The sequence below is a fragment of the Furipterus horrens genome, unplaced genomic scaffold (genome assembly GCF_987537825.1).
Source record: "Furipterus horrens unplaced genomic scaffold, mFurHor1.1.pri manual_scaffold_2, whole genome shotgun sequence".
NCBI classification, from domain to species: domain Eukaryota; kingdom Metazoa; phylum Chordata; class Mammalia; order Chiroptera; family Furipteridae; genus Furipterus; species Furipterus horrens.
Genome location: NW_028327172.1, coordinates 25,409,354 through 25,986,069, shown reverse-complemented (window position 1 = coordinate 25,986,069; position 576,716 = coordinate 25,409,354). Strand labels below are relative to the sequence as shown.

Genomic DNA, 576,716 nt, shown 5'->3' with positions numbered 1-576,716 from the left:
CCCCTGGATGATTTTAAATTTTCTAGTAGTAGGCTTACTTTAAAGAGTAAAAACTATTTTTAAAAGTAAGAGGAAGCAGATAAAATTAATTTCAATAATATATTTCATTTAGTTTGTTATATAAACATCATCACTTACACAGGTACTCATGGAGAAATTAAAATATTTTACATTTCCTTGTACTGTATCTTTAAATTTTGGCACAGATTTTACATTTACAGATTAGCCACATTTTAAGTACTTACTAACCATATGTGGCTAGTGGCCACCACACTGGATAGCACAGATTTGGACAGTTGGGATAAACTAGTTACTTCTAGAGCATGTCGGTAAAAAATACCAGCATTAATTTTTATTTTCATCTCATACATATCTACATGACTTATCTTTCTAAAATATAGCTTATTCATATAGTAAATCAGGCATATATTCTATCCCCAGTTTGTAGGTGAGAGAACTGAAACTTAGAGATTATGAAGTAATTTGTTAGAAATTACTACGATAGGTAGTGAGTGAGTCATAGAGCTGGAACTTAACTCTTTCAGGTCTGATTGATTCTAAATCCCACCAGCCTAGCATTTCCCAAGGATCTATAAGCTTCACAAGACGGGTATGGTGTCAAAGATACTTGAGGACTGTTCTGTACAATGGCCCAATCTTGGGGACTCACAGTAGGGTTACATGCTGAATGCTCTGTGAGGTCCTCGTGCTTAACTTCGTTTAACACAGGTTTTCCAAAACATGTGACAGGGAACTGTGTTTTCATGCAACATCTATTGACATTCCAAAGAGCTAATGTTTCATATAACTTGCTTTGGGATATTCACTGTGCCAATTGAATTCTACTTTTTGAAAAGAGGCTCCCAGCCACACAAGAGTTCACATCACAAACAATGACAGGATTTTTGAATGTTAGTCTCAGGCATTCAAAGGAGGCACTGTCTGGTGACTTTGATTTAAAATAATGTTTTTCCTTTTTCGTCACTTCAACTTCAAATTAAAATCATAGAGTGTGACCCACAAGTTTAATCTTAGCCAGAATCCATACAATAAAATAGCTCAAATAAGGAATTCTTTCTCCATTTCATACAGTGATGATTTATGTTCATAATGTTAATTGGGGCTCCTTAAGATCTTAGAACAGCTTCTGTACCAAATAAGAAGACTCAAATTCATATAGTATAGTTTGAGCATAAAGTAAATGTGATTACATTTCCTTTTCTTTCTTTCTTTTTAAAAAACATCATCGACTTATGTATGGGAAAATTGATACTTAAATTGACAGACTACATGTATGTACTAAATATGGTTCAAAGACTTCACTTTAATTCAATGAAGGTAGGAGCATTTATCATCATCCTCATCACCATCACTATTTTAAGCTGAGAAAACTGAGGCACAGAGAAGTTAAGAAACATGCGAAAGGTCACTCAGCTAGAAAGCAGCAGAACTTTGCTTTCAGTCTGGCCCTTAGTCCACATGCTTATCCATCACTCGTCAATACCAAATCAATGACTTTTTCAGAACAACCCATTTCAGAACCCAACTGGACAAATGGGATGGATGCATGTGTGTATATATGTGCAAAGTGATAGAGAAAGAGACGTAACAGAAAGTAGGTAAATTAGATATACATAGTAGAGATTGGGAGAGAAGTAGAGATGGATCCTTGCAGTCAACTAGAACTTTATAGGACATTTCCATATACATTATCTCACTTGATCATGAATTAGGTACTAGTGCTGCTAACAAAGTGGCTGAGAGGGAGGGGAACTGTTGGCATTGATGTCAATCCACAGCTCTCTCTACCACAGGAGGAAATTAGCCACAGTTTCCCTGCAGTCTCCTCTTCTTGCCTTAAATCTTCTAGACACACTTTAAAATGATGCCTATATGTCCATGCTCCAACCACATACCACAGCCCCTGCTTCAAGTTTTTCATTCAGACACTGCCCAGGCTTCACTCCACAATTCTGAGGCCCCAGTGAGGCTGACCAACATAGTGTGGCAAGGAGCCAACATTCTTATTTCCTGAGGTTGGATGGCTGGGGAGGCCTCTGGGTATCTCGGCCCACTTCCCGGCACACAGCTGCTGTGGCAGAGCCTGTGTAAATGTTTCAGCATTAGACTGGGAAACCACACGAGGGACCGTTTGGAAAACGGAAATACTCTCCTGTGTCAGTGTCAGGAAAGAGGAAAGCAAACCAAGGCCTATAGGGAAGCCCGGATGAGAACCTGTCTGGCAGGTGAGTTGGAGAGCCCCTGACCCAGGTAACAGCTGAAAACTCCAACCCCCTCTTGCTTCTCAGCTGTATGCAGTGACCCCCAAAGGACTGGCTGGGGATCGGTGTAAGAAATTCATGCTGGGGGTAGGGTGGTTTGGGGGTGGGGGGTGCTGGTAGAGTTCCTCAATTCCTTCTCATCCCTCCACTGGAGGGTTACATGGATAGGTTGTTCCTTTGAGAGAATCTGGGTATTATCCTGGCAGACCTTGGTCCTCTTTGTTTCCACGGCTCATTCCTTCGAGACGCATGTGAAAGAAGCCTGCTTTATATTTCTGTTGAACAAATTAGTTACACCTTTTGAGTTTTCTCACACAGGCCAACACATCAAAACATGGCTGAGAGCTCTGGAGAATGTCCCAGAGGTCCCAGACCCTCTGGAAAAACACTCAGTCGGACAGCTGCAGGAGCTGAGACCAAGGCCTTTCCTTGGAAGCCCCTCAGTTGGAGGAGGGAACTTGCCAAAATGGCCCCCCAAAAGGGGCAGGAAAAGAATTGATGGTGAATATAGTTTTGTGATAAAAACAGATTCTCTTATTAGAAGTTAATGATGATGATCATGTTATAGCTACTATTTATTGAATATTATCTGCCAAGCAGTTAACACATTCATTCAATAAAGATTGCTTCACATTATCTTCTTTAATTCTCACAATAACCCTTTATGAGCTAAGTATTTTCTCCAGATGATAAAACTAAATGGTAGAGCACTTATGAAACTTGTCCAGCTTCCCTCAGCTGGTTTTTATAGTAGAGGTGGGATATGAAACAGATTGTTTTTCTAATTCCGAAGCTCACATTCTTAACTATTCATCCATTTATTTATTCATCCACTTATTCGTTCATCCATTCACTTATTAAGCAAATATTGATTGCACTCAATATGTGCTAGGCATTTTTCTATTTACTGGGGATGTAGGAGGGAACAAAACAGACAGAGCTTTCATTCTAACAGAGACAGACAAAAACCAATGAACTAGTGAACTTATAGTATGTCAGACGTTGATATGCAGGAAGAAAATGATGCAGTTGGTAATTTAAGGGCAGAGAGGAAATTTAAGAAAGGTAAAAAAGTATAGGGAATGTTGGAGAGGGGAGAGGAAAATTTGTTATTTTGTATTGGGTGGTAAGAAATGTCATCTCTTATAAGGAGACACTTAAGCAAAGACATATATTATGGGAGTGAACCGTTTAGGTGACCAGAGTTCCAGTCAGGGGGAATAAATGCAAAGGCCCTGAGGTGAGACTATGCTTGGAGGAAGAGCAAGGAAACCAGTGTGGCTAGAGTGAGGCAAAATATAAGGAAATCAAGTCAGAGAGAAAGTGGGGCCCCAGATCAAATAGGGTTTTGTAAACCTTTGTATGGGATAAGTGAAGTGAGGAGAAGTTAAGGAAGGATTTTGAGCAAAAAAGTGACTTGAGTTGATATATTCTAAAGACTGCTGTGTGATGGTTAGTGTACATACATATATAGTATTTCTTAGTTCTGTCTGTTGATGGGGCCAAAGAGCAGTGAAATCCCTGTACTAAGTAGTACATCTTGGACTTAGATCTTGGCTTCTAAACACAATTTCCCAGTGGATGAAACCAGGGCTCCTTAAAGAAGTTGTTATTTCTAGGAATAGACCATGAAAAATGTAAGGTGGAATATATTCTAGTGCCAGACAATAAAGCAGATGCCTGAAAAAAATTGGGGGCATTTAAAAGAGGATGAGAGTCAATTTGAAGGTCAAACCTAGGACATTTTGAGCAGCAAAATAAATGATAGAATTAGATTAAATCCATGGAGTAAAATGAAAATAGTAATATTCAATGTAAATACATAATTGAATAAATAAGTAAATGGGGAAGAAGGAATAGAAGAATTCAAATTAATAAATGTAGAATGAATGAAAGGAATACAAAATTACCATTAGAATACCACAGTAATAGTTGCTGTGAGCAAGTTCTACCAGTGAGTGCTAAAATTGGAGGGTGAAAATTTGAACAGAATGGAATATTAGTACAGTTCCAGGTGTGTCCAAAATATTGACTAATTACATAGAAAACAGCAATAACTTTATAGCAGAGAAACTCAATAAGCATCACTTGAAATTAAGTGGCTAATGTTAACATCACCAATAAGATATCAACATTGGGTAGGCTGAATATGATGCACTGACAAGACCAGGCCATCACTTCTGTGATATGCTCGCTAAAAATGCATGCTCTCAATCTCATCATGAGAAAACACCGGACAAACCCAGGTCGATAGACATTCTACAGAAAAACTGACCAGTACTCATCAAAAGCTGGTTTAAGTTAAGAAAAAACTGAGAAATTGTCAGAGATTGGAAAAGACTAAAGAGGTAACAACTTCATGTACTGTGGAATTGCATTCAGGAAGAGAAGACAAAAAACAAATCAACAAAAATGGTGTAATCTGAATACCAACTGTAGTTAATAGTGTTAATATCCTGGTTTTGCTCATTGTACTACACTGTGTAAATTGTTAACATTCGGGGGAGTTGGGTAAAGGATATACATAAACTCTGTGTACTAGTTGTGAAACTTTTCTGAGGTCAGTATTTTAAATCAAAAATAAAATATAAAAAAATATAGGTGTTAACTAGACTTATGGTGGTGATCATTTCACAATATATACATATATAGAATCATGTACACTTGAAACTAACATAATGTTATATGTCAATTATATCTCAATAAAGAAAACTAGGTAAAAAAAAACTTTAAAAACTTAAGCTAAAGATTCTTGGGGGCAAGAACAGAATTCAGAAAACCAATTAGAAGCTTGCAATGGAAATAATCCTGGTGAGAATAATGGTTTGGACTAGGGTGTAACAGGGGAGGAGGTGAGAAGTGGCTGAATTCTAAAAAAAATTTGACAGGAGAGCTGACAATATTTGCTGGTAAAATGATTTTAGGAGGAAAAAAGAGAAAGAAACCCAGGATGACTTTAAGGTGTTTGGCCTGAGCAATTTAACTTGCAACAGAATACATTTTTAGAAGTATTTTTATTTATGTTATTTCCATTAATCTTCACAAAAATATTATGAGGTAAGTACTCTAACGCCCCCCCCCCCCATTTTAACAGTAATAACAAAAAACAACTACTATTTTCCAAGTATTTACACTGGGCACTTCACCTGTAAAATCTCATTTCACTCTCACCTGTATGTATCATTATTCTTTTTTAATATATGAAAAAAACGGAGACCCAGAGATGCGAAGTAGCTTTCCCACGGCCACCAAGCTGGTGAGTCACCTTGCTAGGATTTGCCACATTGCGTCTGAATCTGGTACCCACCCACTACCTGCACTCTACTGCGGTATTTTATAGTGGAGGAAATGGAAACGTAGCAGGTCTCATAATCTGCCAGGATTCACGCGGTTCGCATGTGGCGAAGCTATAGAACTTGACCTCCGCACCGATTTTAAAGCACAAGCTCTTCACCAGAGCGCTCTGTTTCTTGATCCAGTACATTTGATGGTGGATGGTGTTAGATACGGAGCTCCCCGGCACAGCCTGCAGGTACCATCTCCAGGCAAGGGATTTGGGTGGCTTCCTTGCCGCTGGTTCTTTCACTGGCTAGGACTGTTCCACACCCTGAGCGAGGCCGGGGAGACGCCATTGCCAAGCTGTGGCAGCGCTACAGTTCCATATGCTAGAACCACACGTGCCCAGGAAACCTGCTATGCCCATCAGCCTCCTTGGTCAGCCGCCAGTTGGAAAGGACGGATAAATCATGCACTCGTTTTAATGGGCCAAAAGGTCCCTGCTTTCCCTTTCTGCTCTGTGAAAGGCCAACCCTACCCACCCCTTTCCCTAAAGCACAGAGAAACATTCTCTGTCTCTGAAAAACAGAAATGAAGTCTTCTCGCAAGAAAAAAAATGAGTTCAAATAATCAACCGTGGGTGTTCTGGGTAATAATTAACCCTGGGTACTAAGAGAAGGGAATTGTTTTTTGCTTCTTTATATAATTTCCTTTTTCCAATTTTTATAAATTATGTACATTTGAGTATTTAATTTATTGATAATTGAATAATCACTTGAAAGAAAGATCTAAGTGTGAACTCTGACTTTAAGTTTCCTTAGATTTGAATATGAGGTCCACTATTTACTAGCTATGCGATCTTGAGCAAGGTAACTATTTAATTCATAGTTTCCTTACCTGGCAAATGTGGTTAACATGAGATCCTACTTCACAGTGTTTTTACAAGGGTTAAATGAGATAATCTATGCAAATAATTTTACACTAACTTCTAGCCACATTATTATCAAATTTTAAATTATAGTTGGTTTTTTGCCCTCCATGCTACCCTGTCCCTTGCCCCCATCGAGATGCTAAACTCATCTTGTTGGCACACAGAAGGGCAGCTGCTGTGAAAATGGGGGGCCATTCCAATGGATGGTCTAAGTGTCAATGGCAGGGAGATTTCTCCAAAAACAGTAGCCATTTCATCACTATGGTTCTTAGCAAGGCAGTCAAACAAAGGCTAGTGTTTCTCGTTTTTCCCATCCTCTAGGGAGCACATCCTTAGTGTCTCCAGTAAATTGGACTTTCAAAGGTAAATGTAAATTCTGGTGTTAATTTATTTAAAGTAAATTATTCAGAGAGTCATATGTCAGCAAACCTCATTTTGTGGCACTATATTAATGTCTTCCTTAAATACAGCTCACCCTTTCTAAAAGCTGTTTTATGGGTCCAGGAAATCTGCCTATTACAAAGAAGTGCTTATTGTAAAGGATGTTTTAGTCTTTGGGTTCAATTAGGGAGAGAGCCAGGGTCAATGGGAGCCCTATGTGTGAAACAGCCTTAAGAGCTGAGATGTGATAGGGAAGTGGGAAACCCACTAAAGCACATGGGTCTTTACCCGGCCGGAAGGGATGTGAAGAGGTGATAAATGAAGGGCTTGATTCAGATTTCACCAGCCTTTAGGGAGCCTAGTGACAGCATCAGACCAATCCATTGTAGTGGAAAGTATGCAGGTTGCAAGTGGAAGTTTCTGGGCCCTAGTGTCTTCTTAGGCAAAGTTAATCTTTCCTTGTCTGGATTTCCTTCTGTCTACATTGAGGAGAGAAATGTCTGTCTTTCCTGCAGAACTGCTTGTTATCGATATCAAATAAAACAGCTGTGAAATGCTTTAAAAGATTCAAAGAGCCATTGAAATATAAAGCAACATTATATTCATGGCTCTTAATTACTATTTTTATTATTATCATGTTTCAGGTGTACAGGATTGAATTACTTTTACTCTTTAATTCTTGGCATATTGTCATCACCAAGGCCCTTTCTACTATTTATTTCTTTATTCTTTTTGATTCTGGTTCTTCACTCCTATTCCCTGTCACCCTTCCCCCCAAATCACTGTAATATGTTTAATATATTCTGTAAAAAATACACACATGCTCACATACACATGGGCGTTTAATATGGATGGATGTGTAATTTACATATGAATGGCATTGTTGTATAGATCTAAGTTTGTTTCTTTTATCATCGATCTCTATGCTTTTAAGACACATCCTTGATGCTACCTGGGTATCTAATTAATCACTTAGAATTGCCACAGTCTTTCAGGATATGTGTTCCCCACCTTGAACAATTAACTCTGAGTGAAAGCTCTCATGCTGCCTCCACCTCCCCACCACTGCACGTAACACCCATGACTATTCTTGTGTACTGCTCCTTATGGTCATGGTTGAGAATTTATTTGGAATATACGCCTGGGAGCAGAATTGGGCAAAGGACATCAACATGCAATTTCCAGAAGAGAAAACCCAAAGGACTAGCGAGCATTTGAAGTTTTCCTCAAATGTATTAGTAATCAGAAAAACGTGAATCAGAACAAATGAGCCATCACTTTACATATTAGATTGGCGATAATTAAAAAGCTGGATAGTGCCAAGTGTAGGTGGGGATGAAGGATAAAAGGCTCTCATCTGCTGTTGGTGGGGAGTGATGGGCAGGGGCAGCTGGCAGTGGTTTAGGAGAGCCATCTGGCAGTATTCAGCCAAATTCGGATATGAAGAATTTCTGATAGGTATAGTTTTTATTATTGCCATTTTGCATTAAAAATAATTATTAAATATCTACTTTTCTCATTAAAAAATAATCATTCAATACCTACTCACCTAGCTCTACCTAGCTCTCCTAGATTCTAGAGCTACAACAGTGAATGGTTCAGACATGGTCCTTGCCCTCATGAAATTTAAGATACAGCTGTAAATGCTTGATCATCCAGGTACCGCCAAGTCCTATCAGGGCACCTGGCTTCCTTCACATCAGTGTCTGCTGAATGAACGAATGACTGAGGAGCAGCAGATATTAACCACACTACTGCTTCCCAATCTCTCAGCCCCTAAAACAGTTCCCCCAGGCAAGGCTGGTACTTTTTGTTCTACACACAGTTCTTGGCCTCCAGGGCAAGCTTTAAACTTGCTTTCTTCCCACCTCCATCCCCAAAAGTTATTTGTAACTCACATTAATTATCTTCCAAGCACTTGGGTAAGAGCCAAGCTCTTGGGTCTCTTTTATAAGGGAATTAATCTCAGTCATGAGTGCCCTGCCCTCATGACTTAATCACCACGCCCAAATCCCACCTCCTAACGCTATTTGCATTGGGGCACTGCGATTTCAATAGCAGGAAGCATTTACCTTTGTGGTTTTACCTAGTACCTTGACAAATGCACTTTATGTGAATGACAAATACATGCTGGAGGAAAAGGGCATTTTAATAACTGTCAATTAAGGCATTGGTTTTTACCCCTGGGTCTGAATAGCGATTCACCAACACCAGCTCCCTGCCTTCACCCTCCAACAGCACACAGCTTTATGCAGAAAGTGCTCATTAGAATGGAACCCCAAAGCCTTGCCTTAGCTCCTCCCAGCAGCCTCAGCCAGTTCCCTCCCAAAAGGTTCTGTTCAGGGTTGAAAAGATTTATAGCATCCTCTCGCTGCTGACGATGTTTCCCTATTGATCCTGCTTCCGGAGCTCTGCTCAGGGGACAGGGAGTGACTGAAATGCTGAATTTTTACCAGGCTCACTGCAAAATCATCCAGACAGCCCAGGTCTCCTTTGGGACCTGGAGCCGAAGGCAGAGAGCCACTGAGTCACACACACTTCCTCCCAATTCACAGCGGGATGAATTCCCCCCTCCCCCCTTTAGTCAGTGCCTCAAGAGCCAGCTTTTAGGTTAATCCAAGGTCTTCGCTTGAAGGTTTCAGTCTTCCCTTTTTCCAAAGACACGTATGCCACCTTGGCACTGCTACACCTTCATAGTCCCTTTCTCACTGCTTACCTGAATTGGTCTAAAACATGTTTATCTTCTCTATTAGTCTTTAAATTAAGGGCTGGAGCTGTACAGATCCAGCACTTAGAACAGGTTCTGCTGTTGAAAATGTTGAATGAAAAAATGACACACCCCTCCTACACACACACACACACACACATCAATTTCCACAACAGAAATTAAGAGCATGAGAAGCCACTGCTACCAAGGGTGAATTATAAATGCCAAAGTTTCGGTCTAAGATTCTGGAGGGCAGAACTGTCATTTGTTTCATGTTTAGATAAGAGAAATCTTATCCATGGGACAAATGCTGGCTCAGGGATGACAAAGTATATATCCATATGTCACCCGTCCCTGTTATCACATCTATGACAGACATCATTAATCCACTAAAGTGTCCTGTTTCACTGAGTATTCAGGCAGCTTTCACTAATCAGCAGAGATGAAACCTGTGGGCCATCCCTCAGCTAGGAACTGACCACATATTGTGCTTTGAACTCCAGGTGATAAAAAAATCATGGTTTCTCCATCTCCTTGAAAAGAAAATATTTTCACCTATAAAAAGTTAAATCACACTATAATGCTCCATGACAGCTTATTCCTTCATTAACAAAAGTTATTAAGAATCCATTATATGTCAAGTACTATATGAAATGCTGGGGACATATAAAAATGAATAAGGTGACAAAGTCTGCTTTCAGAAAGTTTGTAGTTTAATGGAGTACATGAAAATATGCAGTTAATATACAATGTGGTAAATTCTCTGGTAAAGAAAATATGAGGTGCTAGGGAACTGGTAGGAATGGCCTTGGGAACTACAGGAAGGAACCAGAGAAAGGGTATTGTACTTGTTTCCTGGTGCTACTGTGACAAATTACCACTAATTGGTGGCTTAAAACAACAGAAATCCTCTCACAGTTCTGAAGGCAAAAAGTCCAAAATAAGGGCCATATCTTCTCCAGAGGCTATAAGGGAGAATCCATTCCTTGCCTCTTCTAACTTCTGGTGGCCGTCAGCATTCCTTGGCTTGTGGCTGTATCACTCCAGTCTTTAAGACTAGGATTTTCAAATCTCTTTGTTCTGTCTTCTTATTGTTTTCTCCTTTGTATATGTTAAATCTCCCTCTATCCCCTTTTTATGAGGATACATGTGATTGCATTTAAATCCCACCTGGATAATCCAGGATAATCTCTCCATCTCAAGATCCTTAATTTAATCACATCCTTAGTCTTCTTTTTCCTATATAGAGCAACAATCATGAATTTCAGGGATTAGAATGTGGCTATTTTGGGGAGAGGTATTTTTCAGCCTCCCATAGCTACCGAGCACTTGAACTATGCCTAGTACATTATAGGCTCTTAATAAATGTTACAAGAATGAGTAAAGTTGCATCTAATCTAAGACATAAGGGTGAGTATATAGAAAATTGCATACTCTTGTTCAGAGAGTACGTGGACTAGGAATGAAGAGGACAAGTCATTAGCTGGGAAAGGAAACAGAGACCAAAAGTTGAAGAAACTGATTCAGTTAACCACCAAAGTAGAGCAGGAAGGAGGTGGGAGGCAAGGCTAGGGACAGTGGTGGGCCACAGCAAAATGCTGAGAGGCAAAGTCAAGGCTAGTTTAAGATTAATCTCTGTAAAGAAGAAAGCTCAGCAGCAGTCCATTTTAGGCATGACTTTGACCCCTTTGCCGGCTAAGACAATGATGAAGACAACGGTAAAGATGCTGAGATGTTGTTCTGCTCCATGGTTTTCCTTCTTATTTCTTGTGCCTGCAGTTTCCTTCCCCCACTGCCTTCCTTTCCAAAGCCTATACAACTTTCCAGTTTTCTAGTCTCAGTCCATGTGTCTCTGTTTCTGATGCTGGCTCTCTTATCACCTTGCCCTCTTCTCACAGAGACCAGGGTAACCAGTTAGACAGGAGAGCAGTAGTAGATTGTAGTGGATAAGAGTGAGGATGCTGGGATGGAAGCTGTATCAGAACAGAAGCTTCATGGGGCAAGGGTGTTTGTCCCTTTTGTTTACTGTGGTGTGCCTCATGCCTGAGACAGTGCCTGGCACATAGTAGACATTCAATAAATATTTGTTAAAAGAATGAATGGACAAATGGAACCAGATTTTGCATTCTAATCCTCGCTCTACCACTTATTAGCTATAAATTAGTAAATTACTTAAATTCCTTCTGCCTCAGTGTCCTTATCTATAACATCAGGACACTAGTCTGCCTCATGGGTTGTCTGGAGAGCAGAAGGGTTGATATGGACAAACATTTAGAACCATGCCTGGCACCAAGGCATTTTTCAAATCTGTACTGCAGAGGTTCTCAGAGTTTCCCCAAAGTTCAATATATATTTAATTTTAAAATGCATTCTAAATTATTTAAAAAATTGCAATTTACAAAATGATGCACACTCAAAAGTGTCTTGAAGCAACATTAACACACAGCAAAACACCAGTGCTTTCACTTGGCCTTTTCTCATTACTTTAAAATCAGTAAATGATTTGATCTAAATTTTTAACTTACAGCTATACTAGTAATATAACTATCTGTTTAATCTGTTGAGGTTCTAAGAGATTTCACTTGAACACTGGCTACATATTTTGGGAAAAGTGCTGGTGATCACTTTTATCTTGTTCTGTTTTATACAACAATCATATTTAACTCCATACTTTTCCAAACATATGCAAAGAAGACAGTTGAGTTTGCCTTGTTTGAAGGAATGTCCTTGTTTCAGCCTGAAGGTAGAGGAGGCAGTTGGGATTTATTAAAATCACCACATCTGTGCGCAAGTGTTCCACAGAGGCTACACACTGGGAGGCACCAAGATGATGCCAGTCAATGCTCATTCAATGGAAAAAGAATTATACCCAAAATGGGCAATTGATATAATGCTCTTTGAAAAAAAAATAGATTGACTGGTTCCCTCAAGCTATTTTTATTCATTCATTCATTTCAGAAATGAGAGTTAACAACACACCATATTGCAGGTACTGTGCTGAGTTCTGAGACTGTAGTGGTGATGGAAGCAAGACGGACAAGATCCCACCATGATCGAGCTTAGAGCTCTTGGGAAAGAAAACCTCAAATACAGTAATAAGAGGAAGTGTGGGAAATTCCACAGGAAAGGCAATACTATTCCATGAGAGCTGGAATAACTCACTTAGGTCTATAAGGGACTTCCCTGGATTTTCAGAGAAAGGGAGACCTAAGCTGAGATCTGATTAATAAGTAGGAAGAGTTGGTTTAATGAAAAGAAACTGTGGAAAGGTCAGGGGCAGAGCAATATTCCAGCAGAGAGAAGGATGTGCATGAAGGCATGGAGGCAAGAGAGAGCATACCACATTTGCAGAAATGAAAGAAATTTAATATGGCTGCACCATAGAGCTGGAACTTTCACAGTATCAGCTCTTATTTTTTAAACATGCTTACTGGTATATCACTCAATGTTTTTCTTGGCTTTTAATTTCTTTAAAATTTCAACTCTCTTTTTGATTGTTGCTTGCCCCACTACAATATCCACTTTTCCAGATGGTCACCACTCTTTGCCATATGTCCAATGTACCTTCAACTTTTTGATCTTTGCCTGTGTCCCTGACTCTGCTTTCCTACATTGATATAAATGACACTTTCCTGCCTGGTGCCTGCCAAAGCTTTTCTCATCTGCCTTTCTTAGGACTCGGGTTTCACACCCACAGATAGCAATCTTCAAAGGGCTATTGACCCAGTGTAATAAACTCTCCAGCCTGGGCTTTGCAAAATGAAGTAAAGTCTTTGATCTCTCTTTGGTTGCCCCTTAGAATGAAATGAACTCTTTGAAGTGAAGTTTGGCTCACCTAGAAATGACAAAACAGGACCAAAGGAGTTACAAGGTTTAGACCAAGATGGCGCTGCACGGAAGTTATTTTGTTAAAGGATGGATTAGAGGAGATATCCAAGAACATAGTTGAGGTTTAGGCATCATATACTAGATGATAATCAAGCTGAAAGATCTTCCCCCACTGTCCTGGCTTTATGCACCAGGATGGCAATCCCAAACCATTACACATCCCACCCCTAAGTACTTTCCAGAATGTATTCCAGATACCACACAAACCAATACTCAGATTCATTTTGAACAGTACACAAACATTCAATCTACCTTCCAAGATTACACCTAGAAACATACCAGCCTCACCACTGAGGGTTAGGCAACACATATGTAAACAACAATGCCATCTGAGCACCAACTCACCAACACTGAAGCCATCTGAGTCATACCATGAGGGATGAGGATCCCTAAAGGTCAAGTTTACATTGTAATCAGGTCTACCAAGCAGCAATGGTTAGCAGTTGCTCTGGGGCCTAAAAATTAGCCCCCAAATAACTCAGTCCACCTTGTTTTCTCACTATAGCAGCTACATGTATTAAAGATCAGTTAAAGCATGTGTTCATTAACCATCCTACAGACCAAAGGCCATAACCAGCTTCAAACAGAAAGTGTTATTACCCAGCACTCAATTCTAGCACTTTGAGTTGCCAGTAGGTGGCAGAAACTCAAAAATTTTTTTATAATTCTGTTTTCTTTTTAAGGTCCCAGGCTGTCTAACTCAACCTTTGATAGTTTGGTACATCTGTATGAGATTAGACGTGGTGAGAGAAATGTTTGTGAAGGTAATGGATAACCAACTTGGGTTTACTGTCTTTTTCAGTAATTTTGGCAACTCCCCTGGCGGGGGGTGGGAGGGGGAGGTGCAGAAACACCTTGTGGTGCAAAGCATTTGATCCATTGTATTATTTCTACAACTCATCACAAGGATTTGCTCTGTACTGCATGAATTTTCCTCTCTTGCCAACTCTGGTCCTGGGTCTTTTCATTGATTGTCCACACTCACCACTCTTGGATTTTGAAATATTAAAGTTCAAATTTTTCCAGAGAGAATGAAGTTGACAGCTTCTGATGAAAAGTCTCTCTCTTCTTAGTCTACAATGAACACTGCTATAGATATTAAGCTTTTTTGTAACCCCTAACAGTAGCTTTTCTTTTTTTTTTAATACACATTTTTAGTTCCATTTAGTGGGCAGAGTTCTGTGGAAATAAGAACTAGAGATGTGAATAACTTAAATTTAAGTCATGGAGAGGAAAAATCTGAAATAAATATTTCAAATTAAGATCTGCAAGATATGGTTTATAGGCTTTCTGACTGGACCATTTGAAATTAACAGGAAACACAAAACATGAAACATAATAGAGTTTTTCTTCTTATAGAGCTTGGGAGAAAAACCAAACTTCTCTATGGTTTGTTTTCCTTGAAAGACAAATCAAGCAACACTCAGAAGCCTCTGAGGGGTTTTGGAAGATTAGTGGGTTCTGTCAGTAATTTTGAAATTCTTCAGAAAAGACTTCTGTAGCTCTGAAGAAATCCGAAACACTCATTTGAAAGGATATATGCACCCCTAGCTTCACTGTAGCGTAATTTACAATAGCCAAAGTTTGGAAACAGCCCAGTGTCTATCAATAGATAAGTAGATAAAGAAGTTGTGGTACATTTACACAATGGAATACTATTCAGCTGTCGAAAAGAAGGAAATCTTACCCTTTGCAACAGCATGGATGGACCTGGAGAACATTATGGTAAGCCAGTCAGAGAAAGACAAATACTGTACGATTTCACTTATATGTTAATCTAGTGAACAAACTGAACTAACAGGCAAAATAATGACAGACACATAGATACAGAGTAGGTTCACAGGTGTTAGGGGGTGGGGGAGGAGGCCGGGTAATGGGTAAGGTGGAGGAATTGAGCAAAAACAAAAAAGAAAAAGAGAAAAAACTCATGGGGCATGAGGGGAGGGAGGTGGAGGAGGATATAGGGGGGGATAAATGGTGACGGATGAAGACGTGACTTGTGGTGGTGAACACACAATATAGAGAACAGATGGTGTATTATAGAATTGTACACCTGAAACCTGTATAATTTTGCTAACCAGTATCACCCAGATAAGTTCAATTAAAAGGAAAAAATAAATAAAAAAGAAAGGCTGCCATAGAAATTCAAAAACTTATGGTTGTTAAGGATGACTTTCTGGTGATATCAAGGAATCAATTCACAGTCGCAATAAAATACATATTTTTTTTTCCTGTTATTAGCCTTTTTCCTCCCTTCTGATACACGGAGAGGCAAGACCCAACCAAATTTCATTTTATATGGAAGCCAGTTCTCCACTCGGTGATTCTGTCTCTGGGTGACCTGCCCGTAACCATACCAGTTTGTCACTGTGGCTGTTCTTTAGGTTTGAAAGCAAAGAACTGGGTGGGTGAGGACATGTCCCAGATTGTCTCGTCGGCAGCCGTCCGTCTTGAGAGACGATGGTGTAGCTTCTTAAGAGTCTATCTGCACCGCCGAGAATGGCTGTGCAGTCCGACTCGGGAGTGACACGGTATCTGTCTCCTCCCGTGTTGAATCGACATCTTGCGATGACGCTGGAGTGTCCTCTCCAGTGAAGCTGAAGCTACAGAGCCTGGGCAGGGTGATATGGAGGGTCTGCTGTTGCCCATGCAGCAGACCCCCCCTCTCTTCGCAGCTGAAGGGTCCAAGGGAAAGACGGAGTCAATACAGCTTGGCTTCAGGTGCGCCGCAGGAGTTGCCGGTGTTGACTACAACGTCAAACCGCCTTAGGGACTCCGGCTCCGGATTTTCTGTCGGGGTTTACTCCCTTAGCCTTTCCCCTGAAGAGGTATGCCGCAAGGCAGCGGAGGTTTTTTGGAGTCAGAGTTTTCCTTCTCTGATGTGCCCTGACTGGGAGATCGAACCAGCGACACTTAGCTCGCAGGCCGACGCTCAATCCACTGAGCCAAACCAGCCAGGGTAACTAATGCTGCTATTATTCATACCCTTGGCCAGTGGTTTACAAAGTGTGGTCCCCTGACCAGCAGCAGCATCTCCTGAGAACTTTTAGAAATACAATTTCTTGCATGCCCGCCCCTCCCCTCTCCCAGCTTAGACTTACTGAGTCAGAAACTCTGGGGGTGGGGCCTGGCAATCAGAAGCCCTCCAGCTGCCTGGAATGCACACTCATGCTTGAATCTACAGCAAAGTAGAGGTTAACTGTTTTAAAGATCTAGGGGTTTCTCCTGGGGTTTAAGAAGTGCACCCCTAAGTACCAAAGTACAAAGGATAGAGGCAAGAAGGGATGACCTTGGAACCCCTTTGTTTATTCTTGGTATAAAAATATGATTTCTTTCATCCTGTGCATGGAGTTGTTTTTCCAGACTGCTTTTACTTTTTGGAAATCAGTATAGCATAGCATAAGAGAACTGTGTCTGATTCTCACTTTTTAGCTGTGTAACTTTGGGCAAATTAATTTATCTGTGCCTCGATTTCCACATCTATAAAGTGGAGATAATAAAACTTCTACTCCTTTGGATTGCAAAGATTAAAGGAGGTAATGCATGAAAAGCATGGAAAATAGTACCTGACACATGACAACCATGTAATAAATGTTAGTTATTATCATTTTTATGGTCCTTCAAAATTAAATTCACTTGTCACCAAGGATTGATCAACGCCCTTCTTTCCCTACCATCCTGAGTTGGTTGACCCTTTATCTGTGCTGTGGCAGTATTTTACCCTTGGCATGTACAGATTGTTTTGTAATTTGCCTGTTCCTTGATAGATACATTACTTACTTTTCCAGTGTAAGGACTTTGCCTCATTTATCTTTCTTCCACCTCACATAAGGTGTGACACAGTCGGGATTCAATAAATACAGTTGAAAAAAAGGAAGGAATATGATGACGACTTTGAGGAATTTACCACATTCTTAGCATCTTGTAGGCAGTTGAGAACACTTTAAAGAAGCATTTTAAAGTAGATTTAAAATTTTACATTATTAGGAAACAAAGCACATATTCAGGGCTTCCTGCTACTAATCCCCAATGTCTTCCACTTGCTCCGATCTGTTTAGCTTCCTTCTCCCCACTTCCCCTATCTCATATTCCTTGGTAATTCTGAACTCAAGGAGCTTCCTAGGTTATGCCTGGGGAATAAGTAATGACACCAAACACTAGAACATTTAACAGTGGAGACGTTAGGCAAAGATGAATCTAAATACTCCGACTATATCTTAAGAACTTGCACTCTTTTCCTTGATTCTCCTTTTTCCTAGATAGACTTTTATTCCTGGGTACTTTTCTTTATATTATGCTGATCTCCTGACCCCCAAGCTTAGTTCCAGCCACAGGTTATGATAAATATTAAGACCAGCAGGAAGGGATCTTCTTGTTCTTAATATTTCCAGTAAAAAGTCCCTAGCTAGGCTTTCATTGACCTCAGTTGAATTAGATGCCCATTTCTGGATCAATCCTTGTGGCCAGAAAGACAGAACATTCTGATTGGACAAGCCTAGGTCATGTACCACCTGCCTTAATGGAAGAGGAGTGGATCCCCAACTGAAAACCAGGGTGTTATTATAAGAAGGAAAAAAAAAAAAAAAAAGAAGAAGAAGAGATTCCAGGTAGAGAAAAACAACAAGTGTTTTTTATTGGCATTTTATTCAGTCTTTGCCAGTCTTGGTTATTCTGCAACACTAAGTTAAAGCAACAGTCATTGAACCCAATCAATTCACATTTATAGTAGGATTAGGCAGGGCTTCTTCCCCTCAGGGAGGCTCCTTTGCATGGGAGAAAGGCACCTGGCTCTGTGATTTACAGGAAAAGTGAAAGGTGAGGATGGTTTAGCCCTGACACTCCCAGGTATGTGACTCAAAACAAGCTGCCTAATTTTTCCAAGTTTAGTTTTTCCTTCTATGAAATGGGAACTAAAACCACCATTAATATCCACCTCAAAGCTTCTTATGGGAATGAGACGAGATAATCCTTGTCATCTCAGGAGCTCAGCACAATGTCTGGCTTAATGAATGTTAACTATTATTATTGGTCATATTATTAAGGATTCACTTTTCTGAGCCTCAGATTCTTGATCTGTAAAATAGTGGCAATATCTTTCATTTTATGGGATTGCTAACAGCATTAGATGAGATATTATAAAATTCCTGATGGATAGATTGCTACAATCTGAGTTCCTATTTCCTCTGCCGCTAACTCCCCTTTCTCTCTCTTCCCTGTCATGCCCTTAAATGGATTATTGAAATTGCAAAAGAAATAAGACAATCTTGTCTGAAATGGCAGCTATAGTGGGTATGTGCTTAACTGACACAATTCTACCCATGGCTTGGGGCTTGCCAACCATGATGATAAAGGTCTCTCCAAACTTGTTCAATAAGAACCTCAGAAACTGAGGTAAAATATAAGATAGGTAAACCACCATTCTCACTCTTTCCTCTCTGGACATCCAGGCTTTCCTTAAGTACATTATGTGCATGTGAAACAGAGCAACATCTACTGTGCCACTCAACTGCTCCCCCTCCCACTCCCCAGTCAAGTCTTTAGCTATTTATTTTGTAGTTAACTCTATATTTGTAAATAATATGCACTACTTCTGAAGATTTTAAAATCTTATTTTTGGTCATGTATGTCATAGAATTTCATAAAGATGTGCTTTGATGTGGGTTGTTTTATTATCAAAGCATTAACCAACAGACAGTTCCTTTCAGTATATAGATTCAGGTTTCATCATACTTTATCTTCAGCATTAAGCAATATAACTGTCAAGTCTCTGCAAACACTCCTGAACTTGACTTGGCTAATGTTTCACTCTTCAAGTTTTCCTCTTAGCTTCCTGGTGGCTTTATTTGCTTTTTTAAAGGGCTTTTAATTGATTAATTAATCAATTACTTTAATTAATTTGTTGTTCTATTATATTACAGTTATCCCATTTTCCCCCATAGCTTTTCCCTGCCCCACCCACCCCATCACCTCTCCCATATTCAATTCCCATCCTGTTGTCCTTGTCCATGGGTCATTTATACTAGTTCCTTGAATAAACCCTTCCTTTTCTTTCTCCCCTTCTCCTACCCGCCCCCCCCCATCACTTTCAGTCTGTTCCTTGTTTACTTCCGTCTGGTTCTATTCTGCTCATTTGTTTGTTTTGTTCATTAGGTTCCTGTATTAGGTGAGATCATATGGTATTTGTCTTTTGCCACCTGACTTACTTCACTAAGCATAATATTCTCTAGTTCCATCCATGCTGTCACAAAAGGAAGGAGTTTCTTTTTTCTTTCTACTGTGTAGTATTCCATTGTGTAAATGTATCACAGTTTTTTGATCCATTCATCCACTGATGGTCACATATGCTGTTTCTAGCACTTGGCTATTGTAAATAGCATTGCTATGAACATAGAGTTGCATAATTTCTTTTGAATTGGTGTTTCAGGATTCTTTGGTTATAATCCTAGCAGTGGATTCACTGGATCAAAAGGCAGTTCCGTTGTTAGTTTTTTGAGGAAATTCCATACTATTTTCCATAGTGGCAGCACCAGCCTGCATTCCCACCAACAGTGCACTAGGGTTCCCTTTTCTCCACATCCTCGCCAGCACTTGTTTGTTGATAACGGTCGTTCTGACAGGTATGAGGTAGTATCTCATTGTGGTTTTAATTTGCATCCCTCTGATGGCTAGTGATGTTGAGCATCCTTTCATATGCTTATGGGCCCTCTGTACATCCTCCTTGGAGAAGTGTCTGTTCAGGTCCTTTGCCCATTTTTAATTGGATTATCTGTCTTTCTGGCATTGAGTCATATAAGTTCTCTATATATTTTGTACATCAAACCATTGAAGACTTTATTTTAATTTTTTTATATATTATATTCTAGGCTTTTCTGTTTTCTCTTATCTTCAGTACTTTTCTAGGTAACACCACCTCTCATGGCTTTAAATGCCATCAATATGCCAACTATGCCCAAACATACATCTCCAGCAAACTGCTCAGATCCAGGTCATATGCAATAATTTACTTGTCACCTTACATCTCAAATTTAATATGTCTCAAACTAAACATTCATCTTCTCCTTACATTTGTCCACCTCCAGTGGCCTTCAGTCATAGGAGTTTAGCACTAGTTGTGGAAACCACAAACTGAGAATCATCTTCAGCAACTCCCTCCCCCTTATCATTGCATTGAATCCCATCCACTTCCTGCCACTTCTACTTGTAGAATGTCTCTTGAATCTGTCCTCTTTTCTCCACCTCCATGACCACCTACCATCACCGCTTTCCTGGTGACTGCAATAGCCTCCCAACTGATTTCTGTATATCTGCTCTTTCTCTAACTCAGCCATTTTCCAAGTAATAATTTCAGTGATCAAGTTTTAAAGTCAAACCTAATCACATTAGTTTTCTGGTTAGAACTCGATAGTTTCAGAATGCACCTAGAATAAAATTCAGTATTCTTAAGGAACCTACAGGACTCAAAGGACCTGACCCCTGCCTACTTCTTTAGAACAAGCTGTGCCTCTCTTTCCCTACTCACTTTGTTCCAGTCACACTGCTTTTGTTAATGTGTCCAAAGCGCCAAACTTGTTTTATCTAATGGCCTTTACCTGGAATATTTCCTTCTTTTCCTTCACATAGCTCTTATTCATTGCTCAATGTTTGGCTTAAAATCTTCCAGAGAGGCCTTTTCTGATCACCACAGTATAAATATGGGTCCTTTTTCACTCTGTCATTCCCTTTCCTTTATAGTAACTACCAAAAATTTGTAGAATTTGTGTAATATGTTTGTTTCTATTTTTCTTTTCCACTAGCTTAAGGATCTCATAAAGGCAAGAACTATGTTTGTTTGCTTTACCACAATTCCTAGCACCTAGCACAAAGACATCTGTTAAATGAATTGTTATTCATTTGAAATTTTAGTTACTCAAGTTGGGTTTTGGTCCCCCTAATAATTATGCAAATTTGAGCAAGTTACCTGCCCTTTCTTGGCCTTAGTTTGCTTGACTATAAAATGAGGATGATAGTATGTACTTCACAGGACTGTTATGAAAAATGAAAGGAGTAAATTCATGACAAAAGATTTGTACGGTGTTCAGTAGTTTTAGATGAAAACAACAATTATTAGGAGAAGCTATAATTTCAGATCAAAGAGTGAGAGAAATGGAATACAAAGTTTTAAGAAAGGGTTTTGATTGTTCCTTCATGTCCTAGACCATTTGTACTTATATAACAGAAATACCATAGACTGGGTAACTTAAATAATGGACATTTATTTCTCCCAGTTCTGGAAACTGGGGAGTCCATCGTCAAGGTACTGCCTTTCTGGTTCACACAGCTATTTTCTTACTGCATCTCACATGGTGGAAGGGGTGAGAGAATTCTCTGGGTTCTTTTTTATGAGGGCACTGATCCTCTTCATGAGGACTCCACCCTCATGACCTAGTTACCCCCCAAAGGCCCCACCTCCTAATATCACATTGGGGGTTAGAATTTCAACATGGATCTAGGGCAGGGAGACACAAACATTCAGTCTATAACATTATGTAAAGCTACTCATACTATTCACTCCTCAGAAAAGCCACTCTCAGAGTTCTACTCCCCTTGGCAGTGATTGACTTTGGAGTGAGCATGTAACTTAGTTCTTGTCAAAGACATGGGGAGGGAGCTCCACTTCGGGTTGCATAGGAGCCCGGGAAAATGTTTCCCCTTTTAAGAGGGAGCACAGGAAGAAATAGTCTCTCTGGATCCTGGCTGTGGCATTTCTAACTGCTGCCACCATTATGTGACTCTACAGGGACTCAGCCTTAGAAAGCAGCTGCTGCAAAGCAGAGAGATGGATGGAAGAGGAGTCTTTGATGGCATCACTGAAATCCTGTTGAACCACGCTGGAGATTCACTGTCTTTTTCCTTTGGGTTTTCATTTCCCCAATATCTAGGTCTGAGTCCAGGTGTAATGTTACTTGTAGCCCAAAGCATCCTAACCAGGATCCAGGAGCCAGCTCTTTGTCAGAGACTGTATGGCCTAAGGGCCATAGGACCTCTGACCACCCTTCCAATTTTGAGATAACAATGACATTTAGTCATTTATAAAAAACAAAATTACTCAAGGGGGTGAGGAGGAGGGAGTTCAAAAACACATTGGCTGGTAAACAGAACTCCACATTTGAGCATTTGTGAGTGGGTGGAGTGATGTAAACGTGCCACTCCTAGATACAGGACTGTGCCACAATGGCTCCAGTGAATAGACGCTTGTTTCCACAACATTATTCTTCCAGAGCCTTGCCAGATGGAAAACATCATGTGTTTTTTCTCTAGAGATAAGGGATCAATTCATTTACCAAGTGTATCAAGAGAACATTCATTATTTTGGTTCTCTTTGACCCTGTTTTGGATGATTTTTGCTACTTAGCCCAGAATTCAGAATTCAAATGGAAGTAGGCTTCTCCAGTCCATGTGAAAGGCACCAGGCACAAGTCTGATGAACCTATCAGGCCAGAGGGCACCGATGTCAGAAGCGGACCCAAAGATTTTCTTTGTCCAGCAGGCATGCATCATGCAGGTTCATGCTCTGTGCCTAGGCCTGTTTCAGGCCTGGGCAATATTGGAGTAAAGTTTAGTAGCATTGCATTTGAAGTCAAGCTAGGTTTTAAAGTTAAGACTTAAGACAAGATTGCATGTGGTCAAAGTACTCTTGAAAATGCCTTAAATAATTGATGTAGAACAAGGCACATGGTTTGCTGTATACAACTCTGCATATATTTGCTTGTATGTGTCTGTATAAATGTATAATGTATTTGGTAATCCATAGTAGTAGATAAAAAAGAAGACAGCAATGTATGAAAAATATATATGTTGGTTAGAATAATATTCAGCGAGGCAAGATCCTTATACCATGAAAGGCTAGAAGGAACTGAGAATGTGAAGGGAAAAGCCATTTCATAACTCCCTTCTTCTGCTTACTCTGCTATTCCTTTCTTAAATAAAGCCCATACAGTTAACTGTACATACAGTCTTTACACTGCAAGAGTACAATGCCTCTTTGTTTTTCTTTTTCTAATATAGAAACCTAGAAGGAAGTACAGAGAGCTTGTTCAAAGTCACAGTAATGATTAACAGTGGTAGGAAAACTTCACAGTCCCACACTGTCCCTGGGGTAGATGTGTATATTCAACAACAGGAGGCTGAGTGTTGTTCTGTGAGAGATTCACATATCTGTCCCAGTGTCCCAGGGCTCAAAAGTCATGATACTTTTGTTGAACACCATGGACAAGTCAATATGTGAATCTTGAAGTGATTAATTCAATAATCTGCTGTCAAATCACATCTGGAATGCACAAGCAATTGCCGAAGGCTTAAGAAAAAAGTCCTTCCTTAAATGCCTTCCTTCTTTTATTTTTTCTGCCTGTTTCACACTGTTGTTGAAAAAGAAAAACCTTGCAAATGTCTGTAAATTTCAAAGAATGGTAAATTTATATTGTATTAAGAGGCAGGGAGAGCCCAGTTTATAAGCCCTACTTCATGGAACTGTCAAGGTGAATGGTAAAGATTTATTAATGTAAGCATTGCACATGGCCCCTGAAAACCCACAGATTGCTTGGGTTTGGGGAGATGGTGGCTGAGATTCTGCAACAGTGAGAAGCTCTGGACATTTGAGGATCAGAGCCATGAACTCTAGGACTCTTGAAGGGGGCACTGTAGATAGAGGAGGGAAGACTAAATTTGATGGAGTGTCTAGTCCTGCTAAGGAATTTACTTTGGATGGTCCCAATCAAGGTGAAGAATGGGGCCCTATCTGTTAATGTCTTTAATTTCTGGGCACTAACTATTGATCAATGAAATGTATTGAGAAATTCTAGGTAAGGTGGTTAGACACTCTCCTCTCCTTACTCCACTTTGGTTCTGGTAGGACTGGGAGAGAGAGGAAACTTAGAGTCTGCTATCTTTCATACAGCTCTGGCATTCAAAAAGGACCATCATTTATATGCAAATTAATACCACTCTTCAATTTTTGCACATGTTGCTTTCTGTCTCCTTTTTATTCAAGGAGGATTATTAAATGGGCTTCTCTTAGCCCCCTTCAACCTTTTCCCTCCCCCATACTGTCAGAGTCTCCCCATTAGTCTCTCCATACATTTGTTCTTGCCTCCTGAAGTCCACTCACCAGCAGCCAGTGCGAGCTTTTGCAAACATATATCACACACTATCCAGTGGAAACGTATTGTGAGCCATATATATATATATAGATTGAAATGTTCCAGAAATCACATTAATAAAAAGTAAAAATAAATAAAATGGGGATTGACTGTGGGAGAGGGGGGAGGTGAGTGGAGCAAGGGAGAGAAACGGGAGGAAATGGGACAACTGTAATAGAAAAACAATAAAAAAGTAATACTAAAACTAAAAAAAGAAATTCATAAATACATTTTAATAACACATTTTATACAACTCACTGGCTATCCAAAATATTATTATTGTAACATGTGTTTAATGTAAGGAAATATTAATGAGATATTTTACAATCTGTTTTTAGTACTCAGTCTTTGAAATCCAATATATATTTAAACTTATGACAGATATCAGTTAGGACCAGCCACATTTCAACTGCTCAATAGTCCTTTTGTCTAGGGGCTACCATAAGAGACAGCACAGATCTGGCAGATTATATCACCTCCTTGATTCCCATTGCAAGATCTGCCCAATCTGCTGTGTATTTAAAAATATTATTGAGGTACAATTGATGTAACATTAAATTAGTTTCAGGTGTACAGTGTAGTGATTCCATATTTGTATGTATTGCAAAATAATCACCACAGTAAATCCAGTTAACATCTGTTACTACGCTTAGTTACACAGATTTTTTCTTTTTTTTTTTTTTTTTTTGGTGATGAGAACTTTTAAGATCCACTCTACTAACTACTTTCAAATATGTAGTACAGTATAATTAACTATAGACACCATGCCAAACATCAAATCCCCCAGCCTTATTTATTTTATAATTGGAAGTTTGCACGTTTTGCTTCCCTTTATCCATTTTGTCCACAGTCCAACCCCCTTCTCAGACAACAACCAATCTGTTCTCCATATCCATGAGCTTAGATTTGTTTGTTTGCTTGTGTGTTTAGATTCCACATATAAAAGAGATCATATGGTTTATCTTTTTCTGTCTGACTTACTTCACTTGGCATAGGGTCCTCAAGATCCATCCATGTTGTCACAAATGTAAGATTTTATTATTTTTTATGGCTGAATAATATTCCATTGTATATAATACATTATAGGCCCAATATTCATAAAAGTGAATGAAACTTAGTAGACAGCCAATAAATATTTGTTGGATAAATGATATTTTAAAAAGAGCATTGGTATGGATTTGGGGAACCCTAGCCTTTTGTTTGACTATGCCCATACTATATGTATGGATTTAGGCAAATATGTTAAGCAAAAATTGTAATAAATGGGTACTATCATTGACTGCGCACTAATTTCCTGTCTGACACTGTGTTAAGTGGTTTATAATCATAACCTTATTTAATCCTCACAGCAGGGACTGTTAGCTCTCTTTTATGGATGAGGTTTACTGAAGCTGAATTTCATCATCTATGAAATGAAAGGGTTGAGGCCAAATAATCCCTGAGGTCTCTTTCCCCCTCAAATATATTTACTTTTATTTGAGAAGATATCTATGTCTTTCTATTTGAAAAGATCCATTTATTTATCCATGACTCAAAGGAAGAAATTAAAGTCTCAAATCTCCATAATAAATTTGAACCTCAACGCTTCTTCCAGATAAGCAACCTTCTGCTTCTTTTTATTCTGAAATTCTCACCTTAGTTTTCTGGATCTTGGGCAAGCTCTATGCAAATGAATTATCCCCATGGTATACTTCTTCCACTTGTAAATAACCTTCAACAAGAAAACCCAGAGTGTGAGTTTAAAAGTCCTTGCATTTTGAAAGCAAATCCATGACCAATTATTTTTGGGGCACCTGGAAAATGTTCAATATTCATTATTGGTTTTCTATTAGCAATGAAATTCTGAGCTGTTGTCACTGAATGTTCTTTGCCTCCAGACTAATAGTCTCTCTGTAGCAACTTGTCCCAAGGAAATTGGATTAAGGGAAAGCTTTATGAGACTGTGTACCCACACCTCAAGTCACACACTTGAGGGTTGGAAAGGACCAGAGTGATAACCTGAGGTGATCCTCTCGTTTTACAGAACAGGGGAAGGACCGCTCAGAGAAGGTAAGCCATTTACTCAACTACACACAGTTAACAAGGGGCAGAGTTGGAAATTTGAATGTCAGTTTATCTATTGCCAAAGCTCATGACGTTTCTACTTTATCACACTTTCTTTTTTTTCAGTGTATTTTATTGATTATGTTGTTACAGTATACCCATTTTTTGACCTTTGCTCCCCTCTGCCTCCAGCAATCCCACCCCCCTTATATCCATGGGTCATGCATACAAGTTCTTTGGCTTCACCCTTTCCTATGTCATTCTTAACTTCCCCCTGTGAATTTTGTACCAACTGATTAGGCTTATTAATCCCTGCACCATTTACCATTTCTCCCCCTTCCCCCTCCAGCTAATTACCCTTCAAATGATTTCCATACCTATGATTCTGTTCCTGTTCTGGTTTGCTTCATTGGATTTTGTCTTTGTTTTTTAGATTCAGTTGTTGATAGTTGTGAGTTTGTTGTCATTTTAGTGTTCATAACTTTTATCTTCTTTTTCTTAAATAAGTCCCTTTGACATTTCATATAATAATAGTTTGGTTATGATGAGCTCCTTTAGCTTTACCTTGTCTGGGAAGCCTGTTATCTGCCCTTCCATTCTAAATGATAGCTTTGCTGGATAGAGTAATCTTGGTTGTAGGTCCTTGCTTTTCATCACCTTGAATACATCTTGCCATCCCCTTCTTGCCTGCAAAGTTTCTTTGAGGAATCAGCTGATAGTTTTATAGGCATCTCTTTGTAGATAACTCTCTGCTTTTCTCTTGCTGCTTTTAAGATTCTCTCTTAATCTTTCACCTTTGACATTTTCATTATGATGTGTCTTGGTGTGGTCCTCTTTGGATCTAGTTTGTTTGGGACTCTCTGTGCTTCCTGGATTTGTATGTCTATTTCCTTTGCCAAATTTGGAAAGTTTTCCTTAATTATTTTTTCACATAAGCTTTCAATTTCTTGCTCTTTCTCTTCTCCTTCTGGCACTTCTATGATTCAGATGTTGGCATGTTTAAAGTTGTCCCAGAGGTTCCTAGCCTCTCATTTTTTTCAATTCTTGTTTCCTAATTCTGTACTGATTGACTGTTTTTTTCTTCCTTGTATTCCAAATCATTGATTTGAATCCTGTTTTCCTTCCCCTCGACATTGGTTTTGTGTGGATTTTTCTTCATTTCACTTAGCATAGCCTTTACTTCTTCCGTATGCATTTGCCATACTCAAGGATATCTGTCAAGCCTGTGAGCATCTTTATCACCAGTGTTTAGAATTCTGCATCTGTTAGGTTGGCTATTTCCTTGTCACTTAGTTCTCTCACTGGAACCTTGATCTGCTCCCCCTTTTGGGCCATACTTCTCTGTCTTCTCATCTTGACAGGCTCCTGTGTTTGTTTGCCTCTATGTCTTAGGTAGAGCTATCGCTCCTGTTATGTTGTAAGGGGTGGAGCTTTAGTTATTCATCAGTACAGGGTGACCCATTTCACCACTGTTGTGGCACTGTATGTGGGGGAGGGGTCAGAGAGGAACAATGGCACTTGCTCAGCACTTGCTCCTTTTTCGGGCACTTCTCCCACTTTTGTATGGGGCTGGCGCCTTTCTAGCTGTTGCTCTGGCCATCGTTCCCAGAGTGGGTGGGTCTGAGTATGTTCTAGGACCATGGGGGCCCTTTAAACAGGCGGACTCTGCTGAGAGACTGGCATTTCTTTCTCAGCCCCAACCCCCACTGGTTCGCACAGTCAGAAGCAATGAGGCTGGATTTTCCCTGGCGCTGGGGCTGTGAGCTGCACAGTCTGGTCAGGAGCTGGGAATACTCCCCAGGTGTCTCTCCCACTTTTTAAAATGTTTGACTCCTTTCCCCTGGCCTGTCACTGCCACCGCTGCCACCACCGCCACTGCCACCGCCACCGCCGCCACCGCCGCCACCGCCACCACCACATTGTGTCCTCTCCACCCAGGCTCTGCTCCTCCTACCTGTCTGGATGAGTATTTCTTCTTTATATGTTTGTTAGATTTACATGCAGCTTGATTTTCTGAAATTTCTGGTTGCCTCTAGTTTTGAGGTAGTTGTATTCCTTCTAAGCTGTGGAGGGAGACCCAGCGTGTCTCTCTAGGCCTCCATCTTGGCTGGAACTCTCCTCTGTGGAATTTTATTTGGAGCAGCAGTATTTTTTTCTTTTCTTTTTTACCAGAACAATGTAGAAGGAGGCACTCATGCATGCAATATGTTCTCACGGTGCAGTCAGAGTTTAATGGAAATCAAACAATATTTCTCATGAAAGTAAACAAATAATACCATAGGGCACACACAAAGCACTCGCCATAATTTATAACTGGCATAATTATGCGGGAAATATAAGCAACAGATTAAATGAATTATAAACACTTCTCTGAGTTTGAAATACAATAATGAAAATGAGACAGAGAATAATTGCTTTGACTATTGCTGTGCCATGTGTTGTGCTAAGTGTTTTAAGTCCAAATTCTGAAGCATCAAAGTATAGTGATCACTAGATTCAAATCCTGGTTCTGCCGTTTGCTGGGTATTAAACTTTGCAAATTACTTAAATCATTATTCTTCACTTAGGTTCATCCACAAGGTAGGTGTAACTATAACACCTACTTCACAAGATTATTTTAAACGTTAAGCATGTAGAATGCTCACTGAAGTATTACCACCTGCTAGGCTTTGTTCTGAAACTTCAACAATTGTTAGCTCTCATTATCTCATTTACTCTTCCATGGAACTCCCTAGAAGGTGAGTTCTGTAAGCCCAGAAATGTTTATTTTGCTCATAGTAACTGACAAAATTATGCACAAGGATATAATCAGAAGTGTTGAGAACATAGTAGAAACTCAGTAAATATTTGTTCAATGAATATTTATTTGTCATAGATTATACCTTTATTTTGCAGTTGAGAAAACCAAATTTTAGTCCTCTTTCTACGATCACATGGCTAGGGTTTGTGACATGAAGACATATTAAACTGTGTGATAAGTAATTACATCAAAATGTGATTACCTGGGCATGAGACAATAAGGATGATCCTGAACCTGTTCTAATTAATTTAAATAATTTGATAATTTCCAAATATGACTGCTCTTACTATTTAAAGACATAAGTTACAAGAGGCATGACATGATTCTGATTGAGAGACATCAGTGCACTGGGACAAACCTGTAGGCAATGCAGAGCCACTGGGCATTAGATGTGGGTGACTTGAGCAAAAGCATTTAAGGAAGGTGAATGTGGCGTAAGTGTTCATGGAAAACTGGAGGGCCAGGGGCTGGGTGCAGGGAGGCCTGTATAGCAATAACATAGTTTGCAAAAATATAAAAAACACCCAGAGTTACCCAAAACCAATAGGCAGTCCTGAGACCCCCCTCCTTTCACTCCCCGGATCTCATTCACCAGGACACAATGAGTAGGGGGAAACCTAATCCAGGCTGGCAAATTCCAAGTGGCCTCCAAGTACCCCCAGTACAGGTAAGAAAGGCTAGATGGTGAATCTGCCTGACCCCAGGGATATTGATAGGGTCCTTTTCAGGGGAAGAGAAAAATTCGATCTGGGATTTACGTGTGACTGTCACAGGGGATGGTGTGCACTCATGAATAATCCAGAGGGAATTCAGAACCCTGGAGTGTCCGCTGCCCCACAGTCAGCTGGCTTGGCTGACAGTGAAATAAGGCTGGTGATACTGACCTCTGGGGTCAGTTAACCCCAAGGCACCTGTTTCTGTTCCTCCTCCCCAGTTCAACTCCACCACTGCAGACACGCTGGGAAAGACATGGGCAGGGAGAGTTTGGGGAGATGGGAAGAGCTAAAGTGGATGGAACATGCTGGACACAGGTCTTATGTGGCCCGAGGAACCAACGGTGTCAGCTGCAGTCTTAGTTTGAACAGTGGAAACAGTGTGGCCCCAATTCACGTGTAGTACTTCCAGTGAGGACTAAATGCAAGTCCAAAAGGCAGGGTGTGAGGAAAGTTAGGGGCTGCAGGACAGAAGAGTGAGGTTGGCTTGTAACAAGGTCGCCAATGAGGAGGGATTCCTTGACAATTACTGTCTGCTGTGTTTACAACTGTACACATGAGGCTGTGATTACATTTGGAGAGGTACACAGGGAATGAAAGAAAAAAGGGAAAGATTCATGAATTGGTGAGGGATCAACCTGAAGGAGGCAATGTTGTGCAGCAAAAAGAGCAGGCTACAGGGTCAGGAAGACCTGGGTTCAAATCCAATCTCAGGCAGTTTCTGGTTGTGTGATTTTGAACAGGATAGTTATGTTACCTATTTGGGCCTTAATGGCATCATCTGTGAAATAAGAACAGCAATGATGCTAATAACAGCCAATGTTTTGGAGCACTATGATATGTAAGAATCATAATATGTTATATAGCATAAAGTACACAAGTTATATGTATAGATTCAAATTATGTGAGTTTGTGTCCTACCTCCATGTCTAATTAAGTGAACCTGGAAATATGAACTTCTTCCAGCTCTCGTTTTCTCATTTGTTGGAGATAGTAAGTAAGCAGTACTTGTCTTTCACAGCAAAGACTCAATAGATATTTGTTGACTGAATGAGGGTGGCTAAGAGGATTCCATATGATAACATGCATAAAACACAAAATTTAATGTTTGGAACATAATACTCATGCAAAAATATTGGCTGTTATCAGTTGACAGAAGGAAGTGTAATACATGTAAATGAATGAGCTCATAGTTATGGCTTTCTGAGTTTTAATGTTTTCTCCTTCTTTCCTTTTCCATCTCTGTGAATGACTTTTCAAAACCCTCTGTCACCCAGCCTTGACCTGCATTTAAACACCTCTGCATTTCTAAGTTGGTCAAGGATTTGTAAGTTATAGTAAAATCAATCTGCCCAATATATCTGAGAAAAAGGGTACTGAGGCTGGGGCAGTGCCTTGGGAGGAAGGGGTTCCTTTCCAGAACCTACAGGCTTCCTTCCTGCGGTGCCACACTGCTCAGAGACCCTGGACAACTTGTTGTACCAGCTTTTATGGGAAATCCACCCCCATCCATGGGGATCCTTGTGTGATAAAGAGCAGGTCCCTAAGTAAACTGCTGATGTGAACCCATAAAGAGATGGCCCGTCCCATTGAAAGCCAGTATTTTCCTTCCCAGACAACTGCCGATTCCCATATTTACATCCATTCAGCCAATCTACTAGAAAACCTTCTCCCTCCTTTTTGTCTAGTTGGATCCTATGCATCCTTCACAGTCCCATACTTAACTGTTTTCCTCACAGCTCAGATACAGCAAGTTAATCAATAGAACACGGGCATCCTCTTATGCCCAGGGCCTAGCAGTTTGTGTTAAATTAGCAGTCTTCAGTACACAGAACACTTTTTTTTCCTACTCTGAACTCCCTGGAGCATAGGCTTCCTGGGTCTACTTTGTTGATTTCCTGTCTCTGGCTTCTAGAAGAGGGCCTGGCATGCAGTAGACATACAACACCTTGCTGAGCAAATGACTGTGTTATGTGATTCTCATTGCAACCCCTCAACTTTAGTGTTATTCTGAATATTCATATCTGTAACAAGGGAAAAGGGGGTTCAGAAGTATAAATACCGCAAGGCAGGGAGCTGGTGAGCAGCAGAGCTGAGATGCAGAACTTAGTCTTATCCTCAAAGTCTATCCTCTTTAGAATAAATCATCTTTCAGCCCATCTTTGTATCTCCAACTATGATTGAAGTTCCTTTCAAGCCATGTGTCTGAGAAACCTCTGGCAGAGATAGATACTTGCTCCAAGAGGAGATCTTTCTTGACTTCTGGGTCTAGCTCATGTTCAGGTTCCAGGCTTGCCCTGACTTCTGATATCTACTTGCCCTTTAGTTTACCTTATAGAAACCTTCTGAGCTTGGCTCCTAGCTTCCAGTTCCAGCACATTCTTTTACTAATGCCTGACTGTGCTAGATTACCAACCCTCTGGACAATGACAGACCCAGTATGACAGTCTCATTTGTTCATAGAACCTTTTATATTCAGCCTATTTGACGATATGTATTTATATATATTTTAAGTGCTCATGCTTTGACAATCATTGTCCAAAATTGCAGCAGGGGAAGATTTTACTTTCTACTTTATGTATTTGTGAATTTTGTACAAAGCAATCTTTTGTAAAATTCAGTAAAAACAGAGATATTTTCATTAAAATTGAACAAAGAATTTTTGTCATTAGCTCAGCAAGACACACTGGAAATGCTCCAGCAGAAATCCAAGATATATAACCTTAGTCTTAAATTGTCCTACCTCGTTAACTTGTGCCTTGGTCTGCTCCTTGCTTTGCTCACTCAGTGGTCCCTTCAAGTTACCTAACTCTAGTTCTCTATTCCCAGCTTACTTCTTTCACTGTCCGTTATTTATTTATTCCTCCCTGAGACCTTACAGCTTCCTTTTTGGTGGAAGAGACAATGATCTGTGAAGGTAAACTTCATCAAGCAGGGAAGGCCCAAAGGAAAGATGATTGAAATATGCTTCCTTCCCTGACTTCACAGTAATTCATGCTTTTGCCTCACAGTCAGGCATGATGCTCCACACCCAATGGTTTTCTCATTGGTTCTTGGTATTTCCTTATTTTCTGACTATATTTTAAATTCCTTAAAAGCAGGCATCTTAAATAGTTCTCTTCATCCCACCTAGAAGAAGCTAATTATGTTATCTATGCTCTGGATCCAAATTTTCTCCCCAATGAAGGATATTTTCCCACAGTAATCTGTAAAAGAGATTTCCCAGGATATTATCACTGATAATATCTCTCATGGGTGTATTGGATGAGTGATTAAGCTCAAACTATCTATTTTGGCTTGCAAAGTTCTTCATAATTGAGAACCAAACTATGTCAGTAGGCTTATTTTGCATCCTGCATTCCTCTCCCACACACTCGGCCTGGTTTCCAGTAATAATTAATTTCCTCACTATTCCGCAAGCACATTATCACCATCATTAATCATCATTAATGCTTTGATATTCTGATGCCTTTGCCCAGGGTAGATAGGGTGCCCTTCCTCCTTTTACCCAATCTGGTAAACCCTTCTTTTCCTTCTCAAACACATTGCAGATGACTTCTCTACCAAAACAAAAAAGAAAAACAAGAATAAATGAATGAAACCTTTCACAGTTCCTGAGGTGAGCTAGCCTCCCTCTCTCCTAGGTGTTCCCACAAAGCTTTGTTTAACATTTGTCACCTTACTTGTAGGGTTCTTCCTCTCTCACATTCTCAAGGTGAGACTGGAGTCTTATTTTCATTTCGTGGATCTCTAGCAGCACCTTTTATAATATCTTACAGAGTTGGCACTCAATAAATGTGTGTTGAATGAATGCGTGAGCAAAAGACAGAAGTGTTCTCCAGGTAGTTTCCATGATGGATGCGAATGCAGAGTGATAGTGAACAATGAAAGAAAGGAGGTGGGGGGCGGCGTCATTTTACTGGAAGTCGAAAGGATTAGCTCTTGCAACATGCAGTGCAGCTGACCGCTCCCAGAAGGGAGACATCCAAATGTAAGATGCAGAACATTAAATATTGAAAGCAAAAGTTAAATATTAAATTTTAATATGAAACATTAATGCCAATAAACAAAGCCAGCTGGGTGGGGGGACAAAATTAGGACCAGGATGTAGCCAAAAAGGAGAGTCACGGCTCGGGCTGAAAGCTGACCATGGCCTGGACTTTCCCAGCAGGGCTCATCGTTAACAGTCACACCCATCAACTTTCCCCGGGAGAAGCAGTGGAGGGGAAAGAAAAACCTTTTATAACCCACAGCCATAAAACCCAAGTCTTTCCTACAAAACAATGCACAGTAAAGTGTTTTAAGACCGCCAAAGCTTCAGAACTCATGGTACGCTGGAACAAAAATAGAGGCAGCAGAGGGGAAAATATGAGGTTGCTGAGCCCTTGGGGGCAGGAATCCTATCTTTGCTTGCACTGTGTGTGACTGGGCTTGTGTGCAGCCAATGTGGGCAGAAAGAAATAACAAGAGTAGTAAGAGAAGCAACAATAATGGGTTTCCTCCTATTGGTGCCAATGGGTGTTTTGCTTAAATGAGAAATGACCCAAGAGACAGAAAATTGCAAATAGCGCTCAAAATTTTAACTTAACAAAATCCCAAAGCTTATCCTGCCTGGGGCTTCAGGAACCCTAATGTCTATTGTGACTCTTCAGGATCAAGGGCCTATCAGTCTAAACCTGAAAAAAACTCATGACAGAGTCTGTTGATTAAAACTTAGTAATTAGATTAAGGCATTGAGTTAGATGCCAAAAGGATCTGGGTAGCTTATTCCTATACCTATATTCAAATCTTTTTTGGTACCCTTAGTTTATGAAAAGCTCTCTAAACATGAAGACTAGGACCACAGGGCCCGATCAAGTTCTTGTGGGGGAAACTGTGCAGTGAGGTATTTAGGAATCGAAAGCCGTGACCATCGAAAGGAAATAACTTCATAACGTTGGCTTCAGGGTCAGGATGGCACAGAAGATTGTTTGTCTTGCTTTAAGCCTCAGTGTTAAGGGAAGAAGTGGAGAATTCTGAGAACAAGACCTCCCATCCCAGTAAAGGTTTCACATAACCAGTCCCCAGGTTACAGGAAATTTAAGAGGTCACTGAATGGAAAGCCCCTCTTCCTGGCCATGCTTTCGCCTACTCTGGTAAAGACACAGAAGTGTGCAGTGTGTCCAGACAGAGGCAGAGCTCTGGCAACCCTCCCATTCCCCAGCAGTACTCCAGTGTCCAGGGGAAATATGGATGCGATGATAAAGGAATGAAGGTAATTTAGCTGGAGGGATAATCTTCACAAGAAATTAGTGAGCATAAGGGGGGAAATGAGCATGGATTGGTGGTTTAATTTTAACCATATGGAAGGATTAACTGATCGGTGCTATCAAGTGACCATATCAAGTGAAAGTTAATCAGGAGACAGCTTAGGGGGAAAATTGGGCTTTCTTCAAGGAAACAAGGTATAAAAATGGAAGCTGGAGCCAAGAAACACAAAATTTATATTGTGTGATGTTTTCTTTCCTTAAGGTCTCTTTCTTTCTCATGATATATTTTGCTTACTTCCCCTTCTTTCAAATCTATCTGAGAATTTTGATCTGGCCTAGTATCTCTCTCTCCCCACTTTTGTTTATCCCACATAATCACATGATGCTGAAAGAGGTTAGCCCTAGAAGTTCGGTCAGCCTGCTGGGTTTCAGAAAATAATGGGGAATTTTAATGTGAGTCGTGCTATTCCTGGTGTTTACAACCTCATCTATGTCTACAGCTGGGGTGAATATAATCAGTTCCTCTGGTAAAATATTGCCTCATGCAAATAAATATTGAGCATGGTTTTATAGGAAAAAAATAGAAGTTATAGTTTATATGCTATCAGCAGCACCAAATTATTCTTAATGCCTCACAAAATGCAGAGAAAAGATTAATGAGCTAGACAGTCAGGAATACTGACTCACTGGGTGACTCTGAGGTGACTTACTCAACAGTACTGGGCTTCAGTTTTCATGGCTGAAATATGACAGGATTAGACCAATAAGTGGTTCTCTGACTATCACCTGAGGATCCCTAATGGTTTCTGGAGAGGGGATGCAGGGTCTGCCATAAAGTAAAAGGGAATTGAAACAACATTAGCTACCTCAAACAGAGCTGCTCTATTTCAATCAACTTATTTATGTGTTGGACTTTTGCATAATGGTTTAAGTTTAAAAATGGATTCATGCTTAAAAAATTGAAAACTCATTGGGCTATAAAATAAGATCACTCAACAACACTGCCCTGTCTATCTTTTTGTTTCTTACATATATTTAGAGGCCCCCTTCAGAGTAAGGGCCATGTAGGGAAACTCTTTCTTTTGACATACGAGGAAACCAAGGCCCAGAGGCAGAATGGGCTGGCCCAAGACATGACAAGTTGATAAATCAGCAGGTTTAGTCTTTCCACTATTTCAGTTTGATTGCTTCCTCCACTAGATCAGGGATGGTGAAACTTGCTATATTAATTTGCTGGGCCTGGCCCTTGCTGCTGTGGCTCAGTGGATTGACCGTCAGCCTGTGAGCCAAGTGTCGCTGGTTCGATTCCCAGTCAGGGCACATGACTAGGTTGCACATCAGGTCACCAGTTGGAGGTGCAAGTGAGAGGCAACCACACAGTGATGTTTCTCTCCCTCTCTCTCTCCTTTCCCCTCTCTCTAAAAATAAAATAAACAAACAAACAAATCATATTAAAAAAAATTTGCTGGGCCTGCTATAACAGACAACCCAGACTGGTGGCTTAAACCACAGAGTTTTATTTCTGCACAGGTCTAGAGGCTAGAAGTTCAAAATCAAGGTGCCAGCAAGGTTGGTATCATTGTGAGGCTCCTCTCCTTGGCCTGTAGATGGCTGTCGTCTGCTTATGTCTTCTCATGATCTCCCTTTGTACATGTATGTGTCCTCACCTCTTCTTCTAAAAAGGACATAAGCCAATTGGATTAGGGGCCACTCATAAGACCTCACTTAACCTTAATTATCTCTTTAAAGACTATCTCCAAATACAATCACTTTCTGAGGTACTGAGGACTTCAACCTATGAACTTTGAGGGCAAATAATTCAGCTCATAACACTTAGTGATTCTAGAAATCACTCAGAGAGGGTTTTTTTTCTTTTTTAAAAAACAATTATTTTAATGTTTTTGAAAAAATAAGATAGGAACTCATTCAAAAAATGCAAAGAATTCAGAATTGTACACAGTGAACAATCACTTGAGTCCCCCAGTTTCCCTTCCCAGGAATAACTACTGTTACTTTTTCTTGTGTGTCTTTTCAGAAATTGGTGATGTATATTCAAACCTATAGAGTATATATGCCTCCCCAGTGTATTGAGGAGATTTAAAACAAACAAAAACTCTCCTCTGGCTCAATCCCAGACTAATTAAATTAGAATCTTGGAGCCTAGAGCCCCACCCCCACCCCGCCCTGTAGGTGTCTCCAGTTCTAGGGTAGATTTGGGAAACTATTCTAGGCCCTTGTTACTCAGACAGTGGTCTGAGGTCCAGCATATCAGCGCCCTCTACGAAGTTGTTAGAAATGGAGACTCTCCGGTCCCATTCCAGAGCTACTGACTTGAATCTATGCTTTAATAAGTTCCTCCATTAGATAATTTGCATGTAGACAAAGTTTGAGAAGCTAGGTGATTTTAGTTTTATCCTGGAATTTCTGCTGGGCATACTAATCAGGGGACATTCACACTGAGCAGGCCCAGCCAGAACAGAGGAGAACAGGCTGATGCCATCAGGGGCAGGAAACAGACTCCCGTGGTGGCCCATCACTTGGGCCAACAAGTCCTCTGATAACATGGCCCCCAAGAAGAAGAAGAATGAACAGCTTCCAGAGCTGCCTTGTCATGCCTTTTCCCTATAAATTCTCAGTGCCCCCTTTAGTTCTGCAATCAGACAATCTTTTGTTTGGGAAGTAATGCACCCACCAGCAGTGGGAGAAGAGCTCTGGCAAACCAATGTGACCACACTGCAGATTCGGCAGCCTGGCATTCCTCGGGCCTGGTGCAATAAATTGCTGAGGCCGTCAGCTGTGGCAAATAACCCAGCTAGGCTGCCTGGCAGCCCTGGAGGGAGGGAACCAAGGAGGGAGGTGTCAGCCAGTCAATCAGCCACAGAAACAGCATTTTTTTCCCTCCAGGGTGGATTTTCCTCCTTTCAGCACCACTAACTCAGATGTCAAACAAGTTGTTACTGCCATGGAGAGCAGGCCCTAGTTATAGTATTTGCTTTCTGGAAGAGAGAGAAAACAACCCGCCCAGTTCAGCTTTACCTTTGGAGTTCCTGCACTTGGGATGGGGCCAAGCGAGCTGCTTGTTAGTAACTTTTCTACTCCCACCAGCTCCTACACATAGTGCTGCTAAAGGGAACTACTTCTGAGTCCCCTTAGTGCTGGTTGCAAACCCAGGGCTGGGGGAGGAGGGGGAGCTATTACATGATGAAGAGCTGCCCTTGTGGGGCAGCTGTGGCTAGATGTCAGCCCCAGTCAAATTAGAACATATTTCCAGCATCTTGAAACACACCTAGAAGAGATTTAATGAGGGCTTGGATTCTACCCAATAGAATGAACTAAGATGCCCTTCACAATCCCATAATGCCAGGTGTTTGCCTCAAAGAGGCATTTATGGGTGCACTAGTTTGGGTGATTTCCTTTGGCAAAAGCAATTGAACCATGAGAACTGACCACCTGGGGGAATGTAAGATGCCAAGAACTTCTGTGACTTGCCCGAGACCACTTGGCATGGAGACCACTAAATCACAAACTTCTTGAAACTGAGTTCCCAGAAGGCAGGCACCACAGTTTCTGAAATGACTTAAAGTGGTGTCTGGGGGTTCTTTGGAGTGACACACATGTAGAAATACTCTATGTTTAGCAGTGGTGTAATGTCTGGGAGTGAATTCCATCCAACCCTGGGGCCACTACAGCACACCTGGCCTTACCTAAGATTTCACAACAGGTGGACATCTCAATCAGGGAGCAGGCAACTTTCCAAAGTGGTTTCTGTTTTCCTCCCCTACATGGAATGGGGATGAGGGAGGTGGCTGTGGACATTCAACCTCTATTTAGGGGGGCTGTGTAGACCTTGAGAAATTTTAACGCTCAGAGGCTACAAGGCCATGTTAACAAGGAAGGTAGGAACTGGAGGAGATGTGTAATGAGCCAAAGTTGATTCTTTTAAGTGGGTTTGAATGGTGGAAACTGAATTCTGAGAGAAGAAAGCAGGGCTGGAAACAGAATGGAAAGGTCAATAGTCAAAAGGTGGGTAAAACATGAACAGCATGTGGAGCGAGACAGAGTAGAAACAGGGTCTTAGGACTCCTAACTGTTTCCTCCTGGCTGCCAGCTGTTGAGAGTATGAGTATATTACTTCATTTGAATAAATGAAGTAGAGCCAACACAGTCCTGGGCACAAAATGCAGCAGCCATCCACCATTGACCTGCCACTAGCTTAGCTAAGCTTTGCACATCAAATTGGGGTGATGCAAGTCCCTCTCCACAGCTCTTGCCATTAATTATGTGAAAGTAATCTAATTGCATCCTTGGCCAATGGTTTGCCAAACCATGGTCTAAACAACCCCCTTTACTTCTTGGAGATCAACAGGGTATTCATAAATTGTGAGCTCCATTAAGAGCTTATCTCATGGTTTCCTCTCCTTGACAATCAATTAACAGCAACACTAATACAATGCTTACTGTGTTTTAGGTAGTGTTCCAAGTACCATAGAGATATTTGCTCATTTAATGATCACAGCAACACTACAAGCTTGACGTAATATTATCCCCATTTTACAGAGAGGGCAATTGAGGTACAGAGAGATTAAGGAACTTTTCAAAGGTCATTTGTTAATGAATGGCAGAGTGGAGAGAAAGCCCAACAACATACCTCCAGAATTGTGCTTTTAACCTCTACACTGAATTGCAAATTGAACTCATTCTTCTGTTATAGCTAAATCCATGTTATTTTCCTCTGGATCAGCTTAGCGGATTGGCAGAAAAATGCCTACACAGTAGATGCTTTATGAAAATCCTTCATATATTTGGAGGAAGTATTTGAGCTAAGCCTAGGCCTTCTCTGCCAGGACCTATGTGGAGTTCATCCATAGGCTTCGGGAAATACTTTATCCAAGAAGTTTGAAAGCAGAGATCTTTAGTAGGTCTGTAACCAAATGAGGGTTATGTGGCAAATGCTTCCAGGAAGTGTGATATGTAACTTGTATATGGGTGGGGACCTTATGGTCCAGTCTACACCTAGACTCATAGACAAAGAAGGATGGTCCAAAGCCAACGATAATTATAAATGCATTTTAATCTTGAGTTGTTTCTTTCAAAAGTAAACAGAATCCTTTCATAATTCACACAGATTTTTAAAAATTGTCTCTTCTCTCTTCCCTAATTTATTCATATACCCAAACTGTGCCAGTACCTCTTGATTTCTCAGTTTACACTTTTCACTCTTGCCTCCAAAACTCTCCCTGACACTCATGCCATCCTCCCCCAAGAAGTGGCACTGGAGTGGCTCTTCCATGACCACCAAGGGGCTTGGCAGTTCTGGGCCCCCTTGTCTTTGCTCACATCCCAAGGAGGACACAGAGTCTTCCAGGAAGTTGAGTTTTTTCCTTGTTTTGACTATTTTTTCATGAGAAATTTCGGAAAAACAAAAATTCTCACATGTTACATTAATAACTGCCATTAAATACCATTTTTAAGGGCCTCCAACACACTGGTCCCTGTGCTAAGTTCTTCAAATTTGTTATTTTATTTTACAATATCTTCACAACAGCCCTTGTAGAACTATATTACTGCTACGTCAATTTTATAGATGAGCAATTCTAGGCTCACAGAGATGAAATAACTTGCCTAAGATCATACAGCTGATGAGCAGGAACATCAGATCCAGGCAAATTCTTGTATTTGCTCAGGAGGGTCTGTGAAACATGATGATAAGAATGAACTGAGGTGCTTGATCCAAAAGCAGGTTCTTGTTCCCACTCTAGACTCTTATTATGGGAAGTGGCCCTGAAGAACCTTAATAAATATTAAAATATGAACCTATCACTTACTTTCTTGCCTGGTTGGCTGTAGCATTCTCCTCCCCCACACCTCTCCTCTCCAGTCAGGTTTTCTGTCTGACTCAGGACTGGCCAGGCATTGAACTAGCCTTATCCTACAGGTGCAGCCCAGGCCTTTACTGTCCTCCCCTTTCTCCATGGGACAAGGACAAGCAGCAGGCACTTGCTTCCTGCTGCACCTGGATTGATATTTTCTATTTACAAAACACTTTCTCTCCTTCCTAAACCCTCTGAGGTCTGAAACCAGTGTGTCCAGTCTATTTAACATCAGAAAGCAAACAAGGCTTCCTGCGGAAAGGAGCCAGGGAGGCGGGGACTCCAGGTGCCTGTGGCTACTGAAGGGGGGAATCCAGACCCCAGTCCAGCTCTGTGGAGCAGGTGACATCCGGAGGGAAGGCCACTGGCATTACACAAAGAGCTCTGGCTGGGAGTGAGCCATCCAGGTTCTGTCACTGACTCCCTGCAAGTCACTGCCTTTCTGAGTTCCATCTGTATGATAAATGGTTAAACAGCAACAGCTTTAAGCATCCTGTCCGCCCTCCAAGATCCTGTGATTCTAGAAAAGCAGGAACTCAGGCTATCTGGGAGGCATCCCAGAGAAGCCCTAGTGGGTTCTGGGGCACATTTTGTCTCTGACTCTGGGTCGTCCTCATCAGCCTCATTCTCATCTCTGACACTGAACTGCAGCACAATTCTGCTGATGTGAGACTGAGGCCTGACAGGGTCGATGCTGATGAATTGACTTATATATTTGTTAAATAGCATGTACAAAGTGCCTCCTGCTTTCCAGGTCCTGAGCCACATGCTGGTGATCAAGCAGAAAAGACACTCGTGGAGTATTCATTTATGCCTAGCATGGAGTATTTCACGCGCATTGCCTCGTTTAAGCCTCCCGACCATCCGACAAATGGCGTATAATTATTGTTCCATATTATAAGAAGCTAATGCTCAGAGAAGGTGGCCTAGGGTTTGGATCCAGGCAGTGTGACCTCTTGCTCTTCAGGATCACACTGCATGGTTCACTCTTGTCCAAGGCATCTGCTGCCAGGAGGGCTGTGTTTTCCAAGGTCTGGCTGGGCACCTGGTATCCCCGCCTCACTTACCCATCTCGACTTTTACATTCAGTTACTGCCCCATGTTGTCACTGCCACCCTACCTCTAGGCTGAATCCTTTTCCAGACCTGCAGACCATAGTCCAGACCCTCACCTCCTCTCTCTAGATAAGGGCCACCGCCCACATGTCAGTGTTCTGGGACTCATAATGCTCCATCCAGTGCTCACCACCTGATTCATTTTCCAGTAGGACCATGGCAAACACGTCAGCTCAGGACCAGCCCATCATCACTTCTGTGGCTCTGAGCTTATGTTACACCAAGTGTGAACTTGACATGCCAGACCCACCCTACCTGGGACCCCAAGTGCCGATCTCACTTCTAACCCACTCCTTGAACAGAGAGAGATTCTATGGAGATGGACATGTCTGATGCAATCTGGGTCTCACAATGACCCTGCCATGCTTCTTATTTTATAGAAGTGGTAACAGAGGTAAGACTTTCCCAAGATCAGGCAGCTGGTACATTTGGAATTTGAATGCAAGACCTGTGGCTCAAACCCCATGCCCTGTAGCAGCATTTTTCTAACTTCAGTTGTTTGTTGGCTACTTTTGTGATTTTTCTTTTTTTACATCCTCATACATTCACCTTATAATTTAAATGCCATCACCGCACCCCCCCACTTTTATTTTTATACATCTTGTCTCATCTGAAACCAAAACCCAAAATAATCATAGCTTTCATGTACTGGTTACTTTTTAAAATATATGTTCATATAATGTTTTAGACATTTATCTACAAACTCCTGCTTCCCTTCCCTTTCCTCATTGTCCTCTACAAGTATGATTCTAATGACAGGGATGATGACCGGTAGCCTGGGGGATTGGAAAGACCCTGACCAGGCAAAGGGAAAGCTGGCTTCTTAGCCTGACTGGGCAGCTATAAAGCTGTTTGACTTTAGGAAGGAGACTTCCAGCATCGCTGAAAAATGAGGTCACTGGGAAAAAGTGATGTCTAGGGTCTCCTTCAAGTCTGCCACCCCGAGCCTGCCTTCTCTTCAGAGCACGCAGTGAGCAACCAGACAAAGTGCCCCCATTTTCCAGGGCTGCTGTGTGGATCTGGTGTGTCATATATACCAAGGACCCAGCACAAAGCGGGCACAGAGTGGGTGTGGGGCAAACACTAGCCATCTCTCCAAGCTGGGTGGCTGCATCTGAGAGGGGACCCGGGCTGGTGAGGTCAGAAGGTGGTAGAAAAGCAAGAGTAATTTTTTGCTTTCTTTCAACTTCTCTGTCCTAACCACCCCCCTCCACCTGCCAGGAACAGGGAGGGAAAAGAAACCAGAGAGGAGAGACTGGTGCAGCTGGAGCTGGGAGGGCTGTAAAATAATCAGAGGGCAGCCGGCAGGTATCGCTTTGCAATGATTGCTCTGGGAGGTTATGTCAAAGTGAGAGACTGAGTCGCAATCATGAAACATTAGCACGTTGACACACGTGGCCCCAGCAGAGCAGGGTTCTCTGGTTACAAGAGGGCATGACCTCTGCCCTGGACCCTCAAAGCTGGGCAACTGAGGACTCTCCCACTGCCAATCTATGTGGGGATGCCCCATTGCCCTGGAGGAACTCTAAACCTCTCACTTACCTATGACCTGGGGCCCTGGAGAGACTTTAGGTGGACCTCCCTGCTGGAGAGACATCAGCACTCCAGTCCAATGCTGGCAGGGTGGTCTGTGGAGGTAGACACAGCTGAAAGCCTTATTGCAGACTGAGTCCCCTCTTCCTGGGGCTTACAGCCAAGCTGCCTGGAGTTACACCTCCAAAAGGCTCTGTGACTTTGTAAAGTCACTTAGTCTCTCTGAATCCTCATTTCTTTGTCCATAAGTGAGGATAAAGAAACCATGCTGTCAAGGTTAATATGAGGGTTAAATCAATATTGTACATAAATCCCAAGGCAAAATCTCTAGATAAGGCCAGAGGAGAGAGAAAGGCAGAATAGTAGGAGCATTAGAGGTAGTGTTTGGTTTCTCCCTCTGTAAAGATAGCCAGGCCAGTATCTCAGGTTTAGTGTTGATGCCTACAGCTTCTGGAGAGGGTATGAAAAGAGCTTCTCTGAGGGACCTGTTTAATAAGGGTTGTGTTTGCAGACGGGAGGCCCTGCCCTCTTGGATGAGTTTATAAAGTCAAAAGGATGATAAACACAGGTTAGAGACTTGTGTGTGCTCCCTTAAGCAGCTGTATGAAAGATGTGGGGGTTTTTAGAGCACAGGTAGGTTGTCCCAGTATCCTACCAATTTCAGTGCCGTTAGTGCATCAGTGCCCACATGTCTCCTAGCTAAGGCCTGGCCTTCCTTAAACTTTTTCTCTATGATGTTCCCATGATGGCCTCCAGTAATGCTCATGGCAATCACGATCCCACAGTGTGGGTAGTCTCCTCCCACAATGAAACAGAGATGATCTATGTGGCCAATAAATTGTTGCAGAGGTATAGTGTGACTTGCAAGGCTAGGTCATAAAAGGTATTGTGGTTTCCACCTTGGTCTCTCTGATTACTTGTTCTGGGGGAAGTCAGCCGCCATACTGTAAGGACACTCAAGCAGGCTGCGGAGAGGCCTAAATGGAGAGGAGCTAAGGCTTCCGCCAATAGCCAGCACTAAGATGCCAGCTGTGTGAATAAGCCTTTTTGGAAGAGAATCTGCTAGCCCCAGTCAAGCCTTCAGATGACTGCAGCCCACATCCTGGCTACAACTTCATAAAAGCCATTGAGCCAGACCTGTCCTCCCAAGCCAATCCTGAATTCCTAACCCACAAAAACTGAGAAAATAAATATTTATTGTAGTTTTAAACTGCTGAGCTTTGGGATAATTTGTTACACAGCAATAGATAACTAATATAGAGCTTCTTTAGAAAACTCTGCACATGTGCTCCCATGTTAGTGGAAAGCCCTTGACATTGAGGGGCTGCATGTAGAAAATCAGAGAGGATTTGGAAATGTTGAATCCTGTATTCCCAAATGCTGGCTCAGAGATCTGTATCAGAATCTCTCTGGGAACTGTGAAGATACATATACATGGCTCCTACCCAGGAAAATTTGGATACATGAGGTCTGAGGCCCACGAATCTATACTTTATCTATTTCTATAAGTCCCCCAGTAGATTTTGTTGAACAGACAATTTAGATCTAGACCAATATCCTCATATTATAGATTGGGCAGTGCTGAGTTAGAAGTGGTCTATCAAGTGACAAAGCAAGGTAGGGACAGAGGAAAGAATAGAACTCAGGGGTCCTAGAATTAAATGTAAAGCTTTTGCTCCAAATTCACAGATTTATCAGAGGCATTCAGATGTCAAAACAGGAGGGCAGCTAGAGAGCAATTCACCTCAGGTGTGGAGACATAGCCCTGTCTGTTTCCTCTAAGAATGTGTTAGGTGGGACACCGCAGGCAGGCAGACAGGCTCCACTTCCTCTGTGGCTGGGCTCACCCCACCCATCACCACACGAATGCCAGGTAATAGCATTGTAATGGGCCTGGTTTGCTTTTAAGTTGCACTGAACACAGCATTTGAGTGAACATGGCTGCCGGGTTTAGGGTGGACTTCCATCTGCCAGTCTCAGCCAAAGGCCACAATAGCAATTAGGATTGCTGTGACTGTGTTTACATATGTGTGCACATGTGCTCTTGTGCATCTGAAATAATGAACACAGGGGTGCAAAGTTCTATCTGTAGCTTAAGTACATGGTTGCGTGCCCATGAAATATGAGAGCACACATATCTTACGGTGTGTGTTTTCTCTGCTACCATCACACCCTGTACCTCAGAAAATACACATGATTTGCAGACACAGGAAATGCCTTTGATGTCATGCATTTTGTCCATTCTTGGTGCTGTGCATGGTGATATACAAAGCAAAGAGCCCATATTTGATCTGAGCGAGACTTGACATGAAGTCATCAATCTGGTGGTTTTGTAAATATTTTCAGTGCTGTAGTCACAATGGGCACTGAGACCTCTGTGAAGATCAAAGTCCTCACCTCTTCCTTGGTGTTTGTAAGGGGAAGGGATGCAGCCAAGTAGGTGTAAGGGTGTTTGTAGCAACAATATTGGAGAAGGGTGTGGTGGACAGAGGAACACCTACCAAGATGAACTGCCCCCCATCCCTCTTATTCCCCCAGCTTAGGGCTTTGGCCCCTCTCCTGGGGACCTGTTTGGAGCCGCAGTGGGGAGGGGTGATTTTAAGGAGCTCGAAGCAGTGTTTGGCAACTTGGCTCAAGTCTCTGACTTTAATATCCTAGTTCTAACAACTGATTGCTGGTGATTCCAGCAACTGCTCCTCTCTCCTTCTTCCTGAAGCTTTTGATATATATGCCTCTACGAGAGTTATCTGTCATGTTGCATTACAGAAACTTGTTAATGTGCCTGATTTTCCCTCCTCATGGTCCTGGAACTCTTTGAGAGCAGTAACTCTACCTTCTTTACTGCTGTTTCCTCAGCCCCTAGCCTAGTATCTAGAACTGAGGGGATGACCTGTCGGCCATGGACCTTGCAGGGCCTTGCACCTGTAACCAAACCATTCCTTGAACACTAGAACCTTAATACTGAGACCCCTGTCTTATGGCCTCACTCTGCACCCTTGCTGAGTTCCTGCTTAGTGACTTGTCTGGGACCCCAGCTTTTCCTTCTGGGCACCAGACAGTTTCCTTCCTTCCTCCCACCGGTTCCTGCAGAGGCTAAACTCCTGCCCCTGCCTCCTGGCTTATCCCAGATGGGAAAAAACAGAGATCCTACATTGAGCATCATCTAGGCTCTGCAAGTGTCCCGGGGCCCAGGGCACTCACTCAGACTGCTGTCTGGTGTGAGGCCACCACCCACTTGGGGCTTGCACTGTGTCCCAATGGTCATAGCAGATTCTTCCATCCTAGTACTTCAAGTGCCCTCTGGAGTGGCTAGAGCCTATTCTGATAAAAACAATGATTGTTTGAATTATAAAGCTACGGTGTATCTAGTGCCAAGTGTTTAACATGTTTTAATTCTCAAAGAGAAGGTTCCTTTATCCTCTGTTGTACAGATGAAGAAACTGAGGCTCAAGGGGTTAAATGGCTTGCCCGAGCTCACACAGTTTCTGAAGCCAAGACCAATGGACATGGCACTGTGGGATTGAGGCGACATAGGCTATGAGTTCAGGAACGCCTAGGTTAGAGCTTGGTTACTAATTTGCCAGATCACTCTGGACAATGTACTCTTGGACCCTTAACTGTAGAATAAGGAAACCAGTAGCTACGTCTCTGGGTTATTGTGATAACCCAATGAATTATGTCTGCAAAGTGTCCACCACAAAATCTGGCGCTTAGCCAGTACTCAATAAGTGTTTGTTCCTTTCTCCTCTCTTCTTGACCTCTTCTAGTTCCATCTTGAGTTCAGGGACCCTGGCAAAGAGTAAACACACTGATATATTTTCTGCACAGAACTGGCAGAGTTAAATACTTTCCTCTTGTCACCTCTTTATCTTATTGTCTCTAATGGGACATAATGAGAAAGCTGGTATTCACCAGCCTTTCAAATGTTTTCCTCATGACAGTAAATTTATGTCCCCCTCCCCTTACTGTTAGATCATTGTGAACGTGACAAGAGAGAGCCTTAAAGAGAAGCAATTATCCAAGCAAATGAATTGCACACAAATTCAAAGGCAAAGATTACAATGAGAACAGAGATGTATGTTATTAGGATATTAAAGTGGAAATCAAATAGGGATTAAGAGCCCTGAGTCTCAAATATTTAATTGTCATAATTGCCTAATTAAAGTGTTTTTTTAAGCACTCCTCTCCCTCGCCCATGAGTGCTAGAAGGGCTCTATTGCCAGGAAGACAATTGGAGCACTTAGACTTATCATAACATGAAGGCTGACCCCTGGCAAACCTTTTTGCTGAAAGAAAAGTTACGCTGCCTCTTCATTCATGCCTTCATTTCGCAGCTACAAAGTGAGTGTCTACTACTACACACTGTTTCATTGGCCGCCGGGGGGCCCACACCTTGGAGGTAAATGGGTGGGGCAGCCTTCAGAAGCAAGTTGAGCTGACTTGTATTACCTAAAAGACTGCTCATAGTTTGCCATACCAAGAAGGACCAGGGCAGTGCATGAAACTGGGTCATGGTCAGGAGGCAGATCAGACTGGAGGAACTAGAAGGGGCATAAACTGTGATGAATCACCTAGCAGAGCAAGTTGGAAGAATGGACCAGGTAATGGACAGTTGGATTTGAGTGTGGAAAGCAGATTTTCCCTAGGATACTTGTTCATTTGGTGTTTGTCCTCCCATGCTACAGTGAAAGCCTAGACTGAGGGTAAAAATTGTGTCCATTTGACTTGCTGTATCCCCATTGCCTAGCACATAGTCGTCGTCGGCAGCCGTCCGTCTCGAGAGACGATGGTGTAGCTTCTTAAGAGTCTATCTGCACCGCCGAGAATGGTTGTGCAGTCCGACTCGGGAGTGACACGGTATCTGTCTCCTCCCGTGTTGAATCGACATCTTGCGATGACGCTGGAGTGTCCTCTCCAGTGGAGCTGAAGCTACAGAGCCTGGGCAGGGTGATATGGAGGGTCTGCTGTTGCCCATGCAGCAGACCCCCCCTCTCTTCGCAGCTGAAGGGTCCAAGGGAAAGATGGAGTCAATACAGCTTGGCTTCAGGTGCGCCGCAGGAGTTGCCGGTGTTGACTACAACGTCAAACCGCCTTAGGGACTCCGGCTCCGGATTTTCTGTCGGGGTTTACTCCCTTAGCCTTTCCCCTGAAGAGGTATGCCGCAAGGCAGCGGAGGTTTTTTGGAATCAGAGTTTTCCTTCTCTGAGCACATAGTAGGGGCTTTAAAAACATGTTGTTTAATTGAACTAAATTAAAACATGAACCTCGGTGTACTTTAGGAGGACAGAAGACCTTGGAGGTTGGGGGGAGTCTTGAGCCAAGATGGATATCTATTAAGCCTGGTGCATAGTAGATGCTCATTAAATATGTGGTGAGTAAATGAATCCATGAATGAATGAATGTCAAGCACTGTCCTACACACTGGAATAGAAAGATGATTAATGCAGAGCTCTTGCCCTTGAATATCTCCTAGATGAATGAGAGATACAGATTTGTGACCAGTTAATGAGAACCCAACCTGATCTTAGATGAGTCATACCATTTATCAAGCACAAGAGCTGACACCTCATTTTCATTAATCCAGGGAACACTGCCAGGATCATTTTTGTGGATCTTGAGACTTTAACTCCTCAACCTGAGTGTAAAGTTTTTGAGAGAAGAGACATGTATGGTCTATCACTCTGTTATCTGAAGATGAAGGTATGAAGGAAAAGATAGTGTAACTTTCCTTTATTGGAAAAGTTTCCCTGGGGTTATTTTCTTATTATGACAAGTGCTGTGATTGTCTTCCTGAATAAATCCTATGCCTTACATCCATGTTTGCCTCTTTGCTTAACACATACTTTTTCTCTGACGTTCCAGATCTCTAAAAATTAGGTCGGAAGGCTCTTGGTAAATCTACAAATACTATGCCAGATACTAAGGAGAGAAGTAAGGAAGCATATGACTTGATCTTTGCTCTCAAAAGACTTATACTTTAGTTGAGGGAATAAAACCTGGACCACGAAGAAGATCCCATTAGCAGCATCCAAGCAGAGAAAATGAGATTCCAGGTCTTATGTTTGTTAAATGGTAACCTGCCTCCTGTCATGAGCTTTGGCCTGCTTCACCGTTCCAGTTCTTAAGTATCGTTGCCCTGCTAAATGAGTTGGTAAGGTAAGGAACATTGATTTATTGGAATGGACTGATGTTCCCATGACTCTGGGTGAAAAATAAAGTGTTAGTGCCTAAGATTGTCACGAAGAACCCAGTGGCACAATACGTGACAAGCCACATAAAATGTACAGGTAACTGATGCTATAAATGTCAGACAGAGGTGGGTCAGGGAACAACTCCCTGGGGAGGTGGTACTTGAACTGTGCCCTGAGGATGCATAGAATTCTGTACGGGAAGAGTGTGAGGACCAAGAGAACAGTGAGGAACTACGCTATGATTTGGCACATGTACCTCAGCTCCTTTCATCTTCGTAATAGTCTAATGAGCTCAGTACTGTTCGCGTCCCCTTTCCACTTGAGTACACTGAGTTTCGGTGGGGTGGAGTCGTTGGTCCACAGACATCCTGCACCAAAGTGGTCCAGCCAGACCCGGAAGCAGGCTGCATGGCTTTGAAGACTACTGTCCTTCCCTACTGATGGGGACTTGAGGATCAGAATCAAAAGGTGAACTTGAATTCACTGAAATCAATGAGCTAGAGCATTTATAAAAATAGAATTGGAACCCTTTTCTAATATTCTAGCCCTTTCATTTGCTTTCATTTGACTGAGTGTGGAGTTATTTTTGCCTTCACTTTGAAAGTGAAATCTCTGTAGGATGGGGATGCAGTCATATGACTGACAACTTGAGTTGCATTTAAACTCTTGACCAGCCATTTCCAATGCCTGGCTTATGAAAGGAAACAATCTTTTTTGAGGGAAAGTTAGGATAAAGAGGTAGAAACATGGGAGAATTGGGAGGAAGGGGAGACAGGAAAATAAATACGATAAATAGTACTTTGAGTTTCAATGTTTCTATCAACCGGATACAGAGTTGCTCAGCCTGGGGGTGGGTGATCCCTGGCACTGTCTTAAGAGGAGCTCAAATGACAAATAAAAAGAACTACTCCAGGTTCCCCCAAAGAAGGACTCAGAGTAGGAATAGAAACAAAGTTCAAAAGAAGGAGGCATGATATTTTTCAGAGTAGATACAGAGATGCTTAATAATTTACTTCATTGCAGGATCCAACATAACACTTGAAAGCCTCAATAAATAAGCATAATGGGTTCCCTTTAAAAATGTATTGGTTGGCAATTTATTTACTCATGTATATGCGCCTTATGGTATGTGACATGTTGCCCTTCCTCTCTTCAAGGAAGAGTACTCTATAGCAGGCTTTAATCAGTGCTGGCAGCTAAGGCCAGAAACCCTTTCCTTTCCATACTTCATCTCTCTCATCCTGAAGTCCTGTAGCTCTATTTTCCTCTCTTCTTCTTTTTTAATCTCCTCTCACTTGGCCTAATCAGATGCTGTCACCAAAGAGAAATGACTACAGTGGTATGTCTTGTGGCAGTTTCTAAAGCATGGCTACATGCGTTTGGGTTCTCACACTAATTGTATAAAGTAGACCAAATAAGCTTTAGTACCCTCACTGGACAGATGAGGAAATGGATGTCTGGTGAATGCACTCTATGGCAGTGCTATAAATTGGTGCATTCATTTTGGGAAGTAATTTGAGCACACATATGCAGCAACTTAAACATATACATATTCTTTCACCCAATAATTCCACTTTGGAGAAACTATCCTAAGAAGAGAATTCAACAGCAGACAAAGATCTGTGAGCCCGAGACATTTATAGTGATATTGTTTAAGATGACAATAACTGGAAATCACCGACTTGCCCATGCCCAAGGTAAACACTAAGAAATATAATAAACCCACTCTGTAGATGGTTATAGAGCAAATAAAATGGTCTCTTAGCAAAAGGTTTTTTAATACAATGGGAACATGATAGCATATAACATCAAATAAAGAAGATAAATTATGTATATAATAATAGTATGGTCACCACTACATAAAATTACTAAAAGGAAATATTCCAAAGTGTTAGCAGTGATTACCTTAGGGTATGAGATAATGATTTCTCAATAATACTGTATACTAATAATTTTAAAAAGAATCATCTGGAATAATTATATCAGGCACTATTCTAAGTGTTTTGCATGTATTATTCACTTAATTCTCATAATACTGTATCAGCTGAATGTGTGTGTACCCCCAAAATGCATTTGTTGAAATCCTAGTCTCCAATGTAATATTAAGAGGTGGAGACTTCGGGAGGTAATTAAGGTCACAAGGGTGGAGCTCTCGTGAATAGGATTAGTACCCTTATAAAAAGACTCCAGAGAACCCTCTTGCCCTCTTTTTATCCTATGAGGATACAATGAGAAGTCAGCAGTCTGCAATCTGCACGACAGCTCTCACCAGAGCCCAATTATCCTGATTTTGGACTTCTAGCCTCCAGAATAGTGAGAAGCAAATTTCTGTTATTTTTAAGCCATCTGCTCCATGGTGTATTTGTGACAGCAGTCTGATTGAAGACGATGTCCACATAAGACAGGGACTGTTACTGATGAAGCTGAGGCACAATAACTGCACTTGGTCTCATTTGTTAAGTGACAGAGGTGGCCCTCTGAGCCCACACTCCCTCACAGTGCTCTGCTAGCCTCTCTCTGACAGCTACAAACACAGAGTGCTTACTAGGTTTCCAGTTCTTACCTAGATTATCTCACTTAATTCTACCACTAGCACAATGAGAAGAATACTATAATTATTCTTATTTTATAAATAAAGTAGCTGGTGTTTAAAGAAATTATGTTATTTGCTAAAGGTCCCACTACCCTGACCCAGACAGGCTGACCTTGCATTTGACCACTATAATAAACTGCCTGCTCCATCTTGGTGTTGATTTCTATCCTTTCCTAAACTTTCTGCAGTGAAAATAACTTCCATTACAATTTCAATTAGATGCCCCCTAACCCTGTCCATATTGCTTCCTATTTCTGTAAATAAAGTTTTATGGGAACACAAATGCCTGTTTGTTTACATACTATCAATAGCTGCTTTCATTACAATGGTTGAAACACAGACCGTATCTGGATCTTTATAGAAAAGTTTGACGACCTCTGATTTAAACCATCAGTGAGTTGGTAAGGGTAAAAGGGAACTAGAACCACGGTCTTGCAACTATGGACTGCTTGCACGCAGTAGCTAGAAAGGAGAATGAGGAAACATGCCTCTAAGTACATCTGTACGTGTGACACACTCGTGCCCCAACTCTGTAGCTAGTCTCTTCTCAGACCAGATCAGACTAGCAAAATCTAGAAAAATGGTAAGACTAGCACATTGTCTTTATCTCTAAACCATTCTGAGAAAACCTGACAACAGCAGCAATGAATGACTCTGGGGTCCTTTGTAAATTGCTAACATTAAAACCACTTTGAAAGACTTGGGTGCGTCCACGGGATAAAAAAATTGAGACAAGTGAAAACTGAGAGCTTTTTTTTAAAGAGCATTCTAGTCATGTCAGAAATTTCCCATTCTAACAGAAATACAGTAAATAGAAAGACACACCCTTTAGACTAGAAAAGTCTTTCTGCCGAGGTGGGACTTGGGGGCACTCCAGCTTGGGAGAAGCACCCCCTGAAATGGAAGCATAGTGTCCAAGGGGCTAAAATATAGTTAATACAGCCTCTGGATAGGGAAGCTAAGCTATAAGTGACTAAAAAAGTAGCACCAAGTCAGGTTTTATGCTACATCAATCCCTGCTTCCTTGGGTTGGGGATGTTCTTATAGAAAAAAGTTTAAGGAATCTGAAGACGGTTAAGAGAGAGGGAGAGTAAGAATGTCTTTCTAATACTACTGTATGCTATGTTATATTGTCCTCAAGCATCATCTTACAACATCTATTGGTGCTATTTTCAATCTACAGAGAAGTTCAGGGAAACCAATGAACTTACTCAGGTTACACATCTAATAAAAATAATAAGGAACACTTACTGAGTGCTACATAGTATATTAGTTTAGAAGATGGATTCTGGAGCCACCCGAGAAAATCACTGAACTTCTCTGTGGCTCATTTTCTTCACCTGTAAAGTAGGGCTAACAATTGCACTCATCTTCAGTAGACACGAGAAGTAAATGAGTTAGTTACTATAATGCTTAGACCACCATATAACACAGCGAGTATAAGTGTTTAAGTTAAAACTATGTGCTAAGCAGTGTCCTAAGTACTTCATCTACGTTGTTCATGGAATCCTAACAATAACCTTATGAGATAGGTACTCCCCCATTTATAAATAAAAAACGCAAAGCTCTAAAAAGAAAAAAAAAAAAAAAAACACAAGCGATTTTCTCAAATGTTAGAACGAAGGGTCAAATGCAAATAGCCTAACTCCAGTGCTGACACTTTTAACCATGTCATTATGCTGCCTCTACCTGGTGAGTATTAGATGCCTGTTTGTCATGTTCATGATCCCAATGTTTTATAACTTGGCAACCTTCCTGGTGCTACAGCTCTCTTTGAGCATATGTTCCATCATCGAAGACCCACATGGGCCCAAGCCTCAGAGTCTGGCTCACCTTCCAGGCCACCTTCTAGGTTTGCTCTGTGCCTGGATATGAATCCAAGGATTCTCTCTTTAACAACCCTCAGAAGCTGGGTGTCACTTTTGTATTAACAGACAGAGATCTTACTCAGGATAGTTTCCACTTGGGGTTTTCTTTAGCACCTTCAGCATGCTATGAGAAGAGGATAGTCTGGGAAGGAAACCAGGTCAGGAGACCATATATTAAAGTGAAGAAGATACAGCAATGATATCTAAAAATAAAGTTCAAAACCTGTGTATTAGTTTTCTTGGGCTGCCATAACGAAGTACCACAGACTGGGTGGCTTAAACAACAGAAATCTATTCCTCACGGTTCTGGATGTCAGAAGTCCAAGATCAAGGTTGTCAGGGTTGGTCTTTCCTGAGACTTCCCTGCTTGCCGATGACTATCTTCTCCCTGTGTTTCCACATGGTTTTCCCACTGTGTGTGAGTGTGTGTCCTTATCTTCACTTCACGTTAGAACACCAATAATTTGAGATTAGGGCCCATTGATATGACTTCATTTAGCTTAATTACCTCTTTAATAGGACCTATCTCAGAATACATTACTGGTGTTTAGGACTTCAACATTTGGACTCTGAGGAGACACAATTTAACTCATAACAAGGAGACTATATCACTTTTAAGTTGTATGACTTTGGGCAAGACATATAACTGCCCCAGTCTTTATTTTCTCTCTATTTGTAAAATGGAACAAGAATAAGATGTACCTTACAGGATTGTTGTGTAAGGCAAAGGAGATGCTAAAAGACTGTACTAACATTTGGACATGCTTCCTAAGACTATTAAACAGTTAGACATGATGGTAATATACTTGGAATCCCTGTCTAATTTTGGACATTGTACTTTAAAAGGAACATCTGCCAATTGAAGCAACTGATTTGTGAGGGACCAGAATAATGAAGGGTGTAGAGGATATGAAAGGAATCATTGAATTAAGTCAAGATATTTAACTCAAAGAGGAAGAGATGGAAAGGGAAGATGCAGAGAGCACTCTTAAAATACATGTTTACCGTTATGGTGAAAGAAATGAGATTAGTCTGTTTGGTTTCCAAGGATAAAAATTTATAGGGAGGAAGATATGGGCCCAATAACAAGATGAGTTTCTAATAGAGCATTCAAAGTTAAGGTACTGAGTTTCCTCTCTCAGAATGTGTAAGACCTGGGCGATTTTCTGAGAGCATTTGCTCTGCCAAACAGGGTGCTAGGCCATTTCACACAGAGTGGAATAGAGATGAATAATCCTCTAATGGGCAGGATGTTGGAATGGCTGGCCTCTGAAATCTCTCCAGTTTTGAGGTTCTCCATGCCATAAACTATATTGCCTATGACAAAGGGCAACATACACAAGCAAGTTTTAGTTAATAGAGTTATAAGAAAATGGAGATTCTCATGAAACTTACTCCAAAAAGTATAATTTTCTCATAAAGGACTGGGACTAGAAAGTAAATATTTTCAGGGGTAGAAGCAATTTCTCTCTTCCTTATTGAGCATGGCTCTCAAATGGCTCCCTTTCACCTCAGAATCCAGCTCACCTTGCAGGTTCAGCATACTTAGCTCATTAACTGGCACATCTGAATTTCTGCTCCAAAGGAGCTCAACTTGAGTAGGATGCCCCTCTTTGGTTTAGTAAAGTATAGCAAGGGCAGGCTGTGATGGAGGGGTTTACATAATTAATACTCTATCCTTCTTAGAGTGGGTCAAGGCTTGCAGAACATGGGGCTGGGTACCTGCCTGAAATCATGTTTGCATCAGAATTTCTCAAACACCTAGATTTTACTTGATCTTCCCTCAGAGAGTCTGATTTCATACATATTGGGTAGGATTTGGGAAGCATATATAAAATTTTAGGAGTATTTATTTATTTTTAGAGAGAGGGGAAGGGAGGGAGAATAGAGGGGGAGAGAAACATCCATGTGCGAGAGAAACATTGTTTGATTGCTTCTTGCATGCCCACAACGAGGACTCTCACCTACAACCCAGGCATGTGCCCTGAACAGGAATCAAACTGGCAACTTTTTGGTCCACAGGACAACACCCAACCCACTGAGCCACACCAGTCAGGGCTGGGAATCTATATTTTTGAATTGCCCTCTTGGGTGATTCTATCATGAACCACTCTACTATGCTGCATTCTGTCCTTCGCGCTGCTAACTTCCCCGTGTCTCAATCAAAATGCACCCTTATCTCATGGGAATGTATTTGTACCTCTCCTACAACATTTATCAAGTTACACTTACTCTAATTTGTCTTATATCCCCAACTTATTATGTGGTCCTGGAGGGCACAGATTATTTCTTCTTCATCTTTCCAACTCCTACAGCACTTGCTACAGTGCTTGGCACAGCGTTGGTTTCCCATAGAATCAATATGGCTCTGACAACCTAGAGAAAGCTACATTAATAGAATGTTTTCTACCTTCCCAGCACAGGCAGGGAAACCCACTCAGAAAATGCCTAATTGTTCTGTGATTTGACATAGCTGGGTAGTCAGGATGGGATGAGGGTGATTAATTACAAGAGGCACGCTGTGCTGCCCCAGAGGCTGGTAGCCTACGTTACACAGTCAATTAGCTACCAGACATAATCATCTAGGTTGTTATTTATTACTGGCTCTGCCTGATCAGTGAATCTGTGAGGCAGAGAACAAGTGAGGAGATCTGTCACTGTGGGACTCCATGCAGAAAAAACAGAGCATAAGGGGGCACCAAGGACCCCTGAACAGGAATCAGTCTTTCCATGTCAGGCAGCTGGAGAGATTCCAGATCCTCCCACCCACAGCTCTTAATACACTAGATGAGGAGGAGCTCCAAAATTTTAGTTCAAGCAGGGTGTGCAAAGCACCAGGGAGGCTTCAGGGGTAGAGAACAAAGAAAATATTAAGATTTGTACATGAGAAGCCTAAAACTGGTGGGTGAGAAAGAGGCATGCAGTGGAGAAAAGGGAGTTCCCAATAAAGGCTTCAAGTAGCTTTATCTGGCCTCAGTAGATGGGCTGTAGATGAGAAATCAAAAGGTCACTCTTGAGTGGTGTGGATCATGATTGTTGAAAGGCAAGAGAACATCAGTTTTGACAAGGGTGATCTGGAAGGCAGACCTGGAGGGGACAGGGAAGAGAATTGAAGGAAAGTGGGGGAAAAAAGAAAGCTTAAGCTTTGTAGACACCTCCTCTCAGATATTGTACTTGACATTGTGAAAGACAGTGCCATGTAATGGAAAACCTATGGATACTGAGGCCAGATTCAACCTGACTTTGAAAATCTTGGTTCTGCCTTTTACCTTGGGCTTGTTTCTTAGCCCTTCTGAGGCTGTTTCCTAATCTGCAAAATGGGAAAAAGATACTTATCTTACTGCATGGTTATGAAAATGCATTGAGATAATCACGAATGTGGAACACCTGGCAGGTGCTCAAGAAGTTATAACTCATTACTACTACTGTTCAAAGCAGACCCACAAAGCTGGCTTATGAATTCCACAGTGAGAAAACTGAGGCTTAGAAGAATGATGTAATTCATTGAAAATTACAAGCTGATAAGTGGCAGAGTCCAAATTTAAACTCATACCTGTTTGACTCCAAAGTACACATCTTTTTCGGTACATCTTAAAGAGAATGGGGTCACATGGGGTATATTTAAGAGAAAATGAGTACAGCATTTTGTGGGAAACTGAAAGTTGATAGAAAGAGGTGTGCTTACGCATGCTAACAAATTAGTCTGCGATGAAACTTATCATTGGCTTCAACTGTTTTGAACTTTCTGCCCCCCTCTGTCCCCCATTCCCGCACCTCTGCCCCATCCCTCTTTCTGGTCTCTTGCATTCTAAGTGGCCTTGCTTCCACTGGCTTCTGTTGCTCCCTATGATCCCTATGCCCACTGCTCATGTTCATAAGGGTATAGGGCAGTTTCGCAATATTTTAGAGAACTTTTTTTCCCATTGTAATAAACTGAGCAGCGTCCCCACATAGAATTTCTCAGGTCTCAGAGACTTGAGACTTAGCTCTGTAATGTCACACTTCACCATTTTCCTCCACAGGGGCTCCCATACCAGCGAAGAAGCAGGGGGAGAAGATTTAAAAACCAGTTCCCTAAAGGACTGATGACAACAGCTCCTCTTTGACCCTTGAGCCCCGTGACAACATCCAGTTCCTTAGGTTAGACTGCCTCTATCATGATGAATTTTCTCTCTGCTGTCCACTCATCTTCATTTGCAATCTGGCTCCAAAAAGCCCCACCCATTCATACCTCCACATAAAACCCGTGTCTTTATGCATTTGACTCTAGGAACTGGGAGCAATTCTTCTGTAGGGGTCTCTTCAACATTCAAGTAACCTATCATGGTATATGACAAGGTAGTTACATGGGTCCACTTTCTAGTTGCCCCTGAAAATTGGTTCCAGTGTAGCTATTTATCCTGTTACAATATTATTACTGTTATTACTCATTTAGAATCTAGCTATATGAGCCAGTTTTTTTTTTTTTTCCTCCCTCTTATAGTTCTGTTAGCCAGCTGTATTAAGATATGAGTAGTTGTATTTCTGGGTCTTCCAGATAGAAACCCCCATCATTTTCTCCAAAATGATAGCGACAGAACACTCAGTCCCTAAACCAGGACTGAAAAGAATCCTAGAACTAAACTCCCAAGAGATCTATGTAAGTCACAAGCATAGTTTGGAGCTTGAGCACTGCTGTTGAAGCACTGGTTCTCAAAGTCCTGCATGCGTCGGAATTACCCAGTTTCTAAAATGTCTACCAAGTTCTTTATTGATGTTGATGCTGCTGGTTGGTGGCAGGGACGGGGGTCACTTTGAGAACAACTCTGTTAGAAGACCTCTGTACTTCTGCATTGCTGAAGCTAGCCAGCTGTCTTAAAATTTTTGTAGCTGCCCATACTCCCTTATGCTGACCCTCCATTCTTAACTAGGACCAGGAATTGCTCCTAGTAGGCTTTTCCTAACAATGACTTTTCCAAATAGTGTAAGTAATCTCCTTTTAACAGTCAGCTCAAATGATACCAAAGAGTGACCCTTTTTAGGCATGTTCCAAAAAAAGTTGGCTTCTCAACCTGAACAGCTCATTTAAGTTCAATAGCCAAGGGGATGTCAGGTGTGTAAATTATATGGAAGTCTTGCACAACAGGGAAGGTCAATATAGAAATACTATTAGAAGTGTCACATGGCTCTGTCCTTTGGGTTATAATGCAAAAAAGGGGACTTTAACTTATGGCCACTTCATGTTTATTGCTTAATAACCCTCTCTCCTCATGCCTTACTTGTGCATGAGTAAGCTCACATGGCCAAAGTCATTCTCTTTATCAAATGATCTGGTGCATCTGATTTTTTAAAAATATAGCTGAAAATTCTAACTTGGTTCAGAAAAGATGGGGTTGAAAGGGAAAGAGATTTTCTTCCAATTTTTCTCAGAGGCTAAGATGAAATGATAGTTGTTCTCTTTCCATAGGATTCCGCCTAAGGGTTATTTTTCTTGAGCAGGGTCCTATGAGCAGGGCTGTCCATCCAGAATGTAGGGCTTGGGGCAACCCTGTGCAGTTCAAGGCCCCGAGACAGTGTTTCCCTACATAGCATGTACCACAGGAAGTGGGAAGTTTCAGAGCTGAATATGTTTGCAAAATACTGGGCTTCTAAAAGCCTTTATTTTGATGGTTTTCATCATGGATCTCTTAGAGCAGAGATAATGCTGTAGAAGTTATATAAATTTAATTATGTGGTTCAAAATTCAAAATGTACAAAAGAGTATATACATTTTAAGGATTTTTCTTCTTCATTCACTTCATCTCACCATAAGCAATGTTACTATTTTTTGCATATCCTTCTAGGAATATTTTATTTATATATAGTAAATGCATATTATATATTTTTTCTATCCATTTCTAAACAAATTCTGTCATATTAAAATACCAATATACATATAATTTTTCTCTTAACATTTTTCCATGTTATTATATTAAAAAGCATCCTTGTTTTTTAACTACACTAGCATTTCATTTCATAAATGTGCTAGTTCAATTTCATGTGAATATGTAAATTTTTTCTAATTTTAAGTTATGAGAAACATTGCTGCAATAAAAATCTCATACACAGCTATTTTTACATGTGTGAGACAAATTCCCGGAAGTGGAATCCTCACTCAGTGTTCAGTTGACCCTTGAACAGCATGTTTTTGAACTGCACTGACCATTTCTATGCAGAATTTTTTCAATAAATACAGTTAGATTTTCATATCCCTGGGATTCTCATCCAGGAATTCAATCAACTTGTGACTGAAAACAGAATTTTCGATCCATGGTTGGGAATCTGTGGATGAGCAGAGCTGACTATGCATTGTTCTACCCCATTTTATAAAGGGACTTAAGTATCCTTGGACTTGGTATCTGTGGAGTGGGGGTGGGGGGAATGTCCTGGAACTGATCCCCCGAGGTCAAAAGTTACATGAGTTTTCAACTGGTGGGAGGGATGGGGGTGGGTACCCCAACACCACATTGTTGAAGGGTCAACTGTATGTGCAAAACAGACTTATGAGGGTGCTATATCAAATTTTTTGAGATTTGCTTAAATGATAGATGAAGAATTTTTTTCAGTGTAGTAATAATTTACATTTTTCTTACTATGAATGATGTTGAACATTCTTTTATATGTTTAAGAGCTTTTCGTGTTTCTTTTTGTGTGAACTTTTTATGAACTTTACCCTTCTCCCATTGGGTTATTTTTATTGATTTGTAAGAGCTTTTTGTATAACAGAAATTAGCCTTTTGTTATATGTGTTGAAAATATTTTTTTTTCCAAATTGTTCTTTGCCTTTATCCTAGATTGTGGTATTTTTTGCCATCCAAAAAAAATTTTTGTAAACAAATTACTTGTCATTTTTAAAAAATCATAGTTATCAGCTTTTCCCCTTCTGAAATTGTAAAAGAATTCTTCCACAGCTTCTTTTATTACTTCTAAGTTTTCATTTTTATATTTAAATAGTTGATTCTTTTAAAATTTATACTGGGGTAAAATGTGATTTATACACTCATTTCTTTTCAGGTGGTTAACCTGTTGTGCCAACAGCAATTATTGAATAATTCAAATCTTATCTCCAAATATTTGAAATATGACTTTTATTGCTTAAGTTCCTATGGGAATTCAGGTCAATTTTCAAACTTTTAATTTTATGTGTGTTATTTTCCATTTATGCATCAGTATTACACTGTTTAGAGTATTAAGGCTTTATAGTATGTTTTACTATCTGGTAGGTCATGTTCCCTTGTCACATTTTTTTTTCTGACTATACGTTTTTGTGTATATTTCAGAATTTAGCTGGTCTGATTTTTTAAAAAAATTGGTTCATACACATACAAGATTGTTTTAATCTTATAGATTACCTACTGAGAGTTGATATCTTTTTGAGGTTGTGGCTTGCTTTCCAACAATATATGATGCTTTAAAAAAAATTGTTTAAGCTTTTTGAATCCTTTAAAAGAGCTTTAAATTTTTCATCATATAGGTCTTCATATTTCTTGTTAAATTTATTTCAAGATATTTCATATTTTGGTGGTAATGTAAATGATGTCTTTGTTTTGCTATACTATGAAGTTTTTTTTTTTTTTTTTTTTTTTTTAAAGAAATCTTATAGGACTAGCGGTCTGTGGGACTACCTTCAAAAATTCTACTCAACTTTGGGCCTTCTCTGTATCCTAAATAAAGTATGGTCTGGGTGGGAAAATGACAGTTCCACATTGCATCCAGAGACTATGAGGAAGGGGAGGAGAAAGACCTTCCTTTTGCCTTTGGAAGAGTTGGGTAGTTTTGTTCCCATTCTCTGTTGTATAGAAGTGCTCTTAGAATATTTAAACTGGAGTTTGTTAAAAGATCAAGCTATTAAATTCTCATATATAGGTGAGAAAACAAATGATCAGAGAGAGAACATGACCTACTAAGTTTGGGCAAAGCCAGGGTTCTGGCCCATATCTGTGGATATCTGGGGATCCCTGTAGTTGAGCTTCCTTGCTACCAGAAATAGACAACACCCTCTGATTTTGTCTTGAATTTCTTCATGACTTCCTGAGAGTTTGAGGGTGTGTTTATCTAACATCTATTTTGCCCTTGTCCTGTATTAGAAACTATATCACCTACTGGTTTTATTGACACTACACATTCCCATCTGCTGACCTTGAGTAATCTTGACTAACCTGCCTTCCTATTCTAGTAGAGCCTTTATCTCTTTTCTAAACCCAGACAAATGATTGTGTCAATTTGTCATTGCAACTTGCAGTCCAAGTTTGGTTACTTGGTATGTGTGACCCATGGCTAAGGTGCAATAGGAACCTACAGAGAGCTCTCCTACATAGAGGGGTTCAGAAGATGAACGCTCCTGCACTCATCGAATGGGAGCAGTGTCTAGACACCCACCTAACCTACTTCTTCCTTGATCCCCCAGCCCTTCCCATCCGAGATAATAAAAGTTTTCCCAGGGAATTTTGCTAAACCTGACATAGAGTTGTTGATGATTCATCAGTCTTTGGTGATGATCTTCCTCCCTCTCCCCTTTCTGGATAATCAGGAGTTGACAGCCATTTCCCATAAAGGTCTTTTAGTGATGATAATCAGACCAACATGTTTTTTTTTCTCCATAAAGCCTCATGGAAGGAGCACTGAGAGGGAAGGCAAAAGAACTGGGCTAACATTTCGCTCTAATAGTTACTAATTGCAGACCTGAGGATGTTCACCTAAGCTCTCAGGCCTGCTTCCTCCTCTCATCAATGAGAGCATGAATAAATGAACTGTAGTGAAATATTATTCAATAGTCAAAACATATGGATTAAAGTGATATGTAAAAATCTGGATGAACCTTAGTAATATACTTTTTGTGGTTTTTTTTTTTTCTTAGTTTTGAAGCCAACTCAAACTTATAGAAAAGTTGCAAGTACAGTCCAAATGCTTTCTTTTCTGACCCATGTGAGAATAAGTTGCCAATCTGATACTTCGTTATTCTTGAATACTTTAGGGTATGTTTTCTACATACAAGAGCATTCTCTTACATAACCACAATACAACCATCAAAATCAGGAAATTACATTAGTATTTGACCACCATGTAATCCTGAAACCTCGTTTAAGTTTTGCCATTTTTCCCCAATGACTTTTAGAGCAAAAGCGTCTGGTTCAGAATCACATATTGCATTTGGTTGCTATGTCTGTTTAGTCTCCTTCACCTGGAACAGTCTCCAATTCTCTGACTTTCATGACCTTTGTGCTTTTGGAGATCACAGCAGTTATTTCATAGAATTTCTCTGAATGTGAGTTTGTCTGATGTTTTCTCCTGATTAGATTCAGGTTATGTATCTTTGGCAAGAATATCCCAGAAGCAAAGATGTGTTCTTTTCACTGCATTTTATCAGGCACATGATTTTGATTTGTCCCACTGCAGATGAAGTTCACTTTGATCCCTTGATTAAGATGGTGTCTTCCAGGCTTCTCTCCTTTTTATCTTTAGAAATATAATTTTAGGTAAAAATATTAAATACAGGAATTATAAACAGTATAATGCCTTTTTATAAAGTTAAGAATAATAATGCTTATTAAGAATATAAATAAATTAGTTTAACCTACATAGGCGGAAAAGCAAGGAATGATGAACACAGAATTAAGCTTGGCAACTACGTTGGGTGAAGTGAGGTGGGAAGGTGTGTGTCAGAACATGGAGGCAGCTAGAATGCACACTTTGAGTATGCTAATGGACCTAGCCCATTCCCACAGGATATGTTAATGGCCTTAGCCAACAGGCAGGATATGTTAACTAACCTGGTGGGGGCAAAAAGCAATGAGATGCAAACATCCTGCTGAATATGTTAATAAGCAAATTCACTGTCACTGGAATGTGCTGTTGGCAAGTTTAAAAAGCGCACCTGCAGAAGTGCAGGTGGGACTCCTACAGGCCCACAAGGAGGACTAGGAGTCTCCACTCTCCGCTCCCCATTTCCCTTGCTCCTACGGGGCCCTCAAGTCGGTCTGGGAATTGCCTCTCCCTTCCGCCCTCCTTCCCCCTTTGTTCCCTCAATAAATCTGTGGCCTGCTCCCACAGCAATCTCCAGGTGGCTTCTCAGGGCAAGGCTGCTCTGACAGTGTGACAACGAGAAGGAAAGGAAAGCACAGGTATGTGTAAGTTATTGCCAAGTTCCTGGTGTTTGTGTTGGGTAGTGGGTTCAGGGAGGCTTCTTATATTGTTAAAAATAAACAAGATAAGTAAAAGAAGACCATGCTTGGACCAACAGTGAGAGTGAGTCAAGAACCATTGATTATGATTAATCCAATTCTTGGCCTTTATAGTCTAATTTTTTAAAGTTAAAGATTGTTTGATAGGTAGGGAGTACAGAGATACTGGGCAGTGGAAGAGAAGAACTTCCAAGTTTACTCCAATAACCATTGCCTCCAGCCCCAACCACAGTGATCGTGCTTCTATGAAGGGAGCCAAACAAGCCACATTATTCTACTCTCTTGGCCCAGATGACTGGTTTGAGCCCAGAGAACAGGCTGTACAGACCTAGGAAAGACATTAAAGCTTAGAGCATTTTAATAATAAAATCTAGGAAAATTCTCCTCCTTCCTAGAGCAATTTTGCATCCCCAGAACATTTGCATTTTTCCAGCTTCATTTCCCTTTTGCAAGAACACACATGTACTTCCCAGTCCTTTACTGTACCCAGATCCTGGCTCTTGCATGTATGGGGTTAGCACAGTTGATACCATCAGGTCTTCATTAGAAAGAGTCCTGGGTTCTAATCCTAGTTGCATCATTAATTGTTAAGTAACCTGAAACAAAATTATTTCTCTTTCATAGGCCTCAATTTACCCAGCTAGGATTCACCACCTTTTTCTTTAACCCAGATATTCTGATTTATCAGGTGTGGGTAGAGCCCAGGCAGGTTTTTTAAAAAGCTACTCAGATAAGAATCAATGTACTCATTGGTCTCTACATATCATTCACACTCCAATGTTCTCGCTTGAATATTTTCATGTTTTAGCTGTTCTTGGTGTACGACTTTGTCGAAGATATCCATTGAGTTGGGTTTTTCTCTGGAAAATGACCACACCTCACATTTGTCTGCCCTAGGACCCCACTCTTAGCTGTAGCCAATTTGTTTAGGAGTTGTCATCTGACTCAATCACATAATCGACCCTCGAACAACATGGCTTTGAACTGCCTAAGTCCACTTACACATGTTTGTTTGTTTTTTTTCAATTGACCATCACAATTCAAACCTATATTGTTCAAAGGTCAACTCTGCACTTGAGAATTTATGTTTGTGGAGGACTGATTGGAGTTATATGTGGAGTGGATTTTCTACTGCACAGGAGGGTGGTGCCCCAAACCCTGGCATTGTTCAAGGGTCAACTGTAGTCTCTTTCCTGGGAATTTGGAATTGGGACAAAGATATTCCAGTCTCAATCTTGCCTGTTCTCTTGAGTCACAAATGAGATTTCTGCATTGTAAATCTGGGTAACAGAAATCTTTTAGGATGAAACTGATGTACCGAAAGGAGGAGAGGTGGGAGGTGAGAAATGAACACAGAGTTTTCAATTGTTTTTGATTTTTTGGTTCTAATCTCTCTAGATGCCTAGTGTCCCTCATACCCTCCCATGATGGTTAATTTTATGTGTCAACTTGACTGAGCTATGGGATTTTGAGATAGCTGTTAAAACAATATTTCTGGGTATGCCTCTGAGGGTGTCACTGGAAGAGAATAGCATTTGAATCAGTAGACTGAGTAAAGACAATCACCCTCACCAATGTGGGTAAGCATCATCCAATTCATTGAGGGCCTGAATGGAACAAGTAAGCAGGAAAAGAATTGTTCACCCTCTCTGACTGAGTTGAGACATCTTTTTTCTCCTGTGCTTGGACATTGGTGGTCCCTTCTTGGGTTTTTGGTGCAAACTGAGACTTGAACCATCAGCCCCCAGATTCTTAGGCCTTTGGACGTGGACTGAATTACAACACCAGCTTTTCTGGTTCTCCAGCTTACTAACAGCAGACTGTGGAACTTCTTGGCCTCCATAACCACACCAGACAGTTCCTATAATAAATCTCCTCTCATGTATATATTTATATACATTCTATTGGTTCTGTTTCCCTGGGCAAATGCACTGACAAATACATGTTGGGTAGAAGAGATGAAGAGATAACAGTCACCTTTATTTTGCTTAAGTTGCCCCTTTTGTGGTAATTGGCACAGTAGTCTCCTATCTACTGCCCAGCTCACCCTCCTTCATCCTGGACTATTAAAAGTTCGTTGTGAGGTGCTGGACCAGAGACTGAATAGCTTTAGGTAGAAAAGAAACTGCTGAACTGGGGGTGGAGGTGGAGAAATTAGAGGAGTAAGCTGGTGTTTGATTTCTCAGAGGGAATAAATAAATAAAAATACTTACTAATGTTACACATTAGAAAAAATATATTTGAATGTATGTGTTAACATTTTCAGTAGCCAAAGATAAATATAAATATAAGATGGGGCAAAAGTAGGTTTATAGTTGTGAGTTCATGAAACACAGAGTTTATTCTTGTATTATTTGTAATTATATTATTTTCCATATGAGTATCTGTAAACCTACTTTTGCCCCATCCCATATATATGTATATATATATATATATATATATATATATATATATATACTCTTCATATATATCTGTATATATATGAAAAATAAAACAAAATGGACAGAGGGAATTTCATAGCTTTCAATACTATAGATCTCCCTATTAGAAAAACAAAATCCGAAACAGAAAGTCTTCCTCAAAGAAAAGACTAATGATATTAAATCAATGACTAGAATGCCCCTCTTTGTCCTACCAAATTGACAAATAGACAAAAATTATAATATCTAGTTTTGTCACAATCTGGAGAAATGAACTTCATATGGACTTCTGGTATGAGTGTATAATGCTACAATCTTTCCAGAAGGAAATTTGGCAACATATGCCAAAGCTGTGACTTCTGTATCTTGACTTTTGACCCAGAAATTCCACTTCTAGGGCTTATCCTAAGGAAATAATTAGGACTGTAAATAAAAGCATTCATTCTTACATGGTTTATGATAGTGAAAATGTTAAAGTAACCTAAATGTTCAAAATTATGGTATTATTATAATAGATCATGTTACTTCCATACTTCAGAATGCTATATACAGCCATTATTAATTATAATATAGCATGAAACAGAAGGACATTCACAATAGTTTGGTAAGTAATTAGGATTCATACCATGCTGTTAAATGATGAGTTTTTCTTTTTCTTTTGTAAAATATTTAAAAATTTTTCAATTACAGTTGACATATAACATTAGTTACAGGTGTACAGTCCAGTGATTAGGCATTATATAACTTGCTAAGTGATCATCACAATATATTTCATACCTGTCTGACATCATACATAGTTTTTAGAATATTTTTGACTATATTCCCCATGTTGTCCTTTACATCCCTATGACTATTCTATTCTGTAACTATCAACTTGTAGTTCTTAATTCTTTCACCTTTTTCTCCCATCCCCATAACCCTCCTCCCACCTAGAAACCATCAAAATATTCTCTATTCCTATGAGTCTGTTTCTATTCTACTTGTTTATCTTGTTTTTTAGATTCAGTTGTTGATAGAGATATATTTATTGCCATTTTATTGTTCATATTTTTATATTCTTATTCTTAAAGAAGACCCTTTAATGTTTCATGTAATACTGGTTTGGTGGTGACAGATTGCTTTAACTTTTTCTTGTCTGGAAAGCTCTTTATCTCTCCTTCAATTCTAACTGATAGCTTTGCTGGGTAGAATAATCTTTGTTGTAGGGCCTTGCTTTTCATCACTTTGAATATTTCCTGCTAATCCCTTCTGGCCTACAAGGTTTGCATTTTCTGTATAAAAATTTGAAAGTGCGTTACTCGGTGGTAAAGCAGAAGCAAAGTTTGCCAAATACATGGGCAAGCTAGGGGACAAGAGTAAGATAAAATTAATTCAAAGGAAGAACAATGGATTGGAATAAAGATGGGGGCTAAGGGGAGCAATTGTTCTGGTTTGTCCTGGACAGATGGGCTTCCTGAGATCTTCAGTGCTAAAACTGGGTAAGTCCTGGGCAAAATGGGATAAGTTGCCCCACTCCCCACATTGAGGAGAAGTGGGAAAGGCTGACCTGAAAAGTTCAGAAAGCAGCAAAAACAAAATGAGCACAGCAGAAAGCTGCACAGGGCCCTCACCTCTCTTTTCTCTTCTTTTATTTGAAGAGGCAAGGGTTTGCTGTTGAGTATTGAGTGCTAGAGGAAGAGAAGGGCATAGTTGTATCTAGTCTCTAACTAAGGTGGTGGCAGAGGAGGGACTGGGCTAAGCTTATTTCACCACTGGACTCCAGATTCAATTTGCAGCCGAGCTCAGCACCTGAAAGTTGTTGAGTTAGGTGTCTGACACCCTAGGTTTACAACTCCTGCCTGGCTGTGTGACCTGGGGATAATTCCCTACCCTCTCTTTGCTTCAAATTCCACATCTTTAAAATGGAAATTATTACAGTCGTAGCATATAAAGCCGTATTGAGCATCAAATGAGATAATACTTGCAAGCATAGTAATTGACACGTAGCATGTCCCCCCAATGTTGGCTATTATTAATATCATCACCCCTAAATGGGAAACAACAGTAGCCCCAGTGGAGTTTGTGGGCATTTGCATTTGCTGTCTGGGCACCAAAGTCATTCTTTGTTAAAAATGGTCTTCTAATTTCTGGTTCCCACCTCAATCACCTCTGATCCTTTTCACAACTTATCGTTCCCTTTGTCCCCCACGCCGCCACCACCACTCCTCAATCCTCTGCTAGGATCTTTCTCTGCACTTTAGCCTTTCAGGCTCCATTCCTGTTTTGTGAAGACACCACTCCCTTTCTCTCCCACACCACCTCCAGGGACTTTTGTATTATTAGCGAGGACTTTCTAGAGACAGAATATCTCAACTTAGAGGCACCATGAGGTTTGCAAATTATGCTTTTAGACCCTTCCATTCCCACTCCAGGACCCTGCCCATTTACCCCTGTGATAACTGGGAAGAAGACTGGTCCTCACTCACTTTGCCAGGAACTTGGTATTCAGGAGGCTGAGAGATGGAGAGCAACCATAACTCGGTCAAAGGTGAACTTAGCAAGTGCTTGGCTAGGAAAGGAAAGACATGCCTGGAGGTAGGAAAAGGAGGGTAACTTTTGAACTGATTATTGGAAACCTCAACCCACCACTGGTTTTTAATTTTTGAAAATACTCTAACCTCAGTTGTCAATGCCATTACTAGTGAAAAATAAGCAAAATCTAAATAGCCATGTGGATTTTGTTGTAGAAATTGCCTTTGTGGCTACATAGGGGCATTTCCAGAGAATTTCCCATGAACATTAGTGAGATAAGTACTGACTGCTGGGAAATGCTAATTGCTGGGAATGTAACAGCTGAATAATGCAAGTAGGAAATAGGACGAGATCTTCCTGACCTTTCATGGTGTTGAAACAACTCCTACTTAGCATTATTATGAAGGGATCTGACTTGCCATGCCTTAGTTCTCACTGTGAGTGTTGGACAGTGATACCTGAAGGCACCCCACAGTTTGTCTAAAATTCCAAAGGGCTTTTAGTCAATCACTTATTCTTCAACCAAACATTTATTGAGGCATCACATTGACATGGGGAACACAGGCATCAATGAGACACTGTCCTTTCCACTGAGGAGCTCACAATCTAATGTGGATGGGTCATTATTATTAAAACTATATACTGTTTTGAAATAAGTAAAAAAAAAAAAAAAAAAAAAAAAAACTATATACTGGAGCACACTTTCCCATCCGACTGAAGACTGAAGATTTTATCTCCCTGGCTGAGCTCAGACATGAAGACTTGTCAGAGTAGAGCAGAGCGAAGCTGAGCAGAGCAGCGCAGAACAAAGCAGATGGCCATGGAGCAGAGCCACACCAAGCCACTGAGCTGGAGAGGGGCCTGTCCCCAGGGCTGCCCCACAGCTTTGCTGTATCACAACTGAGCTGTTGCGCACTGAACCAAGTTTCCTTCTTCACTGCACCCCAAATTGGGGACTTCTGTGGGTGTTGAATTGACACCAACCACCATTGGTTAACAGCCAACATTTGAAAAGAGCCACCAACATGAAATCGAGAAACTGAAACAAACAAACAGAAAAATACCACCTAGCCTAAATAGAGAAAGTGCAGGAGAGTAGAAATAAACTCAATGATAAACTTCTATTCATAGAATTAAAATGGAATGCTGTTTAAAAAAGGAATATCAGAGAATAAGAAATACACTCGGGGAGTTAAATATGGTAGCTGAATATTCAAACAAACCAATAGAAAAAAAACTATATACTAAAATTCTAGAAACATATAAGAAGGCATGCAATGATAGGTCTCAGAGGTTTGAAAGAAAGTTTTTCAGAGAGAACATTAAACCAAACTTCAAACTGGATGCTGGCAATTAAAATCCAGGAGTAATTGATAGAGTGGTGTTGTAAGAGGAAGTGTCTTGAACAAGAATATAGAACTTCAAATACCCACAGAGTACACGGAATATATATATATAGGGAAGATCAGAGTGAAGTGATCAGGGTGGAACATGCAGAATTATTAAGGCAAGCAAAGAACTGTGCACTTTATTTTTCAAGCCATGGAGAGCCATTGAAAGCTTTTATACAATAAAAAATTATTCTAAGAAGCTTGTTACAGCAACAATGTCAAGGATAAATTTTATGGGAGTAAAATAGGACCCAAGATCAGTTAAAAGCATCCTGCAATACTTAAGAATAGTGATAGCCTAAACCAAGGCAATATTAGTAGACATGAAGAGCAGTATACTTTGAAAATATTACAATAATAATGATTATGATGTCATATTTATCATGACAGCAAACAATTTCATAGCATTTTCTGTAAGCTAGTATCCTAATGCTCACAACAAACTGTGAAGTAATAATTATTACTATCCCCATTTAAAAAATATTGAAACTAAACAAACAAGTTTAAGAAACTTGCCAAAGGCTATTTATTATTGAGGTGGATTATCCCTGGTGGCCTAGGGCCAGGAGGTGGGACTGTGATTGTACCTGCAGCCAACGCTTCATTATCTTGGATGAATTAACCATGTTAAGGTCCAACAGGGAGCTGGAAGAAACTCACCTCCCTAGTAGAGCTCAAAAAAATTAGGCTTCTGCTAAGCTGATCCAGGCAGAGAGATTTATTTTGTAGGTAGCAGCATAAGGCAGACAAGCTTGAGAATGAAGTCTGAACTAGAGGCACAGATAGGTTTAGGGATTATCACCAAACAGGTGGTAATGGAAGCTTCATGCCTGAGACTGTGGGAGGAAAAGAAGTAGAAAAGAGACGAAACAACACTAAACTAGAAAAGGGTTGAGAACTTTGTGGAATGCCAACAGTTAAGGGTCTGGTAGAGGAAGAGGAATGTGTAAAGGAGATGGAAAAAAAGCACAGAGAGGAAGGAAGCCTGCTATTAGAGAGTGAGTTGATGGAGGCCAAAAATAAGAGACCTTTAAGAAGAGGAGCGAGAACATTAGTCAGAGGCTGCAAAGATACAAGGTAAGAGTAAAATGGGAAAGTGCCCATCAGTTTTCGCAAGCGGAAGGCTGATGGTGACTTGGGGAAGAGCAGTTGTAGAAGACCAGGAGCAGGAGCTGAGAGTGATTATGAGGTGAAATCTTACAGGCAGTGAGTGTAGACCACTCTTAGAAGAAGATGGTCAGTAAAGGTTTATCAGACAGGATTCACTCTGGGATACAAAGCCACTACAAGTAACGTAACCCTGTAAAAACATGGGAGGAGCTGAGAGAGGAGGGAGTTGGAGGGTCACAGAAACAGTCATGACACAAACTACCTCAAGAATAGGTGCAGATGGATAAGCTGAAAGTCTCAGAGTAATCCTGGGAGCAAGCGTGGTTACTTATGTGGGGCCTCCGTGGAGCTTTGTGGGGAGTTCTGTGGAACCTGCTATTCCTGGGATAGTCATTGGCTCCGTGGGTCTGCAGGTGGGCCTGGGGTAGCTGTTGGCCAGCAGGGCCAGTCAAGAAGATGAGCGAGTCCAAGCTGGCCTCCACTGAGCACTGTTTGTCATCATGTCTAACTGTGAAGGACTTCTGAGAGTAATGCCTTCTTCCTCGCCCCTGCCTTCCGGATTTCACACCTGTTTTGAGATTGACAAATAATGGCTAAAGCCATACAAGGAAGAGTGTCCTGGGATACATGATTCCCAGCCTAAGCCAAGTTTACAAAACCCAGTCCAGCATGGAAAGGGAGGAAAAATAAGAGGTGGTGGCTTTGCACTGTGGGAAGTGGCTGGAGAACACTACAGTAGCAGCAGGGAGGCAGTGACTCAAAGAGGCATAAAGGGGTTCAACCCAAGATCCATATGTAAGGATTAGCCAATGACAGGAGCATACACTCTGAATCCATAGAGGAAGGAGGGAAAGTGGCAAGAATGTATGTGTTCATTGACATCTTCATAGGAAGAAGAGAGAGTAAAAATGATAGAACCCTCAATGTGGAGGGCGGGGTGGGGAGGAGTAAGTGAAGCCCCACATGGGGAATACGGACAGTGACTTGTAAGTGAAACCAGGGCCTTGGAAATTTTCTGGAGTCCAGGATAGAGAATGGTGTGGCTCTAAATCGGAACTTGTAGCTCAAAAGCACATGACTGCAGACTGAGTAATTGAATAAAGACTGAGAGTTTGGTTGCCAAGAGCAACATGGATAAGGAAGAGCAGTTTCCACTGATCTGGAAAAAGAGCTTTTGCAATGCAAGATGTAATTCAGTGCCCGAAAGGAGCTGCGTCTTTGTCACTGCTGTATCCTGGGCAATGCTCTCATTTGTATTTATGAGTTGAAAGGGAAAGGTGGCAATGGGAACTGTGAAGAAGGGGACAAGCATGGAGATTCTCTGATGGACAGTTCACTTGAGTTTATAACTATGGTTAGACCCATACTGACAGCAGTCCGTACAATTGACACTTCAGACTGGACAACTCTTAGTTGCAGCGAGCTATCCTGTATATTGCAGGACATTCTGTAGCATCTCTGGTCTCTACCTACCAAATGCCAGGAGCAGTCTCCTAGTTTTAACAACCAAAAGTGTCTCTAGACATTGGCAAATGTCCCCTGGAGGAAAAAATCACCTCTAGTTGACAACTACTGATTTAGAGAAATGTAGCCATCATTCTTCCATTTTGCTAAACTGAACTTCCAATGCACTGAAAGGAATTTCGGGTGAAGATCAATGAGACTCTCCTGAAAACAGGGAACAACCTACATATCCAATGGAAGATTGGTCAAAGTAATCATATTATATCTACATATTGAAATATTATATAGCTATGAACATAATAGTATGAAAATATATTAATATGAAAGTAAGCTCCAGGTTAATTTTTTTAAAACACATATGTGTATATATTTGGCCTATGCAAATATGTTAGCAGTTAAAATCTTAGAAAGGGAAGAATTATAGGCTTTTTCCTTCTTTTGTCTCTATGTTTTCTACAAGAAAATACAAATTTTTAAAAAGGTTGATCTGGGAGAAGGATATGCCACTTCTAGGCCAAAAGGATGGGGATTAGCTTGTTTATGTTTATTTATTTATTATTTGCTCCTAAAATTATGTGCTAAAGAGGCACCATAATTTGACTTTTGGAGCACCTCCTTTAGAGATCTAAGGTGTGAATTATTCTGGAAAAATTGAACGAAGTTTATCTGAAGGCTAGAGGATGTATAGACTCAGCTTCCCCCTCTCCACCCCGCCCCTCAATTTTCTTCAGGAGAAGTTCAAATAAAGGAATCACTCAGGAGACGGAGACAGTCTGGAAGAAAGTGCACCCAATTCAGTGGCCTGTAAGACCCTCTCCCTGTCAATGACTCAACAAAAGGAAAGGCAGCCCCAGGCTTCTCATTGGGAAGATTCACTCTTTGGCCTAAACTGACTGCAGGCCTTTTCAGTGCCACAACCCCTCACTGGTCTGTGCGCATATCTTTAATTACCCACTGGCTCCAGCTACCAGCTCTTCCCCTTCTCTACAGGCCATGACCCCGAGGGGGCAAAGCCTTCAGGCTTTAGTGAGTCAGCCCTGATAGGACAAGATAACAAAGGGAGGGCAGGACAACTCCTCTGGGGGGTTTTGGTGCCGGAGGCCAGTCAAGCTATGGGCAGGTAAGAGATGTGTACCCCTTCTGTAGGCCTTTTGTTTGGGGTCTCAGAGTGAGGGCCAGGAGGGAAAGCAGAGGAAATGAAGAAGATTCTCAAAAGCAACAGAAGTGATTTCTTGTGTGTTTATAAGGACAAGTTTTTAAAAGTGTGATTTGTTTGACCGTGAGTCATTCCCAACATTTGATGGATATGATTCAGATGACCTTCCCTGACAGAAGATTCTGAAAATACGGGCTAAAGTTCCCTGATTGTTCAGAAACCCTCAAAGAGTTCTAAAAGGCAGCATCATAAGCTTAGTTTTTAATCATCTATATTTGGGGGCAGGGTGTTGTCAATAGGTTGAAAGCAAATAATAACAACCCTTGGCTCTGCTGGGAGGAATGGTTGCTTACCTAAGACTGGCAAAAATGAAGTTGCCATCAGATGCGAAGCATGGATAGACTTAAGGTAGAATTAGGAGTCCTCTCCCAATGACCAGCAGGGTTACCTGATCTTGAACCAAACACCTTACCAACCTCAGCTATAACATGAGGGTAGACTGAGACTAGACAGTGTTAAGGTCCCCAACATCCTTCCTTGAAGCCTGATACTCATCATGGTTAAGTGTCAATCCTCTATATTTCTAGAACCTGGAATAATATATATATATATATATATATATATATATATATATATATATATATATATAGCACATAGTCAGTAGATATTTTCTGAATGAAAGAATAAGTTTTCTGAGAGTTTCCCAATTCTAGTCTCCAATCTCATTCTTCTGCCTTCTATTATTTCCCCTGCCTTCTCTTTGGGTCTAGAATAGAAACTTTTACTCAAACTTTGGGTAACCTTTGAGCCATTTGCAGGAACCAGCTACACTAGACACCTTTTGGATATTCATTCTGTTGTTAATGAACATTGTTGTGGTCATGGGAATGTACCTCTTAGATGTTTAACTATGAGCATATGATCAACCAAGGGCCCAAGCTGCAGAGCCTGGACATACATTGCCATATTGACTCCAAAGCCACTCCTCTCAAAGGCTTCCTCTAGCCAATGACTGAGTCCAACAGAGATACTAAGGCAGACTTCTTCCAAGTTGACATAGGTCTTCCCAGTGGCCTTGCTGAACTTGGAGTAAGAACCAGTCTAAGACCGACTTCTTTCCTTCTTTCCCTCCTTCCTTCTTTCCTCCCTCCCTCTCTCCTTTTCTTCCTTCCTTCCTTCCTTCCTTCCTTCCTTCCTTCCTTCCTTCCTTCCTTCCTGCCTTCTTTTTTTGTCCTTCCTTTACTTGGGGACACAGTTACAACTGATGGCTCTCTCCTGGCTCCCTTACCATTCTGTCTCACAAATATTCCTCTTAATATATTTTTTTCTGATTTAATATTGTCTTGGCATCTGTTTCTTAGAGACATGGACTATCACAACCATTTTCTCTGAGAGTTTCCTCTACACCACTGGGTGGGCCCCAAGTGTATCCTTTGTCCATCACCCCACTCCTTGCAGTTTGGATGAGGGGTAGACTAATCACATTTCCTTTCTAAGAAATTTGTAATTTGTAATAATTTAGTCTCTGTACATGGCTCTAATCAAGGGAAACAAATGACAGTCATGGGACAGCCATCTACTGCCCATCAAGTACTTGAAGAAGCAAAGAAAACCTATCTGGAAAGAAAGAAAATCACACAAATCTCAGAGATTTGAGCACCTGGTAAAATTTCTGTTCCTTATTTTAGATCCCCAGAGGCCTAGCTATCTTTAATTTCTGCAAGATACTTTAGTATCTATTCAATACATTCAATTTTGGCTTATGCTATTTTACACTGAATTCTGTTGCTCACTATCAGAAGAACCTAGACTCAGGTCAGTACTGATATCTAATGAAGTTTCCGCTATGAAATAGGTCTATATCAACATAGACTGGCAATGGGTAACTGTCGTTACCTGATGCCTTATTGTGAGGATGACAATATAATTTATTATCCAAACTGTGACACTTCTGCAAGTGAAAGGGAGCACTATTTATAATTGTCCTGTAACAATAGGCTTAATCTAGGCCTGTTTTAAGCCAACTGAGGCTAATGTCATCACCCTACCTCCATAAAGAAAATCAATTGATAAAAGAATTCATGAGGTTGGATATAGTTGTGGTGAAACAAACCCCATATAGTATCATTGAAATCCCATGTGTATCTGAAAAAGAAACTTTTTAGATAACTTTTACCATGTTCTCAACTTTCAGACAAGTAGATTGAGATTCAAGATGAAGTAATTAGTCCAAGGCCACTCAGCTAATAAGTAGAAGAGCTGGACTCAAACCACAGCTCTGGTCCCCTTGTCCAGTGCTCTTTCCTTCATGCAAGAGCCCTCAGAAATGTTCATTCCTTTTTACATGTGAACCCAGGGCTCCTCCCCCTGCCTGGAACACCAAGGCCACTCAGAGCACATATTCTTAATGAGAGTGTATTTTAAAAACATTCCTAGAGAGTATCATCCTGTGCCAGTGTGACAAATTGTTTATTTCAAAGATGGTTGCAATCATGTCTCTCATCCCATATGCCCCTCTACAATAAATTCCTGCCTCTCCTCCAAAGAGGGGTAGAGCTGGTTTTTCTGCCACTTTGAATCTGGATGAGCCTTATGAGTACTTTGACCAAGAGGACGTGGGGAAGTAATGCTGATATCGTGTGACAGCTTTGCAGTTTTTGCTTGGGCTGCTTGAAATGCTTGCTTGTAGGAAGTTCCCTGCTGTAACCCAACCACCATGATGTGAGAAGTCCAGGCAATCTGCAGGGGTTGTGGTCAATAGCCAACAGCCAGCATTGATTCCCAGCCATGTGAGCGAGCTATCTTGATCGTGCAGCCTGAAGATGGTTGCAGCCCAGCCAACCAACAGCTGTAGTCTCCCAAGCACACTGAGAATCACTCTGCTGAATCAAGTCAACCCGTGGGAACATGAAACATAAAATAAACGTTTGTGTTAGGGCACTACATTTTGGGGAGCTTAGGGGGCAACAGATAACCAGAACATCCAGAATCCTCTCTCTAAATCCAAACTAAGTCTGAGGTGGGAATGGACCTCCCTCTTGGGGTAAAGTGCTCACCTAATTACAACCATTGTAAGTAATCTGTTTGTCAAGAGAGCTTTTTATGGGGGAGCTTAAGGTACCCTAATTTTTTTTTTACTTGAGATAGAAACTATGAATGCCACTGGGATCTTTCCATGGAACAAACCAAGGTAAAATCCAAGAATCCTTTGCACTCCATCCCTGACTTTACCCCTTACTTACCAGCATCATCCCTCCCACTTTCTGCTGTGATCAGGTAGTACCTCATGGCTTTAGTACCTTACTGACAGTAGTAGGCTGTTGACTGCACCAGGCTGTGCTCAGTCATGGTCTCACTTGGAATTGCTTTCTATCTTAATTCACCAATTCCAAACTTACTCCTCCTTGATGGAGTTTGAGACTGAAGGTTCGCCTCTCAATGAGGTCTCCCTAAGTGCTGGGCATTTGTCTATTTAAGCAGGTGACGCATTTTATTGGAGTTATCTGTTGGTGCATCCAACTTCTCAATGAAGATGTAAATGTCTGGGTGACAGGGCAGTATCTATCTATCTACCTATCTACCTATCATCTATATTTATTTTGGGTCTTATTTCTTTTTGAATTCTCAACATTAAGCCAGGTACTGATTAAGAACTGTTTGATGAGGTAAAACTAGGGAAGGTCAGTGAAAATAAATGAAAAATTTTCCAAGAATCCCTTTCCTTTTAACTAGCCCCTCTCACCAATTGCAATGAGACTAACAAAAATTTGAGAGAGGCTTATGCCAGACATGATAAAACTTTTATTGATCTGGTTTAAAGACCAGACACAGAAGCATGCCCCTCTCAGCAACATGATCACAGCCAAAGCAAAACGTTTGTGATATTAAAAGAAAAGGCTGGATCTAACTACAATGTTGAATTTACTGCTATCCCTGTATGGTTTAAATTATTCAATAATTGTTATTCATTGTATAACATGAAAGGCAGTGGTGAATCTGTGAGTACTGATGTGAAAGCACCTAAAGAATTTTTGGAAACTCTAGACAAGCTGATTGTGGAGGAAAATACATACCAGAGCGAATATTCAATATGGATGGAACCTGCCTATTCTGAAAATGGATGTCTGATTTTCATGCATGAGAAGGCCAAGTCAATGCTAGGTTTCATAGATTTTAAGGACAGGATAACAGTCTTATTTGAGGACAATGTTACAGGCTAAAAATTGAAACGCTTTTTGATCTGGTACATTGAAGAGTTCCTAGAGGTGATTCCTGAGGAATTGACTAATGATGAGTTGTCAGCAGGAATGCATAGCTGAAGAAGATGGAGGAGAAAAGAAAACTGTAGGAAAATAAAAAGAACCTTCAATAGAATTTACAATGACGGGTACAGCAGAAGTTTTTGCAGACTCAACAACCTCCTTAAAAATTTGAAAACATGAACTCCAACATCAGAATGTTTTCATTAATAGAGAGAATTTTTATGGTCCGTTATTCACGTACATGTAAATGATAAAAAATATTAACAAACCAAGCAAACCACCATGGGCATATTTCTGAAAAGAGTAACATCTCCTCAAGAAGAGCCTCAGGCAGGTCCTTCAGGAAGTGTTCCATAAGAAGGAACAGTTATCATAGGAGATGACAGCTCCATGCATGTTTTTGCCCTTGAAGACCTTCCAATGGGACAAGAGGTGATATTGATGATCCCGACTTTGTGTAGGTCTAGGCTAGTATATGTTTGTGTCTTAGTTTTTAACAAAGAAGTTTAAAAAGTAAAATAAATAAATTTTAGAATAGAAAAATGTTATAGAATAAAAATAAAAGAAATATTTTATACAGTGGCAAAATGTGTTTTAAAATAAGTGTTATTACAAAAATGTCAAACAGTTAAACAAATTAAAAAGTTCATCAAGTGCAAAAGTTATAGTAAGCTAAGGTTAACTTATTATTAGAGAAGAAAAATTCTTAAAAACCTGGTGTTGCCTAAGTGTACAGTGTTTATTATAAAGCCTACAGTTGTGTACAGTAATATCATAGGCCATCACCTTAACTCACCACTCACTCACTGACTCACCCAGAGCAATTTCCATTCCTACTGGCTCCATTCATGGTTAGTGTCCTATATACAGGTGGGCCATTTCTTAAAAAAAAAAAAACTTCTATATCATATTTTTACTGTACCTTTTCTATGTTTAGTTATACAAGTATTCTCATTGTATTACAATTGCCTACACTATTCAGGACAATGACATCCTATACAGGTTGGCAGCCTACAAGCAATAGGTTATACCATGGAGACCAAGCAAGCGGTAGGCAATGCCACTTAGGTTTGTGTACGTGCACTCTATGCTGTTCACACAATGATGAAATCACCTAACGACGCATTTCTCAGAACATATCCCTATTGTTAGACCCATTGCTGTACTATGTGTCAGGAACTCTTCTAAGTGTTGTATATACATAATATATACTGTCCTCTTAGACTTAGGTGGTAGATATTATTACCATCCCCATTTTACAGATGAGAAAACTGAGTAACTCAACCAAGAACCCATAGTTTACAAGGGGCAGAGTTGGGATTTGGACCCACACACTCTGGTTCTAAAGTTCTCTCTTACTCTTCAGCACTGCCTTCCTGGGACTAATTGCTACGTCTTAAAATTCCTGGGCATGCTTGGGGAGAACTACGTCTGACTCTTCTTCACCATGTTCTGTCTGGGGCAAGTTGCTAGTATCTACTGCATTCCCAGCCAGGAGATGGATTAATGAAAGAGAAAGAAAGGCAGATAAATGATTTACCAACTGATAACTGAGAAGAGATTTTTTGCAATAAAAATCAGAAAACTCAAAAGACATGATTTAGACAATAAAGTAATAAATGACACAATTATTATCCAACTGGCTACAGGCTCATTCTGGCTCTGGAGCCTGCATTTCCCCTGATGTGGCTTCTGCTTTTGTCCCTCCAGCATAATCCCTCACAAACAGGCAATTCTTCCCACCCATCTATAACAAAATAAATTTGCTTATAAATCTGGAATTCTTTTTTTTTTTTTAAGAGTAAATCTCCCAGGTTATTAAGAGTGTATGTTGAGCTATGGGATTGGGAAAGGAATGGGGGAGAGAGAAATGAAAAGAGGGAGAAAGAACAAAAGACATGAGGGGGTTGGCAGAGAGACCAAAAATATTAGAGATAGAAAGAGACAGAAACATCACGCTGCTGTTTAATATTACCCTGTGCCGCTTCAGTGGGGTTCCTTGGAAGTGTGGCTAAGCCAGCAGTAGATCCATTTAGGAACTAAGTCAAATGACCACCCAAATTCCAAAACAAAACAGAAACTCCATTTTCTTCTTAGCAGGTCCTGTGCTAGAAGAAAAGGATGGAGAAATGAGTAAGAATAGTCTGTGTTCTTGAAACCATCACATTACAGGCAAGAAGACAGACATGTTGAATTAGCATGAATACAGTGGGTTCCCAAGAAGATAACTGATGAGCTAAGTGACTTTAGGTTCGTGACTTCTCTGAACCACAGATTTCTAGTCTCTAAAATGCAAATTATTATTATTAATAATAATATCTACTTCAAAGGTTTTATGAAGCATAAGTGAAAAATTTCACGTAAAGTGCTTAACACAGAACTTAGCACATAATGAATACTCAATAATTATAGTTTTTTAAAAAGTAATATAATATATAAAAGAAGAGTAGTAGAAAACATTGGAGCTGCCAAAGAAACAGTGATATGAGTAAAGACCTGTGAGAAGTTAGAGGAGGGAGTAGGTACTAATCCCACTGTGGACTGGGGGAAAGTGGGCTCAGCAGGAAAGGCCACCGCTGCGGGGAAGGGATATTGGAACTGGTTTCTAAAACGATTACAAGTTTACCAGTACAGACCTGGCTGAGTAGCTCAGTTGGTTAGAGCATTGTTCCCACACACCAAAGTTGGGGGTTCAATTCCTGGTCAGGGCACATACAAGAATCAACCAACAAATGCATAAACAAGTGGAACAACAAATCTCTCTCTCTTCTTCTCTTTCTGTCTCTCTTTCTCTCTCTCTGTCTTTTCCTCTCCCTTAGTCTCTCCCTTTCTCTCTCTCTCTTTAAGATAAATAAATAAATAAATAAATTTTACAAAGATTTTTACCAGGACAGAAAGAAGGGGGCATTCCAGGCAGAAGAAAGTGCAGAAGCCAAGGCCCAGAGGGGAAAAAGGGGAATAGCAGTTTCAAAGAAAAGAAATTCTCTGAGGTAGGGAAGTAAGAGAGCGATTAGAGATAATGTGAAAAGGTAAATAAGTCCAGGCCAAAGGGGAACTTTCCTGACCAAATATGCCATTGGTCTTTATCTAATAGGCCAATGTTTCCCAAGATGTGTTCTGTAAAGCATTCATTTTGGGAGACGTGTGTGGGGAACCACTTCTTGTGGTTTAGGGAATTGCAGCCCCAGCATGAGCATGACCCACCACCGGCACCCCGGCAATGCTTGTCTTTAAGTCTCAACAATGGCTGTGTAGGAGACATACCCAAAAACCATTCAGAGGGTTTCCGTGGAGATTGGATTCAAGAAATATGAATATGCTTTAGAACTTTCTCTGCTTTCCTTTATCTTATAATTAAGTATAAAAAATCTCCTGCAGGGAGTATTTGAACCCTTGTACATAGTGCCAATGTGGGGTCAAAATGTTTAATAGACCCTGGTACAGACTATTCGTTGTATCTGCTGTACTGGAACTTGTAATCAGTTATTGTTGATTGTACCTGAAAGCTACAATTGTACCTAGGTACCTGAAAGCTATTGATGATTTATGAATGTTGATCTTGTACCTCCCATAGTATCCTTCTCAATAAAAAGCATGAGAGACGAAGGTCTAGCTGCTGTTCTCCACTAGAGAGAGCCGTCACTTTCCTTCCCCCAGACATAAAGAAAAGTCCTGGGTAAAAATTTGTTCTGCCGTGGTCACGAAGCCTCTGCTGGACAGAGCATCTTCCAACCGAGCCTAGGGTGTGTGCGGCACCTTCGTCATAGACGTGAGCAACTGCTGCATGAACACTGTCCTCCAGTACATTTGGAAAGCACCAAGTGAAACTATGGTGAGCTCTTTGCTCCCAGACTCTACAGTGCCTTTAACACACTAAGAAGAAGAAGAAGCATATAGCAAGTCCCAATAAAGTCTGCCCCACCCCCTCTAATATCCATTCTGAGAAGTTCAGGCAGGCCAGTGCAGCTGTATAGCATAGTAGTGGGTGCAGCTTCAGGTCTGTGTTGAGGCAGATTCATTAACATGAGGACTGAAAGTTTGTAGAATGGATTGAGTGTGACAGGACTGGGGGTCGGGGAGCTCAACGTGGATGGAGGCTAGTGCATGGCGCATCTGACTGATGGTGAGGGCCCGGGACAGTGCCACAGGAATAAGGGGGGCCAGCTTAGAGTAGCAGTGAAGAGCATGGGCTCTGTAGCCAAACCACCAAAGTCATTAGCTTTGTCCCTTCGTCGCTAATAACCTTAGACACATGACTCCACCTCTCTGTGCCTCAGTCTCCTCCTCTGTTAAATGAGAGCAATAACATGTTCATAGATGGGGTGTTCAGAGGATTGAGTGAGATATACTTGGGAAGCTCGAATCGGCACTGCCAGAGCACTTTGTTAATGAAACAGTGGCAGGGGGCAGGGTAATTCTCTGAGGGGTTTTGTTGGAACTAGTCAGAAAGGAAAGTGTGCACTGTACGAAGCATGGCTCTGCTCTCTTGCTCCAGTCTGGCTGCTTCTCTCTTTCTTATGGTTCCTTTCCTTCCTTCCTTGTTTTATTTGCAGACCGGAGCCATTCATATCGCTTGACAAAGAAGCAAACAGGGGCTTTATAGAAACCTTTAACTTACATGAGTGCAAATAAAACACAATAAAATAAATTTTAAAATAAGAAACACATCTATCATATTAGATATATATTTTAACATAAAAATATGGACTAAAATGGCATAAAAATTTAAGTGATGTGGGCCGTCCATCTGCCCACCCCCACACTCAAGAAGCTGTGACTGCTATTGGTCCGGGGATGTCTCTTTCTTCATGCGCAGTTCAGAGAGGCAGCTACTTGCCATGCTGAGGAGGGTTCCAGGGGTTAAAGGTAGCTATTTTAGTTACGACTTCTCTCCTAAAAGCCAACTTAGTCTGTTGTGCAACTGAAGCAAAAGAAATCGGTTTGTGGAAGAAACACTGGCTGTGTCAGTCTTCCTGGAGGCACCCTCAGAAAGGCTTTAAAAGGTAATTCTGGTGTTGTTATTTTTTTCTCACATACTTTAGAACATCCCTGCCATGTAAATTGAAACTCTCTTGAGAGAGAACTGAGATTATGACCTGGGTCTTCCTGACTCCACAGTCCTTTCTTTTTCCACCATGTAGACCCTTATAGACAAGTGCTGGTGAGTCATCCACTTGTTCATTCAACACCTCTTTACTAGTGTCTGTAACGTTCCAGGAACTGGGCCAGATGCTTGGGGGTAGAGTGCAGAACGAGTCAGCAGCAGTCCCTGTTCTCAAGGGGCTTCCAGGCTCAGGGGCAGGTGCTGAGCGAGAAATGAATCGATGCAGGGCAGCATGGAGAGGAAGACTCACCCGGTTACATGCTCTGACAGCGCTGCCTTAATTCACAACCTAAACCAGGACCTAAATTAGGGTCCTGGGTGTCATGACCCAATCCAATCAAAACCACGGTTGGCTTTTGGAATGTAGGGGCTTTAGACAGAGTAGGTTAGGCCAGTAATTCTCCACCCTGGCTACCCATGAGAATCATCTGGGAAGTCTTCATACTAGGCTTTATCCCAGAGAGATGCCACAAAAAACCTCTGTTTCAATTAAAGATGAGGAGGCTTAGAACTGACCCAAAGATTGAGAAGATGCTCTGCCTCCACACGTCTGCTCATACAGAGATCAGTATAGAAAAATTATAGAAAAAATGTGCTTGATCTTAGAAGTAGAGACATGTATGGAATGGAGATGAGACACTCCAGCTCTGGAAATTTAGCTCTACTACTTGCTAGCTACATGGCCTTGGACATGCTATTTAACTTGGTAGGGCTGCAGTTTTCAATTAAATAAATTAAATAAGTTAGCATACATAAACCTCTTCAGAGAGAAAATATATAGCAAAATACATAATAAATGGTTAGCTTTTATCATTTTTCTCATTATAATAAAATCCCACAGACCAATATGAAGCTTGGAGGAATGGCCCTTAAACTCTTTCCTTGGACCCTTGGTGTGTCCCTTTTTCTGTGGGTCAGGTCTTCACAGACCATTTGGGTCTCCTATTGTTTTGGGTTTCTAAATTACCACATTTTGTACATGATATCTTTTAAAATTGATGCTTCACTTGTTCTTTGGCTTTGGGTATTATGGTAAATTAAAATGGCTTCAAATTCTTTGCTACTTTTTCTACCAAGAGGTAGACTCTTATTTCCACTCCCTTGAACCTGGGCTGGACTTAGTGTCTTGCTTGATCAATAGCATGCAGTGATAATGATCTCCTAAAAATCCTGAGACAAGTGACAAGAAGGCTTGGAGATTCAGTCTGGGTGCCTTAGAACACTCACTCTGGGGAAGCCTATTGCCATTAAGTAGGCCAATCACTCCGAGGCCACCCTGCTAGAACGAGCACATGGGGGGACCATATGGAGACATCCTGGGATTGCATGAGGAGAGAGATATGCATGGATATCTCCTGTCTGCTCTAATCCTCAGCCATTTTCTCTGTGGATGTTCCAGGCTTCACATGGAGTAAGACAAGCTGTCCCTGCCAAGTATGGCCTCAGTTGCAGATTTATGAGCAGAAGAAATTAGTAAGGTTTATGGTGGCTTAATTTGTAGAGATAGATAGAAGAACAAAAAATTATAAACTCAGTGAAGGAACAGCTTCTCTGGGAGAGTGAGCCATGTGTATAACCAGACATGGATGTCGTGATGAAGAAACCATATGCAGTCTGTGGGGTTGGGTGAAGCTGGCTCAGTAATCCTGCTGTCCACTTATATATTACTGATTTAACTAGAGTTGAAAGTCAAGATTCCTCCCACCGCTGTAAAGCTTGCTCTTGTGTGTTGTCTATAGCTAAAAACATATCCAGAAGAGCGATGGTGATGATAACTGAGAGGCAGAGCTGATTCACAAAGCTGAGGCTAAAAAAGGACATGATTCATATGTTAAGGATGTGAAATTCCATTCAACAAAACTTTATTGTGCACCCAGAATATGCCAGCCTAGGTAGTAGAGAGGCACAAATGAAACCCCCATGGGTGTATGGGTGGGCTGTGGGACCAATAATTGCCTTCCCTGTGTTAAAAGCTATCCATTCCAGAGGTTACATGCTGGGTTTGGTGGGGCACAAGGATAATTCAACTCTACCTGAAGAGATAGGCCTCATGGAGGAGATGATGCTTCAGTGAAGTATTGCAGAATGAAGAAGAGTTCACCAGGGAGCCATGGGAGAGGCAGCTGTGGTTCAGCGATTAAATGCATTCAACCTGGAAGCAAACTGCCTACACCCCATTCCTTTCTATCAGTGTTAGTTTTGTAGACTAGGATAAGTTGCTTAATCTCTCTGAGCTTCTGTTCAATTTTCCATAATAGGATCGACAATTGTGGTGCCTTATAAGATTGTTCTGATGGTTCGAAGGGTTAAAACATATACATCACTTAAAAGAGTGTCCAAAACATTGCAAGCAGGCAGCAAGTGTTAGCTCTGACAGAGAAAAGAGCACATGCAAAGGTACAGAGGAAGAAAGAAACAGCGTGATGGAGTGGGTGAACTGCTGGCAGTTCACAATGACTAGCACTGGAGTTGACAGGGGCAGGAGGGAGAAATGAGCTGGCAGTGGCAGATAAAGCCAGAGATGGCAGTAGGGACCAGATCAGGAAAAACAGGCATGGGTTTTAATCTCCTAGGGCAGTTATTTCTCACCATGATATATCTCTGGAAGGACATGATAGAATCATTTATTGGGCAAGTATATATGTTTTCAAAGCATTTCAACATTTAAATCCCCATTGTTTTGATAATGCACACCAGCAACATAAGGGCAGACAAACTCTTCTTGACACACAAGGTATTGTATCTGCAGAGTGCAGGTGTTCTGCCACTTCAGAGAAAGGACAGGATATTGGTGTATCCAAAGCTTGGCAAGAATGAGATTTTTTTTTTAAATCTGGGGATGTAAAGGGCTGAGAACACTACAGTGGAAAATAGGGAGCCATTGAAGAATTGCAGCCAGAAGAGAATCATGCTTCTTGAATTTTAGAAACATGACTTTGGTGGCACATTGGAGGAAGGATAGGGATGGTAGATGAACCTGGTCAATGCTGGAAGCAGAGAGATGAATAGGAAAATATTGTGAAAGTCCAGGCTAGAGATGAGATGGAGGTGAGGGGACACAGCTTTATGGTAGAGTAGGTGGATGAGGGATGTCATAAAAGCTTCCAAATAGTCAGGTATTCTTGGATTCCTCTGCACATGTTGGAGCCCTTTGGCCTTTATTGTAAGCATCGATTTCCCTGTCTTGCCTCTCAGACCAGACTGAACAGATTCCTCCTTTGAACACAAATTTGAGTTTCTACAACATGGCAGGCCCTGTGCTTGGCAATAAAAGTGATGATTTTGATTGTTCTCTCTGGGGCTTATTTCATTGTATATAGTCAAAAGACCACAAATAATCTTGACCCACTAATTTGTGGCTTGTTTCAGCTGAGAGCCAGAACCGCAGGAAGGTCATTTCTTAAAACCTATAATCAGGCGGATTTCCCCCAGGCTGGTTTTACAACCAGGTGCAGACCTCATTTCTGAATCCTGCCTGACTCAGGAACACCACTTTAGCTGCAGAGATGTGAGGGGAGAGGAGGGCAGCCAAAACCATTCTCTCTTCACACCCAAATCCCTGGGGATTAGACTCATCATCATATCATGACTCTGAGGCTTCTGACAGGAAAAGCCAAGACATAAATCCCCTCCACTGTAAAACCACGCGGGAAGGAAGCCAGTCCATGTTTGAGATCCTCATTCACAGAATCTCCCTGATATGCAGAGGCTTCACTCAGCATCTCGATGCCTGTGGTTCACACCTATAAAGCCACGGACACAGCCTGCTGGCTGCTGCTCTCTTTCTCACAGGAAAGGAGGACGATGTCTATGTGGATGCTTCTATGACTTCTGGCTCTGAGCTCATCAGCAGAGGATGCTTCTTGGAAATATGATGCCTTCTGGTGCAATAAGCTATGCCCCCCCCCCCAAAAAAACCTTTTATTTTTACAGTGATTAAGATGACCATGTAATTCAGCATTGTGTCTTCAGTCCACACAGGTCAAAGGTAACATGCAGGTTGGACAGGGAGTGCAACGGAGAGATAACACAGTAGTGATGCTGAGTCTCCCTTCATCGAAAGAGGAGGCTCAGGGTCTTGGCTCTGGCAGCATCTGAGAATCTGAGCTAAGCAAGGGGCTTGGGATCAGAGGGGTTGGTTCCAGGGCAAGTGGGAAGATCATTGCCTGTGGCCTCATCCATGTAGCTGGGTGGCTATGTCAGTGGAGATATCTTGGGGGCAAACCAACATTAATACCACCAGACTGTCCCAACCACAGGTCATGTGGAAAGGAGTGGACAAAGAGAGAGACTCAATCTCAGCAATTGTCAACCCTTTTTTATCTCATGGCACACATGAACTAATTACTAAAATTCTGAGCACACCAAAAAATATATTTGATGTTTTGCTGATCTGATAAAAAGAAATAGATATGGTTTTGATTCCTTCATACCAGACAGCTGTTGTGTTGGCTGTTGTCATTTTGTATTTGACAATCTAAGGGAAAAGAGGTCAGTGCCCCTGACTAAATAGATATTGCATGTTTTCAAAATTCTCGTGGCACACCAGTTGAAAATTGCTGCTCTATCTAGATGCTGAGCTCTGGGAGGGAAAATAGGAGACTAATGAGAACTTGAAGGCAAGGACAGGATAAACGTTCTGACCTAAAGAACGTGGTGAGAAAGGCTTTGAGCATGTATAGTAAAGTAGCTATGGAACTACCAACCTGACTTGCACAGAGACCAGGATTTGATTCTGGATGCCTGACTAACCTGGGTGATCAAGGACCCGAAGAGCAGGATTTACTTCTCCATCTTACAGATGAGAAAACTGAGGCTCAGGGAGCTGAAACAAATCACCCAAGTTCACATATCTAGTGAAGAACAGAGCCAGGATTCAACCCAGGACACGTACCTGTAAATGTTCCCTTTCCATTATCCCAAGTGTTTTACAAGTCTGAAGAGGGATGAGAATTCTAGGTTCCCAGATTAAAAGACAGATGTGAATCAACTGATCTAATATCAGAGTCAGACTAAGGGCCAGTACAATAAGCAGTTCCCCTTTATCTGAGGTTTTGCATTCCATAGTTTTAGTTACAGTCAAACAGGGTCCAGGAATATTAAATGGAAAATTCCAGAAATAAACAATTTATAAGTTTTGAGTTGCATGATGTTCTGAGTAACATGATGAAATCCAGGGATATGAATCATCCCTTTGTCCAGTGTCTCCACGCTGTATACAGTCCCAGCCCATTAGTCACTTAGTAGTCGTCTAGGTTATCAGATCGACTGTCATGGTGCATGTGTTTAAGTAACCTTATTTAACTTCTATTAAAGTATGTTGTTATAATTGTTTTATTTTATTACTGGTTATTGTTGGTAAGCTTTTACTGTGTCTAATTTATAAATTCAGCAGAAGATTGCATCCTCTGCACCAGGATGGGCTTGGTACTGAGGGGCAGCCAGGCAGTGCCAGCCTACCAGGAATGACTCTTACCATGTCACCATGCTCACCTGAACTTCGATCCAGCTGTGTTTGCACTCAGGCCACTGCTAAAACGAGAGAGTGGCAGTAGTCTAGAATGAGTAGGGCTGCTGGAATGAGAGGGGACAGGGAGCTCAGGCTGGCTGGCACTCAGGGGTTGCGGGTGAGCTACTGGGAATACATCCCAGGGAGGCAGAAAGGCAGGGAGTCAGCAGGAGGCAGGACAAGCATGAGCTGAGAATCCAAGTCCTTGGAACGTGCTCTATTGTCTCACTGGACTTGACATTGGAACACAGTATCAAAGATACAATTATTAAGAACTTCAATATGGCAACTGCAGAACATTAAACCCCAAGAGCAGGGTTCTTCTGAAGGTAAGGTCCTGATTCCATTCCTATGAAACTAGCCCTGGGAATATTCAAACTCAAATAGTAACGGTCTTAACATATAAATGCCATGCATTAATCTTAGACGTGCCCCCCAACAGCCCACCTCGGCCTTCTACCTTCTCGCCAATTTCATAATGGCTTCCTTGGAAGTCATAAAAACTCTCTGCTCCTGTTACTGGTGCTGCCCTCCACTCTGCAGTTTCTAGTGCTGCTGCTACTATTATTGCTGCCCACTTCACCAAGGTAAGGACTCTCTCTCCGCAGGTGTCTGTTTCCCTTAAGTTCTAGCACGTGTGGCCCGGCTCTTTCCATTTCTCCTATACTCTGTATTGAACATTTTGAGAAAAGTCTATTACAGCCAATGTGCCCATGTGATTAACTTACCTGAACTGGACATGAAAAGTTGTTAAATTAATAATTACACTAGGACAACAGGAGTAAATATGACTGTTTCAGGCAAATCAGGACATACGGTCATCCCACTTGGGACTGAATAGAAAGACATCAGATTGATCGTATACAGTGTCAGACTTAAAAATTCTAACACTGCCACCTCCAACTAGTTCCTTAACATGTAACCCAAGTGTCTCAACTCTCCCCTCCTTAGGGAAGCTTCCTAGGACTTCTTAAAGAAAAGTTGTCTGTTTTCCTGCTCTACCACTGTTCCCAGTCAATATTTCTAATCTTGTTGTCTTTTCTGTGAACCTAAATGACAGTAGGAAAGTTCCCTATACTCTTTCTTTGCCAGGAAGCCTACAGGGTCATTATTCAAATCTGACTTCTACTGAGCTGTCTTGGGATTCCCAGGTTTGGAGTAGGAGTGGGTATGGCCATGAAGGTGACTTTTATATCCTTGCTGTGACTGTAAAAGGACTGATTTTTCTCCTCTTTCCAACAACTGTTGGGAAGCATTGAACATCCACCCCAACACCTTCGTGTTTGCTGATGCTCTTTTATGGGTGCCAGAGGATTGATGTCAATGGCTGAGAAATCTTATTTGGCCTTAAACAGCATATTTTGGAGTTCAGAAAGGATTTTATTAATGATTTTATTCTAAACGTAGAGTTCACTATTGCTTAACCTTTGCTGTAAAGTTAATTGCTCAACCCAAACTATTCTTCTGAGAGGGTGAAATCATTCTTACCCTTCTTGAAGAGACTATCAATAAAAGAGAGATTTAGTTTATATTGCTTATATTGTTAGGTCTTTTTTTTTTTTTAATGCTATTCTTCACTCTATGGGAATGTGGTCACAGAAAATCAACTCATTTGACATCTGAATGATTTTTGTCTTCATATTTTTTCTCTTGAACAAGAACCACCTTTTTGAAGAGTTCTATTTATGCCATGAAATACAAGTATAACCTTTTTGGTTCCTTCTGGGGAAAAAAACTCAAGGGGGTGTAATTTCAATAGTGTCAGCCCTAAGCTCACAGAAAATTTATCGTTCAGAAAGGAGGGGTCTTCCAACTGTTCCTTTGCAATAAGATAATAATGGAAAGGCAAATCTTAAAATCTCAAATATCCTTTAACCCCTTAATAATTTTAAATTTGAAAGTTTATCATTTAAGCAACACTGTTCTCACTTTTCTGTTCCCCAATCCCAGCCTTCCTACTTTATCTTTTTCTTTCTCTCCCTTCCTTCCTTCATTCTTCCTTCCTTTCTTCTTTCTTATTTCCTTCATTCATTCATTCCTGAGTTGGGCTACCATCCATAATGTAGAGGCAAAGTTTTTTAATTAATCATTTTTTTAGAGTTCTGTAGCTTTTAATCCAGCTTCACCAATATAATAGCTACTATAGACTTATTAAATAAAAATATATGTTTGGTGTTATGGGCTGAACTGTGCCCCCTCAAAATTCTAAACCTCAGTACTTCAGGATGTGACTATATTGGAGATAGGGCCTTTAAAGATGTTATTAAGGTAAAATGAGGTCATTAGGTGGATTCTAATTCAATATGACTTAGTGTCCTAATAAGAAGAGGAGATTAGTATACAGACACACACAAAGAGAATATCGCAGGACTTGTAAAAATATTATATTTAATTATTTATCGCAGATTTTTTGATATATCGTGGGATTTTGCAGTACTGTATACGTATGTTGTTAAAGTTATGTAGGTTTAAGAGTGTAGAATATGTTTAAGAACATAAGTAGGGTTTGTAAAAGTGTGGAAAAGGTTAATAAGTGAGTGGGAAATGTTAATAAGGGACTGGGAGTGGTTTATAAGTGTGTGGGAAGGGTTTATAAAGCCTTAAAATATATATAAATACTAAAATAAATGTAAGGTTCCTACTTCGTGGATTTCCACCTATCATGGGGGAGGAGGCGAGTCTACAATGTAATACCCGCAATAAGTGAGGGAATACTGTAATGTGAAGACAAAGAGGAATACAATCATCTATATGGTAAGGACAAAGGCCTGAGAAGAAAGCAACTGTGCTAATATCTTGAACTTGGACCTCTAGCCTCGAGAATCATATGAAAATAAATTTCTGTTGTTTAAGACACCAATCTGTAGTAAGTCATGTAGCCCCAGCACACTAATAAAATAAGTTGATTTTATATTCATTCAGTTTGCCACTCTTATTAATTCATTTTGTGTCTAAATCAACTTTATTGAAAGATAATTTAGCTATAATAAAGTATATCTTATTTTAAATGTGTGGTTCAGTGAAGTTTGACAAACATATACACCCATGTAAACATACCACATTCAAAATATAAAACTTTATGCAACCCAAAATGTTTCTTTATGCCCCTTTGCAATCAGTCCCAACTCCCTAGCTACAGGCAAAAATAAATCTGCTTCCTGTTACAACAGATTATTTTTGCCTGTTCTAGAATTGCATATGAATAGAATCAGACTAAGTATACTTTGTGTCTAGATTCTTTAGCATAGCATAATGTTTTTGATATTAATCCATGTTATTGAATATATCAGTAGTTCTTTTTTGTTGTTGTTGCTGAATTGCATTCCATTGTATGTATAACCACAATTTGCTTATTCAGTTACCTCTTGATGGACATTTCCATCTTTTAGCTTTTATGAATAAAGCTGCTCTAAACATTCATGTACAAGTCTTTGTGTGGTTATCTGTTTTTATTTCTCTTGGGTAAATACCTGGGAGTAGAATTGCTGTGTCATATGTTGTGTTTATGCCTAATTTGTCTTTTTAATGAAAAGAAAAATATAATAAAAAGCCTGCTGAACTGGTTTTCCAAATTGTTTTACTTTCCTGCTAACTTTACTTTCTTAAATCACAAATTTACCATTTTACTTTTCTACCAATAATGAGTGAACATTCCAGTTGTTCTAGATTCTTGTCATTTTAAGACATTTTTAGCCATTCTAATGGGTGTGTAGAGGTATCTTACTGTGGTTTAAATTTCAATTATGTTGAGCATTTTTCATGTGCTTAACCGAACACTTGTAAACCTTCTTTGGAGAAATCTGGTCAAGTCTTTTGCACATTTTTAATTGGGTTTTTAAAATTATTGAATTGCAATTTTCCTTTATATGTTCTAGAGAAGAGTCTTATCTGACATCTATATTGAGGATTTTTCTGTAATTTCTGACTTAGGTTTTCATTTTCTTGATGGTGTCTTTTGATGACCAAAATCTTTTACCTTTAAATATGTTAATATTTATCAATTTTCCCTTTAATAATTATTGATTTTTGTGTTCAAGGAAATCCCAAAGTTGCAAAAGTTTTCTTCTAAAAGTTTAGTTTTTTCATTTAGGTGATGATTAATTTAAAGTTTTTTTGTGTGTATGGTATGCAGTAAGAGTCAGGGTTCTTTTCTGTGTTCATGTGGGTGTTCAATTGTTTTAATACTATTAGTTAAAAAGACACTTCTTTTCCTATTGAATTACCTTGGAATCTTTATCCATGATTTATTGGCCATATTTATGTCAGTCTATTTCTGGACTCTCTATTGTTCCATTGCTCACTATGTCTATCCATATGTCAATACTATACTCTCTTGATTACTGTAGCCTTATCATAAAGCTTTCAGTCCAACTTTGTTCCTCTATTTCAAAATATTTTGACTATTCTAGGTCCTTTACATTCCATATAAATTTTAGAATCAACTTATCAAATTTCTAAAAATCTGCTAGGATTTTTATTGAGATTGTGTAAAATCTATAGGTCAACTTAGGAGAAGGGAGATTTTAATAATAATGATGGTAGTAATAATAATAATGAGTCTTCTCTCCAATTATTTATGTCTTTAACCTCTCAATAATGTATTTTATTTTTCATTCTAGTTTGCTCTTCTACTTATTTTGTTATATTTATCCCTAAGTATTCAATATTTGTTGAAATTGTTATAAAAGACATTAAAAATTTTTTATTTCCTAGTTTTTTGTTGCTAACACATAGAATTATAATTGAGTTTGTGTACTGACATTGTTTCCTAAGGCCTTGTTAAAACCCTTATTAGTTCTAGTAGCTCCATTACAGCCTTAGAATTTTCTACGCACACAATTATGCTGCCTATGAATAAAGATTGTTTTACTACTTCCTTTTTAATCCTTACAACCTTTATTTATTGTCTTATTGCACAAGCTAGGTTTCCAGCACAATGCTGAACAGAAATGGTGAGAATAGACATCTTTGCTTTGTTTCTGTTCTGAGTGTGAAAGCATTAGCTGTTTTGACATTAACTTTGATGTTGGCCTAAGGTTTCCCACAGATGTTCTTTATCAGGTTGAGGAAATTCCCATCTATTCTTAGTTTGTTCATGGCTTTTGTCATGAATAAGTATTGACTTTTGTCAAATGCTTTAAAGCAAAATGTTCTGAGATCATCAAAATGTTTTTTTCCCTTTAGTTTACTAATGTGGTGGTTTTTAAATGTTAAACCAAACTTGAATTTCCTAAGTAAACCCAGCTCCTATTGCAGGTCCAGACCAGCCTGTGCTGCCCAAGGAGGGGAACCAACAACAGCTGATTGGAGCTTCTTCAGAAGTCTGAGTACCAGCTCTTGGGGGGTTAGGGGTAGGGTGCATCTGAGACCTGAAATATGCAGGCCTTTCTCAGAGGTCTATGGACCAACTACTCAGGGTCATTTCTCTGAGCAGCTAATTTCTGATAATTCCACCTCCTCCTGTTCTCCTCACAGCCCTGGGGGCTCATGGTGCTCTCATAAGATCATCATTTCTCAGCTGGAAATACCTTGGAGACAATTTAGTACAAACTTCTGGCCAATTCATTCATTCTTGTTACAGTAGTTCTGTCAAAAGGTCACTTGTCCTAGGCTTGAAATCACTGGGGACAGAGAGCCCAGTAACCCTTGCCACAAATACAAAGAAGTTAAGAAAATGAAGGTTAAGAAGAGATATTATTGTTGGAGCTTTAGCTTTCCTGAGCTGTTCAAAAAGGCCTAAAAAGCCATTATCCAGTTTAATCTATTGTGTGTGTGTGTGTGTGTGTGTGTGTGTGTGTGTGTGTGTGTGTGTTTAAGCTGGATTCTGCAAACTTCCATGGACATACTATCAGGATTCTGTAAGTTACAAATGGAAAATTATTTTTAGAATTGATTTTTCTAGCCTCTAAAAAAAGTAATATAGGTATATTTTGGGTGATTTCATTGATCTACTGCTTATAACAGTACTGCCACACACTTTTAATGGTCATGTTCACTTTGTGTTTACATATATAGTCTACTTGAGGACTATATTGATTAAGAACAAGGACACTTGGTTTAGGGTGCCTGGGTTGGAATTCCAGATCAACAACTCACTTTATGTGTGACTTTGGGCAAATTACATTGTCTTTCTGTGCCTCAGTTAATTACTCATGTACAAAATGGAAATAATTGAAGTACCTCACTCATGGGATTGTTATGAAGATTAACTAAACTAATATATTAGAATAATGCCCAGCATATAGTATGTACTATATAAATGTTTAGTAGTATCATTAGATGATATTAGTTTAATTCTAGCTATTAACAGAAGCAGGAAGAATTAATATTTATCTTAATCATTAGGTACCAAGTGAAGACTAAACATCACACCACGTGTAAAAAGTATTCATAGTACTTATAATGTACAAAATGGTAAGAAAATTGAGCAATTACATGGCACATAGTAATGTAACATACTTTATAACACAGAGAATGGGAATTTAGTTACAGCAGAATAATATCTTTTGTCATATTAATGCTTATTTAAATCTTACTACATTTATAGTTTGCTTATATTTAATTTTAAATTGGTTTTCTATTTATAAGTCACAAGAACTGAAAGGAAATATTTGGTTTTAAGTTGTGCATATTTAAATAACATGCTCCTGAAAATACAGTATTCCCTCACTTATCATGGGTATTACGTTCTAGACACTCCCGCGATAGGTGAAAATCCGCTAAGTAGGAACCTTACATTTATTTTAGTATTTATATGTATTTTAGGCTTTATAAACCCTTCCCACACAGTTATAAACCATTCCCAGTCCTTTATTAACATTTCCCACTCCCTTATTAACCTTTTCCACACTTTTATAAACATTACTTATGTTCTTAAACATATTCTACACTCTTAAACCTACATAACTTTAACAACACACATATACAGTACTGCAAAAGCCCGCGGTATAGTGAAAAATCTGTGATAAATAATTAAAAATAATATTTTTAAAAATCCCACAATACAGTAAAGCCATGATAAGTGAACCATGATATAGAGAGGGACTATTGTAATTTGTCATCACTGGAAGTTCATGAGATAATTTTTTCCTTTAGAGTAGGTCAACCCATAATTTAATTTGAGAATTACTGATATAGCAATGTGAGTTATTTTCCTAATAAAACACCACTCCTGGTGGTAGCTGTAAGTGGGGAAGACAAAAGGTAAGTCACTTCTGTTCAAGGTCAGCCACAGGGAGGGCCGAAGTGGCCATTTTGAAGCTCTTGAATCAGGGAGACTCAGCCACCAGATTTAGGATCCACGGTATGGAATTGGGAGAAGGTGTATTTAGAAGAGACTAAGTATCTATGATGGAAGAAAAGCAAAGAACCAGAGGTGAATAGCATAATGCAGAACTAACAAATGTTTGAGTTTAGCAGCCAGGCACCACCCTCATAACAATTCTTGTACACTGATGACTTTATTCTCTATTTTTCTATGAGGAGAATGGGGTTCAGGAAAGTTAATTTGCTTACAGGTACAGAGTAAAAAGGTAGCCAACCAGTGCATCCACCTGGGCTGCCCGACTCCAGGCACTATATTATTTTGCACTATAGCTTTGTCCCTGGAAGTCACGGGTCAGCTCTGAAATGAAAACTTATAACTACAACTCCTACCTAGGATTCCAGAGTCTAAGTGTTTTTGGAAATGGAACACCAGAGGAGCCTCTCTAAGCATCCCTTGGCTTCTGATCCACAGAGGGAAGAGGCCTGCAGACTGGGTTACTGTGATGGTTAATCCTGTGTCGCCTTGACTGAGCTATGGGATGTCCAGATGGCAGGTTAAACATGCTGGGTGTGTCTCTGAAGGTGTTCTTTCCCAGAATAGATTAGAATTTTAATTGATGGATCATCCCCAATGTGGGTGGGCTAAATCCTATAGTCCACTGAGAGCCTGAATAGAACAAAAAGACAGAGGAAGGGTGAGTTCGCTGTCTGCCTTCAGTGATTCTGGTTCTCAGGCCTTCAGATCCAGACTGGAATCTACATCATCCTTTCTGGCTCTCCAGCCATCAGAGTGCGCTGCTGGCTTTTCCAGGTCTCCCGCTTGCAGATGATAGATTGTGGGACTTCTCAGCCTCCACAATTGTGTGAACCCATATCTCATTTTAATAAATCTCTTCCTAGATATATATAGGCTCTGTTTCTCTGGAGAACCTTGGCAGAGGCAGCTAGAGAGGGCCGGCTCTCAGCATCCTGACACTTCTAACTGCAGCTCAGGCAGGAGCATTTCTACCAAAGCTTCTTCCTTCCTTTAGCCCAACTGTGTTATGGAAGAACCACAGACCATTTATATTCACAAGTGGGTTCATGACCTCAAATAGTTGTAGATCCAAATATGCCTGGGAAAAATAGGCTTTCTCTTCCTCAGTTTGCATGTCATCTTATCTGAAGTAGGTGTCCATGTCCCGCTGCTGGGAGAATGCTTTTCTCCCCCAACAGAGTGGATACTGGAAAAAAAGCACGCAGACCAGTGCCTCCCTCTCTCTCCACCCAAGGGTTTGCATTTTGTTGTTGTTGTTCTTCTCCACTAGAAAGCTACATGATAGGCTTCATTTTTAAATGTTCACTTGGTAAGTTAGAGTTGAAACATCCCCAGGCCTTCAATTTTCAGAAAGTCCAGTCTCCAAGAAGTACAGAGACCACTTTTGTGAAATGTTGTCAGTTCTCCTGTGTTGCTGCTGCAGGGTTCTCTCGGGGCCCCCAGAGACACTTAAGAGCCTGCTTCCTTCAACTCTAGAAGCGTTGGACTGCCTCTGCTATGTAGGGTAAGGGGCATTTAATGTATCTCCCACTGGCTTCATCCGAGTGTTAAGGTCGGATGTGGTTTTTGTGGAGCAAAGTTAATATAAATATGTTTAAGTTATTGATGCTTTAGAAAAGCCTCTTTCAGCCTCACAACTCACTTTAGTTGATGTCATGTAAATTATTAGAATTGTCAAGATTAGGAACATGTTTTTTTTTTATCAAGATATAAGGTTTGGAAGGAATATCCACAGACCAGCTCTGGCAATATACATTCTAAACCTTATTTCTCCTCCACTCTCCACATACTTCTAGTATTCAATGCCACAGGAAACATGCATGTCACCATGTAACCTCTGGTCTTGAAGCTTCATGTCATGACACCAGGTGAGTCAGCACAGAAGGCAATAGAATTATTTCTGCAAACTATTTCTATACCAGGATAACTAATCATAACTATACAGGAAAGTGACCTTGATCCATATGAATATGTAGCACCAAACCCAAGTTCATTACGTCCCAATTCAACTTCCCCTTAGGATCTTTGAAATGTTTATGGCCACACCACTACTCAGCATGCAGCAGAGTGTAAGAGATCGGATGTTGTAGGGGAAATAATGGTCTTAACTAAGTGCAATTGGATGTAGCATTGCAAATATTATAAGACATACAACCACTTGATCATGTTACTACAGCTGTCCCCAGAGACTGACGCAAATGAGCTAGCTATAAAGCTTAAGCTTTGTTCACTTCACAATGTGTTTCTACCTTGTATTTTAGGTGTATGAACTTTTCACTCTTTATGGACCGTTTTTTTGTGTGCTTATAGTGTCTTTAAGCTGCCAAAATATTTTTTTGTTTTATTTCTTTACTAGATAGCCTTCTAAGTGTGCTGAGATAGGCCATTAGCCATTTAATTATTGTTTAAATAATTAATCCCCACTGCTCTTTACCCTAATCCATATTACAGATTGTTGCCTGTCGGAGAAACAGCCATTTGAAGAGTTCTGCTCTTGTGACTTCCAATTTGGGATTTAAATTTGGAACCAACCTTTGTTATTTCTGACCATGGTGTCTTAATATTTATGGTACATCTTTTCTGGTTGGTTAATAATTTAGACCTCATGTACCTTACTGTCAGCTGCTTGGGAGAGTAACTGCTCATATCTTTAATGTCCCTTTATGGTCCCCAAAGTGAATTTCATGTACAACATGTTGCCTATTTAGGTCTCATAATCCCAAACAGAGTCTCTAAATTTGGTGAAAATATGGCCAGCTATTGCCGTGTGATGTATTTACAAATAGACCAAAACACTCTTTTAAGTATTTTGGTTTCAAGCTCTACATTATTTCCTACAGGATTTGAGGCACTTTATGGCTATAGACACTTTTTAAAAATGTTTTTCTCCTACAAATAGAAGAAAACAAGAACAGAAAATAAAACTCAGAGAAGGAAACTTAGTGTTGAATGGTTAAAGGGTAGAGTTTATACCTAGAAAAGCAGAAATATAAGCATGGTGACCACACCTGGGTTAGTAAATCAACTCTGAGCTTCTCTGTGAAAAAAATAAAAAGGGACCTCTGATAAGTTACAAGGTACATGCTTCAGCAGATTAAACCATCACTATTCTCCAGAAGCTCAGGTTTTCTTGGTTCTGAGATGGGGGCCAGGATACATCTCATGTGCTGTTTCGATCCTATAGTGCTATCTGACCCTTAGTTAATACTCGTTAAATATTTGTTGGGAAAATGAATAAATAGATGAGGGAAATCAATGTTTGCTTTCTCTAGTGAGTTGAAAATTATTTAAAGGTTCATTCTGTACTTCATTCATCTTCATATTCCCCCAAATACTTACTATGATTCATTCATTCAAGAAGCATTTATTGAGGATCTATTGTGTGCCAGGCAGTGTTCTAAGCTCTAAGAATATTGTAGTGAACAAAACATTCTGATAAAGGTGAACAAACAATAAATGAAATAATTTATGTGTATATATGAATATTTGTATAGTATATTAAGTAGTGAATATAGTGAGCACATGTTGGAATTTTGTATGAATTTCAATAGGAAGCCTAGCCCCCAGAAACCCCTGGAGGGTCTTCTAACCCAGGCCTCACAATTATGATATAATGCCTGAGTTTGTGGAATGGCTTTACCAGAGGCCTTGGAATGGTCCCTGAATTTTGTGCCCTTTAATAATGACTGGGAGGTCTTTTGAAAATTCTAGGTCAGAAGGCTGTGGGGTAAGATACCTTGGAGCCCAGGAGCCCTCTTGGGAAATCCTATCCTCAGATTAAATAGTGAGAACCTAAACTGAGGCTATCTTTAGAAACAGGCTCTCTTTCCGGCCCATTTATAGGTCTGAGCCATTCTGCTTCCTACTAAGGGAACTCCCAGGATGGGGTCACCCTACCCAGCCAAATGCCCATGGTCAAACACGGTCATTGGCCCCTGAAGAATATTCTCTCTCCTCTCTTTTGGCTCTCCTTTGGCATACAGGGACTGTTCAGCATCCCCCTTATCTGCGGCGCCAAGAACACTACAAGTCCCTTGACAGCAGGGGCTGGTAGGGCGTACACTGGAGGCTGCTTGCCGGCCAGGGCCCATTAACGTCATCTTCCAGCTCCTTGTTTTACAAGCGGTCATGGCCACCTCGCGCACAGTCAGAAGCCAGTAGCAGCTTTATAGCCTACTTACAGAAAATGGCTCAGCACTTAGGCATTTTCTGGTGTCCCAGGGTTCAAAGTGAAATTAATTTCCATTACCTCCCATAATAAATCACCTCACCCAACACATGTATGAAATTCCATTCAGGAGACTCAAAAGTCATTCCAGGGCTCCACAGAAATGTCTACACACTTCAGCTTGCACTTAGTTGACTTCTCTGTTTGGGATAGAGTTGATGGGGCCCAGCAAACAATTAGGTTCCAAGAGAGCCAATGGGATGGAACACAGCCCTGAAAAGATGCAGACAGGAAGCCAGCCTGTGGATGCTGGATTCATGTAGAGAAGGGCGACTTCTTTTTCTCTTGGAACACTTTTTGGTGGCCCTTCTCTCTTCCCCCATGACCTTTCTTATCACAGGCACAGCAGCATAGAATCTGATAACGTGGTAGAGACAGCTGTGGCCCCTATTTGACATCATAATCTGGATCTTGTTGGGAACATTCTGAAAGCCTTTGTGAGGATGTGTATGGCTAGTCATCCTGATTCTCAATCATTTTATAAAAGAAACTGCTGCATGATCCTAAATGTGGCATACAGCTGGATAATGAAGAAAGAAAATAGCAAGGTGCGGCGTCACTGAGCCAAATCCACGGAGGCTGAAAGGATGGTGAGCATGACTCACACTCAGCGAATCATGTCTGAGGAATTTAAGCCAGAGAGGCAGAGGGAAAGGGAAAAAGAGAGGCCCAGAATCTTCCAGCTGGAAGGGATCTAACAGAGCGCTGACTCCAATCTCCGAAGTTAGAGACTGGGACAGAGAGAAACAGACAGGAAGTTATAATAGTAACCAGTACTGTTTACTGGGTCCCCACTCTTCCTACAGGGTACTAACTTGTAGCAGCTGCATCAGGTAAACCCCATGGAAACACTGTTTTTTAATTTTTTATTTTTAAGAAACATTTTAGATTTGTAGAAAATTTGAGAAGATATTATGGAGAGTTCCTGTATACCCCACTCACAGTTTTATTTATTTTTAACATTTGACTTTAGTAGGGTACCTTTGTTATAATAAATGAACCAATAATAATATATTGTTATTGACTAAAGTCCATATTTTTTTCAGTTTTGAGGTCTTCTGATCAGGTATATTTTTGGATGCTCCTCTATTGAACTTTATCTGATCTTTTTTTCTCATGGTTAGACTGAGGTTATAGGTTTCTTTTGTTCTTTTGGTGTTTTTCTTTTTTAAGAAATGAGATAGGTGTTTTTATCCTCAATTGCTAGTGAGAAGACAAAGACTCAGTGGAATAAGGGGAATTACCCTGACTCATGTCACCAAAAAGTGATGAGGTCAGGTTTGGAACCCAGACTTTCTGAATCCAGAGATCAGGTTTTTGACCATCACACTGCTTTCCCATAACCCAATGAGTTGGAAGCCCAACTGGGAATTGAAGTCTGAAACCCAGCTGATGTTCTTTCACAGAGATAGATGGATAGATGGATGCATGGATGGATGGTGGGTGGAGTGATAGGGAGATAGAAAGATAGGTGATAGACATTTTATAGTTTCTTTTTTGGTGACATATGTAACAGTCTTCATATAAATACTCAAGAATTATAGACATGACTGTGCCTTGTAAATGTTCTAAAATAATTGCTACTGATAGGTATAGAGACCCCCATTTTTTTCTATGCTTATGCTATAAATTAACATAATTTGTTTTGAAAATGCAAACAGCTTTCACACAATTTTTCTTTTACTTTTTATTTATTTTTATTTTTGTTTATTTTTAATATGCTTTATTGATTACGCTATTACAGTTGTCCCAATTTCTTTTCCCTTTGTTCCCCTCCATCCAGTGACCACCCTCCCTCCAGTTGCTCCCCCCACTTAGTCCATGCCCATTGGTTGTGCATATAGTTCTCAACATCTTCCTGTCTACTCCACTCCCTCCTACAATGCTTCTTAATTCCTGTACCATCTCCCTCCCTTTCCCCCTTCCCCCTCCCTGCTGACCTCCCCACAATATGTTCCCCATACCTATAATTCCTTACTCATTCTCATTGCCTACTTAGTTTGCCTTTGTTTCAGTTCCCCAGCTTCTGTTGTTGGTTGTTGTGATAGAGTTTTCATTTTAATGTTCATAGTTTTGATCCTCTTTCTCCTAAAAAAGTCCCTTTAACATTTCATATAACAGTGGTTTGGATCTGATGAATTCCTTCAGTTTTACTTTGTCCTGGAAGTATTTTCTCTGTCCTTCTGTTCCGAAAGACAGCTTCACTGGATAGAGTAATCATGGTTACAGGTTCTTGCTTTTCATTGCTCTGAATATTTCTTGCCAGTCCCTTCTTGCCTGCAGAGTTTCTTTTAAGAAATCAGCTAAGTCTTATGGGGACCCCTTTGTACATAATTCTCTTCTTCTCTCTTGCTGCTTTTAAGATTCTCTCTTTATCCTTAATTTTTGACATTTTGATTATAATGTGTCTTGGTGTGGTTCTCTCTGGGTCCAGTTTCTTTGGAACTCTCTGTGCCTCCTGGACCTGTAAGTCTACCTCCTTCCCCAAGTTAGAGAAGTTCTGCTTTATTATTTTTTTCACATGATTTTTCAATTTCTAGTTCTTCACCCTCTGGCAACCTTATGATTTGAATGTTGGCCCACCTATAGCTGTCCAATAGGTTTCTGAGCCTCTCCTCATTTTCCTCACTTTTTGTTTCTTCTTTCTGCATTGGTTGACTGTTTGTTCCTTCCCTATGTTCCTATTTGTTGATTTGATCCCTGGTTTTCTTTCCCTCACCACTAGTTTCGTATGTGTTTTTGTTAATTTCAGCAGGATTAGCCTTCATTCCTTCCCTGTCTTGTTTCAGATCTGCTGTTATGTCTGTAAGCATTCTTATAACCAAAGCTCTGAACTGTGCCTCAGAAGGATTTCCTATCTGCTGCTTCATTAGATTAGATATTTGCTGCCTGGTCAGCTGTGTCACCGGGATCTCTATCATGATCCATGCCATCCTGACAGTTTTGTGTTTACCTTTGATTCCTGGGCAGGGCTGTCACACTTCCTATGCTATAGGGGGCGGAGCCCCATGCACTCATCACAGCCAGGCAACCCCTTCTCACCACACTGCGGTGCTTTGTGTGGGGGTGGGGGTCCAAGATGGATTCCTGCCATCCACTCTCTGCTAAGAGACCAGGAGCCTCCTCCTCTGTCCCCATCCACTCTGGGCCTCACAGTCCAAGGCAATGAGGGTCTGCCTTCCCCAGCATTGGAATCGCAAGATGACGGGTCTGGTCTGCAGTGAGGGGTGCTCCCCAGGTGCTTCTCGCCTCCCCTTAAATATGGGTGTCTGTGTTTACCGCTGTCCCACAGCCATAGCCGCTGCTGCCACCACCAGCACAGTTTGATGTCTCCACCCGGGCTTCGCCCCTCCTACCCATCTGGATGAGCACCACTTCTGTATAACTTCATATGTTGGACTTTTATTTATTTTCTGGAACTTCTGGCTATTTCTGATTTTGTGGTAGTTGTATTACTTCTTAGCTGTGGAGGGAAATGGAGTGTGTCAGTCTAGGCCTCCATCTTGGCCAGAAGTCTCCACAATTTTTTAATGAACCTAAAACCACATCAAAAATAGTTTATTAAAAGTGGAAGCATCTTAAACATATTGTTTTGCAATTAAAAAATATATATAGCATACAAATGTATGAATTATATACATTTTTAGCTTGATATCAAACTTTCTATGTACTCTTAATTAATTGGTTGCTTATAATGAACATCAGATTTCTCAGTTTATTGCTGGAGCTATTTTAGTTAATGTGGTAGATATAAAACTTCAGCAGGCATGAGCATCATTTGGGTACTTTATTGCAATGCATATTCTTAGGCACCAAGGCTAGAGATTCTTATTTTAAAGGTCTGGAGCAGAACTCAGAAATCTAGATTTTTTAGATAAGCACAACTTCTTCCTCTATGGGATTATAGATAGGTGCAAGTGACTTTGAGAGTACACTTTGTAAAAAAAGTTTAAGCTCCCTCTTTGTATCTTGACAGTATAGTTCTTCCTCGGTTTGGAAAAAGAAATTCATTCTAATGTCTAGCCTTCAGAAACTCCAACTAGTTGGCTAGACTGAAAAAATTTGACTTTGAGAAATAAATGCTATTTGAGCTCTGAATGGATTTGCTTTAATGACTAAATAGATTTATGGCGTATATTGGGGGCAGGTGGAGATGGGCACTTCACACATGTTATCTCAGTACACTCATATGTCTCCATGTATACTACCACATGTAATGAATTCAACAATCTCAGGGGTAAGCAAATCAGATTTCTTGTGGCATTCTATGGACAAATCACTTGAGTCTCAGAGGGACTTGTGAAGGGCACATCAGTGGTTGTCCAGGTACAATAACTTCATCCAAGACTGACTGTAAGATGTGTACCAGCATCTGTTTACTTAAGTGACTTAACTGGCTCAAGTAACAAGCTTATAAAAGGAGAAATGATCTAGTGGAACACTGCCAAGGCTTTCACTTTTTGCAGAAGGCATTTTCCACATGGTGGGAAACCTATCCATTAATAGATCCAACCTTACATTCAGTAGTATGTTGGCCTGGGTGGAGGGATGCTCTTCCATCCAATTTGGGTATGAAAACAATCCCAAGGGATTTCCTGGATTCTGATTGGTCCACTTTGGATACATATTAATATCTAGATTTACCTCATAGCCGAAGGGATGGGGAACTACAACTGGCCAGACCTGAGCCATGTGCCTAACAATGAAGCCTCATTAAAATCACAAGTAGAAGAGGAGACACAGATCCTTAAAGTAAGAGGCTGGGGGCTGGACACAGTTACTAGAATAAAGGTAAGGGATACTCCTGCAATAAAATAATCCAGTTAGCTTATTCACCCAACCATTTCCAAAGTAATTTTACTATGGACATCCCCCCCACCCCATATATTACTATCAATTCACTTAGAACTAGAGTTCCACAGAACTCACTGGCAGAAATGCTGTACCATTCAACTCATCAGCAAATTCTCTCTTATCAGCAAAGTCAACTGATAAACTTCAGCCAAGTCAAACAATTACAATTTTTAACTGATAAACTACAACCAAGTCAAATGATTACAATTTTTAATGGGCACAAGCTCAGATAATAGTGTTTTACTGCAGAAAGTAAGATTCCACAACTAGCTTCATTACATCAGAGCACTCCAGCTCTATCAAACAGAATGACTCCTTTCTACAAACACTGTTTTGTAATATTCCCTTTACTGTCCTAAAATGAAACTTGCAGATAATGTAGTCTATCAATACATTAAATTTCAAAAAAATCAACATTATGTTTTCAATGCAATATAATGGAAATAAAAACATTTAAAAATAAATTGACATCTAAGACAATATGGAAATGTTCAAGTACAACTATACTAAAACATGTACCAAATAAATTGGACATTTGCACATATACATAGAACATCTAGGTATATGACAGCTACAAATGAAGAACAAGAAGGAGGTGTGATATTGCTTATTCAAATACCCTGAGTGGTGCTGCCATCAGTGATGAGAGTTTTTTCAAAGGGTGAACTTCACAGAATAAAGGACAGTCTTCTCTATTTACATGATAGAGGCGTTGCTGGAAAGTTCAGTGCACACTTTGTGTTAATATGTAAATTTCAGTTCAATTTTTAAGCTCCAATAATTATAAATAGGTTGTTTGTTTGATTTGCTTATATTTAAGCCCAGTGGGATATTCCACTGTCGTGCAGGTAAGGGAACAATTCTTCACTCACGGGACAGCCCACATAAAATCCATGGCTTTTAGAAGCCCTGGTCCCAGTCCACTAAAAGCCAGTAGATACCTCCTCCCCCAGTAATTTCACAAACAAAATGCTCCCATAAATTTCCTAAAGCCCCCACCCCCACCCCCCAGGGTGCAGAACTGCTCCCATTGAGAACCACCGAGATACAAGTTATCTTTTGGGTTGTAATCAAAGTTCTCAGGTTTCAAAAAGAAAACTGGAAATAGAAAATTCACTGTCCCAACAATAAGTTTCCCAAACTTTCATGATGAGAGTAATAGGTGGGGTGTATTTAGGCCATTTTTTCCTATTTGGAAAACTAATTAGTGTGTAGTTAAATCTAGTGCCCATGGACAACGTTAGCTCTCCATTTTTCTCCACAAAATCCTGGTTTTCTCAATGAGCTAGGAACACTGAAAGAACAGGGCAGGAATTACTAGGTATTGCTAAAATCACACCCATAATGCCTGGTGCAAATTATATTGCATTTATTATCTCTTTAAATGAAGCTTGTAAGGAAGACAGAAGTTTCCCTTTTGTGGTGAGGTTATGGAGGTCACTAGATCTGATAAGTCAGCCTCATGCCAAACCTTGTACTGTTTTTCTTTGTCTTGAAGAACAGCAGCAGGGCTAGCAGCATAGGATAAGCCCAGGGTTCAAATCTGGATTCCATCCATTCCTGCTGTGTGAAATGGGGCAAGTTACTTAATTTCTCTGTGCCTCCATTTACAAATGGGGATGATAGTAGTATCTATTTTCAGAGGATCACTATGAATATTAAATGGGTTAAAACACTTTAAAATTTGCCTGGTATATAGTAGTTTCATGATTATTGGCTATAATAACCATCATCATTTCTTTTTCAGCTGCTTGAAGCAGTTTTGAAATTTCGTCCCCTGGGTCTAAGTTCATCTACAAAGGCCCACATTTCCTTCTTTGTTGGGGATCATGCCTGTCATCACACCCATTGAATAGCATGAGCTGTGTGTTTCATAGTTCTGATACAGCCTCTGTCTTTCCCACCCCTGGATCTCAATTCAGCCTTTCATTTAAAATAAAATATATATATATGCTTGCTCTAGGAAGATACATGAGTTCTCAGCTCTTTCTCTAACTTGCTGGGTGACCTTGGGTAGGTTACCTCAATTCCCCAGGCCCCCACTGGTGTATTTGTAATGCAGTGACCTCTAAGATGCCTTCAGGCATCATTCTTTCCTCCACCCCATCACCACCTGGATGAAGGAGAACTCTGTAACTAGAGAAAAGGAGACTTTCCTCATTAGATGTTTTGGTGGCTTTAATTTATTCATAATTGGCTTTTTTCAGTGGCCTCAGCTACTCTCAGAAGTCAGTGTTTATCAGCCTATTAATTTTGGCCACCCAGCCATAAAGATGATAGCTACAAATGTGGAGCTGCACCTAATCCAAGTGGAAACCAGGCATGCTAACAGTCTGCTTGATTGAAGCATTGTGATTATTATCTTTTTTTATGTGTGCTGCACTCTGCCCTGTACACACACACACACACACACACACACACACACACACACACAAATTTGTCAGTCATTATAGCTACCCTATAAGGAAACAATTCAGGGACCATCATTCCAATTTTGCAGATGAGAAAGTGAGCCACAGAGAGGTTATGCAGATTGTGTGTGATCCCCAGGTTAGATTCAATCCTGCTATCCAGTGATGTTCAATTGATGTGCTGCAAGAATTTTTTAAAACCTGTAATACCTGACTATTTAGTCAGGGGCACTGACCTCTTTTCCTTTAGACTTTCAAATTAAAAAAGTGATAACAGCCAACAAAACAATAGCCATCCGGTGCGGATGAATCTAAATTATATCTATTTCTGTCAGATTTATTTAAAAAGATACTTTTTGGTGTTCTGCAGAATTTTAGTAATTAGTTTACGTGTGCCATGAGGTGAAAAAGGTTGAAAATCTCTGTCCTAGTCTGATGTTCTTTGCACCAGTGATAACAAGCACACAGAGAATTCCACGTTCAAATACATCTCAGATATATTACATCACTCAATCTTCACAATAGCCTTAGGAAGTAGGTATTATCACCCCATCTTATAAACAAACTCAGAGCCCCACTAGACATAAAATTCCCCTTGGGCAGGGACCACATCACATTTGTCAGTGAATTCACCTAAAGTAACCTAGATTGAAAGGGGCAGAGCTGAGGCCACAGCCAGATCATTTTGCTGTTCAACACATACTTACAGAATCTCTGTGCTGAGACAGTAAGTCTCTACCTGTGTGTGTGGTGGGCTCTGGGAAAGAGAGGGGCTGCTTCAGTGAGGAAGAGGAAGATGAAGAGCAAGACCTGGTTTCACTGACCATGACTTATAGTCATCGACTCCCCCAGAACTGATTGCCCGGGAGCTCCAGAAGAAATGGATTCGCCCAGTTTTTATATTTGAATGTATGCATTAGTGGGACGACTTATACTCTTCCCTCTTGTCAAGATTTGTGGTTAGGACAACATATCAGGGATAACTTTTTGGGAAAAAGCAAAACTAACATCTCATATGAATTCCAAGATCCAGGCTGGATTGAAGAAAATTCTTGACACTGGCTGGAGATGGGCCTCAGTCTAGACTGAATGCCATTATAGTGGAACCTTGCTTCTCGAACCTCATTTGTTCCGAAAAGCTGTTTGCGAAGTGATTTGTTCAGAAACTGAATCATTTTTTTTCCCATTAGAAATACAGCATGAAAGTGTTGTCAAGTCAAGAACTGAAGTTTTGTTTGACATATGAGACAGTTTTTTTTTTCTGGGAATAACTTGGTCAAGAAATGAATTGTTCGAGATCGGAGACGTCTGAGAACCAATGTTTGACTGTAAATTCGACAACCCCTCCTTCAGGTGTTTCATTAAGCACTGACAACACAAAAATGAGAAAGACCATCCCCGCCCTCAGGCTAACAGGGCAGATAGATGGGAAAAAATGTGAAGAAGTGGAGGCAGCATACCTCCTGGACTTTGGAGTCAGAGCCATGGGTGGAATTTCTGCTCCAGACTTTATTGTATGATCTAGGCCAAGTTTCTGAACACAGTTATTTCCCCTGTACATGGAGAGGTATGATATTAGTCCTAGCTTATGTATTACTGTTGCAAAGATTAAGTGACTTAATACATATAGTGTGTTTAGAACAACCCATAACAGAGTACGTGCTACCATAAAACCATTATTAGACAGAGCGAGAAGTACAGTAACAGAGGTAAATCCAAGGCATTGAAGAGGAAATGGTGAACTTTTTCCAAGGCAGTGGGGATCAGGAATGGCTTCCTGGATTTGGGAGGATGGCTAGAATTCTTCCTAGGAGATGATAGACAGAGGGCTGATGGGACATTTAGTAAGTACTACTAGGATAAACAACTACCATCTATTGAGTGGTTACTGTTTGCATGCCCCATGCTAGTGCTTGACGTGGGTTTTCTCACTAATAACCTACGAAACTGGTATTATTATTATTATGGCCATTGAACAGATGAGAAAATAGAGACCCAGAGAGGTTAAATAACCTACCCAAGGTCACATGCCTAGTACGGACAGAAGTAGGGCTTCATTAATGATGACTGATGTTAGAATAAACTTATGAAACCATCAAGCTATGTTTTAGTGCTTCTCTGTCCCACCAACAAGTATTGAAAGCAACTTTCCCCATTTCAGCATTTGACCCTTTAGAACATGAGATCCAGCCATTTGTAGAGCTTGCCCATCAGTCTGTCCCTACATGCACAACTTGTCTCATTGGCTGATGACTACCAGGCAGAGTTCTGGGATACCAGGGGACACCTATTAAAAGGGTGAGCTTTCAGAGGCCAAGATGGGAGCCCTCCAGCTTTTCTCCCAGCCCCTGCTACAGGCACCACCCACCTCCCACCCTTTCTCTGAGCGACCCTGTGACGCTTGATGAAATTAAACCTGCCCCATCAGCATCAAACTCTGGGCGTCTGGTTCTCTGGCACTTTTAGTCTAATTGCTGCCCAATGAATATAATAGCTCCCTGACTATCTTTTCAGCAACACAGGCTTCTGAAGCCATTCAGAAAGGGCTGAACACCAGTAACACTCACCCTTCTGTCTGAGGACTGAAACCCAATATCAGCCGGAGGGTCCTAGTTTACAACTTGGTTTTCATCTCAACAAGGTCCCTCAGTCTCAGGTTTACTGTCCAGTCACTAGACAGGAGCAATCTGTGACATCCCCCTAACCTCTCTCCTGCTTCTCACGTCCCAGGGCTGCTAAACACAGGATAGGATCACAGGATTACTTTTCAGGCTGAGAACAGGAGCTGCAAACTTCAGCTGAAACCCATTTTGCTGAGCAGCCACCTATTGACCTTGAAGAGGCAACTGGCTCTAATTGTATGGGGTTCAAGTTTGCAGACCAGGTGGAGGCTTTGGTGAATTAGTCAGACCTGCTAATGCAGTCGGCAGGTGTGGATTCAACATTGGAACATGCCCACATGTATCACTTTGTCTTCATCCAAGGTCAGGCAAAGAGCCAAGAGAAAGCCTGGCTCCTAATAACTAAATCTTAGGTGCCTCAGTGTTTTAATTATCTATTGCAGGGAAACCAAACGGGCCACTCCAAAACTTAGTGGCTTAAATCAAATGGTGGCTGAGACTGAAGTCATCTGCAATATCCAAGACAGCTCACTCCATGTCTGGCACCTTGGCAGGGGCAATTGGAATACTGAGCTCAACTGGGACCCAGAGGCAGGGAGGCCCATCTCTTCCTATTGTCTCAGGTTCTTGCCCTTTCTGCACAGAGTTTCCATATGATCTCTTCAGCTGGGTAGCTCAGCTTCTTATGCAGTGGCCAGGGCTTCCCAAAGTAGAAATTCTGGGTCCTTAAAGCTTAGGTGCAGAAATGGCAAAGTGTCATTTCCACCGCAGTCCACTGGTTAAAGTCCTCGGGGACCAACCCATATTCAAGGATGGATTTTATAAGATTGTGAATATTGCGGGAGCAGCTTGATGGAAGCCATCACAGGGGAGTAGCTATTACACTCGGTTTTGCATTTGTTTATGCTCTAAACAAGACGAAACCAAATTTCCTTATGTAAGTACACTTTCATCTTAGAGAACTACCATTTGTTTTGAGGCACTGTGCGAAAAGGGTTATATCATTGTCTCCTTTACATTTGCAAAACCTGAGAGAGCTAGGAACTGGTACTACCCTGTTACAACTGAACAAACTAAGGTTCAGAGAGGCTGAGCAAACTTCCCTAAGTGATTCAACTGGTAAGCTAGGATTAAATCAAATATCTGTGTGCCTGCAAAAATCTGTTCTTTTTAAAAATATATGTACAGGCAAAAGTGACAGCATTGTCACTTCTTGTCATTCTGTTACAATAAAAAGCCAGCCACACTTGGCCAACCTGAGGCTGTTGGTGCTTTGCTTGAACACCCAAGGTGTTGAGGAAAAATGTGGCTGTATTCTCAGAAGCTCTTTGCACTAGGCTACTTGGGCATCCCACCCTGCGGTTCTCCCAGCCTCTGCTTGTACGCTTTAGAGGAGCTCAGGACCTGGGCAGAAGGCCTTTGATTTCACTCACCTCATTCTTGCTTCTGGGGAGCTGCATCTAGGAACTCAGTGACATGGTTCATTGCTTGGCTTTCTGTCTCAGTCTTTGATCCCTTTGCCTAGCTGCCTACTATTGGCCCTCCTGGAGGCTGAGGATATAATGGTAAACATGAGGACATACTCATATCCTAGCTAGTAAAGAGGTAGTAACTGTAAAGAATGGGTTAAGGCCAAAATGCTATGGAGGGACATAGGATGAGCACATCTATGACTCAGCCAGTGTAGACCATGTGGCCAAAACAATATGCAAATGTCAATGGCTTAAGACAACAAGGGTTTGTTTCTCACTCATGCTACAGGCCTACTGCAAGCTGACAAGGGACCTAAGCTAATGGAACAAGCAATAATGGCAGAGGGAATATAGCTCAGGAGGATCTTGAACCCATGAAATACTATAGCCTGGAAATGACATGTTATTTCAGGTCACAATTTAGCCAAATTCATTCACAGCCCCACCCACCCAGAAGGGGGTTTCATATTTGTACCACTACGTGCATAGGAAATGAAGTCTCAGCTGAGACCTGAAGGATGATTAGGTGTGAGGTAGAGAGCAAAGCATGAGTATTCAGGCAGGGCAAAGCACAGGAACAAAAGTTTGGAGGCAAAAGAGAGAATATGATTTTGGAGGATGAAAGGTGGGGCGAGGTAGAAAAAGAGGATCCTTGATTAACACTGTAGAATTGAAAACATTATAAACATTTCTCATGTGAAAAAGCAGCCATACAATGAGCTAGTTGATGATTTGGGCATTCATTCATTCATTCCCTTGTTCATGTTGGATGTGTGTTCCTTCCGGTCATATTTTAGCTTGAGGGCTTTTAGTTGCTTTCCAGTATTTCTTCAATTCTTTTATCATGGCCACTGTGTGGGTAGATGGCTATGAAAGAACTTTATTAGCAATGTTTTCAGTACTAACTCATTGACTTTATAACGGTGCTTTACCCAACAAGGAACTTTAGGAAAAAAGCTCTAACCTCCATTAGTCATAAAGAAATTCTTAGACTTCAGGAAGGTGGGAGAGAGGAGTGTTGTTTCTGAGTGAGTGGACACTTCAAATATATGCAAAGCAGGCCTTACGCCACCGCATATGCAGATGTGAATAATGAAATCCATCTGAATAAGAACTTGACTTTCTCCTTACCACTGTATGGGGCCAACCAAGTAATTTCCATAGGCTTGTGTCAGAAGAACTAAAAGCTCCAGAAAGTAGTATTTCACTGAAAGATATTAATGTATTTACTCACCGTTCTTTTAATTAAATATTAAATGAGCATGTACTATATACCAGAGCTAGGAACTGAAGCCACAGTAGTGAACACAACAAAGACTCTGCCTACATGGAGTTGACAATCCAGTCAGGGAGACAGACAATGAACAAGTGAATACATAATGCATCAAATAAGTGCTATAAATAAAAATAAAGTAGGGTAAGAAACATAAATGGTGGAGTAAGGCCCTAAGGAAATGAAGGATGACATGTGGGAGAACAGATAAAGAAAGGCAAAGAAAAAGAGAGAGCAAAAAGCCTTGAGGCAGAATCACCCTTGAAATGCTCACAGAACCACAGGGAGGAAATATGTCTAGAGAGGTGTTAACAATGAAGAAAGAAGTCAGGGGGGGTGTCTAAGCCATGGGAGAAGGAGACAAATAACATCTCTCTCCATTGTAAATGTTTTTGTTCTCAATTAGTGTGAAGTGAAAAGCTGGTGAATGATTTTGAGCAAGGATTGGCATAATCTGATTTAGATTTTAGAAGGAATAGAGTTAGGGCACCCAAGAATGAAAACCAAGAGATTCCTTTGGAGGCTATTCTAGGTGAGAAATAATTTTAATTGGTCCCGGGTAGTAGCAGTAGTTGTAATGGTGAGTGGTGGGATTCTGCTTATATTACAAAGAAAAAGCTGAAAGTATTTGATATTGGATTAAGTATGGAGTGTGAAGGAAGGAGTAGAGTAGAATATGACCCCAAGGTTTTCATCCTGAGCAACTGGAAGAATGCAGCTGTCATTTACTGATATGGAAAAAGCCAAGAGCCCAACATTTGACATAAGTTAAAATTCCTGTTTGACATTCAAGTCAAAGTATTGTGTATATAACTGAATATGTGTCTAGGTATCAGGGAAGTGAACAAGCTAGAGGTTTGTATGTAGCTAAGGGGAAAATACTATCTAATCCACAAGGTGAATGAGTTTCGCACTGGGTGCTTATAATGGTCTTCATGGAAGACTAGGGAGAATTTATGGGAAAGAAGTGGAATTTTGTAGGGAGAGGGAAAGGGGACAACTGTAATTGAAAAACCAAAATTAAAAAAAAAAAAAAAAAGTTCTCATACTATAGCACCTGGCACTTGGTAACAATTATTTCTGGCAAATGAGTGAGAATGGGTGTTCTAATGAGCTCAGAATTAACCCAAATATCCTTTTTCTAACCTTAATCAAGGCCAACATAGCCCAGATCACACCATTTTATTCCATTCCACAATGAATCAGGCACTATTGATGTCTCTACAAAGAATGTGGGTTATGAATTTTGCTTCAAGGAATTCAGAGCTAAGTAGCCATACCTGGTCAAATTTCCCATCTAGAGGTCATTTCTTGATCAGATCAGATCGGTTCTTACGATGCTGCAAGGAGTCTTCAAATGGTGTTTGTGGCCACACATGGGCCCAGCAGAAAGAAAAGCTGCAATTCTCTCACTGTATAACTGTAACATTTAGAACATTCAGCTACAAGGGCAAAGTTTAAAAGAAAAATGTCATTTTTCAAATTCTAGAAGTATCTCTATTGAAGTACAAGTAAATAATCTCATGCGAGGGGAAAGTGTTTCTCTTTATACTAAAGAAATAAAGGTAACAGAGATATTATTTTACACTCATTAAATTGGCAAGAAGGAAACATCAGTGATGCTGTCTAGGGGCATTGAGACTGTGGGAGTATTCAGCCCACACATCTGGTAGAAAAGCAGTTAGGCACAATCTTTGGTAAGTACTATCGCATTACATATTTTGGTAGATGGAACGATCTGTCTCAGTTCTTTACCCCTTCCACTCACCCCTCCCTCTAAGAATAGAGTGCATATCCCTGTCCTTAAGGCTCAGCCATGTGAATTTCTTTGACTAATGGGGTTAGCAAGCACAACTCAAATGCAGGCTCGAAATGTGCTTGTGTAGTTGGGTGCAACCGCTAATGCTTTCACCATCTTCATAAGCACACACGTAGGTCAACCTGCTGCTATTGGGACCAGAATGAGAGATACACAGAGTCACTCAACCCAGTTGAGCCCAATTTAGATGTGCCAACGAGCAGATCTGTGAGATTAAATGATCATTATGTCATGCTACTGGGTTTTGGAGTGTTTTCATATAACATGCTTGAAGCGCTAGCCAACTAATATGCATACCAAATATTATTAACAATATTACTACTCTTCCATCCTCCAAATGCACTTTGAGAGCTTGTTCAGATAAATTCACATGTGTATCAGTCAGCACAGGCTAGGTTATTCTGATATAACACATGAGGCTTAACTCAACTACAATGTATTTCTCACGCATGCAAACCAGGTATGGGAAAACATTAATAATGTGTGTTCAATAGCAGACATTTTGAGCCTGAGTCATGTCTATCCATTGCAGGGAGAAACAGACAAATACCTGAACAGCCAGATGAGGAGAATAACACTAACAATCAGAGGGCTATCCAATTTGAAATCTTTTTCATTTGGAATAACAATTTCTCTTCTCTGTATTTAGTCTTTGAAAGTAATTTAACAGGATAATTTTTAAAACTGAATTAACAAGCTCTTTCTACTTTTACCTGTTGTAGCAGAAGAACAAGAAACAGTCTACTTGTCCAACACAGGGGGAATGCATAAGTAACTTAAGGTACACATAAGATCATAAAAGATATTTACAGTGTAAGATTAGGGGGGAAAGGAAAAATAATGTTTATAACAGGATGATTTTTAATTACGTAAAATATTTGTGTAAGTATACATTTTAGAAGGAAAAACGGGGTGGGGATTTGTCAGTGGATTATTTTGCTTAAAAGACCTTTAACCATATTTTATGTTATTAAAATAAAAATAAAATGACTCATTAAATATCTTTCTGATGCTGCTTATCTGGGAAGTAACTAGTTAGAAAATACATTTGCTATGGAATGCTAACCCCCTAGAGAAATTAGATAGTGTCTATTTAAACATCTTAAGGGTATCAGATGCTAAGGTGTAGTAACTTGCAATGAATACCTGTAATTTGATGAATTGGTAACCAAATCCATCCACATGAGTCCAATCTTTTTTTTTTTTTAATCATAAACTAGACTAAAAACAAAAGAGCAAGATTTTAAGCTTTTAAGCTATCAACTCAGGTGAAACAGAATTTAATCTTAAGTAAACCTTAAAACATAATCTTCACAGAAGGAAGATAGTTTTAGGGCCCAGAAAGGGGGTTGGCCCAGCCAGGCAGCCAGGACACTTCTCCCAGGCTGGAACCAACAGACACACTGGCATTCTCACACATTGAACAGTGCTCAGCTCTCCTCCCATGGGGAGGTGTGGCCCCAGAGCCAAGGCCCCAGTCTCTGCCTCCCAAATGGCACATCCACAAGCACATCTTTGATGTGGGTCAGGGTGAAAGTTTTGGAGACAATTTCAGAAAGACTCATTATCTATGGACATAGCTTCTTACACTCCTAAAAAAAAAAAAAAGTATAAAAACTTCAAAATACATTTTTGGAAATGTAAATAAGAAATTCTCAACTGCTTTGATTCCAAGAGGTGTCTTCACTTTTTAGTACATTTTTTTGAAAATGAGTTTTTCATTCATTCACCACCAAGAAATCCATAATGAGTGTCACTTTTGAGCTAGAAGCCGGAGATAAGGTAGAAAACAAGGAAGACCAAAGGCCTTTGCCCCTGTGAAGATTACATTCTGCTGGGGAACATATAGATTAGCTCTGCTTTTCCTTCAGAACCCATTGTGCCAGGAAAAGACTAGTAAGAGATGAGTATCCAAAGTAAAACTCCTAGTGCTCTAAAGAATGATAATGAAACAATATACTAATTAACCCAAATGTATTCCCAGATTCCAGCACCTAGAAAGACATTTATTGATACCCTAAATATCAATTAATTATACCAACCCATTCTGTCAATGGGAGAGGCCCTTTAAATACTATAATGTCAGAATTCTTCTGGAGAACTGATCTTGTTTGAACTGAAGGAAGTTTTGAATCTAATATTTTCTCTTCTAACATTTGTGCCAGGCACTGTAATGAATTATTTTCCATGCATTATTTGGTTCAATCTTTACAGCTATCCTCTCAGGTAGCTATTTTTATCTCATTGTGCAGACAACACCTAAGGTTTAATAACAATAACAAAGAAATTATTGAGGTCTAATAACTTCTCCAGGGTGGGAAAATTGAAAATGGCAAATTCAAAATTCGGATTCTGTCTCATACGAAAGGCTGTGCTCTCCCCGAGAACTTGCTGCTCATAGACTTTGTAGTCAAAAGAAGTGAGGGAACTTACCAGATAATGAAAGAGCTTATCAGATAAATAATAGGTGATTGTAAAAACAGTCCTAACTTAAAGGCATCATAGTTTTTATGCAATTGGGTTGGCTGGGTGTTTTCTGATTGTGCAGCATGATGCAGGAAAGAGAAAGGCTTTGAAGTCAGGCTGACCTGCATCTGAATCCCAGCTTCTCCAGTTCTTATTATTACCTGTGACGGTAGAGAAGTTCCCTTATGGCGTGGAGTACATTGCCCTTTATGCAATGGTGATAATCATACTTAACCTCACAGGGTTTTTTTTTTTTTTTTTTTTTTTTTTTTTGATTTGTTTGTTTGTTTCTTTGGTTTTTTTTTTTTTGTGAGGATTCAATGAAGTAATGGTTGTAAGGCAACTATTGCAGTCCTTGATATATGATAATTCATTTAGCAAATCTTTCCCCTAATTCTCTTTTGCAAATCTGTCTTTCAGGTAGGTTAGGTTCAAATAAAAGGATTTAAAAAGTAAAGTTTTTCTGTGGGGTCCACAAAGGCATTTTCTCATAACAAATATCCTATAAACACAAGATTAACCCTCCAAGATTTTCTGTGCATTTATTTGGTATTTCTTTTTGTTTATCAGATTGTAATCTGGATCTCAAATGATGTGTTTATCTAAAATATCCCTTAGCGGTATCCTGACATCCTTGTCCTCCTATTCCAAGAGCATGAAGAAGGGAACAGAGGCTCGTAAATCAAATCCATGGGCATTTACCATGCCAAGCCCCCTGCACTCAGCTTCTCATCTCATCCTCTAACTACCTACCACCAGCAGATAGGTTCTTTAAATTTTTTTTATATGTGAGAGAACCTCCCATGCTAATAAAAGAATGAAAGGCAAAACTGAGAAATACAAGCTAACTCACCCACGCTCTTCAACATATCAACCACCTCCCCAGCATGTTGGGTATCACCAACTCATGGGTCCTGTCCACCGGCTACCTTACATTTGCCCCTCCTGAGCCACTCTGTACTCTCCACCATCAGTGTTATGCTCAGGGAGGCTGATCCCCATGAACAGTATTATCAGGATCCCCCATGTGCTGGCTTCCAGTTGGGTTTGGCCATTGGAAGGTGCCACAGGAAGCCATGGGAAGTGGGCTGGAAGAGAAAAGCATGAGGTTGGAGTATTTATTCCCCTGGTCCCTATTCCACCAGACCACGGGTTGACAGTAGCCATGTTTCTCTACCAAAGCTCTTGCTTTTATCCTATGATAAAAGCCTCTCCTGGGGTGACATCCCTGTCCAAGTTCTATCCCATTTCCTGCTCCTTTGGACCCAGGGAGGAAAATGGCTTCTGGGGCCCAGGCTATTACTAGAAGCAAGGCTCTTCGCCACCCCTTGTTGGTTTCCCGTGTCCTGTCCTAACCTTTGTAATAACCCCTTCATTATACCTTCCTGAATTACCCCATTGGGCCATCTGTTTTGTATTGGACTCTGATTGCTACAGCTTAGGTAATGGAACCTAAGAACTAGGTGGGCAAAGTTATTTCCTCTAAGACAGAATTAATTTATGTGGCACAGGCCAACTCTAAATGAAGCCCTTCAGATACTCAGAGCAGAAAATCTCTTTAACTCTTCTCTTTATATCTGTCCCTGAAGATGAAATTTATCACCCATTCTCTTCCAGAATTGCCAAAGAGACGGTTATTTTATTCATTCAGAATGCTTTCACTCTAAGTTTGATATTTCTTCACTTGAAAGTTTGTGAAGTTCATTAAAGCTTGACACCAGAACAGATGGAAACATTTTAATTTTAACTTTAATACAACCCCTTTTGGTATCACTAATGATGCCTGGTTGCTTTAAGTTTCATAGTAAAACAAAACCACTTTGACTTTGTTTTAAAATGATGGAACATATTAAAGTCACATACAATTATTTCAAAAGAAGCTACCAGAAGGAGAGACAAAAGTAAGATGGGATGTATTACCACTAGTTTCCCTCGTCGACTATCTTAATAATAAAAATTGGTTTTTTAACAAAGCCAATTAAAGCTTCTTACATTCCCCTTCATTGACCAGAATAATGGTTTTGAAAGGCAATCTGGTTGGGGAAAGGATATGTTGCCCCCAGAAAAAATGTATGAAAATTTCTCCATACTACAGAGGTATAATTCAAATCTACCCTTAGCTTTTGGGATGTTTAACAAGTCTTCCTTACTTCACCTCCTCCTCACTGCCAAGGGCCTAGTTCAGCTGCTTCCTAATGGGTCTCTCCACCCCTTGTATAACTCCTTACACATCCACCATCCATGCTCCAACCAGAAAGTTATTTCTACAAAGTGAGTCTGGCCTTTGGATGGCATCCCATAGTCTACAGAATAAAGCAAACTCCTGAGAAATACAAACTAGTCTTGGCTACCTTTCTGGTTGTTCCTACTCTCTTCCATTACCCCAGGATCTATGCTTCAGATACTGTGGGTGCCCCATCCTTGTCTTCCCTGAATGCAGCCTCCTCTATCTTTCCCTGACTGTCCCTCTACTTAGAAGGTCCATTCCCATCATGCACTGTAAGCCTCCCGCGTGCCGTCTCATGCTCAAGAGACCTAGTTAAACGTCACCTCCTGGCTACTGTTTTCCCTCACTGACCGCCCTCAACAGCCTTCTACCACCTTTTGTTTCCTTTTCAGAATTTGAAAAAAGCTTCTAAACCTCTTGTTCTCAATTTGTCCAACAGCACATCTTTGTTAGAATAGAGAAAGTTACCAATTATTAATTCTCTTGCATAATGCCATGCCCTTCTGAGTCAATGAATTCTAATTATATACTTAGAAAGGAAAAAATGTTTATCAAGCACCCACTGATGTACTATGTGCATTATTCACATACATAATTTGATTTAATCCTCACAATAGAATGAAATAGACAAACACTATTATCCCATTTTGTTGATAAGGAAACTGAGCCTCAAAGTAGAGAAACATTGATCAAAGTAGTTCAGCTGGTGGTGGGGAGTCCAGAATTTGAATCCATGTTCCATCCAACTCACAATCTGTGTTTTTTCCATTACATCATCATTTTCTCATATAAATAATTGATTTGCAGGTTTTTAAGGCTCCCGCTTGTTTGAACAGCATGTTACAGATTATAAAGTACTTTCACAAAATTGTCTTACTTGATCACCAATAAACCTGTGTGGTAGTTAAAGCAGGGTGAGGTCCTCACTTTATAGACCAGAAAGTCAGAGAAGGAAATGATTTTCCCAAGATTATTAACCTAAAAACTGGAGGCACCAACATTAGAATTTCTGTCTCCTAAACCAAACCTCTTTCTCTGTAACAACACTGTCTCTAGCACAAGTGTTATATTTTCTTCCTGGAAGAAAAGTTAGATCTTCAAAATAATTTGACTGTCTACGGAGGCTCCAAATGAACCTCCCACATATCTTATTCTTTTGTTATGTCTTTGCCACCCAAGGGTGCAACCTCTGTCCTAATCGGTCAGCTCAGTTAAGCTCTAAAACTGAGATCCTGTTGGCAAACCAACAGCCAACTCTGACCTCAGATATGGGATTTCATTTTTGGTTTTTGTCCTACACTGCATTTTTACAAAATGTAATTATTTCCTAACTTTTAAAAATCAAGTGTCTAGCATCTCTTGAAAAAAAATGTTGATACTGCTAAAATCACTGGCTCTGATGATGAGATGAGTCAAGCGCTCTCTATTTCCTTCTTTTATGTACCTGCTGGTCCTATCAGCTCTTGAGTTTCCAGCCAGGTCTCATTTTTGAAGACTCCCTGTTGACCACTTTGTGATGCAAGAGGGCTTCCAGGAGCACCTGCCACACATTTGCTTCCTTCTCTAATTTTTTTTTTTCTCAAGGATAAGTTCAAGGCTCTGCTTTCCTGGAATCATTCCCTTCTCTTAAACATTGAAGAGCATCCTCTATGAAGACAAATGCTTTGTTCTTCATACAGAAATAAAGATATCTGAGCATCATCTATTCTGAGTCCCTTTATGAAACCTCAGTCCATCTGTGCTGGTGATTATCTTTCCTAAATGCTCTGGAGGAAAAGGGCATTGGTGAGTGGGAAAGAACCAATTGCTCATGGCAGGAGTTAAGAACTTACTTCAGTCTGCCAGGTTTCTGTTCTTTGTCTCACCTTCCCTGGTTTCTGAATGACACTGAACAGACAGTACATACCATACTGTAAGTGACAAAAACATCCCTCATTCATTCCTTTGGGCCTCAGTTTTCTCATCTGTAATACAAGGGTGGTGGATTCTTGGTTCTCTAAGGGCCCTTCAAGACTGAATATTCTCTGATGTTATGAGGAAACCATCTTTAATATAAATCCAACTTTTGTCTTAACAGTGTTTTAATTCCACATGTATAGTTAAAAATACATCCCAATTTTCAGGTAGGAGAACAGCCTAATGATCTTTCATAGTGTTTTGGCTGCCCACAAAGCTAGGGTACTTTCTGGCCATACATGAGGCCCCATAGATTAGTAAAGAGTCTTCAGCTAATGGGCAGGACAGTTGGCTGTGCCACTTACCTGCCCCATGATCCTGAGAAAGTCCTTTTCTTTCTCTGAGTGTTGGTTTTACCATTGTAGAAGAACAATAGTTTAATTAACAAATCTGTGATTTGTGGATGTGATGAATACACATCTGTGAGCTTGAGTAGCTGTGGCAATGGAAAAAACATTGGACAGATGTCAAGAGACCTGGGCGCTATTAATAGTTCTGCTCCTCACTATGTTTGTGACTTTGGGAAGTCACACACATACTCTGGGCCTTCCTCCCTATTAGCACTTGCCGCCTTTTGTGCTGTGTTTGTTTGTGTGTTTGTTTCTAATATGGCCAACAGCATTTATTTTCATAACCACTTGGACTATAGGCATCTGAGCTTGCTACTTACCCAAGAGTTTCATTCATTCAACTAATATCTACTGAGCATCTCTTGGAGTTCGAAAACTTACCGGAGAGTTGTTGTTATCGACAGGCGTGTGCTGCCCCAGTGAAGCTGACTTTCTGGTGCAATCTACAATTCTATCTTACATATACAACACCAAGTCTGGTTGCTGGTACAACTGTTTTCTGCACTCCCCTTCCCCCTTCAATGCACCATCCTCCTCCTTCTTTCTGGCTTCCACCCGGGGGTCACCAAGGCCCTAATGTCCTTTTAGTTGTTGTGCCCTGCTCTTACAGCAGCCCTTCTTTAACCCTCATCCTACTCTTCAAGCAGACAATGAAAGTAAGCATACTCATGGTCATGGACAATAGTGTGGTGATTGCTGGGCAAAGGGGGGGGTATAAGGGGACTAAAGGGTAATGGAAAAAATACCATAAAGATTAAAATAAAAATAAAATAAAATTTAAAATTGTGGTAGATACTGAAAAAAACAAAAAAGAAGAAAAAAAGGTAAATATGCACTATTGGATGATGCTTCAACCCCAAAGAATGGTATGAGCAAGGGCTCTGAGCTCAAGAGAATGTGAAATTCATATTGCTGTGAAGCTATTCGTGGGCTATGGGACTCATGCTCTGGGAGCCTCAGCTTCCTCATCTGTAAAATACGAATGACAATAGTACCTACCCTTCAGGGAGAGTGCTCAGGTTCAGTAAGACAATGCATGTGCAGGACAGAGCCCAGCCTGGCAGGTTTAAAATGTTCAACACATGGTCCCAATTCTGACCACCCTGACGCCGGGACAATGGCATTTGTGGTCAGGCTGATTGCAGAGATGTTCTGCGAAAGGAGAGGCCTTGCCGCCATTCCCAAACTCATGTTCATTAGCCTGTGTTAAGGACAGCATTATACAGGACCTCCGTTCAAAATCACCCTCAGTGAGACAGTGAGGGAATCAGCCACAAGATTGCAGTCTGCCCCTCTGGCTGCTCATGTAGGAAGGAAAATCTTGGCTGGTTCCAGAGACAACACAGCATTCCTGCGGGCACGTGGTTTTGGCTTCTAGTGCCAAACACGAGGCTCTTTACAAAGCCCTTGTTTTCCTGCGAGCATGTTTGTCAGGGGCCTTGTTTTGCAGATAATGGATTTACAAAGAGGCCTGTTCTTCCTTTCTGGCACCTTGAAAGGAAAAAAAAAAAGTCCCTGAATGGGAAGAAGGATCAAGTGGCCGCTTTGCCTGCACTGTGTCTCTTGCCTACAAATTGTACCACTGTGTTGCATAATTACACGGTGCTGCACACAGTTTCCTACAATTAGGCTAATTAGATCAATACTCTATGATTATCTGAAAGATAACATTAAGTAACACACAAAGAGGAGTAGATGGCCCTGAGGTAAGCCTGAAGGGAATTGAGCGAACCAAGGAAGTTCCATGAGATCCCAGCACCTTGTGCCGGAGCAGAGACACAAGCTACCAGCTTCCCTGCTCAGTGTCCCCTCCTCCATGCTCAGGAACAAGTCCTTTCCATGGCCTCCGTGGGCTAGTCACCCCTCAGGTGACCCCCAAATGTTCCCCTCACCATCCCTGTCTGTTAACACAACAAATTATAAAGGACAGTCAGGTTGGAAGCCATATCTAAATTCCAGGCCAAAAGCCCAGCCACGCTGCTGACATTTAAAGGCAGGCTGTGGGCGCATACTCTATTTCCACACGTTACTGACGGGCTTGCCATTCTCAGATAGTCAGGCCAGAGCAATTAAGCAAAGGTTTACACTGGCATAAAAATTACCACTGACTGACAGAGGGCCAACTCCAGAACCTCTGGCCTGCTCTGAATCCTGACTGCCGACTCACATGTTGACAAATGCATGTTGAGCTCTGGAGGAAAAGAGGCAGCTTCACAAATGCACACAAATGAACATTTTCGGTTAACATTCATGCTGTCTGTTTGCTAGACTCTGCTGGACCAGGATTCTCAATATTCATTCAATAGATAGTTACTGAATTCCTTTTTTTTTTTTTTCTTCCAAGCTCCAAATTTGATTTTGGGGTAGAACAAGAAACAAAACAATCATGGTCCTTGGCCCCCAGGAGTTTAGAGTCTAGATTTAGGGAGAGAAGGGACACGTTCTGCTTTCCAGCGGACTTGCCTGTCATGACTATGAAGGATTGTATTGTTGTTTCCAATTGTTTGCTCCTCTCTCTAGCCATGCTGTTTGCCATGTGACTTGTCAGTTCCTCTCCTGAGAGATGGAGTTACTTTCCTACCCATTTTTGGTGGACTACGCTATGTGACTTGATCTGGCCAGTGAAATTTGCGCTGAAGTAATAGAGAACCTGTTGCAAACTTTGTTCTCAAGAGACATCACATGCAACCACTCATCACTCCAACCTCTCCTGTGAAAAGGACAAGCGCCAGAAGAATGAGAAACATGCAGTAGACGTGAACTGAACACCTGGAACCAAACCCCATCCATGGAGCAGAACGGAGCTGGAACTCTCCGCCGGGAGCAAAGCCCAGCACCCCCAGCTGACCTTGGCACAGCAGCCCAGCTGACCCTCAGATGTATCAATGACAAATAAACACTAATGGCTGTGTGCTGTTGGGATTCTGTGCTTGTTCTGTTACACAGCATTTTTTATGGCCATAGTGGATTGATACGAAAACTTTTTTGAAGTTTTTAATGAGGACTTTAGCACAGGACGTGCTGAAAAGATGGTGAGGAAAAATCTCTGGAAGATACAAAGCAAACCAAACTGTTAACAGTACTTTTATTTAGAAAGAGGTTTAGGGAAAGGGGTTTGGCATGTGGGAGGATAAAAAGGGACTGCTTGTTTTTTATTCTATCTTCTTTGACTTCAAATTTCTGCAACAAGCATTTTGAAATTTTAAAAGAAATACATTTTTAAATGTTATTTCTAAAGTACAAAAAAAAGGGAAACTGAGAAGACAAACATTCATCAAACCCTTAATGCATTCTAAGCACTGTGTTATTATTTTATATACATTGCTTCATTTAATTTTTATAATAGCCCTACAAGGTGGGTAAAACTATCTCTGTCTTTTATAAATTGAATTTATTGGGGTGGCATTGGTTAATAAAATTATATAGGTTTCAGAGGTGCAGTTCTACAGTGCATCATCTGTATATTGTATTGTGTGTCAGCCACGCCAAGTCAAGTCTCCTTCCATCACCTTGTACCCTGACTACCTCTGTCCTGAAGATGAGGAAACTGGGTTCAGAGTGTTATGAATGCTTGCCCAAAGCCAAATATCTAGGACACTGGGAAGGAAACATTTGAATTTGAGGCTGCTAACTTCAAAATCACTATTCTTTGCTTCATCTTATAATTTTGCATGCTGTCACAGATGACTCAACATTCACAGCCTCAGTTTCCTCATTTGTAAGAAAGAGGTTTGGACTTCATCATTTCCAATGTTCCTGATAGTCTAAGATTCCACGAGAGAAAGTTTCCATCATGCAATAAGGAGTCTTTAGTTTCAGGGGAATACAATCAAATTTTCTTTAAGTATAGTGCTCCCCTAGCTCACATAAGAGCTTATTATTTCCAGATCATTAACTGCTTGACATAGAGATTTGGCTGAGAAACTTGAAGCTCAAGTGTTAGAGGCCTCTGCCAATTGAAGATCAGTCAAATGTGGATAATGGCTTCTGTTACTCTAATGCAAGCCTACAGGAAAATGTGATTCAATTTATAAAAATTCTATCAAATGCAGCTTTTCAGGAATTCATCTGTTGGGTACAACAAGGTACATCTGTGCTATATTATCCAAATAAGTTCCACCTGGCAGACAGATGACAGTAAAGCTTAAAAAGGAAAAAAGAGAAGAAAAAAGAAAGGCGTTTTTAGAAAGTAGTACTTTCATCTCATCTCACTCTATTTTAACTTGTTCTGGTCTATCACACCCTCATTTCTAGGTAAAGCAGAGGCATTAATTTGGCCAAGCAATGAATGAAGCACTTTTATGAACAGACAGGAGAGGATTGGTCATGAGAAAATCCTTTCAAATGTCACTCCACAGTATGAAAAATTGGGAAGGGGGAAAAGTGGAGTGAAGGGAGCAGGAGTCCATTCTTTGTCCAACTGGCTTTACTTATGATGAAATTCATAAAATGGTCATGGGAGCTGTGTAATGTGAACCCCCAGAGGCTTGTTCTAGCTTCTGCTAAAATCAAGGGTCCTAAGAGTGCCGAAGGAAAACAAGCCATTAAAACTTGCAATCATTTGGGGGAGTTAAGAAGATCAAGACAGGCTATTTGATGTCTGGTGTAGCTGAACTTGAAGAATACTTTCCAGCCCAATGTGATTTAACACAGAGGATTCTTATTATAGTCAGTCTCCTGCCTTAGGTGACATTTTAACTTTCAGCAGCAGATCACCTTCCCCTCTCCCCATCGCCTGCTCATTTTTCCTCTTAGTCTCTGTGGTTTCACCCAAGACAATGTCATCCATTCTTATTTGGGCCTTTGTGAACCAAAATACCTTCAGACTCGGAAGTTATTTAGCTTTAAGAGCCAGACATCTATTTCATTATGAATATCTGTCTAGACATAAAAGGGATCACTCAATACTGCATCCCATGATCCTGTGAGCACCTTGACAACGGCAGACCAACATAAGACAGACAGACACATGTACCTCCACCTGCTCTGCCTCTGAGTTCTCACTAACCTTAGTAGATTCTATGTTCAATAGAATCAGATAGGAAATAGGGAGGCTTCTCAGTTGGTAAAAGTTAATAATCGTATGTGTAAGACTGGTTGACTTGCCAAGTTTATTATATTTTCTTCTAAAGGTGGATGGCTTCTTGGTCTTTGGGGAAATACAAAATGTCCAGCCTTATCACTCTCTTGAATTTATTATCAAACCAAAAGGATCAAGGGGAAGACGTTGTTGATTAATTATTTTGTTTACGATTGGAAATCTTTTGCAGAATCATTGCTCTATTACCAACAGGTAAAGTGTGAAATGCAACTTTCTTAGGAATTGTGTTAATTCATGATTGCTCCCTCTCCCCATTCGTTTTGTAAAATGGTGATACTGAATGTAGACCACTTAGTGTCCCCCTTAGTGCTGATGAAGTCAAAATGGGGTTGGGCTAGTGTATCAATATCAAGTTCTCTGCCTCAAGATGGAGGTTTTGCCAAGACAATTCTCTATCTAGGTTGCTATTTGAAGTTTCAAGAGCAACCGATCACTCTTCTAGTGCATACATTCTCATTAATTTGGCCTCTTTAATGCATATTCTTCCCATTCCTAGGGAGACTGAGGCAGCAATATAAGCACTCAAATTAAATTTTGCCTGTGATTTTAACAAAAGGATAATTTAGAAAAATAAAAAATAACCAAATTAAATTTGCTCCCCTCAAAATTAGGTCAATAGAAGGTCACGCACTGTCTATTAAGGCTTCCTTTGCTCCTTACCTTCTCCTATCACCTTGGGAAAAGCTTGCACAGTCACTTCAGTCCATAGAAAAATTAATCCAAATATCTCAGAATTCTTTTCCTTTTTAACAGCAACAACAAAAAGACATGCTCTAGGTTGTTCTATAATTTACATGAGATTTGCTACCTAAAGATTTTTAATATTTTCAAACGTCAAATGCACCATCAAAGGATTATTTGCAGCTCTGAAGGACATTGCAAAAAATGTAACAGACTTTTTAGGTAATTTCAAAGTGGTAAACAAGGCACTATTTTTGCACTATGTCTTTCTGTAGAGGAAGCTACTTTGAGGAAGACTCTGCTCATCTGCACACATACATTCAGGTGTTCATTTTGCTCAAAGTACAGAGGGCTACGGTCTCATTGTATTCTATGAAAATAGCACCCCTTGGGATTTTGTAACATGAGATCTCTATGTATATCCTAGTCTGTTTGGAAAAAAATAATGCTATGACCTGAGTCACTCTCCTAATGTTCACAGTAAGCACCCTTTATACTAATCGAAGGAAGAGTATCAGAGCCTCAAGGAGTACAATTTATTTTCTTTAAGTATGTTTTTATCCCGTGTAATCATTGAGTGATATCCGTATTTTACTGCTAACTATTTTTTGTTGTATTTATGAGCCTTTCAAAGAAATAGGAACTACCTTCTGGAGTTGTTTAGGGATTGTGTATTTTCATATCACACTGTAATTTTTATAGGAAAGAAGTGGCAAGGTTAGAAACATTTCTATCTTGAAGTTACTGAGATGGTCTGGGTTAATGTTAGTCAAAAGGCTTGGAATATAAGCCTCAGATGTGGTTGAGAACTTTACTGCTGGTATGATTTTTCTTTAATCTTTTTTATAAACCAAAAAAAAAAAAAAAAAAAAAAATTGTTAAGAGAGAGGCTGGAGAAAAAAAAGATAGGAACTCCTAAAAACTCCAAGAGTAAGACGTGGTCATTGGCCCCACTTAAACAGTTAGGTTTATAGGTCACATTAATCAATATTCGGTTTCATAGCAGATGTGGAGGAAGTGAAAAGTCTGGATTCCAAAAGAACCCGAGAATACTGAAAAGTATCGTATTTCACACGCATGGAAAAAATGGAGAGGGAAAATGGATTTATATATATCTGAAAGCAATAAGGATGAAAAAACACAACTCAAATCAGCAAGATCACTGTTGGTAGACCAGATTTGAATGCTGCTCTGAGTTTTCTTAATTAAATTTCAACATCAGAAAGCCATGAATAATGAGTATTAATTTTAGTTCACCACAATGTAATCTGCTGTCCCACCTTGTGGGGGACACTTTCAAATTGCACAGACCAGTATCTGTGGACAAAGACATGCATTCTTTCCTTCCCCACCCCCTCTTTCTCCTTTTCTCAAAATTTTCAAAGTTGGGCCTCTATATCTCTTGCAGAAGATCTTTTGTAACTTCTGTTCATTCAAAAAACATTTCCTGAACTCTTTCTGGGGGTCAGCCTTTTCACTAGGTGTGAACTGAGAAACTTAAGTAAGAGTTTGACCATAGGAGCAAAGAAACCCAAATTGATGAAAAATACAAAAAACAAAACAAAACAAAACAAAAACCATAGGAATGATATTGAACAAAGATTGGAGCAAAATTGAATTTGGAGAGGGAGAAAATTTATTTGCTTCCCCAAAGGGATCCACTCAACGCAGGTACTTATTATTATTTTTAAAAATTTATTTATTTATTTGTTTGTTTGTTTACTTATTTGTAGAGAGAGGGGAAAGGAGAAAGAGAGGGAGAGAAACATCACTGTGTGGTAGCCTCTCACTTGCGCCCCCAACTGGGGACCTGACTTGCAACCTATCATGTGCCCTGACTGGGAATCGAACCAGCGACACTTGACTCGCAGGCCGACACTCTATCCACTGAGCCACAGCAGCCAGGGGCAACGCAAGTACTTATTAATGCCTACTCTGTGCTTGGTGTGTGCCAGGCCCTCTGGAGAACACAACAAGAGCAAGATAGAGCCATCAGTTTTTGCTAACTTTAAATACATCCTTTCAAGTTTTATGACAGCCTTTTGTCCAAGTCATTGTGAACCTACTCACTGCATTCACCAAATCAGACAGCTGGATGCTAGGAGCCATGTCCGCCCATTTCCAGTTGGATTGACTATGTAACACAATTACTGATATCCTACTAATAATTTGAATCAGTTGTTTACAAGTACAGTTATTTTAAGGCCGGCATGTGACTCCGGCTGGCAGGTTGGTGAGCAGATGCAAACAGGAAATGAATGAAATCATTTATTAACATTGAAAATAACAAATTGAAAGTGTTGGGTCCTGGGGTAAATAACACTTGGCTTCTGCAAATGACGGAATGGGAATTTTCCAAAGAAAGGACTTACCTGAAAGAATTTTCCAAAGTTTGGTTTTGGTGTCATGGAAAAACACTAATTTTGAAACAATTTTATAGATTGCTGGATGTGTCCTCAAGAAGACACATACTTGCTAAGAACTATAACATGAATATTGTCATTCAAAATCATGTCTTGAGTACATTCTGAAAAGAAAAGAGAAAGAAAGAGTACAAAAAGAAAGAAATTTTTTTTTGTCCATCCATCCAACACCAGGTCTAGTAATAGATGTTTTCATAAACATCATGTTATCTTCATGTCACAACAAACTTGTGAGTTAGAATAGCCACTTTATAAATGGGGGAAAAAACGAAAAGGCTCAGAGAGGTTAAATAAAGAGCAGAGCTTGTGCCTGAAACCAGAATTCATGTCTTTCCATCCATCTGCAAGGCCACTCTCACTCCAAGTGCTGTCTTTAATAAGAGGATTTATATTAGGGAGTGAAAGCTTTGGAGAAAATGCAACTTAAAAAAATTTTTTCAGATGAAATAATCTCTTAAGAGATGTCAAACTCAAAAATCACAAATCACATTTTAATTCCTTCTGATAAATTATGTATTAATCATATTTTCTTTGAAATGGATACCAGTTAAGAGTATTGTTGAAAGTAGAAAAACATTTTGCTTTGATATTTTTCCTGCTGCCCTGTCCTTTCTTTGACCCCGGGACCCAGTACTGCCTTGGGAGTGAGCGGTGACCCAGGAAGTGGTTGGTAGGTCTGGAAGTTGTTATCAGAAGGGCCAAAGGATTTTTATCACATGGAAATAATTAGATAAGTGACAACTTATGAGAAAGGATGCTATTGCTGTATGATTTATAGTGGCAAAATTTGGCAATACCCAAATGTCCAACACAAGAGATTAGATAAATAAGTGAAGCTCCTTTGAACAGTCAAAACTTTTTCAGTGGTTAGAAATAGTGATGTGTTGAAGGGTTGATGGATACCTGGGGGGTTCATTATACTATCCTGTTTTGTGTGAGTTTGAAATTTCTGACAACAAAATATTTTTTAAATGTCAACATACATATATTGACCATCTTAGAAGTATTTTTGTGACACCTTATGTGGAAAAAGTCATGATTAGAAGTAGTAGAAATTTCCATTGTTTATCTGCATCCAGTTTTCCTCCCCTTTCAAGTACATGAGGAAGAATTATATTTCCCTTCCCCCTGCAGGTGGGCAAGGCCATGTGACTGGTCAATAGATGTGGGCAGAAGTGATGTGTGCCATTTTCATTCTGGAGAACTTAATTGCCAATGAGCGACCCTCCAGCCCTCTCAATTCCCTACCTCTGTAACATGACGTTTTAAGTGGTAGAGTCTTTGACCCTGAGTGAGGACAACATCAGGCAACTCCCTGACAAAATAGAATGGACGTGTAGTATGAGCAGGAAATAAAGTTTTGATGTCTAGAGCCACTGGGCTGTTTACTGCCATAGTGTTGCTTAGCATATCCAAATTAAAAGCCAAAACAATGTAATTTGAAAAGAATACTCAGCTTGTTCCCTTATTTCTATCAGGTGTTTGTGCCAATCTCATTTTCTGGGCAGCTTCTCTGCTTAAGCTTATATAAAAAAAATGTCAGGACACATAGGATTTGGCAGACCACCTAGCCTGGTTATGAATACAGGGTCCACAGAGGTCAAATAATTGTCTAGTACACAGAAATTCAGGGCCAGTTCCTAATACAGTTACTCTGTTTATTGTCTCTTTCCTTTATGAGACCAGAAGCCTAATGAGGGACAGGAAATTTTGCCAGCCTTTCTAGCTGTGATTAACCCCTGCAAGTTGAAAGGATGGATGGCGAGAGAAAATAACAATGGGTATCTATACAAAACTGTCACCTTTGTATATGATCACATGTTGCTCTTATTCCAATTTGAAAAAAGGTAAAGCTATTATTATTTAGAAATTGAAGCCCAGAAGAATTAAGTGACCTTCCCTACATTAAAATCACACAGCAGAATCATAATACCTTACAATTCATGATTGTCTTTTTCTGTGCTAAACACCTTCCATGTTATATTTGCTTTAACCCTCACAACTTCATATGGTCAATTGGATTATTATTGCCCTTTTATAGGTGAGAAAAGAGAGACAAAGGCTAAGGAATTTAATTCAGTCATTCAGCTAACATTTGCTGAGTACCAGCTAAGTCCAGGCACTGCTCTATGCACGAAGAACAGAATACTAGAGATTATGTTCCTTTCTTCCACATCTATAGGGGACAGAGGAGAGACATTGAAGTGTGTTGGAAGCCTCTGGTGCCCCTCATAGCCCTTCAGCCACGCATCTGAGCTGAGCTGCTCCTGAGGACAACCAACACTTGACACTGATAGTGTGTGGCCTCAAACATGCACCTACTATCTTTGTTTTCTATCCATGGAAACCCACAGGCATTTCAGTATTAGGCAAGAAATTATCACCCGTGGAGGCAAACTTAAGCCAACAGAGGATGGAAGTTGGTGGATAAATCTCCCAATTCCCAATTTAGGCAGACAATACTTGGAGGCAAAGAATTGGAAGTTCATCGCACAATTATGTTGAGTGCTATCAAGAAAGCAAAGTAGGGTGAAGGGAAATAGTGGGGTGGTGATGGCAAGGCTCTATTTTTAGACTGGGTGTCCAACGAGGACTTGTATGAGGTAGTGGACAGTGAACCGATGACAAGGAAGCAGTCCTGTGGGCTGGGGCTTGGTCTGGGAGTGGGGAGGAGTGTTTCAGGCAGGTGGAAGAGCAGGTGCAAAGGTCCGTATAAGGAAACAAACATGAGAAAACAGTGTGTGAGAAAGAGAAGATGACATCAGGGGCCAGATGAAATTGAGTCCTGTTGGCTGGTCAGGAAAATTAGAAATTATTTTCATTGCAATGAATAGCCACTGGAGGGATTCAAGTAAGAGAGTGAAATGACTGAATCAGGTATTCTGGGGTCCAAAAAGGATCTCCTTATCTTTGTATTAGTTAGAACATGGAGTCATCTATTGTAACCAGCAAACAGTATCTGACCTCCTACAACAGTCAAGGCATGAACTGCATAACAACATTTGGTCAACAGCAGACTACATATATGACAGTGATCCTGAAAGATTACAATGGAACTAAATTTCCTGTAAAAAAATGGAAGGGTATATAGTTCAGGAGCAACTGACAAACCCCGTGTTCCCTTTTCTTTCCATCTTGATTTCTTATTCCTACTAATCCTCAGATCACCTTTCAGTTCCTCCTGACAGTCACTATTACGGTGATCTATGCCTTACCCAGTCAGTTCTCCTTCGTATTTTCAACCAATCCAGACCGCATTCCTGTTCATAGAGCAGCACTGGCAGCCTTGATGCACCATTCTGACCTTCTTGAAGGGAAGCAGGGGGAAGGCTTGTGGGACAGTGTTTATAAGGTCCCCAGTAGTGTCCAGTAATGTCCTGGGTCTTCACATTTACTCACCACTCACTCAGAGCAACTTCCAGTCCTGAGAGTTCCAGTCATGAGAAATGCCATATATATATGGACCATGTTTATCTTTTATTCTGTGTTTTTCTGTATTTAGAAATGTTTAGGTATACAAATATTTATTATTGTGTTATAATTGCCTATAGTATTTAGTACAATAACACGCTGTAGAGTCTTGTAGCCTAGGCGCAATAGGCTATGTCATATAGCCTCGGTGTGTAGCAAGTGCACTCTATGATGTTCACACATGACAAAATATTCTAATGATGCATTTCTCAGGATGTAGCCCCATTGTTAAGTGATGCAGAGCTGTGGGGGAAGCAATATTCATAAGACATGATCAAAAATGAAGCTGCAGAGGAGGGAGGAACAGACATTTATACAAAGAATTATAATCAAAAGCAGAAGTAAGTTAAAGCAATAATAAAATATAAGTAGTCCATTATGGGGTACAGGGATGCCTAATGGGCTGTAGACACCAGGGAAATATTTGAATAAGCTGCTGAAGAATAAGAAAAACGTCAGTAGACCAGAAAGCCAAGAGAGGGCATTGTAGCCCAAAATACAGATGCAGGGGGATGAATGAATGCAGAATAATGAGACATCCAGTGGGCTGGGGTATCACCCAGAGTGCACGGAGGAACGGAACATGATATGAGGTTGGAATGATGGGTTGGGGTCAGATAGCAACAGTTTAAAATCCCTCGTGAAGATGTTTATTCTGCAGGTGTTGAGGAGCCATCTAGGGTTTGTGAGTTAGGAAATGACTAGACTGGAGTTTGGCTCTAGGGCAGTTACTCTGGCAGCGAGGTCAATTGCATGACTAGAGACAGCTTAGAGGAAAATTACCCTCGTGCCTACCTTTGGGAAGGTTGGCCCCTGAGCCTGTCAACTGCTCACTTTTCAAACCGATGGTTCCTTTCCTGAGTGTCCCAGAATGTCCTGGACTTCTTGGAATTTGATGACCTTCACTGTTGCAAACATGAATCATTCTGCATATTTACACAGGGCCTGGAGAACCTGGAGAGAACAAAGCGTCCCACATAATGTTTGAGGAATTATGAGACCTGATGTATTTGTCACAGCCCTTGGGCAAACATGTGGCCCTGGGCAGCTTCTCCACTTAAGATCATATAAAATGTAAGAACCCATAGTATCTGGCAGATTATCTAGTCTAGTTATGAATACCAGGGCCCACAGAGATCTAATAATTGCCTAGGACACAAAGATTTAGGGCCAGAGTTTGGTATCATGGGCTTGCTCATCCAGTGCTTTATGCACCAGCAATAATCACCAAAAAAATCCTCCTTACTCAGTAGAGTCTCATATTTATACAAATTTGAGCCTAGCCCTTAGGTGAGGGCCAAGAAATAATTAAGTATTGTTTGTAGTAGCTACCCCAAAATGCAATTAAAGCTTTCATTTTTTCAGGCTCAATGGTATTTGATATTCATTAGTACATTTCCTGTCAAATTACTGAATGATAGGGTCTCATAAAGATTTTTAAAAGTGATCTGGTTCAATTATAAAATCTTCAGAATTCTGTAATTCAACTTTGTGAAAGGCACAAGGGCTTAAACCGATTGTAGTCTTGGGCCAAAGAATAATAAAATATATTAGTTATATCATTCATTCATTTGACAAAAAGGATGTGTATGTCTAAACAGACCCAATCCTCAAGATGCAGATAGTCCAGTAAAATATCTGTTTATTTTCTTAATTCTTTCCTCTACTGTCCTCAACGCCCTTGTTATTGATTTGGCCTATTTGGCAATTTTAGCACTTTATTCCTAAGATTTATTCAACAGCCTGAATTTGATTTTATGAGGAAGTAAAAGGAATTCTAAAAGCCATGCAGAGACACCTTCCAGCTTCCTTTCTTTTATCCTAGGCTGCAACTCACCCAGCTCAAACATCTACCAAAGGTTGAGTTCTTGCTCTGTTGGTTGTTTGCTAGAGAGACTCCCCCAACCAGGACCAGTAATTACCATCAGACAATATGGAGAACCTTGACCAGGGCCTGAACATAAATTGCCTCTGTTAAAAACACACCAAACCTTAGCCATAAATTACCCTGACAGTAGTAACGAGAGAAAACCTGGTTCAAATAAAGACCTGCTTGCCCTGTACTGGAGTTTCACACTTTTCTGGGGCTAAACCCCTGGAGTGAGCCCATCACCCTTGTCACAGGCAGACTGTTTGCTCTTCAAGTACCTCTGTACTCTTCAAGTACACACTGGCAGGAACAGTGCGTACACACCAAAGCTAGAGCCAGCAGTCGTCATAATAGTAATAAGCTTAGGCAAAACACTTTTCTGTTTACAAGGCCTTTTCTCATTTACATATGTCCTCAAGCGTAGGGAGTAGAAAATAAATTGTGGTTGAGGATGGGGTGTGATGAAGATATTTCCCTCTTCCCTTCTATCATATGTGATCAAATTCTGATTTTGTAGTCCAAGTTCTACAGATTGTAAGTATTTCATGCACAAAACAGTTATGTACAAAGCGAGCTGGCATAGAGCAATAGAGAATCTTGGGACTTGTAGGTCTAGAGACATGTTATCCAGTTCAGTAGCCACTGCTCAGCCACACATGGCTACTGAGCCCTTGAAGTGGGCTAGTCTGAATTGAGATGTGCTGAAGTATTAAATGCACACTAGATTTTGAAGACTTAGTATTAAAATTAAAATATCTTCCTAAGAATTTTATATTGAAATAATATTTTAGAATATTGAGTTGAATAAAAGACATTAACATTAATCTCACCTGTTTCTTTTTGCATTTTAAAATGTGGCTAGTAGACTATTTAAAGTTACACATATGGCTGGAATTGTGTTTCTATGAGACAGCGTTGTTCCAAATGCCCACCTGGGGTTGAGCTAGTTCGGACCTCTTTAACCCTTTTTTAATGGTGAAGCAGACATGCCTCTCTCCAGAATGACAGTGTTGAGAATCACTTTAATAGAACCCAAGAAATGGATGGGATTTGTCTAGAAAAATATCTTACTGCTCTCTTTCCCAGCCCCAGGACAAAATGAAGAAGGCTGCTGGGGATGTGTCTGCCCAGAGAAAAATGCCACTGAAGCAATTTTAAAGACTCCTATCTCTTGAACAATAAAAAGAGTGAAGGAACAAGCCCTGGCTGCTGTGGCTCAGTAGATTGAGCGTTGGCCTGCGAGCCAAGTGTCGCTGGTTCGATTCCCAGCCAGGGCACATGACTAGATTGCTTGTCAGGTCCCCAGTTGGGGGCGCTAGTGAGAGGCAACCACACAGTAAAAAGAAAAAAGAAAAAAAGAGTGAAGGTACAGCAGCCATATATGATGAGAACAGGACTGAGGCCTGGGTGGAAAGCGAAGGCAGGCCAGCTCCATGGTCACCAGGACACCCCAGAACTGCTGTTTAATTCAATTGACCCACCTAAGAAACACGCAATCAGGAAAACCAGGAAAGAGCCTTCCTCTCGTCAGCTTCCTGCTATGACAAGCTTCTCCAGTCAGCTCAGATGAGGTCATTCATAAAGCAGTCCTTGGCACTTGCTTCTGTTTCATTCCATGGCTCAATGGTTCTTCTTTCACAAAGTGGGCTTTCTGTTTCTATCCTTGCCCCAGTGAGACGAGGCCTTTTAAAACGTAAGTCAGGTCGTGTCCTTCCCTCTACTCAGAACCTTCCCGTGGCTCTTGTAGCCTCAGAATAAAAGCCAAAGCTCCAACAGTGACCTGTAAGACGCACATCACCTCCCTGACGTCACCTCCTACCCTTCTCCCTTGCTCACTCAACTCCTGGCTGTGCCCCGGCTCTGCCCTTTTCCTCTGAACAACGAGAGCCTTCTCTCGTATCTACATGTTAGCTGGCTCCTCTCCTTTAAGCTTTGCTCAGATTTCACTTTTATACCGAGGCCTCTCAGACCACTCATTTAGAATTGCAACACGTACTCTTCCATTTCCAGTCTCTCTTACCTTTCTCTATTTTCCTCCTTCATAGCAGTTGTTGTCTATACAGTGTAAACTACAAAACTTACTTATCCATTTAATTGTTTATTCTCTCTCTCTGCACTAGAATATAAGTATTGTAAGGGTAGATTTTGCGTGTGTGTATGTGTTTTTCTTATTGATGCGTCCCAAGAAACTAGAATAGTGGTAGGTATTCAATAAATACTTTTTAATACATAAAGTTATATAATGTTCATCGTTCTTTTTATTCCTGTCATTACCTTTTCAGCCTAAACCCATGTCACCTGGTGCTGAGAAGACCTCAGTAGTATCCCAGTTTACCTCTCAGCATGTCGACCTTTTCTGGTTCTGTCTAACCTTCCTTCTTCCCTTCCTTCCTTAACAAATCCACTAGATATTTGCCAACAGCTAAAGTCAGGAAGAAATATAAAAAATTTTGGCCAATGCTTTAGTACAAGTAGTTTATGATGGAATTCACCAAGGTATAGCTCTTTTATTACAGAGTATTTAGTTTGAAATCTATAGGTAATGGAGAATCATTGAAACATTTTTAATAAGAGAGAGTTGTGATAAAAGTCATGTTTAACTATTCATTCTTTTTGAGTCTTCCAAGCAGTTTTCTCAACCAATTCAGATAGCCATAAAACAAACTAGTAGGCTCACATTATCTCCCACCTTGCAGGAATGTCTCCACTGAGATACAATTTGATTATAAACATGAAGCCCTTTAATCAAGAGCTGTGCAAGGATCATCTATCTGCACAGCTTCTCTGTGTCCTTTACAAAGTTTGTTGTTCGGTAACTAATGGACCTATGTGATTGCTCTTACCTTAAAAGTAGTAACAGAAGAAGAAAAAAAAAATATATATATATATATATATATTTATTTATTTGCTTCTGTAAATAAATTTGAGTTTCTTTTTTCAGGAAATGGCAACAATGAAATTTAATATATTTCTATTTTGCTTTAATTGTCAGAAAAGCTTAATTCAGGGCCTTATTATGGTAGTGTTTAACTTACTACCTATATCTTGTAACTTTGCAGGAATAGAGGATTAAGCTCTACTGCCTAGAAGAAGGTGTATCAAAGAATTTGTGGATATATGTTAAAACAACATAGCAATTAATAATTATTTGGGAGGGAGATCCTCTGAGGCTACCAAGCTTTGTTTTAACTCTAAATCAATTCCTTCTTCCCCCAGGTCGATTTTCCTCGGAATTCCTTGCACATAGTGTATACATCAGCACACACCAATCTTTGTTTGCTATGACTTACCTGGAAGAGGCATTCTCTCTTACGTGATGTTCCAATGGCTACACGCAGAATATTTATGTTCTGCCCAGACTTCTAGCTGTCATTCTACTGCTGCCCCTCCCACTGGCAAAGCTGGGGACGACACAAGTGATCTGACCCCTACCTCTAATTTCACAGTCAGTTGTGTATGTCTTTATGCATTTGTGTGTGTGTGTGTGTGTGTGTGTAGTATTCAACTCTTGCCTTTTTTTCTTTTTTTTATCCTCACCTGAGGGGAAGGGAGGGAGAGAGAGAGAGGGAGAGAAACATCAATGTGAGAGAGAAACCTCGATAGGTTGCCTCCTGCACACGCCCCAACTGGGACCAAGCTTGCAACTCAGACATGTGCCCTGGCCAGGGGTCAAACCCGTGACTTTTCAGCTTACAGGACGACACTCCAACCAACTGAATGACACCAGCCAGGGCTGAACTCTTGCCTTCTTAAGTTTAAGAGTTTTCATGGATATGGGAGTCATTAGACATACATCTGAACCTCAGGCCTGCCAAATATAACTATGAGATATTGGGTAAGTCATTTTCTTTCCAAACCTCAGGTTCCTTAGCCATCAAATAGGGATGCTTTTAGCTACATATCCAAATTGTTGTGAAGATTAAATTGATGGATAGGGGCAAAACCCGAGAAACAGTGCCCAGCTCACAGAGGGAGCATATTTACTGGTTTCCACACTCATGCTCATGCACCTCTACCCGTTTGTGCCTCCACGCCTCTCCAGGAGCCACTGGCTTTCACACTGTAGTTTGTGGCCCTTGGGACCACCTGGGAAGAACTTATGGATGACTTCTCAGATCTCTACCTCTGTATCCTCCAGAACAGTCTGCTTTGATGAACTTCATATATTAATTTTAGCCTAAGATTTTAGTCTGAGAAAAGCGAGTGCTAGAACTTAACTTTTAAAAAATTTTTACTCTAAGTTTCTTCAGGGGAGAAGGAATTTATTATATTTTATTGTCGCACCCCCAGTGTAGAAAATGAGGTTGTATATGCAGTTGATGTTCAATAAACGTCTAACCAATGATGAACTAAAAACTCCTGGTGGCTCTCAGTTTTGTAAGAGCGTGGGACGTTGGTCCACCTATTTCGTTACTCCAAACCACACATGGTCTGCCCAAAGATGGCCATCTGGTTTCCTTATAAAAGAGCAACATTATAAATTGCTTTTCTCAGAGACCCCATAAATATGGGACTCTTGGCACTGATTAAAATATATTATTGACTTTCTGAGTATATTCTAAATGGAAAGAAGCTGTATGCTCCTGAAACATTTTAAGGGTTCATAAAAGTTCATAAAAATGTTTGTATTTTTCTGGAAAGTTGATTTGGAAATCCTCTTTTCTCTCTCCTCTCTCTCTTTCTCATACACACACATAAACACACACATTCCTGTAAGTGCCCTGAGATACATCCAAAAGCAAATATAAAACTACTAATAGTATTTATTTTTCAGTGGTGAGGTTATGTAAGTTTCTTGTTTTTTTTCCATTTTGCTTGTCTGAATTTTATAATTTTTAAATAAAGTTTAACAGAATGCATGTTATTGAGAAAATATATGAGAAAGAGGGTCAGAGTGAGTGAGAGAATTGAAAGGAGCAAACATTAAAATCTGCATTCAAATTTTCCTACTAGCAGTTTTGAAGTATTATTTACCTGAAGCTCTCTGTGCTTTGGTTTATTCGTGATAATGTCATTTGCAGCTTCTCAGCATCTCTAGTAGGCAGGCACAGTCAGTCAATGCCCAGAGCATGCTCAAGATTTACAAAAGCCTTCATCCCAAGATAGTTATGACCTTAATGAACAAGCCCCTGAAAAGGAGCAAACCTAAGGCTAGATAACTTTGCATATTGTTTGGATGTTGTCATTTAAAAAAAGAAAAAAGACAATGGCATCATAGAACTCTAGAGGAAAGATTCAGAAAGAGAGCATCTATTCCATCCCTTACCCTAATTCTACTGACATTCAGAAAGGGGACGTGATTTGCCAAGACAATTTAGGACTTCCCGTGAAAGCTCATTCTCCAGCTTTTCTTGGTTTCTTTTCCCAATCATCACAGCTCAGTGTAATCAGTTTTTTTTTTCCCTAATTTTTAGAAGCTGTACTTTTACTACATTATCCAGGTAAATGAGACCAAAAGCAAAAATACCTTGGAAACGAAGCTGCATCACTTCTCTCCTGCCATGGCTGCTTTGCTTAATGACCTAAATGCACCATCACTTTGGTCAGGGTATTGATTTATCAAGGAAGAGGGTGTTGTTGAAAAGGAGTGAGTCAGAACATCCACACAGGGAAATGTTGCTCTCAACATATTGTGAGTGAGATGTTGGGGACTGAGGAGAGGGGAGTGGGGTGACAGACAATGAGTTAGAGAAAAACAAAAGACTTTTCTATGTTTACGACACAGGAAGGAAAAATTACAGTCTCCAATCTGCTCAGTTCACCCAGACTATTAAAAGTAGAGCAAAGCCAAGGGGCCTCCCATGGGGCATTGTCCTTTTGAAATAAATCCCAGCTGTACTCTTGACCAGTCCAGGTGTAGGCTCACAGACTTGCACTGATTTGGATGAAGCCAAGGAGTATCCTCATTGCCTGCCTCTGACAAACTACCAAAAACTGGTGGCTTCAAATAACAAATATGTATTCTCTTACAATTTTGGAGGCAAAGTCAGAAAGCAAGGCAACCTCTTTTGAGTGTCTTTATGAGTGTGAATTATTAGTATGAATGGCTGTGAATGACCATTTCTGTTACCTTGGGCAAGTCATCTGACTTTTCTAGACATGTGTTTGTTTCAGCATCTGAGACAGCTTTCTCGGAGTCTCAGACACACTTTTAATGAGTCCACGAGATCAAGTTAGTAAAGTGCTGGCACATGGCTGTCATTCAGTACATGGCAGCAGCTATTATTTTTAAGACTTGGCTGGGAGTGCATGCCGGGACCATCTGCACAAGAAAGGAGGGTCCTCTGCACCATGATTCCTGTCCCAAGAACTACCCCTTTGACTCTCAATGCTAATAACTCTCCCCATAATTGTCACAGCACACAACTACAGGAATCAGAAAGCTTCACCACCACACACTATTTACAAGCATAACATGAATAGTTCTATTCAATCACTTAGAGATGATTGAAGACATTTTCCTCATGTGCAACAAAGGCAGAGAGAGAGAGACAGAGAGACTGAAATATTAACAAAGCATAAAATGCACCTTATATTTGTGTTTTTGCTTTGACTCTGAGCTTGAGAAAATTGTATGCTTTTAATTGAAACTTTTAACATTGTAGATATTATTTCAAACAATGCTAAGGAAGAAATGTGTCCTTGATTGGATGGGCAATAAAATACCAGTTTTCCACTCTGAACTAAAATGAAAAAAAAAAAAAAATGTGCTGCCCAGACCACACACCCCCCATTCTCCACCCCAACTTTGAAGAGACTAGATTGTATTAGAAACATCTTGCCTTGGGAGGCACTAAAAGTTGTATTTGGCTTTTTGAAGTATAGAGTTTGTTTGATCTCTTTTGGGAAAACCTGGGGAGCAACGTGCTCCTGGGTACCTTCCATATAGAGATATAAGGATTAAGTGATCAGTATTTGGTACCTTAATAAATGGTGGTTTTGAATTTCCTCCTTTCATTCCCACATGCAATACCCTAAGCCCCATTCCTGGCCAGAAAAGACAGACTTCTCCACATGGCTACACTGCACTATCAGCATTTTGGGGCCTCACCAGTGTTTTTTATTTTATTGTATAGATCTGGGAACCAGTACAGGGCTTGTCACCATGAACGTACTCAGTAAAAGTTTGTTGAATTTAATTGATTTATCATGCAGCATCCAATCATAAGAATTAGATTGTGCTCAGAGCACAAATTCATTGGCACATGTGTTTATTTATGTTCATATCCACCATATGCTACAAAAAATTTAAGAGTACTCAAACTAATAATAGAAATAATATTTCAAAGAAACTCAAGTTGTAGTTGTTGTTTAAATAAAAGACCAGAAAGAAAAAAAAACTACTATGACTTTTTTGGGTAACTGCCTTCTTCATCTCTGAGGAGTGGTGTATTTCCTTGGTTTCTCTCAGGTGGTAGCACACAGGTTACATGATGGGTGAAAACAGGGAATCGTGGCTTGGAATCAGGGGACCCAGATCAACCATGAGAAGCTCAATGCTCTTCAGAGCATGTTTAAAATGTCCCTGGCTCAAGCTGTTGTGGCTCTGTTGGCTGGAGTGTCATCCTGTAAACCGAACCATCTTGGGTTTGATTCCCAGTCAGGGCACATGCCTGGGTTGTGGGTTAGGTCTCCAGTCCAGGTGCACATGAGAGGCATCTAATCAATGTTTCTCTCTCACACCTATGTTTCTCCCACTCCTTTCCCCTCTCTCTAGGGTCAATAAGCATGTCCTCAGTTGAGGATTAAAAAAGAAAAGAATAATGTTGCCCCTGTTTTCTTAGATAATGTAAATTTCTGGACCAGCCTCTGTTGAACAGTCTACTGATATGCCCCATGCCCTCCCCACCATCTAGAGCAATCAATGCAGATGTATTTTTGTCAATAGGCTTTTTTCAGTGATGAGATTCCAGAAGGCAGTCTTCCCAGTGAAGCCAGGTGGGGGCAGGGTGGTGGGTGACACGTGTCTTGTGGATGGATGCCAGAAGGGACAGGAGATGACTCATGGCCAGGCACCCCTCCTCATGTTGTGACACCCCATAAGCTCCCTCATAGATGCATCTGCTGAACTGGTGATTTATCCTGAATTGACCAAAATTAAGTTTCTTGCCACAAAGTTGAATTAAGTCCAGTTATAGGAAAGGTGCATTTCTGTGCCCTGAGCTTATGAACTGATTTTATTTTATTCTGTTTTTTAGACTCCTTACGGTTTTGTTTTAATCTTTATTGTATTTTTTCCATTACTATTTAGTCCCCTTATACTAGGTACATACATGTAGATAGGTTTAAACCTTATTTTCTTCTGATTTTTAAAGTGATATATGCTCTTTATAAAAATGTTGCTTGCCTTGATTGTCATTATGTTTTTCAGGAAAGAAATTACCTCACACTTATATAGATCTTTATCATTTAAAAGTATTTTTCATATTTAATATTTCTTTTAATCCTTATGACAACTTTGTTAGATAGAAATCTAGTCCTATTTTACAGATGAGGAAACAGACTTAGGAAGCAAATATAAATTCCTTGCACTCACCAGCTACAAATGGGCAGAGCCAGAATCAGAACTCCGATCTTCCAACTCCAATGCTGCCTTCTTTTCCTTTCTTCCTTTCTTCCTTCCTCCCTTCCTTCCTTCCTTCCTTCCTTCCTTCCTTCCTTTCTTTCCTTCCTTCCTTCCTTCCTTCCTTCCTTCCTTCCTTCCTTCCTTCCTTCCTTCCTTCCTTCCTTCCATTCTTTCTTTTTCTTTTAATTGTGATGTGTCTTGCTGTGGTCCTCTTTGGGTCTAGCTTGTTTGGAAGACTCTTTGTGCTTCCTGGACTTGTATGTCTATTTCCTTCACCAAATTAGGAAAGTTTTTCTTTATTGATTTTTCACATTAGTTTTCAATTTCTTGCTCTTCCTCCTCTCCTTCTGACACCCCTATGATTTGGATGTTGGCATGTTTAAAGTTGTCCCAGAGATTCCTAAGCCTTTTCTCATTTTTTTCAATTCTTGTTTCTTCATTCTGTACTGGTTGACTAATTTTTTCTTCCTTATGTTCCAAATCATTGATTTGAACCCTGGCTTCCTTCTCTTCCCCATTGGTTTCATGTGAATTTTCCTGTTTCACTTAGCATAACCTTTACTTCTTCCCTTCTGCATTAGCCATACTCAAGCATATCTGTTAAGTCTGTGAGAATCTGTGTTTTGAACTCTGCATCTGTTAGGTTGGCTATCTCCTCATCTCTAAGTTCTCCGACTGGAACCTTGATCCGTTCCCTCTTTTGGGCCATACTTCTCTGCTTCCTCAACTTGACAGGCTCCTGTGTTTGCCTCTGTGTCTTAGGTAGAGCTATCAAACCTGTTTGTAAGGGGCAGAGCCTTAGGTATTTGTCAGTGCTGGTGACCTGTTTCGCCACGTTGTGGTGCTCTATGTGGGGGAGGGGCCTGAGCGGGAATAATGTCACTTGCTCAGCACTCACCCCTTTTCCAGGCACTTCTTGCACTTCCTGTATGGGACTGTTGCCTCTCCAGCTGTTGTCCTGTCTGTGGTTCCCAGAGTGGGTGGGTTTGTGGACATTCTAGGACCATGGGGGCTCTTTAAATAAGCGGACTCTGCTGAAAGACCAGCAACTTCTTCCTCCACCCCAACCCCCCACTGGTTTTCACAGTCAGAAGCAATAAGGCTTTATTTTCCCCGGTGCAGGGGATTAAGATGACACTTCATTTATTAAATCATACATAATATAACATTTATTTTATTTTTAACTTTACCCAATAATATATTTATTGATTTTAGAGAGAAAAAGAAGAAAGGAAGAGAGAGAAAGAGAGGGAGAGGGACATCAATGTTTCTTCACATATGTGCCCTGAACCTACAACCTTTGTTTGTACAGGATGACACTCCAACCAAACAAGCCACCTGGCTGGGGCAATATAACATTTGTTTATTGAACATTTACCTTTTGTTAGGCACTGTTTTGATGCAGGGCATTTAAACACGAATAGGACATTAACCTTGTCTTTACAGAGTTCATATTTAGCAGCAAAAAAGAAATCAAAATATGTTGCATTATGGAGATGGGAATGGAGGCTGACCCTCTGTACTACAGGTCTTCATTTGAATTGTTGTCAACTATTTGTATCACCTTTGTGATCACAAGCATCATCACTTGCATGAGAAGAGAGCTCATATTGGTCAGAACAGGTGGAAAAGGCTTCAGAAAGAAGGTACATTTGAACTGGGTCTTGTATTTTTCAGACAGCTGACAGCTAGTGTATGACTTGCCTTTCTTGCTGGCAAATATCAAGCTGGGGTTCAAGTGTTACTTTCTCCAGAGTCTTTGTCTATATGGAAGCAGTGGATGTGGAATATGGAAGCAATTGTCAAGACACCTGCAATGAAATGTCCACTGATCAATGAAAGAGTTATACAGTGAAATGCTAAACACCAAACATGTTTTAGCTCAGGATCCTTAATTTCAGTAGCATCAACTGAGTAAAGTTGCTCAAAAGCCTACTGCACAGTCTTCCTCTTTAAGAACTATTGATCCTAATTGGTTGGTATTAAATGGAAGGTTGTATTTTTTATGTCAGGAAAGAATAAGAAGCAATGCTTAGGTGAAATAAGCAGAGTAAGCTTCTATTATGATCATGTCAAGGGTACCATCTTCTGAATATTATGAGTCAGGTGCATATATAAACCAGGTCTATCTGCTGTCATCACCTACAGGCTATATTGCTTTCACACACCTGAAGAGCAATGGTATTACCTACTCACAATCTTTCATAATCCAGCAAGACTAATACCTGACATTGGCCAGTGTTTACACAGAATCAGTGCTACTCCAACTCTGTGGCACATCTATAGTATGGCAGTGGAGTGGCCCAAAAACTGAGATCATGGGTCATGCTTTTTAATTTTTATACTAGACTCTTGGCCTTGTCATTCTCACAGATAGGACCAAAAATGGACAAACCTTCAGTCACCTGGAATTCCAGGTCCCAGGCACACACCAGAGTTCAAATTTACTGTAACCTAGTTCCCATCAAAATCTTGTCTGAGAAAAAAAAATGGTATTTATTCCCTGAAAAAGGTCTAAAAGTCATATTCTCCCTCTAGGATCTAACCTTCTAGGATCCACAAAAAAGATGCCAAAAATAGCGTTCATGATTGTGCTCATAAATGTCTTTGACAACTCTGCACCATTTTTCCCCTATTAAGCTGTCCCCTGTAGTGAAGGGGTTGCAAGACCAGAAACAATATTTCCCAGGCCCTGCTAGCACAGGACTAAATTCCATCATAGGACTAGTGTGCAAAGTTGGAAGGAGGGAGAAAAACTGAAGCCATATTATGGCCTCTCAGGCTGTGGCAGAGACTTGTGGACTTTAAGACACATGAAATGTTCTGGTGGCTTCCAGGCATTTTGCTGTGAACTATCTACTTTGGTATTGTAGACACTGGTAGAAATTTTCTATAGTTCTTGCATCTCTGGATTCTTAAAAGATAGAAGAAAACACAAGAGGCAAAGAATTTGTTGTTCCTTCTTTTGGAGAGGCTCTTTTTTCAGATGCCCACATAGTTCACAGGTTCACTTCTTTAGGCTTCTGCTCAAATGTCACTTATCAGTGAGGTCTTCTCTGACCGCTCTCTGTAAAGTGCAACATCCCATGTTGTTCTGTATCTGCACACTCCTCTTTATTCTTCTTCGCAATACATATTCAATTGTTATTTTTTATTATGTGCTTATTTATTCATTGCTCTCAAATTGGAAAGTCAGCTCTAGGACAGTAGGGACTTGGTTTTGTTCACTGCTGTATCCTCAGCACCTAGAACAGTGCCTGGTATATTAAAGGTGCTCAAAAAATATTTTTTTAATGAACAAATAAATGTTGAATACATTAACATGTAACAAAGTATAATAATAATAATTATTATTACTATTATTGTCTTAGTTGTTTGGGCTTTTATAACAAAATACCACACACTGTGTAGCTTTAAAACAACAGAAATGTATTGCTCACAGTTCTGGAGGCTGGAAAGTCAAGAAGATGTCAGATGGTCTCCTGGTGAGGGCCTTTTACCTGGTTCATAGCCAGCACCTTCTTGCTGTGTCCTCACATGGTGGAAGGGGATAGGGGTCTTTCTGAAGCCTGTTTTATAAGGCACTAATCCCATTTATAAGGGTTCCACCCTCATGATTTATGCACCTTTCCAAACCCCTTCTTACCAACACCATCACATTGGGCTTTAAGATTTCAACATATAAATTTCGGGGGGGGGGGCACAAACATTCAGATCATAGCATTCTCTTTTGAGCCCTCACAAGAATTGCCCTTAATAGGCCATTCATGACAATATATAATAAAGTAGTTACTACTACTACTACTATTACTAATGATAATAATAGCTATCCTTTATGAGTAGCTCTATATGCCAGCACTGTAGTAAGTATTGACATTTTTGTCCCATCAAGTTCTCCCAACAACTCAACCATATAGGAGGTAACATGCATTATTTCCCAGCATCCTGTTCTTCTGAAGTCAGTGTCTGGTTCAGGGATAGACGTGACAGCATCAAAGGGAAGCCCATAATAGTGGTTGGATGGCTGAAAGAGAGATTTCTCTCTTCTGGATAAGAAGCAACAAACATGTAGTGCAGGATACTGCTTCAGTCATTCAACTAACACCAGCAGTATCAGCTCAAGAATAAAGCCATTAGAATGAAAGGCAAAAGAGAGAGATGGAAGAGGGCAAGAGCCTGGACCCATGTGACATCATGGTGCTGTTGGATTAAACTTTACCTGAACTCATCCTACCTTTTTCAGTTACATGAACCAAAAAACTCCCTTGATTGTTTAATCCAGCTTGAGGGGTTTTGTTGTTGTTCTTTGCAAGTAAAAGCATCTTAACTAATCCAGGTAGATACTATTTAGTAGCTGTGTGATCTTAAAACAAATATACACTCTCTCTCTGCTCCTTTTCCTCTTCTGTTGACTGAGAATAATACTAGAACTTAGTTCTGAATTTGTTGTGCAAATAAAGAGATAATGTAGATAAAATACCAAGTAGACATAATAAGAAATCTATATACATGTATGTGCTAATATTACTTCAAGACACAATAGAAGAATGAGGGCAGTAACTGCTTTAGGTCAGATATGAGACACCTGACCATATTTATTCCCGCGGCAACTTTCAGATGCCTCTTTTACCACACATACATACTTTGGTACTTTGTGAGCTTTTAGAATCTGGAAGGCAAGAGAATGTCTTAGTACTCTTTGCACCCATCTCAGTGCCCAGCTTTATGCCAAGCATCTAGCATGTGTTTGATAGAAGTTTGTTGAACTAAAGAACCAAGTCATATGAGAAGGAATCCTAAAGAAAGAGGTAGAGAGGTAAGCATAAGGAAAGATACACCTAATGAAGCAGGTTTCAGGAGTGGCCAGCAGGAGCGGGGACCAGAGCACAGGTGGAGGGATTAGGCTTGGGTTGGAGAAATGTTAATAATAAGAGGGATCAAATTTCTGCTCCCAAATGACTGTCATCACATTTCTTTCAGGGTTACACACACAGCCAGGCACTAGATATTTCCCAGTGATTATCACCAAACCAGGGCCTGGGAAAGACATTTATAACAGAGAGAAAAATCACAATGAACTTTCCTCCAAGAGTGCTGGGACCAGCATCCATGTTTCTGGTCTAGATTAAACTGAATATGAATTCTAAAGGGAGAATTATTAATTTTTCAGACAATATTAATCTTTACTGCATAATATTGTAGAATGGAACAGCCCCAACAGAGAAATGAGTTGCTAAAGGTCTCCAGTTATATAAATAATAATTGTAGTAAATATCTTGATATTATCTACTGGTATTTTTAGAAACATGTTTTTTTCATCAAAAGTTATGTTGGGGGTAACAAAGTATGTATTGTTACTTCCCTTTAAACATGGATTAGTCATGGATTAAATCATCTGGATTAGAACAAGTTCAATGATACTATTGTTAATGCATTAAGAAGCAGCAATAATGTTCCAGGCACAGAGCTTGCCCTGGGGACAGAGATGAATGAGTCATGAGCCCTATCTTCATAGAAATTACATGTTTTATTACCATTACCCCAAACCCAACTCATTGAGACTTGTCATTGAAACTTAAGGAGAAAGAAGGCAAAAAACGATGAAGTCATCTTGAGGATTCTGCAATTTTTACAGGAGCGAGGCATCTCCTGGGGGCTAGTCCACATTGAGCCCAGTCTTCCACACAGCAAGGGACGCTTTCCATTGCTGTAACGGCCCAGGGTTCCCACATAATCCCCTCGGGCGGCACTAGTGAGCATATGCCCCCTTCCCCTTGGAGACTGAAATGTGTATATAAACAAAACGCATAACAGAAGCACCTGTGGACCTCTCCTGGGGGTCAGGTGTTTGAAAAGCCCAGGAGTGATCTCAGCACCCTTGTTTCTATGCATCGGAGGACCTGTTTCTGATTTGGACCCTGTGCAGGAAGTGACTTGTGTTGCCAGAGGGAATTTTTATTTCTTTCCCAAGCTCTCTCACAGCTGCTCTCTTACTCCTCGCTACCCCATCAATTGACAAGTCTCTTGTAGATGAGAAAACTCCCATTGGAGAAACAAAGCCGCTGCATAATGCCTGGCCAGCATGGATGGAAGGAAGCAAAACTTCCTAGGCTCTACATCAGTGAATAAAGACTTGGAACTCAAAGATCTACCTTAAGTACAAATTTGTGGGCAAACGCATCAGCAAAGCTCACCTCTCCGTGGAAAGATCCCGGAAGAAGCAGCGCGCATCACAGCACCAAAGCGGCACGTGTGACTGGAGAGCAGGACTGGTGGAGGATAATGAAGACGGTCCCAGATAAAAAGTTCGTTATCACCAACGTCTTGATATATAGAGAGTGCGTCATTTATTCCATGTGGACTGTGTGCCAGGTGCTAAGTTAGTGCGCTACGCGCTCGATCCATACTTACTCCAACTTGATCCAAGAAAATCCTTTGAGAGCACTACTGTTACTATCTTAATTGTATTGATAAAGATAGTGAGACTCAAAGAAGTCTAGCAACTGCCCAAGGTTTCGTGGCCCGAACTCAAATGCATGTCTAACTGATTTTGCTTGTAAGCACTGCGCTCTACCACTTCTTTAGCAGGGAGAAACAGGAAACTGGCTGCAGAATCCATTATGGACTTTTATGATCTGTTGTGTGCATTTATAGTATGTTGTATGTAGATACAAGTCATACAATATGGTTTTTAGTCCATAGAGTGTATTCAGCCAATCACAAGAAAGCCCCTGTTCTTTCATAAAATAAAACTGCAAAACAGTACCTGTAACGCTCCTGGAGATAAAAGGCAAACATAAAAATTTCAGCAAGTAACTGGCAACCATAAAAACTGGGACATTGCTTATTTGTGAGAGAATCAGCTAGAAATGGTAGAATTGAAAGATGCAATAATAAATATTAAGGACCCAAAGGTTTGACTTAGCAGCAGTGAAAGAATAAAAGAGAGAGAGAGAGAGAGAGAGAGAGAGAGAGAGAGAGAGAGAGAGAGAGATGCTTAAATATATAGGCTTAGCATGTATTTAACTAGAGTCCCAGAAGGAGACAAGAAGAAGAGGCAAAGATTATCAATTATTTTATTGAGGCTGAGTTGGGCAGCAGTTATCTGTTCTCATTGCTGGTGCATGTGATTATCAAAAGTGCAAGTGGCAAAACTTTCAGAATGGGATCCATGGCTTGCAGGACCATCCCAGAGACAATAGTGGAGCATTCTTTTCACAGGTTAAGAGACAAATGATTATGAGGAGGAGGTAAAGGATTTAAATCAGATATGTTTAACAATATTTTTTCCAAAGAGAAATCGGTAGTAGGCTAGTCCTATGTAATTTCAAAGCCAGATTAAGAGCTCACCACTGATGGCGTTGAGTTCTTTATGGAAGCTTTGAGAAAATGCTGTATAGTCAGTAGCCAAAAGTGTTTTTAAAGATTTCTTCAAGGGAAGAAGTTTTAGGAATACCTGTGTAGGTAATTTATTTTTAAAAATATTTTCCTTGTTGGGTATTGTGATGGTTTTATGTGTTAACTTGGCTGGCCCATGGTGCCCAGATATTTGGTCAAACATTATTTTGGGTTTTTCTGTGAGGGTAATTTGGATAACATTTGCATTTAAAGGGGTGGACTTGGAGTAAAGTAGATCACCTACCATAACATGGGTGGGCCTTGTCCAAGCTGCTGAGGGTCTGAATAGGCCAAAAACCTTCAGGGAGCTAAGCAAGCAGGAATTCCTCAGCAGACTGCCTTTGGACTTCAACTATGACTCTGCAGAGAGGGTCTCCAGAGTTAGAATTTTCTAACAAAGTATTCCATTAATGGAGTTGAGCTTTCTTTGCAAAGATTAATTTCCAATCCAGTAAAACTTTCAGAAAGAGACAGGAACCCTGTAGAAGGGATTCCAGCACTGCATGAAAGGATAGATGAGAAACTCCTCATATTCCTTCTTACTCTAAAGTTCTAATGTCAGTTTTCAACAATGAGTGTCAAAATCAAAAAGGCTTTAAATCAAAAACTTCTTTAAAGCAGCTTTAAATCCCAAGTTCAAATAACCACAGCATCCCAGGTCCTCAATCTGATTGAGGTTATAGTGGGCAATTAGAGATAATAGTAGTTTTACCTGATTCCTACTAAGAAAAACGCAACATTTCATTTACATGTACAAATGTAATTATTTTTCTTCTATGTCAATAGATTTGGGGAAAAAACTTAGACCTTTAAGTAAATTGAATGGGTAAACTGACACAGGATTTATAAATTGTCTAATGTGCAGCATAAGTTTCAATTCAGCAGAAGAAATGAATTCTTTACTTTTAGCTGAAAACAGCCTGTAAACACTTACATTTAGAACTCTAGGTGGTTATTTAGTAATCTTGATATTACAGGAAAGTCCACTATGTTAAGATGTGACTTTTTAAAATTTCAACGAAAGTTATTATTTAAAAAGTCACTGTTTTGGGCTGAAACGAGAGGCTTGCCAAGAACGGCATAGCCATATATCGCTCTGCCCACACAGAGGGGAAGCATGGCACCCCCACTCCAGTTGTGTGACTCACTCACTCACTACCTGAGAAATATAGAGCACATGACCCAAGCCACTCTGGAGAAGTCATAGATATTTTAAAAGGTAATTGTAAGCAATAAATCACGTTTTGTTTTTTTTTTGCTGGTAAAAAATATTTAATGCACCATTTGTACGGCTTTAGAATTGTGTTTCTCTAAATTTAGCAGTTTTCTTCTCTCTGGGAAATGCCAAACATAAACCATAATAGGAACTCTCACTGAATTTCTTGAACACAGGAAAACATAGAACCATGTACTCTGTTAGAAGTTGGGGTACAGGGATAAACAAAAGCAACATGGTCTTGCATATCAGAATTTATATACAGTCTTGTTGCCATGAATATCACATGACTAAAATGTAATTGAATATGAAATACTGGTTTATTTTTTTTTAAGTAAAATAATTTCTTTCCTGTTTTTCACACTCTAAATAGAAACAGCTCACTCCCAAGAAATGCAAGCTTATATACAAATAAGTCAATCGGTTCTGGCCAACATTTAGGACTATACAAACCTATTTGATGATGGGCTCAGATTTTAGTTAAGTGAAATAAATATAAAAGACATTTCTGAACCTTAGGTATATAAAGTAATTTTACAATACCAAATATAAGATTTCAATGTGTGATTGCCTCATAAATATTCACAACAGGTGCTTTTGTATTCACCTTTTTGTTTACATCTAAGGTACAGGTAGTTTCATGTTTGCATCAATAATTTAATTTATTTTGACATTTCAACCTGTTATGGATGCTTCTTATTGTACACCTGTGAACAGGCTGACTGGCCCTTTCCCAAACAGACAAAATGTGTATTAATGATACAAATGACTTCATCAATGAAAACGTCTGGAGAATTGATTATTTAGGAATCCTCCCCTCACCTCAGCATTTATCTTTCTAATGACACTTATAATTAAAAAATATTCTAAATCCAAGCCACTTGGATGCTGAGTTGTGTAATATTCGGTTATATTAATTCTGGTATTAGATAATATAATAGAATACAGAATCTTAAATTTTTAGATATGTTTCAAGTTATCATGAAACTATCCGTAACTCAGGATTTATTGCAAATGTGTTCTGTAAATTGCCTTTGTGATGGTCACTAAAAAGTAAACATTTATAACATTCACTGTATTAAACATGCTTTTCTCATCTAAATATTAAAACTTATTGGCACCCATTTGAAGAACTTGTTAAGCATCTAAAATTTTGAACCAGCAAGTATCTGGAATATGCCCTAAAGCCACTTCTGTTTACAGACAAAGTCTGTAAGATAGCCAAATACCACCATGATATGTTTACAGTTTATAAAGAAATTAAATATCAAGTCCTTTTGGGTGTGTATTTCTAAATGAGCATTAAATGATTTGGGGGAAAAGGTAAATATTTTTTCACTTCGGTGTATGCCAAATGAATGATTATGTTCATCTTCCCTTTGCAGCTCACTTTTGGTTGATAGGGACTTCCTCTAATGGTCATTAAGGTCATTGCTGGGAATCAGTTTAGTTTTGTAAAGGAATTTCACCTGGAAATGTCATTTCTATGCAATCAACTGTATCATCTTGGGCCTATGAGCAATGATGCTAAACTACTGACAGATGGAGAATTTGGAAAAGAGTTCCAATAAATTCTGACAGCCGTCACTTCCCACCACCCATAGTTAAAAATTGACTTCCAATAGTGGGCAAGAAAGATGAGGAAACCTCCCAGATATCTACAAAAGATGTTTAATATCACGAATTGTTATTCATCATTTCTTTTTTTGGGAGGGAGAATGAGTCGATCTAGGGAGTTATCATGACTACTAAATAAAACCAGAAGTTCATTATACTGTACCTCCTACAAAATTAAACTTACAATCATGCAGAAGCAGTCTTTCAGGGAAGTCATTGTCAAGGGAATCCTAAGTATTGTGTTGGTCAAAAGAAAGCACTAAAATTCACCTGCACAGAGCTTATCTAGTTCAATTAACTCTCAAGGCCTGTCTTTTAAATCTTCTGGTGAAATGGAGAACAGCACCAATACATTGCCTTCAAGAGTCAAGATCATCAGAGTATTTAAAGTATTTCAGAGAGTATCTTTGGCTGGCTGGGTGCCACAAGGTGCTAATTAGGCTTTAAAACAAAAAAAGATAAGCAAGAGGGAAGCCTCTCTCATTATAGGCTTTGAAGGCCAGACTATGGGCTTTGGATCTTCAATAGTGTAAGTGCCCAATTGCTTGAACGGTTTACTCTCTAGTGGGAAAGTCTCAGGGCAGCTTTTTCAGATCAACAAAGAAATGACTTTGGCAGAAGCATTAGCTTGGGGTTAAACACTGATTTAGGGGAAAACCTACATGAAAGGTGGCCAAGATACATAGGCCTATGATACTAAAATTACTGACGGACGTGCTACGTTTTCCTGTCATGCATATCTCTTTTTGATACCTTTTATCTTCTATGCCAGTGATGGCCAGGCAGAGAAATGCAAGTTCTGTTGATCCCAATTCTTGGCTTTTTAAAAAAAGCATCTTAGGAAGAAGATGGAAGAATATTTATGAGGGAAAACTGGTGTAATTTTATAAGATAAGTAGGTGAAGAACTGTAATACAAAATTTGTATATTTCAGTCATGTAATAAGTGTAAAAAAATGTGGCAGCACTGCTCATTATCATAAAGGTGAGTGTGTTTAAACTGAGGATAGAAACTTCAGGACTGGTATTCAGAAGATGGAATCAAGTGGAATGAGATAGTCTAGTTATGGGTCACGTGCTTGGGGAGTGATTTCACTCAGAAACTCAGAGGGCTGTGTTTGATGTTTTGGTGTATATTGTCAGGGAGAAGAAAACTTCCACCTTCTCTTTGTTTCTTCTGACTAGTCAAATAATTTAAATGACGTAAGACAGATTAACAGGAGAAAATAGCCACATTTAATTTTGTATGGACTTGCAGGGGTTCCGTAAGAACATGGGGCCTAAGGCCAATCAGGCAGTCAATGCTTCTATGCTACCTCTGCCTGGGAGAAAGGAGGGTAGTGGTTTGGAACTTCAAAGGGGAGGGAAGCAATTCATAAAGGGGTAGAAAAACAGGATGTTTGGTAAACAGAATGTTTGCTGGATCATCTTTAACAATGGAACACAGAGAGGACTTTGATCAAATGGGCGTAGCTAGGTTCCTCCCTGTCACAACTAATTCATATTAAACTGTGGTTATCTATGATGACAGCTCCCTTGTTGGAGCTGGTAGTCCTCTATCTAAATTAGGCAGTTAGTGGGAAGGTCAAAGGTTCTTCCTAAGTATTTTGTTTCCTAAAAGATAACCAGTTTAAAATAATCAATATCCCAAAGAGGCATATTTTGGGGTAGCAAATCCTGCTCCCCTTCTCTCTCTATATATATATAAATATATATACATATATAAATACATATATGTATGGAGAAGGAGAATATATATATATATATATATATGGAGGAGAGTGGGGGAATAGAATGGATATAAATTGACGAGTTTAAGTTACAACCCTGAAATAAAAACAGAAGAAATTAACACTTTAATTATGGAAAAAAGTTAAATGAGGCATTATCTTTGAGAAGTCATATATATTATATATATATAGTGCATATAAGCATTTTATGTTGGGAGGTTGAGAAAAATGAATCTCTCACATCTCTTTTCTGGGTTCAAAACCAGTTGAATAGATATGAGATCTGGATGGGAGTACTAACAGATATGAGCTTTCTACTACTTCTCCCAAAGTTTAGATCTTAGACTTCTTACCCAGCCCCATGAAGGAACATGGCTCACCAAATACTCTAAATACTCTTCAAATGCACAAGCAAGAATGGAGATGCTGAAGACAGTGGAGATCTTGGTGTGTGTCCTGATGCTGATTGTTTACTGCATAGGAATAAACACCGAGAGAACGCAGCTGTTAAGAAGGCAAGCAAAGTTTTAAGAAAATGTAGCATGACATCAGGCTATATATTAACTATAGAAGTAACATTCTACACTTGAACCCAATCCAGGAGAGTAATGTGGAACAATGGATGTGGTTTTACTGTACCAGATTAACCACTGTTTGGGGGAGGAAAAAGAGGTGCAGAAAGACGCAGCTCTCTTTCCTTTCAGAGAGAGGAAATATTGAATAATGTTTCTATATTGTGGGAAAATGAAGGAATTGGTGATGATGGAGAAAATTTTTCTTCCTACACTCTTCTGACATTTTTCTGCTTGTATTATTCAAAACTCAATTGCAGTTGATAGAAAATTTACTAAAAGTGGCTCAACACACAAGAACCTGTACATGAATGTTTTATAGTGATTTTATTTGTAATGGCCAAATGGAAACAACCAAGTAGCCTTCAAAAAGTGAATGGTTAAATAAATTATGGTATATCCACATCAGCAATAAAAAGGAATGAACTATTGATACATGCATCAACTCAGGGACATTAAGTTTGAATGAAAAAAGCCAATCCAAAGGGTCGTATATTAAGGATTCAACTTATATATTTTCAAAATGATAAAATGATAAAGCTGGAGAAGAGATTAGTGACGGCCAAGAGTAAGGGGTAGCAGGTGGATGGGTGGGTTTGATTATGAAGAAGTAACACTAGGGAAGTCTTTGTGGTGCTAGTTTTGTGTCTCTCAATTGCAGTGGTGGTTAGATGAAAATACATGCGGTGAGATGGCAGACTATTCACACATATTACAAATTGTCAATTTCCTGGTTTGATATTGTACTATAGTTATGTAAGAACTGGGGAGCCCTGGCTGGTGTGGCTCAGTGGATTGAGTGCTGGCCTGTAAACTGAAGTGTTGCTGGTTCAATTCCCAACCAGGGCACATGCCTAGGTTGTGGACCAGGTCCCCAGTTGGGAGCATGCGAGAAACAACCGATCTGTTTCCTGCACATTGATGTTTTTCTCCCTCTCTTCCTCTCCTCATTTTTTTCTCTCTAAAAATAAATAAAAATCTTGCAAAAAACAAAAAGAACTGGGGAAAACTGACTGATAGGTACACAGTACCTCTCTGTACTGTGTTGCATCTTTGTGTGAATCTGTATCTCAAAATGAAAGGTAAAAAAAGTGGCTCAAGTGAAAAAGGAAATGTTAATTGTATTGTTTTTTGGAATTGGGTAGTCTAGGGCTTAAATCTAGCTAGTTTCAGGCAAATCTGTATGAAGGTCAAGCAATGTCATGAGGAGTTTTCTTATTCCTTTTCCCAGTTATGCTCACCTGGGTTGACTCCATTCTGCAGACAGTTTCTCTGTAAAGCTGGGGAACGTGTCACAGAGCGATGCTACATGATCCTAATTTAAAACCTAAGAAGGAGACAAATTCTCCTCCATTTTTGGATCAGATGTCTTCCTGGAACTGATCCTTGTTGCCAGGAAGATGGATGGAATACACTGAGGATGATGATGGGCTGGGGGAGTGTCTTGAGATGGAATGGGGAAGTGGAATGAACAGGTAGACTTACCTGGAGAAGGCAAAGGGAGCAGAGAGGAGAAAATACAATAACAGCAGGCAGATGGTGATCTTTCAGACTTAAGTTTTGAATAGATTAGTACTTTTATTTGATCTGAAGAATTCAGGAGAGCCATGTGCTTGGAATGAAAGAATATTTTCAAGTAGAATTTTCAACTGAGTCATAATTGGGGTGGGAGTTAAGAACCTACATTAATAATTGCTATGGGGAAGAGCAGGAGAAACTAATTTAAAAAGCATACTGTGATTCTGAAATAGCCATATGAAGGGAGAGTGGGAAGAAAGTGTGTCCAGAGGTTGTGGTATTAGAAAGAATTTCTAACATCTCATCTTTGAGAAGTAGCTTGCAGAGGGTAAGAATATTCTTCAGGGATTAGAAATGGGGCTGAGGACATAGTATTTTTGCCCAAAGTCCCAATCATAGAACTGTTTTCCTGTCATGTCACTAATCTTAATTATACCAAACAGACATTTTTCACCTTCCATCTGTTTGAAAGTATGAGAATGAACTTTTAAAAAAATATATGGTTCCTGGCTTATTTTGTCTCATATAGATGCTTTAGGTACACACACATGTGGCAGAAATATCTCAGAACTAACCTTTCCTGACAGCTCTTAACTTGATGGACTAATCCCTATAGTGGCTGTTATGCAGAACTTGCCATTTGCAAGGCATGAGTGGTTTGCTAAATAATGTTAGCTCTGAGAAGTATGGATTATCTGTCAACTACTGCCTTTTGGGGGAAGTTACAGGAGAGGAAGAACTTAGTACTCTTATTACATATATATTTCAAAAACAAATGCCCTATGCTGATTGCTGAAACACAAGATTCTATTTGTCTTGGTGTCCAAGTTGTATCTTCAGACTTTGAATATGGAGTCTTAACATAAACAGACTCAAATGTAAACCAGTGATTTTTGTAAGATATCTTGAGTAGTTGTCAGCAAATTATGAGCAATTGTGAATATTCAACAAGCAATGTGGTATCGTGATTGTAAAAGACACAAAATGGTCCTTGGGAACAATCAATCCATAGTATTTGAAAATATCTTCAGTGATAAAGACTTTTTATTAATAATACTTTACTAATAAGCATTTAAATTTGCTTTTTGATATAAAAAATATGAGCTAAATATACTTATAAAATGCATTAAGTTAATCTTTCCACAATTAAATTACCAAATCACATGTGACCATGGGCATAAAATTTGTTTCCTATAGTAAATGCTTTTTGTATAGTTTTCCATATGTAGGGTATTAGCCCCACCACGAATGGAGGGGGTGTAATGCACAGAGTTAACAGCAACTCTATTCAAGAGTACCAACTCTGCGACTAATCGTGAGATCTTTGGCATATTACTTAACTTTTTGAAGGGCCTTGATTTTGTTGCTAAGTAAAAATATAATATATGTTGCCTATAAACCATCATCTGAAATATTCATGGCTAGGAGACTGGAATTCAAACTATTTTGTTTTAGAAAGGCAACATAGTACATATGAGGTATGTCCGGAAAGTATCCAGCCACATCGTATGAAAAACAGACATTTATTGATGAAGATACAATGACACCACAGTTCCCTTCAAAGTAGACATGTTGGGACCCGGCACAGTTCTTCCAGCATCTTCTCCACTGTTCAAAACACTCCGCAAAATCCTTTATTGGAATTCCCATCAGCTGCCCTGTCGTATTTTCCCAAATCTCATTGACTGTTTGAAATTTCTTCCCTTTCAAAGGTGATTTTAGCTTTGGGAAAAGCCAGAAGTCCCAGGGCTCCAAATCTGGGCTGTAGAGGGTCTTAGTCACCTGGGTGATTTGATGTTTTACCAAAAATTCTTCATGAGATGGGATGTACACATGAGCGTGTTGTCATGATGAAGCTGCCAATCACCAGTTGCCCATAGCTGCGGCCATTTTCATTGTATTGCATCTCTCAACTGATGAAGATCATTGAGGTAGTACTCCTTACTAATTGTTTGGCCTGGAGGGGCATACTCATGATGGGCAACACCTTCCCAATCAAAAAACACAGTGAAGGTGGTCTTGATCTTGCTGCATTTTTGCCACACCTTCTTCGGGCATGGAGAACTAGGAGACTTCCTAGGATGACTGGGCCTTCATTTCCAGATCACAGCCATAGACCCATGATTCACCTCTGGTTATGATCTTCTTGAGGAAGTCTGGTTCATTGGTAGCAGTCTGAATGAAATCATTAGAAAATGAAGCATGATGTTCCTTTTGTCTAGTAGGGGAGCCAAGGAACAAAATTTTCCATGACATGTTTCATGCCAAAATCCCGCATCTAAATCTCAGACACAGTAGTTTTGAAATCCCCAGATCAGCTTCTAGTTCTCGCACTGTCAGTCACCAATCTTTGTCGATTGCAGTCCATACACGTTCAATATTCTCAGGTGTTTTGCTTGCTGCAGGCCTTCTAGAATGCAGATTAATTTCAATAGATTCTCTACCATCTTTGAAGAGTTAGTGCCACACTTTTATTGCACTGCAGTCACTGCATCATCCCCCAAAACCTTCTGAGTCATTGGAATAGTTTCCACAGAGGAATGTTCAAGCTTAAAGCAAAATTTAATGCAGATCCATTGCTGTACTCACTCAGTCATTTTGAATGCAACAGCCACACACATGCTTACTCAATGGCATCTACCACTCCCACTGACTAGTACAGTGAAGTCATCATTGTTCACACATGGACATTCCAGTCCACTTACCTTGGCTGCCAGGTTACATCGATGTTGTGCAAACCACTCTTGTTATATTAACAGTGGCTGGAATTTCCCTGGACGGACCTTGTATACTGATTTTTATTTTTATTTTTAATTTTAAGTTTATTGTATTTTTTCCCAATTACCATTTAGTCCTCTTATACCACATTCTCCAGCAATCACCACATTTTTGTCCACATCTATGAGTCCTTTTTTTTTTCAACTCAAATCCTCCATCCCCTCACCTTACCCTGACTAGCTGTCATCCTGCTCTCCATCTACAGTCTCTCCTCATTTTCCTTGTTAGTTTAGTTTATTCATTAGATCCCACGTATGAGTGATATCATATATTTGTTGTTCTCTGACTGGCTTAATTCACTTAGCATAACATTCTGGCCTGGCTTATCCATACTGCTCCAAAGAGTAAAATTTTCTTCTTTTTTTGACTGAGTAGTATCCCATTGTTCAGAGAAGGAAAACTCTGACTCCAAAAAACCTCCGCTGCCTTGCGGCATACCTCTTCAGGGGAAAAGCTAAGGGAGTAAACCCTGACAGAAAATCCGGAGCCGGAGTCCCTAAGGCGGTTTGATGTTGTAGTCAACACCGGCAACTCCTGCGGCGCACCTGAAGCCAAGCTGTATTGACTCCGTCTTTCCCTTGGATCCTTCAGCTGCGAAGAGAGGGGGGGTCTGCTGCATGGGCAACAGCAGACCCTCCATATCACCCTGCCCAGGCTCTGTAGCTTCAGCGTCATCGCAAGATGTCGATTCAACACGGGAGGAGACAGATACCGTGTCACTCCCGAGTCGGACTGCACAGCCATTCTCGGCGGTGCAGATAGACTCTTAAGAAGCTACACCATCGTCTCTCGAGACGGACGGCTGCCGACGACGAGTATCCCATTGTGTAAATGTCCCATTATTGTTTTATCCACTCATTTACTGATGGACACTTGGGCTGCTTCCATATCTTGGCTATTGTAAATAATGCTGCAGTGAACATAGGGGTGCTTATGTTCTTTCAAATTAGTTTCGGGTTCCTTTGGATATATTTCCAGAGGTAGGATCTCTGGGTTAAAAGGCAGATTCACTGTATTAGAACAATAAAATATTCAATAAAAAAGGCAGATCCATTTTTAATTTTTTGAGGTACCTCTCTACCAGCCTGCATTCCCACCAACAGTGCAAAAGGGACCCCTTTCTCCACATGCTTGCCAGAACTTCTTGATTTATTGATGATGGTCATTCTGACAGGTGTGAGATGGTATCTCATTGTGGTTTTAATTTACTTTTCTCTGATGATTAGTGATGTTGAGCATTTTTTCATATGTCTATTTGCCATCTGTGTGTGCTTTTCCTAGTTTTTAATTGGGTTGTTTCTTTGGTGTTGAGTTCTGTAAGTTCTTTAAAAAAATTGAATATTAACTTCTCAGATGTATCAGTGAATATGTTCTCCCATTCTGTGGGCTCTCTTTTTATTTTGTTGATGTTTTCCTTTGCAGTGCAAAACCTTTTTAGTTTGATGTAGTCCCACTTGTTTATTTTTCTTTTTTTCCCCTTACCTGGGGAAATATATCCAATAAAATATTGCTACAAGCAATGTCCAAGAATTTGCTGCCTATGTTTTCTCCTAAGACTTTTATGGCATTGGGTCTAACATTTAAGTCTATGATCCATTTTGAATTTATTCTTGTGTGTGGTGTAAGAAGGTGGTCTAGTTTCATTTTTCTGCCCATTATCTGTCCAATTTTCCCAAACCATTTATTGAATAAACTATCTTTAGCCCATTGTGTGTGCTTGCTTCCTCTGTCAAATATTGATCGACTAGAAAGGTGTGGGTTTATTTCTGGGATCTCTATTCCATTGATCTATGTATCTGTTTTTAGGGCAGTACCATGCTGTTTTGATTACTATGACCTTATAGTATGGTTTCATATTAGATAGTGGGAGTCCTCCAACTTTGTCCTTCTTTCTCAGGATTGTTGTTGCTATGATGTCATTGGCAAATAATGGCAGTTTTACTTCTTCCTTTCCAATTTGAATGCATGCCTTTTATTTCTTCTTGTGTAACTGCTATGGCTAGGACTTCTAATACTGTTGAATAAGAGGTAGGAGTGGACATCCTTGCCTTGTTTCTGATCTTAAGGGGAACACTTGTAGTTTTTCTCGTTGAGTATGACGTTGGCAGTGGGTTTGTCATATATGGCCTTTATTATGTTTAGGTATATTCCCTCTAATACCACATTTCTGAGTTTGAATCATAAATGGGTGCTGGAAAATGCTTTTTCTGCATCTATTTATAGGATCATGTGGTTTTTATCCTTCATGTTGTTTATGTAGTGAAGCACATTTAGATTTGTGAGTGTTGTAGCAAGCTTGCATTCCCAGAATGAATCCCACTTGATCATCATATATAATTTTTTTTATGCATTGCTGTATTCGGTTAGCTAATATTTTGTTGAGAATATCAGCAACTATGTTCATCAGAGATATTGGCCTATAATTTTTTCTTTGTAGTGTCTTTATCTGATTTTGGAATTAGGATAATGCTGGCCTTGTTAAATGAGTTTAAGAACCTTACCTCATCTTGAATTTTATGAAATAGTTTGAGAAGGAAAGGTTTTAGCTCTCCCAATGTTTGGTAAAATTCACCTGTGAAGCTATCTGGTCCAGGGTTTTGTTTGTTGTGAGTTTTTTGATTACCGTTTCAATTTCACTAGGTGTAATCTGTCTATTGAGTCTCTGATTCTTCCTTAGTTTTGGGATTGTATGTTTTTAGAAATTTTTCCATTTTATCCTGATTGTTGTTGTTGGCACATAGTTGTTCATAATCTTTTCTTACAATCCTTTGTGTTTCTTTGCTGTCAGTTGTTATTTCTCCTCTTTCATTTCTAATTATATTTGGGTCTTCTCTCTTTTTTTCTTAATGAGTCTCGTTAAAGGTCTGTCAATCTTGTTTATTAAAAGAATCAGCTCTTGGATTCATTGATCTTTTGTATCACCTTTTTTAGACTCTATTTCATTTATTTCTGCTCTGATCTTTATTATTGCCTTCCTTCTACCCACTTTGGGCTTTGTTTGTTGTATTTTTTTCAAGTTCCTTTAAGTGTAACATTAGTTTATTTGAGCTTTTTCTTGTTTTTCCTTTTTCCAGATAGGCTTGTAATGCTATAAATTTGCCTCTCAGGATTGCTTTCCCAGTATTCCACAGATTTGGACTGTGTCCTAGTTTTCATTTGTTTGCAGATATCTTTTGATTTCTTCCTTGATCTTGTTGTTAACCCATTCATTCTTTAATAACACGTTAGCTTCCATGTCTTTGTGTTTTTCAGTGTTCTTCTTGTGATTGGTTTCCAGTTTTATAGCATTGTGGTCAAAGATGCTTGATGTAATTTGAATCTTCCTAAATTTATTGAAACTTGTTTTGTGTCCTAACATGTGGTCTATCCTAGAAAATGTTCTATGAGCACTTGAAAAGTATGTATATTCTGCTACTTTGGGGTGAAATTCTCTGAATATCAGTTAAATCCATTTGATCTACTGTGTCATTTAAGGCTACTCTCCCTTGATTTTTTGTCTGGCAGATCTATTCATTGAAGTCAATGGGGGCTTAAAATCGCTGACTGACTATATTTCTGTTGACCTCTCCTTTTATGTCTATCAAGATTTGCTTCACATATTTGCTCCTATGTTGGGAGTGTAAATGTTTACTAGGGTTGTATCCTATCGCTGAATTGTCCCTTTATTATTACGCAGTGTCCTTCTTTGCCTCTTACTATACTTGGTTTTAAAGTCTATTTCCTCAGATATAAGTACAGTTGTCCCCTGTATAACACGGTACTTCTATAACATTGTTTTGCTCTAACACGATATCACTGCAGGAGATATCCAAGAATTGCTGGTAGAGGAAGAAACTAATGAAGCAATTTTGGTGGAAATGACATCTGGAATGTGCCAAGATAACTTAGGGGACGATAGCACTCATGAAAACAAAGAAGTTAAACAGTTTACTCAAAAAAGAGTAAAGGCCTAGACTTAGCCAAACAGTCATAGTTCTTAAATGAAGATCCTTGCACTGAAAGGAGCACAAAGTTTAAGAGAGAACTTCCAAAGTACTTAGCGCCATATAACAAAATTTATAAAGCTCTCTCAGCTAAAACCAAGCAATCTAAAATAACAGATTTTTTGCAAAAAGTAGAGCATAGAAATCAAGAAAATGCTGAAGAAAGTTCAGAGGATGAGGATATCTTGTCAAAAAGAAAATGCATTCGGTTAGTGAAACTTAGTAGTAATGATGAAGAAAACATTACTTAATTCATATTAATATGTAATATAAGGTTGGTGCAAAAATAATGTCCAATTTCAAGGTCTATTTTAAAAATGAAAAAGGCATTATGAAAATATTTATTCATTAACATAACCTCCTTTCCTTTCTAGAACCTCATTCTATCTGTCAACTAGCTTATAAATGCCACGCTTGTAAAATTCTTTGTTTTGAAGCAAAATATGAATCCATTTCATTTTCAACCTCTTCTCTTGATGTCAACCTAAGACCATCAAAATGGTCTGTAGTTCCCGAAACAAGTGATAATCAGAAGGAGCAAGGTCAGGAGAATATGGAGGGATAAAGCAATATTTCCCCATAAAACTCTTTCAAGATTTTTGGTGAGTCGAGCTGTGTGAGGACGAGCATTATTGTGATGGAAGATGACACCCTTTCTGTTGACTAAGGAGGGTCGCTTTTGGTTCAAACCTGCTTTCAAACAATGAAGTTGTTCACAGTGAAGATTAGCAGTAATTGTCTTACTGCTGTCTAACAGTTCATAATGGACAATTCCTTCCATATCCCACCATATACTCAACATGATCTTTGGATGAAGTCCTCCTCTTGGTTGTTGAACTCTTCTTCCTCCTTGACTGATCCATGATTGGTGGCATTGGATGAAGTCCTCCTCTTGGTTGTTGAACTCTTCTTTCTCCTTGACTGATCCATGATTGGTGGCATTTAATGTTATGGTAAAGGATCCACTTCTCAGCACCTGTAACAAGCCTACCTAAAAATGGTGCCTGAAGGTGTCGCAAAAGCAATGATTCACAACAAGCAACACGCTGTTGCAGATTCTCTGGAGACAGTTTGTGTGCGACCCATTTTCCATCGACTGAAACCTTTCTGATCCTTTTCAGTTGGCGTAGCACGGTTGCATGGGCTACGTTAAATTGTTCTCCAAGTCCCCTAGAGGTAATGGTGGGGTTTTCTGTGACAACAGCTTCCAACACTTCGGAATCAAGTTTTTTTAGGACGACCTTCTCTTGGATGGTTTTCAAACTGAAATCCCCACTTCAGAAAGGGAAAACCACCTCCTGCAACTTCTTTCAGTCACTGTATCGTCCCCCTAAGCGCTCTGAATAGACTTTGCTGCTGTACTTGCATTGGCACTTTTATGAAACTCATAGAGTAAAACATTTCTAATGTGGTCTTTAGAAGGGAATAAAAAAAATAAGGTATAGTCACTGTGACATCAAAAAATTATAAGAGGCACAAATTTAATAAATACTATCTAAAACTTTTTAAAAAAGTCGGGACATTACTTTTGCATGAACCGGATATTTTTGATGAAAATTGCTTTAATAAAGATTTCTTATTAATTGTAAAAATATAATAGTATGCTTTTTAAATTTTTGGAACCTAAACCCCCTTTTTGTACTAGTCTTTGTTTTGTATAACACGGATTCACCTAACACGGCATTTGTTAGGAACCTAACAACTGTGTTATATGGGGTTTATCTGTACTGCTATCCCAGAGTTTTTCCCTTTCAACTTGCATGAAATATATATATATATATTTACTTTTAGTCTGTCTATATTTTTCAATGAGATGGGTCTCTTGGAGGCAGCATATTTATGGGTCTTATTTTCTTATCCATTCAGCTATCCTATGTCTTTGGGTTGGAGCATTTAAGCCACTTACATTTAAGGTGATTATTGACAGATATGTATGCAGTGTCATTTTATTGTTATACTGTTTTTCTTTCTTTTTTTCTTCTTAAATCAAGCCCTTTACCCCTTAACATACGTTGCAGTACTGGTTTAGTCTTAATAAATTCCTTTAGTTTTTTCTTATCTGGGGAGCTCCTTATTTCTCCTTTGATTTTAAATGATAGCCTTGCTGGGTAAAGTAGCTTGGTTGTAGGTCCTTGCTTTCCATCACCTTGCGTATTTCATGCCACTCCCTTCTGGCCTGAAATGTTTCTGTTGAGAAATTAGATGACAGTGTAATTGGTGTTCCCTTGTAGATAATTACCTGCTTTTCTCTTGCAGCTTTTAGGATTCTCTCCTTGTCGTTAAGCCTTGTAATTTTAATTATTATGTGTCTCAGTGTAGGCCTCCTTGGGTGCAACTTATTTGGGACTCTCAGATTCCTTGACTTGTGTCTTTTTCCTTCACCAGGTTAGGGAACTTTTCAATTATTACTTCAAATAGGTTCTCAATCCCTTGTTGGTTCTCTTCTTTTTCTGGTATTCCTGTGATGTGGACGTTGTTATGCTTCATGTTGTCCAGTGTTTCTTAAGCTCTCATTAAATTTTTTTTTTTTTCCTTTTTGCTGCCCTGCCTGTGTATTTTCTTCTACCTTGTGTTCCAAAACAAACTTGATCCTCTGCTTCACCTAATCTGTTTATTCCTTCCAGTGTATTATTTCAGATATTGCATTCTTTATTTCTGACTGGCTCTTTTTTATGGTTTCTATGTCTTCGTTCATGCTATTGAGAATCCTTATAATCATTACTCTAAACCAGCGGTTCTCAACCTGTAGGTCACAACCTCTTTGGGGGTCGAACGACCCTTTCACAGGGGTCGCCTAAAGACCATCAGAAAACACATACATAATTACATATTGTTTTTGTGATTAATCACTATGCTTTAATTATGTTCAATTTGTAACAATGAAAATACATCCTGCATATCAGATATTTACATTACGATTCAAAAACAGTAACAAAACTAGTTATGAAGTAGCAGCAAAAATAATTTTATGGTTGGGGGTCACCACAACATGAGGAACTGTATTAAAGGGTCACGGCATTAGGAAGGTTGAGAACCACTGCTCTAAACTATCTGATAAGTTGCTTGCCTCCATTTTATCTAGTTCTTCTGGAGAATTCTCGTTCTTTCATTTGGGATCTCTTTGTCCTCTCTTAGCAGCTGCTTTGTATTTTCAGCCTTAGTTGTTAAACTGATCAATAATATAGCCTCTAGCTGTAATCAGTAGCCTGGCTTAACCCCACAAGGTGGGGCAGAGTAACTCCTGTGGATTGGGCTGTTGCTGCCCCTCAGGGTAATGCCACTTGGAGAGGAGTGCTCTGCCTGATAAAGATAGCTTCTGCAGTATGAAGAATGACTCAGCACAGGGATTCTAGCAGCTGTTCCTCCAGGTTTCTCTCCAGAGCCAACAACCTGATTCTCCAAATGTCCATAGTCACTCTGCTATCCCTTTGCTGGAGCCCAGGGTAAGTGGCCCCAAATGAGTTTGTGTGTTGGCCGTTTAAGAGGCTCGCTGCATCTCCAGCCATCTCTCCCTGGCAGACAGAAACCCTGCTGCTTTTCACAGGTGGATGTTATCCAGGCTTGTTTCCATCTCTGGTGCTATACGCTGGGGAGCCCAGCTTGAGGTTTTGACCCCACACCACTCAAGGGGAACTGCCTGAATGCTTGAAATATCGCTCCGGAACTTTATCTGCCACCCATAGAAGCCCAGCCAGCCCTCTTGTGCCTCCTCTGCACTCCCTACCAGTCTCATTGTGGTGAAGTGGCTTCTTCTGTCTGTCCTTGGTTATAGGGCTTCTCTCAAGCTAGTGTTCAGCTGGTTATCGTTGTATACTGTTATTATATATCATCAGCAGTGGGGTCTAGGGCAATACCTGATAATCAAACAGTAACATTTCTGTAGTAAAATCTATGAATGCTTTGATGGGATAGTCCCTAGGTCAGATAAAAGTAAAAGTGCATATAACCCAGTATTTGTTGTATTCAGACGATAAACAAGTCAAGCAAAGCTGCTGAACAGGGCTATATATTTAAGTTGTAGCTCTATGTACTTTCTATAGCAAAAGGAATAATTAAAATGCATTCTCATCATCATTAAGGAAACTATGGATTATTTTCAGACTTGGTTCTAGTGCCACGTATCTAGATCTAATATGAAATACAAATCTATAAAATTCACATTTTATATAAAATACTTCAAAGTGTGTAAGGGATAGTAATGAGACACAAGAGCAAATATTATAAAATCTAGGACTTTAATATACTAAGTAGCATGGAACAGTATTAGTATTTTGTTCATGAAGACTATTTAAATAATATTTACAACAACTTTATGGAAACACATATGTACATCTGTACATCAAAGTATTTTTGCAAAGAAAAGTCATATATATGATTAAAATAATGTAAGACCAAATACATCCTGGGCCATAATTTTATCACTTCTGAATTCTTATTTACAAAAAATAGTATAAGGATTATTTAGCTCACTATTGTTTTCTAAAATATCCTAGTCAACCTGTTACAGAATAACAAAAATAAGCTACCACCATACTGACTTAGGGATTACAAAAGGTAACAAATATTTTAGAAACTTACAACATAACCTTCTGTTAAAAATTTTTATTTGCTTAGAATACAAAAGAATAAAAGTGGAAGAATTTCATTTTCTGCTTGCTGAAATATTATGGTAAACCTAGTTTTAAGATGGTCTTTAAAAATTTTAAATAAGGTTCTGTAAGGTCACTGGTAACAAATGCTTTTAAAAGCAGAGTTGTCCGCTTCATTTCTCTTGATTTTGAAGAGACTTATCTTAGATTTCCTTTTGAAATACTTCTTCCAAACTTTCTGACTATGTTTGGCTTTACCTGATGGATGCTTCTTTTATATTCTAGAGAAGAAATAAGAAAATGCATCAATATGATAAAAGCATCATTCAAAAAAAATTTTCACCATTCATTCTTTAGAAATCCATTTCTCCCATGTTTCAAACTGAAGTTGGGATGCATGCATGTGTGCTCACACATGTGCACATACATAACTGCAGATTAACGTTGGTTCTTGAACTAATGAGAAATTAATTCTACAAGCACTGTTCTTCTTTTTTGCATTATGAATTTTTCTCATTCTGTGGATTGTTTCCTAGGGCTTTTTAAACTTCCATATTTTTCCAGTTTAGAAGTATCATTGAATTTAGTACTTCCTAAAGTGCTGATCCTGATCCCACGGCCCTTTTACCACCACCTTCCAAATGGGACCTATCGCCGCCCTGTCTCCTGGTACTTCATCAGCCTATACTGCGACTCTCCACTTGACCAAGTGTCACAACAGGGTGCCATCAACCTTTTTAAGGACTGGTCTAATCATCCATTTTCTTGGTCATATTAAGTTTAAGTTTTAGGGGCACATACTCTCTTGACACTCTCTTATTTCTCAACTGCTCAGTTAACAGTAGTTATCTTCTTTTCTACTTATGCTCCTTTGTTTTTTATTTGTACAATGTTAGAGAACTCAGTTGAATACATTCTAAGGAAGCCAGTTCCAATTCTCTTACTTTTCCAGTAATTCCTGATGTGTATTAAGGTCTTGCTTGGATATCCTAATGTACCCAAATTATTACCTTCCCTAAATTAGTCTCTTCCTAAGTGCTCTATTATCCTTAACAACACAACCTGTTTTACTTAGCTTTAGCTCTTCTTTCCTCTTTGGCAAGCACTGTAGTTTAGTATCATCTCCTATGTTTCCTCCATTCATCTCTATACATGAGATATTTGGAGTGTTTTATACTAATACAGTAGTCCCTCTCTATATCACAATTCACTTATCATGACCTCACTGTATTACGGGATTTAAAAAAATATTATATTTAATTATTTATCGCGGATTATTCGCTATATCGCAGGATTTTGTGGTACTGTACACGTGTGTTGTTAAAGTTACATAGGTTTAAGAGTGTAGACTAAATATAAGGTTCCTACTTCGCGGGGGGGTCTAGAACATAATGCCCATGATAAGTGAGGGAATACTGCATTAGAAAATAAGCATATTTAAAAAACCAAATCTTTCTTATTTAGAATGATCATAAACTTATTATGCTGTAGAATTATGACTTCCTAAAGTATTTTTTCAGGTGACCCACGGGGCAGTACATACTTATACCAACTGCATGCGTACATTGTTAAGTATTATTAAATATAGCGTGTTAAACCAAATCACAGTAAATTTTATTTTCCAGGACTTTACTGAGTCTTAAATTTGCACAAAAAATATTTCCACTGAGGTTAAGTTAAACAACTGCCACTGGCTACCACAATAAGTATTTATCAGTACAGTCTGGCAAAGCCATTGAGACATTTTATATTACTGTAATGCAGGAACATCGGCAGAAAACAAGTAACAATAGTTCTCATGTTTTTTTAGACACATTCATGATCTCATGAAACCCCTTTAAATTCCAAGTGCTATAATTTTAAGTTCTTTTTTTTTCTTCTTCTTTTTTTTAATTTTATTTTTTGGTTTTTCAATTACAGTTGTCCCATTTTCCCCCCCATTGCTCCTCCCCACCAAGCCCACCCCTTCTCCCACAATCATATCCCTCCCCGTTGTCCATGTCCATGAGTCATTTATACACGTTTCTTGACTAAATCCCTCCCTTACTTATCCCCCTTCTCTCCCTCCCCCCTTCCCCCTATTGACTGCTATTCTGCTCTTTGTTCTATTTAGTTCCTTTGTTTGTGTTGTTCTTTAGTTTCCTGTATTAGGTGATATCATATGGTATTCTGATTTTAAGTTCTTTCAGAAAAGAAACCAGACAAAAACCTTAATGACTCCTGTATTCATTACAGAACGTAGCATCTAGTGAATGTGTGGTAAATAAATATTTTCTGAATGAAATCTTAGGCACTATAGTGCCAAAGAAACAGAAGTCTGGACACCAAAGTCTAGAAACCGGTTGGCCTTCATACACCTCTAGATTTACTGAAGATGTGGTTGTGCTGAACTGAGAGTAGTCACCCCAACAGTATCTTTCTCCACTTGTTAATGGGAGTTACAATGTGATGATAACTCTGTACAGAATGAAGCCTGGCTATAACTGCATAAATGAGTCAGAGGCCAGATTATTAAAAATAGGCTAATAAAAAAAATCTCAAGTAGATATAGTTCATCTGCAAAATATATTTAATCACTAACATGTTAAATATTACATTTATCTAATTATTTCAATGATTAGTTAAATTATTTACCAATTCTTCTGCCATGTGAAGCAGTATAGATAACAAAAGGGGTGCAGAATATAGCGTTAGGAGATGCAGTTCTGAGTTATGGCTCCACTGTGATGTATCTGTGTGGTCTTAGGGAAGTGTTTTCTATTTTGGGTCTTAAGTTTTCTTACCTGTAACATGGATAATGACACTTACCATGTAATAAAGGTGATGAGTAGATAAAAGGAGATTCTTATAAAAACACTATAAAAATGTAAAGTACTACATATGTGTTAGGTAACCATATTTTAAAATATTAAAGAGCTCAGACATACCCACTGCTGGTCCATTTTCTTGTAAGTGCTTATCACTTGAATTATCTTGTCGAACACGTTTGGCAAATCCAGAATTTTCCTCAGCAGTTAACAAAGTATTTGATGCAGAACTTGAGAGGAAAATTTATTTTAGTTAATTAAGCATGTTTTATAGTTCTAAGTTCTAATTCATAGTCTTACATGCAATAAACACTAAAGAAAAAGTAAAATACTAAACTATTAAGTTGTAAAATTCCATAGGAGCAACTGGAGGTACTAAATACATTTTTGGCCCATAGGGAAATTTAACTCTATATGATTTTCATAATGCTTACTCAAAACCTGTGATTTTGATTGTGGGTGTATGTAATAATTCTGTTAGCAGAACATTTCCAGGGGCTCTGCTGGAATACCAGCAAGCACTGCTATGCAAAGTGCAGCGATAAGGAGCACACTGCAATAGGTGAAAGACTAGGCCCATACTACAAATTTGGAGCAAGAACCCTGATCTGGGGAATATAAACAAGTGAGGTTGTTTGGAAACCTTGTTTTTAACTCAAAACACTGTAAGAGCCTGAGAATGTCTCTGATTATTACAATTATAGAAACTGAAATGAAAAGAATGATCTGTTTTCATTTGTTTAACTTTCAAAATTTATATCAATCTCACATTTTAATGGATCAAATTTTAACTTGATTTGAACTGACATATTAAACACCTATAATGGCTTCATGTGGCAGTACACACAAATAAATAAGGTACAAATAACTCCTGTCCTGAAAACTTATATAATGGATATATGGTGGGGAGGGAGGAAGATAATACAAATACATAAAATAAAACAAGGCAGAGTAAAAAACAGTGCCACAGGGTTTCAAACTGTAAGAAGCTGTAGGTTCCTGAGTTTAGAAGAGAAAAGAAACACAAAGTATTTTGTGGATGAGATGAGTTTAATTTGGGTCTGGAAAAAGAGCAATCCAAACCTTTGAAGCCCTAAAGAGGATTACGTTTTTAAAAAATTAACTGATTCAAATAAGCTAATTTTAGGAAAGTTCTGGCTTAAAGATATATATACCATTTTACAAGTTGTTACTAATTTGATAGTCAGTTAGAAATTACAATTGGAGGCTTCCCTTTTATGGCAACAATTTGCTTTTCTGGCAATCCTATCCATGTGGTAAACTGAAGTGGGTGTATGTTTATAGAACAGGGAGAAGATGGGTTAGTTGTATGCTCATTTAAAGTAGTCAGAAATGGCAATTTAATATAACAGCAAAGAAAAATAGGCAGAAGCACACTGAATGCTGGGAAAAATAACTCAACCCACGTGCCTCATTTTTTTAAAAGCCTTTAAGAGATGATTATAGTGTTCCTAATAGTGATTTTGCCAATTTCATTCAAGAATCCAAATGATATCTATCCAAAATGGTTACAGAGAAGTACTAGTTTTTTGAAAGTAAGCAAATTCAGTTGTAGAAATTCTCTATTCCTAAATGGTGTTAAATAAACTAGGTTACTATAATTCTGTAAAAGGATATTAAACACCCTTTTCTGATACTATGTACATAAGTTGTTTAAGGCAAAAATTCTTTTTTTTTGGTCATTTGGTGATTTTATTTCAAGTACAAAGACCAATGGCATTGGTTCATTTTGATAGTGCTATGTTTCCTTACAATTTATCTTATAATCACCTTTATTATTTTATGGTATGATTCTTCACTATGGTTAGTGTTAGAACCTTTGTTTTTACTCACAGATTTTTACTTGAAAAATTAAGGTTTTGAATAAATCTATCAATAAAATTCATATTTCTAGGAATGAAATCAAAGCCCAATAATATTCGTTGTATATTTATGTATAAGTAAAATACACTAAAACATTTTTAGGATTAGGTAAAACAGTCCACGGTAAAATGTTTAACATTTATGTTAGATCATTAAAAAAAGCAAAAACAAAAAAATCCTTAAAATCAGTATGACTCCAAATTCAAAGTATGTTAGAAACTATATTAAGAAGAAAGCTAAAGATTCTTCTAGTTGTGTGCCTAATATACTTCCATAACTATTAATAATAGTTAGGATTTAAATTTCTGTTCCCTTATATGGGCAGAATGCTACTACTTAATAAACATAATGCATCCCATATTTTTTCAGCTGATATAATTTCTAGCTGAAATCATTAGACATTTTTCAAAATAAACTAAAAATGTATGGCAAGGTGTGAAACTATTTCCAGGTGTAAGAAAGACTGTGAAACAAACAAAACCAATCAAATAAATACAAAGCAACAAAACCCCAAAACTGTAATATAATTTATAAGTAAAATTCTATGTAGGTATATACTGTATTTGTATCTTTGGTAGACTGATTTAGTTAAAACAGTCTGCTATAGGCCCTGGCTGGGCAGCTTGGTTAGAACGTCATCCCTATGTGCCAGGGTTGTGGTTTTGATCCCTGGTCAGGGTACATACAAGAATCAACTAGTGAATGCATCAATAAGTGGATTAATAGATGTTTCTCTCCCCACCCCTCCTCTCTCTTTTTAAAAATCAATAAAAAAGTCTGCTACAGTGATACCGAATAAATTGAAATAATTAAAAATCTCATATTCTTAATTTAGCTAGTAACTAAAATATAAAGGCTGGTAGACTTTTTAAATACAGTGTTTTTGAACTATAATATATCTTTTTAAGAGAGGAAAACTGATACCAAGGAAATAAAATAACTATATACCTGGAGCCTTCTCTTCTTCACTTAAAAAAACCATATCAGAACATAAACACACCTAAACATGTACATAAAACTGCTAAGTGGAAAATACCAGAGTTACTTTCAAGTTCATGTAGATTTAATTGGGAAAGGAAAATTTAAAAAAAGTAATTATGTACATTTCTAACATTAATCTCTTTTAACCATAGTTAATGGCAGGATCTAATTATTGGTACCAGAGGGAATGTAATAGAGCAATTAATAGACTATGAAAAATCCTACTTTCTTTATATGTCCTTTAATATTACTTCACAATATTAGTTGCTCATGTGAAAGCCTTTTAACTCATCTAAAACCACTACAAACATACATTTACCTACCTGGACATTTGATTTTGACAATGACTATGTTTACACTTAAAAATTATTATTAGCTATAAACTTTTGCTGTATCTTCGTTAACACACCAGAGAATACTACCAGTGAAGAACCAGAAGAGTAACCGATGTTAATTAATTGAAAGAGTAACACAATGGACACAATGAAAATTAGAGACGAGATGGATGACACAGATGACGGTGACCAATTTCCATGCATGCGCCAGGCAAACTGTGCAATCAAATTTGTGCCATCGCAAAATACAAAATTTTAAATGTCATGAACAGTCACAGATATTTGGAAGAAAAATCAGTCAAGAATTTTTATTGTACACATTACAAAGGTCTGTTGTATTTTGGTTGGAGGAGAAAGGACAGACGCTAAGTGCACCTATGAGATGACACTCTCATGTGGCATAAATAAATGTGCTATTTGTAAATTTGTTTATACTAGCTCAGACGAGACAAGTCTATGGAGAAAATGAGAAACTTCAAAAGATTTAACTCAAGATCTTACACTCTCTTCTACATAATCCCATGTCAGAAAAAGGGGGTTAGGGGGAGCAAGTCAGATCCATTTTACAATATAACCATTTTCTATATCTCATCACTGCATTTAATGTTACAGGATACAAAGACTGTGTATAATAGACTTCATGTCATATAACAGTATATTTACGATTTTTCTGTTGTCTTTCTTTGATTTTCAGTTGTTTTATTGTTATGTACCTAGATGTATTTCTCTTTATACTACTGCTGCTTGTGGTTTGCAGTGCTTCTTGAATTTGTGATTTATCCTTTGTCAGTTTAAAAAAATTATTAGCCAACACCCTCAAATACTGGTTTACTCCATTCGTTTTCTCATTTCTTTCTGGGACTCAAAATACATATATGTGGATACATATTTCTTTTTAATTGTGTCCCATATTTTTCACTGTGCTTCATATTTCTCTTTCAGTCTTCTCCATATTTTCTTTTTATCCTTTTTCGCATGGGTTTGGATATTTTTGTATCCACCTATCTTCTAGTTCACTTAACTGTTTTCTGCTGTGCCCAATCTGTTAAAACAATTTAGTGAGTTCTTAATTTTAGTAAATTCTATTTTTTCAATTCTAGAATACAGATTTGATTCATTTTAATAGAATCTAGTTAGTTGGGAAATTATCATAACTTTTGTTCAATTTTTTGTTAATGACAGTTAGAACTTTAAAGTCCCTATCTGATAATCTCAATACTTCACTTCCTCTCTGATTTGATTTCGTTTTTTCCCTCTTGATTTTTAGTCATTTGGTCCTGTCTCCTGGCATACTTTGTAATTTTTGCTCAAGTACTAAGCACAGTGTATGAAAAACTTTAGAGGCTCTGGATGGCCTATTCTTCCAGAGATGATATTCTTCTGGCAAGCAGGCATAATGGAGATAGATCACCTTGATCCAAAAAGGGACTGAGTTGATTTAAGGTCTGTTTCAGGCTTTCAAGAAATGGTCTATTTCCAGTTCGCCCTACTCCTGGACCATAGGCCTTCAGGAGTCTCATATAAAATCCCAGGTGTTTATTAGGGCCCTTTCTAAATAATGATTCCTGAACAAGAATTTTTGTTCCAGCCCCATGAGGATGACCAAATTTTGCTCAATATGTTTGCCTCTTAGCAGCTACATACAGCTTCGTTTCTTGAACTCTTACTCCATAGTTTACAACTTGGCAAATAAACCTCTGGAGGGCAAAAAGCTATATATAATGATTGTGATGATCTGGCTCAGTGAGGCTGCAGATAGGTTCTAGGCTTCCATTTTATACTTGGCCTCTACATAATGTCACGAACTGACAAATGCTGAAAGGAAAAAAAAGGCAGAGAAGGTCGGGTTCTCTACAGCTTGTTTTCCTTTTTTCTTCTGGGATCTGAGACCGTCAAATTCTGGCTGCCTGGGTTGTTCTCCAGTGCCTTCAAGCAGCTGTTATATTTTATCAACTTTGATAATTTTTCATGATGGGTAGTTTGGGGTGATACAAGTTATAGTGTAATAGCCAGAACCAGAAGTTTCTTCACTCATTACATTTTAGTCATATATCAAATTCCATTAAAATAATTTTAGGACTGAAGAAATATCACTAGAGTCTAAAAGGAAAAATACTAAATAAACAAAATTATCACCAAAAGAAGTTAAAATTAAATGACATTTTTGAAGACAAGAAGACTTTTAAATTTATTTTCAATAATCTTAAATATGGAATACTTTATGCAAATGGCAAGTGAAATACCTGGGCTTTATCAAGATCGCCCTTTGGTAATTTAAATCCAGTGTTGCATTCAGAGCAATTTATTATATGTATGCTTAAACATGGACTGATAGTTTAATTATAAGAAATATAAAAGAACTATAGTAAACAAAGTATAAAGATGATCTTATGTAAGTATAAAAACTGAACTAGTTTATGTTTAATCATACCTTGTTAATTTCCGTTTCCTTTTGGCGGCAGCAGTCATTGCCATGTAGGATGGTACTATGCTCCGTACAGGCAGAGGATGTTTAGTGGAGAATGAGGAAGGGGCAAGCCTACATAGTAAATAATAAAAAATAAAAAGCAATTTTTACTTGTACTATGCAGAGAGATCATGCACTTACATGACTGAAATACCATTTCATATTAATAAAGGAAAATATTATACAGTACTATAAAGTTTCCCTTGCTTGCTCTGGAATTTTCTTTTCTCATTTATCCACTATAGATAAAGTTGCTAACAAGAGATTTATGCATTCCCAAGAGCACAGAAAGGTGAAGGTATCATTCTTCCCATATTTAGATTAGTTGCGATAATACAGATGAAAGGAGAAGAATATGTCCGCTTGGATGACATGCAGCCAACCATACCTTAGACATATGACTACTCAGAATATGTTGGAGTTTGCTAAACATCAATAGAAACTGTGAAATTTTCTTTATTGAAGATATTAATGAGTAATAATCAACATGGTACTCATCCAGCAATGGCTTGTAGCATCCAACTTTAGTATGAAGAACAAACTAAATATATCTTAAGGTCTTTCTAGCTTAATGAAGGTCAATCAACTTAAGATATCAAATTAAAGACTTTAAAATTGATCTATAAAATATACTTCAAATATAGCTAAACAAGAAAATGAAAGTGAATAGTTTAATGGCTACCAAAAAAAAAAAAAAAAAGAGGAAGAAGAAGAACTGACAACTAAACTTTTTCCATACCTTTGTACAATATTATTGCTTGGCACTGACTGTTGCTCAGGTAATTTACTGTTTAGTATCTTGGTGTCTTCACATATAGAAAACGTAGAGTCCAAATCCTCCTGTCTATGTTCTTTTCTCCTGCTGACAGGGATTTCTACTTCACATACCGTTTTCAGAGAACTGTCCCTGTTTATATTTGAGCTGATAGCCTGAACACTCATAGTATTAGATGACGGTTTTAAGAAGGTCACTGTAGATGGATTTTGCGAAGTTCTTCTACAATCTTCTGGGGTATACACAATAGGCTGAAGTTCTTTGCTGAAAGAATCATTGAGCTGCACTCTTTCAGACCGTGTGGATTTTTGGGTATGCTCTGCTTTCAAGGGAGAAGGCATTAGTTTTCTTCGAGTTCTTTTTTGTGAAGGAGTGTTAAGTAGATTAGATTCACTTGAAGCTGTGCCTGTTTGACAAAATTAAAAAGAAGCTCAATAATGTTGCCTAAATAGTTTTTATTTAAATTTATAGGGGTGACATTGGTTAATAAGATTTTATAGGTCTCACGTGTACATTTCTATGACACATGATCTGTATGTTACATTGTGTAAATCGTTTTCCAATAACCCTATCAGTTAAAAAAAATAACACCAATAATAAAGTACATTTTCTGCCAAATGATAAAAATTTAAAAGAAAATAATTAAGTTGGAAAGGAAAAAAAATCATTTATTGCTAATAACTTTATAAAGAGATTCCCTTAAGAAAATAAATAACAAATGGCTAATATCAATATTATAGATATAGCTATCTTGAGATATTAAACTTAAAAACAAATTTCCAACCAATTCTAATAAAATTTATAAGCAGTTTCCAGCTTTCATGTTTGATTTAGGTTTAAGATAACAAAAAGTATTCAACATTTGTGGGCAGAGATTTGTAACTCTTTCTGTTTTAAAATATCACCAGTTTATTACTGAGTGAACATTTATTCTAAAGTAACAAGAATGACAATAACCAATAAAATCCAAGGTGAATGAATGAAAGAACTACATCTATTACTATGCCATATATAGTTGATCAAGCATTCTGGTGGATTGATTTGTTTCCTGTATCATACATAATTCATAAGCTTGCAATAATAATTAGATTAATACCAAAGATAAATAAACCTAATTTGAAGAGTTCAGAGCACTCTTACTTGACTACTATCTCCCAATAAAAGCAAGTCTCCCAAATGTCAAGTCACCAAATTTAATAAACTTCTCTTTGCTACAACTTCTGTGATTCAAAGTGATTTCTCTACTACTACTCCAGCATCTGTTACCTTCTTCCTCCTCCATCCAATAAATACATACATTTCCCCAAGGATATGTACTTGACCTTCCAGTTTTCTTATTCTACACTTCCTTATTTCTAATTATCCTCTTGCCACTACCTTCTCAGTCACCTGGGTCTCAAATAACCAGAAATTTTTAAGCTTTTCCTTACATTTCCCAGTCTGCACAAATTCTGCCTCTCTCACACTTGCACAGTTAAAACGTAATGCTGATTGTGCCATTCTTACAATTAATCACTTATAGTAATATTCAAACAGAAATGTAATATCAAGATTTTTAGTAGAAGAATTGTTTGTTGGTCCAAAATTAAGAGACAAATTGTTTTGTTTGAACTTACGTGTGAATTCCCACCATATTAGATATGCTTTAATATTTAAGTACATAACATCTCCCAAGCACCAGACTTGGTTACATACATAACAATAAACTTGATCAGCTCCAGTGTGCTTATCTTGTATTTCTTAATTAACTATTTTTTTCTGCTCTGCCTATTTCATTCTGGTGAACTTCATGGCACCAGACATGATATAACTTTGCTTGGAGTATATTGTCTGGGAAGAAACTATCAATATAATGTGTATTTCTGCCCATGTTTTCAAGACACCCAGTAAATTTCCCAATTGATTTTATATATGCTTTATAATATTAAAAACACCGAAAGTTGAATAAAACAGGTGCTATATATTTCAATAAAGCAATTCAAACTTTCAACCAAGTTAGAAAGTACACTTACAACAATCACCAAAGTACATGAATTATTCTTAAGTTAGTTGACGGTAGGCTCTGCTCTGGCTAGGTTGACAATTACCCTCTAGGAAACACAATTTAAAAACAGGAAGAAAAATATGATCCCTGTTCTACTAAGAAATTTTACTTTTCTGAGAACTAGATAAATGAGATCCAGATCTTAAAATAATTTTCCACTCTCTTTAACATGACATTTGTCAAATTTTCCATTACCAGATATTTTTATACTAATGCTGCAGTATAAAGACAGTTACTTTTCTCCACTGTGCTGCTACCACCAATTTGGTGGCTATTAATAGCTGGAAGATTAACTTCTTTTTCCCATGAGAGGCAGCAGGGGTATATAGAGGATAGAAAACTATATCGAGGATAGAGAACTGAATTGGGAGTCAGGAGACTTGGATTCTATTTCTGGCTTCACCAACAATTCACTGAGTGACCTTGGGCAACTCATTTAAGCAGCGTGGGCATTAACACCCCCAGCCCCCTAAAAAAAGGAAATACTACCTTTTTATGTATAGGGAATTTTCTAGGATTAGTTAATATCTATAAAAGACTTAGAGTTCAAAGAAAGGCTCTAGAAATATAAATATGCTTTAACTGTTGTTAGCATTACTACTTCACAGGGGAAAGTTGTAACTGACTTTCCAGCATTCCATCAATACTTAACTCACAGTTAAAACTAAAAGAATATAGTTAAAACTAAAAGAATGTATTTAAAACAATGTCTCACTTTCAGTTTATCAAGGCTGATGATAAACTGTAATATAAACCAAAGCAGGCACATGTTAAGTGTTATTTAACTTAGAACACAATGAAACATGAAATCTCAAGGGATAAGGACTATCCAGAGTCACTATTTTTCTTTCACATATCTAGACAAAGATGATCTCTGGAGGGGCACTGGGCATATTTCCATGATGGTAGACCATTTCCTCCCTCCTGCTTGTAAATAGCATGAAAATGATGGGGGGTGGGGGCGAGGGCAAGGGTGAGGTCTTTTATGATGTGCTGAAAAATTATCCACCTGTTCTCTGGGATAACATAAACATACACCGAATACCAAATTCTGAAATTCTGATTTGGTCAAACTGAGTAACAGTTGTCAGTGAGAACAACCGTAATGTTACAATGATGTATCTTTAATTATAGTTCTAGTTTCCTGGCAGGATGTGACAACTTAAAGGAGAAACATGGAGATGGGGTACTTAATGTGGATTCCCATACCATTGTTTACTGGGCCTGGAAGAAAAAATGTTACAGACATACAGCACGTGCAAGACACAAATCCAGACAGTTCCTTTCTTTTTATCTCCTCAATTATTTAATACTGATCAAATAACAGGAAGAGAACAGAAGATAACTACTCAATTCAGAATTAGGTAGGCTGACTAGTTGCTAAGAAAGATTCAGGAGATAACCAGAGCAAAACTAGGACCTGAAGATGTAAATAAAAACTGAACAGTAAATCCACTGTGACTATAAAGGGATAATGATTCTGCTTATCCATGGAAATAAAAAGAACACAATAAACAACTGATATTTCACCCCGAGTATAATTTATAAAATATATAAATATTTTTCTCCTCTAGCTAGTTAGGTAATGGAGTGCTTTAAGTGGGTATGGCAAACTGGAGAGTGTTGGGTACTACATATATTTTACTGTATATTTTAATAGGCTATAAGAACCATTGACTATACTAGCTCTAGGTCTATAAAAGAGATAGGCTGTACTTTTCCATTAGAGGATATACAGTAACTTTCCAGAACAGCAGGCTTGGGCCCGTTGTAGTTTCCTCTCATTCAGCCTGGGAAAATACTATCTAACAAGATTCTGTAACTCTTGAGTCTATAGAATGGAAATGATAAAGAAGGAACTTGGAAGGTGACTCTAATTCCTTTAAAAAGGCCCCATAAAATAGGAAATCATGTAGTTACGACTTTCAGAACAAGGGAGCCCAGTAGATGATGTCAATCTATGAAATACCTCAGCAACACGTGTGCTTTGCAGGAGGGGATAAAAAATAAAAACTGAGTTGTTATAAGGTGAGCTCTTGTAATTGGAATAGGAAAGATTTGCAACCACTTGGAAAGACATCAAGTCTTCTCTCCTTCTAAGGAATCAGCCCACCACACCATATATTTGAGTATAAAAGCTAGTAGGTAGCAATGTATCCTGTGGTCTAAAAAAGTTTGCTATTTCTGGACCACCTTTTAGGCCTTTAAATCCCCAAGATATTGTAGGTCTACTGCTTTCCTACTGCCCTGAAATGGTTATGACTCAGGGACATAAGTGACTTGTTGAAATTTATGTCCAAATAGTAACAATAACCAGAAATGTTGAGAGGTTTTTAAAAAGCCACTACTACTCTTTAGAATCCAGAATCAATGTTTATTTTACTTATGAAAGAAAAAAGCTATAGTCAGCTATGGTATAAGAGAAACAATCTAAGAGCATTGAATCTTCATAAAAAAGTTCACTGTCTGTTTACCCACTTAGTATTAGCACCTTCCATGCCTCCGACCTTGTCTAGGTATTGAAAAGAGAGCAGAAAATAAGCCAGTGAAGAACTTACATTTTTGAGGGGAGAAGGCAGAAAAAGAAATTCTCTTAATAAAGACAATTATGACAAATGAATTGTAAAGAAAATAGAACAATGCAATGGAACAGAGAGTGATGGGAGATAGGAAAGGTATTAATTATGATGACCAGGGAAGGTGATTCTAAGGACCAGCTATGTGATCTAAGACTTGAATGGCTATGAAGGAGCCAGCCCTACCAAGATCTGGGAAAGAGGCAGGGGAAACAGCAAGTGCTAAATAACTTCGCTGAGCTCAAGAAAAAGAGAGAAGACAGCGAGTTAGAGGGAAAGCAGAAATGAGAAGTGGCCACATTGTATTAAGATTTATGAACAAGATAAGGGTTTGGATTTCTTCCAAGTGCAAAGGGTTATCTGTTAAGGATTTTAAGCATAAATATGATGTGATATGACTTATGTTTTTAAAAAAGATTGCTTTGCTTATTGTGTGGGAAAAAGAATATAAAGGGGCAAGGGAGAAAACAAAATCAGTAACAAGGCTATTGCTATAGCTTGAACAAGAAATAATGAGCTTGAATAGAGTGGCAGCAGTAATGTAGGAGAGATGTGTTTTACTCAAACAATCAGTTAAAAATTATATAAAGTCCAGAACATATCAATGACATATACTTACGTAATTAGCTGCCTTGACAATCAGGAACAAAGATAAGAAGGAAGTTCATACAAGGGAGTAGTATATATTCATTTTATAAACTTAATAAAAATCGACCACTTTCCATGAAGCCATGAACCATTTCCACAGGCATAATTACAGTAAAGTTCAAAATGTCCATTTTCATTATTCCCTTAAACTTGGCATTCTCTTGTTACTGCCATTCCGTTTTCCCAGCCCCCACTCAATAGGCTTGAGGCCTTGTTCCCTCCGAGCAGCTCTGATCTACATAAATGCAGGTGTCTTGGCATCTGCTTTCTTGCCTCTCTAGTTTGAATGCTCATGGACTTGAGGCAGTACCCTTTGGGGTTTGAGAATATGATTTCTTATTTAGAGATGATGGGCATCGTTATCGAGCTGGGACAGGGCAAAGGAAAGAGAGTGGGGCTAAGTAGAAAATGGTTCCACTTCAAGGGTGGCAGAGAGAAGTAAAGTTAACGAAAATGTACCTTGACTCCTAGGAAGTTGTGCAAAGGACAATGTGAGGGGAAGATTTAAATTAATAGGATGATATGGAAAGAGCATCTCCTTTTAAGTTAGGTACTCTACATTCTCTGAAAATTCACCTTTAGACATCCTCAGACAACTAAAACAGATTTACCTCCCATTCCAGACACAGACATACTATGCCTTCATATACAAGAACTGATTGCTCCCCTCCTCAAACCTTGTTAATTATTGCATTCAATTCCTTAAAAGGAGTCAACACATTACACACACACACATATACACACATGTGTGTGTGTGTGTGTGTGTGTGTGTGTAAAATGAAACCTGAAAATGCAAAATGTCCTGTAATGCACGTCTGGATCAAATAATATGTGTTACACGTAATATTAGGCCCCTTTCCTTTCTGATAGGGGAGGGAGATAGAAAGGCATTGAATACTTAAATAGTTTCTCACTAGAAGAACTAGTACTTGGTTGGCTTCACCTTACTTTCCTTGTTTTAGAATATCCATAGTACATGAAGAGATATGGAAGTAAACTATGCAAAAGACAACCAATTTTAGCCAGATTGGTAACCTGAGCAGAGGCATCTAGCTTCCTTACCAGATCCCCTTTAAAATAACCATATAGTAGATATAGGATAAAATTTGCCCTTGTGTTGATAATAGAGGGTATCATCTGCACACCTGACAACATTATAAAGGATATTGTGTACCCAGAAATGGAATAGAGGAAGGCATGGAGAATAACTTGCAATATTCCCCCACTTCATCCTTAAATGTTATCCCTGGTAGTAAAAGACCCCAGCAGAACGTAACTAAAAGCCCCTAAATTAGGAACACGGATGGAGGAGTAAGTGGGGTCTGAGGAGAAAGGGTGGGAAAGACTATGAGATACAGCAAAATGTCAGTATCTGAATACTATCAGTTGCACAAAGAGGCTCAAGCTTCATTTCTGGACCAGCTGGGTCAGAGTAGAAAGGCACACTGAACAGAAAGTGCCCGATACTGTGGGCCTTACTCCCAGCCTTGATGACCGCACCACACCTGGATGAAAACCTCTTGGGCCAAGAGGGAGTTTCCAGCTGAGACTACTGGTGGCTCTGGTTCCTTTTCTATACTCCCTGTGCTGTTAGATCCATGAAAAGAAATGCATTTCCCCCCTATTTCTGAACCTTAATTTTGACTTGATTATGAATAAGTTATGGGCAAAGCATACTTATAATAAGCATAGAGAAAGCTCACTGAATCGATAAAAGGATAACATAGAAGAATGGCAGAGCTGGCATACAAACTGAGGCTAGAATTTCTAATAATCCAGATGCCATGTTCACCATTACACAATGTTGAGTCCTTATCACAGGGAGAATTAAATCAATTAGGATAGTGGCTAAATAAAATATGGGATGGTCACAATTACACTGTTATATGACAGATTATTTGATGATAGGGAAAATGTTCATTAAATGAAGCAGTATACAAGTTTTATATACAGCATGGTGTCAATTTTGAAAACAAACGAACAAGCCACCAAAAACAAATCAATACACACCCTGCAAGCAAAAAAATGGGGGGTGGGTCAAGGAAAACAGTGCAGAAGTAAATATGGCATAGGTTTTGGCTGGAAAAAAATTCCGAGTCATTTAAAATTGTTTTTAAAACCATTTGATTACTTTTAAAATATATACTGCTTCTATAAAATTATAAACAAAAAAATTTTTTATAAAAGGAATATCTGGGGTGGGAGGAAGCCAATAACCTTCCCCCGAACACACCTCCAAGCTTTTTAAAGCCTTAGTAGAATGTCTTAGGAATTGGAGGCATAAGGTTGTTTCTGAGAGCACAGGGTTGAGCTAAATTTGAAGAATTGGGTGAAAATCTGTATAATGAAGTAGCTGGGTCTGCTTGACACTCTCATCGTCACCTATACTTCCAGGTGACTACTCCTTTGTCACCCTTTTAAAAGACACAAGGTTCTACTTTCTGGAAAAATTGCTGACTAGGGCGAACATGCGCAGCTGAAAGTAGAGGGACTAAATAATTTCTCAAAAATGAATGTATACAGATTTTTCTCCTACTTCTCTAAAATAGTGGTATTTGTGCTTATATCCTCCCTAAATGGGAAATCAAAGAGTTCTTTTCAGATAAAAATCGTAATAAACAAGACCTAGGAATTGACACTTTTAGGTTTCTCCAAAACTGACTCTTGTTTCTGGAGATCGCCATAAAGCAAAACCCGTTAACTGAAAGGCTTCGCTATGTATATAGAACACAATCAGGGTCACTAGATATTTGATGGTATGTTTTTCTACATGATAATCAGGATACATAACTACACACAGGAAAAAATAAAAGTAGATAATATAGAAATAGAAGAACACATCAGAATAACCATAATTAATATCTTCAGAGAGATGACAGATTACCTCCATGAAAACAAAAACAAATGCCGTGGAAAGAAACAATTACGAGAAATAGTTCTGAAAAATTTCAAGTATGACGGGAAAAAATCAAAATAAAGGTTGTAAGATAAAACTGAGGACAGCTCCCAGAAAGAACAAACAAAAGAGATACCAGATGATACAAAATAGAATGAGAGGATATTAATAAGTGCTCCAAAGAACAGCTAGAAGGGAAGAATATGGAGATATATATAAGCATGCATGTGTATATACGTGTATGTGTATAAATACATATGTGAAAACTTCTCACAGTGAAAAGATAAAGTTTCCAGAGAGAAATGCCTACAGGCTGTTCAGTCTAATAAATTTTAAAAAGACCAACACCAAGGAATATCATTGTTACATTTCAGAATACCAAGGATAAGGGATAAGGGAAAGATCCCAAAATCTTCCTGGGAGAAAAAGTCACATGCATATTAATTTTTATATGAAGAATAAAGACAGCCAGCATAACACTCAAATCTAGAGTTAATGAAGCACTATCTTTTCACTACTCAGAAAAATTATTTCCAACCTAGAATTCTATACTTGGACAACTAAAGATACTGGCATACATACACTGCCATACATACATTGTCTCAAATTTTTTTTACTTCCTATGTACCAAGTCTCCAGAACCAACTGGAGGATATATTTCTGTATAATAATGGAGAACAAGAAAAAATGGGGGAAAAAAGCAAACACTACATACAGAAACCTTAAATCTACACAGGAAAGGGAATTTAATTCTTCTTAGCTTAATAGGAAACAATATTAACTTGAATACACTCCAGAGATTTATTTTTATTTAAATAAATAACTGTTTTGGTAAGATAGGGTAAGAGAGGAAATGTACATATAATTTTAAGGAGTTAAAACCTTATCTTTCAAAGGAAAAAACAAGTAGATAATATCTAAAATTGGAAAAGCACAAACAAGAATTAGCAGTATAAATGTGAAATTCAGAAATTAAGAGAAAAATTGGAAGAAACAGCTAAAAGGGGACTAACTGGGAATGAGTAACAAAAGGTCAATGAATACGTCCACAATCACAGTACTTGCTAGCTTTCTAAGTTATGTACAGGCATTACTTTAAAAAAAATACTGAATTTTTTAAATCCTCCACCAAGGATGTGCTTATTACTTTAGAGACAGGAAGGGGTGGGGTGGGAGGGTGAGAGACAGACAGACAGACATTTATGTGAGAGAGAAACATCAACTAGTTGCCTTTTGTACATGTCCTAAACCCACAACCTAGGTTATGTGCCCTGACTACAACCTTCAGGTTTACAAGACTACGCTCCAACCAACTGAGCCACACCAGCAACGGCAAGAATCAGCTGATTATTTTATACTATTTTCAAATTAACCAGAATACATACAAATCTAAAGAACAGTTTTGGATCTACCTGGAGAGAAACTGTCAATGAAAAATAACTCCGGCATTACTTTACTTAAAAAGGTCTCACAGTTATCCTGAAATTCAAGATGATATTTTTAGACTTACAAATACCTTACATAGTTGAAGGCACATATTAATGAAGTAATAATTTTTACATACCCAATTGCCATTTTAAGTCATGAAGCTGTTCTCTTAAAAATGACAATTTAGCAAAAATGCACATATGATACTAGAAACTTAACAAACTCCTAGTTTAGAAAAAAAGTTAGACAGCTCAAGTTATGTGATCAAATAACAGAACTTTTAAAATGATTATGTGCTGCAATTCAAACCAGGAATTTAGAAGTCACAGTCAGGGCTCCTGAAAGATAGAGAAGAGCCTCTTCTAAGCCCTACAATAAGTTTTGTTTAATGAATCCAATCTTAGTCTTGGTAATACTTATCCATTAATAGTTTAGGAAACATCTTAAAATATTTATATGATGCTTTAAGGGATCTTATATAAAGCCGAAAATGTGCTTTTCAGTATAAAGTGGTTAGTGTTCTATTCATCTGTTCCTGCATTATGGCTAGATTCCCGCTTCAAAAAGTTTTGTTTACTGTAAGTCCATAGAAAGACTTAAAAAGGAAGTCAGACAAAAACATTTTGTTGAGACTGCCAAGCTTTAAAGCCTTTCAAAAGACTTTTAAGTATTAAAACCACTTTTAAAATGAACTCTAAATGCACGCACATTGTGGATTAGATGGAGGAAAATATATAATTTTCATCAGTAATAGTCCAAATTCCAACACAATTTTTCCTGGATTATAACGTAAGTACATTAACATTTCTGTACTTAGTATAGAGTAAAATGTGCTATATTAATAACATAAAACATTAATGTAAGCTTAAAATCAAAACAAAAACAGTGGAAATCCTAATGAAATTAGAATTAATTTGCGTGGCCCACTAAATCAAATTTGCTAAGAGGTTAAAACAAATTATGACTAAATAGTTGATATTGGTTAAGTGGTTAATGGAGTAAACCAAGTTTGTGACATTTGCCATCTCTTCCCCCAAAATTTCTGGGATTTTTAAGGAATATGATCAACAATTGGCAATGTAATAAAAGTAATGCATTGGATATTTTGACTTTATTAATGAAATATAGGAGTCTCATGAAGAAGTATGTGAAGAGACACTAGATAAATTGACTGCTTGTACCCCAAGAGAAACATGTAAAAATGTATTTATTGGCTGCACTGTTCTTTAAGCTATTTAATTTCACCTGTGAGCACAATCTACTCTACTTGATTATTTCTCTTTCAAATGTTTCATTTCTCCAAGAAGTCTACCCCACAGATTTAGGTAGGGGCTCTGAAATGATTCCAGTAGGAAGAAACCAGTTGTTTTATGCCTACCTTTTTAAAAGTAGTTTTAAGAAATGTTAGTATAGTCTTACTTTTAAAATATTTAAAAAAACATTTATTTTTTATTTATTATAGGAACTTTTCTTAAGCTTTGGGATTAAATGTTATATAGATTAATATAGGTATAATATATTACATATAACATATGCCGCTTCTTACACAATCCTGTGAAGATATATATTATGTAATAACCTGACACATTAGCAAATCAGGAAGAAGAAATAAAGGAATGGTGTAAATGAGCTAAATCTTTATCTCTGAGAATGATAACATCTAAACATAGGTAAATCAGGAAACAGGAGTCTAAGAAATATTAGGTGAAAACTAGAAGGTTGTTATAAGTCATTCAGCATGTATTTCATTAGAAAATAGAAAAAAAAAAAAACCCAAAAAACAAAGTGGCTTTATGTCTATTTTCCTAAAGGAAGTTTTAAGAAATGCCAATATATTTTTAAATGATTCTTTTAATTATTGTAAGAAATGACCTTAAATCCAATTATTAATACGTCACATCCAAATAATTTTAACTCAAATGCCTGTTACAAAGAAAAAATAAATTAAAGAACTAAAACTTACACATTAGTGTTTCTTAGCAGCAAAATATGAAAGGCCCAAGTATAATTATATAAACCCTCACCTACTTTAACTATGACATTCCAATGTCCTAGAAGTCATATAGTTTAGTAATCTATATATTTTTTACTGAATTCTCACTTAAAATGATGGTCCTAATTTCTGATTAATTAAAGACGACCAGGAAACTCAAAGAACCAGAATTCAGTAGTAGATGAACTTAATGGTCATGTAAAATTTTTTATTTTATAACTTGTTGCTTAAAGCAAAAAACTGACATGCTCAAAGTCACAGTATTAATCATACTTGTTGACAGAATTGAAGTCCCTTGATAATTTACCAAGGGGGAGTCAAATAAACCAATCAAACAAAGTAGTAACATATCATTATATTGAAGACTTAAAAAAATAAAATTTTTTTCACAGACTCAAAAATATGAATAGAAGGCAATGTACCATTTCACTAACCCAAAATTTAGATGCTATCCCTCTCCTATTACTAGAAAGAGAACATAAATGTGCATAAAATATGAATAGCCTTATAATTTAAATTGGGTTAAATAAAATAAAACACTATGAAAGAAAAGAAAAAAATGTACCATCTATGGCAAAAGGTTTAGAGCTTTCATATGTGTATATATGTATATCTACGTTTGTGTGTGTGGTCAGATATCTATCAATCTGGAAAGAACTCTTACAAAATAAATTTAAAAAACAAAAAAACAAAAATAAAGCAAAAGAAATGAACAGGTAATTAATTCAGAATAAACTACAACTGAACAAAAAGCACACAAAAAAATGTTCACCACATCGTTATCCATTTATATGATCATAGGCTGTACAGTTATAGTAGTTCTGGAGAACAGCTTGACAATCCATATCAAATGCTTTAAAAATGTATATACCCCTTGAACTAGCTATTCTACTTTTTAGGGGTTTAGCTTAAGGAAATAATTAGACAAGTTTCAAAATACACACACACAAATGTTTAGTGGAGTGTTGCTTATAACAGCAATAAAGTGAAAAAAGCCTAAATGTTAATTAGGAGGGAATTAGGTAAATATAAGTTCTTAAAAATGACTTAAATTCATATGACAGAAAAATATATGTATAAAAGTGGTTCAGTGAAAATAATTGGTTATAAACTATATAAATGTGACATCTCAATATTTAAAAAAAAATCAAACCATATATATATCTATATCTATATCTAGATATAGATATATGCTTAGCCAAAAAAAATTGTCCAATAAGCTATTAAGATAGAATATTAATAGAAATTAATGGAAGAGATTTTTCTTTTGACATGACTTTTTCAAATTACAATAAATGAAAATTCATTAAGATAATAACAAGGTTAAAACATTAGTGAAAGGAGCAATAAACTTAATAAAATTATTGGAAAAAATGTTTATAACTTATAATTTGTGGGGGAAAAGGAAGGTATAATAATTGCTATAAAAGTGGTTAAAAAATGGAAATACAAGAGTGTGTGAACAAAGGGCAGAAGACTCATTAAAAGGCAGGTTTCATAAAAAAGGTAGTATCTGAATTGGATGAGGATCTTTAATAAGCTAGTATGTGGGGATGAAGCTAGAGGAAGCAGCATTCAAGAATGAAGGAAAGTCTGAAAATTACAGACGCAAGATATAGACAGCATGTTTAAAGAAGGTGGGGACACCAAGCGCCATATGGCAGTGAGTCTGCACCTTGACAATGGACTGAGAAACCCTTTGAAGGCTGTAAGTAAAGGGTCTGTACTTTATTAGGGAGATCATTTTAGTGTGAAGGGTAGATTTTAAAGGAGAGAGATAAGAGAAATAGAAACTAGTGTAAATATCACTGTAATTACTCACTTTAAAAACAAATATTCTAAATGTTTTAAAATAAATTGAATTAACAAATATTCTATTCTGTCTCAGTTTCAAATAAACCTTTAAAATACAATATAACTGGCAATTTCACGTAGTTTCTTAGGTAGGTTGGGTCTATATTTATTTTTTAGCTATTTGAAATACTCCACAGATGGTTCTTTTAAATAAAGAGACTGGATAATTTATCACTAATGACTTAAAAATCCCTCTCTTAAAAAAATGGGCAGGTCTTCTGGGGTCATCTTTTGATGTCCCATATCATGTGTCCTGAATGATTTTTACCCAGAGGACTAATTTATCAAAAGCTTAAGACTGCAAATCTTAAAAGATTTACAGAACTGTGTGTTAGTGTAACAAGCAGAATGCAGTATTTGGCAAACATGAGTCACAGGCTGCAAAGTAGGGTTCATGATAGGGAGACACTGATGAATGGGATAAGATCTAATTGAGGTTTGGTACAAAATGATGGCATGGATTTTTCTTTTGCTAGCACTCATGTTAATACATGCGTGAGAAAGTATTTTGGGAAACTATGCAAAATTAAAATTAGTTCTAAAGTGAAATCAAATATTAATATATGTATTTCAATAAACACTTCTGGGCTACAAATGATTGATACAATTACTGCACTAATCATAAATCTGGATTCTTCTTAACAGCCTTGTGACTCATGGAATTCATAGTTGGAAACGGCACAGGTAAATAAATTTTAACTATTTAAAAGATATGTAACCTTAAGTTACTATTGAATTAACCAAACTGATACATTTTATAATACATTCATAAGACACTATTGTGGTTACTGTAGTATTAAGAATTGTCACATTCCTTTAAATTAATTCAGCACTGTGAGCAATAAATCACCCATAACTTCCTCATTCCCGTGTCTGTGGGAAATAGCAGATACCATGTTTTCCTCTTAGTCTCATTTTCTTAGTATTCATGTTTATTTCAGATGGAAAAGACAATGCAAAGAGCCTTTTAATTTATAGTAACATCTGCAGTTACAGATGAATAACTGAACACAGTCTTATGTACAAAACTAGAGTTCAAATAAAATGTATTTCGGGCTACAAGCACGACTACTGCTGTTATTGGTAGTGGTTAAATTTTGTTGACAAAAAACATGGAATATTAGGTTCATATAAACATTCTGCTAATTCATAATTAGAATAGAGGTTTTCTATTTTTAAAATGGAACTTCCTTCTACTCAAGTAACTCTAGGGGAAATCTAAACTTACAGTGGAACTCTATGTTCAATCAGAATATCTGTACTATGGTCATACTAGTATCTTTTCTCTTATTGTACTTTAAGATAAAACCACTGACATGGGTGCAAAATTTAGGAAAAGGAAAGGTTAGAGACAAAAATATTACTAAATGTGAGTTTCCAGATGGATAATGAGGAAATCTTGACTTTTCATTTAATGTCAGAAATTTTATCAGCTCCATAAATACACGCTGCTGCCAGCGCCCCACCCTGCACAGCACTCAGTGAGTGAGTGCACTTTCTGGTTTCCAGACCCAAAATAGCTACATGTTTTACTCCAAGTCAACAGACATGTAGTTTGTAGGCAAATATATCAAGTCAAATATCTATCCCAAAATCAAGTACTGACATTGGTAAACTATTAAAATTAACAAAATTAAAAAAGTTAGCTTCAACTTAAGAATACAGGCTTATTAATATAAGAAAATAAAAAGCCCATATAACAAAAATATAAAATATTGTATCTAGAGATATCTTTAATAACAAATGTATAACACATATGTGAAGAAAATTCAAAACTTTGTTGAGGCACTTACAGGAAGATAGGAATATGGAGACACACCGTGCTTGAGTAAGAAGATCTGAGGGCAAAATTAATTTATGCGTTTAAAAAATATTTTATTTCCATGGAATCGGATTAAGAATTACTGAAAGATTTATTTCTTGGTAAGGGACAGCCAAGAACATTTTAAAAATACAGAGTAACACAGGGAATAAGCACTGCTATATATAAAAAATTATAAGTTATCAGTTATTTAAATAATAACTACTCTCTCTAGGATAGACAAAAAGGCAAAAGAATAGAAATATAAGTCCAATAAACAGAATTATATATGACTACTTACAATGTGTAAAATAGAAGTGCCATAAGGATGGATTGTCAATAAATTATACAAGAATGACAGGCTTTTTGGAAAAACTTGCTACATTTTTGCCTGTTATATTAAAATAAATTAGAAGAAAATAGAAGTGAAAAATTAAAAACTTATAGATGAAAAGTCCTTTCCAATGATTCCAAAGGCAGAAAAATAAAAATAAAAAGAAGATATATTATATAAAAGTTTTAAAATGCAATTCTCAGACAAAGTTAAGAGTAAATGATAAACTTGAATACATTTGCAACATGCATCTTACAGAAAAGTTAATATCCCTGATGCTCTCATCCAGTCCTATGGCTTTAAATATCATCCAAATGTTAACAATTCTCAAATTTATATTTCAATTTAGACTGCTCCCCTGAACTCCAGATTCTTATATTCAACTGCTTACATGATGTCTCCACCTGGATGCATCTTAGACAAAATTAAAATGCCTCAAAACGAACTCCTCATCATCTACCACCTCTACCTTATAAACTTGTTCCACCTGAAGTCTTCCTCATCTCTTTTACGATGACTTGATTCTTTCAGTTGCTAAGTTAAAAAATCTTAAGAGTCATCCCTGACCTTTCTTTCTCTCACATCCCAAATCCAATTTGTCACAAAATTCTCTTGGCTCTACCTTAAAAATATATTAGAATCTGACCACTTGTTAGCGCTCCCACTGCTACCAACCTTGTTTGAGCCACAACCTTCTTTTACCTGGGTTATTGCAGAGGTCTCCTCGCTGTTTCTACCCTTGCCATACCAGTCTACTCTCCACACAGTAGCCAGAGGGATGTTTTTAAAACACGATCTCCTCAGATCATGTTAAGGGTCAGTTTTGTTCAGAGCAAAAGCATAAATTCTTATAATGTCCCAAAAGGCTCTAAGTGGTCTTCCTACCCTTTAGCCTTATGATCTCGTCACTGCCTACTTTTCTCCTTTATACCAGTTATGCATCTTTCTTGCCATTCCATGAATATACAAAGCAAACATCTGTAAGAGATTTTGCAGTGCTTGTTCTTTCAGTCTGAAAATGACTCTTCTCCCAGATATGCACATGGTCAGCTCTGTGAATTCCTTCAAATTTTATTAGTGAAGCCTTCCCTGACAATGCTATTTAAATGAGCAATCTCTGCCCAATCCCACTCCTGAATTCCTTTTATTGCTTTTCCATAGCATGAATCACCTTCTAAGTTTTGTTTTATTTACTTATATATTTATTGTTTTCCTCCCTGCACCAGAACGAAGCTCTATAATTATGGGCGAGGAAGTTCGTTTTATACTTTGATGTGCCCTTAGTACCAGATAAGTGCGAGGTACATAGGGAAAGTTAAATAAACGTTATTGAATGAATGAATAAATATCCATATTTTAGGCTCTTATAAATAAGTAACAATTTTTTCAGAAGATGATTATGCCAGAAAAAAATGTGCAAATGATGGCTAGGTCATACACAGAAAAGAAAAACAGAGCTTCAAAAATAAGTGAATAACAAATTGAACTATATTAGTAAACGAAAGGAAAATGAAAGATAATATTTATGACTATTAAACCAGCAAAGAATCAATAAGTAATTAGTAAGGACAGAGGGAGAGACAACCCCAGATATAATAAGATTTAATAAATGCATCAACCAAGGTTAGACTATTGATATGAAAAAACTATAACAAGAAATCATTTATGAGACGAGGGAAATTTGAATACTGAATAGATATTTGATGACATTAAATATGAGGAGGGCATTGGGTTTTCTTTTAGAGAAACTAAGCTGTAAATGCAAGAAATGATAAGGTATCTGAGATTTCCTTCAAAATATTCCGGTATACCTGTATATAGGGTGGAGGAAAGTACATGATGTTCTCAAGACAAGCTATTTGATAATTCTTCAAGTTAGATGATGAGTACATGGGGCTAAGTATAGTATTCTCTGGACTTCTCTGTGTGTTTGAAATGATTTTCTAAAAATTAAAAATTGAAAATATTTTAACACCAAAAGCTCTGGTCAGGCTAAAAATAGGAAAAAAACACATTTTCCTATACTGCTGATGGGAGTAAAAGTTGGTATAATCACATGAGGAAAGGGGTGTATTACAAACTTTTAAAAAAATTGTATATTTCTTGAGCCAGAAATTCCCCTTCTAGAAATTTGTCATGGGACTAACCAGACATGTGCACTAGGATAAATATACATATTTGCTTATTACTTATAATAATAAAAATAATTAGCTAATCTAAATTCCTAATAGGTATTAAGAGTAAGTTAATTATGGTTAATTTCACCAGACACTTAGAAATAGTGTGTTTTAAAAACAAAGAATTCAGTTGAGCTAATAAATGCTCTCTAAAAGATCTGAAAGCACCAGAAAAAAAATCCAAATTTCACAGCATTTAGTATTTTTGAAATTTAACAACAAAACCACTTGACATTTCCTGTTTATAGGAGTAGAGAAGGAAGTCAGCGATAACACACACAAGCTAAGATGAATGAGAAACATCTGACTCATGTTTTCTTAAGTTAAATCACTTCAATTTTACTTAAATTTGTTAAGACTGTCATTTATAGTATAATTTTAGTAATATATGCTATCTAGGTATTGCTTCGTGTCTTCAGAAATGCAAATGTAAACTTTACTACTTATACATTTTTAAATGAAGTACTTCAATATTCTAAGCTATGAAAACAAATATTTATAGGTGGCCTCACTTTATAATCCCCCCTCCCTGTTATTCACCTTTCACTCTACTCATAATGTATATAACACAGATAATTCACGGAACAGGTAAGACATACTAAGCAAATAGTTAATCTATGAAATCATGTAAATGAAATATTAAAACAACAAACTAAGAAGAAACATGAAAACAAAACCCACCTTCTGACACATTTTAAAAAGAAAATACATATTTATGTAATGTAACATTTTAATCGTCTTTCCTTTTATTTGATTTATTGTTTTTCTATTACAGTTGTCCCTCTTTTTTCCCCCATTGCTAACCCCACCCCACCCACCCCTTCTCCCGCAATCATATCCCTCCCCGTTGTCCATGTCCATGGGTCATTTATACACGTTCCTTGACTGGACCCTTCCCTTACTGTCCTTCTTTTTGAAAATACTTTGAAAAGGAATTAAGAGCCAAATAAATGTTTTGTTTTATTGTTGACAGGTATAATCTGTGCAATTACATTGTAAGTGAAATATGGGTTTTTAAATAAGGAATAATGACTATCATGTAACAGGTGGTCAGTATATTTCAATCTTGGTGTTAAAACCATATTTCCTCTCCAACATCTTGAATACATTATATGGAAAGAATCAAGACCCAAAGGTACGAAAGAATCTGAAAAAAATCTTAAGTTTTCTTTCCAAAGATCTCAATTAGGTCAGGTCTAATGTTTTATAAAAGAAAAATTATATATATCCAACTTCACTGTCATCTTAATGTAAAAATATAATATTAGGGACTTAATAGTGACCTAGGTAATTCAGACACACCTCTACTAGAGGCAGCTAAAATATGTGGACAAAATATAAAAAACATATACTTGAAGGCACAGAATTGTGAAGAATTATAGGTAAGTATCAGGAGGTAGTTGGTGGCTATTTCCACAAGAGGATGTTTGCTGCTGCTGGAGGAGGTGGTACAAATGCTTAATAACATTGTTAAGAACCTTGTAGGTCTGGGGTGCTGGAACTGGAATTTAGGACCCACAAAGAGGAGTTGTTCTTAAACCCTCCCTGCTCTGAGTTGATACTCTATAAACACCTAAACTCTAGAGAATAAACAAAGGTAGGCATGCCCTTTCAGAAATAGCAGCTCAGTTTCAAATGATCTCAATCTCTAAAATTGAACTGAAGTCATCTGGGACTGCTAATGCCATCAGGAGCCTGGAAGAAGCAAACGTAATCCTCAGAAAATTCAAAGTATTTCTATACACAATTCTGCAAATACATGTTGGATAAACAAAAATTAGCACACATTTAAGGAAATAAAACCATGTGAACTAAAACCAGCAGAAAGAGATAACAGAAACAGACCAGGAGGGTTCAGACTTCTGACTTCTTAGACACAGACTTTTTAACTGAAATTAAGAACTTAATGGTTTCAACAACCATTTGACTCAACTGAAAAGCAAACTATAAAATATGTGAAAAGAAATTTCCAGTGAAAGGAAAAAAAACAAAACAAAAAAAACAACAACAATGAAAAGCAGGAGAGAGTAAAAGGCAAAGATAAGACAATGAGAAATTACTATGCAATAAAACTGGAGTCCCAGAAGTAGAGGAGAAAGAAAAGTGTCAGAAATATTTGCAGATATAATGGTTAAGAACTTTAGAAAACTAATAAAAGATAACCCAGACACAAATTCAGAAAGTTCTATGAACCCAAGTAAGAGAAGTAGAAATAAAATTACATAGGCACAATTCAGCGAAATGATTAAAACCCCAAGAAAAAGGATATAATATTTTAGGAAGCCAGAAGTCAGACTGCATTCAAGGAAGCAACGCTTAGAATGAAAGCTGATTTGAACAGCAACAATAGAAGCCAGAAGATAATAATGTTTTTAAGTGCTAAAAGAAATTCTATATCCAGCAAGACAAGTCTTCAAGAAAGAATAGTAGACTTCCAGTCAAGATGGTGGCAAAGGCAGACATGGCTTGCCTCTTCGTACAAACATATCAAAATTACAACTAAAATACAGAACAATGATCACTCGGAACCATCAGAAATTGAGCTGAATGGAAGTCTGACAACTACAGAATGAAAGAAATTACATCCATCCAGACTGGTAGGAGGGGCGCAGATGTGGAACAGGCTGGTCCCACACCCTCATGTGGTAGATAAAAATTCAGGAGGGATATCTCAGGAGTGAGGAGTCCCAACTTCACTTAAGGCACCCCCCAGTCCAGGGTTCCAGTGCCAGGATGATAAATCCCCACAACTTCTGGCTGCAAAAATCAGTGGGGATTGAGTCGGTGGAAGAAACTGCTGGAGCCCCAAGTAGTTCCTCTTACTCAGACTCATTTCCTCTGAGCTCCAGCACCAGGGTAGCAGCTTGAAAGGCACCAGTGGTATATGGGGAGAAACTGAAGTATCTGACATCATGGAGAGCAGAGGCCATTGTCTGTTTTCTAAACCCTCCCCCCATAGACCCTGCAAGCTGGCGCCCTATCTGAGACTCCATCAACTTAGCTAACACTGTTTGACCCACCTTGGAGATCCCCAGAAACTCTGCCCCTACACAGCCCTACTTAAAGGCCCACCTAAGCTGCTTTTCCATATGAATGGCTGGTCGTGGTTCATGCTTCACAACTTCCTAAATCCTATCAAACAAGCCACAGATGACCTCAGTGAGGCCCAGGCCCAGCACTAGCAGCAGCCAGCTTAGATTCACAGCATGGCTTCACCTGGGCATCTCCAAGCCCAGCACAAGTAGCAGCCATCTCAGATTGTTTTATAGCTCAAGAAAGGTGGCCCCTGGCAAAACAGGTGGGGGCTGACCTTGGCCTGCATCACCCAGGAAATCCCAGGGCTGGCACACCCAGTGGACAGTTACAGACCACGTAGGAGCACCACCACCCTGCCCCTGCACAGGTGACCCTCTACTAGGGTGGAGGTTGGTGGTAAGTGGTCACAGCCAGTCCTTGCAGCTGAATGGCGTGGGTAAATCCCTCTCATTGATTTGCCAATAGCAACCAAGGCTCTACTACAAGAGGAGGGTATACTCAGCCCATATAAAGGGTGTACCTCGAGTACCCAGCTTGGGTGATAGGGGAGGCTGTGCCATTGGACTCTACAGGGCACCTACTACACTAGCCCACACTACCAAGACAGGGAGTCAAAGCAGCTCTACCTACTACATAGAAACAAACACAGGGAGGCTGCCAAAACGAGGAGACAAAGAAACATAGCCCAAATGAAAGAATAGACCAATACTCCAGACTAAGAGCTAAACGAAATGGAGGTAAACAATCTAGCAGATGCAGAGTTCAAAACACTGGTTATGAGGGACTCAGGGAGGACCACAGCAGTATAAAAACGATCCAGTCAGAAACGAAAGATACACTTAATGAAATAAAGAACAATTTATAGGGAAACAACAGGAGAGTGGACGAAGCTGAGATTCAAGTCAATGATATGGAACATAAGGTAGCAAAAAACAATCAACCAGAACAACAAGAAAAAAGAATCCAGAAAAAAGAGGATGGTATAAGCAGCCTCTGGGACAACATCAAGAGGTCCAATATTTGCGTCATAGGGATGCCAGAAGGAGAAGAGCAAAAAATTGGAATTCTACTTGAAAAACGAATGAAAGAAAACCTCCCTAATTTGATGAAGAAAATAGACATGCAAGTCCAGGAAGCACAGAGAGTCCCAAATAAGATGGATGCAAAGAGGCCCACTCCAAGACACATCATAATAAAAATGCCAAAGATTAAAGATAAAGAGAGAATCTTAAAAGCAGTAAAAGAAAAGTCAGTTACCTACAGGGGAGTTCCCATAAGACTGTCAGCTGATTTCTCAAAAGAAACTTTGCAGGCTAGAAGGCACTGCAAAAAAATATTCAAAGTCACAAAAAGCAGGGACCTACAGCCAAGACTGCTCTACCCAGCAAAGCTATCATTTAGAATCGAAGGGCAGATAAAGAGCTTTCCAGACAAGAAAACACTAAAGGAATTCGTCATCACCAAACCATTATCATATGTTAAAGGGACTTATTTAAGAAAAAGATCAGAATTATGAACCATAAAATGTCAAAAAACACAAATCTGTCATCAACTGAATCTAAAAAACAACCTAAGCAAACAAGAAGAGAGACATAATCATGGAAATGGAGTGATGTGATGGTTGCCAGATGGGAGGCGGGCTATGGGGGGAATGGGTGAAGAGGTGAGGGGATTAAGAAGTAGCCATGGGGATATAAAGTACAGTATAGGAAATGGAGGAGCCAAAGAACTTACATGCATGACCCATGGCATGAACAATGTTCGGGTGATTGCCTGAGGGAGTGAGAGGTGCCGGGTGGGGGGTGGGGGGGTCAAAAGGGGGAAAATCAGGAGAACCGTAATATCATAATCAATAAAATATAATAAAAAAATAGTAAAATAAATATATCTTAAGATGCATAAAAAATAAGCAAATTCATCATTAGCATAACCACTGTAAAGGAAATGCAAATGGTTCTTTAGATAAAAAACAATGTCTTGGATGAAGACAGAGATGCTAAAATATATAAAACAAAAAAGTAAATATGAACATTGACTGTACAGACAAGAAAATAATATTCTATGGGTTTCATATGTAAAGAAAAATAAAGTACATTTTAACAATGGTACATATGTCAAAAGAGGGGTTAAAGGTGCTAAAGAATTTTAGGCTTCTAGCACTATCTGGAAAGAGGGTGGTAGTAACAAAAAAAGTTACGTTGATAAGACTTTGATAAAGCAAGCATACATGTTAACCAAAGGGTAATTACTGAAAGAATATAAAGAGTGTAGAGCTTCCAAGCTCAGAGGTGAAAAAATGGGATATTAAATATACTCTATCATTTCAAAGGCAAGTTCAAAAGAAAAGATATCTAGAATAAGCAAAACTAAAAAGGAAAGCACAAGATAGCAGGTTTAAACCCAACTATCAAGTAATTCATCAAGTACATAAACTAAAATATAAAAACTGATAAACAGAAAAAAGCAAAACCCTATTATGTGCTGTTTATAAGAGACACATATGAAATAAACATACAGAAAAGTTTACTGTGAATTAGAAAAAAGATAAGACCATGAAAACACTAAGCAAAAGAAAAGTGGCATAACTATATTATTAAACTAAGTACACTTAAAAATAAAAAAGAAAATAACTAGGAGGGTAATTTTATAATAAAAAGATGTAAGAATTCTAATTCTGAAAATACAGATATGAAAATATACAGTAAATTCAATAAAAAATAGCAAAAACTGGCAGAACTAAATGGTGCAATGTGTGATAGGCAGAATACCCTCTCCCCCTAAAAGATGTTCATGGCCTAGCCCCTGAAACCTGTGAATATGTTACACTGCTGGAAGAAATGATTTTGCAGATGTAATTAATGTTATGGAATTTTATCTTATCCTTTTATTATAGAACAAATCCTTTAATTTTTCAAGTGTTTTAAAAACAATTTTATACTTAAGCCTTGATGATAAGCACAAAATTTACGTTTACTTTTTTAAACCAAACTCAAGCACCCACTCTGTGCACAGCACTATTCTAGGTGTAATAAAAGGGACTCCTAATTTTAGAAACATGATTATCACCTTTTCCAGAATTTTTAAAATAGAGAGATTATCCTAGATCAGTGATTTTCAACCCATGTGCTATAAGAATTCTTAAAACATGCAATACCTGACTCCTTAGTCAGGGGCACTGACCTCTTTTCCCTTAGACTTTCAAATAGAAAAGTGACAACAGCCAACACAACAATACCTGTCCAGTGTGAATAAATAAAAATTAAATTTATTTTTTTTGCCAGACTGGCAACAAATACAGTTTCTGGTGTGCTGAAGAATTACAGCAATTAGTTTATGTGTGCCATGAAAAGAAAAGGGTTGAAAATCGCTGTCCTAGACTATCCAGTGGGCTCAACCTAGTTATTATGAGCAGTTAAAGCAGAGAACTTTCTCTAACTGTAAGCAGTCGACATGAGGCAGAAGGGAAGGTCAGGGAGATTCAGAGTATGAAAATGATTTGACCTGCCTTTGTTAGCTAGGAGATAAAAGTGATGAAGAGGGTCATGTGCTAGGAAAAATGAGTGACCTCTAGAAACTTATAATGACCCCTGGCTAACGACCAACAAGAAAACATGGATCTCAGCCAAACACACACATAGAACTGAATTCTGCTAACTACCAGAAGGAGGTTAGAAGCACATTCTCCCCTAGAACTTCCAAATAAGAAACTCAGTGGGCTCACACCTTGCTTTTGGCCTTCTGAAACTCTAAGATTAACCAACTGAATATGCTGGGTATCTGGCCTACTGAAATCTGAGATAAAGTTGATATGTTTATGTTAATTTGTTAGGGCAGCAATAGAACACTGATACAAAATAGAAAAATTCACAGTAATAATTTTTAATAGGCCTCCTCAGTATATGATAGAATATAAATTAAAACATAGGTCAGTAAAAATAAGATTTGAAGAACACAACCAATTTGAACTGACTTATATAGACTACTGCAACTAAAACCTACAAAATATATATTTCATAAAAGCATACTTGAAACATTTACATCAGCTAACTATATGCCAGGCATAAAGCAAGTATCCACAAACTTTAAAGGATTAAAATCATACAAAATAACTTCTCTAAATACAATTCAATTAAGCTATAAATCGATAACCCCAAAATAGGCTGGAACAAAAACAGTAACATAAACCTAATGCAACCTAGTGAAAGTAGAAGAAAGGAAATAATGAAAATAAGAGCAAAGCTAAGAGCAGATACAATGAAATAGAAAACAAAATCCACAATAAAACAGAAAACAAATATCCAAGGGGGAAAAAAATCAACAAAGCAAATATTTGAGAAGCAGTTCTGATAGGAAAGAATAATACTAAAATAAATAGAATCAAATACAAAAATGTACACAGATGTGCCTCATCCCTTCATAAAATCTATTAACATAATACCAGTAATAGAAAAAAACAATAGTTGCCAACAGGAGAAACTGGGTAACTTTTGGAAGGTGAAAAGCAGATGGACAGATCAATGGGAAAACCAGAAGAGAACTGCTTTCCCCCAATCTGTGAACTCAGAAAAAAAGACTGGGAAATAGACTATGAGGTGATTATCAACAATACACAGACCAACTACTCAACAGATTTAACGCCACCAACCACAATAAGCAAAAGATACATCAGACAAGATGAACCAAATTCACTAGTACTAATCTGTAAATTTAAAGAATATAGAAAATAGTCTAGTATTACTGTTATTATTCTGGGTTAAGGTAACGATAAAACATACACATATTTGGTATAGAAAAATTCTGGGAGTTTAACAAATTACAGTACTTAAAAAAAAAAAAAATTAGTTGTCCTCTGACTCAGATCAATTTTTTTAGGGATTAGATCCACACACACAAAGCTGAATACACAGGCATGCTCTCTGATGCACCATTCACCAAAAGAACAATGGCTGAGTAAATTATGGTACATCTATTCTCCGGACTGTCACAACTGTTAAAAAATACAAGGTAGATTGTTCATGTATGTACCCTAAAATGTTCATAATAAACTAAGCATATAAACAAAGGTTTATTTATGTGCTAGCATTCACATGAAACCTAACAGAAAGCTAAAGAATTAGATTATCTAATACAAATTCACCCCTGCTCCCTTTTCTCTCTCCAAACATAACCAAACTATTAACAGCATTTATCTCCAAGGTAGGGCACAAGACTGGGGTTCTGGAAAGTTAAAGAGGGCATTCTACTTCTATATGTATTTCTATGGCATCTGAGTCTTTTCAAACCTAGAGTAGATGTTCTGCAATTAAAATGTTCCATACACACTTATGAGGTGAGATATCAAGTGATCTGTCAGCAGGAAAACAGTAAATTGTACACTTTTAGATCTTAACAACAGCTTATTATATAAGAATGTGATATTCTTAATTATAATCTTCAGTCCTTAATAGATATTGAAGTTTAAAGAAGGAAGTAAAATAAGTCCATCAAGAATGGTTTACTTAAAGATTTTACTGCTAGAGATATTTAGGACATCGAGCATACGTGTTCTTAGACCTGTGAAAGATACTGATTCATTGAAACGATTCTGAAGCTAATCTTAATTTCTCACAAAACAGTCAAATCTATTAAAAAATTAACTGTTATGTAGGTTGATATATAAGGGAGGTTGCCACATTTTAGAAAAGTTATTATTTACTTAATAAAATAAAATAAAAGCCATACTTACAAGGAGTTGTCTCAACTGGTGCAAGTTGTGGAAAGGTCATAAGTAGAGAAACCCGTGGTAGATCGTTCTGCTTGGTATGTTCAGTAGTTTGGTCAGCCCAAACAACCACTTTTTTCCTTTCTACCAAATGTTCAATTTCTTTGAAGTCAGACTCAAAAGCATCATTTGACAGGCCAGCTTCTTCTAATGCGCAGTACTGTTTTCTCAGGGTTGGGAGTAAAGCATTCAATACCCTACATAGAGAAGTTGACAAAAAAGGGGAGATAAATACTAAACTGGAAATATACCATTATAGTCCTATGTAACACCCAAAATATTCGCAGATCATTCAAATAATTCCCTGTATCTACATTCCTTTTAGAATATTTCAATCAACTATATCAACATATTCTTAATACATTAGGTATAAAGTGAAAAGTATCTTGTACAGGAATCACAAGCACCAGGCTGTACTCTCATCACTTGCTTCTATATGAGCAAGGATAAGGCACAACTGAAATTTCTCCCCTACTACATGGCAATCAAGGGGACAGCCACTATTTACAACAGGAGATGGTTTTGAGAACTGAGTGAGTTAAATACATATAAAATCTTCTTGTAAAGCATAATGTGATTTGCAAACCAAATATAGTTACTATTACTAAATACTGCAAGATTAATATCAAAAACTAACACGCTATACCAAATGATGAGACTCATTTTAGGTATATAACCTTAAAAAAGTAACAAAGAAACAAAACTCTATTTTCCCTTCAGTTAGCTCTTCATAAGCTAAATTGCTCTCAAAGCTATTCCAAGGGATTTCAGGAGAAAAGTGGACAATGGTGGGTATCGGGAAATCAACGGGACACTAGATTCTTGGCTCCAATTCGAAATCTTCCCTACAGTTAATCAGAGCAGTACTGAATGTATCTTTTTATATATTAGACCTCCACTTAAATGTTCATTGAAGAAATGCCACAGCTAAACAGTTATAAATTTATATAATCAATCAATGGTTCCTAACTTTTAAATCAAGAAAGATGTCATCAAACAACATGAGTAATCGTGAAATGATTCAGTCCCGGTGTTTTAGCTGACTTATCACATCTAAGAGAACAGAACCATTTGAAGTATAAATAGGTCAGTGGGAAAAGAATAAGCATTAATTTTAACATAAGGAAGTAATTGCTTTATTACTTAGGAGTCCTAAATATTTAGATAGTAGTATAAATAAATAGTCGGTGACACTTTCATCTTGGTGAGGAGGGGAAATACTTCATTTAAGCCAAGTAAGTAATATAGGAAAAAGTCATTAATCAGGAAGTCAATAAAAACAATTACTTATTAATACCTATACTAACCAGGTGCTGTGCAGAGAAGAGTTAACTGCTACCCTTAGAAAGATTTGCTAGCAAGGTCGGCCCTTGGCTGGTATCTTAAACCTTGGATTTTGACAGGGTTCTCATTTTCAGAACTGGTTAGGTGTTCCACTATGCTTGAACTGTTTGTATAAACTATGCAGGTTATTCTTAACAATTGCTTTCCTTTTGGAAAAGTATGTTTTGGGTACACGCTAGGCAGAGGATGCATATGCAATCAGCTACCAATAAAAACCCAGTGCACTGAGTGTTTATCTAATGAGATTCCAAAAGCAGACATTTCACATGTGTTCTCACAACCTTTTGCTGGAGGTCTTAAGCTCATCCTGTGTGGGTCCACTGAAATAGGACATCTGAAAGCTTACATTTGGTTTTCTTTGGACGTTGCTCCATTCTCCTTTTCCTTTTGCTGATTTTGTTTTCCACACTTTTGCTTTAATAAATCATAACTAAAGAATACAGCTGTACGATGGGTCCTGTGAGTCATTCTAGTAAAGTTAGTAAATCTAGAGGTGGTCACAGGGAACCACAACATGGTCTATATTATGCATGTTTGTATGAATGCACTTATCCATTCATTCATTATCTTTCGATTCAATATAGGTATACATTGCGAAATAATCACCACAATAAGTCTAGCTAAAATCCATCACAAGTGGTTACAGAACTTTTAAGACCTCTTTTAGCAACTTTCAAATATGCAATATTCTAATATTAATTAAAGTCATCATTCTGTATATTATAGCCCATGATTTACTTATTTTATAACTGGAAGTTTGTACTTTTTATCTGCCTTCACTTATTTCACCCATGCCCCACCCTCAGCCTCTGGCAAGCATAATCTGTCCACTTCATCAATGAGCTTTTTAAAAAAGATTCCACATATAAGTGAGATCATATGGTATTTGCCTTTTCCTGACTTATTACACTTAGAATTAATGCCTTTAAGGTCCATGCAATTTTTGCAAATGACAAGAATACATTCATTTTTATGGCTGAATAATATTCCATACTCACTTTTTCCTTATCCATTCATCTATTGATGGATACTTAGGTTGTTTCCACACCCTGGCTATTGTAAATAATGCTGCAATAAACATGGGGCATGCATATATCTTTTCAAATTAGTGCTTTCATTTTCTTCATAAGTGGAATTACTGAATTGTATTATAATTTTATTTTTAATTTTTTGAGGAACTGCCATATTTTCAATAGTGGTTGTACCAATTTGCATTCCCACCAACAGTGTACAAGGGATCCCTTTTCTCCACATCTTTAACAACATTTATTTGTCTTTTTGATAATAGCTATTTTAACGTGTGTGAAGTGGTATTTCATTATGGTTTTTATTTGCGTTTCCATGATGATTAGTGATGTTGGCCACCTGTACGTCTTGTTTGGAAAAATGTCTATTTAGATTATCTGCCCATTAAAAAATTATTTATTTTTAGAGAGAAGGGAAGGGAAGAAGAAAGAGAGGGAGAGAAACATCAACGCGTGGTTACCTCTTGCTTGCCCCCAACTGGGGACCCGGCCCACAACCCAGACATGTGTCCTGATGAAAACTAACTGTGACCCTCTGGTTTGCAGGTCGGCACTCAATCCACTGAGCCACACCAGCCACGGCATCTGCCCATTTTTAAATCAGATTGTTTTGCTATTGAGATGTATGAGTTTTTTATATTGTTTGGAGATGATAAGGAAATATTTCTCCCATTCAGTAGGTTGGCTTTTCATTTTGTTGATGGCTTACTTTTGCTAAGTGAAAGCTTTTTAGTTTGATGTAGTCTCACTTGTTTATTTTTTTTTAATTTTTTTATTTTTGGTTTTTCAATTACAGTTGTCCCCTTTTCTCCCAATTTCTCTCCCCCACCCAACCCACCCCCTCTCCCGCAATCATATCCCTCCCCGTTGTCCATGTCCATGAGTCATTTATAGATGTTCTTTGACTAAACCCTTCCCTTACTTAACCCCCTTCTCTCCCTCCCCCCTCCCCACTATTGACTTTTGTTTTTATTGGTTTTGCTTTTGCTGTCACCCCCAAGTCCAGTGTCAAGGATTTTATTACCTATGTTTTCTTCTAGTTTTATTGTTTCAGGTCTTACGTTGATGGCTTTAATCCATCTTGAGTTGATTTTTTTTGTGTATGGTATAAACTAGTGGTCCAGTTTTATTCTTTTGCAAGCAGCTGTCCTCCACTTTTCCCCAACACCATTTTTTGAAGAGACTGCCTTTTTCCCTTTGTATATTCTCAGCTTCTTTGTCATACATTAATTGACCATACACGCCTGGGTTCATTTCTGGGCTCTACTCTGTTCCATTGAACTTATGTGCCTGTGTTTGTGCCAATACCATACTGTTTTGTTACAGCATTGTTATATAGTTTTAAGTAAGGAGCATAATGCTTCCAAATGTAGCTCTTTCTCAAGATTGATTTGGCTATGCAGGGGTTTTGGTGGTTTCACATACATTTTAGAACTGTTTTTCCATTTCTGTGAAAAATGACAGTAAAATTTTCATTGGGATTACATTGAATCTGTAGATTGATTTGGGTAGTGTGAACATTTTATCAATATTAAGTCTTCTATGAGCATAGAATATTTTTCTATTTATTTGTGTCTTCTTCAATTTTTTCCATTAATGCCTTATAGTTTCAGTGTACAGGTCTTTCACTTGCTTCATTAAATTTGTTTCTAGGTATTCTATTCTTTCTAATGCAATTGTAAATAAATTGTTTTAATTTATTTTTCTCACAGTTTGTTGTAGTCTATAGAAACAAAAATACAAATGATTTCTGTACATTAATTTTGTAGCCTGCAACTTTACTGAGTTCATTTATTAGTTCTAAGTTTTTCTGGGAGTCTTTGGGGTCTGCATACAATGTGTTTTACTTCTTCCTTTCCAATTTGGAGACATTTCTTTTTCTTACCTAATTACTCTGGGTAGAACTTCCAATACTATGTTGAATAAACGTGGTGATAGTGGGCATCTTTAACTTGTTCTTGATCTTAGAGGAAAAGCTTCCAGCTTTTCACCATTAAGGATAATATTACCTATGGGCTTGTCATATATGGTCTTTATTATGTTGAGGTATGTTCCTGCTATACCCACTTTGCTGAAAGTTTTTTTTATCATAAATGGAGGTTGAATTCTGTCAAATACTTTTATGTTTATCCTTCATTCTGTTAATGTGATGTAGAACACTGAATGATTTAAGAATGTTGAACCATCCTTGCATCCCTGGGATAAACTCCAGTCATTCAGTGTATGATCTTTTTAATGTATTGTTGAATTAGGTTTCCTAATATTTTGTTGAGAATTTTTACACCGATGTTCATCAGGGATATTGGTCTATAACTTTCTTTTCCTGTGTTGTCCTTTTCTGGTTTTGCTGTCACAGTAATGCTGACCTCATAAAATGGGTTTTTCTATTTTTTGGAAGAGTTTGAGAAGAATTGGTATTCTTTGAATGTTTGATATAAGTCACCAGTGAAGCCATCTGGTCCTGGACTTTTGTTTGTAGTGAGGTTTTAGTTACTGATTCAATCCCCTTACTAGTAACTGATCTGCTCAGACTGTTTCTTAATGACATATTCTTGGTAGGTTATATGTTTCTAGAAATTTCTTTTAGGTTGTCCAATTTGTTTGTAGTAGTCTCTTATGATTCTTTGTAGTTCTGTGGGGAGTTGTAATGTCTCCTCTTTCATTTCTGATTTTATTCAATTAAGCCCTTCCTTTTTTTTCTTGGTGAGTCTAGCTAAAGGTCTGTCAATTTTGTTTATCTTTAAAGAACTCTTTGTTTCACTGACCCTTCCTATATATTTTTTAAGTCTCTATTTCATTTATTTCTGCTCTGATCTTTGTTATTTCCTTCCCTCTGCTAACATTGGGCTTTGTGTGTTCTTCTTTTTCCAATCCCTTGAGTTAGGTTGTTTGAGATTTTTCTTCTTTCTTGAAGTAGATATTTATTGCTATGAAATTCCCACTTAGAACTGCTTATGCTGCATCCCATAAATTCTGGTATGCTGTATTTCCATTTTCATTTGTCTCAAGGCATTTTTTAATTTCACTTTTGATTTCTTCCTTGACCCACATATTTTTTAACTCCACATATTTGTAAATTTTCATTTTCTTCTTGTAATTGATTTCTACTTTCATACCACTGTGGTCAGAAAGGTATTTGATCTGATTTCAATCCTCTTAAATTTGTTAAGACTTATTTTGTAGGATAGCAGATGATCTACCTGGGAAATTTTCCATTTGCACTTGAGAAGAATGTGTATTATGTTGCTTTTAGATGAAACATTCTGTATATATCTGTTAAGTCCATCTGCTCTAATGTGTCAGTTAAGGCTGATGTTTCCTTATTGATTTTCTGCCTGGATAATCTATCCATTGATATAAGTGGGGTGCAGTCTCCTACTATAATTGTATTGCTGTCTGTTTTTCCCTTTAGGTATGCTAATATTGCTTTATGTATTTAGATGCTCCTATGCTGGAAGCATAATACTTATAAATGGTATAGCCTCTTGCTGGATTAAACCCTTTATTATTATGTAATGCCATTCTCTGACTCTTGCCCTGGCTGGTTTAGCTCAGTGGATTGAGCGTCGGCCTGCGAGCTAAGTGTCGCTGGTTCGATCTTCCAGTCAGGGCACATCAGAGAAGGAAAACTCTGACTCCAAAAAACCTCCGCTGCCTTGCGGCATACCTCTTCAGGGGAAAGGCTAAGGGAGTAAACCCCGACAGAAAATCCGGAGCCAGAGTCCCTAAGGCGGTTTGACGTTGTAGTCAACACCGGCAACTCCTGCGGCGCACCTGAAGCCAAGCTGTATTGACTCCGTCTTTCCCTTGGACCCTTCAGCTGCGAAGAGAGGGGGGGTCTGCTGCATGGGCAACAGCAGACCCTCCATATCACCCTGCCCAGGCTCTGTAGCTTCAGCGTCATCACAAGATGTCGATTCAACACGGGAGGAGACAGATACCATGTCACTCCCGAGTCGGACTGCACAGCCATTCTCGGCGGTGCAGATAGACTCTTGAGAAGCTACACCATCGTCTCTCGAGACGGACGGCTGCCGACGATTCTCTGACTCTTAATAGTCTTTATTTTAAAGTCATTTTAAATTCTTCTTCAGCTTTACCCTGTTTGGAAAATTTTTTATCTCTCCTTTAATTCAGGATGATAATTTTGCTGGGTAAAGCATTCTTGGTTGAAAAATTTTTTTCTTTTAGCACTTTATATATTAAATGAGATTGGGCCCCACTCTACAATGTCCTGATAAGATGATTCATCACTTCCATTATTTTTGTCATTTAATCCTTTCAAATTCCTTATAAGTACTATAATCTATTTCAACATAGAAGAAAATCAAGGCCTAGTGGGTTAATTTATGCAAGGTTATATTGCTAATTTAAACTAGAATTCAAGACCAATTCCAAAACTCATACTTTTTTTTTCTATTATGATGTACCACCTCTGTTTGTAATGCTTTGGTTCACCAAATTTTTAAATAAAAGTTAGAAATCTTTTTTTCCATTTTGAGACAAGAATTATATCCTGAATGTATTAATCTTTGTCTTAAATAGCAAATATAGTATGGTTAAAATAAATTAATGTTTCTTTTATAACTTTAGCTCTTGCAGGTGGTTTAAGTGCTAGTTAATAAGTATTCAATGTCTGCTTAAGATATACATATAGACAGTATGGGGAGATTAGGCTAAGCTTGTATTCACAGAATCCATAGTTTTTCCTTTCCCTTTTCTTCTTCTTTTAGAAAATAACTACCTTACTATGGTTTCCTTTAATCAAAAGTATAAAAAATTAATTACCAGTTATTTGAGAACACTACCAGAACTCCAGTAGAATTTTAGACCAGCAGGAAGCCCTAAGAGAAATAAATTTCTCATTTTTCCAGAGCATGAAAGTGACACTTAAGGAGTTGATCAACATATCCAGCGTAACACACACACAAAAAATTGTTATACTTTCTGCTATTATGTTACTACAGACTCAAGTGATGTTACTACTGACTAGTAGAGAGCACAGAAGAGCTACTATACCATCACATAAAAATTGGGACACTTGATATAAAACATATACATTTTTAGTAACTTCATTTTAATAATAGCACCGTATCATTCTGGATATAAATATTAAAAAGTGCCTACTTAAATATTCAGTTGGTATTAATAGTGAGTGCTTCTAAGAGGGGAAATTATACCTCAAAGACAAGAAGAGACAGATTTCATTTTATTATATAGGTATCTTTGGAATTTTGCATTACATGGCATATGTTACATAAAATAATTAATTTTAAAAATGCTTCCAAAACTATAAAGCACTATGAAAAGTTAGTTGGAGGAGAATAATCACATCTTTAATACTTTCTCAATGCTCTCTGACTTGGTATGCTTTCCGATGCTGGCAGATACTTAAAAATCATGCATCCCATACAGATAAAACTTCTCTGGCTTGGAAATGTGAACTTCTATGCTTCAGGTTCCTAAAATTGACGGAGTTAAAATTTGTAGAATAGGTAAATACATGTACTTACGCCTCAGTTTGCCTGTGCTGCTGTTCTTGAAGACTAGCTAGATCCGTCATATGTTTAATTTGTGCTTTCAAATCTTTGTTCTGGAGGTACAAATGGTGACGATGAAGATCTTTATTGAGTTCCTAGGGAAAACAATGTAAACTATACATCAGATTCCTTGGAGAATATAAAAATTAAATCACTTTTAATAAAACATTTTATATTAAAGTCAATAAACTTTTTTACATATGCAAAGATATGCTTGGAAACAGTTTGAAAAATGAGTGTTCCAGTGTAGGTGCCTAGAGTTTCAAGTTTCCTCAGAAACAGAAGGTCGGAAACTCATAATACATTTTGTTATGGTCACAGTTTCTTGGTTTATCCAACTTGTGCATAATACTGTGACAATACATAAATATGACCAGTTTTTGCTTAAAGGTTACTTCTTTATGGAGGTTTTCCTTGAGCATTATCTTTAACCATGGACACTCTCCATCCCCATTAGTCTCAGTCCTAGGATTGATTAGTAACTGTTTATACAGCTCCCATCTGTACTAGACTAAGGTTTATGCCCAGAATAGAGGGTTGTCAGACTAGTTCAGTGTTGTTGCCCCAGTTTATAGTGTGTGGAGTTGCAGGTACTAGCAATTTCTTGCTTGAGCTGCATCTTGGTATAAGCTTCATCTTACAGCAAACGTCTTTTGTAGGTTCCCATTTTCCCAAGCCTTGTGTGTAGGCCCAAGTGCTATCTAAGTGACCACTTAAAATGACTTATCTTTCCTCAAACTTACTAAACCCTGAGTATGAATAAGGTCAGCTAAGTGGTTATACTACAATACTGGTAATGATCCAATAACATTCTCAAAATCTTTAACTGGGAAAATTTTAGTCAATATAATGAAAGGCAGTGAGGGGCTGAGACAATAGTCCCATAAAGCAAGAAAGCTAGGACTGAAAACATCCCTCTGCAGATAATTCCCAAACCCATTTTAGCTTTTCAATATTCCTCCCAAGCTAAAAGCTTAAAAGTACCCCTACCTTTAATACTTCCAATGCCCAGTGGTAGGCACCATGACAAGAAAACAATGTCATTCTATGTGTCCTAGATATATTAAAGGGGGCCATTTATATGACTCTTAATTCTATTTCAAGAAATACAGTAAGTATTTTAACGAAAACTCTTTAGGAGTCAGTATGATAAGAATACTGGTCTATATCAGGTGATTTTAGAGATAGTCTCAGCCATAACACTAATGCAACTTTAAGCCAAAAATAAGGTCCTTTTGGAGATTAATTTACTTGACTAAAATTAAGAGCTTGACTATATGATCTCTTTAATGTTTTTTCAGTTAGAAAATTCAATGATCCTAACAGCGCACTTATTTGTCAAATACTCCATCTTCTCTGTAAAAAAAAAAAAAATTCTCTTCTTTATATGCTTCTTCTGTTAATCTTATTCCTTTGTTTTGAATGGCTTTTCTTTTAAAAAGGCAAGCCTTGATTGTATATTAGTCAACAGAGGGCCTTGGCTAGCTCGTCATCTTTGAAAAACCAAATTTACAATTTAAGTCTTTCCTTGTCTTGATATACTAATGATTAAAAGAGCATGGCCTATTCTGAGAACTACAAGTAGGTTAGTAATGGCTGAAGTGAAAAATATAATGAGGTGATATATAAAACTTGAGAGGTATTCAGGTGTCATGATGGCCTGGGAAGTCATAATAGGGAGATTATATTAGTGAGAAAGCATTGAACAGTGATATGATCAGAGTTACATTTTTGAAAGCTCATTTTAGTTGCAGTAGAGAGAATGAATTGTAGTGTAATACGAATGAAGGCAGGAAGACCAAAGGTAGCAGTCCACTAATGGAACTGGGGCGGGGGGTTTCTGATTTAGGGTAGTGGCAGTAAGAGAGAGACAGAAGTGGATAGATTGGAGAGATTAAGAGGTAGATAATGCAGGAGGGTACAGAAAAAGCACCAATTTGAAAGTCACAGTACTAGTTCTGTGCCCAGAGTTGTATGACTATGGATAAGTCCTTTTACAAAGTTATATCCCAGTTTTCTTATGTATAAAATAGCTTATAAAGAGATAATTATTTTAGCTGTAAAAACAGCCACAGGAAAAAAAAATCTTAAGAGTGGAATTAGGGTGGCAAAAATGAAAACAGTTCATTTTTCTTTCAAATTATTCATCATGCATCAAAACACAAGGACTTAAAAATCAATTTTTGGTTCATATTCAGATATGGAAAAGCTGTAGAAAATAGAATGCTAGAAAAATTCAATTAGACTACATAAAAATTTAAATTTTTGAAAATAACCCAAACAATATTAACTAAAAAATGCTACTAAGTAGACCAAAAGGCAAAACAAATTAGCAATAATAATAATGCTAAAAGGAATACTAGGCCATTTTTTAAGTTGGGAATTTATGATAAATATGGGAAAGCAAAGGGAAACTAAAACTAGTTAATTTACACAATTGTTTATTTTCCTCTTACAAGTTCTTAAGTACTTTTCTAGTTCAGGCTGAGTCATAAATTAGAATGTTGAGTATACAAAAATATTAAATTATAATACGAGTATAATATAAATTAAGTAAGGCTATTATAAAAATACTCTAGGGAATATATTCTAGTAATAACATTTTAAAACTATATATATTAATTTTTTCCGTGAATGTTACTAATGCCACTCAAACCGTAGATCAAAAAATGGTTAAGATGGTAAATTTTATATTAGATTTTAACACATACAAAAAAATTGTTAGACTCTTCATGAGAAAGATTTTGCTCATTAGAAGAGCTAAGTATCCTATTAGAACATCACAACCATAAGTAATAGTAATAAAGAAGACTAAAGAATCTAATATTTATTTTAAAATAAGGTAAAAAAATAAAATAAATAAAAAATTTAGCTCTAACCAAAATACTTATAATTTTATGTCATTTAGATGACTGTCTTGAGAATAAGACTGTTTTAGATATACATGGTGTCTAACAAATAAAGTGAAATTTATTATAAAATGGTAAAACAAATCAAAAGCTAGTATAAACATTCAACATCTGTTAACTTTTCAATATAATCAGCTCTTGTACACTGAATAAGAAACACTCATTTGGGGTGGGTTGGGTGGGGGAGAGAAATTAGGGGAAAAGGGGACAACTGTAGTAGAAAAACCAAAATTAAAAAAAAAAAAAAAAAAAAGAAACACTCATTTGGCCGAAAATAACAGCTGTTTTCTCTGAAAACTTTTAATCCAGAACATGGCTAGGGCACCCTGGTGTAGACTGTTATATTCCACGATGAGCCTCTACAATTTTAGATGCCTCATACCTAGTAGGGAATTTTAAGTTACATTTTCTAACCTAGATAATCCCTATTACAATTTATTGATTAATCAGTCTTTTTTTTTTTTTTTTTGCTTACTCCTTTTAGCTCATATAAATATGCCCATTGTATCACCTTAAGATAAGTACAGCATTAAAAAAAAAAAGTGCATTTGTTCTTCTAGAGTAGATATTATTGTTATAGCAAAGAAAAAAATGACTTAAAAAAAAAAAAAAAGCTGTATGAAAGTGACCTCCTAATCTCCCATTTGAGAGAAGATCAATATTGCTCTATGATCAGATTCTCAAAGGAAACTATGACCCAAAATGTCAGAATTTCTATTCTGAAGGAAAACTGAAAAATGCATTTTATAATACAGACAACTCTTTTGTGATCCTTTAGTGTACTTTTATTTGGCTATTGATTTCTATGTTATTGTTACTTGGAATATTATTAAACTATTATTTACTAACCATCCATTACATATTAAGGGGTACTAGGCTTCTGTGTACAGGATTTCACTAAATTTCATAATGCCTTAAGTACATTTTAAAGATGAGAAATTAAAACAACAAACTTAAACAACTTGTTCAAATTCACACAATTAATGTTAAAAAGCCAGTACTCAACATAGCTATCAAGTAACAAAATTACTAACCACTCCAACTCCAAAGTCTATCCTCTTTCCAATATTTACATTCTCTCTGTAGGGAATATTCTCCAGTGCTTTATCAATTAAGTTATATTATAAAATATCATTAAAGTATACGTTGCACTACATTTAATTCCTAAACCACTGAACTAAGCAGCTGGTATGCTTTCAGTAGGATATTTTGAAGACTTCTAGAATTACTGAGGTGTAGATTAGGATGTTGGCCGACCCTCAGTGAATCTCCACACTAAGGAACTATTCAGTCTCTATTTGTCTTTAGCTTTCTTCTTGAGAAACAGGGTGTCTGCTGCTTGCTGGTCCTTTCAACGACATCATTAACTACTCTTGCTGGTCTCCTCTCCCTCCAGTTTGAGCTTTAATGCTAAAAAAAAAAAAAAAAAAAAAAAAATCTACAGCTATTGCTATCTAATCAAGAGAATCCATTTTCCTGGTCATGATGCATTGGCTAATATCTCTGAATTGTAAAAAAAAAAAAAATGATTATCTTTGAATATTACTGATCATTAGCTGCATCCACTTCTTACTGAATATTTTATTTTTATTGTATTCATTTTCAGTCTAGTAATTTCTAAAACATGAAGACTCTAGGAGATACCAATTAGCTGACACATAGTATAGAATTTCAGAAGAGCAGCATCAATGTAAAGTTCCTCCTCAAAAAAAAAGTATAAAGAAGTTCTTTTAAAGTATTAAGTAGTTGGATCAAAATTACTTTGCTGTTTACTCCATATTTATTTACCCCTTTTTTATTGAGAACTCTAATTTTGTTTTTGATGATAAAGTGTCCAGCGAAAACACTCACCTCTCCATATCTCCTTGAAGTTAGTGATGCCCATGTGACAATTCTAGCTAATAATATGTTTTCTAGGAATTACTGAAAAAGGTTTTACTCTCACAATATAGCTATCCCTCACATTTTCTTTCTTTCCTCTTCTAACTTACGTCTGAACTTGAGACTAAAGACGAATTAGTAATATTGTAACTATGAAATGACAAGTATAATGACACTGATGATCTTCTGGAGGTACTGTATTAAGAAGGAACTGCATAATCTGCCCTGGCCAGGTGGCTCAGTTGGTTGGAGCATCATTCATGCACCAAAATATTGCAGGTTCGATTCCTGATCAGGGCTCATATGTAGGTTGCAGGTTTGACCTCTGGTGGGAGTGTGTATGGGAGGCAACAGATAGATGTCTCTCTCTCACATTGATGCTTTTTTCTCTTTCTAAAATGAATAAACATATCCTCGAGTGAAGATTAGGAAAAAAAAAAACAAACGAATGAACTGCGCATTCCCAAGATATTGTTAAGGGAACAAAATATAACTCTAACTTTAAGACACTAAAGTCAGATTCCTGTAACCATATGGCTGAACAGTTTAACTCGATTCACCCATTAACCATCATTACCCATCATTAGTTTTTATAAATATAACCTTTCCCCACTCTAGGTGAAATATCATCAGTTTAGCACATATACACACATACAACTTTCAAATCAGTGTTCTTCAGCTATAAGTAATGGTGACCTCATTTAAAATTCTTTTTCATAAAATAGTAAGTATTAAAACTGACTAAAATTACCTAGATGATTATTTCTCAAGTAGTTTGAAATAAAATTACTTTATTCTAAATTAAGAGCTATCTCATAAAAGAATGCAGTTGCTTATGAATAACAACAACAAAAAAGTAACTTTACTCTTCTGAAAGTACAGAAAAGGCAAATCTAATTAGTAGGTAATTAGAGAGGCAGGAGGTATATTCAGTTAAAAACAGTTAAAATTAGTCAATTAAGTCTCAGAGAAATAGAGCAATAGTTGTTCTCTGAAAGATATTTACTCAAGAACAAAGACAATGAGTTCAAAGAGCGCAGTTCTTACAAAACAAACCTGAACATACAAGCATAGTTTGTTTTACTGTGCTTTGCAGATTCTGCATTTTCATCAACTTCGAGGCAATACTCGCCACCAGCAAAAAGATTATGACTCAGTGAGGGATCAGAGGATGGCTGGCATTTTTTAGCAATGAAGTACTTTTAAATGAAGGTATAAAACATTGTTTGTTTTTCTGATATTATGCTATTGCACACAACATAGTATAGTGTGAATATAATTTTTATATGCACTGGGAAAAATTTGTGTGACTTGTTTTATTGCGGTATTCGCTTTATTGCTGTGGTCTAGAAATGAACCCACAATATCTCTGAGGTATGCCTGTACAAACATGTCTGTACCTCTGGAATACGACCATTTTGACCTAAGAGTCTCATTTCGGTTTCTACACGATGGAGCCAGTTAGTATTCTCATCAAATTGCTTCAATTCCTCCTCTCTTTTCTTCTGTAGGTAGCAGCGACGAGTTTTCAACATTGCAAGTCTATGATCTCGTTTGCAAGTGGCCTGAAAAACAATGCATTTAAGTCAACCTAATTCTTAGGATATCTGATGCATGTGATACTAGTAAAGTAGCATTATTTTCTATAAGTGTGCACTGTAGTCTATTAAATAAGGGTATACGTTCATAAAGCTATTTCCTCTTTGAAATCTCACAATATTACTGCTTGAAGGAAAACAAAAATTGAGTTGTGAGTCATTTTTATAAAATTACATGTTGGGAGTTTATGGCTTTAAGAAACACACTGGCCAAACTGAAGACTATAACGTCTGTGTGTTAAAATAAGTTCCCTTATACGTTTCATTTGAAAAGTCCATATATGGTCTGATAAGTTCCATGATTTCCTTCCTATGTATGCTCTTGTCTTTGCTCCTATTTGAAAGATGTGTAGAAATAGTGTTCTACTACTCTGATTTTGCCTGTAAGGCTTTAAGGTTGGCTGGTGTAAATGACAGAAAATAGAGCTTATATCAGAGTGGTAATAAATATCTGATCTTGTCTGGTGCACAATGAATATTCTGAATATTTTCAGTGTTTTACCTAGGCCTGACTCGGGTCAAAACTGCCTTTTGGTTCCTTACCCCAAGGGTCTTGCACACTGTCATAGGAACGGTCGGCCAGAGCAGCTTGACCTGTCTGGGCTATTTGTCAAAAAGACAATGAACTCTATAATCATCAAATATGAGACAACAGATCCCCATGGATTAAAACATGTTCCTGCAGCTGATTTTGGAAGTAGGAAACTATGTTTAAAAAAAAAAAGAGCAGGGACTACATTTGAACTTGGTCAAAGACCTTACTCTCTCTTTAGGAGATAAATTCTTCTTATTAGTTTTTATAAAACATGTATTGACACTTTAGGGAAAAGCTGGGAATTAAAGAGATTTGCAAAAATGTGAAAGAACATCATCACTCTTCTCACTGCCTCTTTTTGTTTGTTTACAAGACATAATTAGTTATATTTCATTGCAGTGTTTCTTATGTTTATCATGCAATGGGTTACTCAATTATTTTAAAATTAATACATGATTATGTTTAATAATGAAAACTACATTATTAATACATTATTTAAAAAACAATTTTACATTTAAAAATACATTATTAAAATAATGTAAATTATTTTAATACATTATTAAAATACATTATATATTATTATTTTAAAAATAATAACATTATTTTTAAAATTTTTGTAAATTTGAGTTTAAATTTCTACTATGGAAATATTGGTAGATGGGATACACATAAACAAAAGCTCTTTGAGGTCCTAAATAATTTCTTTAGCAGAAAGGGGTCCTGAAAGCTGAAACAGAAGGTAAGATATATGGCTTCTTGACTTTCTTCTGCTTATCAGCAGGTTTGAAAGCTTAGGCAAGTCAATTTCAGTTAGTATTCAGTTACCTCATCTGAAAACTGATATCCTACCTAGGATATACTATTTCTATTTGTTTTTCTCCTATTAATATTCTCATGCAAGGCCTAGTACAAATCTCATCTCTCCACCAGGAAGCCTTTCTTAACCACAAACAGAAGTCACTGTTTTTTTCCTTTGAATAACTACAGCATTTATACTACTTATAATAGAATGATTTAAGAGTGCAGACTCTAAGGCCACATAGCCAGGGTTTAATAGTGGTTCAGCCATATTATTAGGTATATAACCCAGAAAACTCACTCGAATTCTCAGTGCCTCTGTTGCTCACAAATGATGATAATATAGGATCTATCTCACAGACTTGTAAAAATTCCTAACCACATCATCCCACAGAAAGGACTTTGTAAAGTGTCTGGCACACAGTGCTCAATAATAGCTGTTTTTTATTACTGCACCACTACTACTTACATGACAATCATTTAGTGCCTTATTTTTATATTATTTTATTGCTTCGACTAACTTATAAATAATTTAAGGGCATACAGTGTCTCATACTTTTCTTTACCTATATATTGTTTAGGATAATGCTTTGCCTATGAACAAGTGTTCAATAAAACCTGCTGTTAAAAGTTAAGATACTAAGTTAGTAACAGCTTCCCATGATTGAATTTGCCTTTTTCCCCCCAAAGAAACAAATCAGATAACTGCACCTTCAGATAACTGATATTTATTTAATGGATACTTACACAAAATTGAAAAGAATTATTATCCCTGCTAAAAATTAATCTATAAGTGCAAATAATTGAGATAAATATATAATTCTTAGATTATACAATATAGCACTATATCAGAATTCTATTTAGCAAATATCTGAAAGGGGTTCACAACAACAAATTGATATATTAATCCTATGAGATATTCTGTTATTTGGAAGTCATTAAGGTTATCAAAAATACTGGCAAGCACCTTGTAGTTCAACAAAGTTAAAGTACATATATAGCAACAAATCTCAAAGATATAAATTCCGTTTTCTTCTGCCTTTAAAGAATGAAAACAACATTTTAAATGTATCTCGAAAAACCAAGTTAATTTTCTGTATTCTATATATTATTGAGTACACAGCAGTGGCACTAAGCTGTACAGTTGTAGATCTCTTGGGCATACCTGTCTTGCATAAGTGAAACTTTGTACCCTTGGTGTCCTGGTTTCGCCTTTCTGATAGCATCTGGCAACCGCCATTCTCTATTGAGTTTTGACTGTTTTAGATATTTCATATAGATGGCATCAGGTAGACTATATCCTTCTGTGTCTGGCTTATTTCATTTAACATTTAACGTGTCCTCTAGGTTCGTCTATGCTGTTACAAATGGCAGGATTGTCTTTTTTATTTTTATTTTTTAAGCTGAATGATAGTCTATTGTTGTAGACTTAAAAACTGATAAGAGGGTATATCTTATTTTATCTGTTATTAAAATAATACTAGGAAGTACAAAGAGGATGGAAGAAAACTTTAGTAGGTGCTGCATAGGCTGATGGCGTAGATCTTCAGGTCCAAACTCATCAAATTGTATACATTAAATATAGTTTTCTGAATGTCATAACTCAGTAAGGTGGTTTTTTAAAAGAGGCATTTTTCAATAAAATAAACAATAATAAATGTATACTCAGTAGAAAAACCTAATTTTGCAATATAGTTTAACAGCTGATAAGCTATAAAGTTTAACTGGTATCAAGGATACACTGATAAATAATTTATGATTAATTTCTTAGTGTATCACATCTTTTCTATTTCATAGACTGAGATAAAATTGAAAGGTTATTTTTTTAAGGCACTATGGAAAACTTGACAGCTTTCACACATTAAATGTAAAAATTTTTATATAAAATTGTTACTTCTGGAAAGGTAGAAAAGAAGAAAATACATTTGGGTGGTCAAAGCTTGGAAGTTAAAAGAAAGTTTTTTAATAAGTAACATATGAAATGTGTATCATGCATTACCTGTATAATTAAATTATATAAATACATAAAAAATAAAATTTATCTTATCATCACTGAACACCAAATCTAAGGCAAATAATTACCCAATATTTTCAAAATGTTTATCTGATCTTTGGTTATCTGGCTTTGTACATGTCCAGTCATACATTTTTATTTTTATTATGCTAAGAACTCATGCTACTTGAATTTATATCTCACTAGTCCTAAAAAATTCTAAGCTTTAAACTTTTTCATATTATAGTTCCCCCTTTTGCACTAACACATCTCCAGAATACCTATGAGATAAATTCATGATTTTTCGGTCTATCTTTCATGTAACATCTTGTTCACATTTGCTATCTTTTTATCTTATGATTTCCTCAGATCTCCCAGCTCCTTAATTCCCTCTTTAGCTATATTTAACATATAAAAAGCATAGGGGTAAAAGCACAGACTCTAGAATCAGCTTCTTAAGTTCAGATCTGACACCTAAGAGCTCTGTGACCTTGGGCAAAATGAATTCTTTGTGCAGTTTCTTCACCTTAATTATGAGGATGATAATAATATATATTTCATGGATTTTTTCAGAATTAAATGAATATATACAGAGTGATCAAACACTGCTTACTATTGTATCTATAAAACGCATTTTTAAATTTCAGTAAACAAATCTTTAGTTCCTGGGCATTTTGTTTGTTTAATTCTCAGAGGTGGATGTTCTTTTTATCTTTGACTCATTTATTGATAATTCCTTTTGATGACTTTATTCATTTGTATAGTTTTTATCAGATTGCTCTATAATCTGAAGTTCTGGGTATTCTGTCATATTTGCTAAGTCTACTGATTAGCTTATGGCAAACTGTTCCATGTGTCTGGAATTTTGGACAGTAGGTTCTCATTGGTGGTATGAGCTGAGGGTCTATTTCACTAGGCTCATTTTGTATTGCTTTTGTGCAGTTCCACACAGATCATCACTGGTCTGATAGCGTTTTCTATGTTAAATTTTCACCTTTGAAATTTGCTAAACAAAACATGTGAATTGTAAAAATTTCAAATCTTCTGAAAGTATATCTATAATGAAAGTCTTCCAGTGAGACTTTTTTCCTTGCCCCAGCCTTGGTTCCTTGTCATCCAGTACTAGCTGGTAAGGTGTTTTTTCCTGGTATACTCCCAACAGAGAGGGTGCAGGCCCCTGAGGTTCCCTGCTTTATGGGAGGACTGTCATTTCTAACTCCCTGTCTCCTTTGGGTCTGTCATTGAAGTAATGGTGTACATCAAAGACAGGATAGGAAAGTGGTTTAAAGTGTGTGCAGAGGGAGGGCAGTGCGCTCCTACATTAAATAATAAAACTGACTAAAAGTTGCTCTTCCCTTTTTTTAGCACCATGCAATGGCAAGTCTAACGATGTCAGTGATAAAATATTCTTCCCTGGACAAAGTCTGCCATTGGTCTAAGTTGTGAACTATTGCATGTATCTGGGGTGGACTGCTCCTGCTGCCCCAGCTTTGGTACTTAACTCTCCATGAGTGTTAACTTCATTTATGTTAAGCTTTCATCAACCCTCACAGAAGCAAGCTGCCACTGATGTGCTTTCTTGTACAATTAACTACACCTTTAAAACACTGTTTGCTACATTTCCTATAGAACTTCCAGGTGGTTGTAGAGAATGGGTGATTAAGTAACACTGTCTATCAAATTCCTAGAACTGTAAATTACCATGCTTTTGAGAGGGTAGAGGGGGGATAAATGGTGATGGAAAAAATAAAATAAAAAAGTTATCAAATACCTTTTCTACTTTGTCTTCAGAACACATCATTTCTATTTGTTTATGGCACTGTTGTTGATAGAAAGACTTAAGTTCATTTTCTTTAAGTAACATTTCCAACTTTAGATATTCTTGCCTAATTTCTTCTCGATTCTGGAACAAGCAGTTCAGAATTTCTTGAAATCTACAAAAAATAAAACACGTTATTTAATCTCACTATTTTTGTGATAGATGTCAGAGTTTATTTAATTAAATGCATAAACAAAAGATATACCACTCAAAATGAGACTCAATAATAAACAGCAAATTGGTTAATGTGACTGTTTCCTATTAAATTACAAAAATGTTTGGAAAAAGTTATTAACTAATTTTTACTACATTGATTCTCTCTCCTTCAAGAAAGATCATATTAAAGATGTATGTATTATAAGATCTCTATTATCAGTCTTACACTATATTTGCTTTTTAGCAAAAATAAAATATTTGTAGGAAATAAATGATAATGTGGACCTATACTATTACAATGCACAAGGCCCCCAAAGCAACACAGTATTGTGTGTTGTGTTGGTGTTTGCTTACTGTGAAGAAATAAGCTTGCCTGGCGTAATCATATGGCACCTCCACTGCCCCCTAGGGAAAGTGAGAGAGCCAGTTTTTCACTTCAGAATTTGTGAAGAGTGAAAACACACCATAAGGCTAGGTAGCCCCTGTGGCCTGGACGTGAGTCAGTGACACTGGCCATGACCCAAAATATGCAAGTTTGCAATGTGGTAAACCTAGAAAAGCCACTCTGGTGTGTTTCCTCAAAAAGACAATATAGACTTAGAGAATCAAAGTTAGGGAGTTTGACTTGTATCACCTCCCAATGCGTAAGGACCTCAAGCTGAAACACTCCTCTGAAAGCCCTAGAAGGACCCTGCAACCCCGCATCCTCTAGGTCAACAGAGCACTCGTGACAGCGATATTGTAATTTTATAAAAACGTATTTACACTTCTAAGTTATAGATCAGTTCTGAGCTACAGCAACAGCATAAACAATATAAATAGTCACATACAGGCAAAATTCTCAAAGAAAATTAAGCATGAAGCCTTTAAAATAAAACTGTAACAAAGTACATATCTTTAAAAATAAATGTTCTTTGGCCAAATTTTAGATCTATTTGTAAGGAACTGTGGTAAAAACACTGCCAATTTACGTCAGTAGTTCTTAATGAAACTCCACTGGCAATGAATATAAACCACAATACATTGACTTTACTGCAGCTTTGTCAAACTGATAAATATTTCATAGAAAGTACGTATGGACATTGCAATTTCATTGTATTATATTACAGCAACGCTAATGCCAGTAAATGAATTGATAAGTTATCTTTAGGTTAAAGCCAAAGATAATTTCTTAGTTTTTCCTTAACATTTTATTCAAGGATATAGTTAAATATTTCTCAATTTTGTGGTACAGACTTCTTGCAATTACTGGTGGTTAGGGATCAGGGTGAACGAAAAGGAATTAATATTAAAGGTTGCTAAAGAGCTCCTTAAAAAAAAATCATTTAAAAACAAAGTTTTAACAGATTGACAATGACTATTTTATAGTCATTTAAAACATTTAAGTAACTAGAAAACAAAAATCTTTAATTATTTTAATGATATATAAATATTAAACTCTACACAATGTTCTTGTTATAATCACAAGTAAAGTTTTACAATTACTCTGAATAAAGAACTGTATTTTCTTTTTTGAATATTATCTTTCCAAAAAGCTTTGATGGGTATCAAATAGTGCATTTTTTCCTTTTGTCTATTTATACTCCATGAACATGTTATTTATAAAGACACTCTGCGAATTCATTACATTAAAAAAGTTCTATGTAAGTGTGATTGATGATGAAAGCTATTTCATATATTTCTTTCAGGAAATAGTTATTTTTAAGGGAAATGACAAAGGCTATAGGGTATATCATTCTGTCATTATCTTCTTTTATAAATACAAGTAAATTATTTAACATGATGCATGATTTAAAACTCAAAGTTTTTATTGTTGGTCAAGTCAGGGTGAAATGTGAAAAATTCCCAAATAAATGATTATTTCAAAGCTCAGGCCATCACCCTCCTGAATCATTTTACGAAAAGGAAAGGTTCAACAACTGGAAGCCATCAGCTCTAGAAGTCTACTAATTTGTAAGGAGTTGATTGGTAACCAGATAAGTTTAGGTAGTGCTAAACAATTACATGTAAGCAATGACTCCAAATCTGAGCAGTTGGTGACTTGTTTAATTTTCAAGAAACTTGTATCAACAAAGAGGTAACTGGTTCCATGAAGGCCAATCCCACATTTGATTAACAAATAAAATAATAACCAAACTGGTAATAATACATCAGTTGAAAGTTTTCTTGGATAAGACAATGAATAATGAGGAATCACTTTTACTTGTTATTTTTAAAAAGATACTATAAAATTAGTGGGATATATCAAAAAGCATTATAAGACTAATAAAATGTAACAATTTTATTTTGACGATGGGTTGTGATGGGCGTTAACAGAAAATAATTTAAACACTTGAGAAAATCTCCAGTAAAGACAGAGCGCTTATACTATAATAATATATAAGTTAACTTTCCTATACATTATTATATTATTTATGTGTACTCAAAACCTAGATGATCTTATTAACCAATGTCACCCCAAAAGTTCAATAAAAAATGTCTAAATATATATAGGTTAACTTTATACTATATGAAAAACTGATTGTCATTGATAGGAAGAACTTTAATTCCTATGATATCTGTGAAATAGCATAGTATGGGAGCAGAAGAATTAAGATTTGAAAGAGATGATTTTTATAGTTCTTACTCTTATCTGTCAAATTTCAAAGGGTTGTTGTAATGATCAGATAAAATATGGTCATAAAATTCATTAAAAACTATGAAGCCATCTATAAAATTAAAGTATTATTACTATTATTATTATTATTATTATTATTATTATAAGTAGTTAATATCTGGGGTCAAAAAGGCAGAAAAAAACTTTTTCAAAATCAAGGGTATTTTATGTAAATTCAATATACAAATCCAGTTTAAAAAAAGGTGTTGTACCTGAAACTAAGTTGAGGTTACTGCTGAATAATCTTAGGTACTCTAGGGCTCCAAAGCAGTTTGAATAACCAAGTTTAAGTTGTGGTTTGTTTCTCATACCAATAACAGAAAATTGTCTCTAGGAAATGTCAAATAAATTTAATTTAACCTTCATCAAAGTTGAACAGATTTCTTTACTACAGCACCTCTCAGAGCCTCTAATATGCTGATGTACTTTTGAAATCTTTTAGATTCCTTAAGGAATAATTTCTAAACTTGTTTGATCCAGGAATTCCCTGTTGTCTTTTAGAACTACTGAAGATTCACAGCCTTTGAACCATCTAGACAATTTGGAAAATTGTCTTAATTGCTTTTGCTTTGTGAAAAAGAACTTTTGAGTAATGTATTATTAACAACTTTTTTTCTTTTATCTGTATTTTTAAAACATTATTTCACACAATTTTATTTTATTTTTTAAAGATTTTATTTATTTTTAGAGAGAGGGGAAGGGAGGGAGAAAGAGAGGGTAAGAAACATCAATCTGTGGTTGCCTCTTGCAAGACCCTAACAGAGGACCTGAGACCTGCAACCTAGGCATATGCCCTGACAGGGAATTGAACCCGTGACCCTTTGGTTTGCAGGCCAGCACTCAATCCACTGAGCCACACCAGCTAGGGCTTTTCTTTTAAAAATACCTGCTAAGAAGCTTAGTGTGAACCGATCAAAATTCTGTATCAATTTAAATAATTGAGAGATGCTCTTTTAAAGGGTTAACCACTTAAACTCCTTAAGTGGATTATTATGAGTTATATATAGTCAATAGAAGGTAGATAAAATTTACATTAAGTATACAAATAATGATAATGCCAGATGTAATCACCTGAATGTTGAAACCCATCACTCAAGGTGATTAGGAGGTGGGGCCTTTAGGAGGGCAGAGAGCTTATGGTTAGGATTACTGCTCTTACAAAAAGGCTCCAGAGAGGCCTCCCTCTCCTTCTGCTGTTTGAAGGTTCAGGAAGTCTAAAACCTAAAAGAAGAGCAGCACCCAACCATACTGGCACTCTGGACTTCTAGCCTTCACAAGATTTTTTTTTTTTTTCCAATAAACCATCTAGTCTATGATATTCTGTTATAGCAGACCCAATGGACTAAGACACCTGAGAAGAAAAATAAGAAAACCACTAAAAACTAATTTCATAAGTGACACACAGTATTCCCTCACTTACTGTGGGTATTACATTCTAGACGCCCCCGCAATACGTAAAAATCCGTGAAGTAGGAACCTTACATTTATTTTAGTATTTATATATATTTTAGGGCTTTATAAACCCTTCCCACACACTTATAAACTGTTCCCAGTCCCTTATTAACCTTTTCCACACTTTTATAAACACTACTTACGTTCTTAAACGTATTCTATACGCTTAAACCTATGTAACTTTAACAACATATGTACACAGTACCGCAAAATCCTGCGATACAACAAAAAATCCACGATACAGAGAGGGACTACTGTAACTGGCTTTACCGTCTCTGTGTTATACTTAAGTCCTGGTTCTCCTCACTATCTGTATAATCACAACTAAAATTAATTGGTCTCTAAAGTTGTACTATATAAAGACTAATCAGTAACTGCCAGAATTCAGTCGAGAAAATATATAAAAAGACATACTTATACAACAAATAATATCAAAATATTTGCCAAAATTCAAAACAATAAAAACCTCAAAATGAGATTTTAATGTCAATTTTACCTTTCAATTTCTTTTTTTTGAGGGTTTGAAATTATTAACTTCGCTTTGTTATTTTCTTCAGTAAGGGCCTTCTGTTCTTCATATGCTTTTAGTTTTTCTTTTAACATTAAAATCTAGTAGAGAGAAACACTAGTTAAAATACAAAACAAATTATTTGTCCCTATTAAGCATGGCCACAGAAAAATTTTAGCCATGAAAAACAATTGAACAATTCAGACTGCAATTGTAACAGAAACACAAGTCAAATTTTTACATAATTAAGACTGCAGAATCCCATAGAGGAGGAACTAGGTGAGATTAGCATAACAATATAAAGAGTAGACATACCTCTTTCTTCTGCTCATTACAGATCTTTACATACTGAGTTATATGATTGTCAAGGTAAAGAACATTGCTCTTCAGCTGTTAAGACAAATTATGATTGTATAGAGAAAGAAAAAAAAATCAGTCACATAGTTATATATATGAGCAAAATATGGCATTATAGCTTCATAATTCAGTTCCATGAATTCAGAATTGTGGCAAGTATAATCATGAGACAATCATGATCAATTATGCTCATGTTTAAAACTTATGACAAGAGGGTATGTTGAGCACATTAATAATGTAAATGAAATGATGAAGATTTTGCCTTACTGAGAAAAGGTATTTTTAAGAACTTTCAAGGCATTCATTCTCAATATAATAAAAACTGCCAAGTTTCTTTTTCCTCTGACTTCTAAGAAATTCTGAGATAATTTTAAGATCCATCAATTTGTAAAGTCAACTAGTGTTTAATGAGTTATTCCATTTTATATTTTATATAATAACATGGGCCCCTTGGCAGCTATTAAATAGTGGAGAGAACATTAGAGTCCAGATACCTGATTTTGAGGCCCCGCTCACTTCTCAGTTAAATGACTTAGAATTCAGTACTGACAACACTGAGCACGGGATTCCTCAACTGTAAAGTAGATCTAAAAATGCCTTTGACAATGAGTTGGTGTAAAAATTATATCAAAAATATGTGTCAAAACCTCTGTTTGCCCATATTCTACAATTTTTAGCAACTAATTATATAAATGGTATATAAACATTTCTCTAAGGAAGACAATAACACTCTCATGTTCATTCAAGGGAGAAGCAAAAGGGTAAGCGGGAAGAGAAGTTATCACCAGTGGAACTCCAGGTCTTTTCAAACCCTTAGATCCTGTGACTTTAAACATAATTATGTTAGACTTATATACTTTTTAAATTACCCCAAATTATTTGCAAAAATGCTGACCTAATCAATCATTATATTGTTGAAGCTGAAGACTGGTAACACCAATATCATAAATGTAGAAATAAATGACTTTTAGAAGGCTACTTACTTTACAAACTGAGACAGATAGTATATCTATTTTACAGATGAAGTAATTGAGGTGTAGAGAAATTAGCTAACATGTCCAAGGTTGTCAGGTAGAAAGTGTTGGTGGCAGGCTAAAGCAGAGTGTCACCCTCGGCTGCCACAAAAGTTTATTCAATAAAACTCTGACCAATCATTCCAGGAGGCCATCAAAATATCATGAGCCGTAGTGTGAAAAAGGTTGGAAAGAAAGGCACTAAAGCGCCCTAGCTCCCAAAGACTAAATAACAGTATCTATTATACATGTAATCAAGATGCTTAATGGTTTAATTATGTAAGTTTATGTTCAATTAATCCTAACTGTAAAGATATTTCTAACACGGTTTCCTAACTCATCTGTAGAAATGCAACTCTAAATTAATATTTTGCTAGAATTATAAAAATAACATGCACCTAACACTCTTAAAATAAAGACAGAGTAAACACACTTACAGAGGATTTAATGTCCTTGGCACGGTTAGCATACTTAAGAGTGTTATAGGTGTCATCGTAGCTCATAGAGGAAGGACTAATAGCAGCTATCATTATAGTCTGACAGTTGCCTCCAAGAGAATCCTTTAACAAGCGAGTGAGCTTACTATTTCTGTAAGGAATATGCTGATTTTTTCTCTGAAAGATAAATAAATAAATAAATAAATAAATAAAAAGAGAATTCTTATGTCATTTTCCACATTTAAATGCAAACCTGCTACTGCTTAGCTTTAAGAATTCAGGTACTGCCCAACTTTGCCCAGACTTATGATATAAATGGAGATCTAAATGATAATAATAAATCTTACAGTACTATTCAGTGAATACAGAAAGTAAACATTCTATTTAAAGATTATATCTCCACCTGAATATTAACTTTAGATGATAATAAAATATCAACACTGGTTCATTAGTTGTAATAAGTGTACCATATTAATGTGAGCTATTAAAAGGGCAAACTGAGTGTGGGTACACTTAGCAAAATTTTTCTGTATGTATTAGCAACTTTTCTGTATGTAAAACTATTCAAAAACAAAATGTCTATCTAAAAAGTCTCCATTCATTTTTTAAAAAAGAAATTAATATACATGAGTAATGTATGTCCTAAAATATACTTGGAGGAATACTAAGAATTCTGCATGGCACAGAGCTACTTCTCTCTAACCTTGTAAAATGGATACTAAACAAATTATTAGAATTTTACAGATACTTCATTTGAAAGCATAGCACAGTTCTAAGAGAACTTAATTTTTCTAGGTTTTCTTTTACTTAAAAGATACATTTCTGATTAAATAACAAATTTTTCAAATGTACAACTGCTATGTAAAAACAGATTATTATAATGTTAAAATAAAAGCAAGGTTACAGTATTCGATGTAAATCTTTCATCTTGCAGAAGAGGAAAATTGAGCTAAGTAAAAAGTGAAATGACTTGTCTCAGCTCACATGGCTGGTAATTCAGAGTTAGAAACGGGCCCTAGGTCTCCCAACTCCCAGGAATACTGTGCTTTCCATCACAGCAGTCTTTCCCAAACTGTGGAATGTGCATTGCTGGTACTTGAAATGATTTTACATGTACAAGATGTGCTTAAACACTGACTCATAAATGACTCTACAAGGGTCAATTATTAAAAATTATTAAATTGGTATGAAAGAAATGTTATAAATAATTTAAGTTTAGAAAATCAATCTCTATACTATGCTGTCTGCTCACATGTTTGAAATTTCAACTTGGAATATACATCATCTTGCTTTTGCAATCTTCTTGTGACTTCAGTAATTTGTCTATTCTAAAAAGGGCCCTCAAATGATTTTATGATATTTTATACTAAATCGAAATGCAACATTTTAAAAAGTTTAACAGTAATTTTCCTAAAGCTTTTCAGCCTGTTCTGAACTTAAATGACTGTATTTTAACTTAAAAAAGGTCTTTTTTTTTTTTTTTTTAAACAATACAGAAATTGTCAAATATCCTGTCTTCTGGTAGGCACCTCTGGCAGGGTAGATGTAAAATAGTATTTTAAATGACCCAAAGGAATCTAGGAAGCATTATCCATTTAGGTAATTTAATTACATTTTATATCTTAAGTCTCCCTTTCTCTTTAAGAAAAATCAACACTCCTTTTAATATTTAACGCAATTTTACAGTTTATAAAATACTAACCAGAACAGATTTAGTTTTTCCAAGATGTGTTTTGTGTCTTCATGCCAATTCAATTATCATGCTTGTAGTGATCATTAAATGCAAATTTTAAAAATCAAGTTCAAAATAAGTAATGAGAAAGTACCATAAAATACTAACTACCAATGTGATATTTAATACTTTTCATTCAACAAATTCTGGTTAAACTAGAAATTAAAAAAATACAGAGCCATAGCTTTATTTGATATAGTAGGCTCTCTGAGGTCTTTGCTCTGTATATAAAAATTATTGATATACTCTTGAAATTTATTTAATAATAGATCTTTAAAACAAAATTATATTAAATAGTGTCTTTCTAGAAATTACATATACTTCAATATTTCAAAATAATTTAAACAAACATATAGTACCTACCTTTGCATCTGCTAAGGCGTTGATGACATTCCCAAGAGCCAGAAGGGAGCGGTTGATATTTGTGCCTTCTATGAACCGGGCCCCTTTAGCACCGGTGGTGCTGGCTCTCTCTGACCCAGCCAGGTCAATGAGTGACATCTTGGCAATTCGGACATTTTGATTAATACTTGCTGTTTTGTCTTGCTGTCGCAAATAAATCTTTTTGAAATTACAGAATAGGAAAAATGAGAAGATTTAACAAAATTAAAACAGAAATGTACATTTTATTTTTAAAAAAAGCATAAAATTAAGATTATTTTCATTTTAAAAACAAAGCAAGCAAGGTTTAATCTGACTTGGCAGATATCCATAAGTACCAGAAGTAATCACCAAAGTTGAGGAGAAATGGAAAATAAAATGTGTACCAGAAGGCAAGTACGTCCTGGCTGAACAGAGGGTCAAAACAACTACCATTTGTACTTTGGTAACCCTTGAATCAAAACATGAAATTATCAGAAGTAGAGGTCCTCTAGAAATAATGTTCCTGAGAGAAAACCAAAGGCAATGGTCAGAACACTTTGCATTATCCACAGGGACTGTTCTCAAAGGAAGGCTACATTTGAATGGTGACCCAAATTGGAGAGTAAATTAACTCCAGTTTCCCAAATTGTTGAGCATAATTATAATTAAAAAAGTGAAACATATAAAAAACAGTATAATAAAGAATACTAGTCATGTTCATTTGCCCATTAGAATAAGACATAACTTATTCAACTGTATTCAGCTACTTTGTCATTTAACTAGAGTAAATTTGGTGTAAACTTAAAAGAGATGGGGAAAGTTAGCTGTTATTCCACTATAAAACCCCTTTGCTAAATTTTCAAACAAAGCAGGGTCTAAGACATTTTGGAAAACTCCATGTCACAGATTAGGATTTCTCTCAAGACTACTGATAAATGAAGAGTCAGTCATAATACAAAGATTAATAAAATTTTGTGGGCTGGAGATATTCTGAATGACTTAATTGCCTCAAATATGAATTCCACAAAAATAACCACTTCTATGAAATGAGTTCTACATAGCATAATCCAGAGTAAAACTACATAACTGTTTGGTTTTAACAGAACTAGAAACTGTAAAAGATAACATCTAACCTATGCTTCACCTCTTTCTAGAATTGTATTCCTAAGAAGTACTGAATCAACTGAAATGCACTTCCTTAAGGAATGCAACTACTTTACACGGTCACTATGATGAAATTTTCATATTACGTTATGTTATTTTTATTGTTGACACTATTACACATGTGAATCAGTATCTTCCCAATTCATTGGTTCTTTAATTCTAGATCAATAAAGAGAAAGTTTGCTCTGGATATGAGACTGTGTTTTGGAAATATTAAATATTTTCACCAACTTAAAGAAAACACACACACACACACACACACACACACACAAAATCCCTCCTTTAACACTTCTATTTTTTTATTCTATATTGTTAAACAGGTAAAAATTTACATTTATTTACATCATCTGAATTCTAAATATTTTGGATAGATTCTCCCTAGCTGCAAAGTAAAGGGAGAGCTAAGAAGTAGAGAAGTCCACAGATGAAGAAATTTGGTTTGTATATGAGAAAATTACCATCCATAAATTTGGCTTCATTTATTTTAAATTCAACTTTAAAAGAGACAGTTAGTGGCCTGTTACCTGGAAAACGGCATGAGAACGAGAAGATGTAGCATTCATATCAGTCGGATGCTGTGTCCTGTTTTTGTTTCCATTATCCAACAACTGTAAAATATCCTCTGAGGACTTGGGCTAGAGAAAATTTTTTAAAATATGTACAAATTAGCCATCTGACTTTAAATTTTAAAATAAACTTTCAACAGGCAAGAAGACGTTTAAAGGTAAAATAAATGGTAAGAAAATGCTTTCTATAACTTAAACCCCATTAAATAGAGACTGCATATCATTTGCTTAGTACTTTGGTATTAACATGAGGAAGAAGAGAGAAAATCTTATCCTCTGAGGAGATAAAATATAAATGTATTAAGCAGAATCATATGTGAATATTAAATGTTGAAGTGTATTTTTAAAAGAAAAGCTCATTTAATTATTTCAAGGAAAACATAAGATTAAAGATATACCCTGATTATTTTAACTTTGCACTTCATTATTTTTCTTCTTTCTCAAGCACAATGAAAAATAAATAAATGGCTAAATAATCACATTTGCTGTTTAAACAAAGGAAAAGTTTATAAACATACCTGATGTAAAGTCAACCCCTGAATAACCACCCCTTTTTGGGCATCTTCCCGGACAGCAAGTGGCCCTGAATTTACTAAGAGGTCACGAATCTGTTCATTATATACCTTAAAATTAAAAAGACACAAACAAACAAACAAACAAAAAAAAAAACCTGCTTTAACACTGATGTTAAAACAATAGTGATAATATCACATAAAGGCATACATTGGTGATTTAAGAATATATTAGAATTTTATCTTAATGACAAATAGCAGCTCATTTAATTCACCTTTCTTCCATCCATGTTGTCATTAATTTTCTACCATCTGAGAAAACATAAGAGTTTAATTACCTAGATTTAAAATAGAAATTTAAAAATGGACTCATTATATCCTCACCCCATAATTCCTATAACTTGATGATCTCAGTGAAACAGAAATAAGATAGTTGGGAATGTCTTTCCCTATTTTCTGAAAATATACGGGACATATCTTCTTGGGAAATTCTAGTGGATCTGAAATGTAAGTTATATGGAGGTGGCATTGTTCTCACTGGAGAAGACAGTTTATTTTATGATGCCCAAGTAGTCCAAACTTTTTATATTTTACAGCTCAAAAGTTAAGAATGCCCATAATCAAGGATGGACGGTATTTATTTCACTTATCCTTCAATTACATTAATTTTAACATGCAATTCTTAATGACAAACTCCATAATGATAAAGGAATTAAAAGGCCCTAAGAAGTTAAGTAATTTGTCCATGAAGGTAACAGCAGAGCAAGAACTGGAGCCCAAATATCCTCACTCAGCTGCATGAAATTAAGTACACATCTGTTATTTTATGTCTCTGGCAATCTTTTTAAAAGTAATTTCTGTAAGTAATGTAGAGAAATAGTACTACTGACTTAACTTTACAAATTTACTAACGGTATTAAGTTTTCTACTTGCTAACCAAATGACAACTAGAACTGATATTTCCATGTTCTAAGAAATTATTTTACAATAAATGATACCCATTTTTAAATGTAATACACTCTTAACGGTAGTAAAATATCAAGAGATACTTTCCTGGTTCTTTTCTGAAACAGCAGTTCTTTTTCCAATGCTTCCCCTTACCCACTTAAGTCATACAAAAAATACAATTAGAATAATCACTCTCAAGCCAGTCTACACATCAGAATCACCTGGCAGCTTTTCAAAAACATAGATGCCTCAGCCACAATCTACATCTATTAAGTTAAAATGTCCAGGGTGTGAGGCCCAGGGGTATCTATTTTTAAGAAGATCCACAACCAATTCTGGTACACAGTCCAAGAAGAAAACCATTAAATTAGATATTGCCTTACTAATGACAAAATTAAAGTAGATTAAAAGAAAAAAAAAGTTATAAAAATAACCAGACTTCAAAATTCTAACAGTTATGAAGAGCTCTAAGGAAGAAATAATGAATATGGCCATGCTTTTCCTAAATATGTTCAGAAAAATTCTTTTAATACTTTACTATAGGAAATGAGTTTAGTTCTTTTATCTTCACATTCCACAGACTTAGAAAAATGCTTAACAACATAATCTTAATGAATTTTTGAAATGTGAAAAAACTCTCAGTAGGAACCTAACTACAAGATATCAATAAAACAGCTGTGATTAGTAGAATTTTCTCTCTGACACCACAAATGAATAGGCAGTAAAATCAGAGATTTGTGTTTCTGCACTGGTCTAAGAAACACTATTCGAATGCAAAGTTAGAATGCCTGTCACTTAGTTATGACCTGTTGAATGTCAGCCATTATTAAGAGGGTAGGAGGCCTCCTAGAAAAGTGGGGTATGTCAAAAGGGCTGAAAGAACCTCGACTGGCTAAATCTGGCACAATTTCAACACACAAACAAATAATTACAGGAAGGGATTATAATCTGTTGAATAATGTTAAGAATCCATGAATCCACACTGACATAATAAAGGAAAGAGAAGCTCTTCCTCATAGTAGATGGCCAATGAATAAATGTAGAATTATGGAATTTAGAAATCACTATTATCTACCATCATAATTGATTCCAGCATGAATCATCAGTGGATAATAACACTAACAGATAAAAGTTTGAGTAAGAGGATATTTATATTTTCTCCCTGCAGGGTTGGTACTTATTAATTATAAAAGGTATTGTAGTATCTTGACAGTGAAGAAACTTTGCAGACACCAGCATAATGAAACTGATCAGTTAACACAGCGAATAATGAGACTACTAACCACATATGATATGATGTCATAAGAACACAAAGTCACTTCTGTTATTTCTACCAGTGCATAACCCCTATCTAATCGTGACAAATCCAAACTAAAGGTTTTATGACAGTGACATAAAGAAAGATCCAGATTAAGGAGACTAAAGGGATATAACAACTGAATGCAACTAAGGATCTTAGCGATTTTTATTTTGAGTAAAGGGCATTATTATAATCAGTAGCAAACACTCAGTAAGGTCTAGCACTTCAGTAATAGTGTATCATGGTTAATTTCCTGATTTTTGATAACTACTTAGTGGTTATTTAAGAAAATTTCCTGTTGCTGTAAGTCTGTAACTTAAGCAGTTTAGGAAAAAAAATATACAAACACAAATACAGAGGGAGAAAGCAAAGGTAGTAAATTGTTAACATATGGTGAATCTGGGTGAAGGGTATCTGGAAGTTCGTTGTACTAATCTTGCTACTTTTCTGTATACCAGAAAGTATGTGAAATAAAATACTTAACAGAAAAAGAGTAAGATGCATCACAGGTACTTAAGACCAAAATTTTAAACTAATATTATATATTTATGAAAAAACTCCTGCATGAAAGAAAACTGTGAATGGACTACGGAACTTCTTAAAGATTTCTCAATGCTACTGATTAATCTTTAAAGCATGATATTGCCAACTCACCTCCAGATAAGAAACCGCGGTACTACATACTTTCTCTTCTTTAATCTCATCCATGGATTTGTAAAGTTCTAATAGGGTTAGATACATCACTCCGGGTTCAGCAGCTGATCCTAGCATCGTGTGGGTCTTCCCAGCTCCAGTGGCACCATATGCAAGTACTGGGTTTTTATGAAAAGGGATCAAAGCTCTTTGTTATGACATATACTATTACTATAGCCACTGTCTAGTGGATAGTTCCATCTAGATATGCTAAACAGCAGCTTTAAACCCAGCAGATCCAAAATTAATTCATAGTGTTACCTTTAAAGCCTTGGAATGTTAGCGCAAATCTACTCTTAACTCCTATATTCTCTATTCTGATGAATGGTACCATCATGCACCCATCTGGTCCCATCCCCCCACACTTGCTCCCATTCTTCTACAGCAACCTTACAATCTTAAGTAATCAACGATCAGTCTCCCTATTAGTGTCAATCTTCTTTAATCCATTCCCTAGAATCTGTACAGTTACTTTTATAAAAAATGAAATCTGAATATGTTAACCTTTTTAACAGTTCTATAGTCCTAAATGAGAAAGCTCAAATTCCTCTAAGAGAGGGTGCCTGGTTATCTCTTTAGCTTATTTGATCCTCGCTGTGGTCTAGGCACACTAGATTATTTGAAGTTCTCTGCACGTGCTACTCTATTTCTATTTCACTGCCTTTGTCTTCAAAATTGCCTCTACTTATTCCAACTAGAAAACTTCCAACTGTTTTAAATATTCAACACAAATGTCACTTTCCTGTGTCTTCCCTGACAGTCTTAGGCAGAAACATCTACTACCTCATTTGAGCCCTCAGTATATGCCACACAACCTTCTATTCTAGCACATATCATTGCACTGCATTTCCAACTGTGAGCTCCATCGAGACTGAGGTCATGCGTCACTCATACCTAGCAAACCACCTGGCACAAAGCAGGCACTCAATAGAAGTTTGTTGAGTTAGCAAATTCCAGAAAGAAGCCCTTTATAAAATTCCTTTTAAAACTTAAAACAAACAAAAATGTTTTAGGCAAATTAGTTTGTTTTTAAGAGTCCATCTAGTAACACATAAAAGTGATGTTTTTCTTCAAATGTAAAAAATAGTCCAAATGTGGCAAATATGCATCACAATATATAATTAAGGCAATAATTCTTCATATTATTACTGGTGAGAATATTTTTATAAGTGAAATCTCTCTGCTAAGCTAAATGTTAACAAACTTCACAAATACTTTTCAGTAAAATTAATTAAACTGATGTTTCATTTCCTTCTATTTTATGTAAGCCCACAGTATATCAAGAAGTCTTAAGGCAACTAGATAAGAATATAAAGTAAGTCCAAGAAGAAACAAAAGGTTCAGTATTACTTTGGTAGATGATTTTCATTTCAATTTTTCAAAAAATTTAAAAATCTCTAAACATTACAGAGGCTCATCAATGAGGAAAAAAATATATGCTAAAAATTAGAATCACAGTAGTTTTAATCAATAAACCAAATTTCATTCTTGTTTGACAAGAAGGGTGAGTCTTCTTTAATAAAACTGAATGAGTTAGTGAAAGAATGAAACATGTTATAGTTTGAGGTCTTTAAAAAAATGTCATAAATTGTGGTAATTCCAAAAGTAATGTATGAGTATTAATAATTGTGTTAAATGCCGTGTAAACACTGAAATAACTGGCCTTTTGGAAATCTCTCTAGGAAATCAACGTGGCTATTTTGAAAAGCAAATTATTATAGGTCTATTGAGAGCATTACACATGCTTTTTGGGCTGAAATATATGCTAAAAGAGCACTTGATGTCCAATTAACATGGGCTTTTAACCTTTTTTATTTCAAGATATTATAAAATGATCTCACGCACATGTGGAATCTAAGGAACAAACTGAACTAACAAGCTAAACAGAGACAGACTCAGAGAGAGTCTGGGGCGGGGTGCTGAGGGGTGGAGGGACCGAGCAAAAAAGAACAAGAACTCGCAGACCAGGACAACAGTGTGGGGGTTGTGGGGGAGGTGGCAGAGGGATGAGGGCCATAAAAGGCACTGGGAAAAATACAATAAAATAAATAATTAAATGTTCCAATAAAAAAAAGATTGTACAGTAAAATGGCGCTAAAAAGAAAATGCCAAGTGTTTAGAAATGTCTGACTACAGTATTCCACAGGGGTAGACAGTTGTATGGGTCAACAGTGGAACTACTTATAAATAAAAATTGTGAGAAATCTGGCATTAGTTACAAGAAGCATATGGTTTAATAAAAAATAAATTGAAAGGATGATTGTCTGTTGGGACCACGGCAAGACCATGAAAGTTTTATAAATGATATACGCTATATATGAGGACTAAATTTCAAATAAAGTTTATATTTACAGTAAAAGTCTACTGGACTTAGGAATTTTTAGCAAACATGTACCTTAAAATTGATTATATTTGGAAGGGCCAAGTAGATGTCCCTTCTAATATAAAAATAAAACCAGACAGGAAAATTATACTCCAACTGAAATAATTACCTGTGCAGTTATACCCATTTAAAAAACTCTGAAGAATTGGCTTAGTAGTCTGTTCAAAAACTTCTAACTGAGTTGAGGTTTCATCAAAAACAGCATCAAATACAAATTTAAGATCCTTATTTGGTCTCTTTGTAATGTCTCGATTTGCAGTTCTCTTTCCATGGAAAAAACTGATTTCTTGTTGTTTGGGATCAAAAACTAGAATGTGCTTATCCACAACATGGGCTACTTTATGGAATCCAGTGGCCTTTTCCTTCGTGTTTTCAGGACGCACACGGACAACTACTTTCATGTGGTGACACAGGTCTTCCTCGGTGCCAGACATTGTTGATTATCTTGATTCCTTTGTTCATATGAATGCCTAAATACTTGTCTAAAATTAAAAAGAAATAAAGTATTAATATTAGTTCTACATGTATGCAAAATGACTGGCATGTAGTATTCATTTTAAGAAGGTGTTAATTTTGTTCCATTCACCTGGTCAATGTTACTGAAAATATATATATTCAGTTGACTGTCGAACAACATGGGCTTGTGCTGTGAGTCCACTTATATTCAGGTTTTTAAAAACAAATACTGTAAATGGACTTTCTGTTCCTTATGATTTTCTTTTTTTCCTCTATCTTACTTTACTGTAAGAATATAGTATATGATATATACAAAATATATGTTAATCGACTGTTTACATTATTGGTAAGGCTTTCAGTCAACAGGAGACTATTAGTAAAGTTTTGGGAGAGTCAAAAATAGGCAAAGTAAGGCAGACAGAAAAAGTCAAGAACCATATAATTTCACTCATTTGTGGGATATAAAACTGAGAGCAACAAATGAACAAACAAGAAAAATAAACAAAAACTCATAGATACAGACAATGGTATGCTGGTTACTAAAGAAAAGGGGTGGAGGGTAATATAGGGTAAAGGGAGTCTAATATAAAGTGACAGGAGAAGATCTGACTTTGGGTGTGGGCACACAACATTATATACAGATGATGTATCATAAAAATTGTACACTTGAAACCTATATAATCTTATTAATCCTTGTTACCCCAATAAATTTAATTAAAAAAAGAGAAAAGTTATATGTAAATTTGAATGACATGAGGGGTGGGGAGACAGTGCCCCTAACATCTACTTTGTTCAAGGGTCTATTGTGTGTCTATTTATTTGTTTATTTATTTTACTCCTTGGTTCAAAATCTGCCAATGGTTCTTCATTTTATTCAGAGTACAACTTGAAGTTCTGTAAAGTCTACATTTTTCACCTCATGTTTTATTGCTCTCCCCTTTGTTCACACTATTCCAGCTAACACACCAAGCACCCAAATACAGTCTTTCCATTCGCCTTCCTTTACTCCTTTTGAGTCCTCGCTCTATTGTTGCTCTCATTAAAATTACCAACCCAATTACTAATCACCCTTATTCTGCTTAATTTTTTCCAAGCACTTACCATCTCCTAATAGAGTATGTGTGTGTGTGGTGTGTGTGTACACTTATTTATGTGTTTGTTACTTTTGTCTCTTCTAGTTAAACTAGAAGCTCTTCAATGGTGTGCATTTTTAAAATGTTTTGCTTATTATGTGTTCCAAGAGCCTAACACAGTGCCTGTCATATGGTAGACATGCTATAAATATTTGATGAATAAATTAATGAACACTAAAGGTTTTCTGTTTGTTTTTCTTGGTCCTAACTTTTAGATTTCACATTATTTTCTGGATTGAGGAGGCTCCCACATTATTGACCTGTTAGTTTATCTTTACTCTTTTTGTTATTGTGAGGGAGTCATTTATACAGACCATATTTTTAAAACCTGCAATTATTGATGTACCTTAAACTTGCATCATTATAGGGTCTCTGAATAAACCATGGGTATATACCATCTCCATCGACTTCATACCTGGGCTAATTGATGCACTCTTGAAATTATTTTTAACCCAGTGGGTCTCTGATATACAGGTCATGATGAGCCTGGTTTACCAATTTCCACTGCCCAGAAGCTTGAAGTCAAGATCACCTTTACTATAAATAGTTCAGAGGTCAAGGCTCTCCATTTATTACCTTGATATGATTCTGAGAGATCCTTCCCTGTTCATTCCCATGACCCAAACTAAAATAGTGCTGGAACACTTGTTGAAAAAAAAAAAAATTCAAAGCTAGAATTTCTGAGTATCCTACCTGTGGAAGGCCAGGGCCTGACTAATATTTCAGGTAAAGGGATTTATCAGTATTTTAACGTGCCATTTAATTTTTTGTATGGTGACATAACCTGATCACTCTCACTGCTATGTGGATAACATACTACAGGTAACAGATACTTTAGGTCATTGAGAAGATATGATGTTGTAAACTCAGAATGGGGTGGTGATAAAATTCTGGATGTATTCTAAAGGTCAAGACAATAGAATTTCCTGACAGACAGATGAGGGATATGAGGGGAAGACAGGATTCAAGAACCCTCCAAAGTTCTTAGCCTGAACATTTAAAAAATGGAATAGCAATGAACTGAGATAATAATAACAGAGGTTAGAGCAGGGTTTTTTGGGGTGGGGAGAAAGGAAGACCAGGAGTTCAGTTCTGGATACCTTAAATTTGAAAATTTTAACAGGGATCCAAGTGGAAATGTTGAAGCAGTTGGAAGCCAAGTTAAAGAACTATAGACCGTCCTCAGAGTCTAGTGCCATTTAAAGCTTTTAAAAGATTTTGAAGCTTAAAATAGCACTAAGATTTTGGGGAAAACGTTAAATCAAAGCGGAAGGAATTATCAATTGTGTTAAATACTGTTAATATGTTCAATACTTAATAAGAAGTAACCATGGGATTTAGCAAAACAGAGGCTAATGGGAAAAGCAGTTTACGGGGGGGGGGGGGCAGGGGGAGGGATGGTGGGACAAAAGCCTGAATGGGAGCAGATTCAGAGAGTGAATAAAGAAACTACTACTGCAAAAGTGAGCAAAGAAATGGTGTGGGTGGAGGGGGAAAGAGGTTACTTTTTTTTTTTTTTTTTAATTGGAAAAATAACAGCAACGGTAAAGCTAAAATATGTCACAAAACCATATACGTTTGGAACAAATTCAAGTAAGGCCAAAAGCAATCTAAAAGCAGAAGACAGTGGACACAGCACTCCCTTTTTAGGACTCTGTCCTTCCCCAAAAATAGAATGCTGAAGAGGAAAGATGGTCATTTGGATTCTAACAGTCAGGTCCCAAGTGAATTTACTATTCTGCTCTTTCTTCATCCTGAGCGTCTGTCTAGCCAAGTCCCACAAAGCACCTATAGCTCACTTCTATGACCTTGGTCAAGTTACTTAACCTCACTGTGTCTCAGGTTTCTCATTTGTATAAGAGATAATAGCTCATAGTACTGTTGTAAAGGCTAAAGGACATAACAGGTATTAAGTATATTTATGATATTCAATAAATGTCAATTCTCTTGACTACTTGTCCCCACTCATGCCTCTTGTTCCCAAAGACACTGGTCCATTTTTTTAGTGCTTCCCAATAGACTTAGGACTGGCACTTTGGGTAGGACAATTCTTCCTTGTTTGGAGCTGTCCCATGTATTAGAGGATGTTTAGCATTTCTGACCCCTGTCTATTATATTAAAGGCTACAGAACCCCACATTTCTTATGCTACCACAAATTACCCTCCATACACATTTCTAAATATTTCAGTAGTGTTCAACATGCTTTAACTGATACACTTTTTAAATTAATGAATAAAATGTACACAAATGAAATGGTTAATTAAACATAATATATAAAACATTAGGTGATTATTTCAAAATAGACCTTAGAACTTCAAGGTTGGAAAGCATGTCATGCTAATTAATTAATTAACCAATTCATCTAGTTAACTGTTCGATGTTTGAGCCAGACAGCCTACATTAAAATCCTAGCTCTTACTGGCCATTAACAATGGGCAAGTTACTTAAAACCCCTTGTGGCTCAGTTTCCTCATCTGTAAAGTGGGACAAATAATAATACCTACTTCATAGAGTTGTGAGGATTAAGCACTCAGAACAATATCTAACATACAGTATGCATTACAAATGTTTACCATTAAAATTATTATAATATACAGCTCAGTGAGGGAAACAGATATTAACAAAATAGTGACACAAAAAGTGTTAAGGTATACTTGTAACAAATTTATAAGGTAAAAGTAAACAGTGCTATGTAAGACTATAATGGGAGCATCATATAGTTCGAAAGCTTCCTAGAGAAAGTGATAAATTGAGAACTGAAGGACGGAGAATGATTAACTAGGTAAAAAAAGTTTTCAGGAAGGAAAACTACGCATTCTGTAAACATTTATTGAGTGCCTTCTATGTGCTAGGCATTACTCTGGGCTCTAGCATTGAGAGGGTCAGGAGTGTATGTGCGGGTTCCTATTTTAGATAGAGCAGTTGAAGAAAGCTTACCTAGTGGGTGACTTTATAGAAACTGAAGTGAGGGAGCAAATAAGTGGCTACAGCAAAAATATATCAGGCAGCAAGTCCAAGAGCCTATGGTAGAAGACACCTTGTGCAGTGGACACGAACTGGTTGCATGGTCAATTTGCTTAAATCTTGTTTCTGTAGTTTAGTTTTAGCTGATTATAACTTTATAGCATCTAAAAAAATGCTCAATTTAGCTGTGTTCAGTCCTGACGCAGCAAAAGGGAGAGGGTTGCATTCAAAAATAAAACCGGACAAAGGTGTGGCCAGACTTAGAAGATCTCGAGTGCAAGGTTATAGTTTAGATTTGATTTAGAAGTTATTTAGGAATCATTTAAGGTATTTTAGAAGGCAATAGATCTTATTCAAATAACATTTCAAGGAGAAATTCTGACCACTACCTAAAGGGTATTTTAAGAAGTGTAACATCAAATACAACTCTGTTTTACAACTTGTTATAGATTGTATGAAAGGCATTAATATTATTTTTAAAGCATCACATTTTCCCTTTTTTTCAAAACAAAAAAGTGAATAAAATTTTCTTAATAAAAATACCAAAGGTCGACAGAAACACAACGTAAAAATTTGTCTATGTTCAAATATACTATTGTCTTCATGGATTGATGAGGTTGTTCTTACACTAAAAAAAATAAAAAATAAAAAACAAAGCCTAAATATTGTTATCTGTGAAATAATGCATTTATTCAAAAACACTTTTCAGATGACAGTTAGTTTTGTCATACTTACTGCCAAGTGGTATTTATTGAATAGAATCAAAAGATCAAGCTGGTAGGATTTTGTTGTTGGCACTAAAACATCAAGGATACACACTTCTAACACCCTTGTTCACTTTGAAGAAAAGTATTTGTCTAGTCTGGAGAGAGTAGAGTATAAAAGAGTAACCAAGGATCTAATGAAGGGGCTTTTTGCTGCCAACCAGTAGAATGATATGGTTGGACTATATGTATCTAAGGTTCTTTTCTAGCTCCAAATTTTACAACTATTTCATGTGATTAGAAAAGGGTATAAGGAACTGACAAGAAATAACAGCTAATGAAACTCTGTTTCTTTTTACTTTGATATCCCTAACTTCTTGTAGTGAACCCGGTATACAGTAAGTTTTGAAATATTTGATTAATAAATAATTTAATTATAAAAGTAGACACAATCTAAGAAAGCAATTTCCACATTTGGAGTACAAACATACAATACATTTCTCTAACAGAATCAATATATTACAGTAGAGTACAACGATGGGCAAAAACAATGAGGACCCTGAGGCATCAGAAAGTTTTAAAAAATGCGCCCAATTTCTTTTTATACAAAAGCGGGAAAATGAAATAATGTTTTATGCTAATCATTGAGGGTGCTTAAATTATCACTTAACAAGGAAAACATTCTATTTTCTGGGAGTTTCACTTACATGGAATAGCTCATTGCTCTATGTTTAACGTAGAGGTATTAAAACTTAGTTCTCTTCAATAATTGCAAGACAATATAAGTTGAGTTGAACAAGCAAGTCCTTAACTTTACCTAGTTACTGTCCCCCCTAGATAAAATACAAGACAATTAAGTTAAAGATTCAGCCCCAATTATATGCAAATACAGTAATAAATTTTATTTAATTCATTGGCTACATGTATTGATACCTTCTTCAAAGGCAATCAGGTTACGTTATATATCTTATGCCATTCCACTCCTCTAAGCTCTTCAATGACGTCCCAACGTAAGAATAAAATGCAAGCTCTTTAGCATGTCCTGTATGTTCTACATCTGGCTCCTGTCTACTTCTCCAACCATTTCTTCAAATGTTATCCTCTCCCTTGATTATTCTGCTTCAGTCACACTGTCTATACACTTCCTCTTCTCTTTGCCTGGAAGCCTCTATCTATAGATATTTGCAAATCTCAATCCCTTGGTTCATTATTCAGATCTCTCTTCAAACATCACTTTACAGACGCTTTCCTCAAAGATCCTATTCAAAACAGTATAACTCTGCCCTTGTCTCTCCCCTTCCCTGCTTTATTTTTCTTCTTAGCATCCAGACTAACTGGAAAAAATATATGTATTATTTAGTTACATATTTACTGCTTATTTTGCCTCTAGAATGTCAGCACTGACAGAGTATGGTCTTCATCTGTAACCCAGAATCTAGAACAGGGTTTGTCATATATTTAGCATTCAATACATACTTGTTAAATAAATGAACAAATAACTAATGGAGATTTTCAAGATATATGTAAAAAAAGTGAATAGTGGACTTGGCAAGCAATCATCTGTTTTTTCAAAAGATACATACATATTTGTATATGCATGGGCTCTCTTAGGGAGAGAACACTGAAACTGATAATGCCAGTTGTGCCATGATGAGGAAATAAGAAGGTCTGGGTGACAGGTAGGCTTACTTTCTACTTTGTATCTTTTTGTACTGTTTGAAATTTAAATAGTCTGGACACTTTTAATTTCAAAAACAAAACAAAACAACTAGTAAATTTACCTTAACCACAACTATAATTTAATAACAGTAAGTTGTACTTATGAAATACTTTCTATTGAGTTATCCTACCAACAGATGTGTTAAGCAATCTACATGTTTCTCATTTAATCCTCACAACACTCCTATGATACAGGCATATTATTATCACTCCTATTTTACAGAGGAAGAAACTAGTATAGAGAAATTAAGTTAACTGGCTAAAGTCACACTATTGGAAGCACAAGACATGGGATTTGAACTCAGACTAACTAAATCTAAAATTCAAGTAATTAATCGCCATTCTTCTTGATATAAATATATAATCCTCAGAAATTTTCTTACAGAAGTTAAAAATATATATTTGCCTACTTTTGATAGAAACCTCAAGGCCTACTACAGGAGCTCTTCAATAAACGGTGAAATAAAACAAAGTTTATGATTTCTCTGTGCTTGTTGGGTATCAGTTTTTATTCTCACCAAATATACTATTAATTGAGAACTCTTGGATTAGGTCTACACAGTTACAATCAGTAATAAGAAACAATAATGATTATTATCTGAAGACGCTCTATATGCCAGACATTATGGTAAACATTTGATATTCATCATCTCATTTAATCCTTAAAATAATCATATAAGGTAGATTCTATTATTGTCTCCATTTTATTTAAAGAAAAAAAAAAAAAAAAAAAAGACCTAGACTTAGATTTAGAATAAGTAATCCTGCCAAGATGACATAGCCAGTAAGTGAGGAGTCAGAATGTGGACCCAGGTCCAAATCCAATGTCCATGTTCTTAACAACTATGCTCTACAGGAATCAGAACACAATGCTTTCAAACAATGAAACAGACATGTTGCACATCATCTTGAATGCGGAGTGATACAGTTATATAAATTGTTTCTTAAATACAAACTCAAATCTGAATTAGATACATATTCAACAGTTTTTAGGACCAGTAACTATCCACACTATCATTTATTGTCTCTAGGCAACTTAAACCTCTTTTGGGAAATAACTTTAGTGTTAGAGCCACTGCTTCTACTAACTTACAAGCCCTGAAATCTGGGCTATTTTTCCCTCCTTGTTTTTATAAAGTTTACAGCATAAAAGTCACTTTAGATGCACCTTAATTGATTCAGGGTATATTTATAGTGAGACAAGAGGCACTTTAAAAATGAAAGTTTTACATACTTCTAAATACTTGCTCAGTAACAGAAGAAACATTAATTACTACGGTTAAAGGCAGATAATCTTTGTACTAAAAGTTTTTATAAATAATAGAAACTTAATAACAAGCCCGATTTAGTCTTTGAATGTTATATCCTCTAGTACAGAAGCTCAATATACCTCCTAAAATTCAACGTGGTGGTTGAATGTGGTGGGATAACACTACCAACTAAAACCTGTCAATGTCTAACAAATTCTACCCGATTGCTAATAATTAACCTAAACTACATGTTCACAGCAAAAGTATTCAGTTCTGGTCAAATCTTTTCTCATAAACAGCAGTCACCCTTGACCTGTCTGAAACTGAATGCCTAGAGTCGTGTAGAAACTAAGCAAAGACGCTAGAAGGACTGATTCTCAGTGCTTTAAAGTCCCTTGCCAAGCATACCTCATCTGATCCTCAGCAGTCCCCGTTAGGCAGTGCTGGCAGGTCTTAAATTGATGCTCAGGCCTCCGGGCAGGTTTCCGACTGACGTTTTCCAGGCTAACAGCAGAACCTCGCCGGACAAAAAGTTTATCAATTGATGAACCAAGATTTCTCATTTGATACTTAAGCCCAGTTATATTTACATCTGTGTCTGAAACAAAACACTGAATTTGGGATCCGGAACTAACTTTACATTGTAAAGTGCTGGACAGAAAGTGCTCTGCTGAAGTCTGGGAAAGGGGCCAGGATGCCCTTTAAAACTCCGACTTCCTCAGAATTTAAAGCAAGAGATCCCTGCCTTTCCTGTTGAGCAACTGTGGACTACGGATCAGACAGAACCACGTTCTACTGGTTCTCGAGTTCCTTCTTCCTTCAGCTTTCTTCTCAGGGACCCTACCCACCCACCCGCCCTCCACTCCGCGCGTCCATGTTTGTTAACAAGCCCACCTGGTCTTTTACGCTTTAGACGGCAGGACCCCTCGGCTTCCAGCGAGACTGGTCATCAAAAAGAGCGTCCCGAGACCAGAGTTTTCTCCAAAAGCACCTCTCCCTTACTTCAGGCCCAGGAGAGATTACCGTGACTCTTCATCTCGAAGCCAGCCTCCCGGCGACTCAACTCAACCAAAAGATTCAAAACCAAGCCAGCTTCCTCAGAGCCTCGTTTCATTGGCTGCCGTCTTCGTGACGCCATCACGCCGGACGTTGCTACGGCGCGCTGCGGTTTGGCACCAAAAGTCCCATCCGCGCGGCTCAGCAGAAGGCGCCCGGCTCCGCGTCTCCATGGCAACGCGCAGGGCTGTTTCCGGAGGCGGTGGCCGTGGTGGGCGGGGCTAGGCCGGAGCGGCAGGTGGGAGTCAGCCACCTGGGATTATCAGGCAGCCTTCAGACGCGCGGGCTCAGGGCCTGTCCCTGGGTTCAGGGTGTGAGTGAGAAGGGTGTGGGCAGGGGTTGGTGTGGGCCCTCTGCTAGAGGGAGAGGCGGAGCCTGTTGTGTGTGGATTGATGGGTTCTGGGTGTTTATGACTAGGGAGGCCTCCAAAGGCACGGGTCCCAAGCTCTGGAAGGTCTAGGGGCCTGTTCCTTCCTGCCACTGTCTCTTGGACCAAACGGGATCAGTAAGCCTCGTTTAATTGAAAGTCCAGAGCTTTTGATATGAGGTCCTAGACCTCATCTCTCAGGACTCCCAGGCCTACTCCCTTTGGTGCTGACTGTGAAACCCAAATAGCGTGTGGCTGCTTTTTACATTTCTTTCTAATGATAACATTACAAAATAAATTTATGTAAATTTATTGGTCTAGTTCATTATTGGATGCAGTGTTTTGTTTTTGTAAGTACTAGGTTTTAGGTATTATTTCAGAATGTACACTTTAAAAAGAAGAAGAAATACCTGGAAAAAAATGGGAGATATGTTTGCTATGATAACTGTTTGTCAGGGAAATTTTAGTAGTATGATCCAAATCTCATTGTTGTTCTATATACAGGGTGGGGCAAAAGTAGATTTACAGTTGTGAGTATAAGAAACAGTTTATTCCTATATTTTTATTTATTGTCTTATTTCCATATGAACAACTGTAAACCTACTTTAGCTCCACCCTGTATTACCATTATTGCATCCATTTATTCAACAATTATCGATTGTATATTTTAGGGACATAATAGCACGCAATTATGTCAATATCCCTGCCCTCTTGGAGTTTATACTCTGGTGACTCAATATCATTTTATATATATAGGATAGCACAACACCAGTGCAGATATTATAAGTGAAACAATGTCTGGAAAACCCTCGTAAGATGGACATTTATTTCCTGGGGAAGAAAATCAGAAGCACTGTGTAATGTGTATGATGCATGTTATATGATAGTTTCTAAGTACAGGATAGAGCATCAATAAAGCTATTAATTACTGGCTGTATTATACATTTCTTAGCAAATACAAAAGCTTGTGTAATGCTGGGTTTAATAGTAGAACTGAGAAGCCTTTATTTAGATACACACTCACTCTATAGTACTTCACTTTCGATGGCCCCGTTGTTTTATTAACTTGACATATGTCATTTAATTCTTGAAACAGTCCATGAGATGTGTGTACTGTTTATTTTACTGAAGTTTTCAGAAAATCCCTAAAGGAAAATAGTTTTCTTGAACTGTACAAACCAACTAATTCAGAATTGAATCATTTGTCTGAAATACTTTCTATATTAAGTTATAGTAAGATGCTACCTTAATCTAGTCTGAAAAAAGGGCATGTTTTACCAATTTCTTGTAAAATTGCATTGATCATTGGCGACTAAGAAAGTAGAAATCTTAAATTCATTGTTTTTGACACCCACATTGTATAAGGTTTACCAGTTTAACAGGCGTTTCCACACCTAAGTATTTATTTTATATTTAACTTTAAATTCTGACTTAATTTGTCATTAAGCAATGTTCGGATGAGTTCCGTATTTTTAAGGAATGTATATTTAGTTAAAGCAGAGAAATTTTAATGTTATAATCAATGCCATTACTGTGCCAGCTCTCTTTAGTTTGGCAAGACAGGAAATATAACAGAAAGGATAAGAAACGGGAGTTACTTTGTATCGAAATGAAGGGAAAAGAACTAAAACTCCAGACACATAGTGTTAAGGGGACAAAAATTCCCACCTTTTAATGAAAACTGGTGTATTACTAACTTCCGTGGTATTTAGGACACAAATTTACCATAGGCTCATAGTAAACTGAATAAGAGTGGAGATCAGGATAAAATGGAAAGTTAGAATTAAAGTTGCATCGGATATTTAAAAAAAAATAAAATTTAAACCTGGCAATGGTAGGGTCTTATTTGCCTCCCTCCCTCTTCCTCTCCCCGCGAAGGAACAGCGTTTGGAAACCCCGGCGCCTGCAAGACCCTTTGGCAGCGGGGGGCTGGAAGCAGCGGAACGAAAGGCAGACGTTCCCCGGTTGCTGGGCCGGACGTAGACCCAATCTGTCCGTCCTCTCAAGTTTCCCCCAGGGCTGGGATCAAGGCGTGCGGCAAACTGAGGTTCTCGGGCATGGTAGTGGTCGTCGGTGGCCCGAGTTAGAGACCTATAGAGAAATCTTCGTGCCTCAGGTGAGGAGAAGGTGGCCGAGTCCTGGGAGCTCTCTTGGAGCTCACCCCACGCCTTTGGGGGGAACTTCCAGAGGTCGCCGGATTCGCCCAGGACTAAGGAAGCACGCCCTGCCACTGCGTCCCCTCCTCCACACCCATGCATCCTGAGTTCAGAAGTTTCTAAATAGGTTTACCTCGTCAGAGTATAATTCTTAGGCCAAAGAATGTGTTTTTCCCTTTCCTTTAAAACTTTCACTTTCTCTCCGTTGTGGTGCCAGCCTCCAGGTCAGGTTTTGGCCTTAAGAATTGATTTTTCAGTTTTCTCTGCGGGGAAAGCTGACTGCAGTGAGGGTAATTGGTAGTACCACCGAGAAAGTAATTTTCAATGATATCACTCACCTTTGTCTTTCCACAATTAAGAGTAGTAACCTGCCCAATTCCGTGGTCTCAACAGTTTGAACTTTGCTGGCAGAGAAAAGTTAGATGATTTATTTAGGACGCCACAGAGTTGACTCTAAAAGCTAGGTTTCCTGACTCCCCGCTTCCTTCCTGTGACCAGAGGGAATATAAATTGGCAGCATTTAGGGTGGGTTTTGGGGTTTTGGGTTATCTGGTGGGAGACTGGGCTGCAGAGGACAGGGAAGGAACTCCCTTTGGAGCTTGCCTCCTTTCAAGGTATTCAAGGAAACAACCAAAGCGGAAAATTATCGTGGTTCTTGTCCATGTTAACCCATGTTAGTAGCTAATTAGTGCATAATAAACTCTTCGGGCTTTGTACTTTGAACATAGTTGAGTATTTACATGGAAATTGAATACAAAAGGAATGAATTAAATACCAGCGAAGGCAGTCTTTTTTTGTTTTTCCTATTCCACTTGCTTTTTTCTCTTGTGTGGTTCTCATTCCTGTATTGTAATAGATGTTTTATTGTCTTATTTTTAAAAAACCTACCAAAATCTGGACTAGAATTCTGATTGTTTAAATGCTACAGATTGCATTATTTAGACCTATACGTTGTACATCCTCTGTTGGGTACCCCATGGTATACTGTATTTCCATTTTTCTGAGTAGGACCAAAGGACCAAACAATAAGATATTGGCTCCTAAAAACAAACAAATAAAAAGCAAACAAACAAAGAATGTAATTCTTGAGATGCTACAATACAGTCAATATAATTGAAATACCATTCTATTACATAAGTGTATTAAATAGAGCCAGTGGGCTCTAGGTTTATAGCATGGATGTTAAAATTGCAGGCTCTGGGGTTAGAGTGCTGGAGTTACTGTTCTAGCTATGTGACCTGTTGGTATCTAAAATGGAAATAACAGTTCTTACCTCTAAGAGTTGTAAGGATTGAATGAGTTAGTACATGTGGTGTGCTTAGAATTGTAACTGGTACTGTCCTGGCTGGTGTGGCTCCGTTGGAGTTGTCCCATAACTGAAATGTAGCAGATTTGATTCTCAGTCAGGTACATGCCTAGGTTGCGGGTTTGATCCCTGGTCCCGGTGCATATGACCCCTCGGCCAGGCGCATACAGGAAGTGACAGGTCCATGTTCCTCTTTCACATCGATGTTTCTCTCTCTCCTTTCTTCCCTGTCTCTAAAAGCAAGGAAAAAAAACGTCCTCGGCTGAGTGAGGGGAAAAAAAAAAGAATTGTAATTGGTCCTTATGCTCAATAAATGATAGCTTTTATTTTGAAAAATGTTAGAAATACTAAGTTTAAGGGCAGTTGACTTTGTGTGTGCTTTATTGGAAAACATAAAGCATAATTATTAATTTGGCTAATTTGTCACTGCAAAACAATCACATTCACATTTTACTTAAAACACTCATTTCCAATCTACTTTTTTTTTGCCGTATATTTCCTGTGCCAATTTGCCACATAATTCTTTGCATTATGTGTTTGGTAAAGTTGGCATGTTATCCTCAAGACAACATTTTGTTGATATTACATTTATATAACAATAAATGTATATATATACATATATACACACATATGTATATATAAAATTGTGTTTCTCCTCTAGTCCTTACATGTGATTAACTCTTAAACACTATTCATTTTCTATTGCAAAAATGAGGGAAGGCATATTTAAGGAGGATATATGTTTCTTGAAGTATTTTGTAGAAGTGGTTTTTTGTAGAGTCAGACAGGTGAAATGTCCTAAAGTAAGCTTTGATAAAAAATGTTAATTCTTTAGAATCTGGAATTTATCTCTCCATTTATTTTCTTTTCAGAAAACATTTATTAAGCACCTAGTGCACATCTTATTTTGTGGCTACAAGGATGTGGGTCTTACTCTTAAATGACTCATAATCCGTGAGGTAGAAAGAGTAGTGTTAATTTGGTTCTTAATGTAGTATGTTGTATCAAAAATGTTGCTTACAGTCAATTGGGTAAAAGGCATAATGTTTTCACAAGATCTTCTGCTGATGTATTTGCATTCCTTCTGCATTAAGGAGTTACAGATTGCAGAATTAAATGGAGCAGGTATGAAAAAGTGAAGAATGTATCAATTTTTAATTTGCTTGTTCCAGGAAGGGGAGGGACAGATGAAACAAAGGTGGGTATGAAATGTCAAAGTGTGCTCTGTTGAGTGTTTATATATAAAGTACAGTTTAAATTGAAAAAATAGTTCCTGAAATAGGCTATGGTGATCTCCTCAGAGAATATTCATTACAATTTTGTAAGATTTTCAGCTTTCAGGAACACTGATCACCTCCCTTTCTTTTTGGATGTACATGCAAAGTTTTTGTCCAGGGACATTTATAAATTGAAGATGAAGACTTAGTATTATGAGAAAAACAAGTAAAAGAGTTTGAAATAAAAGACCACATAGCCTAAAATAGTTAATATTTATAATCACTTCAGTCATCCAGATATCTTTTTCAAATAAACAGTTCTGATGTACTGAATCCATTCTTTAGACTCAGTTAAAATATATATATATATTGGATTGGCCAAATAATTCATTTTGTTTTTTTTGGTAAGATGGCTCTAGTAGCACTTAGTTGTCTTTAGCTTCATCTGAAACAGCTTCGTTACATTATATTGTGACAACTATCATATCAGCCATGCATATAAAAACAAAAGAAAAGTTAATCAAATTGGTGAGTTTTTGTGTAGCCATTTTAATGTTGAAGATGTAAGGAAATAAGTGACATTTTCAGCATATTGTGCTTTATTATTTCAAGAAAGATAAAACACAACTGAAACACAAAAAAAGATTTGTGCACTGTATGGAGAAGGTGCTGTGACTAATTAAACTTGTCAAAAGTGGTTTGCAAAGTTTCACGATAGAGATTTCTCGCTGGAGGATGCTTCATGGTTGGGTAGATCAGATGAAGTTGATAGCAATCTAGTTGAGACATTAATTGGGAACAATCGGCATTATACTGTGCAGGAGAAAACCAACATACTCAAACCAATAAAGTTATTGGTGAAAATGAAAAATGTGTCTTTTTATTTTATGGAAGAAATCATAGGGACTTTTTGGCAAACCAAGTATTTCAGAAAGATGATTACTAAATAATCAATTTTCACATTTCTGATGGTTAAAACATTCATGGTCTTAGAGCTAATTAGGCTACATTAAAAGTTATATTTTCAGATATTTTCTTGGGTTGTTTTGGGCTGCTTTGCATAAGGAGGTTAGTCATCATCACTTGTTTGAGATGACAGTACTTGCATTTTTTTTTTTGAGTTAAATAGTGTATATTAATTTGCTTTCCCCCAGATATTATAATATTCTTTTTATAAAAATCCAACAAACATGATATTAAAATTTTTATTTTCCAGATTTGTTGACCTACAGAATGCTTCGATATCCATACTTTTTTAGAACCTATAAAGAGTTTCTTTCATGGTGGTTGGAAGCTGGCATGTTTAACTTAGGTGCCTGGCCAAAAAAGATACATGCTACAGCAGAAAGATACGATGAACATGAAACCCAGGAGCAAACAGATCAGACTGGAGCTCAGGAGTTTCACAGATCTCAGGGTGGAGAGTCTGAAGCTGTAACGAAATTACATATACCAGTAATGGTGGATGAAGTTGTTCGTTGTTTGGCACCACAAAAAGGGCAGGTAAGTGGATTAAAAAAAATTCTTTTAACACTTAAATTGAGATATCATTTATTTTAATACTCAGAATTTTAAAGTGTATGATTTAGTGCATTTTAGTATATTCACATGATAGTGCAATCATCACCACTGTCTAATTCAGGAACATTTTCATTTTCATCACCCTAATAGGAAACCCCACACCCATTAACATTCACTTTTTATTTTCTCCCTTTTTTTTTTTTTGCTCCTGGCAACCACTAATTTATTTTTTGTCTATATGGATTTGCTTAATATGGACATTTTATATAAATGAAATTATATAATATGTGGTCTTTTGCATTTGCCTTCTTTTACTTAGCATGTTTTCAGGATTCATCTATGTTGCCACATGTATCTCTTCTTTTTACCCCTGAATCCTTCTGTTGTATGGCTGTGCCACATAAAAAAAAAATCTGTTATTCAGTTGATGACATTTATGTTTCCACTTCTTGGCTACTGTGAATAATGTTGCTGTGAACATTCATGTACCAATTTTTGTGTGGACAATATGTTTTCCATTGCCGTGAGTATATACCTAGTAGTGAAATGCATGCTAACTCTATGTTTACTTTTTATGCTCTGCCAAACTGTTTTCCAGAGTTGATTAGTTTTGTCAGATAACTGTTTTAAAAGAAAAAGAACATTATACTGGCAAAGTGGTAGAGTATGGAAACCACATTTTAGTTTATCTTCTTAAGGATTTTAGTATCTTTTCAGGAATGACTGGAGAGACAAAAGTAAAGATCCGAATTCCTGTTCTCTATTTTCTTAGGCTTAGTGTGTGTGTAACTTAGAGCGAGAGGGGGAAGGAAAGATGGAGAGATTAAGATTTAAGGAATTGATTCACATGATTATAGAAGACAAGTCCAGTAGGCTGGCAGGCTAGAGACCCAGGTAAGAGTTACAGTTTGAGTCCAAAGGCAGTCTATTGGCAGAATTCTTTTTTGTTCCAGGGAGGTAGTCTTTGTTCTAAAAGGCTCTTCATTAGATTATATACGATCCACCCACATTATGGAGGGCAATCTGCTTTACTCTAACAATTTTAATGCTAATCTCAGTTAAAAAAAAAAAAATACATTCACAGAAATGTCCAAAATAATGTTTGACCAAATATCTGGGCACTGTGGCCCAGCCAAGTTGAGATATAATATTAATCATCAGACCCGCATTATATATAGTATTGCTGACAGGATTATATAAGGTCTGATATATAAAAATGCTTTAATATCTATAAAGAGATTGCAAAAATATTAGGTGATCTAATAGCCCAAAACAAAATGAAACTTTTTGAAAATAGAGTACATTTACAATAGGAAAAACAATCTTTATTATAGTAAATTTTCTTCAAATGTATATTTATAATTAAAGCTGATATTTTTATCTTGCTGACTTTAGAAATATGATCTCCTATTTTAGAAACTACTGCTATTACCTAAATCAGTTATTTTCATTTTAAAAGTTATACCTTGCTTCTCTTGCTGACATATAATGGCTTAGTGTTTAACAGCAAAGTTTCTATAATTGGACTGCCTAGGTTTGAATCTGTTGTCTAACATGCATATGTGCATGTGCACACGTACAGCTTCTTCTTTTTTTTTTTTTCTTGAGTTGTCTTCAACTTAAGTCACACGGTTTTCATGAACTAAGTTCTGAGCTATATTCATAAAGAATGCTGGATTGCTGGATGTTGCTCACATAGAAACCGTCAGTGATATGACTTAGGCTGCTTTATCGTAAAAATGCTCTGTTTACTTCAAGCAGTATATAACAAAATGAGCCCAGTATTCTTAAGTGAGATTATATATATTAAACATCTAGTTTAGTGCTGTCACATAGTAGGTCTGTAATATACATTAAAATGTAAATTAAAAAATTAAGTTGGATAAAACTTCCTGTTAAATATGACTTCATCAAAATGAAATTCTCTTCATTGCCTTTAAAGATTCATAATGCAAGGAAGCATTAATATCCTTACCTAAATATATTTTTAAAAACATATATAAATATATATGGTATATTTGAGATATATATGAGAAGGGAGGATCAGTTTGTGAAAAAGTAGAACTCAATTCAATGGCTTTTATTTAATCTCTGGAATGAGAAACCAAAACACATTGCATAAATTTGGTGAAACCTAGTAGTAAAAAAATATATTTATTTTACACTAAACCATGAAGTAGGAAAGCAGCCAAATAAAAACAAACCCCTCTGAGTCTCCTCTAAATCACTATCGGATCTGCATTTTTTTTCCTAGGACAAAGTGGAATAAAATTAGACAAGTCTACAACTTGACCTACTCTGCTGTTTCATTCTATTGAAGTTCCTGACAAATGTAATGTTTTATTTTGACATTTCCATTGTTCTGATTTGAGTTGGGTTTTCTAGTAACTTTTTATAGAAAGTATAATTTTATGGATGTTATTTCTGAAAACTTGCATGTGAGGTACACTCAGAGACAATGTTATTTCTTACCTTTTGTGTTGTCTGGGAGACAGCTTTATTCACTACCCCTTAATCTTCAAGTAATAAAGAACTGGTGATAGTCCTTGGACAGGAAAGGTCTGCACTTCTTCCAGAATCCATTATTTGCTTTTTTTCCCCCTGAGCCTTATTCCAAAAAGCATTTCCTTTGCAAACTATGAGTCACACATGCACTTGTATCAATCACCCACTTAATTACTGTTTTTCACATCACCTTCAATGGTGAATTATAAATTAAACTTTTGATTGTAACAGGAAGTTTAAAAAAATACCTAAATGTAGTTTTGAGTGAGACTTTGGTCATCTAATAGTAATTTCTTTCTTTTATAAAAAAAGAATATTTAAAAGGTATTTATCTAAAGAAAATAATTTTGGGAATTTCTTCTTCATCATAGCCAGTTTACTACATATTAATTTAGTTTTGCAAATACATGCAAAATATTCATGAGTTTGAGTTAAAAGAGATAAAATTTTCTATCTTCCTCTTCCTTAGAGGTACACAAGGAATTAAATAAATTATAATTCCATCTCCTTGCCCAATTTTTATTATTTTATTTTCTGGGTCAATAACTTTGTAAGAATCTGTTCCTTTTTCTAAGAACATTTTTTTTTGCTCCTGGACATGTTTTAATGTAGGCTTCCTTGGTCAGTTTTTTATTCTGAACTTCTGAAAACTAGAGAAAAATAGCATGAGCTGGCCTAGTTGAAGACAGTGACAGTTGGAGCATATTCTTTTCCATTATATGTGCTAATTTAACATGGTGGCTTGGGGTATCTATGAGTGATAAGTTATGAGGGAGATAAGGGACATGCAAGGACTAGTACCAGTAGCTGTATAATTTTAGACAAGTAACTTATCATGGTTGTGCCTCAGATTATTCATCTATAAAATGGGGAAATATAACCCACCTCAGTATGGTCACTGTGAGGATTAGGCGAGTTCATGTATTTAAATTGCTTAGAATGATATCTTCCAAGTAGTATGCACTCAATAAATATTTGCTGTTATTACTATGGGGATAGAAGGCCAGGGTTAGTAGCTAATACAATAAAATTCAGGAGAAAAGTGCCAAGAGACAGCAGATATGGAAATAAAAGTTTCAGCAGGGGTGGAACCAGTTTATCTGGAACTGAGAAAGTACTGCTTTCTTTGCTTGGAACTCTCATCACCATTTTTCAGGTCCTGAGTCATATACTTTTCTTTCATAGTGCTTATGGTAATTTATAAGTATGATTTTAAATGAGATTATTTGTTCGATGCACATCTCTCATAGCCGACTACCTTCCATGTTTATCTTATTTACCATTATATCTTCACTACCTAGTACAAAGCTTACAGCATGGTTGGTTTGTGATGATTTTTAAGTGAATATATAAAAGTCAAAGTAAACCAGAGGCACTGACCAAAGGATTGTCTCTTGGGAACGAGGTAGCTTCTCCAGCCCAAGACTTTCAGATGATTGCAGCCTCAGTATAACAGGCCCAGTCTGATGAAGTAACTAGGGAACCTGAACTAATGAGCAAAATAGAGACAGACTTAGATGGGAAGCAGGATGACAGCTAAGGGTGGGGGAGGTTAAGGAGTGGAGGGACTGAGCAAAAAGGAAAAAGGACTCATGGACACGGACAGCAGTGTGGTCATGGTGGGGGGGCGTGGTATGAGGGGACTAAGGGGACTAAGTGGTAATGGAAAAAATACAATAAAAAATAAAAATAACATAATAAGTGTTAACATTTTACTTTGTATTTGTAAATTATATACAACACATTATAGAGTATTAATAAAATATGTAAAAAAAAAAAAAAAGAAACCTTTTGATAAAGTTCTGGACCTGATGGCTTCACTGGTGAGCTCTACCAAACATTTAAAGAAGAATTAATACCAACCTTTTACAAACTTTTCCAAAACACTGAAGAAGGAGAGAGTACTTTCTGGCTCATTCTGTGAGACCAGAATTACTTTGATACCAAAGCAAGACAAAGACACTATAAACACTGACACAGAAATTTTCAACAAAGTACGAGCAAACAATTCACTAGTATATTAAAAGGATTGTACACTACGCCCAAGTGGGATTTATTCTTTGAATGCAAGGATGGTTCAACATACAAATATTTGATAAATATAATAAGCCACATCAACAAAATGAAGGGAAAAAAACGATCATCTCAATTGAGCAGAGAAAGCACTTGACAATACTCAGCACCCTTTCATGGTAAAAATACTCAACAAACTAAGAGAAGGGAACTACTTCAGCTTAATAAGTCTCATATAAAAATCCACAGTGACAACATTAAACTCAATGGTGAAAGACCGAAAGCATTTCATCTTAAGATTAGAAACAAGGTGAAAATGCCTACTTTCACCACTTCTATTCAACACAGTACTGGAAGCTCTAGTTGGAGCAGTTATGCAGAAAAAGAAAGAAAATGCACCCCAATTGGAAAGGAAGAATTAAAATTATCTCTGTTTGCAGATGATGTGATCCATATAGATTTTACCCACAAAAAATGTTAGAATCAATAAATTCAGTAAAGCAGCTGATACAAAATCAACACACAAAAGTCACTATACATGAGTAATAAACAATCTGAAAAGGAAATTACAGAAACATTTTCATTTGCAATAGCAAAAATAATAAAATGTTTAGGAATTAACCAAGTAGGTGAAATAGTTGTACAATAAAAACTGCAAAGCATTGCTGAAAGAAAGTAAAGACATAAAAAATGAAACACATCTCATATTCATGGATTAGAATTCTTAATATGGTTAAAATGTCAAAATTACCTACAGATTCTGTGAATCCATATAAAAATCCCAATGATGTTTTGTGCAGACACAGAAAAACCCATTCTAAAAATCAATTGGAAGCTCAAGGGACTCCAAATAGAACAATTTTGGAAAAGAAGAATAAACCTGAAGGACTTCAAATTTCTGATTTCAAAAATTACTGTAAAGCTATAGTTATCAAAACCGTGATACTGCCATAACATCAGGCATATAAACCAATGAAATTATTGAGAGCCCAGGAAAAAATTCTTGTATAACTGGTCAAATAATTTTTGACAAGGGTGCTAAGACCATTCAATGGGGAAAGGACAATCTGTTCAACAAATGATGCTATGGAAATTGTATACCCGTCTGCAAAAGAAAGGGTATCTTACCTAATACCGTATACAAAAATTTAACTCAAAATGGAACAAAAACCTAAATATAACACGTAAAACTCTTAGAAGAAAACCTAAGACAAAAACTTTACAACATTGGGTTTGGCGGTGATTTCTTGAATATAACACCAAAGGCACAGGTAACAAAAGAAAAAAAAGGCAAATTGTACTTTGTAAAAATTATTTAAAATTGTGCACCAAAAGAGACCATCTGCAGAGTAAATAAGCAACCTAGAGTGGGAGAAACTATCTGCAAATTATATATCTGATGAGGGTTTAATATCCAGACTACATAGAGATATTCTAAAACTCAACAGCAAAAAAATGAATAATCTGATTCAAAAATGGGCAAGGGAATTGAAGAGACAGTTCTCCAAAGAAGATATACACATGGCCAATAAGCACATGAAAGGATGCACAGCATCACTAACCATTGGGGAAATGCAAATCAAAACCACAATGAGATACCACCTCACACTCATTAGGATGGCTACTAGAAACAAAACAAAACAAAAATAAATCTAAAAGGCCAAAAACATTGAGGGACTCAATGAAAGAAGGTGAAGGGATTAAGCAAACACACACACACACACACACGCATATATATAACATATAGATGCAGACAATAATGTAATAGCCAGAGGGAAAGGGGGTGGCGGTTAGGTGGAGGTGAGTAGAGAGGGGAGACGTGGGGGCAGAAAGAGACTGCTTGGGGTGACAGGTGCATGATACAGTATGCAGATGGTGTTTTATTGAGTTGTGCACTTGAAGCCTGTATGGTTTTGTAAACCGGTGTCACCCCAGTAAATTCAATAATAACTAAAAAAACAGCCAAGTCATAGCAGCAAATTGGGAAGCAATTAGTAAATGAATAAATGGCCAAAAACAAAAACAGAAAACAAGTATTTGTGAGGTTATGTAGAAATTGGAACCCTTGTGCACTGTTGTTGGAAATGTAAATTGTATAGCTGCTGTGGGAAACAGTATGGCAGTTCCTTAAAAAATTAAAAAATGAATTACCACATGACCCAGTAATTCCACTTCCGCGTATATTCTCAAAAGAATTGAAAGAAGGGTGTTGCGATATTTGTACACCCATTCTCATAGCAGCATTATTCCCGACAGCTAAAATGTGGAGTTAACCGAAGTGTTCATTGATGGATGAATGGATAAGCAAAGTGTGGTATATATGTACAATGGAGTATTATTAAGCCTGAAAAAGGAAGGCAGTTCTGCAGTGTGATGTGACATGGATGAACTTTGAAAACATTTTACTCAGCAAAATAAGCTACTCACAAAAAGACATCTTCTATATGATTCTACTTCTGTGAGGTATTTAGTGTAGACAAAAATTACAGAGACAGAAAGTAGAATGGTGGTTACCAAGGGCTGAGGGGAGAGGGAAATGGGGAGTATTTGATTGGTATAGAGTTTCAGTTTGACATAATAACATGAATTATTGAAATGGATGGTGATGGTGGTTGCACAATATATTTATTGTATACATTGAATACATTTAATAACTACCCCAGAAATGTTCACTCAAAATAATTAAGATGGTAAGTTTTCTGTTTTGTGTATTGTGACAGAATAAATATTTTTTAAAGCAACATACCTTTTTGAAGGAAATGCAGTGCTTTATATTACTTTATGGCTTATAGACATAGATGATTGTTTTATAATTACATGAGAGCATTCAAGGAAATCTTTTTTTAAAGATTTTTATTTAGTTTTAGGGAGTGGGGAAGGGAGGGAAAAAGAAAGGGAGAGAAACATCCATGTGTGGTTGCCTCTCCTGCGCCCCCAACTGGGGTCCTGGCCAACAACCCAGGCCTGTGCCCTGACTGGGACTCAAACCAATGACACTGGTTCACAGGCCGGCGCTCAGTCCACTGAGCCACACCAACCAGGGCATAGTGTTGCTTTTTTTATTTTACTGTTGCAGATTCTCTTATGTCTTTCAGATTTTTCTAGGTATACTTCTGAAGTATGTTTTTAATATATATTTAAAAACTCCATTAGTGTTGGATTTCATGATTAACTTTGTGTTTATTATATGCAGTATTATAATAATGACATTTATTTTCTTTCTGTTATTTATGCAGTTATTAGCATGTATAGGTGATCTATGCTACCTGGTGATGTATGAACATTGTACATATCATTAAGGTATTTTAAGATCTTTTAGGGAGCCAACCATAGTAAACAACAATTAGATGATTAAATATGGAAGTTTTATATTTGATTATTTAATAAAAATTTTATCAAATGTTTTTGTTATAAGAATTATAGTTTATCAAAACTCTAATGTGTATTAATTGTAGTTAATCCCATCTTATTCACTCAAAATATCAAATTTCAAAATTCTTTGTAGAGTTTTGGGATGGATCATATGGGACAGTGGATACCCCTGGTAAATTTAGCATTTTTTTCTCTAATGGTAGTATATATAATTAATGTTGGTTATAACATGCTTGTTCGTATAGCTATTTTTTAAAGTTTTACTTGGTATATAAAAAGAAATAAAGTCTTCACATCTAAATGAGCTACTCAGTCATACCCTAAGTGTTACTTAGTTTCTTTAAAAATTGTTTAAAATTTTAGAAGTGAATGCATTGTTTATAATTAAAAAGAAAATAACATGCTCATGCTTATTTTTACATAATATAGTACTATTAAAATTATTTATTTTACATATATGTATTTTATATACTTTTATGTAAAATAACTGTGTATGCTTATATTAATTATTATATTTTTAATAATTGTAGCATATATCTTGAATGTATACCTACTCCATCCAGTGAGTTTAGCATCCATGAGACTATTATTGCTTTTCTGCCAAGGAATTAATGCTATTTTAAAACTATGTCATTCTTTTCATCAGGATTTTGAAGCAAATTGTAAACAGAGGACATGGATAAATAAGATGAATAACTTATTTGATTCTTTTGACTCTCCAGTGTCTTTAAATTATTTTATTATAATTTTGTCATTTTGTCATCCAGAAGCTGAAACTTTACTTCATTTTTACTATGAAAATATAAGGATTTTTTGTTTGTTTAAAATTTAACTTAAATTAGAAATTGTAGTAAAAACAAACAAACAAACAAAAACCACTGGCCCAAATATAACCTCAAATAAATGTATGGTTCCATGGTTGTGAAAAATGATGTTCTATGTCTAAAAGTCAGACATATAGACTGAATTTTTAACTATATTTTAGGGCCATTTTTCTAGTTCAGTAAATAGAGACTTAGGATGAAAACAAGTCCATTCTGTGAGGGAAGCTCATAGAAAGAAAAAGGAGAAACAAGTGAGGTTTTTCTGTTAATAAAGCACATTCACATGAGTCATCCTGGGTACTGGTTACTCTTTATTTGGGTCAGCACTAGTCCCTGATCAATAGTCTAATCATAGTTACAGCAAGAAGCTAGATCCAGTGGTTCTGTCTTTTCCTATTGTTTTTCTAAGTCCCATATTATTTTTGTTAAGAGAGGCCGGAAGTGTACCTTGACCTTGTGAGGTCTCATAACATTTAATTTCACTTTTCTTTCACTACCTTTACCTCATGTAACAAACTACTGAGCTCTAAGTAGCATACTTAAAATGTTATTTCATAATAAACCTAGTTGCAAAGCTTTATGGTGACTCATCTTGTAATGTTCTGTGAACTCTCTTTTACTTTTTTTTTTTTGTGGGTACTTGTTTTTGGTTTTGGGTGAAACAAATATTGTTTTTGGTTTTGGGTGAAACAAATATCATTTACCAGATGTAATGTACATGTAAAAATTTTATTTACTTTGATGAATGTTGCCTTCGAAAGAGTTTATGTACATTTTTTGTAGCAACTTATTATCTCTTTCTTGTTCTTTATAAACTTTTTACATGGTTTGTTTGTGTTTTTGATAAATGAGATGTTATATCACTGTGTATACTAATTTAAGCATATATTTTATCCTTGTCATACTCATTTTCTCTGGTATACAGTGTTTTCTATATTTATAATTAAATTTCCATATAGAACTGATTTTTTCTTTTGTTGTATATTTTTTATTTCTGGAAAGCAAAAGAAATTAACTGTGGATATTGAATATACTCATAAATATGGAGGATTTTCCACATGAGACCAGTGTATGCTGGGAAGAATATTATTAGTAATAGCAATATAGAGCTGTATAAGATTTTACTGTTTGCAAAGCACTTCCATAAATTATTATCTGTGCTTTTCATCAGTACTGATCTCAGTAGTATTTTGTACGAAGTATCATGTTACCTGTAGAAAGGAGAGGAAGTATTTCTAGTATTTCTGTCCTAATGGATCCAGGTAGTAATAAATGATATCAGTTGGAACTGAATGCTTCTAGCTAATAATCAGATTACATAGTATGCTCTTTTTCCTAAATTGTTACTGTTAGGTCTTATATGTCTAGTGGTTAGTCTACAAGATCTTCAGGACCTGTATTAGGCCCCTTAATTCCATAGGTTAGCCAGTCTGGCCTTGTCAGTGGAGAATAGATTACTAGCCTCCACAGAGCACTAGGGTCTATTTTAATGCTCATTCATTCAAAGCACATGCCATCACAACACTCCAGAAAAGTCCTTGGTCAGCTCACTGGGTTTTTCAGAGCTTGTTCCCAGATTGATCTTTCACTGGCAAGTAAACCTTACATATAGTTATGACAGGAAAGGGAGATAAATTGCTCAAAGGAAAGGTATAGAATAAATTGAGCACAGCTATTAAGTGACTGAGGCTTAGAGGTGAAGATGGAGGGAAAGGGTGCTGTCAAGGGAAGGAAACTGTAAGACGATGCTTTGAAGGAACAATATTAATACTATAACCAAACAAACTTTATGAATTTCCATCTTCTTTGTATGTTTTCCATCATTCTCCAGCACCTTGATACAACATTCTTTATGGTTTGGCTTTTACTTTTCCTTCGTAGCAGAAATCATGAAAGAATTAAAACAAATTCAGTCACCCCACTTTCTTTTAAATGACCTTCATTATGTTACTATGAAGACTAACTTTTCCGCCAGTTCAGGATATCATCACCAAGATGATTTCTTCTTTGAGCAATAATTGTGAAGCTAGCATTTTTTAATAAAAAGCCTTGGCTTTGCTCCATTTAAGATTACCAAAACAGCAAACTACCTTAATGAATGAACATGAAACCAAATTCTCTTGCTAGAGACTACTTTAGAACTTAAATAAAAAGTGAAAATTTTCAGAAGGGAGAATAGAGCTAACTAGGAGAGAGAAATGTTTTATAATGTTTTCTTGTTTTAATATTTATTTTTGTAACATCATAGAAACTGCCCAGAATTTTCTACAGTTAAGTTTTCCTCTCTGAAGAGCCATTAGCTTAAAGGCATGATTGATAACACAAAATTTAAAAAAAAAAATTTCAGGATTTATTTAAAGTATTAGAAATTCTTTGAGAAACTCATATCGAGGACATTCCATCATTTCTGCTTAACGTGAAAGCCAGGGTTGAGCAGTGGTGTTAGTGTCAAATTCTCCCATTTCCTGTAAAGTCTTCTATGTGTAGATGGACACCATTCTAGTTTGATTATGATGAATGTATTATTTCTGAGCCTTTTGCATTGGATAAACAGTATCTGTCTATAATTCTGAAATTGTTGTTTGTTCATTTTATTTTTTGCTTTTAGCATATTCTGAATTTTTTATTTACTCCCACGCTATCTTGCTTGACACATTTGGTTTTATAATTACATATGAAAAAATCCAAAACAATTAAAAAATTATTAATGCATTAATTTTGTCAGAAATATTATCTTTGAAGATGAAACTGTAAAATCAAAATGTTTTTTGTTCATGGCTAATTTAATTAATATTTATTGACTACTCACTGAGTATGTCGTAGTCCATTTGGGCTGCTATAACCAAATACCAGAGACTGGATAGTTATAAACAACAGAAATTTATTTCAGATGGTTCTGGAGGCCAGAATCATGGTGCCAGCATGGTCAAGTGAAGGCCCTCTTCCTTCATAGTAGATATCTTCTTGCTGTGTCTTCACTGGTGGAAGGGGATAGGGCCCGCTCAGAAGCCTCTTTTATAAGGCATTCATTCCGTTCACAAAGGTTTTGCATTCATGATACAAGCATCTCCCAGACTCCGCACTTCCTAATACCATCATTCTAGAGGGTTAGGATTTCAACATACGGCTTATGGCGAGGACACAAACATAAAGAAGATAAGGGAGAGACAGCCTGGATTGTACAGTAGGAAACTATGTTATTAATATTGTTAATAGAACTAATGGTAAATGATATATCAGAGATAATCCATTTTATGAATGTTCATTTTGCTGAAAGGAGTAAATTCTAACTTAGTTAATAATATTTAATTATATTCATAAAGTAGGGAATTTTATGATATGAAAAAGACAGCTAGTCATTTTCATTATGATATAAAAGCAAGTTATTAATTCACATTTTAAATAGGATTGAATACTTCATTTTTCTTATTTTCTTATTATGTCAGTTTAGGATGTTAGTCACCCAGTTGCAGGTCTGACACTTTTCACTTTACTCATGTAATAATGGGAGAACAAGAATTAGTTAAATGAGAAAACAATAAACCATTTTTAATACTTAGATTGATTTTGAATTAGGTGCTCTAACTGCTTTTGTTCACTTCTGTTTTTTTTTTTTTTTCATTTGTATTGGTTTTTAGATAAAAAGTTTTCCAAAATCTTGTCTTTTCAGAATGTCAACTTACTTACTTCAGAATGTATGCATCTAAGTTAAACTTTTCTTAATTAAGGTAATGCTGTCCTTTTGAGTATTTGTTCTTATTCTCTGCTGTGTAACAGTGATATTCTAAGTGCCTTAATTCCTCCCTTCTTTAAATCCCTACATGGTTATATATTTCCGAGTACTTTTTTATTTTTTCTGATGGTGGTATTTCTTAGAATGCCCAGTTCTAGCAAGTTTATGTCCACTAAATTTTCCAAAAGAGCTAATCTAAGCAAATTGGGGAGTGTCTACGTGAAAGTAGAGATCACATTTATTAAATCAGAAAACCTGGAATACTTATTCCCTCAGATATGCACACGACTGGCTTCCTTACTTCTGGTCTTTATTCCGATGGCACCTTTTCAGAAATACCTTCCCTGGCTTCCCTATCCAAAATGTTAACTACCACCCCGCAATATTTGATATTTACTTTTTTTCTTTGTCCTTAGCACTTACCACTAACATGCTGTGTGTTTCATTTTGATCTTGTTTCTCAGTTGTCAGTTGCCCTTCCCCTGTGCCATTCCTCCGTGGCATCCTGGAATGTAAACTACCTGGAAGTTTGGATTTTTGTCTTTTTCTTTACAACTGTATCTTCAGCGCTTAAGCCTGCCACATTAAAAATGCCCCATGCATATTTATTAGAGTATGCACTGAGTGGAGGAACGAAAAGGAAGGTAATGGTAAGAGAATCATTAAGGAGATAGATGTGGGTGAAGAGAAGAAAGGATAGGGAGAAGTGAAGAAATGACAGTGAGCTGTTAGGTCTGAGTTTCAGTGTGAAAATGAGGTAATTTCCTCATTTATTCAATAAATATTTATTGAGCTTCTCCTGTATAACAGGTGCAGTGCTCTTGGTGCAGGGGATACAATGTGGAGCAAAACAGGACATGATCGTAGCTTCAGAGGAGCTTATGATGTAGTGGGGGAGACATGCATTTATCAAATAATCATCCAAGTGAACGCGAAATTTCCACTGCTCTCAAGAGAATGTGTGGTGTTCTGAGATCACTAAATAGAAGGATTTTAACTGGTCGAGGTCCGGTGAGGCTTGCCTGAGGGGGAAGTAACCACAAACCAAGAACTAATGGGTAAAGAGCGAAAAACACGATCAGAAAAGAGAGATGTGTAAAGGTTTGATGTTGGATGGGAGCATGACAAGAATGAAAGATTCTAAGCAAACCGCTGAGTAAGCCAAAAATGAAAATGGGAACTGGTGACGGCGAAGCTGGAAGGGGAGATGGAGGTCAGAGATGATTAGGTTTGTCTTTAAAAAGATCATTCTGTCTACACTATTGAGCATGGATTGATCCAGACTTTCACAAGGGCCTTGTCCAGACAAACGGTAATAACGAGTAGTGATAGTTGTGCAGTTGGAGAGGAATGGAAAGATTTGAAAGCTGTTTTAAGTGGTAAAATGCACAAGACAGAGCCAACATTTATTAAACATCATTTCTATGTCAGACACCAGGTTGAGTACTAAGGATACAAAAAAGGAACAACCTGCAGTTGAAGGGCTCTCAGGAATAAAATGTTTTATATATAGATATATATGTTGTGTGTGTGTGTGTGTGTGTATATATATATATATATATATATATATATATAGCTTTGGGAGTGATAGTATAGGAAACAATTTATTCTACCTGCGATTTCACAGAGGAGATGAAGGCTGATATGCATTTTCAGAAGAGGAATTTTTTAAGTGGATAAGGAGAAGAAGGAAGTTCTGGCTACAGAGAACTGTTTGTACAGAGGCTAAAAAGAATGAGAAAGCAACATTTGCTCAAGTTCAGATAAAAGATGTGTAAGGCATGCTAGGGATATAAGTAAGACTTCATCTTTTTGGAGAGGAGGAGCTTTGATACTTCCTCTCATGCTCTCATGTTTGGCATTGAAACTCTGCAGTTGAAGCTCATTTGGTGCTAGAATGAATACACGGGCAATTGGGTTGGAAGTTGTGGGGCTTTCATTTGAAATGTCCGCTAACAGAGCCCTGGTTGGTGTGGGTCAGTGGATTGAGCACTGGCCCGAGAACTGAAAGGTTACCTGTTCAATTCCCAGCCAGGGCACATGTCTGGGTTGCAGGTCAGGTCTCCAGCTGGGGGAGTGCAAGAGGCAACTGACTGATGTTTCTCTTTCTTTTTTCCTCCTTTCCCCTCCCTCTAAAAATAAATAAGTAAAATCTTAAATGTCTACTAACAGGAATGAGAGACTAGAGGTAGGAACTAGTTATGGAGATAGAATGTATCACACAGGTGATGTTTATACTCTTGAGAATAGGTATGATTGTCAAGGCAGAACGACGAAAACCTTGGATAAGACATTGGATTTCAAAGCAATAAAAATTTTGAGAGGTAGAAAAAGAAAGGATAATAAAACTTGGTAGACATGTCAAGTTAGTAATATGAATGACTACATAGTCTAATCTACTTCATTACTTTGGGCCAATTGGCCCAGGACTTGAAGGAAAAGATTATTTGCTGGCTCTGAATAGCTCAAGGAAAAGGTAAAAAGGTTTTATACTAATACCTTCAATAACTGGAATGTTTTCCTGTATTTAGGATTAACTCTTGCATAATGAACAATATTTTATTTAAATTCCACAACACTTGATAATTCACAATATATGCATTATTGTATTTCACCTAGAAAGCTAAATCTTGTAAAATAACTTTAGTTTATTTGAAAGCTTTTCATTGTTATTGTTTTATGTACAATAAATATTATCCCATAAATTCAGCTAATCAAATGAATAATACTAATCTGTCACTACTGATCCTGACAGATTAATTTACCAAAGGAATACTAAAGAAATTGCCCAGACAGTTCAAATTCTGCCAGCTTGGAATATGAGGTTAACCATACCTGGTCCATTGTTTGAATTTTGTTTTATTTATTTTCATGTGTTTATAGCTTCAGTGCATTGAGTTAATATTCCACCTGTTACTTGTCCTACTACCTTTCAGAGACTAGCCTGTGTTTGGTTTAAATTAAGAGACATATGAATGTGATTTCTTAATTTCATCTTTCCCAACCTTCTTGATGTTCATACTTAAAGGAGAAGAAGGAAAGTTCTTGCGTGTATGTCCTTTGAGTGTTCTGTGGCAACTGTTTTAACAAAGGCAGAAACCTGTTTCCTTATTTAATGTACTGATGGTAATAATAGATTGGGTAAAAAAAAAAAAGTAGAAAACCAATTAACCAGGAATAATAGTATAATCTGTAGATGAATGCATGTTGTTATTAGGTACTATGTACCACACTCATAGTCTATAAGAATATTTAAAATAAGAATAATTTAGCTTAAATCTACATCATGCTCAAATTGAAAGAGTTTGTTTGATGTTTAAAAAAGGAATTCAGGGAGTACAGAATTTGTAAGGCGTTTGCCCCTCGCTTGCGGGAAATTAACATAAAATGCGTAGGCTTTCTATAAACGTTTACTTTTAAGATTCTTAAAATTTTCACATTATACTTCGTATAGTTTTCTCTCAAATAATATTAATGATACAGATAGAAGGTCAATTTGTTTGTTTTTATTTTTGCAGTGAATCTTTGGTTGTTTTATTTTCTGATGTTTTACATGAAAGTTCAAAAGTGAGCAGAAACTATGCCTTTACTGTTTTTCTCTTTGCTAAGTTAGGGAATATGTGACTTGCTATAAAAATGTGAGTGGGGAAACTAAATTCTCAGAAATAAGTTTTATGATCATTCATATTTTGTAGGTAAGGCTTTTAAACATTTTAATTGAATTTATTGGGGTGACATCTGTTAATAAAATCATATAAGTTTCAAGTGTGCAAGTAAGGCTTTATTATTTAATTATATTGGATGATTTAGGGTGTGTTGACCATCAACAGAATTTTTTAGATTATAATTTAAAGTAGTGCTAGTGGTACAGGAGAGCACAGAAACATTGAATTGACCATACTACATCAATTAGCCTTTGATGGTTTCCTCTTTGTTATGTTAATTTATTATTCTGAATAAGAAATGAAAGCACTTTTAAATGCTATTCATTTACACAGCAGGTCAGTAGATTTAGGTCAACATGTCTATGAATAGATATATGTGACTATCTTGAATATTTGAAATTGTTTAGCTTTTTCCCCAATTTTCATAGCATTTTATATATTGATTTTGTTAGATTGCAGAAGAAAGACACACTCATATACTTTGATATTTGTGTTTTGTAATTTGTTCTTTTTAACTTAATGACTAGGGGGGAAATCTTCAAGTCATATCAGATTACTCCAGTTCATACAGTATGTACGAATTGAATTATTTTATGTGTCTGGCTCTGTGTTGTGGGACTTGGGGGTTACCAAAATTGTGAGTGATAAATATGAAGTGGATAATCAATGCCCAGAAGATTTTATCTTTTTTTTATTTCTTTATTATTTTTTTACTTCTTACCTGAGAACATACTTACTGATTTTAGAGAGAAGAGAAGGAAAGGAGAGAGAGAGAGAGAAACATCAATGTGAGAGAGAAACATTGACCTATTGCCTTTCACATGCACCCCGACCTGGGACAAACCCACAGCCTAGGCATGTGCCCTGACTGGAAATAGAACCCGCAACCTTCTGGTTTTCCAGAGAATGCTCCAACTAATCAAGCCACACTGGCCAGGGCAGATTTTATGTTCTAATTAAAGGCTTATTTTATTTGTGGAATACAAGCACAGTTAGTTGATCCTTGAACAACGCAGGTTTGAGCAGCCGGGTCCACTTACACACAGAAGCCCTCCTGTTCACACTCATGGTATTCAAGGATCAACTCCGTGGTTCTGAATCCACGTAGCGCAGAGGGCCACCTGTAGTTATACTCGGATTTTTAACTGCATAGGAGGTTGACCTCCCTCCTCCCTCCCTTTGGTGTTCATGGGTCAACTATATTAATAAGACACTGAATAAAATTTGATCATCTAAGTCTAGAATTGATGAAAAAAGAGCTTAGGGATTCATGGGAGAAAAAGGAGTGGATTTTCTCTCACTTAAGGAGCACACTGCTTTGGCAGCCATGTGTTAGGTGGTGTATATGGGGATGGATTTAAAATTCTCCTGGTGTTTATAATTCAGCAAGTGAGAATAGTCCATAAGTAGATGGCAATAATCTTAATAATAGTAAAAAAATACATGTTATAAGAAAGACATACTGTTTAAATTAGAGGAGGGAGCAATGATATTAAATGAGGGTCTTCAAAAATACACTAGTGGAGAAAGTAGCATTTGAGAAAGACTTGAAAAAAAGGTTTTTCTTTGAGGGACTTGAGTATTTCTTTGCTTAATGAGACTTTACAGAGTCATGAGGTATAATAAATTGTCACCTGACCTGGCCTTCAGTTCTTGTTTTCCTCTGAGTAAGAATGTCACTTGATATTCTGATCCTCACTTCCTAACCCTTTGAGGGCCAGCATCACTGTGAGCGACGCTGACAAATTTTCCCAAAAGTGCCAGCGTCGCTCCCAGTGACTCTTTTTTTTTTTTTTGATGGCTATAAATGTAAATAACAATGGAATAATTCATATTTTGTGCTTTGTTCTCTTTTTTTGTACCTCAGGTTATATATTGATATAACTTTTTCTCGTGTTCATCCAAATTTCGAATTATGCATGGCACTCAGAGGGCTAATATGGAAAATGAAGATTTGGGAACTGTATCTTTTACAAGGGCTCTTACAAACTGTAACAGATTATTTGTAATTATTGGAGTTGACTTTATAAATGGGCTAGTTATCTTCTGTTTACTTTTCCAGAACCCCTCTCTACCTTTCTCCACCCTATTTGTGTTCTTGGGAGGCTGACCTTTGCCAACCATATTATCTGGCTCCCTTGCCCTTTAATTTCTGATGGAATTACACAGTTGGACACGCCTGCTGGAGACCAGAGGGCAGGGGGAAAGTGAAGTCATGGTACTTACTCGTGGTGCTCTCCCTTGTTTTGCCTTGAATTGGTTGCTTTTCTCTCCCAGAAAGCCATAGCTCCTTTAGGAGGCTCTCTCCATTTAACTCTGCCTGTCTAGATTCTGGTAATCACTTTCTTCTCTTGCCCTTCACACTTAGGGATGGTAATACCTCTTGCTTTTGCTAGACTCCGAGGAACTGTGCACCGTTCTTTGTTCTATATCCCCTAAACTCTGTCCTCATCTTTGTAATTGTTTCTTACTTAAAGTCTTAAATTACCAACTTTGAATATGCCACCTTTATTTTTTTCTGCCAGAACTGACTGGACACTTCCTATTGTCTTGGAATGACTTACCACCAATTTCTGTATCTTCAGTACTTAACGACCATTTAGTGTCATCAAGAGTCTCTGTAAAATGAAAAATATTCTGGAAGGGACAACATGTTAAGTTCTCTGGCTAATGTTAATTGTCAGTAGTTACAACCGGATTGTATGCTGAGTTTTAGAGATGTGTGTATATACAAGTGTATATATACTCCCTTTTCCTCACTTTGTAATTGGTGACAGCTCAACTATTTTAAGTAATCTTCCTGGCAAAGAATACTATTAGGCTAATTGGATCAAGATGCATGGAGGTTTTTTTTTAAAATTTTTTATGACAGTGCAGAATCTTTGAAAAGTTCTAAGGTAAGAGTTCTAAGGTTAAATTTCCGTTTTTTATATAGGTTAGTCAAATGGCATAATGTTGGGGAATAGTCATTGAGAAACAAAATAGTGTGGTGTAGTGGTTGAGAGCATCCTGTATATTCTGTGCCTTGATTTTCATCTAAAAATGGGGGCAGTTATAGTTCTTACCTCATTGGAATATTGTGAGGGTTAATAAATGTTTACACGTAAAGTGTGTCAGGCACATAGTAAATACTTTATAAGTTATAGTTTTGATGTCTACTTTTATGCTTGAAACACGAGGGGATAAAACAGTAAACAGTAGTTTGGTTGGAGGAGGGAGAGGGAGAAAAATAACATAAGTAGGTGTGCACATGAAAGAACTAAGTAGCTGTGGTTAGAGTGTTTGAATTTAAAATTTCAGTTAGCATATGTTGAGCTGATGAAAGGTCCAGCGACTGACTGTGAGAGGTGAAGGCCACTGGTTTTGAGATGGACATATTGTCGAAGTATCAAAGGCTTTTACTTATTAGCAGAATGACTGAACGCAGCATCCGTACATGCGAACTGACAAAGGGGTGTTCTGTTGACTAATTAAATATGACAAAGTGGCATTGCTGAATGTGATTTGATTTTCTGAAATGCACAGCTATTCTTGGTAAAATTTATCTCTACACAGTAGTTGAATTTCTAGAAAACTCAGCGTAAGATTCTGTCCTTGTAAAAAGTACTGTGTGCTATATAAAATAAAATTTGGTTTCAGCCTTAGATAATTGTCCTCCCTCTCTCTTTTCCTCTTCGTGAACTGTATGCAGTCTGTACAGAAAGTATCCAGCCATATACTTTGAAAAATGGAGACATTTATTGAAGAAGTTACAAGATACAAGAAACATTGTACATAGGACAATGATACCCCAGTCCCCTTCAAAGTAGGAACCTCACACAGTTCTCCCAATCACCATCAGCTGCCCCATCACATTTTCCTGAATCTCATCAATGGTCTGAAATCTCTTTCCTTTCAAAGGTGATTTTAATTTTGGGAAAAGCCAGAAGTTGCCAGGCACTAACTCTGGGCTATAGGGGGACTGAGTCACCTGGTGATTTGATGTTTCACCAAAAAACTCTGCACAAGACGTGATGAATGAGCTGGCATTTTGTCAGGATGAAGCTGCTAATCACCAGTTGCCCATAGCTGTGGCCTTCTGAATCATCTGAATAAGTTTCCTCAGAGGAATGTTTAAGGTGAATACAAAATTTGATGCAGATTTCGTTGCTCTGCTACCTCAGTCATTTTGAATGTGACGGCCACACAGTACACATGCTCACTCAATGGCATCTACCACCCCCCACTGACTAGTACAGTGAAGTCATCATTGTTCACACATGGACATTCCAGTCCACCCTCCTTGGCTGCCAGGCTCCATCCGTGTTACGCAAACTGTTCTCATTATATTAACAATGGCTGGACTTTTTCCAGACAGACCTCGTATGTCCTGTAGATTTTGGGTTGTTTTGCAGCACTGTGCTCTGCTTTGCAGAAGGATCATCCAGCATTCCTGTACCTCATCCATTAAATGTTAGTTCTTTGTTACAGCCTAAATACATTTTCAAATGTCCCCATTGAGCATCACTGAGTTAGAGGAAAGAAGTCACACAATAGGATGTGAATTAACTAGACCCAAGGAAAAAGTGTCCCGTTTTACACAGTGACCAAGAACCGTGGACATACTAGGAAGGGAATTAACTGGCAACAAAATTTCAGGTAGAATCCTGATATAAAGTTGCAGTTGCAGTGGTGCAAGATAGTAAAGTTGATTTTTTACCATCTCAGCCTCCTGTCCTTATTAACTTCTTCCCCCAATCTACCGCTGGCCCTGATGTAGCTGGTAGCCAGGTTATGTTAACCTGGTGGTCTGGTACAGTAAGAGTTCTTGACTGGAGTTAGTGAAGAGTGTAATTTTTCTTTTAACTACATAAGCATTTTCCTTCCTTTCTGCTACATACCCTAGCATTCCTTTTCCTTATGAAAAAAAACAGGTACAAATTCCTGATCCTTCCAATTTAAATATTTATTTCTCTATTTTTTTCATGCCATCAGAGATTGTGTTGCATAAAAATGTAATAATTGGATTTCTGCATTTTTGAAACATATCCAAATGCACTAAAAAGCAATGGAATCATTGCAGTTTCTTTTGTTCAAACTGATAAAGTTTTAATTGAGCCCCTTTTGTCCAATGTTAACTGTTTTTGTTACTTTGGAAGAACCATCTTATTTGTAGCATTTTACTTCTGGTAATCCTAATCAATCAGAAGTACTGCCTTTAAAACATTAACATTTCATGTCTAGTGGAGTGCTATTTTGATATTGTCCTTATTTTAAATTAGGCGGCATTGGTAATATGGAATAATATTTACATTTTAAATAAAAATTTAGGATGATAAAAAGATGATTACCCAAGAAATTAAATGAGATTTGATGAGGTTTTCAGCTTTATTTGTAAAGTAAAATCTCATCCTTGATAGTAAAAATTGGAAGTAGTTCCTGAAGTATACATGCTTTGTGAAATATATTTTTATTTTCAGTCTGTGTCCTGGGGGAAATATTCATGCCACAAAAATCATTACAATTAGTATTAATTATTATGCTTGTTGAGTATCCCTGCAGAGAAGTCAGAGTTGTAAAAATGAAATCTTTTTGTTTGCTTTATAAAGGTCAGAACAACAGATGTGGTCTTGAAATGACACATTATAATGGTCACAGCTGATTTAAATGGCACTATGTAATTATATCACGATTATATGCATGGGTGGCATCTGTTATTAAGTTACACTTCTATATTAAAATATATAATTTTTTATATGAGAAAAATTAGTCATATACCCAATTTGTTTTTGTCCCTTAACCTTAATACATTACTTATATTTTAAAATGGTAGAAGATAATTTGTTCTCAATTTCTTTTTCTTATTTTATCATTACCCCTTAATATTCCTAAAAATGAATTTATTAAATCAATTAAAAATTTAATTTCAGCTGCCTTTAAGTTTATACTGTGGGGAGTTTCCCCCATGAGATTTTCATTAACTATGAGTTTATATTTCTCCTAAAGTGTTTTCAGTCATCTGTCTTTTGAAAATTCACTTTCTTGTGGCATGTGGTACATTATTTTAGAACTATTTCTTCATCTTTGATACACAATACAATGTTTTTTTGTTTGTTTGTTTACTTATTTGTTTGTTTTAGTCACCACAGACAAATTCCTGAAAAGGTTTGTAAAAATCACATTTCAAAAACTTTTCTTATTTTTCCACCACATTATATTATAATTTTGGTATGCTTTATTTGAATAAAATATTAATTTTTATTCCAAAAGTCAATACGAGTTTGACATGATTAAACAGAAGGTGTATTTTGTAACTTTCCATTTTGATCTCAGATTTGGAAGTCCACAGGCCTACTGAAATAATGATGCATAAGGAAATTAATTGCAGTTTCTAAGTCTTATAAAATAAAAAGTTTTATGTGATACTTGCTAAAATATGTCATGAAGTACAAAATCCTTTTTGTTCTAGTAGTATCGAGAGCAATCTGATGTAAGAAAAAGGTAGATTTTAGGATATGTAAGTTTTATAGGGTTTCGTAAGTTTTTCTTTAGAAAAATTGACTTTAGAAAGGCCTTTTGGAATACTTGGGCTAGAATAGTGGTTGGAGGGTGGGAGGTATGTGTACAGTGCTTTGAAGAGGATGTTTTTGGAGTATGGCAGGAAATAGGGTGTCTTGGGCATGGGTTGTGCACCTGTGGATGGAAGGAGACCAGTTAGAAAGCAGCTGAATTTATCTAGAGGTGTTGATAGTTTGAACTAGAGTGGTGGCAGTTTAGATGGAGGGGGGTGGACAGATTGGAGAGGTTTTGTATTTAAAATAAACAGAATGTGGTGAGGAGTTAGATAAGAGGTGAGGCGAGAAGGAGCTGTTAAGGGAGATATTTGAGCTTGTCACTGGATGGATAAAGACTCATTTTCATGTTTTTTAGGTGCTTTTAAGTGGCCAAAATGTAGTTCCAAGAGTTAGATATATTGTTCAGGAGCTTAGAGGTGAGGTCTGAGCATGAGACAAAAATTCGTCAGATTTATTTCTTATAGAGTCATAAATCCATGTGATACAGTCCTCAAAGACTCTTGTGGTCAAAAGAACACTGTATTAAAACAACAATTATTTAAAAATAATGGAAGTCCTTTATACATTTTTTAAAACTCTGAATGGAACTGGGAGCACAAAGCCAGACAGGTATTTTTTTGTTTGTTTTGTTTTGTTTGATGGCTTATGGAGAAGAAAGTCAGGAAACACTTCTGAACAGTGATGTGCAATATTAATGATTTTTGTCATGTCATCAGGTTTTCAGCGTGTAAGTAAAAACTGAAGCCACAGACTTAAATTATTTTGCCTTATCATTGAGTAAATGAAAGAATGTCTTGATCTTTTAGTGGCTCCATCATGTGGTTGGGGTAAGGAAGATGAGCTTTGAGGACGACTGATTGGATTCTACAATATGTTCACTGTTAACTAGAACCTCTGAGCTAACTCCTGCGTCAGGTCTTGGATTAGATAATGGTTTCTTTGGAAAGCCTTTATCAACATTTTCGTTTTCAGGTTAAGTTCTTCTCCAGTGGGCACTCAAACCTATTATTATTCTTATCATTACTATAGTTATTTATTTAATTGCATGTGGTCCTCAATACTCTAACCTCTGGGAGTATGGGACAAGTTTACTGTTGTATCTCCACTAAGTACAATCTATCTTTTATGAAATGAGACTCATTAGGTACTTGTTTAATTAATTAGGCACTTGTTTAATTAATTCAGGCAGGTATTCTCATTAGATTCATTAGATTTCATATGTGTATACCAACCCCATCTCCTGCTTGACATACTATCAAAATATATAGACCAACTCTTTAGCAAACAACATAAAATAGCCATACTTTAGGTTCTTGTCTTAGATTATGACTTTGAACTCTCTGTCACCAAATACCTATAAAAAGTTTGGGGAAAATAAAATTTATGACAGATTGCGATGTACTTGGACCATATCATTTTCACATTCTTAGAATTCGTTTTACTGAATCATGCTTCACTTTTGTTTCATAGCATATATTGAGGACTATTAAAAAGTAACAACTTTGAGACTCATGTTCACTCTAGGGATGGAGGACATGGTAGTTTACTGTGATTGCTTTATGAGGACTAATAGGAAATTATTGTTGCAAGGTGCTTTCGAAGGACTAGAGTTCGTGTATGGTGTGTGTGTGTACATGTGTGCGTTTAATATTTTTGTGGATATGGAAAATGATGTAACTGCATGTTTCTCTGCAGCAGCTTCTAGGAAACGCAGATAAATTTTGAGGTCTGCCTTTATTAAAGGACATAAACATTTTATGTCCTATGTTTTGAGTAATAGCCTTAATTGTACTTCATTATACTTCTAAAGAGTTTTTTTTCTGTCTCCATTTTTTAATTTTTTTACTTTCTGTACTAATTTATCTTGGTAAGTCATCTCAGTTTTCTTTGAATCATAGAATATTATCAATTCACGTGTAGATATCTACAGAATAATGGATCTCTTATTGGCAATTAGTTTGGGAACTGACTTTGTATTAACTTAGACTTTCCTCATTGGATCCTCTAGGCTCTTCAGGATGTTGAGATTGGCTGTGGCCTTTGAAGCAATCCCTTTTCTAGGTTCTGTTTCGTGAGTAACAGGTCTTTTTTGTGTTCCCTGCAGGGAGTAGTCTTTCATTTTTCTTTTCTCAGGTCCCAACCCAAAAGCATTTCTAAATTAGTTTGAAAATTGTTGCCTATAATACAGCTTTGTGATTTAATAAAATGTTTAGTTGGGTAGAGGTAAATTTTTATAATAAAAGCACGGAAAGCTAGTTACCGTCCTTTATCATATCTTGTTTGTTTTTCTTTTAAAGAATCATTTAAGGCATTTATATTAATTCTAGAGAGGTCAACTTGCCTAAACTAAGGATAAACTAAATCTGAAAAAATATTAAGTTTCTATGGGCTAAATATATATGATGATTTTAGGCTTTTCTTTATGTCTAGACTTTGTATAACTGCTATTTTATGGAGTTAAGAAATATGGGATATTTACATATGAATGATAGGTGAATTTAATTAAACACTGATATTGGTTATATTATTTATATCATATATTGTTTTTTAAAACTAGCATTCTTTATAGATATATTTGCAAAACTAATTTAAAGTAATATATTTTCATTGCTTTGTTAACAAATCAAACTTTTCAACCTATTTCTGACTATTAAGGCTCTCTGGAAAGTTGTTCCATATCCTTCCGGTCATCTAAATTTATCACAGGCCTTTAACTATGAAGGTTGGTGAACCTTCTTTCCTTTTGATCTTACATCCTGGCGGGTGCTTGGATATTTCTTCTGTAAGAAAAGTGTTGGTGGATGAGTCAGTGCACTGAGTCACAGGCAGCATGAAGCCTCTAGTGTTCTATACTAATTAATTGGAAACAGTTTCAAAATTAATTAAAGCACAATTGTCAGCTCAGTGTTACTGATTGACATCCCACCAAAGTGTTTTGTCTTTTGGCAACTTGCTTAATTATTCTTTAGTATTTAGGTCTTTGTTTTGCTTTAAGATTTAAAAAGAAAATCTGTTGAATAGATCTATAGTTACCATGTTGATTTTTTAAAAGCCCTTTCATGAACTTTTCATTTGTGTTTAATTTCTACCTTGCTTGATGCCTTTTTTCCTCTTAAATATTATTTAATACAATTTTGTTTTTAGCTGGCTAATTTATTAGTGCATGAGAGAATTCTTTTATGTTCCACAGAAATTAGTTCATACAACAATAGTATATTGATTTGTCAAATAAGAGCCCACTTGCCAACTAAACACTATGTATTATATTTAATAAAAACAAATTCTCTTGCTTAGATTCCTTAACATTACATTATTTTGACCTTAATTTATTCATTAAAAATGACATTTTTGAAAAATTGTTTCTTCATTTTGCTCATATTTGTTTGAAAGTACTTTGATTTGTATGAAGGACTTTGCAAGGGGAACTGATTAGGTGTTCTTCATGTTTACAGAAGATTAAATAAGAAATCAGGACCAGGAAGATATTTTGGCTGAAGAGATCAAATATGTTCTGGCAAGATGGTAAAATGCTAGGGTGAATTACTGAGGGAAAAAAGAGAATTTACATATTAAGTTCCAGGCACTTTACATAAAATATTTCCTTAAATCCTCTCAGCTTCTCTGTGGGATGGGATTTACCCATAAACAAAAGTGGAACTAGAAGCCTAGCAAGTTAATAACTTACTCAAAATCCTCAACAATATTTGTATAATAAACATGTTAGGCAATCTATGGCTGTACTTTAGTGTGCCAGATTTGGGCATTATGCCAAAGGAAAATGTAGAAAAAGTATTTAACCTAGTTAAATGATAGACAAGTTATATGACAATAAATATAATAGGTGCTGCATCCTTTAGTCATTCCTCTTAAATATTACTTTGACGTTATTTGATTGAAATTTGGACACCATTTATAATTGAAGACATGTCAAACTTAATTGGCAGATTTTTTTTTTCAGGGTATATAAGATTTATGCTGCACCTTATAATCAGTATGGTTTTAGATTTATTGGAATATAGTAGTTAGTGTTTGGTCTTCTCACTCCTTACAAAGGTTTAAATGCAAAGGGAACCATTTGATCTTTTGGTTTTCACTCATTTTGCCCTACGTTTATTTTATGGTGTTTTAAAAATACTGTGGCCAACTAAGTTTTAGAAACTTAGTATAACCTATTCTTCTCTTGGATAGTATATGATAACTTTTACACTCTTTCTGTATACACCTAGGGCCAATGTTTCCTCTTCAAATTTCAAATATACAGACCACAGGCCTGTCATTATTCCAATAAAAATCTCTTGGACAAGCAGTCCTAAACTCTTAGCCAGATTAGGTTTGAAAGGCTTAATCAGTCTCTCTTTTCCCCAAACCCTTCAATCTCCCACAGTGCCCTTTGTGTCAAATTGTTAACAAAATAGTCGAACTGGAAGATTTTAAGATAACTTCCAATTTGGTAATGGTACTGCATCAGTATAGTAGTGATCTGCATACATCTTGGTCCATGTTCATTGTTATTAGTTCTTTTTCCTTCTTTTTCCTGTTATTACTTTTTTGAATTTAATTTTTTAATTCTCTTTGTTTGGGTCATGGCATTGAGTTGGATTTGTGTGAGTTATGGGAGCAAAGGAATTGTACCACTATCTTCTTCTACAAGCAAACACACAAACTAATGTCTATTATTTTGGATATAAGGAAGGGAGGAGACAGTAAGAATAAAAATTAAAGGAGAAAAAGTGAAGATACTGAATTGGGAAGATGCTTTAGGAATAGCTGTACTGTATTTGAAGTGCAGATAATATGAAAAGATGCAAGATTCTCCCCCTACACATACATACACACCCCAGAGAGAAAATACCTAAGCAAAAGCCCTAACATTAATATAGTTTTATTCTAAAAAATGGGGATATGTTGCTACGACTTACAGTTATCAGTAGTATGGAATCATGCCCATAAGGATTAGAATGTTAAAAACAACAAACAATAAGTGCTGGCGAGGATGTGGAGAAACGGGAACCCTACTGCACTGTTGGTGGGAATGCAGACTGGGGCAGCCACTATGGAAAGCAGTATGGAATTTCCTCAAAAAACTAAAAATGGAACTGCCTTTTGATCCAGAGATTCCACTGCTAGGATTATACCTGAAGATTCCTGAAACACCAATTCAAAAGAACATATGCACCCCTATGTTCATAGCAACAATATTTACAATAGCCAAGTGCCAGAAACAGCCTAAGTGCCCATCAGTGGATGAGTGGATCAAAAAGCTGTGGTACATTTACACAATGGAATACTATGTAACAGAAAGAAAGAAGGAACTCCTACCTTTTGCGACAGCGTGGATGGAACTTGAGAGTATTATGCTTAGTGATATAAGTCAGGTGGTGAAAGACAAATACCATATGATCTCACCTAATACAGGAATCTAATGAACAACACAAACAAAAGAGCAAAATAGAACCAGAGGCATGAAAACAAGGAACAGACTGACAGTGACCAGAGGAGAGTGGGGAGGGAGAGACGGAAAGAAGTGGAAGGGTTTAGTCAAGGGAGTAATATAAATGGCCCACAGACATGGACAACGGGGTGGGGATTGACTGTGGGAGAGGGGGTGAGGTGTGCAGGGCAGGGGAGAGCAATGGAGGAAAAATGGGATAACTGTAATAGAACAACAATAAATTAATTAAATGTTAAAAACAAAACAATAATTGCTGTCTATTCAAAAGAGTTGAGACTTCAGTTCTTTGTTATAAGATTTTATTTATCACAGGTATTCTCAGCAGGGAATGATGAACCTGGAAGTGTTCCAACCTGTACTGGAATACTCCCACGTTATGTTGTTGGGGTAGATTTAAGCACTCTTTGTAAACCCATGCCAGAAAGTGCTTACTATTTGAAGTTTCTGCCCTCAGCTGGATTAAGAGGAGGAATTTCCCATCTGTTCACACAAAAGAACAGTGATCAAAAAATAGGTAATAAAAGATTTCCCTGTTTGAGATGTGCTTTTTGTGGATGAAAGCTTTTCATTGGAAGGAATTGTTTGCTTTTACATGACAAGTATTTCGACCTTATTTTGAAAACAAGTATTTGGACCTGAATTCAAAGTAAACTTATAACTCTAAATATTATACTATATGACTTACTTGTTTCGATTGGCACTTGAATTCAGAACCCAGTAGGTCTTCTCGATTGCTCACCCCTCCTGCACCTTAAAACATCACATCAGCCCCTACTCACCTCTTACCAGCATGACTGCCAGAGAGCCTCTTAATTGGTTATTTACTTTCAATACATCTTCCACTTTACTATTAAATGGCTCTGACTTTACATCTGATCATATCACTTTTCAGTTTAATGGTCTGTAAATTCCTGGCAAATGTAAAAGTTCCTTTACCACCAGCTTCATTCTGTCTCTTCAATCTCCTCTTCTGCCACATGCCCTGCATGCCACCCACATCAGACCTGTAATTTTCTGTCAGGTCTCTGTTACTGTGCAGTGCCTCTGTTCTTTGTCCCATGATGACATTCATTGCACTGTTTAAGAACAAACACCATTTGTTCTTTCTTCCAGAGTGGTGTTTATTACACTGTGATTGTCTGATAATTTACCTGTTTTCTCTTTAAAACTTCGGAGGACTCATGCCTACTCTATATTTCTCCAACATTTAGCCCAGGGTTTCATTCAATAACTTTATGAAATTATAACCCTTCCTTTTGCATCTTATAAGTTTCTGTGTCTCCACTAAACAAGGTTTAGATTCTCAAGCTTATAGCTGTTTTGTAAGACTTACATTTCCTGAGTTTTCCCTTTACTTTTGAATTTTTACCCATGCTGTTATTGGTCCCACTCTCTTCAGATTTCAATAAGCAGGTTTAGTCATTTGTCTCTGAAATAGAGAGTGTCGGCTCTGGCATGAATGTCTGCCTTATTCACACTATATAATATTGTTCAGTGTGTTTGTATTTTTGCTTTCATTTCCCAACACTTTCAGACTTTTCTTCTGTTGCCCTGGCCACACCATCTACTTTGTGTACACTCTAGACAAGTTAGTTTAGATTTGGAGAAGTGAAAGGAGTTGCCTACCATCGCTGAGCAAGGAACTGATAATTAGAATTATGTGGCCTCGAAGCCTATGTGCTTTTTCTTTTCTTTTTCTTTTTTTCTGCATCACACTGGTACTTTTTTTCTGGTTCATAAGCTCTATGCCTCAGCTGCTTTCTAAAATCATTTTGTAACCTTCCCTCTCTTGAATTCATTTCTCATTTCCAGTTGGATTGCATGAGGGAAGTGGCGTTCAGGATACACATTTTTTTCTTTTCAATCAATTTTGGAGAAAGAGATTTGTTTACATATTTAGTGATAGCCATATGGTGGTCACGCCACATTCTTTTTATAATTTGACACTTCATAGAGAGCAAAAGGGGAAAAATTATGACAATTAAAAAAATATTCACAGCCTTTGGGGGACTTTTTATTTTTGAAAATGATTTTAAAAATATTCTAATGTGTGATTTATACAGTGGGCTTGGTTAAATGGAGGTTAGGAGGGAGGGAGGGACTGACAGACACATGCATGACAATATCAGTCTGTTGGTTGCTTGTAGAAGAATGAAAGAATTAGTAAGCTTTATTTTTCTGTTATCCCAAAGTTTTGTCTTGGTGACCCAGTCAGTCTACTGAGTGGGCAAAAGTGTGCTCAGAACATGATGGAACTGGCATTTAGAAAAACCAGCAGATAAAATATTACACCCACTGACTCATGAAACAGAAACAATTAAGATTCCAATTTAGAATGCTTCTGGACAGAGGCTCTAATCACTAAGCTCATTTAACAAACATCCATGTGGTAGAGTTGGAAGCATGAGCTACGTGCAGAAATTAGTAGTGCGAGGGAAAGTTCTGGTTTAAAATCTGAGCCTCTGCTAATCTCCACAAACTAACTCATTGTATAAAAGTGTAAATATCTAATATCAATAGAAATAATGGAACTGTTTGAATTTCAAAGTAGGATTTTTATCTGATCTTTCCATTTTAATTCTTTTATGTGCAACTCATAAGTGCAAAGTTTACCTTAATTTCAGCCAGACACTTTTATTTATTGAGTCTCCAGTAAAAAGAGCTGGAAAGGGAATTTGGAGAGCTAATTTGTAATTCAAAGGCAGATTCAAGCATAGTGGTTAAGAACACTGGCTGTGAAGCCAGCCTGTTTGAAAACAAAGCTTTGTTCCTCCTCTCACTTGTTACTTGCTTTCTGATTTTAGGCAAGCCACTCACCTTCCCTTTGCTTCAGTTTTCTCATTTCTAAAATTTGGATAGTAATAATGCCTACATAGTAGGTTAGTAAGGGGTAGTGAGTTTACAGGTTTTGACCTGCCATTACTTGTTATGTAATCTTTATGTTCTTGGGCTTTATTTATTTTCTTTATTTTATATAAGGGATTAAATCAAATCCAGGTTCCATTTTGGTTCTAGAATTAATTTTAATAGAATGAAATAGAAATCAGCCGCTTATTGGATAAGTATGTGAAAAGTGTATAGATACTGATAGTAAATAAGTGTTTGAATAAAACAGGTTTTCTGATCTCAGAGGTCTGTGGCTTTCTTCTGTGTTACTTTGGACAAGTTGGTTTCTTTAAGGTTCAATATTATGTATAGAAGAGGTTAATAAGCACTATCTCATAGGGATGTTGTGCTCATTTTATTAAATAATGTGCAAAATGCCAATTATAATGCCTGATATGTTGTATATATTCAAAACTGCCATTGCCCTTCACTCCCTCTTCTATATACAGTCTCTGTTTCTCTCAGTTCTCCCTTTGAAAGTAACCTCACCCTCATCTTAGTGTTTGAGTTTGTGTCAGTCTCCATATTGGTTGGTTTTAGCACAGGACTTACGTGAATTAGTGAGTCAAGGCTAGGCAAGTTTCATTTAGTCCTTTGTGGAAGGGGGAGCCATATTAAGGTTGTTGAAAATTAAGAAGCTGCAAAGGAAAGAAGCACCTTGTAATTCCATTTATTCTAGCAGAATCAGAATTGAGAATGCAAGGAAAAAAGAATTGAGAAAGCAGAACGAGGGAAAGGTGGATCTCTAGTGTCTGCAGTATTAATAAAGCATTTTATAGGAAAAACCAGTCCCAGCTCTTTCCCTTATAATTATAACTTCATTTTGTTGAAATTTTGCTGTGTCCCAGTTCTGTACTGTATTCAGTAATTTCCCCCAAAGAAGGATTTGTAGAAAGTATCACTTTCCAATACAAATGTGACATTGTTTTTTAGTTGGTTTTGCCTCCATCTTTGAAGCCTTGAAAAAAACCCCACCTGACTTTTCTAAGTTTCAGCCTTTTCTTTTTGGGAATAGAGAGAAGTGGGCAGAGAAGGAGATTGGACTAGTGGTTTAAATGTCTTCCAACTCTAAAATATTATGGTTCCTAATTTGAACCTATGCCTGTTGTCCAGTACAATGCAAAGTAATCAACCTTAAGCAATGCTACCTTTATTCCAACAAAATTGCCTTTAGAGCGAATTCTTGATCTATCAAAAAAAAAAAAAGGGAAGAAAGAAAAATAACAACAACAAAAGAAACAGGTATTACTGCTTTATAGTGTGAGTAATGTATGTTTCTTCTCTTATCTTTTCATTTTATTGTAATTCACTCCATTTTTTCCGTCCCTCCTCTGCTAGGATTCTCCAGTGTCCCTGCTTGAATTGACAACCTATAGACCCTCTTAGCAGGAATGGGTGAGATGAGGGGTAGGAGGACCATATTGGATCTAGGAGCTGGAAGTTTCAGGGAAGGCCAAGGAAGGAAGGGAAAAACAGAGAAGAGGTGAAGAGGGTGGAACTTTGAGAGAGATTGCTGGAATTCAAATCCTGTCTTTTTTTGTGCCTCCTTTTTCTCAAGTTTAATGAGGATAATAAACCCCATATAACTGTATTAATGAGATTATATGTTTGTTGATGAGCTTAAGATAGTGCTTAATAAGCATTAAATCAATGCTTGGTTTTATTGTATTAACAATTATTATTTTAAAGATTGTTACTAAGATTCTTGTTAGGATTATATCAGGAAGCAGATTGACTAATCTATGTAAGTTCATTTACATGCCATTTGAGAATAAGTATAGTAATTAATAACATGGAATTTATTTTTGGAATAATTGTGAAGCAGTAGAAACTAGTATGCCTGAGGCTGAAGACTGTGTGGATATGTATACATCTCCTCTCTAAGATTGTTAATTTTGCTTGGAAAAAATGTGTATGCTCCGATGTGTGTTGATTGTGTTATTCTTCCTACTCTTAAGGGTCTAAAGTGTTCCTAGCAAAGGAAATTAAATTTGGAAGGAACCTCAGAGAAAATCTCATTCATCCCTTGTACCTCATAGGAGACATGATCTTGGAAAGGACCAAGTTAAAGAAGAAAGAAGAGATGTAGGATCTGAAATTTCTGTGAATGTTTCTTGGAAACATTATTATGTTTAAAATAGCTAGAATGGATAGATATTCATCTTTCTGTTCATACCATAAATGCATTTCATGTTTCTGAGATTTAAAAACATTAAGAGATCTCAGTGTATTAGTAAAGTGAATCTTCAGTTCAAAATGCTATAATTATTACTAATCGTAGATATTCATTACTATAGAATCTTTGAAGCCTTTAAAAATGACCTTTTTAAACTAAAGAGTTTCTGCTCAGCAAAAAAAAATATATATATATATCAGCAAGATGAAAAGGGAACCAACCATATGGGGAAATATACTTGCCAATGATACTTCAGACAAGGGATTGATCTCCAAAATATATAAAGAACTTACATGACTCAGCACCAAGAAGACAGACAATCTGATTAAAAAATGGGCAAAGGACCTGAATAAACACTTCTTCAAAGAGGTCATACAGAGGGTCCATAGGTTTATGAAAGAATGCTCAATATCACTAGCCATCAGAGAGGTGCAAATAAAAACTACAATGAGATAGCACTTCACACCAGTCAGAATGGCCATCATCAACAAATCAACAAACCAAGTGCTGGCGAGGATGTGGAGAAAAGGGAACCCTAGCGTACTGCTTGCTGGTGGGAATGCAGACTGGTGCAGCCACTATAGAAAACAGTATGGAATTTCCTCAAAAAACTAAAAATGGAACTGCCTTTTGACCCAGCAATTCCATTGCTAGGATTATACCCAAAGAATCTTGAAACACCAATTCAAAAGAACTTATGCACCCCTATGTTCATAGTAGCGCTATTTACAGTAGCCAAGTGCTGGAAATAGCCTAAGTGCCCATCTGTAGATGAGTGGTTCAAAAAACTGTGGTACATTTACACAATGGAATACTATGCAGCAGAGAGAAAGAGGGAACTCCTGCCATTTGCAACAACATGGATGGAACTAGAGAGAATTATGCTTAGTGAAATAAGCCAGGCAAAGAAAGAAAAATACAATATGATATCACCTAATACAGGAGACTAAAGAACAACATAAACAAAAGAGCAAAATTGAACCAGAGGCATGTAAACAAGGAGCAGACTAACAGTTACCAGGTGGGGGGCAGGGGGGGGGGTAAGTAAGGGAAGGGTCTAGTCAAGGAACTAGTATAAATGATCCATGGCCATGGACAACGGGGTGGGGATTGACTGTGGGAGAAGGGGTGGGCTGGGTGAGTGGGAGAAATGGGAGAAAAAGTGGGACAACTGTAATAGAAAAACAATAAAAAAAAAAGACAAGCTATAGCATTGAAACATTTAGGATTATAAATAAAAATCTTATTCTATTAAATGACATTTTCAAATAGATAAATATCTTTGCTCATAAACATTTATGTCATCACTTTGTAGATGTTTTAAGTCAGGCTTATTTTTCTTCTGAAGTGCTAAAAAATGCCGGTGCTTTATTCCCATAGAAGGTGAAGTGGATAATAAAACTAACAAACATTTGTACAAGGTCACTTTTTAAAGTAACACTCCAAAAATAATTTTTATGAGTTGTCAAACTTGTTTTGTAGACAAATTTGATTCCCCTCTGGTATTATAAAATTATGGAGATTCAGAGAAAAACTTACAAATAATAATATAGACAATTATTTTCTTCTCTAGTATCTTGAACCAGTAAATCTGATGGCTCCATCCAGAAGATAATGGCCTTCAAACACAGAATGTCCTTGACATCAAAATTTTTCAAAAACAGACACTTTAAATTGTTTCTGAAAACAAGGTTGTTTAATCTGTGATAGATATAAGAAAAATGATATTTGACCTCTGTTCCTGAAATTATAAATGCTCATTTTCTCATTTCAGGGAAGGCCTAATGATTCTTAACTACAGGTGTATATTGTTGGGAAGTGATCAAGGAGGAAATAATGACATTTTGCTCTTAATAGCAGGTTATTATGCTACTTTCAAAATTGCATATGTTAGATAATAGGAGTCTACAATTGATGACCTGGCTTAAATTTTAAATTTAGGATTTGTGTATAATTTAGTTTGTTCCAATATGGTTTCCTTGATGTCTTTTATAAATACATGATTATATACTGATCTGCTGAAAATTTTATTTCTTAGTGTGAACCTACTTTCTTAAAAGTAACCCTTGTTTCTTTTTAAAAACTTTTTTAAATATTAGAGTTGATTTATTTAATTCTAGCATAGAATTTGTACATATGAAATCAATATGGTGATATTTTAAAATAATCACATACTATAGATATTTGTAAAATAGTAAGATAATGGTAATTATTATCATTGCCCTATTCCTTGTATATGAAGTATACTAAATGCCCATACTACTAAAATAAATAAACCAATTGCAACATATTCTTCCATTTAATAAGCTAGCAAGGCAAAAGAAATTCGTGATGTAGCTCTTTATTTAGTACATTGGTTTTCAATCCTATTAGAGCTAACATCCCCTTTTTATTATAAATATTTTGTAGCATCCCTTATCATTCTGAACCTATATCCAAATATACACAATTAAAAAAATCAATGTAATGTACTAACTGTAATTTAAAGAAATAAAAGGATAGTAGATCATAGTAAACATTAAGTATTACAATATGTAAGTGCTAGAAAACAACAATACAGTGAATATTTGTAGTTAAGAGATGTAGTAGATCATACATCATTCCATAAAAGATAGATAAGAAATTGAAAGAGCTCATCCATACAAGATAGATAGGAAATTGACAGAACTAATATACAGATGGGCACAAATAAAAATTGATATTGGTATAAGTAACACCACATTTAGTAGCTGAATTAAACAAAAGGGTAATAACTTTCACCAAAATGTAAAACAAATTATGTACTATTAAATAGGAGAAAATGAATTGGGCATTAATTTTATTTATTTATTTATTTATTTTTTTAATGTGTTTTATTGATTATACTGTTACAGTTGTCCCAATTTCCCTTCCCTCTTCTCCCCTCCACCCGGTGGCCCCCCTTCCTCCCCTTGTGCCCCCCTTTTAGACCATGTCCATTAGTTGTGCATATAATTCTTCTCAACCTCTTTCTGTCTATTCCATTCCCTCCTACCATGATCCTTAATTCCTGTATCATCTCCCTCCCTCTTCCCCTTCCTCCTCCCTGCTGACCTCCCCCCAATATGCTCCTCATACCTATAGTTCTTTTTCCACTCTCGTTGCCTGTTTAGTTTGCCTTTGTTTCAGTTCCCTAGCTCCTGTTGTTGTTTCTTGTGATGCAGTTTTCATTTTAGTGTTCATAGTTTTGATCCTCCTGTTTCTAAACCAGTCCCTTTAACATCTCATATAATAGTGATTTGGGTCTAATGAACTCTTTCAGTTTTGTTTTGTCCTGGAAACACTTTCTCTGCCCTTCTATTCTGAATGACAATTTCACTGGATAGAGTATTCGTGGTTGTAGGTTTTGGATTTTCATTACTTTGAATATTTCTTGCCAGTCCCTTCTTGCCTGCAGGATCTCCCTTGAGAAGTCAGCTGATAGTCTAATTGGAACCCCTTTGTACATGATTCTTTTCTTCTCTCTTGCTGCTTTTAAGATTCTCTCTTTATCTTTAACTTTTGACATTTTGATTATAATGTATCTTGGTATGGTTCTCCCTGGGTCCAGTTTTTTTGGAACTCTCTGTGCTTCCTGGACCTGTAAGTCTATTTCCTTCCCCAAGTTTGGGAAGTTCTGCTTTATTATATTTTCACTTAATTTTTCAATTTCTAGTTCATCTTCTTTGCCCTCTGGCAAACTAATGATTCTTATGTTGGGCCTTTTATAGCTGTCCCAGAGGTTTCTGATCCTCTCATCATTTTCCTTGCTTCCCGTTTCCTCTCTCTGCACTGGTTGACTGTTTGTTCCTTCTTTGTGTTCTGGTTTGTAGATATGAACTCTGGATTTTATTTCCTCACCATCTGTCTCATATGTGGTTTTGTTCCTTTCAGTATGAGTGTTTTTCGATTCTTTCTCATCTTTTTCCAGATCTTTTGTTAATTCTGTAAGCCACCTGATAACAATGGCCCTGAACTGAGCCTCTGACAGGTTTCTTATTTGTTCATCTGTCAGATTCTTCATCTGTTGCCTGGTGAGCTGCGCCACCGGGATTTCTATAGTTGTCTGCCTCATGCTGACAGATGCGTTTTGTTTTCTTGGGCCGGCTATAGGGGGCAGTGCCTGTGTACTCGTCACAACCCAGCGACCGGCGCCGATCCGCAACCTTTCTCGCCGGCGCTTTGTCGTCACTGCCCAGCGACCAGCGTGTTCCGCAACCTATTTCGCTGCCCTGTGGCACTTTGTGTGGGGGCGGGGGTCCAAGATGGATTCACACAGTTATTCCGCTAGGAGACCGGGATCCGTCCTCCCGCCCCCTGGGCCTCACTGTTCGAGGCAATGTGGTGGCTGCTTCTCCCAGCGTTGGGGTCGCGAGCCTCCGAGGTTTGACTGCAGCCGGGATTGTCCTCCCTGCCGCTGTCCCTGGTGTGACCGCATACAGCCCCGCCCACTTTCGCTAGTCCTACCTGCCCAAAGAGTGCCGCTGGTTTATAACTTCATACGCTGGGCTTCCGTGTAGCTTTATTTCCTGGAATTTCTAGTTATCTTTTGTTTTGAAGTAGTTGTATTCCTCTCTAGTTGTAGAGGGAGGCCGAGCATGTCTGTCTAAGCCTCCATCTTGGCCGGAAGTCCGAACTGGGCATTAATTTAAATAGAATATTAAAATAATTGCCTAGTTTGTGACATACGGTGATATAGTAATGAAATAGAAAATATGTCTTGTATTTTGAAATCCTACACTTAGAAAAAAGGATCACAAGAGACTAATTTTGAGGTAGTGATGAGTTCAGTTTGGGATCTACTGAAGTTGTGTTGTTGTCAAGACACTGCAATGGAGGTATTCATCCGGTAGTTGAAAATGAGAATTAGAACCCTGGACAGGTTGCTCAGTTGGTTAGAGTATTGTCCCAATATGCCAAGGCTGTGGTTTGATCCCTGGTCAGGGCTCCTACAAGAATCAACCAATGAATGCATCAATAAGTGGAACAACAAATCGATCTCTCTCTCTTTCCTTTCTCTCTCTTTCAAAACAATCATTTAAAAAAATTAAATAAATAAACAAACAAATAAATAAAAAGAAAATGAGACTTAAGAGTTCCAGAGAAAGCTTGTATCAGTAAGATTTAGTTTTTAAGGTCATTCACAAAGCAGGAAGCCATAAGATGAAATGATATTATAAATAAAGAGGATAATAGTAATAATAGAAATTAGTGTCATCATCATCACCGCTAACATGTGTTTATGTTTTTATGTGCCATGCACTGTACATCTATTTGACATATATTTTCTCACATTTCTCACAAAACCCCTATAAAAACAGTTATTATCAGTATCTCTTTTTTACAGATTAAATGAATAACACAAAGAGAGTTTGCCTTAGTTCCCGTAGCTGGTAAGTGATAGAGTTTGAAGACAAACTCAGGCAATCTGGCTCTAGAACCAACTTCCTGAAGGATTCTTGAGGAGCTCATTTGTTTTGTAGGCAACAGTACCAAGAAAGAAAATAGTAGTTAGTGAAGTGAGTGAATTAAAGTGTACACTGTCATGGAAAGCCAAGAACAAAAGTATGGTAGTGACTAACATGGGATTTAGAGTATTTTAGGAAAGGCCATTGGATTTGGTGATTAGTAAGTACTTGGGAAATAGTCATTCAGTAATGATATGAAGCCCAAAAAAATTACGCAAGGATGTTTCCTTCAGACTTTCTAGAAAAAAATTTAAAGGTTTTATTTATTTATTTTTAGAAAGGGGAAGGGAGGGAGAAAGGGAGAAAATCATCAATGTGTGGTTGCTTTTGCATGCCAGCTGTGGACCTGGTTTGCAACCCAGGCATGTGCCTTGACTGGGACTCGAACCCGCAACCCTTTGGTTTGCAGGCTGGCACTCAATCCACTGAGCCACACCAGCCAGGGCTAGAAATTTTTAATATTCTATTTATTTGTCCAATATTCTTCTAAATTCTGTCCAGATTATATTTGAGCCTTAGCATCCATGATGTAGTCATTCTTTTAATGTCATTCTCAAAGGAAATATATCAGAAATAAGCAGTCTAATTTTGGATTTGTTGGGGAGCAATAGAATCTGTTGCAAATACCAAAAGCAATGATTAAACTAGTTCTAAATGAAAAGGCAAATATTGTAGAAAAGTTAGTGTGAGAACTGAAAAATGTTAATTTTGATTTGTACTATGTAGTCAAGAAGAAGCAACTCCTTATTTTGGGGTATGGTAATGAGAGAAATATTCAGGTGAGTATTTTGATGATTAATTAGTTGATGTGTGTAAAATACTTGAAGAAAAAAAAGTATGGCATAAATTCTAAATATTATTATTTTATTCCCAGAATTCTGTCAGGCTTCATGGCTGCCTTCCCATGTGCCAGTCTTTCTGCACCTATTGCCAGAACTTCTTCCCACAGCAGCACTGCCTTTGCTTTTATTTGAACTCTGTTCCAGAGTTTTCCTCTCATAACTCTCTCTACATGCTGTTACATTTGGTTATCTAATTTTAATAGGCTGCTCTTTCTTATATAACTATGTACAAAACTATGTGTATATATAAAACTATATAGAAAGTATATACATATCATACACAGTCTTAACACAGTTCCTTGATTTTAGTGGCTTGGGTAAAATAATTTTGTTTATGTAATTTTTTTCTCAGAATCGTCTGACCCCAAATGGTTTATTCCCTGGCAACTTAGTTATATTTATAATTTAGTGAGCTATTGTTGTTAATTCTTCACTGTTAATTTCTTTCTGTGTCCAGAAGCCTTTTCCTTTTCTATTAAAGTTGGAACCTCAATCTGAAAACTTGTCACAACTAACATATATCATTTCTTTCTTTTAAAGCATTATTAATTTATTACAGTTTCCAAAATATAATTTACTTTTTAAGAGAGGCTCTTTTTTGTTTGTTTTCTGTTTTTGTTTTTGTTTTTTTAGGAACCAAGCCAAGTTATTTTCTAGTGGGCTTAAGTTTATTCTAAAAATTAAATAAGAATTTTAGAGATAGTAATTATAAAGTCTGAATAAAATACAAACAGAAAACAGACACACAGGCCGACGGAACAGAATTGAAATCCCAAAAGTAAACCCACATGTATATGAGCAAACAATGTTTGACAAAGTAGCCAAAAACATACAATGGAGAGAAGAAAGCTTCTTCACTAAATGGTGCTTGGGAAATTGGGAGGCCACACGCAGAAGAATGAAATGATTGGTTTGTCACCATATATAAAAATTAAAAAAGACCGAAGCCCTCAATATAGAAGAAAACATAGGTAATAAATTTATGGACCTTGTTTCTAGAGAGGATTTTATAAATTTGACCTCAGAAACAAAAAAAGTAAAAGCAAAAATAAATGAATGGAATATATGAATCTAACAAGCTTTTGCACAGCAAAAGAAGCCACCAACAAAACAAAAAGACAGCCAACCACATGGGGTTAATATGGAAAATATATAAAGAGTTCATACAACTCAACAACAAAAAACAAAGAATCCAATTTAAAAAATGGGCAGAGGACCTGAACAGGTAATTTTCCCATGAAGGCATACAAATGGCCAACGTATGTATGAAAAGATGTTCAACTTCACTGGCTATTAGGGAAATGAAAATCGAACTACGAGATGCAACCTCACACCTGTTAGAATAGCTATTATCAATAAGACAAGAAATAAGTGTTGGAGAGGTTGTGGAAAGAAAGGAACCCTCATTCACTGCTGGTGGGAATGTAAACTGGTACAGCCACTGTGGAAAACAGCAGTATAGACGTCCCTCAGTACATTAATAAGAGGTATGTTATGACCCAGCAATTCCTCTTTTGGGTATCTCCCAGAAAAATTTGAAAACATTTCTTCATAAAGCTATATGTACCCTTATGTTCATTGAATAAGACAGGGAAACAACTGAAGTATCCTTTGGTAGATGATTGATAAAGAAGATGTGGTATTTATGAAGCCCCCCCCCTCCCCCCCGAATTGGAATTATCATCTGGAGGGCGGGCTCCTTGTAGTATAGGTTTTCCCCACTAGGTGAGCCTTCTGCGGAGCTATTTGTATCAGTGAACTAGCTGGTGATGTGAGAGGCTACATTCAGCTTCAGTGAATTTTTTTAAAGACTTTCTACACATTTGCTCATTTCATGATGGGTGATTTATGAGTGCACCTGCCCACATCGCACTTACTGTTTTTGATCACAAATGGCATGACCCATGTACCCAACCCTTTCTGTTCACCTAATCTGACCCCAAGCAATTTTGTTTCCCTGGATGAAAAACATCCTCAAAGGGAAACCTTTTACCGATGTGGAAGAGGTGAAGCAAAAAATGGCAGAAGCACTATCAAAATCAACAAGTTCAAACACTGTTTTGATCTGTGGAAAAGTCATCCCCATAGGTGTATTGCATCAAATGGAGAGTACTTTGAAGGTGACTGAAGTTTAAACATGGAAGAATAAATACATAATTTCTTAATATATAAATTCTGGGTTTTCTTTTTCTTTTTTTGGATCCTTTCTCATACAATGGAATACAACCTAGCCATTAAAATTGTGAAATACTGCCATTGAGGACATCATGGATGGATCTGGAGAATATCATGAGAAGAGAAATAAGTCAGAAAAGGTCAAGGACTATATGATTTCACTCATGTGGGATATAAAACAAAGGAACAAATGAATAAACAAGACACAAAACCTCAGACCCAGCATGCTCTCCCTCTCTGGGGCATACCCGCCCCTTCTGTCCTAGGTGTGCTCTCTGGAGTGTGCCTGCTCCTTTCCATTCCCCTCTTCTTCCACCCAAGCACATTACCTTTGCCTTCCTCTCTCCTAAGCCCTTCTTTAGCCTCTGTAACTTATTATTTGAATCCATGCAGCCCAGCTGGCTCACCTTTTCTACCTCTGTGACTTTCTAAATAACCTTTTTCTTATTTAAAAAAATAAGCAAACCCATAGACATAGATAATGTATGATAATGTATGATGGTGACCAGAGAGAAAGGAGCTGATGGGGGGAGGTAGCAAATGGTAAAGGGGGTCAAATATATGGTGATAGAAGGAGATTTGACTTTGGGTGGTAAATACACAGTGCAATATACAGATGATGTGTTATAGAATTATACACTTGAAACCTATATAATTTTATTAGCCAATGCCACCCTAATGTATTTAACTAAATTGAAAAATATTAATTATCCTTGGGTATTAATCACTGTTAATGAAATCACTATTTCCTGGTACTTTATTTTGTTATTTAATTTACTACACACACAGTGTCTCACTGTTGTATCTTCTTTTATTGGTTTAAAGCTAACACAACCATTTTATAAACTATCTGTGTAACAGAATGATTATTTAAACTAAAAGGCACATTGAGAAGGTGACATTATCATGACTGATCAGTCTCCTGGGATCATAAAACAGGAAACACTGCACCATTGTTTTCAATCCCATTGTCAATCCCGTTGTCCCATTTTAATTTTAGTATTGGTACTGGAGAATGTATTTATCTGGAAAGAATATGTATGTTTCTGTTTAAAGGAAGGTAAAATAGGCATTGTGTCATACTTTATAGTTGTCCTCCCCAAACTGAGACATATATGATTTTCTTATAATCATTTCAGTGTTTCCTAAGTGTAGTGGTATACAAAACTAGCTTGCATTTTCTCTTTATCCCTTATTGTACAAACACTACTCTTTATGCTGATTGTCTTAGTTTCTGTATTCTCAATGATAATGTGAATTCATAGTTTAAATTGGTTAGTCTGGATAACAGTGTACTGGTAAGTGCATAGGAAATATCTTAGTACTAGTAAGATGAAGTACAGAATGTAAGTTTCCTAGCCCTGTTTTTTTTTTTTTTTTTTGTCTTTGTAGCTTTCTTCTTCATTAGCAGCTCCCTTTCTAATATTATGAGCTATGTTGTATCACGTAAGTCCTAAATACTAGAGGACTTAAGGTTCTAGTTCAGGATTCAGCTTTGATTTTTTTTTAAATTTAATTTTAATGTGTTGTAGAATGCTAGGCTGGGACTTCATAATTTAAACAATAACTACATGAAAGTGAAAATATATACATTTGACCCTGGAACAATATGGGTTTGAACTGCGATATTTTTCAGTAAATACCTGTACTGTTTTCCATCCGAGGTTGGGGATCTTTTTTGTAGCTCACTGCAGCAGTACCATATCTGTTCTTGACAAACAAAAAAACTTTTTACTAAAAGAGCACACATATTGGTAGAAGAGATAAAAATAAATAGGTAAACACATGTATATAGGAATATGTATTTTTAGGTGATGATAATATAAGCAAAGTTCTGCATTTTGCTATAACAAAGTTAATTGAGTGTTAGTATGGAGTTTACAGTGGGGAAAGAAGACTGGACATAAGTTAGTTATAATATATAAAAGGCAATGAAGGTTAGATTAATGACTGGTGAAAGTGAGTCACAGATTTTTGAAAAATAAAAAAAATGTATTTTGATATTTCAAAAGAAGTATGTATTATTGTAGAAATTTTAAAAATACAGATAAGTTTGAATGCAATAAAAAATAACCCCTATAATTGGGGATAATCACCGTTAATCCCATTCACGTATACTTTTACAAACTTTCTGTATTTACATAATTATTTTTCTTACAGATTTGGAATCATGCTATTATACTTTTCACACTTAGCTAAAAATTTAAATATCTTTTTTTATAATGTGGTCATTATAAAAGCCTGACTCAGGAACCAGGCTATCTGTGTCAGAATCATGGCCATACAACTTATTAGCTGTGTCCTTGGTTAGGTTACTCCACTCCTCTGTGCACGTGTCTCCTCATCTGTAAAAGCAGTATAGGGGTATAACAAGGCTTAAGTCAGCTGATATTGGAAATTGTTTAGATTACTGCCTTGTACCTAATAAATTCTAAACAAGTGTTTGCTATTATTATCATTCACTATTCTTCTGCACTCTTAATTTATAATGACTGTATAGTAATGCGTCATGCTATTCAATCTTAGGAGATAATATTGTATATATTCCTTGTAGCCCAGTGCACCTGGCTAGTGCTGCCAGTTGTTATTACATATGGGACCTTGAGCCACTGACCTTACCTCTGTGAGACTGTTACCTATGTGTAAGATAAGACTATGATACTACTGTGAAGGGTTTTTGTTAAAAAAATTAACCAAAGCGTTCATATATAATACCAACTCAGAAAACTGCCTGGCACAGAATACACACCCAATAAATGTTAAGTAAAATAGTTGCATTAACGGCATCAAAAATCTAAGGCTTTAAGTATTTTTAAAATTGAGAAAGCATGAGTTTGATAACTGTTTTGTCTTTTTAAATAAATATAATCTTAGCTGGACATAATAGAAGAAAAGTTCTTTATAATTAAAAACTGATTTACATTGTAGTTCTTTCTTAATCTTCAGCATTATTAATTTAAGATATTTTGTTAGTCTTTTTAAAAATGAAACATTTTGATAATATCTGAAAAAACATGTGTGTGAGTTTGAAAATAATTTATATACATTTTTGCTGACATAGTAAAATGAATAATATTTTGTACAAAGGATTAACACTTAATTTTTTTGTGTAGATTTCTACCAGTAAATAAGGGCTCTCCATTGAAAATATGTAGCAGATAATGTTTTTAAGTATTTGGCCTCAAATCAAGAAAAATGCTGATATCTACAAAGATGATTGAAGCAAATGTCTTCAAATTTGAAACATTCACTAGCAAAGCAGATGTTTTATTTGAGAGGTGTTTTGGGTTGTGTGAAGCCTCCAACTAAAATGTTTGTTAGGCATTTAGGAAGCTGCATTTAATAGGAAATACGGCAATGTCAGCACAACGTTTAGATTGTATGGAAAAGTGAAAATCAGAACCTAGAACCCTGGGAACTGCAAAATTATATGACTCAGATGATGAGATAAATTAGGAGGGCATTTGAAGTTGGATACTTTCTTCTTCTAATTTATTGATTTTTATGATTTTTCTTGGTATCAGTTTCCTGGTCAGATGTGAGAAAAAGTGATGGAGTCTGTTGGAAATTAGATCTGGAATTCCTTAGGTCCTAAGAAGGAACATGTGATGTGAAAGACTGAAGAGAGGTTTTAGCTTCATTTGCTTGCTTGGTGGATGGATAGATATTTTTAAAAAGTTGAACAGTTATTCACAACTTTATTTTATGTATTCAGGAAAAAAATTTAAGATACTACTGTAATTTAAGTCTATAACTTTTGCTATATTTTTATACTGATTTGGGACTTCAGTGGTTTTGATTTTAGAAGAAGAAATACTTAACCATGTTGCTTGCGTTTCATTTTCCGTAAAGGTGGAAGTGATTGATGCTCGACTACTTGAATGGCTTCTATTTTCATTTGCTGGCCCAAACATTTCTACTAAGCGAAACTTTTACTGTCTGTGTGGCTGCTTATTCATGATTATACCATTGTGAGAACCCATATTACATAGACATATTCACTACTCTTAACCCAGCATATTTATGTGGCAATTTATCATTAACATTTTTCATACTAGCAAACATAAATACATAGTGTATATACTGTATACTATTCTGCTGTTAAAATACACCACAAATATTTAAATAACTGACTGCTGTTAGAAATTTACTTTGTTTCCAGTTTTGCTATTATTAGTGTTAATTACTTGACACAGACCAGAGGTTATGTACATTTTATGGTATTTGATACATATTACTGAAATACCCTCCAGAAGATATCTACCAATTCAAAACCAGATACAATACTAGTGTTTTGTGTGTGTGTGTGTGTCAAGAGAACTCTATTTCTATTTTAATTTACATTCTTTTAGTATATGTGAAATTGAACATTTAATCATTATCTATTTGCCCTATTTTTTTTTTTCAGATTTAATGTGTTTTATTGATTGTGCCAATTTCCCTTCCCTCTGCTCCCCTCCACCCGGTGGCCCCCCTCCCTCCAGTTGTCCCCCCCTTTTAGATTATGTCCATTAGTTGTGCATACAGTTCCTCCCAACCTCTCTCTGTCTATTCCATTCCCTCCTACCATGATCCCCAATTCCTATATCATCTCCCTCCCTCTCCTCACTCCCCCTCCCTGTTGACCTCCCCCCAATATGCTTCCCGTACCCACAGTTCCTTTTCCACTCTCGTTGCCTGTTTAGTTTGCCTTTGTTTCATCTCCCTAGCTTCTGTTTTTTAAACCAGTCCCTTTAACATCTCATATAACAGTGGTTTGGATCTAATGAACTCTTTCAGTTTTATTTTGTCCTGGAAACACTTTCTCTGTCCTTCTATTCTGAATGACAGTTTCTCTGGATAGAGTATTCGTGGTTGTAGGTTTTGGATTTTCATTACTTTGAATATTTCTTGCCATCCCTTCTTGCCTGTAGGGTCTCCCTTGAGAAGTCAGTTGATAGTCTAATTGGGACCCCTTTGTACATAATTCTTTTCTTCTCTCTTGCTGCTTTTAAGATTCTCTCTTTATCTTTAATTTTTGACATTTTGATTATAATGTGTCTTGGAGTGGTTCTCCCTGGATCCAGTCTCTTGGGAACTCTCCTTGCTTCCTGGACCTGCAAGTCTATTCCCTTCCCCAAGTCTGGGAAGTTCTCCTTTATTATATTTTCACTCAATTTTTCAAGTTCTAGTTCATCTTCCTCACTCTCTGGCAAACCAATGATTCTTATGTTGGGCCTTTTATAGCTGTCCCAGAGGTTTCTGATCTTCTCATTGTTGCTTCCCATTTCCTCTCGCTGCATTGGTTGACTGCTTGTTCCTTCTCCATATTCCAGTTTGTTGAAATGAACTCTGGATTTTTTTTCCTCACCATCTGTCTCGTATGTGGTTTTGTTCCTTTCGTTATGAATGTTTTTCGCTTCTTTCTTATCTTTTTCCTGCTCTTTTGTGAATTCTGTAAGCCACCTGATAACAATGGCCCAGAACTGAGCCTCTGACAGGTTTCTTATCTGTTCATCTGTCAGGTTCTTTATCTGTTGCCTGGTGAGCTGTGCCACCGGGATTTCTATAGTTGTCTGCCTCATTTTGACAGATGCGTTTTGCTTTCTTGGGCTGGCTGTCGGGGGCAGTGCCTGTGTACGCGTCACAAATCAGCGACCGGCGCCTGCCTGTCCGCGACCTATTTCGCAGCCCTGTGGTGCTTTCTTTGGGGGCGGGGGTCCAAGATGGATTCACACAGTTATTCAACTAGGAGACCGGGATCCGTCCTCCCGCCCCCCTGGGCCTCACTGTTCAAGGCGATGCGGTGGCTGCTCTCCCCAGCACCGGGGTCGCGCACCGCCAGGGGCTTGACTGCAGCCGGGATTTTTCGCCACCCCGCCGCTGTCCCAGGTGCGACCGCAAACAGCGCTACCCTCTTTAACTCTTACCTGCCCAAATGGCACCGCTGGTTTATAACTTCATATGTTGGGCTTCCGTGTAGTTTTATTTTCTGGAATTTCTAGTTATCCTTTGTTTTGAAGTAGTTGTATTCCTCTCTAGTTGTAGAGGGAGACCTAGCGTTCCGTCTAAGCCTCCATCTTGGCCGGAAGTCTATTTGCCCTATTTTTAATGTGTCCATTTAAAAAGAATTTGGATGTTAAGTCTTTCAAAGTATATTTATTGCAAATATTTACCCCATTTAGAAAATTTATATGTAAATTATTTTTATGGGTTTGTTGTGTATGTGTCAGAAATTTTTATTTTTATGAAATAATTTGGTTTTTATTCATTTGACAATGAATTTGTCAAATGTTTTGTGTCATTTTTTAATTTTTAATGCTAGGATAGACCTTCCCCATTCTGCGTCTGTATGGATATCCATTTCAATTTTCTTGTTCTTCTTTAAATGTTTCATTTTTTAATATTAACTTTATAAACTACAATTTGTTTTTACCCAATGTATGATAAAAGAAAACCCCTTTGTACAGATTTGTATATATGTATTTAAAATACAATCTAGAAATGTGTTAACTGTAGCATTTGGTTCATTTATATTTATATATAATATCATTGATAAATGTGGGTAGAAATCTATCATCTTAGGTTTACTTAAATTTGAATGAATTAAATATATATTCTTAAATATTTACCTTATTATTTTTCTGATGATTTATTTTTACAGTATTTTTATTAAGTAAAGTCTAGCATACATACATGAAAATTCAGACGTTTTAAGTGTACAGTTCCATAAATTTCTATAAATGAATATACACTTGTAATTACTACCTTGATGAAGATATAAAACATTCCTGCACCCTAGAAGTCTACCTCAAAGGTAACCATAGTCTTACTTCATCACCTCCTTTTCCTGGATTTTTAATTTCATTTAAATAATACCAGATAGTATACACTAATTTATGTCTGTATTTTGGATTCATGTTAGTGATAGTGCTATACATTTTTGATAGGATTAGTAGGTTTTTTAAAAAATTTATTTATTGTGTTTCTATTACAGTTGTCCCACCTTTTCCGCTTTTGTTCCCCCCCACCCTGCCCACTCCTTCTCCCACAGTCATTCCCCACCCCATTGTCCATGTCCATGGGTCATTTATACTAGTTCCTTGACTAGATCCTTCTCTTTCTTACCCCCCTTCTCCGCACCCCCATCACTGTCAGTCTGCTCCTTATTTACATGCCTCTGGTTCAATTTCAGTTTTGCTCGTTTATTTGTGTTGTTCATTAGTTTCCTGTATTAGACGATATCATATGGTATTTGTCTTTCATTGCCTGGCTTATTTCGCTAGGCATAATTCTTTCCAGTTCCATCCATGTTGTCACAAATGGTGGGAGTTCCTTCTTCCTTTCTGCTGTGTAGTATTCCATTGTGTAAATGTACCACAGTTTTTTGATCTACTCATCTACAGATGGGCTCTTAGGCTGTTCCCAGCATTTGACTATTGTAAACAGCGCTGCTGTGAACATAGGGGTGCATCGGTTCTTCTGAGTTGGGGTTTCAGGGTTCTTCAGATATAATCCTAGCAGTGGAATTGCTGGTTCAAAAGGCAGTTCCATTTTTAGTTTTTTGAGAAAATTCCACTGTTTTCCATAGTGGCTGCACCAGTCTTTTAATTCAGTATAGTGTTCTATTCTATACAGCAATCTATTTGTCCATTCTTCTGTTAATAGGTTTTTGGATAGTTACCAGTTTTCCCTATCATGCATTAGGCTGATGTGATCGTTTTTGCACATAACTTTGCATAGTCATTGACACCGATTTTTATGGAGTATATAATAACTAACAGTGGCACTACCGAGTGATGTTTAGTATTTAATAGGTACTTGCTAACTAGTGTTATGAAGTATGTAGTTTAATCTCTTTACACTTCTGTCATCAGTGTATGAGAGTTTCAGTTGCTTCGCACACAACACTATTTGGTATTGTCAGTATTTTTAATTTTAGCTTTTTTGGGTATGCCTGTAATGGTATCTCATTGATTTTTATTTGTATTTCTTTGTTGAATAATGATGTCAAGCATTCTTGACAAACTCAGTCCCAAATCAAGTCTTTATCTCATTACCTCGTATCATTTGCTTGCCTACTGTTATTTAAAATAGGAGTTTGTGATGTCCGTGTGCTAATGTAGATTACAATGCTCTTTAAGAGCAAAAACTGTGTCTGCATTGTTGAAAAGATAAATGGGCAAATGCATCCTTCACTCCACGCTTTTCATTTCAAATTGATGTGTATTGACCATTGCATATCAAATGCTTTTTTGTATTTTTTTTTTCTTTCTGATATCACTGCTGTTACATTAATCTTTCTATGATTCTGAATTTAGCAAAACTAACTTAAAAGTAATCCGGCCAAGTTTGTTATAACCTAAAACTGCCCTAAAAATAGTCTACTTAATAAAAATAATCTGAAACTGTGATCAGTTTTCTGCTTTCTGTTTTACTGGGTTAGCCCAGTTAATAGGGGTTGCTTTTTAATAACTAATAAGGGCCTGGGACCTCTGCCATTTAAGGATGCTAGTGTTTATTAGAGACATATTAACATGGGTTATGGCAATCCTCTTTTTCTTTGTCTCCTTACTACTAGAGAATTAGTATGCAATTTCTTAACAGTCTTCTGAGACTGACAAAAAGCAAGATGGGGAAAGAAGGAAATCTTACCTTTTGTGACAGTGTGGATGGACCTGGGGAGTATTATGCCAAGTGAAATAAGCCAATCAGAGAAAGACAAATAGCATACGATTTCACTTATATATGGAATCTAATGAACAAAATAAATAAACAAACAAAATGGAAAAAGACTCATAGGTACAGAGATCAGACTGGCGGATGTCAGAGGTGAGGGGGATTGGGGAGTGGCTTGTTGAAAAAGATAAATAGATTAAGTAACAACAATAACAAAAAAAATTAAACAAACAAAAAAACCTCACAGACACAGACAACAGTGTGGTTGATGATTACCAGAGGGGAAGGGAGGTGCGGGTGGGGACAAGAGGGTAAAGGGGGGATAAATGGTGATGGAAGGAGGAGACTTGACTTGGGGTGGTGAACACACAATACAATATACAGGTGATGTATTATAGACTTGTATACCTGAAACCTATATAATTTTATTAACCAATGTCATTTCAATAAATTCAACAGTAAGTTTTAAAAAGCAAGGTGAGAACAAGGTGATTTTTATAAGCAATCGAAATGAAAAGATGAACATATTTTGAATACCACTTTCCCTAGTTACTCAGTACTTTAAATCTTTAGTCCTTTTGTTCTGTTGGTGGTCTGTAAGTCTTGAAGAAGAGAGATGAATTCTGATGATTGCTGTTGAGTGTTTATTACCAGTTTTTCTCTTAGGTCTTGTTGGAAAAAAAAGGTTAAAAAGCATGAATAAATGAAATTTACATACACACGCTAAATCATTCATATTTATTTTATTAGATTTAGTTCCCTTCCTTTCAACTCTGACAATAGCTACTGGACATAATAATATTGATTGATGTAAGTTTATTTTTCCTTCTTTCCAGTTTGTCCTGTAGAGCTAGAAAATGGCCAAAAGGAAAGATAAGAAATATAGAAATATTCATGCCCAGAGGCATGAATAGCTAACCAGTTATATAAAGATATGGTCTCAAACACCCTGATGAGTCATAATCAATTAAGTAATGTGTTACTAATAATATTTAAAGATAATATGTTTAAGTTCTTAGGATAGTGGTCAGCTTATAATTCTCAATTAACATTGTCTCATCATTATTACCAAATTTTGCAATATTTTATTATTAAGTTTTTAGAATTATAGCTGATTCAGGTTAATGTTAAGGTAATGTGTCACTAAGTAATTTACAAATATGCCCATATATATTCTAATAAAAGGAGGAAGGGTTAATAATAGATATTAGTTAGGAATCAAACTAACAGTCTGTTCTATCTTCCCTACAGAGTAGGCAACTAGAAGTATGTGTAACCTATGAAAACCATCTTTTATTTAATGGGACCCTGGAGAAAAACTGTTGAGACTGCTCTGCTAGATAGTCCTTGAGTAAAGGAGATATATTGCAAATTTGCTTTTAATTATCAGTCCTACTTAAACCACGTTTTACTTATGTGTTTAATTTTAAAGTAGGTGTTATAATAAAAGGGAATATTTTATTTTTAAAAGCACAAAATAGCTGCTTTTAAATAGTCTTAAATTAATTTTTCCCATTTGAAATCTATCCACAATATCCCTTAAATTATATATAATAAGTTCCATAGGACCAGAGATCATATTTTTCTGTATTTGTTTACTGTCCTGCAGTGTGACATATATCATAGTTCTTTTTTTTTATTAAATTGAGTCCTATTTAATGGTCACAAACCCGCAGCCAACATCTTTCTTAATGGACAAAAACTGAGATTCCTTTAAAATCCAAAACAAGACAGGGATGTCTGCTTTCACCACTCTTATTCAACATAGTTCTGGAGGTCCTAGCCATAGCATTCAGACAAGAAGTAAAAAGCATCCAAATTGGAAAGGATGAAGTAAAAGTGTCATTATTTGCAGATAACATGATACTGTATACTAAAGATTACACACACACACACACACACAGACAACTACTAGAACTGGTAAATGAATTCAGTAAAGTAACAGGATACAAAAGAAATATCATTAATCAGTTGCATTTTTATACACCAATAATGAACTATCAGAAAGATAAACTAAGAAAACAACCCCATTCACAATAGCTTCAAAAAAACAAACAAACAAAAAAACCCCCCAAAAAACTAAGAATAAATGTTACCAAGGATGTAAAAGACCTGTACTAGGAAAATTATGACATCGAAGAAAGAAATTGAAGATGATACAAATAAGTGGAAACATATGTTGTGCTCATGGTTAGGATGAATTAACACCATTAAAATATCCATACTACCCAAAACACTCTATAGATGCAATGTAATTGCTATCAAAATGCCCATGGCATATTTCACAGAACCAGAAGTAATATTCCAAAAATATATGTGGAACCTCAAAAGACCCTGAATTGACAAAGAAGGTCAAAGTTTGAGGAATCACATTACCTGATATCAAACTATACTACAAGGCCATAGTAATCAAAACAGCATATACTTGCATAAAAACAGATATATAAATCAACAGAACAGAATAGAGAACCCGGAAATAAACCCACACCTTTATAGGCAATTAATATTTAATAAAGGAGGCAAAAACATACAATGGCATAAAGATTGTCTTTTTAATAAATGGTGTTGGGAATATTGGACAGATTCATGCAAAAAAAAAAAAAAAAAAAAAGAAATGACCATCTTCTGACACCAGACACAAAAATAAACTCAAAATGGATTAATGAATTAGATGTTAGACTCAAAACCATAAAACCATAGAAGAAAACATGGGCAGTAAAATCTTGGGCATTTCTCGAAGCAATATGTTTTCTGATATATCTGTTTGGGTAAAGGAAGCAAAAGAAAAAACAAATTGGACTATATCAAACTAAAAAGCTTTTGCGCAGCAAAGGAAACCATCAACAAAATGAAAAAAACAACCCACTGAATGGGGGAACATATTTGGCAATACATCTGACAAGGGGTTAATATCCAAAACTTATGAAGAATTTATAAAAGTCAACACCAAAAAAAACAATCCAGTTAAAAAATGGGCAAAAGACCAAATAGACATTTCTCCAAAGAGGGCATACAGATGACCAATAGACATATGAAAAGATGCTTAATGCCGCTAATGATCAGAGATATGTGAGTTAAACCACAATGAGGTATCACCTTATAGCTGTCAGCATGGCTATCATCAATAAGTCAACAAACAAGTGTTGGTGAGGATCTAGAGAAAAGGGAACCCTCATGCATGGTTGGTGGGAATGTAGACTGGTGCAGCCACTGTTGAAAACAGTACGGAGTTACCTCAAAAAATTGAAAATGGAACTGCCTTATGACCCAGTGATTCCACTCTTGGTCATTTATCTGATGAAAAATAAAACACTAACTTGAAAGAACATATGCATTTCTAAGTTCATTGCAGCATTATTTACAATAGCCAAGATTTGGAAGCAGCCCAAGTGTCCATTAGTAGGTGAGTGGATTAAAAAGGCAGTGGTACGTTTACACAATGGAATCTACTTGGCTATTAAAAAGAAGGGAATCTTATCCTTTGTGACAGCGTGAATATACCTAGAGAGCATTATGTTAAGTGAAATAAGCCAGTCAGAGAGAGACATATACCATATGACTTAACTCATATGTGGAATATAATGAACAAAAAGAACTAACAGCAAAACAGGTACAGAGACCCTGGCTGCTGTGGCTCAGTGGATTGAGCATCGGCCTGTGAGCCAGGTGTCGCTGGTTCGATTCCCAGTTAGGGCACATTACTCGGTTGCATATCAGGTCCCCAGTTGGGGGTGTGAGTGAGAGGCAACCACACAGAAAAAAAAAAACCAGGTACAGACTCACAGATACAGGGCAGACTGTGGGAGAGTGGATTGGTAGGGGGACTGAGCAAAATAGGAAAAAACGAGAGAAAGAACTCATGGACAACAGTGCGTGATTGCTGGAGGAAGGGAGAGGTAAAGGAGGGTAAAGATGGGATAAATGGTGACTGACGAAGACTTGGAGTGGTGAACACACAGTACAGTGTATGGATGATGTGTTATAGCATTGTGCACCTGAAACCTGTATAATTTTGTCAAGCAGTGTCACTGCAATAAATTCAATAAAAATGGGAAAAAATAAAATAGGTATACCCTAGAATTTTTGTAAAAAACAGCTAGAATACAGAATTTTAAAATAAAAGCCTTGAGGTTTGAGTCAGACTGATTTGGTCTCAAATCCTAACCCCTTTTTGCAAAAGCCTGGGCAAGTTACTTAATCTTGAGTCTTAGGTTCTGCCTGTCATTATTTGCATTTGCAAGGATGATAATACCTATATTTGAGAACTGATATTAGGATTAAATATATACAAAGCATCTTGAAATGTGATTAGCACATAATAACTATTGAACAATTAGTAGCTATCATCATCATCATTTCTGTTACTGATAGTTCAGGATCAACTTGACTGCTGTGAAATGAAAGAAATCCATTTTTCTGTAATTCTTAGAAATAAAACAATTTACCCATTATTACCCTCTAATGCTTTTAGGTTTAAAACTGTTTTACATATTATTTTAAAGCCTAAGGCAAAAGCAAAATGAAGAATCATTTATCCTCATTTTGTATGTTATTTATTTATTCACTTAATATTTATAGAGTTCTAACTGTGTTTCAGGTAGGTACTGTTTGCAGCCCTGAGGATATAACAGTTAGCAGAACACATCCAAGGTTTCATGGAGTTTATGACCTACCTTTGAGACATAATTAATACATAAAGAAATATAAATATATGCACATTTATTTATAATCTATACACATTTGTATATAATATGTATGTATGCATATATATATATATTTTTTTAAAAATATAGTGTGGTGAGGGCTGGGGGTGGCGGGGTGAGTGGAGGTGGGCAGTGTTGGGGGCAAACGGGAGACGTCTGTAGTGTCAGCAACAACAACAAAAGCATGGTTATTATTGTAATTTCCCCCAATATAAATGATATAATTCTAGACATTAATTCTTCATTACTTTCTCTGTTTTTACACTAGGAAATGTTATCACTAACTTCTTTTGTTTTAAAATAACAGTGTTTATTCACTGAAGGAAACTGTTCACATAAATGAAAGTATGAAAATATGTAAACTTAATTCTTAGCAACTCATTCATCTTAGCTTATTTTTTAATGTTTACATTCATGAAATATTTATCATATTTTGCTCAATGTATAATTTAAGTATATAGCTTATTTTATTGTTGTTTTATTTTCTAGAGCACATTTGAACTTGTAATAATATATAGCATATAGATGATTTTATAAACTGTCTGAAATACTGTACTAGTAAATATATTTTTGAATTTTCATTTCCATCAGAAGCCCACAAAAATCTTAAATAATTTAGTGTCAATTTATTAATTCCAAATTTCATTTTTTAACATACTATTTGAAATATGGGGGTATAAACCTTGTCACAAGTCAATAACTTGAACTACCAAATGAAATTTTTGTGTGTTTAGTTTAATGGCATTATATCCTGCATCTCTTCCTTTTTTAATTTTCCAAAGAAACAAAGCCTACAGCATGCCATAATAGAGAAAAATAGGATTATGTCTAAAGTTAACACCAAATATTATTTGTGGAAAAAGAGACCATGAAACAACTCCAAGGATTTTCCCTTAAGCTCTGATTTGAATTCTTTAGTATTGTTTATAAACTCCTTATATCTATTTCTAGATTTCTTATTTTGAAAAACAAATCTGAGTAAGTTTATTAAAGTCTTAAATACACCATAGAGCAAATGGTAGTAAATGAAAGAGACCAGTTTAACAACCTGACTCCATCAGTTGAAGTATAACTGGTGACTGCATGTAGACGAAAACTTCCATGAGTGAATCATTTTCATTTGATGATTCCCTGTGGCGATTAGCTAGCCCGTACAATAAACCTTATATTTTATAAAATATCACTAGGATGCCATATAAGAGGATTTTATGCTTTGTTCAGATAACTGTGTAATGGAAATTTCAATAAAATGAAAGACTCCCAAATTGATTGCAATCAGTTGTTTTCATTGCAACAGCACTTAGTTATAAAGCCATTACTACAGAGCTCTTTGAAACAGATTTTATATATATTTGCAATGCTATTGATTTATATATTTTTTTCCAAGGCTCCTGCTAGAGCCCACTACAGTGCTCTGTATTTTGAGTTAATGCAATTGATCTGCTCTTAAATGTTGATTATACTTCATTGACTGCTTTAATTATTTTGATCAATAGTTATCCAATAGTTTATTGAATGCTGTTTATTACTGATGATGTTTTGAAGATTACTTCTCATACAGATAAGCCTCTGGCTTCTAATTCCTTTAGTAGTTCTCTTACCTGTGACAATAACAGTTTATTTAGAGAAGGGAAGTAGGTGGCTTCTTTTTGCATTTACCCTAGAATATAGATAAAATTCCTTTCTCACATGAAACTTTTTCCCCCGTGAGTAACAATAACTAGGGTAATTTGTATTTGCATAAATGGTGAGTAAAGATCAACTACTATTTTCAGCAATTGTAGGAAAAAAATGATCATTTCAAATACCTATCAATGTTTTGATTATTCACTCTTTGGATTTAAATTTTCAGCTCACTTCACATGGTGTTGTTATAATAAAGTTATTTCAAGTCTATTTAACTTCATTAAAAATTCAAAGAATATTTCTTATAACTTATAGTCAGTTATATTTAGATCCTGTTTGTTTAGGAATTATAGAATACTTGAGCTTGAAGAGATTTTTAAAAAAAATTTCCTTTATCATTGAGAAGATTAAGGCCTGCTGAGGTGAGATGACTAGCCTAGACTCATCGTGGAGCCACATTATTATATGAAGGGCTTAGCATGATGCTTTACAGGAAGTGTTTAGTAATTATCTATTGAATTACATGTATTTTGATACCTGGATAAAGAACATAACAAAAGTGACAGAATTAGTGTTTCTATTAGCCAGACTGATAATGTGAATTAATACAAACTAGAACATCTACTAACAAAATAAGCAAACTTCTACCATTTGTAATGATGGATTAAGGCAATATTAGCTGTATATACTTAGCTCATTTGCTTTAGTTGCAACTTGTTCACCTAAAGTAATAGATGTAGACTGGCTTCAGTCAGCATTATCCTAGGGCATTATTCTAATTTACATTATAATATATAATGAAGTTGTAACATCGATCCTACTAATAATAACTTTGCTTGACAGTAGGCAGATGCTATATATCTCCCAGAGGCAAGTGATGCTTCTTTCATGTTATTATCATAATAAGGTTTATATTTTAAAGTTATCCCTGAAGTTATAAGTTGTTTTGTAGAACTGAATCACCATGAATGTTGTTACACATAACTGTAGAATTTAAAATCAGCAATAATGATTTTACTAAAAGTTTTATCTGAAATTTTAAAGCACACATTTAGTCTATATAAGTTGTTAAAATTTGTGTTAAGTTTTCTTATAATGTCTTTGTCTGGTTTAGGTATCAGTGTAATTCAAATTGCTTTCTTTCCTTCCTTTTGGTTATAGTTTTTTTGTTTTTGTCTTTGTTTTGTTTTTGGTACTTTGTGGGATATTCTTGAGATTTCAATTATTAACTAAAATTGGGAAACTTAGAAAAAACCTGGAATGGAAGTTTAAAGAGGTCAAAAATATCTAAATTTTACTTCTGTTTTATTTTAACATAAATTTACATTTTAAGTGCTGTATCTTTTTTATAAAAAATATTTTTATTAGAAGTTAGTCAACAGTATTTTTTTTAGAATGAAAAAATACTTTTTATAAAAAAATATGTGGATTTAAATTTGTGCTATATTTCAGGTTTTGGAATTAGCGTTCTGTTTAATTATGAGCTACAAGTACAAAAAAGCAAATGGTGATAATATTATAGAAGAATTCTGTTGATACAGACATATTTAAAGAAGTAACAATAATTGCATGTTTGAAATTAGATAAATTCCTGAAAGTCAAGGTTGATTTATTTTTAAACATGTTGTGAAAACTAATAGTCAGAAAATATAGCTTAGCATTGTGTCCTGAAAATAAAATATCTTAACTAATTAAGAGGAAGTGCTGATTGTTCCTTCATAATTTTCTCCTCTAGCAAGAGTGAGAATTTTCTTTATCTGGGCTAATATTTTGATATTTATTATTTTTCATTAGCCTGCTCCTAACCTGTTCGGTATGTCAGTATTTATAGATTTGAAGCCTTTTTCTTTCTTTCTTTATTTGTTTGTTTGTTTTATTTTTAGATAGAGAGGAAAGGAGAAAGAGGGAGAGAAACATCACGGTGTGGTTGCCTCTCACTTGCGCCCCCAACTGGGGACCTGACATGCAACCTAGTCATGTGCCCTGACTGGGAATCAAACCAGCGGCACTTGGCTCACAGGCCACCGCTCAATCCACTGAGCCGCAGCAGTCAGGGCTTAAAGCCTTTTTCATAATGATTAACCAGATCATCTGAGGTTATTTGCGGTATTATGTCGTATTTAAAATATAGATGAGGCAACTAAACTTCTTTGCTTATTTGTATTTCTTTTCAGGATCAGGTATTTATTCAAATATTATATCTTACCTATTTGTGTTATCTTCTCTTAACACTATATCAAATAAGCAGGTTTGGTACTTTGCATTATAAACACAGAAATGATATTGCCTGACAATAAATGATAACACCTTAACTTGGCATAACTAAAAGATTTCCAGGCTTTAAGTGATTATCAACTTAATTGAAGTCATGTTTATTGCAACATACATCTAGAATTGGAGATAGAGAATTGAGGGTAGTAGTTTAATTTTCAGTGATGTTTGAAAGAATGATTAGAAAAAAACGACTTGTTGTCTAGTTTAATAATGTTTTCTCCTTAAATTCAGAAGGAGTGATTTAAAATGATTTAATTTAGAATGAATTGAAAATATTGGACTTTTTTGGTAATTTCTAATAAGTGGAAATAACTCAGAAGAACCACTTTAAAAGAAGAAAACAAGTATAAGGAAGACTAGCTTCTCTTTGTTATAGCAAATTATTTTTTGGTTTTGTTTTAGGAGGTCATTCCCTTTGTATCCTAACATAATATTGTCCTGGTGCTTAAAAATATATTTATAGTAGTTTACATGTTACACTTACTGTTTAGAAACTGAAATGCTTCTTGAAATAATGCTCGTATGCTCGTATTTCATGTTTAAATACTGCTGTAACTCTGAAATACTCATTACCTTCAGTATTGCTTCAAGTACTCCAGTCATACTTTCTGAAGTCGGGGGTAGGGTGTCATAACTGGGGGAAGAATAGGAGACCCACGCATAGATTTCATGACCTGTTCATGATCTAGGCTTTTGAGATTCCCAGTGCAGTCAAACTCAACAGGTAGTAGATCTGTTATTGTGAGACTTTCAAGCTTTTAAATTATTTTTCATAGGTAATAAATACTTTTGACTGCCTAACTTAATTTTCTGTTTTTTGATCTCTGGCATTTGAAATAGAATTTCATGTCATACCATCCCTGTCACTATAAAATATTTAATGGAAAATAATATTTGTGTAGTTATCTACAGTGTACAAATTATTTTCATATGAGTTATTTCTTTATTCCACACAACAGTATTAAGACTCCCCTTTTAAATGGCTTTTCCATGGTCTTGTAAGGATTCTGTCCTAAATGAATCTCCTTTGCTAACTCCACTTTCAGTGTTTTTGAGTGCACCATGTGGTTTTGACAACACTTTATTAGGACTCTGTTGAATTAGTTACATGGAAAATTATACTTCACGCCAATTTCTATAGTAAAGAACACTTAAAAGAAGCCAATATCTAATATAAGATCCAAATCAAATAAAGTCATTAACACTAATTCTAGTTATCTTCAATGAATTTTGATAACACTGTACAAATTAAATGAGATCTTCATTTGATACTAATCTGAAGTTTATTTAAACAGCTTTTCCTGACAGATAATGTTTTCTTTAATGATTTGATAGACTTCTCTTTTTTCTGTAAGCAAGCCATGTATAATTTATATTTTAACAAATGTTTTTCCCCTTATTAAATGCATAGCATTGCTGGAAGTCTACATTTGGAATTGTTTTGTTTTACTTATTGTTTCAGACATTCAGGCAGTATTTGTAACAGGGTTCTCCAGAAAAGCAGACTTACTAGGTTATATACATATACATTAAGAGGTTTATTTTAAGGAATTGGCTACATATTTGTGTGGGCTAGCAAGTCTGAAACGTGTAGGGCAGGTGGAGTATGCAAGCTTATGCAAGGATTAATGCTGTAGTCTTGAAGTATTATTTTCTCTTACTGTGGAAAACCTTAGGTTTTGCTCTTATGGCCATTTAACTAATTTGCTGAGGCCCCACTCATATTATGGAGATTAATCTCATTTACTTAATGTCACCTGATTTTAGATATTAACTGCATCTACCAAGTATCTTCACAGACAATGTTTTATTAGTGTTTGATTAAATAACTGAATACAGTCTAGCCAAGCTGATACATAATACTAATCATCATAATAGTGTTTATTTGAAAAGTTACCTATAATTGCATCTTTCCACATGAATATGATTAGATATGGAAATCCTACCTGTAACTTCAAATACTTTACAGGAGGCAGGGTGATAAAGCAGGAAGTTTATGGACCTTCAATCAAAAAGACCAGCGTTCATACCTTGGCTTTGTTACTTGCTATAGCTTGTTTTGAGGAAACTGTTTAATTTCAGAGTCTCTACTGTTCTATAAAATCAGGAAATAATATCTACCTCACTGAATAATTAGATTAGTAGTGAGTGAGTTGATGTATGCTAAACACTTAGTAGACTTCCTGGCAAACATAGATGCACAATAAATGTTGTTTTTTTTTTTTTTATTTTAAATTGATTTTAGAGGAAGAGAGACAGAGAAAGGGAAACACTGATTTGTTGTTCCACTTATTTATGCATTTACCAGTTGATTATTGTATGTGCCTTAACAAGGGATTGAACGTGCAACCTAGGTGTATTGGGATGATGCTCTAATCAACTGAGCTATTTGGCCAGGGCCAATCAATATCAATTCCTATTCCCTTTTCTCATTTATTCTTTTGAACACAAAATTTGTTTTATTACCAATACATTTGTATTCATGTATCGGTGTATACATTCAACAAATATTTATTCAATTTTATGTGACAGACACTGTTTCAGATATTAGGAATACAAAGATTTATCCAGGCTCTTAGAGCATGCTTTCAAGGGATGGGACATAAACAATAAACATAGTGAAACAGAAAGTGATAAGGTAGAGCATATTACATTAATAAGTGCTATGGTGAAAAAGTAAAGCCGTGAAGGTGTGTTGGTGATGAGTAAAGGGATTATAGTTTATTCGGGGACAGTCTTACTAAGAAGATTATTTATAAGGAAAGACTTAAAAGAGAGTACGCAGCACAAGTTCTCTGTTCTTTACTGCCTGGGCTGCCATGAACAGTCAGATGGGACACTAAGTGCAAAGGCATTGTGACAAGAATGTGTGAGGGACAGGAAGAAGGCTCTGGTCATTGCAACCGAGTGATCCAGGAGCAGAGTAGAAGGTGAAATCAGGGAAATTGGGTGAGGTGTGCTGGGCAAATTTTGAAGCAGGGCTTTGTGAAATGGGAGGCCACCACAAAGTTCTGAGCAGAAGAGGGCTGGCATGATCTGATATTTGTGCTATTCAAAACCAGATTATAGGAAATTGTAGGAGATTTTGTTAAGAGCCTAGACTCAAAGGAGTTCAGATGTCTTTGTAATTTATTAACCGTGCAATCCTATGTGAGTTACTTCTGTATAGAAAATGAAAATGATAGTATCTACCCTATAGAGTTGTTATATCAAGTAGCCCTCTGCTTGGCAAACAGGAAGAATCAAATGAATCTTTGCTATTGTTATTATTAATAATAAAAGGGTCCATTTATAACATGACCTGTTGTCTGCAGGTGACCTTGAATTGGTACATAAAACCTGTTCTTGTCATTGATGTAGATAGAAAACTACATTGATAAGTTAGAAGTGGTTATGGGTACTAACGAAAAATGCCTCTGGTTATAAACTGTTACTTTGGAGGGTCAGATTTTGACTCCCTGAAGAACAGATTGTTTCCTCTGATGAAACATCTTTTTCTTTTGGTCAGTGCTGTTGTAGTTCTTTCATGGAAATTGGTTTGAAAGTTTTGTGACAACTTTAGCATTTCTTCCGACTTATTGCTTATATTTAAACTGAGCTTTAGTCCTTAGAATACTTTTTATTGGCAGCACTCCTTCTGTCATGTCTCTCATACAGACCTTTCCTTCCCCTCTCTGTCGTTTTTCTAGTCCAAGTCCTGTCACTTCATGGGTACGTATCTGTTCTCCTGCTTCTAGTCAGTGGAAGTAGTAGGGTTTTTTATTTTTTATTTTTTTTGGATACTCATTACATGCCAGAAAAGATTCTAAGCACTTTGCACCACAAATTCATTTAATCCTCATTATAACTCTGTAAGGTCAGTGTTTTTGACTCCATTTTATAACAAACAACGGAGTCAGAAATATTGAACAGCCTAGCATTCAACCTGGTTATTTCTTATTTCAAATCCTGTATTGCATGCAATTAAGTCAATTAGTGGTTTAAGAATAATGTTTCTTTGCATTTGTTTTTAGATTTTTTTCCTCCGTTGTACTTAGGTAGTTATAATCCAGGTTTGACTTGGTGCCATTTTCTTTGATAAAGGAGACTTTTCAGACCATCACTGCACAGAGTATTATTTCCTTTCCCAAAACCTACTTTACCCTTTGTTAACACTGTCATGTAAATTATACACTGACATTTGTCATATCTGGAATTTTCTTCCTTCTTATTTAATCATTTTGTAGATGTGTGTTTGGTCTCTTCAAATAGACTTTCCAAGTTTCCATTAGAAAACGAAGAGTATATTTTATAATTTGTACCACCATACAAAATTATATTCCAAAATTTTGTGTTCTCCATACTGAATTGATACAATTAAGTACATAATTTTTTTGTTACTGTCAAGGTAATCAGCTAATTGATTTTAGTACGAATATTCCTTCCATTGAGTCAACTAGGTACGTGAAAGTTGTGTCGAGTCTTCCCAGTCAGTTAAAAATTGCAAAATCATAGGTGCTTTGTTCCTAGCAATAGGTCAGAATAAGTTAAGTTAGCCACACTGTTCAATTCATTGTTCCTACATAGCGTTGTTACATACTTCAAAATATGATTAGTAGTATGATGAAATTTTAAAGGGCAATAATAAAAATCTTTAAAGATCTTATTATTTGAAAAATAAAAGTAATAATATTTACATTTCTAAAAAATGTCTTTAAAGAGTAAACAATATTGTAATATGTTGCATTTTTAAAAATTTGGGCTGAATTAAATGATAATTCACAGATGTTTTCTTAGTTTCAAGACACAGCAAAGTTAGACTGATTATGAAATTGTTTTATTTAAGATCTGTCCCATGGTAATTTTTATTGCATTTAAAATTCTGTGAAATTTCTGCCTCTAGAAGTGTTACATTACTGAGACGCTCCTTTTAAAAACCATCTACCAACTGGTTTTAATGTTTCTTCAAGTTCAAAAGCCATGAAATGTTGTTTTGTATGCTACTTACCTTTGTATTTAGTATCAATTATTACGGAATTTAGGCCTTTATGAATAATTACTTTCTTAATTTAAATGCATTTTATTAATAATATTTATATATCACTATTTCATATTTCTCCATGCATATTGTCTTATTTTTGCATATCCCAATAACCTGGTAATGTGGACAAAAATGGTGTATCTTCTCAATTTACACAGGAGGAATATGAAGTTTAGAAAACTTAAGTAACTTGCTCAACTTTTATGGCAATTAAATAATAAATTCTGGTCGAGAAACGAGACATTCTGACCTTCAGTCTCTTTCTTTTACACCTGCTATGTCATTTATATCTTGTCTTGTACTTTATGTAGTACTTGAACGTCACACAGCAGTTTGTTCTAAAAGTATTGTTATTTCATTGAACCTGCTTATTCTAATTATTTTGATTAACTTAAAATATAGTTTCTTGATCATTTTTCCTCTTACTTGCCTATGAGAGTCTTTCTCAGTCCTTAAATTTTACTTTCTAACATTTCCACACAAAGGTTTAGTGTTTTCTTATTCTAAGTCTGAAACTCATCCAAACTTGAATCACATGTTTAAACAAAGTCAAGAATATGGAAGTTCCTACTCACCTGCCCTTATACACAAGCTGCATTCATGTACATACATATATGTGTCTGCAGGTGTGCACACATTCACACATATAGAAACAGTGGATTGCACACTAATAGTTTGTATATTGGTCTACTATGGTTTGTGCAAAGATGATGTCATTGAAGGCCAAGTAATAGAAAATTTTACCATTATTGGTTTTATTTTAATGCTGTGGTAAGAATTTAACATTAGAACCATATTATAACTGCCATCAGAAAAATGATTTGTGCTGCACCCCCCTAAAAAGTTGAAAAGAGCATTTGCTAAACACATTGATTAAAGAGCTCAGTATTGAATTATTTTGACTTTATTTTTCCAACTACTATAAACCATATATTTAAGAATTCTTAGGAGAAAATACCTGTTTAGCTTTCTCAGTAGTTATATAATGTGTTCCTGGGAAAGTTTGTCCAAAATATATTGTAAACATTTCTTGATAATGTAGTTAAAAACTAATTTTCTTGTTAAAAAAGCTGTTGACAGATTGGCATTGTCTCAGCTAGATGTCTCTATGAAGTTAAGCTTATAGAGACCAGCTATGCCGTAGTATTTTTAGCTATTTGTGTTAATTCAGCCATTCCATCTGCAAGTTGATCAAGTGACGGCCCATAGTACCTGGCTGGGACTTATGATTGAAATTCATTCTGTGGAACAGATAAGAGTAAAAGCTACTCATCAACAAGAAAGATGAATACTCCAATTATTTAATTTAATACAATTGAAGAACATATTTTATAAAGAAGGGAAAATTAGTTTTGTTATGACAAGGACTTCTTTTGTAAATAGGATAGAATTTAAGCTACAAGATGAAATGTTTGCAGAATTTAGGCAGAATGAGTCATAGTAACACCATGCTCTTGGTAAAATGGGAAAAGAGATAAATTTATCACAATGCATTGATTATTTTCTTTGTGGTATAACTTTTATGTTCTTTTGAGTGTTTTTCCTTTTACATAAACCCATGTAATAGTTACAAATTAAACAAAATAGGCATGTAGCAGACAGATACTCAACAGAACTTGACAAGGCAATAATAAATCAAGGGGCTTGGTAGGAAAAATGTTCAGAATGTTAGCTGACTATAAGGTTGATGGCCTTCTGTGTTCACAATTATATGTTCTAATTTATTTCAGGGCTACAAATGCGGCAGTGTGACAAATGTCTACTTGTCAATAGGATAGGCAGAAAAGATAAATAAGAGAGAGGTCAGGGATATCCTTGAGTGATTCAGCACACAGTGGTAGAACAGTAGCTTGCCTTGGTATTATAAAGGTTTCAGTGATTATAGAACAGATAACTCTAGTAAGTTTTTTCCATCATATCATAATCATATATATCATATCACTTCTACATAACTAGCTCATCTCTGTTACTTGTGCCTCCCTAATTACATCAAAGCACTCCCCCATCCCCCACCCCCACCTTTGGTAAATGTGTACCAGGTAGGAACACTGTATTTGGGGCACAGTATTCTCAAGGGCTGCATAATATAATGTGCATATATAATGAATGTTATTTATCTTAGTGTTTTTTATGTATTAGTATTTTTTTATTGGGATGACATTTTAAACATATTATTAGAACTTAATGTTCTTTACACATTTTTGGAAACCAAACTTCTTGCTCCCACTATGGATTAATGCTAGTACATTTGCAGTTTTCAATTTTTTAACTATTATTCTCTTAAAAATCCTTGCTCAGAAATGCCCCTCACTTCACTGTTTCAAGTTTACTACAAAGAGTTATTCTATTTCCACATGAAAATGTTAAACCTCTTTGTTCTCCCTCCCAGGCAGCCAGTATTTTCTCATACTTTTTTAGTTCTTTCTCTTCTGGAGTAAGAAGTTGTTTCTTGTCCTTTCTAACAATAATTGCGAGGTGGTGGGGGATGTAGGGGTAGTGTGGAAGGGAGGGAAAAGTATGTTTATTTCTATGTTTTTATATATATGTACTATCAATTCTTGTTTCTCTAGAAAAGAGCTCCAATATTCTCATTTGTAAAATTGGATTATTTTATCGATCATAGAGACTATTATAATAATTAACTTAATCAAGTTTTGAAGTGCGTGGCATAGTGAGTGCTAGCACATAATAATTGCACAATAAACAGTGTCTTCTAAGTCACCCAGATAGCATGCATTGTGATTATTTTTTATTTTTATCACTTCTACACTCACCATACTCTAGCCCTATTAACTGTGCTTCAGACAAATTACCTAACCCTCTCTAAACTTACCCTTCCCCCTCTGTTAAGTAGTAATGAAGTAGTAACTTGTCCAAGAGTGTGGTTTTGAGAATCACATCCAGTTAACTGTATGTGCATGTGTGTGCCTGCATGTGAGTGTATGTGTTTATGATTATGTATAAAATGAATGAATAATGCAGGTAAAATGTTTAGCATTATGTTTGGCATAAAATAAGTATTCAGTAAATGTACCAACATTCTTACTGTTGTCATTACTCTATTTCAGTTGCCAGTTCAGGCATTTGGGTCCTCTCACCTGGGTGCCCTACACCAGGTCGCCAGTGTCTTCTCATTCCCTACCATCTTTCTAATACTGTTGGAAGGTGAATTATTTTTTGTACTTAAAAAATAGAGGTCCCAGAAGCTGTTTATTGTATAGCAAATATGATACAAATTACTTACCCTAGCTTTTTAGGACTGCTACAGTTTGACTTCACACTGTCTTTCCAGCATTATTTCCTGGGTTGTCTATCTCACAGGGATACTATGAGGATTATAATAGGGGACATATCACAAGAAATAACACAATGTCTGCCACATAGAAAGTTGTTCATTTCTCCCTCTTTCTCTTTCCTTCCCTTTTCTCTTTCCATCATCTTATTTTAATAAATCCTGGATTTCAGTCCAACTGGCTCTTCCTGTACATGGCATATCATTTCCTGTGCCTTTGATAAGCTTTATTTATTGATTCAGCATATATTTATTGATTATAGTCTGTGCATCATGTATTACTTGGCAGTTGGGACATGGATGCTTAGGTTATCTTCCAGAGGCATATTCTAGAAAGAAAGGACAGTGTATTAAAGATACTAAGACCTACTAGCTGAAATGAGAGTACGGACCATGTCTGTTTGGCCTACTGTTGTATTTCCAACTGTTAGTATATGGTTATGGATATAATTATTTGAAAATAAAGTTTGAGAGAGATGGAATGAAACAAAAATGAAGAAAGGCATGGGGCCGTTTGGCGTGTTTGGTAATTGCATGTACTTCTATGTGACTAGAAAAAATGTTGTAAAATTCATGTCTGAGAGTAGTGAGAGATGATGTTAGAAAAAAATGCAATGGCTGAAATATGGAGAATATTACCCATTATCCCTAAAGTTTGGACTCTATCATGTAGATTGAACAGCCTGTGAGGAGTGTTTAAGTAGGCTTGTTACATGCTACAATTTTATTTTAGAAAGAAGTGAGATTACAGGCATGGACATGAGTTATGAGCCTATGGTAATAAAGCCAAGAATGTGGGAACCTGAATTAAAAATGGAATTGGAAAGATATAAAACATATTTATATGGTAAAATCAATAGCATTTGGTGACTAATTGGATTTGGAGAATATGGGAGGGTGAAAAGAGGCTGAGTCCTGAGTTCTGCTTCATCTTAAGACCCAGCTGAATTGTAACCCATTTCTGTTTCATCCATCTCACTACCCATTAAAATAAAATCTATTTTTATACTCCTTATAAAGTGTTATATATGCCTTTCTTATATTGCTGATTTCATTTTACTAGTAGGTATTTGTGTGCATGTCTAAATTTTCTCACCATATTAGAAGGCCCATAACTTAATATCTTTGTATTACTTCCATGGCCTAATGTATATTGAATGGTCAGTAAATAATACAGATTATTAATTAATGCCATATATTTTAATTTAATGACCTCCAGAAAAAAAATTCCAAGAAGTTTAGTATATAGCTGAGACATTTTAGTATTTCAAAAGGAAACTAGTAGTTGCAAATAGGTGATGTTTAAAATTCTTTCAAAAGTACATTAATTCTAAAAATTCAAAATTAATGATTGCCGGAAAAAAGATACTCGAGGAAAAACTTTTAAAGTGAAATCAGGCCATATTGTTTCCAAATTAAGATGAGAACTTACTATTAAAAGTCTTGCACAGATTGGAAATGACTAATCAACATTAGGAAAATGAAATTTGAAGATCTGCCTTTATACTGCTCATGGCTAAAAATGTTTTCATGTCCAATTTTAACAGTGTAGTTCCAGTCTGAAAATTTCAATGATTAGAACTGTTAGCTAGTCTGTGCAGAAGATCTTGGGTCAATCGCTTGACTTCTGTCAGTCTCCCTCTTCAGTGAGCAGCCTTAGCTAAGCCTTAAAGCCAATGAAAGTGTAATGCTAGCTATTCTGTAGAAAGATGGAGCAATAATGGAACTAAACAAGGCATTTTTTCTATAAAGTGTTCCCTTCATAAGGTATATACGTGTCTAATCACTATGTTGTATGCCTGAAACTAATATGATGTATCTTAACTATAATTGAAAAATAAGTTTAAGAAAGATACCAAGTTCCCACATCTACCTATCTTCATATTAAGGAAAAATACTTTTTCAAAGAATGATTGTTTTTATTTCAGTGCAATTATATAATTTCAATGGGGGAGTATTATGAGATGAAGTGGGAAGAACACGGAGCTAGGATTTAGTATTAGTTTTGCATTCAACTAGCTATCAGCTACCCTCTTTGGGCCTTAGTCTCCTCGTAAGGAAAATGAAGAGGTGGAATAAATAGTCTGTTATATCCTTTTGGGCTCTGAAATTTTGCATCTGTACTTTGTCCATATCAGATCCACAGCTATAGCTCAACTACTCAAGTGTGACTCATCCTGGTGAAAGGTAGAACCCAATCATTTCTATGATATTTAGAAGACCATCTGGGATAAAATGTCATTTAGTTGTATTTGATTAAAAGAGCCAACCTAAAATAAGAAATGTTCATTTTCTTATTTCAAATGTAAAGGAGAACTGATTGGCCAATAAAAACATGGTGCTATACAGTTATATAATACTATTAATTACCAGTCATTATTAATGTTCTGGAAAAGTTCTGTTCATTAATGAATTAACTTATAATGTTAGGAATATACTGATGTTAAATGACTCAAGTTGGACATATTGCAACTCTTTTACATTGTTCTATGGTAATGATTCTTATATCTTGAAGAATATTCTGAATTCATAAGCAGAAACGAGTGTTTCTATCTTTATCATAATTACCTTCGATGCTGAGCTCTTTTTTCGTGTTACATCACTAAATATATACTAAACACCTTCTACTGTACACTGAAGCTGCCATATTAATTTGGTAGCAAAGTAGTCATGAGGATGTAAAGTACAGCATAAGAAATATAGTCAATAATACTCTACATAGTGCCAGGTGGGCCCTAGACTTATTGCGATGATCACTTTGTAAGGTACATAAATGTTGAATCACTATGTTGTACACCTGAAGCTAATATAATATTGTATATCAACTATAATTAAAAATAAATTTAAATTTTAAACATTGGTAGCGAAGTTAGAGAATGATGGTTATGAATCCTCGCTCTCAAATGCTAGTTTTTTTTTCTCTCTTACCTTCATTTTGATTCTGAGAGCCAAATCCCCATGCTGAGAAGCCATCCAATCTCTGTTACCACCTCCCCACTGACGCACACACAAACACACACCACCCAGAGCTATGCAGAGGCCCTGTATCTTATCACTCCCCAATTCCCACATAGAGTTTTCCCGGACATGCCTTTTGTTCTAACCTGTGCAGGTCCTCCGGAATCAAAGAGGATCATAGACCTCTCTGGTTGCACTGGGAACCTTGTGATTGAGGGTCCATCCTCCCTCAGTTCATCCGTCATCCAGCCAGCTGCTTAAACAGGGATACATTTGTCCAGATTTTTTAGATGAAACAGTTGAAGCTCAGAGAGTTAAAATGATTTGGCCAGGGTTATACAGGTGATAAGTGAAATAACCAGAGTAAATTCTTGATAATCAAATATGGGTTTGGTTTTTTAGTTAAATTATATCAGTTAATTTCAAAGAAAGAGTTTCATATATGTTTGGAGCATAAGATATACATTTGAATATATGTACAGAAGAGACCCAGAGATTATTTTGAAACATTGAGATTCATTTGTTCTTGTACATTTGTCCAGTCTTCTTATGTTACTATCAACTTGTACATATTTAAAAATGTGTTCTTATGTCAAGTTAATGATTCAAGAGAAAGGAAAAATGAATTGGCTCCCTTTTCAATTGTAGTGCTGGGTGATTCACTATTATATTTGATGAACAATGTATATTCGTCGTCAGCCGTCCGTCTCGAGAGACGATGGTGTAGCTTCTTAAGAGTCTATCTGCACCGCCGAGAATGGCTGTGCAGTCCGACTCGGGAGCGACACGGTATCTGTCTCCTCCCGTGTTGAATCGACATCTTGCGATGAAGCTACAGAGCCTGGGCAGGGTGATATGGAGGGTCTGCTGTTGCCCATGCAGCAGACCCCCCCTCTCTTCGCAGCTGAAGGATCCAAGGGAAAGACGGAGTCAATACAGCTTGGCTTCAGGTGCGCCGCAGGAGTTGCCGGTGTTGACTACAATGTCAAACCGCCTTAGGGACTCCGGCTCCGGATTTTCTGTCGGGGTTTACTCCCTTAGCCCTTCCCCTGAAGAGGTATGCCGCAAGGCAGCGGAGGTTTTTTGGAGTCAGAGTTTTCCTTCTCTGATGTGAACAATGTATATTACAGTTTTAAAAATGAAATTTGATGGCTCCAGACACCTATTAACCCAAGGCATATGGTGGGGTTCACTTGTGGTTTCATAAATCCCCATTCGTCTCCCACTTTTTGTTTTGTTACACTTGACTGGTAATAATGGATCATTTTTTCCTATGGAAACATCCTTGATTGTCAGTACATCTCCAAGGGCATAATCATGATATCTTAAAAAATAATCATGAAAATTATAATCATCATCTTATTCACATTTTCCAGAATGTTTAATGATGAGTATTTTTCCTTTTAAATATTGATTGGGACTTTCCTGGCTGGAGATAAAGTAATCATATGCAAATTATTTTACTTGATATACTCTTAGTTTAAATCCAGAGTTATAAGAAGGCTTGTTATTGGGCCATAGCAAGAAAATGGTTCACAGTTTTACCGTATGCTAAATCCCTGGCAATTTTACCAATGGGGTAAAGTATGGTGGAAGATTTTAACCTTCTCAGAGATTCATGAAATAACTATACAAAGTGGGAAGGGGAATTAATACAAATAAAAAGACTTTAAGTATCGTTTTGAAGTTGCTGTTTAAAATGGTGAAAAATGTGTGTAGCCCTGCCTTTTGTGCTGGCAGTGGTAGAAGTGCAAGTTTAAGTGATGCCAACACATTTATGTTAAAATGCAGTGCTTGTGCGTTTTTACCACATTAACGCCTCTTATATTTTACATCCTTCCCCTTCTCAATTTTTATCAGAAGATTACTTCCAGATTATTCTTCAAATAGTAGGCTAACTTTTCTGAGGATTTGATCAGAGGCCGAGACTCAGCATGGTAGCTGGTAGCAAAAAATCAAAGCATAATTGTTCCTTGTTTCTGACCACTCTCCCTAAAATGTAATAGCATTCAGGGCAGAGAAATACTCAAATCCATTACAGGAATTTCTCATCTTGTATTTTTTTTTTAATTTTTAATTTTTGGTTTTTCAATTACAGTTGTCCCATTTTTCCCCCATTTCTCTCCCCGACCCAGCCCACCCCTTCTCCTGTAATCATATTCCTCCCCGTCGTCCGTGTCCATGAGTCATTTATACACGTTCTTTGACTAAACCCTTCCCTTACTTATCCCCCTTCTCTCCCTCCCCCCTCCCCCCTATTGACTGGTATTCTGCTTTTTGTTCTATTTAGTTCTTTTGTTTGTGTTATTCTTTAGTTTCCTGTATTAGGTGATATCATATGGTATTTTTCTTTCTTTGCCTGGCTTATTTCTTGGATTTTTAATAAATGTATGTTTAAAAAATTTTAACAGTCTGGATTATACTGTATGTATTTGTCATAGTAGTCAATATTATTATTGGCATAATTGTTTTTATTTTCATGGTAGCAGTGAAGCTTATTGAAAAAACCACATTAAACTAAGAGCCTAACTTTGAGGGGGTGTGCTGAGAATGTCTTTACTTCCAAGTCAGCCACAATCAAGTTGTTTATTCACAATCAGCTAAATTGTTTATTCATATGGTCCAAGTTTGATTTTTGCACACTTGTGACCTATTTTCTTTAATAGTGTGACCAAATAAAATAGCCGAGTAGGTTCAGAACCAGTTAACTAGATTGTGTAACTAGAATGATCCAGTGTTTAAAGGTAGCACTTCTGTTGTCCTGTTGTTCTGGCAAAATTATTACTGGAATGTCTTCACTCTCAACATTGTCTTGGTTTAGATGAGAAATTATATGTTTCTTTACCAATGAGGTAGATACTGATTATATCATTTTTCTAGACCTTTTTTCTTTCTAAATTCTGGAGAAATCTAAAAGCACTGGAAATTTAAATGACTTTGCCAAAAATATTGAGCTGTTTAGTGGCAGGGCTAGAATTTAAAGTGTTTTGACCTAAGCCTTGGGCTTTTATCTAAGTAAAATGTGATAATTTGTCAATTTTACAGGTTAGATTTTTAAAGATTTGTCCCGTGACCATTTATTGTTAGGTGTATTCTCTCACTCTTACTGATTCTTGAATATCTTTATGTTTAATATAAGGCATTTAGAGAAATTGAGATAAAATGAGCCATACTAATTGTAAGGTACTTCCAAATGATGAGAAATGGTTGAAAATATCATTACCACCCAGGTGTTGGAAAGCACTAAAAAGCTGGCAGCACACAACACGCTGGCCAATTTGGCCCTTTGGAGTGAAATGTAAATTTGTGTTGAATTGGCCAACCTGTACCAGAGACTACTGTTTTACTGATCTTCTGACCAATTGGTTTGGACTAATCACTCATAACTGATCCAGATCTCTTGTATAACAAATTGAATTCTAGGCAAAACATTATAACTGTTTTTGTATTTTACTATCACCTCTGAAAATCATTTTGTGCTTCTAGAAATTAAGTTAGCTATGAAACATAAGTTTTGTTCAAGCTAAGTGGTAATTTTCTTTTTCTTTGTTGGCCAGATTTTTCTAGATATGACATTTGGTTCAGGAGGACACACAAGAGCCATTCTGCAGAAAGAGTCAGATATTACACTGTATGCCTTAGACAGAGACCCGACGGCTTATGCAATAGCTGAACACCTTTCAGAATTGTATCCGTAAGTATTACTTTGTATAATTATTTGATTGGAGTGTTGAGTTTTACAGAGCTTGGTTTATCATCTTAGAATTTGTTCTGCCTTGTATGATGTTATATTTCATTCTTTTATTCCCCAAAGAATTAATGTAAATGATGTTTTTAGTATCACTTAAAATAATGATATTCTGCATTTATTATTTTTGAATTAATGAGAATAAATACAAAAATGACTGTTGGCTAAAATTTGAAGATATATTGAAATCCACTCATGAATAATATTTTGACAAATAACCTATTGTTTAAAAATTAATTTTAAAAAGATTTTTATGACTTATAGTTTCCAAGAATTTGGTGAAGTAAATAAGTATGTTAGAATTCTGCAGAATCCATGAGGTCACATATATCAACATGATGCAATTGTTTTCTCTGAATACTTTTTGAAATTCACAAGTAAATTTAGAGTCCTCTATTCTCCTGTCAGAATTAGTGAACTTTCACTGTAGAACTTTAAAAAATATATAAAACATTGTCTTCATGAGTGGTAAAATCTTACTTGAGAGAAAAATTTAGAATCAGTGTTATGTCCATTTGGCCATCAGCCTGAAAAACAAAAATATCTTGGAACTAAGATGACTATCTCAAAATATTATGTAAAAGGCTATTTTCAGAAATGGGGAATTGTTTCATTTTATTATGCTCCAGAGATTGAGATGAAAAATAATGAGAATATCAAAGGTAAGTTTTGACTTGATGTAACTAAAGTTTTATTAGTTTTTACTAGTTGTAGCTGTCTAACAATGAAAAGGTCTTTTTGGTGAAAAAGCAGAAGTATGATCATGGAAAAGTTTAGTCACAGACTAAAGGTAGAAAATTAGATTACTGTTTTAGAATAGTCTTTTTCAAGCTCTCTCAGGTCTTATACTCTTTGAAAATCTATCAGTGTGATTTATTCTCCCAATAAATATGTAAATAAATATATATTAATTTTTGTTTGTAAAATCACAAAGTTTATGGAGTATCTGGTTATTTAATCCCAGGTATTCTAAGAAATATATGAAGATGTGGCTTAATGACGTGGTACATTTTATTTCTTTTTTAATCTTTCACTGTTATTCTTCAATGTGACTTAGATTTCCATATTTAAGAATATCTTATAATGAGACATTCATGTTTTTGAAATATCTTAGATTATGACCCTACCATTCATAGAATGAGCATAGCTCTCCATTATATTTCATATCATAGATAAATTGGATTTTCTTAGATATTGTTTTGAAAGGCAATCATCCAAGTTCTCTTATTTTTTCCATAATATTTATCAGTTTTATTAAGTGTAATTCTTTACATAATAGGAATCTTGAGGCTCTATATTCTCTCTTCAGTTTACAAATGTGGAAACTATTAGCTAGACAGATTAAATGATTTACTAAAAGGCATGCATGGTTTAATATAGATAGAGCTGGGACATAGCTTTTGATCCCCTTCCCCATCTAATAATCTCATTTTATTAAATTATACTACCTTGTCTCAAATCTTGTTGAGCCTTTTTAAATTCATCAGTGAAATAATTCTTTTGCCAAACATAATAAAGAACAATTAAATCAGAGATAAGGATGCTTCTTTTCTCTGGGTATAGGGAGGGTGTCTGTCACGTGAGGGTCATTGACCTAGTGCAGGGAAAGGTCAGAAATTCTTCTTGCACGTGCTGTTTCTCAAATTCCTTTAGTTTAATATATGCAATATGCCAGGGTTCCATATTTTGAGGTAGTGTGTCCTGAACCCCATCAATATTTATCATATAAGAAGAACTATTTCAAAATTGATAAGACAACAGAATTCAATTTGAAAAATGGGCAAAGGATATATACAAGGGTCATTCACAGAAGATTAGGTATAAAAAGATACTTCACATCAGTAGAAATGATGAGGAAATGAAATTGAAAATAATGGTGAAAATACACTTCTCAGACTGGAAGGACATAATTTTGAAAATGAGGATATGGGGAAATGGATACTTAGCCAATTTTCATGAACATCTTTTAAAATTAAAAACATACATAACCTGCTTAGAATCTATTCCATTTAAATAAAAGAATCAATATCTAAGGAAACATTTTCTTAGACGTATTACAGATTTTGTGTGTGCATTGTTAGTGTATATAATCATGGAGAACTTGAGAAAGAAGAAATTAGTGGTGGGGCAAGTATGCAGACGGGGAAAATATTGGTTAAACAGAAACAAACGCTGACAGTGTATGACCGCATCTTAGGTACATATGTAAAGTAGAAAATGCCCAGCAATGCTATATATTATTTGTGAATACCTACATATATAGTTTCGGTATAAAAATATGCATGAGAAAGAAAAACGCAAATTTATGCCAGGGATAATTTCTGGGGATAATGGATGGATAGAAAGATGGTTGGTTGGAAGGATGGGGAGTTAGATGGATTGTCTCCTTAAAAATAAATATGAAATTACAACTGTAGCAAAGTGAACAATAAAGGAAATATTTTTTCATTTCATTGTTAACATCTTTGAGGAAATATAATAATTTCTTTCATTTATTTGTTTTGCTGTTGTCAAAGAGGAGCTTATTCTTCTGAATAATTCCATGTTCTTTACTCTGTCAAACTAAGTCAAAAATAAAAACTAACATTTTCACAGAAAATTAAGCAATTCATAGGAAGGCTGAACTTTGGACTAATTCTTTTTAGCCCTTACAGAAAAAATAACATGTCAGATCACCTGTTGTTTAAAAACAAACTTTTCCTTATCACTTCTGAAGACTGTATAAGAGGAAACATGTTTAAATTGGAGCAGTGGGGTGTTGGTTGACTTTTACCACTGTGGAATATGGATGTTGGAATACAATTTTTAAAAACAACTTTTTCTCTAAATTGAGAAATAATATGTGCTCCATAAGCTGAGTTTAGATAATATAGCCACATAGAAGAAAAATATAGTCATAGTTGATTACATCATTTGACTGTAATTTTAAACAGATTCTAAAAATATAATAAGCTATTATTTTAATTGTTTATAGAAGTAGATGTGCTCATTGGGGTACATTTATAATATATAGAAAAATATAAAGAAAAAATTTGAACTTATAATTCCACCACCTTATTCAGTAGTAATGACTTTGTATATTTCATTTTATCTTTTTAATTGTCAATATTTTATTGTATGTACTATTTCTTGTTGAACATTTTTGGCTATTTTTGCTTTTTATATTTTAAAATGTTAAAATATCCAGTTTTAAGAAATCATTTTGATCAGTTGTATTAAATATATAATTAACTTTTAAAAATTGACATCTTTATTCTGCATCCCAATCCAAAAGCATGTATTTCTTTTGATTTATCACAGTATTTTGTGTTTCTTATTAATATTTTTAAATTAGAAAGATAAAATACAGAAAAGCACTGAGAAAAAATTAAAATAATTCATAATTACCCACCAATATTAACAGTTTGGTTTATATTTTTTCATAATCATTTTGGTTACATATGTAATACATTCATATATGCATACCTATATATTTTCTAAAAGTTGATTCTACTTATACAACATTAGCACATTGGTATTCCATTAAATTATGTTTAAGAATAATTTTATTGGTTATAGATTGTTTCCTTTATAAATTTATTAGAATTCTAATTCTAAAACAATCTTATTTGTATTCATATTACTCTATTTTAAATCTTTCTATATTATTTTAGATACTTCCTCTGAACAACAAATACCAGATGTACTTTGTATTAACAAATCTGAGTATGTTTTTTTGTAAAAAGGTAATTAATCTGGATATGTTTGCTCTTTCTATGTCACTTTGTTTTATATTTTCTATTTTTGTGTTTTATTCAAATTTTCTTTGGCTTGAAATGTTTTTATGTATTATACATACATATATTTGGTTTTGCTTTTTCTCTAACACTTCTGATGATATACCTTTTATTTTTTAATTTATTATGGCTCATGTTAGCATTTTTTGAGATTAAAAGCATTTAAACACTTTTTATAGTTAAGTATACAGAATAAAATAATATTTTTTCATTAACCAACCCATGTTAGGTAAGAAACTAATATTTTATTTACCTTTTTTTCTCACCTTGTTTCTTGGCTTTTAAAATATTATTTTGGATTTTATAAATTAATATATACTATTATACTTCTTAACAGTTTCATTGTTTGACAGTAATATCTAAAATAATTACTTATACTGAAATTCATTTTATAATACTACAAGTCCTATTTTAGTTTTTTAGGTGGGCTCATATTTTAGGTAATTGATTACATCTTTAAGTAGTTTTTCTATAAATATAATCAAAAGAGAAACATCTCTGCTTTTGTCTACCTGCAACTGTGGTACTCATGCTTTCCTACATGGGCAACAACTTGATTTAGTATAACATTGTAGGGATTTTATAGATATTGCTCTTTTCCTTCTTACATGTAGTGTTGCGGAGATGTCTGAGGGCAACAGTTTATTTTTCCTTCCTCTGTAATCTGTCTCTCCCTCTCCCATCACCTGGCTGGATGCTCACTAGGTATATTCATTTCTTTGAACATATTTGATCCTCACAAATTTCACTAAGAAATGTTAGTAATTTTTTCTTTTCATTAATTTTTCATGTTTTCTGTTAACAGTTTTGGTCTATGCCTCAGGTCTTTACAAAGCAGTTTTTTGTGATAATTAGCCCCTACTCTTTTTGTTGTTGTTTTCTAATCTATGAGCACTTGCTATTTGTTGGTTGGAGTTGCATTATCTATGCCACATGTCCTGTATTTCTTCTCTTTGTGCTTCTAGCTACTTTTGGTTTGCCTCAGTATTCTAGGAAATCTCTTCAAGGTTGTTCTATTATTACATATTTGGTTTTCTACAGCTTTGCTTAAGTTTTATTTATTAACTTTTGTAGTCTTATTTAAGTTTTATTTCAGCTACTGAGAGGTATCTTTCCTTGCAGCCTTATTTGATTCATTGACCTTGTTCTTTTCTGCCAATAGCTTTTTATTTCCTCTTGGTCCATCATTACATTTTTATGTTTTATTTCATTTTTAGTTTTCTTGAAATTTATGGAATCTAAATTACATGTATTCTAAAGTGTTTTTTTTTGTAATAAATTATTTTCAAAAGTATGGTTTTGCTCTGTATCTTTAGTACAAATCTCTCCTTTTTTCTCTTTCAGGATCTTGTCATAGATTCCATCTGATGTGCACCTTTGGGTTAGTTTTCACTATTTGACAGATTCTCCTTTCACCTGTATATTGTTTAATCATGTGGGGCCAGAATCTGTACTTCAGATTTTAAGCTAGAAAATTACTTTAGGTACATAGTCTCTGTTACAAAAAGTCTTAGCATTTAGGAGTTCTTTTCTAGAATCTGCCAATAGGAGGAGAAGGGTTTTATTTTTATTTTTTTATTTTTACTGGAGAATGCAATTCATAAAAGCAACTGCTCTTATAACGTGTTATTTCTGTGGCTCTTCTAGCCTTCCCATTCTAGAGAGATTCTGGAGCAGCAATTTTCAACCGTCGTGCCACAAGAATTTTTAAAACATGCAGTACCTGACTATTTAGTCATGGGCACTGGCCTTTTTACCCTTAGACTGTCATATTAAAAAAAAAAAAAAATAACAGCCAAAACAAAAATAGGTGACCATTGTGAATGAATCAAAATTATACCTATTTTTGTAGGACTGCCAAAAAATTATTTTATTTTATTATTTTTGGTGTGCTACAGGATTTTAGTAATTAGTTCCTGTGTGACAAGATAAAAAAGGTTGAAAATCACTATTCTAGAGAGATTCTCCATATCCACGCCATGTTTTGACAGCACCTATCCATTTCTGTCATTGGTATTATTCTATTATATGAATTAAAATTTCTAAGTGAGTTTAGTAATAAAGGTATTGGTGACTGAATATGAGGAAATGATAGGGTAAATTGGCTCCACAAGCCTCAGAGTATTCCTGTCTATATAGTTTAAATGATTCCTTGGGGTGCTCTCTTCTGTCTGAGGCAATGAGTATGATTGGAACCTTCTTAATCTTTTTCCTAGCTGGCTTCACTGCCTTGAATCAGGGTCTGATCTTACCTTTGGTAAAAGAGATATTTTTCCAGTATTCTGCCACGTTCTTGAGGAATATTGTTAGTTATTGTTATATGAATTTCCATTGTTCTGTTTGTTTTCTGAGAAGATTAAATAGCTGTCAATAGCTGGCCTCCATTTTTTTCTAATCACGTTTGTTCCATGGTCATTAAGTTTGTGAGTGACAAGCATATTTACCTATATCGTATATGTATTTTAAATTACCTCGATGATCTGTTCTAAGTTGTGTAGTGTTCTCTTGCATTTGAAGGTTACCATTTACCTCCTCTTCCTTTTAAGCCACCATTTTTAAAGTTATGGTTAAATTCACACAGAAAGTCTAGCAAAGGCAAGTCTATACCTCTGACTTCAGGCTTGCTACTTGTGTTCTTTCTAATACTCTACAATATGGTAGTATTGTAGAAGCAATTTAGTTACATTCTCTAGCAGAGCTGGGGCTCAAACCCAGGCATTTTATCTCCAGGGCCAGTGTAAAAATCATGTAAAGGAATACACTATCTCAAACAGCCCTATCTATGTAAAATTTAGACTGTTAGGATAAGATATGATACACAGCTGTTATAATCTTACTTACTATAGGAGGTCAGTTCTGCTATGCACCATCAAAGTGAAAGAAGTTTTATAAATATAAGTAAGCATGAAAAAAAGGCAACTTGGAAGGATTAACTAGGCCATTTTGAACTATTGGTGATGGTCTGTCACCTTTTCACTATTTTTGGTGATATCGAATACAAATATAACAAAAATGGTATGTTGTATTTTGCCCCACTGAATACTATATAACCTTTGCCCAAGGGATATCAGCCTTGCAAGATCAAGGTGTTTCAGGAGGTGAAATTACTCTCTAGCTTAGTTCCAAGGCTTGAGGAAACATGTATCGTACTAAGTTGATTTCAGGCACTCTCACTAGGACCTATATAGTTCATGTCTTCATAGAGTTATGATGTTAGTGGAAAATAGGAAAACAGATGATTTCACAATTAATTATTTAATTCCAATTGTGATTATGCTAAGAATGGGTACAATATGTTTTGAAAGCAATGTGAGTACAGTAAGTACTAAGAGCAAGATGTTCTATCATAACATCTGGCACAATTATCTGAGTATTTGAATTCCAGTCAAGACTTGAGTTACTAATGACTGTTAGGTAGGTAAAGAGAGAGGCTTGATAGAGCGAGAGAGGGAGAGCTTTTGTAGTGGTGAGAAGTGGATATTCAAAGATTTTTAGCAGGAAGGAGAATGTCATATTGAAGGAACTACACATAGAATGAACAGTGCGAATGGATGGGAGAGAGCGGAGGAGTGGCTAGAGAGGTAAGCTAGGGCCGGACAATGCAGGACCTTGTTAAGGATTTTGGATTTTATCTTAAAAGCAATGGGGAGGCACCAAAATGTTTGAAATAGAAAACTGACTTGATCATATCTACATTTTTAACAATAGTCTGCTTGCTGTATGAAGAAGGGATTAGAGGAGGCTAAAACTGGAAAGGATGCAGTTAGATCAGTTAAAAGGCTAGAAATTGCCACTGTATATGAAAGCTGAGGGTGTTGGACCTGAAGATATTTTTTTCCTGACCATCATAGTAGAAACTATGCTCTGCTTTAATTGTTCCTGGCTTCCCATTTTAATGGGACTCTAAAAAAATAAAATAGCTCATTCCAAGATAAAATTGTGTTGCAATTTTGTAGGTGAAATTGAAGCCAATGTTGTGACATTAAATTTTAAGAGATCCTTCAAGAATTCCCACTTATCTGACTTGGGCAATATAGGGAAGGAGATGAGGAATAAGTAAATCCAAGGCTGCCATGTTCCCAAGCCCTACAGAGTCTTTGCATTCCCACATGAGATTTTCAGTGATTATCTTTCCTCCAGAATCCTCACTGACTCTTGTTTTCCCTCTGTAGGGGAATGGTACTATGTACCTAGGAAAAATACGTTCATTCATTGGGTGAATGAGCCTAGGCACTAGTCTTACTTAACTATTTCCATTCCTTCACCCTTGTATGTAATCAACAGTAAGGTTCTTTTGGGTCCACCTCAAGTCTTGGCAACTTTAATACCTGACCTCTTTTTCTTCTTCACCATCCAACTATGGAGCCATACTGCTTCTATCTTTGAATCTCAGCTCTGCCATTTACTGAAGTTTTAACTTTAGATAAATTGCTTAGCCTCTCTCTTCCTCAATTTCCTTATCTTTAAGATGGGGATAACAGTACCTACCTCCTAGGAATGTTGTGAGGATTGGACCTAGAAAACTGTTTAGTATATGTTTTTACTGTGTCATGAAGTCATTTTATTGAGTCTGTATCAGCATTTTAAGGAATGGAATGAAATAAAGTACAAAATATCATTGAATATCACATGAAGTTCAAATTAAATATTCTTATGAAATAATATGTGTGTATACAAGTATACACACATATATTGTGTGTTTGTATATGAAATTGCAGGTAAACCACATTTCTTTCTATCCCAATGAAATTTTTTTGAAAACTGCCGTCCTATTTGGCGACACTTCACATATTTGTTCACATTATGTACTAAATGTTCATTGACGTGATGAGAGAAACTTTGCCTAATGCATGTCCATATTCCTAGTACCTAGCTCTTTGCTTGGAATATATATATATGGAAGACAACAAGTGTATTTTTACTGTTCAAACAAAACAAACCAATGGTGTGGGTGACAGTTATACTTCCTAGGGTCCTGTTTCCTGGAAAGACCAATTTGCCTAGGGAATTAGAACCCCCTGAAAATTGCTATCTCCCTAATCTGGGCTTTTCCTGTCATGCAATGAATGAGATAAAGTCTTAAATATAGAACTGACTGTGAAGAAAGCACACATGTTTAGAGACTGGACAGAATTTTAAAGTAAGAAATAAAGGCATAATATCTATAATCAAAACATTTACAATTATGACAGAAAATAAATTTTCTCCTGACTTGGGATTATGGTAACACAGACCATCCCAATTTATGATGATTTGATTTGTGATTTTTTTTTTTTTGACTTTATGATGGCACAAAAGCGAGAATGCATTCAGTAGAAAACGTACTTTGAATTTTGAATTTTGATCTTTTCCTGAGCTAGTGATGTGCTCTTCGGTGCTCCCTTGTGATGCTGAGCAGTGGCAGCGAGCCTCAGCGCCCAGACAGCCATGCAATCACAAGGATAGGAAGCCAATACTCTACAGTACACTGCATTGCCAACACTTCTTTGGATATTATGTTTTGTGTTTTCACATATCATCTTGTCTACAAAGTGCATATCTTTCTCTACTGCTTCTGGTGAGAAGAAGAAGGCAATTACTCTTGAGATGAAACTCAAGGTAATTCCCAGCTGTAGGCTAATGTAAGCATACTGGGCAAATTTAAGGTAGGCTAAGCTGAGCTATAAGGTTCAGTAAGTTAGATGTAGTAAGTGTATTTTTAACTTAATATCTTTTCAACTTACGATGGTTTTTGGGGGATGTAGCCCATCGTAAGTCAAGGAGCATCTGTCTCTTGAGAAGGGGTGATGAATAGGCTCCGAAAGGTACTCGATTCCGAGTTTATCAAATGAATTGCTTTCCTCCATTTTCAAAGTCAAGTCTTACTCATCTGAATTTCTACCAGGTGTGTTGGATAGTCTCCATTTGCTCTTTGATTCTCTTCATCCTTGTTCACACTGAACCAGAAATTGACTTTTATGGATTTATCAACAGGCTTTCTTTTCTTTGGACTTCTGGTTAGATTCAGTGAATGGTAGGCACTGGCAGAAAATCAGAGGGCAGAGATGAGAGAGGTCAGAGTGTATGTTAGCAGTGGCCACATTTACTCATCAAACGTCACTGTTCATGGGCCTCTCCTACCAGACATAGCTCTGGCTCTTTGGGAGTTCAGTAACCACCCCTTGCCTTTACGTCTTCAACTTCATACCTCATTTTCTGTTATAAGGATTAAATAATAAATTGTTTAGCATAAAACCATTTAATACATGTAAGCTGTAGTCACTTTGTTAGTTATAGTTGCTTTCGCTCCAAGAGTTTTTCTCAGTTGTGACTTTACCATCAGTTCTTGGCCTCAGGCCAAAATAATATTTTTATACATGTCAAAACCAAACAGAAGACCTTTCCTATGTGTCTCTTGTTCTTTGTCTTTCCCCTTTTATATTCATATGCTCCTTCCTGGAAGCTACATATTCCTCATTAAAGAAGGTTGAAAGTTTTCCAAGGTTTAATTTTTAGCCTCTTCTTGTTCTGAAACCTAAAAATTCTGGAAGGCTGACTCCTGAGTTGTGTTCATTACCTATACACTTAAATTCTTATATTAATTATTAAGCTAATTATTGGCATGAGGAAACAGAGTCTGCAAGTGATTATTTTAAATAAACTCTTTGGTTTTTGTTTCCTGACAATACAGTTTAACTATAGACCATATAATTAACACCTCTACACCTATTCCCAAGTGTTGTTATAGGTTTATTTCTTCATTCAGAAGATTTGCCTTAAAAGTTTAAAAAACTGACCCTGGCTAGGTGGCTCAGTTCGTTGGAGCATTGTCCTGCACACCAAAAAGGCTGCAGGTTTGACACCTGGTTGGGGAGGGTATGGGAGGCAACCCATTGATATTTCTCTTCTCTTCTCTTTCTCTCTCCCTCTCTTTCTCTCTCTCCCCGCCTCCCCCAATAAACATGTCCTTGAGTGGGGATTTTAAAAAGTGATTAATGGAAGTCAACATGTATATTTGGAATGCAAATGATATTTAATACTATGATAACTATGAGAAAATGAATTACCTCTTCACATACTTAAGATAATTCATTTTTATTGCCTGTGACATTTGACATATCCATATGGTACCAGGATAAGAATAGTAGCTTGTTCAGCACAAGAATAACTTTACCTAGAAAGGCTTAATTTTATTTTTTCTTGGGTAAGCAATGCATATTTAGAGACATTTTATTATATATGAGAAAATTTTAGTAAAACCCTTTACATTTGGGCTTCTGAGTTATTGAAAGAGTGAAAACAATAATATAGTTGTATTTTCTCTAACATCATAAACTAATTAAGTCAAAATAAGTTTGCTATAATTACATGTATAATCCTCCTATTCTCTACACCCCCACTTTTGCCTGATATTTAAAGTAAAACTGAGACAAACAACTGCTGAATTGGATTATCTACTTTAGTATTTTATTCTTGTTTCCCGAGAGAATACAATCTAAATTTAATGCACAATTCAACATTCATTTTACTGCCTGCTGTGTGTAGGGAAATAAGCTTGGCATGGGGAATGCTGAGAAGTTCAAGAAATGGTTTCTGTACCAATAGAGAAGTTGGTAAACCTCCCGGAAGAGAAAATACTGAACGTACTCTAAACTCCAAATACATTATTTTTGGAATATTTATTCATATTTTCCATGTTAGTGTTGTTACTCATTTGATTCAATTCAAGGAACTATATTTTGTTGCAGATATTAAAATACATTTTTGGGATATAGCTGGATACAAAGAGCACTATAATTCCTACCTTGTGAGGAAAGACAAGTATTAATCAGGTATTTACAAAATAGAATATGAGTGTCAGAACTCCAAAGCATTAGAAATTTTAGAAATTATAGAAATGTTTTTATAGGATGGAAGAACTGACTGTATGTTATTTAAATAAAATACCATTACTACAAATATTTATGTAAAGGAAGAGTACTTGTTACATAGGACGTATTATGGCATTTCATAGGACAAGTAAAATGTCTGTAATAACAAGATACTACTGATCAAGTTAAGTAAACTATTCAAGTAATACTTCTTTATAGCAAGCTTTACTCCAGGGTAAAATTTCCAGATAAAGTTAAGTTTTTCTCTTACCACAGAAGTCTATTGAGGATTTGGCTTCTGTCATTCTTCCAGATTCATCTCCTATGACTGCATACCGACCTTCTCATACCCTCCATGACTCTACTTTTACATAAAATCATCATGTGGTGTCATATCAATACCATTCCTCATGTGTGTGTGTTACTTATTCCATTTAACTTTCAAGACTAAGCACTACATCCTCTGGGAAGTCATCAGTGACTCTCCCATTCTGACTTAATATCCCTCCTCTGTTTCTCATCACACCGTGTGCAACCTTGACCCAAGCTTCTAACATATCATTATGTTGCTTTACTTTCATATAATATATGCTCCTTAGAGTATGACTGTGTCTTACCTAACTTTATATGTTCAAAATTCTGTAGGAGATACTTGATTAATGTCCTGTGGATAGATAGATTAAGTGAATGGATGATCATTTTCCATTTTCTGTATCAAATGTGTAGGAGGAGAAGAAATTAGATATAATTTGCTTAGTTTATCTTGCTTTTCATTTCAAAGGATAAATCTAACTCTTCTAAATCTCTAAACCACTATTTGAAATAATGTTCTAGATCTGGGTTCTAAAGAGAGTTAAAGGACTAACTGCAGATTCAACTTCTCACTAAATATTTATAATAGGAGGTAAAGAAATATTAGAACATAAACTCTGATTAGATATAGTATATCTTCCAATAAGCTCAAATCCCTTATTACTAGCTTTTACTATAGAGAGATCAGTTATAACTTATTTCCATTTCAGGTCCTATGCACCAAGGAAACCTATATGGGAATATAATATTCTTATTACAAAAAGGTATTTAGATACCATATATTATAAGAAACTACATTCCATTCTTCAGTAATGCTAGTCTGTTTTCCTTTCACTGAAACTAAAAAATTCATGTTTGGCATGTCAATTTATGTAGGTAAAATTAATAATTTCTTTTAAAGAAAAAAGTCAATTTCATATAGCATTAAGTTATCATTTAATAATTAAAGATATCTTGATACAAAGAATAATTTAGAAAGTATTTTTATGTTAACATTCTTACTTATTTTTTATCTTGGAGATTATTTTTCATATCAGCAAGTATATTAAAAGGAACATATTGTGTGCAATGTGTAGGCTTAGTGTAGGATTTTCTGCACTAAAACTTTGCAATGATATTGGTTAATTGCTAGATTTCAGGCACCTTTCTAACCTCCTTCTTAGTGGGTGTGAAAGGGTTTATTTGTAAGAGATATTGCTACTGACAGAATTTTCTCTTTTTCTCCTGGAATCTCAACAGCAATTCCCATGTTAGAGGCATCCCCAGAAAGTTGGTCAAAGGATTGCCACCCACACTCTGAATATCTAACAGGGCTTGACCCATTTTTTCCCTTATTAAGGTAGCAGCATATGCATCATGGGGAAAAATAGAATAAGAGCTAGTCTAAGCTTGGAATTTCAAAAAGTATCTACCTGTATGCAAGGAATTGAAGTGGAAACCAAAATTAGTCTTTATTATAATCCTAATAATAATCAAAATTTCTCACATAAAAGAAGTCACTTCTGATATCATGAATTTAATTTTATTTTGAATGCCTTAAAATTTATATTTGTATTATGAAATGCAATGAATGTAAATAGCAAAAATGGAGCACATTATAAATCAAGAATACTTCTTTGTACCTAATTTTTGGATATAAAGCATTGTTTTATATAAACTACTTCCTTGAGGATGATTGACATACAAAGAGCTGTACATGTTTAATATATACAATTTGATGAATTTGGAGATAAGTACACATCTATGAACCATCACCACAGTATATGCTATAGACATATTACCTCCAAAAGTTTACTCCCACCCTCTTTATTTATTATTGGTTGTATGTATGTAATAAAAACACATGATGGAAAATCTATACTCCTAGCAAATTTTAAAGTACATGATACAGTATTGTTAACTAGGCTCCATGTTGTATAACAAATCTCTAGGAATTATCCATCTTGTGTATGAAACATTGTACCTTTGACTAATTTCCCCCTTGCCCTAGCACCTGGCAACCATCATTCTACAATATTTTCTGCTTCTGAGTTTGTCTGTTTTAGATTAGGACAAAAAAATAATTGCCTTACTGGTTAAATAATATAAATATTAATAATTAAATGAAGACTAAAACTTTAAATAGTAATAGTAGTAGAATTCTTTAAAAGCAAGCAAAATAATTATAATACAGCGAATAAGAAAGCATATTTTTAAAATAACTTTGCTTATATAAATGATCAAATCTTCCTATTAAATTTTTCTATCCATTTGAACCATAAAACTTTTTTTTTCATGTGGCATCCAAATACTAATATATAGACTACAGCAGACTGACTTTTTTTAAAAAACCTAAAGGATAAGTGTCTTTGATACACAAAACTACCTTCAGTATTTCCCTCTCATTAAATGTCTGACTTTGGACAAGTTTCTCTATGTGTCAGTCACCTCATCTTCTTCATGATGAATGAGGAGGTATCATAAGTGAGAAAATTATGGTAAAGTAGTTAAATGAATGTTAATTGTTGTTACCATAGAAGTTGCTTTTCCTGCTGTTATTAATTTGGAGTCAGTCATCCAGCAAATATCCAAGTGCAAGTACACGAGTGGTGTCACTTCTCTTTTGTATTTATTTTATCATCTGACTGTACTCAGTGTTTTGAATTCCTCTCCTTCCATTCATTTTTTCACTCGAGTAAGACTTTCAACTGTCCAGCCTCCCAACTCTACCGAATTCCTCCTGTCAAAGACACCAGTGCTATCTAAGTTACCATCTTCAACGGTCAATTCTTATTCCTCATCTTCCTTGAACCATCAACATCATGTGATGATGTTGACTACTTCCTCCTTCTTTAAACTATTTTATTTGGATTCTTTGGGTTTCCTCCTCCTCGAACTGTTAGCTTCTCAGACTCCTTTACTGGTTTTTTTTTTTTATCCTCTAATCTGTGCTTCTCTGGGGCTCTTTTACAGGCATTTTTTTTCTATTTATATTCACTCCTTCAGTAATCTTATCCAGTCTCAGAGCTTTAAAAACTACCAATTGATAACTCACATATTTTTAATCTCTAAAAGTATCCATCTAATTGCTTAGTTAACATTTCCACTTGGTTATTTAATAGAATTCACCAATCTAACACATCCAAGCAAAGCTCTTGACCCTACCCTTAAAACCTGCTTCACCCTGAATCTAACCATCTGTTAAAGGAAATTCTATTTTTTTTCTATTTTCTCAGGAAAGATAAAATAAAATAAATTTTAATTAAAAAAAAAGAAAGAATATTATGTCTTTTTAATATGATAGTTCAGTTTTGTCTGAATATTCTATTAGCTGTACCTTCAAAATATGTACACAATCTGACCCCTATATACTACCTTAGCAATACCACGCTGGGCCAAACCAGCATCATCTCCTACCTGGATTTTTGCCTCCTAACTGGTCCCCATTCTTCTGCCATTATAATATATTTGTGGTCATATCTCAGCACCAGGACAAGTTATCCTTTTTCAAAACAAATTAGATTGCCACTCCTTTACTCCATTCATTCTCACTACCCTCCCAGCTTTCTTGCTATTTTTGAATAGTCCAAGCATGTTTGGAATAGTAAGAAAGAAATGGATGAAAAGGTACCTGGGTGAGAAACTGAGTAATGCAGAACCCTGTTAATGTGCTGATGTGTTCAAAACTCAGGGGAGAAAAGATAAATGGAACTATTTAGTATGATTGTCAGAAAATTAAAGTTTTATTTTTAAAAAGCTTATCAGATTTCAGAAAGTAGTAAAATACTCTCAAAACATTTTCTTGAAATATTGTTATTTGAGAAACACGATCATTTACTCAACATATTATTTGTTGAACACCTACAGTGTGGCAGGCATTTTTCTCAGTTCTTATGTGAAGTCAGTGAACAAAATCAAATAAAGAGCCCTGTGTCACCCTGGCCGGTTAGCTCAGTCAGTTGAAGCAACATCCCCATATGCCAAGGCTGCGAATTCGGTCACTGGTCAGGGCACATATAAGAAACAACTAATGAATGCATAAATAAATGGAACAACAAAGTGATGCATCTCTCTCCCCCCACCCCATTCCTTTCTCTCTCTAAAATAAATAAATAAATAAATACAAATTTTTAAAAAAGCACCCTGCCTCCATGGGAGTTCATTCTAGCAGGGCAGATCCCATAATAAATATAGTAAGTAAATTGTCTAGTATGTGAGTAAGTAATAAATAGTATGGCAAACCATCAGAACAGGGCAAAGGGGATTGGAAATGTGGGGCGAAGTAGACAAAGCTAGTTGTAATTTTCAGTAGTGTAAATGGAGTCTCATTAAGAACGGGACATTTGAGCAGAGACTGGGCAGGCCAGATGTTAGTATAGGATGCATCTGAGAGGGTGGGCATGGAGGCAGAGGGATAGAAAACTGAAAGCAACAAATGAACAAACAAAAGAAACAAAAACTCATAGACACTGACAACAGTACGGTGGTTCCCAAAGGGAAAAGAGAGTGGGGAGAGGTAGTAAAGGGTAAAAGGGGCTAAATATATGATGATAGAAGGAAATTTGAGCGGTAAACACGCAATGCAGTGCACAGATGGTATGTTATAGAACTGTACACTTAAAACCTATGTAATTTTATTCACCAATATCAACCAATAAATTTAATTAAAAAATTTAAAAAAACAGAAAAATATTGAGGCAGAGGAGCAGCCATTGCAGTGTGCAGGCATGCAGATTATACCAGACCTGCCAGGCATGTCAAGGAAAAAGCAAGGAAGCCCATGTGGGTGTAGATAATGAGCAAGTGACAGTAACAGATAATGTCAGGAATTAATGAATGGGAGGGAGGATGGTGTACAGAAGACAGATCAGGCAGAGATTTGTAAGCTTTTATTCCTTGCTGATTTTTGAGTAGAAGAATGAAAGACATTGTCTGACATGTTTTAGAAACATCGCTGTGGCTGCTATGTTGAGAGTGTTCTCAAGGGGCCAAAGGCAGAAGTTGGGAAGCTAGAAATGGCTGGAGGAGAAGGACTTTTAAAATAATATTGATAAAACTCTCTGTTTAAAGTTTTGAGAATATAAGATCCAGGTATTTGATAAAAGAGCTATGCATATATTTGCCTGTTATTAGCATGCACTTATTTGTCAATTGTTCTGAAATATTATTCACATTAAAAATTCCTAAGCTTAGGTTTATTGATTTCTAAATGCTTTGCACAATCTCTACTTGAGTATGAGCAACTGAAAAACAGAAATACTGTTTTATTCACTTCTGTTATCAGTGTTCAAAACTTTTTTCTTGAATTAAATTAGAAAAGCTCAAATATACTGTTAATATGAAAAAAAAAAATCCTAGTAAGAGGAAAAGAGAACTAAAGGACAAATTCAAAATAGGAAACTTAGTAATGATAATTTAGACAGTCATCCACGGGGTTGAAACCAACCAGAAAAATAATCAAAGGAAAGCTATCAAACAGCTCATTTTAACCAACAATGGCTGGTTAAAAGAAATTAAAATAAGGTAACTATAATTTTAAATTCAAAAATTTTAAACTTGTTCAAAATAGTATTTTTGAGTTTGAAAATAGTTTCTATCAAATTCTTGGTAATTTACATTTAGTTGAAGACAGCAGTAGGAGTATTTGAAAGAGAACACTATTGGTTTACTCTGCAAACCTCATCAGTTCACTCACTGGTTTAAAAACGTCCAGTGGTTTCTCATCTTTTAAGGATGAAATGCAAAGTCCTTTGTCAGAGGTTAAAAGGCATTTATGAGATAGATGGTCCCTGACTACCACTCCATCCCTACAGCCATCCTTCTTTTATTCCTATCTGCAGTTCCTTCTGTTCATTGTATCTATAACACCTTTCCTGCTCCTTCTGATAAACTCCTACTACCCTAGCAAGCCTTCCCTGGCTTCCCAAGTCCAGATCGGTTATCTTCCTGGTGTCCCTTAACACCTACATCTTATTTCTATCATAGAATGTATTATACTATGGAGCTCATACCTATTTGTCTTTTCTACTACATGTGAATATCTTGACTGGGGGATTTTTTCAGTCCTCCTTGTTTAAAACAGTTGTATAAAAGGGTCTAACAGATGTGCGACAATGAATAAATTGGGGAATAAGACATTTCCCTTGGGAATGGAACAACTGCAGATGATTTTAAATTCAAAGCATGATGCTTTTACCTAGAGAAGCAAGCTACTGTTGTATAACTTTCTAATTACAGTTTATTTTTCTATTTTAAAAAGTAATATAAACCTATAGAAAACACTTGAAATTCAGTCACAGTCACCCTAATATAAACTCAGATATTCTTTCCTGCCTGTGGCTGTTTTTTTTTTTTGTTTTGTGTGTTGGATGTTAAAATTTCTGACTATAATTGTGGATTTTGTCTTTTTCTTTTAACTTCTATCAGTTTTTGCTCCATGTATTTTGAAGTTCTGTTATTAGGTGAATGATAATTAAAATCACTACTTCTACCTCGTATCATTAAGTACTTAGCTAAAAATTGAAATACTCTGGTACTCCACTCAATACTGTTTTGTAATATGTAAATATGTAATGTTGGGTTTGTTTTCTGTGAGGGGAGAGTTATACTTCTTAAATCTTGGTATTTCCTTACTGCTTTGCATTTTGTGTGGGGTTTAGTAAGTGTTCAGTAATGGGTAAGTCCTTTACATTATTAAATGCAACTTATATCCATTATGTATATTATTATGTCGTGTAATTTAGCTTTCTTGCCCTATTAAACAAATGATGCTATCATGTGATATTGTGCTAATTTGGTAGTACACTAAGGAGATGTTTTGTAGTTTATTTTTCTTTAAAAAAATGATGTTCCTCCTACATCATTTGCTTCTTGTGCATAAAAGTAGGGGCACAGGAGCCTAACTATGTAATATTCTGGGCAGTATGCATGGCTGATTCAGCAAAATAAATTATTGTTTCAAAGGCCAAAGCAACCTTCTCTTAGTTGGTTTTCTTGTCTAGAAATCACCTTTAATCCTGTTTTTCACCTGCCAGAAAAAGCATCTCCTTTCTTGTTATCAGTGACCTTTGACTTGTCAGTAACATTCAAAACATTGTTATTTCTGCATTACTAATAAAATGTATTGGGTCAACCACCTTGTCAGTTGTAGCTCTTCACTTTCCTATACCACTTGCATTATTTGTGGTCAGGTATAAGAGAAGAGTTTCAGGGATTTCTGCAGATATTTTGGGAAAAGGGTGATTCTTGAATCAAAACTATCAGATCTATATTTTTCTTTCATCATTTTTAACAAAGCCTTCCCTCAGTCACATCTGAAATATATCTTGTTTTCTAAGGCTCTGTGAGTCTAACCTTCTCAGTAGAGTAGATCTCTGTTTTTCCCACTAACAAGAGGAATATTTGAAGCAAATTCAAAGAAGTGGCAAAAATTATTCCCTTTGCTTCCCTTACCATGCTCCCACCACACTATATTTACTCTTCTCTAACAAAGGGGTGGGGGAAAATGATCATTCTTTGGCCCTGCCCACTGTTGCTAACTCGAAACTTCCTATTTTGGTCAGAATTTTGCTTCACTCTTAACATATAACCCTTTTCAACGGTAAATTTTATAATTAATAAGGCTTTAGTTGTAAGGAGACCAAGCCTTTCAATTAACTCCAAATTTATAAACTTCTCCCTCAAGAATTTGCTTAGCAATTTTATTCTTTCTAGGTCATCATTTATTTTTTTTTGTATGAATGAGTCATTACTCCAGGGCACCGAGATTCCCCATGCCATCCAGAAGTAATATAATGCTATGATAGAACTTCGTTGTAATAACTCTCAAAGCCTTACAAGCTTCATATATGCTTGGTACCTGGAACTCCAGGAATCAACAATAGAAATATGTTACTAACTAGTCCCCATACCTGAATTCCATTCAGTAACCTAATTCCTCTCTTTCTTGGATTCCTTAACTCTAATGCATTTTTCCCCTATACCACATCCAAAATGGATCTCTAAAATTTCCATTTTAAAGATTTCATTCTCTAATCATGACTTTCTGCCCTTCTAGAGCCCCCTACTCAAATAGTCCAACTGTCCTTCAGCCCCTTGGTGTCCCTCAACCTCTAGTCCAATGACACTAATTGTTTTTTACTATCCAGCCTCCTCATCATGTTATTACTCATCTTTTTCTTTTACATCTTCTGTCACATAACCTCCCCAATTTTTTAAACCCAGCTACCTGCTTACCCCATACCTTTAGGTGAACATTACTGGATAAAACAGCAGGTGTGCGGCATCCACACTCCAGGCTCCTGTGTATATATACTTTATTTATATATTTATAAATATATAAATATTTAAATATTTAACTGGTCTTTATGATCTGAGCTACATTCATGGCGGAGGAGTAAGTGGAAGCGACACTAACTTCCTCCCAGAACTAGTCTGGATTTACAACGCAATTTTGGAGAAATCATCTGGAATAACCAACCGAACACCAGCTGGAGAGAAGTCTTATAACCACGGAGAGACAGAAAAGGCCACTACATCACAACGTGACCGGTAGGGAGTGCAGAGACGCGGAAGGGCTGGCTGGGCTCACACGGGTGGCAGCTGAAGGGACTGAGAAACAGCTTAGTTGTCTGTTTTCTCTCGAAGTTCATTGAACTTATTTAAGATGGTCGTTTTTATTTTTGTCTCATAATTATTAGGTCTTCATTTCTTTAAGGTTGTTTCTGTGCTGGCTTAGGGGAGGGGCTCTCATGGGTGAAATAATTTTTTAACCATTTTAATGTAGCTGGTTTTGGCTTTGCACTTTCCTGGGATATTATGACTTTTTAACTGGTTTCTGGAGTTCTCTTAAAGCGTTTTTAGACAGTATATTGTTAAGTTCGTGTCTCTGTGGAAGAACAAAGTGTGGGGCTTCCTATTTTTCTAAAGGATTGGGCTGGCCTGGCAGAGGGTCCCTGGTTTATTCTTTGGGTGTTCTAGAGGGAACAGGCTATGAGGCAGAAGCCTGTCATTCTTCCAAAGTTGTGTAGTTTTTGTATTTTATGCTGTTTTAGTTTGTAACTAGCCCTATAGAAATAAGGTGATTAAAACAGGGGGAAATGATAGCAGGGCCCAGGTGTTAGAGTTTAGCCTTAATTGATAGGCTTAAGTAATTGAAGCTGTGACTGGATAGACTTTCTTTATCACCAAACCTTTGGTTCTGGAATTTTGCCTAGAGGGTGGCGGCAGGCAGCAGGACCCCAAATTGCTTTTCGGTAGCATAACTACTATTGAATCAAGATTAAAGCATTTCCATCTCCCTAAAAATTATCCTGTGTCTTGTTGTATCATCCTTTCCTCTAGCCCCATAGCCCAAGGCTACCAGTGATCTACTTTCTGTCTCTATAATTTTGCATTTTCTAGAACTTCATGTAGACTTTTATGCTTTGCTTCTTTCACTTAGCGTAATGCTTTTTGAGATTCATTTGTGTTGTTTTGTGTATCAGTATTTTGATCTTTTTTATTGCTGTGGATGTCTGTGACGCGATATTCTAGCGTCCGCATCGTTTAGAGCTGCGACTCAGAACATGGCGCGTTCCTAGAAGCCGCTTTCGGCATCAGTGGGCGGCGGCGCGTGGACTTGCAAGCGTGGGGCGCGGGACCAACCGACGCCACTTCGTGTTGGACAGTGGAAGCTGGAGAGCCGGGCTATTCGGACTGAGCCAATTGGTTTCCATGGATCTCAATAGTGCCAGCACTGTTGTTCTTCAAGTCTTAACTCAGGCCACCAGTCAGGATACTGCTGTGTTAAAGCCAGCTGAGGAGCAGTTGAAACAGTGGGAAACACAGCCAGGTTTTTATTCAGTGTTGCTGGTAAGTTGCTTAAAAATAGTTATTATTTTTAATAAAATGAGACACTATTCTATTGTTTTATAAACCTACTTGTGTTGGTGGTTTACTTAGTGAAACTGATCCAAATGTTTGGCTGCCATTGCACTGCCATTTACTAATTCGAGGCATGGCACTTGGAGGACATTTAAGAGATGTTTATTGTTGGGTGAGTATACCCAAGCAGGGTATTGGTAGTATCTGCTTAGAAGGTTACACTGCCAGTTTTCTATTTTAGCCTGTAAATGCTGCCCTCAAGACTGTAAAGGAGGAAAGAGGAAGGACATCTCTAAAATCAGAGAAGGAAAACTCTGACTCCAAAAAACCTCCGCTGCCTTGCGGCATACCTCTTCAGGGGAAAGGCTAAGGGAGTAAACCCCGACAGAAAATCCGGAGCCGGAGTCCCTAAGGCGGTTTGACATTGTAGTCAACACCGGCAACTCCTGCGGCGCACCTGAAGCCAAGCTGTATTGACTTTGTCTTTCCCTTGGACCCTTCAGCTGCGAAGAGAGGGGGGGTCTGCTGCATGGGCAACAGCAGACCCTCCATATCACCCTGCCCAGGCTCTGTAGCTTCAGTTTCACTTGAGAGGACACTCCAGCGTCATCGCAAGATGTCGACTCAACACGGGAGGAGACAGATACCGGTTATAAGCTCATCCGATTGGCGAAGGAAACGAGCGCCAGGGGTCTCCTCTGACGGTGGGAGAGGTCATCGCACCTCACTGGACAGCTACCGTCTTGCCATGGCTCGCCTGCCCCACTGGGTGCGTGGGGATCAGAGAGGCGCCTCTCGAAAAGTGGGCCACAAAACACCCGCACCAGTTAATTCCAAGCAAACAACAAGAAAGAAGCCTCCGGCTCTTCGCCTCGCTAGCTGGAACATCAGGACCATGTGCCCCAGACTTACTGCAGACCTTCCGTGGATCAAGGGTGCCAGGAAAACCGCTGTCATCGATAGGGAACTGGCACGACTAAACATCGACATTGCGGCTCTACAGGAGACCCGGTTGGCCGACAACGGAACTATCAGAGAAACCTACTACACCTTCTACTGGCAAGGGAAGTCTCCGGACCAACCAAGACAGCACGGTGTTGGGTTCGCTGTGAAGAACACGCTTGTTAACTCCATAGAGCCACCCACAGGAGGCACAGAGAGATTACTTACCCTCCAATTGTCAACAACTTTCGGCCCAGTCAGCATTCTTAGCGCGTATGCCCCAACCCTCTGCGCCACCACCGAAGAGAAAGAACAGTTCTACCATGCACTGGACGAAGCGTTATCCAAGATCCCCAGAAGTAACGCTCTCTATCTCCTTGGAGACTTCAACGCAAGAGTAGGAGCCGACCACATGGCCTGGCCCACCTGCCTTGGAAACTTTGGGAGAGGAAAGATCAATGAGAATGGTCAGCGACTGCTTGAGCTTTTGTGTCACCACGGCCTGTGCGTGACAAACACATTCTTCAAGTGCAAAGAGATCCACCAGGTGTCATGGAGGCACCCCCGCTCCCGTCATTGGCACCAGCTTGACCTCGTCATCACCAGAAGAACGGATATTGGCAGCACCCTCCTCACCCGCAGCTACCACAGTGCAGACTGCGACACGGACCATGCCCTCGTGGTAAGCAAGGTGCGCATAATGCCGAAGAGGTTGCACCACTCCAAGATGAAGGGTCGCCCATGCATCAACACCAGTTGTGCCAGCAACCCAGTTAAGACCCAGCAATTCATCAACAAGATGGAAGATGCACTCGGCGAGGGAGTGGCGGCAGATGACATTATCGAATCCAATTGGTCACGTCTCCGCGACGCCATATACAACTCCGCCATTATTGCTTACGGGAAGAAAGAGCGGAAGAACGCTGACTGGTACGAGGCTCACTGGGAAGAAATGGAACCCGTGATCGAGGCTAAGAGGAAGGCCCTACTGGCTTACAAGGTCACGCCCACTCCCAGTACACTTCAAGCTCTACGGGCTGCCAGGAACAAAGTCCAGAAGACCGCCCGCCACTGTGCCAACACCTATTGGCTAAACCTGTGCAGAAGCATTCAGGAAGCTGCCGATATAGGCAACGCACGAGGAATGTATGAGGGTATCAAGAAGGCAACAGGCCCAATCCCCTCCAAGATCGCCCCCCTTAAGTCCAAGACAGGTGAGGTCCTCACTGACCAGGAACAGCAAATGCGGCGGTGGACCGAGCACTACCTCGAGCTGTACGCAACGAAGAACACCGTAACAGACACTGCTCTTAAAGCCATCCCAGACCTACCAGTCATGGAGGAGCTAGACACCCCACCTACTGCGACAGAGCTCGGCAAAGCCATCGACCGCCTCGCTTGCAGGAAAGCACCAGGAAGCGACGGAATCCCTCCAGAAATCCTAAAGAGCGGGAAACCAGTCCTGCTACAGCCGCTCCACCATCTACTCTGTCTCTGCTGGAAGGAGGGTTACATCCCCCAGGATATGAGAGACGCCAACATTATCACCATGTACAAGAACAAAGGAGACCGCAGCGACTGCAACAACTACCGGGGCATCTCTCTCCTCAGCGTCATCGGCAAAGTATTCGCCCGGGTCGCTCTTGCCCGCCTGCAGACCCTTGCTTCCCGCGTCTACCCAGAGTCCCAGTGTGGCTTCAGAGCTGGCCGCTCAACAGTGGACATGATCTTCTCCCTACGCCAGCTGCAGGAGAAGTGTCACAAGCAGCATAAACCACTCTACCTCGCCTTTATTGACCTCACGAAGGCGTTTGATCTGGTCAGTCGAAGCGGACTCTTCAGCTTGCTACGGAAGATTGGCTGTCCACCACATCTGCTTGCTGTGGTCATGTCCTTTCACGACAACATGCACAGCACGGTGTCCTACAACGGCGCAACCTCTGAGGCCTTCCCAGTCAGCAGCGGAGTAAAGCAGGGCTGCGTCCTCGCGCCTACGCTGTTCGGAATCTTCTTCTCCATGCTCCTCCAATACGCCTTTAAGGACTGCAGCGAGGGTGTCTTCATTCACACCAGATCCGATGGCAAGCTCTACAACCTGGCCCGTCTACGAGCCAAGACCAAAGTCAAAGAGGTGCTCATCCGTGAGATGCTCTTCGCCGACGATGCAGCTTTGACATCACACTCCGAAGAGGGACTCCAGCAGCTAGTCACTTGCCTTTCCCACGCATGCAAGGAGTTCGGACTAGCCATCAGCCTGACGAAGACGAATGTTATGGCTCAAGGCACGGGGACTCCCCCATGCATCACCATCGACGGATACACCCTGGAGGTTGTCAACGACTTCACTTACCTTGGGTCCACCATCTCGAGCTCTCTGTCAGTCGACTTGGAGGTCAACCGGAGAATCGCCAGGGCAGCCACAGTTATGGCCAGACTGAACCGGCGAGCGTGGAACAATTCCAGCCTCACTGAGAAAACCAGACTGCGCATCTACCAAGCCTGCGTACTCAGCACTCTCCTCTATGGCAGCGAGACGTGGACCACCTACGCAAGGCACGAAAGGAAACTCAACAGCTTCCACATGAGGTGCCTGCGACGCGTCCTGCATGTCGCCTGGCAGGATAAGGTCCCCAACACCGAGGTGCTGAAGCGAGCCAATATGAGCAGTTTGCATGCAGTTCTTAGCGAGAGACGCCTCAGGTGGCTCGGCCATGTCAAAAGAATGGATGCAGGCCGTATCCCCAAAGACCTCCTCTACGGCGAGCTAGCAGAAGGCCAGAGGATGACAGGGCGCCCAAAACTGCGGTTCAAAGACATCTGCAAAAAGGACATGACACAATGCTCCATCAATCTCAACACATGGGAAGTTCAAGCAGACGACCGCCTAGCCTGGAGGCTTGCGGTCAGGCAAGGTACGTCACGCGCGGAGGCTGCACGCAACGAGGAGGCGGCCCAGAAAAGATCGAGGCGGAAGCAGCGTCAACAGCAGCAACAACAGCCATCTGCCTTCACCTGTAACAAGTGCGGCAGGGATTGTCACTCCCGAATCGGACTGCACAGCCATTCTCGGCGGTGCAGATAGACTCTCAAGAAGCTACGCCATCGTCTCTCGAGACGGACGGCTGCCGACGACGACTGGATAAAATAATGTAATCCTACTGGCTTGATTATTAATTTCAAATTTATTACCACAAATTCATTCAATAAACTGATATTTATTGGGCACCAACTGTGTGAGGCATGGTCTAAGTGTTGGGGGGTCTATTATGAATAAAATATACAAATATCCTTTCCTTCATAGAGCATACTGTCTATTGGGGTGTAAAATATATATTGAGTTATCAACAACTACTAAGAAGGATATAAAAGAGGTATATGTAGGCAATATTGAAATTCTAGATAATAAAGAAGGCATCACCAATTTCAAAGGGTCATTTATTACTGTCCGTACAAACCCATTCTCCTAGAAACTATATCATACCTCCACTCTTCTTTAATCTCTAGATCCCTCTTCTCTCTCTAAGCCAGTGGTTTTGCCACTTGTATATAAAGAGACACAGTAAAATATGAATTATGTCATATTTTTATCATAAGCTCCACCATCTTACCAGTATCTCTATGCATCTGCTTTGTCTTCCTTTTAGCTATAATGGAAGAATACTTTTTAAAAAGATAAAATAAGCCTCTCCACTTAAGCATTGAATTCAACTCTTTTTCTTTCTCAAGGATTTTGCTCCTGAAGATTTCCCATTCCTGCATTATTACTCTCTCCCTCTCTATGGGAGCATCCTCATCAGTAAATAATAATTTTAAAAAATTCTTTCTTGGCCCCAAGTTCCTTTATGACTTTGCTTCATTTTTCTCTTCCTCTTATGAGAAAACTTGAAAATTGTCCATATTCATTCCATAAGTGACTCCAATTGAGCTTTCATCCTCACCACTTTACTGAAATAACTACTCCTTCCTTCTTGATCTGATGTTTTTTCTAGGTTTCCATGATCACAAAGTCGCTGGTTTTCCTAATGACTTCACTTCTTGGTCTCATTCTCCTCTAACAGACTTCTAATTTGGGGGTGCCTCTGGCCACTGTCTTTAGCCTTTTTTTCTATCTACATTTTTTTTTTTTCAGTTTGATCCAGTGGCCTCCAAGACCATCTTTTCACTAATGGCTCTATAATTTCTGTCCCCAGCACTGACTTTTCCTTTAAACTTAACTCATGTGTTGTCTAATTAGCCACTTAAAATTGCCACTTAACATGGCCAAACCTGAAATATGTTTTCTGCCCACCAAAATCATCCTCTATTTCTTGTTTTAGTAATTGGCACCCAGTTGATTGGGGGTAAAACCAACAAACAAAAAAACAGTCATCTGTGATTTCTGTCCCTCACTGAGACTTCTTGACTACCACAAAATATATCCTTAATTCAGCCACTTCTCACCATCTCTGTGGCTATAAATTTAGCATAGCTATATTATCTCTAGCCTGGCATACTGAAAATACCTTCTAACTTTTCTGTCTGTCTTAACTGGACCTTATGTCTAACTAAAATAGCTACTCCACTTTTGAAAACAGTGCCTACATATATTAATACTTCTTGCAGGTCTTCTAGAGGCAGGATTAAAAAATGTTGGACCACTATAATTTGATTATTTCTTCCCTAACCTGGGCCAAACGGCCAATTTAATAATCCTGCCACCTTTCACCAGAAATGTCCTGGTTATTAGGTTTCAAGTATTGTGGCCTACTTTGACTAAAACTTAGACTCTGTCACTGTATTATTTTATCTATTACTTTCTAGAACCTATAGTGAATATAATCCTCATCTTTGGAAATAGTAGTAGATACCAAATGAGTCTACAACTCATATGCCCAAATTCTAAAATTTTTATAGCTTTCAATTGAACTGCCAAGAAGTGTTGCATTTGTTAACTCATCAGAAACCAGTAATCTTTACGAGATCATATTGAAACTTGTGACTCCCCTTTCTATCCAAGGAATGTGGACTTATGAAGATGGATGGGTGGGTGGATAGAGATAGATATGTAGGCAGGATGGGTAGGGAGAGAGAGAGATAAACAAATATAAATATATAGATAATAGTTATAGAGATAGATACATTTTGTATCTGTGTGTGTGCACGTAGGTGTACACATGTGTTAGATCATATATCAATTACAGCTCTTCCTAAAGACCTTCACAGTCATTTGTAAGACATTTAGGTAATCACCCTCTACATCATTGGGCAAGAGTACACTTTTAATTTCTACTCTACACTGAAGACACTGACATCATAATAATAGTAATAATAATGATGTTGCTTATGATGATAATGATAATGATGATATCTGTTTCCTACGTACTCTGTGTTAGTCAATGTTCTCAACACTTCACAGGTATTATGTAATCTTCACAATAAACTTATCACATAGATTACTATTCCTAAACTTATATATATCACTTCACTATGAGATAGAGTTAGTGGTCATCTGGGCTTTTTTCCCCTTTCACAACTACTCAGAAATCAATGTAGACTGCAGACCCTGCTTTAGAATATGCTCTCCGGTGAAGAATCTCACTCCACTGCCTTCCCAGATCCTGTACTTGCATGTCATCTAGTTATCAATGCAATTTGAGCATCAACTGTAATAGAAGAATCATGTGATGCAGGAACCAAGAAAAATCATTGTGTAACAAGATTTTGCTTTGGATATTAGAAGATAAAGGTGAAAAAAATTAAGAATGCCCTAAATACAGTTTCATTAATATATTCCTTTTTGTACTTTATGCAGTCTCTTGCATAAGACCTTAATTCTGAATAGACTTGGTTCTTCCACTAATTAACCATTTGAACTTGTAAAAATTACTCTCCTTCTCTGAAATTTTCTCCTTATCTGCACAATGAGAGCTTTGTTAGTCAATGTGATGTCAAAGATTTGTGTAACACTAAAATTGTAAATGCTGACTACAAAAGGATATGACCATGTGTCAGGGCTTTGTAAGGAGGAAAAGAATCTTTCTTACTCATCTAAGAATTTACTTGTAGTATTGCTTTATATCAGTAATAACAGCTACAATATATTAATCACCTAATGTGCAAGCCTTTGTGATGGACAGTGATCAAGGCCATTGTAAAATGTGAAATGAGCCAATGATCGACTTCACGAAGTGGATTCTGTGGTGTCAGGGGAGTGATAAATGCAAATTACCAAAGATGGCTGATGCAATAGAAAACAGTAGCCCAACAAAACCGGCATTTTGAGGTTTATAAACATAAGTTTAAATCATGCTCTATTTAATGAATCATAGGCAGGTAGATCCTCATTGCCTTCGTACTTCCCCTGCTTCTTCACTTTGTGAATTCCTTACATTTACAAGGTCTGAGTTATCTAACCAACTTGATAGCTTATAGAATGTGATAATGAAATCTGTACCCTGCTAAGGGAAAAGCTCACTGGAACCATCATAGGAAACCTAGAGAGAAAGAACTTCCTTTGGGACAAACGTGAAAGAAGAGTTGATGAGTGAAGTAAACTGTCAATCTCGTAGGCCTTCTCTTTCCTACCTTCTATGTGGAATTTAAACACACATGCATGACGGCTCCAAATATAGTACATGGTGAGCATCTTAATGAATATTATTATTTCAGCTAATAAATATTTTAATGAATATTTTTAATATCATGATTTCATTACTATTCTTTCCTTCACATTAATGTTGATTTCTTAGTTCTCTTCTCTGTCTGGATTCACACTCCAGGTAACTTCATTAAGTTTAATGGTTTTAAATACTATCTTCATACTAATCTCTCTGGAACTCTAGACTTGTATACTGAAATACCTTCTTGACATCTCCACTTGGAAATAAAAGAGAGTTCACATTTCATGTGACTCAAGTCGAGTACCTGATGTTTACCTGAAACCTGCTTTACTTATAGCCTTCCCCATCCTTCCAGTTGGTCTGGCCCAAGTCATCCTTGAGTTCCCTCCTCCTCTTTCACCCTACACCCAGTCCATCAGAAGTTCTGCTGCCTCTAACTTCAAAATATATTATGCATAACTACACTGTATCATCCACTGCTAAAACCCTTGTTCTAACTAACATCTTTTACCTGTCTCACTGGTAATAACCTCTCACCCAGCCTTCTTGACTCCTCAATGTATTCACTCAACATAGCAGCCATTAATCATTCTTTTACACATCAGTCAGTTTATGCCACCTTTTTGCTGAAAACTCTTCAGGGAAACTATTTTACAGAAGATGAAGAACTTACAGTAGCTTTCAAAGCCCCACAATGTCCAGCCTCCTCATTACCTCTCTATCCCTTGATCACTTTGCTCTGGTCACTCTGGCTTCTAATGCCATTGCACTATTTTCTCTGCCGGGAATGTTCTCCCCTCTCCTTTTTTCCTTGCTCAAGTGTTTGTTCAAACATCACCTTCTCAATGAGGTCTACCTAACCACTTTATTAAAATCACAAACCCAGAACATCTGATCTTACACCTCTCCACTTTATTTTTATTTCCGATATCACTGATCACCTATTAAATCATATAATTTACTTATTTAAAATGTTTATTATTCCTCACCCCTACCAGAATATCAATTCCATGAGGCAGTATTCCTTGTTTTGTTTGCTGATCATTCTCAGTGTCCTAGAACAGTGAATATTATATGTGATGGGACATTTTTCTAGAGACATGATGTACATTATATCATTTAATTATCACTTCTGCATGTACAGATGAAGAAGACTCACAGAGCTTACCTAACTTGTCTGAAGTCAATATCTGGTAAATAATGGAGCTGAGATTTGTCTATCTACATCTCCTGCGCCTTATAACAAAGTTAGCAAAATCAGGGGAATAGAATAAATACATATATTGGGGTGGATTTATGTATTTCATGGTTTGAACATTTTTATATGTTTAAATATAAGAATGAAATATTTTCTATTTTAATATAGAAATATAATTGCATAATACTAGAATTTAGATATTTTCTTACACATAAACTTATCTTAATCAGTAACTTAAATATATTCTGCTTTGTCTTGATATTATTTCAATAAATATTGCTGCTGAAAGAGAAATTTTATTTTTCTGTCTTCTCAACACAAATATATCCCTTATGCAGCCTATATATAGCAACACACTGATATAGAAAACTATTGTCATTCGGAGTGTACATTCATTTTGATGGATTGTTAAGCCTTATTAAGATCTCATTTGCATTCAACTTAAAATGAAATTGACTGTGTCAATTAGCTTCTTTTGATTATTAAATATAATGCATAATTGGAGCATCTTTCAGGGTTTTTAACTTAGCATTTCAAGTCTAGTTCTAGGCTAAGGCAGGACAGTTATTCTATTTTGATTGTAAGTTTCTGTATTTCTTGAGAAATATTCTTTCTGAGAAATGACTGATATTCCTAACATAATAACATTTTTTGCATTCTGTAAAGTTATTATTCCTTATTGGTTAGAATATTATTGTATCTATCAATGGAGATATATACCTTGATAGTATATGAATCACTTTGTCTATAAGACATGTAAATATTTCTAATTTGACACTTGTGCTAATAGTGGAAAACTCAGTTGTATACCACTTTAGGAGAAGACAAAGTGAAATATAGCATTTTTTAAATCTGAAATTTAAGGAGCAGGGCATCCTCAACCACCAGATACTATTTTGGTGTAATCTATCACCTTTGTTAACATTTTATTGGATATAAATCATAACGTATCAGGTTGCATAGCGACGATATGGTTCACCAGGCAGTCTATTTTTATAACTTTATTTAAAACTGACATGTAACTTGCTGTACCTGAAACCCCAAGTGAGCCAGTTATTGGAGTGTAACAAAGTTTTGACGTCAGAGTAGCTATTTATTCCACTGGAAACCATTAGCAATGCATTACCCTTTGGCACTGCTGTTTTTTGCAGAAACATGGTTAAAATTTTATGACTTATTTTGACCAATTAGATTCCTTTCCCTCTTAGAACTAAGAAATTACATATAATATACAAGTATATTCATGTGTATATGTGTAATGTACATATGCTTTATTTCCTAAGATGTATAATATATATTTAAATATTTTATATGTATATATACTAACATTATCCATATAAAGCCTTTTTAAAGTTTCTAATCAAAAGCCAAGTATTATGGTTTTATTTTTCTTAATTTTAAGACTTAGTACTATCTTATGGAAGGGGTTTAGCGTCATATTATTATTTTTGCTTATTACTGTAGCTGTGGTACTGATTAGCTGCATGGTTCTACCATGTTTGTTGGCATTATCACTGTCACTCTTATTTTAAGAGGACTCCTTAGCATTTCAGTTGCTTTCTACCAGCAGTAGATTCTTTGGAAGTGATGGGGCAATATCATTTTGTAGAAATATAATATGATCAGTTACAGACAAGTTTTTCCCTTTCTTTACTTTGACTTTTTTTTCCTGAGGGTACTAAACTATGCATAGCTCATTCATGCCCGGAGTTCAAGTCCCTTGACTCCAGAGCCAGCCAAGCACCAGCTTACATGCTGAGCTCTGCCAGTGCGTTTCAAATTGGATCTGATGGGACCACCATTTGGAATTAAGAAGAGGAAGAGATTTCAGTTTTTTTATTCAGTGACCTAGCTGCTCTTAAAATCCTGTATAAAACATTGCCAGGCTTATGTCTGAAATAACTCACTTGTGTCAGTTAAGGATATGCCTGCATTTAATCTGAGGAGGGAAAGTTAATTCTCTCAACCTTCAGTGTGAGACATTAAATTTACCAATAATTATTACTCTTATTCTCAATGTATTACTTATTAATCCTCATATATCATTGAATTGATTGTTTTCTCTTGGAAAATTCTAACACCTATATAAATCTAACCGAAGAGCTCCATATTGGTAACTCTTAAACCATGTTATAATTTTTCCAACTCCATCTTTTCCCCTGAAACCCACCAAGAGCTTTGAAAAAAGTGCAGAAAGAGTTCTAACTCTAAAAGTGGTAAATTTCTTACAAAGGGTTATAATGTTGCACACTGGTTAAAAGTGGAGGTGGAAACAGAGCAAACAGGGTTAGAATCTCAGACTGCTACTACCTCTGACATTGAACAGATTACTTCAAAATTCTGAGTCAGTTCACTGACCTATAAAATAGGTATAGTCATAACTACCTCAAAGATTATTGTTTTTTAAGAATTAAATAAAGTAATATCCAGACAGTCCTTAACTCAGTGTCTGGCACATAGTCTAACTCCATAACTGCTATCATTTGTATTCTTGGACTTGGTACCTCTTGTCTGCAGGGCAGTATGGCATAGCACCTAATAGCACAGGCTTGAGAACCTGCACTTTAGACCGGGGTTAGAATCTCAGTTCTGCTCCTCACACACAAGCTATGTAACCTTTAATCTTAACTCTGTTGCCTCAGTTTCCTCATGTGTAAAATGAGGGAATATAATAGCACCTATCTCAAGTATGTTTGCTTATATGCTTTAATATACGGAGAGTGCTCAGAACAGTGCCTGACACATAGTATGGGTTCAGTAATGTTAGTTATTATTACACCAAAATTGCTGAACCCAAGCTTCCTGGTATTTTAAGTCTAGTCCTGGCATTTTATAATGATTAAACGGGCCCAGCTAGAAATGACTTGCCTGAAGACACACAGCATTTTTTCACATTGTAGCATCTAGCCCAGTGATCCTGCCAGTAGTTTCTCAGTAAATATTTATTGTAAAACTTATTTAACCCAAATAATTGACACCAGAATATGAATTAATTCATTTTAGTACTTACTGAAAAATCATGTTATTTAAGATTTTATTGTCATTGCACTTTTTTTTTTTTAAGTTGAGATACGTAATCCTTCCAAGAAACCTAGTTGTGATGGTTTGAGATAATTCTGACTCAAGATTGATATTTGGGTTGTTTCTGTTCTCAAGGATACAATAAGTTTTTCATCAGGCAGATAATCTTAGTCTCATAAAACCTACAGTGACCTAACTATTCACATTGGTGACATAGATGCTAGGTCTCTCTAATTCCATTCCTTTACTGCCTCCTCCCCCTCAAGGGTGGATGCTAAAACTAGAGCAATGAATAGACGTTTTCTCCTGGCATGCCATTCTACTTTTTAAAAAAGTGTATACATAGCTCAAGGATTACTATATTAAGAAGTTGTTGAATCAGTTTTATCAGAGACATGTGCAAACAAATGCCCTGAATCAACCTCTCAAAGCTATCTATAGTAATACTTTGACATCTTGGTCTTGGAATTGACCTGAGTTTAATTCTTAGCTTTACCACCAGTAGCTATGTGACCTTGAGCAATTAACTCATTATCAAATATTTATTGAGCACCCATTCTATTTTCTGTTAGTGTGCTAGGTAATTGTATAGAAAGATGTATGAGATATATGTTCTCTAAGTCCAAGTTTCAATAATTATAAATTGGAGAGAAAAGTGTTTATATTATACAATTTGTACAATTATGATGAAGGTCAAACTGTGTTCACCTAAGGTAAAAACATTCTGTGAATAAGGACACTGTGTACTATTATTTACTGTGAGCTCTCTGAGAGCAGGAACCACGTGTTACTTTTGTTGCCCTCGTATTTAACATAGTACCGGACACGTCGAAGTCGTCGGCAGCCGTCCGTCTCGAGAGACGATGGTGTAGCTTCTGAAGAGTCTATCTGCATCGCCGAGAATGGCTGTGCAGTCCGACTCGGGAGTGACATGGTATCTGTCTCCTCCCGTGTTGAATCGACATCTTGCGATGACGCTGAAGCTACAGAGCCTGGGCAGGGTAATATGGAGGGTCTGCTGTTGCCCATGCAGCAGACCCCCCCCCTCTTCGCAGCTGAAAGGTCCAAGGGAAAGACGGAGTCGATACAGCTTGGCTTCAGGTGCGCCGCAGGAGTTGCCGGTGTTGACTACAACGTCGAACCGCCTTAGGGACTCCGGCTCCGGATTTTCTGTCGGGGTTTACTCCCTTAGCCTTTCCCCTGAAGAGGTATGCCGCAAGGCAGTGGAGGTTTTTTGGAGTCAGAGTTTTCCTTCTCTGACCGGACACGTCGAAGTATTCAGGAAATATCTATAGCAGACTAATTTTCTTAAAAAATTTTAAAAGCATCTATCTGTGCTTAGAAGAATATTAACATTTCAGAATTTAAATTTAAAAATATGGAAGATTTATTCTTTACATTTGTAACTGGATTCCACATATTCTCAGGATTATGTGGAACATTCCTATAGGATTTCCTGAGAAAAAAAAAAAAAAGATGGTCTTAGACAAAGTCATATTTATATTTGCAGTGTTATCAGGAGACCCTACATTCTGCAATGTAATGTATGGTTTAAATTAAGAGAAATTATAAAATTGATTAAATCTATTACAACCAAGAACTGGTATTATTATTTTTTACACACACAGCACTTTATTTTTTTCTTATTACTGAATATATTGGGGTGACACAGGTTAACAAAATTATAGAGTTTTGAGTTGTACAATTCTACGACACATCATCTGTTTTCTGTATTGTGTGCTCACCACACCAAGTCAAGTCTTTGTCCATCACCATTTACCCCCCGACCTCCTCCACCTCCCTCTGTCCCTTCAGCCCCAGCAATCATGACACTGTTGTCCATGTCCGTGAGTTTTCCTCTTTTTCATTATTTTGATGGAGCTAGAACCACAGTTAGCTCCTGGGTTTTAAAATAATTTAATTTATATGTCATATATAAATGTAGAGTGGCTGAATATATATTTTGTATCTGAACTTAAAAACAATCTTTGAATAATCAAATCTAACTGACATGGTAGCCAACTTCTTAAAATCTTTCTAATTATTTGGACAGTATATATTTATTAATGTTTTTAAATGAATTAGAAATACAAGCTTCAGCACACTAGACCTCACCTAAAAAAATCTTTCATGTAGTGTATTTCAAGTTAGTAACATAGGAAGTGAAATCTTGTAGACAGGAAAATATCAATATTAAGCAACATGAACCTGACACCCCCAAATAAAAAAAATCATATCCTAGAGATTATCCTTACATTGTGCTTCTAGGTTTGAACCTAACTACCCTTTTGAAAAATAACACCACTCAAGATATACATAAACTGAATTCATGCTTGGTTTGGGAGAGTATATGTCCTGTTAGTATACACTCGAATATTCTTTTACAATGAGAAATGATACACAGTAATGAAAAGAATAAAACTCAGCAACTGAAAAGTACAGAGCAACCTTTTGGAGAGCAGTGACTGCAAAACAGTATGGCTAAAAGAAATTTCCTTCTGACATACACCCAACTAATTAATTTGCATTTACTGACTGAGTAATTTTTCTTATTCCTGCTGAACTTTCTAAAAAAGCAATGAAAATCCACACTATCAATTTTAAGTTTTAATGAACATTTTTTAAGAGGTCAGAAAGGCCATCTATTTTTTTCCTTAAACTAAAACCACTAGCTATTTGCCATAATTTTCTTGTCATATTATATAATAACCACACTGAGTTTTTAAGCTAATGAGACCCGCCAACAGGAGGAAGGTCTGCATGCCTTTTCCTTCTCTGGATTCATCATTTTAATATACCAGTAGTTGTTAGCAGCATTACCAGTAAGCACTGAATACTACCAGAAAAACGTGGTATGTCTTCCTAGGGCATCAATATGACTTGTTAAAAGTCAACAATTGTTTTATGATTAAACATTATTTTATATTAAAGTATATACAAATATAGAGTAGATAAAATGCACATAATTAAAAATTCAAACATCAGACTTCATGGTCTGAATTTTGACTTAATGATTCCTCTCTTCATTTAAAAACACTGCTGACTTGCATCATACATTTTCCCTGTATTTTTAAGTACTTGGTTGTATTTAGTAATTTTTATTTCTTCATCTAAAACTGAATTTAAAATGCCACTTTAAAGTTCCACTTATCAAAAGATATAGGGTGAATTGGTAATTTTAGACTTATACACTGGAGTTAGGCCAGTTCCTGTGTGAAGACAGGTTAGTACTCCCATACCCCTTCCTTTGTTCTGGTCACCTTATTGATGGAATTTCTCTCTTCACTCTGAGAGGGGATGACACACACACCTACTTCCCAAGCCTCAGCGTTCCTCGAAGCTGTCATCTCTTGCCTTATGTGGCAACAGTTAGCCTTTACCTTAAAGTAAGCATTTAATTTTTCTTACTCATTCATACTTGTTGTGTATACTTAGTTTATAAAAACTATCACCAGCCTCAAGAGTTTACCATTCCTCATGGTCTGCCAAAACTTCTATTTTCTGTCTGCATCTAACCATTACTCCTTAGAAAAGGGCTATGAATGAGAACCCCCCAGGAAAATCCCCAAAATACAGCATACTTGTCTTGATGTTGATTTCTTAAGTTGGTAATTAAACACTCATAATTCCAGATGATTGTGGTATTCATCTGTCATTATTTCTTCAAATAGGCCTTGATCCTTTGCTTGCTCTCTTCTCCTTCTGGAATTCCCATGATGTGGATGTTGTTATGCTTCATGTTGTCCCAAAGATTTCTTAAGCTCTCCTCATTTTTGAAAAATTCTTTTTTTCTTTTTGCTGCTTTGCTTGGGTGTTTTTTCTACCTTTGTTCCAAATCACTGATTTGATCACCTGCTTCATCTAACCTACTGTTTATTCCTTCTAGTATATTATTTATTTCAGATTTTGCATCCTTTATTTCTGACTGATTCTTTTTTATGATTTCTATATCTTTTTTCATGCTGTCGAGTATCCTTATAGTTTTTACTCTAAGCTCTCTATCTGATAGATTGTTTGCCTCCATTTCACCTAGTTCTTCTGGAGAACTCTCTTGTTGTTTCATTTGGGGCCTGTTTCTTTGTCTTCGCATTTTGGCTGCCTCTTTGTAATTAGTTTCTATATTAGGTAGGTCTGCAAAGGCTCAGGTGTAGACCTGTGTCAAACACTGCCTGTGACTGGCCCTGGGCAACCTGTTTGGAGTTATCAGTGATTCACAGTGTGCGGCTCCCTCTGTTGGGCCTGTTTGTGTGCAAAAAGAACCATGCTATACTCTCAGGTTTGCTTTTACCAGCACTGGGCCCAGGGGAGGGTCAGATAAAGTCTCAGAGCTCCCAAGATCCAGCTTTGCCTGTAGGCTTTCTGTAGGGTTAAAAAGTGAAAGTCTTCCAGCAATACTCCTCAGCAGCAGGACTTAAGAATCACAGGGTGGGACAGAGTAATTCCTGTTGGCAGGGCTATTGCTTCTCCCCATGCTGATGCGACATGGAGAGGAGTGCTTTGCCTGAGAAAGATGGCTTCTGCAGAATGGGGAATGACTCAATACAGGGAACCTGGCAGCTGTTCCTTCAGTTCCCTCCCCAGAGCCACCAACCCCATACTCTCCTCAAGTGCTGCTAGTCCTCTCTGACCCCCCTCTGCCAGAGCCCAGGGTAAGTAGCTGAAAACAAATTTTTTTTTGTGTTGGCCCTTTAAGAGGCTCTCTGCATCTCTCACTGTGTCTCCCTGACAGATAGAAACCCTGTTTCTTTTCATAGTTGGATGTTATCTGGGTTCCTTTCTGGCTCTGGTGCTGTAGTCTGGGGAGCCCTGCTTGGGGTTTAGATCCCACACTTCTCAGGGGACCCCTTGGCCACTGAAATATCCCTCCAGGACTTGAGCTGCCACCCATGAGAGCCCGGCCAGCCCTCTTGTGCCTCCTCCGCACTCCCTACCAGTCTTGTGGTGAAGTGGCTTCTTCTGTCTGTCCTTGGTTATAAGGTTTCTCTCCAGCTAGTGTTCAGTTGATTTTTCTATAATTTAGTTGTAATTCCTGTTTGATCTTGAGAGGAGGTTAGTGTAGCTTCCACTTATCTGCCATCTTTGGTCTCTCATGATATTCACTCTGAATTGGATACCTCTAGATTAACTGATTTGGCCACTTCAGATCTGGATTTAGGCAGTCATCCAAGTACCCTGCATCAACAATGCCAAGCATTCAAAACAATTAATATTGAAGCCATAATAGAATATCCCGAATAACTGGTAGAATCAATTGGATATTTTGGCAGTGTATATGCATGGTGATTATTTGGAGGCTGAATTCATATAAACTACTTCCACAAGATGTAAGTTTTAGAAAGTGCTGCCACAGAAAAAAGGACACTTCTTATTTCAGTTGTCACACTAAGCTTTCTAGTAAATTGGGTAAGAAAGTCTGAACGGCATGAGATTACCCAGGATATAGGAGCTAGACTTTAGAAATTAAGGAAGGAGTGTCATAAGGCATTTGTTGCAATTACACTCTGAAAATTATTACCCAGAAAAAAAAACCAAACACATGTATAATAAACTTTTCTACACATGAAACAAAATGCCTTTTCTTCTGGGACAATTTGAAGTGCCCCCAAAAGGAAAAAAGAATATTCCTAAAAGGAGTTTTGTTTGAATAAGTATTGTGATTGTAATACCATCCTTCAAAGTTCATGTCTTCATTGAATGAATTAAATATTAAGCTTAACTGAATTCTCTGGCTTGGTTGGTATGAATGGTGAGTTTTATTTCCTGTCCTACTACAACATGGTAGTATTTTTTTCCTTTTTCAGTTCCTCCATGATATTGTGGGTGGCAAGATATTATGAACAAAAATTAAAATGCACTCTTTTAAATTGATTGACTGTGATTATGATATGGTTCCAGAAAGCTTCTCATAACTCTTGGAAATGTGAAAAATAAATGTCTAAAACTTATGTCCTTACAACAGTTGTACTCAGTTAAACTCACAAGAAACACATTGCATAACTATTTCTTTCTCCAAAGCCTATATCAACCTACTATGTCTCTTACATTTCTTCCTTAACACTTTGATTACATTTATGTATGATGGAAAAAACATTGAGTTAATTATTATCAAGGGTTCTCATCTTTGATGCCTTAAAATATATATTAATACCTCTCAAAATCATCACCATCCTCATGCAAAAAAAGATGTTTGCTGTACACTTTCAATTTTTTTAGGTGCTTCATATTAAGAAAAAAAGAAAAAGTATATGACCGAGTCCATATGACCCTTAAGAGACTTAGGTTCTTGTTACAGAGGCAGCGGGGTGCATACATAAAAACATAAATAATATTACAAAGTAGTATGTACTGAGTGCCAGATGAATCAGGGAGCTGTATTGCAGTCTAGAAGAAGAAATTATCACCAAGCATTGGAACAGTACAGTATTTATATGACAGAGAAAGAGGGAGAGGGAAGGAATGCAAATTAATTGGAGGGGAGGGGATTTAGGCACCAAGGAAATGTTTTCATATGAGGATTATATAGAATTAAGGTTCAGTGTTTAAACATTATGTAAAAAGAATAAACTGAGATGCTAAGAAAAAGTGAGCAGCAAAGCAGTTCTCACCAAGAAAATGTCCATATTAGAATTATTTCGTGTTCATTTTCTAATTCTTGTTATATGAAACTAAATAAATATCTCTACGAGGGGTCCAGATGTAATGAAACCTTCTCTAGGCCATGTGCTTGGGAAAATTACATTTTTATTTGGTATCAGAGATCAATTTCCTGATAATATTGGCCTGAAACTGGGACCAGAAGAGTCCTTCTATTTTAAAAATTGTTCTACATTCATTTAATAAACATTTACGAAATCCCTACTATTTTAAGACAATTACAAAAGCCATCTTTCCAGCCCTGTCCTCTCTCAGCGTTAGCACTCCATACTCAGCTGCTTCACAGATGTTGCCAGAGTGCCAGTCCAGTGATACCGTTCCTTATATAGGGAGCTGGATTGAGTCTGCTCGTATTTTGTTAATTTTTGTTATTTTGTCCATGAGAGAGAGAGACCTTTGGTTTTCTTTTTTCTTTTTTTGTAATGTCTTTGTTCAATTTGTATCAGGGTTACTCTGGCCTTGTGAATTGAGTTTAAAAATGTTTCCTTTTTTATATTTTCTGAAAAAGTTTATATAATGTTGGTATTATTTTGTTTATAGGATATTAGCACTATTGAAAGGTTTGAGAGACTCATGGTGAAGCTGACTATGTTTACAACTCACAGTAGCCATAGGACTATCTGTTACATACTAATGAGTAGAAAGGTTATAGGCCTTGCTAAGCTGCTATTCCAGAACAGAGGAAGGTAACTCCATTGAATAAATTTTGAAAGGGTTAATGAGCAGTAGAAGTACAATTACATTTTATCATTTCTGAAATAGACCTTATTCAATTCAATGTATGAGTTTTGAATGAATAGCTAAATCAATTTTTAAAATGTATTTCCTGAAGGAAAAGAAAATGGTCAGCAAAGATAATTGTGTCAAAGATTTTGAGCAAAGATATCTTTTAATAATATTTAAAAGTGATCATAATTAGTATGAAAATTAAAATATCATGGGTATATATAAGTATGTCTACAAAGAGCTCTGTGTGATATGGTAAACATGAACATATCAGAAAATGAACAGTTCTGAAACTATAATGGGGAGAGGGTGATGAAATGGAAGGAGAAATATAGCCCAATAGTGGCACGTAAAAGGGGCTGGAGAAGGATTCTTTGTAGTCAAAAGGTCACAGCCAGCATGCCCTGCATTTGGTGTGCTTGGAGCAAATCCTTGGCATTGCTTCCAACTCCCAATTGTTAGTGACCAAACTATAATCAGAGTATCTAAGTAAGCAGCTTGGAGCAGAGGGAGAGACGTAACATTTATTGAGGGCCTTCCTATACCTAGGCATCTTAGTAGGTATTCTTGTGTACATTAATTAAGATATTCTTTATAAAAGCTCTGTGACATTGAAATTGCTCTGTTGCCTTCAGAGTACAAATGAGGATTCTAACTCTTGAGGGAATACATCATTAGAAAGTTAATAGTCTGATTCAATCTGACTCCAGAACTTGTTGCGATATCTCTGCCACACCAGGTTGCCTCAGAGGGGAAAATTTAAACACCTCGAGATATAGGGAACTGAAACTGAAGGAATATAAATAACTTGTCCAAAACCACAGGGTTAATAAGTAGCAGAGTCAAGATTTAAAGGTAAGTCTTATGGTGCTGTTTCCCCTTTCCACTTTACCACTATTGTTTTAAGAAGAAATAAACCATTTGCTTGGTGATTTATATATGTTTGTACATATACCTTTCTATATTGTGTGCTCTTGTTCATTTTTATATTCCTATGTCCAGCATGTGATAATCTTTATTCAGCAAGTATGTGTTGAGTGCTGAATCTGCAGACCTATGGGTATGAAGAGATAGCAAACATTTAAAACAAAATATTTTAATGAAAAAAAGTCAGACAAAGGAGGCAGATTTGTGGATTATGACAAGTCATAATGATGAAGGATTAAGAGTTCTGAAGTGGTACAAAATAATTTGAAACTTGGGAGATATTACAGTATGGTGGCTAAGAACATAAACTATGGAGCCAGACTGGACTGAGTTTGCGTTCTAATTCCACCATGTCGTATTGATAGTATGACTTGGGTAAGTGACTTCCATCTCTGTACTTGTTTCTTCAATGCAGAATGTGGGTTATCGTGCCACCCACCTCCCTGGGTTGGGATGAGGATGAGATGACAAAGCGCTTACCACAGAGTCTGGCCCACAAAGCACTCTCAAGTGTTTGCTCCTACCATTGCTTAAATATGAGTTTCACGTTTCATCCACTGTTACGGCTTTCTCTGAATTGCTTGCCTGGGAGGCCTAATGAAGTGGTAAAAGCAGCTATGGCCCCTGATTTGTGCCTACGGACCAATAAAATGTAATGACTGGAAACTAGGTAGCGCACTGGGATTTGTATGGATTAATGCTGATACTGATGTGGTGAAGCCTGGGATCCACATAGTAAGCGGATCTTCCCTCCAGAAAGCGATTCGGATTTTGCTTTTCTTATATCCTCTTATGGAATATTATCACCAAGGTATGCCCCAAATGCACACACACGAAATGAATGATTAAATGTATGACAAAGTGAACCCTAGATGCAGTAAAGTTCATTGAAACAAACTTCAAATGTCTGGGTACTATTTCTGACAGCTTCTTAAGAAATGTTTGTTCCCTTCTGTTTTCCATTGCTCTGCTTGTCACTCTGATGCACATGATCCAAGTTCTCTACATATCCATCTGCCAGCTCAGTGTACTTCATATTTCATAACAGGGTTCTTGATAATGGATTGAAGATGGCCTAGTGTGTGCAGCTTAGGTGCCTTAACATTAAGTTGCCTTTGATGCTGATCTAGACTTGATGCCTTGGTTCTAGTGACTGGTCCAATTCTAATAGATCTCTAACTTATTCTCTCATGCCTGAATCTCTTCCCGTATTCCTCTCTAGGACCTCAACGTATTCACAACTAGATTATTTGTGAGGTTTTTCTTTTAAGTCTGACCAACATTAGAACCCTCCAATTTGCTGCTACATTTACTTGGCTAATATGACTAGGTCCATAGACATGGCTTTCTTACAGACCCCTCACTGCCACATGCTACTCTGTCCCAGATTATCGTGCATTAGTCCTTGCCAGACCCCTATGCCACACGCTTCTGCTGGTCTCTTCTCAGATTTGTATTTTGGGCACCAGAACCTAACACCTTAGCGTACTTCTTAATTCTAGCATCAACTACCAGCCATCACTGCATGGTTCTTGTGAAGCTACCCTAAAAAGACCTCAATTAGCAGGAGAGAATCTAGATTAGAGGGGGGGAAAAGTTCGTTTTCTCCTTGTTACTTTAATTTCACTCCTAAATACGAAGAGTGTGATATATTATTTGCAAAAATGCCCACTATAATTTCTTTCTTCTCTCTATGTACCCCTTTGCACGTCCTCTTTCCATCAAGTGGTAAACTTTTTTTAATTGTCTTTGAATATAAACTGCGATATGGGCTTGCTTTAGCTAATGGAATATTAGAAAATGAGGCATACTCTGAAACTTAAAAAGTGCTCATGCATTGGGGTTGTCCTACCTCACTACGTTTGCATCCAGAGCTCTTTGGAGAAACCTGGGCTAGCTGATGAAATGCTAGAGACACATGGTCCAGTTATTGTCCTAACCCCAGCCAACTTCCCAACATGTACATGAGGCCACATGGGACCAACTAAGCCTTAGTCAACCCACTGTCAGAATCACCAGGTAAGCCCAACCCAAATTGCCAGCTGATAGAATACGAGCTAATAAATGACTGTCGTTTGAGGCTATTAAGTTTTGGGGTGGTTTGCCACACAGCAACAGTTAACTGATTCAGAGAGAATCAAGACAACCATTATTAACCACTTCTGTGGACCATTTTTTGTTTTTGACAGTTTTGTATTACAGTAAGGTATATTACTATACTTGAGCTTAGAGGTATATAATAACTTAAAGCACTTATTTAATATTTTTGGTTAAGCTAGAGGAGTGTTAAATCCTAAGAGAATAAAAATAACAGTGATGTTTATCTTCGAAAGAGTCTCCAAATTCAGTTTTTCTTGAAAATTTATATACAAACTTTACACTTTTAAAATTGCTTTATTCAACAGCCCAGTTTTTTTTTTTATTTTTTAATCTGATTCTAGACAAATAAATCTCTTCTTCATGAAACTGAAAATTATTTATCCCTGCACAACAAAAAGTGCCTTTTTATAGCAAGCACTCTGTAAGCCATGGGAATTTGGGGTTTCTAAAGCTGAGATAGATAAGTACTCTCATTAACTACAAGATGTTCAACCCTGTGGGTTGGATCTGTTTTTATAATTTCTGGGGTAATTTATCCTTACACCCTATCATTAGACTGTATGCAGTTAGGAAAATGATGAAGTTTTGTGTTCAGTCCTAAATGAAATGCACAGTGAATAATAGCTACTCTTACATCACTAGCCTCAGTATATACTAGAGCACCTCAGTCCTGTATAATAAAACAGACCCATAACTTGTATTCTAAGTGCATATGACTTGTCAAAGTCAAGATTAACAATACGTATCATAGTCAAATAACCACAAAAATGGCTTCCAACAACAAGGTATTATTGGCAATCTACTGCTAAGTACCTTGACTTTTCTTGGGGTTGGGTTGCATGTGCCTGAGTTACAAGCAACATTCCACTTACAACCTGGGGAGCGTAGGGTAAAAACAAGTGATGATGATGATGATTTGAACAAACTGTGCATTTGTAGTTATGGCTAAATGTCCTGGTTTGGCTCTGTTTTTGTGACCACCATGATCCTTTCTGTTACTCATTTTATAATACTTGTAAAATTCATGTTGAAAAATATTAAAATTTAAAATTTGAAAGAAAAAAGAAGGGGGGAGAGGGAAGGAAGAAAGGAAGAGAAAGGACCTGAGAGAGGAAGGGAGAGAGAAAAGAAAGAAAGAAGAGGGTCGGGAAGAGAAAGACAGGCATGGAGTCTGCCTATCCAGGAAAATTAGCCACAACCTAATTGCCTATATGAAATAATGTCCCTGGGTCTGACGTTAAGGCTAAGTTTTCAACATATTGGTCAGTAAACTTTGTGGATAGTTTCTTTACTCTGAGAACAATCTAGTAATTCTAGAAACAGATAGCTGATGTAGCATCTGAAATCTCTGCCTTAAACACATGATTTACTTTGTGGTGTTGCCTCATGGTTACTTTTTCCGATACGATATTCTCATACTTGTATATCATTTTGCTGACTTTTTTACCACAAGGATTACATTTTTTGTTACTTACTCATAGTGAGGCAAAAACTGTGTGAGTATTATGTACTAAACAGTTACATTTGAGGGCACTCAAGAATGCAAACATCTGCTATAAGATTTATTTTTATTTTACAAGTATATTAGCATCAAGCAGGATAATAACTGTAGTGGCTAAGGAATTCAGACTGGGCACTGGTGATTTGTTTGAGGCTTTTGCTGTAGTGCAAAGATTTCTATGATTAAAGATAATATCTGGATCCTCAAAGAAGTGTAGAAAATGTGTAGGGCAGAAATGGTACTTAGATCTGAAATAATTGGCAAAACAAAACTGCACAAGCTCAGCAGCGGTGTTCATGAGAAAGAATCAAGGGTATTAGACAGTCTAGGTCAATACTGTGAAATAAATTCTAAAACTGTTTTGATTTTGAGCTGTATTAATATAACTAGAACAAGAGAGGCAAGAATTTACTTTATTCTGTGCCAGTCATCATGGAATTTAGATCTAGGGACATAAGCACACTGGAACACATTCAGAAAACAGTAACTGGTGTGGTGAAAGGGTTTTTGTATGGAGAATGACAGAAGAAACAAATTGTTTTATTCAAAGAAGAGAAAACTTAAGAACCGTAATTGCTGGAATAGTTATAATGTTTTTCATTTTGAAAGAGAAACCAAGTCAAACTGGTTTTGATAACTAAGGTAATTAATTTACGGACTCACGTAACTCACAAGTTCAAAGACAAATTGAATTTTAGGTGAAGCTCAAGCTACTGGCTGGGTTATTCTTTCTCTTTACTTTGTCTTCAACCGTTTTGGCTGAAACTGCTGACACCTTTTCACTTCTTTCATATCAAGTAAGATTCTGAAGAATCTTTTTCTTCCAGTAACTCATTGGAAGAAAGAAAATTTCCCTCCAATTCCTAGCAAGTATCTCTTGTACTTCATCGGCCAGAGTTGTGACACATGCCAATCTCTGAAGAAATTACAGAGACCATAGGGATAGTGTGTGCAAATTAGCTTAGCTTATCAGAAATCCACCTCTTGAGCCAAGATATTATATTCATCAGAATTTTCAGGAGAAACAGAACCAGTAAGATAACATACATACACACACAGAGACATGTGTGGGTGCATATATATACATATATAAGGAGACTTATTTCAAGGATTTGGCTCACACAGTTGTGGAGACTGGCAAGTCTGAAATTGGTAGGGTAGGCCGGCAGGCTGGAGACTGACATGGGCTGATATTGCAGTCTTGAGGACGAATTTCTTCTTCCTCTAGGAAACCTCAATTTTTGCTCTTAAGACCTTCCAGCTAATTGGATGAGGCACACACGTTTCAGAAAGTAATTATCTTTTAGTTAAAGTGAACTGATTGTAATAGTAACCATATTTACAAATACCTGGCAGTAATAGTTGGATGAGTGTTTGATTAAATGATTGGGTATTATAGCCTACCCAAGTTGACACAAACCGACATAGATATGACCAGTCTTTTCCAGAATACATGGCTGCAGTTTTGAGGTTCCATTGGAACAGAAAGATTGGCAACTAAGAGATAGCCACCAATATTCTTTACAATAGCTAACAGTAGTTGTGTGAAAGGATGCTATGGGTTCTAGGTTTTCAATTGTTTAAGTTGCACTGATGCAAAAGACAAACGATACAGAAATAGTGAGGAAACAGCTACAAACTTAACTGAGAGAGAAACATCAATGTGAGAGAAACATCTATCAGTTGCCTCCCGTAGGCACCCCAGGGATTGAACATGCAACCTACATATATGCTGTGACTGAGGATCAAACTCACAACCTTTTGGTGTATAGGACTGTACTCCAACAAACTGAGCCAGGGCAGAACTGGCTTTTTAAACACACACACACACACACACACACACACACACACACACACACACAGTAGTGAATTCATAAATGAGCTATATGACTGTGGTATAAAGCATAAAATTAAAGCTCAATATTATGTGTTCTTGATCTGGGGAAAACTTGGATGGCCTAACCACAAGTTCTGCTCCCACTATGCTCCTACAGACAAGGTTCCTTAGCTACATGACCCTCCTTACCAAAGGCATCAGACACGATATCTGCTTATCCCTGAGTAGCAGGTTTCAGTACCCTGCCAGCCATTGAATTATTCAATCAAGGCAGTCACGTCCTATCATGAGAACCAAGGCAAACCCATCCTCCTACTAGAAAACCTGTTTCTTGCAGCCTCTGGTTGTCTACTCTGTTCCTGAGCGCAACCCTCATTTAGCCATGCATAACATGTGGTATCTTCCTCCCCTGGTCTGTGACTATATGAGATTAATATACTCCCATCAATCTCATCTGTGCAGTATCATGTGCTGTGTGGTTGTCCATTTCCATAATCCTAGAATGGAATTCCTCCCTCACCAATGCGGTGAAAGAAATGTAATTAAAACAAGGATTTTCCTCCCCCCACCTCACCCAGCAGGGATGGTGGAGGGGGAGAAGATTCAACATCGGTTAAATAATTGGAATAAATGATTTGTGAGTTGCTCTCAATACCAAAATTCTATTATTTCTGGTTCTAATGCTAGTATTAGCATTCATTCTGTATCTTCCAAGTACAGGCATACCTTGGAAATATTGCAGGTTCACTTCTAGACCACTGCAATAAATCGAATATCTCAAGTAGTCAACATGAACTTTTTGGTTTCCCAGTGCATATAAATGTTATGTTTATACTGTAGTCTATTAAGTGTGCATCAGCATTATGTCTAAAAAATCTACATACCATAATTAAAAAATACTTTTTTTTGCTAAAAAATGCTAACCAGCATCTGAGCCTTCAGTGAGTCATGATCTTCTTACTCATGGAGGGTCTTGCATTGTTACTGATGGCTGCTGACTGATGTGATCTGGGTGTTTTGCTGAAGGTTTGGGTGTCTGCAGCAACTTCTTAAAATAATAAGACTACAAGGGAAGTTTGATGCATTCATAAACTCTTCCCTTCACAAACAGTTTCTTTGTAGCATGCAATGCTGTTGGTAGCATTTTACCCATAATAGGACTCATTTCATAATTGGAGTCAGTCCCCCCCAAACCCTGCTGCTGCTTTATCAACTAAATTTATGTACTATTCTAAATCCTGTGTTGTTATTTCAACAGTCTTTACTGTATCTTCACCAGGAGTAGATTCCATCTCAAGAAATCACTTTATTTGCTCATCTAAAAGAAGCAACTTTCATCTGCTAAAGTTTTATGATGAGAGTGCACAAATTTAGTCTCATCTTTAGGTTCCACTTCTAATTCTAGTTCTCTAGCTGTTGCCACCATACCTGCAGTTATTTCCTCTACTGTCATCTTAAGCCCCCCAAATCATCCATGAGGGTTGGAATCAACTTCTTGCAAACTCCTGCTAGAATGGTGCATTATTTCCAAAATGTTTTCAATATATTTTGCCCATATCCTTAGAGGAATCACTATCTGTGGCAGCTCTAGCTTTATAAAATGTATTTTTTTTACTAAAACTTGAAATGCAGAATTATTCCTTGATCTGTGGACGGCAGAATGCATGTTGTGTTAGTAGGCATGAAAACAACATTAATCTCCCTGTACATTTCCATCAGAGGTCTTTGGTGACCAGGTGAATTGTCAATGAGCACTAATATTTTGACAGGAATCTCTTTCTGAGCAGTTTGACTCAACAGTGAGTTTAAAATATTCAGTGAACCTCACTGTAAACAGAGGTGCTGTCATCAGGCTTTGTTGTTTCATTTCTAAAGCACAGGCAGAGTAGATTTAGCATAATTCTTAAGGATTCTAGGATTTCCGGAGTGGCTTCATCTCAAAGTCACCAGCCGCTTTAGCCCCTAGCAAGAGAGTCAGCCTGTTCTTTGAAGCTTTGAAGACAGGCACTGACTTCTCTCTACCTATTAAAGCCCAAGGTGCCATCTTCCTCCAACAGAAGGATGTTCATCCTATATTGAAAATCTTTATTTAGTGTAGCCACCTTCATAAGTTATCTTAGCTAGATCTTTGGATAACTTGCCGCAACTTCTACATCAGCACTTGCTTCACCTTGCACTTCTGTGTTACGGAGATGGCACCTTTCCTTAAACCTCATGAACCAACCTCTGCTAGATTCAAGCTTTTCTTCTGCATCTTCCTCACCTCTCTCAGTGTCCAAATAATTGAATTGAGCTAGGGCCTTGCTCTGGATTAGGTTTTGGCTTAAGGAAATGTCATGGCTGCTTTGATCTATCCGGACCACTAAAACTTTCTCTATATTAGCAATAGGCTATTTTACTTTCTTACCACTTGTGTTCACTGGAGTAGCACTTTTAGGTTTTTCAAGAACTTTTTTTTTTGCATTCACAACTTGTCTGTTCGGTGCAAGAGGCCTAGCTTTCAGACTGTCTCAGCTATTGACATGCCTTCCTTACTGAGCTTAGTCATTTCTTGCTTCTGATTTAACGTAAGAGATGTATGATTCTTCCTTTCCCTGGAACACTCAGAGGCCATTGTAGGGTTATTAGCTGGCCTAATTTCAATATTGTTGTGTCTCAGGGAACAGAGAGATCCAAAGAGAGAGTGCTAGGTGGGAGAATGGCTGGTCAGTAGAGTAGTCAGAAAACACACAACATTTATCACTGAAGTTCACCATCTTATATTGGTGTGGATTGTAGCACCGAAAACAACTGCAATAGTACCATCAAAATCACTGATCACAGATGACTGTAACATAATAATAATGAAAAAGTATCAAATATTGCAAGAATTATCAAAATGTGAAACCGAGTCACGAAGTCAGCAAATGCTGTTGGAAAAATGGCACCTATAGACTTGCTGGGCACAGGGCTGCCAGAAACCTTCAGTGCGTATGCCACAGTGTCTGCAAAGCACAATACAGTGAGGTGCAATGAAACGAGTATGCCTGTGTGCACATAGCAATTTGTTTATCTCTCCACCGTTGGCCCCGATCAGGCTGTTATGCAAACTATTTATTTATATATTTCTTCTCCCCTCAACGCTCAGAAAGCCATGCTTCATTAATCATTTTTATTAATTGTTATATACCTCCAAATAGCATAATGCTAGACATACAGCAGATATTCAATGAATATTGGTGAGTGAATCTGAAAACGACCGTCTTCATCAGAATTTGAGGAAAAAAATACCCATGATTTGTGACTTTCTCCTTAAACAGCATAACATATAAGTAACTAATTATAAATATGGATTCCCCAACACTGTGGACATCCACACTCACCCCACCCACATGTAGATGGAGGGAATGAGGTCTCAGAAATGTTGCCCAGTTTTGCCCTTCTCATTCTCTTTCCCAAATGCATGCCTGTTGCCTTGCGGCTTCTGAAGAACCCTGAAGGCAGCATCTCACTTTGTGGAGGAAGTAGAGTCAGTATAGCTGCAAGGTGATCCCAGCTTCCTGTGTGTCTGTTGATTTTGGATGCCCCATTCACTTCAGAATCCCTGCTGAGAGCTAAGCCACTGCTTCTGCATGAAGGCGTGTGTTCCAGGCAGAGTGCCATTCTTCAAGTGCACAGCTTCACAGCGCCCCTCCTGTAAATTATGGGGAAGGTGTGGAGAAAGCCGAAATGGGTGGCTTGAAGATGTTTGACATATCTTTCTTTGGGGACTTCTGGTTTATTACCTATTGTATTTAAATTGGCTTACTCGTTACAATTATTTTTTTTAAGTTTTATTAAGATAATAATTGACATACAAGTACAGCACTGTAGAAGTTTAAGCTGTACAGCCTAATGATGTAACTTAACATATATCGTGAAATTATTACCATGATAAGTTTAGTTAACATTCATCATCTCATACAGATAGGAAAAAGAAAAAGAAAAAAATATTCATTTTCTTGAGATGAGAACTCTTAGAAGTTACTTTCTGAACAGCTTCCATATATGCCATCCATCAATATTAGCTAGTAATCATGTTGTACATTGCATCTCTAGTGCCTATTTACCTGGAAATTGTACCTTTTGGCCGGCCACCTTCATCCAATTCCCCTTTTCCCCTTTTCCTGTCCTTCACTTCTGGTAACCATGAATCTGATCTTTTTCTCTATGAATGTGGATTTCTCTCTCTCATTTTTTTTTTTTCTTTTAGATTCCACATATAGGTGCGATCATACAGAATTTGTCTTTCTCTTTCTGAATTATTTCAGAAATTATTATCTGTCCCATGTGTGGCAAATGGCAGGATTTTCTTAATTTTTATTGCTGAATAATATTTCACAACTCGATTTATTTATTCATTCACTGATGTACAATTAAGTTGTTTCCATGTCATGGCTATTATAAATATGGGTGATGTTATGAACATGGGGGTGCAGGTATCTCTTCACAATAGTATTTTCATTTCTTTTGGATATATTTTCAGAAGTGGAATTTCTGGATCACATGGTAGTTCTATTTTTAATTTTTTAAAGGAACTTTATACTGTTTTCCCTAGTGGCTATCTATATTAATTGACATTCCCACCAATAGTACACAAGGGTTCCCTTTTCTCCACACCCAGGTCAGCATTTGTTATCTTAAAATTTATTATTTTTGTAGATTTGTATATTCTTTTCCTGACACACAGATTTAATAATTTTCAAGAAAAACTGAAATGCCTAGTCTGACAAAGGAATTTTTTTAATTCATCAACTTACTGTATACCTTCAGAAAGGTATAAAATAAATTGTGTTCGTTATCAAGGATAAAATGATACTAAATCACCTCTGGTGTTGAAACCAAAGGCATAGTTTCTATGTCCATATGTTATATAGCACTAAGCATGTGGTTGGCACTTAGTAAATATGTATTGGTTAAACAATTTAATAATAGGATGTGCTCCTTCCATTGATCATAGACCTTAAGAAAGACTTTACTGTAACAGCATTGTTTTTGTTATCTCCTGGGTCTGTTCACAGCAAACAGGTCCGAGCCATGCTAGGCCAGTTCAGCCAGGCAGAAGCCTTATTAGTGAGCGCCGGCGTGCAGCCAGGGACATTGGATGGAGTTCTTTTGGATCTGGGATGTTCCTCCATGCAACTCGATGCTCCTGAAAGAGGTTTTTCCCTTCATAAGGATGGCCCGTTGGACATGAGAATGGATGGTGACAGGTGCGTATCGATAAAGCATTTTTCTTCACAACAAGAAATCAATTTCTCAAAAGCACTCTGAATTTAATTTCCTTTTAAGACAGCAAAATTCCCATTAGACACCCACACCTAACACTATCCATATATAATAAATCAGTTTTGTTTGCTACTCACTATAGCTTTTAGTGTTTCTCTAGATTTGGGATTCTGAAAGAAAAACCATTGCTATCTTTACATAAAATTGTGTGGAGGATACCTTTCATACTGGCTATCTTTCTTACGGATACAGTGTGAGCTTTTAGACTATTAATTGTGTTGATAAATACGGTCCTGAAACAATGGTTCCATTTTTATGCAGGCCCAACAATGTCTGTTGTGAGGAGTAAAAAGGAACTATATTTAATGCATGTTGTTTTGAATACTGAATTAAAGTCAAAATCCCAGAGGTCAGCAGTCGTGTGTTTTGTCCTGTATCTTGTACAGTCACTTTGTTTCCACCTTCTTCAGAGGAACTGTAACTTAGGTGCTGTATCAAACAGTACTGTACACAGGACAGTTCACACCTCCTCTTAATCCCTCACCACCCCGGGAATACTAACGTTTGTTCTTCATGAGTCAAATAGATGCATATGTATTAAAAAACACAAAGAGGATTCACATTCTAGGAAAGGACAGGATAATTTCTTTCAAGTTTAAATTCCTTTTGAAAGCTTAGATTTGCACTTGTCTGTATGCCCAACGCTGGCTCAGGGACTGACCAGCCTTTCTCCCTCATCTCACGTGCCTACCCTCACTGCCACCAAGTTATGTACCATGGCCCCTACCTTTGTGAAGCTTACCTTCTAAGAAGAACAGTAGACTTTCATAAGTAAGCAAATTATTCAGTTAGTTTCTAATCTACAGTTCTAGACCTGCATAAATATTTCTACTGAAACAAATAGGTTTTCCAGAATTTCTTCTAATTAGGTGGACCTGTATATAAGAAATTTAACATTCAATTTAAGCCCACAAATTAATATTGAGTTGACTTTAACTTCATTCCCACAAACTGCTTTATCCTATGATAATTATTCTCATATAGTCTTTTCCCCATGCTTCGGTAGGACATGTTAACTGACATTGTGACCCATACTTGTTAGAATCTTTTTGTGCCGAGTCTTATACCTTCTTTTGCACAAGTTGGCATTCATAGAATGAAGAGTGTGATCATAAAAGAAAATAATAAAAATCTTTTAAAAACCGGTGACTAATAGTAAAGGTCAAATATCTTCTCATGTTTGGAGATTGAGGTTGTGCAGAGGTAATAAAATGTCAAGCAAATTTCTGCTGTTCCCACGTATTGCTAAGGAGGATGCCTTCTGAAATACAATGAACAAAGCTTCTAGTTAATAGTAGTAGATTCCCATATTGCTAATGTAAAGATTTTTCGGCAAATTTTGGTTTCAGAATCAGGGTTTCTGAAGTTCTCCTCTAAGAACTTGAAAATAAGACTGCCCTTGAAAAGTAAACTATCAATACATAATGGATGGCATTAAAATTGAGAAAATAAACCTTAAAAAACAGGTTGGCTTCCAGTGAGGTGGCATAGACTGTAACTTAACCAAAGACATTAACAGATCTGAAGAAAGTATGTGGCATGCAGAAAGGGGGAGTTGGTTCACACAAATTTATAGAAAATGGAGTCAGAGGTATAAATACGTGCAATGCTAATCCAAGTGGTGTTTGTTATGGGGAGGGGAGTCCAAGCCAAAAAATATGGCCAGTCAGATCATGGAGGCTGATATATCCCTATGTTGAATATGGGTTCAAGAGACTTTCTTAACCTGTTGCTATTTAACACTAGAATTGTACAGCAGAGTTTAATTTGTGCTCCCCCGATTTCAACAACAGCTTTAAGGTCATAGCGAGCTTCTAATGTAGTAGAAAGAAATTCATAGCTTTAAGGACTTGCTGGTATTATAACCCTGTGTCAGTTGTATTCTTCACTGGAAGGCAATAAATAAATTGCCTCAGGTAATATTTTCTTTCTCTCATGAGTGTAGCCATTGTAAGTCCGTGATCTCTGGGGGGCTGACAAATATCTTAACCTGTTAAGTGGGATGGGGGTGGGGCACAGATTTTGTATCTTGACTTCTTCACATGTATGAATGCCTATTTTGAAGCCTCCCAGTAGCCTGTTGGCTTTCCAGAGAGTTGCCTCTTTTGCCTTGTAGCACTATGGAAACTCCTATGCTGGTGTTCAGTGTTAACATTAGAGTAAAATAAAATTATGCCTATTATCCACTGAACCATATATGAGCAAAATGATCTTTTAATTTTCTTACTTGAAAGTAGACAGGTATTATAAAAATTGCTAAGTACATCCATACTAATTTTAGAATTGTCCTGTTAGTGCTGAGCTCTATCCTGTGGAGTCTGAATTTACCATTGTTCACAAGGTTCATTCTAATGCTCAGTGGTTTGAACAGTCGAATTCACAAGTAGGTAAGATCTATCAGGGATTTTGTCAGTCAGGCCAAAAGTGATGATTGACAAATCTAGGAATGGGAAAAATCTAAGGGACATTGACATGCATTGGCTTCTCTATGGGCCAGGCTTTATACTGTTTGTTTTACAATTATATGCACCCATAATTCCCCCAACAATTCTGTGAGGTAAGCATTGTTACTTTCATTTACAGGTTAGAAATTGAGCCTCCACTTTATTAAAAAGCTTACCCAATGTGAGTAGCAAAGCCATGATTCTAAATCTAGTTCAATCTAACTTTAAAGACCAAATCTTTATCCTTAAAGCTATTGTTGAAGGAGCAAGCTTTATTGAAATAGAAACTAGGCGACCTTATAGGATGTTCATTGATCTGGAGGTACCATGGCAGCCAGAAAAAAAAAGAACAGAATCACGTGATCTGGAAAGCAAGTTTTGAGAGAGAGAGAGGGAGAGAGAGTGGGAGAGACGGAGAGGGAGAGATGGAGAGGACAAGCCAAGGATAACAGCTGTCCTTGGAGGGCGTAGGTAGGCTAACAGGGTTCAGTAGTGTATTTAAGGAAGGATTGGGGTGTTTCTTGGCAACCTCACTCTGATTTGATTCTCAGGTCTTCAAGCTACCATATTCTTGTTACCTGAAGTCCTCACAGTGTGGTACCAACAATCAATCCAGCATATTAATTGTAAGAGTAGTATCTGGACTATTAGCAAAGCTATCTTTCTAATAAGTAAGATCTTGGTTAGCCCATCACTTAGAATTGCTTGATCCATTTATCTTAAGTAAGGTAAACTGGCATGGTCTGACAGTGAATGCTATTTCCTGCTACAATGATTTATTTTATTTGGACAGAGCTTGCTATTTCTTTGTCTTCACATGAAATTACCATCTAGGCTTGTTTAGTACTGTTTGTTGATTACCAAGTTTTACCTCCTGGTGTCTTTGTCATGGAGGTAGAAGGCAACATTGTTAAACATTTGAAATAGTCTACATTATTATCATTAAGATGGTTCTATTTTTTGTGCGGGAGACTGACGAGCAGTATCTTTGTGCACAGCAGTCCCCACTTAGCCCAGACTTCACTTTCCGCAGTTTCAGTTACCTGGGTCAACCATGGCCTGAAACTATTAAGTGGAAAATTCCAGTAATAAACAATGTGTAAGCTTTAAATTGTGTGCCATTCTGAGTAGCAAGGTGAAATCTCCTAGTGTCCTACTCTGTCTTGCCCGGGATGTGAATCATCCCTTTGTCCAGCATATTTATGTTATATATGCTAACCACTCCTTAGTGGTTTAGTAGTCATCTGGGTTACCAGGGCAACTGTAGTGCTGGCGTAGTGCTTCTGTTCAAGTAACCTTTATTTTACTTACCAATGGCCCCAAAGGGCCAGAGTAGTGATGCTGGTAATTCAGACATGCCAAAGAGAAGCTACAGAGTATATGTATGTACATATAGTATATAGAGAGCTCTGTACGATCTGTGGTATCAAGTTCCTGCTAGGGGTCTTGCAAGGTATTGCCTAGGATAAGGTGGGACTCCTGCGAACATTTTCTAAGTTTAATTACTGCTCCAGTATAAGTAGTTGGTTACTGGACAACCTCAGTTCTTGATATCTAGGCTCATTTAAATATTAGTCAGTAAGCCTTGTACCTTCTATACTGAAAAAAAATTCAAGCATCAATTTAAATTTTGAACAAACTAAATTCAAATATTTCCATTATTTTAGTTTAGGGAAAATTTGAGTGAGCAATAACTTCTTTGTGAATTAAATATTAGTAAAATATTTTAACTTCCTGCTGCCCCTTGTCCTTGATGAATGTCACACACACAGTCCCCAGTTGCCATCATGATGGGTATTTGAAATGGAAAACCTATTTCCTTCCTTTTAGATTTCAGTCTCTGACTTTAAAAACCTCGGAAGCTCTCTTAGACAATGTGTGTATGCCTGACTTTATGTCTCATTACTCTGAAATTTCACCTCTTGTCAATGAAAACTGACGTCAATGAACTAATTGGTTCTTCTTGTGCGTAGGTACCCTGACATGCCCACCGCAGCTGATGTTGTGAACGCCTTAGATCAACAGGCTCTTGCATCCATCCTGAGAGCATACGGGGAGGAGAAGCACGCCAAGAAAATCGCTTCAGCAATCGTTCAGGCACGCAGCATCTACCCCATCACCAGAACCCAGCAGCTTGCCAGCATCATTGCAGGTACCCTCATTAATTCTGAGCAGTGTCTGAGAGGGAAAAAATGTACATGTATATATTAATCCCCCAAACTCCCAAAGGGAGTGCAGGATAGAATCTTGCCTTTCCTTCTCTCATATCACTTTCTCCTGGTTTTGTAAGCTTTCCCCCCTTTAGCACTTCTCTCCCCAGACACAGTTTTTAAAAATATACTGTCGTTTGCTGATTAGTTTAGTTTTATATAGATATAAATATAGATATAGATATAGATACTTTTTTTTACATGAGATAGTTTATCATTTGTGCCTGCCAAGGTAAAACATGGAATAACAAGAGCAGAGGAATTTCTTGATTCATCATAGTGCTTGATAAGCATCCTGTATAAGATCTGACATTACCTTTCAGCTTCACAATTCTGCATTTTAATATATTGGGCAAAAAGAGAATTGCATTTGCCCAATTGCTAAAATAAAATCCAGTGACTCATACATCTATTCTAAACAACCATCTAACAAAGGGTATGTGATGTATAGGTTATTCCACTTTGTGAATGCTAACTAAATCGGCCTGAGGGACTTATTGAAACATTTCATCTTTTCTGCTGTTTGCCACCATAAACCTTGTGAACCTAAGTCTAGCTCAGAGGAGCTTTATTATAGCCTTTCTGTTTGAAGCCAAAGTTGTCTTACAGCTGTGCTCCATGACGAAAGTTTTCTGAGGCAAAAATATAACTGCTATAGTTATTTAACAGAATCCCAGTGGTACATTCTTTGTCTTGTTGAACCTTCTAAAACCCTACATCATTTTTATTTATCAAATGTGTTAAGATTTCTTTTCAATGGTTCCTGTTAAGTTAGTTACGTAGTTAAAGACCTAGGAAAAAAGCTTATAGAAAGAACCTAATATTGGTTGCCTCTATCTTAATATTATCCTTAGTTAAGGGATAAAAGTTAATTAAAAGTTTATTCAGATCAAGATTTAAAAACCATACAGCAGTTGTTTTATGACATAACTTCAAGTATTGTATTCTACTTACTTATGCTAATAAAATATGAAAACTTGATTAAGTCTTCAACTTTTTAACTGCATACATCAAACCCCTTGAACCTTAGTATTGAGCAACTGCAGGCAAGAAATTGCAAAATTCTCATGAGTTATGTGAGAATAAAATATTTCACTGTATTTTTTTTAAAGAGTTTATACTGGCAGGCTAACATTAAATTCCCACTCCATACTGACTAACACGTTTCGACCATACCCTTTCTGTCATTCTTTAACTAGCTCTGTGTGTTGTTCTCTGTCTTCCGTATTGGAAAGAAGAGCAGTGAAAAGTCACATTTGTTTATTCACAAGAAAATCCAGAATTTTTTGGTGCTGAAAATGAGGACTTGGGGCTAGAGGGTATTCTAGAGATCATCCAGTCAAAAATCCTCATCTGATAACGAATGAAACTGAGACTCAAGAGAGTGTCAACAGTTTCTTCAAGGGTGCAGGCTAATTAATGTGTCAGTACTAACCTAGAATTTGGAGCCTCATGAATTTGAGGCATAATAGGGAATCTGCTTTTAAGAAAGTAACTTTTCTATCTCAAGTTCCTAACCTGCAAACTCGGGGAAATAACACTGTGACATTAGATAGAAATTACATGAAGATGTGGAATAGGAATAAGTTAAAGTATTTTTCAGGAAGATATGATATGAAATATATATTGGGGCTATGACAAGTCATACAGTAACAGTGATAATATTCATATATGTGTATGTAAAACCCCATTTTAGTAAATGCCAATAAAAAATTGAGTTCTCTATAACAAGTCCATTTTTATGGTGTATATCAGCCCATAACAAAACTTTATTTATCATGATATAGTTCTTTGAAAAAGGGAAAATAGAAACAATGAAATTAAGTTTTATGTTCATTTATTCAAAAAAAATTTTGGGGAGAGGCTGCTACATACCAGGCATTATACTGAGTTCTAAGGATGGAATAAGGAATGAATCAGATGGAGCCTCTGTGTTCAAGAAGCTTATAGACTAATAAGTGACTGAAAAACATGGTGTAATAAACCTATATTTATAGTGAAAACCTTCTTATTTATTGAGTCTGAAGTTTTGATTGTGTGGCCAATAAAAAATAAAGTTGATACAAGTGTAGAATTATAGAACAGTTCCACAAAGTCCATTCTTGCATAAATCACACCCATGGTATATCTTTTACAAGATCTGATTTTACTTTTATTAAAACAAAGTAGGAATTTCAAGTCATTTACCAAGCAGTCTGAATGAGCATATTTTCTAGATTTTCATTATTTTTCAGTCTTTTATAATTACCTCACCAACATCTAATTTGCATTATTTTTGTATGTGACTCACCCTTGTCAAATTTCCAAAGTCTCCAACCTAGTTTTCATGGAAAGAGCAGCTATCTTTCTTTTTGCATTAATATTTTACCAATTATATAATATTTGATTAAATCATATAATGGCAATAGGAAGTGGTCTGCGCTTTACAGTTCTTTTGGTGGGGATAGAACTGTATAGAATGCTAGAGAGTAGAATACTGTATGAAGATATTTTGTTTAACAGAGAAAGGGGTTAATCTGTCAAGTCCATTAAATAGAAGTCTCTTAAGAGGGTGCTTCAGAAAGGAAATGTGAGAAGCAATGGAGAGTCCAGGAAGGTTCCTATATTAGTTCCTTGGTTCTGCCATAGCTAAGTAGCACACCTGTGGTGGCTTAAAACAACAGAAAGGTATTTTCAGAGTTAAGAGGGCTAGATATCCAAAATCATGGTGTCAGTAGGACTCTAGGAAAGACTGCTTCCTTGATGATTCCTTGTGTTGATGGTTGGCAACTGTCCTTGATGTTCCTTGGCTTGTAGATGCATCACTAAGTCTCTGTAGTCAGAATAAAGTCCAAATTCCTTTACGTGGTTTGCAAAGCTCATCATGAACTGGCTTCTACACCTTCCTTTTCATTTTCATCTCTCTCGGTCCCCATAATAATCTCTGTTCCAGCCACACTAGAATTCTGTAGTCTTTCCAGCTCACCATAGTCACTCTCACTTGCAGGCCTTAAATAGTAACATGAACATAAAGTGCCCTACTCCTACCCTTTCCTGGAGCTAATGCCAGCTCATCATTTTGAGCTTGGTTGAAAGCTTGCTTCCTCCAGGAAGTTTTCCCCAGCCCTGCACAGACTGGTTGAGATACTCTTCTGCATGCTCCCACAGGCACTACATTCTCCTGTCATAGAACTTACACCATTTTTAGTGCTTGCTTACTCATTAACTTTTCTCTATAACTGTACTGTCCAGTACAGTTGTCACTAGCCACATGTGTGCCTTTAAAATGTGGCTTCTCCAAATGGGAAGATCCCATATGTGTAAAATACACATGAGATTTTGAGACTTAGTTTGAGAAAGGAATTGAATATATCTCAAAAATTTGCATATTCATTATATGTTGAAATGGTAGTATTTTCGATATGGCGTTAAATACAGTATTAAAATTATCTACTCCTGTTTCTTTTTACTTTTTAAAATGTTGCTTATAGACAATAGCATGTGGGTCATATTTTTCTTGGATAGCACTCCTTAGATGTTAAGCACTTTGAGGGCACTGCTGTGACTTTCTTATTCATAATCATGACTGTACCCACAGTGCTTATCACAGTTTCCTCCTTAGAGAGGCATTTGGTACCTACTTTTTCAAGGTTAATGTATAAAATAAATAAAATGCACATAAATTAGGGAGGTTCTGCTTTTATAAAGTGTGTATTCTGTGATATATCATCAATGTTAGTAAAAATGGTGTTCAGTATCATAAACCATGACTCTTCCATACCAATATGGTCTAATATCGACACTAAATTAGAAAAACACATTGACCTGTACTTCAGTTTATTCATCTTTAAGGTGAAGTGATATCTGTTCCTTCCTTATTCTTTAGGAATGCTGTGAAGAAAAATAATACTGATAAAGTATTTTTATTAATTAAAAATCTTTAACAATGGGAAACAATACATATAAAAACTTTCAAGCTCTTCAGGAAAAAGAAAATTTATATACTTAATGGCTGGGGTCCAGATTTTGCAGAATTAGTATATATTTGACTTGTGTAGCCTTAAAAACATGATTGATTCTAGACAGCTCTTTGAATAAAGAAACCTGATTTATTTCTGTCAACAAGCTGTCCATATTTATTTTAGAACTAATATGTACTCCATTGCTTTTTCCATTCTGTCAGTACATCGAGGAAATCATTTAATTTTTTTATTAAATTAAATTTAGTTTAATAAAAAGATACTAGTTTAAGTCTTGGTTTTACAATTCGCTTTCTATGTAAACTTGAGCAGAACCTCATCTTTCTCATCTTGAAATGGAGGGGAATAATATTTATAATGATCATCATTATTATTTTTGTTTACCAAACATAATCCTACTGATTATTTCTTTGCTTAAACTAATATTGAAATTCACTTGCAACTTCCAACCTCATGCCAAAATCAAAGAAATATACCAACCACTTTTCAGATCATTTGGATTTAGATTCAACTTCACAAAATAGTCAATCCATTAATAATCAAAATAATTACAGTAGGCTTATAATATCAATTTTGGAATGGGAAAAGGGAGATAGGAGAAGCTTCTTAGATATATTTGAGTCTTGTAGATTAAGTGTATAGACTTATTATTCTCTGACTAAAATTTTTCTGTAACCTTTATTCTGATTCATGAACTGGGTACATGGCTAGAGCTAATGAATGCTTGTTGAACAAATAAGTCAATAAAAAGATGTGTACTTTCCAAGCCAAAGTAAAATGAAAAAGGGTGGGAAAGTATAGGTTGCTATACTGACAATCACTTGTTTTCTGCCCATCGCATTAAAGAAGGGGAGACCTAAGTATGAAAGTCCTATGGATAAATTAAAGTTGCTTGAGAAATAAGTGAGATTCCTCGAGACATGGAATCAAAAATCTTCACATTCTATTTCTGGTTCTACCATTATTTGTTCTGTGAACTTGAGTAAGTCATTTACCTTCTTTGATCCTTATTTACTTATTTGGAAAATAGGAATAGCTAATTCCTGCTATGACCAATAAATGGGATGGTATATAGGAAAGTTATCTGAATTTTAAAGTGCAAATATATTTTATTTGTAAGCTTTTTGTTCTTCTCTTTATTCAGAACTGAGGTTTCCAAGACAGCAAACAAGTACATTACTCAGAGCCCTGAATGTGGTTTTCTATCTGCAAATACCTGTCCACAGCCAGACAGTGTGATCTGTGACAGGCTAATACCTTCATTCCAAGCTGTTCTTTCCTTTGGAAAGGAGAACACTAATCATTTTCTGCATTGGTACATGTAAGATGTATCCTTTCGCAGTAGCATTGGAGGCTAATGTCTCCATTTGTATCTGAAATCACTGTCTTTTTCCAGCAAAGTTTTGTTAATTTGGAGAGCAACCTTCAAAATAAAAAATCAAATCAAATAAAGTATTTATCAATAGTCATTGCTATCAAATTTTAGTGGAACATAAACCTTTTTGTTATGAAATTAATCAGACTAGATTGCCATCCCTTTATTGTTTAAGTAATATACAGGTTACCTCTTCCATCTTCTCCATAAAGCACTCTTCATATTAACATTGCTATGATTAAGAAATAAATGAAGATATCAGAGTTTGAAGACCCAAAGGAAAATGGTGTGGTCAAACCTGCTGTTGAATTTAGATGGCTTGTTAGTGAATCATAGTTATTGCCACTGCCTCTGATAATGCACTTATACTTCTGTCATTTTAATATTCTTGTTTGTTAGTATAGTATCTTCATGCCAACTAAATTATCAAATGAAATTTCCTAAATAAACTTACTTCTTATTTTGATAAGTAATCTTTCCAAGAGACTTTTTGTACAAGAAGTCCAACTCAGAAGAGAATTAAATGTAGGGGGCGGGGTGGGGGGAGAAAGAGAAAACCTGAAAATCTTTCTTCCTCCTTAAAAAATCTGGCTATTTTCAGTTTGAAGTACCAGGTGGGAATCTGGGAGTGCTTCAGTCCCCAGTGACTGTGGCCCAACCCTAATTTAATAATAGTAATAATAATGTAATAATAAATAATGTTAGCTAATACCCATTGAGTGAATCTTAGGCACTACCCCAAATTATTTTTATGTATTAACTCAATAAGCACAACAACCTTTGAGGCAGGTACTGTTTTTAACCCTGTTTTACAGATGAGGAAACTGAAGCACAAAGAAGCTAGGTAACTTGTCTCCTGTCAAGTGGAGCTGGAATTGAAAGCTAATAACCTCATTGTAGACCCTGTGCTCTTATTTACGACACCTCTCTGGATCCCTGTCTTATGATTAAGATATAGCATGAATTGTTGCTGGAGAATTCTGTCAGCCCCATCTTCCAGGATCTCACACACTCATGTGGGTGGACAGTTGTGCAAACAACTCACTGTACCATTCTGTGATGAGTGCTGTATATATTCGTGTCATGAACAAAAAACCCAAAGAAGGGAACAATTGATTTCAGTGTGGCAAAAGGGTTTGAGTTATTGAAGGGAGAGATTGGGGAGAGGTGATGGCTATTTATAGAAAAGTGCCTGGCACCCAGTAGAAACTCATTAATTGCAGAAGTGAAAAGATGAACGAAAAAAAAGTAAATAGAATTTCAGAGGGCTGAGGAGAATAGAAGACAGACAATTCAGGGTCCAATCCCAGGACCCAATACATTTATAAATGCCCAGAATTCCCCTATTATCTTGAGATCCTCTGTCCTAAATGTGACCGTGAGTTGGGTCAGATTCTTAGTATAATTAGTAATTCAGCATAACCAAGTACTCTAGGTCTTTCTGATTCCAGCTGAATTTCAAACTGCATCTATGGAACAAAAGAAGGGAAATACATCCATTACTCCATTTTTCATTATTTTATGCATTACTTGTACACTCCTGCAAGTGAAAACTAGTGATCTGGCATTCTATGTTCTGCACATCAGCCATTTTTGACATTGGTGTTAACTTTGTAAAGATTTGTATAAATAGCCTTTGCTATTTTGTCCTCTGATTTGAAAAAAGAAGAAGGAGAAAGAAGAATAGAAACAAACAAAAAAAATTATTTGTTTCTATAACTAGTTATTCAGAAGTTTTAAGAATTTAGTGGTCGATATTTATAAGAGCTCTCCATTTGAGAATCAAGATCAAGCAGTCTTACATATCAATGGCCCTGCCATCTCATTTTTTAGATTGATGTGATTCAGATCTTGTCTAGATGGTAGATATAACAACATGGGTTTACTTCACCCAAAAAAAGTACTGAGAGGATCAACAGTGTGCAGCACTGTTCCTAAAAGTAGCAGTTTCAGACATTGACTATTATTTTTGTATGTTGAGAATGTTCTTTGAAGAAAGCATCTGTTTTCATTTTCAAAGTATAAAATGCTCAAATCATGCCAAAAGAATGTCAGAGGAAGAGAAACCCAAGTGTTACTCAGTTGTCAAAGATTAAATATTATTTTTCTGGGACTGGGAGCAAGGAATAATGAACGAAAGAGTGGTTTTACTGTCCAAACTTAAATTATAACTAAAAATTGGGAATGATATTTCCAAATTAATTTGTATCATTATGCTGAGTTGAAAAATTATAGAATTTCTAGAAAAGATATTCCTCAGAATTTAAAAAAGGGACTCTATATTAACTTTTTGTCTTATCTTTCCCTTCTCTATTTTCGTCAAGAATATTAGCAGTTTCACTATTTCCCAAATGTTTTAACTTATTTATCCCTGTAATCTTTATGTTGCTATATATTGCCTCACATATTTTTAATCAGTTGGTATCACTTACAGTGTATTATAAACTGGAGAGCAGATAATCAGCTTTACATTTGTTTCATGTAATAACATATAGTACACAGTAAGCAATAGCATATATTTTCTAGTTTCCTATATTTTTCTAATGTAAAATTACTCATTTAGTGACTTGCCTATCAGCTGGACTGTGAACTCTGAGAGCAAGGATTAGATATATCTTCTTCATTGCTACATCCTTAAGATCTGATACAGAATTTGGCTTATAAAAGATGTTCAATTAATATTTCTTGAACAAATAAGTGAATATCACTTCATAATTGTGTGGTTTAGAAAACAGGGAGGCAAGAGACAACTAATGAAGAAAATCTTACAACCAACTAGTTTCTTCAGCAGACAGGCACTTTCTTTGTTAGGTAGACTCAGACCTCCAATAATAAGAGAAACTATTTGTAATGTCTTTCCTGTTCTTTGAAGGGTAAATCAGGTTCAATATGTTATGCAATACTAGGTTAGCCTTCTTTATATTTTCAATTTCTTCATTAGTAAAGCAGGGAATTTGACCCAACATTGAGATGAGACACCTATTTCACACACTCATTACATATTTGTTTAATCATCAAGTATTTATTGAGTCCATTTTGTGCTATGCACTAATGAAGGCACATAAGTGATTAAGACAAAAGCTTTCATCTCAGAATTAAAAAGAGATTTGTACTAGTTAGATAGTAGTCTTCACAGTTAGTGCATGTTTTGCATATTATCAACATGTTTACTCCCTCCACCCCCATTCTTAGCTTAAAATTCCCACTTCTGCTGGTGAGGCTCAGTGCATTGAGTGCCGGCCTGCAAACCAAAAGGTCACTGGTTCTATTCCCAGTCAGCGTACATGCCTGGGTTGAGAGCTAGACCTCCAGTTCGGGGCATAAAAGAGTCAACCAATTGATATTTCACTCTCTCTCTTTCTCCCACCCTTCCCCTTTAATGAAATCTTTAAGAAAAATTCCCACTTCTTTTTTGGTTCATTTTCCTTCTTACCCAAGTACATATTTTGAGATATACTCATTGAGGCTCCCTAAGTGATACTTTCTTATACTTTGTCTAAATGTGTCTTTGTTATGACCCCACTTTTGAATGATAATTTAGTTGGGTATAGAATCAAGATGTTCATACTTATTTTCACTCAGCACTTTGAAGGTATTATGTCATTATCTCTTGATATCTGTATGGTTGATGAAAAGTCTAATTGTCATTACTTTACAGTAATTGTCATTACTTTTTCTTTCTCTGGTTATCCTTCATATTTTTCTGTCATTGATGTTTAATTGTGATGTGCATGGTTGTAACTATTTTTATTGGTCATTAATGAAACAGAATGAGCTTCCTTAATATTTCTTCATTCCTGGAAATATCAGAAATTATTTCTTTCCATATTTACTTTCCCCCATTCTCTTGAGTCCTGTTCAAGTTATTCATCATTTCTCTCATATTTCTCATGTCTTTGTATCTCTGTGTTACAATCTAAGTAAGATCCTTTTCTTGTTCACTAGGTCTCTCTTGAGATATATCTGCCTGGCTGGTGTGGCTCAGTGGATTGAGCATCAGCTTGCAAACCAAAGAGTCGCTGGTTTGATTCCCAATCAGGACACATGTCTGGGTTGTGGACCAGGTCCCCAGTTGGGGGCGTGTGAGAGGCAACCACACATTGATGTTTCTCACTCTCTCTCTCACTCCCTTTCCCTCTCTCTAAAAATTAAAAAGAAAGGATATACCTAATCTGTTTAACCCATTTGTTTAATTTCTAATGTATTAGTCATTTCTTAAAATTCTATTTTTTTTAAATATCCTTGTTTTTATTCTTTCTTTATAGTCTGTTGATTATTTTGAATTTATTTTAAATGTAGCAAATATAGTTATTTCATATTTGTGCTTATTCTGTTATCTCATTTTTCTTAGTTATTTCATCTGTTGATTGTATATATACACACAAATGTATGTAGTGAGCACATCTTCAGGGGGTTTTACACACACACATATCCTTTGGAAACCCTACCTGTGGTTTAATGCTTGCTTCTTTTCTTCCCTTCCTTTTTCCTACCAAATTATCTGCCAACCAAGCAAAGAGTGTCATGTCAGACACTTTTAGGTTACAAAGTCAAAGACACATTTTGGCAAACTGAAGTAATTAAAGGTTATTATTAGCTATACATGATAATAAGAAGGAATTATTATAAAGCTATTAATGTTAATAGGACAGACAGTTATTTAAGCTACAGAGCCAGGTCTCTGAGACAGTGGAACGCAACTGAAGGGTTCCTCGAGATATCATACAGTGTCGGAGATAAACTATCTTGTTTCAGGAAACACTGTTGGCTCTTTGCTTTAGTACATTGCCATTATTTGGGCTTGGCTACCCTCTATCTCTACCTTCTACAATTAACCTTTTTCCTGGGGTTACTAAGTTACTGTTTTCTCAGGTATTTTATTGTTTTTACTGTCCCATGAAGTCTACTTATATATGCTTTTACTTTTTGTTTTAGTTTCTGCTTCTTTTGTCAATTGCTTCAGTCTCTCTCCCTCCTTTCTTACTGCCCCACCTTTCTCTCTCTCTCTCTCTCTCTCTCTCTGCCGGCCAGGAAGTCCAGCTCCCTGAGATGAAAAATCTAATGTATGCTATAATTATCCTTAGCCTTTCCTTCTTTGGCAGAGCTTTACACTTACTCCATCTAAAATGACTGTCATTGGATTGTAGGGATTTACATAGTAATAGCATGGTGACCAAAGCATAAGGAACTGTCTAGGACAGTTCCACTCATTTTAATAGATTCTTCCTTAGGGTTGCAATTATTTAAATAATGCTTCAAAGAAGATGTAGTTCTTAAAAGTGGCTATAACTAGTAGTAAGTTATTTTTTTCTTTAAAAAAAAAATCCATCTACCTCTGTAAACAAAATGAGCCCTATACTTTATCTCTTTTTAAGTAAACTACTATCTTAATTTGAGTGGGTTTTGCTCCATTTCTTAATATTCAGTCAATCCCCCAAGACATCACAGCTTTATTAAGTGCATCGGTTACTGGTTCAGACACTTGTGATGACTCTCTGTTACTGAGGTGTTTGATCCTAGGCATCTAAGCTGGCTATCTTTGGGTCCATCTCTGGCCTGAGTCATTTATTCTTTTCATATGTCTCCGTCATCATTCTCCTGTATTTCTGCCTAACTTTTCTGTCCTTTTCCCCCAAGCGTGCCTTGTACTTCCCTTGCTTATGGCTTTGACTGTACTATATTTTCTACCCGGAAAAAAGAAAATTCTCCTCTCATCTCCACTGGTTGAAAACATCTCCACCCTTAAGGCCCAGCTTAAATGCCACTTTATGTTTTTCATGATTTCTTCCCTGATCTCTCAAGTTGGGGACCGTCTCTGTTTCAAACTGCCATAGTAGTCTTTCCATCTTTTATATTCCCCGTGGCAGTGAGACATGGCAGGAGGAATACTGTATAGGCTTTAGAGTCAGATAAAGCTACCTTCAAATCCCATTTTTGCTATTTAATGGTTGTGTGGCATTAGCAAGTTGTTAAATCTCTGCACGCCTCAGTGGGAGAGACAGGCAATAAACAAATAATTATTCAAATAATAATTATAAATTGTGTAAATGTTATAAAGAAAAAGTCAGGGTAAATGAAAGAGTGTAGTAGAGGAACCGAGCCTGGTCAGGCATTTGGGGGAGGCCTCCCTGAAGAAGTTGCCTTTACACGAAGCCTAAGAACAAGCCAAGTGACAAATCTAGAAGAATTTTTAAGACAAAGAATAAAAAAGGCCCTGGGACCCTTCAGTATCTTATTTTGTCACTAATATTTTCTTTTCTTCTCATCTCTTAGGTATTACTCCACTCGTCCTGACTTTTTAAACAATAATTTCATGTCTCATGCCATGATTTGTGTCCTATTAAAAAGTTTTATTGTCATTGCCCTACCTGTTTCAACTATGTGACATTTTATAGCATAATCTTGATAGTTGCTAGCATCAATTTAGTACGTCTATCAATCTATAACACTCTAGTAGTTGACTAACCTTTTCTGCTAAAACATTTCAATATTAATAAACCAGGATAAGCACTGCTCTTTTGATTCTGAATTTTTTTGATTCTTTACTTTTGATGACTTCCCTTTTTCTACTTCTCTTGCTTTTTAGCAAAAATGTTTAAAAGATATGTGTGTGTGTACATATCTGTTACAAATGTATATGTGATATATACTATACAACCATCACATTCAAAATGACTGAGATAGCAGAGCAACGAAATCTGCATCAAATTTTGCATTAACCTTAAAACATTCCTTTGAGGAAACTATTCAGATGATTCAGAAGGCTGCAGCTATGGGCAACTGGTGACTGGCAGCTTCATCACAACAATGCGCCTGCTCATGCAGATTTTTGGTGAAACATCAAAGCACACAGGTGATTCAGCCCCCCGACAGCCCAGATTTGACACCCTACGACTTCTGGCGTTTTCCAAAACTAAAATCACCTCTGAAAGAAAAGAGATTTCAGACCATTGATGAGATTCAGGAAAATATGATGGGGCAGCTGATGGCAACTGGGAGACCTGTGTAAGGTCCCAAGGTGCCTAATTTGAAGGGGACTGAGGCATCATTGTCTTGTGGACAATGTTTCTTGCATTTTTGTATCTTATTTAATAAATGTCTCTATTCATATTACATGACTGGATACCTTCTGGACAGACCTCATATATCCCTGTTATATGTTCAAGAAGTCTAAATAGTAGCATATTGGACATCTAAAAAATAATTCTAAAATGAGGCAGAATGTTTTGCCTTTCCCATTATCTTTTAACCTCTCCCCTTTCCCCCAAGCTCTATCATAGTTACATTGTAAAATATACTTACAGAGTTATATTTATAAAATTCAAATATCATAATATCACACCTCTTCCTAAAGTCCCTAATAGGTTCCCTGACAAAATTTAAACTCTTTTAACATGAAAATTAAGGCCCTCATATTCTGCCTTCTGCCTGACTTTTTAACCTAATTTCTCCACCGCCCTTCATCCCACTGCAGGCTTTGTCTACACCAAACTGCTCACTATTTCCGTTCCTGAAACTCACTTGCTGCCCTCTCACTTCCATCCGTGTTTGTATTATCTTCCTCTGCAGGATGTATTCTTTCTCGCCTTTTCTCCTCCACCCTGACCCCCCAAGAGCTCTCCATGTCTTTCAAGTCTAGCATCATATATCGTTACTTTGGATCCTTTCTGAACTTTCGTTTTTGCCATCTTTCTAAAGTTACTCACTTTTTCAATATGAGTTCATAGATCTAATGAACTTTTGCTTCATTACACCTTGCCTACCTTATAAACGGTGAGTTCTTCTAGAATAGACCGACCATGTTCCTGAATAGCCTCAGTACCTGTCTCTTAGGGAGTGTGTTAAAGGGGTCAACACATTGGGCTAGAGAAAGCGAGAACTGTTAAGTCAGATTTGACCTGCCTTTGTCATTTAGCAGCTCTGTACATTTGGGCTTTTTTTTTATTTTTTTTTTTTAACCTCTGTGAATCTTTGTTTCTTTAGTTGCAAAATCTGAATGATAATAACTACCTCACAGGATTCTCGGATAGCTAAATCAGAAAATGTATCTTAAATGTCCAATAGAGACCAATCTTTAGTAAATATGTATTTATTTTTAACTTTGGTTGAATAAACACATAAAAATGAGTAAATGAACAGGTGACTGAGTGAATGAATGTATTTGAGTGACTAGAACAAATGCTGTAAACCTTTTTATAATGGATTCTTCAGGAAAGACTTTCAGTATAAGCAGCATCTGTCCTGCTCTCTGAAGGGTGGTTAAGATGTCAGCAGACAGAGATGTAGCAGTCAAGGACCTGGGACCTGAAGCTTGGGAAGCGATGTGAGAAAGGGCCAAGACTGGGAAAAGCACCCCTTTTTTGTTGAAAACATTATTCCCTGCTGTTCCTTTTTCTTCATCACATTAAGGAATCCTTAAGACGGACGGCTGCCAGCTCATTCAAGGTGCATCAGCATCTCATTAGCCAGGGACAAGTTAGCCCTCATGCAATAAACTGTAAGCTTGGGTTTTGGAAATAAAATGAGGGTTGTTATAATAATAATATAAATTATTATTGTTGAAGGGAAATTTATGTTGTGCGTTATTATTCTATGAACTGTTTTAGAAGCAGCATGCATCACTGTAATTTTTCCATAAAAAAATGTTAATGTTTATGCAGAGTCCACTAGAAAGGATTGATCTAGACTCCGGTGTGCTACAGGTACCTGTCTCAGAATTTGAAGCTGAAAATGATAATCTAGCAGGGAGGATTTATAAGTTGTTGACTTCATCTCTGTACTCTTCAGGTGCAAAATGGACTTTGATGACAGACTGAAATCATTACGCCAGTGTGCTGTAATGCTACACAGCTTACGCATCTTTCTTTATTGGTCTTTTTTTTTTTCTTTTTACTTCCTCATTACTTTGCATTAGTAGTCAGGGTTCATGTCTCTGCATTTTATTGTGTCACTGAGTAATGGAAAAAGAAATTAGTTTTGGAATTATACAAAAACTCAGGTCTCAATTTCAGCCCTGCTCTTTACTAGCTGTTTAAACTTGGACAGGTTACATACTCATTATAATTCTAAGATACGGATAATGGTTCCTAACTTATAAGATTGCTGTGATGACCAGAAATTACATTTTTGAACTACCTATCTTAGTGGTATGTGGGTGCTAGGCTCTTGATAGAAGCTAATCAAATGAAAGATTCGCCTTAGATACAATAGAATCTGCTACATAATACATGCAAAAAGTGATTGAAATTCATGATTATAGAGAAGATGTGAGACTTTCTTTATTATAAAAGCATTTCATTTATGTCATACAACATTGTTAAGAATGCACAAGGGGCAGAGAACTGCAAAGGGTGAAAAATTGGGACAACTGTAATAGAATAATTTTAAAAAGCATTCAGAGAAAACCTAAAAAACCTGTAATACTGGTTTACCACCATAACAGAAATATTATAGTTTTGCATATTCCCTTTATCTTTTTTTCTCTATTCTCACATTTTTTCAGTTGAAATGTTTGAATGTATATAATTTTTTATTTTTTCACTTGATATTTTATCATATTACTTAATTTTTATGTCAGTATACTACATATTGGTAAGAACTATGATAATTTATTTAATCATATTCTCATTATTAGGTTTTTGGCTTACTTGTAGCGGGGGCTATTATTAACAGCCATATAATACATATTTTTGTGCATGTTTAGGGATTTTGAGGAGGATGTTGTACTACATTTCTAGGCTAAATTTCCTGAGTTTAATGACACATATATATATATATTCCTTTAAGCTTTTGAACTGTTTTTTTTTTTTTTTAATGGATACACATACTTTTAGAAACCATAAACTTTATCCAAAGCACTGCTTATAAAGCAACTGAGGAGGATAAAACATGCAGAAAAATAAAAGATGGGGGGAGGGCAGGTCAGTATTAGAATCGGATGTGCTAGAAAAAGGGAAATATTTATAACCTACAATTTAGTTAAAACCTATATGCTATTGACCCTTGGAGAAATTGGTCATCTATTCTTTAATTCAATTAGATAACCTACTAGTCTTTCAACTAGCTTGTTCTGAGAAAAATGATAACACACAATCTTTGCCTTCTGGAAGTAAAACACCATCCCTGCCTTCTGGAAGCTTCTATTTCAGTGGAAGAGAAAATTTTTTTAAATCATTGTACTATAGTTGGGAAGTGTTCCAGTGTGTAGGTTAACCTTGCTGCAGGAAGGCAGGCAACTTTACCTTGAAGCATGCAGATTAATTATGAGTGTATGCTGACCTCACAAAAAAAGGAGAAGCATTGTTAAATACCTTTTTTTTGTTATGGTCTCCCAACTCTGGGAAGTGTAAACAGCCCAGCTCTGAGCGTAGTACAGCAAGCCTTGTACACTATTCCTAAAGGTTCAAATAAAGTATCTTATTATGGGTCATAAATGTACTAGAACCTTTTTACTTAGAATTCTGCTTTGTGTTCAAAATATCTAGCAAATAGGCCTCAATCTCTCCTTAAAGATTCCATAATTAAATGTAATATTGTCCACTAAATAGGTAATAGGAATCATGATTCAGTTTAGGATATCTCATATATATATGCTAGGCATTTTAACACAGATAGTATAGAATTAATTTTATTGAAAATGATGTATGAAAAATATCAATTCTTTCATTTAATTCTGAGTCATGTTTCTTATTTCATCTCAGCAGGTAATGTTCCTTGTTACCTTTTCTGCTCAAGCCTATAACTTGATTTTTGTCCCTCATGTAGGAGGATTTGTAAGCCTCAGTCCCCCATAGTGAGATCATGTTGTCATCAGACTTATCCTGGTAGGAGTTGGGGATTAGATGAGACTCTAAGAAGTTTAAAAAGAACCTCACCGAGTAAAGCCAATTTTATCCATAACGATTCAAGCTCACAGATTTTAATTAACAGCTTGAAATTTTTAATATTACTTGAATTTCAGATTGGTGAGAATTGAACACCATATTAAAGGATCCCAGGCAAAAGGACACGAGTTGCGTCACAGAGACTTATTAAATGTGATGGAAATTCAGCAGACGAATGCCGGCAAACAGGTGCAAGAGCTGAATTAATTTTTAAACCCTACCACTCACGGGGAATTGCAATGCATCACGTTGACAGCCACAGCACGTTGCTAATTTCATTCACAAGCTTAAAAATCTCAATACATTTGAACATGTGAATGTACTAAATTTTAAAAAGTGTAAGTAACATAAGGGTGTCCCAGAACTAAATATGATAATTTCTCTCTGGTACTTCAAGTCATTTGTCTAGCCAGAAGCATGGTATTTTTTATGAATGAAATTTATCTTACCACTTCCACATATAAATTATGTTCTATTATTATATATAATGCAGACTGTTACTAAGCAAGGTTTTCTCTTACTTTTAATATGAAATCCCTCGTGAGTCAGAAGAATACTGAGTACTCACTGATATGGTTTCCAGCTACTGCTGTCATGCACGAAGGGGGTCCTCAGTCTATGCTTCTGATGGTGCTAAGTGGTGGTGATAGTCCTGGAGTCAATGAAAAATACAACAAAACACAACTTAATAAATGCAGAGGAAACCACTAAAGATCATATGCCATATTCGGAAAATTCATCACACTTGATGTTTTAACCGGGAGTTTACCTACTTTGGAATCCCTGGTGTATTTGAGAATTTGATAGAAGCCCTAGAATATCTCCACATAAGACTGCACCTTCATACAAAATCTTACAAAGATTTCAGGGAGTTCATGAATTTACACATTCAGAATACTGCTTATGGTGCATCTTGATATTTGTCTGAAACAGGGAGAGTATCTTTTATTTAGTGGATTTTCCCCATTGCCATCTACAGGGCACCAGGTCCTAGACCAGGGAGTGGGGATAAAGGAAAATAAAAGGTTGATGGACCTTTTACAGCCTGCTAGCAGTTCACAGACAAATAGTGTGTAGGGGGTATGTAGTTTGATGGAAATTGTACAAGAAGATCTTTGCAAAAGCTTCCTGGAGAAGATGGCACCTTAGTGAGTATTAAGGATGAGTAGATAGAAACTCTAAGTAGAGAGGAACATTCTAGACTTGAGAGTGAGAGCAAGGAGCACCTCCCTGTCATTGTTAAAACTGTGTGTTTACAAGAAATGCATAATAACAAATGTATGGAAAATCCTTCAGTCTTCTCTCGACATCTCTCAAGAAGCTTTAAAGGAAAAATAAAAGGAGCTGGGTTTAATTTCCCAAGATTTTAGCCATCTGAGCTCCTTAGTTCTAATTGTACTCAAGCTTGTCCCCTCATTTTGCTTAGTTGGAGAATATTAAACCCTCATTTTTAGAACATAAAAACAACTATAAAGGGCCTCCTTCTTATCAAGTGAGTCAGAAAAAGCCCAGTATATACTACATTGGATGAGTTTAGATTTTTAATCAAAAACATGGTAATCAGTACTTGCCCAGAAGTCTTTTGATAATGGCACCAGTAGCAACTGTTTCTTTTTTTAAATCCACTATCAGGAAAACTGATGAAAAAGAGAAACAAATGCACAGTCTAATAACCTGAGCTAACAATACGTTATTTTCAATAGAATGAAAAGAACAAAAGCCAAAGGTATTCATTACCGTTCCCAGGGTAAGAGACCAGGGCAGTTGCCGCCTTCACCAGATGTGCAGTCTCTAGGCCTGACAATACACATCTCCCCAAGGGAAATGTGGAGAGAAAGCCAAACTCTTGCAACTTGATGCAAAGTGATTTGGGTTCCGTTACAACATCTCTCAGTAAAAGGCTATTCAGGCTTAGAGTAAAGATTCCACACTCATTTTCTCCCAGAAAATGAGATTGTTATATAAAACACCAGACGTGGAATCAGAGCTTCTGGAAATCACTCTAAACCATGTGATTTCATCTTAACTTCCTTAAGTTCTAATCAGGAAAAAGGAGATGATATGGTTTGGTGAACATACCATCTTAAAATTGTTGCCTTGTTTCAGGCACACTTAAAAGGCAAGAAAACACAATAACATCCTTAAGAAACTGAACAATTACAAACTCCTTAATAAAATAAATTTGTTTGTTTCTTTTTAAATCAACTAATACTGATCTGGACTCTCAGGGTGTGTTTCTTGGATGAACTAGCTAGATAAGTTATGCCTTTCTTCTAGGAAAGTTAAATTCACTCCATATTACAAAAAAGGGGTAGACTTCATGTTAAAAAAAAAAAGCTGAGTTTCTATTTGACTCCTGTGAACCTGGGAAGAGACACTGAACCCCTCAGTTTTTCACCTGTAAATGGAAATAAGTATATTTACTTCTTACCTCTCAGAATTACTATAGGGATTTAATGACACAATTAAGATACATGGAAAGTGATTAACACAAAACCTGCTTTCACTATTTTTCCAAGTGTGTAAACCAGAACAACAACAAAAAATCTATGGAATGGATAGTTGTTATTAAAAATTGTTTCTTTTTCAAAAAGTTTAGGAATGCTAGGTAAACAAAGTTAAACAGCTCCCTTCGGAGCTTTACTATGTTAATGGGCATCATGGATCTCCAGAAGATGAGCGTAGTGCACTGCCTTTCTTAAACTTACCTGATAACAGACACATTGGGGTTTGGTTGTGGATGGAGGGCACTATTGTTCACAGGGTCTCTGTTTCCCAGAACAACAGTTTGCAAATGTTATCTATATGCAGGTCAAAGATTTCTCTCTCTCTCTTTTTTTTTTTTTAGCTTTCTTAATAGTGTGTAGAATCCTTCTTTGTAGCCTTTTCCCCAGTATTTACGTATCATTCTCCTCACTGGGTTTGAATTTCTTGAGGGCAAGAACTCCATCTTCATAAACATTTTAATCCCCAGCGTTTAGCACATTGTGTGTAATAAAGACTGGCTAAATGAATGAATTATGTATTATTTTTCAGGATGTAATTACTGAATTTTACCAAGTATTGTTGGCGTCAGTTTTTATCCAAACAATTTCTAGTAGTCTCAGATTATGCTTATTTAACAAGTGAACTAAAAATAGTGGGTGTTTGGAGCTCTAGAAACAACGAGCATGGTTTAAAATGACTCAAAAATACATTTTATCATTGTGGAGCTATGCTTATGAAAGAAAACCTGTGCAGAAAGGTGCTCCCTGAAAACTGTAACAAATGAATAAGAAGAGAATAGAGAGAAAAAATGTGCTTAAAATGCCAGCATACAAGTTGTATCCTTAGATGGCAACAGAAATCTAGAAGTCTATTTATGAAAATAATCTTCTGGCCAGGTTAATGAAATCTGGACAGTTTAAGTTAATGACATTATGGATTTTACAATTCATTTTTTCTATCCTCACCCAAAAACATTTTTTATTACTTTTTTTCCCTTTTTTAAAATTGTTCTTTTACAGTTGTCCAAATTTTCCCCCGTTGCTCTCCCCTGCCCCACCCACCCCCTCACTCCCACCATCAGCCCCCACCCCATGTCCATGTCCATGAGTCATTTATACATGTTCCTTGACTAGACCTATCCCCTTCTTTTTTAGAGAGAAAGGGAGAGAGAGAGAGGGAGAAGCCATAGATGGGAGAGAGAAGCATGGATCAGTTGCCTCTCATTCTTGTGCAGCCTGGGGATCGAACCCATAACCCACTATGTATTCTGACTGGGAATGGAACTCGCAACCTTTCGATTATGGGATGATGCTCCAACCAATTGAGCCACACTCGCCAGGGCAGCTCTTAAAATTTATACGATGGCTTATTAAATAGTGAAGTTCACTTAAAAAACTTCATTCCTGTGCCATGCTAAATCTTTATACTTTTAAGGCCTAAATACTACTTTATAAACTTAAAATTGCACCATTAATTTGTACATAGGGAAAGTTTTATATTTCATTTTGAATGCTGAGGTATTTTAGTCCAACACCTGCATTCAGTAAGCATTAATTGCTCGGGTGCTTTAGTGTTTTTCAAGGGCCTTCTGTCCCACCTACTCTATTAGTCCAGGATGAAATGATAACTACCTTGGCCTTAACCTTCAAATTAACATATGAAATCCCCCATCACCTATCATTTTACAACTGAGAATAGTAAGTAAATAAGTATGTGAGTGACATTCTTAAAGTGACTACTTTATGCCAAGTATATGCTAGGTGTTACTATACATTTTCTTTATTTGATCTTCAGGGTAATCCTGTGAGAAGAGTTGTCTCATCCAGTGGAGAGACAAATTCAGAAGTGTTATTGCCCCACATTAAACAACCATTAAAAAGAGTACAAGATTTGACCAATAAACCTAGTTTCTTCTTTCTAAAGTTCAATCAATGCCATTTCTTTTACACGATATCGTCTTAATATTAAGTATTGTCATTTCTTATGTTCTTCCATAGAGATGATTAATATATATGTATAAGCAGTACATACAAATAGCCTGACCATGACTTCAATGAAGATAACTTCTAAACTTTAATAAAGAACATGTAAAATAGAAAAGAGAATACTATGTTCACTGGATGGTTTTTGTATTATGATAGTATAAGTTTTATCCAAATCACTTTAGAAAGTTACTGCAATTCTGATCAAAATATTTATAATTACATATGTTATTGTTTCTAATTTTAATTTGGAGTGATAAATGTATAAGATACCCAAGAAAAGTTGAAAAGAAAGATAATGACGGGAAAGGAACTTAACCCCACCAAATGTAATGAAAAAATCAAAAGAAAAAATCACCTGGGTATTGGCAGAAAAATAGAAAAATACGTCAGTGAAGCACAACTGAGAATCCAGAAGCAGATCTGTTTGCACTTTAAAATGTAGTATATGATCAAAGTGATATTTCAAACGAGTAGGGAAAGAATGTAATGTTAAATAAATAGGACAATTGGATATATAGTTTTTAAAAAATGAAGTTAGATCCCTACCTCCTACCTCACTAAAAATAAATTTGCCAATGGATTTAAATGTAAGAAGTAAAACAAGAAATATACTAGGAAAACACAGAGTTGATCATCTGTAGTCTTAGAGTGGGGAAAGCCTTTCTAAACTTGATAAAATCTAAAAAACATGAAAAAAGTCTATATAGAAATGTTTAATTCCCGTTGGCAGAAAAACTCTACAAAGTGAAAAGACAGTCACGATCCAGGAAAAATGTTTGCATCAACATGAGAGACACCGGGTTAATCTCTTTATTTTATATGTAATGCCTCTAAATCAATAAAGAAAAGGCAACATCACATTAAGAATATGGACAAAGGGTTTGTTCAAGCAATTCATAGCTGAAATCAAATGGTCATTAGTTTTGAAAAGATGCCTAATTCTGTTAATTGAGAAAGGAACATAAATTAAAATAACTGTAAGCTATTATTTGTCTCCTATTAGACTAGTGAAGGTTAAAAAGAGTGATAGTTTCTAGTACTAGTGAGGATGTGAGGAGATGGACTCATATACTATTGATGGAAGTAAATTGGTATAATCTATTTAGAAAGTAACTTTGGAAATATTGATCCAGATTTAAATGGACATAAATAGCCTTTGACCTAACAATTCTTAATCCTGCTATCACCGATTCACATACAGTTACTAATATCTTTCACAGATTGTGACTGTCTTTTTACTTTGTCAAGTTTTTCAGCCATGCAGAACTTTAAACATGTGCAGTTCACACATTTACTGCAGTGCTTTTTGTGATAGCAAAAAATTTTTTTAAATATCCGAAATGTCCCTGCTGTGTTGTCAGTATGAGCTCCACCAGAGTAGAGACTGCCTCTGTCTTAATTACCGTTGTATTTCGTTAGCTGGTACTGTGCTTGACACTACAAGCATTTGTTAAATAAACAAACAGAATGACTTATAATGCATCTATACAACTGAAATAATTTTTTAAAGTAAGCTGAGTAAACAAAGCAAGTTGCAGATCACTATGTAGATCATTTCCTTCTCACAAAATATACATACATATGTACATTTATATACAACATGTCATGTATGTATATCAAGAAAAAATAGTTAAAAGTATACCTCTTGTTTGTCTCTTGGCATGGAACTTAAGGAGTAGTGAAATTAATGTTTTCTTCATACACAGCTGGTAATATATATTTTTGTTTTTTTAAACAATGATATAACTTTAAAGTACAGATGTGGTCATTTTTTTTTCAACGTACCAGCTCTTCTTAATGCAAAGAATTTGCAGCAGTTAACAAATAAAGTCTCTGTTTTCACTGAATATATATTCTAGTAGAGAAAGACAGATGGTAAACAAATAAATATTTGTCCCCGATAAGGTATTATGGAAAAAAAAGAAGACAGTGTTAAGGGGACTTTAACTACGGGGTGCTGTTTTCACGAGTGTAATCAGAGACTTCCTTTCTAATTCCGCGATGATGAAAAAAGACCTGATTGAAGCAGGGAGTAGTAAGCCATCCAGGTACATGAAGGCAGATACTCTAGGTACAGGTCACAGACCCAAACAGGACTGTGCCATGTTTCACTTAAGAATACAGAGCTCAAGGTCAGGAGGTGAGGTCAGAGAAATGGGGCAGTAGTAACCAGAGGTTGCATATGACGCAGGGACATTTGGCCAAGGGAAGGACCTCAGATTCTGTTTCATATGATAGGAAGGCACTACAGGTGTTAGACAGTCGAATGGCATGATGTGATTTTTTTTTCTGAAGAATATCAGTCTGGTTAGAAAAGATGATGATGCCTTTAGAACTACAGTGATAGCTGTGGAGTTGGTGAGAAGCGGAGAGGTTCTGGACACATTCCAGATCCAGAGCTGTCAGAATTTGCAGATATGAGGCAAAGAAAAGAATTACTATATGAAACTGTCAACAACAGCAAACCTGATCTGGGATGTGAGAATGGAGTGTCTCTAATGAGGCAGAAGAGTTGTACAATTTTCTTGAACAGCTAGGGTCAATCTCTTATGCCATTAATTTTCCCAACATTATTGTAAGGGAAGAAAATGCTAGATAATGTCTCCAAATTGTACTGAAATTAGAACTTATCCCATAGTAGGTTTACTGTATATTTATTTTTAGGTGTACTTTTTAAAAAAGTGCCCTTAACTTGAAAACATCTTGCTATTAAATGTATATTAGCTTTTAATTTCCTTTTGTCGTGAACGTTACTGGCATAATTTTGCTATTTTAAAGTAGTAGGAGAAAAACAGTTCTGTTACTTTGAAGAACTAAGAAAAATTGTAGTTTTATGATTTTATAGGCATTAAATGAAATAAAGCTTACATAAAATCTCAGCAATATTGTGCATTAGTCTTGGTGGAAAATGCACTTAAATCACTGAAGGTAATTTTTTTCATAGGGAAATAATATTTTATTCAGGTAATTATTTGATGTCCCCACTGAAGATCTTGATAAATTTTTTAAATGTAACTTTCCAAATTTTACCATTAGATTCTCATGTCTTATTGTATTCTTTAAAAGAAATATGCAGAAATGAAGTTCACCTAGCACATTTGCTAATTTCAGATAATAAGGATGTGCAGACTTGCATTTCCTATGGTTAAAATTATTTGCATGTCAGAAGATTTAGTCCTTAAGGGAATTCCCAATGAGTATCATTAAATACATGCAAACAGCTGTATTGAGACAATGAAATTACTAGCAAATTTGAGAGTTCAGTAGCTCCATTAAAATTATAATTTTGTACCCACAATCACATTTGGTCAAAAAGTAGGATATAAGATGGGTCCTATTTTAAGGCATTAATTTTACATTCTCTTCATAATGTTTTCTGTGACTAAAAATGTTATGTTCTTCATTCAGTCACTCACTGATGTGTCTAAATATTATACTTTTCATATATCCATCCAATGATGTGAATGAGACTCTTTGTAGTAATGGTTCTCGATCGTTATTCATTCATTCACTTAGTTTTTTTCATTCATTATCTATTCATTATCTTTTCAACAATCATTTACTGAGTGTTTACTATAGTAGTTTTTAATCTTGGCTACAAGTCAAAATCCTCTGTGAAGCTTTTTAAAAGTAGTGATTCCTGTGTAATAAACCTCTGAAATGAATTCAGTAGGCCTGGACTGGTGCCAGGCATCTTTATTTTTTTTTAAAGCTCCACAGGTGATCATGTAGTGCAGTCAGGGTTAAGAATCATAAGCTTCTCTGTTACGCACATGGGATATAAGATTGAACACAAAATAGTTCCTGTTCACAAGGAGATCAGAGTCAAGTGAGTGGGACAACTAACCTAATAATTATAGTTAGGTGTGATAAGTGCTAGACTCGGGATAAGCACACCTCTACCTACTTAGAAGCAAAGTACATTGGCCCAGTGTTAACTAAGTCCATTGACGGACTATAAAACACAAAAAGATTTTCTCTCTGTACCGAGCTAAATGGCCTAAATTGTGATTGAGTCCATATTTTCTGTCTTAACTCTATGCCTTAATCATATGAATTAAACCATACAAGATTCTGTGATTAAACTCAGGAAATTGGAAAGCAGAGACCAGTTTCTATTTTTGACAACAGGATGTGGGAGATGAGAAGGAGGTGAAGAAGGATTGCAAAACAGTGAACTCCTCAAGGAGCTGTGTTCTGCCAAGGGCCTGATTCAGAGTCCACACATGAGTAGGCATTGGGTCTGGTATAGATTTTTAACCTTTGTATTTTTCCTGATTACTTGTAGACAGATATCCCTACCTAGTCTGTGTATACCGAAGAGAATTCTGTCCATTGCTCTCTGACCAGTGCTTTTCACAAGCAAACCCATTTTGCTACCTGAGAATAACAGGACATTTGCTGATTTTCTTTAAACTTTCTAATCTAAACAAAGAATCTTAATTAGTCCGTAATAGTAGCATTGTCTTTTTTTATTGTCTTCTTGAGTGTTTGTACCAATGCCAATTGATATTTTGCTTTTACTACTTTAATTTCTATTACCATATGCTGTTTTATATTCTTTTATTTCTTTTCTTACCTTATTTTATACAATTGGCATTGTCAACCTTTCTTACTATAATTACAGACATAGAAGTGCCAATATAAAGGAAGGGTAGCCCTGGAAATTGAACTGATCTAAAATAAGGGAGGATGTGTACCTTTGATCCCCAAAGTAGCACGAAAAGATCCACTAAAACATTGCCCATTGCATTCCCTTGTCATCCGGTCCCTAAAGGCGGGACTTGAGGAATTTGACAGGACTACCCCTAGAAATTCTTTTCAGGAAACCCAGCAGACACAGTCCAGATTAGAATTCCCTAAACAAAAGTAAGAAAGTCTTAGAAGAAAAGTTTCATGGATTGGAGTTATTCTATTATCTTCAGGACCATCCATTCCTAAATATAAATGAAAGCTTTTGTTTTCTTTCTCCATGATATGACATGGGCAAGGCCTAATTAGATCTTATAAAGAAAAACTTGCTTGATCACAGCAGTGTTAATCTATCAGCTCCAGATTTATATATGGTGTGAATGTGCTTAAATATGAATATGAATTATATAAACAAAGTAACAATGTAAGATATTAATAAGGTCTCACTTTATGTGAATACATTGAAATAAAAACAGATTCCCTCAATTAAGAGATAGGAGTCATAGAGTTTCACAGCTAGATGGCTGAATGAATTATAAACTATAATTCTGCCACAGGAAGGTACCATTTTAGCTGGTAAACAGAAATGCCTACCATACTTTGTCATGTCAAATGAACCAATGTTATTGTTTATATTAGAACTTCTATGGTGATTTCAGACATTTTGTTATTTGAACATTTCCTGTTTTCATTAAATTTCAAAAATATATTCAATGATAATATCAAATAAGCATTTATTAAGCTCTCTCCCGTTCTTTTATTTCATGAATTTAGTTAACATATAGCCAGGCATAGCTAATTCAGTGCTGTGTTAAAAACCACATACTCAAATATATATCTTTGAAATGTGGTAAGATGCCAAGGAAGCTAAGCAATTAACCACGCTGGGCTATGCTTTTAAATTGTTTTTAATACTAGAAGTAATGTTAAGAAAAGTTTTTTAAAAGAATTAAAGCAAAAATGTCCTACAGTGTTTGTTGATCCCTGTGCTTCATGAATGTTTACCTCCTGTTTCAGTTTAACCATGCACATTAAAATGTATTCTATATTACATTGCTCCTTTGAGAAGACTTGTGTTCAATTATGCAAGGTTTGAATCATACAAAGTCTTTAGGAAGGTAGCCTTCCTCAAGTGTCCTCTAAATTCAAGCTCTAAAATATGAAGAGTTGTATGTTTGTTCATATCCCTAGAATCTTTTCAAATACATTTCTCAGTGACCAAAATTCTTTTTCTGGAAAATGGAGAAATTTAATAGCAAATGGCAAGAAGTTGACTTCCCTCTTTAGCTTTGACTTTGACTTTCTGTTTCTGAAAGACCTGGTTGTTGGAAGATACATTCCCTAGTGTCTAACATTTTCTAGCCTTCCAGCAAAGTAGTTTTTATAGAGGAAAGGGTGAACCCACACAGCTGGTTTGGTTAACCTTTAGATGGCCAGGTTCTCAGCTCTTGGGTATATCATTTCTTCCCTTCTCTGATCCAGTTCCCTAAGCAGATTAATCATGTGTGTGTTAATATACTTTACTACTAGATTTTCTACAGATTACTAAAATTTGAACTAAGGTACCAGCTTTGTATAATTCTTTTTGCTGTAAGAAGCATACTAAAAAGAATCAAGTACCAGGATTGCATGCTTTCAGATCTTCATTCCCAGGAAATCTGGACTGGAAAGATTCTCTGTGGGTTAGTATGCTCTAGGAATGGGTTTCTAAATCAAATAAAAATTCCTATTTAAATTCATTGGACATTATACTTTAATAACATATTTCTAGGCCAATGGGATAAGTTGAAGAAAAATTGCATCTCTAATTTGTTTAAAAATCAACATTTTTTGTTTATCTCGAAAACTTAAATGGGGCATGACAGTTTTTGATCTGCATGTCTTAAAATATTATTGAAATAATATCATACATGTTTACTTTGTAATTTGCTTCTTTTACATCTTCTAGATACAAATCCATTATCTGATAGAAGACTTGCAAATTTTTTCTGCATTTCTTTGGGTTGTCCTTTTACTTTCTTGATGGTGTCCTTTGAAGAACAATAGTTTTTAATTTTGATGAAGTCTAATTTATTTATTTTTCTTTGTTGCTTGTGATTTTGTTGGTGTTTTTCTAAGAACCTATACCAAATTCTAAATTAAATTTTATCTCTGTGCTTTCATTTAAGAGTTTTAAAGCTTTTACTCTCACATTTAGGTCGTGGATCCATTTTGAGTTAATTTTTGTGTATGATTTAAGGGTCCAACTTCAATCTTTTCTATGTAGCTATCCCATTGTTGTTGTACCATTTGTTCAAAAGACTTCTTTCCCCATTTAATGGTCTTGGAACTCTTGTCAAAAAACAGTCAATCACAACTATATAGTTTTATTTCTAGGCTTTCAATTAAATTCAATCGATCTGTATGTCTTTTGCTGTGCCAGTATCAGACTGTCTAAATTAATATTGCTTTGTAATAGGTTTTAAAATCTGTTAAGTATGAATCCTCCTACTATGATGTATACTTTTTCAGGATCATTTTGACTGTTCTGGGTATCTTACAATTCCATGTGAATTTTAGAATCAGTTTGTCAATTTTATACCAAAACATCAGCTGGTATCTGAAAGAGATTGCATTGAGCCTTAGATGAGTTTGGGTAATAAATATTTCTATCTTAAACAATTTCTTTCAAAAAAAATTTGTAGCTTCCATATGCATAACGTTTTCACTTCTATTAACTTTATTTCTAAATATTTAATAATTTTGAAGCTATAGTGAATGAAATTGTTTTCTTAATATTATACTTGGATTGTTTATGGTTAGTGTGTAACCATAAAAAACACAAGTGATTTTTGCATGTTAATTTTGTATCTTGCTGCTTTGCAGAATTGATTTGGTCTTACAGAGTGTGTGTGTGATCTTTAGTATTTTTTAACATATAAAAATATGTCCTCTACAAACAGAGATAGTTTTATTTCTTCCTTTCAAATTCCAGTAGTATGTTGAATAGAAATGGTAAATGTGGACTCCTTATATTATTTATGATCTTTAAGAAAAAGCTTCCAGTCACTTTCATCATTATGATGTTAGCTGTGGGTACTCACATATATATATATGGATCTTTTTTATGGTGAGGCGCTTTTTCTTCTATTCCTAGCTTGTTGTGTGTTTTTATCAGGAAAGGATGTTGAGTTTTTTCAGATGTGTTTTCTAAATCAGTTATAAGATTGTGTGTGTATTTCTCCTTTATTCTGTTAATGTGATGTATTACGTGAATCAATTTTCATGTGTTGAACCATCCTTGCATCCCAGGAATAAATCCCACTTGGTCATGGTTCATAATTCTTTTAATATGCTGCTAAATTTAGTATGCTAGTATATTATTGAGGATTGTTATATCTATATTCATAAGAAATATTGGTCTGTAGTTTTCTTATGATGTCTTTGATTTTAGTTCCAGGGAAATACTGGCTTCATAGAATAATTTGAGAAGTCTTTTTTTCATCTTTAATTTTTTGGAAGAATTTGTGAAGTATTGTTATTAATTTTTTGAATATTTGACAGAATTCAGGAATGAAGTCATTTAGGCCAGGACTTCTCTTTGTGAGTTGACTTTGATTATTGATTCAGTTCTTTCACTTATGTCTGTTCATATTATCTGTTTCTTCTTGAGTCCGTTTCAGTAGTTTGTATCTTTCTAAGACGTAACAGTTTTAGTGGGTATGTACTGGAATTTCATTATGGTTTAAATTTCCATTTCTATAACTAATAATTATTCTGAACATCTTTACATATGTTTATTGTCTATTTTATATCTTTTGAAATATGTTCAAGTTTTTTGCCCTTTTTTCAAATGAGTAATTTGGCATACTAAGTTGTAATATTTCCTATATGTTCTAAATAACAGAGTTTTGTCATATATGTGTGTATATATATATGTTTTATGGTTTTGTGTTTACTCTTAGGTTCATGATCTACTTAGAATTAACTTTTGTATATAGTACGCAGTATGGGTTGAAGTTCATATTCTTACAGATACTTTTATTGAAAATCTGTTTTCTCTCCATTGAATTAGCTTGACAATTTGGTCACCACCCAATTGCCTTTATAAATGTAGGTATTTTTCTGAGATGACTAAATTTTTGGAACTATGTTATTTGGAGCATATACATTTATAATGTATCATCTTGCTATCTTGACCATTTTTTCAATAAGAAATGTTCCTAGATCCAAGATGATGGAGGAGTAAATAGAAGCTACACTAACCTCTTCCCAAGACCAATCTGGAATTACAGCTAAATGGTAGAGAAGACATCCTTAATAACCCACTGAATAATAGCTGTAGAGAAGTGTTATAACCGTGGACAGACAGAAGAAAAAACTTAACCACAACGTGACTGGTAGGGAGTGCATAGATGAGAGAGGGCTGTCTGGGTTCCCCCAGGTAGCAGCTGAAGATCTGGAGGGATATATCAGTGGCTGTGAGTATGTTCCTCTGAGAAGTGTGGGGTTTAAACCCAAAGCTGAGCTCCCCAGCCTATAGCACCAGAGCCAGAAATGAACCCAGAACATACAGCTGTGAAAAGCAGCAGGGTTTCTGTCTGTCAGGGAGAAACAAGATGGCAGGAGACTCAGAGAGCCTCTTAGAGAGCCAACACAAAAAATTTTATTTGCAGCCACTTTCCCTGGGCTCTGGTAAAGGGAGCTCAGAGTGGACTAGAGACACTTGAGTAGAGTCTGGGGTTGGTGGCTCTGGGGAAGGAACTGAATAAACAGCCACCAGTATCCCTGTGCTGAGTCATTCCCCATATTGCAGAAGCCATCTTTTTCCGGCACAGCACTCCCCACCCCCAAGTGGCATCAGCCTGAGGGGAAGCAAGAGCCCTGCCCACATGAATTACTGTGCCCCACCCTGTGGATTTTAAAAGTGGGCTACTGATTACATCCTGAATAGTGTAACAGCTGATACATTTAACAACTGATTGGTTTAACTATTAAGACAGAAAATACAAAGAAATAGCCAAAATGGGAAAACAAAGAAACAGGCCTCAAATGAAAGAACCAAAGGATTCTTTAGTAAAGAACTAGATGAAATGTAGGCAAGCAACTTATCAGACAGTTTAGAATAATGATTATAGAGATACTCAAAAGTATGATAAAAGACATAGAAAAAATGACCATTCAGATATAAAGAATGCAATATGTGAAATAAATAATTACACTGGGAGGAATAAACAGTAGATTAGATGAAGCAGAGGATCACATCAGTGATTAGGAAGACAAGGTAGGAAAAACACCCAGGAAGAGCACCAAAAAGAAAAAAGAATTTAAAAACTGAAGAGAGCTTAAGAGACATTTTGGACAACATGAAGCAGAACAACATCTGCATCAGGGGAACACCAGAAGGAGAAGAGCGAGCAAGGGATTAAAAACCTATTTGAAAAAATAATGACCCAAGACTTCCCTAATCTGATGAAGGAAAAAGATATGCAAGTCCAGGATGTTCAGAGAGTCCCAAACAAATTAGACCTGAAGAGGCCTACATCTGGACACATCATAGTTAAAATGACAAGGCTTAAAGTCAAAGAGAGAATCCTAAAAGCCACAAGAGAAAAGCAGGTAATTATCTACAAGAGAGCACCAATAAGACTGTCATCTGATTACTCATCAGAAACAGTTCAGACCAGAAGGGATTGGCATGAAATATTCAAGGCGATGAAAAGCAAGGACCTACAGCCAAGCCACTTTGCCCAGCAAGGCTATCATTTAAAATCAAAGGAGAAATAAGGAACTTTCCAGACAACAAAAACCTAAAGGAATTGGTTAACACCAAACCAGTACTGCAACAAATGTTAGGAAGAAATGCTTTAAGAAGAGGAAAAAGAGAAAGAAAAAAAGAAAGAGGAAAATAGTCTTAACAGTAAAATGGCACTATGTATGTTATCTATCAATAATCATCTTAAATGTAAATGACTTAAATGCTCCAAAAAAAAAAAAAAAAAAAAAAGGCATAGGGTAGCTGAGTGGATCAGAAAACAAGTCCCCTATATCAAAACAGCATGGCATTGGCATAAAAACAGTCATATAGATCAATGGAATGGAATAGAGAACCCAGAAATAAATCCACACCTTTATAGTCAATATTTGACAGAATAAGCAAGCACCTACAATGGGCTAAAGATAGTTTATTCAATAAATGGTATTGGAAAAATTGGAGAGATACATGCAGAAAAATGAAACTAGACCACCTTCTTACACCACACACAAGAATAAATTCAACATGCATCAAAGACTTAAATGTTAGACCCAAAACTATAAATATCCTAGAAGAAAACATAGGCAGCAAAATCTCAGACATTGTTTGTGGGAATTTTTTATTGGATATATCTCCCCATGCAAGGAAAACAATAGAAAAAATAAACAAATGGGACTACATCAAACTAAAAAGTTTTTGCACAGCAAAGGAAATCATCAACAGAAAAACAATCCACAGAATGGGAGAACATATTCACCAATATATTTGATAAGGGGTTGATATCCAAAATTCACAAAGTATTTACAAAACTCAACACTCAAAAAACAAACAACCCAATTAAAAAACGGGCCAAGGACCTGAATAGACACTTCTCCAAAGAGGACCTACTGATGGCCAATAGACATATGAAAAGATGTTCAACCTCACTAATCATCAGAAGAATGCAAATTAAAGTCACAATGGGATACCATCTCACACCTGTCAGAAAGGCCATCATCAATAAATCAACATTGTGGAGAAAGGGGAACCCTTTTGCACTGTTGGTGGGAATGCAGGCTGGTGCAGCCACTGTGGAAAACAGTATGGAGAGGTCTCAAAAAGTTTAAAATGGATCTCCCTTTTGACCCAGTGATCCCACTTCTGAGAATTTTTCCAAAGGAACCCAAAGCACTGATTTGAAAGAGCATAAGCACCCCTTTGTTCACTGCATCATTGTTTACAATCACCAAGATATGGAAGCAGCCCAAGTGTCCATCAGTAGATGAGTGAGTAAAACAACGATGGGACTCTTACACAATGAAGTACTACCTGGCTGTAAACAAAGAAGAAAAGTTTATACTTTGCAACAGTATGGATGGACTGGAGAATATTATGCTAAGTGAAATAAGCCAGCCAGAGAAAGACAAATACAGTACCATATATTTCACTCATATATGAAATCTAATGAACAAACTGAGCTAACATGCAAAACGGAGACAGACTCATAGATGGAGAGCAGATGACAGCTAGTGGTGGGGAGGTGAGGGGTGGAGGGAAAAGGAAAAAGGAGTCATGGACACGGACGACAGTGTGGTGTTTGCTGTGGGGAGGGCAATATAAGAGGACCAAAAAGTAATGTAAAAAATTTATAATAAAGATTTTTAAAAAGAAAAGAAAGGTTTCTCTCTTGGTCTAGTAATTCTTTTTAAAAAAATTATTTTGTCTAGTATTAATATAATCTCCCTGGGTTTTTTATGTTTACTGTCTACATTGTATATCTTTTCACAGTGTTTGCTTATTTTTACTTTTGTTGTGTTTTTATATTTAAAGTGCATTTCTGTAGACAATGTAGAGTTAGGTCTTGCTGTCTTTCAGCCAGATAATCAATACATTTTATTGGATTATTTAATACATTTATAGTTAATGTAAATATTTGTATTTGTAATTATTGTCTGCCATTTTACTTTTTGTCTTCCCTTTGTCTCATTTTTGTTTTCCTATTCTTCTTTTTGTCACCTGTTATGTTAAACAATATCTTTTGTGGATTATTTTTATTCTCTATTAGCTTATTATCTTTCTTTGAATTATTTTTATTGATTGCTTTAGCAACCATAATGCAACTTTAATTCTAAGTAAAATATAGGAACCTTGCAATAGTACAGGTTCATTTACCCATTCTTTCTTTTTGCTATTGCTATCATATACATTACTTATATCTACATCTTAATATATCTGATCATAAACCTAAAATATTGTGTTATAATTTTACTTAGAGTTCTTTTAGAGAAATTAAGAATATATATCTCTGTATATCCAAGTTATCACTTTATTTTATTTTATTTCAATGTGAAATTTTCTTTTGCATTTCTTGAATGCAGACCTGTTAGCAATAAATTCTCTCATTTTTAATTTGTTTGAAAATGTCTAGACCTTTTAATTTTGAATAATAATCTTAGAATAGTTTTTTTATTGGGAGGCAGATTTTTCCTCAGCAATTTAAATGTCATTCCAGTATCCTGTGTCCTAATGAGAAATTAGCTGTTAATATTTTTTGTTCTCCTCTATGTAATGTATTGTTTTTCTTTGTTGTAGCAAGATTTTTCTCATTATCTTTTACTTGTAGTAGTTTTATTATAATGTGCCTAGGTGCAACTTTGTTTATTCTATTTGGGTGGGGGGTACATTGAACTTCTCATAGTTGAGAGCTATTTTTTCTATGCTCCTGTTTGACTCCAGTTTCTTTTATGAGTTATGAAAGATGCTTCTGATAGTAATTTTAAGCCTCTTTAAAATGCTTGGAAATAAAATGGGGAAGTAATGATGAAATGCCACATTGTCAAAGGAAATTTAGTTCTCTAAGTATATACATAACCCAGTACATTTACAGTGGAAAATACTAATGTTACCTGTTCTCTTTTCCTATTTCACAAAATCTGTTTATAGGTGCATTTCCTCCCTCTGCTATTTACGCACGAAAGGACTTGCTACAACGATCTGCCCATATTGCTACCAAAAGTTTCCAAGCGTTTCGCATATTTGTGAACAATGAACTTAATGAACTGTATTCAGGACTGAAGACAGCTCAGAAGTTTCTGAGACCTCGTGGCCGTCTCGTTGCCCTCTCCTTCCATTCCCTAGAGGATCGCATTGTCAAACGATTCTTGCTTGGGATAAGCATGGCGGAAAGATTTAACCTAAGTGTAAGACAGAAGGTGACACAAACATCACAGCTGGGTTCAGGTCATGACAACGAGGAAGGAGTCTCTATAAGAAGGGCCCCTGTAATGTGGGAATTGATACACAAGAAGGTACTTACCCCAGAAGATCGGGATGTACAGGATAACCCCAGAGGGCGCTCAGCCAAACTTAGAGCAGCTATCAAATTATGAGAAAGTCATAATCATCTGATTCTTCAAGTTTCCCCTCACAGTTTCTCATAATGTTTTTATGTAAAATTCCTGAACAGCTTAGCACAAGAAAGTATAGGATATAAATAGATGTGTACTACATATGTGTGGAGATTGAGGATATTTAGCTTTTTTTTTTTTTCCTCAAAAAGAAGTTGTAGGAAATATGGCACAGAAAGTTCAATTTAAGGAGAAGCAGCATCTCAAAACTGGGTTAATGGGTTTATCTTAGCATTATACAGGAGAAATTAATCTTATCAATTATGATTAGAAATTCTAAGTTGGTGAATCCAAGTGAATAAAATATCAATATAACTATGGAAAAAAAGATAAGAATTAAGTACTTGAGTTTACCTTAGACTTACTTTATCTGCCCCTGTAATATTTAACTTTAGTTTCAAAGCTAGCTTACTGCTTTTCCTATACAGGCTTTATTCAAATCTAACAATTCTTCAGTAAAATCAGAATTACAAAATATTCTAAAGAACAGTGTGTCAAATTAGAAACAAATGAATGCACCTAGATTAATCCCCTGAATCCTTCTTGAAGAATTTCATAGGTTTCTCTTTGTATAAGTCATATTTATGAATGAGAGAGATTCCCAAAGGTAAGTTCCCATCCATATTTTTATTAAAAAGTAAAAGATGGCACCCCTATATTCAACATTGTTTCATCTATTTTATCAATTATTTTTAGACCTATATAAAATATAGGAACTTATTTTCTTTAATGTTAATGAAACTGACTGCACTGTGTTGGATAGTGCCCTTCCAAAATCTATTTCCTTCACAGACCTCAGAATATATCTTACTTGGAAATATGGCCGTTGCAGGTGTAAGTGGTTAAGGCGATGTGATACTGGAGCAGGGCAGGTCCTTAATCCAATGTGTCTGATGTCCTTGTAAGAAGAGAAGAAAGACAGGCACAGGGAAGAACCCCACCTGAAGACGGAGGATGGAAACGGAGACTGTAGTGCTACATCTGCAAGCCAAGGGAAACTGAAGGTTGCTGGCAACCATCAGAAGCCAGGAGAGAAGTATGAAATAGACTCTCTGTCAGGGTTTTCGGGTGGAACCAACTCTGCTGACACCTTGATTTCAGACTGCCAGCCTCCACAACAGTGAAAGAATACATTTCTGTTGTTTTAAGCCATCCAGTTGGTGGTCGTGGGTTACAGCAACCCTAAGAAATTAAACTGACAGAAAAAAAAAGTTGAATAATATGTATGAAAAGAATGCTCTTCAATAAACACAAAATTGCTCTCAAATTGTTGTAGTGTAAAAACCATATTAGTTACTTTATGTAATTAGGCTGTTTACCACAATCATTCTTGCCTGCTTTTTCTCTCTGTTGTAGAATGCATAAGAAAATATATGAATGAAGGTTTTTTTTTTGTGGGGGGAGGGTTAGGGAGAGAGATGAAGAATCAAATTTTGTCACAAATAGCAAGATTTTAGTCCCACCCCGCCTTTTTTTTTTTTTTTTTTTTTTTTGGCTGATTAACATTCCATTGTATATATGTACATCTTTATCCACTCACTTATCAAAAGATACCTAAGTTGCTTCCATATCTTTGCTGTTGTAAATCATGCTGCAGTGACTTAGGGATACATATATCTTTTTGAATTAGTGTTTTTGTTTTCTTCAGATAACTACCCAGAATTTATATTGCTGGGTCATATAGCAGCTCTATTTTTTATTATTTGAGGCATTTCCACAGTGGCTGCACCAGTCTGCATTCCCACCAACAGTGCAGTAGGGTTCCCTTTTCTCCACATCCTCGTCAGCACTTATTTATTGACTTTTTTTATGATAGCCTGACAAGAGTGAGGTGATATTCCTTGTGGTTTTAATTTGCATTTCCTTGATGATAAGTGATATTGAGCATCTTTTCAAACGTCTGCTGGCCATCTCTCTGTATATCTTCTGTTCAGGTCCTCTGCCCATTTTTTAACATGAATGAGTTTTAAGTGGTTAACTCTGGAGAATGTATTTGAGGAATTTAAATAATACATGTAGAAAATAAAAACTGATTATAAATGTTAATGTGCATGGCTTTTCTAATAAAATATAAAGAATAGCAATTGTTTAATATTTCCGAATCTCTGTATCAATTGCCTTCTGCCACTTATTTTAGCATAGCATTGATGTCATTGTGTAGCATAGCATTTCTTAACAGGTTTTAGTTCTTTGCTTATTAAGAGGTGAAATTTGATAACTGCACACATTTTTAGTTGATATTCTTATTTTGTATATTTATTTTGTTTTAAAAATTGTTTATGTTTCTATATAATCTCTGAAGTTTCTGCGGGTTTTTTTTGAGACACTAACCACATCTATATCTTTTCTCTTTCATGTAATATATGATATATGATTTGTGCTTAAATTTGTTTATGTTGAACTATATATGTTACAATCAGTAGTTTGTAAGAGAATACAGTATGCTGTACTAGGTTTTTGAAGTTAACTACTATCTCTTAAAACTCACTTATTTCAAGTATCATTTGAAAATCATATTTTTTCTTTACAGAGTGAAGGTTTATAATTTTTTTCTATATTTTTAAATGAGAAGCAGAGATAATGATGAATCTATATTGCAGACTTCAAAAAATAATTTAAATTTCATTTGAAATTGCTCATTCAAAAAGTATGAAACAGTTTTAATGTTAAATTCAAAATACACAACAAATACAAAATGTGTATTAACACTTTCATTGGGTTATATATATATGTTTATATATTCATTCAATGAGCATATATTAAAGGGTGACCATTTAGGAGAAATTAAAGACATTATCTCACTCTCCTTTTTATACTCACTTTCCCTTCCTTCTTCATATTGGTATGTGAATTCCTTATGCCAATTGTATTGACCTTAATTTATGTTTCAAATCTACTCTGGACAAAGAAATATTAGACAATATCAGCACATGCTCTCGCAAACTAAGTCCTACACATTACAATCTTTGTAATGGATAAGAATAACTAAACATTGCTTCTGGTTAAAATTCTGTAATATTCATTTTAATGTAACTTTTTCTATTGAGTTTTTGTGATTGCTACAGTATTCAAATAGATATTTTCGTGTAAGCAACATTCTCTAATAGAAATGCATAAGCATTAAAAAGTGAAGGGAATTTGTAATCTGCTGGATAAATATAAATTTAATGATAGAAGTCCTAATCAGAAGATATATTTTTCTCAGAATCACAATGCCATATGTTCCATGTTGAATGAATATGGTTTGTAAAAATCAGCATCATATTTTTAAAAACCTGGATTGTATAATAAGTGTAGCTATTTTTATATTATTTTCTCCAATTTTATCTTTTTATAGCTACTGTTTCCAGCTAATGTTTGGTAACACACAACATGATCTCCAGGAATACTAAGAGAAAGTTAAAATATAAATTGTTTTTTAAGTCGGGTTACAAAACAGAAGTTCAGTAGAATTAATTATGCAAGATACAGTGTTTCATTTTGCCTATCATTTCAGTGGACCTTAAAATTCTTTACAGACTTTTTGGCCACCTCATTCTTTTCTCACATAATCTATCAAAATAGTTAGACAGCAACGTAAAGAAATAAAATTTAATGTTCTGATATGCAAAGAGGAAAGTTGACTCTTTGGTCATGTCACATATCCTTAGGCAATTATTTATCTTAAAGGCTGAAAATATTTTCTACCATTAGCATACAAGGTCTGTCCAGAAAGTATTCAATGATGTAATATGAAAAATAGAGACAGTTATTGAAGAAGATACAGGGGACTTTGTACTTAAGACAATAACAACTCAGCCCCCTTCAAAGTAGGCACCGTGGGACATCACACAGTTCTGCCAGTTGCCATCGGCTTCCTCGTTGTGTTTTCCTGAATATCATCAAGGATTTGAAGTCTCTTCCCTTTCAAAGGTGATTTTAGTTTTGGGAAAATCCAAAAGTTGCTGGATGCCAAATATAGGCTATTGAGGGGCTGAGTCACCTGGGTGATTGGATGTTTCTTTAAAAAAATGCATGAGACATGATGCATGAGGGGGCGTGTTGTTGTAATGAAGCTTTCGGTCAGCAGTTGCCCATAGTGGCCTTCTAAATCATCTAAGTAGTTTCTGTTGAGGGATGTTCACGCTTAATACAAAATTTGATGCAGATTTGTTGCTTTACTCGCTCAGTCATTTTGAATGTGACAGCCACACAGTACACATGCTCTCTCAACAGGTGTCTATCGCCGCCACTGACTAGTACAGTGAAGTCATCATTGTTCATGCATGTGCATTTCAGTTCACTTTTCTTGGCTGCCATGTTACACTGATGTTGCACAAACTGTTCTCATTATATTAACAATGGCTGGACTTTTTCCAGACAGACCTTCATATATGTGTGTGTGTGTGTGTGTGTGTGTGATTTTACAGATATGTAATTACATGGTAGCCTTAATATATAGTACAGTGGAAATAATTGATGTACTACCCTGTTAAGTTATACTCTATTAAATACATCACTGCCCAGACCCTAAAATACAAAACTGAAATCAAACAACAGAACATGCTCCATTTCTAATTCTTGGGTAACAGCTTCTGTCCATTAAACTACATCTATGCTTTAGCCAGTAATACTTGTCTGCCTTGCACTGAGTGAGCATTTGTATTGTTAAATAAGCATTGTATGAGTCCTCATTCTGTCACAGGAAAAGTATGATTATTCAACTCTTACAGGCATTAAACCGAGAAGATTGTATAGAGATGTAAATAACACCAGTGGCTTTGGAATCAGAAAAAAATGAGTTTGGATTCCAGGTCTGCATATATTAGTTGAATACATGAACTTTAATATCCTGAATTTTTATATATTTTACTTTAAAATGGCAGTATTGGTATTTTTCTCATCAGTTTATTATGTAATTAAATAATACTTGATAAATATTTGAGTGCTATAATTACCAAAATGTAACTTACATGGATGTTTTATTCCTGGTACTTTTAAGTTCAGCCTCTGCATCACTTGTAGCAATTAATTGGGTTATAGTCGGTTTCATTATTTGGGAATTTTGTTCCTATATATCACTTATTTCACACCCCCAGTGTTTGTTATATATTGACAGAGCATAAAAAAGTCATTGCCCTTGTGGGGTTTTCATTTACAAGAAAACCAAGTGGGGAAAGAAGAACCAGTTGTGAAGTTATTTGACATTTATTTAGGTTGGAGAATATTTTGCTCTCATACAGTTCCATATCAATAGGTGGCCAACCTACATTGTCCTTATGGTAAGATTCTCCAAAATATGATTTGAGGTGGAAAAGTAAATGAGGACTTTGTGAGATGTGAGAGGGAAGATTGCTACAGGAGTATAAAAAAGTTTTTTTTCTTCTGCACTCTAAAGCCACTGAGAAGAGACTAAAGGATCAATAAAATGTACATATTGTTAGGGGGACAGTAACTGGTGAAAGGCGAGTGTACAGTTCACACTTAGAATTAGGTGATGATCTTTTATAGCACCACAGAAGTAGATATAAGGACTGGATCCATGTAATTCCTACCCCCATACTTTTATCTTAGAATTATCAATCTCCCTTTTTTTCTATTTATTTTTATTTAAGCACAGTTAGTCTACAATATTGGTATATTAATTTCAGGTGTGCAACATAGTGATTTGACTTTTATATACCTAACAGTGTGATCACCACACTTAAGTCTAATAATCATTTGTCACCATACAAACTTACCACAATATTATTGACTCTATTCCCCTTCACATTCTTCACCCTTTCCCCCACTTGCCTGTTTTCTGGCAACCATCAGTTTGATCTCTGTTTCTATAAGTCTGTTTTTCTTTGTATGTTTTGTTTTTTTAGATTCCACATGTAAGTGAAATTATACAATATTTCTCTTTTTCTGACTTATCTCCCTTAGCAAGATACCCTCTAGGTTTATCCATGTTGTCACAGATGGCAAGATTTCATGCTCTTTATTGCCAAGAGTCCATTGTGTGTGTGATATACATATAATGTCTTTATCCATCCATTGTTGGACACCTAGGTTGCTTCTATATCTTGGCTATTGTAAATAATGCTTCAATTGACATAATGGTGCCTATATATTTTTTTAGTTACTGTTTTTGTTTTCCTTGGATAAATAAATAGCTGTGAGTGGAATTGCTTGGTGTTGTGGTAGATCTATTTTTAGTTTTTTGAGGCATAAACACTATTTTCCATAGTGGCTGCACCAATTTGTAGTCCCACCAATAGGACACATTCTTTTCTCCACATCCTTGTCAGCACGTTGTTTGTTGACTCTGATAAAAGTCGTTCTGACTGGTGTGAGGTGGTTTCTCATTGTGGTTTTGATTTGCATTTCCCTGGTGTTTAGTGATGCTGAGCCTCTTTTTATATCTGTTGCCCATCTGTATGTCTTCTTTGGAGAAATGTCTTTTTAGATCCTTGGCCTATTTTGATTGGATTATTTATTTTTTGTTATAAATGTCTATATTTATCTCTATTTTGTACTCCTGTGTCTCACCAGAAACCTTATCACTGTTTCTTTTCTCCAGGACTTAGGTCAGTTAATTTATCTTGCCCCCTCTAGTCTTTAATCTGTTCTTCACTAGTATCTTACCTTCAGTCTACAAACATCCTCAAGTGTGCCCCATACTAAAATCAAACCATAAAGACTAAAATCTCTGACTCTGTTTTCCTTTCCAAACTATCACTTGTTATTCTGTTTTATTTTATAACTTGATTTCTTAAATAAAATCTATACTACCTCCAACTCTTCACCTATATTTTATTTATCCAATTTCAGTATACTCTTTATAGAAAATATACTCTTAAGGATAACTGGTGATATATTAATTACCAACCAAATATCATAAAATTTCTCTTGACTTACTTGATCACTGCAGCATTTGATAATATTGCTCTATACTTCCATAAAAATCTGATCTCCATTGCATTCTTTAAAATCACACCTTCTGTAGCTTTATCTTTTTTCTTTGAAATTCTGATTCCTTCACTAGATCTTCTTTCTCTGTCCCATTAAGCCAGACCAAGTCTCATATGATTTGTTCGCAAAGTGTAGGTTGTCCTAGGGATCTGCATCTAATGAAGGCAGTACTGTGAAATCACTTCATGACCATCCATGGAGTAGATTAAAGATAAGTATCTTACCAAGATAGAAACAGTGAATATAACAGAGATTGGAGTCTTCTTGGATCTTAAATTTGACATCAGATTAGGTAAAGAAAATAACTTGGACTGACTATCCCATTAAGAATAACCAGAAAACTTGGAGAAAACATTTTATAAGAAGTCTCTAAAAGCATCAGAGAGAATAAGGCAAGGAAAAATATCCAGGAGAAGGAAACTGAAAGAGGTTAGCCCATATTTGTAGCTGTCAGTTGCCAAGTCCAGAAGTGGCAGCTGAGAAACTAGACAGAAGTGTTGACAGTTTGGGGGGAAATACAAGTGAAATCTTGCCCAACTAGACCTTGAAGGTACTAAAAGGCATTTTAAAATCGTCTTAGTACTTGAAATTGGATTAAATTCATCCTGGATATTAGAGGCTTAAACTGCATGACAAAGCAATTTTAAATACTCGGGGAAAAATAAATTTGCACATAAATCATTTCTATAATTTTTCATATATAGTGTCCATCACTAAATCAGAAAATAACCAGTTATGAAGAGATTAGGCATAATTTTTTAAAGATGGAAAAAATACATATAAAATACCTATGGGGTATTTAGACAAATGCTATGAATATGTTCAAGGGAATAAAAAAGAACTGAAAACTATAAAGTAGAAAACAAAACTTTTGGAACTGAAAAGTGTAGCACCCAAACTTCAGAACTCAGCAGATTGATTTAAGAGTGGATTATACATAACTAAAGATAAATAGTGAATTAGAAGATATTTTAGAAGAAAATATCCTGAACAAAACATGGAGAGACAAAGATAGAAAACACAAAAAGAGGATAAGAGACATAAGTCTAATTCATGTGTACTTAGAATCCCAACTGGAGAAAAGAAAAAAATGGAGCCGAAGTTATATTTGGAGAGCATTGCCTGAGAATTTTCAAAAACTGATGAAGGACATTCAACTACAGATTCATGAAGTCCCCACACTTCCCAGAAACATCTTAAAAGCTGCTGAAAACCAAAATCAAAGGTTAACAGGCATTCTCAATGGATATGATTCACATATTCCTTGGGGGAAGAAGAACCATTTGATGATGAAATTCAACTAACAAAGATTTTTTAAATTAAAAATCAGTAAGGAAGAAGTTTGGCAAAAGAGAATGTGATAAGCTTGGAATCCATGTAAATATAGAGCTAAGGGTAAGCCAGGGGAATTGTAGTTACAGACAGAATATAAGCATAAGTCTTGAAAATGTAATATTAACAGAATTCACCAAAATTAAGAGGTTAATAAATCAGGAAGTAGGAAAATACAAGTGCACAAATTTATTTTTAGAGCAGGAGACAATTCTGTCAAAACTTGAGATAGAGTTTCTTTTAAAAATAATTCCATCTTTTTTCTACATTTAATAATTGTAACATTAAGGAACTTTTTGTTATAAAATTTAAAAAAATAGGTTCAGCAATTCTTCACTCTAATTTTTTTCCAGTTAGATTCAAGCAAAATTAAATATTATTTTATTTAAAAATAAGATACACTGTCCAATGTGCTGTTTTTATTTTTTAAAAGTTTGCTGATTTATTTATTCTTTGGTTCTTAGTGATACGTAAAAAAGATTCTTTGTTAATGATGCTTAAATCTAGGTGGAGGAATTTGGGGTGTTTATTCATTCCGTATTAAATATAACAGATGTGTTTTTCTGTGTTGTATGAATATTTATAATAAGCATATTTCTGTTTACAAAAACAATCCAGTTATTAGTATTATTGTTTTTAAGGAGTGCAGGTTTGGAATGGGACAGACCTATGTATAAATCCTGGCTCAGAAGCTAAATGGCAATGTAGCCTTAGAAAATCTACCTGATCACTGAACCTCAGTTTGTTCATCTGAAAAATGAGGCTGTTAATAACTTTTATGAAATGGTTGTATTGTATATAATGTATAAATATGCTTATAAAACAACACAGTTCATGCTAAAAGCAATCAATATTTATCTTCTGGATTTTTATTGAGTTCTGCCTGTTTTCCTAGTTTGTCACCTAAGCTAAAACAAACCAACTCATCTGTTTCCTTACTTACCTGCAAAGTGATGGAGTTTTTATCGGACATTCCAGTGTACCCTCTGCTTCTCCCAGAGCAGAGTCCCATCTGCGTGGCCACTTCACATTCCGTCGTGTTCTTCTCCTCTCCATATTTCTTGCTCCACTCTTGAAACAGCTGATTGTTCCAGGGGAGAACTCTGATGCAAATAGTTAATCCTTTCTAACGGTGACCTGTCCAACCTAAACCAATGCACTTCTCTTCTAAATTTTTTCGATTTAATGTGAAAAGGAATCTCTTGATCCCTCTTCACTGTCTGAAAAATGTAAACCATAAGAACGCGGGGCACATAGTCCCATCACTTAAAAAGGAGGGACTCTCGCTTGCAGAGAGAAAGCAAAAAGACAGGAGTTGGGGAGCTGCTCCTGGGAGCATTCACGTTCCTATCCCCAGTTGTTCTGGAAGCCCAACTGTATCCACACCCTTTTTATGGGTTCGGTGTGAAACCCATTCTTGGACTCTATAAGCCTCTAAATTCCTTCCCTCCTCCCTCTCTCCCTTTTCTTATTTTAATTTTTTGAATGAAATCACACCAGGTTGGATTTCTTTTATTTGTAACTAAACCAATACAGAATACATGACTTATAAGAATTTTCTCACCTGAATGTTTATTAATTCCTTTAACATTCCTCATTGACTGATTCACCTAAACATGATTTTCATGATCTCAATAAACCTTTATGAAATTGTTTTACATGCACAATTGTACAATTCACATCTTAGTAACTAAGTAATAAAATATGCTCCTCTGTATTATCTAACAGGGGACATATTTTTGTCATTAATTTTTCTAACCAGATTTGAAAATGTGCATGTGAAAGAGTCTATCCAGCTCACACAACTCACTTAAATGATGGCAAACATCTTACATTCTGGCACAATGTGGATGTAAGGAAAAAAAAAAAAAAAGAATTATGTCCTCTTCCTGGACTTACATATATTCTTTACGATTTTTCTTTTCTCTTTTTTAATGGCACCATACTTCTAAATCTATAAAATTATTAGTTCTCACACAGAAACCCCTTTGATGATGAAGAAAACCATGTTTAAGAGCCAGCCAGATGGTTTTCCCATTTCCTCTTATGTACATATATATTTTTATAGGATGGGGTGGGGTTAGAGAGAAGGAAAAAAAAAAACTGTCATGAATGTTGAACCTATCTAGTTCTTCTAGAATCTATCATTGTTCCTTTGAAGAATTTCAACATTTGCCTTACAACCAGAGAATAAACATCAGCTGCTAGACAAAGCTATTGAATTTCAAAATCCCTTTGAAATGTCACATTAACCTGTTAAACTTTCAGTCAGTTCTTTAAAGTATCAAACATTTCATGATGACTCCCAGATCTAAGACTGCTGATATTTCTCTAACTTAGAAGTTTGTTTCCTTCACTCGCATGAGAACTGCGGTGAATGAATCAGCACTGTTTGCAACTGGGATGAATGTATTGCAGCTACAATCTGTGTACAATCTTTCTTCAGGTTCAATTGTTGAACATTGAACAGGGTCACATGCTAAATCTGGTCAATTTGGGTAAAACAACACAGCTCTAGCCTTTTATTTAGCCCGCCTTTAAATCTGACTCTTTAAAGCTGTATTTGTTTCCTAGATTATTGTTTATTTTGAGATGTGTAGAAATCATGCAACCATTAATTCATCATCTTGCTCACCAACATCTATTGAGTGTCTATTTGCTAGGCACTGGGGTCAAAGAGTAAAAGGAAAAGCTGTGCTTGTTCTTGAAGAGCTACATTAGAATATAAACTGAGACAGCTATGTAACTTCTATAATAGAGGTTAAAAACTATAAAAACCAAAAGGAATGCATAAATAAATGATCTTCCAAGCAGAATTGGATTTATGACTTAGCCTTTTAGTATGGGAGCAACAGGAATTTTGTGCTGAATCATCAATAGGTTAATATCCTGGGACATAACACCAGGTGGCCTTTCCTTGTAGTGCCACCCATAGTCTTCCTGTCTTATCCTTATTCTTGTTCTCTGAGCTCCGTGTATTTTGATTTCCATGAAGTATGTATACACATGATCACAGTAAGAACAATATTCATAGACATGAATGACCACCTAACAGCAATTGTGTATTAACCTATCTGAATAAACCTTTTTTTCTGAAAATTGGGGTTCTTAATATTTTTGAAGCCATGGTCTTTTTTGAAAACCTAATAACAATCACAGCTTCTCTAAAGGAAAAGTTACAAACACTAATTTTGTATAATATCAAGGGGTTTATAAAACCCCCTCATGTCTATCATGGGCTCCAGTACAATAACTTTTACACTTAGAGAAATATTTCAATTCAAGCCACCATTCCCAAATTTGTTCCTGTGATATGTCCAAGGATCAAAAATTGCCACGCTGGCAATTTCTACCTTTGAACCTCATCTAGTTCCTTTATGCCTGTATGCTTCAAGCTTTGTACACTGTTTTAGAGCATCCCAATTTTGGCATCAACCAACGTGATCAGTGTCCCAACAAGGCTCATCTGGGCCCCCATAGCAGTTTTATGCAAGACTCAAAGGATAGACGGGAGGAAGTGATTTCTGAGGACCTGAGCAGATCAAACATTTCAGACCAGTGGTGTTCAATAGAAATATAATGCAAGCTACCAATTGGAGCCACATTGTAATTTAAATTTTGAGAAGCCACATTGAGAAATGGTAAAATAAAACAGATGAAAATAATTTTAATAGTGCAATCTATTTAATATATCCAATGTATTTCAACAGGTAGTCAGTACCAAAAATAACAAGATATTTTACTTTTCTTTTCTGTACTAAGTCTTTGAAATCTGGCACACATTTTATACTTCTAGCACCTCTCAGTCTGGACCAGTGACATTTCAAGAGCCCAGCTGCTACGGGTATCTACTGGCCATCATATTAGCACAGTTTTAAAACCAGAATCGATATCAATTTTTCTGCATATCTGGCTTTGTTATAGCAAAGATCAGTTTCTAACCTTTTAAAAATCCTCTTGCTCATAATAACTATCCCCTGGGAATAACAAATAGTTTCTTCTATTGCCCTGCATTGCATGTAAAAGAAGAGCGAAGCCATGCTCCCTGCAGTTATGCATTGCAACACTGGCCACGAAGAAGCTGCGCCCTTTCTTTCCTCTTCTCTAAAGGGCCATTGGTTTGGGTGCAGCGGGAAAGCAGCCTTAAAAACAATATAACTAAAACAGATCTTTGTACCCACATCCAAAAATCATGCAAATTCATACTAACATCTTCTCTAAAAATTGCTTCGGGTTGACTATACCAGGGTGACCCTTCAGATCAGCATTAAAAGATGAGAGTATATTCTGGGTAAATTAATGCTTTTCTGACCAGGAGCCAGTAACCACAGCATATACAAAACCAGGAATAACTCTTACAATGAAATATAGTTTAAGCAAATGATTTCTTTTTTAAAAAGGCAGCAGAGAGTGGGGGTTCTTCCCTCCCCATCACATCACCATATAAAAAATTATTGCTGCCTTATTCAGGCATCGCAGAGTATTTACCTGAGTAGTATTAAAGACCAAATGCCAAAACGATAACTCATATGCAGCAGCTATTTTACAGACACATATGTAACATGATTCTTCAGTTAAGCTATTTTTTGTGTACATTTCTCTTTGGAACAACAATTTTCTTGCCATTCTTGAAAAAAAAAAACCCAGATTCTTCCAGGCCCCATTTTTTTACCCATTAAAAGGTTCTGTTGTGTTTTTAAATGGCATCATTTTGATGGGTTGTAACATCATTCTTTGAAAAAAGGGCATATTGTTAAGTTTGTTAAAAACTATTTATAGGTATCTTGAATCTTTTCTGAGAGTTAAAAAAATCTCCATGCTAGCAGTTAATAAATGTTAATAAGAATTTTTAAAAATAGTGGCTGCAATATTACAGTGTTAATTGCATTTCTCAATGAGTCATATTTTATAGTTGGTACTTACGTAATTTGGAGAACTTTTCAGGCACTTGATAAAGAATGAGGGGGACTCCAAACTTGATAAAATTAAAAAGACCATTTCCTTTCTTTAATAGGCTTTAGGAAATTTGCAATTAAGAATAGGCTAAAGCAACTTGAAATTGTGTTATGGAATCATATATAGTATTTCAAACTCAACAGGACCAGTTGATTTCAATTGCTCCCAATCTTTTCAAAATAGAGGATCCCATTTGCTATTATTTTGTTCTCTCATTATCAGCTTTTCCCCACATCATGAACCTAGCATTTTTTAAACTATATATTTTCTACCAAATATAAAGAAAATTTATTTGTTTTTCTATTTTATTAGTGAAAGGCATATACAATAACTAACCAGCTTCTTTTTAATATAAAACAACTTGTGTTGCCATGATGGATCGATATAATTTCAGAAAAAAAGATAGTTGTGTAAAATTCAAGTTAGCCTCCAGAGATGGACCGAAGACAAAAAAGAGAAGATTTAACCACATGAAGAAGCCAAAGCAAGTTGGTGGGCTCTCCAGGGTTGTGTCCATGTTTATTAGCTACAGATTGATAAATGTGCTCACAGCTCAGCTCAGAAATGCCCGACTCCTTTAAATAAAAGACAAAGAACAAAGGTAAAGTACTAAATGCTTGAGTTTAAGCTCCTTCACACCTTTTTCCATTTAAATCCCTTTCATCATCTAAACCTCAAATGGAGTAATGAGAATGCCAACCCTACTGCAGGGGAGAATCAATAACTAAGGGTCCAAGCTGCTGCACTCTGAAGTTCATCCCTGCATCTGAACTGAGCCCATGCCTACCATGGACTGCTTCCCACCAATCATTGGATGAGGAAGGAATATTCATGAGGAGCCATTTCTGGAAGACAGAGGATCTTCTGTCCAGCCTTCCTACCTCTCTCCTCGACTCAGAGCAGACTTACATTATAATCTGATGGCTCTCCCAGACTTCTTCAGCATCCTTTCATGGATGCACTTCTCTTAATATTAACTCCTTGCACATGTAATCCTGTGTTGGCTTCCGCTTCTGAGTGCATGAACTAATATATCAACTCAAATTCCTTTTTCAAGTCCTCAAACTGCAAAAGATGTCTGAGGAAACGCCCCTTCATCATTTAGACCCACCTCATCTCTCTGGCCGCGTCTACACCTCCCTATGCTCCAGGTACACCCAACTCGCTGCGGTATCTGAGACTCTCCACCTTTGAACGTGCCGTCATCTATGCCTAAAGTGACTTTTTCTCTAGTTATCAGACAAGCTCTTCATTTCATGAGACTACTTATAAGTCATCTTCTTTAGTAAGCCTTCCCAGACATCTCTAAACAATATTTAGAATGTCCTCCTCTTGCACCATAGTTCACTGAGTTTTCATGCTATTGGCATTTTTGAAGATCAGCCAGTTGTTTTCTAGAATATCTCTTAGTTTAGATTTGTCTAATGTTTCTGCATGATTACACCTAGGTTATGTATTTTTGGCCTGACTAGCATACTGGGTTCTTTTCATTAAATCCTTTGAGTTGCGTATGATGTCTATGTGTCCCATTACTAGAGTTGTTCATTTTGATCACTTGATCAGCATGGTGTCTACCAGGTTTCTCAGCTTTTTGTTTCCTTTGTAATTAACACATATATTGTGGGGAAGCACTCTGAAACTGTAAAAAAATCCCCTTTCTTTCCTCACTTTCACTTACTAGTGTTATTATCCACTGAGATTTCTCACTAGGATGAATTACTACTATGATTATTGCCAAATAGTGTTTTTCTATAACCATTATTCCTTCCATGTTGAATTGGTGGCCTTCTATCATAAGAAAGAACTTTCTCTTTTTCCCCATCTATATAGTCATCTATTTATTTATATCAGTGGGGTACTAGTTTATTCAATGAATTATAATTGGTTTTCATATCATTTATTTCAATGCTTCAATTGTTCTTCATTTGGTGAGGTGGAACACCCTCAAGCTTTCTTCTGTATTCTTTCACCACACCCTCATCCTTCTTTGAGTATTTTCTTACTTTCTGTTACCAATAATGTTCCAGGCTCATCATGTTCTTTCCCAGCCCCAGACATGAATTTAGTCATTTCTTCCAGGAGCACTGATAATTTTAGTATTTGAAATCAAGATATGAGCCACTTGACGTTCATTACTACTGGAATGTGACTGCTACCAGGCCCTTTCAGCAGCTAGCTAGGAACTACACACACACTTACATCTATGTTTATTGCTATATCTATAATAAAAATATTAGCTCATCCTGGTACATCCAATTCTAATCCAATGCCAGCTGGGTTTATTCTAGCTTTATTTTTTCCATATTTCTAACTCCCTTTCTAATAGTGAGAAACCTGACTCCTATTGTCCTTGATCTATTTAATTATTTGCTCAGTCCCCCTAGATGTAGCCAGTCTTTTGATATTATTGGGCCATCACCCCCTGCAAATGAACCTGCCCTATGCTGAGGTTTCTTCCTCTGCACAAGACTGTAGCATCCCTGGTCAGGTCTGACTCATGGCTATTTGACAATGGGAGAAAGGATGCTAATAAATATTTCTTAAAAAAAGGAAAGAGACATAGCTACTAATATTCTTTATACTATTTTAAACACTTATTAATCTCTGTTTTTAAAAGAAAGTAGGCTTTAGGCATAGAGCCTTCTGTAAGGAAGAGGGTCTATTTAGAATTTAATAACACTATTCTGCTTTAATTGTGAATATGTTTAAAGTTGCCTGATCTGTTTTTCTTTAAGTATATTTTAATGGGGGAAAATGTCGCATACTTTAATTAGCACCTTTTTTTAGCATACAATTCAATGAATTTAAACAAATATATATACTACTTCCTCTCCTTAGAGGATCCCAGTCAGTCTCTACCTCCTGTAGGAATCCAGTCTTCTGATTTATATCAGAATTAGTTTTCCTTCCTTTGTTAACATTTTTATGGAAAAAAGTCTCTTAGAAATTAAAGAAGATTAAAAATAGTAAAGCTAATGTAAGGAGTATGGAACAAAACTAAAGTTGTTGCATAACTAGTGGAAGTTTGGGCACAATTGTTTATTTTGTGGCCATCTTGCAGAGTTACTCTCTTGCCCTTAGAAATGTTGCTGTTGCTACAATGGTGATGGCCACTAACATCAGACGCAGTATTGATACAAGCTCTACCCTTCCCTCTCTACTCCTTCCACACATGCTCATTTTTGAAGCATCTAGTATATACCTACTGTGTGCTGCGTGCTCCAGGAGCTGTAGATAAATAAGAAACAACACCTATATCCAAAAAAGATACGACCACTATAACCTCATTCATTAAATTGTTTACAAATCTAGCCACAAATTCTTGTTGCTACCTTACGGATAAGGTCTAAATTCACAAATCTGCTGATTTGCAAGAGGCAATTTAAGAGGCACTTGAAAGAAATGAGAAAAAAAGAAGAGCAAAAAGGGTAGAATTTCTTTTTAAGAATTTGCATATGGTTTTTAATAAATAAAAAATTTTTATTACAAAATTACATCTGGCATTACCAAAATAAAAGGGCCACCCATGCTCCACAACTTAAGTATATTAAATACTGCGTCAGTCCAAGTGTGCTGGAACAATTGTGCCTCTCACGGTAAACTCCAGCTAAAGACAATTACTTTGGATTGAAAATTTTGGGATAAGAGCTAAATGGTAACACGGTCCTTCTTTTGCTCTACTGGTTTGGCCTTTATATCTTTTTATTGTCCAGCAACTCACCAAAAATGGGGAATTCAGTCTATACTTCAGTTAACCTTATACAAAGGCACAAAAATGGAACACAGTGTGACGCTGTTGACCAATCAACAGTTATTCGCAGGCTGTATGGACAATGTCCCCAAGGAGCGTACGCTCTATTTAGGAAGTAAATTACACTTCAATTTTCAATTTTGAGAGGTGGTAATTATTAACTCCCACATAAACATTCCCTACTTTGAATATTAAAATATACTCACACTGGGTGATTGGATACCAAGCAACTTTTATTAACAAAGATCACTGACTCCCTCATATACAGCTTGATTAAGTTTGAGAAATTTAGCCATCTGAAAAGTGGAATTGAGCTCTATTAATTTGTCTTTACAGAGGGTAAGGAAATAGCAGCAGGATCTACTTTACTTGTAAAACCTAATGAAATTCAAGACATACTACTTAAAGCTATGAATTCAGAAACAATTATTCATCAACACAAATAAATAAACATTGTGAATCTCTGTGTAGCTCTTTGCCCTACTTGTCTGTAACAGTACCTGCCTCACCAGAAATCAATGAGATAACACGTATGTGCAGCCGTGTTTGGTAAAGCAGGGCCTACGGCCCAGGTATAAGGGAGCACAATCCTGGTAAGTATACACTTATCTGCCTTTATCTGCCTGAGCCATTGTATAACACACGTATCCCTGCATTTCAGTATCATTAAGTATAAACTTAAGGAAGTTTAATGTCACAAAACAACATTAACGAGTCACATATAATGGCTGAATGAGGCCTGACAGGAAATTTACAACTGAGCAGAAGCATCATGGACAGCATCGAGAGATCTTAAAGAAAGAAAGCTCATGGTTTTGAAGACTCTAAAGCTAAGGCTTAAAAGGGACTACGTTTTATAATCTCTGCTGGAAGGCTCACTTCTCCCGGAGCCATGAAGCAAGTCACTTACTCTCTCTGCTCTGATTTCCCTTACAAGGTTGTCATGGTTAGAAAGATTAAACTGGATCTTTAGATGAAAATTGCAAGGCAGTGGATAAGGTACAGATATTGTCATTCTTTGTGATATAATTTATTATTTTGTCTACATTAAATCTGCTTCTTTTCCTTGCAAGTTGAGCTTGAGAATCTGAACTCTTATAGAGATGTCCCAGGATCTAGCCTGCACCCCTTCACAGGTGAAAAAATGTTGCCTGGCCTTTCTGCTGAGAGAAGAAAGTGTTTAGGCAAAAATCTATGGGTTGACCCATGAATCAGTCAACATGGTTCTCTCACTTCAATGTTTCCATAGGAACAGAATGTGGGGAGGAGAGAAGACAGAGAATGGGATGTAGATTAGAGTAATGAAGGAGCTGGTATGTCCGTTTCTCTCCTGCTAATCTGTAGAATTCTTGAGTCATGCTATGCTAGGGAGAAGTGGAGCCTAAAATTGGATAAGAGATTGCATGTTGTTTTAGGTTGATTTTTAATATTTGAAAATGACACTGTCCTAATGATATGAAGAAATGACCAGAAAAGCTACAGGACTGGCCTGAGAGGACAGGAAAGAAAGATCTGGTAGAATGGTTTGAAGGCAGCAGTGAAAATAAAAAATAATACAGACTACTATTTCCTTCTTAGTTCAGCTCATTTAGCAAGAAGGAGCAAGAAAGGTCAGAACGGTAATCATTGCTACTCACACAGTGACAGAGTTTAAGGGAACTTGGGAGTGGTGCTACCATTGGTTGAATTGTTTTAATTTTACAAATCTTATTTTATAATAATTGTTGTATTTGCAATCCCTTCATGTGTGTTTTGAGCACATCAAAGTATGCTGCCAACAAAATGGTGCCGAGTACCACTGTGTAAGGGAATAGGACAGATGGTACTGGAATGGGGTGGGTTATTGGGGTTGAGCATAGAGGTGACTGAGATGACGTGGTCTGCATGTCCCTGAGCCTGTTTTCAGTTATCAGCTTTATATAGAAGTAGTCATATAATTTCCTCCCTAGTTCACTCTTTTAAAGGTGAATCTCTTGAAAGACTTTGGAAATATTCTTACTTTTCAAAAGATTTTGGAATTTTGGGGTCCTTGTCAACCCAGGGGTCTGGGAACAAAAATACTGTTAGAAGAATTTCATTTATGTAACAATTTGGGTCTATTTTGTAGGTTAATCATTGTTCTGCAGGACAAGGCCTTCTTGATCTTTGGAGGAAAGCCACCGTTGAGTTGGTTAAATTTCCTGAGCCTCAGTTTCTTTAATGCTAGAAAAACATTAATATGTAATACGCTTGCGGGGCAACCAAATTAAAGAATGTAAACCATGGCTTATAGCACCCCCCTCTTGATTTGGATTCTTTGTACCCTTTCAACTTTATCACACACCAATTTTTTTCCTTTGCTCACTATCCTTCTGGAACAATAGCTGCCTTTTCCTTCCTCAAATACCCAAACATTGCCCATCTCAGGGCCTTTGCACATGTTCTTCTAGCTACATGTAATACGATACCTCCAGAGCTTTGCTCCCTCTCAGTTTTCAGGTCCCAACTCAAATGTCATCCTCTCAGTGAGGTCTTTTCTTGCTTTCTATCAAGAGTGGTCTCTGCATGCAGGATATTTGGCATCTCATAGCCTTGCTTATGTCATTCATAACATTTTTTACAATCTGTAATTATTCTGTATTGTTTGTATATTTATTCTGTTATTTTTCTCTCTCCTCCCACTGGACTTCAAGATCTTTGAAAAAAACTTATTTATCTTGTTTACTACAGTCCCCAAGGTAGCTATAGTAACTGGCATGCAATAGACATTCAATAAGTATTTGTTGAATGAATGACATGGGCCCTTTGTATATGAAAGTCTATGGGAAAGTTAGAGTGAAAATTTTGAAATAATTTTTTTTAAAAAGAAAGATTCTCCTCTTTGGGGCATATATACAAAGGTATAAAGAGGAGGCAGGAGAACGCTCTCTCTACAGGAATGGTTCCAAATGCCAGGGTTTGTTTAGAAGGAAACCAGGCCAGGACCTCCAGCTGGGACAGACAATGGCCTGGCATTCTCTGACTGCAAAGGCGATAGTTCCTGTCAAATAGTGGCATGAATTCTCATTCAGCAAAACATTTTCAGACAAAATGAGCCATGCCAAACCAAAGACCTAGGGATGAAAGCATTATTTGAATGATAAACCCTCTTGTAGAGCAACCTGGAATGATTTCACAGGTTAATACCAGCATCTCTTGATATTTAGAGCTAGCCCACTCAAGCCATAATGTTTCATCTTCAAATTAATCGGAGACCTAGATGGCATCCTGGATGAACCAGGATGTGCTCCTGGCCAGAAAAGGCATTACCTGTCATGGTCATGGCTGACACCAGCCCAGGTGTGCTAGCCTCAGGGCTCATTTCTTGAGGAGACTGAACACATTTAGTTTCCCATGTGGACCTGGTTCTGTGGACATGTCCAGAATCTTTTAGTTGCTAATAACATTCTGACTCACTGACAACAGAAAACTTCTTTTCTTTTCATTTCCTCCTCCTGACAGGCAGAACTTTATCTTTTAACTTTGGTAGAGTGGACTGAAGGACCACAGACTTTGGATTCACTACCTTTACCACTTAAGAATTCTCGGGTCTGGGAAAAATTACTTAACCTGACTGAGCTTCATTTTCCTCCTCAATAAATGGAGATGGTATAAGCAAATAGAATATTCTGAAAAGTCCATGAGATAGTGTGTATGTGAATGTGTTTGACACATAGATATTTCCTTCCTTTCTCAATCTCTTCTTTCTTTTCCACCTAGTTTACATATAAATGAAAGCCTCTCTAGATACCAGTAGAAAGAGCATTGGTGGTCAGAAACTTTGGCTTTCAAGCCACATAGCCTTGGGTTTACATCCCAAGATTCCCTGTCCTTGTTATACAAATCAAGCAAGTCTACTTGTACTTTAAATGCTTTATCTGTCAAATAATCCTACTACATAGGAATATTGTGAGGATTATCTGATTTTCTGTGCATGATTCATGGTAAGTACTCAATAAATATAAACTCAGTTACCAGCCTCTACCTTTACTGACTACCATACATGTGCTGGAAAGTTTGGATGGAAGCAAACAACAAATTAGGATTGAGTGACTTTGATTATCTGACCTAATGCAAAGAAATCTTCACTTCTTTAAACATTGCCTTGAGTTTAGTACATTCTCTCTACAAGGCATTGGTTCAATTTGTAGTGATTCAAAGATAGATGACTAGATAAAGATGTGTTATATATATAACTGAATACTACTCAGCCATAAAAAAGATGAAATATTGCCATTTGTTACAACATGGATGAATCTTGAGAAGAGCATGCTAAGTGAAATAAGTCAGACAGAAATAGCCGGGAACCAGATGATTTCATTCCTTTGTGGGTTATAAAACTGAAAGCAACAAACAAATAAGCCAAATGAAAAAAAAAAAACCTCACAGACACAGGCAACAGTATGGTAGTTACCAGAGGTAAAGAAGGGTGGGGGCTGGTGAAAGAAGAAGGTAAGAGGGGTCAAATATAGGGTGATAGAAGAAGACTAGACTTTGGGTAATGAACACACAATGCACTATATAAATGATGTGTTACAGAATTGTACACATGAAACTTTTGTAATTTTATTAACCAATGTCATCCCAATAACTTTAATACTTTTTTTTTTTTAATGAGCAAAGAGAGGAATAATGTACATATGTCAGGTACAGTAGGCATAATTTTGGCCCCATGACTTATTCTCTCTCTCATGATATACCCATGAGTATGTTATGTTGCATGGTAAAAGGGACTTCACAGATAAAATTAAGGTTACTGATAAGTGGAACCTTAAGATTGGGAGATTACATGATCCTTTTAAAACAGAAGGGAACATCTGAGAGATCCAAAACATTAGGGAAGGATTCTATGTGATATTGTTGGCTTGGAGATAAAGGGAACCCTGTGTCAAGAAAATGGGGACATCAGTCCTACAACCAAATGGAACTGAATTCTGCCAACAACCAGTGAGCTAGGAAGAGGATCCTGGGCCTAATAACAATTTATTTAATGCTTATTACATGCCAGAAAAGAAGACCACACCACAATCTTGGCTCCCAAGACGTTGGAATATCAACAGCTTGCTATTTCTTCCCCACAAAGGACTCCTCTAATAAGCTGTCTTTTCTCAGAGTTCTTCATTGGCTTGGACAAGACTGTTACAGGCTCTCTCTGCCCAGTTATTTCCTCTTGTTTCCTTTCACAGATGTACTCCCATAAACTGCTCACTCTCCTAACTTTATCTCAATGTCAGCTTCCCAGAAGACCCAACCAACACAGATGGCCTTTAAGGAGAAATGGAGGGAGCATTTTCACCTATTCAATAAATATGTATGGACCATAAATAGCCAAACAATATGCTAAACACCAGGTGTATCAAAGAACAAGTTTAAGTTCCTTTTCTCATAGAGCTTCAGTAGAAATGACATTAAACAAATAAGTTACACAGAGCACTGGGCCCACCAAATAATAATTGAGCAAAGAATCAGAACTGTGATATTAAGAAAAATACAAGGAAAAAGATGAGTGGAAGCCAAATGGAGAAGGTTAGACATCAAGTATATTGGGTCTTAGTGAAGCAATATAACCTATCATTTTCTATATTAACCACATTCCTCATTTAGGACTCTGAGTCTGGAAATTGTGGGATTCCTTTCACAAGTGCAGGATATGGAAGACTTGAATGGCATCACTGAGTATAAAAGATATATGGAGAATTTTTGTAAAAGCAGAAATTTAATTTGAATTAAGTGACTTTTAAAAAATTACTTAAAGAACAATCCCATTGTCACGAGCACAATGAGTCAGGGTAGGCAGTAATTGTCCTCCTGTGCTTTACACTGGTCAGACACCATCTGGAATCTTGTGTTCAATTCTGGGGTCTTTTAAAGAAAAATGTTAAGAAGGACAACAAATTGGACTCCACGGAGGGTATGAGGATGGAAAGAATGCCTTGGATCCATATGGCAAAATTGCCTGGAGATTTTTATCTGGAACCAGACTCAAGTGAGTCACTATATCCATCTTTAAATAAAGGACTGTCCTATTTAATTAAAAACAAAACAAAACCTCAGATCAATTGGTTCTGTTTTCGGTATAAATAGGAACAATGCATAGAAATAATACAGAAGTAGATTACAGGTTAGCATAAAAAGACAAAACAGAAAAATTTAATTTCTGAAACCTAGAACTATCCATCAAATAAACTCATTCATGAGGCAGTGAGCCCTCTATGCCTGAAGAAAGTGGGGCCCATGTAGGAAAGCTTCCTACAAATGGTATTGTGATACTGGGTTTCAAAGATTGGAAAATATATGGATATTCTGTATCATTCAGGGTTCATGAAAGATAAGAGAAATGAGGGCAGGGCTAAATTGGAGCTACACGTTCTGCCGATCTATATTCAAATACAAATTACCCAAAACCACTATGCCAGAGCATAATGGTGAAATAAGAAGCCTCAGACAAGTTCCTTCTCAGAGATGCTGACTTAGACTTAACAAAGTATACAGTTCAGAGGGTTTATGAGAACTTGACCTTTCAGTTAAGCAGTCACAGTACCCCAGGCAAATACTAAGTCAAAAACATAAGCATTGAAATGGGCAAGAAAAGCCATTGCATCTCACCCGTGATCGCCCTTTTCCCAAGCTGGCATAGGTCAGTGTGATTGGGAAAAAAAATGCCCAACTCACCACTTCTCCCTGTGGAGGGAAAGAGAAATGTGTAATGCTTGTCCAACATTTTCCTTTCAGGGGGGTTGCCTGAGGGACTGCTTCTGTCTCACCTAATTCTGAGTGCTGACAGGGAACCTATAATACACATTTGGATTTCACCCAAATGATCTACAGATTCAGTACAATTTCTTTCAAAATTCTAATTGGCATTAAAAAAAATGTATCTACAATTCATATGGAATCTCAAAGGACCCCAAATAGAGAAAGCAATCTTGAGAAAGAAGGACAAAACTGGAGGCTACATACTTCCTGATTTCAAAACATATAACAAAGTTATAATAATTAAAACAGTATGTCACTGGCATAAAAACAGACATATTGACCAATGAAACAGAATAGAGAGGACAGAAATATACCGTAACGTATATGATCAAATGGTCTTCAACAAGGGTGCCAAGGCTACACAATGGGGATAGTCCCTTCAACAAATTGTGTTGGGGAAACTAAATATCCACGTGTGAAATAATAAAGTTGAACCCTTATACCATATATAAAAATTAACTCAAAATGGATTGAACATCTTGCTATAGATTGAATTTTCATGTCCTCCCAAACCACAATGTGATGATATTTGGAGGTGTGGCCTTTGGAATATGATCAGGTCATGAGGGTGAAGTCCTCTGCATAAGATTAGTGTTCTTATTAAAGAAACCCTAAGAGCTTCTTTGCCTTTTCCATCATGTTTGGACACAGCGAGAAGGCAGCCACCCATGAGCAGGGAGCTGGCCTTCCCCAGGCATTGAATCTGCTGACGCTTTGATCTTGGACTTTCTAGCCTCCAGAAAGGTGAGAAATAAATTTCTGTTGTTTATAAGCCACCCCATCTCTGGCATTCTGTTATAATAGACCAAGTAGACTAAGAAACTGGTACCAAGCAGCAGGATGCGGCTGTAACAAATATCTAAAAATGTGGAAGTAGCTTTGGAACTGGTTAATGGGTAAATGCTGGAAGATTTCTGAAGTACATATTAGAAAAAGCTTACAGACCATTAAGGGTGATTCTGGTGAGAGCCCAGAAAGAAAAAATGAAAGCTATACAGAAATGCTCAATCTTTTAGAGAATACCTAAGTCATCCTGAACAGAGTGTTAGTAGAAATATGGATAGTAATAGCCATTCTGATGAGTTCTTAGGTGGAAATGAAGAACATGTTATTGGAAACTGGAGGAAAGGTCATTCTTATTATAAAGTGGCAAAAACTTGGCTGAACTGTGTTCTTGCTCTAATGTTTTGTGGAGGGTGGAAATTTTAAGTAATGAAATAGAATATTTAGCCGAGGCTATTTTTAAGGAAAGTTTTCAAGGTGTGGCTTGGCACCTTCTGACTGCTTATAGTGAAATACGAGAAAAGAGAAGTGACTTAAAGACAGCGTTGTTCAGCAAAAAGGAAGTAGAACTTAAAGATTTAGAAAATTTTCAGGCTACCCATATTGCCAAAAATGAAACACTCAGGGTATGGCCAAGCAACAATTGGCTGAAATAAGTATAGACCAGCCATCTCAACAGAAGCCAGGAGCTATTCTCCAAGGTCTTGGAAGAATGACCCCACAGCCAATTTGGAGACCGTCAGATCCACTACTCCCATCATAGGCCCAGAGTGTAAGGACCAGAGAAAGAAATGCTTCAAAAGAGAGATTGCTGTCACCTGCAAGCCCTTGACACTTGCTACCTGGTGCTGCCTCACAGAGGGCTCTGCTCCTGGTGTTGTGCTTCTCAGCAACGCCCCCCCCCCCCAACACACACACACCTCAAAGTAAAAGGGTCCAGGGCATGGCTGCCTCTGCCTAGGTTTCAAAGGATGGAACTATCTTGAACCTTGGGCTTCCAACTCCAACTTAGGAGAACAGATAAGGTGGATCCAACAGAGAGCTGCCACCCCCAAGGGCACCCCTGTACGTACCAGCATGGGACCAAAAGGCAGAGCAGTAAGCCAAAGATTATTATTCAGCCTTAAGGTCTAATGGAATTTGCCCCATTAGGTTTTGGACTGACCTGAGTTGTGGTACTTCTTTCTTCTTTCCTATTTCTCCCTGTTGAAATGGGAATATATATCCTATGCCTGTCCCACAATTGTATTTTGGAAGTCTATAACATGCTTGGTTTTACAGGTTCATAGTTGGAGAAGAATTTGCCTGAAGACGAATCGCACTTTGGTTCTCACCCATTTCTGCTTTAGATGATACTTAGATTAGATATTGGATTTTAGGCTTTTGAATTGATGCCAGAGCAAAGTAAGACTTTTGAGACTACTTGGTTGGAGTGACTGCATTTTGCATGTGAGAAGGACATGGATTTGGGGGCCCTGATTGTAGAATGCTATATATTCAATGTTTGTATCCCTGCAAAATTCTTATAGAAAAACTTAATGATATTGGACTTGGCACTGATTTATTGGATATGAAACCAAAGCACAGACAACAAAAGGAAAATTAGACAAATGAAACTGCATCATACTTAGAAAGTTCTGTGCACAAAGGAAACAATCAACAGAATGAAAAGGCAACCTACAGAATGGGAGAAAATATTTGTAAACCATATATCCAGAGGATATTTTAAACAAACCCCTACAACTCAACAATGAAAAACCACATAACCTGGTTTAAAACAGTTAGCATAGGAAGTTATACAAATAGCCAACAAGTTTGCTCAACATCACTCATCTCCAGAAATGCCAATCAAAACCTTAATGAGATGTCACCTCGCAGCCATTCGGATGGCCACTACCAAACCAAACCACCAAACCAAACCACCAAACCAAACCACCAAACCAGACACACACACACCCTCACACACACATACACACAAAGAAAAACAGAAGGTAACAAGTGTTGGTGAGGATGTAGAAATTAGAAACTTAGCTCCCTTTGATGAGAATGTAAAATGATGCGTGAAAAACAGCGTACTGAAGACAGTACTTTGGGAGAATAGTTTTGGAAAATTCAAAAAAATTTAAAAGAGAATTAGCAGATGATCCAGAAATCCCACTTCAGGGGTGATACCAGAGGGTACCCCCCAAAACAGAGTTGCATTCTGGAGGGCAGGCTCCTTGTAGTACAGGCTTCCCCCGCTAGGTGAGTGTTGTTCTAGAAACCAATCTGTATCAGTGTACCAGCTGGCGTTGTTGTGAGAAGCTATATTCAGCTTCAGTGAATTTTTTCTGAAGATTCTTTCAATGCATTTGCCCATTTCATGACAGGTGATTTATGAGTGCTGAGTGTTCAGCAGTTTTTGACCAAAGACAGCATAACACCCATACCCCACCCTCCCTATTCGTCTGAGCTTGCCCTGGGTGACTTTTTGTTTGTTTCCCCTAATGAAAAAAGTCCTCAAAGAAAAACAGTTTGCCCATGTGGAAGAGGTAAAACAAAAAATGGCAGAAGCACTAAAAGGCATCACAATCAACAAGTTCAAAAACTGTTTCGAGCAGTGGAAAAAACATCTTGATAAGTGTGTTGCATCAAATGGAGAGTACTTTGAAGTTGACTGAAGTTTAAACATGTAAGAATAAACACACAATTTTTGAATAAATTAATTCCATTTTTTTGGATCCTCCCCTTGTATATCTGGGCATATATCTAAAGAAAAGGAAAATGGGATCTTGAAGAGATATTTGCACAACCATGTTTATTTTGCAGCATTATTTTTAAAAGTTCCAAGAGATGGATGTAACCTTAATGTCCATTTACAGATGAATTGATAAAGACAATGTAGTATACACATATAATAGGCTATTTTTCATCCTTAAAAAAGAAGAAAATCTTGTCATATGGTGCAACATAGACCAATCTAGAGGAAATTGTGCTTAGTGAAATAAGCCACTCACCAAAAGCAAAATACTACATGATTCTACATATATGAAGTACCTAACATAGCCCAACTTTTTGATATGGAAAGCAGAATGGTGGTTGCCAAAGGCTAGAGTGAGGGGGGAAGGGTGATTTGTTGTTCAATGGGTATAGAATTTTAGTTTTGCAAGGCGAAAAAGTTCTAGAGATCTATTTTACAGCAATGTGCATAGAGTTAACAGTACAGCGATATACACTAAAAAATGATTAAGATGATGACAACCAAAAAAAACTTATTTGGTGGATAAATATGGCTCTGAAGATCATGAGTTTGTTACCTCTGGACTATAGAAGAAATGCAGAGGAAAGGGACAGAAGAATACCTTTTACTGAGCACCTACCAAGGTCCAGGAAGTATACTAAGCACTTTATAAATATTTTCTTATTCAAGTGTAACAACAATCTTGTAATATAGACATATTTTATTTCCACTTTACAGATGAGAAAACAGAGAAATTGTGAGGTTAGAAGACATCTCTAAGATCACCAATTTAATTAACCAAAGTCAGGATTTGAACACAAGACAGACTCCAGAGCTGGTATTTTTCCCACTGTTTCCAGGAACAGAGAAAACCTCTCAGGAAGATTAATACTATATAGAAAGTCACAGTGGTAAAGATTAACTACCAGTATGGAATTTCCCAAGACAAATAGATGTGTGCCTTGGAGACTCCATTGGAGAATAGTAAAGGGTAAAGGGGAGGGACCACTTCAGAGGAGACTGATTCTGAACAGTGGTTCTGGGTTTGAGTTCTGGTTCTGCCACTTACAGCTTTGTGACCTTGGAATGCTCTCTTAGCTTCTCTATGTAGGTAAAAGTGCTTCTCATCATTCCTTGTATAGCTTTGAGAATCAGATGTTATTAAAAAGCATATTCAAAGACTTCACCCACTGGGATTTTAACTCAGTAAACTCAGTTGAATCTAGTGATCCAGGGGGCCTATTTTTTAGGATCTTTGTTGAAGTCAGCCTCTAGTTCGTTAACTTAGCATACAAGCCCTTCATGGCTTAGCTCTGGCTCTCTCTCCAACCAGTTTTTACTTTTCTAACCTAAGATTAATTCTCTAGCACTAGAGCTTCACTTTTAGCTTTGGATGTTTTGACTTTTCTTGAACACCTTCCTCTTTTTTCTCACCCTGCTCCCCTCTGTGACCTTCACCTGCCCAATTTTGCCCAACTGTATTAGCTATCTGTTGCTACATAACAAATTACCTCAAAATCTAGTCACTTAAAGCAGTGATAATAATTTGTTATTGTTAAGGTGTCTATGTGTCCGGAATTTGGAAGTGAATTCATTGGGCAGTTCTACCTTGGGGTCTTTGAAAGGGGGTTGACAGGTGTCAGCTGGAGCCATTTAAATACTTAATTCATTGAAGGATCTATTTCTGAAATGGCACACAGTTACATGACTGGCAAGTTGGGGTTGCTTTTGGCAAGTGGCCTTTCTACATAAGCCTCTCTTCAGGGTTCCTTATGAGCTTTTGCAGAATGGGGGCGGGGTTTCCTCAGAGCAAATGATCCAAGAGACTAAGGCCAAGGCTGGAAGGTGTTTTGTGGTCTAGCCTGTCAAGTTACATACCGAGATTTCTGCGGTCCTCTCTTGGTCACGCAAGATTGCCCTGGTTTGCTGTGCAATGACAACACATGAATGTAAACAAAAGATGGTGAATATCATGTGTCGTTCCTCTGGGAAGTCTTCCTTGAATTCCTTTCCTAAGTTATATAGCTGTCCCTCCTTTTAATCCTGTGTATGTGTGTATACATGCAACATATGTGCATTATGTGTATACATATACATATATAATATAGATATATTGCATATATGTATATATAATGTGTGTACATGCATATGCATACATACACAATGCACATGTCCATTTTTAATGTATACATTATGTTACAATTACCTGTTTATGTGTTTGCCTTCCATTCAGCTGAGTACTTTGTGGACAGGGATCTGTCTTATTTTCATAGTACCTCATATTTTGCTCAGAGATTAATGAAGGAAGAGGGAAAAGAAGAAGACAAGGAAGTGAAGGAAGGAGCAATATAAGCAATTAGATTTGGTTGTCACAGGCTCCATGACACATGAGTTCCATTTCTGTTCATTAGCAGGTGGTTAACAGAAAAATATCTTTTCAGGGACAGTTGGGAAAGAGTAGGAAGAGTTAGAAAAGCTTTCATCCACAACTCAAATGTTAAGGAATGTGTGTGAATTACTCTATTTGCACATCTCTGATAATCATGTTCAGTCGTATTTGGATCTAATTTTCTTTTATGTCCTTTTTTTGATATTTCACTGAAAAACTCTGGCTTATAAACAAAGGAGATGGAAATCATAAAAAGGAGTGTGGTCTTGGAGATGGCAGAGGACAAAAGCTCTCAGTACTAAAAAATTCCTAGAATGTCTTGTTGATTCTTTTCAGTTCTAATCTTCCAATGCTGGGAGGTCCACATGGAGCAAATATATTGTTTTTTTTCTTATAACATGATTTGCCACTGAAAGAGAGTTATACATATAAAGATATTAATGATGTGTCATCTTTCTAATGATATCATTGCTGCTCTCTATACTAGAAGTGGCTTCTTTGGCTTTTCCAACAAAATTCTTACCTCGATTTCCTATAGTCATTAATTTTTGCTGGTTTCTCCCCAGAACTATGAGAGAGTCATGTGTTACTTATTTTTATATACACATTGTGCTACCTGATACAAAATATATGCACCTTAACTATAAGCTGAACAAGTTAGATCATTTATTCAAAAACGATCCTATTTAAGAATTTACCTTGGCAGATTTCTCCCCACCAAACACACCACTTAGAAAGAGTGAACTGATTCTTATTCATCAGTAATAGTTATAAAAAATATATAATGAAATCAATTTAAGAGAGTCTTCCACATGTATATGCAGCATTCTCTGACGTCCTCTGGCAATTGTCTTTTTCCCACAATTCCCTTCTGCTTCAGGAGAGACCTGATTCTGCCTTGAGAAATTGGGGACCCAAGATTTCTTGTTTTTTGAGATTTGTGCCAGGTGAAGCGCAGCCTGACTCTTATCTTCAGGGAAATGCCAGCCAGCAAACTTTCACTGAGTGTATCCTAGGCATCACACACTGTGTAAAGGCACAGGGATAGCAAGTTAATCAATACTATGTCTGTCTTCTAAGAGAAAGTAGCTGAGTTCCTCTGTCCAGCCTGGAGACGGAACAGACATTATTGCAATGGTCACTGTGATGCCTTGACCTGATTCCCACGCTATCTGTTTTAGGGCTGAGGCACTATCCCCGTATGTACTGCATATTGGTAACTGATGGCTCACGGTTGAGACCCCTTAGGAGGCTGGACTTATCTTGAAGGGAGAGGCCTCCCTAGTCAATATGGAGATATAAAAGCCTGCCCCTGGCCTGAGTTGAGACAGCTCTGAGGACCATGCTTGCCGCAGAGCTCACAGCAGGATCAGCTGGCCTCTGTTGTGACTGCTTTACAGCCTGACTTCCCCCACTGCCCCATTCTCTTTCCTTCACTCCCTCATATGTGTTGACCTTGAGAGTATGTACTCCCCAAGAAATCTCAATGTATGCTTCTGGCTGAACATGACCTATAAAAGTCTCTACACTTAGATTATTGTAATGGGACAACTCATGAAAACTGTATCAACATTATGCTTCATCTCAAAGTTTATATATTTTACAGGAGGAAACTAGCTATAGTCAAGAATTTTGAGTAACCTGATGCATAACCTAACTGAGCAATAAAAGTCTAATTTCTTTGTTTTAGTATTTCTCACACTTGCCTAACACTCAGAAGTAAAACTTCAGATTAAAGGAATATCCAGTACTAGAACTCAGTACTGCTGGTGCAAGTGTGGATTATTTTTAAGGCATTAAAATTTCATGATTTTTTACCTGTAGCAGCTATGATAACAAAGGGAAAATGAAACTCATCTCTCTAAAGGAAACTTAAATAAAGCAATGTGTACAGATTTCAAGAGTTTTTTAAAAATCATGTCTTAATATCACATATATTGAGATATTAGTTTGCTATTTTTTGTAATATCTAATTCTATACTATAGTAGTGACAGATATACACCAAGTGGTTAATACAAGGTTACCTACAGTATTTGTTGCATACTTTACTCCCCTAATACAGAATTTCATACATTAAAGGCATAAAATCTTTCTAATTTGAAAACATCAAAATGCACCTACTCATTTACTGTATAATGAAATTCCAAAATTAAAATGTAAAAATTTACATATAATATGCACAAACATTGGGATATATAAACTCAGGGCAGGTATAAGTCATCTCCAAAAAGTCTTTTTCTAAACTTACCTTTGGTTAACATGATCAGAGAGAATGACAAATTACCATGTTTTTTTAAACTATTTGGCAAGGCGATACCTGAAGCCAATATATGTCTATAGTGCCATGTGCAGTATAAAATGTGCATGAGCTTTTAAAATAGGACACGAGACTTCGAAGAAATTCTACAGTGAACTAATTTTCCTAATCTTAGATTATTCTTTTTTCTCTTCCTTCTCACATTCTTTACTGGACATCAGCAGTAAAGTGTGAGAAAATTACTATGCAGATTTGATTCAGGATTATAGATTTGGCCTTATTTTTTGATAACCTACTATGTGTCGCTTTGTATAAAGCAGGTTTCCTCTTCTCTGTGGCAGTCCTGTACCATATAAGGCAGCCTCCCTTCAGCCTCAGTAATCCAAGGCCCACTCTAAGCCTACACGTTTTTAAGCCTTTAAGAAAGCATGACTGCACTCAAAGTCATCAACATCGAGGGGGCTATGACGCTTCAGACTGACCTTCAATGCAGAGGTGAGCCATGGTGAGTGCTGAGGTCCAGCTCCTCAGATAAACAGCAAGCTGTCTTCCCCTAATTAGGCACCTTTCCAGGTGCTCTCTGGGCAAACAGAGGAGAGCTGATGCGGATAAGGTGAGAAATAGTTTAAAAACCAACTTGAGATAGTTGGTGGAGTCTGAGTTTCCCCCACCTGCCACCCCTCTTTAGGTCCAAAGGTTACATATTTTTCTGACATTTCTGCATTCAGCTTTCTTGCTCAGCAGGCTTTGCAGAACCCGAGGGGTTTACATTACCCAGATGAGTGTGGATGAAATCAAAGTTCCATCCACTGTTGTGGGTGGGCTTGGGCAAGAGAATGAAAATGTTTGCTAAATATGGACGGATCGTGTAATTCTTACTAACCACAACAACGTGTTTTCAGAACACTAAATTCGGAAAGACAAGCATTTCCCCCCTAACCAGCTTCACTCACCATTGAATTGGACAGAATTGAAAACACGTGAGGGCAGTGACTTATTTGAAATCTTTTTAACTGCAAGATTTTCATTGGACCAGGGGGAGCAATAATTAGTGCGTGTGAACAGCTGTCAAGAGGAAGTCATTGCCAATCTGTTTTCAAAAGAGCCAACAAGTTTTCATTACAGCAAACAACGGATTCATATTTGTTGTAACCTCCCCATCCCCCACAATAAATGACATGCCCAGAGGTGTGTGTTGTCGTTTTAATTTTGACAAAAATCTATCAATTTCAAGTCGATACGAGACTGCCATATTTGTGGTTTCAATTTAATGAAATGCCCACATCAGGGAATCAATGATTTTCATTGGTATTATTATTTCTTGCCTGGAAGAAGAATCAGCTGACTATGGCTTTCTGCGTAAGAATATCTGCCTGGAGTGATCGTTTTGGGGACCTTTACCTGTAGACCTTCCTTAAAAGATAATACCTTTACCTATTTTTTAGTTAATTATCTATCATTCAGAATTTTGTTTTATCATTTTCATTTTCCCAGATTTAGAGACGAGAACCTCTCTCATGTTTTGTCTTATATGTTTTTTCCTTTTGTTGACCATACTGTTTTTATCTCTGCTCTTCTATTGAGTAATCATTTGATGATCGCCTTCTCATTTGTTTAACATCATTTTCAAATCTTGGTCCTTGCAGTAAGGATTGTACAGAGCAGCTCCAGTGAGACCTGTACGTGGCAGGCAGTGCCACAGTTGGGTATAAATAGCTGAATGCTTTCAGCATGCTCTGCAGACCTGCACTTGACCCTTCCTGAACCCCAAAAGGAAGCTCTTATTTGGCTTTGATGAAGATCTCAACCCTCATCTTGGCTGGCTAAAAGAGACTGAAAAAGCCCTGCTCTCTTGTAATTCATACACTTTTGTAGTAAAGATCCTTCAGGGAAAGCTCAGGGAAGTTACTGCTGTAACAACTTTATCTTTCAGTATGATTCAATGTCTCTGTGAAAAAAATTATAATTTTAAACAAGGAAGTAAAATTCCATATTACCGTGTTAATTGACCCATTTGTTTCCTTGTTAGTGAATGTGAAATAAAAATGTGTAACTTTCAATTAAGACAAGTATCAAGGGTGGGCAGGGTGGAGGGAAAATGGAACAACTATAATAGAATAAATAAATAAATTTAAAAATTTTTTAAAAGACAAGCATCCACTTTGCATGGAGCCTTCAAAGCCTACCCAAGACTACTTTGGTAGTTTCCAGAACTTCTACAAAATATACCAGCTTCTAGGTCAACAAACTTGGTCAACAGGCTTTCCACCTCTGCTCTGGTCACTATTTTAGGGAATGTTACCATTATCTAATAGCTACTTAGGCAAAAACCTGGATATCATTCATTCTGTCTCCTTCCTTTCCCTCAGCAGCATCAAGTCAATTCAGTCCATGGATTCTGCATTTCCTTCTCTCAATCTAGATTGATGAATCAGCCCCCTAACTGGTCCCCTTGCTGTCATTCAGCCTAGGCTCTCTCCTTCCTTCTTTTCTCTGCAGCCAGAGAGATATAAATATTATGCACACACCTCCCCTCAATTTATAGTCCCCAGTGCTCCTCTGATTTCAGAATAAAGTCTAAATTTTTAAATGTCATTTAAGATCTTTCCAGATCTACACCCTAATTACTACCTCTCCATTGTCATCTCTCACTATCATTCCCATCTTTAAGTCTGGAGAAAATTACTTGGAGTTCCCCAAATATCCTCTTGCCTCTGGGTCTTTGTACCTGCTTCTTCTGCCTAAAACATTCCTCTTGTTCATTGCCTGGCTACCTACAATTCATTGTTTAAGAGTCCATTGAAATGTTACCTTCTCCAAGAAGCCGAAGATTGGGTTAGAAGTCTCACTTTTAGCCCTGGCTGCTGTGGCTCAGTGGATTGAGCATCGGCCTGCGAGCCAAGGGTCGCTGGTTTGATTCCCACTCAGGGCACATTAACAGGTTGCACATCAGGTCCCCAGTTAAGTACGTGAGTGAGGAAGTCTCACTTTTGTGCTCTTGAACTTCTGAGGTTCAATCAACAGTATTTGTATGCTGCCTCATCAAACTCCTCTCAACCCATCCTCCCAATGATGAGATTGTATCTGTATTCAGCTCTCTATGTCCAACACCTGGCCCAGGGCCTGATACAGCGCAGGCTCAATGAATGTTTATTGAATGGCTGAATAAATGAATGAATGAATGAATTAACAAACACATGAACACTGACTGTTTCTGTGCTTTGCTTCTTTACAGGCTGCTTTCAGGCACTATAACCTTCAGACATAAACTACCCCTGTTTCTGCTCTCCTGTGGCAACATTGGAGGGCAATCATGCATCTTACTTGAAGGTTTCCAGGAGAGCCTAGATAAGGCTTTAAGTAGAGCTTCAACAGGAAAGAAACAAAAGGGAATCTTAGTAGAGCAGGACAGCTAGAAGAGCGGGTACTGACTGGCACAGAATATGTATCCGGTGAGTAAATGAAAGTAAATAAAAGAATGAGACCAAAATGAAGGCAAATGTTTATAATGTTGGTTTATATTGTATTTGGTTTGTTGTTGTTGTTAACAAGCCAGGTATAATGTTGTTAGGTGTTTCCCTGGGCTGTTCTAAGGCATATCTTAATGCAGCCCATACTAGAAAATCAATCTGCTAGACCAAGGTCAGAATTTTAAAGAGTTTAGTGACTGTTTTTGCATTTATTGCTCACCTAGATATTGTTTCACCTGGAGAAAAAGGGAACAAAGGGAAAAATCAAGTCCCCAGATTGCACTCATTCCTCTAATTTAGTCTTCTTGCTGGGACAGTTATACAATTTATGTTTCATTTTCTATAGTGGCCTGAAAAATTTATAAGATGACTTATTGTGTCCCAGTTCCCTGATATTCGTTTTGGTGCACCAAGAGTTATCTTCATTGCTTCAAAATTCAGTGCATGATATTATCAATCAGAGGCTTACCAGAAAAGCAGAAACCACTTTATGACTTCTCAACAGAGTGAATTTAACTCATAGAGGGCGTGCTAAGGTAATTTAATTAAACAGCATGAAAACACTACCATCAGTAGGCTGGAAAGATGAAATATGCAGTGCAGTTACTGCCCGGGAGGTCATCAGAAGGAAGATGGAACTTAGACAAACCTGTCAAGTGATGAAACTATGTTCTGGAGCGACAGAAGAGAAGCAACTGCTGAGAAGCGGCCTAAGGTAGAAAGGCAGGAGGAGAAATCCCTGGCTTCTCTCTCCTACCCTGTGAAATTTCCTGCCAGGTGACTTATTTTGTCAAGACTCAGCCAGAAGTCAGTTGATCTGGGAAATTGGGGAACACAGACTCCAGAGCCCAGTCTCCCCCTCTTACAGAAAGTTAAGCTGAAGAAGGACAAGGAAGGGAGCCAACACGCCCAAGCTTCCAGCCATAGCACCTATAGGTATATTGATTGTTTCCAAAATTTAATGCATTTTCTCAAAGGTTCTGTGTAGTTTCAACTATGTGATGCCATTTCTCAGTGCCTCCACAGTTCCAATTATTTACTTTTAATTTTTGGGAACTGCATAGAACCACCTGGCAGAGACTTTTGGAAACTAGAAAATTCTTTTAAAAATAGAAATTACCTAATGCAGTCCTTGCTCATATCATCGTGGATTTGGGGGCATTTAATGGAAACATGCCAATAATATGACTTTGAAATGTTCCCTTTGCCAAGTTCATGAACCACAGAAAGCTTATCTTCCTGCTAGAATTGGGTACTGTTGCAGTAGATTCTTAATCTGAAAATACACCATGCTGTGAAAGCTATTTGAAACTTGCATCGCTGTAGAACTAATTCTAAAAGATTCCTTAAGATTCAGAAAATCAAGAAAAGCCAAGAGGAACTGAAATGCTCGAACTCTTATCTCTGCTGTTGTGGATCATGTCACTGTATACTCCAGAAAATGAATGTGTGTTGAAGTGGATAGAGTGTGTGATTAAATCCCTGAGTAGGGAGACTATGACATAATAATGCTTGACAAGCGCTTGAAGAGTTTAAATAGCAAGCAAGGAAGGAAATGGTTTCCTGCTACATGCCGAGTTAGAACTTAAAGTACCAGAATGGAACTGGCAAATGGAAACATTTGAATGACTTTCTAGAAATATTTCCTAATGAAGTCATAAATTAGGACACTGGAATTGGTTTTCCAGAGGGAAGTGATTGGAGCAGAGGTTTTTGAAGTAGTTTTTGAGAACTACACCAAGGGGAATACACCTAAGGAATCAGCTGTTATTAACTCTCTTTAGTTCCAGCATTAGAAATGGCAATGTTATACCTGCACAGTACTAGTCAATGAAGTATATATGTGGACACGTATTACCTTATTAAATCCTTAGGTGAGAAACTGAGATTCGGAGGGTTTAAAAATCGCTTGTTCAAAGGGCACAATGGGTGTTAGAGCTGAGTGTCCAACCCAGGGTCTCACTCAATCTTCGATACTCCTTCCATCATAGTACAGAGCCTTGGGATCAGGGAGTCGCTCACAGCAAATAGAAGCTATGGTTGTTGCTGGAGGAATGCCATATTCTTGGAGTTGATGTAGGCTTATCTACAAGACAAGGAAAATACCATCCTTTTCTAAACATTAGGAAACTGTAACAGCCAGAGTTCATGGTTTTAGAGAAAATATACTATGAGAAGAAAGGGGTTCAAGACAGAGCCTGACTTAGCTTACAGAAAGTATCAGAAACTAGAGTACTAAGTAATCCTGCTATTAAATTTGTGGGGTCTATAAGAGTACATGTAGAGTACATGTAGAGACCCACATAATATGTCTAAATACTTAAACAATTTCAAACTGTTAAATGAAATATGTTCTATGTTCATACCTGTGAAATGTACATACAAAGTGACCTGCAAGGTCAAAATTGACTTTTGAATTCTCAGACTCCTTTGGGCTCCTCAATAAAGCATAGCAGCATGGGGATGGCTTGACTCTAACCCCCAACCCAGGTTCCCCGCCCTACTCCTCTGGCTCTATTCTGTGCCTCCAATGACCCTCATCTGCATGTCTAAGCTCTATCCATGTCCTCTGGCAAGGAGCTGCTCTGTAGCCACCCTCAGACCTAAAGGTGTCCACACTGAAGGCATAGTCATTAAGAGAATGGCCCCAGGAACTCAGCCTCCATAGACCCTGGAAGCAAGCTCAGGCTAATTTAAGTAAGGGACCTGGGTCCTTGGTTCCAGGGTGTAGTCTGGGGCTGCAGGCCAGTTAAGTACGTACCATTGGCCCCACATACTCCTCTCTCAGTGTGAAGGTGGGTGGCTGGGGGAGAGCCAGACCAAGACCCTCTAAAGCGCTGGGCCCAGATCAGGAGCCCTTCTTGCCTGCATCTGAGTGTGGGACATGCCTCGGTTCTGCATGTTCAGGAACAATGCAGCCTGACGAATGGCACGACCATGCCGAGGGACTTGTTAAGGGAAAGCTGACTGCCGCAGACACCTGCTGTTCCGGACCTCGAATGCCTGGTCCTGGCATTTAGAACCCTCTTCACAGCTGCCTCCGGAGACCAAATACTTGTGCGATTGTGCTCGCCTGGAGTGTTAATCTCTTCTTGTAAGGCTACCATCTCACAATACTGACTTTTGCCTTTCAAGTCTTGGGCAGGGAAACCTAAATCAGTGTGGAAACTTAGCTGCAAATGTAGTTTGGCCTTTACAGCTTTTATTACTCAGGAAAACAGTAGATTGAAATGAGTGACTACGGGAGATCAAACCTCTACGCAACATCTTTGAGAAAAACCACTTATTGAGCTACAAATAGAAACAACTTGAATACATACTGCTTACTTATGGTAAAACCACCATTATGGATTTATTGGTAATGACATTTGGAGCACTCTGCATTTAAGGATTCTGGGGCTCTCTGTGAACTCAGTGATGAAAAAGCACTTTTCTTGATTTTCAGTGTCTGCCATGGTTATGGAAGAGACCAGGGTTATGAAGCCCATGCCACTTTTGGAAGCAGGACTACATTTTAGCCCTATGTAAGGAGACATTGAGTAAGCTTTTGTTAAATAAATGAATAAACTATAAATAAGTAAATTATAGATACGACCTTATGCAGGAATTTAAATGATTCTGTGTTTTATTTTTACCTTATACTTCTAATCCATTTAACTATCTGCTACCACAGTAAGTAAGAGAAGAAAATAGATCTAATAAAGGTGGATAAAAAAAAAAGGTGACATTTGTAGAAATTAAAGAGGCAGATAAGGTTTCTCATTTAACTGAGGGAAAGAAACATGATACATGTTGAATGGAGTGTCAAGATTCTCTTGACCCTTTCCCACTTTCTCCAACATTAGTTAAGGTAATGCTACCTGCTGTCACAAACAAACCCCCAAATTTCAGCAGCTCAACAGTGGTAAGGATGTGTTCTCTGTCCCATAGTTATCTGAGGCAGGTGATTCTTGTCAGTGGGGGAAGGCGGCTCAAGCTGATGAAGGCTTTCACTTCAAACAGGAGCTACAACGTTGCCCTGGGCAACAGAGTGTAGAAAGCATACAGGCGAAAGAGGTGGCTTGCTTTTTAATTGCTTTAATGCTAATGACACACGTCACTTCTGTTCGTATTTCCTTGGTGAGAACTAGTCACCCGGCCCCCCACCAGATGCAAGGGCAAGGCTGAGACATAGAATGTCTGTCTGGGCAGCTGTTTCCCACAGCAGCTGTAGATCAGTTCTACTCAAAGGGTGGTCCATGGGCCAGCAACGTCAGCATGACCTGGGAACGTGTTAGAGATGCACGTTTCCGAGTCCCACACAGGATTACTAAATTAAAACCACTAGGGATGGGGCCCAGGGAGCTGTGTTGTAAAGAACCCTTGGCACTATTCTTAGATGGCTTATTTGCACAGCCCGGGCCTTGCATTTCTGTGATGGCCTGTAGTGACCGCATGCCAGCACACCGGTATAGTGGGACCTCAGTGCTCGAACTTCAGTCTGTTCCAAAAGCAGTTTGTTCAAAACCTGAATCACACTTGAGAGACATGTGACTCGATCATACAGGTATCAGCACAAAAGGGTTGTCTGGTCAAGAACTGAAGTTTTGTTCGACAACCAAGACATTTTTTTCCATAAACAACATGACAGAGAACTGAATTGTTCGAGGTGGAAGCTGTTAGAGAACCGAGATTTGATTGGATTTGAAGCCCCTTCCTGAAAGCAGGTTATACTTTCTACTCCCTTCAAAGTCAGGCTTCATCATGTGACTTATATTGCCCAATACAATGGGAGCAGAAATGCTCATGGCCACTTCCAGGCCATGTGAACGAGGGAAAAATCAGAGTTACCAAAACCAGAGCAAACGTGAGCCAGTATATGCAGGCTCTTAGGTCTTGCTGATTCCTCTTTCCTTCGGTCCCTGTGCACTGCAACGACCAGGTACCTTTGCTCTGCAAGCCTAGACCGTGGAGTGAGGAGAGCAGACAGCATGGAGCAGAGTCTCAGCTGGCGGGCCACGGACATGTATAATAACATGAGGGAGAAAGAAACCTTTGTTGTTTGAAGTGTTGACATTTTGGGGTGTTTCATCCCTATAGCATTATCCTGACTGATATTTCTCCTTTCCTCCATCTATAACATGGACTTTGACCTTTTATAAATGGCTTTGCAAAGCTTATTTCTAGGGGTTATTTCCTCCTTGGCATAGGCTAGAAATTTTGGCATCCTACCCTTAAGTGAATGGTGGTTTCTGGTTTCTTTTACCCTTACCCTTTACCTTCCTTTATGCCTTTTTACTCTTACTTCCATTGTTGACAGTGTCTAGAAGCCTTGACCATTTGCACAACAGAATTCTGATCTCAAGTTTGGTCTGTTTTTGGTGATCCTGATTTTCCCATTGTTATCATGCAAAATATCACTCAGGCAAATTCTTGCTTCATCTGCTAAGTACCACTCTATTGTTTTTCTCTTTTAGGTTCAAGAGTTCAGTTCTACTTGTTGAAAATCATGTGTTTTCTTGAGCATATGGCTCAGGGTACTAAAAGATAAATCAAATCACAAAACTCAGATTGTTAGAAGGATGTCTTTTTAAGTGGTCTGCTAAAATCAGATTTAAACTTTATTAGCACATATGGTCAGATATATTAATGTGATTGGCAGCAGGCAGAAGAAGAGATGACTCTGGAGTCATATATTTGGGGCTGGGGTAGGATTGTGTGACTGTATTTTGAGGGGTGGTAGCAATTTCTCTACCTAATTTTATTAACCTTAGGGCAGTATTAGCATAATGACTGAGCTTCCTGAGTGTGGCTTCCTGGTCAGTGATGGGTAGGAGGGGCAGGTGGCTAGAATTAAAACCGGGACATAACCAACGTACAGTAAAATGTCAACTGTCTATCTGGAACATTAAGGAAATGTGTTGTTCTGGTAACAAAGTTCATATGTATAAAAATAGTTTCATTTAAACTATTTTGGGGGAACATCTTTGAAAATATATATATGTCCCTGTTTTATTAAATAGAACATTCTAATTTGATCTTGTCTCGATGACTCAATCATAAATTATTCTAAAGGACTGTAATAGAGCCTGTTGAGTGCAGGGCTCTGGGTTTGAACCTCTGGGGGATCCAGTTGGGAGTTCTGGCATTAACTTTTCAGAGTTTTTCTGTCTTCATCAACTCTCAGGCTGCCAGCTGTCTCTTTTTGATGCTGCCAGTGTGCTTCCCTGGTGACCTGCTTCCTTGAACTGGGAAACTAGACAACCATGCTCATTAAAGTTGCGCCTCAAATATAAGTAAATCAATTCCAAATGTGAGCCCCAGGAACATTTCTGTGTGACAAAGGGCATGTGCTTTATTATATCACTTTTGCCTGATCTGTGGCCCTTCCTCCTTTCTTCCTTCCTTCCTCTTTGTCTCAGAAAAGTAAGACTGCTTCGTTACTGAGGTGGGATGTCATAGCTAGACAGAGTTAATGAAAAACCTAGCCATATGCTTTTCATTTTTAAGAGCCCTTTATACTGTTCCGAATATTCTTCCTACTGGCGTTTGCATCTGTCATTTTGGTATAAAGATAATACTGTATCATTTTGTAGTCATAGTGGCTATAAAGTTGTCATAAACTAACCTTGCTAATAAACTCAGTCTTAATTTAATCTGACAGAGAAGAAGTAAAAATGTCTAGCCTTTTGCTTGTTTTATTATTTTTAAATACTTGCACTTTCTTTTTTCTAGGCTGCACAGTCTTGCGAGAAAGACCTAAAATCATCACCTCTTCCTTTGCCTACATGTACCCAAGGCCTCTCTTTCCCTTTTCGTGCTCTGTGCGGAGGACAAGATGGGGTAACAGTGAAGAGCGGGTACCTACATAGGACAAAAAAGATGGTAGGATTGCAAAGAGCGGCATAAAACAATGCAACAGTTAGAACTTCTTGGACATTATTCCTTCTGAAAAGCATTAACAAAGGCTCATCAAAGCTGTATCTTTCTTGTCAGTCACAGAACTTTTTTATTCTATGATCATTTGGATTGTTAAAATGTGTGTGATGGTAAAAGAATTGATCCCTGCACACCTGTGCCTTCCATGGGTTTCTTTAGTGCTGGGAGAAATTGATTCATCCACATACAGAAAAGGAGTTGTGCCTCTTTCAAGTCCTCCATTGACACATGTGGAAGGTATGATTTATCACATAAGGTCAAGACCTTTTGTGTGGCTGTGATTATACAAAACCTTCCAGGCCTTTTAAGTGTGTCTTCTCCTCTACACCAAGCTACAACCTATGGCTCTACTGCAAGAGTGTGGGAGAGCAGAAAACATATGTTTACATTTACTGAAGTAGTGGTGGAGAGTTAGAGACAACTTTTCAGAGCTATAAAAGCTACACATGGAGTTTCAGAAACCAATGGAGGCTGCCTGGCTGGGATGGAGCATGATCAGCCATGCAGAGCATGAAGAGAAACCACCATTAAATGAAAACCAGTTTGTGTTTCCACATGACAGCATTCCTGCTGGTAGACTTGGCTTCTGGGTCTGTCATCCCGGTTCTAAGCCCTAATAGAAGACTGAGGAGCAGATCGGCTGCAGGAACAATCAAACCCACTGGTTCTGTCTCATGGAGTAGAAAGAGCAAAAGCTTGTTTTCCATTCACCAATCCATCCACCTACCCATCCATTCATCCACCCATCCATTCTTTCCACATAGAAACCAGAGTAATTTTCCAAAGTGCACATCTGGTCATGTGACTCTTGCCTTAAATCATTTCCTCGCCTTTGCATCAGGGTGAAGTCCAGACTCCTGAATGTGGCTTCCCTGGTCCTAAATAATGGGGCTCTGCCTACTTCTCTGGTGCTATCTCTTATCCCCTCTCCCATCTCTATATACTCTACACTCCAGTCACACAAGTTTCTCAGTGACTTGAAAGAAATCATGCTTTTCGTTGCCTCTGGGGCTTTGAGAAAGCTCTCCCCCACCACCTTCTTTTCCTCTCCAGCGTTTGCTTCCATGACCACTCTTGGGTCCCAGTACTGAGTGCTTTCCTAGCACCCTCTGGTCTCCCGTCGGAGCCCACGAGTAAGCGTCACTGTCTTTAATGCATCTATCTTCCCACTATATTCTAAGCTCCTTAAGGGCATAGATGGTGCCTATAATACCTAGCACAGAGTCTGGCACTTAATAATTTAGCAAATAGTGTATAAAAATATATGACCAAGATTGGCACTGTAGTTTAAAGATTGGGTTTTTTTTTTGTTTTGTTTTTGGTCAAGCTATTTGTATATGTATTCCAGCATCACCATTTATGACATGTATGATTTTGGACTATTTACTCCATTGGTCAATGCCTTGGATTTCTTATTGTTAAATAGGAATAATAGTATATGCTTCTTAAAATGTGGTTAAATGAGGTAACATGTGTCATGCATATAGACTGGTGTCTAGCACATAGAATACACATAGTTATATATGATCACAATGAACTACCTTTTACAAATTCAGGACTCTGGACTTGAACCTGTAGTGGAATACAAAGTTGTATAACCTAGAAGTCACTGCAAGGCCTGGCTTGATTTCTCTAAACCTTACAGATGCTCTATGAGGCAAGCTGAGAACAAACACAGACTCTGGGAGATACCCTGGGATGTCTGGGAAAAGAACATCTGGGAGGAATCTGGCCTAGAGGCTTAGGACCATGCTCCTCTGGCCTGATTATTTAAATACGTTCAACTCCTTCCCATTCCTGTGGTGTTCCTGTCTTGTTCCCTTGTGTCTTTATTTCTTTTTTCAGGACTTTGGTGCTTCTGAGAATGGGGCTTGCATCTGTCACCAACAGACCCCTTCTCATATCCTGATGACTACAGTCCTATTTCTAAAGCCCAGACCCTGTTGGGGCCATGCTCACTCTTTGATGCTGACCATCTGTTCATATTACCTTTGTCTGGAATGCTCATCACCACATTCTACCTGCCTGACTCTTTAGTCCCCTCTGATGCTGCCTACCTGTCCAGACCCCATGGTTCCCACCTCTTCTGATTTGTCAGGAATATAGATGGATCTGCCTCCTGTTGCTTACCTTGCCCAATTTATGTAATAAGTGCCTCAATCTGAAACTCTCTTCTCAGTTTTATCTTGTTACCACCCAAACTCCTGTTTAGAGAGTCCTGCTTTCAAAAAACTAGTGTCTTAGGGAACATAATGCTTGTCCTTAAATGACAATTGAAGAAGGTTGGAAGTCAGAGGTCCCTTGGGACATTGGTGAAGGTTATCTGCTTATTAAAAAAATACTTTAAAGTAAATGGGGGAATAAGGCCACTTATGTCTCTATACTGACACTCCAGGAAACAGACTAACAACTTACTGGACAACAGACTGTGTTTCCAGAGGGCGTCCACTATAGGCTTCTTGACTCTCCCATCTCTTACTAGGGATGGAGAAATTCTTCCATTATCACCAGAGCACATAACTATGGGTGCGGGAGAGATTCCAACTTTCCACTCCAAAACTTGGAGTCCATTTCACGCAGAATGTCCTTTCGTGCCATCCAATGGGTTGTAATTGGGATGACAAAATTCTTAGTCAGACCCTATAGTCTGACTTGGACAAAATAAGGGGTTTGAATTGCAATTGAAGATGAAAAAGAATAAAGGCACTGAGCTGGAAAGGGAAATTCACTGCTGTTTTATTTCTTTGTTACATAGTGTTAATGATGTTGTGGTAGTTTAATCAAAGTTGGGTGAATCTCTTTCTTTTTAAGGAATTACGTAAAAGAGCCAATAATTAATGACATAAGTATTCAACTGACTGGACATGACCATTTATGTTTGTTATTCTTTTCTTTCCTTGGAAATGGAGGGGAGAAAGTATTTCTTCTTCAACATTATCCCTTGAAGGCAAACGGGGAAAATCTTCTCTTTTAGGAAATGATCTGGCAGTTCGGTTTCCATGAGAGAAGAAAAAAAGAAAAGATTTTTGTGTTAAATCAAAGTTTGAATCCTCTACCATTTTCTGACTGATTGAGCTTTCTCTTGCTGAACTTCATCCATAACATGGAATGAATAATATTGATCTCAGATTGTTACTGTGAGGATGAACTTATGGAATGCATATGAAGGGTCTGGGCAGTGACTGGTACTTGTAGGGACATAATTCATGAATCCTTGGTTGTTCTTGCGGATTAGGGTCAGTGCTCATGGAAATAACCGCATCTGGGAAGAATATTTAACAGCATGGCCATATTTAAACATGAGTTGGTGAAATATTTGTTCTAAGCAGCAACTCCCAGAGCTTGTCCAGTGGTTCATTTTGGTAACTTCCTTTCCCTGTTTTTTGCCTCCTACCTCCAGATAGGCAGAGGTCATTTTTATCTGTGTAAATAACCAAGCTGCCCTTAGAGCAACAGTGCCCCAAACAGATGTTCATTTAATCTTTCTCACATTCCATCCTGTTCATTTCTCTCTGACCACATGGAAGAATTATCGTTTTCTTACTAGTTGAAAGTCTTCTTACCCTCTCCTTAAGCTCCTTCTCTCAGTTTTTTTTTGTCATTGGCACTGTCATTCTCTTACTCATTTATTCACTCATTTATCTTTTTATTCATTTTCCTCATTCATTCATTCACTCGATATATATTATATCTATACATTATATGTGCCAAACCTGAGTTGTCATTAGGGAGTTAATCAGTGTTCCAGTATGAGAGGCAGAATAAGGTAGTGTTTAAGAGGGACTGTTTTGAATTCAGAGACAGACCTTTGTTTTAACCCAGACGCCACTATGTCCTAACTGGCTGACATTGTGCAGGTCACTTCAGGCTCCTTAGACTGCAGTTCTTCATCTACAAAATGGGGCAAATATCACTTCTTATTTTTCAGGGTTTCTGTAAAGAGTAAACACGTCAATGAATGAAGGTAAAGTTTTTAGTATGCTCCCTGACATATAACAAGGTGTTCGCTTTTGTGAGGTTAATGATGGGATTTTTAATGAGCTAGTTCTTCATGCAGGTTAGAATTTAGCAGGAGAATCACCTAAGTTCCCCAAAACCCAGTCAAGATTTTAAAGCAGACTAGTGGCTAAAGTTGTGATCTCCTTTGATGCCTTATTTTTCACACTTTCCCATCCATAGCCAGATCATGAGACTAGTCAGTTTCTCCTAAATGTGATTTTTCTTATTGAAGCATTATCTAATTACCAAATATAATTAAACTAGACTTATTTCTAAGGAATGGATGGTCTCCTTGGGCATCCTCCTGCAGTGAAGGGTCTGAGCCAGGCTGTCACAAAATAATCACATCTCTGACTGCTGCTGTTTTCAGTGACTCAAATATGGGCTTGTGGAAGTCTTCTATTGGTAGTAGCCTCTCTACTATTTATCTCTTTGTAAATCTAAAGATATCCATCTGGCTGAATTTGGTGGATATCATTATAAGATTAATCTTTTAATCAGGGAATGTTATTCAAATTTACTTTAATTAAACTTCTTCAAAGGGAACTTTTAATACTGATACGACAAACAGCTTCCATATCACATGCTGTCTGTGTCAATTAGTTCTTGCTGTGTAACATACCCCTAAACCTAGTGGTTATTATTTTTAATGGGTCTGTGAGTTGGCTGAATGGTTCTGCTGATTTGTGCCAGGCTCAGCTCATTTTGGCTGGGCTCTTTCAGGCATGTGTGGTCAGTTGACAAATTGACTGGCATGGTTTGATCTGCTCTAGGTTCAGATGAAACAACTTGACTTATCTCTACATGCCTCCCCTTCTCTCTAGGAGGCTGTACCAGGTATGTTCCAATGGTAGCATCCAAGATCAACGAGGAAAAGGCAGAAATGCATCAGAACTCTTTCAAGTCCCTGCTGGTGTCAGAGTTTTCCCATTGGCCAAAACAAGTCACATAATCAAGGCCAGACTTAAAGTGAGAAAACCTGACCAAAAACCATGGATATAGGGAGGCATGGAAACCTAGAGCTACAAATTCAAACTTTCTTGCCACAGTTATTAATATGCTGTCACATGCAAAGCATATTCACTTCCATCCCAGGACCCTCCCAAATCTCAAATCATGACATCATGCTTGAAGCCTAGCATATTGTGATCTGCATCAAGTCCATGTAAGGCTCCGGTTGATCCTGAAAGTTCCATCCACCTTATACATACCCACCATATAGGATGAAATGAGAACAGACTAACTTATATGAAACATTCCCATTTGGAAAGGGGAATAATAGAAAGTATGTAGCAGTCACTGGTCCATAAGCAATTTTGAACCTGTTACAGTTTCCCCTACTCTGGAGCTAAGGAATATTCTTTGGTTAGATGTTAGTTCTGCTCTCTGAGAATGGCTCCCACTCCATTGTTCTCCATGACTCTTGGCTCAGCCCTCAGGCTTGTCCTTTCTTCTCCACCCTCCTTGGCCACTTCTGAAGAGGTTATTGGGAAAAAATTCCTGTCTATAGAGAATTGGGGGCACAAAGCCTTTTCTACAATTTTAAGTCAATTTTTCTATAGTCTCAGTTTATTTTAGTCTATATTGATAGAATATTGCCAATCCATCTGAATTAAAAACATTGGTGACTTCCTTTGAATATGATGTGATTCTACTCTATGAGCTAAAAGCCACATCTTTAATAACCTTGTAAGTCTTTTTGTATAATAGAGAAGTTTTACCAGAACTTGCCTTAATTTTTCACAAGTCTTTACAAAGGGCATTATAGCCACAGCTGTGATTTGATCTTTTATCCTCAAGCTGTATTTTATTTTGAGAGGTTTTCTGCTCCCCAGACATGTTAGAGATGAAAAACAGTTTTAGGTTCCCTGCCAGAAATCATGAACCCTCTATATTTCCTCTGTGTTCTGCTAGTAAACTAGCTAATTTTTTTTCCTTTAGAACATCTGCTTCTGTTAAATTTTTTTTCTATTACAGTTTACATTCAATATTATTTTGTATTAGTTTCAGGTGTACAGCATAATGGTCAGACAATAACTACTTTACAAAGTGTTCCCCCTGATATTTCCAGTACCCAACTGGCATCATACATAGTTATTATATTATTGACTATATTTCCTATGTTGTACTATATTGTAACTGCCAATCTCCTCTTTAAAAAAAAATATGGGTTATGCTGTTAAAGTTGTCCCAATTTTTTCTCCTTTTTTCCTCCTTTGCCCCTCTCTGCCTGGTACCCCCTTTCCTCAAGCAATCTCTCCTCCTTAGTTCATGTCCGTGGGTCGGGCATGTACGTTCTTTGGCTTCACCCTTTCCTATACTGTTTTTAACATCCCCCTGTCTATTTTGTTCTTACCAATTGTGCTTCTTAATCCCTGCACCATTTCCCCCATTCTCTCTCATCCCTCTCCCAGCTGTTAACCCTCCAAATGATCCCATGATCTTTTTCTGTTCTGGTTGTTTGCTTAGTTTTTTTTTTTTTTTTTTTTTTTAGGTTCAGTTGTTGATAGTTGTGAATTTGTTGTCATTTTACTGCTCACAGTTTTGATCTTCTTTTTCTTAAATAAGTCCCTTTAACATTTCATATTATAATGGCTTGGTGATAATGAATTCCTTTAGCTTTACCTTGTCTGGGAAGCACTTTATCTGTCCTTCCATTCTAAATGTTAGCTTTGCTGGATAGAGTGATCTTGGTTGTAGGTCTTTGCTTTTCATCATTTGAATACTTCTTACCAACCGCTTCTTGCCTGCAGATTTTCTTTTGAGAAATCTGCTGACAGACTTATGGAAACTCCTTTGTAGGTAACTCTCTGCTTTACTCTTGCTACTTTTAAGATTCTCTCTTTATCTTTAACCTTTGGCATTTTAATTATGATGTATCTTGGTGTGTTCCTCTTTGGGCTCAACTTGTTTGGGACTCTCTGTGCTTCCTGGACTTATATGTCTATTTTCTTCACCAAATTAGAGAAGTTTTCTTTCATTATTTTTTCAAATAAGTTTTCAATTTCTTGCTCTTCTTCATCTCCTTCTGGCACCCCTATGATTCAGATGTTGGTACATTTAAAGTTGCCCCAGAGGTTCCTAACCCTTTCCCAATATTTTTGCATTCTTGTTTCTTCTTTCTGTTCTGGTTGAATGTTTATTTGTTCCTTTTGATCTAAATCATTGAATACTGGCTTCCTTCCCTTCAAAGTTGGTTCCCTGTAGATTTTTTTATTTCACTTTGTGCAACCTTCATTTCTTCCTTTATTTTTTTGCCATACTCTATGAGTGCCATGAGCATCCTTATTGCCAGTGTTTTGAACTCTCCCTCTGATAGGCTGACTATCTCCATTTCATTTAGTTCTTTTTCTGGGTTTTGTTATGTTCTTTCATTTGGGCCATATTTCTTTGCCTCCTCAATTTGGCAGCTTCCCTGTGTTTGATTCTGTGTATTAGGTAGAGCTACTTTTACTCCCTGTCTTAGTAACATGGCCTATTTAGAAAAGGCACCTGTAAATTGTGTGGGGCAGAACCTCTTCACTGCTTTGTGGCTCTGTTTCTGGTGGCGGGCTCAGAGAGGGGACAATGCCACTGCCTGGCTTCTGTTGATTTGCCTATCACTCACCCAATTTCCAGCCAGTCACTTCACCCACTTACCCTATGTAATTGGTGCCATTCTGGCTGCTGCCCTGGAGTCTGCATACCTTCTAAGACCATGTGGGCCCTTTAAGCTGTGAAAATCCGGCAGTTTCTTCCACCAACATGTCTGGGCACTTTAAATAGTGAGAACCGAACTATTTCTTTTGCCACCCCAATTGCCACTGGTTTTTACAGCTAGAAGTAATGGGGGTTTATCTTTCTAGTGCTGGAACCCTGGGTTGTTCACTCTGGCCTGGGGCTGAGATCGCCCGCTCCCAGGGTATCCTTCCCAATTTCTTTCTGCCATATGTGAATGTGTGACCATCCATCCCACCGCTGCCACTGTTGCTTGTCTGAGCCACACAGCCTCTCTGCCCCATCTCTGCAACTCCACCCCTCCTACCCATCTGGATGAATGTGGCTTCTTCAAAACTTTAGTTAATTTAACCAATCGTTTCACCATTATACAAAATGCATCACCATTTTTCCAATCTCCTTTACCAATTTCCTACTATCATTCCAGATTCTGTCAACTGCTCTAACGCAAAGCCAGTCACATACAATATGTTTTAGTTATGACAGAAGCTAAGTGCAATACCAAATTAGTTGTCACTTTACTATTGTGTATCACAAACCACTCCAAAACATAGTGACTTAAGAGAACCACCATGTACTATTTCTCACATGTCTGTGGATTGGTAAAAGATTTCACAGACTTGGGCAAAGCTCAATGCATCTGGGCTCTTATATCTGTGATCCAGACTGGACTTGGTTGGGAAACCTCAGCCCTTCTCCCTATATTTCTTAGGAGGGGGGCCCCAAAGCCTAAAATTAATGTATTAAAAATTGTGTATTTATTCTTACATGTTTAAACTTTTTTCACCTTCAAAGTACTTTTTATTTGATGCAATACACCCATTGAAGTTTATTCCACTGCTCAAAACAGTTTTTGAACTCATTGATTTTGATGTTTCTGCCATTTTTTGTTTCACCTCTTTGACATCATTTCCCTTTGAAGAATTTTTTATCTGGGGAAACAAAAAAGAAGTTGCTTGGTGTGAGATTGGGTGAATAGGGAGGGTGGGTCACTGGGGTTATGCCATTTTCGGTCAAATCTGCTGAACACCCAGCATGGTGTGGACAGGTGCACTCATAAATCACTCATCAGGAAATGGGCAAAGGCATCAAATCTTCAAAAAAAATTCACTGAAGCTGAGTGTAGTCTCTCACAATGCCAGCTGGTACACTGGTACAGATGGGTTCCTAGAGCACTCACCTAGCAGGGGAAGCCTGTACTACAAGGGCCCCGCCCTCCAGAGGTAATTTAATTTTATTGGGTCCTCCCTCATATACCTAATTTGATGTTTTTGAACTGCCTGCATGAAATAGTATGTTTTAAAACATTCAGAGGCTGTACATAGGCTCATTAGAAAAAGGTCCTGTGTTAATTAGTAATTTCAGAGATAACAGAGAGGAAGAGAGGTGGCACATATGTCATGTCCTCACTATTTCTCTCTTGGGCCCTGATGTCTTAAAAGGTGCAGATAAAATTTTATTTATATATATTCACCTGCTATGACATCTGATTCACGTTAGATATCTGTTAATATTTTGAAGAGTAGCTGCGTAAATCAATGGAAAGAGAAGATGCTCATATAGGCATGCAACACAGACTGAATCTTTAGGCAGGTGTTCTTCAACCTGTTCAGATGTCTTTCTTTCCAGTTTTTAAAATCCATCCTATAAAACACTCATCTTGTTACATCTTTTCTCAACTCTTAGGTAGGCAAATTTGTCTTTTCCCCTGTTACTTTAACAGATGTATGTTCTCTTATTTGCATGATAAAAATTGTTTCAATTTACAGCTTTTCTTAAACCCTCCTCCTTGGTCAGTTTTAGTCAGAAATAATCTCATTCTTGTACTCAGTGTTCATTTTGCTATGTATTATACTAAATACTCCTTTCTCCCAGTGCTAGAATGAATCATTTAGATCTCTGACATCTCAGCTTGATGAAAGCTGCCGAAAAACATGGCCTGTGCATAATTTGTCTAAATATTCTTCATAGTATCTAGCCCAGTTACTTCCAAATATCATGTTTAGTAAATTTTAGGAATAAATAAATGATTGAATTAATGAATAAATTTATACCACACAAGGGTAGAAAAATGTATCTTATTTATCCTTTGCCATTATATCAGTGCCTGGTACATAGTAGGTAATTAATAAGTATTGAATTAAAGATGAGTGAGTAAATGAATTAATGAGTGAATTGAAAATAAGCAAATCCAGAGAAGTTCTACTCTACAATATATTAGGCAATTCCTTTGTGATTAGTTTTACTAGTAATTTCTTAAAACATCTTAATAACAGAACTAAAATTCTATTATTATCCCAGTTTTCATTCTTGCCGAAAGACCTTTTTCCAGACAGAATGAGAAATGGTGCACTGTGCTCACCAGGAGACTAGTTTTAAAAGTGAAATATTTCAGAATTCCAGACAAGACAAATAAGATGTTGGAGTCTTTTCAGGCCAAGCAGGACTGATCTTGTCCATCCAGGCAGAAAGGACCATCTGTATGCTGGATATGGTAACCTGGTTGATATCAAAAGCCTTCCTTTGGTCCCCAAACCTTTGCTCCCGCTGAAACATATTCCTTACATTTGAGAGATTTAGGGTTCAAGGAAGTGGTTGTCAAACTTAATTGTCTGAGTGAATCACTTTTTACTCTCCAATCATTCTAATTTAGTTAGCCTGGAGTTGGTCCCAGTAAACTATTTTATTAATTACTCCACTCCCATGATTCTGATATTGGCGGCCTCTAGAACACACTTTAAGAAACACTAATTGTGTGTGTACATATGTGTCTGTGTGTGTGCATGTGCAGAATGCAAAAAAACAAAACAAACAAACAAATTATTATAGGTGCTATGATGGATGTCTGGATATCTGGATGTCTGCACAGGATCCAGTGGGGGCAGGAGAGAGGAAGTTCTCACCTTTACTAGAAATGTCTGGACACTTGCCTTATTAGGAGTCTTGACTGGGTAAGCATTTTCTCTTTTGCAACAATTTATAACTATTTTAGGATCCATGGAGGGAACAACTGAAATCCTAAAAGGAGTAAGACATGCATGGAGTTTGGAATTTTGTTAAGGCTATTTCTTTCCTAGAAAATCCCAGGAGAGTGCCCATGATGTGTTATATACTGCTGAGAACCCTTCCAGTAACCTTGCTGCTATCAAAATAATAATAATAATAATAATAATAATAATAATAATAATAAAAATATTACTATGCTGCTCATGTCCCCAGGATGTGAACAGCAGAGATGATGGGGTTACGTGGGACGGATCTACTCCATGAAATTGCAAGAAATCTCATCCCCAAGCCAAGCAGTTAATACATTAAAATAACTGATTTATGTCTCTTAGGATATTGTAGCTGATCATGTGCCTAAACTTGAACTTAATGATGCAAAGCTTCACTTTGTTCTGCATAGTTGTCTTCCCCCCTTATCCATGTGGGTGGGACAAATGGGAAGCAGAGGAGAAAAGGTGCTCAACTGAGTCCTCAATTATCCTACTGACATTACATAGCCTTGGGTTGTTGGATGAGTGCTTTATAAGCACTATTAAGTTTGATCTCTTTTACTTCTCTGCAATTATCTGTGGGAATTTTATAGGACTGTGGACATACCGAGAGGAGGGATTTAATCGTTGAGTACGTTCAGCTTAATTGGTTCTCAATTGGAAGAGATGCCTTGGGTTTGGAAACTTGCCACATGTTAGCAGAGCATGTCAGTTCATTGCCCACCTGTGGAGCTGACAGATACGAGAAACATTCTGACTTGGCATCATTTTTGGCATGTAGTTTGTGTATCTGTCTGAAGGGCTGGTACTAGGGCTCTGTATTGGTCTACTGTGCCTATGTTGGGCAGATATGGAGGCTTTGCCAAGTGTCATAGATAGCCAGGTTAAGATTCTGACTCTGGGAATTAATGTGAGGTAGGATGGAATGTTATTGCTATTGCCCATGAAAAACCAGTCCTTGGTAAATGAATTATGTATAATCAATCTAGTTTTCAACATTTATTTTATTGTGTCTTTTGTATACCCAATGAAACTGGTGAGCCAGTTATTTGTACTGCTGAGTACAAAATCCCACTTATGAGGAGGAAACTAAGGTCCAGGAAAAAGAAATGATGAAATAAATTATATGTCCTCATGACATCTAGTGCACAAGCATTACAATCATGGTTTTGAATATTATTTTATAATTCTGAAAATTGACTCACAATGGGTTATTAGGTAACAATATCTCTGACATATAATTTTTTGCCAGAGTAGAAAGTCAGTAAAATAAATTCCACAGATCTTAATATAAATTAAGGGCAAGGGTTCTGGGATGAAACTGGTCTGGTTTAAAGAAGTTAGGTAAAGTTTTCAAAGTTACACTTAAGTGTTACGTAGTTTTGAAAAAAAAGTTACTTAATCTATGAAGACTACGTTTTAATTTACAAAATGGGATATATTCATAGTACTTACACCACACAGTTATCCAAGGTACTTAACATTCTAATATATTTACAATGCTACACTCATTGCCTGGTACATAATAAAAGCTCGATACATGACACTAAGTTCACAGATACATACAAACTCACGCACACAAGCACACTTTTATATACCTTCTCGTATTTTCTGTCTTGATAATCAGTTTTTTCTTCTTTGACAGCCTTCCACCATTAATGCTAAGCTATGAGGGACAAGGAGGTACTTTCTGGAATTGCACTGTCTGGTACGGTGGTCTCTGCCCCTACTCCAGTGGCCAGTGAACACGAGATATGGCTAGCCCAAATTGAAATGTTCTCTCAGTGTAAAATCCACACTGGAATTTGAAGACTATGGGAAATGCATTTTGAAGAGTATGGAAAAATGAACATAAAGTATGTCAGTACTTTTTAAGATTGTTTACATGCTAAAAAGATATTTTGGATATACTAAGTTAAGTATGTTATGAAATAACATCAGTGTACTCTTTTGGTGAAGGCAACTATATGGACCTTCTATGACAACTCTGAATAAAATACTCTTCCCCAAATAATTATGTTTGAAGCCACTCTTCTGCTTCGTCATCCTGTACTTTCCATTATATATGACTGACATTTCTGTTTGGGTCCCACTGTCCCCTTAAACCCACCATATCCTAAACCGTATTTTCATTTTCTTTACGACTATATCTTGTTTCTGACCTTGCTGTGTTCTGTACTCACTGCCCTGATGACTTCACCTGCACTTGCCTGAACCACATCCACAGACCTTCATCTGGAGATTTTTCTGACTTGACTCCTTTCAATCCATTCTGCTTACTCAATCCAGATTCATCTACTAACATATCATTTATTGTTAAAAAACTTATATCATTTTTTGGAAAACTTTCAATGTCACTGATTTGCCAATAAGATAAGACCCACACCATTTAATTTGACGTTATTTTGGTCTTCTCTTTAATTTCTTAGTTTAGCTTTCTATTCTAAAAAATCCTGTTTTCTGTCTTTCAAGCACAGCTTCTGGGAATGGTAAAATATTTTAAGGAGCTTTGTACTCAGGAAAAGGAGTAGGTTTTGCAAGTCAGTAGGGGAGAGGAGAGGAAGAGATTTTATTTTTGTACATATGGAAGTTGATATGCCTTTCAGATAAGTTAAACAATCCTTTTTCAACAACTTACAAAAAGATAAGATGCTCTCATTCTAATGAGAATTGGGATAGGGGAAACATATTAAAAAGAGAGAATGTTGATGTCATTTGACGATTTTTCAAGATAGGAGCTTCTCATTGTAATACAAAAATGTCCTGACTATAGGATGATGATGCTTCAGATTCACAGTTGTTTGAGCATTTGTTCTGGCCTATCTTTCCAAAAAGAAGGAGATTTTGAGGTCTGCCTCCAAAAGGCAAAGTCCCTGTAAGGTTGCTGTAAATGGGATTGCCCATGGCCTCAGATAATATCAATATTTCACAGGTCTTGAATTTGTGGATTTCTGTATAATTTCCAAATAGCTTTAATGGTCATTAGCTCATGGAATTTTCTCAACACTATGAGGTCGGCATATGGCAGGCAACATTATTGCCATTTTGGAGAAAAGTGGAACACAGAATTTAGCTAACTGCCTTAAGGACACAAAACTACATTTTGATATGAGTTTCCATTGCTTTGCATTTGCAAAAAGCAAAAATCACTCATTACCTGAACTGTCCAGTCTCTGACCTGTAAAGGGGTAGATGCTTCCTGGTTTATCTCTAAGAATTCAATTTTTACTTGCAGAAGTGAGTTTCCCTTGGGAAATCCATGGCAAAGTTTTCATTATGTACACAATTCAACTATTATTTACATTGGTTTTGGTCCAGGGAAAAATAATATCCTGCTAATTCTTACTTTACAATTTAAAGAAGTTTGACATATGCAGTAATCCAACCTCCATTTCTAAATGTTTATTTTTTATTATGAAAGTAATGAATGTTCATTATAGCAATATTGGAAAATGCATAAATGTGAAAAGTAGAATTTATTTTTAATTTTTGTATAATTTGCACATAGTTAAATGTACAGATCTTAGATGTACAACTTGATGAGTTTTGAAAAGTGTTCACGCCTTTGTGACCCACACCCTAGTCAAGATGTGAAATATTTCATCACCCAGGAAGCTCCCTGATATCCCTTTCCTATCCATCCATATGATCTCCAGGCAACATCTGTTGTGACTTCTGTCAGGAAGGCAGAATTAAAAACAAAACAAGACTCAAATCCTACCACTCACTGACAATCACTGCTTAACCTATCAGCAGCTGTTGACACCACTGATCATTTTCTTTGCATTATGCCGCACCTTGGCTTGACTTTTGAGGCATGGCACTCTTTCATGTCTCTGACTTCACTGTCACTACTTCTCTGTCCCCTCTGCTCAGTTCTCATCTTCCTAATGTCTGAGTGAGCAGAGCAAGCACTTGGTTCTCTTCTGTTCCCCTAGCTGCACACTCTTCTTAGTGGTCTCATCAAATCTCATGGCTTTCAGTGCCATTTCTAAGTAGACAATCAGCACATGTTCATAGGCCTGACCTCTCCTTTGAATTTGAGTTGTATATCCAACCATCTAAAACATTCTCATATGAATTGCTAACCAGCCTCTCTAAGGTAACACACCCTAAATCTAAGTTTTCATTAGCACTTTCCAACCTCCTTAGTGTCTTCATCTCAGAAAATGGCAACTCCAGTTGCTCAAGCCAAAAGGCTGGAGGGCATTCTTAACTCCACTCTTTCTTTTATACCGTATAGCAAATCCTTTAGGAAATCCTGTCAGCTCTGCTTCAGAGTATATGAGAGAGTCTGACAGATTCCTACCACTTCCCACACTAACACCTGAATCCAATCCACTGTTATCATTGTTCCCTGCACTAATGCAGTAATTTCATAAGAGGTGGACCTATCACCCAGTAATCCGTTCTCCACATAGCAGGTATACTCAATCTTTTAAAATGTAAAAGTTTTCTTCCAAGCTGCAATCATTCATTATATTTAATTTTGTTTTGCTTCTGTCATTCAATACCACGATAAAGAATTTTTCTGTGTTGTTAACACTTCATACACACAATCTTCAATGGCTGCATTTTATTATATGGGGACATATGTAAGGATTTACTTATCCATGCCCTTATCATCAGACGGGTAGACTGTTATTTATTGTTAACAATGTTGCAAGGAGCATCTTGATACACAAAGTCACCCATTCCCCACAGTTACAATCCTGGATATGTATCTGGGGATTGTGAGGTTAAAAGGTATAATCATTTTAAGGCTGTAGCTACGTATTGTCAAGTTGCTTTTCAAAAGGAATGAATGAGTGTATACTCCGACCAGTAGTACTAACAATAAAGAGATTTTTTTTTTCCTAAATAGGTTGAATTTTACTAACAACTTTTTAGAAGATGTAAATAAAAGATCTGAATAAAGTGACTTATATTTATTAGAATTTAACAAAATAGCTCATGTAAATCAGTTCAGAGTGTATCTAGTATCAATTATAATTCAGTGCAGACAGTACTGCTCTGCTACATGCTTATGGACTTGGGATGCCATGCAGTGAAATCCTCTGGACGATGAGTCTTGGAAACATAAAGACATGGGCTTGAGTAATGGCTTAATCACTTAGTAACCATGAATTTGGACAAGTTGCTTAACATCTTTGCACCTCAGTTTTCTCATCTACAAAATAGGTACAATAAAATTTGCCTTGTAAAGATTAAATGAGATAATGGACACAAATTACTTAGTATGAGGGTGGCACTCATTTCCTATCCAGCCTTACCTTCCAAAGTGATCCTCTTTTTTAGGTTGAGATTCCCACCCTAGCACACATACATGGAAATAAAATGTAAGCAAGGCATTTCTCTGGTGGCGTGCTAACCTCCTGTGAATATAACGAAGATTATTACATATATATTTACAGGAATGGACATGCCAGGCATGTTGAAGCTTTGCTTAGGACAAGGTAGACAGCTGTCAGGCCAGGATGTGAGCAGCTTCGGGTGGGGATTGCCATATGGGGACGGGGACTGACGAACTGAGGAACTGCTCCGAGTCCTGATTCTGAAGAGATGGGGTTAGAGACGTGAAGGGGTAAACAGGGGAGTCCCATAGAATAGGACCAAGGGGGAAGTAGGTGTCCAAGGTTGGCCATGATGGCTGTGGTCCCTAGTGATTGCAAACAGATGAGGAGTCAGGAATCTTGGAAGTGAAACCCCTAAATCATGGTACCAATATTAGAGCCCACTTTTTCAAACTTTTTTGTTGAAATCATTTTTACTTTATAGAAACATCGTAAGATTAGTACACGGTATTTTTGTAGACCCTTTCTCAGACTCACCAATTTTGAACATTTTGTTGTATTTGCTTTACCATTTTTATGTATCATCTGTCTGTCTTTATATCTATTATCTCTTCACTCCTTAATATTTTAGTGTATATTTCCTAAAGAACGAGTATTTTTATTTTACATAACCATAGTATAGTTATCAAATTCAGGAAAGAACATTGATACAATATATCCCAACTTCATATATTGTCCCAAAAATGTCTTTTACAGCATTTCCCCCATTATACAGTCCCGTTCAGGCTCATGTGCTGCATTTAGTTTCTATGTTCCTTTAGTATCCCTTGGTCTGGACTGTGTCTCAGCCTTACTTTGTTTTACATGACACTGACATTTTTGAGGATTACAAGCCAGTTGTTTTATAGTGTGCTTTTCAATTTGGGATTTGCAGGCTTCATGTTTTGAATTTGCTCCTGAGCAATGATCTTGCTAGCAATCGCTCTCAGGCTTCCTATTCAAATGGGAGCTGGGCTCAAGGATTCTAGGTGTAGCTGGTCACGGGGAGCATCTGTAGCCCATGGAGAAGCTGCAGCCGATGAACACAGGTGAGACTATTCAGAGGGGTGGAGCTCCTGTGCCTGAGCAAAGGTTGTAAGCCCAAGTCACAGGACCAGCAGGGACCTTGAAGAGTCACCAAGTCCATCTGCTTGGCCTCCAGCAGAAACACATTTCCACTCACTCAGACACTCCAGCCTATTTTTAAAGTCCTCCAGGGAAAGTAATTCTGTGCGTGCTTCTTGCTAACCCACGCTGGTGCCACTTACCCTCACTGCATGAAGTCTTCCCTGTAACGCAACCAATTTCCTCAAGGAGCAGGGCTTACGCTTTTTCCTCATCCTTCTCTCAGGAGGTACTCACAGGTAAGGCACAACCCTTCACCATGTTTAGAGAACTGTATTTTATTCCTTGTCCCTCAGGGTTTTTTTTTTTTTTTTTTTTTCAGTCTAACTTAAAAAAATTTGCACTTGTATAGGTTAACTCCTTTTAGCATAACAATGACACATTTAATTTTATCCTTGGATTTATTATCCAAGGACCTGACTCTTGAGGGGAAACTTCAGGATGTGTTTTCTAAGCAGCCATTTTCCTTTTTTTTTAATTATAAAATAATACAGTTCTTATAAAATACAAATTCAAACATTACAAAAGGATTTTTAAAAAGAGGTAAAAATTTTCTCCTTTTTTCCCCTCCTCACCCTTAATCACATTCTCAAAACTTAGCCACTATTTATAGTTGTGATGTCTGGAGTTCCAGATTTTTTTGTATGCATATACAAGTATATATGCACACACACACACACACACATGCGCGTGCGCATGCCTCTTTATTAAAAAAATAGGATCAGGTATATTTAAATGTAATAATATTTTCTCAGTATAAAAGTATTATGTATTATTTGCGAAAGATACAAGTAGAGCATAAAGGAGAAAGTTTGAAATCACCTATAATTGCTCATCTCTGATACTGTTTGGATATTTTGTAATTTTTTAATCCGCATGTGTTATATGTACCTTTTGAAGGTTATTTCCTTTCATCTGCTTTGAATATCTCAGGCTGTTCAGTGATTTTCTTTTCTACTTCTGGGCCCACCATGGTTCTCTAATGATGTTGGGTTATGAAAAACAGTGGAGGAGGGTACACTCGTGGAAAGAACAGCGGCTGGTCAAGTGTCAGGTGGTCAGGCATGCAGAAATATTTCCAGGGGTGACAGATCTCCTAGGAGGGAATGTAACATCTGTTACCCATAACCCACTTGGTGAATAGGACTTCTGATAGTGCTAAGCCAGCATCTTACATGTGCAAAACCAGACTCATTTTGGTAATAAAACATTGACTAAGCATGTGTCTTAAACATTTTTTTTTTTATGTATAGTTTAGTTTTATTTTTTTGTGCCACCAAAACCAATGGCAAGGTCTCATTAGCTTGTGGTCTACTTGGATTTTAAGACATTTTTTTCTTTTGTAGTTTTATATTGTGCATTTTCTGATGCAAAACATATCATGCATAGTTTTTCAAATTAGTTCTTGATATATTAAAAAGTTTAGAGACTAGATATTATGTACTTTATTGTTGAAAAATCTTCAGATTCGGAATATCTCAGAAAGAGAGAGACCATGGAATGTCTTGCTTTGGGAGTTAAGATGGATTGAGTCAGTCTCTGCATCTTTCTCATCCCTACACATGCCCACCCATTCAAGCTGACTCAGATATAGCCCTAGTTTCCGAGGCAATCAAAAGAAAAAGAGGGTGAACAGTGATGTTCTTCCTCACTATCTACCTTTGGGTAGAGTAAATTTTGGAATTGCATCACATATCACACCTTAGATCATGTGGTGTCCCCTCCACTCCATTCTCATGTCCCTTTCTTATCAGTAGGTTTGGGAGCTGAATGCCCAAGTGATGGTAGGGTTGCAGCAACCTCGAAATTGTCCTCTTTTCTTAGTTTCTTCATCTCCATAAAGAACAGAGTTTCTGTTTAGGTTTCCTCTTCTTAGCTCTGACTGGTTACTCTCTTTAACACTTAAGAGCTCCTCATTCTACATTGTCCATTGGGCAAGAGCCCTAACACTTGCCCCAGTGTTGGCAGGTATCTTGGCTCTGTTCTCTTAGGCCACGAGCAGATCTCCAGTAATGACACCCTGTTAACCTCCTGGATTCCTTTCAACCAATCCTAAGGAGGTCATTTGTTAAAAATGAACAAATAGCCCTGGCTGGTGTGGCCGGCCTGCAAATCAAAGGGTCACCAGTTCAATCCCCAGTCAGGGCACATACCTGGGTTGTGAGCCAGGTCCCCAGTTGGAGGTACACAAGAAGCAACCATACATGGATGTTTCTCTCCCTCTCTTTCTCCCTCCCTTCCCTGCTCTCTAGAAATAAATAAATAAAATATTTTTAAAAAATGAAGAAATAGTAATTGTGTTCATTATGTGCCAGGGGTTGTTCTAGGTGTCTAGGGTACATTAGTGAGCAAAAAGGCCTAAATCTTGCTCCACAGAGACTTGCATTCTAGTGGATGCCTTAAGAATGAGATTGTGATCCTGGGGCTGGGACCATTGTGTCCCATCGACTCCAAACAGTTCTGCCCAGCCAGGGATGATACTTGTAGCTTCTACCAGTCCTGCCCTGCTTTATGGTCTGTGTTGCACTTACATTTTAAGGCTTCCATGCACATGCCTAAAATCACCTTAGTGATGGTACATCTTGTATTTATAAAATGTTTTCTTCCTTAATATACTCAGCCCTTATATTGAAAGTTCCTGTGAGCCAAAATGAGCCAAGTGTACATTTGCATTTGATAAAATCAACCAGTTCCTTTTTGATCAGTTAATAGAAAAAAAAAACAACAAAAGACCTGAGTCATTGAAAATAAATGTGTAATATAAATGCTTATGACAAGTAGAGATTAAGATCATGACATAATGAGAAAGATAATCTTTGTGCTTGTGGAAATAATTTGAATTCAAAGGAATGGGGGTAGCTAAAACCTTCAGAAGTAAAAATCCCTAAAATATGGAGCCTCTAGTAACTAGTGTTGAGAATAAACTTTAATTCTTTTGAGGATTTTCCAAGATGCCCTGTGCTTATTTGTCTTGTTCATGTTTTCTTTCTTCTATGTGGTTTCTGGATCATTGTGCTATTTTAATTCTTACTTAGTGATACTCCCTGTGGAGATGCTAAAATATCCTGAAAGTGGCAGGGCTGACTTTTTTTGCATGCCCAAGAGTTAGATAGCCCAGGGTTGATTTGTAATGACACTTTACTGTAGAGTAAATTTTTAGCTCTAATGATATTTTGGGCTGCTTGATCCCGCCAGACTTGTGGAAGTTTGAATTACCTTAAATAACAAGAACACACACATTCCTATGCTACCCCTGAGACATGCTCACTGAAGCATGGAAATTAATTCAGATATGCATCCAAGCTTCATTGAATTTTAATCTAAGGTTTTATAGAATTATTTACTCATATTTGGGAAATGAAAGTTATTCTATGAGAAATGTCTGATCAAAGTGGCAACAGGAGCAACTCCATAGTTTCCTGTCTGTGCATTACTGTCTTGGTTAAGGAAACTGTAACAAATTAACAGTAGCTGCCCATTCTTTGTGAATTCCCATGAAGACATGAGATGTTTCCTCACCCTTTGAACCACAGCCTGTGACTGCTTTGACCAACAGAATACAGGGGAGATGCTGCTGCTTTAGTTCTGGCCATCAGCCCTAAGTAGCCCACAGCTTTTGCCTCCTGACCTTGGAGCCCTGTGCTGCTGTGTAAGAAGTCAGACAACCCCACTGGAGGGATGATGTGGAGAGGCTCTGACACTGAGTGGAGAGAGAGGATCCCCACTGAGACCGCCTTCAGCTCTTCTTGCCAAGGCACAAGCAAGTGGGTGAAGTCAGTCTGGAAATGGAGCGTCCATCCCTGTTCACCCCGGGTGATGCCATGTGGTTTACAGATAAACCAGCCTGCTGAGCCCTTCCTAGGTTCCTTATCCATGAAAACAAAATGATTGTTTCAAGCCACTAAGTTTTGGGTAGTAATAGATAAAAAGGAAAATAAACTTCTCATTGAAATTCAGAGTTTTACTTTGTAGAAATGAAGTTTTATTCATTTATCCATTTGTCCACCTGCCCATCCACCAACATTTACCCAGAGTTCATTACACCTCTGTTGGCTCTGGCCAAAGTCCATGAGGAAGTCAAATAGCATTTTAACTCTGTGCTGATTTAGCCTTAAGTTGTTGAGTCATCTTATTCGGGAAATGAGAGTCTGCTTTTTACGATTCCTTTTCATCTATTTCAAATCACTGAGACCCTACATGTTTCAGGCCTTGTCTACAGTGTCAACAAGGCAGTGGTGATTAAAACAATATGGTCTGTGTGCTCATGAGACTTATTTACAACAGAAAAACACAAAATAGAAAAAAAGCTTTTTTTCTAATACATAAAATAAGATTATAATGCAGACCGCACATATTTTTTTCTGAAGATTAAGTGTTATATGAATATGAAAGCCTTTTGTAAGTAGTATGCTTTATACAAATAAAAACTTTTATTGAGTCTTGTTGGTAATAGCAGTAGCAGAAGAGTTCAGCAACAAAGCAAGCATTTAACACTTAAAGCAAAAATATGGGTATGTCATAAGTGACTACCTATAGCAGGGGTTTTAATCTGGTTTTGATGGGCCCCTTATTGAACTTCACTGGACCTAAAGAACTTCTAAAATTTATGGAGGATGTTGTGTGGATGTGTATATGCACATGTTTTTTGAGTTAGATACCCAGCGATTTCATTTCATTTTCAAAGTTGCTAGTAACCCTCAGAGGCAAAGAACCACTGATTTAGAGAACAGAGGCAACTGCAACATATTAAGCCCTTCTAAGTGCCAACTGCCCTGTTCAGTATTTTCACACATTCTAATTTAATCTACACAATCCATAGAAGCAATGACTCTCATTCCCATTTTACAGATTAGAAACGACTGAGGCTCAAAGAGGTTACGTGACCTGTCCAAGTTTAGTGAATGATGAATCAAGCATTTCAAACCAGTTCTGCCTGATCCCAAAGGTCTAATGATAATACTGCTGATATTATTATAATCTTTAGCACTTTATAATTTATACTGAACTTGCATAAACTTTATCTATTTATATTTTGATCCAGATAAGCAGTCTGAAATGTTGTTAAGGCAAATGGTTTTATCCCCATTTGGTAAGTGAGGAAACCGAGGCTCATAGATGCTACTTGACTTCATCCAAAGCTTGCAGGGCTGTTAAGTGCTCTGACCCTCCATGGGAGGGGTTCCTTCTTCCTAGACAACCTGAGGAACTTCGCTGGCCCAGCTCCCATGGAGCTGAGGTCGCTGGGCCCTCACAAGGCGGGCCTGACTCATCCTGCCCTTTTTAGGCATTGCAAGCAGGGGATAATTGGTTGCACACACCTGTAGTCTAGACTGGCAAGAGTGATGCTGCGTCACTAAAATGTATCCTGACAACAATGAAGTGGGATGGGCTGACAGCATGATGTGAATTAGACTCTAGACCTGGACATTAGTTTTAAGTGACAGTTTTTGCAAATATATACATTAATTATGTTGGAGTTTCCACGTGATGTTGGGAACATAGGAACTCAGGACTTCCCACAACTGGAGAGCTGTCACCATGAACAGGCAGAAGAGCATCACCATGCCTGAGTGCATCTCCCATGACAAAATGCAGAGGTGGGATTTAAGCTGGGCCCAGCGATGCTCCTTCTGGCCAATATTCTCTGGGAGCCTTTGCAAATAATGCATTCTTTGAATTTATTGGGGTTCACTGAAACTCATGCAGGTTTAGGTATCAGAATATTCACTTTTGTGGTACCTCATCTTTAATCTTCTGTGAGATGCCTTTAGTACCAAAGAGAGAAACAGACAAATGATGGTGTTTCTCTCCCTTTCTTCTTCCACATGACAGCCGCAGATACCATTTATTATTTACTATGGAGTAGCAGGCTGTGATACATAACTTACATAATTCACATAATTATGCTATTTAATCTCTGTCATAACTGCATAAAGTAATAATTATTCCGTTGATTTAACTAGGATTTAGATATAGAAAAAGTCTTGCCCATTGCTTTTAGCTCCCAACTAGCTTGAATCCAGTCTTTTCTTCCTCCAATGCCTGAAGCTCTTCACACCTCTGCTCAGAGAGAAGATTCTGCACCTCTTTCAAGTCAAAATAATAGGAGAGTTCATGGTATAAAGTGTTTTCTTCTTGGAACTGTTGTTCCTCAACTGCCTAGGGTCTTGCAGCAGAAAAAGAAAATGTGTCACTATATAGAAACCCTGGACTACTGCCTAACTTGGATCCATAGTTGATTGTCTGTGCTATATCTATGATGTTATTCAAAACAACATATAGCCTACATCCATCCAAAGGGGTTTTCCATCCATTTGTATGGCCATCTGTGGCTAGAAAAAGTATATTTCTCTTTTCTTTACACCACTGTAGTGGCAGGACATTTTGAAGGATTATTGTTGAAGGAAGGAAAGATGTCCCTTAGTGGAGTTACAAGTCAAGTGGAATATACAGAAATTTACTTCTTTATGCAGTGTCTGTTTATGTATTATTATTATTATTATTATTTTAGAATTCTTGGCTTTTTAGCCAAGCTGCCACATTTATAAACTCCCTCCCCATGACTCAGTGCAATTGAAATGTTTCTATTTTTATTCTCAACCTGTTCCCTTTTTGTCTTGTTCTTTGTCTTGGCTCTTTAGCCTTAACTTTTCCTTCTACTGTGTCCTTGCTAAACATGATTAAAAATGGATATGACTGCCATACCTTTGGTATTCAGATCCAAAAGTGGTAATCAAATAATTAAATAAATTTTGATTTTGTAATTAGTCTACATTTTCCCCCAATGGTCAAATAAATTTTTATTTTTCACTTACAGTTGACTTTAATATTATATTAGATTCAGGTGTACAGTAGACTGGTTAGACATTTTATAATTTACAAAGTGATGCCCCTGATAAGTTCCACCTGGGACCATACATGATTATTAGAATATAATTGATTATTCCCTATTCTTTAATTTACATTCCTGTGACTATTTTGTGACTGCTAATTTGTGCTTCTTCATTCCTTCACCTTTTTCACCATCAGTTTTTTCTCTGTAGGTATGAGTTTGCTTCTGTTTTGTTTGTTCATTTATTTATTTGTTTATTTATTTTTTTGCTTCCACGTATAAGTGAAATCATATAGCATTTGTCTTTCTCTTTCTGACTTATTGCACTTAGCACAATACCCTCTAGATCCATCCATGTTGCTACAAATGGTAAGATTTCACTCTCTTTTATGACCAAGTAATATTCCACTGTATCAATGTACCACTTCTTCTTTCTCTAATCATCTATCAATGGACTCTTAGATTGCTTCTATATTTGGCTATTGTAAATAACACAACAATGAACATGGGCATGCATATATCTTTTCAAAGTAGTATTTTGGATTTCTTTGCATAAATACCCGGAAGTGGGATTGCTGCATTATATGGCAGTTTTATTTTTAATTTTTTGAGGAACCTTAATACTGTTTTCCATAGTGGCTGCACCAGTTTGCAATCCCACCAATAGTGCAAGAGGGTTTTCTTTTCTCCACATCCTTGCAAACACTTGTTTGTTCATTTATTGATGATGGCTATTTTGACAGGTGTGAGGTGATATCTCATTGTGGTTTTGACCTGCATTTCTCTGATGATTAGTGGCCATGAGCATCTTTTATATTTATGGTGGCCATCTGTATTCCTTTAGAGAAATGTCTACTGTGGTCCTCTGCCCATTTTTTTAAATAAGATTTTTTGGGGGTACATATTAAGTTGTGTGAGTTTTCTATATATTTTGGATTGGATTACCCCCTTATCAGATGTATCATTGTTGAATATCTTCTTTCATTTAGTAGGTTGTCTGTTTTGTTGGTGGTTTCCTTTTCTGTGCAAAACTTTTTAGTTTGAAGTAATCCTATTTGTTTATTTTTGCTTGCTTTCTTTGCCCAAAGAGACATACCCAAAAAACTGCTACTAAAAGTGATGCCAAAGAGGTTACTGTCTATGTTTTCTTCTAGGACTTTTATGCTTTAGGGTTTTACACTTAAGTCTTTAATCCATTTTGGATTATAAAGTGAGTATGTCTTCGTTGGCAGCCGTCCGTCTCGAGAGACGATGGTGTAGCTTCTTAAGAGTCTATCTGCACCGCCGAGAATGGCTGTGCAGTCCGACTCGGGAGTGACACGGTATCTGTCTCCTCCCGTGTTGAATCGACATCTTGCGATGACGCTGAAGCTACAGAGTGAGTATGTCTTAACATGTAACTATGTGTTATGTATCAGGCTAGGTTCCTTACAATATCACCTTCAATATTCAGAAATCTTTATGAAGTGGGCTTTTTAAAAACCTCAGTTCCACAGAGGAGGAAGCTGCTGTCCATTGGGGTTAAAAATCTTATTCAAGTTCTCAAAGGCAGAGAGTGACAGCCAGGAAGAGACACAGCCAAGACTGGAACCTGTGTCTCTCTATAGCGTATGTGTTTCCTGCATTGCTACATTCCTTTTAAGTTCAGGGCCAGTAAAATAGTTTGTAGTAAGTTCTTATTTCTTATTCTGCCACCATTATTGAAGTGCTATCTTCTTTTGGAATCAAGTTATTCCTATGATCAATTTTAAGATTTGGGAGATTGTATAGATTGAAAGGTCCCTTAAATGAATGTTACCCTCTAAAGAGAAAAGCTCTTTAAAGCTGTTGGAATCTCGACTGAAATAACCAATTTCTATCTATGCTCATGTTAGAAAAGCTTAACCTAGAATAGCTTTTTGAGTGAAGTCATTGACCTCATTTTTATCCTTCCCCTAAACAGAACCAGTTAGAGATAAGTATATGCTTATCCCTTGTCATTTATTGTTGGTGTCCGTAATGGTTTTACAGATTAGCTGTTTTGTGCCCTTGTGTGTGCGTAGAGAAATTTCCTTTGATTCCCATTGGTGTTAATTTCCAGATACCATGATTACTAACCTACACAGCAAAGACCAACAAAATTCTCTATAGCACTGTGAATCCCATTTACAACTTGTCATAAAGTGTTTTTCAGTGAGCCTTGAAATGACACATTTATTTTCCCATAATAAAAAAAAATTTAAATGAGCATAGTTTAACCTCACTGTTAGTATGTGTATAATTAACTGGGCATTTACTTTTCCCTCGGTGACAACCTTCCATGGCTTTATTTTGGAAGTGAGTAGTCATTCATTTATCCAACAAATATTGGATTACCTATTATATACTAAGAACTATATTGGTATATGCTCCCAGCTTTCAGAGTCTAGTTGAGAAAAACAGATCAAAAAGTAAATTACACAGAACATGGAAATATGTTTACAGCACTGTGTGGACTCAGAGAAGTGAGGGGCTAAATCTTTGAAATGAGTTAGCAAGGATATGGAGGATTTTCCTGTTAGATAAAGGAGGATGGGTTCTCCAATTAAAGTTGCTGCAGGCTTGAAAATACAAATATCAAAAAGTATTTAGACAAAATTAAATAGTTCAGGGTAACCAGCTTTTGGAGTAAAACTGTAGAGATAATGGAAGAGGAAGTAGTTTGGGGCCAAATCAAATCATTGAGGACCTTATGTGCTGAAGTGAAGAACTTAGAATTCATTTTGTAGGAAAAGGGGTCATAATGAAGAGGCTCAAGAGTTCAAGTGAGAAAATTCATTTTCCTTTTTTCCTTCAAGAAAGGGGACATATAATGTCAAAGACATATTTACTAACTCTGGTCAATCAGGAGGGGCAGTGGGTGCCATAGTACAGATACTTTTAAATAATACGAAGAGAAAAACAATTCCATTGATACCCCACCCCACCCCCAGTTTAATTAACAGTTAGCTTCTCTGATTGAAGTGAATTCATCTGAACAATTGCAAAGTGGGTCTTTGGATCAATCTTCTCTGCAAAGCAGACAGGAACCCCGGCATTTTTTTTCTTTATGTTTTGTTTTTATTAAATAATTCACTAGTGATTTACCAGGAGGAGCCCAACTGTATCCATTTCCAGAATGACCTAAGGGATTGCATCCTTGGCCTTCATTCACATTAGCAGTCTTATGAAGGAATTCATGTTTTTTTTGTTTTTTGTTTTTCTCCTTCTTCCACATAGTCTCAAGAGAGGAGGGAAATCCTGTTGGTTATACAATGTAACTCACTGAATACTGGGTCATTGCGTATTTCTGTAAAGACAGAGGCCAAGGGAACTTGGGAGAAAACAACCGTGGCATTGAAATATGATGTGTCAGTGGAAAAGAGAGAGGCAGAGAGTCTCAGAGGGAAGAGAAGTGGGACACCTATTTTTGCTTTCTACATCTCATCAGTTATTAATACTAAACTATGTAAAGTGTTCATGCGACATTTTTAAAGAAAATTATCAAAAGAGAATAGAATTGGAGATTTAAGAAACATAAACAAACAAACAAAAACAATAAAGTGAAAACCATCTTTTGAATGAAAAAAAAAATCACTTTAGATGTGACTCAGTCCATTCAATTCAACAAATCTTTGTTGAACTTCATTTGCATGTCTTGAGGATTTCAGCATCTCTACAAGAGTTGGACATGTGAATCACTCTCTATGATACTATGTTGTAAGAAAGATGTATAAATTGCTATGGATACACCAAGACAAGGACATGTAAACTTGACTATTAGAGCTGGGGAAAGTTTTGAAGTAGAAATACTTCCACATTTTCCAGGAATGAAGAAAGGGGGTATGGGAAGAGGGAACAGTATGGGCAAAAGCTTGAAGAATGGAAGTATATAGCATGCTATGGAAATTGCTCAACTTCTATTGGCTAGGAGGTTGGGAGGTAGAGGAAGAGTGTCAGTTAGAACCCTCTGGTTATAAGCAATGAAAACTGATGGAATAACTTATGCCAAACACAGACATACACACTCACCCCTCTAAACACACACATATTTACATACCAGTACACTTTATGGGAAGCATATAGTGCTACTCACTAAATCATAGGAAGTACTGAGAGCCAGGATTCAAGATAGACAGGAACTGGGACACCAGAAACTAATGATTATCTCTTCTGTATGAAGGTCCTTTCCCAGAGCTGTTTTGAAGTAACCTCGGATATACAGTTGGCACCCAGAGAGTTCTGGGAGTACCATTTTAAAATCCTCCGCTGTGTTACTCTCACAGATGAGGGCTGGCATGGAGTCCCTTACAGGACCACGAACTCTGCCTGGAAAAATTATGACCAGAAGCTGTAACTCCAAGGGATTTGAAGGCTTTAAGGATTATCCTGGCAGCCTAATAGTGGAGAATATTGTGTCTCTGGGAAAGTCCATGGGCCTGGAGGTCAGTGATGAAGATGTTGAAGAGTTAACAGAGGAGCACAGAGCAGAGCTCAGCACTGAGGAGCTGCAGGAACTTCAAAAGGAGCAGCAACAGATGGTGGCTGAGGAAATTTCTACAGGTGGGAAGAAGGGAAGGGAGGAAGCATCTACTGAAATGATAAGAAAAATGTGCAGTAAATGGGCTGAAGTTCAAAATCTGGGGAAAAGTATCACCCAGACAAAGCTCTAGCAAGCTGAAATGTGGACCTGTTTAATGAACAAAGTTACACTTTAGAACAGTGGTCCCCAATCTTTTTGGCACCAGGGACCGGTTTTATGGAAGACAGCTTTTCCACAGTTGGGGGTGGGGGATGGTTTCGGGATGATTCAAGCTCACTGCATTCAAGTTCACCTCCTGCTGTGCAGCCCAGTACCAGTCCATGGCCCCGGGGCCTGGAGACCCCTCCTTTAGAAACATTTTGAAACATACACAGAAACAAGTTTCTCTTGATAGGTTTTTAGTGAAACTCCCTAAATCTGGATCTCCAACAGTGTTCAGTGAACCCAGGAGACAGAGAACAGAATAAACCACTGAGAAATCACCTGAAATTGTCTTGCAAGAGGACTCCTCTGCCTCGCCACCATTCCATTATTCCAGGAACATCTCTCAGTACAGGTAAAGTGAAGCTAAATTTTATTTTATTTTTATGTAATTTAATTGCTTTCCGTGTCTGTTTAGTTTTAAGGTTCTGTATGACAAAACAAGCTCCTTACTTAATATTATGCCCAGTAAAATATGAAAGTTCTGGGAAACTTTCACAAATTATTTCTAATTACATTCTTTCTTATGGGAGAAACGTGTTCCATACCTGTCAGTTTGGGCACTTGTCATGAGTTCTGGAACAAATTAATGATGAGTACTGAGGTACCACTATACTTTTGTTCCCTTTAGTTTTCGAATACGGTTGGATTGTGTATTCCCACTGTCACGAAGTATGTTGTGATTATGTGACTTGCTTTGGCCAATGAGATGTGAGCAGGAATATTGGGTCGCATCTTTGCAGAAACCTTTACAGGCTGTCGTGTGATTTGCCATACCCCTTTGTCTCTCAAGGCAACTGTCAAACTTCAGGTGGCCAGAGGCTCTGCTCATCTGGGTCCCTGACGGGGAAAACTTGGAGCAGAGCTCCAGCCTTCCAGCAGAAATATGAAGTATCAATTTGGTGTTATACAAAATATAAACCACTATGATTTGGGGGTTGTTTGATGCCTTGACTTTTTCTAACATGTGTCTTCAAAATGTGTGGGGTGTATTACTGTAATTCCCAGAGTACGATAGAAGCTTTAAAGGGCGGTTGTCTCTCTCTTTCCAGTCACTGGGTTATTTTGTGTTGCTAAGCCCATCTTGATCCCATCCTCACCCTTTCCATCTGGCTAAGGTGCTGCGGTTCTCTCAGTACATTTGTATCATCCCCAGTGACGATTTTCTACACATGTGCGGCAACTCCAGAGCCTCGTTCGCCCTCAGTTTTGCAAAGTGTCACCTCTCCACTCTGCTACAGGTGTAGTTTATTCTTTTGGGGGCTGGGGTGAGGACTGCCTGCAGTTGGAAGTGGGTAAAGATGTATCTGAGCTCAGCGGTTTGGATACCGATGAAGCTGAGGCTAATGTCTCGGCAAGATACGGGAAGCCTTTAACCTGCTGGGGAGCAGGGGGTGCCAAAAACTCCGACGGCAGACACACTTTCTGCCAACAGAGGTTTTTAAAATTTTATATCTTATTTTGGGGAAAGTCCATGTGAATTTCTTCCCTTGTGGCCTGGCCTGAAATTTCCCTTTCCCAGACTCTGGCAGGCTGCCTTTAAGGATCTCCCTAGATAACTCTTCTAAATGACCATTAGCACAGGTTGGTGATTCTATTTATTGTAGAGGGCATCTGATGGAGGAGGCATCGTGGAGAAGTTGAGTTATAGCTGGACTTGGGTTGACTCACCAGACTTCCTCTGATCATGGTAGGCTCAGATGATAATGGCAGGGGGTAAGTGGGTAGGGGGTGAGGAAGCCTGGGTAGTGGCAACACAGAGACTTCAGGAGAGGGTTTTGGTGTCTCAGAAACATTTCTATTTTCAGCCTAAACAGAGATTGAGCTGTATAACATCTTCATAGACAACTCCTACCCAGCTGACTCAGAAAGAGCTCAGTGCACAGGCCTCCAACAAGAGGCTCTAATCCCGTCCCTTCATTCTGCTCGTGTCTGTTCCTCCTGGAGTACAGCCCAGCCTCTGGTTGTCCAACTTTTTCTCCACTGCTCGCATTCTTGGGGTCTTGACCCCGTGGCCCAGAAGCCCTCTCTCAGTGTTCTTCTTGCATCAGTCACCCACATAAATCACAGAGGGGCTGTAGCTGTCTTGTCCTCTCCCTTCCTGTTTGCTGCGTGAATTTGGCTTCACCCACTCAGGTATTGAGTGTCTTCTCTGATCCAGATGCTATCTCAGTCACCAGGTACATATGGCGAAAAGATCGACTAGGATAGTGGTATATTCCAACGTGAGGGGTGTTGGGGGACATATAAGCAAGAAATTATTTAATTTTCTGAGTGCCATATGTACTGTGAATTAAATAAGATAAAATGATATAGAGCCATGGGGAGTATTTTAGTAGGATAGCCAAGAAAGAATTCCCTGAAGGGGTGACATCTGAACTGTGACTTGTAGGAAAAGTAGCTGATATATAAGTCTTCCTTTGAAGATGTATATACTTATTTGTTGCACTTCCCATTCTGAATAAAACAACATCCAGGAAATGGTTACTGTTAGATTACCTAGCATGCAGATTGTATGTACATGAACAGCCCCTTGAACGTAAGAATCTCAGTGGAAAACTGAAATGACATCCCAGCCATTTCATTCTAATGCTGCTAATGTTCCTGTGTATCATGATACAGACACACCCTATGCAACTGCCTTCCAGCCCTGTCCCTGATGCTAAATGCCTCTGGAACCTTGGGACAAGCCCTTATTATACGTTATTATAATAATAATATTATAGGTTATTATTAACCTTATTATAGGTTAATTTCTTAACCTATAAAATAAGGAGACTAAGTTACATGTTTTATTGACTTTTTTCCCCCATCACAAAAATCCACAACTGGGACATTCCTTCTCTTCATGGACTGGGGGTAACTCCTGGGAATCCAGATAAACACACAATAAGAGGAGAGTTGAAGACGTGAAGCTGAAGCCATTCCTTTGGACCCACAAAACAAATAAACAAACAAATAATACTTTTGCTCCGCAGAGTAGCTGCAAGCACACAGGTCACCTAATGTAGCCGATTTATCAAATAGTGACATAATACTGTGCATCATCTTAACAGAACAGGGGATTATCCATAAATCTGTCAAGAAATGTTATTTCTATGCAAAATAGTATCATTTAATAATGTATACAGGCATAACTTGCCAAAGCAGTTTTCTGGAGGGCAAGAGAGGATTATCATGGACCTTCATAGATAACCCCTTCTCTCAACCAAGGATGCTTTTTGATGGAGGCATTCCTCTTGGCTACAGCGTTAGACCATAGTTTCTTGCCATTTCACCCAATTCTCCTCTTATTGTGTGTTTATCTGGATTCCCAGGAGTTATCCCCAGTCCATGAAGGGAAGGAATGTCCCAGTTGTGGATTTTTGTGATGGGGGAAAAAAGTCAATAAAACATGTAATTTAATCTCCTTACTTTATAGGTTACCAGGGTTCCACCTCACTTGCCCATCATGATGGATAAATGTCCTTGATCAGTGAGTGTTTTCTGGTTGCATGAAAGATTGAATCCCAACTGGCACTCATGGTTGGAGTTCTTTTTCACTTGGCAGAGACAAGGCCAATTTTGGGGGGGTTGATAGATAATCAGGTTGAGAATTGATATTACTTTCTGCTACCGTATAAACATAATGTAACCTTTTCAAAAGCTCCAGGGCTATTTTAAAGATTTTAAGAGAATGATATAGTAAACATCATTTTCCAAATTTATTCACTTTGTGCGTTTAGTCATTTATTTAGTCATGAATGTGTATGTGTGTGTGAGAGAGATCCTGTAGTCCTAGTGTTATGTGGCTCACCTTTTGGGCACTAATATTTTAGATGTTATTTAGTTGAGTCAGTTTCTGATACCTGGCTTCTCCTTTGGAGTCTCCAGGTTTTAATGTAATATCTTATGCTAATTTGTCTCATTACTGATTGTCCTTGACTCACCAAATTCCTGAATTCAAAATAGTTTAACCCCGTTCTTGCATAAGAGCAAAGGGATTCCTTAGACTTCTGAACCCTAAAGTATTTTTTGGATTTAAAGCTGTTATATTTGTACAATAAGAAAATGTGTTAAACTTTGCTAGTCCCAGCATTCCCTAGTTATTTGATCAAGAAACATTCCCTCCTTTTTCTTTACTTAAAGCCTTTCAGTATATAATTAAAGACACTTTGGCAAACTTTGCTCTATACAATTATACCTTGAGAAGTGTTGTTTTGAATTAAGACTATTCCCAGGGACAACTTTATTCTGTGTATTAATTTTTCTTTGCTCTTTATGTTCCCCTCAACTAAATTTTGGAGTAGAGTTTATTAAATACTGCTAGAATATTGTATAAAATATCACATATGCTTAATAATTATTTGCTAAATTTTACTGATATTAAATAAAAATAACAGCATTGTTGTTAATTCTATTCTCATTTACTTGTTAACATGTAAAATTTTCTTCCAGTATGTAGAATAGCGCAAAAAGAGGATTTTGAGTAGATAAGTGCTATTCAAAAATTGTTTAGCCCTGGCTGGTGTGGCTCAGTGGATTGAGGGGTGGCCTGCAAACCAAAGGATCACCAGTTTGATTTTCAGTCAGGGCATGTGCCTGGATTGCAGGTCAGGTTCCCTGTTGGGGGAATATGGGAGGAAACAACACATTGATGTTTCTTTCCCACTCATTCTCCCTCCCTTCCCTTCTTTCTAAAAATAAATAAATAAAATATTTTTGAAAAAGTGTTTGGTACTTTTGATTTGGTTGCAAACAATCCACTGCCTTAGATGGGTCACAGATACCAGGAAAGATCCTCAAAGTGTCAATTATTTAGAGGTGACATTTTCTAGTCAGTATAATTGTTTTATTTTGGACACTTGAGGGAAATACTTTTTCTTTTATTTATTTAGTTTGAACTAAATTTTTCAGTAACAAATGTGCTTTATAGATATATTACATAGATTGAACTTTCTCTTTAAAAGATAAGAGTGTTCCTTTAACCTATCAGTATCTTGTCAGATAGCAACTTTCTGAAAACATTTAAAAAATTGTCCAGGTAGTATACAGTTGTGTTATGACTGTGGAATAGTGCATAACAGTTAAAATGAATACACTAAATCTACATACGTCAATAAAGATAAATATAATAAATTTTCATAGTCTTCCTACAGAGTGCTACAAATGGTAACATTTATTGAGCTAAAAAAAAAAAAAAAAACAAAAGAACTTGCAGAAAACAATACCACTTACTGTTCTTGAAACATGGTGCCAATTTTTTTATTAGTGATTTTAAAAGCATGTATTCCGTTCAGAGTTAGTGTTCATAAACTTGATACTGGATCCACCACTACTGGTTGTGTGACCTTGGGGAAGTTCTTTAATTACTATTATTATCAGAGAAGTATTACAATGTGCATTGGTGAGCACAAAATTTACAAAGTTGGGTGCATCTAGAGAAAGGGAGACAAGGACAGGAAAACAGGACAGGATTTTAATTTTACCTGCAATATTTTATTTTCTAAAAAAATAAAAAGGTCAGTAGCATCTATTAAAACACAACAGCATTTGCTAATTTTGAATGTCATGCTCATAAACATATTTTGACTTACCTGTTGTCCTTCTTTGATTTAAAAAATTTATGCGCAAACTTCAAAAAATTGTAAAGGCACCAAAAGAAAACAAACCCTCCTCAAAGTGTCATGCAGACTCTCTTATTAGAGAAATGGAGGGTTGTTAATACTAACAATGCCACTGGTAATAATTTTCAAGGAAAAAATATTCCACATTGTTTAGAAAAATCTTAGAGTCATGAAACTTTTATCAAGGTATATGCAGTGAGTGATTTGTTTTTTCGTACTCAGTTCCATTTTCTTTTCTACTGGTAACTGAATATGTTGGAGATTGCTGCTTGTTTCCCAGAAATCTTCTTACATAGTAACAGAAATTTTATTCAGGCACAAGGCCATCAAGAAAGACTACATTTCCTGACGCTTGTGACTAGGCACTACCAAGTGTCTCAGGTCTAGTGAATTGGATGTGAGCAGAGTTCAATGTGTGACTTTTGTGTCCTTTCCTAAAATAGAAAGAACACATCCTTCCCTTCCCTTCCCTTCCCTTTCTCCTCCTTCCTACCTCAGGGGATGTGACCATGGTGGACAGAGCTGGAACTGCCATTATAAGCTAAGAGATGGAACCTATGTGTTATGTTAATAATGGCAAAGCAATGAGACAAAAGAATTCTGAGTCTCTAAAGCCTTCAAGGAAGACAGGTGCTATATTACTTGAACTTATATGAGAGAAAGAAATATTTATTTTTGAAATTAGATTTATTGGGGTAATATTGATTAATAAGATTATATAGGTTTTAAGTATACAATTCTATGCTACATTGTCTGTATATTGCATTGTGCATCCACCACCCAAAGTCAAACCTTCTGTTACTGCATATGTGATCCCCTTTACTCTTTACAATCCTCCTTCCCTTTGGTAGCCACCATACTGTTGTCTGTGTCTGTGAGTTTTTGTTTTGTTTATTTGTTTATTTATTGCTTTCAATTTTATATCCCACATAGGAGTGAAATCATATGGTTCTTGACTTTTTCTGTCTGACTTATTTCACTTAGCATGATATTTTCAAGATCTATCCATGTTGTTATAAATGGTAGTATTTTATCTATTCTTATGACTAGTAGTAAAGCTATTTTAAAATTTAGGTCCTGCTACTACACCTGAAGTAATATCATAGCTAACATGAGCACCTCATTTTGTTTGCAGGATTGCTCCTCTTAGTCCATGTGTTTATAAAAGTATTGATTTTACTTCTTGCTTAAGGAGGGGGCTTATGGCCAACTGCACTAATATTGTATGTGTGTGTGTGTGTGTATGAACTGTTGAGAAAGAAAGCTCTCTTTCCTCGGGAGCTTCCAAAAGGTGAACTTCGAGTGTAGTGCTGTTGTTGGTCGCTTTGTTTACACAACCAAGAACCTGCTGAAGAGTAGAGCCAACTGAAGAGCAGAAGCGAAGGAATGTGATGGAGTCCCTAGTGTATAATTTAAGGACTTAGACCTAATTATGACTGGAATATTCTACAACTTAAATTTTCAGTCACTTGACACAGTAAAATTCCCTTTCTGTTGCTTGCCAATATTCGTTTCGGTCTACCATGTTCAACTAAAATTCCTGTACAATGCAAGGCTGATGTAATGTAATCTTTGGAGTCAGTGCCCTTAATGTTTTAAAATATTTTTTCTATCATTTACTATAGTGTAACCACATTTTCCTTACCATGCCTCAATATTAGTGCCTTAAAATAACAATTTAAAATTTATTGCTTGTATTTCTGTGGGTCAGATGAGCTCAGCTGGGTAGTACCATCTTGGTTTCTCTCATATGTCACAGTCAAATGTCTCCTGGGGCTGAGACATCAGAGCGCCCCGCTGGGCTACACATCCAGGACTGCCTTTTCATTCACAATCAGACTTGTTACAGGAGGCTTGCTTCTCCAGAGTAAGCACACCAGAGGCCAAGGGAGAAACTACGTCTCCTTCTGACCCAGCTTCAGAAGACGTGTGGTATTCCTGGCACTGTAACTTAAAACAAGGCATGGATACTGAAAAGTGTGGTTCATTCTGGGGCATCTTTAAAGAAGAGTTGTTACTTTTATCTTTTTTTCCATTTTTACGCTCAGAGGGAAAATCCACTTCCTCTTTGTGGTCTGAGTCAATGGAATAACTGACCATTACTGTGAGCTGTGAAGCAAGGTTTGAGTACAATTGATTGAAACAGCTCCGCAATCTGCATGTTTCCAGGTGTAGCCCTCTCGTCCTTCCAGCTCCCCCGCCATGCAAGATTGCTTCTCTGCTAAACCCTTTGTCATCTCTGGAGCAGAAAATAATATGTTCTGAATCAAGCTCTGGATACAATATAAGCTTCTTTGAGGAAATGTTAGATATTTCTTTACATCCCTCAGTCCTATAGACTTTAACATTGTTGTTTTTGGAGAAAATGTTTCCAGCTGGTAGACTATAAACCTCCGGGTACAGGTAGAAAAAAATTGTCCTTGATCATAGAAAAACAACTGGCTGGATTCTATGTTAATCAGAATAGACTGCATTCTCTGTGGGGGAAGAAAGCTCTCAATGAAACAATTTGAGAGGAAAGCTATTTGAATGATTTTTCTGAATCACACAAGGTCAAGCTCAGGAGAGGCATACTAAATCCAGTGAAAGAGACTAAGATGTTGAAAAAGACTGAATGTCCAGCTGGAATTCCTGCTAGTCACAGGCTGGTGATAGAAACTTTGAGAAAATATGGCCTTTTCAAAGAACAAGTTCTCCAGGGAAATTAAAGCCATTTAAATTGAGACAATGAATACAGGAAATGGTCCCCACAATTAATAGGTAGAGATGTTGGCTAGAACTTTATAATAGATCTGTTATAAACCTTTGCTCTCCTATTTACATCAGAAATTTGAAACTAGGAAACCTTAGTATGCCTGAGAGCTCACCATTGAGGCAGACCAGTCTGGGGCTTAATTGCTCCTGAAGCACATGACAAAGCAGTCATCAATCTGTTAATAAAGCTATAATTTACCCAGTTTCTGAATCTTTACCTTATAGGGGCTCAAGCAGGCAACATTAGAGTTGGATTTTCAGGTATTCTACCTGAGGTATCATGAAACTATGGAAATCAGTTGGGGTACATCTAAAGGAGTTTCCATGAGGGAATTTGAAAGTCAGAATCCCAGAGATATCAGAGGAGAAAACACCTAGTCCCATGGGGCTAAGAAAAAGATAAAAACAGATGTAGATTAAACTGAGGAAGAAGAGCAGGGCAGGAAGGAGCAAAAAAAGTGCTTGTATCTCACTTTACATGCTAGCAGGTGCATGAGCAATAATAATAAAATAGTAAGAACAAGAGAAGAAGCAGCAAAACAACATTTAATGAGCAATTAGTATGTGCTAGATAGTGTTTTAAGTGGTATAAATGGATTATCCCATTTAATTTTCAAAACAACTCTATAAGGGAAGTACCAGTACTATCCTTATTTTGTAGACGAGGACATTAAAGCAAAGATGACTTACAAAGATTAACCAAAGTCATACGTCTTGCATGTGGAGAGCAGTTCTGAACTTATATCTATCTGATCTCAGAGCCCAGACTTTTTTTTTTTTTTTTTAGTTTCAGTTATTACTTTTTTTTTTTTTTTTTTTAGTTTTTCAATTACAGTTGTCCCCTTTTCCAGAGTCTTAACTGTGTGATTTGGCCACCGAGCCTCTGATGTTTAGATCCACTTACAGTTTGCACATGGGCTTTAAGTGATGAAGAAGATAGATCTTAACTTTCCTGTGACAGTCCCCTCTTAAATATTCTGTACAATTGCTTCCATAAGTACCCTTGTACTTGCTAGAAAATGATTCCTTACTTCTGGTTTGTGTCACCTTTTTCTAGGGATCTTACTCTTTAAATGACAACCCAAACCATCAAATTATTTAAGAAGACAAGATACCTATGACTAGTATGTTGCTGTTCATTTACTTAGGGGGTGGGGAGCCTGAAGCCTTCTCCTTCCTCATCATGTACACTTTCCTGATGAATCTTTGGTTACTTCTGGAACCTGTTTTGTGCCAAGAGTTTTGTAGACCTGGCCTATTACCATAATCATCTGGAAGCCTACAGAAAGTGCATATTCTTGGTCTTCCATGGCAGATATTCTGAATCTTAATCTTCAGGACAGAGAACTGCAATCTGTATTTTTAACACTTTTTTCTCCTCAAGTAATTGTAGTTTGTTTGACTTTTTCCTCCTCAAGGAGCAGAGTCTCACTCATAACCCATTAAGTGTAAGAATAAGTATAACATGTGAGAATAAATTATTGACCATGTCAAGGCTTCCAGGCAGCATGGGAAATGTGATATAACCAGGCAGCATGGGGAAGTAGTTTCAGAACCAAGATGTCTTTAAATATCAGTACAGTTCCACCAGCAGGGTCACCTCTGCCTCTTCCCCAGTGTAATGCCCCATCATTGCATGACCCATCTTTTCTCATATGCACTGCTTCTTTGGGGGCTTCTCTCTGGATTTAAACTTACCTATCTCTATTAAATTCAAAGTTTTGAGGGAAAAGACCTGATTGGTACAGTTTATCACTCTCATCCTCATGGGTAGAACTCCTAGCCCTCTAGTTGGCTTTCATATTGGCTGTACTTGGTAAAAGCTGGTCCAATCTGCTGTGGCCAACATGGAGTGGTGATATAGTAATGCATATCCCTCTTACCTTACAAATAGTAATGCAAAAAAAAAAAAAAAAAAAAAAAAAGACCCAACAAATAAAAATGGTGATCTCAATAGGACCATGGAGCGAGAATCTCAAAGAGAGACTGGATGTAACTCCAAGGGTCAAAAGCAAAGAAAATATTGAAGAGGAGAGAAAACAAAGCCTTGGCAAATGCCAACAAAATAAATAACAAACAAGAAATCCTTGTGAGGGTGTTTTCCTGTCTCAGACAAGGAATGTTTATTCCATATCTAACCTGTCTCTGTTGGCAGTGAGCAATAGTTGGTGGATGTGCTATCATATTCCACTCCTGCATGCATGGTAAACTTGAACTTGTTTATGGCTTGAGAAATCATAGTTCTTTTCCTCTTGGGACCCAATAAAGGCCTCAGAATCCTTCTCACCCTGGCATTTAGAGTTGCTACTAGGGGCCAATCATAATTGGGACTCAGGATGTCACCCAAGAATGGGGTATACAGGTTTTTTGCAAAAGGCCAAAAAATAGAAAGAAAGAAAAAAAAAAGGCATTAAAACTTCTCTGAAATTTCACCTTTGCCTCATCAAGCTTATCTTATTTCTTGACCTGACCTTTTCACTCACCTAATGCTGATGAACAGACTAGAACTTGGCAGGGTGTTTGCCTTCCATCTCTCTCCTTAGTGAGAACCAATGTTTTGTTCAAGACTCAACATCTGCACCACCTTCTCTGAGGTTTCAATACCACACCCTTTCCTTTACCCCATTCCCACACTCCAGGGCAGAATTGACATTTTTTCTGTGGTGCCTCCTCTCTACTTTTATGGAAGGTTCTAGGAGCCTTCTAGTATGTCACTTGTTTCCTTATCTGTCATCCCCAATGGCAGAGAGTTCCAGGGAAGATACTGTAACACACATGCATATATGTACACATATACATGTGTATTTACACACATATAGGTGTGTGTAGTATTCAGTTTTTATTGACTGAATAGCTCACAATTTTATGTAGTTTTATAATTATTAAGGATAAATTTATAAATATTTATTTCCATTTTTCTCATTCTGTTTTACCTTCTTGTGATACACACTAATTTAAGACTTCCAAGAAAAAGCAGAAGATTAAATTTTACTACATTTTATCATCTACAAGGCATAATTTATAATGCTTCTTTTAGGCAGCATGGCAAGTATAATTAAACTATTTTGGGAGTGTTTTAATGAGTGAATTTATGTTACTTTTTTGAAACAAGTTTATGAAGTTATTTATTTTTTTCTAAAATTACATGTTAGAAGCACTTCTAGGAAAAACAGCAAAGGCTGTTGAAAAGGCTTCTGTAAAACAAGTCACTAAGACCACAACTTAAAAAATATGACTAAGCTTTATCAGAATATTGTAGAAATAAGTAGATATTCATGAATCTGGGTATATGCTATATGTGAGAAAGTTAGCTCTCAAAGATAGCTGAAGGGACCCAAGCAGCAAATGCAGCTCTACTGGAAGGATGCTCACAAATAACCTGACAGTCTTAAAATAGATGACAGCTTATGCAGAGATGAAACCTCAACCAAACCCCTGGTTTAGTCTGTAGGCATTCGTAGATGATGTAGCCCAATGGGTCCTGCACCAAGAGAAGAAGAACAGATGATGCAAAAATGTAGGCAAGCACCACATTATTTCTTAAGTGAGAGAACTTCATTTTGCTTTGAAAACACCATTGACCCATAAATTCCCCATATGTAGGATCTGGCCGGGTAATGAAGGGTGAACTCTACATGAACATGTCAAATGATAGTGAATGGCTTGCTTCGTCAATACAATTTTAAACTCTTCTACATTATTGGTAGTATTTGATCAATGACCAGAATGAATGCATCATATTTAATACATGGCATGACAAATTCATGGGTCTGTCTCCCAGTCAGACTGGGGACTGTTCTCCCCTCCTGCTCCCATCCAGGTGGCCTGCAGCCCTCTGTAACATGCACAGTCATTGGCAAGCAGTGACTTCCAGCTGAGGTTAGTTCAGCAGCCTTGTTTCAATACCTTCTGTGCTCTGTTTGCCTCTGCAGAACCAGGCTTGCTGGGGGTAGTCGACAAAGGACAGAAAATGAATAATTTATATTTCGCTGTCTCACAGAGACTCCCCAGTGGGTTGCTTTCTAGGAAAAATATTCCTGGCTAGCAGTCTCAGTGTGAGACCGTGTGCCAGACCCAGCCCATTGTCCCCCTCTTCAACTGTCTGAAATATTACCCAGACAGAAATATCAGGCAGCTGGGTTTGATTATTGCCATTTTATTTTGGTCCCTGTGAAAAAGGAATGCTTTCTATCACTCTGGACAAAACCCCACTTTCTTAGTGTTGAGTGGTTGTCAAAACAACCCAGATGGCAGGTAAGGCAACAGTGGTGCCTCTAACAAGACCACCAGAATTTTTATTTGATGTTGTCTATAAGTTTCCATTCAGAGCCTGGCTGTGGAGTGTTTGTATTAATTTTTCTTGCAAACTAACCCCCAGCCATCAGAATTATAGGCTGTGAGTTGAGACAGACCCTAGAGACTTATTTATTTAATTTTCTTCCTGACCACAGTTCTAAATGGGTTCATCTGGTGGCTCACCATTCTTTCCAAAGAGAAACTTTATTTCCCACAGAGCACACTGAGTGACCAGCTCTGAGTTGCTGTGTTCTTCACCACATGACCTCATTGTTTTCTGGACACAGAGGCTGGGATCAGATGTAAGGTCCTGACTCAAATGTAAGGAAAACTGTATGCTAACTGATGGTCTGATATAGCCTCGTGATAAAAGCTCAAGAAAACCATGAATTGTATGAGATAATCAATTTGTTTTCTGTGTTTTTCTGTGCTATACAACAAGTCATATTGTCAGCAGTGGGAGCAGAGAGAAGGACCATGATAAGCATGAGTGAGCGAAGGTCTGAGCAAGTTAAAGCTTTGAAGAAGCAGGAACTACGGATAAGCAGAGCATGGCATTGAAGAGGAAGTCAAGTAGTAATAAGAGCAGGAGCAAAGGACAGAAAGAAACAAGCAGAGAGGGTAACTGAGAGCTAAGTCATATTAGTGACAGTCTATCTGAGACTAACATCCCAAGATGTGCTGGTGAGGTCCCCAGAGCTTCAGCATATACAGAGTAACCTTTTGTTTCAGTTTCTTTAAGCGTGACCACATTGCAATTTCTGTTCTTTAGTATCTGGCATGTTTTTGACTTTATTGCCACAATTATCCTTAAAACAAACATGATTTAGCCTGAATAGAACTCTGTCTTGCCTAATCCAACATAAGAATATTTTCTATAGCATCCCTGGCAAAACTGTGTACATTTTCTGCTTGAAGACCTATAAGATTGGGGGATTCTACATCACAAGAAGGCCCATCTCATTTTTAATCACTTTAGGGAGTTGGTCTTAAGACCATTTTCTAAGAACTCAGCCCACCCCCATGGTTTTTCATATTCATTTTGACCCATCTGTTATTCTTGAACTCTGCTTCAAAGTTCCTTATTATGTCTTAAAATTTCAAATTTCCTTTATGGAATTTGTTGAGGATCGACATCCAGCCATGTTCATCCTTCAATTTTATTTTCTGTTTGGTGATTGACCCCATGAAGAAGGCCTGGTTCTGACATGCTGGTGGTCTCTAATAGATGCATATGCCCTTCTGATCCTAAATTCTTTATTCTAAGTTGTTCTCTTTTCTTTGCTTTGTTTTATTTATTACCATGATCAAACTCTCTATACCCCAGCTATAAACTTATATTTTTATTACTTTAGACCCATGATCTTAAAACTTTAGTTAGATAAAGAATAAAACTTTGGGGAGAAATTGGGACCTCTAATCATTCATTAAGTCTAAGGAGATAATCCCATGAAGAAATCACCTTCCTCTTGCCATAGTGAAAATGTTGACTATATATATTATTAATTTAAGCTCTGATTATTTGATGAGGTTATAAATCTAAAGACTACTCACAGAGATGGTGATGCAGGGGGTGAAGGGGAGTGGTCTGTGTCTACCACAAGTTTGCGCCTTTAAATTAGACAACCTTTTACATCATTCAGACAAGAGCCAATGGAAGATGAATACCTGTACTGCCAGTCTGTTACTCCGCCACATCACTATTCTCCTCTCTTGCTTTGCTTCTGTCCCTGTTGTGTGTGTGCACTACCTTTCCGTGTCTACCTACCTCCACAGCCTCCTGTCTTTGTCTCCAATTTTTTCATGTCCCAAATTTGCCAACAGATTTGGCTTTCCTGGCAACATCTCCTGCATTTTCTGGCTTGTTCTCCTCCAGGATGGTTATGGTAACCACCTGGCATTCATTCATGTCTCCTTTTTCCAGGAACTGAGAAAGCGTGAAGAGTTAAGTGAAAATGGTAACTTGAAGAGTGTTCGGTTTGTTATCATTGCTACTTTACAATGAGCTGTATATATTTTGGGAGTCCCCAAGAGGCCAGGGATGTCTCAGAATAGAAATGAGTTTGGGTTTTGATTTGTCTTTGACTTGTAGAAGAACTTAAACTAGTTCCGAGGAGGCAGAAAACGATATGGTCTTTGCCAAGGGAGGTGACATGGTTAAGGCTCAGACAAGATATGAACACAGAACAGAGAGGCATTATGCTTGGCAGACATTCTTATTACCTACTAAAAGACTGTAAACTTGTACCTTGTAAGCACTACTTTTAAAATTGTTGCTTATTTCTTTGTGTGTGCATGTGTGTATGTTTGTGTTTGCTTTTGGAGAATGACATATTGAAATATCTTTATAAAACTCCAGCTGTAATCATTTGCACTAAGAATAAAAGGAAGGACCATATTCCATTTTGTTTTAAACATTGATGATTTGAATAAATGTTTGTTGATGGCTACTATATATCATGACTATACTAGGTGATAGGGTTAACAGGATGAATAAGACAGACACAATTACTGCCCTCATGGGACTTACAGTCCATAAATGTTCTGTAGGACAGGAGAGTAGGGAAAGCCACATAAGCCAAAAAGACAAAGCATATAAAAGTGACCAACCCAAAGAGGGAAGTGACATCTTAGAGATTCACACTGGGGAATCTGTACAGTTCCCACTGGCTTCCTTTTCTGTAAGAGTTGGTTTTCTCAAGAGTCCTCTTGTTAGGGCCCTGAGAAGATTTTATTCAAAGTGACTCTTTTATAACCTTGAACTTTGCCTGCTTTGTGCACAGAAGGTTTTGTACTAATTCTAACATAGGTTCCATCCAGTTTGTCTTCAACCTCTTTTTCCATTTCTAGGTCCATCTAAATGAGTCTCTTTTAGAGGTGAGTGATATGGCCTTAGAATATTCTCTTTCTTCTTTGTAACTAGTCTTAGTGGCCAAGTTCCTCTTTCTGAAAAATATAAACAGTGATGTGGCAGTAATGTTTAATCACCAGCTCTTTGCAAAAATAAAGTTAACATGTATATATAGGTATAGATGTATAGAGGTTTATAAGTTTATTAAAATTTTGCTGACATAAAATATGTGCACTACAAATAATAGAACATAAATACTCTTTATCATGAGTTCTATGTAGTGAACCAAATTTCACAGAATGTTCTTGTTGATTTTTGCTGAATTCTCTTATCCTTACCTGAACTATTGTTGCAATTGATGAATGAGTGTAGTTGAAAAATGAATGTTGCTCAGTATTTTTATTTACATTAACTCATAAGACGAAAGTTAACAAATAAAGATGTATGTTGGAACTTGACTCATTTGTCAGTGATGTGTACAGCTTATTTGCTAAATTGGATAAAAGTTTTGGAATACTGGAAGATTATTTCCTCAAAGTTGTAGACCTGATGTATTTTATAAATGTAATCTGCATTATTAACATTTTCTTCATCACGTCCTTAAGTCTAGATACTTAGCAAAACAATAACTCAAGCCATGACTTGGAGCATTTGCAGATTTCCATGAGGTGCATATTCCCACCATGGCTGATTTTCAGTTACACACATAATGTCACTGAATGCAGAGTTGGGAAGGGATGTAGCAGCCTACTCTTACATAGTATTTCCACCTTATAGCTCCAATAGATATAAATAACCTCAAGAGTAAATATGTATATATAATGTTAGAATATAGTGAAATCATTGTGAGTACTGGGTTTTGAGAATTTATTAACTTTGTTTTTAATATTACTTATTTAACTATACCTTTATATTAAAATTTTTAATGATGATTGTGTTTAAAAATTAGTTTGCCAAATTCTTGGAAATGTAACAACAAGCTGACTCCAGCACACCACTCAATGTAGCCCTTCGGTTTTAGAGGCGTGATGCCCAGTCTTAATCCCCTAGAACAGAATGAATATAAGACTACTGTAATCTGTGCTATGGCTTTTCCATCATAAATTATTGTTTCATAACTTCATCTCTGTTTTGAGATTTTGAGATTTGAGAATTTCAATTTGCAAACTGAATTATTCTAATCCGAATGCTATGCAAAGACTTGGATATGCTTTCTTGGTTGTACGCATTTTATCTTACAATAGTTTCAGAAAGAAGGAAGAATCAGTATGTCCAGTTTGCACACTCACAACTTTCTATGGCATGGATCTTGGTCCCTGCAGAGATCCTTAAAAATTTGTCCCTTTAATTTAAGTAGAGGCCCCAAACTGGAGTTGTGACATATGGGGCTGGGGTAGGGGAGGCAGGGCTAGCCTGGTTGAAGAGGAGCGAATTAGGCAGGAAAAGGAGGGGAGGAATAAGGTCTCTCTTGCTAGTGTTATAGTTTTTATAGTTCCAGACTTCTTGAAAATGAGGGATCACGGGATGAGCTGATAAACTGGTAGTTTGCAGGAGGGAATGTCACATTATTCATGTAATTGCAAGCCAGATGTCTGCTAAGGTTATGTACCCTTTTGAACTTCAGAGTAATTGAGTTAGGCTCCATAACACATAAGCATGTGGAAAATTGCTCCAGAAGGAACTCAGCCATGCTGACACCTCAATTTTGGAAACGCGTTTTGAACTTCTGACCTTCAGAACGATTAAGACAATAAATGTGCCTTGTGATAAGCCACTGAATTTATGGTAATCTGTTGTAGCCCAAGAGGAAATGAATACTCCCTGTGCCTCATCTGCAGGGATTTGTTGTAGAAGTTTTTCCATAAAAACATAAAAGGCAGCACAGGATTACCGATGGAGCCACTTTCCAATTATTACAATTGTTGAGAACATACCCAAAGTCCCCACCGAAAGACCAGTCTGGCTTTGCCGACTTGAGTTGGGTTTTACTTTCTGATCTCCCAGACTGTAACACAGAAGAGTAGCTCTTCCTGGCACCTATGCATAACATTCCCTCCCAAAGTCACTAATGCGGCCAGGAGAATCAACCTTCCATGCTGGCCCAGAACAGCACAAGCAAAGGTTGGCTGGGCAGGAGCTTCTTTGAAAACTCAGCTGAAGCTGCTTTATGGTGCCTGTGTGACAGCTCCATTAGAGGGGTGTGTCACACAGCCATTATCTAGTCACATCGTAAGTGCAGCCCGCTGGGCTCAAATACCACTTTGGGGAGCAACAAATAATTTTCTGTTATTGGTGAGGGTTGCCACAAGTCTCCTCCTGCTCTTCGGCACTTGTTTCCATAGCCCATTGCTCTTAGGAAATGAAAACCCAGCATTAAACGTTTAATCCTGAAATATATTTTCTCAAGAGGTATTTATTTGAGCTCCCTGGGTTTTGAAAGGTTTTCTTTTTTTCACCCTTGGCTACACACGCTCTCAACCTGAGGCACCCCTGCTACTGGTCATTGAAGGTTGAAGGATGAAATGATTGCTTTCAAGAGTGGGTAATCATAAGTCTCAAGCACTCCATCAAATAGCATCAGCAGCAGAGGGCAAGGGGGGGACGCTCTCTTCACTTCTCTGCCAGCTGGGGGCTGGGGCTGCTACCTGTAGCAAAAGCACTAACCTTCTCCTGCCTATTGGATAGGGGTTAACAGGAGAGCAATTTTAGGTCAAGTTAGGAAGATCGTTAGGCTTGTTCAGGAGTTTGAAAAGCATGCTTTGATGACATTCAAATCACGATCAGAATTACAGTTCTTTTGCTTCCAAGCTGTAGATATTGGGTGAGGTACCTCTCTGGAACATCAGAACCCTTGTCTGTTAAACCCTTGGCAAGTTTTTACAAAGATCAGAGATAACGTGTGATGTAAAATGCCCCGTACACACAGTACTTAGCATAGACCTGAGCAGTTGCTCAGAAAATCCTGTCTCATTATTAGCAAACACTAAAACAGCTTCTGCATTGCAACCTCCTCTTCTATTGATTTTTAGCTTATTAGCTTCAGTTTTCAGATAATGAAGGTAGACCCCAGTTTTAGTGACTTGCTCAGGTGGTCGAGAGCGTGCCCCTGGCCAAACCACTTCTGACTCCGTGTGATGCCCTGTGTAGCTGGGAGCATGATAGAAATGCAAATTCTTGGGCCTTATCTATGAAGTCAGCCTCTCTGGAGATGGGACCCAGGAATCAATGCTTTAACATGCTCTCCAGAAAATTCTTAGGCATGCTGAAGTTCATGAGACACTGTTTGAACTCATGGTCTCGATCTCTCCTCAGTACAGCACCTGCCTTCTCAGCTCCAGTTCCAAACTGAGACATCATCCTGGGCAATCTAATCTAATGCTAGTCAGATGGGACTGAACACGTTGAGACCCAGCTGGGATCAGCCTCGCTTCTTTCTCCTCTCTCCTTCCTGCTCAAACATAGGCATACTCATGTGGAAGTAAAAATGTTGCCAACCAGCCCCAAACCAGGAAGAGTATGAGTTACAAAGGAAGGAACACTAACAAGAATTTATCTGTTTGCTGTCACACCAGAAAGAAAGACCTGTGCTGCTGGCACAGGACAGTGGGCACAAAGGGAACATGTGCTCTGGCCTCATTGTGGTTTGCCTGGCATTCGACAAGATGATTGAAGACAGCCAGCCTCTCTGGTGGGTGGCAATGGCGGGAAATGCTGTTGACTCATGGGCCTGATGTTGGATATTTAGACAACTAATTGATGTTCATAGCTTCATCTGCTTATTTCATCAAGCCTCTGAGACTCCCTCTTGGCCTTTACGTTAAGACCAATAACTTTGGAGACCGTATAATAGTGACAGAGAGCCTGAGCTTGAAGTCAGGCAAGCCTGGGTTTGAGTCTTTTCTCTGGAGCTAACAACATCATGATTCTGGACCCGAGGTTTATTTTCTGAATCTCAATGTCTTCATCTCTTGGGCAAAGGGGTCAGCAAACATTTTCTGAAAACGTCTGTCTTAACTAATTAACTCTGCCATCATAGCATGAACATAGCCATAGACGATATGTAAACGACTGGTGTGGCTGTGTTCTAGTAAAACTTTATTTATAAAATAGGTAGCAGGCTGAATTTGGATTGTAATTTGTAGCTCCTGACCCCTACTCCAGAGGAGATAATAATAGGGCTTGTTTTCAGACTTATTATGAAGATTAAATGTGATAATGTATATAAACCTAATATCTGGTATAAAGTAAGTATACAATTAGTATTTGCCATTTTTGTAAGCTGTATCAAAATGGCATTTGGTACATACTTAAAAAGAAAGAGTTAGATGACGGGACTGACATCTTCAATAAGCACAAGATTATAAATCTTGTTTTTAATGAGCTATTCCTTTCTGTTAAGACCTAGAGGTCTCATATGTAGGTGGTGATGATGATGACGATGATGATAATGACTATGATAATAAGAATAAAAAGAGGAACAATTATCAAGTGCTTACTGTAAATCTGGAATTCTTCTAAGTACTTTGCCTGTACTTTATTTAATTTTCAAAAAACAACCCTGTTAGGTCTGTGCTATTTTAAGCCTCCCTTTTATATACAAGTAATACAAAGCACAGAAGTTGAGTAATTTGCCAAGATAACACAGCCAGTAAAGTAGCAGAACTGAGATGTGAACTTAGGCAGTCTGGTTTCAGAGTCAACTCTCCTAACCATTAGGCAATAATGCCTACCTAATGCAAATCAAGACACACTGTCCTGGTGATAGACACTGAGTTCAACAAAGAAGGAATGTCCCAGTTGATGCTCAACCTTCATGGCTTTCACCCTTGAACTACCTGAGGCTTGCTTCTTTGTGAGGTTTCCAGCTCCTTTACTGCCTTTCCCCTCCCAGTCTCCGTCAGTCTTTATTTAGGCCACCCAGTCGGATGCTCCCTTGGAGAATACACTCGTGGATCTGCATCCTGGTTCTATCTCTCATGGCTTCAAACCATTGCAGACACTCTGATAATGGCATTGATAATATCTCTTATTGAGAACGCAATAGATCTAAGCAGAGATATGAGAGACATAGGAAGTGAAACCTGACCTCAAGACATTAACTAGGATTTTCCCAAGCAGTTTCCAAAGAGTCTGGTGTCCTGCCTCAGGGTTTACTAGCCATTTCTACTGCTGTTGGTGTTCCACCTGTTCACGAGTTTTTATTGTCTCTGATGGCTATGTATCTGTTCCAAGCAATGGTGGGCTCGGATGGAGCATAGAGAGGTACTATCCTTAGATTCTTTTCAGATTTTCCTTTTCTCTGGTCCTGGGTCACTGGTACCAGGTTTTCCGTGGTCTGTGACATCTTAGAATCCAAAGAGGAATTTTCTTCTTTCTTTTTTCCCCTCCTCCACCACATGTCACAGAGCTATAGCTGGCGTGGATATTCTTGTTTTAGTTATTCATTTGGAGAAAAGTATGACTAACTATGCCTACTCTTATTGAAAAGAAAAATAGTTTAATTATAATGTCAGGATGCTGGATAATAATAGTGAGGATAACTATTTTACAGGGTTCAAGGCACTGTTCTAAGGTATTGAAAGTTTTTCTTTCCAATGACATATTCATTAGTCTAGATTAAGTGAGATTCAGCATTAAGCACATAAAAACCAAATGACCAAAAAGAGGGAACATTCAGAAATCCAGACCAGTTATTAGGATGAGGATAGAAACATTAAAGTCAGGAAAGGAGTGGGAAGAGGTAAGAAGAGAATAAATTACATGGGTGGAAACTCTGCTCCACGCTGGGCAAATATGAAAGGGTTATGGGAGGAGAGAGGGTAGAGAATAGGAAAGGTAAACTTAACTTTATTGAACACTTAATACGCGATGTGTATTTTCTCTACAAAATTTCATTTACTTCTCCCCTAACAACATTATCTTAGCTTGGGCTGCCATAACAAAATGCTATAGATGGAATAGCTTCAACAACAGACATTTATTTCTTCCAGTTTTGGAGGCTGGAATCTAAGATCAGGGTGCCAGCCTGGTTGGGTTCTGGAGAAGGCCCTCTTCCTGGCTTGTAGGCGGCTGCCTTCTCACTGTGTGCTCACAGTGCATGTGCATGGGGACAGAGAAGTCTCTCTTCTTTTTATGACACCACCAATCCAAACAGGTTAGGATCTCACCCTTCTGACTCATTTAACTTTAATTACCTTCTTAAGACCTATCTCTAAATGCAATCATATTAGGGATGACAGCTTTAATGTATGAATTTTTGAGGGATAAAACTTAGTCCATAGCAAACAGTATGAACAAAATATTATTAATTTTAACTTATAGATCAGAAAATTAATGCTTAGAGAAAGTGATAACTTGTCCATGGTCTCACATATGGTAAAGCAGGTTCCAACCCAGGACCTCTGATGCCTAAGCTTTCCTCTATCCCAGGATACGTGGAAGATGGTGCTGGCAGGTCCATGGGAGCCATTGGTACTGGGAGCTGAGTTAGGCCTCCTGGACTTGCTCCTATCTTAATCTTTCCTAATGGCTACTCAGGTGAGGAATTTGGAAATGTGTTTTCCCTCTCTCTTTTTTTCTGCATGTCTTATCAACAAGTATTATTAGGTTATTGGTTTTAGTAGATAGTTGTTATGTCAGTTTGTAGAGAAATTGGCAGGCCTGGGAGATGCTAGCTGGATTTTTGTGATTTTCTCCCGCCTGCCAGCGAGAATGTGCCTTTCACTATTTCTCTTTTGCCCAATGCTGCCAGGATTGTTATTGAAGCCTGCATCTCTCTAGTGGCAGTGGTGGCCATCTGCCCTCTAGACCACCTATCTGGTTGTCTGGAAGTAACCTCTCATTGTCTGTGGCAATAACTCCAAGCCGGGAGTTTCTGTAACAGAAAGAACTTGTACCATCTCAGCTGTTTTCTACCTAAAGTATCTTCAGAGTGTCTTTTGCCATGTCAGGGACATGATGGGGGATAACTTCTCTTTCTTTATCCATTCAGCTTGGAAGTGTGCACGTGGGCATTGTTCACCTTGCCAGGAAGAATCAGCTCTTCCTTGAGGAAAGGGGGTTGAGAAGGCACCAAGCGAGGTCAGCCATAGCCCATTCTTCAGCGCTGGGTGTTGGGCGCTGGGTGTAGACGGGCAGGCACAGAAAATAGACCTTTGAAGAGGGATGCATAAAATGCAAATTAAGGAAAGAAATATAGTGCCATTTCCGTTTAACAGACCAGCAGAGATTTTGTTGTTGTTGTTGTTGTTGTTTATAAGACAACAAAATATTCAGTTTTGGAGAGATTGATGTAGTATGCCCACTGCATTGAATTCCACAGCCTCTCTGGAGGACAATATGGCATCACCTATGAAAAGTCTGCCAAAGGCACCTGCGCTTTGGATTAAGTGAATCCATGTTATAAAATGTATTTTAAGGAAATAATCATGCATCAGCATGAAGATTTTGCTATGAGACAGTCATTGTAGCATTTATAAAAGTGAAAATAGGTAAAACTAAATGCTAGTAATTGCATAGTTAAGTAATTTATGGTACATGAATACAACAAAATAATATTTGAACATAGAGAACCTGATATATTAAATATTTGTTGACATAGATACTTATGATATACTTTAAATTTTAAAAAAGGTTACAAGTCAGTATATACAGTATTATTTATTGCACATACTCTATATATTTAAAGATTAGAAATTTATATACTTAAGTTGTTCAATAGCAATATATAGGTATATAATTGCAGTTTTCTGTCATCTATATTTTTTATTAAAATTCTAATACAGTATAATAAACAGATCTCATTTTTTTCTAACAGAGAAAAATGTTTGTTTTAAAGTTATAGAAAAAAAATGGCTTAGAAATTAGGCCCATAGACACAGGTGTAAAGTCTAGCCATGCCTTTGCCCATCGCCACCCACCCCCTGGTCTCCCCCATCTTCTCCTCTGTCCCGCCTCTCACCCTTGAGCTCCATTTCTCCACCATCTGCGGCATTCAATGGTACATGAAATTTTAGAAACTTTTTGATAAATTGTGTATAGCTTGGAAGTAAGAAGGAAGAATTTACTAAGATGATTGGAACCACCAGAAAGGGACAATTTACCTTTGTATCACAAAAAGGCTGCATTTTTAACTCCTTTGGGTGCAATGGAAAATCATAACTAAGATCCAAACTCAGGCCAGTATGCACAACCAGTAATTTCATAAATTATCATTTTACCTTGACTAGTAGCCCTACACTTAAGTGCTTATTTATGCAAGGGTTTTTAACTTATCAATGAAAATATCCTTATTTTACCGACATCTTGGAAATGAATTTTATTTTCTCTTTAGAAACAAGTCTTAAAATGTTTTGAGAAAACAATTTCAATTAAAGCAAACATTACTCTCCTTTAAAATTTTAGTTTTGAGAATAGAAATTTAAAATAAAGCATGTTTCACAAGCTGACTTTTGCTTCTTTAAAATATTCATTATTGTGATAAAAAACTAAGCAATAGAAAATTGTTGGGATTTCATCACTGACTTTTTTCTATTCTTACATTTGTTTAGAAATGTTTCTGTGCTTCTAAAGAATAACACAAGACTCAGTTTTTCAATAAGAGTGTTGTGTGGTTTTCTGTCACTTCTATTTTCTTATCTGGAATTGATTTAAATGAATATCAGCCTAGCTCACCACAGGATCTAATCTAGTTGTGCCCACTGAAGTTAACTGAACTAATTTCATTATGTCATCATTGATACTACAGTGCATTTCAATGTGGGGAGCTGAATTCTCAGTTCTAAGATGGTCCCTGGGATGTGCAAGTCTGACATACAGGGGTGGAGGCTGTGTTCTGCCCAGCTCGGCTGATCTTGTGCTGCATTGGAGCTGTAGCTCTTACCACACGACATCTGTCCACTATGATCCTAGTCCCTTAAGTCAGTCGGATACACCCAGATACCTCAACTGATTCAAAATAGCTCTGGCCTCATATTCCTTGGCCTACTTTTCCTACTCCCTCTTTACGTCAACTCTTGCTTCTCTACCTCAACTCTAATCCACTGGATCTTAGGATTCAGCATTTGTATTCGGTTGTGAATTGAATGCCAAAAAAGACCTTCGCTAAAAGATGTCTCTGTGAATAAGCTTAGAGGTGACAATATTGGGGAATGGCCGCAACCCTTCCTCCCTTTCCCTAGCACATGGGAGACATTGCTAATTAAACATGGTACTCTTTCCTACAGAGCCTGGATGCAGTCTTGGATTATTCCTAGTGCAGTTACTTAAGAATTACCAGTGGAGTGGGTGAGGCCACGGAGACAAAATCAGCTTGCCATTTCCAGACAGATTCTGCTAGCTCTTCTTGCTTCAGATGGTCACTATTATAATAACCTCCTCAAGTTTATAGCCCAGCACAGGCTGCTTAGTTGGTGCCTCAGCCCCTTCCTCCAGAGTGGATATCTTTGATTGGTTGAACTTGTCATTTTAAAACAAGAGTGTCCAGATCTCAAATTCTTTACTCAAAAGCTTCCTTGGTCCTTCAGAATATAAGCTGTCAAGTGAAATTGTCAGCCAATGAAGCATCCATTCTTTCACTCCCAAATTCACTCCACTTTCACCTGTTGTTGATTGCAAGTGCCCCGTACCGAATATCGCGCTGTCACAAGGGGACACACAAGTAAACAGCATATCGTGTCAGTTCCTTTAGAGAGTAAAGATCTATGGGAGACGTTTCGGAAATGTTTCACCACATGAAACAGGATAAGACAAGTGCTTAAAAAGGGAAACTGAGTATTGTGGAAGCCCAGAGAGTGGCAACTGAGGGGAGTGTTAGCTCTGCTGTTTACTAGGTGTGTGATCTTCGACGTGTTATATCTCCTCTCTAAGCCTCAGGTTACTCAGCTACTAAATAAGAACAATATTGGTCACTCAATAGAGGATTGTGGCAAGCATTAGATAAAGATGAGAAAATAAAGAGTCATCAAGCTGAAACATTGTAAGTGCCCAATAAATGTTAACTCTCTGAATGCCCAGATTTAGATTCGAAGAAGAAAGAAAAGTAAACTTCTGTTTACAGGTGCAGCTGACGCTGCTCCTGCCATTCCCTCTTTCATGGTATGTCCTCATTTAGGGACACTAGGCACGGTCCTTACAGTAGTAATGGGAGAAGAAGAGGAGAAGGATGTTGAAAGTAGCTAGCAGTGGATAAGGATCAAGGAGGAAGGTCAGTTTTCTTGAAGGACTGCACTTATCTTTTCAGTGGCTGAGGTGTGTGGCTGAGAAAGAGGTTTTTGTAAGGGGCCTGTGACCTGGTTTGCGGGAGATGTCAGTGGCTTTGCAGGTGTGGGGGTTTTAAATTGTATACTACCTAACCCCCAGGAGGACTCTTGGCAAACGTTCATCTCCACCTAGTGGTCATAATGGCCAAATAGCCTTTGTGGCCTGAGACCCTTAGAGCCATCTCTACATTAATTTCCTTCTAAATCCATCTCTCCGCCATACTCCTAGGCCAGATGACTTACTGTTGGCCTCACATATCTTGCAAGGATAATACAAAGATACGATGCCATGGAAACAATTTTGGTGTCTTAATTCAGTAGTTCTCAATCCTGGCTGCACATCAGAAACACTGGCAAGTCAGGGTCTCCTCCCCACAGGATTTTGATGCAATTGGGCTAAGATTAGACCCTGACCTCAGTCATTTTAAAAGCTCCCCAGATATTCCTTAATGTTCATTCAAGGTCGAGTACTACTAATTTAATTGAATAAATTTTGAGAGGAAAACCTCAGCCATAATTTGCCTATTAATTCTAATATGTAAAAAGAGAAAGCTGTAGGAGAAAAATAGTTCTTATTTCTTAGGAAAAAATGTTTTCCTTTTAAAATAGCTAGGCCAAAAAATGCAGCATTCATGACCAAGACTATGCATAAATAGGTCATTTTTGTAAGAAGGCTTGGCTTATTATTGAAGGCATTTTATCAAGATATAGAAGCTCCAGTGGTTGGAAACAGGTTCCAAGATTAGAAATTTGGAGGGATTTTGTGTTGAATTATGAAATTAAAGCATGACCTAAGTTTAGCAAAAATAATTTTTCAATGAATTGCTGCTCAATATCATCTTTACACATTGGCCACCCTAAAAGGGGAATTGAACAGCTTTGTGGATTTTTAAAGACATAGGTCTGACCCTGGATATATACATAAGCAAACAGCTCAGACTTGGCTAAAAGGGGGCTAGAGAGATAGCTTATCTATGTATTTTGACCCACTGATTTCACAGATGTGTAAACTTATGTAAGAATAAAAGGTTGAGGCTTAGCTTTTACCTTTTGGCCCATTTTTTTTTTATGTTGCTGAATTAAATATTTAATCTTCACTGAGTATCTATTATGTGCTAGATTCTAGCAGGAATCCTCTTAATAAAACTGGGGAACAAGATAGGAGCTAGGACACAAAAATTAGAGAAACTCAGGTAATAACTAGGGCCCTCACCCATTCTTACAGCACACAAGTCTTATTTTGGATATGACAGGGAAACGGTCTGGGCAGGGCCAATGGCAAGGTCATTGATGTTAAGTCACCTGGACTATTTATTGACTCTTCTGATAAGGAGGGATAGGATCAGAGCCTCAGTGGGTTTGAACCTGAAGGTCAAGGTTAAATGGCACCAGCAGTTGCAAAGATGAAGGAATAGAGTTTTACAGGTTACTCCTATGTAAAATCAGAAGGCACCTCTATCTCATCCTTAATAACACAAGCATATGGGTGAAACATCTCCAACTTTTTCCCAAAGTAAGACTCAGCCAGGCAACTTCCTTGAGGAAGAAAATTGCTAAATACAATAAAGGACACCAGTTAGAAAGTTAAATTTGAGTCTCAGATACACAAGAAATGCTTTTTAAAGTATAAATGTGTCTCATATTGGCTTCAAATACTTAAACTAAAGAGGTATTTGTTGTATATTTGAAATTTTCTCAATCTGGCAACCCTGTCTGGGAAACTCCTCTGAACTTCCTGCCACCATAATCTGCTTAGTTTCCTATCTTTCGTTTTCAGATAGCATTTCGTATATAGTGCCACTATTAGCTACTCGTATTTCCTCTCTCTCCCCATTTTACTGTTTAGGGATAGGCCTGTGGGAGGAAGGCCGGCATACATTAGCTCTCAGGAAAGCTCATCAGATGGATAAACAACTGTTCAGAGCTCAAGAGCGTGCCTGGTTCAGGGCAAACTCTTCCTGCTTTGGGAGAAGCAAGTCCACGTGCAGCTGACATTGGTGTTACATGAAAATATTTCTGGGGCTGCTCTAAGTTCTGTTACTCAGAGCCAGCTTCCGTATTCCGTGTGTTCTAGAAGAACAATGACGCAGCCTATGAGCCTTCCCTCCCCTGTGGTGGGCCTAGGCCTGGGAGGTTAGGCCAGCAGAGTTGAGAGGCACATGTTCTCTGCCTGCTTTAGGAAAATCCACAGGCCCTGTCTGCCTGTTGTAATGAAAAGCTGCAAATCATTGAATCGGATCCCGCGGTGAGTAGTGAGTGCGTAGGTTTCCTTTGACTTTGTACTCTTGCTGTGCGAAAATGTGAGAAATTGATAAATTTTATAAAAGGGAACTGGAGACAAAAAAAAAACAAAACAAGCAACCTTGAATGCTGATTTATTCCCATTGTCATAAGCAATTCGTGATTCACCTGCATGTTGATACCTCCTGGAAAGCCTATACCATGCCTCCATTTGCGATGTTCAGAAATCAGTTCTGGCTTTTCACTTCCTGAGGACAAGTACAGAGTTCATGGAGTTGGCCAGCATTATCTGGGGACAAAGATAAAAATGTTAGTCCTTTATGTGAGTATAGAATGGAACAATTTAATGTATCTAAAGCATAGCAAGAGTGGCCTCAGTAAATGGTTGTTGAAGGTTAGTAGGATTTTTAGGTACGTTGGGAGCAGGCCCCCTGTGAGAATGAGTTGCTCAAGTACGAGTAGCTAGAACTCAGCTGTGCTAATTCTTAATCCCATGACCCTTTTGTCTCAACAGTGAGGGATCCCGCATCTTCTGGGTGATCAATCCTGGAGCCTTCATTGTAAATGAGAGGACTATATATGGAAACCATTCTTGGAGAGTCACAGGCACAGGCGTTGAGTTGGCTGTGCTGAGGACACAGGCATCTCCTGGTTCTCTGCTTCCCAGATCTGCCCGCCCTCTTCTTTTACCAACCAGTGTGAAGGAATGCTATGAAATCAGTCAATATTTGGACACCACAGCTTTTCTGTGAGGTGTTAAGTTTAGGAGTCTCCTGGACAGACTCAAGAGCGAGCCTCCCATACTTAGTTCATCATATGGCCCCTTTTCTGTCATGTCGCATCTTAGTTGTTAGGCCTGAAGACTAAAAATGGAGCATCAATAATTAAAGGTACAATCACAGCTGAAGCTTCCGTTAGTTATTTTTCTCCAACCCTGACATTTTATGAGTCAACAAAGCCAAAGCCATCAATATGAAGCAGATTATTTTTAGCAGTTTCTTAACCAATGTGCTCTAGCTTTAAATTAAACATTGACGTTGGTTATTATTAAAATTCTGAAAATTCTGGGCAGAGAGGAGCCCATGTTAGCACAGTAAATGCTGGGCTTTTATTACCTTGTTTGGAAAAACATCGACTCACTTGCTGCTCCCACCAAATACAATGGCGTAAAACTAATGGGTTGTGAATTTGCGAAGGATTAGTTGTTCAAGGTCAGAGTCTGAATGTGTGGGTGTGCTTTGCATGGTTGATATTAGTGTGGACTTTAACCTTTTCTGATACACAGTACCTTAGCACTGACATTATCTTATTGCTTGATTCTATAAAATTATTCCCATTCTCTAATCAGCACCGAAAATATGGTGTTACAGATTTTTAAAGTAAATTATCTTTTTTTTTTTTTTTTTTTTGAGAATTTTGCTATAGTCCTTGCGATATGAGATAACTAGGACAGCCTCTGGTCGTATGAAACTAGGGTTGGGAATCAACTCCACCTGCATGATATAAGGGAAAGAATAATGATCTTGGAGCCAGAAGACCTGGTTCCTACCTCTTGCTAGTGTGTGTCCTTGGACAAATGACTTAGTGTTTCAGGATCTTAGATTCCTCATCTTTTAGTTGAAGGGATCTGGGCTGGAGCAGCAAGTAATATCCAAACTGACTTCTACATGTTCACTGAGAAGCATCAGGTGGCTGAGTAGGAGAAGGTCTTCAAATAGGGTCTTACTCTCTCCACACCCAGCCTACTTTAACTACACACTACTATTTGTTTTACCTTCTGTGCTTTTGCTAAATATTTAGCCTGGGAAAGGTTCCACTGCTAGGAAAGCTTGAAAACCACAGGACAAAAAGTATTTCAACCTTTCTTTTGGTTATAAAATTCTATTCTAGGTGTCAAATTAGTGTTTAAAATGTTATCAAAATATTCACTGACAATTTTAACTATGCCATTCTGAATTTATTTTGTAAAAAGTTACCTGGATTTCAGAGTAGTCCTGAGAACTTTCATTCATACTGTGTAGTGTGGTGATTAGGAGCTTATTCTCTGGGGACAAATGGCCTAAGTTCAAATTCGGTCTTAGGCCCTTACTGTATAATGAGCCTTCTGGGCCCCACTTACATCAATATCTGTAGGTCCTATTGTCATCCCCCTTTACAAAGAGGAAACTGAGTCACAAAGATGGTGTTGAGATAAATAAGAAAACAGTTCCTACTTCATAGAGTTTTGTGATGAATAATGAATTAATGGGTATAAAACACTTATGACCATAACTGGAGCATAGTATATACTGAATGATTATCAATTACTGTTATAAGTTCACTTATTTATTAAATATCTCTTGTGAGTCTATTATGTGTTGGTCATTGCTAACTTACAGAGATTCAGAGTGAATACAACATGGTCCCACTCTCATGAATATCCTAGAACAATAGAAGAGAGAAGCCATAGAGAGAGACAAGTAAAATTTTGTGTAAAGCAATGTGATAACTTGTGCTAAGGCTCCAAGGAAGGTATAGGTACAGGAAGAAGGAGATGACAGCTCCTGAAAGGCCTTTGCAACAGTCTCAGTAGTTTAGAAGACCTGGAGCATCGGCGGGAAGATGATAACAAGAGGTAAAAGGCAGACTGGGTTTGGATCTTCAGTAACTAAAGTCCATCTGGTCCCTCTAATTCGTGAGCTCTTCCCTAATGTAGATGCTAATAATGAGCCTTCTCACCACCATCTCTGCCCCTCCTTCATATCACTTCTGGCTTATCTCATCCAGTTGTGAGGAATTATACCTCCTGTTCCCAAGTTGGAGCCTGAAAGTTTATCTTTGCTTCTGTGTTTCAGTTATTCATGAAAAGATCAAGGATTTCAGATAATTTCCACACAAATCCCTCGGGAAAAAAAAGAGGTTGGGAGAAAAGCTAAAAGACCAATAGCTTTTCTATTAACATTAATACCTAAACAAGACATCTTTCTGAAAGCCAAGTGTAGCCCTCAAACCAGAATCTCTGATGTCTTCGGTTAGAGAAAAACTCAGGTACAATCCAGATCTAAAGAAGCAATTATGCTGGAAATCTCAATAAAAAAGAAAAATGCATTTAGGCATCAAAAATTCCTTGTTGAGAGATGAGCCCAAATATAGCAATACTTTGTCTCCTTTGGACTCTTCCCTTTTCTTATGGCTCACTGATTCTTCAGACATTGGCTCTTGAATGCATGGAGGAACTCCAACCTTTTTATTCATGTTATTTAGTACCATGGCATAATGTTTGATCCTTGTGCAAAGCCGATTCTCAATAATATGCTATAAAACCAAGTGATTAATGAGTGAGCACAAGACAGAGGGAAACACAGGTGAATATCTTAGGGTCTATTTGATCCACCACTAAATCTACAGGTTTCCTTAGGACAGGGCTTGTGACTTTTGCTGTCCTTGTTGGCTACCAGAGACCTTTATGAGCATATATATGACCAGTGCCCTGCTAGACACCTACAGGGCTCAGTAAATATTTAGTGAACACTTCAATTTCTTGGTTTGTGTTCTTCCTGGGTTAACAGTTTCTACAGTGAAACAGCACTAAGGGAAAACCAATATGCTTTTGGTATGCCAGTAGATTATGATATTGAGGGTCAGCCAGTCCTGTAACTCCCTAGGCTGCTTTTAACTTTGTCCTAATCTTCCCTCGTCAAATACCCTTGAACCTCCCTCTTTACTCTCTTAACTTGCCCAATTGTCAGTTCAAAGAAGCCAGTACCAGGCACTTCTTCTCTATGTGAGGCTGAGCTGGGCATTGAGGGGAAACTGAAGACTCAATCCCTGTTCTTCAGATTTTGTAATCTAGTTTGTGGATTAAGGGCATCATGTTAACAACTGGGGAACACTTAACAGGCACTATGATAAAGAGCTAAATTGTGTTTGAGAGTTCAGAGAAAGGACAAATTGTAATGAAGTGGAGTAAAATGTTACTTGCTTTTCTAGAGCTTTCTACCCCACAGATATTTCCTCCTGGTGGCTCCAATGAATGCAAATATTAATGTTGGCTTCATGCACTAAGATTATTAAATATAATGACATTTTGTGACACAACATAAATTCTCAGTCCCCATGGAAACTGAAATATAAGGGTGTGTGTTGGAGCGAGAGGAACTTAATTTCAATCTGCCAATAAAAATGAGGGAAAGTAACATCCTACACACTTTGAACTCTCTCCACACATCCCCTTTTTAAAGAAAAAATGAATTCAGATGCTTTCTTTATGGATATATGCATCCCACTGGATTATAAGCCCTTCTAGTGAAGGTTAAACTATTTCTTATTAATTTTTTTCTCAAGTCTTATACTCTTGGATCTAACAGAGACACTCAATAGTATTTGTTGAATTATCTATACACTTAGAAAAATTCAGCAACTATATTAGCAATTATCAAAGAAATGATAATTCCTCAAGTCCCTCAGACATCCTTCTTGATTTTGTCTTTTCTTCTTGTATTGATCTCACTAAAATTTCCCCATTGGTCCAGTATCTCCATTATTTTAGAATTTCATCCATTTATGTAAATACCACCTACTTTTCGATGCCCTTTCATTAAAGGCAACAATTCTTGGACTAATGATCTATGAGATACCTAACATCCAATCATTGATGCATTTCAGATTCTTCATGATAGCTCCAGGTTTCCCATGAGCCAAGAACACTCACAGGTACCAGGATTATGTCTGGGTTACATTCTTCACTGTCTTACCTTAACAATCTTCTTACTCCATTCCTCAATGTTTTCTGATCCCGGCTACTTCTGGTTCCTTATGTTAAGATTTCATATTCCATCTTTTAGGATGTAGAAGGAATATTCAGACTGGTAGACAGTACAGAGCCTGTTCAGTTTTGCAACTTGACTCTGCTCTATGACCAAGGGAAAGTTCTTTATCTTATCTATTCCTGTCTCACAGGTTGGTATGAATAGCAAATGAGATATGGTGTATGTTACTCCACCCCTCATGTGACCTCTGGCTTTCTCCATTGCTTTGATTGTTACTTGTTCTGTGTGAATCTGCTGATCTGAAGCAGACCTGTTTAACCTTGCCTTGCCCTTAGACCCTCCCTTAGTTTAACTGATGTTCCCCCAACCTTATGTTTTTTCCTTTACGGCTGAGTAAAATAAGAAAGTCTGCACTAGAGGTCACAAAGGGTAATAACAATCATTGAAGAGTGTTTCAGACATATAGTGAACATACACTGTCACATGGTAATTGCCTTTATAACTTCTATGTATGGCACTTTCATCCTTTCTCCTAAAAACAGAAAGGTCTTTGGAACTAACTGTGGAAATGGTGTTATTTCTAACCTAAGGAAATATTAGGAATGCTTCAGCAACAGCTAAAAAATAGATATGTTTTCCCTTCAGTTCTCTTTATTCTTTAGATGATATCATTCTCTTACTTCCTATGCCAATATTTGATGCCAAGCAAAATTGTGTCCAATCCCAGATTCTTCCCATAGATAGAAGTCTGATACTAGTTAACATCACTACCTCTTCCCAACTTGACAGTACTTGACAAATTTAATTCTTAGCATGGCCACTAAATAGTAACCAGGCACCTTCTAGTTGTGACTTCATAGTCTGGAGAAATTATAAAATGATAACAAAAAAAGCCATTTTGAGGAGTTTGTGGGACCAGGAACTACAAATACAGGGGAACCTTGAAAGCTTCAGTCTTTGAGTTCCCTGTATGGCTGAAGTTCGGGAACTTGGTCTAGACCTTCAACAATCGTAAGAGAAAAATAAGAAAAGAGGTGTTTTTGATGAGATTCTGACAGTCTGCCAAACAAGAATCTAACTTTCCTGATACATGTGGTATTCGTGTAGAACAATTGTCCTTTCAGTTAAAAATAATAAATGTATTTTTGTTTTAAGGACAGGTGGTTGGGATTGGTGCTTTTTGCTTGTGGCAAACCCATAATGTAAACCAATGCAGTCTGGACAGGAAAAAATAGATATCACAATGAGGTCCTAATTCCTTAGGAGCAGAGGCCCATGATAGAGAAACTCAGTAGTAGCTGTGAATGGTAATACACATCTACTAAGTGGCAGAGATGGGATTCAAATACAGGGCTGTTAGACCCTGACACTGTCATCTTACTACTATGCTGCATTGCCTCATTCTGAAATTGATTTCAGAGTCAAGAGTGACTTCTATCAGCTTCTAATTCAATCATTTCGTTTTAAAAGGATGGGGGCCTGGACTAAGAAATACCCATTTACTTGAATGAGAATTGCAATTTGTAAAATACCTACTCTACATCTGGGTGGTTGGGGTGGATTCAACACTTTGACTAAGATGAGGCTTGAAGATGGTCCCTCTGCATTGGTTAGTAGGGTTTCCATATTTAATTTATTATGTATTTTTCATGGATGCCTGGCCCTTTCAAATAGATTTGATCCTGTGCATGACTAACATGAGCATTTAAAAAGAAATGCTTTTAATGTGCTCTTCACTTTTGCTTTTCTGTGTATATGACTTTTTCCCCAGTAAGCCCAAGAGCTATATCTATTATATATTTCAGTAGGAATGGAAAGAAAGGTAATATTCAGTTTGTGACACTCTAATTAGGGCTTTTCAAACTTCAACAATACAATAGTCTTCATGCTAGTTTATTGAAAGAAACTAATACAAGGTGGGGCAAAAGTAGGTTTACAGTTGTTCACATGGAAAACAATACAATAATCAGTAAGTAATAATATAAGAATAAATTATGCATTCCACACACTTACAACTTATAAACCTACTTTTTCCCCACCCTGTATACTAAATGTCTTTCATCCTCACACTTCCCCCATCCTGCTTTTTAATATAGTAAGAGCTTAGACTGGTAGGCTTGATTGTAGAGTTTTATAGACATCCTGAATATACAGGAAGAACAAAGTAGAACTGCTCATATCATCTAGAGGGATTTGGGGAGAAGAAGGGGAGACAGAAGTAGAGGCAGCAGATGGTCAGCCATGTGTGCCACTTTTCCTCCTTTAGAACGAAATATCAGAGAAAGAAAGAATGTTGGAAGGTAGGAGGGAGTGCTGAGAGATTTCTGCTCCTTTTTCTACTTAGGATGCTAGAAGGTGATTTTTTTAGGGGTCACACACCCCACTTGAACCTAGGCATCACGGTATGGTGAAGCAGAGGGAAAAGCCCTCTCAAACCACCCTTACTTCCCATGACCTTCTGTGGGACCTAGAATTTCCCACATGCCCCTGAGATACATTGTGGAGGTTACTTGATATTTTGTCTGAGGAGTCTGCCAGAAGGGATTCCTGGAATAAAGAAAAACTGGACCATGTGGGAGTTACAGCTGGCTCTTGATGGAGTATGCAATATCATCTGTAGTCAGTCAGCAGGGAGGATACTACACCCTCCCCAGGCAAAAGGAGAATCGGCTATGAGTTTCACCACTTTTACACTTTAGCACCAAATGTCAACAGGACACTCAGGAATGAGGCCAGTCTCATCGTGTCAGTGGTCATTAGTCCATGGAGAAATCCATACCATCCACTGTACAGTAGACATGAGCAAGAATCCAGATGGTACTATATGCACTTGGAGACCTGGTCTCTCCCCCCTTTTACTATGAAGTCCCAGAGACCACATACCCTTTAAAACTCAGATACCATTTTGTAGAGCAGATGAAGGGGTAAAGAAAAATTTTAAAAACTAAGATTTTATCCCAAAGGGACTGATCATTTACTTAAAGGGAAAGTTTTTTAGTGACCAGCAAAATTTTTCTACAAAGACCTAGATAGCAAATATTATAGACTTTGTGAGCTACACATACTCTGTTGGAACTACTCAGCTCTGCCTTTGTAGCACAAAAGCAGCCATAAACAATTTTAAATTAATGTGTGTGACTGTGTTCCAACAAAACTTTATTTACACAAATAGGCAGAGGACTCACAGGGCCTAGTTTGCCAACTTCTGCTTCTTATCACTGAATTAAATTATGTTTCTTAAGTTTAATTAAAGATAATTTTTTCCTATTACTCAAAAGTGTAAGCATTTTGGAGAAAATGAACTTAAATGTAGAAATAATTGGCATTTTATTTACATATCTTTGTGAAATATGAATAGAATTGTGGTTCCTTTCATGCTGAAAGGGGAGAGGTTTAATTTTTCCCTTCACTAAAGCCTGTGGTCACTGGGAATGTTGGGGTCTGTGAGAATCCAGCGAAGTGAGCTCAGAGCGGGCAATGGAATAGAGAGAGAAAGAGCAGCTGACTGCAAAGAACAGAGCAGAAATGCTATACCTCCTGGTCTCCTTGCCAGACACTCTAGAAATAAAGGTAAGGCAGACCTGGCAAAGGCAAGCACTTTTAATAACAGTTATAATGATGATAATGAAAATGATAACAATAGTAATAATTACCACTACAGTACCAGTCAGAATGGGCTCAGTTATGCTGCAGTAACAAGCACTTCTGAAATCTCAATGGCTTAAAGCAAAAATGAGTTATTTCTCACTCACTCTCCATGTCTGTCAAGAGTCAGCTAGGGGCTCTCTTCCACATTGTCCATAAACTCATTCCAGGACTCAGGCATTGGATGGGCCACTGTCTGGAGGATCGGTAGTGACAGGGTGAAGCGAAAGTGGTAAAGTACAAACTGACCTCCACAAGAAGTGACACACCTCACTTCTACTCACATTTCCTTGGCCCAAAACAGTCATATTACTAAGCCTGACTTCAATGAGACAGTGAAAGTATGATCCTTCTCCAGGAAGGAAAAGTTATTAATGAAAAGTAATTTACGATACCTAAACTATGATTTCCAAAGAAGAACATACAGAACATTGTGCTAAGCACAACCTAATTTTAGCCTTATTCAGAGATCTAGTAAGATAGGTATTATCAACACTTTACTAATGAGTAAATTTAGAATCTTGGGAATTAAGTAACTTACCTCATCTAGTCCGTAATGATAAAGATTTAAAACCAGATAGGCCAGATAGCCTGTGCTCCTAAATACCACATTGTACTACCTTGATTGCTTGTAGTATCTAGATTAGTGTTCACAATATCAAATGTGTTTAGGGGCCTGGAGAATAATACAGATTTGTGAAGCAGTTTGGATATAGGGCAGTTTTGGGTAGGGCTGTGCAAACTGGAGAGCTCAAGCTATGTCTAAAGGAGGCAGTTTAAGTCATCTTACCTGATTGCTGCTATATAAAAAATGCCCATCATTGTCAAATTTCCAGATTCTTAAAAATGTCCTCAGAAATCTGGGTTTTTATATGTAATTTCTTGGTTTCGCACCATTAAAGACAATCCAAGATTAAAAAAAAAAAAAAAAAACTGCACGGCCTATAAAATAAATCTATGGGTCAAACATGCCCCATAGGCCAATAGTTTACAATCTCTTAACTAATTCTTCTGGTGGAGTCTAACCAGGTTTTTTTGGCAACACTAAACTGGAAATAATCTCAAGATTATTATCCTTAGGCAAGGTCCACATCTACGTGCAATTTCTATTAAGCAGCAGAGCCAGCACAACGTGGTAATGGCTGAATACTGAACCCAAACAACTGTCATCAAGATGCATAAATGTTTGCGTATGCTGAGGACACAATGCAAATACTGGAGAAGCAATTCAAGTGTTTGAAATAGTTGTGGAGCAATTTCCACTTGCAGGCTGCCATCATGTAACATGTATTCCTTCTTTCTCTGGCCAGTGAGGAGCTGTTGTCATTCACTGGAGAATCTTCTCAAGGAGGAGGCAGTGCAGTATCCTCCAGCTGGGTATGTGCCACTCCACCTGACTGAGCATGTGCTAATTGCAACAGAAAAAAATGGAATGACCATTCCCAATAGCAGTTAAAGATAGTCACATAGGCTTCTGGTATAAACAACCAGGACTGAGTGTGGTGATCGGTTTGCTGAATATGGCTTTTCCTGTAAAGGTGATAGCTGGAGTTCTGAAAGAATTAAGAGTCTAACAAGACTTCTTACCAGGGGATTCAGGTATATTTTTCTTGGAGGAAGGTCTATCATTTTCTCAATTTATCAAGTGGGTCTTGCCATCTCCAGCATATTCACCACCAAAACTTTTAAGTTGGAAAATCATCAAGAGGAGTATGGAAATACCTCCCTCCATCTCAGACCATATTTCTTAAGAAAGCATTTGAGGCAGGAAGGTTTACTGAGCCCTAAACAGAAGCCATACTTTCCGCTGCTTTTCTTCACCTGGAGAGCTCTTTCTGGCTGTCTCTGCCAATTTTTCTTCTTAAAAAAGAAAAACTACAATGAAGAGAGACAAAACCAATCTATAAAGCATTTCCCAAATTCCCTCACAGCATGTTTTCAATTCCTCTGAGCTCTGAGAACATTTTCTTTGTGGTTCTCTGTGACGTTACTAATGTGTGCACACATGTGTGCGCATTATACCATTTCTTTACAGAATAACAAACTCCAGGAGGGTAGCAAATATGTCTTCTTCATCTGGAAATCATAGGTGGTTTATTATACGTGTTAGGTACTCAATTCACTATTTACCAACCTGAACTGAATTTTGTTGTCTGGTTGGGTCCTTAAGTCAGTTGGTTTAGGTTCTTGGACTACAACTAGGAGAATGACCGAGTATTAACAGTGGATTAGGTATTTGTGTGTTCCTAGAATTTCCTTGAAAAGCTCCTGGGAAGAAGAGTGCACATGCCTGTGCCCAATCCTTTAAAATTCCTGGCTGTAAATCCATGAGATGGTAGAACTGTCTTGCCCTGTGAGTTTGTGGATGACCTGGTCTTGCCTCCTTGTTCTTAAGACCTCCTCTCACTCACAGACTCAGTCCTATTGTAACCTCTCCAACACCCTGAGTTTAACCTCAACATGTGCTCTCCTCTTGCCTCTGCCATCTAAGAGTCATGGTGTCTCTCTCACTGGGAGACCCTATTGCTTCTATTTTGTAATTGTTTCTACTCATTGTATTGGCTCAGTCTCTATTCTGACTTGGTCCTTATTCTGATATTTCCTTTGATATAATGGAATGATCATGAACTTTGAAGTTAAACAAACATGGTTTTGAATCTCAATCTCATCAGGTACTAGCTCTATAAACTTGGTTGCCAAAATCCTCATTTAATAAGTATTACCTGTTTTTCAAGCTAGTCATAGAGGTTAAATGAAATGATGATTTAAATGGCACAAATAAGCATTCAATGAATGGTAGCTATTATTGTTAATATTCTGCACTGGAACCCATTCCCCTTCCTTTTCATACTGAAGCCCAGCCTGAACTGAGGTCCTAGTTTATATCTTGTTGTATAAAACACGTTTCCTGGGATTAGTGTATTGCTACATAACTTCCTAATAGCAACTAGTATTTTTTTGACCATGAAGTACTTACCTTTGCATTGATGATATTATTGAAATACCTCTCTTGCACTTATTTCCTAATCTCCACTCTTTCTCAGTATTGAAAGCCTCAGAGTTAAAAACAGCTTACATCTATTGCTTATTAGTACTGTTGTAAGGTTTGTAAAATGAATAATAAATCCCTTGGAGATGGAAATCTTTAGAGTCTTGGCTCTCAGTGTAAACAGAGGTATTCTACTTTTATAAGAATTGTGAATGGCCTACATGATTTGACCACATGTTCGACCTCTGGAAGCCAGCATAGTGCCTAATACAGAGTTAATGTGTAACTGATGCATGATAAATGAGCTCTTTCCAACCTTTCTATAACTGGTCAGTCTTGGAACCAGTGTCTAAGACTAACTTGTCATCCTCTTCTATACTGAATCAATCGTTTATAAATTTTTCAAAGTAAATTAAGATAATAGCAAAGACTCCAAAAGGTATTTTGGATGGTTCCTTTGTGTTCTTAAGTCCCAGGATCAGGATGACAAGAGGAACCCTGGGCGGGAAAGCAGACCTTGTTTCTGCTTCAGCGTGGGCCCATAACTGGGTATGCTGACTTGCGTAAGTTGTTTTACCTCTCTGGGCTTCTGTTTCTTTATTTGTAAAATGAGGGGCTCAAATTAGAGTTCCTAAGAGCTCTTCTAGGTTTAGCATTCTGTGACTCTGTTGCTGAGACACCCCCAACCTTATGTCTAAGCATGCTAAATAAGAGCATGTTCTGGGGAGCTCAGTGCGCTTCAGGTGTTTTCTTCCATATGGATTTAAATTCCTCATTTGTCTTTGCCTCAACCTCATGCCTCCCACAACTTTATTTTAGGTTGTAAAGTTTGCTGCCAGTTTTTTTTTAAAGCTATTATTCTTGATCTAAGTAGTAAAACAGTTACTATGACAACGGAGTAATTTTCCTGGATGGCCACATTCAATTTGCTTAAGTAGATATTAGGCTTGCAACATGTTTCATTAGCTTAGAGGCTCTTGGGATGTAACCCTGAAGAGCTGGGCAGACAAGAGCTTCAGGTTAAGCCCATTGAAACCTGGATCTATTGACTCTGTTGAGATGACATTTCCTTTACAGGGCTGGTGTCTTAGTATCTTAGACTTGGTAAGTACCAAAAGTAATTACTAAAGGAAATTGTGAGCAGATTTTCTATTTTAGCTAACCAAAAAAAAAGTGGAAGAAAAACTTTAAGCACAGTGTTGGATAGCATAAATCAGAAAGTAAATAGCCAAGATATTAAGAAATATGTTTTGTATCTGTTTGTTTATTTTCCTTTTATATGAAAGAAGAAAATAGACCTTTATCAAAATTAAAGCTTAGATTCCCAAAGGCAGTATGTTAAGCAGGTGGAAATTACATACAACTACTATCTAACAGTAAGGAAATAGAATAAATATGGTCATTTGAGTAAAATGCTAATTCTAATTAATAGTCATAAGGGTAATACAAGTAAACATTAACCTTTATTATAATAGCAGTATCAGTGGATATAATTAGAATGTTTCCAATATGCCAGACATTGTGTTCATGACAACCATGTGGAATATGTGTTATGGTCATTACTCTAATTTTACAGATAACAGAAATGGAGGCACAGAGAGGTAAATAACCTGCCCAGACTCATGGCTGTTAAGCAGACAAACTGAGTAGCAAATCTGGCATCATCTCACTGTCACCTCTCGCTCTTAGCCCTATGCAGTACCTGCATACTCCGAACACACTTCCTAACTGTCCAGACCATTGAGGAAGTTTGAAGGTGCCTTCTCTGAGAGCTGTGTGTCACATGTGTGCATGTCGGGACACTAATTTGGAAATGACAAGTTAGACAGTCAGGTTTTAGTGCTCTGTAACCACTCTAGGACACACTGGAAAGTTTCTGGAGAGAGGCTAGCTATGCGCCACAGACTTGTGGAAATTGCTCACAATTAAAGAAAACTGATACAGGCCACCTATTGTTACAATTTTGATAACTCTGCATAGAATATATGCACAAGCATATATTCTCAGGTACACATGCACACACACTTTCTCTTCGATGCAAGGAGTATATGTAGACCTGAGATGATTCTAAGGACCCAAACTACACTTTTGCTGACTCAGCTGTAGATTCTGTACATACAGCAAATGTTAAATGTGAGAAAGCAGAGCCCGCTGTGACAATGGGACCTTTCCCAATGTGGTAGACCAGGCTGGGGTGATAATATCTAACATTGGCTTATCTTTGTATTGAAGTAGGAGACATCATGGTGGGGCATAAGAACATGGAGTTGGGACAGTACCCTTAGTTGCGTCTGTACCCTTACTGTACCATTTATTACCTGTATCACCTTAGGAGGATGATTCAACTCTGATTCTCAGTTCCTTCATCAGAGAGACAAGGATGGTGTCTTACTGACAAGGAAGGAAAGTAGGGTCTGCTGAGTTGGCAGGGCACAGTAGCATGGAATCTACCTACACAAAGACCTGAAGCATGTCCTTGGAGAGACTCTAGAGAGGGGACCGTCATTGCCTTGACAGATCTTCTCCATCCCTCTCCTACTGCTTGGTTAGTATGTAGGTTGGCTCAGCTCTTATTAACAAAAACCCAATCATTTTTTTCTTATTGTTTTTGCCACAGTTATTGTGTCAGGACAGGTGATAACCTCAGGTCTCAGCCAATGAACACACATATCTACCTCACCAGGTAGTCAGAATGTGAGATTATTTAGTCTAAGATTGGGGAAAGGATAGGGCCTCTCTCTTACTTTGAATGGTGTGATGTCAAGTTAATGTCTGGGGCTGCTACAGCCACAGGGGAAGACACTGGGTACAGTTGTCATATGCTGAAGGACAGAGACAAGTGAATTGTAAGGAAATAGAGCCATTCCTAAACACCATCCCAACTATTTTCATCTAAATGTGACAATAAATTCCCTTTGTTGTTTAATCTGCTTGATTTGGATTTCTTATTTTGCTATTATCCACAACTGAAAGCATGCTGAGATATGCCCACTTACAATTCTTTTAGTTGTCAGAGGGTAGGAATGGTTATGAATTTAGAGTGAGCCTGTGTCTTGAACTTTTTCCTGCCCAAAGTGTTAATCACTCCATCCCCTTCTCCCCACCATTTTTCCACCTTTACAAAAGCTTTGGATGTATGTGTGATGCCAAGGCTAAGATAGCTTAGTAATTAGAAGTTAAACCACAATTTCACTATACTCTGGGGCGTGTTAGGTTTAAGCTGCACTGATTTAAGGCCCTGTAATGGACATTAACACAAAAAGAAGTGGGAAGGTGTTCTACTTTACACACAGATCACCAAACAGCTTTGGACAGAGAACAGCAATGCATTTTAGTGTGGCACACAGTAGCTATTTTCCTTTAGCAGACTACCTGTAACATCTTGCTAATAATAACTTTAGAGAAATAATATGTATGTCTAGACTTAAGTGTGGCCAGTACAGTATTGAAATAGGCCTATGGAGTAATATATATCATGTTTTACCTCTTTTTTGCTTGACCATTTAATAAGGTATGAGATAGGATCCAGGAGAACAGGAAGGAAAGCACGAGAATGAATAAATTATTCTGGGAGCCAGAGTAGATCAGGAAGCTGGTGAACAGGATAAAATCTTTTGGCTCTATCTTAAGCTCTTTCTGGTGGCTCTTTTAAATTTACATATTTAATGCTCTGGTTTCTCTTAAGATCGTATAAATCTTTCACCTTTTTTATGTTTAATTATCAATTCTTTTATTCTCTACTAGGATCATATGTTATTAAAGGCAATGCTAACTTATTTAATAAGTAAGCTCTAACATTTCAGTGACCTAATAAAATAGAAGTTAGTGATTATACTCATGTAATAAGCTGAGGCTGATAATCCTGGTCTGTATTGCTGGCTTTTCTCTATGGGGGATTCAAGGATTCAGGTTTCTTCCATCTCATGCTCTGCTATCCTCCAAGGCAGGGATTGACAAATTATGTCCTGTGGGCTAAAAATGGCCCTCTACTTGTCTTTGTCAATAAAGTTTTATTGGGACACGGCCTCAAATGTTTATGTGTTTTTTGTGGCTGCTTTTGCACCATAAGACAAAGTTGAGTCATTGCAACAGAGATCATATGGCAACAAAGCATAAAATATTTACTGCCTATCCTTTGCTCTAGAGTCCATTTATCAGGCATGACTAAAAAAGCATGCAGAATTATAAAAACATTTTTCAAATGTTTGGTCAGAGAAGACATTTGTTTCTTCTACTTTCATTGGTAAAAGCTGGTTATGTGACCAAAATAGATGAAAAATGTTCTGGGAAATGTAGTTCCTGGTTAAGAAGCCTCTTCCCAGCAACAACTTGACAGTATGAAGGGTGGAGGTACACATTTTGATAGACAGTTATCTGTCTGTGCTACAAAACATCTAGCCTTAGGCTTGAAGGGAGATAGAAGTTACACTTAATTAATTTCTATTCACCAAGTATGGTCTTCTTAGACAATATGTCATGTTCTTTAAAAAGAGAGATGATTCAGACTCAGTCAAATAAATGAAACTACTATATACAGATTTCTTTCATTTCTATTATAAGAAATTCAAATTGAAGACAGTCATGTAGAATAATTGTGGAGGGAACAATGATTGGGGGGTGATGTGCTCTGTCTGATCCTGGGTCAATGCTGCCGTAGATGTCAGCTGTTGTCTGTTAGTGGGTAGGTGGGGGATTGAAGAATAGTTGGATCAGATTAAAAGATTTGGATCAGAGGCTGTCAGAATGGAAATTCAGTGGACATATCACCACACAGGAGCCAAGACTGTGCTGTGAGACTTACCAAGGAACTGTACTGCACCTAGGGGAGACTGAAGATGTCAGCAATAAAGTTATCTTTAGCTGGTGAGTTGAGGTGGCAAAACAAGCTTGCATATTGTATCTTTGCAGGTTAGGTTGGATACTTTTCCCTTAACTCCATACCATTCTTCCTTTCTTTATTTAAATTCAGTTGTGTCTACTTCTTACTTGGCGGTGGGGATATTAAGATAAATAAGACATCATGTTCACACTTGAGGAACACATCACTTAATAGAAGATATAAACACAAAAATAAATCATTTCAATAAATATGATAATTCTGCTAAGGATGACATGCCCGGGGCCTAATCTCACATGAGGGAGTAGTTTGGGGTGTTAAGAATCACTTCCTGGTCGTGATGACACCTGAGTTAGGTCTTGATAGATAAGTAGGATTAGGTAAAGGGAAAAAAATGAGTAAGGGGAGAGGGTTCCCCAGGGTCATAGAATATCATAGAAAAACTTACAGAGGCCTGAAATAGCACAGGATTTGGAAGAAATTATTTTCTGAAATTGTTGAAACATGAAGTTCAAGGGGCAGGATACTTATACTTGAAGCAAGGGTCAGATTACCAAGGTTCACGTAGAACACATTAAAGACATAGGAATCTATCATTTTGGTGATGAAGGGATATTGAGAGTTTTTATCTCTGTATTGACATCTGTTACTAATGGGAAAAAAATCAGGGGTAAGAAGAAACATGAAAGATGCTGTATATTCTACTAAACAAATAAACCAAGATAAAAAACTCAGAATCCCTATTAAGCCCCAGATCAATAGCAGCATCCTTAGCTTGGCCATGGCTCAGCTAAAGATGAAGTTAACCAGTCCAATGGTATTTTTTTTCTTGAGTTTATGAAAGGTAGGATTGTATTGTGAGCATCCTTCTAGCTTCTGCTTCAATGTTATATATACAAATTTTTACCTTCAAACATGTTTTCTCCCCTTTATTCAGTATCTTGTTTTACCTACAAAGGGTTAAAAAGTAACATTATCTTTTTTGGGAGGGGGTGGAAACCCACACTGGAGTTCTGGATGAATTCCTTCTTATCTGTTTCCCTTTAAAAATATCAATAATTTTTCTTTTGGTCCAGCCTTGCTGGATGATGAAAGGCACTTAGAGGAGGAGGGACTCTTCCCTTTTTAGCAATTTCTCTTGTTTATATCAATGTTTTATTTGTATATTTCATTCCTCCTTGCCACTCTTTCCATTCTCAACTGTCACTGCCTTTTGCTTTGGCAATACCTAAGGAATGAAAGGCAAAACAAAGCATCTCGCCACGGTTGCTGACAATGATGTCTGTGGGGAAATTTTCAGAAACCTCAGAGAGGAGACTCCAGTAGTTTCTCAGCCCACAAGTCTCAGCCGCCCTGGGAACAATGGCTCTCCTGCCTGCCTCCAAAGGACAAGATGAGACATAGGCCTTGTGTTCTTTCTCTTCCAAACTTCAAACTTGAGCAAACAATCTTTACTTAACCCACATGGAAAACTTGCAAACACAAACACATTCCTCCTCTCCTATTAGTGCTGGGATGAAAAGCAAAGTACAAATTAGTTCATGTTGATGTAGTCAAGTGGTTCCCTATTGACTGGGAGTATGTAGGTGGGGAAGCTGCCTTAGAGAGAGACTTGCTGTCAGGCCAACAGCAAAATTAAAGCCAAAAGCACTCAAATTGTAAGAGAAAATTTTATAAAAAAACACAAAGAAATCATGTAGGTGGTATAGAGCCCTGCATGTGTTACATGCTAGAGGGTTCCCACTCCACATGGCACGTCTGGGTGGCACTTGAAAAATGGAGGCAGACTTTCGGGAAAGGATCATAATGCTCCTTGTCATGGTCCATGAACATTTATAGAGCAGCCCTTTGAAGGGTGCTTGGCGCCACCACACAGTTTTATTGTTTGGCAGATTGAAAACCAGTTCCAAACTTACTCTTTGGTCCTCTGTAAAGAATGCCTGGGCTTTCAGCAATGAGGTGGCCTCATCATTCCTGTTGGAAGACATGAGCCTCTTTTTCCATGGGCAAGGATGTCCATTCATACAACATGAGAAAGAAACCAACTGGGAACTGAACAGTCCTTACAGCAAGAATCTTGGGAACCTGTCAGCTAGTTTGCTGGAGTTTAGTCATTTCATCCTCATACCTGTAGTGAAGTATCTGAGGAAAATTCAGGATGACACTGTCCTGCTAATTAAAACAAACAAACAACAAAAAACAAAAAGTAAGTACTGAATACTTTGCGCAAGTTGGAGACTGAGCTAGTGTTTATAAGTTGAAGGCAACCTTTGGTTTAGTGCAATATCAACAGCCAAGAGAGTTTGATTTAATCCCAGAAGGGCTCCTTCTCTAATGAATCACCACACTCACCCTGAAATATCACTGTTAGATCATGGATACTGTAGGGCTTTTACTATGAGCTCAAAGAGTGTCCATAGGTAGATAGCGGGTGTGTGTGTGTGTGTGTGTGTGTGTGTGTGTGTGTGTGTACATAACTGGGTATTTAAACCTATTGGAATTCTATGAAAGTTTCATATATGTGTCCATGTATGTATGTGTGTCCATGTGTGCATTTGCACTTATCTCAGAGAGATGATTCATTGCTTCAATTAGATTTCAAAGGGATTTGTAAGTTCTCAATATTAAGAAGCGCTCCAACAGTGTTACAGGAGAAAACAACCTCAGAAATATCTGGCGCGGTACTTTCCAACGTGCTTTGCTCTGCTCCAATTTTTGTGTTCATGTGATTCACCTGAGTTGCTTATTTAAATGAGGATTTGTGAGCCCCACCTCTAGACAGGTTGAATTATTAGATCTTATAGGTGGGACCCTGAGTTCTGCTTTTTAATGAGATCATGAGCTACTTGCATGGGTCAAAGATCATCCTTTGAGTGCCCAGTGAATTTCAGAGATATGGGAAGTGCGGTGGTCAAGTGCAAAGGGTTGGTAGAAATCACCTTCCCTTCAAACCAGAGCAGCCCTGGCCTTTTCTGCTTCACATACTGAGCTTCCATGTAAGATTTCATTTGAACAAAAGCTTAAAAAATAACATGGACATCACTGACAAAATTCTACACTTCCATGTTACCAAAGAGGAAACTGAGACCCTGAGAGATGAAGTGCTATGCCAAGGTCACAATAGCTATTCATGGCAGGACCAAAACAAGAATGTAAATCCCCTGATGCCTTGTGCAGGCTCTTTTCATCATGGCTGATTCTCCTTGAAGCATGTTGAAGTTAAAACACAGAACACTTTTTAGCATATTATCTGGGAAAAAAGCTAGTAAGTATTTAAGCTTTCTCATCCAGCCAAATAAGTAAGACTTCCTGCCTTGGGATGTTTAAATTAGGATAGAATTGGGTGATCAGGAGGCCTGGTTGAAGTTATAGAGTGACCTGGAGTGCACATGACTGAAAACATCTTCACTTTGTCCAGCACCAGACTTGCCACCTGAGAGACATTGCCTCCATGAGAGTCCTAAGAAAGTAGCTTAGTGTTAGGCCACCCTGTGAGTTCTTACATTCATCTATAAACAAGAGCCTTTTCTTTGATTTTTGTACTATCTGGTGATTAATGGCGTCAAGGTGATTCTTCTGATTTAACTGAGATTTCCAACATGGTATAAAATTTCAGTGCAGTTTAATAGTGGGGAGAGGGGACATTTAGCATTGTTCATGGAGTTTAGAATTGTATTCATTTAGGAAGGTGAACTTCAAAGCTTAGTCAGGGTAAATTTGGGTGGTGATATGAATGAACTAGGCTAACAGGAGTTGCAAAACGAGTCTGAAAATGTTTTCCAGCCACTCTCAGTATTTCTGATGCTGCCACATCCTGACTTATGAAAAGTTTCTTTTCTTTGTTCTCAGTTTCCATTTTGGGTTCTTGCCAGTATTGAGAAGTAGGAATTTCAAGGCTGGTTTACAAAACTATCAAATAACTTTAAAACAAAAACACAAAAAACTTCAGGGGCTGTTAACATGAAATGTGTAGTGAAATGCTATTTATCCAGAATGTAAATAATCAACCCCTTTAAAAAAGCAGAATTATATTTTATACAGATTTGTACAATGACTATTGACATTCGGAATCCTGACCTGAGGCCCTGCAGAAACCTGATGTGTCTAACTCATCAAAGGAGGATTCCATTGTAATCGGTCGCTGTTTAGTGCCAAGTACATGTTACCATTATTTTATTGTGTCATGGAGGTCCTGGCATGGAGGTTTTAGCATGGACATGTCCAGCCAATTCTGACATGTCAGAGTTTGTCCTAAGGCCTGGAAGGATGGGCCCACTGATGCTTTATTTCCATGAATGAACAAGAAAATAATTGGGAAAAGAAAGGCCCAACAGCACTGTACCAGATGCTGAAGGATTTCATCTTGATTGGAGAGAGCTGGGTGTTCAGGATTATGAAGTTGATGAGACTTTTAAAGAAGACAGACTGTTGGCTTTATCCTTGTCATGCCATACAGAGTTAGTCTCTTCTAGGGCAGTGTGAGAGGTTTAAGAAGGTGGGGCGATGCATTGGATATCTGATGTTGGAGACCTCTCCAGATTGGGTTTCTACCCTTTCCTAGCCAGCTCTGAACCCCAGAGCTGACCTTGTGCTCCCTTGTCCTTTGGCTTCTGGTTGGGTTTGGTTGAGTTATTAGCAGAAGATCAATAGGAGGGAGCAGAGTGATATCAGAATCTTATCATTCTGGTTCCCTTTATATCCTCAAGCTGGATATTCCTCTAAAGGCTATAGCTTGATAGGTTGTTCTTCTCTGCCCCCTACACCTGCCCAGGTTTCCTGATGTCTCCTTTACCTTGCCCCGTCAGGCCTGGGGATGGGGATGATGATCCTCTTTCACTTGCCTTGGGGTAGTACACTGTCCCAATGTGGTATTCTTACATGCTGTCCACAATTCTGATAAGAATTGCTTTATTAAATTCCCAATTTTCCAAATTTGAGCATGTCACTGTTTTCTGCTGGGACCCTGACTGATACAGGTGTGTAATAATGAGTCAGTGAAGTGAAGGCTGTATCATTAATAGTCTGATTAGACACTGGGCCTTCTGTGAACAGAAGGAAGCATTTTTCTGAGATGTACAGGCTCTGGCATTGACATGATTTCTCTGGGCCATGGCCATTCCAGTTACCTGTTGGAAGTAAGACACTACCCCAATGTCCATCTATATACTCTGGTCCCTTTAGATAAAGTGGTTTGCTCAAATGAAGTCACCCTGGACATAAATGTCAGGCCCCTCAAGAAACAAAACTCTATTTTCAGAACTCCTGGCTTCCACTTACTTGCTTCACTCAGATCCCAATATTTAGGTTCCTCAGCTTCCTCAACCTTGCTTCTGACTCACCATTACAGAGCAGATTTTATTCTTAGCTTATCTTTTGATTAAACGCAGTTTGGACTAATGTCCTGATTTTGAACTTGGCACCTTTCCAGGACACCTTCAGAGCTATTAATAGTGAGTGTTTGTTGCACTCTTGCTATGGCCAGGTATTTAGATAGTGCTTTAATATGCTCTATCTCATTTAATCCACATTACAACATTATGATGTAGGTATTATTATTATCCTCATTTTACAGATGAGGAAGCTAAGGCTTGAAAGGTCAGATGACTAATAAGTGGCAAGGCTAGAACTTAAACTCAGATCAGCCCATACTTAAACTTCATATGATATTGACCGTTTGGTTCTCCACAGTGTTACTACAGGGTTCAAGAAAAGCCCAGGCTCTATGTATTTGACCGGCTCAATTTGTTTCTAAGGGTGCATATCAAAGACTTCTCTACAATCACTGAGTACAATATACTGAAAGTAATCAGAAATGTGAGAAAGTAGATAAAAATGGCAGTTTGGGGGTCACACCAGGATTTCTCTTGGTTTGTGATGAGGCATTCATTCACATATTTATTTAATTCAACACACTTGAAAATCTATTAAAAGCTGGTTGCTAGGGACGCAGAGCTAGATTAGCATATGCCCTCCAGGGTCTTAAAACCAGGTAAAATAATATAAACAAACAAATGAATGAATAGGTAGGTGGAATCTAATTCCTACAGGATTAAAGAGCTCTTTATTTCAGACATGAATGTAACTCTATGCAAACTGTTTGAAAGTAGGAAATCATGTGAAGTATAAGGACAATACTATTTCTTAGAGTGAAATCTGGAATACATACATCTATATGAGCCATGTATTAGGGTTCTACAGAAAGAGAGAGAGAGAGATTTTCAAGGGATTGGCCTGTCCAAAATATGCTGCTGTGATGGCAGACTGAAGACCCAAAAAAGAGCCGATGCTGCAGTTCAGATCTGAGGGTTGTTTGCTGTGGAATTGCCTCTTGCTCAGAAGTAGTCAGCCTTTGGTTTTATTCAGGTCTTTGACTGATTGGAGAAGGCCCACCTACATCATGGAAGGCAGTCTGTCCACCATTAATTTAAATGTTAATCTAATCTAAAATCATCAGCACAGAAACATCCAGAATAATATTTGGTTACATATCTGGGCACTATGGGCCAGCCAATTTGACACATAAAAATTAACCATCATAAGCAGGCAGAAGGAGCCCCAGGAGCCAATGCAATAAGTAAGAGCTGTGGGCTGGAGACTACATAACCCCTTTTCTCTTTCACCACAGGGGAGAGAGAAGAACTAGCTGAAATGCTCTAATTAAGCAAGGTAAGTGTGAGATTATAAAGTCAGGAGAGAAAGCTCTAGGCTACCATATCAAATTCTAATTTTTGTGTGCTTGTAGTCATTCCCATCCTAACTTCTCCTCATTAGGATACTCTGCTCTTCTGCTGGGAAAGTCAGTCATTATCTCTTATTGGCCTATACCTGCATCTGTGCTTGGCAAGATATAACTTGTTATTGTAAAAATATACTAAGCTATATCCAAACCAAGGACCATATCTGTCATTTATTTATTCTTTTATTCATGCATTTAACAACTCTTTATTGAGAAAAGTACTGAATGCCAAGAACTTCACTAGGTACTGAGGATACAATGTTGAACAAGATGAATGTAGTTGTAGTTTTTATGGAGTGTACTCTTTGAGGCAAGATGGACAGTGAAACAATAGTTGCTCAAATGATTACTTTATTATAATTGTGATAATTGGTATGAATAAAAAGTGCAAGTACAATAAGAGGAAGGGTCAGTAAAAATAACAGACTCTAAGAGCTGATAATTGCACCCATTATTTTGTTCCCAGTCTAGCCCATAAAATCCCTCTTCATGTAATAGTCCATGTTCTTTCTGCTTATGGTTTGAAACATATGAATGTGGTGAATCTTGAAACTATGTGTTGAAAAATGGCAGAACCACACATTGGAAGCAGCTTGGGTCTCTGAAATGTCACATAGAAGGCCACCCACTGAATATCAGAATTGAACTGTTACAAGTGAGAAATGATTTATATTGGATTTAACCACGGTAATGTTGGTGTTAGTTTATTCTGAAGTTAGAATTACTCTAACTAACACAGAAACTAATCCTGCAGTTATGATTTCACATAAACTTAAAATGTGGTGCTATATGTAACAAATACTTAAAATAAGTGACACTGACCTCTCAGTAGTATCTTAGGCACCAGGGAAACTGTAGGGGTTTGGAAAAATGGAGGCTTATACTGTAAATTGAACAAATATTTGGTAATATTGTTGCTTATGATAACTTCAAGGCAGAAGATGGGCCTATTCAGCCTGTAGTTTTAGTTCTCAACTGGGGGGTGATTTTGCACCCCAGAGGACATTTGGAAATGTCTAGAGACATTTAATTTGTCACAGTTGGGGATGAGGGTGTTGCTATAGGCTTATAGTGGGTAGAGGCCATGGATGCTATTAAACATCTAATAATGCAATAAAAATATCTGATCTAAAATGTTGATGATGCTGTGGTTGAGAAACTATCTTTTAGGGGATGTAGTTTAAAAGATTTAGAATGACCATGTAAATTATATTTAACTTCCACCTTTCACCAAGATGTTAGTATAAAAAAGAGTTGTCAGACAGTAAGGAGTTATTGAGATTCTCAAATTTTGGCTCTTCTAAAAATATCCTGATTCAAGGCCCTAACCATAATAGATGATATCTAAAGATGTATGTGAGTGACAGTGGCTAATTTAGACATTGCTCTGGAGTAAAAATCAGATTAAGGTTATGTGGCTTTCCCACCTAAGTCTCTGATTTCAGCTGATCTCAACATATCTGCTATTAACTTGAAAGAGATTGCCCTGGAAACTCAAAAGCAAAAACCTAAATTTCATCTAGAAAAGAACTTTGGACATGGTCATTGGAACATGGAACTGAATGGAAACTAGATTAAAAGCCTACCAAGAAGCCTAAGTATTTGAGGGAAAGGTATTGTGAAAAACATTTTCTTTGGAAAAGTAGTTAGTATTGCCTTAATAAGTAGTTATTTATTAGGAGAGGTTTAAGAACATGTCTTTCTAGAAAAAGCATCTCCTCTGTTAGATGCTCTACCCTCAAAGAGAGAAGGCAACAATTAACGAGGTAAAGGACCAGAACCTTGTGGAGTCCCTGATGCCAGAAATGAATGAAAGCCAGAGTAATTGAGATATGGTAAATTAAAATGGTCATGATGACAGATGATGTTGCTTGATAAGGACAAGAACATAAAGGGCTTTAAAATTATGGTGAGGGTTAGGTAGCTTGTGTCTTCCTAAGGATTTGTCCATTTCATCTAGGTTATCTAATCTTTTGGCAAACAATTTCTCATAGCATTTTCTCTTAAGTCTTTCTATTGTTCTTTTCTGCATTTGAATATATAATCCACTGCCTTCTGGCTTTCATAAACTTGAGGAGTTCTCTGTTAATATTATTAAAACTCCCTGGTTCATGATGAGTCACTTTTGTTATTTTCAAGTTTTGCTTGACAAAGGCACACACAGAAGAAGGACCATGTAAAGAAACAGAAAGAAGAGGGCCATCTGCAAGCCAAGGCGTGAGAGTCAGAAGAAACAAACCCTACTGACACTTTGATCTTGGACTTCTAGTTTCCATAACTGTAAGAACTTAAAGTTTTGTTTAAGCCAGCCAGGCTGTGCTATTTGTTATGGCAGCCCATGCAAATTAGCAAACTTATGATATACGTCTGACATAGGCTTCACAAAATTTAATTCTCCTTTCTGGATCATGATTTTCTCCTCTGTTAGATACTCTATTGGTAATCAAACTAAATTTGTCTGTTATTGTTTAAAGAACAGAAAAGAAAATCAAAACCCTTGTTCTTACTTAATATGCCTATTTTTAGGAAGTCCCTACTTTTAACACCTAATTTAAGCAGATGCAAACTTTCTTTATAAAATATAATCATCTTCTCCTCTTTTTAAGAAAATAAATATTGATTTTTTTTTTGAGGAACTATTTTCATTTCATTGAATGATGTTTAACTTTGCTTTGCAAATAATCATGCAAAATATTGCTGGTTGTCATACAAATTTATGAGAAAACAAACTGGTGTGTTAGTTATACTTTTTATTGCAGTTGATTCATTATGCTTTAGTTTATAGGTTGTTTTTTTGATAAGACACATTGGTCTTATCAAAGAAAATAGGAGCAGAAGTTGAGTCCCACCTACCTAGCTCTGTTACTAAATGGCTAACCGGATTTTCTGAATCTATTAACTACTTTGTAATATGGCTGAGTTGCTTCATAGCTGCCTCATCTGATCACTGATTCATAATTCAGTAAATAAACAAGTGGGCATTGAGTACCTCCTGCATGCCAGGCCCTGTACTGGGTGCTGGGACTCAGTGGAGAGCAAAGCCCGTCACAATCTATGTCCTTGGGTAGCTTACACTTCAGTGGGAAAATAGACATTTGTTAAAGAAATGCACAAATAAATGTAAAATTTCAACTTTGCTAACTCCTGCAAGGAAAAAGGCATGGTGCTTTGAAAGATTATAAAAAAGCTGGTGATGGGGGTGGGGGGGGCTAGTGTTGGAGTATCACACCTAATCGAGGTATTTGAAGGTCTCCCCGAGAAAGTGGTAAATGAACGGAGATCTGACAAAAGGAGTAGGCCCTAACTAATTCATTGCAAGGATAGAAAAAGGCCATGGATATGAAATATGATACTATTATTACTATTACATTACTATTATTTAATAAATGGACACCTTCCCAGCTTTAGGGTAGGGTCTCGTTAGTGAAGTTACAATGTATCTTATGATAATCACTTGACTGGAATAAATATTTCCACACTTGAAGTTGATATACCCACAAAAATCAAAACTTTCAAAGTACAGGTAACTCCCTTATAACGCAGTTGTTAGGTTCCTAACAAATGCTGTATTATGCAAATCTGTGTTAAATGAAACAAAAAAGGGGGTTAGGTTCCAAAAATTAAAAATACATACTATTATATTTTTACAATTAAGATAAGTATCTTTGTTAAAACAATTTCCATCAAAAGTATTACATATTAATATGAATTAAGTAATGTTTTCTTTGTCATCACTATTAAGCTTCATTAACCAAATGTGTTTTCTTTTTGACAAGATATCCTCATCCTCTGAACTTTCTTCAGTATTATCTTGATTTCTATGCTCTACTTTTTGCAGAAAAACTGTTATTTTAGATTGCTGCTTTTAACTGAGAGATCTTTATAAATTTTGTTATATGGTGCTAAGCACTTTTGAAGTTCTCTCTTAAGCTTTGTGAGCCTTTCAGTGCAAGGATCTTCATTTAAGAAATCTGACTAACTGTTCAGCTAAGTCTAGACCTTTCTTTATGCTTTTTAGAGTAAACTGTTTAACTTCTTTGCTTTCATGAGTGCTATCATCCCCTAAGTTATCTTGGCACATTCCAGATGTCATTTCCACCAAAACTGCTTCATCAGTTTTTTCTTCTACTGGCAATTCTTGGATATCTTCTACGGTCATATAGTGTTAGAGCGAAATCGTGTTATAGAAGTACTGTGCTATATGGGGGTTTCCCCAGTTCTCTAACTGTGTTATAGTGAAACCGTGTTATAGAAGTACCGTGTTATACAGGGGTACCTATAATTGCCAACTGTCACATTTATGAGGCGAACTAGTAAAAAACAGCTCAGAGTAAAATATGGTTCTTTTACATTTTCCTTAATCTTCTTGCTATTATTTCCCATTTCCTATGTATCAGAGAAGGAAAACTCTGACTCCAAAAAACCTCCGCTGCCTTGTGGCATACCTCTTCAGGGGACAGGCTAAGGGAGTAAACCGCGACAGAAAATCCGGAGCCAGAGTCCCTAAGGCGGTTTGACGTTGTAGTCAACACCGGCAACTCCTGCGGCGCACCTGAAGCCAAGCTGTATTGACTCCGTCTTTCCCTTGGACCCTTCAGCTGCGAAGAGAGGGGGGGGTCTGCTGCATGGGCAACAGCAGACCCTCCATATCACCCTGCCCAGGCTCTGTAGCTTCAGCTTCACTGGAGAGGACACCCCAGCGTCATCGCAAGATGTCGATTCAACACGGGAGGAGACAGATACCGTGTCACTCCCGAGTCGGACTGCACAACCATTCTCGGCGGTGCAGATAGACTCTTAAGAAGCTACACCATCGTCTCTCGAGACGGACGGCTGCCGAATGTACATTGAGTAATGACTTGTATATCTATTCTATTTCTCACCTTAAACTTGAATTATGAAATTCTTTCTATATTTTATCTCATGCATTGGGAAGAGTAATTTTGCAGCTTAATCCTACCCAGTTTAAAACTCTTGAAGCCCTGACTGGTGTGGCTCAGTTTGTTGGGCATCATCCTGATAAGTGAAAGGTCATCAATTTGATTCTTGGTCATGGCACATGCCAAGGTTGTGGGTTTGGTCCCCAGTCAGGGTGCACGCAAGAGGCAACCTATTAATGTTTCTCTCTTACATTGATATTTCTCTTCCTCTATTTCTCCCTCCCTTCTCCTCTCTCTAATAATTAATAATAATAATAATAAAAATAAACATTTATACAACCCTTGTAGTAATGTACTTTATTTTGGAAAGATTCTGACCCATGAAATGCATTTTTCTCCAAAAGGGACCATCTGAGCCCAATAGGCACCATTCAACAACAAACCAGCCCATTCCCTAATACCTGGCAATTATATAAGGGCTATACAAACATAGTAACACCATTTCCATACAAGGGAGAACTTAAAGGGATATTTACTTATTTCTACTCCTTTCATATAACATTGTTTCTTTCCTAGCTGAACTAAGACCAAGTAAGCCTATGGGTTAAGTTCTTCTAAATGAGATCAAACTGAACCCAGATGTGAGTTCGGGAAGGTCATGCAATTTTGCTTTTGGTCTTGGCAGAGCCAATGCGTGAATTTTTTCAAAGCTTTACAGTATTTGGCAACTTTGGACCGTGCTGGGAAGGTTTAAGCTTATGAATGTTTATTTGCAATTCTCTGATAATTATTTTGCCATAAATTTTTCAATGGACAAGAAACTTAGATTATTTATATTTTCCTTCATTTTGTGGAGTCCTTCTGGTATGTGTGTTTGTACTACATAAATACTAAATAGGTAGATTTCAGGTCATTCTAAGCTGGCTTAACAGCACTTTTTGAAATACAGAAGAAATTGAGACTTCATTGGTGAGCAATTCTGAAGCATAGATAATTTAAGGGGTCTTTTGATCTTTCTAATTTTTAAAGGTGTGAATAAAAATAACCCTGTAGAGAAATAGAATGGATGAAGCAAATGGCTGACATGGTAAACCGCGGAATGAGGTACGACTCTTACCTCAGATCAACCAGCTTAACTTTAGCAGTTACTAGTGTCTAACAATGCTGGAATGTTTGGAAAAAACAGAGATGTAGGTGAAAGTCTACTTCTGTTGAGGAGAAAGAGAGGCTTTAAGATCAATAAACAGCACTCAGTTGAAACCACTAGTGAGCTACACAACATGTCTCAGAAATCACGTTTATTTTGCTTTTGTGAGAAGTTGGAGTAAGTTGTGGCTGAGGCTGTCAACATGCTAGACCACAGTCTTGTAGCAGCCTCTAGTTTTTCTAGTGACTGCAAAATGTAAAGTTCCAAGACAAGGTCAGAAGCCTGTCATCTGAAGCATGCAGTTCATCAAATTCATGATGGAAAACAACTTGAGACATATCATTTAAAGCAGCAAGGATGTAACTTTACGAAAACCAACTTCTTTATATTCTTCCACATTTCCAATACTCTCACATTTCAAAGAAAAATATACCCTCTTGCAAAGCTGGTGCTTTGAAAATGTGGAGCACAGAATTTCACGCTGATCCCTTCTCTTCTCTTTTGCAAATTAGCAAATATACTTGAGAAGATTTTGCATGTGTTTGGTGAAGGGTTGGGGGTGGGGGTGAGAGGAAAGGAAAGAAAATGGAATAAAGAAAATTTACTTTTATTTTTCTGGTTGGCACAAAATAAAGACATGAATAGTCTTGGGATGAGTTTCATTTCTCTGACTCTAAGATGTCTCATCCAATGGCCATAATTCTTAGCTCTATACTTGGAGCAATATGAATGCCCTCTGGTGGACAAAATACCATTTATAAGTTTTGAGTATATGGACCGAATATGGATAAATATGGAGAAAATAAGTCTTACGTTTCAAATGTCCTCATTGAACTTCTGGAATCCCTTCAAAATTAGTCCCTGGTGTTCCAGGGTAGTGACAGCTAGGAAAATAGTTCAATAAAATACGGGGATGAAAGGCAAGCTGGGGTGGCACTCCAGGTCCTATTTGTCACCAGAATAGTGTTTTGGAACTATACATAATTTGGATGCTGAACAGGAAACTAAGGGAAGACTAATAATCCTACTTCTTGGCCATCAATTCAAAGATCAGAAGAATGAGACACTAATGAAAGAATTTAGGCATAGGCAAAGCCCATAAAGATCTGTAACTGTTGGCATTTAGTGGTTAAAATTGAAAGGAAGAAAGAAAGAAAGAAAGAAAGAAAGAAAGAAAGAAAGAAAGAAAGAAAGAGGAAAAGAAAGCAAGGAAGGAAGGAAGGAAGGAAGGAAGGAAGGAAGGAAGGAAGAAAGGAAGGAAGAAATGAAGGAAAGAAGGAAGGAAGGAAGGAAGGAAGGAAGGAAGGAAGAAATGAAGGAAGGAAGGAAGGCAGAAAGAAAGAAAAGTAGAGAGAGAAAGAAAACAACATGGGTTGTGTAACCCATTTATATACCCAACTAATACAAAGAACTAAACCAAGGCAGGCCTTTCAGGCTCATAATCCATGCCATCTCATTGTTTATTTAGACACTGTACCTACCCTGTTGGAGGATGACACATTAAAGCTGAAGACAGACTCCCTGGTTCTTCTTAATTTACTACAAAGTTAACATTCTGATTTAAGGTTCACTAAACTGACAACACCAGGGGATTGTGGGCAGTGGTATTCTGATAAATGTTTAACAACTGCATTTCCTGAAAAGAAAGCCCAGCTTTGTAATACTTGCCAATTTCCATGGTGTAAGTAACCTCACCATGGTTGACTTCAAGCTACTAACAAGTATCACTAAATGCATTATTGGAAAGAGATGCACACAATTGACTGTCACAAACTGGTACAAGGTAACCTTCACCTGCCACTACATAGGGGACTTTTAATTATTTTTTTCTTAACTTGGACACTTTGAATCATGAAGATATATTATTTTTGTAATAAGAAAAAAACCCACAAAAGTTATTTGAAAAGTTGACATGAATTGAATACATTATTTATAATAAAAAGCAGCAGTGTATGGAACTGATCCTAGAATTCTAGTTTTCTAGTGTTAATACAGTAGTTTCCCTGTTTACATAGATATTAAAATGACAATTTACAAATGAAGTTGGTGAATTCTAACTACATTTATATTTTTTTCAACTATGAGGTTTACTCTGTTTACTGCTTTGAACAGAAAGGACTATCTATAGCCATCGCTCCAAGAGACTTCAGACTTCACAAACCCATTTATACCTAGATGATACTTTGCTACCAATGCCAAGCTTCAGATGATTTCAAAAGCACACCACCCCTTTCTAGCTCCCATGGACCAGGAAAATATGACTCTAATTGTATTTTTCACCCATCTTTCCCTTTGTCTCATTCTTTTGTTGGTTCAACCAATGTTGACTGAGTCCTTAATAACTCATTTCTGCCAATGTTCCTAACCTCCTTAGACTTAACGGACTCAAGTGCCTAGTTTTAATATGTCCAAGAGCACCTCAAAACCCTGAGCCATCTGATCATCAGTAGTTCAGGACAGTAGAAAGAGAACAAACCTCGGAATTAATACTATCTTCACTTGAATAATGCTTCTGATACTTATGTGTGAATTTTAGTAAGTACTCAGTCTCTCTGATCTGTTTTCTCTTCTGAAAATAACAATGCCTACCACATAGAAAAATTTGAGAACACTAATAAGATGGTATTAATTAAGTGCTTGTGAAAATGCCTGGCATATTATAAACAATTTAAAATAGTAGCAGCAGGAGCAACAGCAGCAGCAGCAGCAGCAGCAGTACCAGTAGTAGTAGTAGTAGTAGTAGTAGTAGTAGTAGTAGTAGTAATTGCCCAGGCCATGGCTCAATTGGTTGGAGCATCATTCTGTACACCAAAAAGTTATGGGTTCAGTTCCCATCAGGGCACATACCTAGTCTGCAGGTTTGATCCACCATCAGGAGGCAACCAAAAATGTCCTCAAGTGAGTATCAATAATAATAATAATAATAATAATAATAATAATAATAATAATAATAATACTGCTTTACTGGATACCTGAAATTTTATAATGGGTGCTCAGTTAAGACCAGTTTCTATGCAACGAAGCAAGCAGATGATCAAATAGCAAAGTTGGAAATATCTGTTATCGCTTGGATTCTTACTCAGTGTAAACTTGGGAAAGTCCACTTGCCTCCTCTCTTTATTAGTTTTTCCATGTATGAAATGCAGTTAAAATCCTTTACTTTGTTTCATGATTAAATAAGATAACATATACATTAAAGCATTATCTCTATAAAAACCAATACCATTTATTAGATATCTGCCCTGTGCCAAGAATTTTCGACACTCGTATGCCTATAAAAACCTATATTGTCCATGTCTCATTTCCTTAAGGGTCTGATGGAGAGAACAAATTTGATAATTTATTGTGGAGAATGTGTATATGTTTTAATGGATTATCTCTCTCAGGTCATATATTTGTATTTATAAGGGGACTTGGAAGAAATTGGACTTCTGGTCAAGATGGAGGCATAGGCAGACATGGCTCACCTCTTCACACAACCACATCAAAATTACAACTAAAACATTGGACAACCATCAGCCAGAACCATCAGAAATTGAGTTGAATGGACATCTGACAACTACGGAGTTAAATAAACCACATCCATCCAGACTGGTAAGAAGGACACAGATTCAGAATAGGCTGGTCCCTCACCCATTGTTGGTGGATAAAAATTTGGGAGGGATATTTTGGGAGCGAGGAGTTCCAGCCCCAAACTAGGCCTTCCAGCTGAAGGTTCTAGTGCCAGGAAGATAAGTCCCTACACCTCTGGCTGTAAAAACCAGCAGGGATTGAGTTGGTGGAAGAACCTGCTGGAGCCCCAGGCAGTTCCTCTTAAAGAACCCACACACAAACTCACCTAATCAGACTCCCTTTCTCTGAGTGCCAGCACTGGGGTAGCAGCTTGAAAGGCACCAGTGGTATACAGGGAAAAACTTAAGTTTCTGGCATCAAGGGGAGCAGAGACTATTGTTCCATTTCTAAACTCTCCCCTCACAGAGTGAGAGGGCTGGTGCCATATCTGAGACTCCATAAATCTGGCTAACACTCTTTGACCCACCTTGAAGGTCCCCAGAGACTCTGTCCCACCCAACTTAAAGGCCTCCTCAAATTGTTTTTATGTATGAATGGCAGGTCTTGGCTCATGCTTCACAACTTCCTAAATCCTATCAAGCAAGCAACATCAGGCCTCAGTGATCCCCAGGCCCAGCACTAGCAGCAGCCAGCCTAGATTCACAGGTTTGCTTCTCCTGGGAATCTCCAAGCCCAATGAAAGTAGCAGCTATCTCATATTCATTTATAGCTCAGGCAGGGTTGCCCCAGGTAAAACATAGGTGGGGACTGACCTTGGCCTGCACCATCTGGGAAACCGCAGGGCCAGCACATCCAGTGGACAACTGCAGACCACATCAGAGCACCACTACCCTGCCCCTGCACAGCTGATCCTCCTTCATGGAAGGCAGAGGTTTGTGGTCAGTGGTCACAGTTGACAGGCCTGGATAAATTTCTCCCGTTGATATGCCAACAGCAATCAGACTAAATTACAAGAAGAGGGTGTAGTCAGCCCATGTGAAGAATGCACCTTGAGAACCCAGCATGGGTGGTATGTCTGTGCCACTGGACCCTACTGGACACCTACTACATTAGGCCACACTACCAAGACATGGAGTCAAAGCAGCTCTACCTAATACATTAAAACAAGCACAGGGAGGCTGTAAAAATGAGGAGACAAAGAAATATGTCTCAAATGAAGGAACAGATCAAAACTCCAGAAAAAGAGCTAAACAAAACAGAGATAAGCAATCTGTTAGATGCAGAGTTCAAAACATTGGTTATAAGGATGCTCAAGGAACTTAGTCAGGACCTCAGCAGCATAAAAAAAGATCCAATCAGAAAGGAAGGGTACACTAATTGAAATAAAGAGCAATGTACAGAGAAAAAACAGTAGAGTGGATGAAGCTGGGAATCAAACCAATGATTTGGAACATAAGGAAGAAAAAAATACAACCAATCAGAACAAGAAAGAGAAAAAGAATAAAAAATAAATAAGGATAGTATAAGCAACCTCTAGGACAACTTCAAGAGGTCCAGTATTTGCATCATATGGGTGCCAGAAACAAAAGAGAAAGAGAAAGAGAAAGAAATTGGAAATTTATTTGAAAAAAATAATGAAAGAAAACTTTCCTAATTTGGCGAAAGAAATAGACATGCAAATCTAGGAAGCATAGAGTCCCAAACAAGATGGATGCAAAGAGGCCATCTTCAAGACACATCATAATTAAAATGCCAAAGGTTAAAAATAGAGAATCTTAAAAGCAGCAAGATAAAAAGAAGAAAGTTACCTACAAAGGAGTTCCCATAAGACTGTCAGCTGATTTATCAAAAGAAACTTCGCAGGCAAGAAGGGATTGGGAAGAAATATGCAGTCATGAAAAGCAGTAACCTACAATCAAGATTGCTGTACTCGAGAAAGCTATCATTTAGAATGGAAGGGCAGATAAAGAATTTCCCAGACAAGAAAAAACTAAAGGAGTTCGTCATCACCAAACCATTATTATATGAAATGTTAAAGGGACTTATTTAAGAAAAAGAAGAGGATCAAAACTATGAACAATGAAATGGCAAATTACATATCTATCAACAATTTAATCTAAAAAACAAACTAAGCAAACAAGAAGAACAGAGACAGAAGCCTAGATAAAGAGAGAATTTTGATGGTTACTAGATGGGAGGCAGGTGTTGGGGAATGGGTGGAGAGGTGAAAGGATTAAGAAGTACAAAAAGGTAGTTACTGAATAGCCTTTGGGATGTAAAGTACAGTACAGGAAATGCAGTAGCCAAAAAACTTACACACATGACCCATGGACATGAACAATGGTCGATGGATGGCCTGAGGGAGTGGGGAATGCCGGGTGGAAGAAGGCAAGGGGGGGAAAAAGTCAGGACAACTGTAATAGCATAATCAATAAAATGTAATAAAAAAAGAAAGAAATGTATCCCCAGTCCCAAAGTAACATAAAAAAAAAAAAACCTACCTCAATTTGTATCATTTTTAAATTTCACTGTTTTCATTTAGGTCTTTAATTTATTTGGAGTTTAATTTTTATGTAATGTGTGAAGTGGGAAATATTACTTATTTTTTCTTGACATTATTTTCTAAGTACTTCATATTTTCTCCACTTATTTTTGATGCCACCTCTATTATGTGATAGATTCTCATATTAATGGTTATGAGTTTCTAGATTTTCTACCATATTCCATTCTATTTGTTAACTCTCTGCCAGGACCACACTGTTATTACTATGAAGTATTAATTATTGGCCTATTCATGGATGTTTATTATTTAATTACAATGTTTAGGATTAACTTTTTGAATTTCTCAGTGTTAATTAGATTGGAACTGCATTAAATTTATATGTCATTTGGAGGAATTGACATTTTTGCAAGGCTGTCATCCCCAAGAATTAAGCATATTTGTCTATTTATTTAATATTTGAGGATAGGTGGGAGAAGTCATCTAAAAAGGTTTTAAACTTTTCTCCACAAAGGTCTTCAGCACTTCTATTATTCTAATTTCTAGACATGCTGGGTTTTTCAGTGCCATGATATTGGCTTATCATTGGTGAAAATGGATGTTACTGATTTCGGGGAATTGATCTTGTCTCTGGCTACTTGTTCAAGTATTATTAGTTTTACTGGCTTACCTCCCAATTTTCTTGATTTTTCATGTAAATATCTTTTGAAAATGGTCACAACTTTGTATTCTCCTTTCCAATATCTCTCTCTTTGTCTCTTTCTCTGTCCCTCTCTCTGTCTCCATGACATCTTATTGACAGCCTGTCACCATGATCATCATCATTATTTGTATGAATTTAAAGTTTCTACTGCTTATTATCTAAGAGTTTGTAAAAATTAAAACAAAATATATTAGTTTTATCTAATGATTTTCTGTATCTATTTAAGTGACCATATGAATTGTCTTTAATGCATTTGTTATTGATGTGTAGCCATCCAAGAATTTCTAAAATATACCTTCCTTGTCTTAATGTTTTTTAAAAGATGCTGTTGAATTTCGTTAGCTTACCTAAAATTTTTGCACCTATATTTATAAATAAAATTGACCTGAATTTTCTTTCCTTATTATGACTTTATCTGGCTTACATATAGACGTTACACTGGCCTTTTAAAATGAGTTGGGCAACTTTTATTGCTGGTATGTCTTCTGAGTATATGGTGGCTGTTTGTTTCTTTAATGTTGGCTTCACTCTCCCATACAACTATCTGGATCTGAAATTTGAGGGAGCAGGGCGGGGTAGGGGGGTGATTGTGGAAGAGGGAAAATTCTAAATTATTATTATTTCTTTTGTGATTTGGTATGTTATTCAGAAGTTCTATTTCATCATATGCCTATTTTGATATTATCTACCTTCTCCAAAAACATTTAGTAATTTTATGTAGATTTTTAAATGTAATTGAGTATTATTCAGTTGTTCGTAGTTTTACCTAACTTAAAAATCTATTTTTGGTAGTTATTTACTCTTTTTCAGTTGTCTATTTGCGTCTTTGCTCCCACAAATCTGACAATTTCTTTTCTATTTTATTAATCAAAGAACCAGCTCTTGGTTTAGTTAATAATCTCTTTTCTTTTCCTGTTGTTCTTTATTTCATCGATTTCTAACATTTTTATTACTTCCTTTCCTTTTATCTCTCTGGGTTTGCTCTTTTGCAATTGTTTTTTCTAGCTCTTGAATTGAACACTTAGATCATTTGTCTTTAATAAAAGCTAGTGTACTGAACAGTCTGATTTCTGCAGGATACAGCATGAAGCAGTTTTATTGTTATTTTTTTAACTGCTTCCTTCAAACCTGCTCTGCTCAGTCTCCCTTTCCCGTGCCTTAGTGATGTCTCAGGAGCTCCTACTGTTGCCTGGTCACCTTCCAGTATTAAAAACTCCATTCTTGTTGAGTGTAGTTGAAAAGTTCAGTCTCATATCAACCTGGTGTTCCCCTTCTCAATGGCTTGGATTTTGCTCAGGCCACAACCTGTGTTGGGAAGAGTATCAGTTGCTTTTCATTTCTTCCTCCTCAGTGTTTTTATTCTAGCTTTAGAAAAAAGGTTAGAAACTGAAACAAGTGCTTTTCACTTAGATGATGTTGATTTAAACTTTTCTTGGCTAGTGGTTCCTTCTAGGAAGCATCAGCCTAGGTGTTGGCTCTCTCCAGGGGAACCTGTGAGTGGTTTCCAGCAGCTCTGCAGGGCCCTTCCCACAGCACTGTTCCTGGTGGGGGGCACTTGCTCTGCTCTGATGTAGTCTGACCTTTCCTGGCTGTGCTCTCACATGTACACCCACAGCCTCCAGCTGGAGGAAACTCCACCTCAGCAGGTAGCCCTTTTGAGCAGGACAGTCATGCCCAGTTGCTCTCTGTAGTATTCCTTTGGCTTATGGGACACACGTATGTGCTGATGGTACAGCCTTAGTCCACTGTGGCCTCCTTTCAATTCCAGGGACTTCCCCCTTTTAATACCCTGGTTGTTTTCTCCCTGTCCTATTCCTTGTTTCTTGGTTAATGTATTTGGAGATAAATATTTTCCTTTAGCCGCTGCTTTAGCAAACATTAAAGAAACAGATAACCAACCATCATAAACTCAGAAAATATAAAAACCATAAAAGTTACCCAACTCATTTTAAAATGCCAGTGTAACTTCTATATGTAAACCAGATAAAGTCATAATAAGGAAAGAAAATTCAGGTCAATTTTATTTATAAATATAGGTGCAAAATTTTTAGGTAAGCTAACGAAATTCAACAGCATCTTTTAAAAAACATTAAGACAAGGAAGGTATATTTTAGAAGTCCTTGGATGGCTACATATCAATAAAAATGCAATAAAGACAATTCATATGGTCACTTAAATAGATACCAAAAAATGATTTGATAAAATTAATGTTTTTTTTTTGTTTTGATTTTTACAAACTCTTAAAGAATAAGCAGTAGAAACTTTAAATTTAATAACCTCCCATTGTTGCAATGAAATCCCTAATCATAGCAATGCCTAATAATAGATACAATGAAAAGGTTGTATTGTACAAGATGAGGTTGGAGAAGTGATAGAAGCTAGATCATGGCACCATATTCAGGAGGTTGGATTTTCTTCTAAGTCCCATTGAACAACATCAGAGGGTTTCATGCAGAAAAATGTTATCATTTGAGATTTGACGTGTGCATTTCAAAGATCATGGCTGCTGTGTGGAGAAGGGACAGTGGGTGGGTAAAAGAGGAAGCAGGACACTGACTCGGAGGTGATGGCTGAAGTGGAGCATGCCCTCTCAGAGCATTTGAAATCCCACTTTCAGTATATTCATTTGGAAAGAATTATGCTATTGTATGTCAAGGCAAACAATTAATTAGAAGAGAAATACATTTTTATAGTCCCTCAAAGTAGAAGTACAAAAGCAAAAAGACAACTGAATGAATAAGTAAATATATAAGTAATCAAAACAGTAATGGCAGGAAAAAAAAAAAAAAAAAAAAAACAACAACCATGAGCTAAACAGTCTTTCCTAGTCGTAGCATGTAGTCATAGAATATAGAATGGTCACTTCTCAGAAAAGCCAACTCTGAAGATCCTGTTTAACTTACCTTCAACCACCCTACTTGCCCTCCTTTATTTTTCTTTAGAGCATACTTCTGTACCTAAGGTAATATAATCTATGTTTTCACTCATTTATTGCTGTTCTCTTGGACACCTTAAGCATAAGACCCAAGAGGGCAGGGAACTCACTTTTCCACCATTGTGCTTCCTATACTTAGAACAGTGGTTGGGAGAGAGAACATAGTGTTTGCTGAATGAGCGAATGAATAAATAATAATGGACAATTCACGCTAATGTGTTTTCCTGGGCAAAGTGTGTAGCTCCACTGGAAATCCTGAAGGCTCAGGAAAGCTAAGGAGTCATCTAGAAGAGGTCTTCTTAAATGAACCTAACATAAGGTAATGGGAAAAGCATGAGCTTTGATATTCTACAGGAATGTATTCAAATCCTGGCTTCTTCTGTTTGTTTCTCTTTAGTCCTGGGCACATGAATCACCTCCTCACTCCTCATATGCAAAATGGTATAATTCCTGTTACCATGATAAAATGGTAAATAAAGCATAATACCTAGCTAATTCCTCCAATCCCAATTTTTAAAAATTATCTGTAATTTGGTGAAAGAAGTGCTAAAGGCATTCCACAATTCTTAATTTTTCTAGAATTTTTTCCCCTAGAATTTCTATTTTACACCCTGACAATTTGGCTGTGACTAACTTATGTATTTGTTTTTGTTCCTTCTATCCCCACCCTATTAAAATAAATAATTTCATCCTTTTTCTCTTTGCTTTTCTTAATCATGCTTCCTACCTTTTATGCCACCACACTGAGCCAGCGAAAACTTGTTTAACTGCACAGCGTTGCCTAGCAATGTCATGTTCCTCTCATGATCTCACGCTGGGATACAGGAACTGGACTCCTGATACTAATTCTCCCATTTTCATATCTCTATATAGCCCACCTTTTAATAACAATTATAAGGGACATCCTGCTTTTATTACTTGAATGTCATATAGAAGAATCACCATTGTTATTTATTCTTATAAGATTAAACTGAACTGTTCCTCTCTCTTTGAATCACTGAGGTTCTCTGTTTAAAAGGTCAATTACATTTATTTCAAATCGGTAAGACAAACATTTTTTTGTGCATCCTGAAAATAAAATGTCCCAATGAACAGTCTCTTGAGAACATTTTATTCTTTAATTTAAAATATGTATCTGGTGCTGTAATGTTTCCTCCCAAACCTTAGGGCTGTGTTGGAAGTGATATTGAGCATATGCTGGTGTCTGAAATGGAATCCATACTCCAGGAAGCTGACACCAGCAGTGGTGCGGGTGAGGTGACCTGGCCCTGTTACTGTATCCTTCACCATGAAGTGATCATCTTGGCCATGCTATGAATTTGCAAGTATTAAACAGAAAAAGCAACAGCCTACTCACAGCGGTTGCTACATCATGGAACATTGGAGGTGGGCCAAATGTAATAACTATAATTGGAATGAGAAGTCATTTCACATCACTAATCTGTAGATGACAAGATGACCTCAAAGAACCAATCGATGGTCAGCTTGTTTTCAGAAATACTTAATGCAAGAATATTCAGAGGCAATAAAAGAATTGAGAGTCTCTGACTGTGTGGAAATGGGATTTGATCTCTTACCAGCAGCTTTAGCTAGGCCTCAGCTGTAACATACAAAGTCAGGAATCAGCCCTGGGCCTGTCCAACTGTATACATCTATGCACCACATTATTCTGCTTGGGTTACAAAGCCAAATGCTCACTGAGCTGTTCAGGTACTGGGTCACATTGGAGAGAATATGCCAGTTAAAAAGTCAGCTACTACTTAGTTCTAGGAGTGTATTGCCTGCAGGAATTCAGGCCCAGTGAAGCCACACCATCTGATGGCTTTAAGAGAATCTTGTTGTCAGAATTTTATAGTGAAATGTCTTGGTTTTTTAAAATGTTGGCAGTTAAGTAAAACAATGTGGTCAAACATGTCTTTGAAACAAATGCAACACAGGATCCTGCAGTCTCTGACCTCTGTGTATGGTCTCTGTTATTGTGGGCACAGACTGGATGCAATAAGGATTATTAATGGGATCTCAGGGACTCTTCAGCTATGTTCTGGGTGAGAGGCTGCAGAACAAAGATCATCTAGCACAACCAACTCTCAAATGGAGAAGACACAAAATACTCCCTTTATAAAGCCACTCCTATCCCACAAGAAGACAGGAAGACATTTCTAGAGAAGAGAAGTAGGAAAGAGGAAGGAGGAGAAGTCGCAGGAGTAGGGCAGAGAAAGTAAGATGTGGTAGCAGCAGCCTCTGGGTGGGTTCCAGTCTTCTGTTCTGGCAGGGAGCTGTCTATCACTAGGCAAAGTTAAATTCTGCTATGGCCTTCATCAGCATGGAAGTCTAAAACTCCTTTACATAAAACACTGTGAACTTGGGCTTCAATTTCTGGTAAACTGATTACCACTATGAATGGAAAATTCAACCCTGTGTCAGCGATACTCTTTTCTCTGCCTCTGCAGGGATCTGGTCCTTGCTGGCCACTGCATTTCCCAGTTTTCCCCAAGAAAGGAGATAGGGGGCCTTTGCTCTAAGCAGGGAGGTCTATGAAGATCTTGCAGAAGAGATACATCCTGCACTTGAATACATTGTTGGAATACTTTCAGTTTGATCATTGGAGTCAGATCCTGAGCCTGCATCATCAATGTGGTGAAGGCAGTAAAAAAGATATCCTTGGGGCAGCCTTCTCAGAATTCCATTCCTCCATCCTCACACCCCAGGAATCCATCCTCAGGTCTATTCTAACTCTCAGGTGATGGCTGATGAATGTCTGTAAATAAAAATATAATCCTTCCCAACATTTGTAATTTCAAAGGTTTGAAGATGAGTCCAACTGGATTCAGAACCCAACAGAATGAAGCTCCAATTCCTGGGACAGGGATTTGTTTGGTAGAGAGAGCAGCAGACATTCCTGAAGATGATCCCAGTGGTATGGAAAAGTCATGGTGGCAAAAATTTGAAGTCTGGGAACAAGAGTTTCTCATCAGTGAGCTCAATCCTATGCTCTGGATCAAGACTATCATTGTATGACCTTTAAAATTAACTGATGTTGTAGGAGCAAGAAGGTGTGTTGTTAACAAAATTGGGAGCAGAGAATAAAGACATGTCAATGGTTCTAGAATCTAGTTATTGAGTCCAGGGCACAAGAACCAGCTCAAGGCTGATGTGAGACTAAATAAGCCTCTGAGCTCTTCAACATTTTCTAGACCAGTGCACAATGGGGATATGGTAGGTAGAACAATAGCTCTCAAAGGTGTCCATGCCCTAACCCCCAACCTGTGAGTGTGTTCATTTACTCGGCAGAAAGAATGTTGCAGATGTGATTAAATGAAGGATCATGAGGTAGGAAGATCATGCTCGATTACCTGGTTGGACCCATGTAAGGGTCCTCATAAGAAGGAACAAGAGTGTCACAGTCAGGGAGAGATTTGAAGATGCTATGTTGCTGACCTTGAAAATGAAGAAAAGTGCAAGTAGCCAAGGAATAGAGGCAAACTTTAGAAACTGAAAAAGGCAAGGAAACCCATGGCTTCCTAGAAAGAATGCAGTCTGCTGACAATTTAATTTTAGCCCAGTGAGAAATGTTTGGGACTTCTGACCTATAGAACTAAGGTAATATATCTGTGTTGTTTTAAGGTACTACATTTGTGGTAATTTCTTACAGTAGCAATAGGAAACCTAATCCAGTGGGCAAAGATGTTTACCTTAGAAAACAAAAAGCTTTGCCCATTTAAAAAATCCTGTTTTATACAAAAGTCTGCATTTCTGGTGTCGTAAATGAACAAACTGGGTGTTCTGCCAAAGTGGTCCAAAGATTGTCTTGAAAAGACTCCGTTGGAGCTGCACTGTGCTGTGTCCTTTGGATGAGCGTGGACCCTCAGGCTTACCACCCACCTCCTACCCCCAGCTATTGCAACGTCTCTCTTCATCGTTCCATCTCATGTATCTATTTGGACATTTGAGTTTAAGCTCCTTGCCTGGGCCTCTGTACAATAGATTATACTCTCTGGCCAGCATCAAGATTTGCTCCAGAATTTGGAGTTAGGCTGAGCTCGCAGGCTGGTGTTAAGAAAGCCCGACTGTCTGTGTTAGAGACACAAGGGAGGCCGAACCGTAGATGATCAGTACGTTGCCTGACAGGCAACAAGGCTATTGCTTGGCTTCTTTAAAGAAATCAAGTTGCGTAAGCACCTGTGAATTCCCTCTCCTTTTCAGGTTGGCCTTGTCAGTAGCTCATCAAGCCCAGCAAGCTGATATCAGAATCCTGCACAACCCAGTCTCTGTGGAGTTCTTCCCAAGGCTGTCCCGCTGAGAGAGGCTGAGGACCCAGCCCTGGATGCTGCAGCTCTGATGGCAGGTGCTTGGAGATCACATGGCGATGGGTACAGGTGCAGTGAGAAATGGCTGACAGTGGGTCAGAGTTGCTCTTGGTGTGGAAGGTAGAGCACAACACATTATTAAAGGGTCTCGTTTACTATAGAGCAGTAACTTGGTGTAGAACTAACAGCCCTAAATGGCATTGTTTCCTATTACCCAGCGTGGTAATACATTGAGAGCATTTGCTCTGCTCTGTCTAGCATAATGGTGTCATGGTGAGTTTCCCAGGGTTTTATTGGCACTGATGTGAAGTAGCTGTCTTTTTTCTTCTTCAACGCTATAATTTTCCATGTTCTGATCCTGCAATCATAGCACCATTTGGGTTAACTCAATTGCTTTGTCGCTTTGGTAAAGATAGCCCACACATAATGGCAATTTAAAAAATCATACAATTTTAATAATTGAGTGACTAAGGCCCAAAGTGTCTGATACAGGAAACTCATAATATTTTGTAATACGATTTTGAAAAGATAATAGAGGGTAGAGAAATGAGTCTGACAAGGAAATGACAACACTTTCTTAAAGTACTGCTATTAAGTGGGCATGACAAGCTCAGCTGGTTCCCTACAACACTTAGCAAAAACACGACTGCTCTGAGCTGCTGCCAGGGGCAACTTGCGTGCAGTGAGAGTAATATGGTGCTGCGTTTGGTTTCTTTCCTCTTTCCAGCTGCCTTTGCTCCTAAGGATCATTTTACCCACCCTCTCCCTGCCCCACCTCCCTCCTCCTGACAAACCCGGGGAGCTAAGGGGTGCTAGAACCTGCTGCCATTCTAAACTTTCTCTTTAATTTTTCCTGCTTGGAGTAGTGATTTTTAAGTTGTTTTGTTTTGTTTTGTTCTTCCCCCAAAGCACTGGGATCTTTTTTCAAGGGAAATATTTTATGGAAGTGCAGTATGGAATACATAAAAAGCAACCCACTGTGACTGAAGAGTCGAAGGGACAGAACGGGCCTTTCTGAGCCTGGCTCTCCTTTCTCTCCTCGGCTCACAGGGACACTGAGACCATGTTTGAAACCCATGGGCTTGGTGCTTGCCGAGAACCCTTGAAGATGCTTTGAAATATTTTCAAGTTTTGCTTCAAGTCAAGGTTATAGGATTTCTAATTCAACTGAGCTTCTAAAAGTTCTGTGATTTGAATATGTTGGTAAGGCTCAGAGGCTCTCATTCAGATTAAAAGGTCATTTCTTTTATTATTATTATTATTATTGTTACTACTACTACTACTACTATTATTATTGTTTGGCAAATACTTTGTTTTTCTGGTAGCTTGAGGTTAGTCTTAGAGTTTGAAAAGTTTCCCCCAAGGGTCTGTAGAATCCTAATTTATCCAAAACAATTTTACTCAGATTAAAGCAAGGCTTGTGAGAATCCCAGTATCTTGCACATGTGGTTTTCTCTCTAACATTGCTTGCTTATCCTTAGGGGATTATAGGAAATGGTTTCTACTTTTGCTTGATCACTCAGAGATTCTGGAAAGTTGATGTTTGGCTATCCTTTCTCAAAACGGCATGCCCTTTGGGGCTTTGTCTCTCTCAAGTAGCCAAAAAGGGTAAAGTGGTCACTCACATCACACAGCCTCAAGTCTCAGCTCTGTTGCCTTCAGATGAGGCCATGGGAGCTCCACAAGGCCAATTGATTTTCTAATGCCATGTTATTCTATTTTGGTTTCTAATGTGTGAACTATTAAAATATAACTAAGCTACTAAGGAAGATTTGGAAAGCTCTAGGTGAGATAGTCTTGACTTTGGTAAAGGAATCATGAATACACAGATATGGGTTGAGGTTTATCCCAAGTCATCAGTCACCAGGTAGATAGTGCAGATTTATTTTATGTCAAACCCAAAATTCAGTTTGGCTAGTATTTAAGTTATATTCATAGGGTACTTTGGTATCATATAAATTGCTCAGATGAAGTCTCCTTGGTAAGGAGAGTTCACTGTACAATTTAATAAAATGGCCCATGATATATCTTTGATCCCAGGATCAAACTCAGCAAGTAACCTTACTGTAGTCTCAACCCTTTCGGAGCTTAGTTATTCTCCAAGGAAAAATCACTTTAGCTGTGCAAGTTGCTTTAGTGAAAAGATAGTGTTAATAGAATTGCCTTTCTTAATTCAATGCTGTGGACAGCAAGTGGCTGGCTTAATCAGATCTGTGGTCTGTGAGTTTTCACAGGTGGTTTTGGATGAGCAGCCCAGCTCAAAATCGTGAGAGTGAATCAGAGCAGATGGTGGTGTTTGGTGTCATTATCTAAATTTCATAGTTATCACTGCCAGACGTTTAGGCCACAATAGGGAGAAAATTTCTCCTTTTCTTCTGCAAGCTTGAGTTAGTCTATTTTCTGTTCCCCTTTCATTTAATGCTTCTCTCTTAGACTGACTGTGTCAGATCAGCCTATAAGTATTTCCAAACCATTATCCTTTTATGAATCTCTTAAATAATGCTCCATTTTGACTTGAAATTCCACTTTCGATATAAGTGCTTAACTGGTTACTTTCTATTGTAGTCAAGATTAGAATATTCCTTTATTTAGAACACGATTTCCCATTTTCACTTGTCTAAATTTTCTGCAATAGCATTCCCAAGGACTGCTGTGTCCCTACATAAGAGAATTCTACCTCTCTACTCCATTGACAGCAGATTTGACTTGTAAATGCCTTTGTTTGATGAAATGGGAAAGTTACTTAAGTCACTTCTGACTAGCAGCTGTAAGAGCCATTGCATGATTCTGTCAATTATTCTTTTATCTCTGCTATCAGACAGGTATGTTCCAAACAGGGCATGTCTGTCAACCTAGTAGCAGAATAAAAAAAGATGTGCAGTTGAACCACAATGGGCTTGTAATACAAGAAGAAAAAGAAATTGTTGTGGAGATTTTTGGAATTATTTGTTACCACAGCATATCTTAGCATAATCTGACTAATGCACTTGTTCATCTTTCAAAGCTCAACTCAATACCATTTCTTCCACGAAGTCTCTTATCCCTGTATTATGACATCCCTGGATTTGAATCCTATGTTTTCCACTTTATAAGTAATATGACATTGGAAAAATTATCTAAACTTTCGAAGGTTTAGTTCCTTTACCTGTAAAATAAGGAAAATACTAAGACCTAAAGGAATGTCATGAGGCTTAAACTTATATAAAGTTCTTAGCACTTATTAGTTAGTTATTAACTCTTATTATTTATCTTTAGTTTTCTATTTATGATTCTTAGTAAATGGCACATTGCCTTGTATTGAGAAAATGCTCAATGATTGTTAAATAGATCAATGAATAAAGAAATGCCTATGGATATCCTCAGTCTTTTGCTTTCTTCTTAAGAGTTGAGAGTAGATCTATTAGAAGGTCTACCCTAGAATTTGCTTTGGTCCAAGCAGCTTTAGAAAAGAAGAGCATAGTTTTCATTTGAAAGTCACCTTGAGTTCTTGGGAGCCAGGGAAGAAATCAGAAAAGGATTTCTTAGTTTCCCATTTGACAGAAAAATACTTGAGATGCCCTTCCAGGTTGAATGAGGAATAAACCCATACATTTTGCTTAGGTGTATCATGCTACTCTTTGCCAGGAAATTCTATACAAGTAAGCTAAATAATGGTGATACATTATATTCTTATTTTTCATCAAATAGAAAAGATGATTATAAAATAGTAAAATGTAAGGACGTCTTTTTATTGCTCTCTAAATTCTTTGATAGAAAGTCCTCATTTCATGTATGAAACACTCATCCTGCTTTTATACTTACCCTATAGGGTAATTTCATTTTTCTGCTTAGAATTAATCCTTTTTACAAATGGATCCTCAAAACTTTTCTTTTTCTAATAGTTGCTCACCCATCTGCACCTCTGTTTGCCTTCCTGTAATTCTGGTTTCTAAGCAAATTAAAATTTTTTCTCCAGTGATACTGACTGTAGGACAGATATTATAAATCAGCTCTTAGTGATTATCTCCCAGGTACTGTCACTGTGGACAACTCAGTTCATAAAATAAAAGAAAATATAAAGGAGATTTATAATTGAGAATCTAGTCACCCAAGTATAGATCACTTCTGTTTGTCCTCAATTAGATACTATGTTCTTTGGAGACTCTTTTTCTTAGAAAATAGCCAGAAAGATAGAAGTTGCTCCACCATTTACCTGTTGATTTGCTGATTATGATTTTGCTCAAGTGGTGAGTCTTGCTCCTGTAACAATACTCTCAAATAGTATGTGCAAAGCCAAGTGCTATCCTTTGTGGCAGACAGTATGAGTGCAGTAGAAATTAACTAAATGGCCTGAATAGTTACTATAGAGCCATGTACTTGGCATAGTCTATGTCTAAGAAATTTCACAGTGACAAGAAAGCAAAACCAGTTGCTCTACAACTTGATAAAGGCAGCAAACATATAGGTATGAACTACAGAGGGAACACTGGAGAGCAAGGATTGCCTTGAACAGGTCCTAGAAAGCTCTGCATGGGAGTTTTGTTTAACTAAGCTGAGTCTGGAAGGATTAGTCATTATATAGCAAAAGGATAATGTGAAAAGATAAGAGCCCTGATACCAGAAGGCACAAGAGATCAAACAGTGACATGTGTTTGAAAAAACTACGTAACTCAGAACTTTTGAGAGTGTAGGGCTCAGCTGGGAGAGAACAGAAAAAGGTCTCTGTGTATGGACTAAAAAGTATGTCTTAATTTTCAAGGTGGCAATTGTGATTGACTGGAAGTCATGGATAAATGAAGAGAGCTGATGTACCAGGAGGAAGGTCAGGAGAAATGGAGGGGATAAAATTGGAATGTAAACGGAAGGCAAAGAATAAGCGTGAGATCAAGTCAGGTAGATTTTGGGATTTGACTGAGTCCTCTAAAATCAACCATACTCTCATTTGTTCTAGTCTAGCCTCAGTGCTAAATGTGTGTAGATCTGAACACTCTTTGAAGACAGGCTTAGTAATTCATCTTGTTAATTTCTAGGGACTACTATATGATTGGTTTCATCCTCAGTGAATACCCAGGAAAAGAATAAATTTTCTCAACCTTGAAATTTTTTCTGCTTTAATCATTTAATGCTGCCTATCAAATACCCTTATCAGTTTTACACCTTGATTCACACTGGCAATAATTAACACTCACAGAATGCCATCCTATGTGCTGTGTATATGCTACCACACAGCATGTCCACAATGAAGAAGTAGCACTACCTGTGTGTTACCTAAAAACAACCCTATAATGAAGCATATGGGTTTTCCCATAAAAACCCTATGAGTAAAGTGATGGAAATTAAAACAAGCAAACAAAAACAAAAAACAAACAAACAAGGCATATCAAGCAACTTTCCCAACTGGAGGAAGTGGGATTTGAATCCAAGCAATATGGATCCAAAGTCTTAGCACTTAGCCACCCTGCTCTACTGATTTCCAAAGACAGCAAACATGTTTGTTGATAAACCTAACAGCACAAATGTTTTCCTTTATGTTACCTCTGCTAAATCCATGCTCTTGGCAATGTGTTGCACCATTGCTGAAGAGAGGTGGCAGAGTGAGTGGGAGAAACACTTGCTTTGGAGTCAGTCTGGACTCCATATGTGCTAGCTGTAGAGCCTTTGATAAGATACTTAACTTCTCTGCTCCTTTCCCATAGTTCTTCATTTGTAAAATGGGAATGGAAATTTACACATTGTGAGGTTGGGATGAAAATTATGCCTAACTAATTCAGGTAAATTTTTCTAGCATATAGTGAGCTATTGATTAGCATTAGTCATTAGAATTACTTGTTTTAGTAAATGTGGTGGCCACCTGCTTCTCTTGTATCCTTAAGCTTGGATACTTTTGAGAACAGATTAGATATTAAATCAAGGCTGGATGACTGGTTAACTGATATTTTTTTGTCTTGCTTGGGGGAAGACATCCCAGAACAATATGTTGCCATTAGTCATTTTTTTCTAATTTATACACAGTATCTTTAATACTGATTTGTACATGCATAGTATGATACTTTCTATTAACCAATCTATTTTACTAATATTAATGAGATTTGCAGCTATCTGTGTTATATATATAGCAGGTGTATGTTTACCATTTAAAGTTTGTCAGATTAATAAATGTCAGTAATTTAACAGAAAACCCAAGACTAGAGTATTCATATTACACAGTGACTGATTGTCCTTTTAGAAGTCCACTCTTTGAAAGTCCCAATACTTTTTCCTACTCATGACTGTTTCTAACTGAAGTCCATCGCTGACATCAAAGGCACTGATGTTACAAATTATATGTGTATTTGTTACTCTTTTGCCTTACTGTCAGAGTAGGTTGATGATTTGCATTACCTTGTCATTTATCTATTTAAAATTCTCTAAATCTGGTAGGAAACAGAAGACATATATTTAGTCTCAGATAGTATAATTTAAAATAAATTCTTTTGCCAAAAACAAGCTACATTGTTGACATGAACCAATAGTCTTCTATATTACGATACAAAAGAAACCACTGATATTTATTAACATAATTGCGAACTCTTGTTTGCCAGTATTTTTACAACCTAAATGCACATATTTTTTGTTCCAAAGAGTAAAGGAATCTATTTATATAATGTGAGCAATTTTTAAAAAAACCCAAGCAGGAGATAATGAGACAGTCACTAATCCAATGTGGCAAATCCTACTCAAAGAGTAGTTTTTTTTTCCTCTTGCAGCCAATCTGTTATTTGTTATTGCATTTGTTATTTAGTATTCTTTTTAAAAACTGGGTGGCATCCTCCTAGCCTTTTGGCCTGCAAGGCAGAAAAATGCCGTACTACTTATTACTCCCCGAGATCACCTTATGTAGAACAGATTATCCAAAGCTGTTTCTCTCTGTTAATTTTTCCTCTCAACTACTTAACAACATAGGTGGTCTCCCTGAGGCTTCCCTGCCAGCTACATGTGTACATTTTTGCTAGCTATTTCTTTGAGCTTCAATTTTTTAAATTTTTAATCTGTATTACAGGACAGAGGTTAGAGGTAATATTTAAACATTTTTTCCCAGCTCTAATAAATTACATACATTTTGTCACAGTGCACTAAATTGTTAATCCAATCTTAATATGTATTTTCTGAGCTGACATCAATCAGGAAATGTTGAATTTCTGTGGGCAAAGCCATGGTTATTATATTAGTTTCCTATTGCTGCTGTAACAAGTGACCACAAATTTAGAGGCTTAAACAACACAAATGTATTATCTTACCATTCTGTAAGTTAAAAAACCTTTATAGGTCTCAGGGGGATAAAAATCAAGGCATTCGTAGGGCTGTGACCTTCTGGAGGCTCCGGGGGAGAATCGATTTCCTTGTACTTTACAGCTTCTAGCGGCTGCCCCAGGCCTTCATTCAGGTCCCCACTTCTCTGTTGTCCTGTGATTGATTCTCCTTTTCTGCCTCCCTCTTTCACTTTTAAAGACCCTTATGACCCTCTGGGACCACCCAGATACTCCAAAATAACCTAACTTTAGGGCCATCTGATAAGGAACCTAAATTCCATCTGCAACCTTAGTTCCCCTTTGCCACTCCAACATAATCACGGGTTCCAGGGATAGGACATAAATACCTCGGGGTGGGGGTGGGGATGACGTTATTCTGTCTACCACAGTTATAGATGCATTTACTTAAAAAATAAACTTTTTGAAACAACTATTTGTGCTAGGCACCCTGTTAGGCACTGCGGATATACTGAAGAACCAAAACGGACCTGGTCTCTGCCTTTTTATAATAGAATTTACTGGGAGGTGACATGACATTAATTAGATTATCCCAGATTCAAGTATTAAGTTGCAACTGTAATAAGGAAGAGGTGATTTGAAAACTCATAAAAAAATTCATTGACTTAGTTAAAGATTCCAGGAAGGACTTTCTTGCGAAGGAGTGATTACTGAGTTGAGATCTAAAGAAGCAGTTGGAATTTACCAAGCACAGAAAAGGAGGAAAGAGAGTTCCAGGAAAAAGGAACAGCATATGCAAAGATCCTGGAGCAGGAGTGAGCATAGCCAGTAAGAGAGACTGCAATGAGTCTGTTGTGGCTAGAAACCTAGCAGGAAGTGCCATTTTGTCTAATGAGATGGAGCTAAAGAAGGGCCTACCCAGATCACGCATGTCAGACATGCCCAGAAAACTTTGTTTACAGAACTGGTAATGGATTCTCTGTTCAGGGTCTCAAAGGCTGAAATTAAGGTGTTAGCAGAGCTGCTTCCCTCTGTGGAGGCTCAGAGGGACCACTCTATGCCAAGTTCATTCAGATTGTTGGCAGAACACAGTATGCCTTGGGTCAGAGGTCTGAGGTCCCCATTTTCTTGTCAGGTGCCTTCTCCATCTTCAAAGCCAGCAGGAACACGTTCTTCTCATACTTTCCATCTCTCTGAATTTTTTTTTCTGCCACTTTCTTCTGCTTTTAGGGCTCATGCAATTACACTGGGCCCAAAAAATAATTCAGCGTAGTCTTTTTATTTTAAGGTCAACCAATTAACCTTAATCACATCAGCCAAGTATGGGGAAGGTAACAAGTATAAGGTACCAGGATTAGGGCATAGGCCATAATTCTCTCTCACGCAGACACAGAACTAGGCAGAAGGGGAAATTTCAAAGGGTATTCCTTTAAATGCTGTACATATTGCTGAGATCATTTAAAGCACAATAATTACTGTGTCGTCCTGTGTGTGTGTGTGTCTGTCTGTGTTTTCTATCCTTATCATAAATTCCTACCAGACCTGGCAACATATACCTATTTTAAACAAAACATCATGGACTTCAGTCAACTGCACAGCATATGACCAACAAAAAAGCTTTCACATTCAATTTTTTAAAACACAGTCTGAGAAGGCCAAACGAAATATATTTGTGCATAAAATCAGACCCCGTGGCTGCTAGATGTGAAACTTGGAAAAGGTTCTCTATAAACTGGTGAAAAATAATGTAGAAAAATGACTCTTAAATTCTGAGGTGCTCAGAACTAGAGCTATTTATTTCGTATGTCATCACCTCCTTTTGAGAAAATGAAATGTTGCCTCTTCCTTGGAACCTGTTCTCCAAGGTAACACTATCTCTTCAGTTTCTTTTACTACTACTCACCCCAAATCCAGATTCTGGGTGCCCCAGGACCTGGTTCTCTGACTTCCTCTCAACCCACATTCAGTCTAGGTGACCTCATTTGCTCCTTGGCTAGAAATGCTACTTTTAGGTCTAAGACTTCCAAATTTATATTTTTAGCCCTAGCTCCCCCTCCCCCAGAATAACTTTCGTTTCTATCCATCTGCCTATGGAACATCTTCACTTCCATTTCTTATACCCATCTGTATCTTATAGTGTCCGAAGCTGAACTCTTCTTTTTCCCGCCTCTCTGATCTTTCCCATCTCAGTAAATGGCTTACCCCTTTCTTTCAGGCCCAAAGCCTTGGTGTAAACCCTGGCGTCTTCCTTTCTTTCACACATTGTATCTAATCTACATCTGTCTGTTAACCAATCATGTTGCCTGGATCTTTGAAAGGTATCCAGGAACTGGTCATTCCTGACCCCTCTCAGTGCCGTCATTCTGGGACCAATCCAAATACCATTTCCATCCTGGATATTATCTACCCCTTATTTATTCTCTTATCCTCCCACTGTTTATTAGTAAGACAGCAGCCACAGTGATTGTGTTTTCGATATAAAACCTGAATCAGATCACATTCCTCTTCTCTTAAAATACTGAAGTAGCTTCCCATGTTACCGGAATAACTTCCAATGTTCCTCCCTTGGCCCATCATCTGTTTCTGCCTGTACCCTTGACCTCACCTCCAATCTTTTTCTCTTTTTCTTTTCACTTCAATCACATGGACCACCTTGCTGTTCCTTTTTTCTACCTGTAGCTTCATTTGGTTGTCTACTCAAATGTCAAATAATCAAGAGGACTTCCCTGACTACCTTAGATAAAATAAGGATCCCACACCACACAAGTCTCTTTAAGATTTGCTTTGTTTAATTTTAAAAAGTGTTTATACTGCATGACAAATGGCATGTTATTTATTTACATGTTTATTAGTCTAATGATTGTCTTTCTTCACCAGAATGTAAAATCGATGAAAGCAACAACTCTCTTTTGTTGACTTTTTTTGAAGTTCTCAGTACCTGGAACAGGAGTAGATATGTATTTGTCAAAGGAATTAATATACTATATTTTTCTGCATTAGTGAATTCTAAACTGGGCTTGGAATGAAGAAAAGATGGATTGATAAAGGAGAAAAGTAAGGCATTTTTGGGAGAGGAGATAGCTCTAATGAGGGAAACAAGCTGGAAGTGAGAAGATCCAGCTCTTATAAAAACTAATAAGAATAATAGTAATAATAATTAGAGCTTGTATGCACTGAATGCTTACTATATGTCATGTACTGATTAAGCAATTAATTTATTCAGTAATTCCAGTAGACCTTTGGTATTACAGTTTCACTATAATAATACCAACTATTGAAGCTTGATTTGTCCAACTGCATTTTTATTGTAAAAAGACTGACTTCCCCTTGACAACCAGCAACTGGGAAAATATTGGCCCTTCAAGCACACATCCGAGTATGCAATCAGAAACTGACTACAATGTGAAATCCTAAATACAAGTAAAGAGTTATGTATGAAGGCAATCATTGCAACATTCAATATGGGTGAAAAAGGAATAGTCAGCCATTCTTCTTCCACAGAGGAGTAAGTCCAGGGAAATGGGAAAGACCTCCTTCCCTACCACACAGTCTTTCACTTCAAGGAGGTTTTTGTCTTCTCAAGAATTTAAACTGGTAATTGCTTGAGACCTTGGAGTTCTGCACCTTACAACCCATAACTCACTATATTAATATTCTTTAAAAATCTCAACTTTTAGAGTCATATAAACCTAGGCTCCAATCTTGCGTCTGTCATTTATACAAGAGGAACCAATGTTACTTCCCTTATATAATTCTCAGATTCCTGATCAAATAAAATAGACTTAGCAATTGTACTGTATCATAGGGGCCTTGTGCAGAGATTGTTGCTCCTTCCTTATGAAACTAGACCTCTTCCACTGTTTCCTGTCCCTTAGGGATGACTGGCAGCACCATATATTTAGGTCTGTATTTTGGAACTTACACCTTATCCTCAACACCTCTCTCACCTTTCACATTTCCCATCTCTAGATCATGCCATTGTTACCACCTACATATCTATCAGAGTGTTAACCTCTCTTTTGCTTTTCCTTTTATGTCTCCTACACCATGCTTAATACAGCCCCTCAGCTCTTGCTCAGGTTGCTGTAATGGCCCGCAAAGGAAATTCGCACTTGTACCTTGGCTTTCTTTCTATCCATTTCCACATTACAGTGAAACTAATGTTCTTATGGTGGAAATCTGATCAGATTCCCTTCTTCTAAACTCCCAAACTTCAAACCTTTCACCTGGTTTTTCTTTATTTAACGATTTATAACCAAATCCA

General features: G+C 37.3%; 2 protein-coding genes across 3 annotated transcripts; one reads left to right on the top strand and one right to left on the bottom strand.

Annotated features, from left to right (window-relative positions):
- Positions 1-169,913: 169,913 nt before the first annotated feature.
- Positions 169,914-251,007, bottom strand: KIF18A (kinesin family member 18A). Its single transcript, XM_090267610.1, has 19 exons — positions 250,833-251,007; positions 250,347-250,455; positions 241,821-242,193; positions 239,290-239,447; positions 236,394-236,498; positions 235,834-235,944; positions 234,146-234,343; positions 232,051-232,227; positions 230,559-230,633; positions 230,232-230,344; positions 225,424-225,586; positions 220,129-220,293; positions 213,912-214,033; positions 205,994-206,226; positions 201,836-201,838; positions 179,446-179,887; positions 178,671-178,778; positions 173,160-173,269; positions 169,914-170,513 (listed from the first exon to the last, which is right to left on the bottom strand). The coding sequence occupies exons 3-19, from the start codon at positions 242,143-242,145 to the stop codon at positions 170,431-170,433; spliced, it is 2,691 nt and encodes an 896-aa protein (XP_090123736.1). The 5' UTR covers positions 242,146-242,193; positions 250,347-250,455; positions 250,833-251,007; the 3' UTR covers positions 169,914-170,430.
- A 136-nt stretch (positions 251,008-251,143) lies between these two features.
- Positions 251,144-423,890, top strand: METTL15 (methyltransferase 15, mitochondrial 12S rRNA N4-cytidine). Of its 2 annotated transcripts, none has more exons than XM_090263049.1 (6): positions 251,144-251,307; positions 257,257-257,543; positions 331,312-331,448; positions 383,828-384,019; positions 388,513-388,691; positions 422,787-423,890. In XM_090263049.1, the coding sequence occupies exons 2-6, from the start codon at positions 257,274-257,276 to the stop codon at positions 423,230-423,232; spliced, it is 1,224 nt and encodes a 407-aa protein (XP_090119175.1). In that variant the 5' UTR covers positions 251,144-251,307; positions 257,257-257,273; the 3' UTR covers positions 423,233-423,890. The 2 variants fall into 2 exon arrangements, with proteins under 2 accessions (XP_090119175.1, XP_090119166.1); XM_090263040.1 differs by lacking the exon at positions 251,144-251,307 and adding an exon at positions 253,278-253,477.
- Positions 423,891-576,716: the final 152,826 nt, after the last annotated feature.

What these genes read in the sequence shown, in the direction of transcription:
- METTL15 (XM_090263049.1), top strand. Translation starts at nt 257,274, where the DNA reads ATGCTTCGATATCCATACTTTTTTAGAACCTATAAAGAGTTTCTTTCA. An exon ending in TGGCACCACAAAAAGGGCAG is followed by an intron (nt 257,544 to 331,311) that starts GTAAGTGGATTA and finishes TTTGTTGGCCAG; the next exon opens with ATTTTTCTAGATATGACATT. An exon ending in GCTTGCCAGCATCATTGCAG is followed by an intron (nt 388,692 to 422,786) that starts GTACCCTCATTA and finishes ATCTGTTTATAG; the next exon opens with GTGCATTTCCTCCCTCTGCT.
- KIF18A (XM_090267610.1), bottom strand. Translation starts at nt 242,145, where the DNA reads ATGTCTGGCACCGAGGAAGACCTGTGTCACCACATGAAAGTAGTTGTC. An exon ending in CAAAAAAAAGAAATTGAAAG is followed by an intron (nt 225,587 to 230,231) that starts GTAAAATTGACA and finishes TATTTTTTGTAG; the next exon opens with ATTTCAAGAAATTCTGAACT. An exon ending in CAGCACAGGCAAACTGAGGC is followed by an intron (nt 206,227 to 213,911) that starts GTAAGTACATGT and finishes TTCTCTATGTAG; the next exon opens with GGTATTGAATGCTTTACTCC.